Raw genomic sequence first — 576,716 nt, forward strand, 5'->3', positions numbered from 1 at the left:
ATATGTACACATACACGCATATACATATACCTCCATATATGTGTGTATATACATATGTATTCATATATACAAATTAAATATATGTCACATACTTTGTAGAAGGATTTATAAACTATAAACTGTCATATGCTGCACATTTATTTCATTTACTTTACTAAGTATTTATTGGATGCCTTATATAAGCCTGATTTTGTGTTAGGATTTAGCTAAACAGAGAATAAAGACACTGGCTTTAGGGTGCAAGTCTAGATAAGTTAGAATATATAAAGAAATAAATAATAAAGACTAAAATGTTTCAACACCTATGACAGAATTATGTACAGACTAAAGAAAGGCACAAGAAAAAGAGCTAAATTCATCATTTGAGAGGTCACTGCTGGACACCTTCCAAGAACTTGGTAAACTGTAGTTATGAAAAGGACCCTGTAATAAGACTGTCTTATCTCTACAGCAAACAAAGAACAGATTTCAGAAGGCAGAGGCTCCAGTTTACTAGAGCTCCCATATAATGAATTGTCCACTCATCCTTGTTATTTCTTCCTTGAACCTGAAAACTAATTTCATCTTAATTATCTGTAGTATATATTTGTTCACATACTTGTTTTTCTCAATCGGTCAGTAAGTTCCTAGAATATAGGGACTGTCTTCTTTATTCTCAGTACCTAGTAGAATATATAAATGCTTAAATAATATTTATGACTGTAGAAATCCAAAGATGCAACAGGAAAAGCAGGAATTTTTATTATGTAATTTTTAACATAGTATTGATCAACCAAGAGAAATCTCTGGTGCCAAAATTGTTCCCCGAACCTGAAAGAAAATTAAACCTGTGTGTGTGTGCACATACATATGCACGTATGCATAAATGGCCAGGTAAACTTTAATACAGTGAAGTGGAAAGAATATGCGTTTGGAATTCAAATACACTAGAACTGGCGTCCAAATGATATAAGATCTAGGGTTAGAGCTCCCAGAACTTTAGTTTCCCTTTGTAATTTAGTAAAACTAAAATTGCAAATCAGCGGCCTTTGTTCTTACCTCACTTACAAAGCTTAGCCATGACAGTCCAAGACTATTGAAATATTGTACATTATCATGGATACAATTTATTTTCATTTATTTTTGTAAATAGTGGCCTTTACCACTATTTTTCTTCAATTTCTGGCCTTTGAACTTCTCTACTTGCCAAAGCAAAAGTAGCAGTAAATTTGTTACAGTACTTCCATGATTCTAATTTGAGTTTTTTGTAAATATGAAACTACATTACAAAATGTGCATGATTTCTTATTAAGAAGTATGGTTGTGCAATCGAAAAAAAAGAGGAGTCTATTTCTCAAAGTAATATTAGTGATACATTCAAATACATGTAAACCTGTGCCTGGAAGCCTTTTCTCACAGGATCAATGAGCTCAAACTGTCTCTTTACCTAATGTACAAGTGCAAGGATAATCGTTTTGTAAAGTCATCTTTAAAAAATCTCTACTTATTCTGTATACTAAAATTATAGAAAATATCATTTAATGCAAAAGACTGAAATGAGTGAAATATAAAATATATAATTATATCTATTATATATAATAGATTTATATATAATTTATATATAATTTAATATATATTATATATAATTATATATATTTATTATATATATTTTTATATAATATATATTTAATATATAATTTAATATACATATTTAATATGTAATTTAATTATACATAATTAAATATAATTAAAATTATATAATATATAATTATACACATATATTTCACTCATATAGGTCTTTTGTATTAAATATTAATATATATTATATATATATTTCACTCATTTAGGTATTTTATAAATGAGCCTTGGGTATGTGGCTTCTCTCGGTAAAAGGACTTTGAGGGCAAGTGTCGCAAAACATATGCCATACCTAGGAGAGTGTTTGCATCTGAATATTTGTTGATCGATAATGATTTTGTCACTTTGAAAAAATAGCTAATAAATTTTCCTCTCAAAATGAGTTTCCTCTAAACTAAATTTGCCTTACTATCCTCAAAGCACTGTGCTATATATTCAGGAGACAAAGAGATAGAATACATATTTCCTCCTCCAAAGAAACCATAATTTAGCTAGGAAGACAGAAAATTTCATCAAAAAGCATACTCAAGGTGACACATAATTGTCAAATGAGGGCTTAGAAAGAAAATTAAACCTAGAAAGAAAAACCTGTATTAAAAAGATGTATGTGGAATTTAAGAATGTGAGATTTTCTTTATCATAACTTAGACATTTGTGCACAAGATATTCTAGTTTTACTAAATCCGTGGCTAAGAAAAGTGCTCTGCTATAAAAATGGATGGGAAATTTTACACATTCAGCTTAGAACAGAATTTTCAAATATAAATTATCTTAGAGACAGTAATTCATCAGTTCTCTGCTCTGATGAATTACTCTACCTGCAGATATAGTAATTAATCTTATTTTTATAAATCTCATAGGTGTAGAATTCTTTATATTTTTATTAAAAATACATAAGTTAATCAAATCTAATATTAATAACTGAAATCTACTTATTTGATTGTGACTTTCTGCCCCTCTAAAAATTCACATGGTAGTAAAAAATGTACATGACTATGAAATTTAAATTATAAACCTAAAATCTCCTGACTTGCTAACAAGTATAGTGACTTAACTATGTCACAGATCCATATTTTAAATTCTATTATTTTGTCAAAGTAATAAGCTGAAAGACTGTCAATAATGTAAGAAAGCCTAGTTAAGATAGTCCGTTGAATGTATGAGAAGACTCATGGATCCAAACCAGCCTTAGGTGAACTGTGGAGTCCAGAGGTCTGTTGCTCTCTGGTTTCCCATATCTCTACATGTTCTTCCCTCCTAAGAAATTCTCCCGTCCTGCGTGATTTGTATTCTTTCCCTGTCAGAGGCAAATATAATTGAAGAAGGAGCAAAAAATGAGTTAGGCTAGTACTACGGATATCAAATTGAGTAGTTTGGGTTTATCTTGTAGTCCAATGGGTTTTTAACTATAGCATCTTGATACACAATTATACCAATAATTTGTTAATAATAGCAGTCAGTAAAAATTTGATTACTGTTTCTAATAAATGAGTTCTAGTCTTACATCCCTGTCAGTTTCTTGCATTTCAATATGCTTTTTTGAGTGAGTGGGAAGAAAAAAGTGGAGTAAATAGCTAATGACACTAAAGCTATGTACATCCATGCTGTTTGTCCTTTGTATGAATACCAGCTATCTTGCATGTTAAGGCAGAAAAAAATTGTAGAGAAACACTCCTTTAGGAAATGGGAGTCTAACCATTTATTTTAAACAACAACAACAAATGTTAACTGATTTGCATTTAAAAATAATCTGTCAGTATAATGAAGGGTTCATTAGAGGAGAGCAACATTGAAGTAAGGGAAGTTAGGAAAAAAGAAGGTATTGTCAAAACCTAGTTGAAAGATGAAGGTTTGATCTAGACAGTGTGAATAGAAACTGAGAGATTCAAAACTGATTCATCTGTCAGTCATTTTTCTAAGCACTGGATCAATCCTGCAAATAACTTCAAAAAAGAGAAAATAATACAAGTTTCACAAATAGCTATTTGCACAGATTTTATTTACTAACTGAAGGTTGTTCAGAACCACTTTTTTGAAACTGTTCTTTGTAGCTCAAACCTTATCTGCCTCTTCGCTACCACTACAGTAATGTGCTATTTTGTCCTAGTCTTCGCTTTCTAAAATGGAGGACAGAAACTCCGTTTTCTAATGGGCCAAGGCAGCTAATTAGTAGAATTGAAGCGCTGTTGCCCAAATTGATTTCAGAAAACAAAATCCACTCAAGTCATCAAAAAATCTACTTTTGTCAAATCATGACAAAGAGATTTTACCTAACTCGAGTTCACAACCCAAACAGCATGGCTGAACTAATAAATATTTAGATTTCCATGAATAGACATTTCCTTCTTATTAATGTCTCCATTGAAGACTCAGACAAGGAAATAGAAACACTGAGCCTTTTTTTTTAAGTGACGCATCTAATCAACCTTTCAAATAATGATTGTACATCTACTTGAACCATTAGAATATACCTGCCAAGTTTTCATTTCTGATGAAAACTTTTGTCTAACATTCTTAATAAATTGCATAAATCACAGTTAATATTTATCCATGCTTTGATTTATCTTTAAATTATTGGTATGACATTAAATAACAGTTTGGCTTTACAGGTACAATTATAAATAGACTAATTCTTGCTTCAATGTCTTTGAAGATATGGCTGAAGGCCTTGGTGAATTTTTTATTCAACTATGATCCCCTTCAGTTTGAAATTTGTATTTTTACTTATAACAATGTTTGTGTTCAATGGTGATTACTTTGATTAGCTAGCAAAATGACAGATATGTCATTTTAACCAGCTGCTTCTTAGCTGCGGTTTCTTTGAAAAAACAATTGGTTTTAGGCTTATTATTGCCTTTAATAAGCACAATTCAAAGGGTAAACTGAAGACAAAACTTTTTTTTTTTTTTACCTACTTTGTCTTATTGTGTCTATTGCAGGTAGTTTTCCAATACTGTATGAAACATTTGAAGGTTTCGTGATCCTTTTGTTGGTTTTAGGTAATTGAAGTTTCCTCATTCCGTTCCTGTCACAAGCATAGTCTTGTTTCAGAAATGACACTGTTCGGTCCACAGTAATCAAAAATACAACCTTGAACTTTTCCCCTCTTCAGTCAGAGCCTGACTGTAGTGTAGTCATTGCGGTGGTAGAGGATGGAGGGAATGGGTCATTCTGTCTAACTCATCTCCTCCTCTACTCACCTGTTCATGCAAATTAAAAGGATTGGAGGCCAAAGGCAGACAGGGAGCTTTTACTTGGGCAGGTACTATCACAAGATGGTATTATAGGAACTTGGCCTGGCAGATGTTCAAAGCTTTTGCAGACCTTCCTTGGAAGCTAACCTTCCCTGGCTATAACATCTGCGACTGCTTGTTCAGTACCTTTCCTTCAGATGTCTACTTCTCCCTTAGTTCTAACTTCCACGGTGTCCTCTTCAACACAGACTAGCGGTTAGAGTACTATTGCCTATCTTGGAAGTCCCGCCAAGCATGATTGCAAATGGCTCTAGAATGTGCTCCCACTCTTGTCATCTACATCTGGTGTACAGCAAATGCAAATGAGCTTTTGCTCTGTTACTAGTGGGAATGCGGTTATTGTACAAATTCTTCTTTCTTTTGAACATGCTACCTCAGAAGTCATGGCCTTCCCCTGAAGAATGTCAGGACATGTGTCAGATAGTAGGCCAGAGTTCCCTAAATTCCGGAGCCATTTCTGAAGCTTTCCAAATACTCCCAGTGAAGCTCCTCTTTCTAAGTTTCAGGTTGAGGAGGATGGACTCCCACTCCTCACCCTTGGGAGGGGTGGTGAGATTTAGAGCCCAGCACCAGCTCCCTTCAAGGAAATCTCTCGCAAATATATTTTTACTTTACTTTCTTACTCAGTCCTTTTATCATCAGAATTAGAGCCTTCTAGCCAGTTGTTTTTCTCAGAGGATTTGTTTTTCGACCTGGCATCTCACTTCAGGACTTTATATCTGTGGAAATATGGTGCCTCACTCTAAACTTCCAATGATTGTACATCTACTTGAACCATTAGAAAATACCTGCCAAGTTTTCATTTCTGATGAAAACTTTTGTCTAACATTCTTAATAAATTGCATAAATCACAGTTAATATTTATCCATGCTTTGATTTATCTTTAAATTATTGGTATGACATTAAATAACAGTTTGGCCTTAACACGCTGTTACAATAACGTTGGTCATTTTAATAATAAATCATGCCAGTTAAGTTTCTAAGTAACAAATGAAAATTAAGATCTTCTCATTACACACGCAAAAACTGTTCGCCTCCAAATTTTACATGTACTATAAGTCCTTTTGCAGAGAAATGAGTGCACATTTATAAGCTGCAGTTTTACTCTGACTTAAGAAAGATGTGTCTTTTGCTCTCTGCTTCCTCTTCTTCCAAACCAACTAGGAATCAATATGCAGATGCTAGATTTACAGACTCTCTTAGGATGACAGATCAATAAAGAACCCCATTGAAAAATGCTTGCCTGGAGGAGGAGAATATAAACTTTTTCCTTAATCTCGGTAAGGCTTTGCTCCCAGGACCAGGCACTTCTTGATCAGTGTTAATAGTACTGAGTTTTCTTACTGCTTTTTCATGTGAAAGGCACTCTTCAAATATGTACTTAATTAAGCCTCTCTTTTAACAGAGGTGGCCCGGTTCTCATCCCCCAGCCTCTCGTTCCTGTCTCCTGTGTGGAGATTCCTCTTTGAAGTCGTGCAAGAGAGATGTGCAGTCATGAAGGAGATGAGAACAGAGCCAAGGGCGCTGGTAACAAACTTCTGATGGAAAAGGTTTTGATTAATTCAGCTATTCTAGCTACCCTCTATTTAGAATTCTTATAAGAGGAAATACTAAATTACAGAAAGATAATGAGTCCGATTTTATGTCAGCTCTGAAAGTCCTGCCCTCCAAATGCATTTGTGAACATCCTGTGGATCCCTAAAGATTTAGAACCCTGCAAATTTCCAATTTTATAGGACTTATTTATTTTGTATTATGCCTGGACTCTTTATGTTTATCTCTTATAATTGCCTTGAAGTTCACAGCTGGAACTTGACTTATTAAAAGGCACCTATTTGTCTGAATTCCTCTCCTTGAATTGATTCTTGGAAGGAAGTCCATGATCATTTGTAACTATGCATATTATCCATAACTACAATTTTGGAAATAGATGTTGATCATTTGAGAAAGTGTTTTCTAACTGCTCACAATACAGAGGCAATTTCAATAGTAGGATTGAATCTGATGTGACTATACAGTGGCTGCCAAATAATTCATTTTAATTTCTTATCTCTGGTTATCTCAGTCATTTCCCAGAAAATTATTTTCTTAGATTGCTTATTTAAAGGCTTACAAAAAAGATGCAGCAAATGTATACAACATAAGTAACTTGATGGTCATAAGTTTCATAATTATAGTAACTTTTTCTTCATTGTATTCTTGTTCAGACATGCTGAATCTTTTTTTGGGACATTAAATTTCATAGATTGGCTCATGTTGTGTTATTGCAAATATCATTTTGATATTTTCATGCACTGCAGACAGGATATAGAGGTAAAGTAAGTGCCACATTGCATACTTGATTTCCAATTTACCTGAACCTATTAAAATAACTGTTGAGAGTCATTTTTTAATCCTTATATTGTTTTCCAGGTCACAGATACTCTACTCAGCAGTGAAATTGTCCTTACTAGCTTCTACAAGATACTGATTACATTTCTTGTGATGTTTTAATAGCTTTATCCTCAGAAGAGCTAAAGTTCAGGTTTTTGGAAATTTTTACAGAGTAACAGTGTATGTATTTCCAGTATTTTTTCAGTGATTCCTAATAAGCATGGCTCAAGAGGAACTTCCGATTTTCCTCCTTTTGCTAAGTTACTGTCTATATTATTTAATTATATTTATGTCTATTAGATGATACATCAAAACATCAGACCTCCTCAACTTTTTATTGTTCAATCATTCCAGCCTCTTTCTTAGACTCAATTAAAAGTAAAGTCACAACAATTCATGAGATTTTACTAGTCAAAGCCAGTTACTTCCTAATGGTACCTGCCAAGCACAACATTACACTTAATGGGGCTTACATTTTCTCACTAAAAATAGTATAAGTAAAATAAACTATTACAGTAAACAAGATCCCTTGTTTGAATCCATTTTAGATGATAACTCTTTGCCAGCAGTTAGGAAACTGGCATACCTGATTCACATAGCATCTGATACTAAACCAAGTGAAGACAGAGGTCTGAATATTTGAGTTTTTGCTCTCTATAGAAATATCAGTTCCCTTGATTCTTATTTCATATCACTAGCATGTTATTTATTATTAGATGATCGTTAGGTAAATAGCATATATGTGGCATCTAAAAATTAACGTAAAGATTTCTAAGGACTTGTCTACCTTGCCAGAGGTGCCTCTGCCTAAAACACTCTTCCCTTGGCTTTCCAATGTCTACCATCTCTTTGTTATTCAGGACATGGCTCCATATGACTTTCTCAGAGAGGAATTTGGGGGCACCCTTTCTAAGATTGTTTCTCTCCATTGAGTCAGTCTCTGTCATCCTGCTTTTATTTTCTTCATATTATTTATCAATACCTAAATATTTCTTATTTATTGACTTGTTTGTTTACTTGTATGTACTTTTCTCTATGCCAACTGAAAGACAAGTTCTACCCAGGAAGAAAACTTGTCTCTTTGATTCATTGCTGAATCTCTGGTTAACAGAATAATGCCTAATTCATGATAAACTCAATAAGTAAATATGTGTTCATTCATTCCTCTATCACACATCTGTTGAATGAATGCATATATTATTAACCGAACTTCATACCTGTCTGCTTAAAGTCAGGCAGATGATGACTCATACAACTGCCCAAAGCAAAAAAGAATTGATGGATAACGTCAAGGTTGAGAAGACCATCAATCATCTGGAGCTTCTAGGACAAATGAAATAAAGGCCATGAAAAGTACCAAGTCTTTCTTTGGCTTTTACCTTTTAGTATCACTGTTGGAGAGCAGCACTCAGTTGGAGATCTGCACTGTGTAATGTTGGAACTCTCAGTATCTTACAAGATGGAATCTGTTTATATACATCTGATCACTGTTAAATAACCTAAATATTTTCACCTCAACATAGGCTGAAATTCTATTCAATAGTCACTACAAATTAAATATTGTTTTCATGTGCCCACTGCTTAACTGAACATATCACCTTTAATATGATGCACTGATCAATAGATACAAGTAAATCTGTTTTTATTTTGGACGGAAAAGTGCCAGCATGGAAAATAATGAGTTTGATTTCATCCTGGACTAAGATGAGTTAAAACTTTTGCTGGGTCCAACTGATTAGTTAAGATGAAGACTAAGCCGCTATAATAAAACTGTCCAAAGTATAGAGGTTAAAAAATATAACTCTAATTCTTTCTTGTGTCACAGATGTAAGTAGCAGTCCAGGTAAGCAGACAGCTCTGCCCCATAAGGCCATTCAGAGATTCATGTTCCTTACATTGTGATTCTGCCATCAACAAGGCTGTTGTTCTCATCCATATGGCCATAGCTAAGTCCCAGAAATGGCCATGTTGCAGCTCACAGGAAAGGGAAAGTATAAAAACACTTGCTTGACTAATAATTTTAAGACCTATAGCTGGAAGTGTCATTTTCACTTTTAGTCACATTCCATTAGTGAAAATGTAGCCAAAGGACTGCATCTAGCTGGAAGAGAGTCTGAGAAATGTCTCTAGCTAGGCAGCTACATGCCCAACAACAAATTTACTATGAAAGAATAGGAGAAAATATTTTGTTGGACATCCATCTTTCTATTTCTACCCTCAGGCAAGAAGAGCATGAGGATGTTGGTTGCATTGAACCGAATGTTTGTATCCCCCCAGAATTCACCCTAATCCCGTGTGATGGTATATGGAGGTGGAGCCTTGGGGAGATAATTAAGTCATGAGGATGGAGCCCTCATGAATGAGATTAGTTCCCTTATGAAAGAGAACCTAGAGAGCTCTCTTCACTCTTTACAACATGTGAGACTACAACAGGAAGTCATCGGTCTACAATCGAGAAGAGAGCACTCACCAGAACCTGATAATGCTGGGACCATGATATTGAATTATCACCTCCAGAACTGTGAGAAATAAATTTCTGTTGTTTGTAAACCATCCAGTCTATAATATTTTACTATAGCAGCCTGAACTGATTAAGACAGTGGTCTGTGAAAATAGTATTAAGTAAGTGCTAGGAATATGATCAAAGAAGAAAAAAAAAAACCAAGAATAAGATTTTAGAAACAATACATTGTGGATATCAATTTTACATTTAGCTTTTATGAATATTGACATGGTAACTTATGCAGTAGAAAACCTTTCTTATAAATAGATCAGAGAATCAATTGAGAATCCCTGCCACAATGTCATGTACAAAAGCACTTTTGTTTGTTCTATATAAAAGAGATGTAAGGCAAGCCATACTAGGGCAAAAAGCCAATTCCCATATGTGAAGTGTGTTCCTTAATAAATATCATGTCATGAACTGTCATATTTTAAGTCTACTTCTAAATATAACTTCCTGTTACTCTACGAGTTCAGTGACTCTTGATCTTGTCAAAAATGTAGCTACCTAGTATTTTCTGATTTTTTGTGACCCTCTATCTCTTTTCATATGAGTGGAATATACATGAAACTTTAGTAAAATAAAAATTTTAGTAAGTTTAATTTCTAGTTGGTATGTATTTTAAATTTGATGCCATTAGTTGAAACCATTAGGAAGTACTACATTACGATTCATGTATTTCTTCTAAAAATATTTGCTAGCTTACCATTTGTAAGCACTGTGCTGGGTACAGAGAATTTAAAAATAAATGACAGGAAACTTGCTTTTAGGAAAATCAAAATCATGGTCTTTTATAATGAGGAAAAGTTTAGTGAGGTCAAAAACATGGTCTTTTTCAATTGGGGAAGCAATGTTTACATGAACCTATATGCCAACTGAAGGAAAGAGAAATTTACTAAAAAAATTTTCAGCTAACTTTATTTTTTAAATTAAGTAGATAATCTCTATATAGTAATCCCAAGTATATCTTCTTTAAAGATCCTAAAATTAGATTTTTGTCATCAATTATTTTTATTATTTTTTAGATAAGAATATATTTTAAAGCATATATATCATTTCAGTTTCTATATGATAAGTAATAAGTTTAAAACTGTACCTGGTAAGCACACAAGCTATCATCAGTACACTAACTAGAATGCTCCTATATGGCAGATGGATGAAGCATAAAGCAGAGAGTAAAAGTACACTAAAAGTTTATGATTTCATTGTGAAAACTTACAATTCTCCATACTGGGGAATATAGTCAGTCATAGCAGGGAAGTTCATTTTGAAGTTTAAAAAGTCAATCCTCTTATCTTCTTAACTTGAAAATAATTCTAGTGGCAATTAAACTCTTAACAAAAAGAAAAAATAAAGAAGAATCAATTTCTAGGAGTACCATAAACAACATCATCTTTGACCTCTGAACTTTCGATAGGAGTCCATTTTAAACATTTATAGCATATTTTGGTGATCATTGTATTTTTAAATATCTGGAGAGATACTGCTACAGACCTTCATTTAAGGATTTTCTGGCTTAAAACCTTCCATATTTCTATGGACATATTTGTGTCTATCTTGCCACTCAGTGTCTTAATTCTAGATACTCCTGATAGGACAGTTTTAGATTAAGTCCCAAAACATCACACCCAAATGCACTATGACATCATAGGTTAATTCAGGAACACATAACTAATATTCTTACCCATGTCAAAATTCTCTTTAAAGAAGGATAAGAGTATAAGCTTGTCCCATTTTCTTCCAAAATATTTGTTGAGAGTAAAAATAATTTTTAGCCATATATTGCTGAAATTGCAAAAGAACCCTGAGTGATGTGGAGAATAAAGATTATTTCTTGGTTCTCCAGGAACTCTGCACTTAACTCCAAATACATACGGTTTCCCAACCAGACTGAGTACTTAGCTTCCCCTGAATGCCTGTATCATGTTTTTTGGTCAACTTACCACGTAATAAAGATGCTGTAGTTAGAGGGACAAACTTGGTTGTCCTGGGTAAATAGTGGAAGAACAGCCTAATGAGATTTTTGTTAACAGAGTAGCGATGAAGCCTTCAAGATTCCCCTTGAGCTTTTTCTATGAAAAGTGACTACCTCAATACAAAATCACATGTAACAGGATACTTATATTAAGGGGGAAATACTTCAGCTGACTCAGTCATATAAATGTGTAGGAATCCTCCTTTGTCCCTAAGACTATCAGCATAAACAACTGGTAGTTTACAGACTACACAATCTATTTCCACTTGGGAAAAATTCCCCTGGCTATTTTTAGACGCCATCTTACATAAGGTACTAAAATGTACCCTATTAAATAAGTTAACACACCTACCAAAATGCTTTTTCATTTCCGTAGAGGAAATTAAATCTCCTGCAGTTTGTGACTAAGAGTCTCATGCTTCACAAAGTATCATTATCTTTTCCTACATCTAAATATTTTTTTCTTATCCTCACTCCTTCCCCTCCCCCATGAGTTAAGACTAGAAACTTAAAAGACTATTTTTATTCTGCCCTTCATCTTAGAAGACAGTTTCTTTGCACTAAGCTGATACTTAAAAGTTTTCAAATATTTTCTGGTTGGCGTGCTGGGTGATTAGTCCATTGAAATGTGTTTCCACAGCCCTCGTTTGTAGTTCTCTATTGCTACGCATCTTTTTTAATGTTTGTCTGAATTGAACTATATTTGCCATCTGCTGTTTCAGGCTCTCAAATGATCTGAAACCTTTGAATTTTGTTAAGTCATTCCTCATTATTGCTTTTTTAGTAGTATCTATAAAGTCTATCTCTTCCCCTCCTCACTATTTCCTTATGTCTGTCATTTACATACTCCAGAGTCACTGAGGTACTAAGATACCAAACAACCAGTTTCAAATGTGAAATCCTCAGCTAGAGTATAGCTGATCTTCTATTTTGAAGTAAACTTTCTTTATCACTTTGCTTCTATTCCACGCTTTTTAAAAAGTTTATTCACTTAGCACTGACATGAAAATCATCGATGACATTTTGCTAGTTTTACTGTATTGGATCCTTTGAATTTGTTTTAGCTATGGTTTAAGAAGCCCTTTTCTCCCACAGTATAAAAGTTATATTTTCCATGTCTTTTCTTTTAAGGCTTTAGGTTTCCCTACCTTATTTTTTTTATTACTTCAATATTTTTTAGAAATAATGGGCATAACACTGCTCTGAAAAGAAGTAAATAAAAAAAAAAGAAAAGCATCTGGATCTAAACCTTTGGGGGCAAGTCAACAACACTCTTTTTCTCTCTCTTGCTTTTCTCTTCACACACACAAAGGTGCAGAATTTTTCCAAAGCACCTTGGTGTCTGTAGGCAATCAAGGGTGTAAAGCCTCACAAAAGGTACTAGCTGGGGAGGAAAAGGTAACACAACCAGTAATAAGATCTGCCTCCATTTATAGAGACACTTCTTCTAATCATTTACCCTTTCATTCTTTCATTTATTTATTTGCAAGTCTTTCAATTATCAATTACTACATAATACACTATCCCCAGATTAGTGGTTGATATGCTTTGGCTCTGTGTCCCCACACAAATCTCATCTCAAATAGTGATCCCCATGTGTCAAGGGAGAGACTTGTTGGGAGGTGATTAGATCATGAGTGCAGTTTCCCCCATGCTGTTCTCATGATAGTAAAGTTCTCACAAGAGCTGATGGTTTTAAAATGTGGTACTTCCTCCCTCATTCTCACTCTCCATCTCTCTTGTGACCATGTGAAGAAGGTGCTTGTTTTTCCTTTGCCTTCTGCCATAATTGTAAGCTTCCTGAGGCCTCTCCAGCCATGTGGACCTGTGAGTCAATTAAATCTCTTTTATTTAAAAATTACCCAGTTTCAGCTAGTTCTTTACCATAGTGTAAAAGTGGACTAATACAGGAAACTGGTATTAAGAGAAGTGGGGCATTGCTATAAGGATACCTGAAAATGTAGACATAACTTTGGAACTGGGTAACAGGCAGAGGTTGGAACAATTTGGAAGGCTCAGAAGAAGACAGGAAGATGTGGAAAAGTTTGGAACTTCCTAGAGACTAGTTGAATGGGTTTCACAAAAATACTCATAGTGATATGGACAATGAAGTCCAGGCTAAGGTGGTCTCAGAGGAAGATGAGGAACTTATTGGAAACAGGAAAAAAGGTCATTCTTGCTATGCTTTAGCAAAGAGACTGGTGGAATTTTGCCCCTGCCCTAGAGATCTGTGGAACTTTGAACTTGAGAGAGATGATTTAGGGTATCTGGCAGAAGAAATTTCTAAGCAGCAAAGCATTCAAGATGTAACCTGGCTTTTTCTGAAAGCATACAGTCATATGCATTCACAAGAAGATGGTCCAAAATTGGAACTTATGTTTAAAAAGAGAAACAGAGTAAACGTTTGGAAAATATGCAGCCTGACCATGTGGTAAAAAAGAAACACTCATTTTCTGGGGAGAAATTCAAACCAACACTGCAGAACTTTCCACAAGCAACTAGGAGCCAAATGTTAACAGCCAAAACAATGGCGAAAACGTCTCCAGAGCGTGTCAGAGATCTTCATGGCAGCCGCTTTCTTCACAGCCTGGGAGAGCTTGGAGGAATAAATGGTTTCATGGGCTAGGTCAAGGGCCCAGCTACTGTTCTGTGCAGCCTTGGGACTTGGCACCCTGTGTCCCAGCTTCTCCAGCTTCAGCCCTGGCTAAAAGGGGCCAAGGTACAGCTAGGGCCTGTTGCTTCAGAAGGTGCAAGCCCCAAGCCTTGGTGGCCTCCATGTGGTGGTAGGCCTGTGGGTGTGTAGAGGTCAGAAGCTGAGGCTTGGCAGCCTCTGCTTATATTCCAGAGGATGTATGCAAATGCCTGGACGTCCAGACAGAAGTTTGTGGCAGGGGCAGCGCCCTCATGGAGAACCTCTGCTAGGGCAGTGCAGAGGGGAAATGTGGGGTTGGAGCCCCCACACAAAGTCCTCACTGGGGCACTGCCTAGTAGAGCTGTGAGAAGAGGGCCACCGTCTTCCAGCTCCAGAATGATAGATCCACCAACAGCTTGCACTATGCACCTAGAAAAGCTGTAGACACTCAACGCCAGCCCATGAAAGCAGACACAGGGGCTGTAACCTGCAGAGCTGCAGGAGAAGAGCTGCCCACAGCCTTGGGAGCCCACTTCTTGCATCAGCATGCCCTGGATGTGAGACATGGAGTCAAAGGAGATTATTTTGGAGCTATAAGGTTTAATTGCTGCTCTACTGGGTTTCGGACTTGGATGGGGCATGTAGCCCTCTTGTTTTGGCCAATTTCTCCCATTTGGAATGGGAGAATTTACCCAATGCCTTTACCCCCAGATTGTATCTTGGAAGTAACAAACTTGCTTTTGATTTTACAGGCTTATAGGCAGAAGGGACTTGCCTTGTCTCAGATGACACTTTGGATTTGGACTTTTGGGTTAGCACTGTAATGAGTTAAGTCTTTGGGGGACTGTTGGGAAGGCATAATTGTGCTTTGAAAGGCGAGAAGAACGTGAGATTTGGGAGAGGCCAGCAATAGAATGGTATGGTTTGGCTCAATGACCCCACTCAAATCTCATCTCAAATTGTAACCTTCACGTGTCAAGGGAGGGTCCTGGTGGGAGGTGATTAAACCATGGGAGCGGTTTCCCCCATGCTGTTCTCATGATAATGAGTGAGTTCCCACAAGAGCTGATGGTTTTAAAGTGTTGTACTTTCCCCCTGGCTCTCACTCTATCTCTCTCTCCTGCTTCCTGTGAAGAAGATGTTTGCTTTTTTTTTTTTGCCCGCTGCCATAATTTTAAATTTTCTGAGGCCTCCCCAGCCACGTAAAACTGTGAGCCAATTAAACCTCTTTTCTTTATAAATTACTCAGTCTCGGGTAATTCTTTATAGCAGTGTGAAAACAGACTCATACAGTGACTTAAAACAGTAACAATTTATTATTTCTTATCATTCCATGGGTTGCCTGGGGTCAACTGGGCTGTTTTTCTGCTCCAGGTGGCATTGGCTGGGGTCACTTATGAAGTTGCATTCCACCAGGGGCTTTGCTGGAACTGGAATCTCCATGATTTCTGTGGCACAAGCCCACTAAGAGGCAAAAGTGGAAGAGTTTAAGGGAAAACACCTAAGTGAGCATGCGTATGACTTCAGTAAACACACTGTGCATGGGGCCCCTCCCAAGCGCTCATAGGCCACTGCACAGGGAAATAGCCCACCCCAAGGAAAGAATCAGGGGAGACGTAACACAGACCCCAGAAGAATGCCAACACATAACACCCCAATTCGAAGGTCAAACCACGCACTTGTGATTGCTTAGTCACTCACTCTGCCCTCTTCCAAGTGTACTTTACTTCCGTTTGTTCCTGCTCTAAAGCTTTTTAGTAAACTTTCACTCCCGCTCTAAAACGTGCCTCGGTCTCTCACTCTGCCATATGCCCCTCAGTCTAATTCTTTCTTCAGAGGAGGCAAGAATTAAAGTTACTCCAGACCCATATGGATTCACTGCTGCTTACAAGGGCTCCAAGAAAGCAAAAATGAAAGATTTCAGGGTTAATAAGGACTAGGTTTAAAAGTGGCACCGCATCATTTCTCCTGCATTCTACTGATGTACGAAGGTCATAAAGCCAGCCTAGGTTCAAGAAGAGGGAAATAGACTCTACCTCTTCATGAGACAAATGGCATGCATGCTTGGGCTTGGGAGAAATTGTTTCCTGGCCAAAATTCACATTCTTCCCCTATGCAAAATGTATTAATTTCCAAATAAGATCCCCAAAGTTTTATCTAGTCACATTACTATCATTTGACTCTGACTCAAAATGCAAGATCTTATGATTTAAGCTAGGCACAGATATGGATGAGGCTCATCAGATGGAACTCCTTTTAGCCTAAAGAATTTTGAACTTAAAAATATGTTATCTGACCTTTAAATAAGCAACATTGAATAGCAAGACAGGAACATAACAACTGCAAGAGATACTTCTGTGCAAAGAAAAGGGGAAATGGGAATCACAGTCATGAGTTCCTAGCAATTCCGAAATGGCAGGCAGGCAAACAAAGGAGGAAGGAAAAAGAAAAGAGAAAAGGACAAAGAAAATAAAACAGAATACAGCTGGGAATATGTTTTGGGTTCCCCAAGTCCATCAGAAGCAAAAACTGTTTCTTGATTAGACAGTAATTCTGCTCTCTAGGAGTAATTCCTTAATCTGTTGTTCTCAGCTCTGGAGTCTTAGCACCTCCCTCTGAGATATCTTTCCTTTTCCTTAAAAAAATGACCCATCTTTTCATTTGTGAAACTATCTCAACCTGCTTCCTGCTTATGTAAAGTTGAGGCCCAAAACCTTTTTAATTTCAACTGTCACTGTCCTTTTGGGTTCAACTACATGGTATGTTTAGTAGTAAAGTTCCCTTTAAAACTTTGTGAGTTTTCTATAAATATTATTGATGCTCACCCCTTGCTCCAAAGTCTCATGGTTTAGTTTCTGTTTTGGTAGCATCCAGTTTCAAGTACTGATTTCTTATCACTCAGTATTCAATAAGAGAAGTGAAACCATTATAGAGATGGGATAAGGGAGTTATCATGGGAATCAGACTTCACACATATGTGAGAAAAGCGAAGGTAGTGGAGATCCAAAAGGGAAAGTTGGATAATCAGAAGAACTGTAATCACCCAAGGGGTTCATCTTGCCTTCTGCCTAGACAGAGCCAATTCATCAGGATAGGGGAATTGCAATAGAGAAAGAGTAATTCACTCAGAGCAGGCTGTGTGGGAGACTAGAGGTTTATTATACCTCATCTTGGACAGGAATCAGAACTGGCAGTGGCATGTTAATACAGAGATACCAACCTCAGACATATGATGACATTACCACTGGCCCCAAAATGATATTCATTATCATCCTCACTAGCAAAAGGAAATAAGATTTCAAGTGTTTTTTAATGTGCAACAGACCATTTAAAAGCAAAGAGAGACTTATGAAATAGTGAAATGCGTGTCTAGCCAAGAAAAAAATCCACTGTGCCGAGCTGTATTTGTCTTTATAGAAAGAGAACACTATTATTCTCTGAAACATCTGCCCAGGTGTTTGATTATTAGAGACTTTAAACAGCAACCCGCTGACACTCTTAAAAGCATAGTCAGAACAGACTGAAGGCGATTCTATGTGAAATGAGAGGCGGTGCTTCCGTGACTGTTCAACATGAAGAAAGATGAAGGATTAAAATATTTTGACTGCTTTGAGAGGTATCTCTACCCTTTGCTCTCACTTATTATTTGTAATGTGTGGAGAAGTAGCGTTATTCAAACACAAGGGAGTTTTTTGCTATGAATCTCACAGGAATATCCTGAGAAAATCTCAGGCAGAATACATATTTAAGCAATTTTTAAAACTAGTATGTTTACATTTTAGAAATGACTCATCATATTCTATTGTGTAAATACATATTTAGACCAGTAAAACTCTTTATAAAGCTATGAATTAAAGCCAAATATAAGTATTGGAGTTAATCTTTTCTGCCTGCTTTAAGCGCCATTTTGAATGAGTGAGGTGAAATTGGATATTGTATGTGTATAATGATGAAAAATGGTGGGCTACAATGAGGAATAATTCTTTTGATTTCCAAAGCATAATGACCTATGAATTATGTTTAAAATTAATGAAAGAGAAGATAGAGAATAATTTGAATCTCATCAGTAGCTATTTTTCTCTCTTTCTGAGACAGCAATGAGCCATTTTCTAAGGGATTTGAACCTTTGTGAGCAAGTTCCTCTAAGCTTCTAAAAGGTCTTAATTTGAAGCTGAACCTTTTTAATGACGATTTGTTTCGCTTGAAAGAACAAAAAAATAAGCAGTTGGACTTCCTGAGAGGTTTTCATTGTATGAAGACAATTTCTTTGCAAGTCAAAATAAGTTTTTAACATTTGGGAGGACATGTACATTTCAGCATATCTTCTTGCCATGAAAGATTCTTCTTCTTTCAACTTTACAAACAACCATGAAAGGAGAGGTTATTTTCCCATGGAAAGCAAATTATGTTTAAAATGAAAAAAAATGGTGATTTGGAAAAATTTCTTTATTTCTAATTGTATTCTTTGACATTACGTAAAGAAAACCAATTTCATGCAATGCAATTAAATTAAATTTTGAACTACTGCTTTACACTCTAGATTGACTTGTTTAGTCTTCTATTGGAACAGCTTTTTTTTGTTTTTGTTCAGCAAAAGACACTTTTCAAGAAGACAAATCTCCCAGTGGTGGTGGGAAATTATTATTATTAGTTGTATCAGACATACCACTATATGAAATGCAAAATTTTTACAACATGCTTGAAAAGTTCCATCTCTCAGAGGTTCTGATGCAAATGTCCAAACTCTATGCTTCAGCATCAGGAGGCCCTCAGTTCTTGTTTCTCAAAGGTACCCCCCACATTCTTGGTCCTACATTTCACTTCAAGAGCAAACCAGCTCCCAAACAATTTAATTTCTTTCCCTAAATCTCAACTCCATTAAGTATTCTCTATATATCAAGAGTGGCTTCTCCTAGTCTTGAATTTCCCAAAATGTAGTACATGAACCACTGATTGTATAGAAGTCAATTTTCAGTGACATATAATATTCTCTAATTTGTTATTAGTAGTTTTCTATTTATTTTATAGTTATCTTCTATTTATGATTTTTCTATTTATAATAGTAATACATAGGTTAAGTAAATCCAAAGAAAAGAATCAAGTCAAAATATTAATTAAAACATGGCAATATTTATGAAGAAGTATATAGAGAATACTGCTCAAATAAAACATATGCTATTTTGCTTCTCATTCTTGACATTTGACATTGTAATGCCTCTTTTAAAATTTGTTTTACCTTCTTCCTAAGATTATGATCATTGTACTTTATATTTTCTCATACTTATTCCCTTGGTTATTTTGTTTGTATGCTTATGTTTTATAGCTTTAGCTACCATCTTTATGTAGATTGCTAAATCCGAATTGTTTTCAGCTTCCACTGGCCCTCTTAAAAACTGCCATATGATTTGGTCTGGCTATTACGTTGTAATTACTCTGCAACCTTGCCTTCAGCCCACAATATTGCCAGTGTGATCTTGTAAAACAATCGTTTCAGAATATTCAATTGCTAAAAACAAACAAACAAACAAAAAATTTGAGTGGCTCCTCCTGCTGACAAAGTATGTTGCCTATTCCTTCATAGCATTTATGATATCTTTGTGGCCTCATCCCCAACTCTCAATACCCTTTGCCCTGTCTTCTTCATTTCATTTCTGCCAAAGAGCTCATGTCCCTATCTTTCTGTAGTATATAGTACTATGAGCTGTTTTCTATATTACACAATCTCTTCTGTGGATATTGTTTCATCTTAATTATTCCTGATTGTATTCATTAACTATAATAGCACTTGAAAGAATATGTTTTGATGTTTCTTATTCTGCTACAAAAGGTCTAGGTGTCCATATTTGTAAAAGATTTGGGATTTTTCACAATGAGATACCATCTCACACCAGTTAGAATGGTGATCATTAAAAAGTCAGGAAACAACAGGTGCTGGAGAGGATGTGGAGAAATAGGAACACTTTTACACTGTTGGTGGGACTGTTAACTAGTTCAACCATTGTGGAAGACACTGTGGCGATTCCTCAAGGATCTGGAACTAGAAATACCATTTGACCCAGCCATCCCATTACTGGGTATATACCCAAAGGACTATAAATCATGCTGCTATAAAGATACATGCACACATATGTTTATTGCAGCACTATTCACAATAGCAAAGACTTGGAACCAACCCAAATGTCCATCAGTGATAGACGGGATTAAGAAAATGTGGCACATATACACCATGGAATACTATGCAGCCATAAAAAAGGATGAGTTTATGTCCTTTGTAGGGACATGGATGAAGTTGGAAACCATCATTCTCAGCAAACTGTCACAGGGACAGAAAACCAAAGACCGCATGTTCTCACTCATAGGTGGGAACTGAACAATGAGAACACTTGGACACAGGGTGAGGAACATCACACACTAGGGCCTGTCATGGGGTGGGGGGAGGGGGGTGGATAGCGTTAGGAGATACACCTAATGTAAATGACGAGTTAATGGGTGCAGCACACCAACATGGCACATGTATACATATGTAACAAACCTGCACATTGTGCACATGTACCCTAGAACTTAAAGTATAAAAGAAAAAAAAGATTTGGGGTTTTCTCTTTTCCCTGAAAATATGGAAGATTATTTTTAAAATATGAAGGTGGAAAATGAAACTAATTTTAATAATGGTTTACTTAGCTAAATTAAAAAAATTGGTAGAAAGCAGGCTTATTACAGAACCACTCTCAGATATTCATGTGTATATTACCTAATTATGAAATAATATTTTTAAAGATAATGTAAACAAATTTTAGTATTAATTTAACTAAAACATAGTTAGAAAGCTATGCCTGTGATAGAATAACAGAATCAAAACAAGACACCTTGCCATACTGGACACACTTCTGAAGACTTCCCCTCATTTATCCATGTTGTTATGAAAACAAAACACCAACACTGAGAACAATATTTGACATTTGTTCTGATTATTGAAACAAATAGTGGAAATATTATTTTCTGTGACCTGGACACAGTTGCTATAATAACAATAAATTCGAATAATCATTTATATTTCTGTAACATTATGTTTTTCATGGTACTTTTTTTTTTATTATTTTACTTTAGGTTTTAGGGTACATGAGCACAATGTGCAGGTTAGTTACATATATACACATGTGCCATGCTGGTGCGCTGCACCCACTAACTCATCATCTAGCATTAGGTATATCTCCCAATGCTGTCCCTCCCCTCTTCCCCCACCCCACAACAGTCCCCAGAGTGTGATGTTCCCCTTCCTGTGTCCATGTGTTCTCATTGTTCAATTCCCACCTATGAGTGAGAATATGTGGTGTTTGGTTTTCTGTTCTTGCGATAGTTTGCTGAGAATGATGATTTCCAATTTCATCCATGTCCCTACAAAGGACATGAATTCATCTTTTTTTATGGCTGCATAGTATTCCATGGTGTATATGTGCCACATTTTCTTAATCCAGTCTATCATTGTTGGACATTTGGGTTGGTTCCAAGTCTTTGCTATTGTGAATAATGCCGCAATAAACATACGTGTGCATGTGTCTTTATAGCACCATGATTTATAGTCCTTTGGGTATATACCCAGTAATGGGATGGCTGGGTCAAATGGTATTTCTAGTTCCAGATCCTTGAGGAATTGCCACAGTGTTTTCCACAATGGTTGAACTAGTTTACAGTCCCACCAACAGTGTAAAACTGTTCCTATTTCTCCACATCCTCTCCAGCACCTGTTGTTTCCTGACTTTTAAATGATTGCCATTCTAACTGGTGTGAGATGGTATCTCATTGTGGTTTTGATTTGCATTTCTCTGATGGCCAGTGATGGTGAGCATTTTTTCATGTGTTTTTTGGCTGCATAAATGTCTTCTTTTGAGAAGTGTCTGTTCATGTCTTTCACCCACTTTTTGATGGGGTTGTTTGTTTTTTTCTTGTAAATTTGTTGGAGTTCATTGTAGATTCTGGATATTAGCCCTTTGTCAGATGAGTAGGTTGCGAAAATTTTCTCCCATTTTGTAGGTTGCCTGTTCACTCTGATGGTAGTTTCTTTTGCTGTGCAGAAGCTCTTGAGTTTAATTAGATCCCATTTGTTAATTTTGGCTTTTGTTGCCATTGCTTTTGGTGTTTTCGACATGAAGTCCTTGCCCATGCCTATGTCCTGAATGGTAATGCCTAGGTTTTCTTCTAGAGTTTTTATGGTTTTAGGTCTAACATTAAAGTCTTTAATCCATCTTGAATTGATTTTTGTGTAAGGTGTAAGGAAGGGATCCAGTTTCAGCTTTCTACATATGGCTAGCCAGTTTTCCCAGCACCATTTATTAAATAGGGAATCCTTTCCCCATTTCTTGTTTTTCTCAGGTTTGTCAAAGATCAGATAGTTGTAGATATGTGGCATTATTTCTGAGGGCTCTATTCTGTTCCATTGATCTATATCTCTGTTTTGGTACCAGCACCATGCTGTTTTGGTTACTGTAGCCTTGTAGTAGAGTTTGAAGTCAGGTAGTGTGATGCCTCCAGCTTTGTTCCTTTGGCTTAGGATTGACTTGGCAATGCGGGCTCTTTTTTGGTTCCATACGAACTTTAAAGTAGTTTTTTCCAAATCTGTGAAGAAAGTCATTGGTAGCTTGATGGAGATGGCATTGAATCTGTAAATTACCTTGGGTAGTATGGCCATTTTCATGATATTGATTATTCCTACCCATGAGCATGGAATGTTCTTCCATTTGTTTGTATCCTCTTTTATTTCCTTGAGCAGTGGTTTGTAGTTCTCCTTGAAGAGGTCCTTCACGTCCCTTGTAAGTTGGATTCCTAGGTATTTTATTCTCTTTGAAGCAATTGTGAATGGGAGTTCACTCATGATTTAGCTCTCTGTTTGTCTGTTGTTGGTGTATAAGAATGCTTGTGATTTTTGTACATTGATTTTGTATCCTGAGACTTTGCTGAAGTTGCTTATCAGCTTAAGGAGATTTTGGGCTGAGACAATGGGGTTTTCTAGATATACAATCGTGTCATCTGCAAACAGGGACAATTTGACTTCTTCTTTTCCTAATTGAATACCCTTTATTTCCTTCTCCTGCCTGATTGCCCTGGCCAGAACTTCCAACACTATGTTGAATAGGAGTGGTGAGAGAGGGCATCCCTGTGTTGTGCCAGTTTTCAAAGGGAATGCTTCCAGTTTTTGCCCATTCAGTATGATATTGGCTGTGGGTTTGTCATAGATAGCTCTTATTATTTTGAGATACGTCCCATCAATACCTAATTTATTGAGAGTTTTTAGCATGAAGCGTTGTTGAATTTTGTCAAAGGCCTTTTCTGCATCTATTGAGATAATCATGGGGTTTTTGTCTTTGGTTCTGTTTATATGCTGGATTACATTTATTGATTTGCGTATATTGAACCAGCCTTGCATCCCAGGGATGAAGCCCACTTGATCATGGTGGATAAGCTTTTTGATGTGCTGCTGGATTCAGTTTGCCAGTATTTTATTGAGGATTTTTGCATCAATGTTCATCAAGGATATTGGTCTAAAATTCTCTTTTTTGGTTGTGTCTCTGCCTGGCTTTGGTAGCAGGATGATGCTGGCCTCATAAAATGAGTTAGGGAGGATTCCCTCTTTTTCTATTGATTGGAATAGTTTCAGAAGGAATAGTACCAGTTCCTCCTTGTACCTCTGGTAGAATTCAGCTGTGAATCCATCTGGTCCTGGACTCTTTTTGGTTGGTAAGCTATTGATTATTGCCACAATTTCAGCTCCTGTTATTGGTCTATTCAGAGATTCAACTTCTTCCTGGTTTAGTCTTGGGAGGGTGTATGTGTGGAGGAATTTATCAATTTCTTCTAGATTTTCTAGTTTATTTACGTAGAGGTGTTCGTAGTATTCTCTGATGGTAGTTTGTATTTCTGTGGGATCGGTGGTGATATCCCCTTTATCATCTTTTATTGCGTCTATTTGATCCTTCTCTCTTTTTTTCTTTATTAGTCTTGCTAGTGGTCTATCAATTTTGTTGATCCTTTCAAAAAACCAGCTCCTGGATTCATTAATTTTTTGAAGGGTTTTTTGTGTCTCTATTTCCTTCAGTTCTGCTCTGATTTTAATTATTTCTTGCCTTCTGCTAGCTTTTGAATGTGTTTGCTCTTGCTTTTCTAGTTCTTTTAATTGTGATGTTAGGGTGTCAATTTTGGATCTTTCCTGCTTTCTCTTGTGGGCATTTAGTCCTATAAATTTCCCTCTACCCACTGGTTTGAATGCATCCCAGAGATTCTGGTATGTTGTGTCTTGGTTCTCGTTGGTTTCAAAGAACATCTTTATTTCTGCCTTATTTTGTTATGTACCCAGTAGTCATTCAGGAGCAGGTTGTTCAGTTTCCATGTAGTTGAGCGGTTTTGAGTGAGATTCTTAATCCTGAGTTCTAGCTTGATTGCACTGTGATCTGAGAGATAGCTTGTTATAATTTCTGTTCTTTCACATTTGCTGAGGAGAGATTTACTTCCAACTATGTTGTCAGTTTTGGAATAGGTGTGGTGTGGTGCTGAAAAAAATGTATATTCTGTTGATTTGGGGTGGAGAGTTCTGTAGATGTCTATTAGGTCCGCTTGGTGCAGAGCTGAGCTCAATTCCTGGGTATCCTTGTTGACTTTGTGTCTCGTTGATCTGTCTAATATTGACAGTGGGGTGTTAAAGTCTCCCATTATTAATGTGTGGGAGTCTAAGTCTCCTTGTGGGTCACTCAGGACTTGCTTTATGAATCTGGGTGCTCCTGTATTGGGTGCATATATATTTAGGATAGTTAGCTCTTCTTGTTGAATTGATCCCTTTACCATTATGTAATGGCCTTCTTTGTCTCTTTTGATCTTTGTTGGTTTAAAGTCTGTTTTATCAGAGACTAGGATTGCAACCCCTGCCTTTGTTTGTTTTCCATTTGCTTGGTAGATCTTCCTCCATCCTTTTATTTTGAGCCTATGTGTGTCTCTGCACGTGAGATGGGTTTCCTGAATACAGCACACTGATGGGTCTTGAGTCTTTATCCAATTTGCCAGTCTGTGTCTTTTAATTGGAGCATTTAGTCCATTTACATTTAAAGTTAATATTGTTATGTGTGAATTTGATCCTGTCATTATGATGTTAGCTGGTTATTTTGCTCGTTACTTGATGCAGTCTCTTCCTAGTCTTGATGGTCTTTACATTTTGGCATGATTTTGCAGTGGCTGGTACCGGTTGTTCCTTTCCATGTTTAGCGCTTCCTTCAGGAGCTCTTTTAGGGCAGGCCTGGTGGTGACAAAATCTCTCAGCATTTGCTTGTCTGTAAAGTATTTTATTTCTCCTTCACTTATGAAGCTTAGTTTGGCTGGATATGAAATTCTGGGTTGAAATTTCTTTTCTTTAAGAATGTTGAATATTGGCCCCTACTCTCTTCTGGCTTGTAGAGTTTCTGCCGAGAGATCCACTGTTAGTCTGATGGGCTTCCCTTTGAGGGTAACCCGACCTTTCTCTCTGGCTGCCCTTAACATTTTTTCCTTCATTTCAACTTTGGTGAATCTGACAATTATGTGTCTTGGAGTTGCTCTTCTCGAGGAGTATCTTTGTGGTGTTCTCTGTATTTCCTGAATCTGAATGTTGGCCTGCCTTGCCAGATAGGGGAAGTTCTCCTGGATAATATCCTGCAGAGTGTTTTCCAACTTGGTTCCATTCTCCCTGTCACTTTCAGGTACACCAATCAGACATAGATTTGGTCTTTTCACATAGTCCTATATTTCTTGGAGGCTTTGTTCATTTCTTTTTATTCTTTTTTCTCTAAACTTCCCTTCTCAGTTCATTTCATTCATTTCATCTTCCATTGCTGATACCCTTTCTTCCAGTTGATCACACCAGCTCCTGAGGCTTTGCATTCTTCACGTAGTTCTTGAGCCTTGGTTTTCAGCTCCATCAGCTCCTTTAAGCACTTCTCTGTATTGCTTATTCTAGTTATACATTCTTCTAAATTTTTTTCAAAGTTTTCAACTTCTTTGCCTTTGGTTTGAATATCCTCCCGTAGCTCGGAGTAATTTGATCGTCTGAAGCCTTCTTCTCTCAGCTCGTCAAAGTCATTCTCCGTCCAGCTTTGTTCTGTTGCTGGTGAGGAACTGCGTTCCTTTGGAGGAGGAGAGGCGCTCTGCTTTTTAGAGTTTCCAGTTTTTCTGCTGTGTTTTTTCCCCATCTTTGTGGTTTTATCTACTTTTGGTCTTTGATGATGGTGATGTACAGATGGGTTTTTGGTGTGGATGTCCTTTCTGTTTGTTAGTTTTCCTTCTAACAGACAGGACCCTCAGCTGCAGGTCTGTTGGAGTACCCAGCCATGTGAGGTGTCAGTCTGCCCCTGCTGGGGGGTGCCTCCCAGTTAGGCTGCTCGGGGGTCAGGGGTCAGGGACCCACTTGAGGAGGCAGTCTGCCCATTCTCAGATCTCCAGCTACGTGCTGGGAGAACCACTGCTCTCCTCAAAGCTGTCAGACAGGGACATTTAAGTCTGCAGAGGTTACTGCTGTCTTTTTGTTTGTCTGTGCCCTGCCCCCAGAGATGGAGCCTACAGAGGTAGGCAGGCCTCCTTGAGCTGTGGTGGGCTCCACCCAGTTGGAGCTTCCCAGCTGCTTTGTTTACCTAAGCAAGCCTGGGCAATGGCAGGCACCCCTCCTCCAGCCTCGCTGCCACCTTGCAGTTTGATCTCAGACTGCTGTGCTGGCAATCAGCGAGACTCCATGAGCATAGGACCCTCTGAGCCAGGTGCGGGATATAATCTCCTGGTGCGCCCTTTTTTAAGCCCGTCGGAAAAGCGCAGTATTTGGGTGGGAGTGACCTGATTTTCCAGGTGCCGTCTGTCACCCCTTTCTTTGACTAGGAAAGGGAACTCTCTGACCCCTTGTGCTTCCCGAGTGAGGCAATGCCTCACCCCTGCTTCGGCTTGTGCACGGTGCGCGCACCAACTGACCTTCGCCCACTGTGTGGCACTCCCTAGTGAGATGAACCCGGTACCTCAGATGGAAATGCAGAAATCACCCACCTTCTGCGTGGCCCCCGCTGGGAGCTGTAGACCGGAGCTGTTCCTATTCAGCCATCTTGGCTCCTCCCCCCATGGTACTTTTTTATGCATGTCATTAGAGTCTGTGAAAGATCTTGGTGGTAGGTGTAGAAATCTATATTTTTAGTCTTTTATGTATGTATAACACCTACATACTATTTAAAAACAATAACTGTTTCCTTAGGTCTTGTAAAAAATAATAATGTCCAAATCATCAGTAGGAATTCTTCTACTGAGTGTTGAGAATTTTGTTTTAGGTTCTAGATACTAAGAGAAACTGACAGACCTCTGGAGGAGGGTGTGTTGGAGAGTGGAGCTGCTCATAAAATCACAGAGAAATGAATTTTGAGAGATTATCGGATAATAAAAGAAACTGTATAAGATTTTCAGGCTAGATAAGAGATTGGAAAGTAGTGTGCTAAGAAATGTTCAACAACTAGCTCTCCAAAACAAAAAAAAAAAGAGAGAGAAAAGTAAAAGTACTAATTTTTAGCGTTTGTTAATTTCTATGGTATAAATTCTCCAACCATAGCCACTTTCCAACCATTAGGATGACATCACTGATCAAAGGTTTGGGAAGAAATAATCAATACTACAGTGTCTTAGTCCTTCCAGGCTGCTATAACGAAGTACCATAGATTGGGTGGCTTACAAAGAAAAGATATTTATTTTTAGGCCCAGCACTCTGGGAGGCCTAGGTGGGCGGATCACTTGAGCTCAGGAGTTTGAGACCAGCCTGGGCAACATGACAAAAACCCTTCTCTACGAAAATTACAAAAAATTAGCTGAGCATGGTGGTGTGTGCCTATAGTCCCAGGTACTCAGAAGGCTGAGACAGGAGGATTGCTTAAGCCCGGGAGGCAGAGGTTGCAGGGAGCCAAGATTGTGCCACTGCACTCTAGCCTGGGTGACAGAGCAAGACTCCATCTCAAGCAAGCAAGCAAGAGAGAGAGAGAGAAAGGGGGAAGGAAGGAAGGAAGGAGGGAAGGAAGGAAGGAAGGAAGGAAAAGGAAGATAAGAAAAGAAAGAAGGAAAGATAAAAAGGAAAGAAAGAAAAAAGAAAGAAAGGAAGGAAAGAAAGAAAGAAAGAAAGAAAGCCCAAGATAAAGGCACTGGCAGATACAGTGTTGGGTGAGAGTCCACTTTCTGGTTCATAGGTGGCCATCTTCTTGTTTTTTCCTCACATGGTGAAGGAGCAAATGAACTATCTGGGGTCTTATTCATTTTATTTTATTTTATTATTTTTTTGCGACAAAGTTTTACTCTGTCACTCCGGCTGGAGTGCAGTGGCACGATCGTAGCTCACTATAACCTCCACCTGCCGGGTTCAAGCGATTCTCCAGCCACAGCTTCCCAAGTAGCTAGAATTACAAATGTGCAACATCACACCCAGCTAATTTTTGTATTCTTAGTAGAGAAGGGTTTTCACCATGTTGGCCAGGCTGGTCTCGAACTCCTGACCTCTGCTGATCTGCCTGCCTTGGCCTCCCAAAGTGCTGGGATTACAGGTATGACCCACTGCACCCGGTCTGGGGTCTTATTCATAAGGGCACCAACTCCATTAATATGGGCTGTGCCCTCAAGGCCTAACCACCTCTCAAAGGCCCCACCTCCTAATGTCATCATCTTGGAGATTAGGTTTTAAACTTATATATTTGGGAAGGACACAAATACTCAGTCTATAACATGTAGCAATCAATATATAATGTTTCTATTAATACCATTCAGATATAGGTATAAATAACCTTAGCCTTAGATAGTGGTAAAATTGTTAGCTGTATAATGAGCTGTATTTATGATCTTTGCTTTTAATATAATTTAATTAACAGGAAATTTACATAATTTATTTTTTAATAATGACCAGTTTAACAACCACTTGCAAATTTCTGGAAAATTAAAAAATTGGCTCTTGTAACCTGGTATAAGCCAGCTCCAACAAGTAACTAGATTAATGGAAGATATGATTCCTTAAAATATTTAAAGATACATCACGGGGGAGGGTAAGACTTCAGTATTTTACTCCAGAGGGCATCACCAGGACCAGTAGATATAAACATATGATGGCAAATTTAGGATCAATTTTAAGCCCAGACTTTTTAACAGTGAAATTGGTTAATGTGGCAGCTATTTGGGGCAATGAATTTTCACTGAAAGTATCCAAATAGACAGTTTTTCCATAAAAATGTTCCAGAAGAGGTTGAATGACCTTAGATATGGGTTTTGTAAAAGGAATTCAGAACTGCTGAAAAGGGTTGACCTGTACATTGTCTTCCGACTCTAAGGTTTGAATAATAGTCACTTTTACAGTATTTTTTTTATTTTTCTCAGACCTTGAGCAAGTACTTACAGGTTTTTGATTCATGATTTCAAGTCAAGTATTCCAAAATTCATACTTGAAGTTATTTTTATTGAGCCCATGATTGCAGGGCTGCTTAAATATGAACTAGGTGGAACAGTAAACATCTCCGTACTTTCATTTGCTGTCAAAAGCTTAGAAATACCAAAATTACAATAGATTCATCTGTCTGATGTCCCCCACTGGAATAAAAGGAAAACTGGAAGGTAAATAAACGTTTATTTCTCAGTGGTCTTCTAAAGCGAAGACAAAGAAGAAACAGGAGAAGTGAGAAAAAGAATGTGCCTGCTCTCCCCTCAGACCCCGTGCTGGCCTTGGCCCTGGGCTTAAATGTTAGAGGCTCTCGATGGGAAAAGGTATGAGGTTAACAAGGTGGAGCCATATTGATAGATTTCTCTATTTGCAGAGATCTCTAAAATAAATGTCAGAAATGGAAAAAGATCACCTGAATTTGTGCCTTTGTCTATCTTTGTTCAGATAGAAAATTGAGAGACATCCATAAATGAAAATTAGCTAAAAATAAAGCTGTCATTTGAGTAATTTTAATATGCATGCACTTTATCTCCAACTTCTTTGTGAGTTTCAGAATATTTTAGTAACATGTAGAGATTCAGCTTTCACAGCCTTGAGATGATAACTTGGAGGCGCATACATGAAAAAAGAGTGATTGGTTACAATCAGTGTGGAGAAGAAAAGCTGCAGATGCTAGGCTGGTAACTTACTACACGTAGTGTCATCTAATAAAGGTGCTAAGGACGATTTTGCATGCTTGATGTACTTTGGCAATTAACTTTTAAACAGATGTTAGTATACAATCTATCAAAACAAATATCCAATAAATATATAGTAATGAGGCTAGTTTATGGCTCGATTTTATCAAATATCTAAAAGATCAGCTTTTAATAGGCTAGTCTCAAAGCAAATTTTTTTTACTAAATAGCTAGATAAATTAACCACTAGCATTAAAAACTATTGTTACTCAAACTGTGACAATAATCTGCACATCGAAGCCAGCATTTTAGATCTTACGTTTTCACCTACAGATAAGCTCTATGACCATCTCCAACAAATTATAGCAGAGGAGAGGTAACAGGTGCCCCTGGAGCATCGTTAGAGAAAATTAGTCCAAATTAGCCCAAAATTATTTTGAAATCTAATGTCTTATTTTTTTAATTAATGCAAAAACTTGTGGGTTTTACTCTACAATACAACTATATGTTATAATAGAAAGAAAATGAAATACAAAATATTTTTCTCTAATTATTTTCTGACTATCAACATGGTAGGAAGATGGATCATGTGTATTCTACAACTTCAAATGTTCCCTGGCATAACATTCTGTACCTCTGGGGTCATGCATGTCCTAGTCTGAAAAGCACAGATTTCCAGGATCAATAAGCCATCTCCTCACCTGGTTTCCATATTCCATTTCCAATTCCATATTGCACATGCAGTTTCCTGTGTATTTTGTCATTTTCACACACACTTCACTTACTGGGGATGACTAAGCTTAGCTGCCCGCAGGTCATAAGATTAAATGGAAGCTTGGTAGGGTACTTTGTCTTGTCTTTGACCTTCAAGGACAACCACATTTAAATTACAATAGACATATAAGAACAAAGATGACTCCATAGTCTCTGCAGAAGAGGAATTTCATAAACTATTTTGGAAATTCTTCCTAGTCTAATATCATGAAGATCTGTTTTCAATACAGGCAATATGCATTTTAACTCTAAATGTCCTGAGAGACCTGTAAGGGATAAATTCAGATAATTTAATCTAAAACAGCCACTTGTATTAAAGGCCCACCAGTTGTATCCTACATGATGGCAACAATCCTGTGAGACTATCTAGAAAATGTATGGTATTATTGACAGTGAAATTAAAACATCAGTCTAATTTTCTGTTGTATTTGAAGCTTCATATTTCACCTTAGGTATTCTTTTTTTTGTTTGTTTTGTTTTTTAAAAGACAATTTTATTGAGGTATAATGGGCATACAGTAAACTGTATATATTTAAAATGTACAATTAAATAATTTTTGCACCCATTAAATCATCACCACAATCAAGATCATGAACATATCCGTATCCCAAAATGCTTCCTCTATCCTTTTTTTTTTTTTTTTTTTTTGAGAGAGAGTCTCACTCTATTGCCTAGACTGAAGTACAGTGGTGCAATCTCGGCTCACTGCAACCTCTGCCTCCCTAGTCCAAGTAATTCTCATGCCTCAGACTCCCAGGTAGCTGGGATTACAGGCAAGCACCACCACGCTTGGCTAGTTTTTGTACATTTAGTAGAAATGGTCTTTCACCATGTTGGCTAGGCTGGTCTCTAACTCCTGGCCTCAAGTGATCCACCTGCCTCGGCCTCCTAAAGTGCTGGGATTACAGGTGTGAGCCACTGCACCTGGCTTCATACCTCTTTTGGTATTCTTTTTTAGTGGTTGCAAAGTTAAAATGAAGATTTTTAGTGTACAAATAGTAAGCAATTTTTTAAACATAAAGTAAACATATGCTATGCTAATAAGTTAAATTAGCAGAAAGGTAAAGACAGATTCACTCTTCTTGTGGAAGAATAAAGAAAACAATAAAGAAAACCTTATTTGCACATTGGAGTATAGTTCTGCTGCTGGCCAGACTCTGTCTATATTTCTTCATAATCCAATATCTAAGAGGGGCTGAGCAAGTATTTGATGAATGTATGAATGAATGAACAATGCATATTCAACTACAAAAACGAATTTTTTCTGTTGAGGGATTAAATCAACCAAAAGTTTAGAAATAAATTTCTTTGGTGGCTGTAGTCAAATATGCTTTAAGGGGAGTAAAAAGAAATTTTCCATTGTAACAATGTGTGGTTTTTAAAGGACAATATAATAGAAAGAAAATCATTTTAAGGTGTTCCAGCTCAAGATGGATGACTAGCACAAGACTTTACCTCTCCCTCTCCCCATAAAAATTCCCACTGGAAGGAAATAACAAGCAATTACAAAATTAGAAAAAATTCGTAGAAGTACCAACCAGAAAGCAAAAGAATTTCTGAATATACCAAAGAGTTGGAAACCAATGGGAAAATTTAACAGATCTAAGTAACCATTAGTGCCATATCGGAAAAAGAGAGATTAGCTATGAAGTGAGTATTGCCATAAGAACTCCAGAAAAATCTAGTCTAAGAGGCAGAAAAATGAAGGAAATAGGTGGTTTAAATTTGTTAAGGGCAAGAGAACAGCCATGCCAACCCCTTACTCTCAAATCTGCCAGCCATCACTGCTGGAGAAACCAGAGGTGGTGCTGTCATATTCTAGCTTACCTCCACTTACTAATAAACAAACACTTGATCTCTGAGAACAATCTCCCATCACATCTTAAAACCCAACAGTTAGCTATAAATCTCCCCCTGTGCTCAGTGCTTGCCCCTATAATGTACACCAATGCTCACAATGATTTTCATATGTGCCAATGATCACTGCACTGATGAAGCAGACACTGAAATTGGAAGAAAGTATCAATTCAAGATGCAGACAATAATTTTAAAATAAAAATAATTAATATAGCCATCATTATTCCTGAGACCATCAGAAACATAAAATTAAAAGAGGCTGTAAGATAGACTAGGATTCAATAAAAATACTTAGGTATACATTTAACTAAAAAGTGAAATATCTCTACAAGGAAAACTACAAAACACTGATGAAAGAAATTAAAGATGGCCCTACAAAATGGAAAGGTGTCCTATGCTCATGGATTGGAAGAACTAATTTTGTTAAAACGTTCATACTACCCGAAGTGGTCTACAAATTCAATGCAATACCAATCAAAATACTAATGACATTCTTCATAGAAATAGAAAAAACTATCCTAAAGTTTATGTGGAACCACAAAATATTCCAAATAGCTAAAGCAATCCTGAGCAAAAAGAACAAAGCTGGAAGCATCACAATACCTAAACTTCAAATTATGCAACAAAGCTGTAGTATCCAAAACAACATTGGTCTATGTGTGTGCCTAAAAACACACAGGTAGACCAATGGGACAGAATAGAGAACCCAGAAATAAATCCATGCTCTTACAGCCAACTGATTCTTGACAAAAGTGCTGAGAACATACATTGGGGAAAGAACAGTCTTTTTAATAAATAAATGGTGCTGGAAAAAAAAATGTATTTCCATATGCAAAAGAATGAAACTACAGCCCTATCAGGTACCATATACAGAAGTCACCTCAAAATCGATTAAAAACCAATTGTGAATGGGAGTTCACTCATGATTTGGCTCTCTGTTTGTCTGTTATTGGTGTATAAGAATGCTTGTGATTTTTGCACATTGATTTTGTAACCTGAGACTTTGCTGAGATAGACTGGATTAAGAAAATGTGGCACATATACACCATGGAATACTATGCAGCCATAAAAAATGATGAGCTCATGTCCTTTGTAGGCACATGGATGAAGCTGGAAACCATCATTCTCACTAAACTATCACAAGGACAAGAAAACCAAACACCACATGTTCTCACTCATAGGTGGGAATTGAACAATGAGAACACTTGGACACAGGAAGCAGAACATCACACACCGGGGCCTGTTGTGGGGTGGGGGTAGAGGGGAGGGATAGCATTAGGAGATATACCTAATGTAAATGATGAGTTAATGGGTGCAGCACACCAACATGGCACATGTATACATATGTAACAAACCTGCATGTTGTGCACATGTACCCTAAAACTTAAAATATATTAAAAAATATTTAAAAAATGGATTAAAAACCTAAACAGAAGACCTGAAACTGTGAAACTACTAGAAGAAAACACTGGGAAGATGCTACAAGACATTGTTCTGGGCAAAGGTGTTTTGAGTAAGAGCTTGAAAGCATAGGCCTCAAAGGTTAAAATAGACAAATGAAATTACGTCGAGCTAAAAAGCTTCTGCATGGCAAAAGAAACAATCAATAAAGTAAAGAAACAACCTACAGGATGAGAGAAAATATTTGCAAACTATCTATCCAACAAGAGATTAATAACCATAATACAAAAGGAACTCAAATAACTCCATAACAAAAATAATCATTAAAAAATGGGCAAAAGACCAAAATTGACATTTCTCAAAAACAAAACATAAAAATTAAATGGCCAACAGGTATATGAAAGAAATGTTCATTATCACTAATCATCAGAGAACTGCAAATTAAAACCACAATGAAATATAATCTCACCTCTGTTAAAATGGCAATAATCAAAAAGACAAAAAAGAATGAGTTCTGGCAAAGTTGCAGAGAAAGGGGATGCTGCTTTTACACTGTTGGTGAGAATGTACATTAGCACAGCCACTATGGAAACACAAAACAACTAAAAATATAACTACCATGTTGTATTAGTCCGTTTTCACACTGCTATAAAAATACTAGCTGAGACTGGGTAATTTATAAACAAAAAAGTTTAATTGACTTTTGTTAATTTATAAACCAAAAGAGGTCTGCATGGCTGAAGAGGCCTTAGGAAACTTAAAATCGTGGCGGAAGGCAAAGGAGAAACAAACACCTCCTTCACAATGTGGCAGGAAAGAGAAAGAGTGAGGAAATGTCACACATTAAAACCATCAGCTCTTATGAGGACTCATAAACTATCACAAGAATGGCATGAGAGAAACCAGCCCATGATCCAATCACCTCCCACCAGGTCCCTCCCTCAACACATGGGGATTACAACTCAAGATGAGGTTTGGGTGGGGACACAGAGCCCCAGAGCCAAACCACATCACATGCGATCTGGCAATCCCACTGCTGAGTATATATCCAAAATAAAGGAAATCAGTACATCAAGAAGATCCTGTACTCCAGTGTTTATTGCAGCACTATTCGCAATACTCAAGATATGGAATCAACCATCAGTGAGTGAATGGATAAAGCAAATGCAGTGTATAGACACAATGGAATATTATTCAGTAATAAAAAATAATAAAATCCTGTCATTGAAGCAACATGGTTGGAACTGGAAGTCATTATATTAAGCAAGGCACAGAAAGACAATTTTCACATATTCTTACTCACATGTGGAAGTTAAAAAAGTATATTTCATGGAGGTAGAGAGTAGAATTATAGTTAACAGAGGCTGGGGAGGGTAGGGAGGAAAGGGGAGAGAAAGAGAAGTTGGTAAGTGGATACAACATTCCAGTTAAAAAGAAGAAATAGGTTATAGAATTCAATAGTGCAGTAGAGAGATTGTAGTTAACAGTAATTTACTGTGTGTTTTAAAATAACTAGAAGGGAAGAATTGGAATGTTTCCAACACAAAGAAAAGATAAATGTTTGAGAAAATTAATATTCCAATTACCCTGATTAGATTATTACACATTTTACATGTATACATGTAAAATATCACATGTATTCCCAAAACATGTACAACTATTATATATTAATTTAAAAAAACTAACATAGTTTAGAATTTTTAAAGGAGGGGTACCAAAATTCAAATCCTATCATGTGAGCTAAGTAACAATGAACATGTAAAAGGGCATGGAAAAGAAATATGAAAGATTAAAAGAAAGACTTCCATAGACACAGATATGCAACATAGATTAGCTATTTTGTATTGTTCTTTGAAACATAAATTGAAAATCACTGCATTGTCATTTAGAGTTGCTTTCATAAAAATATATTTGTTTCTAATTTTTAAAAACTGGGCACTTCTGGTCATTTCCTAATTCAGAAATGTATGTATTTTTTTCCTAATTCAGGTAATGACCAAAAGTCATTTTTATTTTAGTAAGTACATATATTACTTTCTCTTCTATTATCCCTCAAGAGTAACAAATGCATGTCAGTAAGTGTCATCTAATAATTTCCTTACTTGTGCTTCACAACTATTCTAGAAGGTAGATATCACTATAACCATTTAATATATGAGAAAACTGAGGCTGAGTAAATTGTAGCAATCATAGAGCAAGTAAGTGACCCTTTAGAATTTGAATCCAAGATTTTTATCCAGTACTTGAGCTGTTTTTCAAATATTCTAACATTTTGAATGCATTACCAAGAGGAATGCAAAAATAGCATTAAAATTTATACACAGTTTCAGCTTACATTATGATAAAATTCTAGAGTAGAAATTCCATGAAGGCAAAAATAATATCTGGTTACATTTTAAGCACAAAGCTGAGAAGTACAGCTAGGGTTCTCCGAACTGTAGACACAAATACGTTTTGTTTTGCTTTCCTTTTCATTTGTTTATTTTTAAGTACTTGATGTACTACCTATCATAACTGCTAACAAATTTATTTTAAAATATTATATATAATGGGTTTATTTTGATAATCAGGTAGGAATTATTATTTTTTTTAACTCTGGGTTCATGGATATGGGCAAGAAACAAAGTTTCATAGTTAGAAAAAGAGAAAAAGGAAGTTAAACTTACCTATGGCAGCTCAAGAAAAAAAGGAATCATTTTTTAAAAAATAAGATCTTTCAAAACACAAATAAGTAAAACATAGGCTCCAGGTAAATACTGTTAACATCTAAATTTTTAACAGCTTACCTTTGAACAGCACTTTCAAGATTAGGATAGCATTTCCCAAAGTGTATTCCATAGGATATTGCTGGCTGGGAGCCACATAGATTTAGAAAACACATCACCTATGTCTTTTCTAAAAGTCACAAAACATATGAGCATTGTAAAGACTGAGAAGTGTTTCACATTTAAAAACTTAATTCCTGGTTTAACTTAGTGTTTCTCAAATGATTACAACCACGGAAGCTTTTTTTTCTGGTAACATCTATTAATATTCATCAGAAATAGTGATGGAAAAATATTATTTTATTTAGTTCATAAACAACTCATATGAAAAGAATGACCTAATCCCTACTTTTTTGTGATCTACCCAGGTCATAGGGTAATGAGTTGTCAAGCAAAGATTTGCACTCAGGTCTTCAGACAGACCAGAGGTCTTTTCTTTTTCTAGTTGGCTACAGTTCCCTTTTTCACCTACCAGCCCAGTCATGCTCCGTTTATTTTTAACCCATGAGGAAATTGCTTGTGCTGCCACTTCATGTAGCACTTCAGGATTTTGTTCCAATTTTGAGAGAGAATTCTTGATAACAGAATTGCTGTGTTAAGTATTTGTTTAAAGCTAAAGCAGAAAATCACTCATGAGTAACACAGGCAGTTAAATGGTACCATCTGGAGCAAGAGGCATCTCTAAGTATTCTTATTTAAGAACCAGTTTACAAATAATAACAGACCCCTGGAATTAAGCAGTTAGCTCCTTTGTCATGGATAACAGCATTCAAGGGAAATAGCTTGCTTCATTGATTTTGAATCATCACAAACAGAAATACTAGGATATTTTGGCTGTTTCATTAGAAATAACAAGAGGAGGATCTTTCAAATCAATAATATTGAGAGTAACAGATAATCCAGTTGGTGTACTCTAGTTTATAGACGCAAACAAATAACAGCATTTCAGACTTAGAAGAAGAGCAAGGAAATTAAACTGACCTAAAGAAAGAGTGGTTGCAGTTTTGGAAAAAGCAAAAGACTTATTTCATAACATACAGAAATACTGTATAAATTAAACAAAGTTTCTAGTCATTACTTGTCACACACTATGTTTTTACTTTATGCTTTGCTTATCTGCACAGTATTCATCAAAATCATATTTTGTTTATTCGTACTGTGCATGGTGTATTGTATATGCTCAAGAAATATTTGTGGAACAGATATAGATAAAAATAGAGATAGAGGTAGATACAACAGAGTATAATCAAAGACTATCTGCACAAAATAAAGAAATTCAAAGGAACTCTGAAGCCTAGAAAATCAGGGCTTCCTTAGGGCAATGTTTTCCTATCTTAAAATGATAATATTTGTACCGCACTCTGAGGTAAACAGACACTGCTCAACACCAAAGTAGACCTGCCAGGGCCTTTCGCCACTCAAGGGCTTGCAAGATCATACCCAGGCCTGTGGTGATCAATGTCTGCCCAAGAGACTAAAGTATTCTTTCATTTGTCTTCTGTCACGTGTATAGAACTCATTGAAAGCAGATTTTTTGGTGTGACCTCCCCTGCAGCGCTTTGGGAGATTGAGGCGGGAGGATGGCTTGAGCCCAGGAGTTTGAGACCAACCTGGGCAACATAGTGAGACCCCATCTCTACAAAACAAATAAATAAATACAAATTAAAATCTGAGTTTGGTGGCTTGCACCTGTAGTCCCAACTACTCGGCAGGCTAAGGTAGGAGAATCCCTTGAGCCGAGAAAGTCGAGGCTGCAGCGAGCCATGACAACACCACTGCCCCAGTCTGAGCAATAGAATGAGACCCTGTCTCAAAAACAGACAAACAAAGTGGACCTCATCAGTGTCTCTGAGAGATAAAGAAGTTAAATTATGTGGATTAAAACTGCTGTGAGAACTCCAAGAGAATATGTGAGAAACGGTCTCGTACAGCAAATGGTCAAATCACCCAGGAGGGTAAGCTTTATTTTTATATACATACACATTGTAAAAATAATATTGAATATTAGATTGTTCATCATTCTTTTTTCTCTTACTAGTTAATTTACAACACTTACACATACAAATATTATAATAAATAGCTATTTAGGTAGATATGCAGTTTCATTTTAATAGTAGCAGTTTGCTAACACTTAAGCGTTTTTTCATAAATAGTTTCTGTTGTCTGTGTATGTGTATGTAGGTGTGTTTGATAGGATGTTTACCCTATGAACACACCTTCAGTTGCACAACACTTTAGAATAAATACATCCAAGTCCATTTTCTTCTTGAATTCTTAGGGGAAAGAGTATCCTTCTTCTTCTCCTTTCTGATTGCTTGTCACCTTGAAAAACTCCATTGTCTATTCACAAATATTATAAAGGCCTTTTCAAGCCCTTCTTTTTCTTTTTAATTCTGTTTACTAAAGACAGTGGTTAAGACTAGATAAAGAGATAGAGAAACATCTTAGCTGTTTAAATGCCACGTCTTTTCAGGTTCTGTTCCATCCCTGGGATTGTGTGCTGTCCCATGAAAATACAATCTATAGGATGAGGAAAACACAAGAGTGTTAACACCTATGTCAGTTGCTGTTCAAAATACAGTGACAAAATGGTCTGGAATTTGGAAGCAACTGCAGCTTTGCCCCATTTCCACTGCTCTGTTTTTGATGATTTTTTCCATCATAAAGAGATGAATCTGAAGTGTCAACAGTTACTTTTGGAGCAAGAAAAGGGTAGGGTTGGGAAAATTTTTCCAAAGCCTAGTTTTATGAAACTACACTTTATGTTTATGTTCAGTAGTTGTGCTTCAGTGATTAGATGTCCCTGGGTGACTTTTCCATAATATTTATATAGTGTGCCTTTAACTTTTTCAGAGGGCTTTTGCTTCTTTTCTTCCATAGTTCCACATATCTTTGGGCACAATATAGAGTGACTACACTCTATATTGTATAGCTCATACAAAAACTTTCTATTTTGGTAACATTTAAGATGTCCTTTGTATGTTGTGGAAACATTTTGGCAATTTGGGCAAAGAAAAAGATACCATTCACTAATATAATGTATTTACAAATAGGTACAATATACTAGCTTTGCATAATGCTACTAGGAATCAAAGGTTTAATTTATAGAATGAATGACTTCATAATGCAGTCTTTAAATATGGAAAAAAAACCCTCTAAAACTGAAAAGCAACTTGAGCATCATTTTTTTTCTTTTATGCATAAATTCCTTTCATAAACTAATCTTTTCCTTCAAGGTAATTGTGTTTAAAAGAAACCTGCAAAAGACAAAATAATAGATCTGTATAAGTTTAAATGGAAACAACTTATACCTGTTCAACATGGTGGGGGAAGATTATAAATGCATTAATATGACTGAAGTATGTATTATAATTGGAAGGATGATGTTAATGGGGAGACTTCCTGCTGTTCATGTGATTTACTTTTGAAGAACAATATATACATTAAATTATTCAATGGTTGATTTGTAAGGGTTGATTTTGATTTGACATTTTTAGTTCACTAACTAAAATTTTAGTATTAAATTTTAGCTATAATTAACTCAAATTTTAGAATTAAGTTGTAAAATAGACTTCTAAAATTATATGAAAATAAATTTTCTTAGTATAAAAATAATGTAATAATAAGTGTCTGATTCCTCCTCAAACCATATTATTTCCACAGGAGCTGATATAGTTTGGATGTTTTTTCCACTTGAAATGTGACCTCCAAAGTTGGAGGTGAGTCTCCTGGGAGGTGTCTGGGTCATGGGGATGGATCCTTCATGAATGGTTTGATGCTGTCCTAGTGGTAATCAGTGAGTTCGCACTCTATGAGTTCACATGAGATCTGCTTGTTTAAAAGAGGCTGACACCTCCTCCCTCTCTCTCTTGCTTCATCTCTTGCCGTATGATACACCAGCTCCCCCTTCACATTCCACCATGATTGTAAGCTCCCAGAGATGCCAGCACCATGCTTCCTGTATAGCCTGCAGAACCATGGGCCAAAATAAATCTCTTTTCTTCATAAATAACCCAGTCTTAGGTATTTCTTTATAGTAACACAAAATGGACTAACATAGAAAATTGGTACTGAGAAGTAAGGCATTGCTATAAAGATATCTGAAGACGTGGAAGTACATTGGAACTGGGTAACAGCAAGAGGCTGGAAGAGATTGGAGGCCTCAGAAGATGATGGGAAGATGAGGGAAATTTTGGAATTTCTGAGGGACTGGTTAAATGGTTATAACCAAAATGCTAATAGAAATATGGACAGTGAAGGCCAAACTGAAGAGGTCTCAGATTGAAATGATGAACTTATTTGGAACAAAAGCAGAAATTATCCTTGTCACTCTGTAGCAAAGAACTTGGGTGCATGGTGTCCCTACCCTACGTATCTGTGGAAGTTTGAATTTAAGAATGATGATTTAGGATACCTGGCAGAAGAAATCTCTAAGCAGCCAAGTGTTAAAGAAGTAGCCTGGCTACTTCTAACAGCCAATGATATGATATGGGAGCAAAGAAATGACTTAAAGTTGGAGCTTATGAATAAAAAGGAAGCAGAACATAAAAGTTATCTTGCAGTAATGACTGAGTTATCACACTATGAGTTCATATGAGATTTGGTTGTTTAAAAGAGCCTAGCATCTCTTCCCTCTCTCTCTTGATTCCCCTCTTGCCATGTAATATATTGTATCAGCTTCCCTTCTCCCTTGTACCATGATTGTAAGCTCCCTGAGCTCCCCCAGAAGCAGATGCCAACACATGCTTCCTGGATACCCTGCCAAACCATAAGCCAAAATAAACCTCTTTTCTTCATAAAGTACCCAGTTTCAGGTATTCCTTTATAGTAATGCAAACAGACTAACACAGAAGCTATGGCATGTACAAATATATACACACTTGCAGGCACCCTATTACACTGGCATATACATACTATACACATATGCACATAAACCTGCTTTAGAAATCATTTTCTTTTTTTTTATTATTATTATTATACTTTAGGTTTTATGGTACATGTGCGCAATGTGCAGGTAAGTTACATATGTATACATGTGCCATGCTGGTGTGCTGCACCCACTAACTCGTCATCTAGCATTAGGTATATCTCCCAATGCTATCCCTCCGCCTCCCCCCACCCCACAACAGTCCCCGAAGTGTGATGTTCCCCTTCCTGTGTCCATGTGTTCTCATTGTTCAATTTCCACCTATGAGTGAGAATATGCGGTGTTTGGTTTTTTGTTCTTGCGATAGTTTACTGAGAATGATGATTTCCAGTTTCATCCATGTCCCTACAAAGGACATGAACTCATCATTTTTTATGGCTGCATAGTATTCCATGGTGTATATGTGCCACATTTTCTAAAAAGTCAGGAAACAACAGGTGCTGGAGAGGATGTGGAGAAATAGAAACACTTTTACACCGTTGGTGGGACTGTAAACTAGTTCAACCCTTGTGGAAGTCAGTGTGGCGATTCCTCAGGGATCTAGAACTAGAAATTCCATTCGACCCAGCCATCCCATTACTGGGTATATACCCAAAGGACTATAAATCATGCTGCTATAAAGACACATGCACACGTATGTTTATTGCAGAAATCATTTTCTAATTGTGTGAGAGGGAAAGAGTTTTTATGAGAACATTTAGCATCTTAATTATGTCTGGTTTAAGCTAAAACTAAAATTTATATGAAGAGGCTGAATTTCTTTAGTTTATAGGAAGAAGACACATTTTTCTAATTTATATGAAGAAGATAAATTTACAGTAATTAATAGCAATCAATTATATAGCACTTATTATGTGCCAGGCTCTCCACTAAGCATTTTAGATGTATACACTCATTTAATTATTTCAAGAACTGGTGATATATGTTCTATCATCATCCCCATTTAATAGATGAGGAAATTAAAGCACAGAGTTTAAAGGATTCAAACTTTGTTAAGCTTATGGAGCAATTCCCAACCTCAACTTCAGCCTCTCTCTATCCCATGAGTTTTTATTTTTATAACACTTATACTTTAAAATTTTTGCATATGTATTTATCTGCATGTTTATTGCCTGTCTTCTCATATAAAATATAATCCAAACATGTTTAATGAGTTAATGAATTTAATAACAATCAATCATTTACCTAGCACTACATTAAGTACTGAGATAACATGTTGAATAAGATAGATCTGTCTTCCAGGAGATCATTTTATAATAGAGGAGAAGGATAAGTAAAGAAGTAATAAAGTCACAATGTAATAAATGCTCAGAAAAAGTTCTACTGTAGAGGATGGAAAATTAATGTCATTGAAGGGAAGAATATATCGATCAGGAAAGCATCTGGGAAGAGGATACACCATTTACAAAGCTATAGGAGGAATAACCAGTAAGAACGGTCAGTAATTGTATCCTTTGAAACATGAGCAAATCTGGAGTGAATTTTCAAGAACTGACACTGGAGAGACAGGCTGGGAAAAGGTCTCAAAGGAGTTTATGTACTATGCTAACAATGATCAGAAACATCATCCTGGCTAGACTGTAGAAGACAGGTTAGTGAACTGTAGGCTTAGTAGGAGAAACATCAATGACTAGGATGCCTTACCTAGGGCAATGTTAAATGCTGTACAGATAACCCCAGACCTCATTGTTTCATCACAACAGAAGTTTCTTTTTTTCTCACAGAAAGTCCAAAATAGCTGTTTCTTATTCATGTGTGGATCTACATAAGTCAGGAATTCAGATCTAGGCTATATTTCCCCATCTTTCTTGTTTTGGCTTTGTTCTGCCTTATTTGTTGTTCTTTTACTTAAATTTGGTCATCCTTTCTTTCATTTTGAATAAGGATCTTTTTGTAGACTATTAAGTTCCATGGAGTGGCAGAATACAGTAGTGTGTCTTAATCAACACTTATTTTTAATTCCTAGCATGCAGAGACTAGAAGAATAAGAAAAAAAAAACAAAAACACTTGCCAGATTCCCTTGCAGCTAAGGTTCAAGATATGACTTAGGTTTTGCACACTGGCATAAGTATTTAATTTAGAACTTAGTCACATGAAAAGGCAGGCAATATAAAATCCATCTTACTGATACACCATATTACTGATATAGTTACTGGCAGAAGTACCTATTCTAGAACACCCAGTTATAAGAGCAGCTCCCTGATTCAGCAAATTCCTGATCACAGCAGAGGCAACAGCTCCCTGGGTACTCCATTTCTGTGAAATGGTTTGGAGAGGTGTTTCAGCATTCAGCTTCAAACTTATTTTCAACTATCCCAGTGATTTATGAGCTACCATTATCTTTTAATAAATCACTTTCTGCTTTCATTAACTAGAGAGGATTCTGTTGTCTGTAACTAAAAACTTGGACCATTGTGAGTTGCATCAGCTATATTAGCCAAAATAATACCCAAGGCAGTTTCACATGAGCTAGCTGTGTGTGCGTGTGTGTGTGTGTGTGTGTGTGTGTGTGTGTGTGTGTGTGTGTGTGTGTGTGTGTGTGTGTGCCGGTGGTGAGCTAGCTCCACACAAGCTAGATCATCTTATATATAAAAGGCTATAAGGAAACAGCTACATCTTTGAAGAGCAGTGCCTACAGAAACTCTCATCCCCTTCTCTCTCCTCTGTTGTGGCTTTTGGATTTCTTTTTCAATTTTATTTTCTTTTCCAGTCAACTAATCCTTCCTGTGACTATCTCTTATCCCCAATTTTCTCTTAAATTTACCCAATAATAGCTGAGTACACAGAATCAAGAAGATTATGATGAACAACTATGTTCATTCCACATAGCCCAGTCCCCTAGTTCTAGTGCATGGTTCTTATCAGGGAAGGGGTGATATTCCAAACTCAGACACTTGTTCTACCTCCCCATTCTTATTTTTTCACAAACAAGATCTTTGATTCTGATGTAATCAAATTCCCAGGTAAGTCTCAGTCAAGTTTCATTCTAAAATATAAATTCATCTAACTTCAGTACTCAAAAGCCATCATTAGCATTTATTTATGTGTTCACAGATAGATCTAAATAGAAAATAATAGATCTAAAATTTAGGTGTCCATGCATTCTTGGAGAGAGGGGTGAGTAGGGAGAATAAATAACATAGCAGGACCATTTTTACTCAACTTCCCCATCCTACTTGTACTTATTAGCCACTAAAGGCCCTGGAAAACAATCTCAAAAGTCCCATGTGCTTGTGTAACCCGCAGGGTGTCAGACTGTGTGAAAGAGTTAAACAGTAACACCCGGTCCACTGCCTCCTGGAATGACTGTTTAACGTGCCAAAAAGAAAGGTCATAGCCTCCTTGTTTCTGCCCAGTCGAGTAGCTGTTTTTAGTTTGGGTTTTTTCCACCAAAGCGACCTTAAAACACTGCTCCCATAGCCACAACATGCATAAAGAACACAGACAAAGATTTCCGGGGATAGAATGACAGAGAATTGTAGCGTCACACAGCTCCAGCCAGCATTTGGCAGAACATAATGGAGAAGAGTAAAACCTCCCATAGAATTCAATTGATAAAGACTCAGTACTTAAAGACTGCTTTGAGGCTGCGTATAATAAAATACCAGTGTAATAGGGAGCCTGGAATGCCTGGTGAGGCAGGGCTTTAATTTGTTTTACTGAGCAGAGTACCAGCTGCTTCTCTGTTTAGGCAGAGGTTAAAAAAAAAAAAAAAAAAAGAAAGCTGCCTTGGAGCCAATCTTCTCTACTCTGTGCAGTTACACAGTTATGCAAATGTAAGGCATAAAGTCACTCCTAAGTGAACAAATCTTCCACTAGATTTAGCAGGTTTCACCTAACTCTTGGTAATCAGAGCCCCCAAAATGGGTGCACCAGTTTGCATAAGAAACTCTTGGCAAATAAAGAAAGCAAAATTTCAACCACTTTCCTGAGATTGGAAATTAGGAAAAGCCATTTAAATTAGGAAAAACCCAGGGGAAGATAGCCCTGACTAAATTCTGCTGACACATAAGATCCCTAAGGAGAGTTCGCTGTCAGGGAAGAGAGAGAGTATATATGGTTGACTTGGGTTCAGTGGAATTTCCTAAGGAGAGAAATTCCTTATTGTTCTAATTTATAACTGCAGAAACAGTGACAGAAAGCTATGATTTGGGGCTCAAATATGGAATACCACCATAATCTGCCCAAGGATCTGAACCATTTAATGTATCATCACTAGAGAACCAATAATGTTCAATAGTAACCTATGGTAGCAAAGATGCAATGAACTGGTTGTTCCTTTCTGGTATACTTCTTCCGCTTGGCTTTCAGAAGCAGGGCTGACATGTGGTAGGCCCAGCCCAAGCCTTGAAGATCCAATGTCTTCTTGGCCTTATTTGTACTTGTGTACAGACGTCTTAGTATTACATTGTTGAAATGTTATGGTACAAGATAATGCAAATGACAAAGTAAAAATTGTAATACAGAACCTGGATCTGGAAGAAATGCTAAAGGCAAGTTTTGCTGTTATATCGGGTAATTATTTCAGAGATGTGGAGTGTGTTTAGGATTTAATAAAGTTGGTGTGATGAACAGGACTTAAGGAAAACTCCAATGATTTGCACCTCCTGGTGTCTCTTTGTGTCCATGCCTTTATGTAACCTCCCATCTTGAGTGTATGTGGGACCTACGACCTGCTTCTGATCAGTAGGATAAGGGAAAGGTGATAGGATGCCGTTCTCATGATTATGTTATGTTACATGAGACTCAGTGTTAGCAGGATAGAGAAAGAGATTTTCCTTGCTGGCTTAGTAAGTAAGCAGCCATGGGTAAGGAAGCCTACACAGCAAGAAACTGGAGGTGATTTGTAGGAACTGCAAGTGCCCTCTAGAACCTAAGGGTGGTCTCCAGATGACACCCAGCAAAACCCGCATCAGTCATACAGCTTCAAGAAGATGAATGCTGCCAACAAGCTGAAAGAGCTTCCAAACAGAGCCTTTCCCAGTCAAGCCTTGAAATGGGAACACAACTCTCTGAACATCTTGATTGTAATTTTATAAAACCCTGAACAGGACCTAGTTAAACTATGGTCAGACTCCTGACCCACAGATGTGAGACAAGAAATATGTGCTGTTTTAAGCCACTTAATTTGAAGTAATTTGTTACATAGCAATAGAAAATTTTTACTATGTTACTCTTGATGAACCCCACCAAGAATGGCCCTGACCTGGGAGGCTTTACCTCGGACAGGCAGATGACCCTTGCTGGGATCCAGATACATTTCCTGTAAAGAAACTAGGATCCTGGAGAAGGAGCTTCCATCAGCTTAGTATTTTCTCAGATGTCTGGCTAAGAAAGTACTTTGAGCTTACTGCATGAAATGTAATTGTACAAGACATAATATGTCTGAGTGCTCTTTTTCATCAGCCCTCAAATCTCCAAGGAGCTCATTCTTGTCCCTTCCTTTAGAGGCAGGGGACACATAACTCCTGCAATTATAGAGGATAGAAATGAAGGTTTAAGTAAAAGAAAAGATGTTGAAATAGCAAAGGAGGAACCATTCACCTAATCCACATTGCTACTTCTTATGGTTGTTTTCAGTTAAAAAATCTCTAGCAGCAACCCTCATAATACTGGGTTGTGTATGAAGAAGACTTTAAGTGCGATGTGCTAGAAATCATCCTCATATTTACAAGGGCTCAGGAATTCACTGGAAATATCATAGAAGTTTTTAGGGACATACCGCATACATATCCTTTATATATAATTTACATTTGATCAACTATGTATAGTTTTATCATCATTTTAATAATTTTTGTTGTCTATCACAAGAATTCATTTTTTTCTCCTGTTATCCCAATGTTTACTTCATCAAAGATCTTTTCACATCTCAAGGCCTCTGAGTGGGCAAAGGCCTCAGATCTCTGTCATTCAACAAAAGGCACCCCACATCCTCATTGACTCCCTAAGCTTCTGAGGAAACCCCAGAAAAGCCCTTTTTCTCCCCAGTTTGTCTACCTTCCCCCTCCACAAGTTTAGGCTTTAAAGACAAAACAATCCAACAAAGAGTAGACGCAGTGTTCTTTTGGGACTCTGACCAGTTTAGCATTTGTTCCTGCCACAAAAATGGGTCAAGACCTTCACAAGGCAAAAAATTCAGAACTCAGAGCACAAAACGTGACAACCTTCTCAAGTTTTTGGAAGAAGTGATGAGCAAGACTTCTCACATCTTCCAGGTTCATGTGGTGAGAACATAGGACAAATTAATATCAGCAAAATATCTTGCCACTTTATACCAGGTTAAATAGCCTTTATATATAGATACCTTAAGTGTTGGCCAATACCTCACCATCAACATCAAGGATCTGGTATTCAGACTGACAAAACCAGGTAAGCAGTGACACCAACATCATGCTGTTAGTTCTGCCTAAAAGTGTCTCAAGTTAGGAATACTTCAGGGAAAAGAGATGAAGATGATTGTTTTATTAGAAACCTACAGAAACAGGCAGATAAACTCTTGGCACTGAGGAGTAATGGGGAAAGAAATCATTTAGTGCCCACGTCCCCACCCCTTTACCAGGTTTCTACCTTTCTCCTGTATTACTGTCTAGCCTTTCACCTCTCACACTGACTCCCAAGCAACAGGTATAAACATTGCCTTTGGGTTAACAACTGTACGTACTGCCCAATCCTTGAGGGGTGAAAAGTCCTCAGTTTTATTGTTATTAGCATGATGATTTTATGTTTTTCCAAGCTGGATCTTTGCATTTTTTTCTCAATTAATTTTTGTCCCAAAGGAAACATTGTTTTTCAAGGTGGTCCAATTCTACTAGACCGTACAGATTTTATGGCATTATTGGATTAAATAGGCCTTATGGGCTTACCTTGGGAACCCAGACATCATTTATAACATTTCTGTGGGGAAAATTCATTTCAAGTTCTAAACTACCAGCTCCACAAAAAGCTCATGAGTAAACCAGTTATAGCTTCTTAATTTTTAATTTTTTTTTTTTTTTTTTGCCTTGCATTTGCCCGTGAGAGAAGCAGCCACACTGGAACAAGCTGCATTCTTTTAACTAACTTCTTTTATCAGTCAGAATGCTTTTGTCTGTAAGTAACAGAAGACCCTGCTAAATGCGGCTTAAACAATAAGGGCATTTATTATGACATTCAGCAAGAAGTCCAGAGAGAAGTAGATCTAAGTATTGGCTCAGTAGCCTAACAAGGCCTTAAAGTACCTAAGCTCTTTCTAACCTCCCTGCTTTGCCAGGCTCTGCATGTCTTCCATCTTCCTCATCCCCGACCCCTAGGCAGTAGGAACTGTATGCATCACATCCTCATAGCAGCATCCAAAGGCAGGAAATGAAAGAGATGGAGGTATTTTCTCCTCATGCATATTTCTTTTATTAGGAAGAAACCTTTCGCAGGAGTCCTGCAACAGACTTTCTCTCAGCTCCTACTGGCCAGACCTCAGTCATAGGCAAACCCCAACTGAATCACTGATGAAAGCAGAATGAGGTTGTGACATATATCCTTCATGTTTCATATCCTGTGCTGGTGAGAGGTGACAGCGTGCTGGCAGTCCTCACAGCCCTCGCTCGCTCTCCGCGCTCGAGCGGGAACCGGGGCTGCGCGCGGCGCTTGCGGGCCAGCTGGAGTTCCGGGTGGGCGTGGGCTTGGCTGGCCCCGCATTCGGAGCAGCCGGCGGGCCCCGCCGCCCCGGGCAATGAGCGGCTTAGCACCCGGACCAGCGGCTGCGGAGGGTGTACTGGGTCCCCCAGCAGTGCCGGCCCACCGGTGCTGCGCTCGATTTCTCGCCGGGCCTTAGCTGCCTTCCCGCCGGGCAGGGCTCGGGACCTGCAGCCCGCCATGCCTGAGCCTCCCACTCCCCTCCGTGCGCTCCTGTGCGGCCTGAGCCTCCCCGATGAGCGCCGCCCCCTGCTCCACGGAGCCCAGTCCCATCGACCACCCAAGGGCTGAGGAGTGCGGGCGCACGGACCCGGGACTGGCAGGCAGCTCCACCTGCAGCCGCGGTGCGGGATCCACTGGGTGAAGCCAGCTGGGCTCCTGAGTCTGGTGGGGACGTGGAGAACCTTTATGTCTAGCTCAGGGATTGTGAATACACCAATGGGCACCCTGTGTCTAGCTCAGGGTTTGTGAATGCACCAGTCCACACTCTGTATCTAGCTACTCTGGTGCGGACTTGGAGAACCTTTATGTCAACACTCTGTATCTAGCTAATCTGGTGGGGACTTGGAGAACCTTTGTGTCTAGCTCAGGGATTGTAAAGGCACCAATCAGCGCCCTGTCAAAACAGACCACTCGGCTCTACCAATCAGCAGGAGGTGGGTGGGGCCAGATAAGACAATAAAAGCAGGCTGCCCCAGACAGCAGTGGCAATCCCCTCGGGTCCCTTTCCACAGTGTGGAAGCTTTGTTCTTTCGCTCTTTGCAATAAATCTTGCTACTGCTTACTCTTTGGGTCCACACTGCTTTTATGAGCTGTAACACTCACCGCAAAGGTCTGCAGCTTCACTCCTGAAGCCAGCGAGACCACGAGCCCACAGGGAGGAAGGAACAACTCCAGACGCGCGGCCTTAAGAGCTGTAACACTCACCCCGAAGGTCTGCAGCTTCACCCCTGAGCCAGCGAGACCACGAACCCACCAGAAGGAAGAAACTCTGAACACATCTGAACATCAGAAGGAACAAACCCCGGACATGCCGCCTTTAAGAACTGTACCACTCACCGCGAGGGTCCGTGGCTTCATTCTTGAAGTCAGTGAGACCAAGAATCCACCAATTCTGGACACACTGGGAGTAGGGCACATCTTTGCTTAGCACATTTTCCCCGAACTTGAACAAAATTAGGGTTCAGTTAGGAAATAAGAAGAGGAGGCTGGTTGTTGGTGGGTAACAAATAGCATATGTCTTAGTGTAATTTTACCACTTTTTATTTCCTTTTACTTAAGAGGTTTAGTCTAGCCTGGTAACATACGGCACTGGCCTGCAAAGATGAGACTGTAATGGGATACAAAACACATTAACAAAACGCATGCTAAATTACAATGCTATGGTTGTACTGCAAACGCGATGTTGTGAAATTATATTCCTGATTAGAAAGTATAAATTGTGCAATGCTATTTGGATGTTAGAGTGATTCATTGAGCTTAAAGACATAAAGCATAGAAAGCTGCCTAGTGCTAGCAATACTCATTTTTCATTGACCTATGTCCAATGAACCAAAAGATAACTCATGTGGAATTCTCATACAAATGAGAATGTTAGTTAATATGCCACTTACTATACATTGAAATCATGGCAGGTTTTCAACGGTTAGTGACACACAAAATATTTGTCCAGGGACTGTTAGCAGTAGTTTTTTCTAAAGCAGTATCCCCTGAGTTAGAGCCAAGTACAACCAGCAACACAATCACCAAGGATCCTCTTCTCCAGTAATAAGCCCAGAGGTTCTGTTTAATAAAAATTATTACTCCTTTTGTAAAAATTCTACTCCTTATCACAAGGTTATGTAAAAATAATTCGTGGCTTAGAAAACATACCGTAAGTCAATTCCTTTGTCTCAACAAGATTTTGCAACTCCTGTCATAGACCCTATAGAAGAGAGCTGTGTTCCAATACCAACCCAATTCCAGTGAAGCAGTCAGACAGAGGCAAGGTTATAGAAACTCAATTATATATGTCTGCAACAAAGCTGCAACATTTCAATACATAGAACGTCAAAGTCAAAGGTCTACTAAAACTTTTTCTAGGAATACAATGGTCCATGGAAGAGAGGGTGGCCCTTCTAAAACCATACTGCTATTTAGAACTTTATGACAAGATCTTGGTCTGAGAGAGGTCATGTCCTCTCTCCCCTGGGCTGCAAAGGTGAGACTTTAATGGACACAAAAGACATTAACAAAATGCATGCTAAATTTTCTCTCTCCTCTAGCTTCGAAATGTCATGGAGTAATGCTAACCACGTGTCATTAGGATTTTCTTTGACTTACCGCTCTTCCTAGATGGAGCCAAGAGGAGTGAAGGCTGGAATCCTTAAAACTCTGTGTTGAATTTCAATAGTGTCTTTCTTCCTAAACTTTAGTTGGAGAGTGAGGATCAAAGGATCGTCCAAAAAGGCAGAGTCTTCTCACTACACAGGATTTAAATGTGTGTCTGAAAGTGAAGAAAGCAATTCTTAAAGAGCTTATAATGTTGTTTTTTTTTTCTTTTTGCACAAAACCAAAGGAAAAAAAGACAATAAAAAGAAGTACTCAGAACACACTTAAATAGAAAAGAAATATTTTTAATTGCAGTGAAAATTGTCTTCAATGGCAAGTAAAGCAACCTTAAAATGAGAAATAAACAAACAATGTTGAGGTGACCTAAACCTATCCATATCATGTCAGTTTGGACCCCTAATGACTGTATTGTTTGCAATGAACATTCTAACATTGCATTGTCCTAGCAAACTTGAATTATGATCTTAATCAATTAATCTATATTTATTTATTGAATGTTCAGCACTAGCCTTGATTCTGTGTTAAGGGTTAAAGAGACTATAAAATGCAAAGCTTATTTCAAGGAGTTTACACTATTGTTGAGAAGATGACTATTATACTTAAAACAGTAGGGCACAAATGCAGGTACCATATAAATTAAATGCTGAAATTGCATGCAATCTAAAATATACACACTTATATACATTTGTAGTATTTTATTTTCATCTACCTTCCTCTTTTGACTCTCTGGACATGCAATTCCTTCCCATGACCTTAACAATTGATCTTTTTAATGTGAGTAAGTTGCCAAGCCTAATGTGCTGCAGATTTTGTCTAAAGCTGGCGTTTGTGACATTCTCTGACTGCCTTTACAAAGTCCAAAATAAAACTAAGCCAAAGTACTCCCAAACTTTTTATACTGTGAATACTTTCTGTTTGCTTTAGAATTGTTTGGAATTACTCCTAAGGAAAAAAAAAAAACAGACTTTAGTGAAGTTGAAGAATTAATTGGGCTTTCTGCAGTTCTGTCAATACACGGGAAAGCTTCTGTCTATCCAGATCCTGCCAGAAAATAACAAAAGGTTTTCACTGACATGCAAAGCAAGAGTTCATTTAATTTTTCAGAATTCTATTTTTCAACTCTGTGTTCATTAGTTGAGTTTGTCTTCTTTGTCCTTAATTATGTTGTCTTATGTGCTGCAAGCTTTATATTTTAAAAACATATATAATTAATTACAAAATTAAATAAATATTTGTGCTTAATTGGAGGATGGAGAGAAGTGGCTTATTATGATCCTGCAAAAAGAAAAGCCAAAGTAACTATGATGTTCAAATATCCAAGAAAATAATACATGTTTAAAAAGCTAAGTATCTAGCTATAATTATTTTCTTTTCCATCCAAGAATTAACCAGCTAACTAAATATAGCTTTTACTAAATCAATTCTACATCATACATAAACTTTAATGTGAAAATCTTACCAAACAAAAATCTTCCACTTAGAACCTATTCAAAGTATTGTCAAAAGATTTTCTTTCTGAAACTGAGAAATTTGAATTAGAGATGCTATGTAACAATGAAACGTTAACTTAATGAGTCTATTATGCCATCGATAGACAAATATGTAGAAAATGGTTTTAATCTCATAGAAAGAAAATGGTCTTGGTATCCTTTATTTCTTCCCATCTTATTGTGAAATAATATTTTATGAGGCTAATTGTTCAACAATTGCTATCTTATCTATGAAAGGAAATTGCTTTTTTAAAAAAGTAGGCCAAATAAAATAGGCCAACTTGTTTATGAAGCAAAGTATTTTAATCCACTCACTCATAGTTCTTGGCTTTTGACAAGAAGTCTCTGACATCTGAAATGGAAATATTCACTGTATAATTACACAACTTTAACATGTATATATATATATATATATATATACACACATATATTCATGCTAAAAATTTTAGATGAGCTTATTTGAATAGTGTAGGCCATCCATTAAAATTGAGAAACTTATTCAATTGGATTTGTTATTCCTGAACATATCCTCATATGACATTGGAACTGTTTCCTGCCAAGCATTGGTATATAGATTTAAAGTTACAAAATTTTTTCTTCTGGCCGCTAATTCTAAACAAGTCTGCAGTAGAACAAAGGTAACTTATACTCTGCATCATGTCCACTAAAAACTCAATTATAAAGAGGTTACAATGTACAGCTGATAAATGATGTAATTTGATAAGCAATTTTTAATGCTATGCTTTAAGATAACAAAGGAAAATTTATAAAAATGTTAGTTTGAGGAGCAGGAATTTTCAGATGAATTGAAGTTTTTCTATATAAAAACTATGTAGCCCAATCTTTTCATTTTGAACTTTCTTGTAGGCCTCAAAAGACTAAAAATGGTTTCCTAAGAGGACTATATTTTTATTCATCAAAATGTTATCATCATTACTGAGACATATTTATATTGGGACATGTAATTAACATTCAATGTCGTATAACAAATCCCATAGTCTTAACACTTTATTCATTTATTTCTTACCATTATTTGGGTAACTATTTATAGCTATCAAAATATTATAAAATAATATATGTAATAATCAATTCTAGCTACAATTATGATGGATAATAAGCAACCACTAACATATCAATGGCTTACAAAAACAAACATTATTGTTTTTCCATTTATAAATATGTAGGGTGGCTGCAGATCCTCTAATTTCAGCTGGGCTTACCAGGCAGGACTTGGCTAGGCTTGACTAAACTCCAGGCCTGGGACTGGGTTCAAACCTGTTCCACCTGCCTTCATCACTCTGGGACTAGAGGCTACTCAAGCATATTTTTCTCTTGGAGCAGAAACACAAGAACTCAAGCCTAGCCACATTGGCACATTGAAACTCCTGCTCATTCTCTGGCAATTCACATTGCCTAGAACAGGTCACATGGCCAAGCCCAACTTCAATAAAGTGCGGAAATATATTTCATCTACCCTAGTAAGAAGGAAATAATACAAAATCACTTTGCAAAAGGGTGTGCAATTCTATAACAAGTAAAGAATGAAGAATTGGGGACAATAATATTCTACAATATTTTTGCAATACATCATAGTAGACATTTATTACTTTTAATTTCATAAATATACTTGCACACTTTGAGGAATAAGCTCATGATAATTAAGGTAAAATAATCTACTTGTAATAATAATTTAAAGTTGAAAATTCAGCCAGAATTTACGCCAGTTTATATTATGCCAGTTTAGGTTAAACATACATTTAAAACTTAATTGGATTCTTAACATATGAGTGCATTTAAATTATATCTCCCAGAACAAACCAAAAGAATATGATAACATCATTTGAAAAATTATTTAATGATGACACTGTTTGAATAGTGTACCTTTTCCTCTTGATGATTGGAAAGAACATTTTTCCTAGCATAACTTTAGGGCAAAGAGCAGACAGTAATAGAAATCTAACATTTTTCTTACATGTTAACAAAAAATATTTTCTAATATGATTTATATGATGTTCTACCAGAAAATTGTGTTACATAGTAGATCTAATGTCAATAGACACTCAAATACGCTGGAATGTAAAGTCTATAACTATTTCAGCACCATCACCAAGTGCAGCTACTTCTCTGAGCACCCACCTCCAGGGCTAACTGAGAACTATAAATAATCCAGTTGATTCTTGACATTACTGCCCAGAGTGGTGAGAAATGAAAAGGCTGTTACGTGTTTTCTTATTCTGATTTTGTCCTTGTTTTTGGTGCCTGTTTTTAGTGCATGAATTTTTAAACGCTGAAATGTGTTATTTAAGAATCACCCTAAGTCATATTAAAGTATAATGGCTAAAAGAAAAACCAAAGATCTTTTGTAGTACTTCTCTACTTAAAAATCTTCAATGACTCGCAAGTTACCTACAGAAAGTACTTTTCAGCCATTTGGCTTTCTAACTTTATCAACCCTATTCTCCTATCCTCCAGCCAAATTAAGCCATTCCCTGTTTCTAAAACTTGTCCAAGGCTATCCCACTTTTTAATGTTTTTCTGGCTGTTTCCTCTATAAGAAACTTCCTTCCCTATTATCCACAGCCCTGCTGACCTCCAAACATTTGCTTCTATCAAGAACTCAGATAGAACTTTCCTCACAAACTTTTTCTGATAACCCCAAGACTATGAGTTCCCATTGCCTCACCCGGTCCCTACTTCTGGTGGTACTTAAAATAGTCTACCTTTTGTGTAATTTGTCAATAGTCATTTATTAAGTATCTGCTGTGTGTCAGGAGCTTGTTCTTGCTCTTTATAAGCTCAGTCTATTTTGCATGTTTGCTCTATTGTAACAAAGCATAAGCTCCCTGAGATCAGACTGTCTTGTGCATTTTTCTCTTCTCTGTGAGGGGCTAGCATATTCACTTACACACAGTAGGAGCTCAATAAATATTTACATGAAGAAATAGTAATGTGGAGGAAAGTCTCAGTAATTTTTATTCATTTGGTCGATGACTTCTCACAAAATGATATAAAATATGACTTTAGACTTCAGCAAAAGCACCTGGATCATAGACACTCAATAAACTGTAGCCGGGTCATTAGAGGTAATTGGATCTATTTGAGCCGGAAAAAGACGGTGCTGTTTGCCTCGAGGCATTTAAAATTAAAGCTAGAACCTTATTTGTATGAAATAGTTTGAGTGTGGGTATGCATAACAGTTGCAACTTCTCAAGACTATTATAGTTCTATAGTAAGAATTTTCAATATTCAAACAGTAAACAATAAACTGAAAAAAAGATATAGATACTCTAACCTGTAACACTTTATTTATATAATTAGACCTCTCCAAATTAATTAACTAATTTTACTTGCATAAAATAATAAAGCTGCTAAAATTCTGTATTTTTAATGTTTTTATCCTCTTTGATCTTTTTCTATCTTCCTTAAGTACAACTTTTATATGGCACTAATTGCTCAAAAACATAAAGTAGCCCATTATTTCTTTATAGGCATGAGAGGTTAAAGCTAGAATAGACTGGAAATCATTGAGTTTTATCTGCTAATTTTACTCAGAATCAACTGAGGCCCATAAAAGTCATTACTGAAGTCTCATCACCTATCAGAAGTTAAACTGTGACTGGAATCCAGGTCTCCTGACATAATGTTCTTTCTGCTTCACCATCCTATACATTTTTAAACTATTTGTTTTTCAAGATCTCTACGATGATACTTCATTATTAAAATTACTTAAACTTACTTCCTAACTCTCCTCCCAAAACAAATCTTCACTCAGGATGACTACTTTCTATCATACCTACGTCATGAAAATTCTTTCCTTAAATTCCTTCCACCCAAACTCAAAGACTGTCCTCCTTTGTGAAATAGACTCTGTTTTGCCAACTCACGATGGTATTTCCATTTTTTTAAAAAAGTATTCTGTATTACATGTACAAAACTCTGATAGCTAAGGTGCTAGATGGAAAGACTGTTCTCAAGAAGTTTAAAATACAGTTGGGGAGATTGAACATGTTCACATAAATTTGGCAAAAGATTACGAATGTTGCAAGATGGACACAATGGACAGTAGAATCACAAAGAAGAGAAAGATCAATTTTAGTTAAGGGCATCAAGAAAGGCTTAATATGTAGGTGGTATCTGTATTTAAAGATGGTAAAAATTCTAGAAAGAAGGAAAGACAATCGAAGACAAAAACATCGCACAGAGACAAGAGTGGGAAAGTGCAGCTGGAAAGCAGCAAGTATCAAAATTGGCAGCGCATTAGAGTTTGTTAAGCAGTGTAGTAGGCTTTATCATAAAAAGTATTAATTTCCAAGAAAAGATGCTTGGGCTTCATTTTCTAAGAAATGTGAACTTGTTGACAATATTTGAGCAAGGCAATTTTCTGATCAGAGTTCTGCTTTGGAAGAATAAGCCAGATGGAGTCTATAGAATGAATGAAAAAGGACATAGCTTATGCCAAATAGACTAGTTGGGAAAGGAATGCTATAGTGGAAGGAAGAGTTAATGCGTGCTTGGGGTAGAGTCGGAAGTGGAAAAGAAAATATGGGTTCAAATGTGAACCAAAACTAGAATAGAGTCAATAGGAATTGATACCTGATTGGATATGGGGAACAGAGAGTGGAGAAACAGTTAAGAGGGGTAGCTATAAAAAAAGAAAGAAGAAACAGAAGGACAAGGAAGTATTTAAGAGAAAATTCTTACAATCTTTTTGAAGCATGCTGAGTTCTAAATTAAATTCACAACATATGTACTATAATATGTACCACAAATCAACATGCATATTTATTTATTTATTTATTTTTGAGATAAGGTTTCACTCTGTCACCCATGCTGGAGTCCAGTGGCATGATCATGGCTCACTGCAGCCTTGACTTCCTGGGCTGAAGTGATCCTCCAGCCTCAGCCTCCTGAGTAGCTGGAACTACAGGCACATGCCACCATGCATGGCTATTTTTACATTTTTTTAATTTTTAATTTTTGAGACAGAGTCTCACTCTGTTGCCCAGGCTGGAGTACAGAGGTAAGATCTTGGCTCACTGCAACCTCCACCACCCAGGTTCAAGCGATTCTCATGCCTCAACCTCCCGAGTAGCTGGGATTACAGGCATGTGCCACCATGCCTGGCTAATTTTTGTATTTTTAGAAGAGACAGGGTTTCACCATGTTGGCCAGGCTGGTGTCGAACTGCTGACCTCAAGTGAGCCACCTGCCTCATTCTCCGAAAGTGGTGGGATTACAGGCGTGAACGACCACACCTGGCCATTTTTAATTTTCTGTAGAGACGGGGTCTTGCTATGTTGCCCAAGCTGGACTCAAACTCCTGGCCTCAAGCAATTCCCCTGCCTCAACCTCCCAAACTGCTGGAACCACAGGCATGAGCCACTGGGCCTGGCCTCAACATGTATATTTACATGTAGTAGCAATTTAATGCTTACTTACACACTGACATACATTAATTCAACTATTTCCATCTTGACGCCTCAATGATACAGATACTTCTGGAGGGAGGGAAAAAAAGGAGTAGGGGAATGAGTTGGGATGTAGAAAACTCCTATTATATTCCACATTCAGGCACAGTACAATTGCTACTATTTCCGTATTACAGATAAGGAAGCTAAAACTTAAAAATATCACATTACTGGAGATAATAACAGTGTGTCCCCAGTCTTACTGACTTCTGAATTTATGAACTATTTTTTTTTTACCTTCTATCAATGGGTAGAGACTTTTTTTTTTTTTTTTTTTTTTTACCTTCTATCAATTGGTAGAGGCCCAGAGAAGCAGATTTTAGCTAAGTATAAGGGAAAAAATAGCTTAACAATTTCAGCTGTGAAATTCAGGAAAAGAACTGAGACAGGGAAGCTTTAATGTGCTTAAGAAGGTATGCAATCTGTAAGCAAAGAAAATCACAAAAGTTTTCATCCTGAATTATCTCAAGATAACAACTGATAGGTGACAATGATATGTAGAAGCAAACGTAAATATTACAGCTTTTTCTTCTTCTTCGTGCTGGTGTACAGTTTTTAAATAGCTGCTTTTTGCTTTTTTTCAGACTCAACTAGTTTTTTTTTCACAATTTTGTTTGAATTTCATGTATATATGTGGGAGCATCTGTTGTAGTTAAAACTATGTTTTTCTTAAATGTAAAAGAAATTATCAATTCAGGAATTAACTTCTAATGAAGATTTCAGAAAATAATTTCTTTGTCAAAGATTTCTACCTGTTTCTCCATGAATCTCTAATTTCTTTCTTTTTTTTGAGATGGAGATATCTTAATTTCACAGATTATTAGTGGAATGAATAAACGAAAATATGTTCTGTCAAGAACAAGAATGTGAAAAGTGAAGGTTTTTTTGACATTAGGAAACCAAGCTCCAGTGTGCTTGCGTGCACCAATTCTCTCTGAGCTAGTTACGACATATAATGTAAACTAACATTTCAACTTTAAAGCCAAAGTATAAATTCAGGTCTCATCTTTTTGCATAACTACATCCCATTTGTGAAGAATACTCTCTCACAAATAGGCAGACCAACCTGAGTACAAATGATCCAATGGTCCTGCTAAAATCTGGACAAAACAAAGAGAGGAAAATAACAAAATCCAAAAAGAAATTATACTATTGCCTTCTCGTTAAAGTTGTTTACTTGATTTTCCTTTTGTCAATGAAAGGGTGGGTGGGGTTTTGTAAAAGAATTAATGTTCATTTAATTTTATTATTGTGTATGGAAAAATATTATGCAAAGTCAGTGTGATTTCCACATGGTGTTCATTAACTCTATGTAGATCAGGTCCAAACTGTGATAGCTTGAAATATAGAAACAACTAAGTCCAATATAAAAAGGGTATCCAGTGCAAAATGAAAGAAAGTATTTTGGTCAATAACCAAGTGCATTTCAATAGCTAGCGCCCTTGCAAAAATCCACAACAAGGTGGGAGGAAGTAGCAAGATTGGAAGGATTAAGAAGTAAATTAGAAGGTCGGGCACAGTGGCTCACACTCTAAATCCCAGCACTTTGGGAGGCCGAGGCAGGTGGATCACCTGAGATCAGGAGTTCAAGACCAGCCTAGCCAACATGGTGAAACCCCGTCTCTATTAAAAACATACAAAAATTAAGCAGGCATGGTGGTGGACATGTGTAGTCCCAGCTACTCGGGAGACTGAGCTACGAGAATCGCTTTAACCTGGGAGGGGGAGGTTGCAGTGAGCCGAGACCACCACTGCACTCCAGCCTGGGCAACAGAGTGAGACTCTGTCTCAAAAAAAAAAAAAAAAAAAAAAAAAAGAAGGAATAAAAAAAGAAATGAAAAAAGAAAAAGAAAAGAAAAGAAATTAGAGATTCATGGAGAAACAGGTAGAAACCTTTGGCCAACATTTAGTCCAAGAATAGATCTTAAACACCCTAAGAATTCACCAGATTGTTTTCTGAGGAAACCTATGTCTAAAGTAAGACTTATTCACCTGGTTCCTGAAGTTTATCACCACAACAGCTCAGGTTGGGCAGATGGGTGATGGGGAATTCTGGATCTTACATCTTCATAGAGCTCTCTTACCTTGCACCAGAGTTCATAGCACATAGGATCAAGGCCAAAGACCTTGAAGAATTGGATCTAATGTTGCCAGCTGGCTCTGGGACGACATATAGAGGGCGGGACAGAAACTTCTCATTTTCAGTAAGTGTCATGGTCTGCATCAGGAAAGACTGATATGTCTACATGTAAGATCAATGCTGTCCAACAGAATATCCCTATTTTTCAATGGGAGAAACTGAGGCTGACAGAGTCTAAGAAATCTTCCCAGTGCAATCTTGCATTCAGACTCCAGAGTTCATAATCTTTTCACTATATCAAGAAGTTGTGATACTCCCTAGGCAGGTCAAAGATTTTTTTAAGAAAATGTTTTCAGATTAGGATTCATCTTTAAATTTCTAATTTGGTTTACTCTTGGGGTGACTATATGCATCATAAAATTAGCCTCTGATTTTCAGCAATCACTTAAACTTTATTTTAGTTCCTCTTGATATCTCTGCCTAAAAGTAGACAAAATAGTTTTAATAGCAATACAACTTTTCCCTGAGTGATTCTTTCCCATAAAATCTCAGCAATCAGTTAATTAGTATAAATTCTAATCCTCCTTGACCAAGTCTTCAAAAGAAAAAAATCAATTTAGCAAACTATTTACATTTTGAAATTACAACAATATAAAAACACAAAATCAGACACACACAAAGACAAATATGGAAGATTCCTCAGACATTAGACAAGACAACTGCAGAATAAAAATTTAAATAATAAGCAATTCTTAAAAATATTTTCAAAAGACCATGATACTAGGCTAAATATTACTACACAAAGGAAAGACAGGTCTGAGGAGACATTTTGTACTTGGACAGCTTTCTTCTGACCATTTCTAAATACACATACCCAAATTAGGAAGGGTCCATTTGGTGTGAAACAATCTGATCAATTGTGATTAGAGCATACTGTTTAGAAAAATGTCCTGCTTTGCTTTTAAGTTATTCACATGAACACACACACACACACACAGAAATACATATACAAATGTCAAATATGAATCACCTTTTTAATATGAAAACAATCACTCAAAATCTTCTGTGCATGTGATTCTATATATTTGTGTAATTTAGAGAATGCTGTACTAGGTATCCGCAGCCTTTGATTCGAAGCTCAAATTCACTGCTTATTAAGAGGATGACTGGAGAAGTTAGTGATACTCCTGTGCCTCAGTTTTCCTATGTATAAAATAAAGGAGTTGGCCTGGATGGCTTCTGCAGTTATTTCCAGCTGTATAATTACACATGATTCTCCAACAACTGGCATGAGAAAATCTACCTGGCTGTATAGAATTGCCTTTTCCTTGGTCCTGAACAGCTTCAGACTTTGGGGCTGATTCATTACGGCCAGGAAGAAACACTTCCATTTCAATTTCTAAGATAATCATGGCTGAGGTTAACCCTTTCAGATTAAATGTTAATTTTCTTATTTTTCTTAGGCCTCTATATTTGTTAGCCCAGGACTCTCTTGTAATTAGATGTCATTCTTTTGATTAATTCTGTATTTGCTTGAGGAAAGTACCTATTCTTAGCCCCTAGATTATTTCTAACATGTGCACTTCCTGCCCTATCTATGCTTTTTCTTGTGTTTTTATGTCCTTTCCTTGCACCTAAGTACTACTTTACTTTAGCTGATAATTTTCTTTAATTTTCTTTGTCTGATCTTGCACTTCAAAATTCACCAATTCTCTCCCAATAATATACAGAATGATGCACTTGTAGCTCTATTTCTGATTCAGGCTAGAAACATTTTGTGTCAAATATAGCAAATCTTCTTGTTATTGCATATTCTTGTTTCCAAACATCTATAATTTTCCCTCAAATAATGTGAATTAGAATTTCCATTATAAAATATGTTCCAAAGTTTTAATTTTCAAGATGAACAAGAATAGACAGGCTCTACTTATATAACTTAGAGACATGTCATCTGCTATAACTCAAAATTAGAAACGTATAGTCAGATAACTGCTGCAGATGTACAAGTCCTTTAGGTAAAATGTAAATTCAGTTATAAGGTGACTAAATTCAAAAGTTCAAATGGGTGACCCAGGTGGTAATTAATGAATTTGTTTTTCACACTTAAAAAAACATGTTGGTATCTTAAATGTTTTAATCGGTAAAAGGAATATATAAATGAGTAAAAATACTTTATATATTTTTTCTCTTTTTCGGTATATCATCTAGAGGTTTTCTCCAGCTCTGAAAGAAAAGGGGTGGCTGGAAGAGTAAGTCCTTAGAGTATAAAAGTTTTAAATAGGAACAAATTATCATAACTAAAAGTCTCTGATTTCTCCACTGATTCATTCTAAATAACTCTACATTTAATTTATTTCATAATGTCTAAAATAGAGTTCCAAGCTGCTGACACTAAACAAGGACACAGCAAGAGAATAGAGGATAAGAAACTGGCTCTGTTTCAGGGAATGCTTAAATTAACAAAACCATACAATGAGCACAGAAACAGCAATTATTGCCACAATATGATTGTGCCATTATGTTTCTACTTTCCACACACACTTCAGAAGAAGTCGTTTTAGTTCTTTTCTAAGTTCTTTTACCCTTCGAGGCTTTTCTTCGGGAGTCTAGAGGTACAAAGTAAAAGGAACATTAACATCCTCAAGAAAGATTTCTCCAGTCTCCCAAATGAATATGTCATGAGGGCTTAAATACATCAATAGTTAAGTCCATAAAAGTTGTCCCTGTTTGCAGATGACATGATTGTATATCTAGAAAACCCCATCGTCTCAGCCCAAAATCTCCTTAAACTGATAGGCAACTTCAGCAAAGTCTCAGGATACAAAATCAATGTACAAAAATCACAAGCATTCTTATACACCAATAACAGACAAACAGAGAGCCAAATCATGAGTGAACTACCATTCACAATTGCTTCAAAAAGAATAAAATACCTAGGAATCCAACTTATAAGGGATGTGAAGGACCTCTTCAAGGAGAACTACAAACCACCGCTCAATGAATAAAAGAGGATACAAACAAATGGAAGAACATTCCATGCTCATGGGTAGGAAGAATCAATATCGTGAAAATGGCCATACTGCCCAAGGTAATTTATAGATTCAATGCCATCACCATCAAGCTACCAATGACTTTCTTCACAGAATTGGAAAAAACTACTTTAAAGTTCACATGGAACCAAAAAAGAGCCCACATCGCCAAGTCAGTCCTAAGCCAAAAGAACAAAGCTGGAGGCATCACGCTACCTGACTTCAGACTATACTACAAGGCTACAGTAACCAAAACAGTATGGTACTGGTACCAAAACAGAGATATAGATCAATGGAACAGAACAGAGCCTTCAGAAATAATGCCGCATATCCATAACCATCTGATCTTTGACAAACCTGACAAAAACAAACAATGCGGAAAGGATTCCCTATTTAATAAATGGTGCTGGGAAAACTGGCTAGCCATATGTAGAAAGCTGAAACTGGATCCCTTCCTTACACCTTATACAAAAATTAATTCAAGATGGATTAAAGACTTAAATGTTAGACCTAAAACCACAAAAACCCTAGAAGAGAACCTAGGCAATACCATTCAAGACATAGGCATGGGCAAGGACTTCATGTCTAAAACACCAAAAGCAATGGCAACAAAAGCCAAGATTGACAAATGGGATCTAATTAAACTAAACAGCTTCTGCACAGCAAAAGAAACTACCATCAGAGTGAACAGGCAACCTACAAAATGGGAGAAAATTTTTGCAACCTACTCATCTGACAAAGGACTAATATCCAGAATCTACAATGAACTCAAACAAATTTACAAGAAAAAAACAAACAACCCCATCAACAAGTGGGTGAAGGATATGAACAGACACTTCTCAAAAGAAGACATTTATGCAGCCAAAAAGCACATGAAAAAATCTTCATCATCACTGGCCATCAGAGAAATGCAAATCAAAACCACAATGAGATACCATCTCACATCAGTTAGAATGGCGATCATTAAAAAGTCAGGAAACAACAGGTGCTGGAGAGGATGTGGAGAAATAGGAACACTTTTACACTGTTGGTGGGACTGTAAACTAGTTCAACCATTGTGGAAGTCAGTGTGGCGATTCCTCAGGGATCTAGAACTAAAAATACCATTTGACCCAGCCATCCCATTACTGGGTATATACCCAAAGGATTATAAATCACGCTGCTATAAAGACACATGCACATGTATGTTTATTGTGGCACTATTCACAATAGCAAAGACTTGGAACCAACCCAAATGTCCAACAATGATAGACTGGATTAAGAAAATGTGGCACATATACACCATGGAATACTATGCAGCCATAAAAAATGATGAGTTCATGTCCTTTGTAGGGACATAGATGAAACTGGAAACCATCATTCTCAGCAAACTATCGCAAGGACAAAAAAACCAAACACTGCATGTTCTCACTCATAGGTGGGAATTGAACAATGAGAACACATGGACACAGGAGGGGGAACATCACACTCCAGGGACTGTTGTGGGGTGGGGGGAGGGGGGAGGGATAACATTAGGAGATGTACCTAATGCTAAATGTCAAGTTAATGGGTGCAGCACACCAACACGGCACATGTATACATATGTAACAAACCTGCACATTGTGCACATGTACCCTAAAACTTAAAGTATAATAATAATAAAAAAAAAGTTGTCCCAAATTTTAGTGTTTTTATAGAGTCTAGTGGATATCTAAATATTTCTACTTGCTATATGAGAAAGTAAAGGCAGATAAACTTTCTCGGACAGCTTTTGAAAGTGATATAAACAGTCAAAATCATTCCCAGCGGGGTGCAGTCACTCACGCCTGTTATCCCAGCACTTCGGGAGGCCAAGGTGGGCAGATCAACTGAAGTCAGGAGTTTGAGACCAGCCTGACAAACATGGTGAAACCCCGTCTCTATTAAAAATACAAAATTAGCCGGGCATAGTGGCGCATGCCTGTAATCCCAGCTACTTGGGAGGCTGAGGCAGGAGAATCGCTTGAACCTGGGAGGTGGAGGTTGCAGTGGACCAAGATTGCACCATTGCACTCCAGCCTTGGCAACAAGAGTGAAACTCCATCTAAAAAAAAAAAAATCCCCCCCCACAAGTAATCTTTAAAAAAACTATTGATTTTGTAATTTACATTTGCATTGTATAATTCATGGTTATTTTGATTAGCTAATAGTTCGCAATGTATTAAATTTATAATATGAAGTTCTAATTCTTTACTATGTATATATAGCTTATTGCATATTGGGTTCTTTCTAATAATTACTGTGATTAATAAGTATATCTATACCTATATTGTACCCTTCACAACAAAATTGAAATATCATACATTTTTCTAGAGTTTCATGGCTGTTAGACGTGAATTTTTTATTCACTAAAAAATATTTACTCAGAGTCTGGTATATGCTGGTGCCAGTGATAAAGCAATGAACAAATCCTGTTTTTAACGCTTATTACTGAGAAATAATATCCATACTTCATTGGAAATGGTTATTTTTTCTTTAATATGGTATGTAAAAATGTTCTGCAATGAAACACAGTGACTTTTTGTAGTTTAATTATGGTGAGGCAATTTTAAAAATAGATACTCCATTACTAATGCTAAACATTCTCATGACCAATTACCTTCATATCATCTTGTCAGTTAGCTGCATCGAAAATACAGTTTCCTCATTACTAATAATGCTTTAATTTTATTATTTTTTTTTTTTTGCTTTAATTTTATTGCTCTAATTTTATGCATGATAACAACGGAAAATTCTACACAAATTGTTGCATCTTGTAGTTCCACAAGGTGGTTCATCTCTCTGCTCTACTGTGGCTGGATTGTTCATTTAGCTCATTTCCTTCTACTATATCCTCTTGTCCCCCTGACATTTGGTATTACTTTTTTCTACCCTCTGCCCCATAACAAACTTTCCTGGCAAACCCAATTCCAGAGTCCCTTTGTGACATCCTGAAAAAAAAAAAACACTTTGTGAAATATGGTTTAATAGCATGCCCTTGCTGCTTATATAAAGACACACTGTATGTAAAATAATGCTGCATTTTTCTGTGATATATTGTCATATTGTAACATCATTGACAAGGGTCTATACTTTGTTATAGTGCTCAATCTTTTTCACATAAAGCATCTAATATTAAATTTCTGTATGAGAATATCAACTAGAAAAATGTTCATTATTATGAACTGGGGATTTTCCTGTTATTAAGCACTGAGAGTTCTATGATCAACCACATTTTTTCTTGACAGGCCGGAAGCCAGTCTTAGCTTAATGGAACCTCAAGTCTTTACAATTTGGGGAGCTGTGTTTAGGAAAATAAAACTTCAAAATTATGAATACAAAATTAGGTACAAGGCTGTGGAAGAGCCTCATCAAAGTTCAGGGCTTTGAAGCGTAAGCTTTATGAGCTACATGGTGTATTCACTTCTGCTTAGAACTAAGTTTTATGCTACTATTTTCCCCCCTCACCACTTCTCAATGCATCGGTTACCCTCTTGTTCTTACACAGTTGGGATCTTATTGGTTGGTTGACTGAAATTTTTGAAAAACATGGAAATTATAAAATATTATATACGCGTAAACAAGAATATCCTTTAAACTTCAAACATAAACATACATTTATTTGTCACTCTTTTAGTTGATATTCAAGCCTTTTTTCTTCAGATAGGAAATTAATTAGAAGTTATTTCATAGATATTTTTCTGCTTAATTTCCCCTTTTAATCTTTTACAATCTGATTTTTCTTTCTTAATTTTGGACTAATGGTCTTGCATTCCCTCCCTATGCTTTTATTATAAGCCACCTCAAAATTATTTAAAATACATGGGTTAATGACCACCTTATGACTATTTATACGTAGATTCTCTATTTTGAAGATTACTGAGGAAAATGTTGGAATGCATGGCTGATCATCTTGGACCTTTCTGAATTGCTTCATTTTGTCATATTTGGCATATGCTATATAAATAAAATTTAACTTCACCCTACTTAAAACATATGACAAGATTTTTATTTTAAATCATTGTGGACTGTCTACATTGCTTCAACTTTCTAAAATCCTAAATAGGTGATAACTGAATATGTATAAGGTATCATTTCTTATACACATGGATTATTTTAGTATACTAAAAACTGATAAAGGTGGATAGATGTGTGGGTTTTTTTAAATAATCAGGTAAAAGCAGAAATGAGTCAATATTCCAACATAACATTTGTGTTGTAGTTAGCATATGCTTTTAAATTTGCACAGGAACAAACTGTAGAAATATTAATAGCCACTGTCAATCTGTTTTTTCACACAACAATGAACAGAATATAGAAACTGGTACTTCCATATGACCTTGGGGTATGGAGGTTTAAGAACCAACATTAGTGCACAGATGTGTACTATCCTATGAAATCTGTATCTAATCTTCTAGGCTCAGTTTTAGCATCAAGTGTTATCATTTAAAACAAAAACAGTTGTTACTTTCATCTGTGCAGCATAACAGAAGAATTTTAATCAAAGTAAGACACATATTCTGAAAGAAATCACTGTTTACCCTTCCATGAAAAAACTAAATTTTGATACCTTACTTCAAATTTCAGTTGTTTTTTGTTTGTTTGTTTTTTTGTTTTGAGACAGAGTCTCTCTGTCGCCCAGGCTGGAGTTCAGTGGCAAGATCTCGGCTCACTGCAACCTCCACCTCCCGGGTTCAAGCGATTCTCCTGCCTCAGCCTCCCAAGTAGCTGGGATTACAAGCACCCGCCACCATAACCAGCTAATTTTTGTATTTTTAGTAGAGACGGGGTTTCACCATGTTGGCCAGGCTGGTCTCCTACTCCTGACCTCAGATGATCCACCCACCTCGGCCTCTCAAAGTGTTGGCATTACAGGCGTGAGTCACTGCGCCTGGCCTCAGTTGTTAAATAAACAAATTTCACACAACTTAGGTTGAGTCATCCAAGATGAAGTCACTTCACTTCTTTTTTTTTCTTTCTTTTTTTTTTGAAGACCGAGTCTCAGTGGCATGATCTCGGCTTACAGCAACCTCCACCTTCCTGGGTTCCAGTGATTCTCCTGCCTCAGCCTCCCCAGTAGCTGGGATTACAGGGATTAATGCCATACCCAGCTAATTTTTTTTTTTTGTCTTTTTTAGTAGAGACAGGGTTTCACCGTGTTGCCCAGGCTGGTCTCAAAATCCTGAGGTCAGGTGATCTGCCCGCCTCGGCCTCCCAAAGTGCTGGGATTACAGGCATGAGTGACTGCGCCCAGCACATTTCTTAACAACCAAAAGATTGTTTGCTTCATAGTGTGTACCTTACTATGGGTTATAGTAATTTGCAAAATCCATTAATACATTTTATGTTATGCCACTTTGCAGACCAAAAAAAAATCATGTATTCATGTATTACATGGATGAGACAGAAAAATTAAATATTTAAAAAATATTTTCTGAGGGCAAGTATTAGTAAAGGTCATTAAGAAAATACTGCCTAAATGAATAGGACTTATAAAACTATAAAATTAATGATTATGAGTTCTTTTAGAATTAACAATCATAGGTTCTTTTCTGTACATAACATAATTGCATCATTATGAGCTACAGTTTTTGAAACTTGGTCATTGTTTACTTTTTGAATGTTTTAATGAAAATGATGCAGGATTAGAAGTGAATGCCTTATGTTATACGACCTCCCCCCAATCCCCAGCAAATTTGCGTGTTGAAGCTGTAATCCTCATTGTCATGGCATTAAGAGGTGAGGCATTAGGAGGGTGGAGACCTCATAATGGGATTGGTGTCCTTATGCATATATATATTAAAAAAAAGCAGGCAAGAGAGAGATGATCCCTTTCTCTCCACCATGTGGAAATACAGCAAGGAAAAGGGCTCTCACCAGGAACTGAATCAGCCTCCATCTGGATCTTGGACTTCTCAGTCTCCAGAACTGTGAGAAATAAATGTTTGCTGTTTAAGCCACCCAGCCTATGGTATTAGTTATAGCAGCTCAAAATGACTACGACGTCACTATTGAGTGGCTACAAATATTTGTGCCCTTAGGTGTGGAAAGTAGAAAATAAATGGGAAGTAGTTTGAAATACATTAAAATGTGTCAAGTAGTAATAGGCTCATCTGGGTCTTCTCCACTTGTAGAATTAGATGACAATTGGAAAATATTAAGGAACATTTTTAAGTACTGCTTTTCATAGTAAAGTTTCAAACATAGGTAACTCATCATTCTTGGGAAGTGCCACATAGTAAAAATACAAAACAATTCATGCAATATTTAGATATGTGATGAATGATAGTACACAATTGGATTATTGCACAAAATGAAGAAGTTTGAAGGAAATACATTTCTGATCAAAGCAAGGAGAGCAACCATAACTTGGTGTCCCTGTCAGAGAAAGAATTTTGCACAGATGAAGAGTAATTTTTCTCTATTGTTTCTTTTTAAATTATGGCAATATAATAGTTCTCACAAGATGAAAATGAATAATCTAAAGAAATACTAATTTCAGTGCACATAAGTTATAATTGATTTATAAAACAATTCATTCTAGTTCTTCACTCTTAGAAATTTAGTTATAATCACATGTATACTTAAAATGAAGTTAAACATGTTTTAAAAATAAAGTTTAAGATATTGCATTTATTGTGAGTGCTTGCTTCATAGTGACTACTCAAGTATTGATTTCGTAAATCATGGATCCAATTTTAGAATCTAAATTTTTATGAAACAAAATTGATAGCCTATTGCCAGCAAGGATAGGTATGCCATTCAAGACTATAAAAGTAATTTTTAAGTGTCAGTTTACATTTTCCAATTTATTTTTTGAATTGTCACAAATTTTTCATTTGTAATTCTTGTTGTGTGCATCATCCAGGATAGGGTTGGTTATGCTGTGGTAACAACCAACCCTGAAAGTCTCAGTGGATAGCACAAATGTTTGTTGTTTTGTTCACTCTATATTTCCAGTGCAGATCGCTTGAGGGTCTTGCTGTTCAGTGTTTTTGAGAAACCAGGCTGATGGATAGTATACGCACAATCTAGAGTATTTTCAATCACTGTGGAAGCCAGAAAGGCAGTTCATGAGGGATCTTACTCTGACAGCTTCATGCTCTGGCCCAGGAGTGACCCATGTTACTTTTGTTCATGACTCCATGAGTCAGAACTAGTCATATCGACTCACCTACGTAAACCAAACAAACAAAAAAATAAACCAGGAGAGAAAATTCTAGTAGGTAGCCAAAGACCAGAAATATTTGCTGAACAGCACTGAGGATTTCTACACTGCACTATAGCACCAACCTTACTATTTTAAAGACAACTAGTGTTAATTGAATAATTCATTTAGTGTTGACCTCTTTGAAACACATCCATCACTAAAAAGTAATATTAACAGGTCACTTTTCCTGACTTAGCAGACTAAAAGAAACCACCTTCTGTTGGAATGTCTTGCTAACATTTCGGTGCACTTCAAAAGCCTTCTACTAATTGTAAGGTTGGATTAAAACTGGTGTTTTACGTGGCTAAGTGATGTCAGTTACAAAAACACTTCAGCAAGAGTAGTCAGCTATTGCCAAGCGGTCAGCTCTACTGGGAAACAAAAGTCTGGAGAAGGGAATAGCAAGTATTATATACTGTTATTGTTGTTTTAAATTGAGAATGATCTCAGCCTTAAAAGATGTTTTATCAAGACGTTGAAAACTTAGCCATTTTAATGTCAGCTATTCTGCTAGAATGCCTTTTTGTCTGGCTGCTACTAGAAAATGCATAAATAACAAATAAATAGACTGAAGTCTTAAAGATTGATATAATTTCCCCTTAGGGTTAAGAAAGAAATGGATTTTAGGGATAACTTTAAAAATACAATATTGTGTTAACTTCAAGAATATTATCTGCACGGAAGGAACTAACAGCAGAGTTTGGCCGGATGCCTTAAGTTAACTTCCCCTTTTCTTTAGAATGAGAATAAATTTTGAAAATGAAATAGTGTTTTGAGGATCAAATGGCAAAGCTTTTAGTGGATGTTGCTTTTGATATGTTCTTATCTATGACATGTTGATTTTACACAACAGGCCATAGATCCAAGAAATATTAAATTAAATAATATTTGCAGAAATATTCCAAACTTTGCTAATTGAAAGTAGCAAATATTACTACTCTAAAGTAGTATTTGGAAGTTACAATGACATAAAATTTTTTATAATGATTTTTTTAGTGCTATGTAATCATAAAATAAGAATGTAAAGAAAATATCACTATCTTTTGAAATGCAATAACCTAATAATTATTTTTGTCATTAAACAAAAATACTAACAGCTAATGCTTCTTGGATGTTTACCATGTGCCAGACACTAGCACTATAAAATTTAAGTGTATTCCAGAATTATATTTTGACAACAATCTATTGGTGTAGGTATTATTGCTATCAGCATTTCACAAATGAAGGCATTGAGACACAATCTGGTTCCAAAATATTTGTACTGACATTCTTTTGAGGATATGGGCTTTGGAGACAAAGAAACTGACATTCAAATCTTGCTCTGCCATTTAGTAAAAGTGTCAGCCACTTTCAACAAGTTACTGAACTTCTGTAAACATGAATTTCTTTATTTGCAAAACTCACAAGCTTTTGGTGAGAGAAAGTATAACTAGGAATGGAAATCACTTTGCATATTGTCTTTATCCAGTGTCCAAAACATATCAGCAAATTTTATTATTCTTATATTGTTACTGTTATTATTAGATACAAAGAAAAACATTTAGCACAATCTCAGGAATACAGTAGATGCTTAATAAATATTAGTTTTTAAAAATTTATCTTCAAAATTCATAATAGTCTGAATAGATAAGACACAACCCCATAAGTGAAATGAAATCTGACTGTGACAGAATCCACAGGACTCTGAGAATGTGTCTGTGAGTGACCTCGAAATGAAAACCGTGGCACTATTTTTAACCCTGTTTCTAAATTTAACTGTGTGATAGTCTCATATCAGTCCCTCTATTGCCAGGGAGTTTGGTGTTCATTTAATATACACTGGGAACATTTCTCAGAGCATCAGCTTTCAAATCTTGGCAGTGAAACAGTTTCAATGACTATTCATATTTCCTATGTAGTAGAATTTAATAACAGATCTGTGGATTGGAGAAGGGAAGTGGGTAAGGTATCAGGGTATGAAAGATTTGTGACAGCTCTGATAAATTCCTTTCCTCCTTTCAAAAGCAAAAATCGCAAATCCCTTTTAAATTACTGAGAACATTACAACTGAATGCTCACACTCTTTAAATCCAAGCATCATCAATGACTATTAAAATGAATGTAGTGCTAAAGTATATTTGAGATTCAGTGCTCTAAGAAAAAGTTAACTGGGAACCAAAAGATGCTCTTGCACTGTCTGATTAAGGATATCTGTATGAAAAACTAAATGATGCATCAACTTTGCAAGCTCAAATCAATTTAATTGATTTGTGTGTATTATTATCCTATTTGTTATGTTTATGTTTTCAATTGTCAAAAGCAGGATTTGCCAACTAAGGGCTGTGTTACATATACGGTAGTTAGAGGATGCTGAGTCTAATCATTAATCTATATCATGTGGTGCTGGCCAAGAACATTAGTCTTCAGAAATGGAAAAGTAACAGTTTACAGAGTAGGTCTGCTGAGACATTAACTCAGCAAATCCTGGAGGCTGATATACAGGTGATGTTACAATCAAAGGGCTAGGTTAGTTTCCAGAGTTTTCAAGAAAAATTCCAAAAGTTGACTGACGGTAAGCTGGCCCCTGCTATGTTAGCCTAGCAAGTTGAAAAGTGATGTCACAACAATTTCATCTGAATTAACTACTATTTGGGGCTAATTGCCATTAAAATTAATTTTTCTAAAAAGCTCTGTGTGATCTTTCTTCCTTCTAATAAGAAGTAGCCACACATGGGCCGGGCGCGGTGGCTCACACCTGTAATCCCAGCACTTTGGGAGGCCGAGGCGGGTGGATCACGAGGTCAGGAGTTGGAGACCATCCTGGAAAACACGGTGAAACCCTGTCTCTACTAAAAATACAAAAAAAAAAAAATTAGCCGGGCGTGGTGGCGAGCGCCTGTAGTCCCAGCTACTCGGGAGGCTGAGGTAGAAGAATGGCGTGAGCCCGGAGGCAGATCTTGCAGTGAGCCGAGATTGCGCCACTGCACTCCAGCCTGGGTGACAGAACGAGACTCCGTCTCAAAAAACAAAACAAAACAAAACAAAAGTAGCCACACATATTAAATTGTTTCTTTAACATTTGTACTAAGCATCTTGTTGGAATAAAAAACTTAAATTATAAAATTTAATGATGGTATTTATCCCTTTATCAATGCTAACACATTTGAAATTTAAAGTTTGCATCTGTATAGGGGATTTTAAAACTTTTTTTGGTGTTATCTCTTTGATAAACATGAGAAAAAGAGAACATATATACCAAACTATTATGGATAACAGGCATTTTGATAAAAAAAAAAAAACAAAGTAACAACCTTATATTGGTTGACAAAGGCTGATTACAAAGAATATTTTATTTGCTAATATTCCTAAACTTTGTTTCACTGGGCAAGATAAATCAATTGAAACAACAGATAAAATTAAGGGCTTCACTTCTAAAAAATGGTATTATAATCCTTAGCACACTTATATAAGTATACTTAGTACTTATATAACACTTAGTAGGGAAGAAGCCAATGAGAAGTAATCCTCCGATCTTCCCTAGGCTGAAGTGTAGTGATACAATCATGGCTCACTGCAGCCTCGACCTCACAGGCTCAGGTGATCCTCTCAACTCAACCTCCCGAGTAGGTGAGACTATAGGCGTGTGCCACCGCACCTGGCTAACTTTTCGTATATTTTATAGAGACAGGGTTTCACCATGTTGCCCAGGCTGGTCTTGAACTCCTGGGCTCAAGCAATGCTCCCACCTCGGCCTCCCAAAGTCCTGGGATTATGGGCATGAGCCACCACACCTGACCCCTCATTTCCTACCCAAAACATTCTGGGAGATGAATATGTGATATGAAGAGAAGCCCATTCTTCCAGTGAGAAAAATTAGGGTTACAAGTATACACAAAAATGGAATCCTGCTCTCCTGGTCAGGAAGTGATATCCATACAGGGTGATCTTGCTATTTTGAAAAACAGAAAAAAGTAAATGAACTACAAGCAAGCAGCTGCTCCATGGTCCAACAGGAGTTATGGCCAGTGAGGCAAAGACCATGCCTCATGCATTGGAGTATCATGCATTGCAACCAAAGGGAGGACATTAGGGATAATGGACAGCAGGTGCCACCATTCTCTTCTTGATGTTCTGCATCCCGAACAGCGTCTTTGTTTTTTTTAAGGCTTATAATCAGTGTTTAATCTAATCTGATTGGAAAAAAGCAAGTTGTTTTCCCCTGGACTCAATTCCTCTGCCTTATTCTGGAGCTTTCTGCAATATGTGAAACAAATATTTTAAGAAACTTGACATTGTTTTTCAGAAAAAATATACACAAATAACCAAGAATCTACTAGGGTAAGCCATTTGTCAGCTATAGTATACCTTACTGAAAGTGACTTTTGATTAATAGTAACTTGTAAAGTAATGTTACACTGCATTGTAAGGAACATTTGTGGTAATGCAATATAGAGGGGTTTTTTTTGGTGAATAGTTCTTGTTTTGTGTTCATCAAAAGATTAGTTTTTTTCAAAACTTATTTTTTTAAACAAAAAGCTCTTCTTTCCTCTGAAATTCTCAAGCACCATTGGACATATTTTGATTATTTTTGGTGCCACCAGTTTGATAGTTTTTTCTTTAGGCAGAATTCACTGACATACACGGCTTGAGATGAAAAAGGAATCTGCGAGAATTTCCCAAGACATTCATATATAGCATGTCTTAGGATTTTCATTTTCATTTGGCATTTTCCCACTCAACTAATTACATTATCACTCAATGTAAACTTTAAAAAGAAAGTTCTCAGTTAAAAAAAAATCTTGAATTTCTTCTGCCTAACGACATAGATATTCCTGTCATCTTTAAATAGAAGAAAAGTATATTTGTGCTTTTACATATCTGCAAATCATGTGTTTTTTCTCTCTTCTTCACTCTCTCCTTCACTCTTTGTATGTCTCTCCCCTCCCACCTGTCTTCCTTCCAACCCAACCCCATATCTCAACCTCCATCTGTGTCTGTCTCTATCTCTGCCTCTTCAATGACTTGTTTCTCTAGCTTACAGGGTCTTTACTCACCTGTGCAATGATAATTGATGCTGCAGAGTTTATTATCCTTTTCTAGGTTGTTGCTATCCATGGAGGTTTTGGCATGTTATAATTCTCCATCAGACATACCTATTATGTAAATTTCTCATCTCTTTCTCAGGCTATAACTTATGCAGAAAGTCTGCCAAATACAAAAAAGTGGCCAATTGTAACACGATTTGAAAATGTGATAATGAGCCCATGCTATCAGTATATATTTATAAGCAAATACTGTATTTCATCAGTCTAAGATGTCGTTGATTAAAAGGCACACCATTATGTGTACTACTAAGAAAGAAAACATGTTTCTAATTAAATTGGACAAAACATGAATTGTACCATGCGTTCCAATTTCACGGATGAAAAATGTGGAGAAGGGGAGCACCGCAGAACTGATAAAATGTGGTTAGCTTATATACACTTATGTGCCTTTTCCCCTTCTATTACTTTTAGTGTAACTATCAAGAACATTATATTTACGTTACTGCCTTTTTTTCCTCTCTACTTTTTTTCAAATCAAATTCATGTGCAAGTAATTCTGCTAATTCTGCCTTGATTTTAGGATGTAGCTTAAGGCCTGTGTTTGGGTTCCCTCCAACCTATGTCATAGAATTTGGCACCATTTACTCCTGTGGAGTTAATCTCATTCATTCTGCATTTAGTTGGCCAGTGACACGGAAAAACAGATATCAGCGAAGCTAGCATATGGGTTCAATATCTTGGAACCACTCTGTTTTTCCAGGTTAAAAGGATTATCCCAAAAATACCTATCAATTTTAAACACATTTGGACTACTTCCAAAAATTGTGAAGCAGGAAAAGTCTTCAGTGTCATCTCTCTTTCTGATGAACAATTTTCTTCGTATTCCAAAGTAGCAAAGATTAGAGGGTGCCCTATTATTCTAGGTGAAGACCACAACCCTTACTAATAGCTGTGTGTTCTTTCTCTCATCTTCTGAGGGATAGCAGTTCAGCAATTAGCAAATCTGATAATATAATCCTTCCAATTGGCCAAAGACAGGGAAGTAGTGCTCTGTCCCCAGGAAAAAAAAAAAATGACATGCCCTTAACACTGGTTTTTTGGAAGGTAATTAATATTTCTAATCTTTAATTATGGAACCCAGGTGAGTGTGGGTAGAGGCAGGGCAGTTTTAGAACAAATAGCATGAAAAAGAAGTTATGACAGGTTACCAGGTAAGATATTTGGGGAAAGGTGGGCCTTATATCTATCCACAGTATATAGTTAGAACTCTAATCCAGTTATGTCAAGAACCAGCCCAGATTTGGGGAATGCATTTGCTTAATCTCAAAATGTTTATAATAGTCATACAGTAGATGATGGGGAAAAAGTCATTTATTGTTTATTCATTCATTTAATACTTTTTAGCATTTAATATCAACCTGGCCTGTGATCAATTAGGAATATAGAAATAAAATAGATTTGATTTCTGCCCTCATGGAGTTTATAATATAGCAGAGAATACAGACATTAAGTAGATACTTATGTGTTATAGGTATTATAAAGGGTATGCAAAAGATGCTATAGAACCTCGCCTAGTGTTTGGCAGGGGTCAAGGAGATGAGATCTTATTTAAGACCTGAAAGATGGGTGCATATTAGCTAGGGAAAAGTAGGGAATTGTTTAGAGTTTCCAAGCTCAGGAAAGAATCAGTCCATTGGAGGTCCCATACTACTACTATTAGCTCTCTAGCCTATGGGCTAAAGCTGAAAAAGAGTAAACATGAATAAAACACAGAAAGGGAAATGCATAACGGGTAAGCTTGAAGATACTGGTGGGGACTGTCCACACTGTGGGAAACCATTTCTTCCTAAGCCATTTAAGACTTGGAACCAACCCAATTGTCCAACAATGATAGACTGGATTAAGAAAATGTGGCACATATACACCATGGAATACTATGCAGCCAAAAAAATGATGAGTTCATGTCCTTTGTAGGGACATGGATGAAGCTGGAAACCATCATTCTCAGCAAACTATCACAAGGACAGAAAACCAACACCACATGTTCTCATTCATAGATGGGAATTGAACAATGAGAACACATGGACACAGGAAGGGGAACATCACACACTGGGGCCTGTTGTGGGGTGGGGGGAGGGGGGAGGGATAGCATTAGGAGATATACCTAATGTTAAAGGATGAGTTAATGGGTGCAGCACACCAACATGGCACATGTATACATATGTAACAAACCTGCACGTTGGCACATGTACCCTAAATTTTAAAGTATAATTTAAAAAAAATGTGGACTTAATTCTAAGAGAAATGGAAAGCTATTAATGTGATTAAACACATGTTTTTCATTTAGGTTTTATTTTTTATAACAGTCTAGCTGGAGAGTATAGAATTGATTAGAAAAGAGATCAGTTGTATACAGTAGGCTACTAGACGGCCATTGATGTAGTCTAGGTGAGATAATGATGCTGGGAATCAGAGCAGGATGGCTGGCAGTAGAGCTGGGAAAAGTGGATAAGCCTGAGAGTGATTTGGAAGTAGAATTATTAAGATTTATGTGGGCTATTAAAAAAGGAGTCATGGATGCTTCTTCTCTCTTGAGCAACTGAGTACATGGCTGATATGATTTGGTGTGTCCCCCCCAAATCTTACCTTGAATTGCAATTTCTGTAATCCCAACATGTCGTGGGAAGAAGCTAGTGGGAGGCAATTTAATCATGGGGGCAGTTATCTCCATGCTGTTCTCATGATACTGCATGAGTTCTCATGAGATCTGATGGTTTTATAAGGGGCTTTCCCTCCTTGCTTGTCACTTCTTCTTGCCACCATGTGAAAAAGGACATGTTTGCTTCCCCTTCTGCCATGATTGTAGTGTTAAGGGTGGGTCTTTGTCCTTAGAACTCCCAAGATGGTGGTGGGCTGCTCCCAAGATGGTGGCGGCTGCTCCCAAGATGGTGGCAGCTGCTCCCAAGATGGCAGCAAGCCTTTTGTTCTCTGACCTGGGGTTCTTGACCTCACAGATTCCAAGGAATGGAACCTTGGGCCATGTGGTCAGTGTTGTAGCTCTACTAGAAGCTGTGGGTCATGTAAGAGAATCGTAGAATCCAGTGAATAGTGTTCAGCTTGATTAGGATGAACCCGGGCACTTAGCCATGCAGGAACAACGGCGAGCCTTTAGCCCAATCGGGAGCAGCAATGAGTGCCTCACTGGATCAGGAGCACCCATGATCCTCTGCCAGATCCAGAGGGGTGGAAGTCAGCAGTGGGTCTGCGACGGTGGCAAACAGCAGTGGTGGACAGTGAGCAAAAGCTCAGCTTGAGCCGGAACAAACACAGACCAGAAGAGAGTGTAGTTGCAAGATTTAATAGAGTGAAAACAGAGCTTCCACACAATGGGAGGGGACCCAAATGGGGTTGCCCACTCCCGGCTCGAATGCCTGGGTTTTATATCCCAATCATTGTCCCTCCCCCTGTGCTCTCAGATGATTGATGATTTGACTATTTCTTTACCTCCTGCTTTTAGCCTAATTTGTATTTTAGTGAGCCCTCTTTACTACCTGATTGGTCGGCTGTGAGCTGAGTTACAAGCCCCATGTTTAAAGGTGGGTGCAGTCATCTTCCCAGCTAGGCTTAGGAATTCTTAGTCAGCCTAGGAAATCCAGCTAGTCCTTTCTCTCAGTTTCCTGAGGCCTCTCCAGCCATGCTGAACTATGAGTCAATTAAACCTCTTTCCTTTATAAATTACCCAGTTTGGGGCAGTTGTTTATAACAGAATGAGAACGAACTAATACAGTAAATTGGTACTGGGAGTGGGGTGCTACTGTAAGGATAGCCAAAAATGTGAAAGCAACTTTAGAACTGGGTAACAAGAAGAGGTTGAAACAGTTTGGAGGGCTCAGAAGAAGACAGAAAAATGTGGGAAAGTTTGGAACTTCCTAGAGGTTTGAAGGGCTCAGAAGACAGGAAGATGTGAGAAAGTTTGGAACTTCCTAAAGACTTGTTGAATGGCTTTGAGCAAAATGCTGATAGTGATATGGACAATGAAGACCAGGTGGAGGTGGTCTCAGAGGGAGACGAGGAACTTCTTGGGAACTGGAGTAAAGGTCACTCTCCAGGTGGAGGTGGTCTCAGAGAGAGATGAGGAACTTGTTTGGAACTGGAGTAAAGGTCACTCTTACTCTGCTTTAACAAAAGATTGACAGTATTTTGCCCCTGCCCCAGAGATCTGTGGAGCTTTGAACTTGAGAGAGATGATTTAGGATATCTAGTGGAAGAAATTTCTAAGTAGCAAAGTATTCAAGAGGAAGCAGAGCATAAAAGTTTGAAAAATTTGCAGCCTGAAGATGCAATGGAAAAGAAAAACCCATTTTCTGAGGAGAAATTCAAGCTGGCTGCAGAAATTTGCGTAAGTAATGAGGAACCAAATGTTAATTGCCAAGACAATGGGAAAAATGTCTCCAACCTTCCAGGCAGCCCTTCCTATCACAGGCCCAGACATCTAGGAGGAAAAACTGTTTCCACAGGCTGTGTCCAGGACCCCCATGCTGTGTGCAGCCTTGGATTTGATGCTCTGCATCCCAGCCACTCCAGCAATGGCTAAAAGGGGCCAAAGTACAGCTCAGGCCATTGCTTCAGAGGATATAAGCCCCCAGCCTTGGCAGCTTCCACATGCCTACATGTGTCCTACAGCTATGCAGAAGACAAGAATTGAGGTTTGGGAACCTCCACCTACATTTCAGAGGAGGTATGGAAATGCCTGGATGTCCAGGCAGAGGTGTGCTGCAGGGGCAGAGCCCTCATGGAGAACCTTTGCTAGGGTAGTGCAGAAGGGAAATGTGGAGTTGGAGTCCCCACACAGAGTCCCCATTGGGGCACTGTCTAGTGGAGCTGTGAGAAGAGGACACTGTCCTCCAGACCCCAGAATGGTAGATACAATGACAGCTTGCACTGTGTGCCTGGAAAAGCCACAGACACTCAATGCCAGCCCATGAAAGCAGCCAGGAGGGAGGCTGTACCCTGCAAAGCCACAGTGGTAGAGCTTCCCAAAGCCATGAAAGCCCACCTCTTGCATCACCATGACCTGGCTGTGAGACATGGAGTCAAAGGAGATCATTTTGGTACTTTAAAGTTTAATAACTGTCCTATTGGATTTTGGACTTTTATGGGGTCTGTAGCCCCTTTGTTTTGGCCAATTTCTCCCATTTGGAATGGGTGTATTTACCCAATGCCTATACCCCCATTGTATCTAGGAAGTAACTAACTTGCTTTTGATTTTACAGACTCATAAGTGGAAGGGACTTGCCTTCTCTTAAATGAAACTTTGGACTTGGACTTTTTGGTTAATGCTAGAATAAGCTAAGAATCTGGGGGACTGTTGGAAAGGCATGATTATGTTTTGAAATGTGAGGACATGGCTGGGTGCGGTGGCTCATGCCTGTGATTCCAGCACTTTGGGAGGCTGAGATGGGTGGATCACCTGGGGTCAGGAGTTCGAGACCAACCTGGCCAACATGGTCAAAACTTGTCTCTACTAAAAATACAAAAATTAGCTGGACATGGTGGCAGGTGCCTGTAATCTCTGCTACTCAGGAGGCTGAGGCAGGAGAATCGCTTGAACCCAGGAGGCGGTGGTTGTGGTGAGCAGAGATCATGCCATTGCACTACAGCCTGGGCAACAGAGTGAGACTCCATCTCAAAAAAAAAAAAAAAAAAAAAAGAAATGTGAAGACATGATATTTGGAGGGGCCAAGGATGGCATGATATGATTTGGCTGTGTCCCCACCCAAATCTCATATTGAATTATAGTTCTCATAATCTCTATGTGTTGTGGGAGGGACTCGGTGGGAGGTAATTTAATAATGGGTGCAGTTACCCCATGCTGATTTCATGATAGTGAGTGAGTTCTCAGGAGATCTGATGGCTTTATAAGGGGCATTTCCCTCTTTGCTTGGCCCTTCTCCTTCTTGCCACCATGTGACGAAGGATGTGTTTGCTTCCCCTTCTGCCATGATTGTAACTTTCCTAAGGCCTCTCCAGCCATGTTGAACTGTAAGTCAATTAAACCTCTTTCCTTTATAAATTACCCAGTTTCAGGCAGTTCTTTGTAGCAGTGTGAGAACAGACTAATACAGTGGTATACCATCTGAAAAAAAATTAAAAGCAGGAAAAAAAAAAGAAAAAAGGGGAAGAAATTCCAGATCTCTGACATTTAAGGATCAGTTAGGAAAGAAAGAGGTTGACGGAGGAGATGAACAAGAAGGTACAGTCAAATCAGGAAAAGGAAAATCCAGAAAATTTTTTATTAAAGAAACTAAGGGCTGAGTTTTCAGGGTGAGGGTCAATGTTGTCAAATACTACTGAAAAAAAATTTAAGCTAGACGAAAACTGGGATTGTATTACTACAGCTATTGTCATGGACCTCACGGCGGTTTCATGGGGAACTCACTTGCCAATTTTGGCAGTGAGTTTAGGCAAAAACCACTGAGAATGAGTGGGAATGAAACTATAGACTATAAATTCATTTAAGAAGCTTTACAGTGAAAGGGAAGATGTGAAATATGTTTACACGCATATGGAAAGGAGCCAGATGGAGAAGAGTGTGTGTCAGTCTAGCTTTTTTTGAAAGCAAGTAGTAAAGAATCACTTCAAACTAGTCTAGGTAAAAAGAAGAAATTTCTCAACAGTATGCAAAGGAATCTCAACAAACCCAAGGTCAGAGGTCACAACTGGCCAGAACCCAATTCACTGAATAACTTACCAAATGTGCTCGTTTAACTCTAGTTTTAGTTGGCCAGATGTTACTTTAATTACACAAAGTATTTTCAAGGATGTTTATTTTTTATCTGTGTTCTTATCTCTATTGCTGCAGTGGGAGACTGAAGTGCAAAGAAAGATTGAGGGGCAAAAAATAGTATAATCAAAAGAGTAAATGTATTCCTTTGTAAATATATTTCTCTTATGAATATATTTTAATAAATATAATAAAGAATATATTCCATTCTATGAATGATTCTTATTGAAAATGATATATAAATCGGAATATTTATATTCAAAATTAAGCTCTTACTAGTACAGCCTTCTCATACCTTTCATTCTGCATGCCCTTATCTTGGTGGTCAGCAATTATGAGAATCATGGTCACCCGAGTGTAGGGCTGGGAACAGTAGGTATAGCAACTTGGTGAGGCACCTGGGCTACAGATAAATTTCTCCTCCTGATTCAGAAGTCAGGGACAGAAAGGAAGGAGTCTGGTGAAGTACTAATCTCAATTTTAAAAAATTCTAATTAGGGTGTGATATCTGTTACTATAACATCATAAGTCCTTAAATTTCTCCATAACTGTGTGACCCAGAAATAAGGAGAAATATATCTATTTTTCTCCTTTCAGGGCCAAATTTCTCAAGCAGATGTATGGATTTTAATAATAGCTAATATTTATTCAACTCTTACAATGTGATAAGCTTTTACTTTGTCTTTACAAAAACTCATGATGCAGTTGTTACTATACCATCCCCATTTGATGAGGACAGAAAGATATAAAAATTTGCTCACAGTTGCCAGGGTTTTAAAAGATGAAACCAGTATTCAAACCTGGACAATCTGATTTCAGAACTCATTCTTTTTTTTTTTTTTTTTTTTAAGATGGAGTCTTGCTCTGTTACCCAGGCTGGAGTGCAGTGGCTCTATCTCAGTTTACTGCAATCTTCGCCTCCCGGGTTCAAGCGATTCTCCTGCTTCAGCCTCTTGAGTGGCAGGGACCACAGGCGTGTGCTACCGTACCCAGCTAATTTTTTTATTTTTAGTAGAGACTGGCTTTCACCATGTTGGCCAGGCTGGTCTCGAACTCCTGACCTCATGATCCACCTGCCTTGGCCTCCCAAAGTGCTGGGATTACAGGTGTGAGCCACTGCGTCTGGCCAGAACCCATGCTCTTAAAAACTATCTTCCTTTTGAATAGTGTTAGTATAGCATCATTTTTGTATCTTTATATTTAAAGTGAATTCATTTTAAGTAGCATTGAGCTGGGTCTTCCTGTTTCATCCAATCCGACAAACATCGCTTTTATTGGAATGTTTGGACCTATTATATTGAATATGGTTATTAACAGAGTTAGGTCTAAATCTATCACTTTCTATTTGTTTTCTACATGTCTCATCTGTTCTTGTTCTGCTTTTCTTTTTTATAAACTGTCTTCCTTTGGATTAAGTATTTTTTAATAATCGCATGTAACATTTTATTTAAACAATCGATTACCTTTTTTTTTTTTTGAGACAGAGGAATCTCGCTCTGTCACCCAGGCTGGGGTGCAGTGGCGTGATCTTGGCTCACTGCAACCTCTGCCTCTGGGGTTCAAGTGATTCTCCTGCCTCAGCCTCCCAAGTAGCTAGGATTACAGGTGCCTGCCACCAAGCCTAGCTAATTTTTGTATTTTTAGTAGAGACAGGGTTTCGCCATGTTGGCCATGCTGGTCTTGAACTCCTGACCTCAGGTGATCCGCCCGCCTTGGCCTCTCAAGTGCTGGGATTACAGGTGTGAGCCACCGCACCCAGCCTCAATTATCTTCAGAAGAAATTTAAACTACAAGAAACAAAATCTTCTTATTATATTTTTACCCATATAGTTACCTTTCCTTGTATTCTTCATTCCTTTAAATGCATATTTTAGCTGGTGTTACTTTTCATGCACCTGGTAGATTTCTTCGAAAATTTCTGATAGTGTAGGTCTTCTCAAGATAAATTTTTTAGGTTGTTATAAGTCTGAATTACCTTTACTTTGCATTCAGTTTTGAACAATATGTTCACTGAGCATTAGACTCTATATTGTCAGTATTTTCTTTCACAACTTTAAAGATGTTGGTCTGCTGTCTTCTTGCTTAAATTTTATTGATGAGAAATCTGTTGTCTTCCCAATCATTGTCTCTTCATAATATATCTTTTTTATTTCCCCTTGGCTGCTTTTACAATTTTCACTTTATAATTGGTTTTGAGTAATTTTATGATAAAGTGCCTTGGTGTAGTTTACATCATGATGTTTGTGTTTAGGCTCATTTAGCTTCTTTGAATGTGTGTGTTCAATTTCTGTAAAATTTAGAAAATTTTGGCCATTCTTTCTTCAATTATTTTTTGTGTGCTCTCTCTTTTCCCTCCTTCAGAGATCCAATTACGTGTGTGTGTGTGTGTGAGTGTCTTTATCTATATAAAGGTTTATATATGTATGTCTTTATATATATATATATATAAAGGGATATATATATGCCTGTTTCATTGCATGTCTGCATATATATATGCTTATATATTCAGAAATTGAAGATATGAAAATAGTCAAACTTCTAGAGATGAATGCTTCAATATCTGAAATGAAAGAAAATTCAGGATAGTGAATAGCAGTAGAAATTATCCAAAATTCAAAACATAAAAATAATGATAAAAGAATTCAAAGAACTTGAAGGAGTGTGAAACAACTTTAAGCAACCACATATATATCACCTTACATATCACCTTATACACATGAGTGAAAGTTGTTTTACACTCACTCATGTTCTTTGTGTTCTTTTTTATTATTATTTTTATGTTTTAAATTTGGGATAATTTCTACTGTTATTTCTTCGCTACCCTGAATTTTCATTTCAGATATTACAGCATTCATCTCTAAAAGTTTGACTTTTTTCCTGTCTTCAATATTTCTACTTAACTTTTTAAACATATGGAAACCAGGTATAACAATTATGTCTTTGGGTCTGCTAATTCTTACACCTCTGTCATTTTTAATTGACACTCCTCAATATGAGCTATATCTTCCTGTTTAATTGTAGGTCTGTAAATCTTTGATTAAATTCCATGCCTTGTGGATTTTATTTGTTGAGGAGATATTTTATATTTCTATATTCTTAAACTTTGTAACTTATATGCAGTTAAGTTACATGGAAGCAGGTCCTTTAGGGCCTTTCTTTAAGATTCGTTTGGTGGGTTCAGAACATTATCCAGTCTGGAGCAAATTACTTTCAACTACTGAGACAAGACCTTTTTGAGTACTCTAGCCAATCCTCCAGTCTGGCTGTAGGGAAGAGGTACTTTGTCTGGTACATTTGTGTGAATGTTAAGCACTGTTCTCTTTAATTCTTTTGGATGGTTCTTTCACAGCTTCTGGCAGTTTCCTCAAATGAATACAGTGATCAGTACTGTGTTGAATACTCAGTGGGTACCTTCTGCATGACTCTAAGGTTATTTCTCTGTGAAGTTTTCTCCTTTCTGATAGTCTGTTCTATGAACTCTAGTCAGCTTGTTCTCTCTGAACTCTTAGCTTCCATCTCCTCAGGCCAGGCTCTCCCTGTGTTCCTCTTCCCTGAATGGTAGCTTGAAATTCTCTCACTGTAGTAAGCTAAGACATTTACACAACTCACCTCATTTGTCTTCCATCCTCAGAAATCACAGTCTTTGGTTATCTGATGCCCAGTATCTTGATGTGATATTTTTGTTGTTGTTTTTTATGCAGTAGGATAAATCCCGTCCTTATTACTCCATCTTGGCTGAAAGCTGAAGTCTCAGCTGATCTTAATAATGGAAATGAGCTATAGGCAGATCAAGACACACTATATATAGGTCTTGTGTAGAAAATCCAGCTTATGGTAAAATATTGAATCAAAGTTTCTTCTACATACACATGCATATATATATATATATATATATATAAATTTAAATTACAATCCCATACTCTGGTGAAGCATCAATTTTAATGAGCAAGAAATTTAATCCTAACTGTTCACTAAAGAAAGAAAGAACAAACAAACAGATACTGTAAGAGTATCTGCCATTTAATAAGTAGTGAGAACTTCACAGAAATGTGTACCTCAAATCCAGCCTCTATGATCCTTTTATATGAGAGCTATTCTTAGATCTTACTGAATTTTCTGACTTCATCCTACTGAAGAAAAGTTTCAACCTTCCTCTGTCAAACATTTTTTTCTCTCAAAAGCACAGTGAAATATTTTCATATTCTTTCAGGTAAAATGATAAGCCGTCTCCTGAAATATTATCTTACCAATGAGAGTTAATTTGGTAGGTGTTTTTAAATGTAGGGTATGCAGGAATATCTGCGAAATTAGTTATCTCTAAAAAAGTTCTTGAAAGAAGTTTTGATACAGGTAAATTTATACCTAGATTGTGAGTTTCACATAAGAACAGGATCTTTGGGAAAAAAAAAACTTTTAATATTCAATATCAAGACCAATATTCTAGTTTTCACCACATTCTCTTTGAGCACAGTAAATATTTTCAAGTTTAAAAGGCATTATTACAACTGCTAATAATAAAAAAAAAAATCTTAAGAAGTGGGAAATGTTTCTAGAAAAGAAGAAAACATTTTAATAAAAATAGGTGGAAGCAAACAGTGGAAGAATTAATTCAGACTGGAAAGTAATGTCAGATTGTTCAATGACTTAAGTGATTCAATGCTATGAACATTTTGTATCAACTATTAAAATGAAATAACTGTTTAAAAAGATAGGTAGAATGAGTTCTTAGTCAAAGTGTCTTAAGAATCAAATAGCCTAGGAATATAATTTCAACATGTGAAAAATAAATTCTTAAAATTTAGGTCATTTACCTGTGATTTGCTATATTTCCTACAGCTCAGTGCCATAAACATTTTGGTATATCACCTAGAGACAGTCACTTTCTTTCACTGAAGATCAAGTTATCGGCAAAGTACAAAATAGTAATTAAAAATTTCTAGTTCAGTGCCAGGCTCACATTGTTCTTTTAATGAATCAGATTATCTCAACTTTGTAAGGATTAATTAGGTACTTGTAGCAGTTCCTTTAAATTTCTCAGAACACTATGCCACTGGATAACTAAGTGGCAGCCTTGTAAACTCAAAGAGTTAATAGAAACTCAGAAAATCCATTACACTTAATTCCACTAGAAGAGAGAAATTTTTGATTAACTATGACATTATTAAAATATTATTGTATATTTTCATTTAAATATTAACTAAGGTTTATGTAAGGACAAACTATCATTGGAAAAAGGGGGGAAATTAGTATTATAATATCTTTTGTTTAAGAAAAAATTATAGAAAACTATGTGAAATACTATTTTTCTAAGCCTGCATGTATTTTCTCCAAAATCAATAAATATTAAGATTTTATCATCGTTAATATTATAGGTTAAAATATATTTTGGAATAATTTTATATTTACAGAAAAGTTGGCAAGATAGCACAGAGTTCCCATATGCCCTTCACACAACTTTTTTTCTGCTAGCACCTTAAACATTTGTCAAATTGAAGAAATTGACATTGGAACAATACTATCAAGTAAACTACGGACTTTATTCGTATTTCACCACTAACATTCTTCTCTTTCAGGATCCATTTCAGGACACTGCTTCACATTTACTCATCATGCATCCTTAGTCTCCTTCAATCAGTGACATTTTCTGTCTTTTGTGTTTTTCATACACGAACTTGACCTTTTTTTTTTTTTTTTTTTGAGACGGGATCCTGCTCTGTTGCCAGGCAGGAGTGCAGTAGCGCGATCTCGGCTCACTGCAACCTCTGCCTCCCGGGTTCAAGCGATTCTCCTACGTAAGCCTCCCAAGTAGCTGGGACTACAGGTGCACGCCACAATACCGAGCTAATTTTTGTATCTTTAGTAGAGATGGGGTTTCACCATGTTGGCGAGGATGGTCTCGATCTCTTGACCTCGTGATCCACCCGCCTCGGCCTCCCAAAGTGCTGGGATTACAGGTGTGAGCAACTGTGCCTGGCCGAACTTGACTATTTTTAAGAGTACTAGTTATGTGTTTTGCATAATCTCCCTCAGTTTGGTTTTGTCTGATATTGTCTCACGCGGATCATGAGGTCAGGAGATCGAGACCAGCCTGGCTAACATGGTGAAACCCCGTCTCTACTAAAAAAAAAAAAAAAAAAAAAAATTAGCCAGGCGTGGTGGCACGCGCCTATAGTCCCAGCTACTCAGGTGGCTGAGGCAGGAGAATCGCTTGAACCTGGGAGGTGGAAGTTGCAGTGAGCAGAGATCATGCCATTGCACTCCAGCCTGGGCAACAGAGGGAGACTCTGTCTCAAAAAAAAAAAAAAAAAAAAAGTATCAATGAACTTTGAGGGAGAATATCTCAGAGGCGAAATGTGTTTCTCATCACATCAAAGGTTATGTCATATCATGTCTTATCAGTGGTGCTATTAATATTGACATTTGGTTAAGGTGAGTCTGACAGTTTTCTCCCCTATAAATTTACTGTTTTCCTCTTTCCATATTCTATTATTTGAAAGCATATAACTAAGTCCAGCCCACAGTCAAGTGGAGGAGAATTAAGCTCCATCTCCTGAGCGGGGAGGCTGTATATAAATTTGGAATTTTTCTGTAATTTTTTTTTCTTTCTCCCCAATTTAGTGATGTGCTTAATCTATTATTTATATTAGGGTATACTCATAGGTATTTACTTTACTCTTTAGGCTATAATCTAATACTACTGTTATTTATTTTGTTGTTCAAAGGATTGCTGCTTGGACCACAGAGACTCTTTTGGGTTGACTCTTGTGTTCGTGCCCCATGTGTGTGAGTGGAATATATACATAAATATATATAAACACTTTTTACTTTTACTTTCTGTCACTATAAAATCCAAACTCATCTCTCACTTTCCTTACCTCACCCTAGAGTTAGCCATTTCCTTTAACGGAGTATGGTGTAAAGAGCTGGGCGCTGGGTATGCTTGTTTTCACTGTTTTGTCACTGCTTCTATACTGTCTCAGTAGACAGAGCTAAGAAATATTCATACTATACAAACCCATGTACACACAGCCACACCTACCCACCCACCCACCTACATGCACACACGTATTTCTGTATTTACCTATTTGTGTGTATGTGAGTTAACACAGCCATCTGATTCTAATTGAGCACCACGGGGTTTATAATATTTTTCTCCTATTGCTTATTTGTCACGTCCATCTTACTTGTTCAACTGTAGTATACCTGAAGAGTAGCTTCTGAATTCCTAGCCCATACCCCTGTGAAAACTAAATCTGCCAATTAGAATACAGTGTTTATGTACATTTCTTCTTGCTTTTAGCCTTCCAGTATCCAGTCAAAACACTGTTTTCCAAAGTTTACTTAGGTCAGCTTTTTTTTTCTCCACTCCAGTGATAATATAGTTTTAAAGAGAATTCTCTTGAGCAAAACACTACTATAAGCTATGTGGAATTTAGAAATGTAATGTTCGAAAGTTGATTCTGGAGATGATTATGATTCATTTTTCACAGAAGCAGTATTCTAACACATTTTAATCTATCATAATTATAATTCATCTCAATATTATCAAAGCTGTTTGTCCTTTTAGCAGGCCAATTAGAGCACTACATCGAATCCTCCTATTGGGGTGAAGCAAGAGACGAGGAAGATTACTTGCTGTGACTTTTATTAGATACATTAATAGCTATAATAGGGCAACTCTGCTTTTCCCTCCTAAATTCACTGAGTTGCTTTGAGCTGGTACACTTCTACCGATTGTCTTACAATCACTGAGAACTCATTTCAAAAAGACTAAACACATGTGTTAAGTTTGCTGAGGCCGCCAAACAAACTACAGAAACATATTCTTTCATACTTCTGGAGGCCAAAAGTCAGAGACCAAAGTGCTGTCGGTGCCACATTTGCTCTGGAAACTCTAGTGGAGAATCTGTTCTTTGCCTCTTCTTGCTTCAGGTGCCTCTTGGCATTTCTTGACTTGTATCTGCATCCCTTCAATCTTTGACTGTCTCCTAGTCTTCTCTGTAACTGTCTCCTCTGCATGTCTCTTCTGTTGTCATTGGATTTAGACCACCCCAGATAATCCAAAACGATCTCCTCATCCTCAGATCTTTAACTTAATTTCATCTTTATACCAAATAAGGTAAGAATTTGACTCCATGGAGGCTTAAACAAACAAATATGATAACATTCACAGGTTCTAGAAATTAGAACTTGGATATATTTTGGGGGAACCATCATTCCAGCTACTACAATAAGTGACAATAGTCGGAAGTGTCTTCTGATTAGTACATTGAATGAAGATTTAATCCATGGGCTTCATGACTTAAATTTTATGTGATAGTTTGCCCCCCGCCCCCCCCGCAACACACACACACACACACCCCATCACCACCACATTTCTTGGACCTTTGCTTTATTCTGGATTGGTTGAGTTTGTCAGGGACTTGGGTTTCACTCAGGTAAAGTTAATAGATTCATATCTTTTAAATTTTGCTTGTCTGACTTTTGTCTTAAATACTTAGCAAACATGCTATTATTTTTCATATTCATCTTTCTGAGAGGCAGTATAAAACAGTTCTTAAGAGCATGCACTGTGCAAAAGATCTACCTGGGTTCAAATCCTGACTCCTGCTAGGTGCACCACTTTATGCAATTTTCTTTGGCTCTGTACCTTTCTCATAGGATTTTACACATACATACACACATGCACACGCACAAACACCTTTTTATGTTAAAATACACACAAATATAACTATATTAAAATACATAAACACATACATAACTTTATATTAAAACACACACACACACACAAACACACACATTTGAACAGTACCCAGACTGTAGAAGACACTGTGTATTATTAGCTATTATTCTAAAGAGTCACTCTAGTCTTCTTCCAACATAACTTCTTCTTGATAAGCTCAGTTATCAAATCCATTCTTACATAATTTTATGCCTAAAATGTTTGCAAATATTTCAAATAAGGAACAACCAAGGAGTACTTAAAATTTCAGATATAAAATGATCACTAGAGATAACATAGAGGCATAAAGGAAGCCTGTTACTTTGAAATAAAAATTGCCAGTTTTTTCAGGTAGGTTTGAGATTCAGGGAAGTTGTTTCTCTTCTAATGGAGAGGACCAGATGCTCAGAGGATTTGTCCTAACAGAGGCTTTCACCTTGAGGTTACTGGTTCTCATTCAACGTAGGACAAAAGTAATTGAAAATCATTATCATTTAAAAACTATTAAGTACCATCTCAGGAAAAGGCTGTTTGCTTTACTCTGGTTTTCAGGTGGCAGAAATCCCCATCACCCTGAACACTCGTCAGTTGGCCATCTAAGTAGAGATGTTAGAGGGTGAATAGGTCTCAAGACGGAATGACAGTCTCTTTTCCCAGGGTTCTCTTGAGAAGCTGGGTAGGTGCTAAGAAGGGAAGGTTAGAGGGGAAGTTTAGGTGGTCACAACCTCTGCTGAATTAAGAAAATAAGTGGCTGTTAGTTTGTAGATGGGGAACCAACACTTACTAGGCATTAAATCTACCTTCCAATGGAGATTCTGAGATAGTTTTATGGCTAAATTTTTAAAATAGCTTTATGAGGTATAATTTACATACATAAAATTCACCTGTTTTACATGTCTAATGGAATGATTTTTGGTAAATTTATAGAATTGTGTAACCATTGCCTCATCCAGTGTTAGATCTTTTCGTGGAGGAATGTAAAGGAATAAATACTCGAATTATTTAATTTCAAAGAAATTAATACATTTGGGAAAGGAGGGGAACAAAACAGCAACAGAGAGATAAATAATGGGATTAAAAATTATGATTAAATCTTAAAATACAATTTTAATACAACTGTATAGTATTTGGAGCTGTCATTGTTGACATTTTATTTACAAAATGTCTAATATTGTGAAGACCTTAGTGGATCATATCACAGGTCTTTATATCATCATAATGCTTTAACATTATGCCATACACATGGTAGGCACTTCAATATTTCATTTAGTATTTAATATTAAGTACTTAATATTAAATAAAGTTATCCATCCTCATAATTCCTCCGTGTTTAAGTATTTCATATCCAGAATCACTGAATAAATTTAAATACTATTATAGGAAAATCTGAGTGTCTGTTATATATCCATTGCTGAAAAAGCCACGTTTCCTTTTAAAGTAAGTTCATAGTCCATTAATAATAATAATAGCTGACACTTATATAGTATCTACAATATGCTAGGCACTATCCTAAGAACGTATTAAATTATTAAATATTCTTATTTAATCCTTACCACATTTGGCGGTTAAGAAAGCGAAGCCATAGAGAGGTAAAGTAACTTGACAAGGTTACAAATGATGAAGCACCAATCAGAATTTAGGCAGTCCGGATCCAGAGTCTTTGTTAACATCTAAGAACAACTTTCATTTCACCAACCAGTTTTCTTATCCTTGCTAAATCAATGGTCCAGTGCTAACAAAGATTTTCCCCAATTCCTTTATTGTTTTAACCATCCTAACCAGCTGAATTCTATGGCTAAGCATTCGTATGGCATGTTCACAAGTGCCAGAAGCTTCTCAGCCCTACTGACCTTCTGCTGTACTCATCCTCTGCATTTCTAACCCTAACTTCATTAAAATATTTATACTTTGAGCTTACATACTCAGTCTATTAAGCAATGCTGAACAAAATCTAACGATTCAGCCACACAGCACTATTTGAGGTGTTTGATGTCCAGTCTCAGCTGGGCTCTCCCCATTGTTCAGGAATCTTCTGTTTTGTTTTCTTTATCCTATCCCACAGGGGCCATGCAGAGCCACAGCCCAGACAGCCCACAGTGCACTAGAAACTGAAATAGGATAATATCTCAAATGCCTGGCAATGAAGAAAGAAGAGTGTTATCATTAAGGGGCAAAGGGGAGGGGGGCAAGAGAGGAGGAGACAGGAAGAGAGAGAGAGGGAGGAAGGGAGGGAGGGAAAGGGAGAGAGAGAGAGAAAAAAAAAAAAAGAAGAGAAGGACAAGGCTACTATCACATATACTGTGCCATTGTGTAGAATAGAAAAAGGTGCCTTCTCTTGGTTAACACATTTTTTTTTCGTTTTGTGAGATGAAGTCTTGCTCTGTTGCCCAGGCTGGTGTGCAGTGGCGCGTTCTTAGCTCACTGCAACCTCTGCCTCCTGGGTTCAAGCGATTTTCCTGCCTCAGCCTCCAGAGTAGCTGGGACTACAGGCGCGTGCTACCATGCCTGGTTTTTTTGTATTTTTTTGTATTTTTTTTTTTTTTTTGAGTAGAGACAGGGCTTCACCATGTTGGCCAGGCTGGTCTCGATCTCCTGACCTCGTGTTCTGCCCACCTCGGCCTCCCAAAATGCTGGGATTACAGGCGTGAGCCACCGTGCCTGGCAGGTTAATACGCTTCTAAGGAATTCATATCTTGAGAAGCAGGAGGCACTTCTGTGGTGGGGCAAGTGAAGGCTCCTCTCTCAGAGTAGAGTGAATGCTTTCAATTGCTGGGCATACCTTACGTAGTATATGGCCGGTAAAACTGTAGTGGCCTTGTGTGAGGCGAGGATTTTTAAAGCTAAGGTAAATTTTTAATGAAATTAGTTCCTGCAGTCATAGTGTGTGTGTCTGTGTGCGTCTCTGTGTGTGTCTGTGTGACATTCGTAGCACTCTGGATGCAGGAATGGAGAAGGCGAATTGATTGGTCCCAGATTGGGGTTTTGTCATGTGAATATGGTAAAATCACAAGGCGACAAGTTAGTTAACAGCACTGGCAAGTTTCATGGGTAGTGGAATCTATGATGAATAGAAAAGAAAAATGTGGCACACATGTTGATCAGCCATCCCTTTTCTTCCATGGGAACAGAACCACCATTTTATTCATATGTTGGACATTAATGGAAGGTGGTCCCAACTCAAGCAGTAAATCACAATTAGTTTAAGCTACTCATAGAAGTTACATTACTCTATGCCACTTGTTTCAGGGTAGGCATGTGACCTAGTTCTGGCCAAAGAGATACAAGAAGTTTGATAGTGACATCTGCGAAAAGTTTTCCTCTTGGCAAAGATACAGGAGAAATGCATTTTTCTTTACCTTTTATGTGGCCTTATTGAGAGGTGACAGCGTGCTGGCAGTCCTCACCGCCCTCGCTCGCTCTCCACGCCTCCTCTGCCTGGGCTCCCACTTTGGCGGCACTTGAGGAGCCCTTCAGCCCACCGCTGCCCTGTGGGAGCCCCTTCCTGGGCTGGCCGAGGTCTGAGCCGGCTCCCTCAGCTTGCGGGGAGGTGTGGAGGGAGAGGCGCCAGCGGGAACCGGGGCTGCAATCGGCGCTTGCGGGCCAGCTGGAGTTCCGGGTGGGCGTGGGCTTGGCTGGCCCCGCACTCGGAGCGGCCGGCCGGTTCCGCTGACCCCGGGCAATGAGGGGCTTAGCACCCAGGCCAGCGGCTGCGGAGGGTGTACTGGGTCCCCCAGCAGTGCCGGCCCACGGGCGCTGCGCTTGATTTCTCGCCGGGCCTTAGCTGCCTCCTCATGGGGCAGGGCTTGGGACCTGCAGCCCGCCATGCCTGAGCCTCCCCCACTCCGTGGGCTCCTGTAGCCTTGAGCCTCCCTGACGAGCACCGACCCCTGCTGCACAGCACCCAGTCCCTCAAGGGCTGAGGAGTGCGGGCGCACGGCGCGGGACTGGCAGGCAGCTCCACCTGCTGCCCCAGTGCGGGATCCACTGGGTGAAGCCAGCTGGGCTCCTGAGTCTGGTGGGGGCTTGGAGAACATTTATGTCTAGCTAAGGGATTGTAAATACACCAATCCGCACTCTGTATCTAGCTCAAGGTTTATAAACACACCAATCAGCACCCTGTGTCTAGCTCAGGGTTTGTGAATGCACCAATCGACACTCTGTATCTAGCTAATCTAGTGGGGACGTGGACAACCTTTGTGTCTAGCTCAAGGATTCTAAACGCACCAGTCAGCAACCTGTGGAAACAGACCACTCAGCTCTCTGTAAAATGGGCCAATCAGCAGGATGTGGGTGGGGCCAGATAAGACAATAAAAGCAGGCTGCGGGAGCCAGCAGTGGCAACCCACTGGGGTCATCTTCCACACTGTGGAAGCTTTGTTCTCTCGCTCTTTGCAATAAATCTTGTTGTTGCTCACGTTTTGGGTCCATACTGCCTTTATGAGCTGTAACACTCACTGCGAAGGTCTGCAGCTTCACTCCTGAAGCCAACGAGACCACGAACCCACCTGGAGGAACGAACATCTCCAGGTGCGCCACCTTAAGAGCTGTAACACTCACCGCGAAGGTCCGCAGCGTCACGCCTGAGCCAGCGAGACCACGAACCCACCAGAAGGAAGAAACTCCGAACACATCCGAACATCAGAAGGAACAAACTCCAGACGCGCCGCCTTTAAGAGCTGTAACACCGCGAGGGTCCATGGCTTCATTCTTGAAGTCAGTGAGACCAAGAACCCACCAATTCCACACACATTATGGGAGAATGATGTGTAGAGCTGTGGCAGCCATTTTATGACCATAAGGAGACAAACTTGAGGTCAAAAGCACATACGATGAGAAAATGAAACAACCATAGACCCTGGGTCCTCCATCACGTTTTAAAAGATAGGGCTATCACTGATCACTCTCTTCTTTTCTGAAAGTTCTCCTTTTTCTTGGCAGAAGCCACATTCTCCTTTAACACTATTCCTTGTTCTTAAAAGTAAGTTACTTATTTGGCTGGGCACCGTGGGTCATACCTGTAATCCCAGCACTCTGGGAGGCCGAGGCCAGCAGATCACTAGGTCAGGAATTCGAGACTAGCCTGGCCAACATAGTGAAAACCCATCTTTACTAAAAATACAAAAAGTTAGCAGAGTATGGTGGTGTGCGCCTATAATCCCAGCTACTCGGGAGGCTGAGACAGGAGAATCGCGTGAACCTGGGAGGCAGAGGTTGCAGTGAGCTGAGATCGCGCCATTGCACTCCAGCCCAGGCGACAGTGCTAGACTCGTCTCAAAAAAAAAAAAGTTACCTCTTTTTTCTTTCAGCTCTCTGATTTTCTTTTTCATTGCTAATGATTTTCAACGAGGGGGATATGTAATTTTAAAGGGTATATTTATATAGTCTAGTTTATCTTTAGTTGTTATAAATTGTTTGCCTTTTAAAAAGCATATTTAGTAGTATTTTATCCTTCAGAGTCTTTTTAAAAATAGCTTTGAGATGTAATTCGCATACCATACAATTCATCCATTTAAAGTGTACAATTAAATAGTTTTTAGTACATCCACAGAGCTGTGAGACCATAACCACAACCAATTTTAGAAAATGTGTATTATCCCAAGAAGAAATCCCATATCCACTTGCATTCACTCTTCGTTTCCCCTGACCTCCAACCCTAGGAAGCTAAAAATCTACTTTCTTTCTGTGTAGATTTGCATATTCTGAACATTCCATATACATGGAATCATATAATATGTGGTCTTTTGTGAGTGGTTTCTTTCACTTGCTATGTTTTTAAGGTTCATCTGTGTTGGAGCACATTATCAGTAACTCTTTGGCTTTATAATGCAAACTACTGAAAAGCAAACATGTGACATGAGACTCAAATATCAAGAAAAAAAGGTTTCAAAATATTTATTGAGGATCTCCTATTTGCCACTGTTAGCTAGTAGCCGCACATGGGTCATTCTCTAATTGTTATCTTCATTCCTAAATGATCTATTAGGCACCAGAATTACATTTCCAGCTGCCATATTGACTTGGGTATCCAGGAGCTGACACCTTGAACTCAGTTCTCCCTCTTTCAAGGACTTCTTTATTTTTGCTAGACAGAATTGCCCCAGGCTCAGAAGCTCAATCTTTAATTCCCTTTTCACTTTCATAGCCAATCAGTCACCAAATCTTATAAATTCTATTTCTCAAATATTTCCTCTGTTTTGGTGTGTCAAAAATGTGATGGGTTGAATTGTATTTCTCCACAAAAAGATACACTGAAATCTTAACCTAACAGTACCTCAGAATATGACCTTATTTGGAAATATAATAATTGCAGATATAATTAGTTAAGATGAGGTCATACTGAAATAGGGTGTGTCCCTCATTCAATAGGGCTGGTGACCTTATAAAAAGAACACTATGTGAAGAGACAGAGACACAGGAAAATGCCATGTCACGATGGAGGCAGAGATCCAAATGATGCATTTATAAGCCAAGAAATGCCAAAGATTGCTGGCCATCACTAGAAGCTAGGAGAGAGGCATGGAATAATTCTCCTTCAGAGCCCCCAGAAAGAACCAAACCTGTGGATACCTTGATTTTTAGCCCCTAGAACTAGGGTAAGGTGACAAATTTTTGTTGCTGAAACTACCTAGTGTGTGGTACTTAATCACTACAGCCCTAGGTAACTAATACAGACACTAAATGACTTCATAATAGTTTAGGCATTCATTATATCATGCATCCCAAATCTTTATTTCATCATTTTCTCTGCTACCCCAGACCAAGCCATCATCATTTCCTACCTAGGCAATGTTAATCACCTCCTAATTGTCTCCCTTGTCTCCCACAAGAATGGCACCCCATTGCCATTCTTGTATCCTTATAATTCATTTGCCACATAGAATATTTTAATAATTAAACCATATCATATCAGTGTTCTGCTGAAAACTCTCCAATAGCATCCCTTAAATGGACATTAAAGGGCCTATATGAACAAACAGCTGCCTAGCTCTTGCACCACAATTCCTGCTACTCCTCATTACACACCGGGTATGCTAGATTTTTTTTTTTTTTTTAAGACCAATTCAATTCCTCCATTGCACGAACTCTGCCATTCTGGAATGCTCTTCCTCTCCTGGCTCATTTCTTCTTGTCATCACACTTCAGCTTAAATGTCAGTTCTGAACGGCCTTTCTTGATGACCGGAACTAACACAGATATTTGCTCAGTTTTAATTCTCAACAATGCATTTACCACTATCTGACATTGTTTTGTATTATTTTATGTATTTCACTGGTAATTGTGTCTCCTCTCCCTCCTACCCCCAATAGAGTATGACAACTGGGACTTGTCTTATCATTTATCCACAGTACGTGGGAAAATGGCTGGCACATGGGACGTCAATAAATATGTGCTCAATGGTGAACCACCTAGGTAGGCAGATATGTACACTAGGATCCTGCTCGTGGAGAGCTTAGGTTCTAAAGGGAAAGGTCAATAAATAGGAGAAAAACAAACACCTAGATTCTGTTAACTGTTGCATAGAAGAGATTGAAGTTACACAGAAGACACTGAGGAGTCTACAATCAGAAGTTTCTCAGGTATGAGCTGACATTTTTGCTGAGGCTGGAATGAAGGCTGGGAAAAAATTAAGCAAGTAGAGCTCAGCTCCCTGAGAATTTCCAACAGAGAGAACAGCAAGCAAATAATCTTAGAGGCTATTATACAACAAATTCACTGAGTTCCAGGAAAGTCAGTGTGACTAGAGCATAGTAAAACTGGAAAATGATGAGAAAAGTGGCTGGAAAGGTAGTCAGGGTCCAGATTATACAAGCCTTGTTAGAGAATGATAAGCTGTTTCTATTTTACCCTAAGTGAAACAGTATGCTATTTAAGTTGCTAAATGACATCATCTGATTTACTCAGTGTAGTCTCACCAAACTGTGTCCCCGACCACCAGCATCAGAATCACTTCTGAGCTTGTTAAAATGCAATCTGAAGCACCACTCCAGAACTGAATTAAGATCCCTAGGTGATTCATATGCACATTAAAGTGTGAGAAACACTGGTACAGAGAACGGAGTAGAGGTGAGAAAGAGTAGAAGAGGGGAAGTCAATTAGAGAGCTACATTACGGTCCAAGTGAAGGAAGACAGTAGCCTGCATAAGAGTGATAGCAGGAAGGACGAGAAGACGGATTTTAGGTTATCTTTTGCAGACAGTTTGTTTAGGTCTCCTAGCCAGCTAAATGGAGATCTCAGTAGACAGGCAGTGATACAAACCTGTGTTTCTGAAAAAAGTTTAGGCTTGGAGATATAGATCTGTGGGTCTGTTATTAATAGTTGTCCTGCTTCGGGTTTTTTTTAAATTTCCTTCCTTTTTTAGTGCTTTATATTCTACAAATGTCTGCATGTTTTTTGTCATCTTTATGGAAAAGAAGGCACGTCTTAAAGTCGTTCAAGTCCTTCACTTTTTCACATTGAGGTCTGTCTTCATATCCACTTATCTTTCAAGTCTATTAAACCCCTTATAAAAACTTTACTTTGAAATATTTTAAAATTCAAGGCCCAAGGCTGATTAATACTGTTTCTCCTCCATAACCCCTAGGATTCTCCAGTTCTAGGTTTTAATGAGAAAAATATCCTCAATCCTCTCCAGTTTCTAGGTGTAAAGCAGCTTGGATCCTCCTGGGTTTGGTGGGTCCATCTCTCTTGGAGTCCAACTCTGTATTCTTAAAAAGCAATTATTGAAATAGAAGCTAGTCAGTGGCAATAATAGAAGGGAATTCCAAGTGGGAGCTTCCCAAGCCAAGAGGAAGAGAGGTTTCTTGCCTTATCACTGTAAGTGGCAGAGTGGCGTTCCAATTCAATGATATCATTTGTGTTATCAAAGATAAGTTTAATCGTTGAAAAGCTTGTAACAATTATAAACACAGGCAAATGCCTTTTCCTTTTTGGCCTTACGGAGAATGAGAAAAGTTCTTCCCATGGGTTATAATTCTTAGCTGTTGGTAATGCAGAAAAGAGTACAAGAACAGCAGAATTCCAACAGTATTCCAGGATTCTGTGCCTTGGTTAATTTTAAATTCACGTGACCTGGCAAACTTAGGAGAGTCCTGGTTGTAAGTGGTATTAACATTTTCAGCAGTAGTACTCTAGCTACACTTGACTGTTCCCCTCTGTGAATTTACATGGTATGTTTGAAATACTGCCCCTCAAAAGTCTCAGAACTTTGAGAAATACGGTCCCTTCCAAAAAAACCCCTTATGTCCAATTTGAAGGGGGCGCTGTCAGTGGGTGGTTAAGTGCGTACTTAAAGAAAAGCGGAATCCATTCCGGAGCCAAGACTAGGTCAGGGTGAGGAAGGCCAAGGCTGAGCGAGGTCAGCTTGGGACCCACCTCCTAGAATGACCTCCGCCGGCAGGGAAAAAACCGTTAAGGGAAGGAAAGGGCAGGTCCCTGCGGCCTCCAGGTGCCAGCCGCGTGAGTGGGCGGGGAGGCCTCGGTGCCTCCTACCCGCTCGGGACGTGCGTCCCGGCATCACCCCAGGATCCGCTCCTCCCCGCTGGCGCGGGGAGAAAGGGCAGGAGGCCTTCTGCCTCGGCTATAAAGGGCCCCGGACCGCCGCAGCTCGCCTCGGCTCGCCTCGACACGCCTAGGCGCCCTCCGGCTCCGCCCTAGCCGCCGCGACCCAGCTCGAGCTCCAGCGCCCGCTCAGGCCCCACTCGACCCTCTCGGGCCTCGGCTACTTGGACTGCGGCGGAAGATGGCGGCTCCGGTGACTCCCGCGGCTCGGCCCGAGGAATCCGAGGCGGCGCTCAATGCCGCCCTGGCTGACGTGCCCGAACTGGCCAGACTCCTGGAGATCGACCCGTACTTGAAGCCCTACGCCGTGGACTTCCAGCGCAGGTACCGCCAGACTCCCACCACCCCCACTTAGACTGGCAGCCCGCCTCCCAGGAGCCGACTCGGGACGCCGGCCGCCCCTCGGCCCTCGCGCGCCAGCCCCGCCCCAGGCGGGGAGGAACCTGAGTGGGCGGGGCTCGGGGTGACTCGGGTAACTGGGTTCTGTGGCTTCCGTAGTGGCAGGTTGACAGCGCTGGTCCCCGGAGCGGGCGCTGAAGAAACTTCTTTCCTCATCCCCTTCCCCCTCTGTTCTAATCAGCGGTCTTGCGCCATAGGGTACGTGCTGTGGCTCCAACACTTATTCCCCGTAGTGCTGCTGGGGAGTGACTCAACGCCACTGCAGGTTTTCTGATTTTGGCACGCGCTAGCGTGGGCCTGTGGAGTAACGTGGGCGTAACTCCTGGCAAGTGTAATTACGCATTTAAAACTTTCTAGTTTATTTCATAGCAAATATTGTGATTTTATATCTAAGAGAATTCCTTCAAGCAGACACTATATCCTAACTTTTGTTTTTTCCTTGCTAATATTCCTCATTTAGGGGAAGATTACACCTACATTGATCAATTTTTTCTTCCCTTGGATCAACATTGATAAGTTAAATGTACATCAACATTTGTCCGTGTGTGATTTTGCCATCTTGAATAGGGAGAAAGGTCAGGAAAGCAAAACTTTTGCAGGCCAATGTCGTTTTAGCTTGTCTTCTACCATTGTGTACCATACCGCTTTAGTTACTGGGCTAATAATTCTATTAATAAGTTCCACTAAAAAGGTACAGGTCTTTTTTTGTTGTCGTTGTTGTTTGAAGTAAAAGAGCTATTATACAAGTTGTAATAGTTATACTTGTGAGGTTACCCCATTTTGATTTAATAGTTTCTCCCCTTTTAGGAGAGACACTGCAGAATGGAAACTATCCTGGCAACAGAATATACATGGCCAATTTTTCGAGTGTTGGAAAACATCCAGCTAGTTAACTGGCATGAAGGAGCGTTGAGAGTAATGAAAATGGGTTGATTTGGAGTTTGAAAAAAGCCGAGCAAATTGTTTGTGTCCTAGCATTTTCAGGTATTAAATGCATTCAAATCAGCAAGTGTTTATTGAGGAACTCCTATAAATGAAACACTGCTCTAGGGATTGTAAGGGATATGAAGTTTCATTCTTGAGCTTGTATATAGTAATGAATGAGCCCTCTGTAAAATAATCACCTTGAGCTGTCCGTCACTTAATCTGATGATTATGCTCTTATATAAACCATTTTGGGAGCAGCCTTGTGAAATTGTTTTCAGAATTTACAGTATATGCTTTCAAAGACACATAGTACATAATCGTCATAGGTTTAAGGTTGGATTTGATTTCGAAATAGAAAAAATTTAGAACAAAAGATAGTGATTAAAGGTAGTGGTCAGATTTTTTTTTTTTTTGATGTCCTTGTAACCATGACATTAATTTACCTGTGTGCTTTGTAAAAGGACACAAGATATTTATTAAAGAAGAGTTGTGGAAATGTTTTGTCTACACCCCCCTCCTTTTTTTTTTTTTTTAAATGACACAAACAGATAAACATTCTTTATGAAGTGTTTCTTTCATGTACTTTATTTCCAACTCCACTGGGATTGAAGCATTTATAATCTTCTTTCATGGTTTGCCAAAACTAATGAAGGGAATAAAGGCCAAGATAAAGAAGGGAAGAGAATCCAGTGTGCTTGGTGAAAAGTTTCGCCCAGTGGGCCCTCATGTCTCACTCTGACCTGGATTTTACTTTTGTCCTTGGTTCTGAGTAATGGCCATTTGCTAGCACACATGTTCCATTTAGGCATATCAAATAGTAATTTGGCATTTGTTAGTGGTAACTTCTATTGTTAACATTTGAAGAATAAAACATTTTTCCTTCATACAATCTGGTCTTAGTTCCTTGTCCAATTTTCCATCTATTTCCGATAATCCATTTGGACTGTGTGTCTTTGGCCTAACACAAATACATAACCAGTCAAACACTTAGGTGCAAAGTATGCTTACTAAGGAGTGAAGAAAATTTGAGGTACGTACAACAATATATAATTAAGGTGATGAAGAAGGAAATTTCTTTTTGATGGACTGTCTCATCCTTCCCCAACAGATGTCTTTTCATTTGAAATTTTTTGGATGTTCCCTTAGGATGTTTTGGATGTTCCTTCCCTTCTTTATCTTGTCCTTTTCCCCTTTTGTATTAGTCCATTTTCACACTGCTGATAAAGACATACTTGAGACTGGGCAATTTACAAAAGGAAGAGGTTTATTGGACTTAACAGTTCCAAGTGGCTGAGGATGCCTCACAATCATGGCAGAAGGTGAAAGTCATGTCTTACATGGTGGCAGACAAGAGAAGACAGCTTGTGTAGGGAAACTCCCCTTTTTAAAACCATCAGGTCTCGTGAGACTTACTCATTATCAGGAAAACAGCGTGGGAGAGACCTGCCCCCAGGATTCAGTTACCTCCCTTCAGGTCCCTCCCACAACACGTGGGAATTCAAGATGAGATCTGAGTGGGAACACAGCCAAACCATATCACCTTCATTAGTTGTTCTTTTCAGCTTCTGTACCTGTGAGAATTTTGAATCAAGTGTAGAGGATTAATGAGTTACTCTGCTATAAAATAAAAATTAGTGCATTATTAGCATGACTAACCACCTCCATGTCGTCTCATTGATGACCTCCCAAAATAACATTTTCCACTTGGTTTTTCTACCTTTTATTTAGTTATTTACTTGTTGTTACACTACAATTAGTTGTTATAATTCCAAAATCTTAGTGCTTTAAAACAGCATTTAATTGTCCCCATATTACACGTCAGCATGAGTCAGCCAGAGGGCTCTCATGGCAGTCACTCAAAAATCTAGGCTTATGAAGGATTTGTTTTGAAACATGCTTCTGTAGAGGTAGTGGCAGTGCAAAGAGAAGCATGTTGAACTATGCACTATTTCTTAGGGCTTTTGCCTAGCAGTGAGTCCACTCTGCTGATACGTTACATCGGCCAGTGCACATCAGCTTGCCCTGTGGGTGAAACAGAGAATTGGCATTTGTGAACACTGTCAACACAACACAATTTTAATACTACTACTTTATACCCTCTGTTTAATGTTTATAAAGCAGTTTCAGATATGGTATTTAATGTAATCCTCATAACAAAACCATGAGGTAGACGGTGGGTATTTTTCCTGTTTTGCAGATGAAGAAACTAAGTGACAGGCTTGAGCCTACATGGCATCAGTGCGTGCTGCAACTGTGATTAATCTTTCTTTACTAAAACTGTTCTCAACCAGTTCACAGACAACTTCATGATAATTTAGGGATACCTCTTTACTCTTTTTTATCTCTAGCATTGTACATGTTGGACTATTTCTTGGCTCTTTGAAGCCATAATCTTGCTTTTCTTTCATTTTCTCAGCCTCTTTTTGACCATTTAATGTGAGAGATTTTCAAGGCTCTTTCCTGGGATCATTTATGTATTTCTTTTATATATTTTCTCCCTAGACATTCTCATCCATCCCATGGATTCCATCTGTCTACTGAGGCTGCCCACATCTGTCTCCACTCTAGATCTTTCTCTTTATCTTGGACTTATTTATATCTTCATTTTGATGTTTTATAAATACAAATCTCAACATGTATAAAACTGAACTTAAAGATTTTCATTCCAAACATGTTTGTCCCTGTCAACCCAATCGCAGTGTCTGGAATCTTCCTCTACCAGCTGCTCAAACCTAGAAGGTAACGAGTGATTTCTAATTACTCCCCTCTCCTCCTTTCCTTATACCTTCGAGTCTAGTCAATTGTAGCCCGTAACTTTTAAGTATGTACCATGCTGCCTTCCTACTGCTGCCATCCTAGTTCAGGTTGCTAGCATCTCTAGTATGGTTTACAGAAACAACCTTGTAGCTGTTGTTCTTTTTTCAGATCTTCACTCCATTCTAACTTCTCCACTCCTCTTCATTCAAAACAGAGTAAGTAGAATGGATTTTGAAATAAACAAATCTGATCATGGTACGCCTCTGCTTAAACCCTTTCAACCATTCCTCATTTCTCTTGAGTTCTGTACAACCTCCTTCCCATAACTTAGAAGATTCTGCATTATCTGGTCCCTGTTGACCTTTTCAGCCTCCCTCTCGGTACCATCTAACCAGAGGGCCATAAAGGGAGGGGGCAGCTCGGATCTCTGGGGACCATTCTATAAAGATACTAGAATACCAATAAAATAAATCAGAAACATGATATCTATTTCCCACATGCATTCCTTTTTTCTTGAATATTGAAGATTTTCATTTCTATTTTGTCCACACACAAGAAATTGGGGCATCTGGAAAAATCACTGAATAAAAGATAAGAAAGTTGAAGAATTAGAAAAATTTTCTGATCTTTGTCAGAAGAGTGACAGTTTTAGCTTAGTAGGAGTGGGTTAAATAAGTGAATCTTTTCCTGTATTTAATATTTTCTTAATATAGAATAATTTCTCTACCCCATGAAAGAGAAACATTTAACAAATGTTTGAGTATCAGCTGGAAAGTGTGACATCATATTATCCTGTCTTAGATGCCACATGTTTTGGTTTAGCCCTCGGTGAAGCTGTGCTTTTGTACATGCTATTGCTTCTGCCTAAGCATTCTTTGCGTCTACCTTAGGATAGCTCCTATACATGTTTTGGGACACAGCTTAGGGCTATATTGTATGCTTTCTCTGACTTCGCCCTATCTCAAAGCTTCTTCTGGGCTGGTTGAGGGGGTCCTTCTTCTTTTCTGCCACCGTGGACCACTATCCTATGGATGCGCATCTACTGTAATATAGTTGTCTTTCTACTCTTTGTATCCTCCACTGGATTGTTTGCTCTCATGAGTGGGTACTATGTCTTATTATTTATTCACTGTTGTAGTCTTCAGTCTGTAGAACTGGACCTGCCTCACGGTAAATACTTAGTGTAATATTTGAATGAGCCAGTGGCTGACTGAATGTCTTCTGACTTTATTTTTCCGTTGTGCCATACCAGTGAGTCTAACTAAGGTCAATTGACCTGGAGCTAAAAATGTCTGGATTACTACGGTAGATGAACAGGGAACAGGAGTAGTTAGTAGAGGTTTCATGTGACAATCTGGGGAAGGGGAATATATGCTCAATTAAAGAGCTAAAGATGACCAGAATAAATCAAGAAAATAGTTTCTTAATTAGATACTTTCATGCTCATCAGAGACTAGAAGTTTAATCTCTGAAGGAATAGTCAGTTTGAGAGAATCTGATGTCAAGTTGTGGCTGTGTGTCCAAGAATGGGAGAAGAGGTTTTATGATAAGTATTACATGTTAAGTATTACGATTACAGTGAAGAGCTCTACTTGGTTAGAAATAAAATAATTTTCACATTGGTATCTAATTAGAATTAGAAAGTAATTTGGATTTGGTATGTTAGCAACCATTGGGAGATATACCTAATGCTAGATGACGAGTTAGTGGGTGCAGCGTACCAGCATGGCACATGTATACATATGTAACTAACCTGCACATTGCACACATGTACCCTAAAACCTAAAGTATAATAATAATAATAAATAAATAAATAAAAAGAAATTTAAAAAATTGTATTGAGGTAAAATGTACTATATGTATAATTCACCATTTTTACCATTTTTAACCACAGTTCAGTAGTAATAAATAAATTTATATGTATTTTCCTCCTTTATCTTCCTCCCCCCCTCTCCTTCTCAGCCTCTGGTAACCTCCAATCTACTTTCTATCTTCCTGAGAAACACTTTTTTAGCTTCTGCATGTGAGTGAGAGCATGTGATATTTGCCTTTCTGTACTTGGCTTATCTCACTTAACATAATGATCTCCAGTTCCATCCATGTTGCTGCAATGATAGGATTTCATTAATGTTTATGGTTGAATAATATTCCATTGTGTATATATACTGTATTTTCTTTATCCATTCATCCGTTGATAAGCACTTAGGTTAATTCTGTATTTTGGCTATTGTGAATAGGGCTGCAATAAACATGGGAGTGCAGATATCTTTTCAACATACTGATTTTATTTCTTTTGGATATATACCCAGTAGTAGCATTGGTGGATCATATCATAGTTATATATTTACTTATTTGAGGAACCTGTATACTGTTTTTTTTTTCCAAGTGGCTATGGTAATTACATTCCCACTAACAGTGTATGAGCGTTCCCCTTTCTGCACATCCTAACCAGCATCTGTTACTGCCTATGTTTTTGATACAAGCTATTTTAACTGTGGTGAGATGATATTGCATTGTGGTTTTGATTTGCATTTCTGTGATGGTTAGTGATATTGAGCATTTTTTTAATATACCTGTTGACTATATGTTTTCTTTTGAGAAATGTCTGTTCAGATCTTTCGCCCATTTTAAAATCAGATTTTTTTTTTGCTATCAGTTTATTTGAGTTCTTCATACATTATGGTTATTAATCTCTTATCTGATAGTTTGCAAATATTTTCTCCTATTCTATGAGTTGTCTGTTTACTTTGTTGATTGTTTCCTTTGCTGTGCAGAAGCTTTTTAGCTTGATTTATACTCTGATGTCTATTTTTGCTTTGATAGCCTCTCTTAAGGTCTTACACAAGAAATCTTTGTGTAAGAGACCAATGCCCTGGAGCATTTCCCCAATGTTTTCTGCTACAGTTTTCATAGTTTCCGGTCTTAGACTAAAGTCTTTATTTAATCGAGTTTGATTTGACTTTTGTGTATGATGAGATATTAGGGGTCTAGTTTCATTCTTCATCATATAGTTATCCAGTTTTCCCAGCACCATTTATTGAATAGACTGTCCTTTCCCCATTTTAAGTTCTTGGCACCTTTGTTAAAGACGAGTTGGTGGCAAATGTGTGTATTTAGACCTGAGTTCCCCATTCTGTTCCATTAGTCTATGTGTCTGTTTTTATGCCAGTACCATGCTGTTTCGGTTTCTATAGCTTTATAATAAATTTTGAAGCCAGGTAGTGTGATGTCCCCAGCTTTTTTTTTTTTTTTTTTTGCTAAGATTTATTTGTCTATTTGGGGTCTTTTGTGGTTTCATTTAAACTTTAGGATTTATTTTTCTATTTCTGTAAAGAATATCATCAGCATTTTGATAGGGATTGCATTGAGTCTGTAATTGCTTGGCTAGTATTGTCATTTTAACAATATTAATTCTTCGAATCCATAAGCATGGAATACCTTCCCATTTTTTGGTGTCCTCTTGTATTTCTTTCATCAGAGTTTTATTGTTTTCCTTGTATAGATCTTTCATTTCTTTGGTTATATTGATTCCTAGGTATTTTGTATTTGTTGTAGGTATTGTAAATGGGATTGCTTTCTGGATTTCTTTTTCAGATGATTCTCTGTTGGCATATATAAATCCTACTGATTTTTATATTTTGATTTTGTATTCTGCAACTTCACTGAATTTGTTTACCACTTCTAACAGCTTTTGGGTGGAGTCTTTATGTTTTTGTAGGTATATAATCATGTTGTCTGCAAACAAGGCTAATTTGGCTTCTTGCTTTACAGTTTTGATGCCCTTTAGCTCTATCTCTTGCCTAATTGCTCTGGCCAACCACACCAAAAATTGATTCTCACAGCACAGAAGTTTTATATCACAGTGGAATGGGGTACTTTTTTCTCAGCGCCTGGCCAAGTTGTGGGCTCTGAAGGAAGTCAGATGTCAGTGACTGTAGAAGGCAGTGAAGAATCTGAAGATAACAAGATATACATGACCTGCTCTTCTGCACTAGTAGATTCATTTGCCCTTTGCAGCTGAAATCTTTACTAACTCCAGTCATTCCTGAATTCTCTACAGTGATGGTCAACAGGCTCTGACCTCTTCTCATTTTCAAAGTGCCTTCAGATGACTTCATGGAGCATCTTGGTTTAGTTTAGGCTCTGGCACTTGCTGCACCACCTCCTGAGAAATGACTGTGTGTGTTGTAACTTACAGGATTCCTTTCAGCTCTCATCAAACTGGGCCTTGGTCAGCCAGTGAGATGATAATATTGTCTCTGTGAAATATGCTATAGTTTTAGACTGATAAGTATATCATGCTGCTGTTATTTGAAAGCACATATTAAACTTTGATTATACATTTATAGGCATTAAAGGAAAATATGAAAGTGTATTCTTTGGAGAAAATTGCTACTACAAGGTACCTTTCATTGTAAAGTGAGCTGATTTTCTTCTTATGGCAATATGAGCTCATCAGTTTATGTTCACCACTGTTTTGAATCCAGGGCTCCTTTGTGTTTAATATCCAGAAGAATCCCCACTGTGTTTTGTGTTTAGGGCAACAGGAACCCAGTACCTTGACAAAAGGTAAGACTCTACATTAAACACATGATTGTGTAGAGTTTTAAAATATGTTATACATCTTACATTCATTGATTTATTATACAATTAAATTTTAGCTCTCATAACTATTAAATAGCTTTGAGTCCTAGGGAAAATTAATCAGCCTCTGTGAACTGATTTCTTCATCCATAAAAGAAGGATAGAATCCACTTTGTAGGGTGTCTTGAGGACTAAGAATACATGTAAAGATGCTCAGTAAACAAATAATAGTTTGATGATAATATTATTAACAAACTAATATATCAAGATAAATATTTACTAGAATATTACTTTCAGAAGATTTTACTGTTTGGTTCTTTAACACTATATTCTGAAATCAATTATCAGATAAATACCATGACCAGAAATTCCCCACAACTCTTTGTTTTGCTAGTTAACTGTGCCTTACTTTGGGGGTTCCTTCTTTTTTTTGTTAGTAGGAGTGATTGTGTGAATGAGGTGAGGCAGGTGGTAATTTTAATCATAATCTAATAGAGAAGGAAAAGAATATGTTTAAACTTTGATCCTTAATTTAGAGAGGAAATGATAAAGCAATTGCCAGTTTACTATAAGCTGAAGGCAAGACGAGTCCTAGGATATAATGAGCACAGAGCTCCTTTTATTGAGAGAGGTAAATGCTAGCCTGCAGAAATTCAAAATCACTCTTGTCTTGATCTTCCTTTTCTGTCTTTTTCTCTTCTTTCATCTGACTGCTAAGTGTTCATATTCTTGGGTATCAAACAGCTGCAGGGATTTTCTTCCTCCTGAACTGTGGATGGTTAGAGGAATGGTCATACTGAGTTTCTAATAGCAGGAGTAACTTTGAAAATAAGACTAATGTAGAAGAAGAAAAAATATATAATAGCAGCATAAAAGTTTGAAAATGAAAGAATTCTAGTGGAGTATGAACATATGATATGTGCATATTAATTAGAAAAAATTGTAAATCCAATATTTTGCCTTCTCTTTTTTTTCCTCCCTTGCTTTTTGATATTTGATGCCTGCAGTTGTTTTCAATAGGTTTGATTTTGCCATAAGATGCATAAAACAAATGAATGGAATATTCATATATATTTTAGTAGATCCATTGAATGATTAATTTTAATGAGACACAATCTCTGGCTTTATACACTAGTTCTACAACCCAAAATATGATAATCAGAAACCAAATATAAAAATGTACTTCTTGCATAAAGTTGAAGTTTTCCAAATACCCAGCAAAAAGAATTAACTGTTTGTTTTACCAGTGATATCACATGATACTCAATGTCATCACTCTGTTTTTGTTTCCATTAATAACACCTAGCCACAGGTTATATTTGATTATGAATAACTACACAATACAGATATACACACTAGTACAGAAACATGATAAAATTAGTTATGCATTTAGGTTCATGTCATAGAAAACCTAGCACGCTTTCAATTAACAGAATATCCCACAAGCAGTGAATTATAGAAATAGAGGCTTGTGAAGAAAAGCGAAGGTCAGTGGTTTGGGCTTTAGCTTAAATACATCCTTCTTTATCTTTCTGCTATATTATCCTTAGCATATGGTCTCCTTTCTTATGCTTAGAGGATGATTGGGCACAGCCTGACACCACATCCATGTTTCTAGCTGGAACATGTGCTAGCTTACTATGTCTATTTTAGTGAAGCATATGTTAGCTTTCTTGTAAACTTCAAGTGGTTCTTCCCATTTACAGGTTATTGATCAGAATTGTCCCATGATCATCCTTAGCTGAAAGTGAGCCTGGATCATCGAGGCTTTCAGTTGCACACACATCTTCCTGAAATGTTTCCTTTTGTCTCATCCATCATAACTTCTCAGGGCTCTTTTCCTTTCTCCAAAGAGGAAACTACACTGGTGAAAAGCCCAGTGAGATCATGTTGTAGTCCTCTGAAATCACATCTATGCACAAATCATTCTGTGCAGGATCCAGGCATTCTACTGTTCCTGAGAGGAGTCTATAGTAACACCCCTCAGTATTACCAGCCTCTGGTTATGGATTTTACTTTGCTAGACCTGATCTTTGTTTTTCTGGGTTCTTTTTTTTGGTGGGGTGCGGGGGGTATACAGAGACTTTTCACTGCTCTGTCTTAAGCTGTTTCAGTCGCTTCAGCTACTTGGCCCTAGCTCCACTATCTTCTTTTTTTAATTTCATGAATATTCTTAGAAAATACAAGAATGTGGCCAGGCGTGGTGGCTCACGCCTGTAATCCCAGCACTTTTGGAGGCCGAGGTGGGCGGATCACGAGGTCAGGAGTTTGAGACCAGCCTGGCCAGTATGGTGAAACCTGTCTCTACTGAAAATACAAAAATTAGCCGGGCATGGTGGCACGCGCCTATAGTCTCAGCTACTCAGGAGGCTGAGGAAGAAGAATCGCTTGAACCGGGGAGGCGGAGGTTGCAGTGAGCCAGGATCGCGCCACTGTATTCCAGCCTGGGCGACAGAGCCAAAATATATATATATATATGAATATTTTGAGATGAAATTGGTTTGTTAATTACTAATAATTTTTTCATCTTATCTTGGGCTCATGAAAAAATGATCAGTTTTCAGTTATTTGGAGAATAGAAAATTTGTGTGATTAAAAGGAAAAGGAGAACAAAATTAAAAATGTCCATTAATTTATGCTAAGTCTTTAAAGCATGAATTTTTTTTTACCTAACTACACACAGCTTATGAGGCTTTAACATTATACCTTTCCGTGCTTTTCTTTTTAAAGCTTAAGATGTATAACTATCAGTCTTCATGGTTGTCATTTCTGTGCTTTTTATTATTATTTTGTCTCAGCTTTTCTCTTTCTGCTCTGACACTTTTGTTGGCCTGTTTGCTTTTTGCCTACACCTTGGAGTCTTCCATCCTCTTGACCATTTTGATTGGCAGTGTTATTTTTGTGGTTTAAGTTGTGCTTACTAGTGATAGGAGTGTAGTGAAACTAACAGGCCTCTTTTTGCTTTACTTCTCCAAAGTGCCTCTAATTAAAAACTGTATGGTACCCATGCAGTATTAGGCAAACCTCTACTCACAAATACAACATATAAACAAGAAGTACATAGAAATAAGAGTAGTATCAAACCTAAGGGTTGGTTTTAGCAGGTTCCAAGTACCTATAAAGTCAGAGGACATTTGAAAACATAGTGGAGATTATTTAGACAATTGTAAATTGTGTTAGACTGTATTAAAAAAAATCATTCTGAAATAATTACAGACTCACAGAAAGTTGCAAAAAGAGTTTAGAGAAGGCTCCTGTACCCTTCACTAAGTTTGCCCCAGTGGTAATATCTTGCATAACTGCAGTGGTTGTATCAAAACCAGGAGATTGACATTGGTGCAAACTACAGACCTTATTTACGTTTCTCCAGTTTTAACATATACTTATTTGTGTGTGTCTACACCTCTATACAATTTTATCACATGTGTATATTAATGTAACTGATACTGCAATGTAGATGTAGAACTGTTCCATCACTACAAAGGAATGCTCTCCTGCTATTCCTTTATACGCACATTGCCCCTCCCCCACCCATCCCTAACTTTTGGCAACCAGTGAGTTATATGATTTGCATGTCTGTAATTTTTTTCATTTGGGGAGTGTTCTATGAATGAAATCATATATCAGTTTTTGACAGTGGCTTTTTTTGGCTTTTTTTTTCATTCAGCATAATTCCCTGGAGATCTCTCCATGTTGCATATATCAATAGTTTGTTCCTTTTTGTCACTTAGTAGTATTCCATTGTATGGATGTACCATCCATCCAGTTTGTTTATTAACCTGTTGAAGGACATTTGGATTGTTCCCAGTTTTTGGCTATTACAAATATTACAATAAACCTAAGATATTAATATTTATATATAGGTTTTATTTCTCTGAGATAAATGCACAGGAATGCTGTGATAGCTGGGTCACGTGGCAAGCATTTGTTTAGTTTTATAAGGAATTTCCAGATATTTTCTTTTTTTCTTTTTTCTTTTTTTTTGAGACGGAGTCTTGCACTGTCACCAGGCTGGAGTGCAGTGGTGCGATCTCGGCTCACTGCAACCTCTGCCTCCCTGGTTCAAGCGATTCTCCTGCCTCTGCCTCCGTGGTAGCTGGCACTACAGGCGCGCACCACCATGCCCAACTAATTTTTGTATTTTTAGTAGAGACGGGATTTCACCATGTTGGCCAGGATGGTCTCGATCTCTTGACGTCATGATCCACCCGCCTCGGCCTCCCAAAGTGTTGGAATTACAGGCTGAGCCACTGCGCCTGGCCTCTAGATATTTTCTACAGTATCTGTACAAGTTTGCATTCCACTGGATGCAGTTGATCTGCATCCTTGCCAACATTTGGTATTATCACAATTTTTTTTTTTTTTTTTTTTTGAGACGAAGTCTCGTTGCTCTATCACCCAGGCTGGAGTGCAATGGCACGGTCTCGGCTCACTGCAAGCTCCACCTCCCGGGTTCCTGCCATTCTCCTGCCTCAGCCTCCCGAGTAGCTGGGACTACAGGTGCCCGCCACTGCGCCCGGCTAATTTTTTGTATTTTTAGTAGAGACGGGGTTTCACTGTGTTAGCCAGGATGGTCTCAATCCCTTGACCTGGTGATCCGCCCGCCTCGGCCTCCCAAAGTGCTGTAATTATAGGTGTGAGTCACCGCGCCCGGCCGTCACTATTTTTTATGTTAACTACTCTAATAGGTATGTAGTGCTATGTCATTGTGGTTTTAATTTGCATTTTTCTAATGCCTAATTACATGAAAAATCTTTTAAAGTATTATTTTCTATTTGTACGTTCTTTTTGGTGAAATGTTTATTCATGTCTTTTGCCCATTTTCTAACTGGATTGATTTTTCTTTTTTTACTTGTCGGTTTTTGTTTTTTGAGATGGAGTCTTGCCCTGTTGTCCAGGCTGGAGTGCAGTGGCGTGATCTCGGCTCACTGCAACCTCTGCCTCGCCATTTGAAATGATTCTTCTGCTTCAACCTCCCTAGTAGCTGGGATTACAGGTGCGTGCCACCACGCTCAGCTAATTTTTGTATTTTGAGTAGAGATGGGGTTTCACCATGTTGGCTGGTGTGGTCTCCAGCTCCTGGACCTCAAATGACCAGCCTGCCTCAGACTCCGAAAGTGCTGGGATTACAGGCTTGAGCCACTGAGCCTGGCCTATTTTTGTTTTTTGAGAGTTCATTATATGTTCTACACATAAATCCTTTGTTAGATTTGTGGTTTACACATATTTTCTTTCTGTCTGTGGCTTGTCTTTCTATCTTCTAAACAGTCTTTCACAGAGCAAAATTTTTAAATTTTAGTGAAGTTAAAAAGTTCAATTTATTCATTTATTTTAATGAATCATGGGTTTGTTGCCATATCTAAGAGCTCTTTTCCTAGCTCTAGGACCTGAACATTTTCTCTATTTTTTTTTCTAAAAGTTTTATTGTTTTACATATTACATTTAAGTCTGTCATCCATTGTGCATTAATTTTTTGTGTAATGTTTTAGGTTTAAGTCCAGGTTTATTTTATTGCTTATGTGTGTTTGCTTCCTTTTAATGATCATAAACTGACAAACTTGTATTGAGAAGTGACCTGACCAAAATTACACTCATCTTTGATCAGGTGTCACGGAAATGTACATGCAATGATAATTTTTACACATATTATAGGTTATCGAAAGCGTAGAAACAAACTGTCAGTTTTCTTATTTATGAGATCTCATTTTAAGCTTTGACAAACCCTAAACTTTAGGAAGCCAGGCAAAAATTTGTGATATATATAGTAATTTATTCTCAAGTAGGTGCCTCGTGTTAAGGTTTTTTCTTTTCAGTTTTTGATTTTCATATTTTTTCTATCATGTCACATTATTGATTTATATTCCAAACATTTCTTCATATGAGTCTGTATGAATGTATAATTCATGTATACTGCATAACTGTAGTGGTTATCATTTTAATTTGACTTATCATTTTAATTTGACTTTTTATTTTTAAAAATTTCATTTCTTGGCCAGATGTGGTAGCTTATGTTTATAATCCCAGTACTTTGGGAGGCTGCGGTGGTTGGACTGAATGAGCCCAGGAGTTTTGAGACCAACCTGGGCAATATAGTTAGATCCCATCTGTCCAAAAATAAACAAAAATTAGCCAGGTGTGGTGGCGAGCACCTGTAGTCCTAGCTACTTGGGAGGCTGAGGTGGGAGGATTGCTTGGGCCTGGGAAGTCAATGCTGCAGTGAGCTAAGATTGTGCCACTGCACTCCCGCTGGGTGACAGAGCAAGACCCTGTCTCAGAAAAAAAAAGCTTAAAACATTTTATATTTTAGTCTCAGAACCCTCTCATTTCACAGTATCAGTCTTCACTTCTACATTATGAAAACGATTGCCTTTATTTATATCCATTGAAGTACAGAGAAAAAACAAACACCTATTACTTTTAAAAATAAGTTTCATTCATTTTGTCTGTTTACTTGACTTAAATGACAAGTAAATCTAATATTTTCTGTTATAATTTTATTTGTAAGAATGAATTGGTTAAATCTTAACTAATGTCAGTATTTTACAAAATTCATGTCTTATCTAAATGAAATTAGCCTTTAGTTTATTCCAATATTAATATTTTCTTTGATGTTTATCAGGGTTCATTATCCTATAAATATATTAGAAATCATAGCATGCCACTTTCCAAATAGAAATTGATTAGTTGTTGAGAGATGGAAGTTGTTTGTACGTTTATTTGGCAAAATTTAGAAAATTTATGAATAATATAGCTAAAAATTCATCCACCTTTAAACAGAAAGGTAAAGTGGAGTAATTTTTCCACTATTCAACCTAATGTATTCAAATTATCATTTCAACATGTAACTTAAAAGATTACTGATGAGATATTTTACCTGTTGTTTGTGTTGTTTTTGAGGAAATATTTATTCTACAATTGTAACTCATTGTGATGAATTTGAAGCACTAAGCATCCAAAAGTGGTCTCTACCAAGTTTACTGATAATCGTCATCACCATCATTACAATAATTATGATTGGTACAATTTACGTATACGTCATTTGATGTGCGTTGGGGTCGGAGTCTGCCTTCCTAAGAAGCTTCCAGGTGATGCTGATGCTGCTGTTTCCCAGAGGACACTTTCAGTAGCAGGTAGTCCCATATCTCTGTTCAAAATGCAGTTAGCAAAGGGCTAAATTTTATTCTGTAAATATGTAAGCTATAAGTATGTATTTCAAATTTTTAAAAATAAGTAATACATGTATATACTGATGAGGTTAACCAAGTTACTTAATTTTTTGGTGGTCACAATAAGTTTCCTAACTCTTATTATAGGTAAAAAGGGTTTTATTGTTAGTATTATCAAAGTTGCTTTTTCTTACATCTGTACTGTGAGTTTTACTGTTGCAGATTTGTAAGAAATTTATTCCTAACACCCTCTTTGGCACAGGCACTTTTCTATATGATAGCAGAACAAATATGAGTAAGATAGGCTTCCTGCCTGACAGGAGCTCAGTTAGGCAAATAAACACAGAGTGGATATTTAGTCACAAAGTTCAGTGTAATACAGATGAAAGCATATCTTCTTCTATTAAGGAAGGGGATAATACATATATGACAAAGAAGTTCATTTGAATTGCTTTAAGTTCTCAAAATTATTTCTCTATTAAAATTAGAATGAGTCTTTAAGAATGTGGAAGTCTGTGGGTTTTGTGGAAATAAATAATGTAAGAGCTAAGACATTAATCTTCATTAAAACATTTAATGAAGGTATCATTTGAACTTTTATACAGCTTTGGTTACAGTGAAAGTTTACTTGCAAAATTGGTTCAGTTGAAAAATGTGCTTGTGTAAGAATTGCCACATTGTGTGAGCACTGAAGCCTCTAAAATAGCTTGTAAATCATATCTGAAAACACAGCAACATGTTTCTTTATAACAGATAAGCCCATTTTGGGAGGGATAATGGGCTGTTTTTAATGGGAGTGAGGCAATTCCTGAGTAAGCTAAGTGGCTGCATTCCTGAATGAGTCAAGGGACATTATGAGTGTTATCTGGAGAGGAGGTTTCCAGAAAAGGAAATGAGTACTGAATGCTCATGCTCCTCCTGATCCCATGTTAAGTGTCCTGCCCAGACCAATGTTATCCAATAGAAATGTAATATAAATCACACAGGTAATTTAAACTTTTCTAGTAGCCACATTAAAAAAGGTAGAAAGGAAACTAATTTTTACACTATTCAACCTAATGTATTCAAAGTATCATTTCAGCATGTAACTTAAAAGAGTACTGATGAGATATTTTACCTGTCGTTTGTACTGTCTTTGAAATCTGATGTGTATTTTACACTTATAGCACATCTCAATTGGGACTAGCCATATTTCAAGTGCTTAATAACAATGTTTGGCTGGTGGCTACCATATTAGACAGTGCAGGTGGGTATTTGAAATAAAAGCTTTTAGAAAAAGAGTTGGTATTACTCCACAAAGAGATTCAAGGGAAGATTAAGGAGGGAGAATGGTTCAGTCAGCCCTGTGTTCATAACAGCGGTAATTAGACCCAAAGAAATTCTGACTTAGCCTAAGATAGGGACTCCGCAATTATTGACCAGTGACTTTTTTATATTTGAAGATCAATAAATAGATGATATGTTAAGTGTAAACATGGAGCTATGCCACATACTTAACGGTGGCTGAGTAGGTGGTCATGTTTGCCCTAAGTTACGTGGCATGGCTAGTCCACATTGACCTTTTCATTGAGGTAATTCTTATTCATGTCATTTTTTAATGCTAAATGCGTCACGTCCGTCCTATAAAGCAAAAACACAAACAACACAAAACAAAAACATGGGCCAGACCAAGTAAATCTGGTCTTTCTTGATAAAATGACTGAGATCAGGTGACTGCTGTCTGCTTTAATAGCCCTAGACCTTTCTGGATATTCCAACTTCACTTGGATTCGGCCCAGATTAACAGCTGTTTCTAACTTTGTTGTCCCAAGAATCTTGCTAAAGTGGGGTGACTCATTATGACTTGCATTATTTTTGTGTTGGTCTTTGCCTATAAGAGAGGGGGGTTGGAAAGATTGATTCTCTGTTAAACTTAAAACTAGTGATAATATTGTGGGTGTGTGTGTGTGTTCATGATTGTGTGTGTGCCTTGTGTCTTTTTATATTCTTCATGACTTGCTTTTCTTGTTTTCTCTAGATGGTAGTTTCTTCAGTGTTTATACTTTTTATTTATATTTGCATATCTCACTTTAAATAATAGTTAACCTCATATTCATAGTGAAAACATTGCCATTTTTAGAAGTATTTGCCTTCATGAGCAATCAGTCACATTCTTCCAGTGGAATGTTGTTTTCCTGCTCTCATCCATGTTGTTTTCTCCACACTATGCTGTTTAGTACGTGCTGACTCACTGAGCATCTCTGGGATGCTGGCTGTGTGTTTTGAATTTAAGAAGAGAAAAATATAGTTAGGGAACACATTATTGTCTTTTGGTGTTTTCTATAGAATTTAGAATAGAGGTTTGTACTCAGGGGTGTTTTGCAAATATGTATTGACTAGGGGTCTGGTCTAGCTTGTTCTGTAATATTAGGAATCTAGAAATATTTATTACTGTCATTGTTGGAGGGTCCCTAGAAACGGTTGGGAGTAATTCTTTTATCATGTAGTGGCCTGTGGTGGGCAAAACCTCTCTCACATACCGCTTAACCTTTCTCATGTCTAATACTACTCATGAAGAAGATTGTAATTTGTGCATTGTGCTTTTATCAGGTTGCTGTTCCCAATGCAGTTAGTGTAATTTTTCATTTCCTAACAGTCCTCGGGCAATTCTGTTTAACATGCTTTCTATTTCAGAACATTCTCCTATTTAAAAAACTTCTTTCGCCTCAGGCCCAACATGCTTTTCCAGCCAGGCCAGTAGTAATTTCTATCATTCCTGGCTTCATTCACCTTCACTGTTAAAATTCGATGTGGATTTCCTAAGAAGGCTTCCTTTTTGTGTTTATAGCATAGCAAATGATGGAGTGCCTATGTCTTCTTTGATATTATTTGGTTCACAAAAATATTATTTCATTTTTATTACTAAGGGGAAGACATGCCCAGTTTTCATATTTATTTCAAATCTGTTTCAGTTATTTATGTCATAAACCATCCTTTTTTAATGAATAGAATTTTAATTGTCCACCTGAACTTTTAAAGTTGTTCATAGCATTTTCCTGAACAACAGTATTCACACTAGAATAAGAGACTGATTTGCTGATTTTTTTTTATAACGTTCAAGTTCATTTAATAGGTAGCAAATTCTCTTTTTAAAGTGCTATTTTAAAAGTGAATGAAACAGGTTATCTTCCTTTCCATCCCAAATGAATATGAATTAGGTATAATTTTTGGCTTGAGAGGAGACAGCATTTTAAGTAGAGACTCTCAAAGCTACTCTTTGGGTCTGAAGTTGGTTATAATGATATAATCTAGAAGGATTTAGGTTTTTAATGGGGGCAAGTCTGGCAAACAGAAACATACAAGAGAAACCCTTTGCTGTCTTATTTTAAGGCACTACTGGTTTACATTGAGGTAGGTTTTGAAATATCTTTTTACAGTATCAAGGTTTTCAAGAGATTCTAGGGAATATAGATGGGGAAGTGGAGGGCTAAACTAAAATTAGAACTCTGGTTATAATATATATTATATATTATATATAAAAACTATATATTATATATAATCTATATAATATGTATAATACTCTATATATTATGTAGAGTATTGTATATTATATATTATATATAGAGTATTATACATTTTTATGTATCATACATGTTATATGTGTGTATATTTTTGTTGTATACACACCACATATACATAGAACTTGTGTGAGGTATGCATGGCTTTTATATTATGCCTTGTATTGGTTGGAATGTTTTCCCATTAATTGTGCTGATTTCTGTGTACAAACGTGGGAGAAAATGGGGCTTTTCCTCTCTTTGGGGATACTCATCATAACATTAAGGAGAAAGGAAGAGTACTTCTTTTTTAGGTTATAGTTTGCATTTTAGATTTCATTACTGTTCCTCTCGGCTTCCATCTGTGTTGACATTTGGGAATTTTGTGGTTGCTCTTTCTCAAGTGGAGTGGAAATGCTTGAAACAGAATTTACACTTTTAAATACAACCAAGGCTCTACCACATTGTGATGCACTCCAGGTGCAAAGTATTGTGCATCACAATACTTTTTCTTTGGCTTAAAAAAAATCAAATGGTTTGTTGAACTAAATATTTCTCAAGCTTGCAACCTTACTGATTATTATACATTATTAACAACCACTTTTGCATTAATGGAAAGATCTGGCTGAAAATACAATGATAAATGTTAAAGTTTTAGACACAATATTTTATGGCATCAAAGATGTTTTTATATAGATGTTATTGTTAGTTGTTATTTGTTAATGACATTGTGGTTTAATTTTGTTTTGGTTTTTAGTTAAGGTTCAATTATAACCCAGGAAATACTAAAAAATTGAATAAGCCATAAATAACCAGATTTGGTGCTGTATGACTTACGTTGGCTCTGTGCTCTATTTTTTCTTAACCTTTTAAATCCCTGTCAGTTGTCATTTTCTGTATGGGTGTGTATGAGAGAGAGATTTTAGGGCTGAATAATTAGTGGTCTGGACCTCAGTTCAGTTACGGAGAGGGTGAATTCCCTAAGACTCCTTTTAGCTTTTAATGTTTGTGATGCATTCTTTTAGACAAAATTTGATTTTAAATAAATTGCATGCGTGTGTGTGTGTGTGTGTGTGTGTGTGTGTGTGCGCGTGCTTTCCAACACTCTTAGGCAGTACAGTAGGAGTTTGTTGTAATTTCCAGATTCAGCCACTAAACAGGTGATCTGGAGGCACTATTCTTAGCAGTTTGTATAGTTGGAAAAAGACAACAAAATTTCATAATGGCTTTAAGTATCTCATACTCCTCATTTTCAATTCTGGGCCTTATTGACTGGCCTTTGCTGGTTATTGTAGCCATTTCCCTCAGGTTTAGTTCTCTTCTCCCTACTGCGTTTATGAGAAAAATAATAATTAGAAGTTAAGTGGTCTGCAACATGAGACCATGTAATTCATGATTATTTGTTTTTTGTTTTGTTTTGTTTTGGCTATTCTTAAAGGCCAGCTTTAGATATGGGTAGATACCAGCTTAAAAAAAAAAGAGAGAGATCCTCTATGTATAGCTGAAAATCTTATTTTCTTGGCGCTAAGACAAAATTCAGGTGTGAATTAGACAAAAGTGGAAAAGAATAGATTAAATAATAAATAACCAATACACTGTAATATGTATTGGTTAATTTATTATTATTATTATTTGAGAAAGGGTTTCATTCTGTTGCCCAGGCTGGAGTGCAGTGGCAAGATCATAGCTCATTGCAGCCTTGAACTCCTAGGCGCAATCAATCCTTCTGCCTCAGCCTCCTGAGTAGCTGGGACTACAGGCATATGCCACTGCTCCTGGCTGATTTTTAAATTTTTTATAGAGATGGGGTCTTGCTATGCTGCTCAGGCTGGTGTTGAACTCCTGGGCTCAGGTGATCCTCCCACCTCGGCCTTCCAAAGTGCTGGGATTACAGGTGTGATCATCACACCTGGCCCGATTTCTATTTTTAATTGTTTATTATGGACTTTGGAAAGGAATTGTAGAAACTTAATCAAAGGCATGTGTAATTTATATAATGTTTGGATATGTGTTTTTGGTTAAAAATATAAGAAAATTAGCAGAAATACTTTCTAAAGGAATAGAATATATGTCAGTTTTCAAAGGATGATAAGTCAAGGTAAAATTGGCTTAACCAGTTTTGGAAGCCTCATGGAAAAACTCAAGTCAGCAATGAAACCTCTCAATAAAAAAAGGTAACTAGAGAATCTGTGACCACATTATTGTGTTACCTAAGCTGACGGACAGGGTGAGATATTTTATTTTTCTATTAAGGAAAGATCAATTCTTAGGTCCCAATGCTCTTGAGACAGGCATCAACTCACTCAATATTTGCCAGCAATACGTTATCTTCTAGAAAGTGCACCCCTGTCTTTTGTTCTTGAGTAATTTACTGGCTAGTTGGAGGTAATAGGAATAATCCAGTGATAAATTGTAGTATATAAAATTTACCTGGTAACTAAGATGTTATATACTCAAAATAAATTTCTGGGTCTGGACATCACACACTTAGAAGTTTTAATGAGTTTCACATGAAATATTTTGCTTTACATATATAAAATCACTGAAGGGTAGGCTGACAGTGTATGCTGCAGTGGTTAAAAGCTGAGACTTGGGTCAGCTGGCCTGAGTTCAAATCCTAGCTCCCTAACTATTTGCTATGTGCTGCGGTCCGAATGTTTGTATTCCCTCTGCCCAAATTTATATAGTGAAATCCTAACCCCTAAGATGATAATATTAAGAGACAGTACCTTTGGGTGGTGTTTAGATCCTGAGGGTTCTACCCTCATTAATGGGATTAGTACCTTTATAAGAGAGGCATGAAGAAGCTCATTTACCTTTTCCACCACGTGAAGAAGCAACAACAAGGCACCAACTATGAAACTATGAGAGATCCCTCACCAGGCATGGAACCTGCTGGCACCTTGATCTTGGACTAACCAGCTTCCAGAACTATGAGCAATAAATTTCTTTTGTTTATAAACTACCCAGTCTAAGGTATTTTGTTATAGCAGCCTGAATGGACTGACACTATGGGTAATTTAACTTTCCTAACCCTTAATTTTGTAATCTATAACATGAGGATAATAATAACAGCTTTATCAACATTTTATGAGGATTAAATAATGGGATAATCCATGTAAAGACTGGCTGGCGAGAAGTGTGTGCTCTGTGAATATTATTAATTGTGATAAGGAGATATGGAAAATAAAATGACCCAAAGAATTACATTCCAGGGTATGGAAGTTTTTTAGAATTTTTCTTCAGATTTATTTCTGCAAGTAATTACATTCATTACAATAGCTTTAAGTCAGTGCCTTCCAACCTGTGAAGAGTCTTTTTTAAAAAAAAAAACACGTTTTTAATCTACGAGAGACTGATACTTATATAAAATTCAACAAAAATGAGTTACTAGAAAAATTAACTTAAAAAAAGAAGACATGAAAGTACCAGTTTTTAAATTAGATTCAACACATACAAAAATTCTCTGTAAAACTGCTATAAAAGTCTCTAAATGCTTACTCTCAATTTCAGTACTTATGTTATCATGGACCAGTGACAAACAGTTGGTGACTCAGCAGTGGTCTGTGGCACACATTTGAGTAGTATTGCTTTAAATATCAATATGAAATTTATATATATAAATATATATATATTCATTTACTTCAAAATTTATATCTATACCCCAGACCATTTCTCTGGCCTTCTGATTTACACGTGGAGATGACCATCTCTCTCTTAGTCAATGGCATTATTTCTACTCAGTAGAAGTCTGTTATTATTATCTCTTCCTCCACCTCACCTGTCCAACCAATCCGTCATTTATGTCCTATTGAATTTTGCCATTCTGTACATCTTCACTGCTACCTTCTTAGTCCAAAGCCACCAATGTCTGATACAACTTAATACCAGCCTTCTTGCTTCTACTACTCCATCCTCTTTCTTCCATTCTGCATAGAGTTACAAGAATGAGTTTTCTAAAAAGGTAAATCTGTTTATAACCTTTTATTGGCTTCATGTTTTAATTACAGTTTCCTTGGGTGAATGGTATATAACAATCAAATTTCAAGTCGTTAAGAGGCAGTACTCCAGATGCGTGGTTTAATAGCTTAGTTGGGGTAGTGGTTGTGTAAATGTTAAAAATTGTGATTTGAGAGATTGCCAGATATTAAGATTAAGAAGGAATAAATCAGAGGCTGGAGATTATTTCGGAAGCCCTGTAGCCAAGGGATACTCTTCTCTTAGTGCTTTAACTGTACATTTACCTCTCATTTCCTTCCGGGTTAAAACTGAGCCAGATCCCAGTCTTTCATGGGGATGATTGGCATATCAGGTAGCAGGCTAATTTGTATTAGCAGCAATCTGGAAGTAATGTGTGGGGTTGAATTCTAAGTAGACTAAGGAGGATGCAGCATATAAATATGTGTGTACTTAATTCAGATGGAGCCAAATTTATGTATAGGAGTGTTCTTAACAGGAGTCTGGATTTAATGTGTTAACTTCAGCACCTGGAAATGGCTTTAGCAATTTGCCTGGTTATTTGATTCAAACTTGGGTTCAGCAATGGCCAACATTTCCATGCGGTTGAGATCCCTTAACATCTCTAGCTGTGCAGGTAGGAGGAAGGCACAGGAAAGTGAAGTGGCAGAATACATTTATTATATGCAGTCCTCTCCTGTACCTCCTCACTCCAACCGTTGTGAGATTCCAGAGGACATACCCACGATTAAGAATTGAAAAATGTCTTGGTGAGGAGAGCAGACCTGTATGGTATCTCTCAGCTGGGAAATCTCATTGGGATATGCTGCCATTGAGCTAGAATTGATTTCAGTGGGGATCCTGGGGCTCTGGAGTGGCAAAGGGCTTTTTTGGCAGTGCTTTGGCTTCATGGAAAAAGTAGCTATCATTTTCATAATAGGCTTAGATGTGGAGTGGCAGTCAGTGTTTTGAAATGCAGCCTTTAGTGGTCGTGGCTAATTGGATATAATGTCCTTAAGCATATAATAAATTGGCCATTTACCATATTTTTACTTGATCTCTATAACTGGGGAAATTCTAGCTGTGTGGAGTAGAAACTTGACATTTGTTACTGATATAGGAGCCCTTTGGAGCCCCTTGATTGAAGGTGAGACTGATTTCCCTTGAGAAAGGACATGAAATACTACCACAAATGTATACTTCAAATCTTCCAAGGCTTTCCTAAAGGGACTTGCTGTTTACTGGGAAAAAGCCCAGACTTTTGAAAATTAATAAAAATGGGTCCTGGATTAATCCTTGGGGGGACCACAGTGCCACTGTGGCATATCAGTTCGAGTCAAGGCTTATGGAAGTCACCTGGAAAATTGCCTTTCAGCTGCATCTGCATCGCCATGGGTCCAGTGGCTTGGCTGAATAATCCTGTGATTTTCCTACTTCCTGAATGCATGATTGCGTCAAGCCTGGAAATTGGCAGAATTTTCACATTGACCCCTTGTGGAGTGAGGACTATTTAGGAAGACTAAGTGGAAACCCCTGAAACTGCCCTTCACTAACAAAAGACAAAACTTTAAGCAGTGCTACATCCCTACAAACATTGCACAGAGCAGGGCTACCTTCAAAGACTTCAATCTCAGTGGAGAATGTAACATCTTTTTTTGATTTGCTGATTGGATGAATGGATCTTGGAGATCAAATATGGAGTAACATAATCCTAATCAGAGAGTGACTCTTAGGTGCTTTGCTTTCCAAAATGTAGTATCAGTATACATTTGTCACCCCATATCCATGGGGGATATGTTCCAAGGCCCCCAAGTGGATGCCTGAAACTGCAGATAGTACTGAACCCTATATATACTATTTATTTGATCTGATAACTGAGATAGCTACTAAATGACTAAGTGGCAGGTAGAATAGACAGTATAGATACATCAGAGAAAGGGATGATTCAGATCCCAGGTGAGATGAAGCTGGGACAGTGTGAGATTTCATCACACTATTCTCAATGACACACAGTTTAAAACTTATGAATGTTTACTTCTGGAGTTTTCCATTTAATATTCTTGTACCACATTGACCTCAGGTAACTGAAACTGCAGAAAGTGGGTGACTCCTTTGCACCTGGAATGCCACAACTGATACGGCATCTTTTTTTTCTTGCTGTGCCAGTTAGATTAGAGACACATTGTCTTCAGCTAGCGGGGAGAACTGAACACCTTCATTGTTTTAGGGCAGGGTGATAAAAGTTTTCTGATCTCGTCGTAATATGGCTCATGCAGACCTCGACCATCTAGATACGTAGAAAACATCATCTCAAACTAGTACCCTAAAGCAAACATGCTTTTGAATCTGATGATCAGAAAGTAGCAAGTAGCCTAGGTGGTTTAGTAGGACTCACACGTGCCAGATGTTGGATGATAAACTCTGTGCTTTAAAGTTGGTAATCTTGCAAAACTTAATTTAATACTGTGTTCAAATATTGATTCAACACTATTGAGTCTATAGGTTCTTTTCCCCAAATGACTTGTGTTTAATTAAATAAGGAAAACAAAGAACTTGATAGTAATTTGAAAAGAAGGTACTTGCTTTGAACAACTTACACAGTATCAGACCTCTAAAATACAAATTTCTCTGTAGTGTTTTGACTTGAGCTTTATTTTTGAATGGCGATTTTTTAAATTGAAGTTTTTCAACTGGAAAATACATTTAGGAAATTTAGTATATTTATTTTACACACATACTTTCATATGTAAAAGTTAAGATAACATTTACAAATACAACTCTGTAGTATAATGCTTTATATATAAAAGTAAGAATAAAAGTTATTTTGGAAAACTTTAGAAATAAACCAGAGTTTTTGCCTTCAAGTTGTTTATGATTGATTATACCTAATGCTCTTAATCAAATAAAATCTTGTTTGTATTTAGCAAAATAATAGATGGTTTCAGAAAATAAGTACTTATATAGATAGGAGAGGCAAATTTGTACAACTCTCACCTTTTGTTCAAGTGTAGAAACAGAATTCATGCCAGCAATTTATTGAGTATCTACTATGAGCCAGGTACTGTTATGGATACTTGGAATATAAGTGTGAACGAGGAGACTATAAAGCTCATACATTTGAGGAGCTTACTTTGCAGCAGCGGGAGACAGGTGATACACAATAAACATCACAAATATTGGATGATAAATGCTATGGCAAAAAGAAAACATAGAAGAATATAATAAAAACGGGAATTGAGTGTGGAGGGGCAGTTTTAAATAGGTGTATTTCAGGTTAGGAACTATTGAGAAGCTGACATTTGTGGAAAGACCTGCAGGGGAGTTAGTCATGCACTGTCTGGTAGAAGAGTGTACCAGACCTAAGAAATGGCCAGTGCAAAAGCCTCTACACAGGGGTTTGCCAAGAGCAGGGGTCCCCAAACTTTGGCACCAGTGACTGGTTTTGTGGAAGACAATTTTTCCATGAATGGGGGGCAGGGGGATTGTTTTGGGGTGATTCAAGTGCATTACATTTTTTTTGTGCACTTTATTTCTATTTTATTGCATTGTTATATATAATGAAATAATTATACAACTCTCCATAATGTAGAATTGGTGGGAGCCCTGAGCTTGTTTTCCTGCAACTAGATGATCCTGTCTGGGGGTGATGGGAGACAGTGACAGATCATCAGGCATTAGATTCTCATGGGAACACGCAACTTAGATCCCTTGCACGTGCAGTTCCCAATAGGGTTCTATGTGAACCCTGTTAGATTCTCCTATGAGAATCTAATGCCACCGCTGATCTCACAGGAGGTGGCCTCAGGCAGTAATGCAAGCAATGGGGAGTGGCTATAAATACAGATGAAGCTTCTTTGTGTTTATTTTTGCTACTCACCTCCTGCTGTGCGACGCAATTCCTAACAGGCCATGGACCAGTGGGGACCCCTAGCCTAGAGTATTCAGGAAACAGCAAATAGAAGAGTTTGTATGGGACAGAATGAGCTAGGGACAGAACAGTAAGAAAGGACATTAAGAAAGATAAGGGAGGAAGGATCAGATGACACCACAAGTACTTATAGATTGCTGTAAAGACTTTGGTTAGCTTTTACTGTGAGTGACATGGGGAGCCACTGAAGCATTTTGAGAAGACAAATGACATGAACTTATGACTTAGAATGATTACTCTGGGTGACTATATTGAAAATAGATTGTAGGAGGCAAGGATGTAAACAGGACGACTAGTTATGGCTATTATGTGATCCAAATGAGAGATGATGGTGGCTTGAATCAGTATCTTAGGAGTGATAGTAAGAAATTATAAAATTGAATTCGTTCTGAATCTATTATGAAAGCTGAGTCAAAAGCACTTCCTGATGGATTGGATGTGAGAGAAAGAGAAGAATCAAGGATGACTTCAAAGTTTTTGGAATGAACAATGGGAAAAAATTTAAGTGACCTGGGCCCGGGTTATCATTTAGTTAGATATAGGGACAGTACTATAGCTTGGATTTCAATATTTATAGCTTGCAGATTTAAATGCATAAATCTCATAGATTGTAGGGACAAAGACCACACTTATTTGGAATATTTTTAATATATTTGAATCTGGGATTTTAGTTGGATGTGGACTTGCTGCATATGTTTGGCTAATATAAAATATGCTGTATTATAGTCTAGTATATCATATTTTTGAGGGACAGTCATCTTGATTAATAGCAGCCTTTCTATTTCATTTTATTTTTTGACGTGGCTTAATGTAATTCTCATAGTGTTATGTATATTCATTGATTTAACAACTATATTTTAATGCTTAGTATATGTCAGACATTGTGTTAGGTGCTGGGCTATAGGAATAAACAAAGCAGACAATTGTCTTCATGGTGCTGTAATCATTGTCTGAAGTTTTTGTTTGTTATTTTGTTTTTGTTTTTCCCATTACAGGAGTTTTTGTATAATAATTAGAAACAAAAATTAGTGTTTTTTTGGGGATTAAGAAGAGATTTTAGACTTATATATGTAGGGTTTTGTATTAGTATGTTCTCACACTGCTATAAAGAAATACCTGAAACTGAGTAACTTATAAATAAGTTTAATTGGCTCTTGGTTCTGCAGTCTGTACAGGAAGCATGGCTGGGGAGGTCTCAGGAAAGTTACAATCATGGCGGAAGGTGAAGAGGAAGGAGGCACGTGTTACGTGTTTGGAGCAGGAGGAAGAGGGTGAAAGGAGAAGTACTACACACTTTTAAAACAACCAGATCTCATGAGAACTCACTATCAGAAGACCAGGAAGGGGGAATCTGCCCCCGTGATCCAGTCACCTCCCATCAGGCCCCCCTCCAACATTAGGTATTACAATTTGACATGAGATTTGGGTGGGTACACAAATCCAAACCATATCAGGCTTCAACAGGAGGCAAATGACAATCAAAATAGTATCATCTAAGGAGTATTAATTTATAAAGTGAGTGTTTGTAAAGATATGGTAATAGGGAATCCATAGTGGGTAATGCCAGTGGCTTAGCTTTTGAGTTGCTAATACCTGCAGGCCTGAAGGAATAAAAGAAGGAGCCATTCATCTAATGTGAAACAAGAAAATCATGTACAGTCATCCATTTTGATAGTAGCAGGGATCTTAGTTCAGGGGACATAGTCGACTCAATTGCAGGGAGGGACCTGGAGAATAAGTTCCTGATCTACTCCTCTTCTCCATAATCTCTTCCTGGACCTTTCAAATGGCCAAACCCTGCTCAGGCCAGAGGTCTGTGATATAGTCCATAGAGGTGGTGTTCCCAGGGCAGAAAATGGTGTAGGATGTTGGAAAATGGGCCTCGAGGGCTAAATTAAAGATGTATGGTACAGCCTTTCTCCTTTGCCTCTCAGCCTATATTACCTTTTTTCAGGGTTAAAAGTTTGGGATCCTCACTTAGGTAATCCACAAAGTCCCATCAGCTACCCTATCATCAAGTGATGTAAAACTGGTTATACCTTACTTGAAACATAACATATTGGCTACCATTAGTACTCTTCATATAAGGTAGCACAGCAAAAAAGAGAAAATAACTGGCTTAAGTCATATAAACATATTTGCTACAGACTCCATGTCTGTAGATGGTCACAAGGCTCAGTTTGTAATCACAGCTGCCTCCGTATTGGCTACACGGGGTTCTTTATGAAGTTAACCTTTAAGAGGTTCATTCCTACAGGATTTCAGTCTTTGGCTGTGTTTTTATTAGGTTGCTGCAGTTTTCCTTTACTGAAACTAAAAGGCTTCCTGGTATATTTTCTGATTCTCAGCAGTCCTCCTGGCTTCTATTGTGAAACTGCCACCCAAGTTGCTTTTTTTCTTTCTGAGGCCATGAAGAGCACAAAATGGCCTCAGAGTAGTGTTAGCTTTCAATTAATTGAAAATATGATCATGTTCCTTGCTGGAAGAATTCCCCCCTTGAACATGAGGACTTCCAAACTCACCAAGCCTAAAATTGGGGAGTGAAGCAAAATTCTTCCAGTAGCTTATCAGTTATTACAGTGAAAAGGGCTAGTCCCACCTCTTCTGTTTCATTCCTGGATCCACATTCTGCCTATGGGGAGATAACACCATATATTTGCTGCTAGTTTGAAGCATATACTGTATCTTACTGGTCAGAACCTCAACCCGTCAAGCTGTTTCCTACCCAATATCATAATTGAGACTTCAGCAGACTCTTCTACCATTTTATAAAGCCAGCTGTTTCTGGGTGATGGAGCACATAGTAATACCAGTGAATTACTTGAGTGTAAGCTCATCATCTATATAGTATGCCCTCTGGTCACAGGCCCTGTTGTGTCATGTAACATAGCAATTGACAAAGGATAAATTAAGTCTGTTGATGGTGTTGGAAACACTGTAGGCAACAAAGACAAATCTACACCCAGAATAAGTATTTCTTCTTGTGAGGACACAAATATTCCCCTTCCTTCATGTGGGGTATCCAGTGGTATCAGCCTGCTCCCATGTAGTTGGTTGATCAGTCCATAGAATGGTAACATTCTGAGGTTTATGGGGGCATCCTGCTGTTTGTCGGCTGCATGCTTAGCATATATGGTAGTCAGATATGGTGAGGGGAAGAACATGGTGAGGGAAAGACCATGAACCCATGTATAGCATCCATTCTTGCAACCCTAGCAGCTTTGTATGTAAGCAAAGCATGTATTGGCTGGGGAAACTGACTGACTGACATCCACTGAATTGACCATCAGTGTTCATCTGATGTCTAAGAGGCCATTCCTGCCTGTGTGTTCTATGATGGGTATTTATATGGGCATAAGTATCATCCTACTCTGTACTTCTTCCTAGAGGTCAATATCTGTCACTGATTTCTAAATTACTTTCTTCCCAAGATTGTGCCCTGTTTGCCAGAACTTGCACTTACTAGCTCATAAGTCAATGTAGAACTGTACTTGTAGTTACTTTTTATTCCAAAGTGGAAAACCACATGTACAACCTAGTTCTGCTCATTGGAGAGGCTGTCACTGAGTGGGCTTACAATTCACTCCTAGCTTGTGCAGGCATACTGTGCAGATGGAGCTGTTCTACAGGCTCATGCATTTTCCTTCTTAACTTCCTGGCCATTGGGACCTGCCCATGACACCAAACCTGTGGGTTTAAGGGAGAGGCGGAAACATAGTAGGAACAGGTGACTTTGGAGTTCAAGTCACTTGTTTGGGTAGTTTAGTTTACTTGTGCCTTCTAAACATGCTTTGGTCTGGTCTTGTATATACTATTTCCATTTTATAGTGGAATTTCATTTTGCAAGTTCATTTTGAGGGTTTGTTTGATAGAACAGGTAATATTCGGTTCCAAACAGGCAGTTTAAATAGTCACTTAATATTTAATGGGCAGGTTGTTAATCTCTGCTAGCACCTAGTAAGCTAAAAACTGCTTTTCAGAGAGAGTAGCTGTCTACAGAGAAAAGCATGGGTACTCTAAAGCAGTCCCCACATACCAGCTTCTTGAGTCAGAGAGTGGTGTGCAAAAAAAAAAAAAAAAGGAGGGGGGATGAATTTGGAGGGGCAAATGGACGATACTTGATAGACTTTGAACACTGAAGAATTTTAATGAGAAACATTTAATTAGCTTTTCTGTTATACATCTTTTTGTGTAAGAAGGCAGCAGTAGTGATTTGATTTGGGATTAGAATTTGATTTAATTTCATTGTATTGATCTTTCACATTGTACTTTTTTTTGGTCAGGGATTTTTATTTCTTTTTCCTTTTCTTCTTGTCTTTTTTTCACTCTCTCTTCTCCCCTCTCTCCTCCTTCTCTCTTTCCAGTAGTAATTAGAATATATTTTTGTTGTATAATCCATTGCAATATATGGCTAAACTAAGGGTCTCAGCTCTAGACTAGACTGGTTATCCACTGCTAGCCGCATTTACTGTGTCCAGTTTCTTTTCTGTTATTACCTGCCTCTCTTGGCTCTTAGAGGAAAAATTGGATGATGTGATATTGCATTATTTTTGTTATCTATCTCTGTTAGGATAGATCTGTAGTCAGAGTAACTAGAAAGTATATAACTATAATTTGATTATATCATTTTTGCATTATTATAGTTCCTCCTCATGCGCTTCTATAGGAGTCCTACTTCAGAAATTACTAAGTTTTTGTATTTCCTTTTACAGAGTTTAAATTACTTCCAATACATTTACTTATCTTTAGGATGACAGACATTTTTGATTCTATGATATGTAGATGAGGCAGATTCTTGCTCAAGGAGACATTTTGAATTCAGGAAGTTTGACATAGTTTTTTTTCCCCTCAGTATTATTATATCTTTTGGTTCGTTTGTCATGTTTTATAATGTTAATGATTTAACAGCTAATCTGTATACAAATAAAATAGGTACTGCCAGGCAACCAATTTTTATTGCTAACTTTTGGTAATTGGGAGGGTTAATTTATAATTCTATATAATTATATAATTTGATTCTAAATAATATTATAGGAGCAGCTTTAAAAATAATCTTTTGCCTTGGCAATTCTGGCTAGGTGTCAGTTTTAGAGAAAGAAGGCTACACTTAAGAATCTGTTACTTTGGAGGCCATCAGGACAGGCTGGAATTATGAGAAACCAAATGTCACTTCAATTTATTCAGCATGAATTTATTTTCCAAAAGAAGCTTAAACATATACTGCCTACTTTTTTTCCTATTTTTACTTGAAGTCTCATTTTATATTGACGTTCATATTCTCTTTTGTACTTTAGCTTAAAATTTGTTAAAGTTTCTCATAATTTGAAGAATTGCACTGGAGACATTTGGCTTTACATTATGCAATGAATGCTAATTGACAGCTGATTCATAATTAGTTAATTGTAAACACTTTTTTTTTTTTTTCTTTTTTTTTCTTTTATTGTAATTATTATTATTATTATTATTATTATACTTTAGGTTTTATGGTACATGTGCCCAATGTGCAGGTAAGTTACATATGTATACATGTGCCATGCTGGTGCACTGCACCCACCAACTCGTCATCTAGCATTAGGTATATCTCCCAATGTTATCCCTCCCCCCTCCCCCCAACCCACAACAGTCCCTGAATTGTGATGTTCCCCTTCCTGTGTCCATGTGTTCTCATTGTTCAATTCCCACCTATGAGTGAGAATATGCGGTGTTTGGTTTTTTGTTCTTGCGATAGTTTACTGAGAATGATGATTTCCAATTTCATCCATGTCCCTACAAAGGACATGAACTCATCATTTCTTATGGCTGCATAGTATTCCATGGTGTAGATGTGCCACATTTTCTTAATCCAGTCTATCATTGTTGGACATTTGGGTTGGTTCCAAGTCTTTGCTATTGTGAATAATGCGGCAATAAACATACGTGTGCATGTGTCTTTATAGCAGCATGATTTATAGTCCTTTGGGTATATACCCAGTAATGGGATGGCTGGGTCGAATGGAATTTCTAGTTCTAGATCCCTGAGGAATCGCCACACTGACTTCCACAAGGGTTGAACTAGTTTACAGTCCCACCAGCAGTGTAAAAGTGTTCCTATTTCTCCACATCCTCTCCAGCACCTGTTGTTTCCTGACTTTTTAATGATCGCCATTCTAACTGGTGTGAGATGGTATCTCATTGTGGTTTTGATTTGCATTTCTCTGATGGCCAGTGATGGTGAGCATTTTTTCATGTGTCTTTTGGCTGCATAAATGTCTTCTTTTGAGAAGTGTCTGTTCATGTCCTTCGCCCACTTTTTGATGGGGTTGTTTGTTTTTTTCTTGTAAATTTGTTTGAGTTCATTGTAGATTCTGGATATTAGCCCTTTGTCAGATGAGTAGGTTGCGAAAATTTTCTCCCATTTTGTAGGTTGCCTGTTCACTCTGATGGTAGTTTCCTTTGCTGTGCAGAAGCTCTTTAGTTTAATTAGATCCCATTTGTCAATTTTGGCTTTTGTTGCCATTGCTTTTGGTGTTTTAGACATGAAGTCCTTGCCCATGCCTATGTCCTGAATGGTATTGCCTAGGTTTTCTTCTAGGGTTTTTATGGTTTTAGGTCTAACATTTAAGTCTTTAATCCATCTTGAATTGATTTTTGTATAAGGTGTAAGGAAGGGATCCAGTTTCAGCTTTCTACATATGGCTAGCCAGTTTTCCCAGCACCATTTATTAAATAGGGAATCCTTTCCCCATTTCTTGTTTTTCTCAGGTTTGTCAAAGATCAGATGGTTGTAGATATGTGGCATTATTTCTGACGGCTCTGTTCTGTTCCATTGATCTATATCTCTGTTTTGGTACCAGTACCATGCTGTTTTGGTTACTGTAGCCTTGTAGTATAGTTTGAAGTCAGGTAGCGTGATGCCTCCAGCTTTGTTCTTTTGGCTTAGGATTGACTTGGCGATGCGGGCTCTTTTTTGGTTCCATATGAACTTTAAAGTAGTTTTTTCCAATTCTGTGAAGAAAGTCATTGGTAGCTTGATGGGGATAGCATTGAATCTGTAAATTACCTTGGGAAGGATGGCCATTTTCATGATATTGATTCTTCCTACCCATGAGCATGGAATGTTCTTCCATTTGTTTGTATCCTCTTTTATTTCCTTGAGCAGTGGTTTGTAGTTCTCCTTGAAGAGGTCTTTCACATCCCTTGTAAGTTGGATTCCTAGGTATTTTATTCTCTTTGAAGCAATTGTGAATGGGAGTTCACTCATGATTTGGCTCTCTGTTTGTCTGTTATTGATGTATAAGAATGCTTGTGATTTTTGCACATTGATTTTGTATCCTGAGACTTTGCTGAAGTTGCTTATCAGCTTAAGGAGATTTTGGGCTGAGACAATGGGGTTTTCTAGATATACTATCATGTCATCTGCAAACAGGGACAATTTGACTTCCTCTTTTCCTAATTGAATACCCTTGATTTCCTTCTCCTGCCTAATTGCCGTGGCCAGAACTTCCAACACTATGTTGAATAGAAGTGGCGAGAGAGGGCATCCCTGTCTTGTGCCAGTTTTCAAAGGGAATGCTTCCAGTTTTTGCCCATTCAGTATGATATTGGCTGTGGGTTTGTCATAAATAGCTCTTATTATTTTGAGATACGTCCCATCAATTCCTAATTTATTGAGAGTTTTTAGCATGAAGGGTTGTTGAATTTTGTCAAAGGCCTTTTCTGCATCTATTGAGATAATCATGTGGTTTTTGTCTTTGGTTCTGTTTATATGCTGGATTACATTTATTGATTTGCGTATATTGAACCAGCCTTGCATCCCAGGGATGAAGCCCACTTGATCATGGTGGATAAGCTTTTTGATGTGCTGCTGGATTCTGTTTGCCAGTATTTTATTGAGGATTTTTGCATCAATGTTCATCAAGGATATTGGTCTAAAATTCTCTTTTTTTGTTGTGTCTCTGCCAGGCTTTGGTATCAGGATGATGCTGGCCTCATAAAATGAGTTAGGGAGGATTCCCTCTTTTTCTATTGATTGGAATAGTTTCAGAAGGAATGGTACCAGCTCCTCCTTGTACCTCTGGTAGAATTCGGCTGTGAACCCATCTGGTCCTGGACTTTTTTTGGTTGGTAAGCTATTGATTATTGCCATAATTTCAGCTCCTGTTATTGGTCTATTCAGAGATTGAACTTCTTCTTGGTTTAGTCTTGGGAGGGTGTATGTGTTGAGGAATTTATCCATTTCTTCTAGATTTTCTAGTTTATTTGCATAGAGGTGTTTGTAATATTCTCTGATGGTAGTTTGTATTTCTGTGGGATCGGTGGTGATATCCCCTTTATCATTTTTTATTGCATCTATTTGATTCTTCTCTCTTTTTTTCTTTATTAATCTTGCTAGCGGTCTATCAATTTTGTTGATCCTTTCAAAAAACCAGCTCCTGGATTCATTTATTTTTTGAAGGGTTTTTTGTGTCTCTATTTCCTTCAGTTCTGCTCTGATTTTAGTTATTTCTTGCCTTCTGCTAGCTTTTGAATGTGTTTGCTCTTGCTTTTCTAGTTCTTTTAATTGTGATGTTAGGGTGTCAATTTTGGATCTTTCCTGCTTTCTCTTGTGGGCATTTAGTGCTATAAATTTCCCTCTACACACTGCTTTGAATGCATCCCAGAGATTCTGGTATGTTGTGTCTTGGTTCTCGTTGGTTTCAAAGAACATCTTTATTTCTGCCTTCATTTCGTTATGTACCCAGTAGTCATTCAGGAGCAGATTGTTCAGTTTCCACGTAGTTGAGCGGTTTTGAGTGAGATTCTTAATCCTGAGTTCTAGCTTGATTGCACTGTGATCTGAGAGACAGTTTGTTACAATTTCTGTTCTTTTACATTTATTGAGGAGAGCTTTACTTCCAAGGATATGGTCAATTTTGGAATAGGTGTGGTGTGGTGCTGAAAAAAATGTATATTCTGTTGATTTGGGGTGGAGAGTTCTGTAGATGTCTATTAGGTCTGCTTGGTGCAGAGCTGAGTTCAATTCCTGGGTATCCTTGTTGACTTTCTGTCTCATTGATCTGTCTAATGTTGACAGTGGGGTGTTAAAGTCTCCCATTATTAATGTGTGGGAGTCTAAGTCTCTTTGTAGGTCACTCAGGACTTGCTTTATGAATCTGGGTGCTCCTGTATTGGGTGCATATATATTTAGGATAGTTAGCTCTTCTTGTTGAATTAATCCCTTTACCATTATGTAATGGCCTTCTTTGTCTCTTTTGATCTTTGTTGGTTTAAAGTCTGTTTTATCAGAGACTAGGATTGCAACCCCTGCCTTTTTTTGTTTTCCATTTGCTTGGTAGATCTTCCTCCATCCTTTTATTTTGAACCTATGTGTGTCTCTGCACGTGAGATGGGTTTCCTGAATACAGCACACTGATGGGTCTTGAGTCTTTATCCAATTTGCCAGTCTGTGTCTTTTAATTGGACCATTTAGTCCATTTACATTTAAAGTTAATATTGTTATGTGTGAATTTGATCCTGTCATTATGATGTTAGCTCGATGTTTTGCTCGTTAGTTGATGCAGTCTCTTCCTAGTCTCAATGGTCTTTACATTTCGGTATGATTTTGCAGTGGCTGGTACCGGTTGTGCCTTTCCATGTTTAGCGCTTCCTTCAAGAGCTCTTTTAGGGCAGGCCTGGTGGTGACAAAATCTCTCAGCATTTGCTTGTCTGTAAAGTATTTTATTTCTCCTTCACTTATGAAGCTTAGTTTGGCAGGATATGAAATTCTGGGTTGAAAATTCTTTTCTTTAAGAATGTTGAATATTGGCCCCCACTCTCTTCTGGCTTGTAGGGTTTCTGCCGAGAGATCCGCTGTTAGTCTGATGGGCTTCCCTTTGATGGTAACCCGTCCTTTCTCTCTGGCTGCCCTTAACATTTTTTCCTTCATTTCAACTTTGGTGAATCTGACAATTATGTGTCTTGGAGTTGCTCTTCTCGAAGAGTATCTTTGTGGCGTTCTCTGTATTTCCTGAATCTGAATGTTGGCCTGCCTTGCTAGATTGGGGAAGTTCTCCTGGATAATATCCTGCAGAGTGTTTTCCAACTTGTTTCCATTCTCCCCATCACTTTCAGGTACACCAATCAGACGTAGATTTGGTCTTTTCACATAGTCCCACATTTCTTGGAGGCTTTGCTCGTTTCTTTTTATTCTTTTTTCTCTAAACTTCCCTTCTCGCTTCATTTCATTCATTTCATCTTCCAGGGCTGATACCCTTTCTTCCATTTGATCGCATCGGCTCCTGAGGCTTCTGCATTCTTCACGTAGTTCTCGAGCCTTGGTTTTCAGCTCCATCAGCTCCTTTAAGCACTTCTCTGTATTGGTTATTCTAGTTATACATTCTTCTAAATTTTTTTCAAAGTTTTCAACTTCTTTGCCTTTGGATTGAATATCCTCCCGTAGCTCGGAGTAATTTGATCGTCTGAAGCCTTCTTCTCTCAGCTCGTCAAAGTCATTCTCCGTCCAGCTTTGTTCCGTTGCTGGTGAGGAACTGCGTTCCTTTGGAGGAGGAGAGGTACTCTGGTTTTTAGAGTTTCCAGTTTTTCTGCTCTGTTTTTTCCCCATCTTTGTGGTTTTATCTACTTTTGGTCTTTGATGATGGTGATGTACAGATGGGTTTTTGGTGTGGATGTCCTTTCTGTTAGTTTTCCTTCTAACAGACAGAACCCTCAGCTGCAGGTCTGTTGGAGTACCTGGCCGGCCGTGTGAGGTGTCAGTCTGCCCCTGCTGGGGGGTGCCTCCCAGTTAGGCTGCTCAGGGGTCAGGGGTCAGGGACCCACTTGAGGAGGCAGTCAGCCCGTTCTCAGATCTCCAGCTGCGTGCTGGGAGAACCACTGCTCTCCTCACAGCTGTCAGACAGGGACATTTAAGTCTGCAGAGGTTACTGCTGTCTTTTTGTTTGTCTGTGCCCTGCCCCCAGAGGTGGAGCCTACAGAGGCAGGCAGGCCTCCTTGAGCTGTGGTGGGCTCCACCCAGTTCAAGCTTCCAGGCTGCTTTGTTTACCTAAGCGAGCCTGGGCAATGGCGGGCGCCCCTCCCCCAGCCTCGCTGCCGACTTGCTGCTTGATCTCAGACTGCTGTGCTAGCAATCAGCGAGACTCCGTGGGCGTAGGACCCTCTGAGCCAGGTGCGGGCTATACTCTCCTGGTGCACCGTTTCCTAAGCCCGTCGGAAAAGCACAGTATTTGGGTGGGAGTGGCCCGATTTTCCAGGTGCCGTCTGTCACCCCTGGAAGGGGAACTCCCTGACCCCTTGCGCTTCCCGAGTGAGGCAATGCCTCGCCCCTGCTTCGGCTGGCGCACGGTGCGCTCACCCACTGACCTGCGCCCACTGTCTGGCACTCCCTAGTGAGATGAACACTGTACCTCAGATGGAAATGCAGAAATCACCCGTCTTCTGCGTCGCTCGCGCTGGGAGCTGTAGACCGGAGCTGTTCCTATTCGGCCATCTTGGCTCCTCCCCCAATTGTAAACACTTAACTACAGAAATTTGTTCGGTGCACTAAAAGCCCAGACTTCACCACTGTGCAATGTATGTATGTAAGAATCTGCACTTGTGCCTCCAAAATCTATAAAAATTCAAATTAAAAAAGTATAGAAATTTAACAAGTCTGGATTGATAACCTTTCTTAAAAAGTAGCTGTTGTAGGAATGCCTTGGTCAAATTCCCATCTGTAGGATTAGAGATCTTCTGACGCCATATGATTAATGATTTTTTCCCCTTTCTCTTGGTAGATTAGTGATTTGTGACTCTTTTGTTTATTCTTCAATAGTGGTAAGATCCGCGGATCCCTTTGAGGAAGTTTTACAAATAGTGCACCAAGAGAAGAAAATGTGTAACGTTTGCATGATTAAAGGAGTTGTGAAGAGAATTTTGCCCAGGAATTAAGCGTGTTTGCATTTTCATATTTTTATGAAGGAATATCAAGTATCCTGGACATTGAACTGTCTCAGTTTGGAAATTAGGTTGACTGGATGTTACTGTGGATATCATTTCTGCCTTAGGGAAGAGAACAAAAGGAAACAGGATCCCATACCCTCCTCCACCCATCATTACTAACTTTGAATAAGTCACCATGACATAGACCCATAATCAAAATGCCAGCCCCACCCCAGAAACTGACACATATCCTTGGTATTAAATGAAAGTAATTTTTAAAAAGAACTCTGCAATATCAGCCAGGCATGGTGGCTCACGCCTATAATCCTAGCAGTTTGGGAGGCTGAGGAGGGCAGATCACGAGGTCAGGAGTTTGAGACCAGCCTGGCCAGTATGGTGGAATTTTGTCTCTACTAAAAATACAAAAATTAGCCAGACATGGTGGCACATGCCTGTAGTCCCAGCCACTCGGGAGGATGAGGCAGGAGAATCGCTTGAACCTGAGAGGCAGAGGTTGTTGGGAGCTGAGATTGTGCCACTGCATTCTAGCGTGACGACAGACGCAGACTCCATCTCAAAAAAAAAAAAAAAAAAAAAAAAAAAGAAGTCTGCCATATCAAAGATGCCATATTTAAATAAAAACTACCAAAGAAAGTACAAGATACACCACTTAATTTTTTTCACCTTAGATTTTTTCTTAAAAAAAAAAAACAGTGAAATACATCTTAAATTACTTCACTGCCTGTTGCACTGAGAGTCCCAGTGATAGATCTGTTTTATTACTGTTTGTTTCAATAACCATTTCCTGTCTTCCTCTTACTTCCAGCAACATTCTCAAAACCACACTCACAAACAATAAATACTAAAGGCAGTGGCACTGAAGCATGACATGCTCATCTTCATTCTCTGCTAAGCCTGGTTACCACCAAAGCACAAAAGCCCAGCTCTGCACCCTCAAGAGGAACATCCTGAAGGGGGATTGAAGGGGGATATATTGTTAGAGTTTCTAATCCTGAAAGGAGAAATATGGTCCTATGAAAAATAAATATATTTGAATGTTACCAAACTTGGGACACCAGGTAAAACTGAGTTATTAATGTGGTTCATATCCCTCTACAAAGCTAAAAAAAAAAAAGTCCTATTGATTATCAGTTCAAGTAACCTTTATTAAGAAGCAATATGTTGAGCATTTTTGGGCATCACTTTGTTGGGTGCCCAAAGCCAAGAGAGCATCATCAACTCTAGGGAATGACTGCTTGGAACATTTGGAAGAATCCCTCTGTTGGTACAAGCTTGAAACACAGCTCATGTCATGCCCCAGTGTTGCTTAGAATCTTCTATATGCAGTTATAACCACTGAAGATTTATTAGTCAATGATGGACCACATCTTCAGTGGTGGTTCCATAAGATTATAATGGAGCTGAAAAAATGTTTATCACATAGTGACATCACCATCATATTGCCATAGTGCAATGCACTAATGTGTTTTTGGAGATGCTGATGAAAACGAACCTACTGTGCTCCCAGTCATATAAAAGTAGAGCATATACAATTATATACAGTATATACTGCTTAATAATGATAATACATGTTACCAGTTATGCATTTATTATACTAGACTTTAAATTGTTATTTTAGAGTGTACTACTACTATGTATATTAAAAAATTAGTTACCTATAGAGCATCCTCAGGCAGGCTCTTCAGGAGGGATTCCAGAAGAAGGCATTGTTATCATAGGAGATGACAGTTCCATGTGTGTTACTGCTCCTGAAGACCTTCCAGTGGGACAAGATATGGAGGTGGAAGACAGTGATATTGATAATCTTGACCCTGGGTAGGCCAAAAGATATAAGGAAAGAAAATAAAAATTTAAAGAAAGAAAATATATTTGTATAGCTTTACAACATGCTTGTGTTGTAAGCTACATGTTATTACAAAAGAGTCCAAAAGTTAAGAAAAAATTAGAAAGTTTATAAAATAGAAAAGTTACTGTAAGCTAAGGTTAATTTATTATTGAAGAATAAAAAATGTTTAAATATAAATCATCATTCTCAGTAAACTATCGCAAGGACAAAAAACCAAACACCGCATGTTCTCACTCATAGGTGGAAATTGAACAATGAGAACACATGGACACAGGAAGGGGAACATCACACTCTGGGGACTGTTGTGGGATGGGGGAAGGGGGGAGGGATAGCATTAGGAGATATACCTAATGCTAAATGACAAGTTAATGGGTGCAGCACACCAGCATGGCACATGTATACATATGTAACTAACCTGCACATTGTACACATGTACCCTAAAACTTAAAGTATAATAATAAAAAAAAGTTTAAATATAAATTTAGCATAGCCTAAGTGACAGTGTGTATAAAGTCTTTAGTAGGGTACAGAAGCAACACGTCTACCAGCAGACATTTAAAAGGGTTTAGTGTACATACTAATTATATGAAAAGGTTTTTGTTTATATGTCTATTTGTAGGCCTTATGTCCAGAAATTGAGTCCAGTAACAGGCATTTTGGCAAGCATCTCAGAAATCTTGATTTCGACAAATAGCTCTGAGTGAGATGCAGATGGACAACATAGAAACACACGTTTTGAGAGTAATATGTAAGTTTAAATGCAGTTGTTGGCTTTGTAGACTTTATGTGATTAGCATTTTATTTTAGAGTGCTTAGATATGAAGACTTTTTTATTTTTTTCAAATTTTAGATTTGCATTTTTTTTTATTTTTAGCAAAACTAATTTTTGCTTTTGGTGAATGAAAATTTTTTTCTTTCAATGAAAGACATCACATTTTCATGTGTAAGGATGAAATCATTAAATCACTGTTTGTTAACCTAAGATGTTGTGACTATTAAAGGGATTTGGAATGATGTAAAGGAGCTGTGGAAACTGGAAATAGAAATTTTGGAATACTCTGTAATGAGTTAGAGCTTTTATTTATTTATTTTTCTGCAGAAAAGGTTTTTTCCTTCCTGAAAAATCTGTGATTCTTTTTATTGACTAGAAAGATCTTGGAGCAGGGGTGAATTTGATTAGAGATCATAATTTTAATCCACATGTTGGTACTATAGAACTGTAGGAAATAATTAGTGAAGAGTATCTTAATGCACTTATTATCATATTGGGAAGCATTTCCATCTTTTAAATTTAGAATGTTAATAAGAAAATGCTTGTAAATACGACCTTTAATGTGAATTTGGAGACAAACCTAGTTCCACTTAAAGTGAGTTATATAAAATATTTTAAAGATAAACATATATATTTCCTGTGGAATGGATCTTTTGTTGCATTTGGGCTTTTCTCAATTATAGCCATGTTCACTGAACCAGTACAGGAACTGAGAATGGAGTCTTGTGGAGAAAAATGTCAAATATACTTTTCTCAGCAGTTGTTGAGCTGCCCAGTTCTTGATGGAGTACAATTATTGTTTAGGTGTTGATTCTAGTAGCAAGTTAAAGGGAGGGAATTTGAAACCTTGTGTTTTCCAAGGATTAGAAATAAAAACAAAGAAAGCAAAACAAGCAAACACAGGACTAAAGCTCAAGCTTTGATTTTGAAGTTGATTTCTGAGGCCGCATGACTAATGCTTTTCATAGTACTGCATGCTGGCCGTGAGCAGGAAGCAAAGCAGATAGATACATAATTACTGGCTGCCTCTCTCTTCTCTGGGAGTTTTTAAATAGAAATAATGTTGTTCTTGAGGGTGCAGAGCTGGACATTTGTGCCTTGGTGGTAACCAGTCTTAGCAGAGAATGAGTACGTCATGCTTCAGTGCCACTACTTTTAGCATTTATTGTTTGTGAGCGTGGTTTTGAGAATGTTGCTGGAAGTAAGAAGAAAGAAGGAAAATAGGTATTGAAGCAAACAATAATAAAATAGATCTATCACTGGGATTCTCTGTGCAACAGGCAGTGAAGTAATTTAAGATGTATTTCACTGTTTTTTTTTTTTAAGAAAAAAATCTAAGGTGAAAAAATTAAATGGTTTATCTTACTGTCCTTTCTGTGGTAGTTTTTATTTAAATATGGCATCTTTGATATTGCAGACTTCTTTTTAAAAATTACTTTTATTTGGCCGGGCGCAGTGGCTCATGCCTCTAATCCCAGCACTTTGGGAGGCTGAGGCGGGCGGATCACGAGGTCAGGAGATCAAGACCATCCTGGCTAACATGGTGAAACCCCGTCTCTACTAAAAATACAAAAAAAAAAAAAAAAAAAAATTACTTTTGTTTAATACCAAGGATATATGTCCGTTTCTGGTATAGGGTGGGGTTGACATTTTGAAAATGAATAAGGAAGTATCAGAAAGCTTTAGATATGTTATATCCTTGAGGATATGATACTATGAGCAAATAACACTAGAGAAGCCTTACCAACCTGTAATTTCTTGAAGACAGGTACCACGTTTTTTTCATTTTTATTTTGTTCCAGTGATATTTTATTCAGGAGTGCCTACTATTGTTAGATATCTGATTAGGTATTAGAGACTTGAATAGATTATATGTATGTAAGTATGAGATTATATATGTGTATATATGTACATATTTACTTGTACATATGTACATGTACATATATATATACACACACACACACGTGTGTGTGCCCATGCACATACCCTAGAACCTAAACATTTTTTGAATGAGTTAATAAGTGGGTTAAAGGGGGTAGGAAAACTGAATACAGACAGAGCCATCGAAGCCTTGAAGGGTCTCATACATTCCATTTCAGCAGAATGGTCAGGTTTAGCTGGCCATATTTTGGATTAGGATAGTTATGACTACTATTATAGTGATTTGAACAGTAGACTTGCTAATGAGATATAAGTTTTCATTATTTGGCTGTCTTCATTTCTTCCTCATCTACTTTTCAATAAACTTTCAAACTTGTTAAAGTAGACAATTTGATTAAACATGCTCTACCTTAAAACTTTTAAATTATTTTTAAACAATAAATTTTAAAGTAATATTATAGATCCTTTCATAATTTACTTAATATTTTGTCTTTGTATATTTATGGTAGGAAAAAATAGAAAAATAGAGATAAAAGCAAAGAAAAATCATTGTTAACCCCGTCATCAAGAGACCATAGTTACATTCTGATATACAGTGTATCAGATAACTTTTCTATATATTAGTATACATCCATAATTAAATGGGCAACCCTTTAAACTTGATTCTTTTTTGCACTTAGTGTATTATGAACATCTTTTTATGTCACTAAATGTAGATCCAACACTTCAATATTAAATGTATGAATGTCACATACATAATATCTGTGATATGCATGGACAGTGCTTAATAATTTGAAAATGTTATACATGAGTATTCATTCTAACGGCTAAGTTTTCCTATAAGAATTTTGAGAATTCTTAAGAGGGATTTGAAATTGTGTTGAATTAGCACTGTTACAAGTTATTACAATGATGATGATGACTGTTTTTAAGGTACTTTAACATAAAAAGATCTTTTAAAATTCTGGTTCTGCTAATAACTTGCTGAGTGCCCTTAGTGAAGTAGCTTAACTTTTCTGATTCTTGGGTTCCTCATTTGTGCAACCAGTACAGAATTTTTAACATACAGAATAGAAAGAATTAGATGTTGTTTGGGGGGCACTTAGCACAGTGCTAGGTACATAGTAAATGCAAATTTCAGTATCAGTTATTGAAATCACCCCAGATTGTTAAGAAATTTTCTACTCTTACAAGCGTCTCATGGTGAAACATGCTGAGAGAAACATTTGTTCAATCTCTGTTTCTTAATGGTTGCTGTACTAGATGCTGAGGACATAATTTTAAACAAAACATGATCCTTGGCTTCATGGCACCTATAATCTGGTAGGGAAAATATGTCAGCAGATAAATTTATAATACTGTGTAATTATACCATTTGGGCAGTTTGGTCAAAGCTCTCCGTGAACTCAGTCTTGGGAAAGGTTGACCCATAAGTAATGAGGTGCCTATGTGAGTTCACTATTTCACTTGTTTTAATTATGAATAGGCCAAAACAGTAATTATCTGTATCAGTATGTCTGGTCAGAGCACTTTGGGATCACACAATTGAAAAACTGTTCCCCATAAGCAATACAAGGCTTAGGTGAATTTAAAGTTTCCCTTTTACTGATGTTGAATAGGCTACTAAATTAAGTATCAGTATGACATTATTAGCACACAGATTTAGTTGTACTTACATGAAATTTAACTTTGGGTTTTCTTTTAAATCTGCTTGTAGCATTGTGCTCTTGGTTATAGTAGTTTCATTTGGTGAGGAAGTTGATAATATGGTAAGTGAAATGTATAAGTGTTATTTTACATTCATACATTACATCATTACAAGACCTACAGAGTAGAGTTACTCAGTAACATTTAAATACCTTATCTCAATTTCAATTTGGGTAAATAGTTAAAAGAATAAAATATGTAATGGAGGAGATGTAATAGATTGAGACATGCACACAATGCAGAGGACCACTGTACTTGCCAAACTGTACCTGTGCTTTCAGACCTATTCTGTTTCATCGGTGTTAGGTTATTGGCTATAAAATCTATGGGTTTGTGTGTATATATATATATATATATATATATATATATGCATATGTTATACAATGTGAGATATATGTAGCTAGATAGATATAGATATAAGGCTTGAATTTTTATAAATTAAAAAAGATCTTGCCAATATGTAGGCAGCCACTGTGAAAGCTCTTATGATCTTTGTAGTTTTGTGCCTGACAGAATTTTGAAACCTTTGTCTCTCAGTAAAGGCAAAGAACTGTCAGTGTTTGATAGATCTTTGATATTTCGCCGCTATTTAGTCCAAAAGATGTGGATTTTTTTGTTGTTGGAAATACATATATCTCCTGAGATTCTTTGATATATATTAATGTAGTGTGCCCTATGCCATTGTCAAAGTGATAACTGATTCATTTATCCTGTTCCTAATATAAAAACATTCACAAGGCTAACGTCCATGGCTCTCTGGCTATATTTAATAAATTCATAAGTGTGATTGGGTTTGTTGATATGCAAAGTATCAATTTATATAAGTTTTCTGATCTTTGATTATTGTTTTAGGTAAAAAAATTAGTGTTTGTTAGTTTTTACTTTACTATTGATATAACCATCTTGTTTGAAACTATATATCATAAAGATATAAATTTTTATGTTTCTGATATATAGTTTCAAACTACCTATCAAAATAATACTTCAAACTATGTTTTAAAGTATATATTCAAAAAGCATTTGTTCCCAGATCTTGCTTCAGATCAGTTAATTCAAGTTTATTGTGACAGGAACACTCCCCAAATAAAAATTCTCTGAGCAATTAAAATCATATGTGTCTCTTTCTCTTTGTTGACTTTATAAAATAAAATAAGGCTGGGCATGGTGGCTCATGCCTGTAATCCCAGCACTTTGGGAGGCTGAGGCAGGCGAATCACTTGAGGTCAGGAGTTTGACACCAGCCTGACCAACATGGCAAAACCCTGTCTCTACTGAAAATACAAAAAGTAGCTGGGCATGGTGGCACATGCCTATAATCCCAGCACTTTGGGAGGTCTAGGTGGGCGGATCGCCTGAGGTCGGGAGTTCAAGACCAGCCTGACCAACGTGGAGAAACCCCATCTCTACAAAAATACAAAATTAGCTGGGTGTGGTGGTGCATGCCTGTAATCCCAACTATTAGGGAGGCTGAGGCAGGAGAATCACTTGAACCCGAGAGGTGGAGGTTGCGGTGAGCCAAGATTGTGCCATTTCACTCCAGCCTGGGCAACAAGAGCAAAACTCCATCTCAAAAAACAAAACAAAAAACAAACAAACAAAACATACTTATTGGAGTGATATTAAGAATGGTCAAGGACCAATGCTTTGGAGGTAAAATCTTGGATTTATATTTCAGCTTCACACACAGACTAGCTGTGTGACCTTGAGCAAGGTTGCTTAACCTCTACAGTTTTCTCATCTGTGCAATAGGAATAATGCTGCTTCTCCCGGCGTTGGGTTATTGTGAGAGCTTAAGTAAGCTTTCATTTGTAAGTTAGAACAATGCCTGGAACATAGTAAGTACTCCATAAGATACTGGTCATTATAATTTACAATTTGTAATATTTATAAATTATTATTATTTTTTCTGTCCAGATTATTTCTCTTTTTAAAATTTTCTGTGTTGGCCAGGCACAGTGGCTCACGCCTGTAATCCCAGCACTTTGGGAGGCCGAGGCGGGTGGATCAACTGAGGTCAGGAGTTTGAGACCAGACTGGCCAACATGGTCAAACCCCACCTATACTAAAAAATACAAAATTGGCCAGGCGTGGTGGTGCACACCTGTAGTCCCAGCTACTCGGGAGGTTGAGTCAGGAGATTTGCTTGAATCCAGGAGGTGGAGGTTGCAGTGAACTGAAATTGTGCCACTGCACTCCAGCCTGGGTTAGAGAGTGAGATTCCTTCTCAATAAATAACTAAATAAATAAAATAAAATTTCCTGTGTCTATTATATTTCTTATGTGGTCTATACCCTACATTTTATTTTAAGAAAAAATATAAATGTAACATTATGTTTCTTGTACATGGTAAAATATGTACTTTTTGGTTTATGTGGGAAATGTGCAAGGTAACCTTTGTGTTGGGGTGCATTTTTTTTCTTTCTGGGTTGGGAAAATTTAGTACCCAACTAAGAATCAAAGAAGTTTAGAGTATAGATTATAGGATGGAACCTTTCAATTCAACTTCTTCATTTTGTAGAAGAAGAACCTAAAACTTTGGATGTTTATCTTTCCAAAGGTCACATTGCTAGTGTCTTAGAGTTGGGTCTAGAGTGTGTACCTTTCAATTCTTTAACCTCCCTCTCCATTTTGTTTTTCCCATGGTGAGTATAGCATTTTTGACAATGTTCGAGTAACTGTAACATTCATATTGAAAGACAGGAAAGACATAAGCTTCATCACTTTGAAACTATTCATGGATGCAATGAAAGTCACATTAAGAACAATATCCTAGTGATGACTTAAAAGATTGGAATTGCTTCTCAGCAGGTTGGTTGACCATACATTCTCAGGAGCATACTACTGTGCAGATGTGGTCCACCTTGCAGAGGACCTAAAGCTCCTATCTGTCTAGCCCATACCTCTGGTCTTTGCCACGTAATTTTTCCAAAAAGAGACACCTGAATACAGAAGAGCAGAATGTTATTTGAGCCAAGAGCTGGTGAAACATTAAGTCAGAATTCTTCCTAGAAATGAGTAGACTAAGACTGTGTTAGCTCATGTTTCATATTACACAAGAGAAAATAAACTGAAAGGTCAGTTGAACAGTTACAGCATTGCCCTTTTCCAAGGTAATCAGCAGAGCATGTAGCAAAGACCTGAACAGGAGCGTGACTGGAAAGAGAGTGGCTGATAAAGAGGCTGGCAGCTTAAAGTGCTTGGGACAATACTTGACACTTCCAGGCCTGACCAGATGGGCCATCTCACAGGGCTTACCTTCAGTAACTCTGATTTATTGCATTCAGATGTGTGTATGTGTGAGCATTTGTTAGGCGGTCAGGTTTTCACTTTGCCAGAAGACTCTAGAAATTTTAATATTGACCATTAATCATACCTCAGTAAACTGTAAGGGCAATATATTATTAATTTGCTTGCAACCAAGAGACAAGGCACAGTGATTAAAATTAATTTCTAGCTATATTTTGTTAAATTTATTCTAATTAATCTGTTAAGTCAAAATATGTTTACATTAATGGCTTTATAGTAGGTTCTTTAAGTTGTGTCATTAAACGTGATAGTGTTTCCATTATTCTGAATGTAGAATAATGTAGTATAAATAAATACTTTATTGTTAAAAGAAATGGAGAGTTTTAAGGATTTCTAAATGCTACCACTAAATGGACTTTGTCCAGTTTTTTGTTAATTGAGTAAGAACATTTCTTTTTCTTTTCTTGATTTTATAGGATTTAGACCTAGAAAGATCTTAGCAGTGATCTCCCTTGACCCCTCACATCTATGGCCCAGTGCCAGAAATTAAGAAAGAATATTTAACAAATAATAGCCGCTATTTACTTTTGGGACACTATTTTAAATAGTAGCAACTTTTAAAAGATAATAATTTTGAATTTACCTCATACTTCTTCCCCCACCAAATACTTAATGAACTCTTCATAACCATAACTTCTCTATATATTTTATTAATTTGAGACTGAAAGCCAATTTTCATTGCACTTAACTTTAGACTAAGTAAGAGGAAAACTATGACGTAATTAGCTTTTATTCCTTCACATCAGAAAATAAGAGACTAACAATTTTTTCTTAAATGTGGACTGAGGATGTGTTTATTAGATTGTACACAATGCATTTGATTGTGTTTTAGAGATGGTACAATATGAATAAAATTTAAAAAGATTAAAATTAGTAACAGTGTATGCTTGTAATGGGATTAATGTTTAAATTTTATTTTTCTATTAAAATTAGCATAGCAGAACAATTCCAATTTTTTCATAGTTTTAAGTTTTCTACTTAGAAATTGGAGACTAATGATTTGCTGAAAGTAGTTAATTTACAACTAAATGAGATCTTCATTTCTTATGTTTTTAAAAAAGAAAGATGTAACGTGTCATAAAATAATTTATTTTTTGTGGGCTGCTTATATATAAGCACAGCCACCTTGACATCAATGATATTATCATTCCATTTTATAAATGAGGAAGCAGAAATTCTGAGATTGTTAAGTGAAAATTGAAGGTCAGTTGCTAATGGGACTAGCAATATAACTCAGTCTTTTACTTGTAAATCTATTCTTTCTTGTGTAGTACCGTGCCTGGCACATAGTAGGTGGTATATACCAATTAGTCTTAGACTAATTCCATATATGAAACAACTCATTTAATAGCTAGTTTCAAATCTCATGAACCTAGGCATTCATAAAGATTATAATAGTGAGAAAAGCTGCTTGAGTGAAAAACCACCGACCTGCATTTGAGCAGAAGTGAAATGGTGGGAATTAACTGTCTGCAGCTCACTTTTAATCAATTAAGAGTAGTTTGCACAGAGTAGTTTGCAGTCATTTTGAAGAACAGTGGGAGGTTTGTGTTTTCACTCGTGGAAGCAGGCAGTCTCCACTGGGTCATCACATCCCCAGTTTATTATTCACCTGTGTAGATCTGTATACATTTGATCTTGATAGACACCCAAGCTGATGCATTGAATTCTCAAGTGAGAGGATATATCTCCTTTTATAGCTGGTCATTTGGTCACACAGGATGTTAAAGAGGAAGAGTGAGGAATTTATCTAAGGACTTCTTCCCATTTTCTGTCTCGTAATAGTCAAAGTTTGTCCTTTGGAGCCTTTATTCTTCTACACATTCATTTTATTTTGCTATGAACTAAATGTTTATACCCACTCAGACCGTAAATGTTGAAACTCTGATCCATCATGTGATGATGTTTGGAGATGGTACCTGTGGGAGGTGATTAATTAGATCACAAGGGCCCTCTCCTGAAGTGATTAGTGGCTTTATAAGAAGAGACTGGGGAGTGTTTAGCTTGTTTCCTCCCTTTCCTGTCTACCATGTCAGGATACAATGAGAATGTGGCCATCGGAAAACAAGGAAGAGTGCCCTCACCAAACGCTGGATCTGCTGGTTCTCAGTCTTGGACTTCACAGCCTCTAGAACTGTAAGAAATAAATGCTTGTTGTTTAAACCATCCAGTCTATTTGTTATAACAGTTCAAACTGATCAAGACTTGCAGTATCTGGCCTCATCAGAGAGCTGCTTGCAAGACACAGCCTCTATAGGGCCAGTCAGGCAAGCATACAAGGAGAGCCAGTGGGACTGACTAAATCAGGAAGCCACCTATATTATATCTAATATAGTTACAGGAATTATATCTTTTGTATATTTTAATAGTCTATTAATTTTTCTGTTTATCTCATTTCCATCAATCTTATTGAATACATTAATTAATAGTGTATTCATTATTTCAGATGAAAGATATTGTGCTAAAAAGTTTAGGTACATTATTTCATTTGATTTTCAAAGCAGACTTACAAGGTAAGTTCCATTATTATTCTTATTTCAGATTAGAAAATTTAGTTACAGTTGGTAAGCAGTAGGATTAGGATTCAAATTCAAACATAATAATCATAATCTTGAACCTAACTCTAACCATTTTATCACCATTGAAAGAATCTGACAGATAATTGGTGCTCACTAAATATTTGTTCATTGAATACTTAACTATGTGCCAGTATTTTATGTACTAGGAAGACATCAGGGTTCAAAATAGATAATTTTCCCAGTCTTTGTGGAATTTCAAAGTGAAGAATACCATTTAGTTTAGTTCAAAGGAAAGAATTACATTCAGAATTACACTCTGTTTTCTGATTGTCTTTATCAGTAACTTATGTAATGCTTTCCTACTCCTTGCTTTCTCTTCTGCGGTCTCCCATACGTAACAGAGAATATCTTCAAGTTGTGGACTTCATAATGTCTTTTATCTCTATATTCTCAGTGACTAGCATAGTACTGGATATACAGTAGACTCTCAGTAATGCTTGTATAATAAATAGGTGGATTTCACTATTCCTTGTCACCTTTGCTCAGTTTCATTTCTACTGTTTTCTGATAGATGAAGTGAAGAGTGTGTGCTAAGTTGAATACAGATTGGAAATGCCACTGAAAATTTATGTAGGATTTTGAAAATAGATGCATTTGGTGATTTGATGACATTTACAACATTTTAAAAATAAGAAATAGTTCTCAAAAATAAGAAACCATGTGTACCATGATGTCATTTAAAAAATTCTTTTCATTGCTCACTCTTGTATAACAGGAGGATCTGCCAATATCTGTGCTTAATAGTTTACTTAATAAATACTTTATTAATTTATGGACTCTGCCTAATAAAATTCATCGTTCAAACTGCTCCCTGTAAAACATGTCTCTGATCATATCAGTTATCTCCTCTGTAAAGTTTTTAAGGATTTTATGTTTTATTCCACTTATTATCTGATTGCAGACAATCTTTTTCATCCCAATTCGCCACTGGAATACTCCACTTTCTCCTGCTCTGATTACACACAGCTAGTCGTCATGTCTTCAAGAAGCATCCAATTTTTACACATGTAATGTGCTTCTCTGTCTTTTCTCCAGCTGTCAAAATGTATTACTCATCCTTCAAGATACAGCACAAATGCCAGCTACTCCCTAAAGCCTTCTCCTAATCTCTTCTTCCAATCAAAATCACTAGTTCCTTCCTGGTCTTGCTCATTCTTCTGTGAACACTTGCTTATCTCAGGCCTATCCTTTCATGAGTTGGACGTTGTTTCCCGTTGCACGGATGAACATCTTACAAGAAGGATCTTGTTTTACGTAACTGAATTATTAGCACACAATAAATATGTTTATCCTGCAATAAGTATGTTGGGTATTTTTGTTGAATAATTGCCCTGATTGAGGAACATAAAATACTCACTTTAAAGTCCCGAATGGTTAACTTTCATTTGGCAGTCTTAATATATGAATAATTTTGTATATTTTGGTTATTTTTCACTTAAGAAAGAAAGTTTCTGTGAGACACCTGCAGTCTTTTTAAAGACGGAGTTGGACAGCTTATTTATTTATTTATTTATTTTTATTATACTTTAAGTTCTAGGGTACATGTGCACAACGTGCAGGTTTATTACATATGTATACATGTGCCATATTGGTGTGCTGCACTCATTAACTTGTCATTTACACTTGATATATCTCCTAATGCTATCCCTCCCCCCTCCCCACACCCCATGACAGGCCCCGTTGTGTGATGTTCCCCTTCCTGTGTCCAAGTGTTCTTATTGTTCAATTCCCACCTATGAGTGAGAACATGTGGTGTTTGGTTTTTTTGTCCCTGTGATAGTTTGCTGAGAAGGTTGGTTTCCAGCTTCATCCATGTCCCTACAAAGGACATGAACTCATCCTTTTTTTATGGCTGTGTAGTATTCCATGGTGTATATATGCCATATTTTCTTAATCCAGTCTATCACTGATGGACATCTGGGTTGGTTCCAAGTCTTTGCTATTGTGAATAGTGTTGCAATAAATATACATGTGCATGTGTCTTTATAGCAGCATGATTTATAATCCTTTGGGTTTATACCCAGTAATGGGTATGGCTGGGTCAAATGGTATTTTTAGTTCTAGATCCTTGAGGAATTGCCACACTGTCTTCCACAATGGTTGAACCAGTTTACAGTCCCACCAACAGTGTAAAAGTGTTCCTGTTTCTCCACATCCTCTCCAGCACCTGTTGTTTCCTGACTTTTTAATGATCGCCGTTCTAACTGGTGTGAGATGGTATCTCATTGTGGTTTTGATTTGCATTTCTCTGATGGCCAGTGATGATGAGCATTTTTTCATGTGTCTGTTGGCTGCATAAATGTCTTCTTTTGAGAAGTGTCTGTTCATATCCTTCACCCCCTTTTTGATGGGGTGGTTTGTTTTTTTCTTGTAAATTTGTTTGAGTTCTTTGTAGATTCTGGGTATTAGCCCTTTATCAGATGAGTAGATTGCAAAAATTTTCTTCCATTCTGTAGGTTGCCTGTTCACTCTGATGGTAGTTTCTTTTGCTGTGCAGAAGCTCTTTAGTTTAATTAGATCCCATTTGTCAATTTTGTCTTTTGTTGCCATTGCTTTTGGTGTTTTAGACATGAAGTCCTTGTCCATGCCTGTGTCCTGAATGGTATTGCCTAGGTTTTCTTCTAGGGTTTTTATGGTTTTAGGTCTAACATTTAAGTCTTTAATCCATTTTGAATTAATTTTCGTATAAGGTGTAAGGAAGGGATCCAGTTTCAGCTTTCTACAAGGCTGTAGTAACCAAAACAGCATGGTACTGGTACCAAAACAGAGATATAGACCAATGGAACAGAACAGGGCCCTCAGAAATAATACCACACATCTACAACCATCTGATCTTTGACAAACCTGACAAAAACAAGAAATGGGGAAAGGATTCCCTATTTAATAGATGGTGCTGGAAAGTTGGAGAGCTTTTTTACCCTTCCAAAAATTTTCAACTCTCCACTCCTTTAACCCTATTTTCCCTCTTTTGAGCTATTAAAAATTTCTCTTGAAGTTTTACTTCTGTGCTTTTTCTTGCTTCGAATCCAAGTCTCCCGTAGGAAGCAAATGACAAAATAAAATCTTAAAAATCAGCTATTAAGAAAGGAGTTTTACTCATGTGTTTCTTGGGTTTCTGGCCTGCTCAGAAGCACTTGAGAATGGATTCTATACCCAATACATTTCCAGGTAAGGGATGATCCATCTCTACTGACATATCTCCTGTGTTCACAATGCTGTCTGTAATTAGAGCTTCAGTACTGATCTGGGATGAACCAACTGCCTTCCAGGAGAGCAAAGATTTTTAGCTTGTTTCATTTTGTTTTTATACCTATCTCCTAGTAGTAACTCCCTGCCGCCCCTCCACCCCACCCCAGCTAGTCCAGTCAACTTTATTTTCTTCCAGACTTTCCATAACTCATATATTCAAATCAATTTGGAGTGTGTGATATGTGTTAGTGTATTTATATTTGTATTTTTCTATTCCAGGAAAAAAATGGAAAGCATTCTTAAACACTTTTGGAACTTGATGGGAAAAATCGTAATGTTGCTAATAGCTAATATGTGTTTTAAAATCTAAGCAAGTGTAGTAAGTAAAAGAAAATTGATAAAGTAAAAAGTACACTATAGTGTTGCCACTTTGAGGTGGAGAAAAGTTCCAGCCACCGTTTATTGAATATTGTGGGGAATGCTCCTGCTGTGTTTCATTGATTCCTTACAATCTGTGAGGTTCCCCCGAGCCCCCAATTAACATGTTAAAAAAATCAGGAAAAAGGAGATTAAGGGACTTATTCAAAGTCACATATGGTGTGTAACAGAGTCAGGATTTGAACGTGGACTATTTCTAGAAATAAAGCTAGTATCAGCTACCCCTGTTTCTCTTAATTATAAGATTAAATTAATTAAATATAATTATAAGGTTAAATATAATTGTAAGATTAATTACCTTAAAATTAGCTGGGCGTGGTAGTGGGCGCCTGTAGTCCCAGCTACTTGGGAGGCTGAGGTAGGAGAATGGTGTGAACCCGGGAGGCGGAGCTTGCAGTGAGCCGAAACTGCACCACTGCACTCCAGCCTGGGCAACAGAGCGAGACTCTGTCTCAAAAAAAAAAAAAAAAAGATTAATTACCTTAAGAGTAAAACAACATAAATAACTTTCTTTAAAAGTGAAATATGACTTTTAATTGGAGATTTAACTTGAAATCTACCTTTTGTGATTAGTGATGTGATGTCCTTATTGCTTATTACTTTCTTGACCTTGGACAATTTCTGTATCTCTGTTTGCCTCTGTCTCTTCCTATGTAACAGAGGATTTAAAACATTGATATAGACATCACATCTGATAATTTTTATAACAGCTCTTTATATCTATACAAAATGCTAGTTCCTGTGGTAGTTTCATTTTATGTTCTTGGTTACCAAAAATTTGACCTAGTTTTTAAATATCCTCTAAATTCATAGCAAAATATTAGGAGAGATGACTATAATAGGAGAGGGCACAGGCATGATGAGCTTGCTGTATCCTCAGGCATTTTCCTTTTTGAGCCACAATGATTTCAAAGTGCAATGTGTATTTCTGTATCAGAAGCTGTAGGGCTGACCTTGAGGGAAGTCAAGATATTTAGTTAAGTAATATAATGCTATAATCGTGGTTCCATTGAAATTTCACTAAATGGGATGTTTGAAAATAAGAAACTTTCTAAAAATGATTATTTTTTAAACTTAAACTTTACATAAATCTAAAAATTTATCGTAAGGTATTATACCAACATGGAAAGTAAAATTATTACCACATTTGTTTATCCTCCCAACGTTATACCTGTTTGGAAAATCAGTAGTTTTCCTTGTATTATGAGGGTGTATGTGTGTGTATATTTTTTACCCTAAGTTCAGTTTTTGTTTTGTTGATTGTTCCACACTGTTTGGTCATTTTATTGCCTGTTATTATTTACGTAACTTAATATGGATTAGCATTTCCATATTCCAAGAAGTATAGCTGACTGATATTGGGAAGAGGTTAAAAAAAAAAACACACACAGAACCTTTTCTCATATTATTTAAAGAGTTTGCATATGGTGTTCCATCAGGCCTGCATATCTAGTTTGTTTGTCTAGGTAAGTATTTTAAGTATTTTGAAACAGTTGCCACTGTTTAAATTAGGAAGAGTTCATAGAAAAATCTGTATTTTTTTATGTTCTTGAATAATTACATGATTGGACAAACTATGCTACGCAGCAATGAGGTGTAACTATTAAATAGAGGCTGTGCTTTTAGATGAGGCTTGTACTTTCCATCTCAACAGTTTCTTTCTGCATTGTTTTCCTTAATTATGTTATCATCAGCTTTGCAATTTTGTGTTTCTTGTGTGGGGTCAGCTCCTCATATTTGTTACATCTGCCTGGCCTGGCTCCTTGGGGTGGTTCAGTTTATGTCCCCTTGAATAAAACTATCTGTGAGACTGGGATTATTTCGGGCAGGATTCCATATCAGCACATTTTGCCCTACCTCATTTTTTTAATGGTTGTCATATAATTTATCATTTGGATATTCCACAGTTATTCACCTAGTTTCCCACTGTTGCGAAGGTGGGTTATTTTCCATGGTTTTGTAGTATAAATAATGCCATAAAGAATAAATATTATTGTATACATAGATGTCTTTGCATCTTTGTGTGATGTATATCCAAAGGACAAATTTCTAAAAATAGAGTTACTTACTTGAAGAGTGTGATTTTGAAATTTTCATAGCTGTTGCCAAATTGTTTTCTAATTTATATTTCAACCAAGAGCATTTGAAAATGTCTTCTCCCGAACCATATCCCATCCATATAGACTATCATATGTTTCTGGGTCTTTTAGGTGGAAAATTGAATTTTGAAGTTTAGGTTTGCACTTCTTTAGTTATATATGAGTTTGATCATTGTTTCCAATGTTTATTGGCCACTTGTATTTCATTTTCCATGATCTCTTGGACTTACTTATTTTTAAAATATTAAAGTTTATAAATTTGATCTCTCTGGAAGTTATTTTGGTTTTAGAGATCTACTTTTTTATGACAAACTTATAGATTTCAATATTTTATTGAATAAGCCATCCTTTTCTTACTGTTTTGAAATGCCCTTTCATCACATACTGAATTTTTACTTCTGCTTAATACTATTTCAGAAACTCGGTTTTGCTCCATAGATCTATTTCAAATGATTTCAGTTCCTCAAATTTTATAAACCTAGTTTTACATACTCAGTAAAATTCCTATGAATATTATATAAAATTATGTTGCTGTTTTAATAATGTGAAAAATTATAGTTTTAGGAAAACTGTACTTAATTTTTTTTAAATGGTAGTTATTTGTTATACGTGATTACAACAATGCAACAGAGAAAGTAAAAAGAAACCTCACCAAAATAATCCTCACTGATATTAAGGGTATATCATTCTTGATATTTTTATATGCCTATCTTTAGATAGCAGGTTAGAGAAAATGCTTGATAGAAATACTATAATGAGACATGAGAAAAGAAATGTCTGTTAACTTTAAACAATGAAACTAATGTGAAATGGAAAGAAGAAATTATTGGAATTCATATACAACTTTCTTTACCTTAAATAGTTATTTCTTAAATGCTCATCTAAGATTAATAAAGAAATTAAAAAGTAAATGATGACAACCTTAAATTTTACTCTGTATTGAGTGACTCTCCGCTATAAAATTTCATCCCCCTTTCACTCATGCCTTTTTTTAAATATATTTTTACTTTGTCAGTTGAGATCCTTTTTTCATGATCACATTCACACAGTTCCACAGTTGTCTAGCCAAGGTTCTATATTTAAGGAGTCAGTTCTTAGACACACTCCTACAATGACTGTTCATTCTTGTATGTGTTTGTTTTTAATTTTTAATTGCCATTTAGAAAAATGTAAAGTAGCTTATTTTTCTTCTAGAATGGTTCATTAGTGTCATTGACTAAAACTCAATTTTAAATTTGACAATATTTTTAAAAATCACTTAGATATGAATAGAAACTTGTCTCCTAGGATATTCCTAGATTACTACTTTTCCTTCTTAGAATTGTGTGGAGTTGGCTTTATCTTTTGGTTTTTAATTAATGTTGCCTTTTTCTGCCTGGTTGTCTATAGACTCATTTCTTTTATCTTTTGAATTTCAGTTGCTTAAATTGGGATACATTTTGTGTGTCTTTGTTTCCCAAACCTTTCTTAAAACATTGTATGCTCTTTTTAATATGTGGATTTAATTCTTTAGGATAATTTTCCAGTTTTATAACTTCTATATTCATTTTATTTGGTTTCATTTTTCAGTCAGCAGCTGTATCCATATTTGGATCTTTTTTTGGTCTATGTTGGGTATCTCTTAGGTTCTCTTTAATATATTCAAATTCATTGTTTTTCTTTAATTATTTCAATTCTCAATTATTTATTGATTTAATAATTTGCTATTTTTGCTATACTATGTACTTTTTTTTGTTGAGTCTAACTTACTCATCATTATCTATTGATATACTTTATTCCTCCATTTATTTCCTTAAGTCTGCAGTCTTTTACTTTTCATTCTGTTGTCATATAATCTTTCAGCTCTTATTCTTTTGAGTTTATTTTTAATTAAGTTGTATAATGTGAAATATTTGTAAAAAGGTCCATTTTCTATGTAGCTTAAGTTGAGATATGGTTCATTATTCTGCATCTCAAATTTTGTATATTCCCTGGATATCCCGTGCCTCGATTCCTGCCATCTTTCTGGGAAAGATTCCTTAACCCCGAGGGTATGGGGAGGTGTAGAGAAGCTTATTGGCATTGCCTAGTTCATTGTATAGTTCTGGAACCTTCACTTCTGACATAGAGCACCTGCCACATGGTTTACTTCTCCAGTTTTACCAAGTTTTTCCTAGTTTGTTTCTTACTGAATATAGGGGATACTAATGAAAATAGGGTAGTACTTTTTGGTGTACCAGTACCTGATCCAGGGGAACTGGGAGAGGGTCAGGAGCAGGCATGTGCTGTTCTTTGTCCTGCTTAGGAATCTGTGATTTCTTCTTGTGGCTACTGGCTTTTGTGCTTTGATATGGTATATGTTCTTGACATGCTTAGTTGCTTTAGGGAAGGAAAAGGCTGCAGGCCAAATCTGGCCCACCACCTGTTTTTGTAAATAAAGTGTTATTGGAACACAGCCACACCCACTCATTAACTTTTTGTCCATGACCCCTTTCGTACTTCAGAGACACCCTTGAGTAGCTGTGACAGAGACCATATGGCTGCCAAACCTAAAATATTTGCCGTCTGCCCCTTTACAGGAAAAGTTTGCCAAACCCTGCAGTAGGCTAATTTTATTTTTCTTGCTGAATTTTGACTGTGTTATTTCATTTTCTTAGGAATCAGAGGAGAGAGATGTAGAGAGTCGGTTCCATTACACTGTCTCGACATGGAAGTTGCTGTAATGCTAGTTTTTTAAAAAATTCATGAAATAGTATAACCATCATATTTCCTCTCTCATACCAGTGCTTGAAGTTACAAAAAATGCTAGTTAGATTAGCTCAGTTTATTTTAAATAAGAGTGATTTTATCCTACCAGGTAACCTCTACTAATAAATGAAATTATTTATATTATTCCTCTTTAATAATGTCTTTTTTTTTCCCTGAATAAGACTAAAGCAGTTACTTAATTACAGTAGCTTTTCTAGAAGACTGTTTAATTTTCTAACTTATTTTCTTTCACACTTCTTCAAAGGTATAAGCAGTTTAGCCAAATTTTGAAGAACATTGGAGAAAATGAAGGTGGTATTGATAAGTTTTCCAGAGGCTATGAATCATTTGGCGTCCACAGATGTGCTGATGGTGGTTTATACTGCAAAGAATGGGTCCCGGGAGCAGAAGGAGTTTTTCTTACTGGAGATTTTAGTAAGTACTTGAAAGCATTGAACTAAATAGTAATATCTTATTAACTATTTAATACGTATATTTCTTATATTTCATGTATTTAACCATATGAACATTAATGATTACAAATAAATATCAGGCTTTTCAGATAGAGCCTTAGAATTTATTAAGCTCTTTGTATGGTACAGCTGTTTCTGTTATAATGTGATATGTGTATTCTTGAAAGACTTTATGTTCTGTAAAATCATGTACTAGAAATAACAAGGTTTATGAGAAAAATGCTATTAGGAAGACAACTCCAAATTTACTTGACTTTGCTTGCAAGCTCTGACAAAACCAGTAGCAATCCAGGTAAAAATATTGGCATAAAGCTCCGCTAGCATTCACACTTGGCTGGCTGGCATCATAGTTCTTGGATCCTCTGTATAGCCTTTTACTCTTTTTGGTGTCTTCAATCAAAGTAGATATCTAATCTGGGGGGTAACCTCCATCACTCATTTCTTTTTTTCCTTTACCTTGTTTTAGAACACAAAGGGAAATATCTTCTCAGCATTGTCATTTGCACTGTTAACTCCAACTAGACAGAGTTAACGCTGTGGAAAGCAAAGTCAGGTTTCCAGCTTAGAGTCTGGTGGGAGGAAAGGCTGTAATGTAAATAACTGTAATACAATCTACTAAGTTTTATTCTTGAAGGGTAAATGCATTACTAGAATGATGACAAGGAAGAAAGTTCAGTTTTGAAAGTGGAGTAACTGGAAAAAATAGGCCTTGGTAAAGGTTCTTGATACAAGGAAAAGGAATATCAAAATGATCATAATCCTTTAATACCACAGAATGGTATAATATTTAAAATTTGATTTCACTGGGCTCAAAAGTCTACATGCTGTGTTATTCAATTTTTATGACGTTTTAGAAACAGCAAAACTGTAGGGACAGAAAACAGATCATTGTTGTCAGGGGTTGGGGTGGTGGGTAAAGGTTGATTACAGAGGGACGCGAGGGAACTTTTTGGGGTGGTGAAAATGTTTTATATCCTGATTGTGGTGCTGGTTACCTGTCTGTATGAATTTATCAACATTTATAGAAATGTACATGTATAAAGAACAAATGTTAATGCAATGTAAATTATTCTTCAAGGAACCTGACTTAACAGAACTTTGGGTTTTATATTAGTATGCATTGTCTAAGACAGCACTGTCCAACAGAAATAAAATGCAAGCCACTTACATAATTCAGAGATTTTAGTAACAATATTAAAAAGGTGAAAGGAGAACAGTAGAATAAAATTTAATAATAAATTATATTTACCTAGTATATAAAATAATATCATTTTAACATTTAATCAATGTAAATTTTATCGATGAGATTTTCATTCTTTTATTGTACCACATCTTTGAAATCTGGGTACAGCAAGTATTAATTCAGATGGTAAGTTTTCATTGCAAATACAGTAATTCTTCGGTGTCAATGGGGAACTTGTTCTACAACTTCTTGTAGATACCAAAATCCAAGGATGTTTAAGTCTCTTGTATAAAATGATGTAGTATTTGCATATAACCTAGGCGCATCTTCCCTTATACTTTCAATCATGTCTGGATTATTTACAATACCCAATACAATGTAAATGCTTTATAAATATTTGTTATACTGTATTGTTTATGGAATAATGACCAGAAAAAAAAGACTGTTTAAGTGTTCAGTACAGATGCAACCATCCACTTTTCTTTTCCAAATATTTTCAATCTAAGATTGGTTGAATCAGTAGATGTGCAACTTGAGGGCAGACTGCACTTAATTTAAATTTAAATTTAATAAAATTTTCAGTTTAAAAGTATGTTCATATACCCAGTTTTTTCCAAACAAAATTAAGAGGTTTCCAGTAACTGACTTGAATACCACTTTTAAAATTTAAATTAATAACTTAATTAAGATGAAATAAAATATAAAATTCAGTTTCTAAGTTGCACTAGCCTCAGTTCAAGTGCTCTATCGCCTCTTGTAGCTACTGGCTTCTTTATTGGAAAGTACAGGTCTAAGGATTGAAAATACTTCATGGTGTAGTCCCAAAAATTAGATGTGTCTGGAGAGTTGTTGGAAAATTTCATGGACACTTTTGTAAAAGACCATGAGATATGATAATTCAGATTAGCTTGGCCTGGTGGTAATTATTAAATGTATTTTGAGGATAAGAGACTACTCACTTAAGTCATGGTTGTTATTAATAATTTTTTCTTTTACATAAACACAAGTATTTCCCCATCTTCTCTAAGTGACTGCCTTGACTTTTTGTTACTAGACCACTTAGAAATCTGCCTATAATCAAGGCATTCTATTTTACTAGTTTTCTTTTTTAAAATTCCATGCAGAGGTTGAGGATCTTGAGAATGTTTAAGTTAAATTTTTATGTAAAGATACCCAACTACTATAAGAACCACCATTAATATCTGATAGTTGCATTTGGTTCCCCCACCCCCGTATTTATGATGAAACCCACTTAATAGTTTCTATAAATATAAAAATATAGGAAAGGGACTATATGAAAACTGGATTTGTAAACTGTCATAATGACTATTGCTCATTTATTAAAAGTTGTGCTGTGTGTGTTTGTAGAATTGCATTTAAAAATTTTATGTTCTTGGACTTAATACTTAAATGTTAAAAGTACAGTAATTAAAAAAAGTTTTGTAAACAGGAAACTAAAATGACCTGGCCCATATTTTATTGTAAAAATGTCCTCTGTTAACTTTTTTTCCCAATTTACATTGACTTTTAAAATTCCACTCTTTATAAAGATGTATTGCATAATTTTAAATTTCTCCATATCCTTGTGATAACATTCATTTAATGATTCTCAATCAACAAATATTTAGTAACTAAGGGCATGAAAAGCAGCAGATGTAATCAGTGGGCCTTTATTTTTATTGAAGAGATAAGAAAAGACTACAGTAAATGAAACTGTGATAGAAAATAGTTAAGGACAGGCAGTATATTGGGAAACTTAAATGTCTATTTTCTTTTTTAGATGAAAGGATGTCTTTTTTTATGCTCAAAGTTATAGGATCTCAAAGTCTCTTTGTGAATGGGATCTCAGCTTTTTTTCACTAATGGGCTTTGACTTTCAAAAACAAACAAACAAACAAACAATTTGAAAATTGAGAGTGGAGCCTGAATTATGAGCCAATGATGCATTTAGAAGGTTTCTTTGTAAAAAAAGATATACACGTGGGTCAGTATGACTTTAGTGAACACAGAATTTTTATTGTGATGACAACCTACGTGAAAATATACTCTTAGATAACTGAACTAACCATGCCTTAACACACGCACACACACACACATGCACACTCTTCAGGGATTCTGTATTTTATTTTTCCCTTATTAACATAAAATCTGTTTTTTCCTAATAATAGTTGAGCAAAAAGAAAGATTTTTTTTCTTTTTTTTTTTGTGCCTACTGACCTGAGACTATTTTAGTTACAGGTACTTAGAATAATCAAATATAAATGCTATTTAAGAAAGAAATTGCCTGCTGGGTTCAATGGCTAACACCTGTAATCTGTAATCTAGCACTTTGGGATGCCGAGGTGGGAGGATCACTCAGGTGTTTGAGACCATCTTGGGCAACAGAGATAGACCCTATCTTTACCAGAAAATAAATAGATAAATACAAATAAAGAATAAAGAAATCATCATGAATTGGTGTGTAAAATAAAAAATGATGGGAGTTAGAGTTTCAAAACACAGTTGAGCTCTCTAAACAATGGTTCTTCCTCTGGCTCATTGGGGATAAACGTGATCATAATTGTTTTAACTGCCTAACTGGTTTGCTCTGGGTACTAACTAGATTGTGAATGTGAGAAATTTTGTACCTTAATCAGTGCTACAGAAATGTTAATTGGCAAGATTAAAAAAAAAACCCCTCTTATTTACAAAGGTCATTTTATTTATTTCAGAAAATTACTGTTAATTTCAAAAGGCAGTTGAGCCTTGCAAAAGTAAAATAGTCTGTTCTGCCAAAACTAAGGCAGATTTGCCATCCACGTTTTAAAAAAACTACTAGGAAAACAGCTTCAATTTAAATATGGTACATATATTTTTCTTTCTTTGTGAGAAAATACAACAATCATTTCTTTTTCTTCCAGTCATTTTTAAACAACTATTTTTTTTTAGCTAACAGCTGCTGCAGCGACCTAGAAGGATGGTGTATATATATTGACATTCATCAGGATTGGACTCTTACCACTGAAAAAGTCTTCCTGGTTAAACTAGAAATTACTTTAAAGGGCTGAGATGAATTTCTAAAACTTTGAATCATCTGCAATACAGCAAAGACTGATTCTTTAGAAAATCAGATGTGATTTAAAATATACTTGGAGTTTTGGTTCTCAATCATGTTTATTGCAGGTTGCTAAATAATTGAAAATAACTAGCTGCTTTCCAGTATCTAGATGATAATAAGAGAGAAAGGCAGTAAACTACATATGTCAATATAAAATAATTGGGTTCCTATTTGCTATAACGGAAAGCATTTCATTTAAAATTACTAAGTCTGGGAGCTAGGCACCTTTCAAATAACCTAAATGTCTATCACTGATAGACTGAAAGAAAGGAAAAAAGAAACAAACCCTGATTTTTATGCCTATAGAAAAAGGAACCACTGATATTTTTGCAGAGTGGGAAAGATAGCAAGAAGAAGTTTTTAACAGTTTTTTTGGACCAATTTTGTCTATAATTTTTTTTTCAGTTATATAAGTTTTCAGTGTGATAAAAGCCTTCATATTTCTTAATCCCACATGCTCTGAAACTGTGCTACTCAACATGTGCTCTGTGGACCAGTGGGTTCTGTGAACTGTAATCTGTTTTCAGTGATATTGTCAGAAATTGAGAATAAGCATTTAGGAATGTTGATAGCAATTTGGCAGGGTCATTTTATTTCTGTAGAATCTAATAATACAAAAATTCTGCTGGAGTTTTAAATCTTTTTTCTTTCAGTTTTTGAATCATTAATTTTATTTACATAATTGTTGGTCTATAGTGAAATTAAAGTTTTTTAAGAAAGGTAATTGGTACATAACCATAGTCTGAGAAACACTGATATGAAAATCAGTGATCATTATTTATTGGTTTAAAGCCGTTTCTGGTTCAGGGGTGTAATTCTGATACCAGCTTCTTTTGGATTCTGTTTCTTCATCTAATCTTTTTTTGTCTCTATTAGTCAGCTTTCACTGTGGCATGACATTTTACAAACAACTCCAACATTTTGATGGCTTACACAACAAAGGCCTCTTTCTTGTTCATTTTGGCTGTAGTTGTCAGCTGCGCTCTCCCGAAACTGTCAAATTCACTCCAGAATACAGGTTAATGGAGTAACCCCAATATGGGGACACACTGATCACATGAGAGAGAGAAAGAGCAATGAACAAACTCTAGGATGGCTCTAAAAAGCTTATAAGTAACATATGTGATTTGCACTTACATTTCTTTAGCCAAATAACATGGCCAAGCCTTATGTGAATGAGGCATGAAAGCCAAATCATCTTTTATGGAGGCTTGTGATGGTTAATACTGAGTGTCAACTGGATTGGATTGAGGGATACAAAGTTTTAATCCTGGGTGTGTCTGTGTGGGTGTTGCCAAAAGAGATTAACATTTGAGTCAGTGGACTGGGGAAGGCAGATCCACCCTTAATCTGGTGGGCGCAATATAATCAGCTTCCAGTGAATATAAAGCAGGCAGAACAATTTGAAAAAGATACGGGCCTAGTCTCTCAGCCTATATCTTTCTCCCGTGCTGGATGCTTCCAGGCCTTGAACGTCAGACTCCAAGTTCTTCAGTTTTGGGACTTGGACTGGCTCTCCTTGCTCCTCAGCTTGCAGACGGCCTATTGTGGAACCTTGCCATTGCGTAAGTTAATTCTTAATAAACTCCCCTTTATATATTTCTCCTATTAGTTCTGTCCCTCTAAGAGAACCCTGACTAATATAAGGCTCATGAAAAATTGGGAACAATAACGTCTGACCCATCTTTGTAATATACAGTGTAAACTTTCCATATTTTTTGATATTCTAGATATCTTAGAGTCTGTGGGAAGAGAATTGTTCTGGCAGGGTAGTGATCCAGACAGATTGTTGAGAAGATTTCTTGACTTCTGAACTCAGAGAGACCTTCAAGGAGTCTTTTGTTCAATAGACATTTTCAACTCCCTCTGGGTTATCTGTTAATGTGTTTTTTGCTATGTGGCTTCCCTTCAATTAGGTTTATTGGAAATTTTTCCTGGAAAGCAAGTTTTTGGAGGCAGCCTTGGGATTCTAGATATTGTTTATTTTGGCAAAGTGGTAGCGAACTACAAGGCACAAATAGAAGGCTTTAGGTTTGTTAACCAAACCGGTACCTATGCTGAGAAGTGACCTCTTCGATGTATGTGAACCTAAAGTAAGTATTCAGCAAATAGTGTTTTGTAGAAAGTTTTGCAGTACTTCCTTTGGCTTTCCAACCTGATGTTGTTGCTCTCACCACCTTAATTTATTTTACCTAATGGGTTGTTCACTTTCAATGGAGTATATGTACAATGGAGGTTTACTTAACCAGTCTCTGTTTACTAGACATAGTGAACTTACTTTTGCTTAACAGATTTCATTGTAAATGCTGCTGACTGATTCCCACAGAGTACTGAGCACAGGTAGTAGACTATAGTCTACTACACGTATACAGTTCTGCTTCTACCAGTTATACTGTGTGTCAGTTTTCCCCCCATTCCCGCCAATGCTGCTTTTTCCCATTATAATTCTATATCATAATTTTATATAAAGTGATGATCTATGAATATGACAGGAAAGAAAGTTATTGAATATTGGGAAAATCTCAATAAGGACAAGTTGTAAAAAGCATTTTGAATTAAGTATGAACTTGAAAAGAAAAGATATAAACCTAATTGACTTTTGCATGTAGATTATTTTACATGAACCTTTTAGCTTTCATTCATTTTTGTCCAGAGGGGGTTGGGAATTATAAACGTTACATTGGAGATGTATGTTCATATAAGAAAGATGCTACAAAATCCTTATCAGAGGACCCAAACTTTAGTTTTATGTGACAAGATGGGCGAATGTATAATTCTATTTAGGTTTTAAGTTAAAATAACATGTTTACTGTTTTGTGTGTGTGTGTACTTTATTACTCCCTCTTTTAACTAATATTTTCAACATACATAGCAACTTCTGGCCCCAATTGTGCTGGATCATGGAGCTTTGTTATAATGCCTAATGGGATTATTTTTACTGAAAAGCATCTTTACATTCTGGGATTTTAGGAGATAGCTGTTAGAGACCTTGTCGTGTTATAAGATATATATATATATAAAACTAATATATATATAAAATTATATGTATATATCACACCTAATATACCTAATAGATATCATACCTAATATAATATATAATACCTAAAATATAATATATATATTAGGTTTTTATCCATGGTTCATGGCTCATAATTCCCATATCCCTTGTTATAGTCTTTCGTTAAAATGCTGGGTGTGTTAGACTTCAAGGGTAGGCCTCAGGAAACAGAATCTTTCTTCCTTCTTTCTTCCACCTGCTCCAAGGCAGGACCCTAATCTTTCCTCACCTTTCTGATTGTGGTTGTTAAGACTCTACCCTGAGAGGGTCCTGCCTCATACCCTGGGGGAAGGCATGCTTCCACAAAAACCCAAGAGAACTGGGTTCCAAGAGCTTCCTGATAGCTGAACACATTGGGGTGGCTTACCCAGAGAGGGCATAGAAGTTGTCTGCCCTGGGCTGGGCGCGTGGCTCACGCCTGTAATCCCAGCATTTTGGGAGGCCAAGGCCAGCGGATCACGAGGTTAGGAGATTGAGACCATCCTGGCTAACATGGTGAAATCCTGTCTCCACTAAAAATACAAAAAAATTAGCTGGGCATGGTGGCAGGTGCCTGTAGGCCCAGCTACTGGGGAGGTTGAGGCAGGAGAATCTCTTGAACCTGGGAGACGGAGGTTGCAGTGAGCCGAGATCACGCCACTGCCCTCCAGCCTGGGTGACAGAGTGAGACTCTGCCTCAAAAAAAAAAAAAAAAAAGATGTTGTCTGCCCTTTCTCCCATACCTTACCCTATGCGTGTCTTTGTCTGTATCCTTTGCAATATCCTTTATACAAAACTGGTAAACATAAGTAAGTGCTTTCCTGAATTCTGTGAGCCACTCCAGCAAACTAATTGAACCCAAAGAGGGGACCATGGGAATCCCAACTTGAAGTTCAGGAGGCCCAGACTTGTGACTGCTGTTTATTGGTGTGGGGGGCAGTCTTGGGGACTGAGCCCCCAACCTGTGGGATCTGACACTGTCTCCTGGTAGATTGTGTCAGGATTGAATTGGAGGATACCCAGTTGGTGTCTGCTGCTTGGTGGTGGGGAGAAGTTCCCGTACCTTTGGTCACAGAAGTCCTCTTCTGTGTTGATGATTGTTATGGTGTCAGAGTATAGGAAATACATGGTTTGAGAGAATTTTTCCTGGTATGGACCTTAATTCTAGAAAGTAGATTTTGAACTGTGTAACATAAATATACATTTCCTAGCCTCATATTGCTTTTTAAAAATACTCTGTTCAAAATTTATGCTCTGTAGATAATACAGTGCTTTTTCTTAGGTTTCAGTTTTGGTATTTCACTTGTAGTTAATGTCTGTAAAATTATCTTGTTTATGGTTGTTCTTTAGCAGTTGTCTTTAAATTTTCATAACTTTATCTGTCAAATTGGCTTTGTTAAGCTCACCATTTACTTACACAAAGAAAGTGCATTATTCATATTCTCTTATCAAGTTAGATGTTTTCATAGAGAACTGATGTTCTATTTTATAACAGTCACATCTAGCCCCAAGTGTGACTGATTACAACATATATCAAATTTTTTGTATCTTGATCACAACAAAACTATTCATTTTAAGTTCAAATTGCGTTATTCTAAGAAGCTGTCACTTATGATAGACGTTTAAGGCAACTTCCATTTAATTTGTTGATAATTTCTTAGGCCACAGGTAGCTTATCTGAGTATCGTTTTGCATTGTGGAGAGGTTTACAAAAATGTGGTAAATCTGTCAAAGGTGTTCAGCATTGTTTGTTTTGCTCATCCAGGCAGTTGTTTCATGCAGCTGAATTGGAATTCACCGATTAGTCTTGACGCTTGGTCTGGTTTATTGTCAAGCTTTGAATCTGTAGCTTTCTCTTCATATCAGATTATTTTCTTCTTTTCCCTATTACTGTCTTGTATTCTTTATATTTTCAACCCCTGTTGAACTATTTCCTTTTAAGGAAAAAACTAGAGATACTTTTAAGCTTGAATAGATCTTGGCGGGGGGAAAAGGAAACTTTTGCTTCTTTGTATTATAGCTTGCCAGTTCATCATGTAAAACTATGAAAGTATTCATTTTAATTATGACTGCCAGAGACCGCCCTCTCATTATGGACTCCTGAAAAAATGACTTAGCCATCTTACTTGCTTGTAAATCAGTGGCAGAATTGCTTCAGATGTATTAATTAGCGATTAGGAAGCTGAAAATAATACCACACTTTTTTTCAGCAAGAAGGAATGACCTTCAATATTGATGACATTGCCTTTTAACAACCATGGACATGTACGTGAGTTTTAACCCAAATCTGGAAGGCCTGTTAATACTCTCACTTTTTGTATTTATTTTATTTCTTTCTTTTTCACTTTAATATTTTAAAAGTTGAGGGATATTCATATAACATAACATTCACTCCTTTAAACTACACACTTCAGTGGTTTTTACTCTATTTTTATTTTGTGCAACCATTATTACTATCTAGTTTCAGAACACTTCCATCACCCCAAAAGAAACCTCATACCTGTTAGTAGTTAGTTCTAATTCCCCTCTTCTTCCTACCAGCCCCTGTCAACCACCAATCTAGTTTGTGTCTCTATGGCTGTATCTGTTCTGGACATGTCATAGAAATGGAATCATACATGCGGGCTTTTGTGTCTGTTCTGGACATGTCATAGAAATGGAATCATACATGCGGGCTTTTGTGTCTGTTCTGGACATGTCGTAGAAATGGAATCATACATGTGGGCTTTTGTGTCTGGCTTCTTTCATTTAGCGTAATATTTTTAAAGTTCATCTGTTTTGTAACATGTAACAGTACTCTTTATGGCCAAATAAAATTACACTGTATAGGTAGTCCACATTTTGTTTATTCATTCCTCAGTAGATGGTCATTTGGGTTGTTTCTATTATTTCTTGTGAATTATACTGTTAGGAAAATGTATGTCAAGTAGTACAGGCTTTATTCAGTGGCCGTGGAATTGAGAAGAGGGAGCTTGGCTCACCAATCAACTTCTCGACTAGTAAAGGATGAGGGGGTTAAAATGTAGTGTTTCTCTAATGAAGGAGTTGGACATTAAAAGCAAAAGGAATATTCACGATTTTTCTGGAAGTGGGCGGTGAACATTTCAGAACTGGAGTGCTGCCTTTTTTGTCCTTTTATGGCGTCTTCCAGTCATTGTCTTGGTGACTGTGAACTGTCATGGCACTGATGGGAGTGTCATTTAGCATGGAAATGAGATCATAATGAAGCCTGAGGTCTTTTTGACGTCCTTCAGTCGGCTGTCTTGGTCCTAACCAGTCTCAGCTAGTCTGGCTACAAAGGAAACTGTATCATAGGCATCCTGTTTCTTAAGGATAAGCAGAGTTAGGGCAGGGTAGAAATTCAGCTATGTCACATAGGCGTTACACTGGGTAACAATATAGTTTTGATTCTCTTGGGTTGTCTTGGTTATTGATGCTCTTACCAAATTCAGTATTTTGCCGTGTTGGTCATTTCCTTATTTGCCCTATGATCCTTTCACTCATCCTTCTCTGCCGTACTCTCCACATTTCCAAGCCGAGCTCCCTTGGCTTCTGCTTCTGTTGAGTTGGTTTAGTGGGTAGCACTAGTGGAAGACTGGAGAGTAGAAGGAGGCGGGGAGCTGGAGAATTCTCCCCTCCTCCTTTGCCCACTCTTGCAATCTAGAGTAAGGCTGTGCCTCTTGAAGCAGCTGTGTCAAAAGAACATAAATCACCAGAGCCATTTCTGATTTTATTTGCTTCTAAGTGACCCCTACTTTCTTTAAATGGCTACATTTGCACATACTATTATGTATCTTTCTGTTCAAAGAGGAAGAAAACATTTTTGATTCATTTGTTCCTCCCTCCCACCTTCTTTCCTCCCTTTTTCCCTCCCTTCCTCCTCCTTTTCCTCCTCTCTTTCTGTTTCTTCGTTCTCTACCTATCCCACTCCTTTTCTCCCCCCTTCCCTCATTTCCTTCCATCCTTCCTTTTTCTTAGATATTGCTTTGATCGTCTTATTCCTCAGCCAGCCTAGTAACTAGTGTTAAAAAGAGAGTTTCAGGCTTTCAAAAAGGCTCTGAGTTCTTAGGAAAAAAAGATGGTACTTTATTTCTTAATTCACGTAAAGCAAGCAATTAACTTTGTAGCAATTATTACAGACTTCTAAAATATCATGAAACAATTTATACATGATTACCAATACATCTAAACTCTAGACAAGTAATATCAAAGTTTTATTCTGTTCCTTTTTTTCCTGTAGTTACAGAATATGATCTTAAAATAAGGTGCTTACTCTGTTAAAATGGTATTTTCCTCCAAATAGTGTTGATATTCACATGTAAGTCACTATACATATAGTTTATATGTATATGATATATATAGGTGGTTGTGTGTGTGTGTTTGTGTGTTTCAAAAATCTATCAGGGTTCTTGATATTAGAAGACTATATGAAAGATCCAGAATTTAAATTCAATAGCTTCTTTCTCATCTACACCTGCTTTCCTTCCCTTAAGTAACAGTACTTATTGAGTCTCTTCTGTGTGCCAAATACTGTGTTAAATAAGTCTTGGAAATTCAAGCAATTCACAAGAGGGACAATAACCTTCCTATCTAGCGGAGGAAATGGATGGTTTCTTCCTAACCAGCAGTCATTGCCTGAGCTTATATATTAATAACATTAAATTGAAATTTTGATGTTATTATAAGTAGTTGTGGCCATTATGTGATTTTTTTGGTATAAAAATAGATACAATTTTATAAAGATACGTTAGGAAGTAATTACTGATACTTTCCTAAGTACTTTCTAAAGTCAAAAAGTAACTCTTGGAATATAATTTAATAATAATTATAAACAATATACTCCTTCAGGATACTGTATTTTGAGGATTGTGTTTGATTGCATATTTTTTTGGTAATATTTCATGTGTTTATTTTTAAACCAAAACTGTTGGACTGAAAGTTTGAGGTATATTTCCAGAGAATCTGTAATTGATTTAAGTGATACATGAGACCTTTTTTGTCAAGCTGATCTGAGCTAGAAAAAAATCTCTTAGAATAGCTGCATTTAGATTTTAATGAAACTAGGCAGAAAGGAGACTAAAGTGAATTTCCTTTTTAGTCTTTTAAATGAAAAAGTGCATCATTTGTCCTATATATCTTATTCATCATCAGTCATAGCAAAGCATTCATTCCCATGAGAGAGATAATGGAGTCAGAGCCGAGAGGAATGGAAGATTGTCATTCAATGCAGATGAGTTTTAGTAATATTCTTATCATGAAAAATTGGGTTGCAAAACCTTAAGATTTAAAATTAAGTTGCCATAGATATATTTAATTAAAAGTGGATTGCTTTAACCTTTCTTTAAGTTAGAAATAGGTTTAAAATCTTAAATTAAATTTATAGTTAGTTTGTATTTAACTTGTATTCAGTACTTGCCTTTAATAGGAACTCTTTATAAAGTTTAGTCCAAAAAAGGCACATTTTAATTGAATTATTACAATGAACATATAAAGAAAGTTTCTGAAAGCATTTTATAACAGTATATTGGATCAAAATATGGTTCACTTTTTTCTTGATGGAGGACGTTACCAAACTTAACAAACCAAACTAAAAACTGAGAGCAAAAGGGGGCTCTGCATTCTCAACTCCTAACACCTCGTTAGCACAGCTGGCTATATGTCCTGGTGTTTTAATGTTTTCACTTGATGGGGTAGGTCCTTATTCATAATACTGCCCGATGGACATTGTTCTTCTAAAGTTAAAGCATATGAAGCACGAAGTTATTGAGGTTGAAAAGCAAACATAAACGAGACTGTATATTGTGCACATTAGTTGGCCAAGTTGCAAACTTCCCCTTTATGTAATCATTTTAGATTAATTAGAAGAAATTAGAAGCCTCCAAACTTATTCTGTGATTCTATCTAATTGAGCACTCTTAATCCAAGGCATTAAAAATAAAAATATGGTGAATATAGAAGGATGTGTGGCCAACTACCAGTCCTCACTGTGCTTGCCCCCAGCCCTAGCTCTGCATCACCTGGTTTCAGGATGTGGGTGTCCCTTGTTGTAAGAAGATGCTGAAGTCTGGGCTGTGTGGGTCATGGCAGTTTTCCCACCTGAGAAAAGCCATAGGAGTAGGCATGGGTAATAAGGTTCAGAGCAATTGCCACAGCCCCAATCTATGATCACGCCCTTGGCTCCTGTCCGTCAACTCGTTACAGATCCCTTCCTCTAAGAGTTACTGAGTCAGAAGTGGGGTTTTCTCTTTCATTGGTTTACTTTTGCCTAAGATCTACCCAGATGAATAATAATATTACCTTAGGTGCTTGGTTCAACTGTATTATTTTATTTAAAAAATTAATTAATTAATTATTTATTTTTGAGACCTGGTCTTGCTCTGTCACCTAGGAAGGTGTACATGATCACGGCTTAATGTGGCCTCCAGCTCCTGGGTTCCAGCAGTTCTTCTGCCTCAGCTTCCAGAGTAGCTGAGACTACAGGCATGTGCTACCATACCCCGCTAATTTTTATTATTTTTTATAGAGAGGAGTGTCTTGGTATGTTGCCTAGGCTGGTCTCGAACTCCTGGGCTCAAATGATCCCCCCTCCAAGGCCTCCTCCTGCCTCGGCCTTCTTGGGCTACAGGTGTGAGCCACTGCATCCAACCAACTTTAGAATTCAAACTTTATTTATTTTTTTTATGATTAGGTCATGCTGACTAGCACAAAGTATCTCGGAGTAATTGTACATGTACATATTAAACCAAAATACATTGTTAAAAGCTAAGTCATTTACTATAATTTTCATTTCATTTTTTAAAGGAAAAGCTTTTTTATAAACTAGTCCATTTTTGTTCTCCTTTTTCTTCCTCTTTACAGGGTGAGGAATCACAAACTGAAATCTCCTGTAAATATATTATCATTAACTGGAAGGAAATTGCAACATTATAGAGTTGTTAATCTTTTCTCATTTAAGATCGAGATTCATTCACTTTCCGAGGCTTGAACAAGAAGGCATGGTCATGTTAGGCATACAGAAAATTGGAGTCCCTTGTTGTTGCAAGCAGGTGGATTATCCTCATCTGGACTTTATTTTGTTTCACACCTTCATCATCGGCCACATAGGAAGAGCTTTCTGTGTACGGTGCTCCATAGGAAGTACGATGAAATGAAATTTTGTATGCTAGGGCTGTTAGCATAGTTCTTAAAATCTAGTATGTTCACTGTAAATGTTTCTTTACTAATTCATTTTTGCTTTGTGTTAGTAGGACTTAATCATGCTTACAGACAATTGTAATGTCTAGCATAGGACAATAATATAGCAAGACAATAAAGAGAATCATAAATAAAATGAGACAACAATGAGGAAAACAGCAAGATGATAAAGACAATAAAAAGTAGAATAAAATAGAAACAAAATAAAGACAGTCATAAATGGTTTAACCCTTTTATTAAACAACAACAGCAAAAAAGAGGATTTCCATCATTTAAATTTGTGTTTCATGGTGACGATGGTGTTATGGAATGGCTTGGAGTTATTCATTCTGTTAGGATAAGTGCTAATGATATCCCAATTAATTGATTAGCAAATGTTTCATAAATATATTGGAAAAATTTACTATTGTAGTTTTAAACAGGCATGTACGTGTAACTATAAAATAGTGAGTAGTTCTGGTAACTGTTTATTTAATGCACATGTATTGTTTGCTGTGTGCCTGATCCAGTACCAGAGCTGGACAAGTATCTGTCTTACTACTTTTTGGTTGGTATTTTTGTATCTAGTGCTTCCTGTCTTATTTGATTGATAGTGTTACAACTGAGATAGAGTTTATTCATTTCTTTGCGAAGCTTAGTAAGAGGAATTTAGAGATGAAGTATGCACACACAGTGTTAGCACTGAGGGAATGAACATATGACTTTGGTTGGTGTTGAGTGTCTAGCGGATGTCAGAGAGCTTAAGTCCACTTTATTTCTAGAGGACACAATGATTTCTGGCAGGACTTCATAGTTGTGAAGATCTTACTGTGCTCATTAGAAACCAGGGGTAGGCACAGAGAAAGCACATAGTTCTCTGTCTCTAGAGCATTAGATTTATAATGTTTGTTAGTGGACCTATTGTTGCATGACTTTTCCTTAGTTCAGCTAAATACAGGACCTTGTCACACAGCCACGAAAGATTAGGCTCACAGACAATTTGAAGGGTGAGTAAGGCACAGTTTTATTGGGTGAAAAGGGAAAAAATGGGAAACAGGGATCCTCCACAAAGCTAGAATCCCCGCTGGTGTGCTTTGAATTGAATCCCTGGTTCCACCCAGGAAAAGGAGGGGCCAGGCTCCTCCCCACTGCAAACAACACTAACTTCCCAGCAGGAACATACCAAATGCATACTCCTCCCAGGGCCCAGACTGGTTGGAGTTTCTCTGGGGACCCCTTCCCTCCTGGCTGTCTCAATATGGCCAATGGTCAAGAGAGGCTGGAAGAGGCTTAGTTCAAAACTGGTACAGTGGACTCGCCTGCTAGTGGTGGGCGGCTGTGTGTGAGATGATAACGTAGGGCCTTGCAGGCTATTTTATGAAGTAGTTAAAAGTGACAAAAACATTTTAATGATTTTGTTTCAAATTTAAGAGTTCTTAAAATCTAATCAGTAGAGTAGTTAATAAAAACATGGCTATTTACTTTGTTCGACTTTAAACAAATGGCTCTTACATTAAGACAGAAAACATGACAATTGTTGGTGGATTAAATGTTCTTTATCTTAATGGAATTGCCCTAATGGCAGTCAGATTTATTCTTGAACATGTTAAGCCTCCATATGACTTGCGAGTATTTTCCTAAAATTGGGTCCCTGATTTCTGAAATGGGAGTGAGGAAAGATGTGAAAATTGATGGCCTCAAGCTTTTTAAAATCCAAATTGAAACTTGTACTACAAAGAGAGAAGTTTAACCTGAGAGTTTATGCCTGTATCAGCATGACATAGAGTAGCAATTGAAGTTTTCTTACACCCTACAGATCTAATAAACACATTGGTTCATTTAAAAGTGATTCAATTTTCTTGGATTTTAGATTTCAGAAAAAAGGAACATAGTCTAATAAATTATGTCCTATATGTCTTATAAATGTAGAAATCACATATAGAGGTTTATTTTAGATGCTACTAGTGTTTGGGCATAGATAATTTGGCATTTTGTGAATTTTTGGATTAATAGCCTATTGAATATTTTAGAAGATTGCTTTTTTTAAATGGTGATATTTAATATGTTGAATGGATATAGTTTATATACATAATAGTAATTGCCTGTATAATTTATATATAGATTAAATATGTATATTATATATATTATTTTTGGCATTTAGGACATAAAAGAGAAAATTAAGATCTGTTTTAAAATACAAGTAAATACATTCATGTCATTCATGTTTTTTAAAATTACTGTAATTTTGCTTTTAAATCTCTGTCTACATAATTGGTTAGTGACCCATAGGAATTGAAAAGATTAACAAAAGCAACCACCTAAATCTTTTGTGCATTTTAATCATTTATATTATTTGCTAAATACAGGTATAATTCTTATTAATATAATCTTAGTATATAATGGAGTCTTATTAAAAGAATACTATTTATGCTCATTTGCAAAACTAAAAATAAATGTTTTTTTGGGTTAATTGTATTCTTTATTACATGTTCAGTTGCCAAGTTAATATCATCTTCATTTGGCATAAAAAGGTGAAAATTTATTTTAGTAAATCCTTGTTGAATACTTACTCTGTGGGTGATTCTGTGTTAGGCGTTGGGGTGCAAAGAAGAATAAAACTTGATCCCTACCTTCAGAAAGCTGGCAGTCAGGGGAAAAACAAATCAATATAGACAAATTAGTAAGTGCTACGTATAAGCAAATGTATTAAGTGTAGTTGGTAAGTGCTGTGGTAGATGTAGATTTAGGCTACTTGTGGGAGTTCAGAGGGAGTTATCACTCTTGGTACACAAGTCAGCTATATCCACAGTAGTGTGGAGTAGCACAGTATTTCCATACTTTGTGTAACAATAGTAAGGATTTATTTTCCACTCATGCATCTGCAGATCTGTTTGAATGGCTCTGCTTTTTAGACGTTTTGATATGCTTAGGAAAGGTGATGGGGTAGTAAGCAAGATTTTTTGGTGTGGAATGAGGCTGCTGGTGAGTGATGAGCAGAATTTTTGGAAAGCGTTATCAAACTTCGTTGTGTAAAAGCTATAAAGATTACTGTGGCAGAATTTTTCTGTTTTAAACTCCCTGATGCTAAATACTCCAGACTGAATGGGGCGTCTCGATCTACAATGTTTTGTGACATGACTACTTTTCTTTGATGCTACTCCAGACCTCTTGATCTGTTTTTGAACGTTTCATCTCTTTCGAACCTTGAGCTTCCACCGTGCTCACCTTGTGAATCTGTAAAGTCTAATTTTTTCTCTGCTTTTGCATAGCTTCTGGGAACAGTGAGGAAAATCACATAGAGATGTGAACTGCTGCTTCTACGGAATCATGGCCATCAACATTCCACAGAAATCATTTGCACACCCCGAGCCTGCTCTTTCTTACATTCTCCATGGTAGCTATTTCAGTTTCACTGCTCTCCTCAGAATCCATGATTTTACTACCTCCTCATTTTTCATTCACATAATAGTTGCCTTGACTTTTCAGAGAAAAGAGAAGCCACCAGAAAGGAAAATTTTCGACTTTCCAATCATTTTCTTAAAAATATCTCTATATATTTATCCTTTCCATGTGCTTTCAAAAGTTGGTAGAAGAAATTGCTGTCACAGATCCATATTTTGAATCCCATTTTCTTTTGCGTCCTTAATATTGTACATCTGTTTGCCTCTTCTTTTCCCCTCAGCCTCTCCATCTGCTGCTTTCTTTCCCTCTGTATGTAAAGTTGCTCATCATTCTTCTTCCCTAAATACATTAGAACGAAAGACTTACCTCTTTCATTTCTCTGTCAGATTTCTAGAATGATACCGTAGACTATTGGTTAGAAAACCTGTGTGTGCATAGCAAACATGTAGGGAGCTTATAAAAGTAAAGATCCACTCCTGGATCTGATTGACAGATCTGTAGTAGAGTTTTTATTGTTTTTGAACTTTTAAAGATAACCAGTTTGGGGAACTACTGTAATAAATGAATATGTATTAATATGGGTGATGCTGACTGTGTAGTATGTGACAAAATGTTACAAAATTGTAAGTTTAAAAAGTGTATATATATACTTTTATATATAGTTTATACTGTATAGACACGTGCATATGCATATAAATACCTATATAATAAAAATGAGAAGATTTTATACTAAGGCATTGATAATGTAGAGGTGGATGTGATTTGAGTATGTTTTAGTGTCTTTAAATTTTATTTTATTTTATTGTGTTGTTGAGTCAGGGTTTCGCTCTTGTTGCCCAGGCTGGAGTGCAATGGTGTGATCTCAGCTCACCACAACCTCCGCCACCCGGTTTCAAGTGATTCTCCTGCCTCAGCCTCCAGAGTAGCTGGGATTACAGGCATACGCCACCACACACGGGTAATTTTGTATTTTTAGTAGAGATGGGGTTTCTCTGTGTTGGTCAGGCTGGTCTCAAACTCCTGACCTCAGGTGATCCACCCGCCTCAGCCTCCTGAAGTGCTGGGATTACAGGCGTGAGCCACCGCGCCCGGCCAGTGTCTTTAAAATTTATCTATATATTTTTTTCTATGCAGAATATATCCTTCTTTTGCAATAAGAAACAAAAATAATGGTAGAGGTTAGTATCCCATGTACCTGCATTCCCTATTTTACCTTCCTTCCCTCCCTCCTCCATATAGGTATCTTTTCTTCCTTTATCTTCTTGCAGTAGTAGATGTTGTAGTAGATGCTGTAGATGACTACTTCTAGTTTCTTAAAATTCCCTTCTCTCTTACTTTCATAATCTCTGTCCCATTTAAAGAACCACTCAAGCGAAACATTATTTTTCTCTGCCACCCCTAATAACCAAACAGTCGTCTTACCAAGGAAGTAGCTTTCAAATGCACTCCTTTATTTTCATCCCCATCTTCGTTGTGGTTTGAGAGAACCAGTTGAGATGGGTATCACTGAAGCCCAAGGAGAGGGAAGCAGGAGTTTCCAATGCCACTGAAAATGCATGCCACTTGAAGTCTGGAGAGAACTGTTGGGACTCGAAATTTTCAAGTCTATGATAACCTTTGCCAGAGTATTTCAGACACATTTTAGCAGCTGAAGAGATACGAGGAAGTAGAGATGGCAGTTAGGAAATTGGTCTGTCAGTGGTATGATAGCCAGAGAATGACTTGGATCAAAAAGAGAGGTTTTCTTCATTGTTGTTAATGTTCTTTCAGCCAGTGCATCAACTCATCATATTTGAATGCTGAGAATAAAGAGCTTGAGAGCATGTTTGAAAACATCAGAACATTAGAAAAAAAATGTACAAAAGAGAAAAGAAAATATTGGAATCAGCTGAGCACGATGGCTCACGCTTGTAATCCCAGCACTTTGGGAGGATGAGACAGGTGGATCGCCTGAGATCAGGAGTTCAAGACCAGCCTGGCCAACATGGTGAAACCCTGTCTCTACTAAAAATAAAAAAATTAGCTGGGCATGGTGGCGGGTGCCCGTAATCACGGCTACTTGGGAGGCTGGGGCAGGAGAATTGCTTGAACCCGGGAGGTGGAGGTTGCAGTGAGCTGAGATCATGCTATTGCATGATCAAACCAAAAAACAAACAAACAAACAAAAAACAACAACAAAAATGGAATCAAGGAATTAGCCTTGAACAAGAGAAAAACAAAAACAAAACAACAACAACAACAAAACGTCTTTCTCACAGACTGAAGGAAAGGTGGTAAAGGTGCCTGCACTTACCAGTTCGTAGGTTTGAGAGTGGAAAGCTGAGGGAGTTCTTGTCTGCTGGCTCCCATTTTCTCTGTGAAACAGAAAACCTTCTGCTGCAAGGAAGTAGAGTATACAAGTTTACCTCTCTGTGGAGATCCTGGAAGCTACGTGGTAAAATGCATGATCTTTATTATTTTCTTACTCTATCTGGTCTCTCTGGCTTGCTGTCATTCTCTTTTATGATACTTTTGTTGTTATCCTCCACAAGGCTGTAACACCAAGGTTAATGCTGGGCATGTTGTAAACATTAACAAAACACTTTGTTGTCATTTAAGGTTGAATATCCAGAGAGTAGCCTGAATCATGCTCTGTCACTTACTTTGCTGGGGATGGTGACTTATCCCAGCAGTGTGGTTGAGGGGATCCTCTGTTTTGACAGACTGATGTAGCTTTATTTCTGGTGTAGCTGCTATATTGACATGCCTAATGTTTTCAGGGCTCGCAAAAATGTACCAGTGAGCTTTTCTATGAAAAAAAATTTCATAGAGAAATTTTGATTGCTAAAGCATGAGATTCCAGGATGGCTTTAATTGAGAGGGCAAACATAAAATCTAGTTAAATTTCTGCTGTGGACTGAGTGTTTGCATCTCCTCAAAATTCATATGTTGAGCCCTAATCTCCAATGTGATGGTATTTGCAGGTGGGGGCTTTGGGAGGTAATTAGATCTTGACGGGAGAGCCCTCATGGATGGGATTAGTGCCCATATAAGAGACCCCAGAGAGAGGATTCTGTTTCCACCATGTGAGAGAACATGGAGACAGTACTCTGCAAGTTGGGAAGGGCGCTATCAAGAATTGGACCGTGCTGCCACCCTGATCTTAGACTTCCAAAGCCTTCAGAACTGTGAAAAATAAATGTTTTTTGTTTAAGTGACCCAGTCTGTGGTATTTGTTATAGCAGCCTGAGTTGTCTAAGACAGGTATTATCCACATTTCTACCCAGTAGATAGATACTGGGCTGAATCTAGATTGTTGTATACGTGTCATAGAGGATAAGAGCACACGCAGACAGAAGCAGGAGTCAGATTAATATGATTCAAATACTGGCCCTGTCATGTAGTAGCTCTGTGATTTGGTCTTTGTTACTCTCCCTCTTGGAGTGTATTTTCTCATTCTTCAAATGAAAATTGTGATACTTTATAGGACATTTGAGGTAATCGAATTAGATGTCGAATGTCAAGCACTAAGGACAAGCCATAACTACTGCTACTGGAATCAGTGTCACCAAGTCTTCCTATTTTTTGTTGTTGTAATGATTTTGTTATTTCTGTCACAATAAGACTCTTCATTTCTATATCATTAGTTTTGAGATGGCCTTTGCTCAAATTATTTTTTTGAAGGGAGTATATTATTTGATATAAAGTTGTTTACAGCTCTTCTTCCTCAAATATATATGAAATGTATATGGAAAATGAAAGAAAATCCCTCCCTCAATTCTTTGTCAGGTTTCTTAAATAATAACATAGGGCATTGGTTACCAAACCTGTGTCTGGATAGCAAAACATTTGGGAGCTATGTAAAAGTTTTAGATCTGTGTTCCTTGTAGGTCTCATTCAGAGTAAAAGATAAGTTCTGACATCATCATCATTAGCTTAGTTTGCTTAAGTTGGTAATCACCTCTGAAGCCACCACTAATTAATCTGGGTTTGAGAAGAGGATACCTATATATGTTTATAGCTTTGAATGTTGTTTAGTTGTTCTACCTTGGCAAAGCCTTGAAATTTTTAATCATTTTTTCTTCATAGAGTCTTCAGCTATCCATCCTGAGTCTTTATTCTACTTATTGACCAAGCTAACTATTCAGCATTAAATTTTTATATATCTCACTATGTGGTCTTTTCCTTTACAGCATCTCCAACAGAACCTGATTTTATTCTAGGGCAAAAGCTCAGGAGAAGTGGATGAATAAAGGCTACCTGACTTTTTAAAAATGTTTTATTTTTTAACAGCCTTATTGAGATATAATTCACATAGCATACAGCTCACCATTTTAAAGTGTACAATTTGATGGTTTTTAGTATAATAAAATAGTTGTGCAACCATTATTACAGTTCATTTTAGAACATTTTCAACACCCCAGAAGAAATGCCATATGCTTTAGCTATCATCCTACCGTTTCCCCAGCACTAGGCAACCACTGATCTACTTTCTGTGTCTATGAATCTGCTGGTGTTCAATATTTCGTATAAATGGTATCATATAGTATGTGTTTTTTTGTGATGTCATTCTTTCACTTAGCATGTGTACAAGGTTCCATGTTGTAGTGTGTATTAGTACTTCATTCCTATTAATGACCAAATAATACTTCATTCTGTTAATATACAACATTTTGTTTATTCATTTATTGGTGATCATTTGGATTGTTTTCACCTTTTGACTATTATGAGTAATTCTACTATGAACATTTATGTTCAAGTTTTTGTGTTGACATGTGTTTTCATTTCAATTGGATATCCAGGTTGGAGTGTAATTGCTGTGTCTAATGGTAACTCTGTCTTTAGCTTTTGAGGAACTCCAGAGTTTTCAAAGGGCCTGCACTGTATTATCTTCCCACCAGTAGTATATAAGCTTTGAAATTTTTCCATATCTTTGCTAACACTTATTATCCATTAGCCATCCTAGTGTGCATGAAGTGGTATCTCATTGTGGTTTTGATTTGTATTTGTATTTTCCTAATGACTAATAATGTTGAATACCCTTTTTTATTACTATTTTTATTTTTATGTATTTATTTATTTATTTTTGAGAAGGAGCCTTGCCCTACCACCCAGGCTGGAGTGCAGTGGTTTGATCATGGCTGGCTGCAGCCTTGACCTTCTGGGCTCAATCAATCCTCCTGCCACAGCCTCCTGAGTAGCTAGGACTACAGGCGTGTGCCACCATGCCCAGCTAATTTGTCATTTTTTGTAGAGATGGGGTCTTGCTGTGTTGCCCAGGGTGGTCTTGAATTCCTGGCCTCAAGCAACCCTCCTGCCTTGGCCTACCAAAGTGTTGGGATTATAGATGTGAGCCACCACACCTAGCCCTTGAACATCCTTTTGTATGCTTATTGTCCATTTGTACATCTTGTTGGTAGAAATGTCTATTCAGATCCTTTGCTCATTTTAAAAATTGGGTTGTCTTTTTTATTCAATTGTTAAGTATTCTTTATGTATTCTAGATTCATGTCCCCTATCAAATATATGATTTGAAAATATTTTCTCCCATTTGGTGGACTGAGTTTTCACTTTCTTGATAGTGTCCTTTGATATGCAAAAATTTTAATTTTGAGGATGTCAGATTATGTTTTTTCATTTGCTGCTTGTACTTTTTGTGTGATATTAAAGAACAGAGATTACAAAGATTGCCGTATGTTTTCTAGTTTTAGTTCCGACATGAGTCATTTTGATTTAGTTTGGTATATGCTTCGAGGCAGGAATCCAAATTTATTCTTTTTTATGTGGAAATCCAGTTGTCCCAGAACTATTGGTTTTAAAGATTATTCTTTCCCTCGTTCAATGGTCTTAGTCATCCTTGTTGAAAACCAGTTGGCCATAGACACATGAGTTTTTATCTGTTACATTGCTAGCTATATTAGAAACCATTATTTTAACTTTATTGGTGTATTTTCATAAGTGGCTATAGGGTTAGGAGGGAGACCTATGTAGGTGCCTTCTTGATTGCTGTAAACCATTGCCATGCTCCCACACCATGGACTGGGTCAGGTGGGATATCTTAAGACAGAAGATTGTGTTTTAGGGTATAGAGGAGAGTTCCTAAACTCAAATACGTGCTGAAACCAAGGAAGTGATGAATCAGTTAAGTTGCAGTTGATAGTGATATGGCATGTAACAGGGAACTAGAGTGTGCTCCCTGTCTAAAAAGAGCCCCCCTACTGGGCCCCAAATGTTTGTTGAAATGGATAGCTAGCTAGCTACTGAAAACGTACTTGAGAGCCGTCCTTGGCCCACAGGATGACTGTTGCTACTTCTGGTTATAGACCATATGGCATTCGCAATTCTCCTACATTTCTTCTCCTTCATGCTTTATCCTTTCTGTGTTCTTTCTAAGCAAATAATGTCTCACTTTCCAGCCGTAACCATTAGTTTTCCTCCAGTTTACTGTTACTGAGAGATTACAAAAGGAAAGGATAGTCAGGTTCAGACCAAAACCATACCCAAGTATCCGAGTGGGTTTGGGCTGTTACAACAAAGTGCCACAGACTGGGTGGCTTCTAAACAACAGACATTTATTTCTTGCAGTTCTGGAGAGTGGAAGCCTGCGATCAGGGTGCCGTCATGATTGGGTTCTGGTGTGAGCCCTCTCTGGCGTTGCAAACTGTTGTCTTCTCACAGTGTATTCTCACATGACCAAGAGACAGAAAGAGAGCTGTCTGGGGTTCCTTTAATACAGGTACTAATCCCATTCATAGGCTTTCCCTCATGGTTTAATTCCCTCTCAAAGTCCCTATCTCCAAATATTACCACATTTGGGGTTAGGATTTTAACATGAATTTGGGAGGCATACAAACTTTCAGTCCATAATACTAGGTAAAAAGAGTTCAATAATGCAAGTCACAGCAAAGATAAATGTCATTATCCTTAGATCCTAAATAATGTTTATTTTTGGTCAATTATAGATGGCATGAATTGTGTGAAATTGGATACATTTTCTTTTTTTTTTTTTTTTTTTTGAGACGGAGTCTCACTCTGTCACCCGGGCTGGAGTGCAGTGGCGCGATCTCGGCTCACTGCAAGCTCCACCTCCCGGGTTCACACCATTCTCCTACCTCAGCCTCCTCAGTAGCTGGGACTACAGGCGCCCGCCACCACGCCCGGCTAATTTTGTTTTTGTATTTTTAGTAGAGACGGGGTTTCACCATGTTAGCTAGGATGGTCTCGATCTCCTCATCTCATGATCCACCCGCCTCGGCCTCCCAAAGCGCTGAGTTTACGGGCATGAACCACTGCGCCCAGCCGAAATTGGGTAACAGTTCAAACTCACTTGTCATGGTAGTATTTAATATACTGTTAGCTTGCAGCGGGTCAAGTAAACTGAAAATAAATGGAGAATTTGAATGAAACGAAATTACATATTTTCAAGAATCTGTGGAATGTCTACAAAGATAGATTATACACTGGAGCACTTTTTGGAACTGGGTTCCATGTGGTGGGCTCTGAGAGGGAGGGTAAGAAATGAGAATGCGTGGCCAGATAGAGGCATTTTAGCCAGATCAGCTCTGTTTTTATATGCTTTGCATAGTTTTAATGTTGGAGTTCTCCATAAAATCTATTTTGAGATAATTGAATGGTTTCTACTCCTGCATGTAAATAGGTTGGTAAATAAGTAAATAGTTTGATTGCTCCTGTATTGAGCTACAAAGTAAGCCTCCTGACGAACTTCATTTCAATAAAACTAGAAATTAATGAAAAAATCTTAAGGAAAATATAATACCCACCATACAGTTTTTCACAAGCAACAATAGTATTGGAGAGAATAATCAGTTACAATTATAGTCTGTTTTGAAAAGAAATGAAAACTGTATCGAAAGCTATTGGTTACAGCTAGAACAATAATGAAAGATTCTGCATCTGATCCACAGAACACAGGAAATTATTTGAGTGCCTATTTTCCAAATTATCCCAAGGACTATACATAACTAATACGATTCTAGATGCACTGAAGGGAAGTTAATTTATTGCATACAATGGATTCTTAACACATTAGGGTTTAATTCTCTTAGTGAACCCTGATTGATCAAGGCAGGTATGCCCCGTTATTAAGATGATAATTCCCAGAGTTGATGAGGTTATGGGTAGTTGAACATCCTCATATCCGGCTGATTGGAGTATGAATGGAAACTACCAGAAAGTAGTTTGTTAATCTGCATTCAGAACCATAAATGTATTAAACCTTATGCCCTGTGCTTTATAATATCACTTTTTATAATTGATAGCAAGAAAAGAGATTTGGACACCTATTTGTGCACAGAGACCTCATAACATTCATTTTTAAGTTTTTATTACAGAAATATTTTACTCTGTAGAATAATAGAGGTAAGGTTCTATGTTCTTTTCACCCAGCTTTGACACTTATCAATATTTAGCTTGTGTTGTTTCATCTATTCCCTTGCCTGATGTACATTAGTTGTTTTGCTTTTCATAATTTAAACCGAACTTCAGGCAATGTACAATTTCGTCATTAATACTTCTTTGTGCAATTCCTACTATCAGTAGATGTTTTTGGTAACATAATAACTCTTATCATCCTTAATAAAATTATCAATACTTTCTTTATATTCAGTCGAGTCAGATTGCCTGATATGCTACTATTGATATGCAATTACATTCATTTATTTCAGCATATTTATATTTTAAGGGCTTTTCTTATTTTTTCTTCTTTTTAACTTATTAAGTTTTCCCATTTTATGAATTATTTACATGGTTTTGTAGTCAAAATATAATGAGTACAATCCTGGAAGACTACTAATCTGTGCATTTTCTTCTCATATTCAGAATAATTTCTATGCATTCTTTGCTGTATTCTGTGCTTTTGGAAATCATAAACAAGAATATTTATCAATCCCTTTCTTACATAAGAAGAATCATGGTATAAATACTGCTTCTTGATGAAACATTGTTAATTTCATTTAAAATTACAAGCAATGATGTATATCCATTTATCGTCGCCTTTGTTACATAGAAAGTACCATAATGTAAATACTATTTTAGAAATAAAGAAACATACTTTTATTTAAAATCACAGTTTTTTGATAATAAAACTATTTTCTCCCATAAATACCTTAAATAACAATTTAGTAAGTGAAGCTCTAGATCTTAGTCATATGCTGCATGACATTTTGGTCAATGAGGGACTGCGTATACAAAGGTGGTCCCATAGGATTATAATACTTTACTTTGACTTCACCTTTTTAATGTTTAGATAGTCAGATATTCACCATTGTGACACTGCTGCTTACAGTATTCATTACAATAACATGTCATGCAGGTTTGTAGTCTAGGAACAATAAGCTATACCATATAGCCAAGGTGTGTAGTAGGCTATGCCATGTAGGCTGGCATAAGTATATTCTATAATGTTTACACCATAATGATATTACCTATTGACACATTTCTCAGAATGTATCCCCATTGTTAAGTAATGAACAAATGACTGTATTTGATATATTTTCTAATTTCCAGAAAGCTAGATATACATGATTGAGCACTATGTTTCTTTAAATAATGAGTTATTAGTATTCCATTGGTTCTGAATTTAGTGGCACTCTGATATGCTTTAGAGACTGTTCTTGAAAACCACACCTAAGCTAAACTAATATGTATTAAGAGTAGTTTCCCCAAGGTAATAGTGATAGGGAGGGGAAGTGTCTTACTAAGGTCCTTCCTGGGGTACTAGCTGCCAGTAGAAGTGGAAGAAGGGTGATTCCTTTGCACCCAACTGAGAGGAGGAAGACTTATCTGGAGGGGAGGACAGAAAATCAAACAGCACAGGAAAGGACTACTGTCTGTCACCCCTCAGACACTGAGTGCTTCTCTCATAATCCTGGGTAAGAACAATGCCATAGGAAGTTCCAGCTCTATACTCGATGACAAGATTCTTCCTTGATACAAGCAAAGTAGCCAAACTTCAATCTTTATAAGCCTTTGCATTATAATTTCTTATACATTCTGCATGATACAAAGTAATTAAATGACATCATATGGTGAGGAAGGATGTTTCCTAGCTCCAAAGTGGTGATATTCCAGATATTTAACAACTGTTTTGACCCGAGGATATCCTTTCAGATGGGATGGGATTGATATCTGCCATATGGGCTAGTACTGACTTTATATTAGCCTTTGTATATTAGCCTCGCCTATTGCATTTGCCAGGCATCTTGCCTCACTGCTTGTCTGGGTGTGGCAGGGATTGGCCCAAGTGCAAACCAAACTCTTTAGCACATTGGAATCTTCCTGAAAAATGGAAGGCCCTACATACTAAATTGGAACCTTTTCAGCCATGTAGAAGGAAAATTTATATTAAACTCAAAAACGCTGCAGAAATGAAGTGGCTAAGTGCTGATGAAGAGTAGTACTCCACTGTGAATCAAAGAGTTTGGGAACGTTTGAAGGAGGCTGACATTTGAGAATTTTATGTGAGGATTAGTACATTTGAAAAGGAAAGGTTGTTGGGTATGAGATAAACATAGAGTTTGTGTGCCTGATACAGTGACCTTAGTTAATGTTTGATCACCTTTGCCGAATGTGTGTTTGCAGTTCATATTAAACTGTGCATCACACTGTTTCTTTTCCATATCTCGATTTAAATTTTGTCAGCTTGTTTTGAGTCTGTGGACAAATAGAATCTTATGCCTTATCAGATATGATGAATTTAAACCTGTTAATAAAATACCTGTTAAAATATTTGCTTTAGAAATATATCAGGTTTTCCACCATGGCACATGTATACCTATGTAACAAACCTGCACATTCTGCACATGTATCCCAGAACTTCAGTGAAATAAAAAAGAAAATAAAGAAAAATACAGAAGGCCAAAAAAAATTAATTATTGTAAATTAGCTCTGTAAGACCTTCTTTAGTAAGAGATGTTCAAATACTATGTTTATATACATTATATTTTTATTTTAAGAGTAATTAGTACATATTAATTGCCAAGTGATTCCTAGAAATATTTTATTTTAATTTTTAATTAAAATCTACCTTTATTTCAGACTTAAGACTGCAAATTAAAATACGCTGGACTCCAAGAATGCCACTTAGTCACAATGTAAACAAAAACATTAATATGCCACTCCAAAAGTTTCTATCAAGAGAAACTAGACAAGCATAAGAGTATCAGAACCCTTTCTACATTCTTGGAGGTTCCTAAATGTTGCTCCAAGATTATACAGCTGACCTGTGAACACTGTGGGGGCTAGGCGTGCCTACTCCCCACATACTCAAAAGTTAGAGTATAAATTTTGACTCCCCCAAAACGTAACTACTAATATGCTGCTGTTGACAAGAAGCCTTACCAATAACATACAGTTGATTAGCACTTATTTTATACATTATATGTATTATATACTGTGTTCTTACAACTAAGTAAGCTAGAGAAAAGAAAATGTTATTAAGAAAATCATAAGAAACAGAAAATATATTTACTATTCATTAAATGAAAGGGGATCGTCATAAAGATCTTTATATTTGTTTACATTTATCTCAATTGTAAATAGTGCCTGTATGGTCTTTATTTGTATACCTAAGTTTTAATAAATTTTAACATTTTATCATTAAAACAGAGAACTGTATCAGGTTTTCTTTACATGATAAACATCAAATGTTTTAGCAGATATCATAATAAAATAATCTATGCATATAGGAAACATGTTCTTAAAATTTCGCCAAAACTGAAATAATAAGCACACATTGTTTTGGGGTACGTAACTTTGAGGCTAGCAATATCTAGGTTATGGTAGATAATGAAGAGTAGACAGGAATATGAGTTAATATTGTTAACATTTAAAAGGTTTAATATCACTTTTCTATGGGAAAAATAAACCTTTAAATTTTTATTCATTTTGTTATCAGTTGCTTATACTTTTTAACCAAGCAATGTTTTGGTGTGAATATCATAGAGAATATTATCTGTAGACACTAATAATAGTATATTCAATAATGGTTTTAATGCATGTTGTCTTCTCATGTTCTGATTATCATTTCTATTCCCTCACATTAATACATTTAAATTCCTTGATCTCTGAGATTGCGTGTTTAATCTGATTCTCACTGGTCATCCTTCCTGGGCTTTACAACCCCAGTCAATCCTGAATCTTAAATCCTATATTTCATGTGATTAACACTTGCCTCAAAGGATTATTTATGACATTTTTGATTTCAGAAGTCCCTTTACCTATTGATATATTATTTGATAGCCTTTTAGTTTAACTTCATCTAGAAAATTTTAGTTTAACTTCATCTAGAAAATTACTGTTAAGTAGAGAACACGCGAACACATCAATTTAACCAGGGCAGTTGTTTCTAAAGTGTAGTCCCTAGGCCACTGGCATCAACATCACCTATGACCTTTTTAGAAATGCAAATTATTAGGCCTCACCAAAGATCTTTATAAAAAACTCTAGGACTGGGACCCAGCAATCTGTATTTAACAAATTCATGTGATTCTCACGTGAACTATAGTTTGAGAACCCACTGACCTAGATAGAGACCTTTCTAGTTCTATGTGTAGTTCTATGCTTAGTAGAGAAGCAAATGATTGTCACACATGATGAAGAGTCATGTTTATTTCCATCCTCAAGTCTGCATAGCAATGGAAACTCTTCGCATTACATAATTAATTCTCTCTCGTGTACTCAGCATAAGTTGTGTAGGATTAAATGAAAAAAAGTTTGAGTAACCTGATTTTTTTATAAATATGTCTTTAGATAGGCTCTGATATGGCTTGGTACTATTTATTATTATTAATATTATTACTTTATTTTCAATTATATTCTGTAGTAGAGTCACATGACTTATTTTGCAAGACATGCATTTCCCTAAAATGTGTCTACCAGCTTATATTATTTTGTCTTCTGTGTTTTTCTAAGTCAAATTTTACTTAAAATCAATTGTCAGTATTTTTATACCAATAATTTGAAGTTGAATTTTATGTATTTATTTTTAACTGCGTGCTTCCATGATTGGTTCCTGCAATTACACCTGGATACACCTTAATGATAGTTCCTTCTTTCTTAGCTAAGTGTTTAATGTTAAGTTTATAAGCACAGATCCAAATCCAATGATTTTCCTGATTATTCTGTTTCTGGATATTAAGATATGTGTATTCTGTGGAGTAAAGCTGTTTTTATTAGATATTTTGAGAAACTCATATAAGGCAGGAACTGGTTTTATTGGAAAAAATCCTTTGTGTGATGTAGTGTGGTAGAAGTGGATATTTTGGTTGGTGCGCATGTTTTTAACGGAAAGAAGAAACACTAATAAAAGAATGAGAAAGAGGAGAATTTAGGGTTTAGCAATGATTGGAGAAAGAGATGGAAAAACTGATGGTGGGGTAGCTGAAGAAGGATCTGTTTGGAGAGAAAACTGACTAATGGAAAAGTCTTAAATAGTTTTGTACGTATATGCTTGCAGACTTTCTTCTTTCTCTCCCATACGAAATCTTTAGTATGCTCTACATAGTTTATGATGGCTAATGTACTGGATTTTTTTGGGTGGGGGTAAATATTGTGAAGATTTTCTAAGTCTTGCTTTAAAGATTTGTGTTTGGCAAGAAAAGAGTACCTGCAGTGAAAGCCAACACCTGAGTTCCCAAGAGGAAAGGGGCATTACTAAAATGAAACTCTTGAAAAAGCAAAGAAAAAAAGTTTTTTACAGTGTATAATTACAGGTAATCAGCATGTGCTTTGGAGTTTTATATAATTAAACTATTATAAAACAAAAATGGAATGTAGTGAAAGTATTTTTCTTTACCAAATATTAATACTTTGCTTATTTAAATAGTCTTGAAACAATAGTTGATACCAAGCTAAAGAACTAGCTCATCGATTTCCAAAAACTGATAATTGGAAACCATTTTCACAGTGCTGAAAACAGCTCTTACAAATAAATCTGCATATCTAAATTTCATATATCATTGAAGTTTCACTTTCAAAATATCCAAATCTTTTAGTAAATTTTTTAGTGGATACACCATTGTATATTTTCTCATTTATATTTGTCTATTATAACTCAATTTAACCTTTTCTTTATGAGATATGACTAATTTGGAACACTAAATTTGGTTTGGCATTGAACAGGGCCTGCATTAAACATGGAGTACATATTTAATGAATGAATGAACTAATGAACTGTACCCTTTATTTTCAGTTCTACCTAACCGGGAAAAGATCTGCTGCTTGTCTTAAGTGATTAGCTAAAAAGAAATGCAGGAATGATATAGTGTTCTAGTACCTAGATTTTTATATTCCAAGCTTTTATTATTATTTTTTTCTCTAATTATGGACTAAACTCTTTGTTTCGGTAATGGAATGTCACAGCATGTATAGGTGAGATGTATTTGAGGTTTTTAGGTGAAGAGGAGTATAGCAGCACCAAACTTGTAGAGCTGCCCTTGAAGATAAACTGCTGTTAGACATTTTCAGGTTGTCTTCATGGTGGAGAACAGGTAACTGTTTAGAAGAACCTTTATTTAAATCTTATTTCTTACTCCTGTTTTACCCCCAGTATTCAGCCTGGCTGAGAGAGAAGAGTGAAATGTGTAATGGAAGAAAAAATGGCATAAAATGAGTTTCCTGATTATTCCTTTATTACGTCCTTAGTTGAGAATGTAATGTCTTAGCGACACAGTATATGCCACAAGGCTGCTTGATTTTTTTTTATGCCATGAGATATTTTAGGCATAAACAAATAGCAAATAGTGTAATAAACATCTATGTGTATACAACTCACTTTAACAAAAAATAATACAGATATTATTGAAGCTTCTTGTGTTCCCTTTCTTCTACCCATAGGGAATCACCATAGAATTTGGTATTTCATATTCCTATTTCTGATTTAATATTTTTACTACATACATATGTATCAATAAGTTTCATATAATGTTTCGATAGTTCTTGATCTTGATATAAATGCTATTCTTCTGTACTCTTTTAAAATTAACTTTTGTGTGTGGAATATTTGCATATGTTGGTACTATAATCCATTCATTTTATACCATTGTATAGCATCCAGTTGTTTAATTATACTACAACGTTTTACCCATATTGTGGCTGTTGAAATTTTGATAGCTTCCAGTTTTTTGGCTATGACAAAAGATTCTTCAGGGAATAATCTTTTGGGCTATGGGGTTAAGATATCTTCAATTTTGCATCACATATGATACCAAGTTGTTTTTACCAATGATACCCTCAGCAGCAATGTTTTATATCGTTGCTGACTAGATGATATTTTTAAACTTTTAATTTTTGCCAGTGTCCTGAGTGCGAAATGATATCTTATTGTTGTTTTAATTTGTGATTGTTTGATTAAACAGTGAGCTTGAGTATCATTACATGTTTATTGGCCTTTCAAGTGTCCTCTCCTGAATATATTTTTTGTCAATTTTTCTCTTGGTTTGTTTTCTTTGTCTCATTGACTTACAATGTTCTTCATGTATTATGGATGCCCTCTCTCTTTTGGTATATTCATTACAAATGTATTCTCCCAATTTATAGCTTGTCTTGTCAGTCTATCGATTCATCTATTTATGGTGACAAGTTTATAGTTTTAATGGTCGGAATTATCAGTCTTAAAGTTTTATAGTTTTAAAAATATTTTACTTAAAGAACCTTTTATACTCCAATATTGTAAATATATTTGTCTGTATTTTCTTCTAAGCATTTTATGGTTCTGCCTATCATGTATAAGTATTAATCCATGTTCAAATGATTTGGGGACATATTAGTTGGTGGAGATCTATTTTATTTTATTTTCATAAGGATAACCAATTGTTCCAGCACCACTTTTTAAATAGTGTGTCCTTTACTCACTGGTTTTTAATGTCTCCCTTATGATAAGTTCGGTGTGTGTGAGTCTGCTCTTGTTTGTTTTACTTTCTTCCATGTCTGCATTCCACCTTTTCTTTACTTCCTATACTTTATATAACCTTCTACCTTTCTTGCTTAAGGCATTTCTTTAGATTTTATGTCAGCTCTGTCACACTCTTATGAAATTCAGTAAATGTTATATGATTTTAATGGTTTTTCATTATTTTTCTACCATGGCATGTACATTTCTGTTTGTTCATAATATGTCTCTTTGTTGATGGCGTTTTCTAAAGAAAGGATCCATCATTTTTTTTTGCATTCTGTTTATTGACAGAAGTATTAGAGTTGAAACCACAACTGAAAATGTTATAGTCTTAATTTAATTATAAAATGCAAAAGCACACTTTAAAATGCATTTTTTATAAATAAATTAAGAATAACCTGCCTTTTCTAAACTACCAGTATTTTGACTAACACTTTAGAAAATGATTTTTTTAGACAATTTGATTTTTTATGCAAGTAAAGCAGTATTTTGTTTTTCTTGAAATTCATTAACTATTAGTCCTATCATGCTGTTGTTAACTGATCTTCTTTATTTTTTTAGATGGTTGGAATCCATTTTCGTACCCGTATAAAAAACTGGACTATGGAAAATGGGAGCTGTATATCCCACCAAAGCAGAATAAATCTGTACTCGTGCCTCATGGATCCAAATTAAAGGTACTTTCCTCCCTCCTATTTTTTCTTGAACTTATCATTTTCTTTTTATCTTGTTTGCCAAGTTTCATTTAAACTATTAGAATGTACAACTGATGCATGATAATTGTGGGAGAAACAGTCTAAATGTACAAATAGAGGAAAATTTAGGAGAAGGTCTTGATGAGTTGAATTGGGTTAGATTACAATTGTTTGGCTGGTAAGGAACCAAACTTAGTTGTATTATTATCACAAGTTTGGAAACTTTATATAAGAAATGATATATTAAAAGTGATTTTGAGTAATTGTAAAACTTTAGCTTGGGATACAGAAAGTTTAATGGAAAAATGAAACCTGTCTTCAGAAATCAGCCAACGTAGAGAGGATTTTTATCTGTAAAGAGATCGGATGAAATTGATGTGGGAGGGGATGCTGTGTTGGACGCTCATGCATTTTGGATACTGCTGCTTCTGCTTCTTCCTCTTTCTGGCCTCTGACATGGTGGTGGTGCGGTCTTGTTCATCATATTCTTCTGTGATAAAGCCACCTGAATTAGCCCAGGGGTCTCCCTGTTGGAGGCAGGCTGAGCATCCTCCACACTCCCTCTGCTTTCGTTGACCATGTGGTTTTGCATTCAAGGTCTGCAGAGCAGTTAGAGTCGGCTGCTCTTGTCTCATCAAGGGATGTCTGAAGAATGGGCTCCAAAGTCTGGATTACAGATTTAAGGCATTTGATTACAAGAGAAGCGATCTAAATCTTTTCACACTTACTTGATTTTATTCCATGGTCATATAATTATATAATATTTCCATGTCCCTTGTGTCTTCCTTCCTTAGACATTTACCATAATAAATCCTATGATTGAGTTGTTGTTTTTATTGGTATTTAACAATATTAACTCAGAGTTACTTAAATATATTAAATCAAAATGCACAGTATGTTTATTTTGTAGGTTGTTAAAAATATTTTATAAATAATGAAATTGTAAGTGTATGTAAAATTTAATAATATATTGCCACACATAATAATAGTAAGCAGAGAAGAGTATTTTTTGTAATAAGAAGACTTTTAGCAAGAGATGGCAGTCAAGGTTCTTTTTAATCTATAGTAAAAAAGAGAAAAATACTGATAGTATATGATAAGAGGAATTAAAATTCAATATAAATAGTCCCCTTTCCATGTCAGTATAAGCTCCACAAGAGCATGGCCTTTGCTGTGTTTTGTTTTGTTTTGTTTTTTTTCCTACTCCTGTATACTCTCAATTCTTTGAACAGTGCCTGGCAGAGTAGACACTCAAAAAATATTTATTGAGTGTTAAAGCCATTTGGAGACTCAGTCTTTGAAGAAGTAAATCAAACAATTTGATTCTTTGACAGTTTATAAGGGCTAATTTTATAGAAACTGTGGCACGGCAACTATTACTGTTTTCATTGCTGCTTTAGGTCTTAATGGCTGTTTTTTTAACCTTTATTTTAGGTTCGGAACTTTTTTTGAGAACTGAACTTACTACTTTTTAAAAAGTGTTGCAGAAATTTTTTCTGCCTTTTTCCTTTTTATTTTTTTGAGATAATTGGCAGATTAACTTTACTGAATTTGTACTTGTTACAATCAATTGACTAAGAGAACCAATCTAAATAGCAAACAGCTCCTTGGCACCAGCTGCAGCTGTGAAATCTCTGAACTCCTTGATTGTGTGACCCTCAGATGTTCTAGTTGAAGCACAGGGAAGTTCCCAATCATGGTGGAGCTTCGGTTGCAGGGTTACACTACAGTCTATCACCTCATAAGGTTGATTTTTAGCTGCTGAGTGCTATTTATTCGTATTTTCACTAGTTCAACAAATATGTATTGAATATCTTCTGTGTATCCGGTATTGTAATATGCATAGGGAATCAGAATTTTAAAAATTACCGCCTTTAAGGAAATAATCTAATAAATTAGTTATTTTTAATTTTTATCTGCTCCAACAAGCCTAAGAGCTAGGACACAGTCCACTCAGTAGAATCAGCTTTCTGTGGAAGTAACTATCAAGCTAAGGAGCTAGGTGTGTGGAAGAGGCGCGATGGGCTGTTTCAAGTTTTTAAATTTGAAAAACAGATTTTCCTTCTTTTGGTGGAGAATCACTATAGTAAACATAACTAAATAGACATAAAGCTCCTTTCCCTCTCAAAGAGAGCTCTGTATGATTATATTATTAAACACTCATTATCTCATTACTAGACCCAGCATCATCTATTAAAAGATAAGAATAAACAGCTCATCGATTTTTTTTGCTTTGTTAGCCAAAGCAGGAGGCATGAAAAATACCAACATAAGCAGCTACCACTTACTGAATGTTTCCCATTAACAGCTAACTAATTTAGATATATTTTGTCATTGACTCATTATAAGAACTCAATACAGTAAGTACTTTTATTACGGGCTCACCCTACATTCTGCTTTGCTTGAGCAGTACCAGTGTATACTTGTTATCTTAATTATTATTATTTTTGATTAATATAGCTTTATTTTCATTTTTTATTTTGATTTTACTTTAAGTTCTGGGATACACATGAAGAACGTGCAGGTTTGTTACATAGATATACGTGTGCCATGGTGGTTTGCTGCACCTACTGACCCATTCTCTGAGTTCCCTCCCTTCACCCCCACCCCACAACAGGCCCTGGTGTGTGTTGTTCTCCTCCCTGTGTCCGTGTGTTCTCATTGTTCAACTCCCACTTATGAGTGAGAACACGCAGTGTTTGGTTTTCTGTTCCTGTGTTAGTTTGCTGAGAATGATGGCTTCCAGCTTCATCTATGTCCCTGCAAAGGATATGATCTCATTTCTTTTTATGGGTGCATAGTATTACGTGATATATATGTACCACATTGTCTTTATCCACTTTGTCATTGATGGGCATTAGGGTTGGTTCCATGTCTTTGTCATTGTAAATAGTGCTGCAGTAAACATATATGAGCATGTGTCTTTATAGTAGAATGATTTCCCTGATGAACATCAATGCAAAAGTCCTCAATAAAATACGGGCAAACCGAATCCAGCAGCACATCAGAGAAGCTTATCCATCATGATCAAGTTAGCTTCATCCCTGGGATGCAAGGCTGGTTCAACATATGCAAATCAACCAATGTAATCCATCACATAAACAGAACCAAAGACAAAAACCACATGATGATCTCAGTAGATGCAGAAAAGACTTTTGATAAAATTCAACATCCTTCATGTTAAAAACTCTCAATAAAATAAGCATTGACAAACCATACCTGAAAATAATAAGAGCTATTTATGACAAACCCACAACTAATATCGTACTGAATGGGCAAAAGCTAGAAGCATTCCCTTTGAAAACTGATACAAGACAAGGATTCCCTCTCTTACCACTCCTATTCAACATAGTATTAGAACTTCTGGCCAGGGCAGTCAGGCAAGGGAAAGAAATAAAGGGTATTCAAAAAGGAAGAGAGGAAGTCAAATTGTCTCTGTTTGCAGATGACATGATTCTATATTTACAAAACCCCATCATCTCAGCCCCAAAACTCCTTTAGCTGATAAGCAACTTCAGTGGAGTCTCAGGATACAAAATCAATGTGCGAAAATCACAAGCCCTTTACACCAACAATAGACAAGCAGAGAGCCAAATCATGAATGAACTCCCATTCACAATTGCTACAAAGAGAATAAAATACCTAGAAATACAGCTAACAAGGGATGTGAAGGACCTCTTCAACAAGAGCAACAAACCACTGCTCAAGGAAATAAGAGAATTTTAATAATCATTGTAAGAAATGAGTAGCATTCTGTCTCTAGTTCAGAATAATACTAAATTTTAATTTTCAAATAACAATCAGAAGGTACAAATTTTAGTAACTGACATCTCTCATCTCTAAACCTGTTTTTCAGAATCTAAATACTATAAGTCTTTTGTCACATTTTTATTCTACAATTGAGCTCTCTGTGAAGGAGCTGGAACAGCTTTCATTTTATTATTGTAGATCATGATATTTTTTCATAGATTTAACTGTGCTTTTTAGGCAATTAAAATCATAAGGCTAAAATAAACACATAATTTAGAGTTTTTCCCTAAAATTATTTTCTCAATAAGTTCTGTATTTGAGTAGATCATTTATGTATCACATTGATATGTTTGTGGCAGTGGAGTTACGTCTCCCTCTTTTGGAAAGCCAAGGCATGGCATTTTGGTTGAGTTGAAATTGTTCTTTTCAAATTTTCAGTTTACATAGTTTCCTGAACATACAGATTTTAAAATAATATTTTTCTCTGGAATAGATTTTCCTTGGAGATTTTTTACATTAATAAAAAGTTAAACTTTCATACATATATGCACATGTATATTTCTTGAGATGTGTGGACAACAACAGGACATTTGACATGTGTTTCAACCCAGGAAAACTTTTTATTTTGATCTTTGAAATGCCTTTATTTTTAGTTGAAGAGAGTCAGTTTTACTTTTTCTGTAATTGTGCAACATGATTCATAATGCCTGTTTAAAAAATAGGACTTAATTAAAAATATATGGAAAGAAAAATAGCGCTTCTTATAATCATTAATGGCCTGGCCCTCCAGGCTACCATCCACTCTTGATAGATTTTATGGGTATTCTTGCTCATCAGTTTTTAGGCATTTGTAAACTGTCCTTGCCCTTGTCCTCTGCCTTCCTGTATTTATATGCTTTTTATTATCATAAAAATATGATTATACTGTGCCTATTAGTCTTCAGTTTGCTGCACCCCTCCTAACATATCATGCAAATCTCAAAAGGTGCATTATTATGTTAGTTACTTGAAGAATCAAGTCCATACCCATTATTAATAGAGTGATGTCTACAAGGTATAAATTAATATTTATTCTGGCTAAGCATATTAATAGAGTGATGTCTACAAGGTATAAATTAATATTTATTCTGGCTAAGCATTCTACTTTGATATGAATATTATAAAAAGAAATAAAATTTATTAATATACTTATTCTTGATCACTCAAGTCTGTTTCTTATAATAGCTAACATAATTCTATAACAATTGTATGTTTTCTTGAGGTATTAAAATCAGGGCTCCACCTTCATTACCACTGCTTAGAAGAACAAAATGTTCATTTTCTACCCTCCCTGCTTCCTGCATTTGGGTCATAGAAGTGCTCTGAATTTACCCTGTAAATTGTTCAACAATGTTGAGTGTTTTGCTGGATGTGGTTTTTGTTTTTATTGTGTACTCCTTTGTAACTTTGCCTACAGATTATAAAGAAGTGCTTGAGTTTTAAAATTTAAAATTAACCATTAACATATCCCAAGAAGACCACTTGCATGTAATGTAGAAAGAAAATGTTTACAAGAGCTAACAGTAGGTTATTTTAGTTTAACAAGTCTCATGTCTTTTTTTTTTGAGACGGAGTCTCGCTCTGTCGCCCAGGCTGGAGTGCAGTGGTGCGATCTCGGCTCACTGCAAGCTCCGCCTCCCGGGTTCACGCCATTCTCCTGCCTCAGCCTCCCGAGTAGCTGGGACTACAGGTGCCTGCCACCATGCCTGGCTTATTTTTTTGTATTTTTAGTAGAGACGGGGTTTCACCGTGTTAGCCAGGATGGTCTCGATCTCCTGACCTGGTGATCCACCTGCCTCAGCCTCCCAAAGTGCTGGGATTACAAGCGTGAGCCACCGCGCCTGGCCAACAAGTCTCATGTCTAACATCAATCTAGTAATTTTCATTTGTTTAATTTTCATAAATTACTTAAAGAATTTATTTAATCAGCATTTCTAAGAGGTTAAAAACACTACTTCAACCTACAGAAATTAAATGGATGTGTAGTGTAATAATGTATGTGAATATATATGTGTGTATATATAAATGTGTATTACTATTATGAAACACTGTTGCAAACTTCCTTTGAATTAAAAAATTCTCTCAGAATAGGCATTATTTCATATACAAACTAGAATGTAATGAAATAATATAAATTGAAGAATATACAGGTGATGGCTTTTGTTTGTTGCCTTTGTAAATAACAATGCCGTTGACATTTGCATATTTATATTAAACAAGGTTTACTCTATCATTATGCTAAATATAGTTAGTTTGTGATTGCCAATTAATTCTATGTCATTGACTTAAGAAGTCACATTTACAGTCATGTTGAGAGGTTTGAAGTGATAATAATAATGAAATAATAATCTGTAATGTTTTGCACTGGTAATTACAGTGGGTGATTTTTGCAAATGTCTGTTCATGTGAATAGAACTATAAGCAATCTCATGAACACATTGTTCTCAGCTGAGCAGCACCTCTTTCCATTTGATCCTGAGACATGAACTCATTTTAAAATTAATGAGTTATTATATAAAAATAATTTTAACATCTGAAGAAATTTTGTTGGTTTTCTTTTTCTTTTCAAAATGTTGGGGCATTTGAGGCCCAGCTGCTCTCAGGTTTGGACCTATCTGTACTATTTGTCTTCGTAGTGCTGGCAGGTTTTTTTGTTTTTTTTTTTTTTTTTTTGACACATTCAAGTTTTCTCTTTTTGCCATTTAATTTTCCAGGCTCTGCCATTTCCTTACCGTTCTTTAAGCCTTCAATCCAGGTTCTGCCTCCAGCTTTGCTCATGTGAACCCTATTCCACTTCTTCTCTCAAACTTACTTTGATTCCAAACTTTCTGATATTCCAGATGTGTTGTGTTCTTCTGAATGAGGTCCTAGGTTAAGTCAAATTATGTTCTTCTTATTTTTCATAAAGAGTACTGCTTCTCATCTTAGTTGAAATACAGATTCCCCCTCCTCTTCATCCTCTCTGCCCCTAGCATTCCTAGGGATTGCCAACTTCTGTGTCTTTTTGCATGATAACTGTAATAAACTCTGCTTATAAAAAATAAATTTTAAAATTTGAATTTTGAAACCAAATGCACGGAGAAAATTTTTTTTTCCATGCACAGCCCCTTTTTATGATTATTTCTCATGAAAAAGCTGATTCCGAATGTGCACATAATTATGTGTAGGAAGGTACAAATAGAAATTATTAGTGTCATGAACGAATTAATGATGACATTGAAATGGGAAAGGTTCCCTTGTCCCCCTCACAGGGTGCGCGATGGGGGTGTGGCTCACTACTTCAGTGCCCTGCTGTTCAAACCTCTGCGAGAACTCACAGACGGGCAGGCTGTGGGGCTCCAACCCCACGGCAGTGGCTAGGGGTGAATGTTTACAGCTCATGAAGCCCCAACGGGCGTGTGCTACCGTGTGCTTTTAGTTTGCTGTCTATATGCTGCTTGTGTTAACCAACTCAATTAGACCCTCTACCTTGTCACAAGGACAGAGGGTTTTCTGTATCCCGGGTTCTTGCCTTGGTGTACTGGAAGAATAGGATCACATCTGGGGTTGGAGAATGAGTGCAAGATTTTATTGAGTGGAGGTAGCTCTCTGCTGATGGCAGAGCTAGTAGGGAGGTGGTTTTCCCCTGCACTTGGGCCCTTCAGTGGCTCTGGCTCTCCTCAGATTGCCCCGGCCAAACTCTGCCTTGTCCCACCAGTATATGGCCTGCGGACGTGCTGGTGTCTGTTAGGGTGCTCTTCAGCTGGCATGCCCCCTCCACGTCCTCCTGCCCTCCAGCTGCTTACGCTGATGTGGTCCTCTCGATGTCTGGCCACCTGTGTGTCTGCCTGCTGGGGTCTTGGGTTTTTTTTTATGGGCCCATGATGGTTCATGGCAGGCCAGGGTGGTATTGGAAAATGCAACATTTGGGCTGGAAGGCAGGAGTGCTTGTCCTCCCCTAGGTCCATGGGAGTGGAGCCCTAGCCAGGGACCCAGCTTTCTCTACCCAGCACTTTCCTTCCCTCTTCTGTATTATTTAAAGGGACCATACTTTTCCCTTCCTAGCACTTCCGTATCAGCTCGATAGTTATCTTTGAGTTTTCCACTCTTTGTGACTATGTAGATAATGGATTTTATTAGATTAAGCATCACTCTGCGTTCTCAGGCAAAAACGATTGATCCCTGTGTGATCTACGTCATGTACTTGCGTCTTCCTTCCGTTTCTTCTATGAGTTCATTAACCGTGTTGAAATCTAGCTGCCGTTTCTTCTATGAGTTCATTAACCGTGTTGAAATCTAGCTGCCGTTTCTTCTATGAGTTCATTAACCGTGTTGAAATCTAGCTTCCGTTTCTTCTATGAGTTCATTAACCGTGTTGAAATCTAGCTGCAAGGGAGTGAGAAGAATGTGATTTTAAGCTTTCCATGCTCTCTAATACAAAGAATGCAGAAAGGCAGTTTGACTGACTGAAGAGCCAATATCTGCTACAATTTTAAAATAAAAGTTATGTATTCAGAAGAAAAGTATCAAGTTTTAGTAATGGCATTTAAAGTAACATTGATAACTTTCTTTTTTTTTTGACAAAGCTGTTAATGTTTGGCAAAATGATTGATGTGATACATAGTATGGAAATTGGGAAATTTAAAAAATATTGATGGGTTAGAACAACAGGGTAAGATCAGAAGCTTGAGTAAATTTACCAGACTCTTTTATGACAGCATTCCCAAGTATGGTGGAAACTTTTTCATAAATAAATGATGTGAGTTTAAGAACAATCATAGGTATGCTCAGGACCACAGATGGATAAATTTCTGAGCCAGCATGGAAGTCTTCAATGATTTAAGTGAGATTAACTTAACTTTATAAAGATATTTAAATTTTATTATTTGAGAAGAATAAATTAGTAGGAAGGGCCGGGTGCGGTGGCTCACACCTGTAATCCCAGCACTTTGGGAAGCCTAGGTGGGTGGATCACTTGAGGTGAGGAGTTCGAGATCAGCCCGACCAACATAGAGAAACCAGGTCTCTATAAAAATACAAAAATTAGCTGGGCGTGATGGGGCATGCCTGTAATCCCAGCCACTCGGTAGGTTGAGGCAGGAAAATCGCTTGAACCCAGGAGGTGGAGGTTGCAGTGAGCCGAGATTGCACCATTGCACTCCAGCCTGGGCAACAAGGGTCAAACTTCGTCTAAAAAATAAATAAATAAAATTAAAAAAATAAATAAATTAGTAGGAAGATTAGGCAATGAAGGATTAAATATAATTGTAAATTTTTGTTAAAACATAAATACATTTAAAATGCAAAGTAGAGATTGAGACAAATTTTATTGCAAAATATTTATGATTTGCAAAAGTATTATTACCAGGGTTTTAGGAAATATATTCCCTGTAACCTGATGTTTTCTTTCCTTTATGATAATTTATTATTTTTTAAAAATAAACATCTATCATTTTATTACTGGAACACTGGTACTTGTAGCTACTCTGTCTTTTACCTTCTCAGGTCTAGCTTTTATCTCCTAAAGCACTAGATTTCAGGTCACAAAATCTGAATCAAGAACAATTGATAGGATGGTAGCAGTGGTTAGAAATCAGGCTCAGGCATCTTTAAGATATTCTTTAGGAGTTCCTACTGCTTTCAGGGTTGAAAACTGCTGTCAAAGATACATATAAAAGCCTAATATATTCTTACTGAATTAAAGGGGAAAATGTTTGTATTCCAGGCACGACGGAGTTATACAAATCAATCTCAACAAGTGTTTAATGTGACAGGTTGTGGGATACATTTTAGAAAAATAATTATAAAAAGCATTCTTTTTCTCTGTTTATTTAATGCTTGTACAAATGAATCACCATTATCTAAAAAATTATACTGTCCATAAAGTTCTGTTTCCTGATTGATCCCTTAATGTAAACATTGATTCCATAGATACTTTAAATGTATTAGCAAACTTACTTTTCTTGTATCTGTGTACTGTGAAATATGTTGTATTTTATCATCTTTTTTTCTTTCTTCCTTCAATGTGGGCATAGTATATTTTAAATATGATTATAAAGTCTGGAAAATTTTTCTTTAGAAATACTTTTTTTAAAAAATAAAAATGTTTCATGCTTTTTTCTTCTAAATTATGTAGTCATCCGATTTTTTTTTCAAGAGAGCTTTTGTTTGGTATTTGATCTTTCACTGCTGTGCCAGAAAAAGGAAGAAAATTACAGTTTGTGACTGTTTAGGTGGGCATTATTTTTGGTTATGTTTAATAAAAGTATTTGCACTTTGGCCAAGTATACCTTCAAATAATAATGAATAAAGGTATACCTACAGGAAATAACCTTTTTCTCCTGATAAAGTACATACTATACAATCTCATTCATGATTTAAACATTTATGTTTAAGCTGGGTTCTTTTATTGAATATCCCAGTTAAGTTTATGTTAAATGTCAAAATTAATGTTTAACTTTTTTCAATTTAAAGTGTGTGGTTTAGTGTATGTGTGTGTGTTTTTTTTTGCACCTCAGTATGTTCATCTTTATCCATCCTAATATGTCAGTAGCATTACATTTCCCCACGTGACTAGTGCTCAAATTGAAAATTATATGTTCTCATGAACATACAATTTTTTTTAAACAGTCAGCCATAGGTCACTGCGTCTCATCTGATGAATATTCCCCATGCCTCACTCATTGGTCGGGTGAGTAATTCCCAGACCTGTTCTTTATTGACTGAATTATATTCACTAGTTTATTCAGTAGTTTTCTCTACTTTTCCAGAGGGGTTGTCACATTTAGAGATCAAGCTCAAAGTTTGCTGCCTTGTGCTTTTGCTTTATCTACACAAGATGGGGGCATTTATGTTTAAATATTTAGATATATCTGAACAAGGAAGGATGAAAGTAACAGGCTTTATTGTGTAGAATCCTATTATTTACCACTGTTTCTTCCCAACATCACTGTTTCCACCTCCAGTGCCTGAGTCCATTATCCAAAGGTCACTCCAATTCTTGACCATCTTTTATAACTTACTGGAATGCTGTTAAAAAAAATCAATTGACAAGAAATTATCCAAATGCATATCTAGTGCTACTTCTCACTGGTAGTCATTATCTCTTTCCCATAATACAAACTATTTCATCGCTTTCTTATTTCTTGTTGGTTGTATTTACTTTCATCATTGTACATACATATCTATTTCCAGTTCTTTTTCCTCTAATATCACCTATACCTGGCAAAATACAGATTTTTTGTAGAAGAAAGGAGAGAAAAGAATGATAGTGTTCCAACCTGTGAGACCTTAATTTGTAAAGAGTATTTAAAGATTCAAGAGGAATTCATCTCATCATTAACTGTTTATTTAATAGTCATTAACTATATTCTTGGATGTAATAGTCTTAATGTTTATTGAATAGGTAATTGTATGTTTTCTTAAAAGATCCTATAATTTTTAGAATTATGTATTCTGTGTGTAGTCTTCAGAACTTCTCTGGATTTCTTTTAGGGGTTGAGTTATTTCTTTTTTTTCCCTCCATGCTTTATATTTTACTTCATTGCAATGGCACTTAGAATGATTGCTTAGGGGCCGGGTGCGGTGGCTCATACCTGTCATCATAGCACTTTGGGAGGCCAAGGTGGGTGGATCACTAGCTCAGGAGTTCAAGACCAACCTGGCCAATATGGTGAAACCCTGCCTCTACTAAAAACACACAAAAAAATAAAAAAATTAGCCGGGCGTGGTGGCATGCACCTGTAGTCCCAGCTACTTGGGAGGCTGAGACAGAAGAATCCCTTGAACCTGGGAGGCGGAGGTTGCAGTGAGGCAAGATCATGCCACTGCACTCCAGCCTGGGTGACAGAGTGAGACTGTCTAAAAAAAAAATAAAAAAAAAATAAAAAAAGAATGATTGCTTAGGAATCATATTTTTTTCTTCAAATGATTGAATTTATCACCACATAGACTTTTGTAATTATACTTAATAAAATATTTTTAAAAGAACTTCAACTCATCCTATGATAGTGCTTTCCCTATCCTATCACTTCTGAAAATACTTCTTAGATTTTTTTTATTGGCTTTATACCAGATTATAACTCTGTTTACTTAATAGAATTCTAACCTTCACTGCACATGGATGAGTCTCTTTGAAGCACACTCTTTCAGTAATGAAAACTCACTGATTTTTTCTCCTTTTCATAGTCTTTTTCTTTTATTACGATATTGATCTTTCAATATCTTTGATGTTTAAATCCCATATTTTTGTATCATGTGTAATTCATTTGTTTTCTAGTCTAAGACACCTAATCAATCTTTACATGATTACAACATCTCAGCATTGTTCCTTTTCTTTTCACTTAGGAGTGGTTATTCTCACTTGTTCAGGGATATCGTTTTCAATGCCTGCTTCCTAAATCTCAAATAATCCCTTTGGACTTTGTCTTTTTGTAGTGACCTCAGTTTGTAAGGTTTTTGTTCAGGTAATGTACTTGAAATGAAGCAAACACTCTATCAGTCCTGCTTAGTTGTTTCTTTATTTCTTTAAAGATTTGCCTCAGTAGAAAAACAGAGAAAGAAAAACATATTACAATTGTAATACTCCTTAACTAGGCTAGAAGATAGGGGAACTAGGGTATAAACCTTGGGGGATAATACTCCTTTTTACAGGTGCGGAAGCTTCTGTCTCTCTAAATCGTTCTAAGTCAGGACCTGGTTTTAGAAGTGACTACTGACCTTTATTTACTTTCACAATATTCTGCAGTTTCTTCTTTCTCATGTGTAAGTATTACAGAAATGAGATTGTAATATATTTATAATTCTCTAATTGGTGTTGTCAGGGACAAAGAAGCTATGTGTATTATACCTCAAAAATAGTCTTTTGTTTTTTGTTCTATACATTGGTGTCTGTTATCCCAAAGTTTTGTATAAACTGATCTGACACTCATTTGTATCACATTACAGATTTATTTTTCATAGCTAATATACTCAGTCTTTTCCTTTAATGAAGTTTTAAAATTATGATTTGTAAGTATTTATTTTTGTTAGAGAAACCCTTTATCCTATTCAAGCTGTTGCTATGGATTCAACCTTGGAAAGGTTTCTTGTTTTTTATTAAAGAAAAAAAATACATTATGATGGCATGTTTTAAAATAAGAAATCTAAAATAATGGTAGCTAGTGAAATTTGATCTATAGGTTATTGCTTTAGAAGTTCAACTAATTTCTATCCTTTTTTAGTTAAGCTACTAGCCAGGATATCTTCTTTTCTCCTGTATAGTGTCCAGTCTTGCATAATATAAGAGCTCAGGGGCTTAATCTAATCATTTAATCTCTCTCTATCCACCTCTCTCAATTCCTGAACATTGTAGATGTAAAGAGCCTCACAAGGATGATTTTATATGCATATGTCTTGTATAAGTTTATTTGATTAATTGAAAACTATGAACTAAATTATGAGGCAAAGAAAGAGATTTCTAAAATATATGAACTTTAGTATCCAGATAAAATTAACAGAAAATTAAAATAATTTCAAGAAAACAGTTATGTTTATTTGGTACCCATAGCAGGCTTAATTAAATAATATATAATGTCATTTATAGCCTAAATATTACCCTAATTTATATAATCTTACTGATTAACTATGTACAGTTTTAGAAAAATTCACCCAGGAAGTGGTCTTTTATATATCAAGGTCTATTTAATTTTAGTGATCTCTTTATTTTAATTCCCCATTAATAGAAATATAAACTCAAAGTTCACAATGAACTAGCAGTTACGATGAAGAGTGTTTCTGATTTTCATCTTCCTAATTAGGAAATTCAGAATGCAATTTTTTCAATAGGTATTTTTTTTGGTTCACTGATTATCTGTTTACTTAAATAGTTTCATCTCTGTTTAATGAAGCAAATATGTCAGGTATTGGGTAGAAAAAAATATTCCCTTTGCTTTTCCATATGGTAAATTTAGAGCCTTCATTTACATCATGTATGCAGTGATTGTTTTTGTCTAATCTTTGAAAATACTTACGTGGGAAGAAGGCTAGGTATAAAAACTGTGTATTACAAATTTACTGGTTTTTTTTTTTTTTTTTTTTTTTTTTTGAGACGGCTGGAGTGCAGTGGCGTGATCTCGGCTCACTGCAGCCTCCGCCTGCCAGGTTAAGCAATTCTCCTGTTTCAGCCTCCCGAGTAGCTGGAACTACAGGCACCTGCTACCACGCCTGGCTAATTTTTGTATTTTTACTAGAGACGGGGTTTCTCCATATGGATCAGGCTGGTCTCGAACTCCTGACCTCAGGTGATCCACCTGCCTTGACCTCCCAAATTGCTTTGATTACAAGCGTGAGCCACACACCCGGACACAAATTCACATTTTTAAAAGCTCTTCTCTCAAGTCTGGAACTCAGCAATGTTTATTTTGAAGGAGTTTGCTTTACCTGGGAATCGTCAAGGAGACTTACCTTGTTTAGTGAAGTTCACTGTAATGTATTAGTACATATTTGTCTACTTTTTGGGAGTAGGAAATGAACACAAGACAAATGTATTATTTAGACTACTCATGAAGATAACTTATATCTTTTAACTCTTTCCAGTACTGACAAATTTCAACTAAGTTTATTTCCATTTTATTCATAGAAAAATTATTGTTTCCAAATTTTCCCTTATTGACTGTATTAGTTTCCTAAGGCTGCTGCGTAAATATGTTGGCTTTAAACAATGTAAATGTATTCTCTCATAGCTTTGAAGTCCAGAAGTTAAAAATCAGTATCACCAGGCTGAAATCAAGTTGTTGTCAGGGCCATAGTCCCTCTGGAGGTTCTAGGGGAGAATGTGTTCCATGACATTTTCAGCTTCTGGAAGTGGCTGGCATTCCTTCACTAGTATCCTCGTCACTCCACTCTCTCCCTCCTGGGTCACATTGTCTTCTCCTCTTCTATATGTAAAATCTCCCTCTGTGATTGCCCCCCTGCAGAATCTGGAAATGGAGTAAGAATCTCTCCATTTCCAGATATGTACTTTAATCACATCTGCAAAGACTTTCTTTTGTCACAGAAGATATCATTCACAGATTCTTGGCATAGGGTGTGGATATCTTTTGGGAGGCCATTTTCAGCCTCACACAATGGCAAAGAGATTCTTGCCCACATACTCTTCACATAAGCTTCATTAATGTTAAATTGGCTCAGCAGAAATGACAAGCAGAGCTGTGGATAGAATTTATACAAATAGGTCCTGTTTTAAACAAAACAAAACAAAAACAAGGATAAGTAGTAAAAGATTAGTTTGGTTGAAATGAAATTTATGAGCTTTACTTTAAATTATATTAAGTTACTTTAAAGTTTTAGCAATTGTAAATTCTATCTATGCATTTTGAAATAATGTTTACACTAGATATTTGAGACTATTAAAAACACACATTTGGCCGGGCGTGGTGGCTCAGCCCTGTAATCCCAGCACTTTGGGAGGCCGAGGCAGGTGGATCACCTGAGGTCAGGAGTTCGAGACCAGCCTGGCCAACATGGTGAAACCCCTCCTCTACTAAAAAAAATACAGATATCTGGGCGTGGTGGCAGGTGCCTGTAATCCCAGCTACTCAGGAGGCTGAGGCAGGAGAATTGCTTGAACCTGGGAGGCGGAGGTTGCAGTGAGCAGAGATGGCACCATTGCACTCTAGCCTGGGCGACAAGAGTAAAACTCCGTAACAACAACAACAACAATAACAAAAACACACATTTATTTCTTCGGGATTCAGGTCATTGATAGAATTGTTAGCTTTTCTTTTGGAATATCACTTATTTTTCTACTTAATTACAAATTTTTCATTACTTTTTTTCTTTTTTATGTTCCTTCCACCCTCTTCTACAAATTACTTAAAAATTAATTATAGGCCGGGTGCAGTGGCTCATGCCTGTAATCCTAGTACTTTTGGAGGCTGACGTGGGCAGATCACCTGAGGTCAGTTGTTCAAGATAAGCCTGGCCAACATGGTGAAACCCTTTCTCTACTAAAAATAACAATTAGCTAGACCTGTCTGTGTGTCTCTGTGTGTGTGTGTGTGTGTGTTTCAGTCTCATTGGAAATACACATACACATATATATGCACACAGAATACTGATATTCAGCATTGTACGCTGGTATGGCTATACTTATTAAAATAAAAATATTTTAATATTTGATAAATAGGTACTGCTCAGGGACTTTGTGAGTACAACTCCTACCACCCTCATGTTTCTTCCAGAACTTCCAGAACTCGGGACAACTCAGCTATTAAAGGATTAACAGCTGGCAAATACTCTGTGGCCATCGTCTCATCTGATTGGTAGAAACAAAAACATACATGTTGTTAAAATATGTTGGGTTTATGTGTACATATATCAAAACATTGTTTTACACCTTGAATATATACAATTTTTGCTAATTATAACTCAATAAAGTTGAAATTTTAAAAGTGAAATAAAAAAGAAGTAGAAGTAGTATTTTTCTATAAATTAGAAATCACTTGTTTGATAATTCACTTTGACCTGTAGTCTATCAAATAGTTATCTTGATCAATATGTTTTTTTTCACTCTGCTTTAAGCAAAAATTTTTTAAAGAAAAGCTTCTCCTCACAACATTAGGAGATATTTGTAGTATAATTGGGGCAATTTGAATTATATGATTCAATAACTGCATTTTCTGTTAGCATGCTACACTTTCCTTCATGAAGCCTACAGCTACATTCATTACCATCTTTCAAAATATGCTAACACTTACTTCTAACCAGCTGAACATATCTGATGTTTTTATATAAAACTGTTGGCCACCTAAGGAACGTATTATCTCAGTAGTTTTCCGGTACATGGAAAATTTGTGTTTTGCAAGAAGCATTTTAAAATATATTCCAAGCATGAATGAACACACACACACACACACACACACACACACACACACACTTTTTTGTCTTCAACATTTACTGTTTTTTATATTGTGTATTTGAGTTTTAAATGACATGTTCTAAATAAAATTTGACTTTAAACCATTCACTAAGTTAATTTGACTTTTGCACAGTTAGAAGTTTCTTTTATTAAGTTATTTATGTAATCCAATAATGTCTTTTGATGATAACCTCCTGTAACTCAAAAAAATAATTTGGCTCATTAAAAAGGATTATTATGGTATTATTTGGTATTATTATGGTATTATTTTCATTATTATATTTCTTTCAAGTAATTTGATATATTTTGTTAAGTTGTATTTCTTAATGTGTTAATATACTTAAGGTACACAAGATGTACACCTTAAGTAGCACACTCTGCAGATGTATGTGTGATTACATGATTCGTATATTTGTAATCCTTACTAAACCGCTTATATTTTTGGAATCTAGAATCTATACCAGTAAATGAAGTGATAATATCAAAACGTATAGCTAGAAAATAAAAACTACTAACAATCCCCTTATCCATGGGTAACCATATTGATATTTTTATATCTTCTAAAATACTTTAGGCTGTGAGTTTTTGTGCATTTACATTAGAAAGATACAATATATTCTTTCATATAACTTAGAAGACTTTTTCTGCAACCTTTAATATGCTTAAATAGTATATTTTTTAACAACTATACATTATTCTGTCACTCTCTCTTTGCTAATAGAAGTAGCACCAAGACTAGTAGACCAGGATGTAGTTTTTTGGGCTCATCTCTTGATTGTTTCCATGAGGCAAGCTTTTATAATTAGTATTGCTGATTCATTGAAGTTACTTTTTTCTTTTAACTTTATGTTTTTTTTTTATAGACAGGGTCTTTCTCTGTTGTCCAGGCTGGAGTGCAGTGTCATGATCATAGCTCACTGTACCCTTGAGCTCTTTGGCTCAAGCTGTCCTCTCGCCTCACCCTCCTATTTAATGAGGACTGTATGCATGCATCATCATGCCGTTTAATTTAACTTAATTTAATTTTATTTTTCATTAATATTTTGTAGAGACCAGGTCTCCTTATGTTGCCCAGGCTGGTCTCAAATTCCTGACCTCAAGTGATCCTCCCATCTCAGCCTCCCAAAGTGCTGGGATTGTAGGTGTGAGCCACTGTGCCTGACCTGGAATTAATTTTTCTGAATTTTTGATGCAGATTGTCAAATTGCTCTTCAGAAATTTTATACTGCTTTATACTCACACTAGCAGTGTATCAGACCTCCCATTTGACAGTATCAAGTGAACTCTTTTAAACATTAGCTACCAGACTTATTGTTGAAAGATCAGTCAAGCCAGTTCGTTCTTTCAGTTTGCTCCATAGCATGATGACATTTTGAGGTTGTGAGTTAAATGACATAAAGTTTTCTCTAAAAATTTTTCCGACGGGAATTTGAACTCACTGGAGCATAACACAAATGCAGGATGTACCCTCCCCCTCACCAAAAGAGTTTTGTGAGCAAAGTTTAGTCCATAAAGGCTATAGTCTTTGCTCTTTGCATTGTCTCTCAAATTAAATTTATTTAGACTTATTATGATACTCTTATTTGCTTATGAAGATTACAACAATTTAGGAACAGAAAGTGAAAAGCAAGGTGAGACAGCTACTATAGACAAATGTACTAGTAACAAAAACCTAAGTTACTGTAACAAAAATACTTGAAAAATTCAGAGGCTAAAGAGTAGAGATATTTATTATGTAACAATCACAGGTCAGTGTTCGGGATTTGGTAGAAAGCTTCGCTCTCCCTTAACAGTTGATTGCAATTCCATGAATAAGAGAGAAGGAGAAAATGGGGAAATTAAAATACTCGACTCAACAAGCAACCCTAGTAGAAATGACTGTTAGAGTAGCAGAAGACAGAACCTTTGGAAACAAAATATTGAAATTATTCAGTGAATGAGCAAATACTCCTTTGTCAAGTCTGTGATTTGATTTTACCCTACCTACAAACTTAGAAGTTAACCTGTTACCATATTGTCGATTCTGGTCCAGGACTCCTAGAACAGAGAAAAATTATTTTATTACTCATGGCACAGTAGGTATCATAGTTTCATTGGCTCCCCTTGTCCTCCAAGCCCCATAGGGGTGACACTATATGACCGAGATGGCTGCTGCTCACACGTTGGGTTCGCATCATAGCTGGATAATATTGAGCCTGGAGAATCCCTTCTTTTGTAGCAGCTCTGTGTCTTCAAGGGCATCATTATGTTATCCTTGAAGGTTGCTCGCTAGAAGGACAGCCCTAAGAAACGGCTCCCCTTAACAATGGTCAGGGCCTTGCCTTCTTGGCATACCCAGCAAAAGATATAGGAGCGTCAGAGAACCATGCAGGTATTGTTCCTTCCAACATTCAACACCCATCACTCAGTAGCCTCTGGAGACATTTGTGTGTACAGCAAGATGAATGAATTAGTGTTCCAAAGGATGTGGGGGTTAAATTCAGCATGAAGTAGATTCTTCATGTCTTAAAATTGCAAGTATTTTCTCTGCCAACAGACACCTTTAGAAATTATTATTAGTTTATGATCGGCCTTTGGAGGTATTATAGAGCCGTTTACAAAACAGAGAAAGCATAGATGGATAGATTAGCCAAAGTGGCAGTCACGGAAAACTGGCTTATAGGATTTTGTTTCCTCATACCTTGTTCTGGGTTGATGAGTGAGCAAAAGGCCCTTTCTTAAACATATTACTGTACTATATTATGCTACAAATTCAGGTAGCTTAAGGGACTTTTTTTTTAAGGTTAAAATAATCTTGAAGTAGGTTGGTCTTATTGATTCATGTTTTGTGATAATCGCTTGAATAATAGCAACACCTGGCGATGATTAGCTTTAATAGGTGGGAGGCATAATGAAGGAGAAATAATTGTATTCATGTAAGTTAGACATTCCTTTCACCACTTACCTGACCTCTCCATCATAAACCATAATTTATTATTTTTTGGCATCTGAAGGAAGTGCTGTGGAAGCCTGTTCAGAGAAGAGAAGTGAGTATCAGAAGCTCGGTGTTGAGCTTTTGGCTCTGCCACTTGGTTATTTTGGGACTTTTGGCAACTTATGTAATCTCACTTAATATTTAGGTCACAAACATTTTCTGGAATCAAGTGAGATAAGAAAGTAAAAGTCTTTATAAACTACAAGGCATTATACAAATATTTAATTACTAAGAATTGTGAGTAAATCTTTTCTCTTAGAGGAGACTGAAGAATACGTTCTGCTCCATGATGAGGATATAATATAGCTTTTAATCTGGATTTTAAAAATTGTATTCTACCTCCTTTTAGAAAGTTTAGTAAAAAAGGCAACTTTGTGTAAAAGCTACAATTTCAGCCTGGTGCATTGGCTTATGCCTGTGATCTTAGCACTTTGGGAGGCTGAGACAGGAGGATCACTTGAGCCCAGGAGTTCAAGACTAGCCTGGGCAACACAGAGAAACCCCATTTCTACAAAAAAAATCCCAGCCCCCCCAGAAATTAGCTGAGCATGGTGGTACGTGCCTGTAGTCCCAGCTCCTCGATAGGCTGAATTGGGAGGATCACCTGAGCCTGTGAGGTTGAGGCTGCAGTGAGCTGTGATCGCACCACTGCGCTCCACCTGGGTGACAGAGTGAGTCCCTGTCTCAAAAAAATAAAATAAATAAAAAGCTATCATTTCAATCATTTGGAAGTTCCATTTATATGGCTGGATAAATTCAAAATCATTTATTCAGTTCTAAGTCTTAATGGTAGATTCAGTTAAAAAAATAAAAAAAGTATTATTTTTTATTATCAAAAATAGTAGTGATATTGTTGGCAAATATGTGAATGGATGATTAAAGGAGATAATGTTTGGTTTATATGGTAAAGAATACAGCAAATAGGAGGTAAAAGAAGTTGAGAAGGTGTGGAAAATATTTGTATGTGTCTGTGCACGCACGTTGTAAGTGTTAATCAAACCTGTTTTTCTTCTTTAGCTTCCTGAATATGTTTTCATTAGTTGCTATAGAAAGGAAATGAAAGAGATGGTTATATAACTCACTAATTGCTTTTTTTAATGGAGTAGGATGATTTGCTCCCATTGATTGATTTATTGACAGAAGCTTCCAAATAATATTCTTGTCTTTTTAGTATATCTACTGTTTGTTTAAGTAAGCACCCTTATGGCTGGTTTGCAGTGGTGGAAATTGCCAGAAAGCCATAAAATGTTCAAGCTGGAAGTTACTTTAAGGATGATATAGTAACAGAAGATGAGAAAACCAACATTGATAGAATTATGTTCCTGAAGGTCACACATCTGTATGGTGGTCTAGATTCTTAAGATCATTCCTCCTTTCCTACTTGTAGCAGTGCTCCTAAACCATTATGTATTATCAGAGTTCTGGATGTATTTTAAAGCAATAACATCTCATTCTCTTTTTAGGTAGTTATTACTAGTAAAAGCGGAGAGATCTTGTATCGTATTTCACCATGGGCGAAGTATGTGGTTCGTGAAGGTGATAATGTGAATTATGATTGGATACACTGGGATCCAGAACACTCATATGAAGTGAGAACAACAAATCTTTAAATAAATTCTTGTTCCAATATTTCTAGGAAAATTAATTTTTACTTTTATAACTTTTATAGTAATGTTCAATGCTTCTCTTCACTGACAGTTGAATATTTTACATCATAGTATTCCTTCTATACTGTATGAATATCATAGTCTGTCTTCTGTAGCCAGTAACATATAGAAGTTAGTTTTTGTGTTGTCTATGTTTTTGAGGTTAAAGAAAACAGAATACTAAATTGCTATATACTAATCTGTAAGGGATACTGGTTTTTTTTTAAACTACAATTTCTGATTGATCAGAGACTCTTTAGTGCAGTATTTCTCAGGGTTTGAATTAGGATCAATGTTCTTAGAAACACGGAATAGGGAAGACCATCTCATGAATGTATTAACTAGGGTAATTTTTACCACCATATTAGTGACAAGTGTTCTGTGATTGTTTGAACTCACTTTCTGTCCTTTAAATCATTGGAGTTTGTTGATATATACTTTGCATTTGATAATTACATATGTATTTCATGGCTCTTACATTTTCTCTAAGGCCTAAGCGCAAAAAAAAAATCTTTACTCAATGATAAGGCGTAAGCTATTATATGATTTATCTTTTAAAATAGGTCCACTAGCAGGACCATAAGGACTTTTTCCTGAAAGAAAATTTAGTGAGTATAGCCGGTGCCTTTTATATGTAAGAATAGTTCCAGGTGTTTGAGTATATTCACCACTTTTTAAAAATATACTTGATCAGGTAGTGTCATACCAGAATTCCTGGCTTAACTCTATATGTAATTTTATATTCTGTAGTTTCAGCATTCCAGACCAAAGAAGCCACGGAGTCTAAGAATTTATGAATCTCATGTGGGAATTTCTTCCCATGAAGGAAAAGTAGCTTCTTATAAACATTTTACATGCAATGTACTACCAAGAATCAAAGGCCTTGGTAAGTAATAACTGTGATTTTTATTCAGATAAAATTTTAATGAGTCTGTTCTCTTATTAGAAGAGCTAATTACAAGTGTCTCTTTTTTGTGTTAGGAGATTAAATATGTATTAGAAATGCATTTTATTTTAGGCTTCTCAAATTGCCCTGTAATAGTGATAGCATAGAAAAGAGAAATGGAATAAGTTAGAGCATAAGAATTAAAGATATTATTCCAATTTCAATTTTAAGTAATGTGAACTGATGACTTCCAAAATTATAGATAAATATGTAAGCATAATTACTTTTTTACTGGAGGAAACCTTTATCAATTTAAGTGATCATTGACTGTAGCCTGTTCATTTTAATCTGTTAAGGAAAAAAATCTTATATTTGTAATGTGCCTGGAACTCATTTTGTATCAGAGTTATTTTATATGGCCCCTGCCTGGATGACTTATTTAACAAACATTTATAGAATATCTATGTGAGACACATTTTGCTAGATGTTCATGTGTTGAACTGTAATGGCACAGATCCTGTCTTCATAACAAGCAGGAGAGTAAAGAATATATTGCTGAATTATTGATTCAGTGTGCTTTAAATCTGTTGTTTTTATAGGTAATGATATTTAAAATAATACAACAGTATATTTATCACCTGCTTCAATGACTAGGCAGGAGGATAAAGTACATGTAATTATACTGCTTCTGCTAGGGAGTCCAAATTTTTGGTAGAAGAAAGGTTTGTAAGCCATGGTGAAAGTTTTCAGTTATTTATGGATTATCTGTGATGGTAAAGTCAGGTTCCAGAAACCAAAATTAATTAAATGTATAGAGTATTTAGTATTAATGATAATTAATAGATATTATGCTAAATTATTATATTTGAGATATTCTTTCATATTATGGAGTAATAAATTGCTTATGACACAGTTCTTGCAGAACATTCAGCAGTACAAGGATTCTCTTATTCATCTTTGTGTTTGAATTGTCTAGCCTAGTACCTGGAATGAAAGTGAATCCAGGAATGATTAATGCCATAAAAATTAAGAATAAAACTATAAATTTGTGCTTGATACAAGGTATCAGCCCAGAAGAATGAAACTAATCTAATATCTTTGTTTATAAGTGTATTTACAAGTATAGTTGTATAGTTACATGAACTGCCATTAAAAATGAACTTATATAAACCTTAAGAAAATTATAAAGCTTATATGAATTGGACTTTGAGAGCAGAATAAGAATATTTACTATGTATGTTACAGAACTGTAACTTCTAAAGTAATGAAATCATATTCGAACATTTTACCAAATTATACTTCAAGAAGAAAAACCTGTTTTTCTTAGCTTTTTTAAGACCAATACTTTTTTCATCTGATTATTTGCTTATATTAAAAATATATTAGAATTTTTTTAATGTTATGGATTTTTAAAACACAATATCTACTTTTTTGAGTCACTTTATTTACTGTTAGAACAAAACATATTCAGATGAAGAAAGGAAGGTGATGTGTGTTTGTATGTGCACATACATTCATATATGCAACTTGGAAATAATTTTTTAGGTGCAAATTATATAGTGGAAAGTAGAAGCATTAATGCTGACTGTATAAAAGCTACCTTGCGGGCTGGGCGCGGTGGCTCACGCCTGTAATCCCAGCACTTTGAGAGGCTGAGGTGGGTGAATCACCTGAGGTCAGGAGTTTGAGACCAGCCTGACCAGCATGGTGAAACCCCATCTCTACCAAAAATACAAAAAAAAAGCCAGGCATGGTGGCACACACCTGTAGTTCCAGCTACTTGTGAGGCTGAGGCATGAGAATTGCTTGAACCTGGGAGGTGGAGTTTGCAGTGAGCCGAGATCATGCCACTGCACTGCAGCCTAGGCTACAGAGCGAGACTCCATCTCAAAAAAAAAAAAAAAAAAAAAAAAGCTACCTTGTGGAAAATATGGGTTCGGTGCTATTTCTTATGCTATATGGAAAAAAGGACTGAAATATATGGAAATACATAGAGTCAAAATAAAAAGTATATGTCATGCAATTGGTTATTTTTATTTAGCTTTCATAATCTTCAGTATGAATATTACAAGTGTAACTGATGTTTAGCATATGGAGATTGCCATCTTTAATATGCTAAAACCAAATTAAGTAAATTTGCATATTATTTATTGCTTGTTAAAATGAAGACAGATAGCTAGTCAGAATACAGCTCTAAGAGACTATCCAATGTTGTTGGAAGGTCAAACAAAAAAATGTTAAAGTAGTAGAACTTTTCAAGATGACCAAAGCTTCTAGATTGTAAATTTTAATGTATTTGGAATAAGGATGCTTTTTTTCCCCATTACTTTTTTTTTTAAACGTGGCTTTTAATTTAGATTTGACCATTGCCTTATATAGGATACAACTGCATTCAGTTGATGGCAATCATGGAGCATGCTTACTATGCCAGCTTTGGTTACCAAATCACAAGCTTCTTTGCAGCTTCCAGGTAAAATCAGAGACTCGTGTTCACTTTTATTTTGAGCCAATAATTTAAAGAAATAAAATGAAATTGTTCATTTTTTATAACATTGTGTAACATTTTAGGGTTAACAGAGTTAATAGAAGCTGAACATTTTCTTTTACTAAGGTCATAGACTCTCTTCTCATCCAGCCTTAGAAATTGTCCTTGATTTTATGTCACTCCTCGTGGGATGATTTGTGATATAGAATGTCCAGTTACCTGCTGAAATTGTCACTTATTTGGAGCCCACGTTTTAGTCAGAAAATCTTTTCCTATGAAAGCCATTATTGTGAGAGAGCACATTGTTTTCTGGAAAGAGATTGACTCATCTAGGAGGGTCACCAGAGAGTCCCTTGGTACAACAATTACTACTCACAGAAGGGCTGCCCTTCCCTCCAGGCTGAAATGGATGGAATAATTCTCTCTGGACAGAAAAGACACCAAGGGGTTCTATGCAATTTAAGAGGTGCTGATCTAAATGACCACAGCCCGAAGAAGTCCAACAGTCAGTGTCATGGAGTTTATGACGTATGGCATATAGACATTGCTCCCATCATTGTTCATACAGATTATTATTTTTAACTGTAATAAAAGCTAAAATGAAAATGACCGGGAGCTATAATCAGAAGTCTGATCAGTTTAGAATAGATCAGAACAAATACTGCAAGTGAGATCTAAAACACGACTAAGAGTTAACTGGGGAAAGGGGTGAAGTGGGCATAAGTAGGTGACATTCCAGACATAGAAAGAAGATACTTGTTCATTTACCTGTTTCTCTTTATATTAGTTCTCCCTCAGTAAGTTATCTATAATACTGTCTCCAAATCCTCCACTCCGGTTCTTTCCTGAGCCCACTCCAAGTATGCGGTCTGCCTCTTCACTGAAGTTGCTGTTGTCAAGGGTATTAGTGACCTTCACATTGTTGAGGACAATGGGCAATTCTTAGTTTACTTCAGCTGTCAGCACCCCTTGGTACAGCTGGTTACTGTCACCTTCTTGAAACCTTTTTCTTTCCCTGGCTTCCAGAATATTTTAACCTCCTCTTGTTGCTTTTCCCACCTCACTTGTTGCTTATTGTTAATTTCCTTTGCTCTTTCCTCATCATCTTTACGACCACTAAATATTGGACGTCCCAATACTCAGAACTTAGTTCCATTCTCTTCTTCATCTATATGAAATATTCGGGAGGATCTCATCAAGTCTCATCCAGTTTTGTAGCTTAAATATATGCTATATGTTAACTCCCAAACTTAAGTCTCTCTGACCTATCTTATGAACTTCAGAAAGTATATATTTGATGTTGGGCTATCTAATACATATATCAAACTTAATGTGTCCAAAATTAAATTTCTGATCTTAACTTCAAACTTCCTCCCCCTGCCATCTTCTCTAATTCAGTAAATGACATTTTCATCTTCTAGTTGTTCAAGCCAAAAATCTTGGCATTATACTTGACTTGTCCCTTTCTGTTCCTCCCTACACGCTAGCTATTAAAAAATCTAGCCATCTGTAACTTCAAAATATATCCCAAATCTGGCTGCTTCAACTGCCCCCACTGCCACCACCCATGTCCAACTTGTGATTATCTTTTACCTGGATTATTTCAATAGCTCTTTAACTGGTCACTCTGTTTTTTCATGCTGCCTTTCCCCTTCTCTTACCTTTGTTCTACCAATTATGGTCAATTTTTCTGCATGGTGGCCAGAGTAATCATTTAAAAATTAAACTCAGATCATGTCGCTCTCTTGCCCAGAACCACTAATGAATCCCTGTCTCCTTCAGAATAAAAGCAAAAGGCCTCACACTGGTTCCCAAGGCCTCATTTGATATGCTTCTTGGCTGACTCTTAGAGCTCACCTGTTTTCTTTATTGACCATTCCAGTTAGAGTAGCCTGTTTGGTTTTCTTCAAATGCTCTTAGCTCATCCCTGCCCCAGTCCCTTGCACCTGCTATTCCTTTCTGTCTGAATGCTCTTAACCTTAGATATTCTTATGCCTTGCTTCTGACTTTTTTTCTTGCTCAAATGTTGCCTTTTCCATGAAACTTTAACTGATGACCCTATTTAAAATAGCAAACCTTCCCTTCCCACCAGTGGCTTTTCTTTGTTTTCTTTAGGACACTTATTATTATCTGATATTCTACGTATTTTGCTTGTTTGTTGTCTCCCAATGGGAATGTAAATTCCATATGATCAGTGGTGTTTATTTTTTTCGGTGGTGTATCTCCAGAACATAGAAAATGTCATGGCACATGGTAGATGACTTTAGTAAGTGGCAAACAAATAAAGGAATGAATGAAGGAATGAGTGAATGGCTGAATGAAAAAAAAACTTTAAGGCTGTTTATTATTGAACATGTTGTTCAATGAGTATAAAAATGGATAGGTGGCTGGAATAAAAAGAGGGTGTGGGAGAGTGTCATAGGATATTTAGCATTATTGGAAAGAGCCAGTAGATGGTGCATTAGGCCATGATCAGGACAATGGTCTTCACCCTGGGATGAATGGGAGCACAAGTATGATTTTAAGTAGGTGACATGATCTTACTTGAAGTTTAAAAAGACAGCTCTTGCTGCTCAGTGGAGTTGGCTATCGGGAGACTTGCTGTATACTTAGCACTGTACCATATCATGAGGAGCCTGGTAGTAATAGCTGCTGCCCTCAAGGAGCATATAGTCTACTGAGGAAGAGAGACAGTAAACAATTGAAGGCAAGGGTGACTATTTAAAGGGCAAAGTTGATGCTAGGGATGACTATATTGTCAAAATTTTACACAGGTTAAGAAAGGCCTTCTTCTGTGAGTAATTTTTGTTACCTATTTCATTCAGACTAGGGGGCTACCTTTAACACAAACACACCTGCTTGTGAGCTACCCGTCTTATTTACTTGGGTGGTGACAAATGTGGCACATTATCTTGGCCCACTGGTAACTGTGGCCATTCTATTTTTGGAATAAGTGCAGGAAGGATAACTTCAATCAAGGTACCATGGATATTCAAATAAATTCTTGAAGAGCCCCTCAATCTCAAATGTACACCCTGAAAGTAATGGGGAGTGGGCAAACATGAGAGCAGGAATGACTTGCTTCAGGTGGAAATCAGAAGCTCTGAAAATAGAGAAGCAGAGTTTTATTATTTACATCCTCAAAATGTGAATTTTGGGTGGGGTATAAATCTGCATTTAATAACCCGATTTAAATGATTTTCTAACTTAATGGTTTTAAATTTGCTTAATATCAAATATTAAGCAAATTTGAGTTGTATCCAAGTATCATGTCACATGCTGTTTGGATATTTCAAGTATCTAGTACTGTGGTGGTGAAACAATGGATGCACAATCGGCTGTTTCCTCTAAATGTGATGTAATCTTGTTTTTGCTGTGTTCTTTATTGTTAGCCGTTATGGAACACCTGAAGAGCTACAAGAACTGGTAGACACAGCTCATTCCATGGGTATCATAGTCCTCTTAGATGTAGTACACAGCCATGCTTCAAAAAATTCAGCAGATGGATTGAATATGTTTGATGGGACAGATTCCTGTTATTTTCATTCCGGACCTAGAGGGACTCATGATCTTTGGGATAGCAGATTGTTTGCCTACTCCAGGTAGGTACATACAATATAGAAATGTTTTCTATTGTTGCTGTTTAAGATTAATTTTTAAGAATTTCACTAAATTCATTGTGTGTGTACTCTCTCACTGGTACTTAGTGTTCTTAATTGGATTTATTTTTGTTGTACAGTGGATTTTACCTTGTTTTGTATAGCACATGTATTTGTGGTATATTTCATTAAGTTTCAATTTTACATATCTTATGCCATGTAAAATATATTGGTTATATAATCATTTAAAAATTTTACTGTGAATCATTTTTTTAATATCTAAAAGGCCACTTTATCAAGTTGACTTAAACCATAGCCAGTCTCCTTTTACTAGAGAAATATATTGTTTTAAGTAGGCCATTTAAAAAAATCATACTTCATTGCTTCATATCTTAAAATTACATCGTTTTGATTACAGCTAAATTAACTTATAACTATAAAACAACAGTTACTAGTATATAATATGTCTCATGTATGGTGCCAAGTGTTTTAGATATATTAGCTACCTATTTTATCTTATTTAATCTGCACAGCAACTCTACTTACACGTAGTAAACACTATTGTTATAGCCATCTTACAGATAAATAAACTAAGGCTTAGTGTTGAAACCATTTATTAAGATCAAACAGATCTCTGACCTCTTCTGCCATCTAAGGAGAAGGGTGTTTTACGTGATTAAATAGCATATGGCAAAAATTAAAAAGAAAAATTAAAAAACCATGAACTTGTGTTTATTATTTATTGTAAGTGAAAAAATGAAAATGTCAAGCATATTAAAAGTAGCAAAGTATCAAGTAATGTATAATACATATCTTTATAATACATATACATATTTGAAATACGTATATGTATTATATACATACTATGTATATTTTATGTATATGTGTATGTATTTTTGAAAAAAATTAATGAATTTTCTTTCCAGTGTTGCATCATACATAAACATAAATATACCTGGAAAATAGGCTGTATAGAAAAGTGTCTCAGCAAATAATTTTATAAAATGAGGAAGTCTGATTTTTCAACCTAAATTAGATGACTTATATATGAAGGAAATTCATACATTATTTCTGGATATCATACATTATTTTATATTTCATAGCCATTCAGGAATCACTGATGCCAGATAAGACAGTGTAATAGGTGAGAAAAGAAACAAGATGGTAGCCAGGTTCCTGGCCTAGCCTCACCCTGGTACAAACTGATTAATCATTCTTACTCTCAGGCTTTTTATTATAGAAGGAGGCAGAGTTTGGGGGCTAATATAACTTTGCTCATGAAAGTATTTTGTATTCATGTCACCTTTTGAGAACATTTATTTTTATGCCACAGATTTATGGCAAATAAAAAGGACTAAATCTGTATTAATTCTGTGATATATTAGGTTGGTGCAAAAGTAATTTTGGTTTTTGCCCTTTTATTGGCAAAAAACTGCAATTACATAACTCTACTAATTACATCGAGTACATCTTATAGAAGTAGAATATGCACAAGAAATTCAATTAATTGAACTCTCTGGTTTATATTTGGATGAATGAGGGTTGACTATTTTGTAGAACTGTGCCTTATGAAGGAAATATATTTATTAAATAGTTAGATTTTTATGTTTTAAAACAATTCTTCTGTAGAATTATACCTGAAAAAGAAATACATTAAGTGGATGGATTTTTATGTTATACAACATTTTTATTTTATTCACATGTTTATCGTAGTGTACCTTGTTGTACCAAAGTGCATTTAAACTTAGCCAGTTTTCTAAACAAAAGGGATCATACATCATTGTTTTCATAAACATTTCTATTACAGAAATTGAGACAAACTTAACATTGTTATTTAATACTTGGCTTCTTTTTTATTGAATTAACTATTAATCTTTCTCATGTGCATGCTTTTGGTAAATAAAGCATCCTATAGTTTTAGCTTAATTTATTTTTTATTGTGACCATTTTATTTGTTTTTTTTTTTCTGCTGTCACATAGACTTAGTCCTCTGTAAATATAGTTTTACTAAATTGCATTTGTATTATTCTACATGTCGTTCTGTTTGACCAATATCTAAATTTTCCCATTTTATAGAATTAGTATTTTCTATATTTTTATACTATTAATGTATTAGGGTTCTCTAGCAGGAGAGAACTAATAGGATATATATATATTTATATATGAAGCTATATATATTTATCAAGGGGAGTTTATTATGAGAACTGACTCATAGGATCACAAGGCGAATTCCCACAGTGGGCCATCTGCAAGCTGAAGAGCCAGGAAGCTAGTCTGAGTCCCCAAACCTCAAAAGTAGGGAAGCCGATAGTGCAGCCTTCAGTCTGTGGTGAAAGGCCCAAGAGTCCAAAAGCTGAAGAACTTGGAATTTGATATTTAAGGACAGGAAGTGTCCAGTACAGGAGAAAGATGGAGGCTGGAAGACTAAGCTAGTCTAGTTTTTCCACGTTCCTCTGCCTGCTTTTATTCTGGCTGCGCTGGCAGCTGATGAGATGGTGCCCACCCAGATTGAGGGTGGGACTGCCTTTCCCAGTCCGCTGACTCAAATGTTAACCTCCTTTGGCAACACCCTTACAGACATATCCAGAAACAATACTTTGCATCCTTCAATCTGATCAAGTTGACAGTCAGTATAAACCATCACAATTAGTTATGACATTATTAAACAATATAGATAAAATCCTCCAAAGCCAGTGTATATAAATTCATTTAAACAAATACTTCTTAGCATTCATGATCAAAGTCCTACTTTGCTCTTTTGGTTATTTATTGCTGCTTAGTAGGCCAAAAATTTAGTGACTTAACAGCAATATTTATTTTGTTCCTAAACTCACAATTTGGGTATACCTCAGTGTGGACTGCTCTTCTTTTCTTCACCTGTGTCAGCTGGGGTGGCTCATATAGGGGACAGAGCATCTGCTTTCAGGATGGTTCACTCACATGACCTACAGTTGGTGCTGGCTGTCAGCTAGGAGCTCAGTCTTGGTTGTGAGATTGAGGACCCCAGCTCCCCTCCTCCTAGCCCACTCCACAGACAATGTGGGCTTTCTCACAAGAGTGATAGTCCCAAAAGACAGGATGTGCAAGCTGCCATTTTATATGGTCTGGGTTTAGAACATGGCAGAGTGCCATTTCTGCTGAAAACTACTGGTCAATCACAGTTTCAAGAAAACTTGAAAACTTGTTAGTTTATCTAATAAAACTTGTTAGATAAGAGAATTTTTGCACATAGCCTTAAAATTCCTTAACGCCCCTCCCTTTGAAGGGGTGTTAAGTAATTTTAACCACACACAACGAATATGCTACTTTACAAATTCAAAATAGATGTATTGAAATACCTGTTCATGTGGAAATATTATTTACTCAGCCATATTTCTGTTATGAGAATTATCAGAGAGTTATGTCTGAAATAGCCAATTTTTTTTAAAAAAATAGACCTTTCATTATAAAATAATGCCATTGTAGATATTAGAAAATTTAAAAAGGCACACAAAATTCAAAATAAAAAAACTATATTTTAAAAATGTGAACAACATACTTGTATTTAGCTATATGTGAACGCATTTAATGAATATTCCTTACATGCATAGAAATACATAACCCAATCCTTCACTTTCACCCTCTTCATAAAATAGCTACTCTGCCTGTAATTTTGAGTTTGTTCCTTATTCAGATGAAATCAGAAACTACAATTTATGTTTCATATTTTAAATATAAATTTTTCCACCCCTTACATTTGTTAGGCTGATTAATTTTATAACCCATTGACAAACAGACATAAATATGGCACATGGCTTGCTTAAGACCTAAGCCTCTTCTTTGAAAACTTTTATCATAATTTTTGAAATTATTATATTTACTGTTTGAAAAAATTGATGTCATGGAATTGCTTCTGTAGAGATATGTTGCTGATGCTCATTTTATCCTTTCTATATGTCACAGCCTGTCACCGTTTAGAATCTGTGATTCAAGTGCCATCATCAAAGTTATCAGAATTAAATCTCTTACTCTGAGTAATAGCAGAGATCCTGACTGTGCTATTTCATTACCTGCTATGAATAAATTTCCAATCAGGAGCTGCCCATGTTTTAGTTTTGCCCATGTTTTAGTTTAGTTCAGCTGAACTGCCTTTTAGCTTTGCTAAATTAGTAAGGACAGTTCATCACAGTGATTGGGTTGTCCTGTATTTGGTAAAGAGAACTTTCTGACGAGTATGTCACCCGTAAGTTTCAGGAGTTTCTAGAATTAGTAATAATGAATATCATGTAGTGGTCCCAGTTTTAAATTCCGTTTGCACGTTCCTCTGGCGCTATATAAATGCACTTTTAAGACAATGAAAACTTGTTGGATTTAAATAACTATTATGCTATAACCATTACTGAATCTTCAAATGAATATCTTTTGTTTGTTAAATATTTTTCAAAGATAAAATACTGACTTCTAAAGGAGATAGCAAACTAGATCTAATGCTCATGTTTTTCCTCCTTAAACTTATGTTTGGACACAAAATTAATATAATTATATTTCATCAGCTTTAGCTCATAATATGGTAACCATTGGGCTAAAAGATACTCTCTTTTCTTGAGCAACTAGAGTTGTTTTCAGAAACAAAAGTGAGTCCAATTGGCCTTTTTAGGGTCATAAGTATGTGGAATAAAGTACTCTTAGTATAGACACTATATGTAATATTTGGGGCTTCTTAACCATGGTGGGCATTTTCTACAAGTTAGTATGTGGAAGGAAATTCAAGGGGTTATCCCTGCTCAGAGTGGATTTTTGTATCAGAGGTAATTATTCTATGATATCTTACCATATGGCTTTTCTATGGTTAATTAGAATTGATTTTTAATGGTAAGCCAGTCTTGCATTCCTGAGGTAAGCCTTCATGACCACAGATGCAAGTATTCTAAACAAAATTTTAGCATAATTATAAATGATATTACATCATGACCAAATCAGTTCTCAATGATAAGTATTAACTTGAGGATTATTATGCATCAGTATATTAGCTAACGAGTATATGACACCATCATGATTAGCAAGATTATTTAAAAACTAAGTAACCATGACATGAATGGAAAATTCTAAAATTATTTTTAAAAGGATTTTTAAGTCATACACTACTTTTTGATTTTGTCATTGAATTACAAAAAGAACAACTCACCCAATGACAAAAACAAACAAAAAAAAATACAGAAAAAATCGCATACAAAGGATAAACGTGTACAACCACATTTGAAAACAATTTGGTATTATTTGGTAAAGTTAGAGATACACATATACTATGCTGCATTATTCAATATATATGCTTGGAGCATATGTTTGTCAGAAATTTTGGAAAGATAGACTTAAAAAAAAATCACTCCTTTCAGAGTACAGTAGGCTCCCCCGTTTATCCATGGTTTTACTTTCTGTGATTTAAGTTACTCATAGTACTTTAGCCTGAAAATATTAAATGGAAAATTCCAGAAATAAGCAGTTCATAAGTTTTTGATTAGTTTTCAATAGTAGCCTAATGCTACGTCACAATGAGGTCATTCACCTCACTTCACTTTATCATGTAGGCATTTTATCATCTTCATAGCATCACAAGAAGAAGAGTGAGTACAGTATAATATTTTGAGAGAAAGAAAGATTACATTCACATACATTTTATTACAGTATATTATTATAATTGTTCTATTGTATTAGTTATTGTTAATCTCTTATTGTGCCTAATTTATACATAAAACTTTATCATAGGTATATATGTATAAAGACACAGTATATGTGTCTTATTTTATTATTATGTGTCATATTTTATTATTATTATTATTATTATTATTATTATTATTATACTTTAGGGTCTATGGTACATGTGCGCAACGTGCAGGTAAGTTACATATGTATACATGTGCCATGCTGGTGCGCTGCACCCACCAACTCGTCATCTAGCATTAGGTATATCTCCCAATGCTATCCCTCCCCCCTCCCCCCACCCCACAACAGTCCCCGAAGTGTGATGTTCCCCTTCCTGTGTCCATGTGTTCTCATTGTTCAATTCCCACCTATGAGTGAGAATATGCGGTGTTTGGTTTTTTGTTCTTGCGATAGTTTACTGAGAATGATGATTTCCAATTTCATCCATGTCCCTACAAAGGACGTGAACTCATCATTTTTTATGGCTGCATAGTATTCCATAGTGTATATGTGCCACATTTTCTTAATCCAGTCTATCATTGTTGGACATTTGGGTTGGTTCCAAGTCTTTGCTATTGTGAATAATGCCGCAATAAACATACGTGTGCATGTGTCTTTATAGCAGCATGATTTACAGTCCTTTGGGTATGTACCCAGTAATGGGATGGCTGGGTCAAATGGTATTTCTAGTTCTAGATCCCTGAGGAATCGCCACACTGACTTCCACAAGGGTTGAACTAGTTAACAGTCCCACCAACAGTGTAAAAGTGTTCCTATTTCTCCACATCCTCTCTAGCACCTGTTGTTTCCTGACTTTTTAATGATTGCCATTCTAACTGGTGTGAGATGGTATCTCATTGTGGTTTTGATTTGCATTTCTCTGATGGCCAGTGATGATGAGCATTTTTTCATGTGTCTTTTGGCTGCATAAATGTCTTCTTTTGAGAAGTGTCTGTTTATATCCTTTGCCCACTTTTTGATGGGATTGTTTGTTTTTTTCTTGTAAATTTGTTTGAGTTCATTGTAGATTCTGGATATTAGCCCTTTGTCAGATGAGTAGTTTGTGAAAATTTTCTCCCATTTTGTAGGTTGCCTGTTCACTCTGATGGTAGTTTCTTTTGCTGTGCAGAAGCTCTTTAGTTTAATTAGATCCCATTTGTCAATTTTGTCTTTTCTTGCCATTGCTTTTGGTGTTTTAGACATGAAGTCCTTGCCCATGCCTATGTCTTGAATGGTATTGCCTAGGTTTTCTTCTAGGGTTTTTATGGTTTTAGGTCTAACATGTAAGTCTTTAATCCATCTTGAATTAATTTTTGTATAAGGTGTAAGGAAGGGATCCAGTTTCAGCTTTCTACATATGGCTAGCCAGTTTTCCCAGCACCATTTATTAAATAGGGAATCCTTTCCGCATTGTTTGTTTTTGTCAGGTTTGTCAAAGATCAGATGGTTGTGGATATGTGGCATTATTTCTGAGGGCTCTGTTCTGTTCCATTGATCTATATCTCTGTTTTGGTACCAGTACCATGCTGTTTTGGTTACTGTAGCCTTGTAGTATAGTTTGAAGTCAGGTAGCGTGATGCTTCCAGCTTTGTTCTTTTGGCTTAGGATTGACTTGGCGATGTGGGCTCTTTTTTGGTTCCATGTGAACTTTAAAGTAGTTTTTTCCAATTCTGAGAAGAAAGTCATTGGTAGCTTGATGGGGATGGCATTGAATCTATAAATTACCTTGGGCAGTATGGCCATTTTCATGATATTGATTCTGCCTACCCATGAGCATGGAATGTTCTTCCATTTGTTTGTATCTTCTTTTATTTCATTGAGCAGTGGTTTGTAGTTCTCCTTGAAGAGGTCCTTCACATCCCTTGTAAGTTGGATTCCTAGGTATTTTATTCTCTTTGAAGCATGCGGCACTATTCACAATAGCAAAGACTTGGAACCAACCCAAATGTCCAACAATGATAGACTGAATTAAGAAAATGTGACACATATACACCATGGAATACCATGCAGCCATAAAAAATGATGAGTTCGTGTCCTTTGTAGGGACATGGATGAAGCTGGAAAACATCATTCTCAGCAAACTATCGTAAGGACAAAAAACCAAACACTGCGTGTTCTCACTCATAGGTGGGAATTGAACAATGAGAACACATGGACACAGGAAGGGGAACATCACACACTGGGGACTGTTGTGGGGAGGGGGGAGGGGGGAGGGGGGAAGGGATAGCATTAGGAGATATACCTAATGCTAAATGACTAGTTAATGGGGCAGCACATCAACATGGCACATGTATACATATGTAACAAACCTGCATGTTGTGCACATGTACCCTAAAACTTAAAGTATAATAATAATAATAAAATACAATTAAACATCCAGTTTTGTGGCCTCCCTAGCCAGGTTTCCAGGGCTCAGTAGCCCCATGTAAATTGCATTGAATGACACAGGTATAGCAAGTAGTCTGAAGGCTCTTGCTGTTACAGCTTTGTAGTCATTACATTGGGTAAATCTACATCCATTTATTGAGTTAGGTGGTTATAATATTTTATTTTTCAATAAACCCTTTTAGGAGCAATAAACTAAAAAAGTATATGTTTTATGAAAAGTACTAAATGTCTCTTTCTCAAGAAATTAAACATGTAACTTAAACAAAATAGTCACTAATTATTAATCAGTTGCCAAGAATTGTTTTATAGAACTACCAGTAAAATCACCAATTTGTCAGCCAGTAAACACATGTAAGTAATTATTTTGGCTTGTTTTTACCTCTCAAATATGACTCAGGCATAAGTGAATTAGAATGAATGATTTAGTTGTATAAAATTTAGTTATCCTGGGATTAAGATGAAATAAATAATTTAGTAACATACTCTATTGCTATATATATGCAATTGTTCTTTCTCCTTTATATTTTAAAGGGTAGGCTATTTGCTTAAATGATGGGTAGAATATATAAATATATGGTGAAATAGACTGTTCAATTGAGTTTTGTCATGAATTTTCAAAGAAGTTTCATTAATTAAATTTTGTAAATATGACATGATCATTTACATAGAGAAAACAATGTTAGCAGTAATGAAGAAACTCATCACTGGCTCTTTGGCATTTTGCCTAACTCTGATCAGAATTTTTGATTTCTATCATTTGCCATTGTTCCACAATTATCACATGAATAAATCGGTTTTCAGATTTCCCAGAGCTCTTGCCCTCACTGTTAGAGTCCACAAGATTCCATCTAGGGTCTTCTTCATGTTCTTATCTGTATGCTTTTCCTGAGTTCTCCTTCACGGCCATGATATTCATTCTTTCAAGAATTCAGTACCTTTTTTGTTGTAGAGACTATGCTGCACCTGCTCACCTTGAAGAAGAGAAAGACATGGCCCCATTTCAGGAAATTAAAAGTCTAAAGAGGATGATACACAATATGTATGCTTATGCAGCCCGGGGTGACATATTGATAGTTGATGACACATATAAGAGGGGCACCTGAGTCTGAAAGGGGGTGGAATTGTCATAAAGGCCTCTGGAACAAATGGCCCCTCCCTGTCTCTAATTTGGAGTGGGCAAGTCACGTAAACTCTGTGTGTCTCAGATTCTTCTTTAAAATACTAATTTAAAGGGTGCCTATCTCATGGAGCTATTATAAGATTTAAAATATTAAAAATATGTGGCCAAGCAATGTGGCTCACTCCTGTAATCCTAGCCTGTAGTCCAGTGCTTTGGAGGCTTAGGTGGGAGGATCCCTTGAGGACAAGAGTTTGAAGTTACAGTGAGGTATGATTGCACCACTGCCCACTGCATTCCAGCCTGGGCGACAAAGTGGAAATAACAAGAACAACAACAACAACAAATATATATGTTATATATATATGTGTAAAATATATAATTTTCTTATAACAGTTCTTGGCATATTATAAGAATTAGTATTGTTTCTTATAACTGCCATGGTTTATTCTAAAATTAGACTTCTCAGTTGAGCTCGAATTGATGTATCACATAAACAACACACATTCATTTAACTGTTACAGGTCCTCCCCTCTTTATTTTACTTCCACATGATTTTTCAAATCCAGATTCTCTTTCTTACCCCCCACCCTATGTTAAAAATGCTGTTATTATTCACCTCCATTCTTTGTTCTCTTCCATGTGAGTATGTGTTTTATTATACCAGTTATTGGATTGCATTATTATTGTACTTAGTTTGCTTTTCTCCTTTATACGAAGCCAATAATATAAGTTTCAGCAGGGCAAAGACCATGTTTATCTTGTTTCCCACTTTATTCCTCAGGACCGGAACGGTACTTGACACATTTAAACACGGATTTGTTGAATGAATAAATAAATGAGTACATTTATGCTAGTTCTCCCAGATTAGAATATAGATGTTATAATCCTCTTCCTTAAGCAAGTACCTCAGAACCTGCTAGAGAATAGACTGTCAAAGTTTGTCCAGATGAGTAGAAATGAAGCCCATTATCTCTATGAAGTAATACTTTTTTGAATAGTTTAGGTCCTTTTATACCCAGATATAGAAAATAGTGTTTCACTTCATTCACGAAATAACAATGGCATCCAGGTTTATTATAGCTCTTTGTTCCATATAATTTATTTGGGAAAGTGGGAAATAATCCACCAAGGAGGAAAGTTCAGCAGGAAATTAGGAAGTGTGGCACATGAAAGGTGTTCAGTGCTCAAATACACTTGGAAAACCCCAAATTAAATCAAATTCAGCACACTTCTTTAGAATCAAAATTCTTGGAATCTAATTAGCTATATACATTTTGAATCTCCAAGTAAGTGCTATACAATAATACTTCATTTTTCAAATGTATTAGACCTTGAAGCACTTCAGATGCACATAGAAGAGATTTTTTTTTTTTTTTTTTAAATGCGTCTGAACATGGCTTATGGGGTTTTTGAAGGGTCTGGCTCTAGTCTCATCTTGACATCCTTTTTCTCTTGCTTACTAAGCTCTAGCCACCCCAGTGCTTTTCCTGCACTGGGGCTGTTGTGCATGCTTTTTTCTTTGCCTGGAGTAGTTCCCTGGTATCCATCTCCTGTTTATTTTCTGGTCCTCAGTGTAAAAGCCCCTTCTCCTTATCTTCGCCAGTCTAAAATCAGTTCGTCGGGAATGCTTGCTCAAGGCTTCCTCTTTTTATCCTTTACTTATTTATAATCTGTAGTTATAAGTTGTGATTGTATTTATGTTTTATATTCTGAAATACTTACAACTTACCAATTTTCTTTTGATTTTACCTTTAAGAGCTATTCCATTGCATAAGTGTACATATGTAAATTCTGTGCTATAAACGTTGTTAATGGTCATTTTACTTTTGTTTTGTAAAGAATATCCTGTTTGAACCTTATGTCCTTGAAAGAAAATGAAGATTTTTACTACTACCTTAACCAATACAGATATAGTGATAATAGCTTGAGCTAGTGAGTGGATGAAATTAGAATAGATGTGCTTTGGCATTCAGGCTCTGCTGTTTCCGAGCATGAGCTGCTCCTTACTGAGCAGTGCCGGCATTGTTTTGTTGTTTACTTTATTGAAATCTTACCGCCCCTAAACTAGCATCAACATGTAGTACTATTTATTTACAACATACAAGTTAAGGAAATGAAGTCTCTTTATGGTTATTTCCTCTAGCAGAAGATAATAGCACAACTTGCTTCAGTATTTACGCTTTTTAAAATAAAACACAATTTCACCCTTTCCTCATCAGCCCATCAGAAGTTTCTCTGGCTGCCTTTCTTCCTCTCCTTCTCTTTCTTTCTCATTACCTTTCCTTTTCTCTCCATACTCCAATAGATATCAGCTGTACATTTGGTGATTAAACTTTGTGATATTTGAAAGAAGATAGCCAAAAACCAGAAATAAAAGTCAAGGGCCAGGCATGGTGACTGTCCTGTAATCTCAGCACTTTGGGAAGCTGAGGTGGCAGAATCACTTAAGCACTGGAGTTTAAGACCACCCTAGGTAACATAGCGAAACCCTTTCTCTACAACAAAATTAAAATGAAATTACCTGGGCATAGTGGTGCATGCCTGTAGTCTTTGATACTTGGGAGGTGAGGAGGAAGGATTGCTTGAGCCCAAGAGTCCGAGGCTGCAGTGAGCTATGATCATGCCGCTGCACTCCAGCCTGGGCAACAGAGTGAGACACAGTCTAAAAAAAAAAAGTCCAGGATTTTATTTTTTATTGGTACTTATCAGTTTTAGGAAAGATGTAAGGGAATAGTTGTCTCTATGTTCTTTCTAAAAGTCTTAAGTTACAGACTCCAGGTGCCTCCAGTGACTGAAGTGTAAAAATATTAAAAGATGATAGCCAATGCAAAAATAGGAATGTCAGAATCAAATATCCTGAGAAGAAGCTATCAGTAGTGTCTAGAGTCTTAGATAGTATTCTCTTAACTGATAAAGACCTGAAAATATCTCCTATCAAGGCAGGAGTGAAGCATTCTATTCTTGGTTTCTGTGTTTTTCTTCCCCCCACTGCATCCTTCCTTCTCCCTCCCCCTCCCCCTCCCTCATAACATAAGGGCAGGCAGGATTCTGAGGCAGGGAAGGATTTGAGTCTATGTCAGGAAAAGTGTAGCCGTGGCTTTATTTTAGGGCCCTACTCTTTTGTCTTCCCTGTGGTTGGCTCTTTTCCCTGCTATGCTGATTATTTTAGCAGGTAGAAAAAAGTGGCTGCTGCTAGAAAGTTTCCTTAAGAAATGTGAATATTTTAGGCTATTTGAGCATAAATGTAGCTAATTCAGACACACTGGGAACAAACCAGAAGGAGACTTGGTTCTTTTCCACTCTTTCTGCAGGATACATTAACATCCCATAGAAAGTAGAGATATGCTTCTTGTATTGTGTGTGTTTTTATGTTACCTTATAGATATGAACTAGCTCAAATAAATATCCACTAGGTTATTTTCCTGTTTATTTACATGTTATGTGTGTGTGTATGCATGTGTGTGTATCACGTCTAAACCAAAAGTTTATACCCGTTGATCATATATTATTTAATATTTTGGTTTTCTGCAATTCATAATCTCAACACACCTAAAATTTATAGACAATAGGGCAAGATTATACATTTCTAGAGTGTGCAAGTGGGAGGTTTACTTTAAAAATAGATATGAAATACTGTTTCTGTATTAAATATATGAATATTACATGTTAGGAGCAGGAGGCTTTATGAACAAATGTTGATGCGTAAGTAATATGCTTGTGAGAATCCTGGTATGGTTAGGCTTTGTGTCCTCACCCAAATCTCATCTTGAACTGTAATCTCCATAATCCCCATAATCTCCACATGTCAAAGGAGAGACCAGGTGGAGGTAATTGAATCATGGGGGCAGTTTCCCCCATGTTTTCTCATGATGGTGAGTGAGTTCTCACAAGATCTGATGGTTTTATAAGGGGCTTGTCTTCCTTCGCTCGGCACTTCTCTTTCCTGCCGCCTTGTGAAGAAGGTGCCTTGCTTCCTCTTTGCCTTCTGCCACGATTTTAAGTTTCCTGAGGCCTCCCCAGCCATGTGGAGCTGTGAGTCAGTTAAACCTTTTTCCTTTATAAATTACCTAGCCTTGGGCTGTTCTTTATAGCAGTATGAAAATGGACTAATACAGATTCTATATTAAAAATAAGTCTGGGTCAGGCACAGTGGCTCATGCTTGTGATTTTCATACTTTGGGAGGCCAAGACAGGAAGAATGCTTGAGGTCAGGAGTTCAAGAGCAGCCTGGGCAACATAGTGAGACCCCATCTTTATTTAAAAAAATGAAAATAAAAATAGCCAGGCATGATGGCTCTCACCTGAAGTCCATCATGAGGCTTCTCAGGAGGCTAAGGCAGGAAGACTGCCTGAGCCCAGGCAACCTGGAGGCTGCAGTGAGGCCAGGAGGTTGCAGTGAGCCATGGTCATGCCACTATACTCCAGCCTTGGTGACAGAGTGAAACCCTGTCTCAAATAATAATAATAATGTCTGGCACACCATAGATGCTAAATTAACTAATTTAACAAAAGTTTGAGTACCTACTGGATACCCAACCTTCCTGAACCCTGGGAATGAAGCAGTGAAGAAAACAGATAAGACGCCAACCCTCAGAGCCCTATACTTTGGTGAGGAAGACCAACAATACAGAGTACATTTCTAGGTAGCAACAAGTACTATGAAGAAAAAGGCAATCAGCTAGAAAGATTCAGTGTTATGTTGTAAAGTGGCTGTCTATTAGTGTGTGGTCAAGATAAGCATTCTGAAAAGGTGATATTTAAGCAGAGACCTGAATGAAGTGACATGCAATATCATATTCTGAGAATAAGCAAACAGTGAGGAGAAAAGGAATTGTGAAGTCCCTGCAGGGGCAATGGGGTTGGTGTGTTTAAAGGAAGGCCAGGGAGATGTAGATTGGTAAGTGAGGGAGAATTTCACGAGACTCCAGAGAGTTTGGCAGTTGTCAGATCATATAAAACCTTGTAGGTCCTTGTAAGGAGATTCAATTTTCTTCTGTTTTATTCAGTTTATTCTGTGTTTGATGGGGAGCTGTTTTAACAGCTTTTTAAAGGTTTGGATCAGGGAAATGGTATGACATTACTGAAAAGATCGTTTTTTTCTATTCTAGAAGGAAGATAGATGTTGGGCAGATGTAGAACTTTTGGGCAGATTTAAGATATTTGTATTGCAGTAGTCCAGTGAGAAACTGTCTTAGATGAGTGCAGTAGCATCAGGGGCTTTAATAATTAATTAAATTAAACATGGAGTGCATGTTGAAAGTATAACTGATTTAAAGAAAAAAAACTTGCTGAGTGATTGGTTTTATATGAGGGGAAGAAAGAAGTTAACTCTGAAGTTTTTGACCAAGAGGTAAACAGGCCTCTGAAAATGGGACTTCTGGCATAAGGTACACTGTAGCCATTCACAAATCCATGGGGAACTGGGAGGAGAAGGATTTGGGGGAAAATCAAGAGGTTAGTTTTGGATATCACAAGTGTGAGATGTATGTTTGCTATATAAGTGGAAATATTGAGTAGGCACTTAAAAATATAAGCCTGGAATTTAGTGGAGAGGTTCAGACTGGCAATTTGAGTCAGAAATCATCTGTTTATAAAAGGCATTCAAAGCAGTGAGCTTGTATCAGATCATCTGAAGAGTGTGTGTGAAGAAAGATGTGGTTGAGCTACTGAGCTCCAAGTTACTCTAACATAAGGAGGTCAGGAAGAAAAACAGAAGCTGGGAGCTAAGAAGATAAAGAAGGATATGCAGGTGAAATGGGAGGACCTATTTAAATAAGCATGTTTTAGAAGGAGTTAATGCTCAAAATGCCAGCTGCATTTGCAGAGTTTAATTTAGATGAGGATTGAGAATTGGCCATTGATTTAGCATGATGGTCATTTATTTGGACTAAAAATGGTTTTGTTGGAATGGTTGGGCTGAAATTCTGATTCAGATGGGTTATGAAGAAAATGGAAAGTGAGAAAGTGAAGGCAGCAAGTGTAGAAAACTTTTATGTATAGAGAAAGGATATTTACAAAGTAGTAGAAAAGTGGGTTTGGTAGCTGGAATGGAGGTCAAAAGTCAAAAAGTTTCTTTTAAGGTAGGTGATAGTTCAGCTGATGGGATTGAGCTGATAGAGAGGGTTCTTTGAAAAACGCAGGGGCAATTTATCTGATGTAATAAGAAAGTAGGTGAAGTATATGGTAGATTTGATTGGGTGTTGATGCTTTTTAATTGCTTCCATTTTCTCATTTAAATAGAAGGCAAGGCCATCCAGTGAAAGTGAGTGAGGGAGAGGTATTGGAAATTCCAGGTGAGAGGAAGTATGGTGTTGTCCACTGCAAGAGTGGGAGAGAGTAGTTCACTAAGGGAATGTGATAGGATTCCTTAGGGATCAGATTCAACTAAGGGTGGAGTTTTGTTAGGACTAGAGGAGTGATGTAAAGGAATGATTCGGGTAATAGACTGTGAGAATTCTAATTTGGATAAGCATGGACAGGACAGCCGAAGAAGGATAGTAGGTACAAAAGATGTGGTTAGGTGTAATTCTCTGTTGCGGGGTGAAGAATTGTTGGATGAGGGCACTGAATATTTTGGCTTATGGAACAACCTTATAAGGAGACCAAAGCATGCTGTGACATCCCTTAAGTCACAACCACGGCTCTTTGAAAGCCAGGAGGAGGGCAGTCTCTTAGGATCCCCTCAAAAATGTTTGAATGACAATGGTGTTTCTCCATTTCCCTTACATTTTCATATACTTAACTTTTCCAAAATGGTAACAACAATAAAAAGATTCACAATTTTCTAGGTAGAATCTGTTAAATTATAGCATTAAATAATAAGCCACAACAGGAGGTATAATTATAAGGTAACCTTGAGAGACAGTTGATTTGAATACACTCAATCCATCACCAAATGTGTTCTCCAAAGTGTTACCAGAGTAAGCTTTCTAAAATGCAAATTTGACATGTGACTCACAAATGTGAAACATTCAGTGGTGTCTTTTCTGTTGCTTATAACAGAATAACTGAAACTGGGTAATTTATAAAGAAAAGGAATTTATTTCTTACAGTGATAGAGACTGAGAACTCCAAGGTCAGGGGCCTGCCTCCGTGAGGTCTCTTCTTGCTGATGGCGTCTCCCTGCAGAGTTCCTAGGTGTTGCTGTCCTCTCATATACTGAGTCTCTGTGACTTTACACATGACATTTCCTTTCATTTGGAATGCACTCCCTCCTCTACTTTGCTTTATGGACTATCTTATATTTTAAGGCCAAATATCTTTCTTATCTTATAAGAAACTTTCATAGAAGGTCTCCTGTCTTCATCCTCATTCCTGCCTGGTTGACATTCATCCCCGCCACCTCACTGCAACTCAATCAGGACTTCCCTTTTTTGTTTAAATACTGTTTAAGTATAATCTACTTAAACAAATCTAATATTGTATAAATTACACTTCCCAAAATAAAAACCCTCCCCATTTTAGTCCTTTTACTGGACCACATGTCATTTCAGCGACTTGCCTTTTGACTTTATTTCCATAGCATATGCTTGCTCTCAAATAAATGCTCATTAACTATTAGAATTCTTTCTAAAATAAAAGTATATATACTAAGTGCTCTTTAAATTTCATATATTAAAACAAGATGGTCTGCCATTAATTTTGGCTTTTGTTATTAAAAATTATTTCCATGTCTTGGGAGTCCGAGGCGGGCAGATCACAAGGTCAGGAGTTCAAGACTAGTCTGGCCAACAGAGTGAAACCCCATCTCTACTAAAAATACAAAAAAATGGCCGGGCATGGTGGCAGGCACCTGTAATCCCAGCTACTCGGGAGGTTGAGGCAGGAGAATCACTTGAACCCGGGAGGCGGAGGGTGCAGTGAGCGGAGATCGCACCACTGCACTCCAGCCTGGACAACAGTGCGAGACTCTGTCTCAAAAAAAAAAAAAAAAATTATTTCCATGTCAAAAATAATTTGACCTTCTCATGCTGTCATATATGACAGCCTTTAAATTGCTATGTTTTATATCATTGATTTAATGTAGTTTCCTGAGCAATTTATGAAAGCAATATTTTTAAATAAAAATTATGATTTATTTTGTAATAAACTAATTTGCAAAGTATATTTTTTAAATATGGAGCTATTTTAGCTTATAAATTTATATGTTTTTTAATGGTGATGACATTTTAATGCTACACTTTTTAACTTACTATGAAAAGGTTTTACTCTAAGAGATCTACAAAAAAAGGTAAAAAGAAAAACTTCATTTTAAATGTAAAATGGTGTTTTGTTTCCTCACATTAAAATGCATTTTAAAATGTCAAAATAAATGTGAAAAGCCAAAATTAAATCTCTTGGTCATATTTTTGAAAAGTGATAATTCTTTCTATTTTAATTAAGTCCCTAAAGAATTTTTAAATGTGAGTGTCTCCAACCTAGAGGATAATTTTAAAACAATTATGTATATAATTATTTGCTTTATAATTTTCTTCCATCCCACATAGTCATAATTTTAAGCCTTTATTTTAATGAGCCCCCATGAAATGATGTGTTAAGTGTTAAATAATTTCCAACCTCCCATTTTATTTTCTCTTGATTAATGGAATCAATAAACAATTTATATTAAAATGCAAATGTGGACATATACACTCAAATGAAATAAATAATCTAATTGTCAGTTTTAAAAAATTAGCATGATAATCTATAGTTGTACCCTTAATATATGTGAAATATGTTTCTTTTTATTCTAATTTCAACATGGACAGATATAGCAGAAGACCATAAAACCATTTTGTTCCATCTAAGTGAGAAAATGGTAGATTATCTTAACATATATGTATGTGTAGATATATTTACAAGACAAATTTGGATCAAGTTCATAAAGACTTGGATAATATGAAGGACAATTTTTTTATAGAATGAATACTACTTGCATAGTTTAGCCATGGTGCTGAGGGTCTGCAAAATATTGTTGTTATTCTTCTTTTTATAGGGCAGAGACAAATGCTAAACATATCAATATTATTGATGATTTTACCAGAGATCCCTTTTTAAAAATAAATGAATGAAAATTACATGTTCCTTGCAATAGGTTACAAAATTATATAGTAACTTTCTGCATGTTTGCATTATTTTGATATAATTTAAAGAGTCATTTTTTAAAAAGAATCTCATATATAAGTTCAAAGATTTCCAAAAGTATATTAGGTACGGTGTTTCTTTTCTGGGTGTGTAGCAGTTTTTCAGGCTGAGAAAATGACTGATGAGTAGATTTATGAAGAGTGAATATCACTAAAGGAACATCAATAACTTTAGCTCTAGTCTTAATTTTTCAAGTAAGTATGTAAGTAACTAAGTAATGCTTCTTTTTCAAGGACTTACTCTACATGTGTAAAATGAGAGTTGGCCTAAATTCATTTCTAACCTCTTAATACAAAGGGAGATTCAGGATAGGATATGCATCCTCAATGAAATTTCTGAACTGTGAGAGAAAAGTGAAGCAGAATGCCAAGGTGAACCAGCGTGTGAGGAAACAGTTCCTGATTTAGAATGTCAAAGGCGAAAGAAACTTCTCACTGCTATTCAAAGTTTATTCCTCTTTGTCCTGCCTAAAAATTAACACGATAAATGATCCTCTTCAGTGGGATCATGTAGAATCATGGAGTGTGGAGTTGAGTTTTCTGAGGTCAACTAGGGATCACTTCTTTACAGTTTTTTCTTGGTGTCTGATTTTCTGCTAGCTTTCTGGGAAACAATTTGCGAGTACTTACGTTAATAAGTCCTAGAGCATGATCATTGAATTATTAAATATAAGGTAATTTATTCTAAGGCTGTAGGCCAACTATAAGTTAAAAATGCTTTGTGCATTAAGATATTTCTTACAAGTTTATTAATTAGAAAACAGTGAAGATATTCTTCTAGTATGATGATCAAATTAAGACATTCTCAGATGAACGAAAACTAGATAATTTGTTGCCAGCAGACTTATCCTAGAATGGTTAATGGACATTCTATGAAATGGAGAAGGAAAATTGGAAAGAGTAAAAGTACGGCTAAATACAATAAAGTTTCCTTCTCTTTAATTTTTAACTTATGTCACTGTGCAGACATCAAAATAACAGTAAAAGGATACTAGGAATAACTCTACATACATATATTTGGTAATTTAGATGAAATGGATCTATTTCTAAAAAATCACTACCACAACTTACCAAATCTGAAATATTATAATTACCCTGTAACTATTAATAAAATTTAATTTGTAACTTAAAAGCATGTAACATAGGAAAACCTACATGTACATGTCTTTTCAGTGGACAATTTTCTGAAACATTTGAAGAAGAATTCACACTAATTTAGTATAGTTTCTTCCAGAAAAGAGAAAAAGAAGGAACACTACCCAATTCATTTTATGAAGCCAGTATTGCCCTAATATTAGAACCAGATAAAGAGAGTAATAAGAAGATAACTGCGGGTCAATATTCCTCGTGAATTAGGAGCAAAATTTTTAACAAGATATTAGCAAATACAATTCAGCAATATATAAAAAGAATTATACAACATAACCAAGTAGGGTTTGTTCTAGAAATATTAAGCTTGTTTTGTATTTAAAATCCCAACACAGTAACAAGCTAAAGAAGAAAAAAGATTATATTAGTTGATGAAGAAAAAGTATTTTGCCAAATTAAACACCCATTTGAAATAAAATGGCTCAGAGTGATAGGAACAGAGGGGAACTGTCAAGTCTTAATAAAGAAGATCTGTTAAAAACTGAAATGGGACAATATACTTAGTGGCTAAAGTCTAAATTCTTTCTTTCTAACTTTGGGAACAAGACAAAGAAGTCCACTATCACCATTCTTACTTAACACAGTGCTGGGAATTCTGGCTAATGAAATAAAGCCAAAAATAAATAAAAAGAAATCCATAAGACATAGAGATCAGAATGGATAAATAAAACTTTCCTTTCTCTTTGTGGTTGACATGATTGTATATATAGAATATAGAAAATACCAAGGAATCTAAACAAAACCCCTCCAGAATTTAATAAATGAGATGAGCAAGGTTGCAGTTGTATTTCTATATACTAGTAATGAACAGGGGTTATTAAAATTAAAAAATATACTATTTATAAACACTTGTTCTCTCCCTCCTTCTCTCTTTCCCTTCCTACATCCCTCCCTTCATCTTTTTTCTCTCTTAAAAGAAGTAGTAAGATGTAAATCCAATAAGATATATACAGGAATGTATAATGAAAACTATAAAACACTGATGAAAGAAGAAAATTTAAATAAATGGAGGTGCATACTGTGTTCATAGATTGGACAACTCAAAGTAATAAAGATGTCATTTTTCTCCAAATCAAAAGCTGTTTAAGACAATTCCTATCAAATTCTTGGAAGACATTTTTATAGATGTATACATAGAGATTATTTCAAAAGTATATGGTAAGACAAACATTAGAACACTTAATCTTGTAAAAGTGGAATAAAGTGGGGGGAATCAGTCTCCCCAATTTTTAGTCTTACATAGTTATAGTAATCAAGACTGTATGGTGTCAGTGGAGGGATAGACATACTGATGGAACAGAATAGACAACCCAGAAATAGACCTACGCAAATATGCATGACTAATTTTTGACAAAAGTACAAAAGCATTTCAGTGGAGGAATGATGGATTTTTCAACAAATGATACCAGAGCTGTTGGACATCCATAGAAATAAACTTCAACCTAAATTTTCTACCTTATGCAAAAGTTTACTAAAATAGATTATAGATTAACACGTAAAATGTGAAAATTTTAGAAAAATAAAACTGGAGAAAATCTTCAGCTGTAGGATTAGTCAAAGAGTTCTTAGACTTGACATGAGAATACTGTCAATACAAGGAAAAATTGATAAATTTGACTACTTCAAGATTGTGATATAAAGTTCTTGTTAAGATGATGAAATGACAAGCTAGAAACTCAGAGAAAATGTTTGCAAAGCACATACCCAAAGAGGTCTCAAATCCACAATACATAAATGTATCAAAACGCTACAGTTAAAATATCATAAAATGGCGAGAAAACGGAATATATAGATGGCCAATAAGCAGATGAAAATATATTCAACATCATTTTAGGGAAATGGATACTAAAACTACAATGAGATATCACTACATATCTATCAGACTGCTAAAATTAAAATAGTAACTACACCAAATGCTGGTGAGGATTACTGGATCATTCCTGGTGTGCATATAAAATGCTATAATCACTGCAAAACAGTGTAGTAGTTTCTTGTAAAACTAAATATGCAACTGTCGTACATGCCAGCAAGCAGTTGCACTCCTGCGTATGTATTCCAAATAAATTAAAACTGTTTTCACACAAAAACATACACTTAAATGTTCATTGCAACTTTATTCATCATAGCCAGTACCTGAGAACAACCCACTTGTTCTTCAGTATATTAAACAAGAGTGTAGTACATCCATATCATGTAGTACATTGCTGAGTACTACTCAGCAATAAAAATGAGTAATCTATTAATACACACAACTTGCATGAATCTCTAGAGGATTATGTGGAGTAGCAAAAGCTCATCCCCAAAGGGACATATTCCATTTTGTTTAATCCCATTTGTGTTACCATTCTTGTAGTGACAAAGAAATGGAGAAGAAATTAGTGTTTTCCAGGGCTGAGGGTGGTGGTGAGAAAACAGGAGTGCTCTGGATGTGACTATGAAAGGACAAGAGGATTCCTTCTAGTGATACAATTGTTCTGTATCTTGGCTGTATTGATGCCAATATCCTGGCTGTGATATTGTACCATAGTTTTCCAGATGTTATTTGGGGAAAATGGGTAAAGTGAACACAGTACCCCTCTGTATCATTTCTCATAACTGCATATAAATCTACGGCTTTCTCAAGATAAAAAGTTTAAGAATTTTGGTTTTGCATACAAATTCTAAAGCAGCTGGAAGAAAATATACCCACAATTAATAATTATTTAAGTATTCCCTCTTGATGGCATTTGGCAGTAGTCTTCATTTTCCAAAACCTATTGACATAGCTAATACGTTTTCAAATAGATTCTTTATTTTTAAAACAATACAAATTTTTTTTTTTTTTGAGAAAAAAATCTCGTTCTGTAACTTATGCTGGAGTACTTGAGCTCCTGTAGCCTTGAGCTCCTGGGCCCTGGGCTCAAACGATTCTCCCACCTCAGCCTCCCAAGTAGCTGGAACCACAGGCACATGCCACCACACCTAGCTAATTTTCCTTATTTATTTTTTTATTTATTGAGATGGAATGCCGCTCTGTCTCCCAGGCTGGAGTGCAATAGCGTGATCTCTCGGCTCACTGCAACCTCCGCCTCCTAGGTTCAAGTGATTCTCCTGCCTCAGCCTCCTGAGTAGCTGGGATTACAGGCACGTGCCACCATGCCCAGCTAATTTTTTGTATCTTTAGTAGAGAAGGGTTTTCACCATGTTGGCCAGGCTGGTCTGGATCTCTTGACCTCACGATCTGCCCGCCTCGGCCTTCCAAAGTGCTGGGATTATAGGCATGAGTCACTGTGCTGATTTTCCTTATTTTTTTGTAGAAAAGAAGTCTCAAATTTCCTAGGCTCAAGCAATACTTCCCACCCCAGCCCCCGCCTCAGCCTCCCACAGAGTTGGGATTGCAGGCATGAGCCATCGTGTCTGGCCTCAAATAGATTCTTAAAAAGCAACTTGTATTTTAATTTAGTCAAATCAGGGACATCTGCTGCTTATGCAGTCGCTTAGAACATCAATGCCAATTAAGAACATTTTGATTGAGAACTAATCTTCAATTTCACAGTTCAGAAGTTATGGTAGGGTTTTTTCCCCCCTTAGATTAGATTGAGCTATAGGGGACACACACCAAATTTATAGAGAAACATATTTTAAAAATTGTTGACCTAAGATATTAGATGAGATAGATGCTTTAAAAGTAATTGTGAACCAAGAGTGGTGGTGTACACCTGTATTCCCAACTACTTGGGAGGCTGAGGCAGGAGGATCACTTGAGCCCAGGAGTTTCAGGCTTCAGTGAGCCATGATTACACCACTGGACAACAGAGCCAGACCCTGACTCTAAAAAAACAAAAAAAAGTAACTCAGATTTTGGGGTTCACTAAGCAACTTACCTTTGTTTGTTCCAGAGTTTATGAAGGCAAACAGTACTTTTAAGGTTTTTTTTTTTTTTTTTTGATGTGTATGTGTGAACACGTTTAGTTTTATTGTAACAAAGCTTGTACACTTTCAATGTTTAAAACTGAGCATCATCTTTCCTTTCTGGTGAAACAGAGAAAATTTAAAAATAAACAAGAACAAAATTACAATAGAGAATGTTAATACCAAATAAGACCCTACAGGTTCTGCTGATTCTCCCATTGAGTGGCAGGGCTCAAGCCGTCATTAGGAGAGGATTTATTTTGAAAGTGTCATCTTAAACTGCAAGGATGTCTGTCAAATATCATAATTAAACATGCCAAAGGAGAAACCATATTGTCAAAATGTCCACTTAACCCACTGAAACATCTCAAACTCACCCCTTGCTAACCTTCTATAACCCCATTTTTTAAGTTTTTTTTTCTTTTTTTAAACAAGAGAAAGTAGATACATGTTGGTATATGCTAACTGTCCATATTCACATAGAGACACAGTGTGCTCTCTGATCACAATATACAGAGAAAGGAGGAAAAAACTAGAATTCTATGCACCACTACACAGGGGCTTAGCACCCTCCAGCTTCCAGTAGCGTGAAGGGAGCAGGATTTTTCTTTTTTCCCACAGAGCTTGGTGGTGTTGATTCCATAGAATTCAGACAGGAAGGGATAAAAATGAATTTTCAGCGGAAAGGGGTAGCGACTCTTTTCCCATTCTATTCTGCTCAAGGTATGTTCTCCAAAATAAGTTGAGAACCACGGTATAGAGAAAAGAGACCTCAAGAACAGGACGACTGAGGACAAGAGGAAAAACAAAAAAAACAAAAAAACAAAACAGACTGCAGCTTGCTCCCAGGGACTGGAGAACATTTTAAAAAAGGAAGGTCAGAATCCATCAGTGTTCTATTAGTCATTTTCTCCTTCATCCTCCTGTCTTTCCTCCCCTTCATCATCTTCATCTTCTTCACCTTCATCCTTATTCCTTACTTCATCAGTATCTTCTAATCCTTCCTCCTTTGCACGATGGAGGTGATCATCATCCTTCCTCCTTTGCACGATGATGATGATCATCATCGTCATCATCTTTTTCTTCTTTTCCTTCTTCATCATCCATATTAGGAACCAAGTAGTACTGTAATGGTTTTGGCCAAATGTCATCTTTGATGAACTCTCCTAACTCATCCACACCTGCATCAGAATGATCAGTAAATCAGGTAAAGAAGCTCTCTGGACCACCTCCTGCTGTGGGACCGAAGGAGACATCTGCTCCTTCAGGCTTGCTGAAGAAGGGACAAAAAGAACAGCAATAAGCAATTGAACACATTGATGAGATACAAAATGAAATAGACTTAATGTGAGGAGATTTTGAAAGTTGAATAGAAATGTAACAAACATCGCCAACCACTTTTTCAGAAGAGGTCAGAACTGATCACCAACATCCCAAATTTGGGTGTAACAACATTTGTCAACCATCCACCAAGTGTTCACACTGCTTGGCGAGGAGGACGAAGACACACTGCATTATTTGACCAGAGTTGAAGTGACAGAATTTGAAGATATTAAATCAGGTTACAGGATCGATTTTTATTTTGATGAAAATCCTTACTTTGAAAATAAAATTATCCCCAAATAATTTCATCCTAATGAGCGTGGTGATCCATCTTCAAAGTCCACCGAAATCAAATGGAAATCTGGAATGGATTTGACGAAGCACTAAAGTCAAATGCAGAATAAAGCCAGCAGGAAGAGGCAACATGAGGAACCAGAGAGCTTCTTGAAGTTTTTTTTTTTTTTTTTTTTAAACGAGTGTGGATTTAACACTTTAAGAGTGGCATGATTTTAGTAGATACGTAATCTTGATAAAGTAAATGTCTTATGAACCATTCCTGCCTAAAAAGTTCTAATATTCCTACAATTTGAAAGTTTGCGTTCTTAAACTAGTGTTTGTTTCTTCCCACCACTGCTAAGTTAGTACTGATTAATGCATATTAGTAAGATTAGTAATAGTGTTTGCTTTTACTAGGCATGATGTCAAAAATGCTTTTTTCCAATATGATTTCTCTTGAGGTTTTTCTCGTGTTTCTTCAGTATATCCTGGTTTTCACAATTCAAAAACTTGTCGTGTTGCTTGTGTTTGGATATTCCCTGACTCTTCATCAAAAAAGCATTTGTAAACTATGTCTTAGTTACATTTATTTCTTCTACTAACTAATGCTATTCATTATATGCTAGTATTTTACTTTGACATGCCCTCTTTATCAGTTTGAGAGCTGTCCAATTATAGACAATTCTCATCCTAAAAAATTCAGACTCTAGACTTGGAAAGGACCTCAATATTATAGTTTAATCTTTAGTCTTTTCTTTAGCATCCCTAATTCACCTTTCCCTTGAATGTCTTCAGAAGATGAAACTGATCTTGTAAGATAGCTCATTTCATATTTGGATGGGTCTCTCCATTAGAAAATTCTTTTTTATATTGAGTTTAGAATCTGTCTACCAATTTGTAACCCATGGAAGCTCACAAAGCGGATCCAATCACTTTTCTACATCATGTGCCTTTGAGTGTTATGCCCTGGGGCTTCTTCTATTTCCAGAGTGCATATTTCCATTTTCCCCTAATTGTTTTTCCTATTGCATTACTTGGTTTTGAATTCTTATTTATTAACAAACCTGAATTTGTCTATATACCTCTTAAATGTGGAATACTGAACTGAATGTACTATACCAGATGAGTTCTGACTTTTCATATTATATTTTAGTCAGAAATTTCTTAGCCATTGCCCAGTACAGGAATGCATCCACCACATCCTTGTTTGCTATTTTATACTTGAAAAGTGCAATTGTGTCAAAATATTTTCAGTGTCTGAAGATTTGGTGCTGTTCTGTCTTCTAGACGTCTATAAATAATTTGTATACAAGGTAGCAGGGGAAAAAAATCACTAGTGACAATTTTTTTTTTTTTTCTAACCTGACTTAATCTCCATTGAGAGTACTATAAAGATTACTTTTTTTTTTTTTAAAGCCTCAGTATATGTCTGGAAAAATCTTAAAATCAATCATTTAATTTAAATTGGATTTCAGAAGAAGGTCACTAGATGAAATCTCCTGCTGTAGTTAGTGAATGAAGGTTTATGTTAAAGGAGGGAAAGCCGACCACTTTTATGTTTTTAACGGGCTAAATTGGAAACTTGTCAGTGCTCACAATCCAGTTCTTCAAAATTATAAAACTAAACTTGAAAGCACCCTGGTCACCTCTGACCCACTGTGGAACACGGTGCCCCCCATTGAAGAGGAAAGGGGTGCAGTTCTTTTCAAGTAGAGCCACCTGCAGTCACAGGTGTTCTCCGCAAGCCTTGGTGCTTCAGAGAGCTATGGTATTTTTGTTTCTGCCAGCCATTGTGATGACAGTACCTCTGAAGTTCCTGGGCCATATTCAAACCTTGTCTCTCAAAAGCCACATTAGAAATATATATGCCACCCCCAATTTCTCAAAAATGGTGTTCTTTTTCCTGTTTTAATAAGATAACCTTCAAAGAGGTCTTTTCTTATGAAGTGTTTATGGATTATGAGAAACAAATGTAGACCTTTTGTTTATGAACATGGACAAAATTTTATTCACAAGAACATATTTATCTTCAACTGCTTAGTACTCTTTCAACTTTAAAAGAGATACTTTTCAGTTTATTGTAAAACTATTGCCAAAGACTAGCAAGTGTCTGTAAAAGAAAGGATTCTTAAAATAATTCACTGATTAACATGCTATATCAAAGGTCAAGGGGTTGTATCCTTGGATGATGATAGGGAGAGTTGCTGACTTAGTACTGCTATTGCTCTAGGGAAAAACTCAAAATTTGAACCAATGGGCCAGACATGTGGCATCATAATAGTTGGAAAAGTAAGATAATTTTGAGAAGACTTTATACTTTAGAGCAATACTAATTTTTGTGTAATCCATTATTTTCTTGACACTTTCACATGTTTCTGTGCCTATTGCATTATTTCCTCACATTTGTATCTTTATTGATTTTAAATACCCTTTTACTCTTTTTTCCTCATTTATCCCTCTTGTAACTGGCTGTGAATAAATTTCAATCACATTTTTATGTTAGTAACAAGTCTGAGTGCCAAATTTGAGCTCTACGAGACTCTGTTGTGAGCAATTTATATGTTTACAATCTCTAACGTCTGCAGTAAAATGTTCTAATACCGCAATTCTTTCCAAAGTAGGTTTGACCATTAGCAACCAACAGTATTAACAATGAAACACTTTGTGAAGGTATAAATCAAAAGAAAACATTTGTGAATAAGTGGGCTCTAGAAAAGGCAAGTTTGGGAGGATTGCCATCAAGTCCATGAGCTGCTTGTGACAACATCCAAAGCTTTATTAACTTCACTAATATATCAATAACAAGCAAAATAACAAAAGAAAGTAAAAAAGCAAAAACAAACAAACAAAAAAACCCCCAAAATCCTAGAGAGCAAACATTAGAAAATAAGATTTTAGAAGTATAGAAATATATTACCTGTAATCATTGGTATATTTTCTGTGTCTGAGAGTAAAATCTGACTTTAAATTTTTTTTTGGCTTTCAGCAGTGTTTTTGAGGGTAAAGAGACAGACAGATGTAGACCAGTGTTCCAGTCCTTCATTTGTTTGCCCAAGTGATTTTGGAAAATCACTTAATATCTGTTTCAGTTTCCTCATTAGTAATTAGAGGACGATAACTCCTTGAAGGGGTTCAGGATTTGTCACCCCAAAATTGGCCACGTTGGCATATTACTGGTTTTGAGTTTTCAGTAAAAGGCACTTGAAAAACTGGCGCAAGAAGTACACTTTCATTCCCCCTTTTTGTTCCTGAAAGCAGATGTAACTCCTATGTAAGAGCTGCCCTCCTTATGCCAGGAGGAAAGAAATGTTATCACCAGAGATGGGACTAGAGGATTCTGTACAAACAGACCTTGTGAAAAATAACTCTACTCTTCCTTTAGTGTCTCCATTTGTTTTAGTTACTTTTCCATATTTGTGATTCTTCGTTCAACCCAGCTTATAAGCATTCAGGTTTTGCTACTTCTTTGAGTCAACATTTTCTTTCTTTCTTTTCTTTCTTTCTTTCTTTCTTTCTTTCTTTCTTTCTTTCTTTCTTTCTTTCTTTCTTTCTTTCTTTCTTTCTTTCTTATTATTATACTTTAGGTTTTAGGGTACATGTGCGCAATGTGCAGGTTAGTTACATATGTATACATGTGCCTTGCTGGTGTGCTGCACCCACTAACTCGTCATCTAGCAGAGTCAACATTTTCTTATGAAGGCTCTTATGTTACATAAATTTGTATGCTTTTCTCCTGTTAATCTGTCTTATGTCAATCTAACTCTCAGACCCAGCTGGATACCCTAAACAGGTAAAGGTAAAGATTTTGCCTCCCCTCTACCCTACCAAAAATATAGTGAGAAAATTAAATATGATTATATGGATAAAGCACTGGACACATTATGGATTCCCAATAAAGGATAGTCTTCTCTTCTTTATCCCAGCATGCAGACTGCCAGCAGCCAAAAGGGAGAGGAAATCATCTTAAGGAGTTAACAGATATATCATAACTGACAGCTATTATCTCATGTATGTATTGTTTGGGGGTCATTGAATAATGTTGTGGCAAGTGTTCACAATGACAGTTCTACATGTCAGTGAAATAGCAAGTATCACAAATGTATTCCGTGACCTTTAGTGAAGGTTGAAAGAGGTTTTGAAAATGTAATTTAGGAGGGCTTTTCTGGAAAGGAGAAAGATAGTGTTGCACAAATAAGCGGCTTTCCTAAATGCCTGATTTAATCAAGTAATAACATTCAGAATTTATATTTCTTAACTAAAATACTTCTCAAGAAGGGTTTTCAATGGAAGAAGCACAGTGGATTTAACTAGATGGTGCCTCCCCTTTCTTTCCTTGTGCAAAAGTACTGACATATGGAATAGCTCATAAACAGAGATGACAGAGGAGGATGTGGTAGGGTTGAGGTTACAAATTCCTTCTTATTGGAAATCAGTGGTTTAGCATAGGAAAGTTGAACACTGACCCAGAAAACCCTTGATAGTTATATATGAATAGTGACATGCTGACATGCTGAAAGAGAACATCAGTTTCAGTGAGTATCCAATTTAGTGACTTTTCAACAACATGAATTTTGGTAAAAGTGGATTTAGTCCTAAGGACTTCTGGGGCTAATACGCAGTTAATCATAGATGAACAGGAGCATAACATTTCTTATGTAAACCTGGCTCTTCTTATCTGTGATCTTCATTTATCTATACTTTTTATGCTGTCCTACAATAAAATTTAGAAAATAATAACAAATACAAAAAAGTAATAAATGATAAACATTCTAGCATAAAAGTTGAATTAAAATAAAACTTAAGTGTTGGGAAATTCAATTAGAAAAGAGTTAAGAAAAAAGAATTAAATTGTTACTAATTGCATAATGGATGACATTTTAGACTTGACTAAGGTCAAATAAAATGATTTTTAAACTGGGAAACATTTTGACAAAATTACATAAATAAGGTAATATTATGCAAAAGAAATTAAAGATAAAAATACATAAATTTCAAATAATTAAAATATGACAAGACAAAATGAATAGTTAGCAGAATTAATTGCCATATTTATTTAGTTTGTTTTTGTTTTTGTTTTTGTTTTTATTTGTTTTTGAGATGGAATCTCGCTCTGTCGCCAGGCTGGAGTGCAGTGGCGCAATCTTGACTCACTGCAACCTCTGACTCCCAGGTTCAAGTGATTCTCCTGCCTCAGCCTCCCGAGTAGCTGGGATTACAGGCATGCGCCACCAAGCCTGGCTAATTTTTGTATTTTTAGTAGGGACAGGGTTTCACCATGTTGGCCAGGATGGTCCTGATCTCCTGACCTCATGATCTGCCCACCTTGGCCTCCCAAAGTGCTGGGATTACAGGTGTGAGCCACCACTCCTGGCCTGCCATTTATTTTTTAAATAAACTTTATGAAGAGCTAAACAATAGATTTTCCCCCATTTTTAGACAGCAATGACTATCAGTTCTAAAAAGGAACTTCTTTGAATAAAATAACAAGGCACTGTGAATTTTAAATCATTTTCTGTGAGGTCTAAACAACTTTTTCTTTTCTGTGCATGATTGACCAAAATGAAGTGAATAAAACCATAAATGGCAATATGGTGTAGCCTGCAGAACAATGATATGTGTCATTCATTTCTTTATTTTACAAATATTTACTGTATGGTTTCTAAGCACCAGGCCAGCTGCTAGGCTCTGGGAATACAGCAACAACTAAATAAACATGACATCTGTACATCTACAGCTTAGATTTATTATATTGAGGAAGATTGATAATTTTAAAATGCTACATAATAGCACATAAAGTAAATAATAATAAACCAAGAAAAGATCATAGTATCACATAAATGCTAAGCAAAACATAACTGAAAGTGATATGGTTGGCAGAGTAACTGGGTGTCCAGAGAAGTCCTCTAAGAGATCATATTTGCATGAAATCTAATTGACGGTTGGCCGGGGTCTGACTCAAGGGAAGAGAATTCTAGGCAGAGAGTATAGCTGGTAAGAAGTACCTATGTCTGAAATGAGCTTGTCTGTGCTTCAAGAACAGAAAAAAGGGCACTATAGCTGGTGCGCTTAGTGGGCAGTAGTTGAAATATTAGACTGGATCAGATTATACTGGACCTGTAACCAGGACTGTGGACTGGATTTTATTCCAAGTGAAATCAGACTTTGTTAAATAGCGCAGGGTCTTCCTGCCTGGGCAGGATTTTGACCTGAACATAAATCATTATTCTCAGTCTGGCCATACGCTGTACATTTGCAAATGGGCATGGACATTGATGACAATGTATAGCACCTGGTGCATGGTTTTAGCAATTCCTCCGTGTCATTATATATGAAGAAGAACCCTAAAAGATTCCGAGGAGCTTTAAAAAGTATACAACTTTTTAAAGAAAGCTCATTTTTAAAGCATAGACTGAATTTTCTAAATTTCATCAGATATCTTGATGTTTTGGGGAGCATAGACTTTTATTTCCTAGAGTGTGCATCACTAGCATTGTAAATGCAAGATTTCTTCTAATATTTTGTTTTGTCTTTTATAAACATATCAGTTTGCCTTTTACTCCAAAATATATATATTTTTTATTTTACCATAGAATAGCTGTGTAAATTGCTGGCAAGAAGCAGATATATGTAGTAGTTAGCAGCTTTGATTCTGCAATAAGAGACCTGAGTTCATTGGCCAGCTGTGTGGGCATATGAATGTTACACACTACCAGTGGTAAAATGAGAATTTTAATTGCAGGGGTCTGCAAAGGATATTGCTTGTGGGCCAAGTGTGACTGCTGCCTGTTTTTGTAAATAACGTTTTATTGAAATGTAGCCACACCCATTCCTTTCCACAGTGCCTATGTCCTCTTTCTCCCTACCACAACTGAGTTGAGTCATGCAACGCTGAGACCTTACGTGGCCACGAAGTCGAAAATGTTTTTTTCTAGCTCTGTACAAAAAAGTGTGCCAAGCTCTATTATTATGTGCACCTTTGAGGGTTATTGTGGGAATTAAATGAAATAATTCATGCAAAGCACTCAGTACAAGGCCTGCCATTTATTTAGTAAGCATTCAATATATATTTGTAAGTATTAGAATTTTTACACATTCATTTTTTTACTGTCAAATAATCAGGTCAAATTGACTGTCATAAATATGCACTGTTATGTGTGTTTCCATGTATCTTTAGAGGTAAAGCACCCAAGCTTGAGAAGTATTTGTTTAAGTAGCCATATTTTGGTGACACTTGGCCATTTCTGCATTAATAACATGCCTGGATGTCGGAACTTCTATTTTGGCCACTAGTTTATCCTTGATTCGGATATTATAAATTATATATATGTAAAAGTTTTTGGTTATATTAGAGCAATATGGGTAGATTGTTAAATTAATCATTGCAGAACCCTTTGAAAGTCCAGGCAGCAATGTGCAAATGCAAAATTTATAACTGGAGCAAACAAAAAGAAGCTGATGATTCCTTAAGGATACTGATGTTTTTGTGGTTTCTTCCTTTTGTTGTCATCACTAGAGATTTATATTACATTTGGGGAAATTTTCAATATTTAATCATAAGCATTTTTATTCCAATGTAGGCCATACATTCACCAATATGAGCTTACTCTCACTAAAGGCTGGCCATATATTTTTTTTATTTAAAAAAAAATTGAGGTATATGTTTGCATGAATGCCCATGTGTGTTAAAACTTCTAATAAACAATACGGAAAGATGATCAGTGAAGAGTTTAATGATTTTACTTCTTATAGTGTTAAACATGTTATGAAAGGTCTCTAAAGAGAAATTGTAAGCTGTGGGGGGAAAGGAAGAAAAGAAGAGGAAAATCTATTATTTGAATATTTCAGTTAAATAATTTCTTACGTAAGTTTTCATCATGAAAATACCACTTTTGTAGGTTTCCAAAAAGTATCATAATCATTGCTTATGTGCCTTTATTTTAGTGAAGTAAAGAGTTTTGTTGTTCTTAATTTCCGATTCCATTTCCAATGACTATGAAAACATTATTTAACTTTATATATTACTTTTCAATTTGTTTATTTTTACTGCTTCCGAGTTAATGTTGTATTTAAAAGATAAATTAATCCCAGCAATTTGGGAGACCGAGGTGGGCAGATTGCTTGAGTCCAGGAGTTCAAGACCAGGCTAGGAAACATGACAAAACCCTGCCTCTACACAAAATACAAAAATTAGCCTGGCGTCGTTGTGCACTCCTGTCATCCCAGCTACTTGGGGGCTGAGGTGAGAGGATAACTTGAGCCCAGGAGGTCCAGGATGTAGTGAGATGAGATGGTGCCACTGCACATCAGCCTGGGCAAGAAAGTGAGACCCTTTCTCAAAAAAAAGAAAAGAAAAGTTAATATTTTATTATGTGAGTGTCTTAGCTTTCTATGTACATTATTAATTTAGTTCAGGTCAGTTTGTTTGAAACTAATATAAATAAAAGGCGTAAGATATGGTTCTTAACATTTAGACAATAATTTATGATTACGTTGGGAAAACAGGACTTACTTGCATGAACCAGTTTGTCTCTCTCTCACATGACATTCATGTAAGAAATAAGAAGATTTTGTGAACCTTGTGCTGGGCTATCAGTTGAGATTGTGGGATTCGGTGCTGGTTGAATTTGGTTTTATAATATTTTTGAGTGTGGATGTCATTTTTTTTCAGGCCATTATTCTATCATTTTCTAAGGCACATTTAATGTCATAAACTTTTGTGTTTGTATTCTAGTAGAATACAGTGAAATCATTCAAATTAGTCTGTATGCTAAAACTCAGAAATGTTAATCTTGAATTAATTTTTCAGTTTAAATTTAAATTTATAGGCTGGGCATGGTGGCTCACGCCTGTAATCCCAGCACTTTGGGAGGCCGAGGTGGGTGGATCACTTGAGGTCAGAAGTTCAGTAACAGCCTGGCCAACATGGTGAAACCCCATCTCTACTAAAAATACAAGAAATTAGCTGGGCATGGTGGTGGGCGCCTGTAATCCCAGCTACTTGGGAGGCTGAGGCAAGAGAATTGCTTGAACCTGGGAGGAAGAGGTTGCAGCCAAGATCGCGCCACTGCACTCCAGCCTGCACGACAGAGAGAGACTGTCTCAAAATAAAATAAAATAAATTTAAATGTATAAAAATATATAAGATGGAGATCAAATAATCTAATACCCTCTTTTCAAAAATTATCACACTGATTTTCAGAGAGATTATCTGTTTATGTACTGATTTTTGCAAAATTGGCTAGAACATAATTTTCTTGACTTCTAATTCAGTGTTATTTCATTGTATATTAAAAATGCTTAGTTAATTTTCATTAAGTGAAGTATGACATAATTTTCTCATGAAATTCATGAAGTCAGAGTACCTGATATCTTTATTTTTGCAAAATCGTATATAAATATGTATATTTAATGAATTATAAGCAGTTCCTAGGATTGCTTGACAGGCTTTTACATTTGCGTCTGCAATCAAGATTTAAGAAGGAAGAGAGGCTAACAAAGAGGAAAGGGAGAGAGGAGAAGAGGTTAGAAGAGGAAAATGGAAGGAAAGAGAATAAGAGACCATATGGATAGCTAGTTTAGGAATAGAGAAGCCATAGGGAGTAAGGAGGAAAGGAATGCATTCTCCAGGCAGAGAGTAAGCAGAGTCTGGAATGAAGAGGACAAGAATTGGGGCATGAGTCAGCCAAGAAAAGATGAGATTTGGTACAGAAGGAGTATCGAGTGGGAAGTTTCTAGATATGTATGCTGCTGGAAAGACTGTCTCAAAAGTATTTTCTTTGAATAGAAAAATTCTGGAGAAATGTGATTAAAACAAGAAAGAATAGTTAAGCATTATGTAGGGAGTCAGTCACACAAAATTAACACATAAAGAAAAATGTCCTTTTCTTATTTCTTCATCCTCTCTTCCTTTTATTTCTGAATGTTTCTGTCCTTCTGAAATTTGTATGTTGGAATTCTAATCTCTAAGGTGATGATATTAGGAAGTGGGGCCTTTGGGAGGGCTCCACGCTCTGAATGGGATTAGCGCTCTTAGAAAAGGGACCCCAGAGAGCTCCCTCACACTCTTTCTACCATGTGAAGATGCAGTGAGAAATGGGCACTTTGCAGCTCGTAAGAGGACCCTCATCAGAATCTGAGCATGCTGGCACCCTGATTTTGGACTTCCATCCTGCAGAACTATGAGGAATACATTTTTGTTGTTTATAACCTACTCTGTCTATGGCAATTTGATATAGGAGCTTAAACTAAGACAAATGGTTAATTTAATAGATACCTTTCCACAAAATCTGATTTTGTTGACTATGTTGAATCTATCTTTAAAGGAAGTCCTATGTTAACGACTACACTAGTGAACTGATAGTATGTAATAAAAATATATTCCTGCTGTGCCTGTCAAAAGTGGATTGAGGGCTTTTCTGAACTAATGTAAGGTGATTTCCAATAACTTTGAATGAGTGTTATATTGTCCAATTTATCCTATGGGCTTCAACTTTCACTCTCACTTTCTGAGAAGCTTAGCTTCACTTCCTCAGAATAGATTAACTGTTTCTCTCTCAATACAGTCTCATACTGCCATATTTATTCTTTGTGTTATTAATCACTATTGTAATTAAGTGTGTTTGTGTTAGTAGTTGTAAAATGTCTGTTTCTCCTGTTAGACCCTAAACTCCACACAAATTGATACTTTGTATTTGCTATTCATAGCTGTGTCCCCAGCACCTGGCATTGTGCCTGGTACGAAGCAGGTAGTTAAGAAATGCATATTGAATGTACAAATAGGTAAATAAAATAAAACTCTAAGAAAAATAAATGCTGAATTTAAAAAAGGGATTATTTAGCTTTGATGTTAGCTAAAACATGCTTATCTTTATGATTTATTTCAGTATGAGAAAATCACAACTAATAGAACACATTGATATATTACAGCCATAAATGTAATTTATATGTAATATTTAAACAAATATTCAAAATTTATTATTTAATAGGAACTCTCATTGATTGGCAGCATAGCAAACACTGCCATCACGTTATACCCATTCCATTTAATCCCCATTCAGGAGGGTGCAGAAATTATCTTCCATTTTACATTGTGGAAAACTGAGACTTAGAGAAGATTAATACAGCTGGCATGACCACATATTAAAATTATGGATATGTGGGAATTACAGGGTTTTAAAAGATGTTGTACCAGGACATTGCCAAAAACAAGAAATAATTTTTAATGTAGTCATGCTGAATGTGGAGTATAAAATTGCAGTTAAGAGGTGAGGTTTTAGATTCAAAAGGTTGAGCTGCACCTGTACCTATTACCTGAGTGACCCTGGACATGGTTTTTTAACTTTTCTAAACCTCAGTTTCCCAAACCATAAAATATCATATCACAGCCTTATTAAATGAGGCTGTGTAACGGGTGGAGTCTGGAAGCTAGTAGACACTTGGTGACTTTGAATTCCTTTTTTTTTTCTATATAATATCACATTTCCCCTTTCTATTCTGCTCCACTCCGGTCAGCCCATTGAAAGCTAGCTCCTTTTGCTTGTGGGAATGTATCCAAATATAATTAGAAATGTATATATTATTTAGCAAAGCTAGTGCAAATTCAAATACCATTGATGAGTGATGTTCGAAATTTAAATATAATCAATAGCAGACCCTATATATTTTCCTTGATTTCCCACTCCTAGAACACACACACATGCATGCATGTGCACACACACCATTCATTTTTTGAAGAACTAGGCACCTCTATATTTTCACCTTTCCCTACCTCAGTTGCTGTACAGCTAGTTTTTCCCAGTTCATCTCCTCTCTAAAATGCTTATCCATTTTTTGGTCTCAAAGTACACTGTTGTAACTTTAAAATAACTTCTGTAGTATTATCCTAAATATCTGCATCTTTATATACGTTATGATAGGGTTTTCCTTGAATATTGTCCTGAAGTATCATTCTGAGGTGATAGTGAAGGAAAATCCTGTTGTAGTATATTTAAAGTCAGTAGTCTGTAAAATAATTATTTCATACTGGAATAAAAATCAGTTCCCAGATACTTTATGTTTGTATAAGATCTTTATTCTAAATTATTTTTTATGCTTATTAGAGCCCAGCACCATGGCTCAGGCCTATAATCCCAGCACTTTGGGAGGCTGATACTGTTTAGATATATGTATCTCTATAAGTTGCCTCAAGTCATCATTTAAAATAAAACTGGCTAAATATAAGTAAATAAATACATACACATAATTATAAATTTAAATGAGATAATGGGAAATTATCAAATTGAGGGGTGTATTTTTTCAATCATAAAATTATTATAATAGCTTATTTAGTCATTTATTTATTTATTTATTTATTTTTGAGACAGAGTCTCACTCTGTCACCAGGCTGGAGTGCATTGGCGCAATCGCGGCTCACTGCAACCTCCACCTCCCAGGTTCAAGCGATTCTCCTGCCTCAGCCTCCCAAGTAGCTGGGACTACAGGCATGCACCACCACGCCCAGATAAATTTTGTATATAGGGTTTCACCATGTTGGCCAGGATGATCTCGATCTCTTGACCTCGTGATCCACCCGCCTTGGCCTCCCAAAGTGCTGGGATTACAGGCATGAGCCACTGCACCCAGCCAATCGCTTATCTAAATATGATAGTTAATCTATTAGAAATAAATCAGAAGGGAAAAATGAAAAAGGAGTATATGAATTGTTAATGTTTCCAAACTTTTACCTTTAAAATAAGCTCTTTAAAGCTGATTACCAGTTATGGTATTAATATGACATTTGTCATGATGCATATTACATATGTTCAAGTCACTGCCACTTGATTTGAACTAGTCATTAGCTTTATTTTGTAGATAAGGTAGAATTTTTTAAACTTGTTTGAAAAACATGGGTGCGTGTGTATATACCTATGTCTATATGTATGTACAGTCATGTACCACATGACATTTTAACAAGCTACCACATATAAGATGGTGATCTCATAAGATGATAATACTGTGTTTTACTGTACCTTTTCTGTTTAGATATACAAATACTTACCCTTGCATTACAATTGCCTCCAGTATTCAGTACAGTAACATGCTATACAGGTTTGTAGCCTAGGAGCAATATGCTATATACCATATAGCCTAGATGTGTAGTAGTAGGCTCTCCCATCTAGGTTTGCATAGGTGTGCTCTATTAGAGTGGGTTATTTTTTCTTTTACACTTGTCTTTTTCCATCATATCAGACTCTTAGCCTTCACTTTTATTCTCACTGCTGTCCACTGTCAATTCCTACACACACACACACACACAAACACACACACACACACTTTATGTACATACAGTCACAGTCACAGACACTTCAGGTTTGCCTTTTGCTAATCTTACTTGACAGATAACCAATTTTTAAGAATACAGGTTAAATTAGAGAAGAACGTGACTTGGAAATTTCTCAAGTATTTTATTTTTTAGTAAAAGTCTAATTGGAATCATTTAGCCTTAAAAGCACCATATCATCCTTTTCTACTTATTTCCTAGAGAATACCTGATTGGAATTACATGTAATACAAATAGAGTTAATTTTAATAAAGTATTTAATATGCTAAGTACAATTTAGGCCTTATGGGAAGAAAATGCTTTATTTTGTTAATGGATATAGATAACTGGAGCTCAGTGGATATAATCTGATTAAACAATATATTAATTTACATAAGATAAAGTTGCACAGAATAAAATCCAGAAAATTATGTGATATTGAAAACTTCAAAACCATAATTTATAATAATTACCTACATTCTGAAATTTCTATTATTACAAGTTTTTAGTAGTTGAATGAACAATTTGTCTCACTAGAGTTTTGTGCTACTCATTATCTAATAGTATTTGAAATTAATATATACAGTAGCCTCTATATAATTCTCAGTGTCTAAAATCCAGATACACTTTATTTTATTATTGATGATACTGTTATCTACTACTAGATATGAATTACTACTTTTCAATCATTTCAAGTTTTCTCTTAATTCCAATTGGCTGTTTGTAATGTAACTTATACAAATTATGAGCAAAACATAATATTTTTAATTGTTGGTTAATTTAATTAAAATTGATTAATTCTTTTAAGTTTTAAAAATAAACCAGGTAGTTTGATGTTACATGTTATTATATTAAACATTGACATTTTAGAATACCTTTGTAAAAATGTCATTTTTATTGTAATTTAAGACTTTTTTTTGGCGTTCTATACCTTTCTCATTTTTCCTTACAATCTACTGCCTCAATTGAAATACATAGATCAAAACATGAGGTTTTTGATTCGTGGTTTTATGATGTACTGTTTAATACCCATTCAGCCTAAAAGCCTAAGGAATATCTAAGAGGAACATCATTTTTTCCTTTATTTTTTTTGATATTTAGCCACTGCTTAGTAATGTCTCTTATTTATTAATATACAATATTAGTAGGTTTAGTAACATCCAGTGAACTAAGTTGCAAATTTTGAAAATCTCAGAGGTATTTTTGGACCACAAATAAATAGAACATTAGGCAAATAAGCTTGGATTACAAAATGTAATGTCATTAAATAAATGTCATTATATTTGATTATAGTTGCTCACTGAGAGAATTTGTCTATATTTCATTATAAAGATTATTGGCAGAATGTGAGACAATCAACAGTTTTTGATTTTAGGGATATTTCCTAAAAACCTTAATATTGGAATTATCTGTGTGTGACAAAATTTCCTTAATAAATCCTCATTACTTGATTACAGGTTGAATATTTCAGACATCTAAGCCAATTAGAATCATGATTATTTTGATTGCCAGAAATCCTTAAATGTATGTATTATCCATCGATGTATTCAGTTTCTATATTAGGCACCTTTGATTTAAACATTTTTTTAGTGGTTTATGATTCAAAAGAAAGTCAATTGCATTTCATTATTTTTTTTCTGTATATTAGAGATTTTGTTTTGCTCCAAAAAATAAATTGGGAGTGTGCTCATCAATTGACTATGCACAGTGTGAGTAGCACAGTGCTAGTTTCTAATATATGTGTTAATTACTTTAAGATATAAAGCTAAGAGCTAAAATGGGTTACTTCTTAAACACATTCATTGTGACCAATGAGATGTATATATATATATTTGACATCACTATCTAAAAGTTAGCATCTAGCTCCTCCAATTGTTCAGAAATTAGGCTTCTGGCCAGTAAGTGGTTTGTAAAGACAGGCTATAAAAGCTGTAAGCCAATGGAGTAATCTAAGTCCTGGCTTGTCTGTTGGAACGCACCAAAATAAAACTGTGTCTTAAATTCTGCTGTATATTTTTATGAGATTCTAATCAACTGTGTTATGGGCTGTTTGATGACATTTTGAGGTAGAAAAAGTAAATTGCCTTTTTTATTGTACTTTTTACCAGACATTGTCATACTCTGACTCAAGGCAAACCATTCGGTTGAGGTGATTCAGTTCATTTACTACTAGAGAGAACACTGAACAATATTTCTAATTCAGTCATAGTCTGGAATAATTCGTAACTCCTCTTTCTCTCAGCACTCCAAAAAAGGAAAAATGGAATTTATGAGTTTTGAATTTGGAAATTATGACAGTAGAAATAATATTGAACATCTTTCAGAAATCAGTATTTTCACTGGTGACGTATTCTTTAAGCTTGCTCTATTTCAAAGACAAATCTTAGATTCAGTGAACTAGTTCATTCCTGTATGAGATTATTGTTTTCATTCTCCATGTGGCTGCTGGAGGGTAGGGTGCAGAACAGGGTACCTCTGCTGGATGTCCTTACATACTTGGATCTTTAATGTATATTTGAGAATCTTCCACTTGATTCTGAACTCTGGGTACCTATGAGACAAAATGATTAGGGAAGAAGTTTTTTCTCCAGTAATGTGTCCTATGTATTTTATAATTATATACAAAAAGGTTGTGCTTTTGTGCAGAAAATTTAACATAGCATAACTAAGACTACTATCCTTAGAAGCTGACAATTCATTTTTTCTTATGCAACAAAGGCTAGTTATTTATAAAATGTTACCCTTATAAGACTAGTTATTTTTGCGTAACTGATACGAATAATCTGGTTTTAGAAAATCGACTTAGCGGGGAGGGATAGCATTTGGAGATATACCTAATGTTAAATGATGAGTTACTGGGTGCAGCACACCAACATGGCACATGTATACATATGTAACTAACTTGCACGTTGTGCACATGTACCCTAAAACTTAAAGTATATTAAAAAAAAAAAAAAGAAAATTGACTTAGCCAGAGAATTAATACTTTTAACTTTTGCTTTGCACTTGCTGCTACTAATTTTAAATTTTATATTTGGCTTTTTCTTAGATCCATTTCCTGATATTTGGTTAAAAAATAAAACTTTCTAAATTTTTGTTATTTACTGTTTTGTTCTAGATAGTTTACTCTCATAAAATTTTGTCTATTGTGTTTCATTAATGATTCATAAAATATAAAAGAAATTAAAAGCACTAGAAATTTGATTTATCACTTTAATCTCGTAGTGGTTTTTAAAAGACTGTTTATGATTTTCAGACAATGTGTAAGAGTATTTCAGAGATCTGAAGAATAGCATGCAGTTTTTAACCCATGAGAACTTTTTAATTAGGTGCTCCATCGTCACTATTGTTTCTTTTCTGATTATCACAGGAATTTTTTTGTTGTTCATACATGCCAAGAATCTGTCTACTAACATAGTTATTCCCAAATGTGTCTTTTTATTTTAATATTTTTAGACACAGTTTATTTCCTGTTTTGGTCAAGAGTAGAATAGATTAAATATTGCAGTAAAAGGAATCAACAGGACTTTCATTACCTTTGACTTTGATGAAACCTGCTGTGACACTGGACAATTCTTTCTATTCAGTGATCAAATTCACGTCCTTTCCCTCTTCTGTGTTTCACTGAATTGCAATATAATTCACTTATCTTTCCCTTTACTTAGAAGAGTATATCCTTTTCAAAAAATTATTTTCAAACGATTATTTGTATGCAACTTTATTCAAGTCTTCTTTCTAAATTCTCGTATAGCAAACTTGTTACAAAATATAGATATATGCTTGGGGACAGGGAACTCTCTTCATCTTCCTTTCAATTTTGCTGTGAATCTAAAACTCTGAAAAATAAAATTTACTAATTATAAGAAAACTATAAACAATATGGTAATGAAAAGTCCTATGCAAACTAGAGTGATTTTGATTTTATACAGTTCTAGTATATCTCCTTGTTTCTATTCATTTCTTCTGTTAAACAGGATTTCACCCTTAAACCGTATGAATGTGCAATTATAGAACCATAAGCAAATACTATCTTCAAGGTTGCTTAACCTTAAAATCTTGAACCTCCTGTCTCCCTTTTATATCTATTAGATTTCTTGGATTTCTTTTCTTTTTGTTTTTTTTTTTAACTTAGTAAGTTTTCAAAACTCAAAGTAGCTTATTTAAAACAGTTAATTACTAACAACACTCATCTTTCCCCAAAGTTTGGATTTACAATTCTGAAGTTAATTTTGATGACTTAATCTTCATTTATGTCAGATTGTTCTTTAATATATGGAAGGTTTTAAAAATACATAAATTTCAACTGGGGTAAAGATTTGTGTACACTGTTATGGAGCTTTGTCATTAAACTAAATGAGGTATTAAAGTCTTAAAACCACAGTTAAAATAAGATAGAGAACTCAACCATAACTATATGACTAAAGAAAATACTAATTGATGATGCCTTCTTTTCAGTTGTCAAAAACAGACTTGTTTCGTGTGGTGTTTTTAATTGAGCTATACAGTTTCTTTGTTTCCCTTCTCTTTTTATGGATGCAGGACTCTTAAACTCGTAAAACTTTGTACTTTATTACACATGTGGTTTTTGGTAACTAGGTTTTCTTTTGTTTACCTCCACGAAACAACAGTCTAGTCAATGTAATATTGCTTATCATGTGGTTGATTTTCTGTTTTTATCTTTTACTTTTTATTCTGAATGATATCTGTTTGAAATTGTAGCATGAGGAAATATTTTAAGCAAAAAGTCAGTGAAAGTACTTTTTCTACTGATAATGAAAATGCTTTTTCTGAAAGGAGAAAAATCACATAATTATGGTTATATTACATGAAAAGCCTTTTTAAAAATTCAGGGACTGGTAATAGATTTTATTCCTTTGGTTTTTTTGAACACTACTATGTAGTAATCATTTTTCCGGTTGCTGAGAACACAGCATTGAATAAGACAGGGTCTCTGGTTTTGGAGTTCATGTTAAAAAATGTTTTCCCTAAATTTTCTTAGATATTAAGTGACTTTGTGGACTATAAAAATTAATAATTTTTCCTTTTAGAATGAGTTTCATCAACCGACTGAGATTCTTGTTAGTTTTGTGACTTTTATATATGTTATGTTTCTTGAACATTATGATTCTTGAGATAGAGCCCTATAATTTTAGTTAATAGCAAACATAACAGTTAAGGAAAATGCTCTTTACATTTTGCTTAAATACGTATTTCTCTTATATTTTAGCTGGGAAGTTTTACGATTCCTTCTGTCAAACATAAGATGGTGGTTGGAAGAATATCGCTTTGATGGATTTCGTTTTGATGGTGTTACATCCATGCTTTATCATCACCATGGAGTAGGTAGGTAACCTGATATAATCAGGTTTGGGGTTAATTGCAGAAGCTGCAATAGACATTACTGGTGTCTTGATTTTTGTTAGTTCCATTACATATGCTCTCTCTGCAGTAATTTATTATCCCATTTTGGCAAGAGGTAGATTATCAGTACATTTTATAAGTAAACAAAAGGTAATCATTTCCTTTGAAATATATCTACTGAGTATGCTATCATTCGTGTGTAGCTTAAAATTTTTTTGAGGAAACCATTTATTATAACACCCTTAGGATGTGAACACTACAGCACTTCCAATGAAAATAAAAAATAATGAGAACAGTTGTGAAGGCATAGGTTTTTACATATTACACATTGAATAAAATAAGTATTTTAATTGTAGATTTACCTGGTTAAAATTAAATTATAAATTAATTTGAAATTAAATATTTATCAGACTCTCAGTTTAAAAGTTGTACAAAGAAGTAGTATCACAGAATACTAATCCCTCAACAGATGACATGGAAACAATTATTATTATTATTACTATTATTCTTGAGACAGTCTTGTTCTGTTGCCCAGGCTGGAGTACAGTGGTGTGAACTCAGATCACTGCAAACTCCATCTCTCGGGTTCAAGCAATTCTCCTGCCTCAGCCTCCCGAGTAGCTGGGATTACAGGTGCCCGTCATCACACCCGGCTAATTTTTGTATTTTTTTAGTAGAAACGGGGTTTCACCATGTTGGCTAGGTTGGTCTCAAACTCCTGGTCTCGGGTGATCCGCCAGCCTTGGCCTCCAAAAGTGCTGGGATTGCAGGAGTGAGCCACCACACCCGGCCAATTATTATTATTTTTTAATGGCTAAATATTCACTAGCAATAAACAGAAAAAAAAAACAAAGGGGGTGAAAAACGTGCCTGTAAATCTTGAAAAGTGACTGCCAAGGAAAGAAGCTAAACATTCAAAATGTGCTACTGCTTGATCTTACTCATGATGCTGCCCACTTGAAATGTTCCTAGGAAAGAAGTTGAATCTGTAAAACACAGCAGCTTTTATTGATATCCATTTTCCAGTTTCGGGGAAGCTGACTTATGGTATGCAAAGGCAAGCATGGCAAAAGTTAAGAAAAATCTTTTCCTAGATTTAAACACCTACGTGCCCCTGCAGAAACTACCTCACTGAGAGAGGAGTATATTCCAGGGATTCGTGGTATTAGAGAAATGAACCAAAGTTTATGGATATGGGATGTGTTTTTTATAGATACAGAATCCAAGAAATGGTTAAAGAAAAACATTGAGTTATTTAACATTTTTTTCTCCCTTGGAATGACAGAGAAAGCAACAAACAAAATCCCTGAAACCGCACAGCAGAAGATCAAATAGAATACCAGAAAAGTTGAGATAAGGCAGTTAATATCAAGACACAGTATTTGATTTATAAACTCAGTAATAAAGAGAAATTCATCAGGAAGTCATGAATTTACCTGCAATTTACTTGCATGCATGAAAAAAAAATGGTCGGACTCATAGTATTCTATTTACAGAAGCAATGTCTGCCAAATTCTTACAAAGTGTGACTCAAACATTTGCTAGTTGGATGATGGTTGCCAGGGGCTGAGGAGTGGAGGAAATGGAGAGATGTTGGTCAAAGGGCACACTTTCATTTTAAGGTGCATAAGCTAGGCGGAATCTGATGTAACTATAGTTAATAATATTACTTGGTATTTGATGAGAGCCAACTTTAAGTATCCTTAACACACACACACACACACACACACACACACACACACGTGGTAACTATGGGTGGTGACGGATGTGTCAATTTGAGTATAGTAATCAGTACACAATGTATACCAATATCAAATCAGTACCTTGGAAACCTTGAATATATACAATTTTTATTTGTCAGTTAAATATTTTAAAATTAAAGAATGACAGCATCAAACAAAAATGAGAAACTTGGTAGTTATATTGCTGCTGAAATACAAACATGAAAGAACTTGAAGAATAAGACTTCCATAATTATACTTGAAAATATCCCTCAGTGATAGATTCCAGCAAACTGAGAAAAAAAAATCAATAGAACTTAGATGTAGAGAAACGGTAAAAGGCTGATATTGAGCACAAATTTGATTTGATTATAACAATAAGAGTAAATTACTGAAAGAATAGAAAGTAAATGGTATAACCCAAGTAAGTGAAATATACTATAACCAACCAAAGTTAGGATGTGGGAGAAGAGGAGGTAGGAGGAAGTTTGAGAACATATAATCTCTTTATCATAGGGAACTCCATATTGCATAAATTGAAGTGCATGTTTGAAATAATATATAAATATTATGTCTCGATTTTATGATGGTTTTCCTATTTTCTTTTCCTTACCTCAAAGGGATCTAATACGAACTAACATTAACATCTTAATGTGACAGAAAATGTATTGACAATTATTTGATATTTAGAATTCCCTTTAGTATGATTTCACTTTTTTGCCATATAATTTAGCTAAAATTAAATTAAATCTTTAAAGTGCTTTGTTTTTCTCATGTGTGTGCATTTGTCAAACAAAATTGATTTGCAGAATTGTCTGAACTCTGAATGTTGACATGTAGTACTTTTCTAAGTCAGTATATTTGCTGATGCCTATGTTATCATTAAACTGCTACAATAACAAAATTCATATAAACAAACTAATTGGTGGATTTATTTGTGCAGAGTTAAGACTTGCTTGTTAACATAATATATCCGTATTGATTTTCTTTTTCTAAGGTCAAGGTTTCTCAGGTGATTACAGTGAATATTTCGGACTACAAGTAGATGAAGATGCCTTGACTTACCTCATGTTGGCAAATCATTTGGTTCACACGCTGTGTCCAGATTCTATAACAATAGCTGAGGTAAAGCCATAGTGAAGTCTTACCTTCTGACCCCCTTTAATAGAGAGCATTTTGTCCGCATACAGTATTTGATTAATCAATCTCATGTAGTCAATGATTGCGTAAATGAAATTCAACCCTGAGTATAGTGCAGCTATCTTCTGTGGGTGGCACGTTATTTACAATTCACTGTTTCCCTATTCGAAGATAATGTGTACTAATTACTTGTCACCATTCTATTGTTAAAAAAGAAAATGCCAGTGGTTGGAGAGTTAAATGTCCTAATCAGTGGACAGGCCCTTCGCTATGAGACCTTCAGCAGAGAAAAGAATTGAATATTAATGTGTGTCTGTCCATTTATTATTTTTTTTCTTTTTTGGCTCAGTCATTAGAGATAGGATGGATCGCTGCCTGCAAGCTTCTGTGAAGCCTTTCTTGTTCTGATGCGATTACCTTTCTTGTTTATGTTATTGCTCTCAGATTGCCAAATGTTCACTAGTTATTCATGATTCTTGAAGGTTCATGATTAACTGTCCCAAAGCTGCACTGTAATGATATAATTCCATATATGCATAATTGACAATTCCCCTCTTGGTGATAAATGTGATAAATTAAGAAGTTTGTTAAATGTTTATGCTAATTTAGATTTAGTGCTAAAATCCCTCTGGTTTTCTACGTTCTCTAACTAGGAATTATTATTAAAATTGAATTTAGCATGTTAAAACTGTTCTATACAAAGTATAGTGGTTGACATGTAAAAATAGTAAGACTACTGTTAAAAAGAATTAGAATTAAGGTGTGTTTTTACATTGTTGGTGTTTAGTTTATTGGCATGAAATGGAATAGTCTCCTTCCTGTAGTATTTATTTTTTTGTATAGACTGTTTTTATATCCACCATTTCTCAAAATCAGAAATCTCCAGTTTTACAAATGGTATGATTTCATTGTTTGGATAGAGGAGAATAGTTTTATTCCCTTCAGGCATTTTACTTTCTAAGTATTTTCTGGGAATAGACAGTAGCCTTTCCTGAAATTGGTTCTTATGTACAATTAAAAAACAAACAGCAACCTATCATACAATTTAGACACCCAGTATTATTTCACAGTCATGACCTACCTACATTTGATCATAGCATATCTTACTAATACTTGTGCTAATATTTTTTGTGCTGAATATCTTTAACATCAGAGTGTATTTTAAACTTTTGTCTTCTGTATATTTGTATTTTATTTGTCAAACATCAAAAAATTAATTATTTTGTCAATGATATTTATGGCAGTCCAAAGCAGAGAGATTACAAATGACAAATTACTACCAACAATTAATGACAGCACAAATCAAAAGTGGGTACTGAAGAAAAAGAAGCAATGATTTAATACATGAAAGTTAAAATTGTTACATTGATCTTTCCATTCATTTCAAGTAAAATAGTTTCATCATCTAGGGAGCTCTGGTCTGATTATCAGTGTTTCTACCAATGAAACTTTGAGACTTTAGCCTGCTTTATATTACTTGGTTTTAGATTTTTTTAAAAAACAAGATGTGCCTTCAATGTATTCTACTTAAATTGAAAACTACTTCAATTTCAATACATCACTTTTCTGTCTAGCGGGAGTCTCTTCCAAATGTAGAATTGATCTCCATGAACTTTATTTTTTTAAGAAAAGGAATGTATTTGAATGAATAAGCAATGTGATTTTATTTAAATTCCTTTAGTAGAAATATGAATTTATTTATAATGACAATTACAAAAATTGAAACCTTATTTTGCTCAAATGTATCTACCATTTTACATTATTATATTTGCTATATTAATTAAAACATTTTTGGTTGATGTATCTTTCCCTCTGGAGTGGTTATAAGTGCTCTTTAGATAGTAAAAAATTAGAACTATTTTAATTTCATCCCAAACACAGAATCATTTTCATATGCCATATGAATAGGCATCAATTGTTTTATATTTAGAGTATGTTTATTTTGATGACCTTTATGATTTACCTTTTTTTTCTTAAAAATTTTAAAAGAACAGTCACTAACTTTCCACCTTCAAAAGGAGGGCTGAAACAACTCATATGCATTAATGAGGCAGCTTTCTAGAAATCAGATTTAGGAGTCAAGACTATATGATTGTTACCGAATCACCAGGGGTTCAGTCTAGGTCCTGCTGCTTGCTGCACAGAAAGCCAATCACTGAGACAATGATTATTGCCATAGAAGAAGGCTTTGATCAGTCTCAAATCCATCTCTCTGACTAACTAAAATTAGAGGTTTATATAGTAAGAAATAAATGTAACAATGTGTAAGAAAACAGAACTAGAGAAGGGTAAGGAAACAATCATGAGGAATGACTGGTCTGGCATCTCATTGCATGCTGTGATTTGGTGAGCTTCAGTTCTTTGATACTTTTTTTTGAGAAGCTTGAGGGACAAATATAGGTTTCAAGCTTTTCAAAAGGATTGAATTCTATGTTTATCCAAAAAAAATCTGTCTATGGGATGATTGGGTTTTATGATTACCATATGTTTTTCTTAGCAGATTCTATTTCCTAAAACAACATTGAGACTGGATACAGAACATGCCTTAATATTTTCTTGAGAAAATGTATCTTGATCTTTAATACCAGCCCATCACCAGTCATTCTTGACAGTTTGGTCTTTCGAAACTCTTTTCAGAAGGCATTGTGTCTGTAATTCTAGTTCCTGATATGGTGCCTGATATTTAATACATATTTATCCAATCCTGTCTGTGGAAATGTAACTTATATTTTGATAAATAGAATGATTGAAATGGCTTATTTTCTACTGATCTTTTTTCTACTTTATAAACCATGAACAACTATGCAGAAATAAGATTACTGGCAAACATTTTATTTTCTTATGGATGTATTCTACCGTATAGTATATTTACTTATACCTTCCTTCCATAAGAAAAAAAAAAAGAAGAAGCATTTGACCTGAGTCTCAGAGAGCTTATGGTATGTGATAGTCTTTTATAGGAAGTAAGGATCATAATCTAGGGAAAACTTTGGGCATTGACAGATGTAGAAAAGCTTGTAACAAGTACATGCAAAGGGGAATATTTCAAAGTGGTCGAAGTACTTAGTAATTAAAATGAAATAGTAGGAAATAATGGTGGAAAGATGTCTTTCCATTTCACTTTCTGTGCACTTTAGTTAATGATCACAACTACATCACATGGTCATTTCATAATTATAAGTATGTTTGTGTGTATTTAGGTCCTAGTTTATTAATCTTTGAAAGTCAGATATTATGTCTTATCTTTTAATCCCTCAGGGCACCTCACTATTCATCAACAGGTACTTACTGAATAAAGTGCTTGTGCCAAGTATTATTAAACTATTCTAGATTCTTAGGGTATATCGGTGAACAACAACTATAAACTCTTGCCCTCATGGATCTTACACTGTAACAGGGAGTAGGGGAGTAGCTAATTGGATAGTAAATCATATAGTAAATGCTTAGTGTGTAATTGTTGAATTGAATCTTAAGCTAAGGAATTTGAATTTTCTATTGTTGGCTATTGAAATCCATTGAAGGTCAGCAATAGGAGCGGACTGTCTCATAAGATATGAATTTGACAGCAGTTAGTACAAAGAGAAGGTAGAGATGGGGAATGCCATTTGGATATGGTCTAGGCAAGCAGTAATGAAGACTAAATAAGATTGTGGCTGTGGTAATGGAGCAAAGGAAAGTAACTTATTTGAAAGATATTGTGGAATTAGAATTGATAATACTTAGCGCATATTTTCCTAAAGTTGTCTTAATAATATCTTTTGTTACATCTGGGTCCCTGTACCAATCTTTGAAACCCATTTTTAAATTAATTTTATTTATTTGATTAATTATTGGATACTAATTGTCTAGAGTAGAAAGGACCCCCTGTCAAAAAGCTGAATATCTGAATCCTCTCTCTCGACTGGGTGTGGTGGCTCGTGCCTGTTGTCACAGCACTTTGGGAGGCCGAGACGGGAGTTTGGACTCCTGTCTTGGAACGGTCAGGAGTTCGAGACCAGCCTGCCTAACATGATGAAAGCCCATCTCTATCAAAAATATAAAAAATATTAGCTAAGAATGGTGGTGGGCGTCTGTAATCCCAGCTATTCGGTAGGCCGAGGCAGGAGAATTGCTTGAACCTGGGAGGCAGAGGTTGCAGTGAGCTGATATCATGCCATTGTAAACCAGCCTGGGCAACAAGAGTGAAACTCTGTGTCAAAAAAAAAAAAAAAAAATTCTCTATCTTGAGAGATCCCTTCACCTCAATAAGCCTCTGTTTCTATGTCTGCTAAATGAAAATCCCTACCTAATCTCAAAGACCCCTTCTAAGTGTAACCTACTCTAGTAAAAGCTATTGTACTGTTTCACTGTTAATGTACTAACTCTACATTCCATTTCATCAAAAGCTAGTGTTCACAAAAATACACTCCCTATCAGGGCTACATACAGAAAGAACAACTATAACAGATTTATGCCACATGTATTGTTGTGCTTGGTGAAAGCAACAAAACTAATAAAAAATGTTTTACAGTAGTTCAAAAATAAGAAACTATGTTTTAGCAATAATAGTTTTACTATTTTGTGTTCTCTAGGTGATACTGAAGAAAAGAAATAAATAGCTTCATGAGCTCAAAGTTTGCCTGGAGTGAAAATATTAAGCAAAAATCTTTCTGGGAAATGAGATATGCTATCACAATTTCATCGACTTTTATGTTACCAAAGCAGCCCAAAAATATATGCCCCTATTATTGTTTTCATTTATTGACCTGGGCTTTACGGTCAGAATATTTACTAAAAGTTTGATCATTATGAACCGATATTCTTTGTTGTAGGATGTATCAGGAATGCCAGCTCTGTGCTCTCCAATTTCCCAGGGAGGGGGCGGTTTCGACTATCGACTAGCCATGGCAATTCCAGATAAGTGGATTCAGGTAAGAGTCCATGTAAATATTTTTTGTTTCTGTGAATACTGTGTTGCTTCATTTATCTTTAATTTATTTCTTGGTTGTGATCATTAGTTACAGATATTATAATTGAAGTATTAAATTCTTTCATTAGTCTGTCGATTCTTATGCTTTTTAATGAGGTGCTTCTCAAAATATTAAAAGTTCTGGTTTAAAGTATTTATACATATTCGGGCAAAGGGAAAATATGATTAATATAATGTTAGCTGTATAAATGGAATTTTGCATTATCAATGCAATTATATGAAACTTCAGTGCTCTATATTTAATACACATTAGACTTCATTAAAGCATTCATTTATGCCTACAGATCATGCATTAATATAAAAGTTACTCCTTAATTCCCAGTACTTGCTTAATAGTATGGTTTTTCCTCAACAAATTTGGATTGGATTCATCCATTCCTTTATTCAACATTAAAAAGTCCTTACCATTTGTCAGACACTAGGAATGAATAACTATACATGGTACTTTGCACATCATTTATCAATAAAATTTTATTAAATTTAATGACAGTTCAAGTAGTTTGTTTTTTTTTGTTTTTTTGTTTTTTTCATTTAATGTTTGCCTAAAGGACTAAAGTCATTATGTAGACTTAGGTTTGATATAGAACATTTCTTAGCAGCCATGTTGACATTCATGGGCTGAATATATATATATATAAGGAGTCAGATATGTATACAAATAATCATAGCTTTCTGATGAGCCCTTTATTTCAGACATGAACTGGTGCCATGAGACCACAGTTGTAGAAGGGCTTAATTTTTGGTAGAAAAACTGTAGAGCCTACTCTTAAGGAAGTGGTTACTATAATCATTTCTTAGCTGTCTTTCCTGTCCCCCCGGGCAATTTGTGCAATGCATAGCTGTGACATTAAATTTCGACCATCATAACTTATGCTCCTACATTTATAATGATTCCTTAAACATTATCAGGTCAAAAAGCAACTATTTTATAAAGGTTTTTACTTAGAAAACATACAAACAAACAAAGGAGTATTCTCCTTTAATACATGGGAAGGTAGCTTGTATTTGTTACTTTAAAAAAAAAATGCTGTGGTTTTCAATTTTCTCACCTAGGTATAAGGTTCCTTATCAGCCCCATCTCTTACTATTTCTAGTTTTTTCATGTAGACTTTTTTTCCTCACAAGTGACAAATCTTACTTTTTAACCTTTCGCTAAAAGCCTTAATCATTCTTTGTTCACATTCAATAATCTTTTAAGGTGTACGTCAACCTAGAATTATTTTTCAGTCAGTAACAGCACAAAGTGAGGTATTTTCTTTCTGAGTATTCATGGTAGCTTAAAAAATTGAAATTTAACCTAATAAACATTTTATTACTTTGTATGATGAAGGTAATGCGTTAGGCAATGTATCATACTTACTTATTATACATGATAAATATAATAATCATAGTTATCAAATAGAAAAATATTTTATCCTAAATTTGGGATATGACCATCCTGTTTTAGATTGTAAATTCTCTGAAAGCAGTTATCATCTTCTATTTTATGTAATTATTTAAAATTCTTATTGTATCACCAAACTGGGTCCCCCCTTAGTTAATAAAACTAAAGTTAAAATAGTATTACAATAAAACCCTTAGACACAGTGATTTTCCTCTACTTTTGTAACTGGTGCATTTAAAAACAATTCAATAAGTGGCTCCCATTCTCCTTACATGTGAATCAAACACACAAGAGTTATTAAATCAGACGACAACTGTACTCAGAATGTATATGGCCTGCGATGTTGTCTACCCATACAGTATGAGTTAGATTAGAATGCTAGATTTTATTCATGTTTTTGTTGTTCAAAAGCAAATTATGTATCATTTCCTAGTTGTATTATTTCAAAGTCATTAGTTTCGAATATCATTCTTAGTTTAATCAATTACTGTCCAAATATTTGACTATCTAAATTATGCCAAATTTACTATACTTTCTTCCATTTTATTTGATCATTTTTGAAGTGTTTGTGTTAAGGTGATGTATGTGTCTAATGAACTCATTCATTGATCTGTTAATTCCACCAAATATTTATTGAGCACCTAGTATTTTTAATAAATATAGTTTTTCTAATTAAACATTTTTGAGATATTAGGATAATTTTAGATTCACATGCGGTTGTAAGAAATAATACAGTGAGATCTGGTATGCTCATTCATCAGTTTTCCCCAGTGGTACTGAGCGGTGACAGCGTGCTGGCAGTCCTCACAGCCCTCGCTCGCTCTCGGCGCCTCCTCTGCCTGGGCTCCCACTTTGGCGGCACTTGAGGAGCCCTTCAGCCCGCCGCTGCCCTGTGGGAGTCCCTTCCTGGGCTGGCCAAGGCCGGAGCCGGCTCCCTCAGCTTGCGGGGAGGTGTGGAGGGAGAGGCGCGAGCGGGAACCGGGGCTGCGCCCTGCTCTTCCGGGCCAGCTGGAGTTCCGGGTGGGCGTGGGCTTGGCGGGCCCCGCACTCCGAGCGGCCGGCCGGCCCCGCCGCCCCGGGCAATGAGGGGATTAGCACCCAGGCCAGCGGCTGCGGAGGGTGTACTGGGTCCCCCAGCAGTGCCGGCCCACCGGCGCTGCGCTCGATTTCTCGCCGGGCCTTAGCTGCCTTCTCGCGGGGCAGGGCTCGGGACTGCAGCCCGCCACGCCTGAGCCTCCCACCCCCTCCGTGGGCTCCTGTGCGGCCCGAGCCTCCCCGATGAGCGCCGCCCCCTGCTCCACCGCGCCCAGTCCCATCGACCACCCAAGGGCTGAGGAGTGCGGGCGCAGGGCGCGGGACCGGCAGGCAGCTCCACCTGCAGCCCCGGTGCGGGATCCACTGGGTGAAGCCAGCTGGGCTCCTGAGTCTGGTGAGGACGTGGAGAGTCTTTATATCTAGCTCAGGGATTGTAAACACACCAATCGGCTGTAACACTCACCGCGAAGATCTGCAGCTTCACTCCTGAACCCAGCGAGACCACGAGCCTACCGGGAGAAACGAACAACTCCAGACGCGCGGCCTTAAGAGCTGTAACACTCACCGCGAAGCTCTGCAGCTTCACTCCTGAGCCAGCGAGACCACGAGCCCACCAGAAGGAAGAAACTCCGAACACATCCAAACATCAGAAGGAACAAACTCCAGACGCGCCACCTTAAGAGCTGTAACACTCACCGCGAGGGTGAGGGTCCGCGGCTTTATTCTTGAAGTCAGTGAGACCAAGAACCCACCAATTCCAGGCACAGTAGCTTCTTGCAAAGGTGTAGAACAATATTTTAACCAAGATACTCACATTGATGTACTCAAGGTGCAAAACACATTCATTGCCACAAGATTCCTTCATGTTACCTTTAGAGTGACACCTACTTATTTTCATCTTGCCTGCTTCTAATAACCCCTTAACCCCTGGCAACCACTAATGAGATCTCCATTCCTATAATTTCGTCATTTCAAAAATATTATATAAATGGAATCATGCAGTTTGTGACCCTTCTGGATTGGCATTTTCAGTTAGCAAAATTTTCTCGAGATTTATCCAAGAAAACTTCCAATGTTGTTACATCCAGCATTCTTGTTGCATATATCAACATTGCATTCAACAGCACTGAATAGGATTCCAAGGCAGGGGTATACCGCAGTTTAACCATTCACCCATTGAAAAACATCCAGGTTGCTTCCAGGTTATGGCTATTATGAATAAAGTTACTGTATACATGTGTGTACTCATTTTTTATCAACATAAGTTTTCATAACTATGAGATAAATGCTCAAACACTGCAATTACTGAACCATATAGTAATTCCCTGTTTAATCTTTTAAGAAACTGCTAAACTGTTTTCCAAAGTAGCTGTAACATTCTACATTCTGACTAGTGATGTTTGAGAGACCTGCCTCTATACATCCTCACCAGCATTGGTGGTGTCACTATGTTTTATTTTAGCTATTATAATCAGCGTGTAGTTACATCTCATTGTGGTTTTATTATTTTTCGAATGGTTTATGATGCTGGATACCAACCATGTGCTTATTTGCCTCCTGCATACCCTCTTTGGTGAGGTATCTGTTCATGTCTTTTAACCATTTCCTGATTTCATTGTTTATTTACTGTGGAGTTTTGAGGGTTCTTTATATATTTTAGATTCAACTTCTTTGCCAGATATATGGTTGACAATTTTTTTCTCCTACTCTGACGCTTGTTCTTTCATCCTCTTCACATTGGCTTTTCACAGAGCAATTTTTAAAGAATTTTGTTGAAGGCTAGTTTATCATTTTTTCCCTTGTATAGGTCTCTCTTTTGGTATCAAGTTTAAGAAATTTTTGACTCTTATGGTTTTTACTAAATGTTTTATAGTTTTTGTTTTTTATATTTAAGCCCATGATCCATTTTGAGTTAAGTTCTGTGCAATATATAAGACTTAGCTCAAGGTTCTTTATCGTTCTCTTTTTACCCATGGGTATCCAATTCTTTAAGCATCATTTGTTAAAACATCTGCCCACCTTCCATTGAATTTCTGTTGCCCTTTTATCAAAAATTAGTCTGGCCCATTTGTGTAGGTCTATACATTAGTTTTCTATTGTTCCCATATCCAATTTACCACAAGCTTAGTGGCTTAAACAGCACAAATTCACAACAGTTCTATGTGTTACAAAAATGAAATGGGTTTTACTGGGACTAAAATCAAAGTGTAAACGGGGCTGCATTTCTTCTGGAGGCTGTAAGGGAGAAGCCATTTCCTTGCCTTTTCTCACTTCTAAAAGCTGCCTATATTCCTTGGCTCATTGCTCCTTCCTCTATCTTCAAAGCAGCAGTATAGCATCTTCAAATCTCTCTCTTATTTTGACACTCATGCCTGCTTTTTAGAAAGATTCTCGTGGATTAGGCTACACATCTACGGATGGTTGCTCTTCTGCCTTCCACGTTCTGCCTTCTGGTGCCCAAAGATTCGCACTGCAATGATCAGAACTGCTTATGTTCCCATAATTGTATGACAGTGTGTTGAATTAAAGAGGGAGAGTAAATTTAGGACATAATCCTGAGGAACATCAGCCTTTATAGGACAAACAGAGGAAGAGAATTTATAGTATGTCGGGAGTGGCGGGAAGAAACAAAACAATATAAAGCAAGAGTTTCACAGTGGTAGACTAATAAAGGGAAAAGTTCAGGCGCAGGAGATAGGATCAGCAGTGTCAATATGTATAGCAAGAATCTACTTAAGAGAGAGCAATTACTAAAGCTCACACCACAAGCTTAACCTCAGCAAGTTCAGTTGCATAAAAGTATAGTGTTAGAGGGACAGATCCAGACTGAAGACTGACTAGAAATTGAAATGCAGACACAAAATGTGTGGTCTGTTAAGAGGGTAATTATTTGATGATAATTAGCTTTAAATTTTGAAACAGTTGTTTTATCACTTTGTAAAAATGAAGCAAAACACTCTTTTTACTAATTTTTTTCATATAAACAAATAAATGTAACAAGTATATCTCTACCATGTACAAGTTATAGAAAGACATGCCGTGCAATAACATTACTGTGGGCATTAATCAAGAGGTGGCAGTTATTACAGAAAAAAAGTTGCAAAGATCCTAAAATATAATGATTAAACTGTCTGCACAAAAGCAAACACCACACACACACACACACACACACACACTACACCACTGTCATTTGGACATTCTGTATAAAAGCTGTGATTTCAGTAAAAGTTTAAACAGTGATAACTTTGCTAGATGGGTGGGCTAATATGTGCATACCAAATAATTTGCACTGATATAATGCATACCTTCAGATTGTGATTTAAAAATAAGAAAAGTAATGCTTTACTCAGAAGCTTATTTTTCTCTCTTGTGTCTAGCTACTTAAAGAGTTTAAAGATGAAGACTGGAACATGGGCGATATAGTATACACACTCACAAACAGGCGCTACCTTGAGAAGTGCATTGCTTATGCAGAGAGCCATGATCAGGTAAATGAATATGTGCATAAATTCATTTATTTCTCTCTCTCTCTCTTCCTCCTTCCCTCTCCTTAATAACATATTTAAATATAAACATATCGAAATATAAACCTCTGTAGTTACTATAATGTATGTATGTGTGTGTGTATTAATATATATCTTTACAATAAAACTACGTATATTGGAAAAAATGTTAAATTTGTAGATGGAGAAACTCCAGTTTCAAAATGCAGTAGTATGTTTGTCCTACCAAACTATAATTACTAGATTATACATTGCAGTTGCAAGTATTATATGTTTTCCCTTGTCATAATGAAGAAAATTGGTGCTGGACTAGGGTTATTTTAGTTTCCGTCTTAGGCTGCCTTCTAGAGGTATTCTTTTATGCTTTTGACAAGCATTCTTCATTTTTTCCCCTCAGTCACTGAAATCTCCTGCTAATTGACCTCCCTGCCCCCTGTTCCATGCAGCCTTAGTCTGTCTTCTCGAATACAGCCTAAGGTATTTTCTAAAGAGGAAAGCTCGTCTTGTCAACCCAGGTACCCTGGTCGAAGCCTGTAATTCAAAGCCACTCCTGTTTTGGCTCAAGCCGAAGTTTCCAGCATTATTCTCTGCCCAGCTCTCCCAGCCTCCTGTTCTTCAATACTTTGACATCCCTATCCATTCCAAATAGGTCAGCTTTTTCCAATCTTGTGCTTTTCCCCACGCATCTGCATCTGGGAAGTTCCTACTCAGACCTAACTGCCTGGCTCTGACATCGCATTCTATATGAAGCCTGCCTTGGGTCATGTAGGGAAAAATTAGTTGTCCCATCCTCCAGGTTTCCATTATGTTTTAGGGACAGAATTTTTTTTTCATTGTCTTTCTATTTCCAGCCTTTAGCACTGTGACTGATCCTAGTAATCACTTAATAAATATTTTTAAAATGGAGAAAAAAGGCCACTTATTTAAGTTCATATTAATTCTCATACACATCAACATAAAATTTACTTTTCGTAGATTAAAATGTAGACAATAAAATGTTTGAAGTTACTTAAAGTATCTTTATTAAAAAGTTGAAACTAAATAAGTTTCTCTATCATTTTTGCAGAAATTGGCCATTTAACGCAAACATGATTTTTTCAGGTGTCTCCTCTAATTGTTAAGAAAATGTAAGTAAAGCAGGGGTTGGCTAACCAAGACCATGGGCCAAATCCTACCTGCTGCCTGTTTTTGTAAATAAGGTTACTTGGAACAGAGCCACGCTCATTTGTTTACGTATTCTCCTTTGTGCCAAAATGATGCATTTGAGTAGTTGAGACAGAGAAAGTGGCCCACCCTTAGAGAAACTTGATGACCTCTGAAGTAAACGCATGTTAAGTTTTGCATCTTCCAAATTGGGGCTGTGCCTTCTTATCAACTTAAATTTATATTATCCTTGTCTATAGAGCAGATAAGATAAATACTTATCTAAAAAAGAAGAACCCAATCTAGAAAAGAATAATATTAGTTTAATAGGTGAGTGGTGGGGGTGGGGAGGGGGAAACTCTCACCAAATACATAACAATTTGAAAATTAAAATATATGCATAAATTATAGCTTTCTATTGCAAACTCTTTGAAGTTGCAGCACATAGTGAATTCCCAGCATATGTTTATTTTGTATGAATGAAAGAGTAAACAAATAAGTGGCATGAACAAATGGAAGATGAAACAGATAGATTTCTTATGTAACTTTCTACCTAATCTGTAAAGAAACAGATTTACCAAGAATTATTTCATACTTTAAAAATTCAGGTAATCCTGTCTTATATATTCAGGAATTCTCAGGACAGCAGAAATAATGCAAGTTGCCTAGTTCTCTCTAAAAGCAAATGTACTTTGATTCTTAAGCCTGATAAAAAATATAAATGTATATGAATACATAAAAATGAATAAATAAACATATATAATTTATAGTAAAAATGTGGATGTTATTTTAAACATTTTAGATAAATCCTTAACAATTAAATTTGTAAACTTAATTTCACCAGTATCTCAACAGGATTTTATAAGAGGGCAACTTGATATGAGGATAAGCTTTATCTATGAACCTGATCAAAAGTTATTAAAATAATTTTATAATAGAATCAGAGATTATAGAAATAAATAATTATAGCTAAAAACATAATTAAATAATTCAAAACAAGTAGAGAGAAGGTGAGTTGTTTAAGAAGTAGTGATACAAATCGTATAACAATTTTTAAAGAAAAATCATTTTAATTAAAGTAGGTTAAAGATAGAAAAGATTGTAAACAAAATTTTTTTCTAGAAAATGAAAAGAACTGTAATAGGGTACTGAGATTATGGGTTAATTTCTATTATACATTTTACTCTATGTTATTGTTTTGTCCATGATGAACACTGCATTAGATGTTTTGAACTGTAAATAATTCAGATTTTTAGGAGGTCTCTCTGCTGTTACTCAGGGCATTTCTGAGTTACGTGCCTCAGTTAATAATTATTATATTTTCAGGTAAAAGAAACTAAATTTAGATTAAATGGCAAATACAATGAGAAAGCAAATTTACACTTAAATAAAAGTTCTCAACTTATTTTCTCTGCTGAGGGCAGGAAGGAACTATTGTGATATATTTATACACATACAATATTATATATTACTCATATATATGAGCAAAATAATATATATATTATGTATATCAATGATTTTTCAGAAACTTCTTTCAAAGCAAATAAAATCATTATATACAATCTATTTTAAAAATCTATGTAATATTCTCAATATTATAATAAATGTTTCAGAAAATGTGAGGTGTCAGCTCACATATAACAGATATTAGGTACCTTATCATGAATCTTTCACCAACCTATTTTAAAAATAAAAATCAGTCCAGTCCTGAAAACAAATGTGTTGATGTCTAACATATTTTACCAGCTTACCTTGAGCCTAGAAAATCACCAGTGGAAAATACCTGAAATTAATATTAATCTACACAACTCTTCTACGATGTTTCCTAATATTTGTAACCATGTGTTGTTCTATTGTAAATCACAACTACTTAGCACTTTCTTTTTTTCATTTATCTCCATTACTTTTATTTCTGTAGGCATTGGTTGGGGATAAGTCGCTGGCATTTTGGTTGATGGATGCCGAAATGTATACAAACATGAGTGTCCTGACTCCTTTTACTCCAGTTATTGATCGTGGAATACAGCTTCATAAAATGATTCGACTCATTACGCATGGGCTTGGTGGAGAAGGCTATCTCAATTTCATGGGTAAGTGTGAGTTAAGCACATATCCAATTTGTGTTTAAAATGTTAACTTATAATGACATAAATCATGTAGAATATTTTGATTTGGCTTTTCAGATTTAGAATATAAAATTACAACTATTTATTTCATATACTGTCGTGTAAATTGCAAAAATAAAATTAAATCACTATAAGGTTATTGTTATATTAATATATGATACAAAAGTATAGTCTAAAAGCTGATATTTAATTGAATATTGCTGTCAAGTGGGCTTACCTGTTTTTAACATCCAGAATTATGATTCTGAACTTAATCATTCTGAGTTAATTTTATTGTTATAGTATTTGCACATTAAATCCAAGAAAGATATAATTATCATATTATAACATGGCAAGCTGGTATTATTGGTCTTCTTTTAGATAATTTTATATCAGTATACTTGGGTTATAAATGTGTAAATTTAGGTTCAGAGATATTGTGATGGACAAAAAGAAATTTATTTATTTATTTTTTTGCAAAGATTTATTTATTGAGGACTATGATCTGTAAAGAAGCGTTCAGAAAACAAAAAAAATTATGTTACTAAAATGTAGATAGGAAAACATTTTTAGTTAGAAAAACATAGATTTTGTAGTTAGGTATAGGATCTGATACTGGATCTAGTACTTACATTTCTGTGGCAAGTTCATTACATTTTATTTTATTTTATTTATTTATTATTATTATTATTATTATTATACTTTAGGTTTTATAGTACATGTGCGCAATGTGCAGGTAAGTTACATATGTATACATGTGCCATGCTGGTGCGCTGCACCCACTAACTCGTCATCTAGCATTAGGTATACCTCCCAATGCTATCCCTCCCCCCTCCCCCCACCCCACAACAGTCCCTGAAGTGTGATGTTCCCCTTCCTGTGTCCATGTGTTCTCATTGTTCAATTCCCACCTATGAGTGAGAATATGCAGTGTTTGGTTTTTTGTTCTTGCAATAGTTTACTGAGAATGATGATTTCCAATTTCATCCATGTCCCTACAAAGGACATGAACTCATCATTTTTTATGGCTGCATAGTATTCCATGGTGTATATGTGCCACATTTTCTTAATCCAGTCTATCATTGTTGGACATTTGGGTTGGTTCCAAGTCTTTGCTATTGTGACTAATGCCACAATAAACATACGTGTGCATGTGTCTTTATAGCAGCATGATTTATAGTCCTTTGGGTATATACCCAGTAATGGGATGGCTGGGTCGAATGGAATTTCTAGTTCTAGATCCCTGAGGAATCGCCACAGTGACTTCCACAAGGGTTGAACTAGTTTACAGTCCCCCCAACAGTGTAAAAGTGTTCCTATTTCTCCACATCCTCTCCAGCACCTGTTGTTTCCTGACTTTTTAATGATTGCCATTCTAACTGGTGTGAGATGGTATCTCATTGTGGTTTTGATGTGCATTTCTCTGATGGCCAGTGATGGTGAGCATTTTTTCATGTGTTTTTTGGCTGCATAAATGTCTTCTTTTGAGAAGTGTCTGTTCATGTCCTTCACCCACTTTTTGATGGGGTTGTTTTTTTCTTGTAAATTTGTTGGAGTTCATTGTAGATTCTGGATATTAGCCCTTTGTCAGAAGAGTAGGTTGCGAAAATTTTCTCCCATTTTGTAGGTTGCCTGTTCACTCTGATGGTAGTTTCTTTTGCTGTGCAGAAGCTCTTGAGTTTAATTAGATCCCATTTGTCAATTTTGGCTTTTGTTGCCATTGCTTTTGGTGTTTTAGACATGAAGTCCTTGCCCATGCCTATGTCCTGAATGGTAATGCCTAGGTTTTCTTCTAGGGTTTTTATGGTTTTAGGTCTAACATTTAAGTCTTTAATCCATCTTGAATTGATTTTTGTATAAGGTGTAAGGAAGGGATCCAGTTTCAGCTTTCTACATATGGCTAGCCAGTTTTCCCAGCACCATTTATTAAATAGGGAATCCTTTCCCCATTGTTTGTTTTTCTCAGGTTTGTCAAAGATCAGATCGCTGTAGATATGTGGCATTATTTCTGATGGCTCTGTTCTGTTCCATTGATCTATATCTCTGTTTTGGTACCAGTACCATGCTGTTTTGGTTACTGTAGCCTTGTAGTATAGTTTGAAGTCAGGTAGCGTGATGCTTCCAGCTTTGTTCTTTTGGCTTAGGATTGACTTGGCAATGCGGGCTCTTTTTTGGTTCCATGTGAACTTTAAAGTAGTTTTTTCCAATTCTGTGAAGAAAGTCATTGGTAGCTTCATGGGGATGGCATTGAATCTGTAAATTACCTTGGGAAGGATGGCCATTTTCATGATATTGATTCTTCCTACCCATGAGCATGGAATGTTCTTCCATTTGTTTGTATCCTCTTTTATTTCCTTGAGCAGTGGTTTGTAGTTCTCCTTGAAGAGGTCCTTCACATCCCTTGTAAGTTGGATTCCTAGGTATTTTATTCTCTTTGAAACAATTGTGAATGGGAGTTCACTCATGATTTGGCTCTCTGTTTGTCTGTTATTGATGTATAAGAATGCTTGTGCTTTTTGTACATTGATTTTGTATCCTGAGACTTTGCTGAAGTTGCTTATCAGCTGAAGGAGATTTTGGGCTGAGACAATGGGGTTTTCTAGATATACAATCATGTCATCTGCAAACAGGGACAATTTGACTTCCTCTTTTCCTAATTGAATACCCTTTATTTCCTTCTCCTGCCTAATTGCCCTGGCCAGAACTTCCAACACTATGTTGAATAGAAGTGGTGAGAGAGGGCATCCCTGTCTTGTGCCAGTTTTCAAAGGGAATGCTTCCAGTTTTTGCCCATTCAGTATGATATTGGCTGTGGGTTTGTCATAGATAGCTCTTATAATTTTGAGATACGTCCCATCAATACCTAATTTATTGAGAGTTTTTAGCATGAAGGGTTGTTGAATTTTGTCAAAGGCCTTTTCTGCATCTATTGAGATAATCATGTGTTTTTTGTCTTTGGTTCTGTTTATATGCTGGATTACATTTATTGATTTGCGTATATTGAACCAGCCTTGCATCCCAGGGATGAAGCCCACTTGATCATGGTGGATAAGCTTTTTGATGTGCTGCTGGATTCTGTTTGCCAGTATTTTATTGAGGATTTTTGCATCAATGTTCATCAAGGATATTGGTCTAAAATTGCCTTTTTTTGTTGTGTCTCTGCCAGGCTTTGGTATCAGGATGATGCTGGCCTCATAAAATGAGTTAGGGAGGATTCCCTCTTTTTCTATTGATTGGAATAGTTTCAGAAGGAATGGTACCAGTTCCTCCTTGTACCTCTGGTAGAATTCGGCTGTGAATCCATCTGGTCCTGGACTTTTTTTGGTTGGTAAGCTATTGATTATTGCCACAATTTCAGCTCCTGTTATTGGTCTATTCAGAGATTCAACTTCTTCCTGGTTTAGTCTTGGGAGGGTGTATGTGTTGAGGAATTTATCCATTTCTTCTAGATTTTCTAGTTTATTTGCGTAGAGGTGTTTGTAGTATTCTCTGATAGTAGTTTGTATTTCTGTGGGATCGGTGGTGATATCCCCTTTATCATTTTTTATTGCATCTATTTGATTCTTCTCTCTTTTTTGCTTTATTAATCTTGCTAGCAGTCTATCAATTTTGTTGATCCTTTCAAAAAACCAGCTCCTGGATTCATTAATTTTTTGAAGGGTTTTTTGTGTCTCTATTTCCTTCAGTTCTGCTCTGATTTTAGTTATTTCTTGCCTTCTGCTAGCTTTTGAATGTGTTTGCTCTTGCTTTTCTAGTTCTTTTAATTGTGATGTTAGGGTGTCAATTTTGGATCTTTCCTGCTTTCTCTTGTGGGCATTTAGTGCTATAAATTTCCCTCTACACACTGCTTTGAATGCATCCCAGAGATTCTGGTATGTTGTGTCTTGGTTCTCGTTGGTTTCAAAGAACATCTTTATTTCTGCCTTCATTTCGTTATGTACCCAGTAGTCACTCAGGAGCAGGTTGTTCAGTTTCCATGTAGTTGAGCAGTTTTGAGTGAGATTCTTAATCCTGAGTTCTAGCTTGATTGCACTGTGATCTGAGAGATAGTTTGTTATAATTTCTGTTCTTTTACATTTATTGAGGAGAGCTTTACTTCCAAGTATGTGGTCAATTTTGGAACAAGTGTGGTGTGGTGCTGAAAAAAATGTATATTCTGTTGATTTGGGGTGGAGAGTTCTGTAGATGTCTATTAGGTCCGCTTGGTGCAGAGCTGAGTTCAATTCCTGGGTATCCTTGTTGACTTTCTGTCTCATTGATCTGTCTGATGTTGACAGTGGGGTGTTAAAGTCTCCCATTATTAATGTGTGGGAGTCTAAGTCTCTTTGTAGGTCACTCAGGACTTGCTTTATGAATCTGGGTGCTCCTGTATTGGGTGCATATATATTTAGGATAGTTAGCTCTTCTTGTTGAATTAATCCCTTTACCATTATGTAATGGCCTTCTTTGTCTCTTTTGATCTTTGTTGGTTTAAAGTCTGTTTTATCGGAGACTAGGATTGCAACCCCTGCCTTTGTTTGTTTTCCATTTGTTTGGTAGATCTTCCTCCATCCTTTTATTTTGAGCCTATGTGTCTCTGCACATGAGATGGGTTTCCTGAATACAGCACACTGATGGGTCTTGAGTCTTTATCCAATTTGCCAGTCTGTGTCTTTTAATTGGAGCATTTAGTCCATTTACATTTAAAGTTAATATTGTTATGTGTGAATTTGATCCTGTCATTATGATGTTAGCTGGTTATTTTGCTCGTTAGTTGATGCAGTCTCTTCCTAGTCTCGATGTTCTTTACATTTTGGCATGATTTTGCAGTGGCTGGTACCGGTTGTGCCTTTCCATGTTTAGCACTTCCTTCAGGAGCTCTTTTAGGGCAGGCCTGGTGGTGACAAAATCTCTCAGTATTTGCTTGTCTGTAAAGTATTTTATTTCTCCTTCACTTATGAAGCTTAGTTTGGCTGGATATGAAATTCTGGGTTGAAAATTCTTTTCTTTAAGAATGTTGAATATTGGCCCCCACTCTCTTCTGGCTTGTAGGGTTTCTGCCGAGAGATCCGCTGTTAGTCTGATGGGCTTCCCTTTGTGGGTAAGCTGACCTTTCTCTCTGGCTGCCCTTAACATTTTTTCCTTCATTTCAACTTTGGTGAATCTGACAATTATGTGTCTGGGAGTTGCTCTTCTCGAGGAGTATCTTTGTGGCGTTCTCTGTATTTCCTGAATCTGAATGTTGGCCTGCCTTGCTAGATTGGGGAAGTTCTCCTGGATAATATCCTGCAGAGTGTTTTCCAACTTGTTTCCATTCTCCCCGTCACTTTCAGATACACCAATCAGACGTAGATTTGGTCTTTTCACATAGTCCCACATTTCTTGGAGGCTTTGCTCGTTTCTTTTTATTCTTTTTTCTCTAAACTTCCCTTCTTGCTTCATTTCATTCATTTCATCTTCCAGGGCTGATACCCTTTCTTCCATTTGATCGCATCGGCTCCTGAGGCTTCTGCATTCTTCACGTAGTTCTCGAGCCTTGGTTTTCAGCTCCATCAGCTCCTTCAAGCACTTCTCTGTAGTGGTTATTCTAGTTATACATTCTTCTAAATTTTTTTCAAAGTTTTCAACTTCTTTGCCTTTGGTTTGAATATCCTCCCGTAGCTCGGAGTAATTTGATGGTCTGAAGCCTTCTTCTCTCAGCTCGTCAAGGTCATTCTCCGTCCAGCTTTGATCCGTTGCTGGTGAGGAACTGCGTTTCTTTGGAGGAGGAGAGGTACTCTGCTTTTTAGAGTTTCCAGTTTTTCTGCTCTGTTTTTCCCCCATCTTTGTGGTTTTATCTACTTTTGGTCTTTGATGATGGTGATGTACAGATGGGTTTTTGGTGTGGATGTCCTTTCTGTTTGTTAGTTTTCCTTCTAACAGACAGGACCCTCAGCTGCAGGTCTGTTGGAGTACCTGGCCGGCCGTGTGAGGTGTCAGTCTGCCCCTGCTGGGGGGTGCCTCCCAGTTAGGCTGCTCGGGGGTCAGGGGTCAGGGACCCACTTGAGGAGGCAGTCTGACCGTTCTCAGATCTCCAGCTGCGTGCTGGGAGAACCACTGCTCTCCTCAAAGCTGTCAGACACGGACATTTAAGTCTGCAGAAGTTACTGCTGTCTTTTTGTCTGTGCCCTGCCCCCAGAGGTGGAGCCTACAGAGGCAGGCAGGCCTCCTTGAGCTGTGGTGGGCTCCACCCAGTTCAAGCTTCCAGGCTGCTTTGTTTACCTAAGCGAGCCTGGGCAATGGCGGGCGCCCCTCCCCCAGCCTCGCTGCCGACTTGCTGTTTGATCTCAGACTGCTGTGCTAGCAATCAGCGAGACTCCGTGGGCGCAGGACCCTCTGAGCCAGGTGCGGGCTATACTCTCCTGGGGCACCGTTTCCTAAGCCCGTCGGAAAAGCACAGTATTCGGGTGGGAGTGGCCCGACTTTCCAGGTGCCGTCTGTCACCCCTGGAAAGGGAACTCCCTGACCCCTTGAGCCTCCCGAGTGAGGCAATGCCTCGCCCCTGCTTCGGCTGGCGCATGGTGCACTCAGCCACTGACCTGCGCCCACTGTCTGGCACTCCCTAGTGAGATGAACACGGTACCTCAGATGGAAATGCAGAAATCACCCGTCTTCTGTGTCGCTCGCGCTGGGAGCTGTAGACCGGAGCTGTTCCTATTCGGCCATCTTGGCTCCAACCAAGAAATTTATTCTTTAAAATAGAAAAATATGAATACTGAAAGGTCATTTTTGTCTGAAAGCTCTTGAAATAAAATATAAAAATTGACTGTCCTATTTGGTGAACAGCAGACATTGAAACATTCGAGTTTTAGGAAATTTTTACAGCTTTTAGACTAGAGAAGGACACAAAGACTGGGGAATATATACAAAAGGCTGATTTATTTTTCTACAATAAAAGACTCAGGGTGGATGGTGCCTCACACCTTTAATCTGATTCCTTTGGGAGGCTGAGGGAGGAGGATGGCTTCAGGCAAAGAGTTAGAGTTAGAGACCAACCTGGACAATATGGAAAAGCCCCATCTCTACCGAAAGAGAAAAAAAAAATGCTGGGTGTGGTGGTACGTGCCTGTACCCTAGCTAACCAGGAGGCTGAGGCAGAGGGATTGTTTGAGCCTAGGAGTTTGAGGTTGTAATAAACTATGATCATGCCACCACACTCCAGCTAGGGTGACAAAGCAAGACCCTATCTCTAATTTTAAAAAAGCCCTGGATCTTTGAATTATTCACTTCTACTTGGAAATTTTTGTAAGAAATCTCAGATTGAACTTTTAAAAGCCTTTATTGTTTACTAACTGGAGGTTAGGAAGCCAACCCCAAGAAAGCATACACAGATTTCACCTATACTACCTGTACTTTGGGTGTATCCTCTATTCTCAGGGTCACTGAAATTTGTTGACATCTCTAGCCTTCCAGGAAATGACCTTCCTGACTTGTGAGACTGCGTCGCGTCAGCCAGGTATCAGGTCAAGTTCCCTGGATGGACTTTGCAATGATTGGTTCCAGAAATAAAGTCAGCCTTAGTTCCTTAAAAGCAATGGTTGTGCCTGACTCAGGATGCATCATTCTCCAATATGGGCACCTCCATAAGGCCTTAGTTATATAACCAATTTGTTTAACTATATCCTGATGAATAAGTAGACTGTATGAACCTATGCAAATAACCATGTCACCACGTAAAGTAAGGAAACTGAGGACCTAGTGAGATATTTTAAATGCTTTATTTCATTTACAAAAGTACAAAATTACTATCATCTACAGAAGGAAATCCTTATGTATCTGTAAACTAAAACAATTTTTCAAAGAACCAAAATAAAATGGACACCTAATTCACGCAGGCAGTCTTATGTCATTAATCCTTGTAGCCTGCTACCTATGAAAATATAGAAATCCTGACTGAGTCTTTTGCTCTAGTCTGCAAGCTACATAAGTAACATCAACTCAGATGCCTCTACCAGAGTCTAGAATTTATCAGGAAGTACCTAATAGATTCCTTTTCCTGATGCTGTCCTTTGTTGAAGATATCAGATCTGGCCTGTGGTAAAACCAAGCTATCTGCACATGATAGAGACTTAATGGTCATGGCTAATGTAAAATTGATAACTTGTCAGTGAAGAAAGGCCTAATGATATTTTATAATGTGACTTATTTTCTTGATTTTTGGGTAGTGTCTTACCTAGGATAAAGCATGTTCTGGAGAGCTAGGACATTGATGAATCTACAGAAACTTTATAAAATTTCAGAAATATTTATATTAATATCACTTTAACTGTATCTATTAACTGAGGGCAGGCTGAGCATCCATTCAGTTTTAGACACTCTTCTCATGGAACTTTCAATAGTAACAAAATAAATAATTATAGCTATTTCTACCATCTATCTTTCTATGTTTATAAATTGATCATATTTATTACATCAAATATGATTTTGAGATTATACTTTGGTATAATCTTTTAATCTTTTGTCCTTGAAACAAATACCTTCTAATATTTTAAACTCCAATATAGCAAGTTAATTTTTTTTTCTTAGTGTCTTACCTAAATACAGTGTTTGTCTACTAACTTTGAAATCAATAATCTTCTAATGGATGAATAATTTCTAATTACTGGTGGTGTTTTATTAAATTTAATATATCCTATGAGCTGTCACGATTTTAAATATTATTTTTCCCTTTCTGATCATGGTCACTGTCCTGCTTAAAAGGCCTTCTGTGGCCGGGCGTGGTGGCTCATGCCTTTAATCCCAGCACTTTGGGAGGCTGAGGCGGGTGGATCACGAGGTCAGGAGATCGAGACCATCCTGGCTAACACGGTGAAACCCCGTCTCTACTAAAAATACAAAAAAATTAGCCGGGCGTGGTGGCGGCGCCTGTAGTCCCAGCTACTCGGGAGGCTGAGGCAGGAGAATGGCGGGAACCCGGGAGGCGGAGCTTGCAGTGAGCCGAGATCACGCCACCGCACTCCAGCCCGGGCGACAGAGCGAGACTCTGTCTCAAAAAATAAAAAAATTTAAAAAAAGGCATTCTATGACCCTTATGCTCTCCAGCTGTCCTCTGAGCCTCGGAAAGCTCTCATGGTCTCCGGGTCTCCGCCTTGGTCACTCTGCTGCAGCTGTAGTGGCTGCCTTTCCATTCATTGAATGAACGAACCTTCCTCCACTCTGCACTCTACCCCTGCCTGGAATCATCCCACTCAAACACTCCCTGCCATACCTGACCAAATCCTTTATTCTCAAATGTCTTTTCCTGAGGGAGTCTTCCCTAAAGCCTCACACTAGGTTAATTTTCCCTAAAATACATGTTTATACAGTTTCTCTTTACCTTTCATGGTATTTAAGAAAATTATACTTGGAAAACTATTAAATACATGACTTTTAAAGTGAATTTAATACCCAGTGAAAACAGTTGTTATTTGTGTTTTGTTTACAATTTTATATGTCTGGGAATTAGCACCGTATCTAGCACATCACAAGGCTCTTAAAATTTTCTTAAAAATATAACGCGCACACACACAGACACACATGATATATGTGATCCTCCATCACATGACTCTGCATGTGTGTGTGTTTGTGTGTGTGTGTGTATGTATACATATATGGTATATATATGTGTGTGTGTGCATGTGTATGTGTGTATATGGAGTATTGCCTTGTAATACTGTTTTAGCATTAGTTCATTAGCTGCAATAACCAGTTTTAGTTATAAGCAAGGAATATTTTCTAATGGCATATAGAAATTTATGTTTAAAAAGAGCAATTTAAGAAATTGTTTCAAAACTAAGAAGCAACTTGATTGTTTACCTATCTTTTAGGCATTTCTAAACTTGTTAATTTTCTGGAGTATTATTTTTTATTCTCCTCCTGGAGAGAAACAGTGAGTCAAAAGAAATAAAACAACTATACATTTGTATAGCACATATTTTTATAAAAACATGTTTATGTAAATTTATTTGTCAGGCATTCAGATATATGTTCTGTTTATCAAAAATCATTAAGATTAATGTAGATTTTTTTTAGAATACCAGTTTGGCTGATTTGTTTTGTTTTGTTTTTGTCTTATGTATTCTAATTTTGAATTTCAAAAAAATTATTTCACTCTGGTTATAGCTGTGAAACATTTACTATGCATTTTTGATTTGCTAGGTTATTGTGAATGGTTTTATGAGTAAATAGATTTGTATTATTTTTTATTCTTCTATCATATACTCATATGAAATAATTGAATATAGAAGGGAGATCAGCAATGACTAAATTATTTTTGTAAGTAACATCGACATAGCATTCTATCCTTTTTTTTTTTTTTTTTTTTTGGAGATGGAGTCTCGCTCTGTCGCCCAGACTGGAGTGCAGTGAGGCAATCTCTGCTCACTGCAAGCTCCGCCTCCCGGGTTCATGCCATTCTCCTGCCTCAGCCTTCCAAGTAGCTGGGACTACAGATGCTTGCCACCACGCCCAGCTAATGTTTCGTATTTTTTAGTAGAGATGGGGTTTCACCATGTTAGCCAGGATGATCTCGGTCTCCTGGCCTCGTGATTCGCCGGCCTCGGCCTCCCAAAGTGCTGGGATTACAGGCATGAGCCACTGCGCCCGGCCTCATTCTATACTTTCTAAAACACTTCATATCTATTATCTTAGTGAACATTCCATTTCCTTTTTATTTTTTATACCAGATATTTGTTCAAAAGAAACCTGGGGCCAAAAGTTAAAAAAGTAATAAAATATGCTACTTAGACATTCTGAGTCCATTTTGCTAAAACTTCAACTCAGAGACATATAGGGACATGCCTAAATTTGCACAACCAGAAAAATTCGGCAGCTGGTCAGTTGCCTTTTTCTTCTGATTTCCAATTTGAGAAAATTGTAATGAAAATTACTCTGAGATCAGTATCTAGATTAGTTAGCCACAAATACATGGTTTATGAATACTTTTTAGAGAAAAGGTACAGCATAGTGGTTAAGAATACTATTGGGTTGGAATCTGTGCCTTTCCCTTTTTAGCTGTGTGATCTGGGTAAGGTGCATCAACTCTGCCTTCATCGGCTCAGTGATGAAGTGGGTGCCTACTTCGTCAGATTGTTTTGAGGGTGAAATGACTTAATACTTTTATACTTACATAAAACACAGAGTATTTGCAGGCATATAGCTTATAGTTAACTATTATTTAAATTGACAGTTACTGTTTTTTAATATTATCAGTTATTCCATTAACTATATGGTACCTGAATGCTGATGTCTTAATTCCATTTAACTGTGTTTTTTAGAATGTTGTCTGATAGTACGTTGTTTAAAATAAAAGATTATTTCATTTCTACTTTAAAATATCAGTAAATGTAGTGATTTGTTAAAAATCAATGTTCTTTTCCTAATTTATGTTATGTAATAAATTAAGCCATTCTGCATTAAGTCTCACCAATTTACCTTCTGAGTTTTTTAGTCATAATGATGTCTCCTGAACGACGCTGCTCAAAGGGCAGCCTTAGCTTTCATGTATGAGGAAGTCTGAGAGTTGCCTCAATTTGTTTTTATTTTTGGGATAAGCCAGTATCATATTGATCAGTTAACATTTATTATGAATTGGCCGTTTCCTTTGTGTGTATATAATTATATGTGTATATATGCATCAGATAGAGCATCAGATGCAATTTACTGTTTTTATGGTACCTGTGCACAGAATTTCTCCACACACACACACACACACACAGAGAGAAGGCAAATTGAGTTAGGGCAAATTCACTTTGAAAAGTTAGTGTATTTGAGTTATATATTAATTTAAACTATAAATTTAATATATTCATAATGCATTCTAAAATGTTATAAAATTTCTTTATGCTTAAGACATTTATATGTATCTATGCTATACCAGGTATTACTAAGTGGTATGTATTCAGAGATGAAAAATAGTTCTTGCCCTCAAGGCCTTAAAACCCCAAAGGGAATACAGGCAAGTAATAGACAAATACCTTTATAGTAATGCATGCCCTAGGTTCAGTGATACTGGTAAGCAGAAAATGCTGTGTAAATATGTAGGAAACTTGTTTTGGAGATTGTTGGTAAAAATATGATATGCTTTAGCCAAACCAACTTGGAATAGGAAGCCACAAGGTTATGTATGAGATCAGTAAAAGTCTAAGTAAGAGTAGTCTTGAAGCAGTTGACTGGTAATTTGAGATTACAGCCAGTTAAGATTATTAAACTTCGAATAAATGAAAAAAACTGGGGCCTAAAGAAAACAATTTACATGCCATTCTGATTGGCAAGTTTAGTGAAAAGATGAGTTTCAGTCACTTTAAAATATTGTTAACTCTTCAGTTAGAACTAGTATCAGTGGTTTTGTGGCATTATGGTTTATTTTTTTAAAATAATCATTGGCTAAGTATTTTTCATGTTCAAAAATAAATATAAAAAACATCAACTTTATGCATAGGATGACCTCAGTGAGTGTGTTCTACTCAGCTTTCTGGTGCTTATTTGGTTATCATGGAAATGCTATCCTTTCCTAATTCAGTCAGCTGAGGCACAGGGATTAGAGTCATATGGCCTTATCACGTGACCTCAGGAGTGTTGCTGTGAACGTGCTGGTTTAAGCAGGCAAATTGACTACTGTGTCCAGTGATCACGCTACGGAAAAAACACCAACCCTGATACTGCAATATTCATTCCATAGAATGTGAAAATAAGGGCATTAAAGGATTTTCTTATTAAACGCTACATAGAATTATAAAAAAACAAGTGAAGAAACCAAATATTTAATTCATTTTAAATATTTAAACATGTACAGATATTTTAAAATATCAAGTAAAGCATGAATTGAAATACAAGAATTAAGAACATATCTTGCTGATTTAAATATTGACAGGCAAGGTAGAATGTAATTTGAAGAATCTGCTAACTAAACAAAATTTAAAAATTAATCATACATTTGAAAATGAAATAATGTCTAATGGCTTTTTAAATGTGAACTTAAAAAATAACCTGCTTAAAAATCTTGCCATCATTGGGACACAAATGGTATTTTGTGAAACATTTTCTGGCTTCTCAGAAAGATCTTTGTAACTTTATACTACATTGGGCAATAGTAAGGAGAAAGTTATACTGGACAGCTAAATCCACATATTTTGTTCATTCTTTTATTACTCCATTTTCATACTGCTATAAAGAACTGCCTGAGACTGGGTAATTTATGAAGGAAAGAGGTTTAATTGAGTTATAGTTAAGCATAGCTGGGGAGGCCTCAGGAAACTCACAATCAAGGCAGAAGGTGAAGGGGAAGCAAGGCACCTTCACAAGGCTGCAGGAAGGAGAAGTGCCAAGCAAAGGTGGAAGAGCCCCTTATAAAACCATCAGATCTTGTGAGAACTCACTATCACAAGAACAGCATGGGGGAAACTGCCCCCATGATTCTGTTACCTCCGCCTGGTCTCTCCCTTGATACGTGGGGATTATGGGAATTACATTTCAAGATGAGATTTGGCTGGGGACACAAAGCCTAACCATGTCAGTTCTCAAGTAATCAAGTCTCTTATCTGATAATCTGAGGAAGTTAAAAAAAATAACCTTTAGGTTTCTTTATGGGTACTGGACTCTTTTTTATCAATAGCTTACTGCCAGTTTTATTTAAATCAAAATTGTTTTGTTTTCCACCCTGGTTTGACTTCTTCTTTAGTTTCATAAAGTGTAGGTAAAGATTCAAATGTAGAGTGACCTGAATCACTTTTAGTACTGTCATGTTAATATTCCACTTGTTCAGAATACCTTTGAACTAAAGTAAAAATTATTCTTGGAACAGAGGCTTTACTTTCATCAGTTGTCATTTTCTTCTTCCTCCTGGGGATTATAGTGTTATAGAAGAGCACTTTTTAAATGAGTCTTAGCTTCACTCTATTTGAAATTTAATACTCTTTATATAACTCTCCGGGTATACCTCGAAACATAAATGATTCACATTTCTCATTTAAAAAAATACTGAACTAGCAGACTTAAATCAACAAAACCAGCAACATTTCACTTCTGTAATGTAGCTCAGTGCTCCAGATAACTGAAAACCTGTGTTGTCATCATAAAACATATTCCCCATGACATCAGATGTTAACACATAAGTTGAAATATCAGAAGAAATCTGGAATCAACTAAACCCATTGGTTTATTTGTTTGCTCATTCATTCCTTAATTCATTCAAATCAAACTCATTATTTCCATGTCTAATCTCTTCCCTCTTCAACGAAGAAAAGTAATAAAAGGAGAAAATAAGTAAAAAGCTATATGAGGAGCTGTGTGTGCAGATAACGCTATGGGACATGATGTAGGAAGTCAGACTCCTGGAATTCTGTCTCTTTTCCTATCCTTCCACCTTGAATGTACCTCCTTTTTCCCTCCATTTTTTTTTTGTTTGTTTCAGAGTAATGTGTTGCTTTTCCTGTTAAAGAAGACTTTAGATCCTGAGTGTATACTGTCTTGACTTTAAAAGCCTAATTCCTACCATTAAAAGCAATCATGTTATCATTATCTTTTATACAGGGCACTTGGTAGAAAATAAAAATGGAGTTATTTTTCTACTTTCCAGCATGTATGGGGACACGTTTACAGATATAATTATGTTTATGGTTTTTTAGGCTCTTTAGAAACCCATACCTTCTTTTATTCTAACTGAATTAAGAGAATTAAGTACTAGTGGTGTTCCAATTCAGGCTTTTAAAGACATGCTATATACACATGATCAATGAACTTATAATGCAGTGCCCACCCCTTTATGAAGGCCTATAACATCCTTTATGATCCAGCTACTGCCTACCTTTCCACCCAGATATCTCTGCTTCCTACTTCTTGAGTACTAAGTTACAATTACACCAGTCTCCAATTTCATTTCCTGATACACAGGAAGTAAAAATCAGGCAGGTGTTAAATCATAAAGATCATGAACTTTTTGAAAACACATGTGGTAACTTTATGCAACTTTACTTCGTGTGAAATCCATCAACCTTCATCTTCTCCCTCTTAAGATTTGGGAATATCTTTCATGCTTGGAGATTCATAACATCTTGCTCACACTTATGGGAAACATCTGTAATTTTAGTACAACAACCATATCCTGAGAGCCAATAGATCAGTTATGAGTTCTGAATCTGTGTTGGCAATCAGGATACTTTGAACAAATGGTACAAATTCTTAATCCCATAGATTTCTGTAAAATATGTCGACTGCATGCCTTTAGGAATTTTTTTTTCGAATTTAACATTCTGTTTCTTAGGTTAATTAGAAGTTATCACTGTAAAAGAAACACCTAGTAACTCATATATTTTAGTCTGAAAATTAATATTGTCTTTGGCTTTATAAAAATAAGTAAGCAGGCCAGTCGTGATGGCTGACACCTGTAATCCCAGCACTTTGGGAGGCTGAGGCGGGTGGATTACCTGAGGTCAGGAGTTTGAGACCAGCCTTGCAAGTTAAATCCCATCTCTTCTAAAAATACACAAAATTAGCCAGGTGTAGTGGCAGGCACCTGTAATCCCAGCTACTCAGGAGGCTGAAGCAGAGAATCTCTTGAACCCGGGAGGCGGAGGTTGCAGTGAGCCAAGATCACACCATTACACTCCGGCCTGGGCAACAAGGGCAAAATCTTGAAATTAAAAAAATAAAATAAAATAAAACAAAATAAGTAAGCAAAGAAAAGTGGCAATTATTTTCTTTATTAGAAATCAATGTTTGAAACAGTTTTTCAGTTAAGTGTTTACTGATGTGTTGTATTTGTGTGATAGATACTCCATCTGCTCTCTCATAGCTGTGGTCATGACTGCTAGTTTTCTCCATTAACACTTTTCCTCCAAATTTTAACTGGGTACATGGATGGCCAGAATAACAAGCACATTCCCCAGGTTCTTTGGAAGCCTGCTGAGGTCATGTGACCAGCAGTTATGGCCAGAAGGATGTTAATGGTAGTGCTGTATAAGCAACTCACAGGTCATGCTCTTAAATGGCGAGGGCATGCACATCTCTGTCCCCTTGCCACATCTTCTACTCACTGGTGGAATGCCATATCATGTAAATGGCAGAACAACAAGGTCAAAAAATATTAATTGGCCTTTACATATTGCTATGTGTTACTGCTATAAGAGAAATATTTTTAAATGGCATATTTCACAGTTTACATGTCCTGTAACATTTTTTATCTTAGCATTGAAACCAAAGTAAAATTTAATTCCTAATGTCCTACATTTAAATTAGTTTTTTTATTTCCCCTATTGTTTACCCTTATTAGTACTAATGTCAGTAATAACTATACTCAAAACATTAAAAAATTAGTTTTCAAATGTGATTTGGACGTTTGGGAAAAATTAAATTTTTATCATATAAATATAAATGTTCCATAAAACAGTTGTGTCACTAGTGAATTGAAGTAACATGTTAAGTATAGCTCTTTTCTAATATTGGTCACATGCAATTACTTCGGTATTTTTTTTAGATCTTTAAAATGTCAATTCATATTTTGGGGGCGGTAGCTGGAATGTTTATGGCATTTTAATAGTCAATAGTTTCTCCTAGATAGCTCACAATCTGTGTATACATGTAATCTCTCCATTTAGCTCACAGTCTGTGTATAAATGTTACTCTCCGTTTATATATGTATATATACACACACATACATACTCATACATGTCTTCACATATACTCACATGCACATATATATATATATACATATATACACACACACATTCGTGTCTAACACAGATATAGACACACAATATTTTTTAAGTCTTTTTCCTCCCTTAAGTCAGCCTTTTAAGAACAGTCCTTAAAGCATTTGGGAACTTTTGGAATGCTTGCTTTCATTCACTCATTCATTTAACTCAGGTAGTTACTAAGTACACATTCCGTACTAGGAATTGTTTCAGTTACTCTACTAAATGCTTGACATGCAAAGTGGTCAGGATAAATAAAGCCTCTTTCCTCAGGAAGCTTAATTTCTGTTAAGGGCAACAGAGAGAAATGGTGAAAAAAAAATGCAAATGATAGGTGACACAAAGAAAACAAAAACATTGTTAAAATTGAGAATACAATTTTGGCAGGCTGAGGCCGGTGGATCACATGATGTCAGAAGTTGGTGACCAACCTGGCCAGCGTGATGAAACCCCGTCTCTACTAAAAATACAAAAATTAGCCGTGCATGTTGGCATGCACCTGTAGTCTCAGCTACTTGGGAGGCTGAGGCAGTAGAATCACTTGAACCTGGGAGGCAGAGGTTGCAGTGAGACCAGATCGTGCCGCTGCACTCCAGCCTGGGTGCCAGAGTGAGACTCCATCTCAAAAAAAAAAAAAAAAAAAAAAAAAATTGAGAATTCAAAGATGGCTGTAAGCTAGATCTTTAAATATTTGAAACATACTTTGTAAAGATCACAGAAAAACACTCTCTAAAGAGAGGTTACAGAGTGTTCAAAAGCCCAGAGGTGGGAAAATGCTTGGGGAATTCAAGGAAATGAAAGGAGACTAGTGTCACTATAACTTTGTACTCAAGAAATAGGAGAGGCAGACAGGAGTTAGATCATAAAGGTCATTATAAGTCTTGGTAAAGAAGTGGACATTGCATTATAACTTCAGATGCATTTTAAAGAGAGTCATACAAAGGTGCAATCTGTTTGGCAAAGATAACCTTTGTTGCTTTTTAAGGATTGACTAGGGCAAGAGTGAATGTAGGGATACCACTCAGGAGGTTGTTGAAGTAGTCAAAAGAGTGACAATGATAGCAGTGGAGATAGAAAGAGGCAAAAAGAGTCAAGTTATAATTTTGGAGGTAGACTTAATCAAGAAGCCTTAGTAATAGTCTTTGGCCATAAGACAAATAGAGGAATCAAATAATGACTTCAGGTTTTTGGCTTAAGCAGCCATTACCTGTTGGTACCACTGTGTATGGGATAAATAAGGCTAGAATCAGGTTAGAAGTGAAGGTGAGGAGTTTAGTTTTAGGTATGTTATCTTCGTGTTTCTTTGAAATACTCAAATGAAGTGGTAAACAGTTTGAACTCAAGAAAACTGGATAAATACAATTGGTATTTCTCAACATATGAATTTTGCTACAGCCGTGATACTAATGAGGTCAGCTCCTGGAATTGAGAACCATGAACCAGGAAGAAAAGAAAGTCCAGGATCCCAGAGGAACGCTGATATCTCAACAAAGAGAAGGCATAAAAGCAGACTGAGAAGGAATGATAGGGAAAAAAGAAGAAATATCCTGAGATTTCAACACCTTGAAAACCAAAATATAGTATTTGAAAAAAGAAGAGATGGCCATCCATGTTGAATGATGCTAAACAGCTGAATGAAATGAGGACAAATAAGTTGCCAGTGGTGAACTAGACAAGCATGATTCTGAGGGGATGATGAGCGTGAGAGCCAGAATGGAGTGGGTTTAAAAGTGAAAGTCAAGTAATGCTTTTGCAAACAGCTCTTTTGAGGTGTTTGTCTAATAAAGGCAGCAGATAAATAAGATGGCAGTTGGACTGGGATGGGGATCAAGAGAGGTTTGTTTTCCTATGAAATATAAGAACATGTTTGTGTTCAGAAAAGGCCTATTCAAAGGGAATGATTCCGTGGTGAGAGCAAGATCAATGTAGAAGGGAAAGGGGCTGCCTAAAGGAGAACTGTAGTTCCAAAGCACAAGTGGAGAGGTAAATGTTTATACAGAAGTCCTCCTTCTCCCCAGAAAAAAGACGAAAATACAGGTGCAGGTTGGTTGTAAGTGGGGTTTTGTGAAGATGAAAAAGTTCATGTTTGATAACTTTTATATTCTCAGTGGGTTATCATTTGAGAGCAAAAGGAGGAAGGAATAAGATGTTTGAAAAAAGAATAGAAGGTATGAGATAGACATTTCTAGGAGTGAAAATAGTAGAGAACTATAGTAGGGTGTCCAGGTAATATTGCATGTTCGTTAGATATTTGTAATCAGGAGTACAAATTGATCCAGCCTCTTGGTTGTGTGCCTTTTTTCCTAGAGGGCTAGTGTTGATCAAGGATTGTAGTTTTGTCAGGCACCTGTCAAAAAAAAGGAAGGATTTTGAAAGTACTAGCAAATAACTAACATATTAAAGAAGCAACAGACAACTGGTTCTCAAAATGGTCTGTATATTGGAATCACCTGGGGAGTTTCAAAACCGCTGATGTCTTTGACAAATACCTAGAAATTGTGATTTAATTGGTCTTGGCTAGGGCTGGGGCATTGAAAAAGAATCTTAAAATGATTCCCAGGTGATTCTTAAGGCTAGGAAGAGAAGAGAGAATTTTAAGAGGTCGTAAAAGATATAGGAAAGTTCTCCTGTTTTAGAACAGAAATTGTAGTGAGCATAGCAAGAGGATTTTGGGGGAAAAGTTCAGATTGTGGTATGTGGTGAGTTCAACTCTCAGTGCCTGGCCAGGAGGCTGAACTTGGATTTCCCGTAAGAAATGAAGCAAACCCGAATGGGGCTGCTGCTGGGTATTATTGAGAAGCTTTCTAAAATATATTTTCATCAGTAAATAAAGTTTAAATCAGAAGCCTTTCTGCCTTTCTTATATTGTTTGCATATAAATAGATTTGTATACAGATATATACAAAATGTATGTAAATAGATTTATATACAAACAAAAATCATGGCAATAGAGAACAAAGTATTTTTTGTTTATAATGTAGGTCATCTGATACGTGTACATATGTTTTTCCTGCTTTCTTGTTTAGCACTCTTATTATCATGATGTTATTCTAGTTTCTGTAATGAGTGATACCTGTGGAGAAAGAGGCATAATTACCAACTGGCAATTTTCTCTCTCAGCAGTATTATGAAATTTCCATTACTAAATTTAAAGGATTTTCTCAATATAATTATATTGTATTTTGACATTTGAAAATTCTGTAGGACATTCTTTAATGAATATGTTCCATCCTCCCCAAAGCCACAGGGGAAGTCAGATGGATTTTGTCCTAAGTGTCAGTCTGCGTTTGTTGATTGCTACGTTAGACTTCAGTATAAAACGTGTGATCTTACTTCAAATCTTCCATCTGTGGTTGTTTAGTGTCAAACTTGTAAATTCTTCTATTTTTCTGATAGATAGGAATACAATAAAGATTTAAATGTCTTCCTGCTAAGTGCTGGAATTGAGGCAGTTACAGAAAGACAAAATACACTCTCCTGAACAGTGGGAGTGCTATATTTTGGCATTTTCTTTTAGCTTGTTGAGGCAAGTTTACCGAATGTAACATGACTCATAGAAGTCTATAAAACTGAGCTGTGAAAAACTGCAAAATTCTAAATATGAGCAGTTGTAAATGGCTTGAAGTTCTGTTAAAATGCTCAGAGATACAAATAGCATATATTCCAAATGGCACAGACTTAAAAGCAATAGCCCTGATTTGATTCACAGCACACTGTTAACCAGGGTTAGCTGGCATTTAATGAGAACCTACCATGAGCATGACATTGCACTAGGAGTTAAGGAAGTGCTGCTATAATTACCTGGGGAGCTTTAACGTATTGAAGCCCAAGAGCCTGACCCCAACCATTTGAGACAGAATCGCTGAGTGTAAGGCTCTGGCAGTAGTTGTTTTGAAAAATCACACCAAATGATTTTAATTTGTGGAAGTATAACATAGAGATCCACTGATGGAAGAACATGCAAAAATGAAAGTTGAGAGAGACAGATTGACCTGGACTGTGCCGGAATCACTGGAAGCCAGGCAAGAGAATGTCTTTAGCCCTCTTTCCCAGGTGACTTAAATGCCCACTACTGGAAAAACTCCTGCCAGGTTTGCTTTCACAAGAACAATTTCATCTCAGATCCTTCCTGATGATCCTAACCTTTGAGAAGAGTCACTTTAGAGAACATTGCTTATGTAACTTACCCACATTTTTTTCTACCCACCCACATTTACCAAACTGAATACAGAAAATCTTTTACAAATATAAAAAGATTATACTAATATTCTGGAGAGGAAAAAAAGAAGCAACTGAACCTAACTATCTCTAATTCTTTCAGTCTTGGTCTCAGGATAGGATGCCCCGGAAATACTGCTACATTTCTTCCTTTGGGATATTTGTGATTATCAGTGGCTGTGGTATTGACTCCTTTTGAATTTCTCCTCAGTTGGGCTGTATCCAGTTGAGGCCCTTTTAAAGATGGAGTGGGAGCCATAGGAATACACCCACTGCGGTGCCCAGGTGTGACCAGGTACAGATATTCTCTGTTTTTCATCCATCTAAGCTAGGTCCACCTCTGTTATCATGCCTCTGAGGCAATGTCCATGTGAGGATGGACATTGTATCACATGGAGAAATGCACAGAGGTGCAGGAAAATGTTCCTTTAAATGTGGAGCCCTTTTATAAAGGTGTTAGTTCCATTTGTGATGTAAGAGCCGTTATGACTTAATCACCTCCCAGAGGTCACATCTCTTAATGCTGTTCCATTGGTGATTAAATTTCTACAGGAATTTTAGAGGGGATATTGTCATTTAAACCATAACAATCCTTCCTTCCTTCCTTCCTTTCTTCCTTCCTTCCTTCCTTCTTCATTCCTTCCTTTCTTCCTTCCTTCCTTCCTCCCTCCCTCCCTCATTCCCTCCCTCCCTCCCTCCCTTTCTCCATCTCTCCCTCCCTGAATGTATTCATTATCCACACAACTCTGGCTTAGAAGGATACCTATAGCATCTAAACCTCTCCAGCTCCATTGTTAGGTTATAGACAATTGAGTTTGCAGAATGGAGGTATGGTTTACTTTAACATTATATAGAAATATATAAATTTTTATCAAGCCTTATTTATTACTTAATTACCTAGCATTTTATAAGCACTTCAAAGTTTCATTTTCTAACCATGAGCCCCAGTGACTCACAAAAGATTCCCTTAAATACAGGGAACTGGATAGGTCACCTTTAAGGGCTGGTGCAGGGGAATAGATTGCTACTCTAGGAATAAAGATAAATTAATATACAATGGGCATTAATTCTAGCCTTGAGTCTGTAATTTGGTGTTACATCTTCAATTAAGCCTTCCCTCGATTTGATCCCAAAGACCCACCTGAGCGAGAGCCTCACTTTATCGTTGGACATGCAAACAAATGAATAGCCCTCCCCTTTCCTGACATCACTCTACAGAGTACCATGGTAGGGGTTTTCTTCACAGTATTTCTGCCGTGTTGTTAAGTTCTTAAATCATCTCTCACCTTCACTAATTCTTGCCTTTCTAATTTTGCTATATTAGTAATGCTTGTTATTTGGCTCACAGCCACTTAGCACACTTTCTGTAAGTTTCTAGAGGTTACCAGAAAACCTACAGATCTTCTTTCCGAAAAGAATTGATCAGAGGCTTCATTTTAGCACAAAGACTGAATACCAGACTCTGTCAGTGTTATTCATGCAGGCTGGAAGGATCCATAGGCTGAAAAATGTGAGATGTATTGTGAAACTGGTGAGCTATATGGCTGTCATCTCATAGAATGTAGTGATGAGTGCTGTAAACACAGATATCTTGCTCTGGCAACGTTTCTACTGAACAACTCAACAATAGGAGACTAGGAGTTTAAAAGATGAATTTCTCTGCCTCTAAAATTTTAGATTATTACCTGAGTCCTTACTTCTCCATCCCAACTTGGCCCCCTCCCATTAAAAAAAAAAGATGAAAGTGACCTATACATACTATCTCAAAATAGTAAAGAGAATCTCTCAGTTGCTTGGAAAATACAGTTAGTTTTCATTTTTTCTTCTCATTAAGAGAGACATAGGCTTCTCTTTGGCGATATATTTTCTTTGAGAGGTTGAGGGGATACAGATTATTTAGATGACTTGTCTCAACTTGACAGTCTTTTAGCACCCTACTACTCTAAAAATGGCTATAATTTCTTGAAAATTTACTCAGAGCAAGGCAGTGCACTGAGTGCTTTACATATAATCTCATTTAAAACTTTGTCATACTCCTGAGAGGTAGATATGATTCCCTTCTCTTCACACCTAGGGAAATGTAAGGTTAAGTGGCTTTCAGATTTATAAAGGAGCTAGAATTTGAACCCAGCTGGTCTGTCTCCAAAATGTAGGTTCTGCATCACTACCCTATATAAGACAGTAGTATTATTTTGCCCGAAATGAATGGTAATGTTGGTAGTGGTGTTGGTGCAGCTCTAACTACAGTCATTCATCCAGAGGAGATGCAACAAAGAGGAAAACAACAGATCAAATTTTGTATTGTACTGTGGTCTGTCAAACAAATCAAGGGAGAAAGTAGTTTGTTTCCAAATTATAAACCAATGTTACAAATGACTTAATGGTCCTCTTTGTTTACTTGTGATAGTTATTTCTTCATTCTGCACTAATTTGGCACCTACTGCTGAGCCGGGCACTATCCCAGGAACTGGGTAACAAAAGAGAACACTTAGTCTTAACTCAAGGAGCTCACTCTCCAGAGAGGAAACAAAGAAAGGCAGGTGCAAGTGTGTTAGGTAATAAATTTCACCTTCAGGATCTGCATAAAGCACCGTGAGTACTTCAAGAAAGATCATGAAACCAATATTTAGGCAAGGAAGTTGCAGGCCATGAAGAAAGGCCTGCTTTGGAAGAAGAGATTAAGTTTAAAGTATCCCTTTCACCTCCATCCTGATCCTCTGTGTAGTCCCGTCATTGGAATGGTGGCTACACAAAGCTAAGAAGGTGAAACAGAATGAGGACCATACTAATTTAGATCATGAGTGATGAGAGAGAAGGCTGAACCTAGAAGCAGAGGCCAGGTAGCAGAGGGCTTTTGAAGGGTTTTGCAGGAGATTGGCATGGCCACATCCACAGTTTAGATATGTTACTTGATTGACAGTGTAAAAGATGGATTTCAAGGGGCTGTCACCTCAAACTAAATACAGAAATGAAAGACCTTTTGCCACCAGAATTTTTTCATATTGGTTTAAAGTTGTAGGTCTAAATTCTTCCCACACTTGTCACATCAGTCAGTAAATTTTATATACCGCCACTCTGGAGCAGTTTGAAATCATCCACTTCATTTTTTTTTTTTTAAATAAGGTCTTGCTAAAGATTACGAGGGAAATAAAGTTTCTATCCCTCTGTTGACTCAAATAAAAGAGATATTCGTTAACTCTGCCTAACTTATCATGTACAAAATAAAATACTATTACATTATTTCAGGTAAATTATTTTTACTGCATATTCATATTCTAGGTAATCAAATACTGGAAAGTTGTTTTAGTCTATGAGACAAGAGTTGTGTTTCTTTGACTGTACAGGTTTGAATCAACTTCTGCATTATATTTCACAACTCAAAACTGACACAGCTACTTGATTTAAGCAATTTTAAAAATATAAGGTAGTATAGGTGTAACACTTTATACGTTATCATCTGTAATTTTTTTTAATTTGGTGTTTGTAAACTGAGTAATAATAGGTGCAGTTGAAAAATGTGTTTATTTTTAAAGGAATTTTGTAATACAGCAAAAATTACCACCTGATTTATCATTTGTAAAAAACATTTTATATAACTATGTGTCTTAAAGTAAGTTGTACCCATAGAAGTGTAAGTTATAAATGAGAAAATATAATACTATAACTTTTAAAACCATAAATAGTTCTGTAGAAATGCCTGTAATACTTGTCTTTCCTCTAAAAATACACTTAGGAAATACATCTACAATTAGCAAAAAAGATTGTACTATTAAGCTTAAAAATATAAGCCTAATTTCAGTTTTTACGAAGGAATTTTATAGCATAAGAGAAATAACCCAGAAACAGCTTTTCAACTTTGTTCGCACACAATTGTCTAATAGACTCTTCCAAGTTAAATTTAATAAAGCCAAATGTGATAGGTGCTTGAGCTTCACCAACACACACAAAACCATCATTCAGAGATACCACTTTGAAATACGCAGAGATGACCATGTGGAGATGAAAAGGTGAAATGACAAAGATAAGTTTGAAAACCTAGGTAATTCATACCTTTTCAGAACTTTAATCTTTTATACGTTATGTTTTTATTTTATATGGGTCATAGATAAAATTTTCATGGTATACTTGATAACAAATTGATAAATTTATTATGGAATTGTTACACTGAGTTATTTTTATAGCCTTTCCCTCCCAGCATAGTAGTCAGCTGTATTATCAACTTTCTATAAACAAGAAGACAGTCAGATATCTTAGATTATTCCAATATGGTTTTTATAGTTTAGTAAGAAACATTATCTGATCTATGTGATTAAAAATGTTATTTTAAAGTGCTACGACTTTCTCCACATTTTAAATTGTATTTACCTTTTTGTTATAATGTAGAAATGCTGTGCACTTAAAATATTTTTTTAGATCAGCTTATTTTTTAGTTACCTATAGACTGTAAAGCTGTGGTATGATGAGAACTTAATTATTATGTGTTGAGCAAATAAACCATTCGTAAGCCTGGTGCATTCTGAGAAATCCATTTATTGACTTTTTAGAAGACATTTTATTTATTAAAGCAAGACTCTCATGAAAGCTATGTGAACATATAAGGATCTCTCTCTTTGTTTCTTTCTTTTAATTAGGGTATTTTAAAATCCTTTGTGTGTGGACTGTACTATAAATGAGGCCAAATAGATACTAGTAGAGTAAATGAAAAGTTGAACATGTTATTTTGCTTGCAACATTGGAAAGCTACTGTTTTATTGATTCATTAGTCATTCCAAATATTTTTGGAGCAGGCTTTTCTGATAGCTTCTAAAGAGAGTTTGATGGTGTACTCCTTTTGTATTCTTTTTGAAGAGGTATAATCAAACAATTACTTGATTACTTGATGCAGGCAGAACACCTCCTCTATGCATAAAGCAGAGTGTATAAACCCAATTCCAGCAACGTGGCTATCTTCAGGTGTATGTCATCTGTGCATTCTCAGCGGGGTGATATCAACCCCAATAGGGGCAAAAATTGATTTTTCTGGTAGAACAAATAAAACCTTAGATACAATAGTGTGTGGCTCTCCAGAGTGCCGCAGCATATAAACAGATAGGCAGTAGTATTTGGAGCATCAAAACTTCATGGGGTGGGTATACAATTTGGAAAAAAATGGCTGAAGAGGCTTCTGCAGGGTAAGTGAGGGAGTAGTAGGTAGGGAGGATACATAATGAAAAAAGAATTGAGCAACACTGCATTATTCATATTGTCATTTCTGGGCCTTCTACACCAGGGTTGCCCACTAGAGTCTGATTACCTCAAAATAGTACCTTAATGATAATTGTTTCAGTTTTCTAGTTTGATGTGTAAATTCTTCTTTTAGGGCAGAAGGGTAAGATTTTAGTCCCAGCCTAGGCATTAGCATTTTACTAAACGTTCCACTTTGTAAAATAAAGACTTTGTCCTCATATTGTTCCTTACGTTGGCATTGAGAATACTTATTCTCTTGAAAATACTTCTCAAGTAGCTAAAAGTTAAGATATGTTTTACTGTTTTGAAAATGAAAAGTTTTCTGTGACTGCCAGCCTACTTCCAATTCCTTTATTCTTCCTTGCTTTTTCTCCTTCTCTTGCCAGTATATGCTGCCCCCAACTAAATGAGGGCAAGAGTTGCCTGAGCAAATATAACATCAAAGGCCAGACAGCTTAAGATAAAGAGCTGATACTTTTAAATTCTAATTTTCTTTCCTACAGACACCCATCATTTTTTGAGTAAAAGACAAGGACATCTGTTCATTTTAATCAGTTCACTTCAAGGTCACATGTTTAAATTATAGAAAGGTCTAATATAGAGATATTACTATATGGATATAATGAAAATTATTTTTTAGTGAAAATAATCATTATACATATTAACATTTAATATATTGAAATCTGCATATTTAAGCGTGGTTTTGTTTCCTAAAATCATTACCTTGGGTACACACAAGACTTGTTTCCTCATAAGTCACAAATATTTTCATAACTGCTATCTTGTTTTGTCTTGGAAAGATCAATTGTAAGAAGCTGATATAATTATTAGGACTTACAGTTAGAAAACTGAATTTTTGAATTTTGCTAATTAGCAGACATTTTGCTATTTTCTGACCCATAGCAAAAAATATTTTATAACAACCAGAATTTCCTTTGCAGCTTGATGAGATAGATGGATAGATAGATAGATAGATAGATACATAGATAGATACATAGATAGATAGATGATATATATGTGATACCTAAGTTGTTTTTGTTTTTAAATTGTAATTAAATAAAACAGTAAATGTCTTCTTTTTTAGGGTGGCTAAAATATGCAATATCAGCAGTAAGCATTGGACTGAACATGGTTCTTTTTAACCATGATTTTAATATTCATTTGTTTTAATTATTTTGGTAATTATAATAAAAGAACTAGGAAATGAACCTGAGAAACTATAAACACACACACACACACACACACACACACACACACATTGACTTAAAATACATACTTTACAAATTGAGAAATAGGTTACCAACCCGTAAAGCTCATTACTATTTTATCATTTTTTCTCTTATTTGCCAAACTTCATTATATAGTTATGTGTGCTGATCCTGCTTCCTCATACTCTACCCACCTCTCAAACTCTTGCACTTTCCCTGATGCCATCTCACAATTCACGAACTTTGGTTTCCAAGATCATCGTTGACTTGCAGATCTCTGCACCCACTACCTGAACTCCTTTGACCTCTTGGTTCAGTTTGACTCCTCAGGTTTTCCTTCTCTTTCTTCTTTGTTATGTTATGATTCTCCTGTCTCCTTCACAGACTCCTTCTCCTCTGTTTCTTCTGTAATGTATTAATACATCTTTCTCAGGTGTTCTGCTGGTTCTCTTTTATTGCTCCCCTACCTCTCTCAGAAAGCTCATCTACTTTTATGCTTCGACCATTTCTTTAATGTAAATAACTCCTATATCATTATCTCCAAATCCAACCTTTTGTTCTGAATTACAAACATAAATTTTGAAGCTGCCTGAGATCTCTACCTGGTTATCTTGCTGCCTCCTTTAAGTCACTAAATCCAAAACTGAAGTCATCCTCCCTATAAATCTTGATACCCTTTCTTCTTCTTTCTTTTTGTCCTTCTCCCTTCTCCTTTCTTTCTTCTTCTTTTCCTTCCTCCTTCCCTCTTCCTCTTCTTTCTTCTTTATCCTCATTATTCTGGTAATTAACCATTGAAATCTGGGAATCATCTTAGTTGTTCCTTTTATTTGTTTATTTTTAACATCCAGCCCGTAGCTAAGTCACAGTATCCTTATTCTTCGTGACCTTTTCCCCATATACACTTCCACATAATTTTATATGTCTGTTGCATTTGTTTAGACTTTTGCAGTTTATGCAGCATTTTTGCATGCATAATGTCACTTTTTACAAACAATGTGCAAGGTCGGTATCTTTTTTATAATTTTTATTTTGGGACAGCAAAAATTAATGGTTAAAAGTTCAGGTTTGGAGCTAGTTTGTCTACATTCTGATCCTGGCTGCTTAGCTTCCTAGCTGTATCATTTTTGACTTGTTACTCAATTTTTCTGTGCCTCAACTTCATCGTTTAAGAAAGGGGATTATAATGGTACCTATTTTACTGGGCATTTGTAAGAAAATATTTAATTATGTTAAGAGTTTATGTTGATGCTTTTTATTTAATAAATGTTCGATAAACAAAAGGTTACACAGCTGGAGGTTACACATTGTAAGTGACATATTACAAATTTTAAGTTAAGTCCTAAAATTTATGTCCTTTGTATCCATATTCCATGCTTCATCCACTGTATGACACATCATTTTGCCTTTTAAAAAATTCTATAGGAGAAATTCTTTATTTAACTGGAGACCGGACTAAGTTATATTCAGACAATTATTTGAAAGCGTAAAACTGCAATATAGTTTGTAATTAAATAAATCATTTCACAGGGTTTACCTTCTTGATGTTTATACCCTGTGCTCCCACCATTCCTAAAAAGTATTTCTTTAATGGGTCTCAGGAAGAACATTAAAGTAAGTATGTATATATTCCTGGATGGTAGTCTAGAATGTCTCCTGAGTTATGAATATTTAGATATTCATGAGTCTTGACATCTGTCACTTGGAGTGTTAAAAGTTTCTCGTTACCCCCAAATACCTGACACATTTAATGATTCTTTGTAAAGTTTCAAGAAGGAAAACTTTGTTAAAGTTTCCTTTTTATACATTCATGTGCCAGTTTATGAGGGACTCCAATAACTGTTGTGCCGTAATTCTGGATTCTTATTTTAATCTTTTCAGGGTAATTAAATTCTCTTGGATTTTTTTTTACTCTCTAGGTGAGCAATTTCATTAATCTGTGAATAGCTTTGTTTATATAGTTTAAAGTTGAATATATTATGTTTATTTGATATTAAGTGAACATTAAATATGTAAGATATTTGATCTGTGATAATAGCATATTTTGTTTTAAGTCTCCTTCTGCACTACCCAGGTTTCTTACTGGAAGATTGGAAATTTACAAGTTTAGGTACAATTACGTTAAATAGAATTTATCTACATGTACAAAACATCTCACTGTACAAAGTAAGGCACAAAACTGAAATGTCCTTCCTACATAGTCCAAATCAAAGTTCTAAACCACAAGGAAGAAGAGGAGCAAAAAGAGACTATTTGTATTGGACTTAGCTCCTTTGAAATAATTTTCACATAACAACCCTGTTTGTGTGTCGTTGAAGAAGACAAGGAGCTATAAAGGGATGTTAGGAAATGTCTATTCTCTAGAAAGCAGTTTATCCAGCTAAAAAAATTACGCTTTTCTGACTGAAGGAAAGATACGTCTCAGTCAGAGGAGGGGATATTTAACTTGGTTAATAAAGAATGGGCAGAATTTCTGTAGGCAAAATCAGGCTTTGCAAGTCAAAGAATTAACTGGAGAGAAGGCTTAGAAGCAGGAAACCTGGGTCCTGATCAGATTATTACATGTCATCTGGCTCTTTGAAGCAGGGTCTGCATATTGGGAGATAAAGTACAAAAGATAGCAAAGAAACTTTACTCAGCTGGGTGTGAATAGTAGAGATGAGCGCCTCCAAATGGCATAATTTAAGTAATGAAACTGTTGATATGACAAAAGTTAAATGCAGCACCCATTAAGTTACTAACTATATTGCTTCACGTCTGTGTTCTTTCCTTTGCTATACTAGTTCTGTCATTTAGAGCTTTGTCTCCTGTAGATGTACAAAGAATGAGTTAGCCATATGGAAGAGTTTATGGTTTACCTATATGGAGGGTGGTAGTTTGTATGTTGTGACAAAAGATTTGTGTTTAAGTGCCATTATCTTAAAGACACTAAGATTGTTTGTTTATGTATGTTCAACCTGTATATGTTTGAATTCTCCCTTTTATTACCTTCAAAGCCATTTGATAGCCCAATTCATAACTTTATAGTCACATTTTTCAAAAATCAAAATCAGCATTACCCAGAGCAAAGGGAGAGGGCTGAAGCAAGCAAGTACAAACACTGAGAACCTTTTCTTCTTATTGTGGGAAGAAGTTCACAGTGTTTCCCACCAGCTGTCATGCTGCTATGGAACTTTTTTCTCCTTTCTTTGGCACCAGTGGCCTGAGAGGAAGCAAGAGCTGATAGCAGGGAAGCAGACAAGGCTAACTAGCTGTTGGCAGGAACCTGGAGCAATAGAAGCATCATCCAAAGGCAAACCAATACAGGCTCTTTGATTAAGTTATAAGCAGGTAGATAAGTCTCTCTACTTGGGGAGTTAGAGCTCTGACTACAGAAGAAAGGCTGTGGGAGATGGAAACCTAGAAAAGCAGCAGCCGGCTGTGCCTTGAACAAGCCTTGGATTCTTACAGAAACACTCCACCAGCCTGGAATGATACCAGTATTCAATTAAACCGATGTCAGTTATCAAATTCTGAGTATTTAAGGAAACACATTCTTACTAATCTTTTTTATTTTTTTCCCCTGTGGCCGTGTGCTTCCCTTTTAAATGTCTGTTCTTAGCTCTTAAAGAGTAATTGACTAGGGAAGTTTGTTAACCTCTGTCACTATGTGTGTTTGCTGTGACCACAGGAACTCTGACTTAGCGGTAGCATATCCTAATCATAGGCAAACAAAGTAGCACAGTCTGTCTTCACTACTAAACTTTTGAGTCTAAACCTAAAGTTGCAATAGCCACAAAGCCACATGTGTAGAATCAATTTCATAGTCGGCTAATTTATTCCTTGCTTTCATATCCCGTTTTTCTGCCTTATTTTCTACTACTTAAAATGGTGTGGAATCTTTCAGTTGGTGCCTTACTCACATGCAAAACATTTATACATTTTTACAAGGTTCTCCATTAGCAAATTATTTTCTGAGTCATTTTTAACTTAACTTGCAAAAAATCTGAATTCAGTTTGAATTTTGTAAAATAACCTTCCCCCCCCATTTCCTTTGTGTAGCTAATTTTCTCCCAGTAGAGTATTTTGAGTCTCCTGTTTCATGCAACATCAGAATGGCTTCAAAATGAATGGTGAAATGCTATGAAAATTTGTATTAAGAAAATAATATCTGGTTCTTACAACATTGTGTGCAAAAGTATAACGCTCATTCTCGATTTAGTCTCATTTGCTTTGTTCATTGTCTTATCCTCGTCTTATTATATTTTTATTATTTATTTTAAATTTAAAAATGTGCCAAAAAATGGCATATAGGTCAAAGTATGAACAGCAACGTGAACATTTGAAATTGTGTCTCCTATTAGTGTGGCATTCAGAAAAGGAAACCTAACCTCTGATAAACAGACAACTGAAGTGCTTTATCTGTTCTCTTCTGATTTAAATATTTCTCTCCCTGATGGTATAGATATGTTCCTCTTTATCCACCCCCTTTCTACCCCGTTGTACTTTCTGTCTGTGTTTTTTTTTTTTCTTATGGCTCTCACAGAAACCCATTTTGCATCTGTAAAGAAACATTTGTTAGACACTTTTTTATCTGTCTCTATACTTCAACTGGGTATTCAAAAAAAAAAAAAGACATTTTCCATAAGGAATACATAGTCTACTAATGCAAGCAGACATCATTTACTTTATTTTTTTTCCTTTCAACATTTATTTAATAAATCTTTGAGTGTATACTGAATGCTTCCTGTAGTGGAAATAATAGATGAAAATATAGGATATCTGTCCCCAGTCTAATAGAAAGATCGGCAAAAACAATACAAACACACACATACAAAACACAGCATAACGCTATTTAAATACTTTCATTAGTAAAGAAAAAAATATATATCCGAGTACAAGTGGACGCACAGGAGAACACGAAAGCCTTTTTGCAGGAGTTTAAAAAAAAAACTCTCAGGAGACCAAACAGCTACAACGTGGAATCCTAACACCAGCAGTAGCAGGATGTGCAAGGTACAAAGAAAGCAGAGGTCAGTGATAAATAGACTTCATTTGTACACTTGATAGTGGAATTGGAAGTACACTCTTGCACATCTTTTTATAGCTCTTTCATTACCTTCCCTAATGCCTGTACATTCATAATAGATTTCTAGTTAATGTTGTGCAAATCATGTACTTAGTGCCAGATACAATGAAACGTACACAGAGACATCTAAGTTCGAATACTAGTCTTGATACTTCATACCTGTATAACCTTAGAAAGTCACATTACTTTTCTGATCTATTATCTGAAAACAGAAATCATGTTCCCTCCCATATTGAAGGGTTTTTGTGAAGATTATTTTTTGAAGTAACTGTTAATAATTGTAGCACAAAGCCCGTGTATATAGGAGGCTCTCAATAAATGATTTTGCTTTTATTTTAATATTGTGATTATTTTACATTTCATTTATTTAAAATCATCTTCCATTTTCTCAATTTTAAAAAAAGGAATTAAGAGATGTATAATTACCGTTCAATATAGTAATGCTAATAAGTCTTTAGCATTTCAAATAAAACTGGTTTATAAGTGTGTTTATATTCATTCTGCCACATTTATGCGGAATATAGAAATCTGATTTTGCACTTATGGACATTGCTGATGAAGATTATTTTTTGTTTGTTTATTTTGACAGCCTTCTTTTTTTTTTTTTCTTTTTTCTTTTTTTATAAGATAGAGCCTTGCTCTGTCTCCCAGGCTGGAGTGCAGTGGCACAATCTCAGCTCACTGCAACCTCCACCTCTCGGGTTCGAGCAATTTTCCTGCCTCAGCCTCCTGAGTAGCTGGGATTACAGGTGCCTGCCACTGCACTCAGCTAATTTTTGTATTTTTAGTAGAGACAGGATTTCACCACACTGGCCAGGCTGGTCTTGAGCTCCTGACCTCAGGTAATCCACCCGCTTCGGCCTCCCAAAGTGTAGGGATTACAGGCGTGAGCCACCACGCCTGGTCTATTTTGATGACCTTCTTAACATTGGACCTAAGAATTTAGTTCACCCACTATCCTGTCTTTGCCTTATTGATGAGAACTTAATCACCCAAAGCAATTGTAATCATGTAGATAACACAAAGGATTGATGGGTTTGGCCAGATCAACCAAAGTTCAAGTTGAAAATTGTTTTCCAAGTGCCCATAGCTCATTCGGCTATTGTTTCAAGATGTTATACATAATTTATCAGGAGGAGGACTGGGAGAGCAGGGGTAGAGTGAGGGTATGGACCCAGCATGCTTCCCTAGTTCTAACATTCAGCACCACATTCCTGGCCCCTTTCAGCTCTTCTAGAATTGGGCGTATGGATATTTGTCACCATGGCATGATTAGATGGAACAGGAGCATTTGTCTCATATCACTGTGAACCCTGAATATCTAAGACAGGTCTCAGTTCATTTAGAAAGTTTATTTTGCCAAGGTTGAAGATGTGTGCCTGGACACAGCCTCAGGAGGTCCTGATGACATGTGTCCAGGGTGGTCAGAGCAGTTTTGTTTTATACATTTTAGGGAGACATGACACATCAGTCATATGTAAGATGAACATTGGTTCAGTCCAAAACAGCAGGACAACTTGAAGGACAGGTGGGACAACTGGAAGTGGGGAGGGGGCTTCCAGATCATAGGTAGATGAGAGAAAAATGGTTGCATTGAGTTTCTGATTAGCCTCTCCAAGGGAGGCAATCAGATATGCATTTACCTCAGTGAGCAGAGGGGTAACTTTGAATAGAAGCGGTTCCCAGCTTGTCTTTTCCCTTTAGCTTAGTGATTCTGGGGCCCCAGGATTTATTTTCCTTTCACACTCTCCTACTACTTTCTTTAACTTTTACAGATCCTTTAAGCCTTCTTTTGATCTCTCTTGTCCAGCACCCCCCATCATGTTAAGGAAATGGATATTTTATGGTTGTATAAAATCTCTCCTATTAAATTGTAAGTTCTATGAGAACAGGGATGATGCTGATGTATATTAAGCAATTAAGCATGTTATCTGATACACAGTTACGCTTAAGTAGTTCTAAAGTTGTATTCTTCTGTTATAGTTAAACATATGACCACTTTAACATGGGGCTTAGAATATATTCTTTGGCTTGTATCTTTTAAAGGAGGAGTGTGCATGAGAAAGACATGAGAGAACGTCGAGACCAAAGCATTTTGTTTTAAAACAGTGACTCTGTTACCAGGAAAGGGTCCCTGTACAGACCCCAAGAGAGAGTTCTTGGATCTAGGCAAGAAAGAATTCAGAGAGAGTCCGTAGAGTAAAGTGAAAGCAAGTTTATTAAGAAAGTAGAGGAATGAACGAATGGCTACTCCGTAGACATAGCAGCCCCAAAGGCTGCTGGTTGTTCATTTTTATGGTTATTTCTTGATTATATGCTAAACAAGGGGTGGATTATTCATGCCTCCTCTTTTTAGACCACATAGAGTAACTTCCTGACGTTGCCATGGCATTTGTAGACTGTCATGGCGCTGGTGGGAGTGTAGCAGTGAGGATGACCAGAGGTCACTCTAATTGCCATGTTGGTTTTGGTGGGTTTTAGCTGGCTTCTTTACTGCATCCTGTTTTATCAGCAAGGTCTTTATGACCTGTGTCTTGTGCCAACCTCTGTCTCATTCTGTGACTTACAATGCCTAATCATCTGGGAATGCAGCCTAGTAGGTCTCAGTCTTATTTTATCTAGTCCCTATTCAAAATGGGGTTGCTCTGATTCAAACACCTCTGACATATGTTCTCCCTCCATTTTATAAGAGAACTCTTAAGGGTTATAGAGGGATGAAGATCCATCTTCTGTAACTTCTTCAGGCTGAATAAGAGCAATGATATTCCTACCGAGCTCCTACCGAGCTCTTCAGTCTCTTGCATTCAGGGTAGAGAGGAGCTCAGTCAGAAAGCATTGGTATGTGACAGCCATTCATAACTCTTGAGTGCTGAAAAAAAGGTGATATCTGGAAGATTAATAAGTGTCCAGTTTAAGAGAACATTGAGTAAGCTTATCCTGCATTCCTACACGTGGAGTAAAACAGCAATGTATTCCACAAGAGTAAAGTAAAGTAAGTAAAATTATCCCAAGTAAACTGAATTAGAAGGCTTTCCATGAACAGGGCAATTGTTGGAACCAAGCCGTTATGGGGTTGCTAGCCAGTTCCAGTGTTCCCAGAATTAGAATATTGACTCCAGATTTTTATATTACTCATCCTTTTTATTTCTTTTGAGCAGCATCCAGAGATCACTGGTTGGTTTACAGGAGTAAGCAGGGTCAGCCTAAATTGCAGGAAAAAACTCAAAAACAACTGATGAGACTAGAATCTATTAATAATAACAAGTGAACTATAGTTCTTGTCATTTAATTTCTCTCTCTAGTTTCCCATTTTTACTAGAGACAAATTATGGTAAGATTGATTTGCTTTATTATGCTTGGCCTGTTTATTTGTGTAAAGTACAGCAAGAATAATTATTTTTGATATAGACTTTTTAGTTGGCTTTGATGGAATTCTGTTGCATAAGGAATCTCAGATAAGACTTATTTTTTAAGTTGAGCCCAGCCATGGGTTTGTAACCTCAAACATCTATGAGTTGGATAAATTCCTCTACTCTTGAAGTCACAAGATAGCTTGGGGCTCCTGGGCTTATCAGAAAGTGACATTCTTTGCTTATCACTGGTCAAGAACCCTATACAGAGACTGTGTAGACAAGGTATGAGGCCAGTTTTCCCAAGAGACTTTTATTGGCTTTAAAGTCAAGTTCAGTTCCTTAAAGGAAAGCACACCATTCCAGTCAATGCCTTGGTAAAATAACCAGTTTCGCTAATTGTTTCCTGTTACAAAAGAAAACAGATTCTTATTGCACTTATGCAAATAACTGTATTGCCATAAATTAAGAATACCCAGCTGGAGGTGGTGGCTCACTCCTGTAATCCCAACACTTTGGGAGGCTGAGGAGGGTGAATCACAAGGTCAGGAGTTCGAGACCAGCCTGGCCAAGATGGTGAAACCCCATCTCTACTAAAAATACAACAATTAGCTCAGCGTGGTGGTGGGCACCTGTAATCCCAGCTACTCAGGAGGTGGAGGCAGGAGAATCACTTGAATCAGGGAGGCGGAGGTTGCAGTGAGTGAGATCACACCACTGCCCTCTAGCCTGGGTGACAGAGCAAGACTCCATCTCAAAAAAAAAAAGGAATACTCACAAATAGTTTCCAAATTCTGGAGAAATTAAGTAGAGAGAAACAAATATGCTTCAAATTTTGTTCACAGGAGTATACTTTACTTAATTGTTAAAAGCTGCAAGTAGGTTAAAAGAAGTTACCTTGACTCTGAAAAACAAAGCAAATGATCAGCAATTTTTAAGCAAAATGTCAAAAAAGTTTCTTTAATCTTACATTAGTTTAGTCCATGCAGTTAACTCCTGTTTCTGTTTGATAGTCATAAACATTTCAGCTCTCATGAGAGTCCTTAATGTTTTTCCTATTCCAAAGTTATTCAAAGTAATCAGAAACCTGCATTTAAGAGCAACTATCAAAGTCCTTTCACTGATTATGAAACAATCTTTTGAAGAGGATCAAAACAACACAACAATTTTCTGTGAATGACAAAATCTTTTAGGGCAGCCACAGTTAAAAACATGATTGACAAATTTGGTTACCTTTCTGGCATATGATTTTATGTAACAATTATAATAACATACACTAAGTCCTATTAGAATTAGAGGAGTTTTACATAATTTTGGAACACATACCAACAACATATTTACACAAATATAGCCCCAAGAAAGCCAGACACTGTTTCACATGTGACAGTGCTTCCTGTATGATTTTTGTACCAAATAAGCCAAATTTCACCTTTACATTAGTGTACTATTAATGTTAAAACCAATTCTTAATAAAATTCATTGACATATCTACCCAATTTTAGTGCTTGACCATAAGGTAAGATACTCATAAACCTTTTTTAACCCTTACAATTTTTATAACCTTTACAATTTTTCATTAAAGTGTCGATTAGTGCTCTAAGAAAAACCTGTTTTGAGCCAAATTCTGGTTGCAAGGCAGATTACTCCAAAGATGGTTCCTAGAGGGGAAGAGAATTAAAAAATGGCAAATGTCACACCGATATCAAACCAGAAAGGACTCATTTCCTAAGCCAGGAATTGAACCCTGAACCTGAGCAGCCATTGTGATGGCAGAGACCAAGAGAAAGTACTGCCATGTGGTTAAAAGGTCAAGCGCCCAAGGATCTAGAACAAGAGAAGAGGAGAACTTCATTCAGTTTTGTTTCAGGGACCTGCAGCGAAGTTTGTAACTGACCAGTTTTCTGGGCCATTTTGAACAGCAGGCTTATGGTGTCCTAGGCCAGCGTTCTATCCTAAGATACCCTTCTTTATGACCAAACAATACAGAAAGGCACACAAAGCACACCAGATTCACTACAGCTTAAGATTAGCCTCATGGATCCTTTTTTCCCATTAATCGAACATTTACAGAGAAGATAAACAGTGATTTTTACCATTCATTCAACCAGTTTGCCCAGAGGGAGAAAGAGAGAGAGAGAGAGAACAAACGAACCTAGAAGTCTGACTAGTAAGAAATTCTTATCCTTTTGCTGGCATGCCAGGCTTCTGGGTTCCCTTGCCCTGAGTGGCCCCAGTGACCTGGTTGGCTGCACCAAAGCCCTGGCTAACAAGCTGCAACAAAGAGGAAAATTATCAAATTTCCCCTTTGAGGGAGGAAAAAACTCCCCATTTCCCATGGTCCTTTACTTGTGTAATTCTGTCACCCGCAACTGTCAGCAAAGACTGCAAAGCAGATTACTCCAAAGAGCATAGCAGTTAACATCCCATAGTGCTGAACCCGTTCTTGTCCGAGGACTTTACTAAGAGGGTCCACTAACCCCCTAAATCTTATAAAGGACTCTAACCTTCCTAAGTTGGGCCTCGAACCCGAGTTCAGTCAAGCTTCCTTGCCTTTTACTGAGAGGAGCCTTTAAATCTGTCTTAGGAGAGACTCTGACTCCCTTAAATTGGGCCTCTAATCCAATCCCACTCTTCACTCGGGTATATGCACCCCATGTACCCAAAGTTGGCCAATTGGTACATGCAGGTGATTTTCCTTTGGGTTGGGGGTCTGTTTAGTTTCTTCTCTTCCATGATCTGCCAGAAAGATGTTGCTGGACCCCACCACTTACCCAAAGTTAGTCTTTGGGTCAGGAGTTTCCTTAGTATTGATCCTTCCATGGTGGCCAGAAAGATGTTACCGGAAAGGGGTCCTGATCCAGACCCTAAGAGAGGGTTTTTGGATCTCAGGCAAGAAAGAATTCAGGGAGAGTCCATAGAGTAAAGTGAAAGCAAGTTTATTAAGAAAGTAGAGGAATGAATGAGTGGCTACTCCATAGACAGAGCAGCCCCAGGGCTGCTGGTTGTTCATTTTTATGGTTATTTCTTGATTATATGCTAAACAAGGGGTGGATTATTCATGCCTCCCACTTTTAGACCATAGAGGGGAACTTCCTGATGTTGCCATGGCATTTGTAAACTGTCATGGCACTGGTGGGAGTGGAGCAGTGAGAAAGACCAGAGGTCACTCTCGTTACCATGTTGGTTTTGGTGGGTTTTAGCTGGCTTCTTTACTGCAATCTGTTTTATCAGCAAGGTCTTTATGGCCTGTGCCTTGTGCCAACCTCCTGTTTCATTCTGTGACTTAGAATGCCTAACCGTCTGGGAATGCAGCCCAGTAGGTCTCATGCTTATTTTACCCAGCCCCTCTTCAAGATGGAGTTGCTCTGGTTCAGACACCTCTGACAAACCTGGTACAGTTACGAGGAATGAGAGTTAGGAGTTTTTTTTTTATTTTTAATATTCTCATCAGGACTGTTGCCTGTAATATAAGTGTGTACAGGTGTGTGTATTTAAAGTGAGAGTGTGTGTGAGTTTGTGTGTGTGTGTGAGTTTGTGTGTGTGAGTTTGTGTGTGTGTGTGTGTATGTGCGTGTACAGTGGTTTCTCCTTTTCCACTGGAGTATGTTCTTCAGTGGGTGCCTGAAACTTCATGTTTTACTGAACCCTATATACACTGTTTTTTTTTCCTTTACATATGTAACTATAATAAAGTTTAATTTATAAATTATGCAGAGTAAGAGATTAACAACAGTAATACATAATAACATAGAACTATTATAACAGTATGCCAGTATCACTACCTGTGCTTTGGGGCCATTCAAAATAACATAAAGTTAACTTGAACACAAGCACAGCAATACCATGGCAGTCTGTTTGATAACTGAGATGGCCATTAAATGACTGATGAGCAGGTAGTGGATAGTGCAGAGATGCTGGGCAAAGTGATGATTCACATCTGGATTGGGATGCAGGAGGACATCACAAGATTTCATCATGCTACACTGAAGGGCGTGCATTAAAACTTATGAATTATATCTGGAATTTTCCATGTAATATTTTCAGGCCACAGTTGACTGAAACCATGGAAAGTGAAACCATGGAAAAGAGTGGACTGGTGGAGTACAACTGGCATGCGCACACACACACACACACACACACACACACACACATGCTTGATATCAACAAAGAATTACATACCATTCACAGTCTGGAGGCAAAAGGGAGGCTGTGATAGACTGTAATGATAAATCCTGTTCTCTTGAGCACTGAGTTCTGTTTTGTTGGCCTCATCCAGCATGTCATCCTTTCTCTCATCTTCTGGTTCTGATCACTATATTTTGCTTCTGTGCCTCCAGAGAAATTATGTTGGACATTTAATAATTACAGAGGAAAACATCAAATCTTAACAAATATTTAAGGAGACTCTGTTGTAGGTGCAGTGCACTGGAGCTTGCTGTGGAGAATGAAAGAGAAACATTAGATGTGGCCCCTTCCCGTAACCACACTGATTAGTATCAAAGGGAGCAGGGGTGGTGATCGCAAGTTTTGTTTTTTTTTTTTTTTAAAGAAAAATCACAGGCCCTGGTTTAAAAAATTGCTTTGTGCTGTGCCTCACACTTTGGTGAGTTAAGTACTCACTGCAATACCGGAGACAAGCCAAAGAATTTCATTTTAATATAGATATTTTCTTTTAAAAGTTAGTATTTAGTACAGTAAAGAGGAGTAGGAGCTAACGTTTTTATATTCTCATTAGGACTATACATTATTTTTATATACATGTAAACTGGGGACAATAACAAATTATGTAACATCCACAGCATGGAGGCTTTGATATACTTTAATTAATTCCTAGGTAAAATTAGTATGCATTATAGTTTACAGAAACAAAATACACAAACCTGCTAATCAAAATGTTCAGCCAACAGAGCTGAGGCTTTTTCATTAGTTATATTGCCTTGAATTTCATCACTGTACCAGCTGGCTTCTTGTCAATTTATAGTTTGGACCTTTACATCAAACAGCAAAAAAATTAATTACAGGAGAAGGAGTCCCAATCGGAATTTTGCGCTTAGAGGTTTTTCACGATTAACCAGACATGAATGGGGCTGTGTAAGGAGGAAATGGAACTAGAGAGAAGGAACTTGGTAGACTTTTTTAGAATCATTAACTGTAGCAATGTTAGTCACCTGCTTCCGTGATTTTGTTTTAAGGTTTAGCCAAAGTTTTCAGATTTCTCATTTCTAGGAGCACCCAGTTCTGTTACTATATTGAATGCAATGAATCATGTCATGAATTCTGAATTCTCTTAGAAAGGGTCCCAAGTGATGGCTCAAAAAATGATTATCCTCTCTTCATTTTGAATCGAGGAACATTCTATGTCTTACACTACTGATCATAATCATAATTTAATGAGCAGAACGATCATGCTTTGATGGTTAGTGCCAGATTACTTGTAATGTGTATTTTGGACTCAGAACTATTGTTCTTAACTGTCACAGTCATTGCCTCTGTGCGCTACAGTTAGTTTAAATGTGACTTTTCTAAGCCTCTTATCTGTTGAATAAACCAGTCAAAGGTTTTAAAAATGCTTCCTTCAACTTAGCTTTCTACTTTTCTTTTTTATTTTGCTTAAAAGCCCTTACTTGTGACCCATTCTTCTAGTTGCTGACATTCTAATATAGTGAATGGTTCTTTCACAAATACATTTAATCTTTGGATGCTTGGAGAATCCAAAGAACACATTTCCCTTCTCTGAAAAATGCATGTGAACATACATACAACATTTTGCATGAAATATTAGAAAATCATTAGAAATTCATGAACCCCAAGTTGTGAACACCTGTTGCATTCATTGAGGAACATATAAATGTATTATGTACATATGTATGTATACCTATCATATTCATGTATAATTTAGGAATATACATATTGCTTAAATTCAAATGCTGATTCAGATCATATTGTTTGCATTCTGTCAAGTCATCTATACTAAAATAAATCAATTATATTGTTTGCCATCACCTGAATAAATTTAGATTTCTGATCCATTTTTGTACACAGCAGCCCTTACTTATAGGCTCATTTGGGTCACCATATTTCACTGTACTGTCTCAATTACTGCCATATACCCTAAGTAATTTGTAGACCATAGCTGAGAAGGACATTCTTAACTTGTTTTAATGATAGTATTTTTCTTCGTTAGGTTTGTGAGCTGTGAGCTAGTGTAGGATACTAACAGGCATTTTCCAGTTTTCTCTCTCCAGCCTTAAGAATGGTTCACTATTATCCCAAGGTCACTTTGAAAGTGTTTCTGTGATTTGCTTCCATTTATTTTATGCTTGTGTTTATGGTTTTGAACCAAATATGAAATTTAATGTTGCATTTGTCTACATTAAACTTAATTTGCCCCTTGTCAGCTCGTTTACAACAGAGAAAACATTCAGAGCCACCCTGTAGAATGTTTTGTCTACAATCACTGATACAATTTTTCTGTCTCTCTTTCTTATATGCAACTTTCTATATTTTTCAGTCTAAAAAGAGGCCTCTCTGAAGGAACATTTTCAGAAAATCTAAATGCCTAATAGGGATTAATAAATGATTTTCTAATAAAATAGAATCATTACCCTATTTTGAATTTTTTAAAGTTCTATTTTCTAACTTAGAAATTTAATTTCATATTACATATTATATGAATACGCTTCTTGAGATGCTCTTTAAAGTAGTGAATTTATACTTGAAAAAGATAAATGAAGTAAAAGTTAAAATATAAACAAAATCTTAAATTGAGTTACATTACCAAATATTACCAAATATTTTGTGTGCTTTTTCCTTTTTCTCAGATTTTTCTAAGTACTGAAATTAACCTCATGTAATTAAATTTCTCCATTTAAAAATTAGTTACTTTTTAAAAATAATTTCAACTTTAATTTAGATGCAGGGGGTACATGTGCAGTTTGTTATGTGGATATATTGCATGATGCTGAGGTTTGGGGTGTGAATGTCCGTCACCCAGGTAGTGAACATTGTACCCAATAGGTAGTTTTTCAGCCCTCCCTGCTTTCTCTCTCCTGCCTCTAGTAGTCCCCAGATGAATTTTTTCTTAATGCTTACTAATTTTTCAATACCATTATATGGTATTGAAATGATAAATGAATATTTTAAATTGATATATCTTAGAGGGCACTAAAATGAAACATTAAATATAAATGATGAAAAATACTTTTAAAGTAGAATCCTAAACATATACATTAATGTATATTCTACTTTTAAAGTAGAATCCTAAACATATACATTAAGGAATATAATTTGTGTGTTGAAAATTATTTTCAGGAGAATCTACTAACTTGTGCCTGTATCTTTGAATCATGAGCAGTGTTCAAAACTTGGGAAATGTTTGATCCTAGAATATCTGTTGTTTACCTTTGAGCAGATATTATATTTATTCAGTTTATGTTAGGGAAATATCAGACAGGTGTACAAAGATACATTTAAAAGACTGGTGATTTTTTATAACACAGAAATATTACAAAAAGTCAAAATTACTAGCTTAAGGTGATTGGTTAAGTAAAATTTCATTACATGGTCCACAATGGAATACCATCATGGAGATGCATACTTATTGATATGCAAAATGCTCATTTTTAATTTCAAAATAATATGTAATACAAGTCTATCTTTGTTCAAAAACAAGTTGTAGGTAGTTGGTAGATAGGTATGAATGTATGTATAGGTATCAATATAGATATAAATATACAGATGTGGATATAGACAAAAATAAATACAGTGTTTATCAAAAGAAAAACATTATTTTGTAACATCTGTGTGTGTGTAATTGTGATTTTTAAAAATATTTCTATAAGTGGATTACTTAATAAATTAATAAAGAAAAATAAAACATTGTAATAGAAGTCAATATTTATTGAGCACATACTATGTATTGTATATGCTTCTAAATAATTTACATGCCTTAACTATTTAATTGTAATTATGCTACTCTTCAGTCCTTATTATCTTAGCCTGTTTGTCCTGCTATAACAAACCACGATAGACTTGGTGGCTTAAACAACAAAAACTATTTCTCCTAGTCTGGATGCTGGGAAGCCCTAGATCGAGGCACTGGCTGATTTGATATCTGGTGATGCCCTATTTCCTGGCTCACAGATGGCTGTCTTCTCACCGTATCCTCCACAGCAGAAGAAACAAGGGAGCTCTCTGGGACTTCTTTCCTAACAACATTAATCCTGTTCATGAGGGCTCAACCCTCTTGACCTAATCACCTCCCAAAGCCCCATCACCTAAGTACCAGCACATTAAGAGTTAATATTTCAACATATGAATTTGGGCGAGGTGGGGGGGGCAACTTGCAGCCCATCACCTTTATTTATGCTGTAGATTATAAGCATGTGAATTTTTCACACTGGAATGTTAGAAATAAATGATAATAGTGTAATTTCACATTTTTATGGAGTCCGTGAACCCTCTGAGGCTGTATCGTGGTGTGTGTGTGTGTGTGTGTGTGTGTGTGTTTTCCTGGGGAGCAGTTACTTAGCTTTTAATCAGATTGTGCGATGAGTTAATACCATCCTCTGATAGTTTTAGTCAAACTCACCATTCATTTCTGTACTATTGAAAACTCCACTACCAAGGCAAGATACTAAGAGCAAGCAAAAGTATACAGTGAAAATGAATTTGTTGTTTTCACCTCATTAATCTACCCAAGGCGGTTGGTAAAGATAGCAAGCAGCAACAGCGTGACCTCAGGTCACATTTTCTCAGCAGGCTAGGAAGAAATGGGAGCTGGGGAGGTCAGCAGGTGCCAGGAGTGTTCTAGCCAGAGCAGAACTCTACTTTTAGATAGTGCCTAAAATGTTAATTTTAAGTGGTGTATAATCAACTGCCAGTTAAACTACAAATAACCTTTGAGAGCTTGTTCAGAGGCTTTGCAAGGTGGACATGTAGAATAGTGAGGCTTCCATGAGGGTGGATATAGGATTCCTAACATAGTAATCTGATTTACCCTATCAGTCTGGGTGTCTTGTAACAACGTTATTTTCATTTTCAATTCTGTCTTTAAGATCTAAAACAGTAGATGATTCAAAGCACATTAATACTTGGCTTTGGGATATATGTTTGTATTATTAAAATATGAATAAAAGAATCTGTGCAGAACTTCAGCACTTTAAAGAATGGAATAAGGCCATTCCATGAAAACGTGTATGAAGAAGAGCCAAATAGCTATAGCAACCCTTTGGATTCATCCTTGTTACCTGTGTGGGCAGCTGGTTCTCTCCTCAGAATGATGATTTTACAGATAAGGAAACCGAGCACTAGAGAGATTACATTGCCTATATTCACATCACTCATAAGTGGCATAGCTGTGATTTAAACCCAAGTCTTGCTGACTTGGAAATCTGCATCCATGGGCATCATGTTATATAACTGACTACTTTCACAATATTACGGAGAAGTTGATAAACTGTAGATTCTAGCCTATTAATCACTCCAGAAGTAATGTGTCCATATCATTGGGGGTAGGGGTGAACATTTTTAACAGCCTTCCTTGGTGATTCTGGAATGTAGTATAGATTGCAAAGCATAGCTTTACACCATCTGATTTCTGCATCCGAGGGGAGATCATGTAGCAAGTTCTTATTTATGATTTGATTTTTTGGTAGCATTTAATGCTACCGACCACCATCCTTGGGACTCTTCTTAGCCTTCTATGTTTTCTTCTAATGTCCCCTTTACCCTGCTAACCATTACTCTCAGTCTTCCCTGACATGGCTTCTTTCTGCTTTCAGTTCCTTGGTATGCTGGCCATGGTGTTTTTTCTCTGGTGGCTCTCATTATCTTTGCTTATTGAGGCTTTATAAATTACTCTTTCTCCCCACCTACAATTCTCTCTTGAGTTTCAGGACCTTATTTTTATCATTCTTCTAAATCTACAGATGCTGATGTATCCTTCGTGTCTTAAATTTAGCAGGCCTAAAATTGAACTCATTATCTTCTTACCCCAAACTTTCTGTCACCGTTTTCCTCTAGTGTAGTTAACGCTGTCACTATTCAGCCTCCTGAACTCAAAACTTCAAAATTGCATTCCGACTTTCCTTTTCCTCACCGTCTCCATTCAGTCAGTCTGTCATCAAATCTTGTTATTTCCATCTCAGAAATGCCATTTGAATCGATCATTCTTTTCTCTATTTCCACAGAATCTCATCATCTGTTATACATTGGATTCCATACCAGTTTTCCTACCATTCAACTTTCCCTGATATCCAGTCTTTTTTCCACATGGTACCAGAGATATTTTAATAATAAACACATTTGGAATTCTCATTTCCCTACTTTAAAATAGCCTTTGATTCCCTAATGCCTGCAATATAAGGTACAAAATGTATATGGTTCGTCCTAATGATCCTGCTTTATCTCCTTACCACAAGTCTTATTTTGTGGCTAAACTGAACTTTTTACTACATCTCACTTTCTCACTCTGATGCATTTGTGCATCTGATACATACCTGGAATCTCTGTCCAGGTATGAGAAGTTGGTCATTCTTGGCCCTGTATTTCCATAGAATTTACTTGTGCACAACATGCTATAGTAGTAATTAAGAGTCAGGGGGCTGAAACCAGACTAGCTGGGTTCACAGGCCCAACTCCTTATTTACTGTGTAACATCTTTGTGCCTCAGTTTCCTTATCTGTAAAATTGAAATAATAATATTACCTACCTTAGACAATTGTCGAAGATAGGGTTAATTCATGTGCAATGCCTACAATTGTGCCTGGCACATGATAAACAGAAATTAAGCATGTGCTGCTGCTTCTACTGTCATCATGATAACAATGATGTAACAGTCTCCATGGAAGAGGGCTAAAGGAATTGCTTATTAATACTGGGATCAACCCAGAGATCCACGGCTGTCCCAGAAGAAAAGTATTTTGCCTATAGGAAGCCTGGATCCAGTTTGTAGGCTAATATACTATCGCTACCTCATGGCATTTCTAGTCTCTCGTAAATCATCCACTAGTTAAAATCCCGCTAGTCCTTTGATTGGTATGTGGACATATACTTGTTCCCAGACTGGAAGTCCCTTCATTATCAGTAAAGATTGCTCCAATTGCAATTCTGCAGGTACATTATTTTGCTAGTTTCATGGTTGAAGGAGTAAGCTGTGCCATGGGTATACCTTGGGCTGATGTGAATCAGATTTTAGACCTAGATAGGACCTTTAAATATAGCAGAGGGACATTCCTTGTGTCAATTTAAAGCATCCTAATATAGCCTCATAAAGTCGGCTCTCTGCTATGACACACTGTGGACAACATCTTAAGAAATATTATCATTTAGACTGAAATTTGAATTGAGCAAAATGTTTGTAGACACTTTAATTTTTAAGAAACTGCTATACACCTATTTATTTGGATGATATTTTTATTTGGATGAATGTGGTCCTGAAAAGTTAAATGTAAGTTGCAGAATTTCTTAGTGTAAAGTTCACTATTTAAAGCACCTCTGCAGTAAATTATTTTGAATTACATCCTAGTTTATTAGTTTTTATTTGTTATAATATTAATATGCAGTTTATTTGAAGTAGGACACATTTGTATTGGCTATGATACTTTCTAACTCATTGGAGAAATTTATAGCATTAATTAGAAATTTGCAGCATTAATTAGAAATTTGTAGCACTAATTAGAAAATCACAGCAATAATTCATTGTAGCACTGAAAGAAAAGTTTGGAAAGTAGCATTTAATTTTTAGAGAAAGAAAAGAAGGCTTAAAGTAGAAATTGAACTTAAGGGTAACAATAAGAACCAATCGGTTAGATGACTAATATCTAAAATTGATTCTCAAAATGGAAACTATATATTTGTTACTGTTTTATTTTATTTTTAAGTTTATTGGGTTTCTGGTTCTGATCATTATAGTGAGAGATAATATTATATAAATCCCCAGCCAGGGGTCTCAGCTAAACACACAGAAGAATAAGCATAAGCATGCAGGCACACTTGAAATGAAAGGTACACACTCTAGTAGTAAGAAATAGATCTGAAAAAGAAATATGGAAAATTCATAGTAAAAGTAATGACCTGAGTTTCCTTAGCACCTGAAGTTTACAAGATATTTGCCTAATGTGATGTGGTAGGAAAAACTGGACTTTAATGAGAGGAACTCAATTTTAATGGTTGCTTTCCTACTATGTGAAGTTGGGCAAGTCTCTTAACTGGCCAGAGCTCTGGATTTCTCATCTGTGAAATGAATAAAATAGAGAGTTCCTTTGAGGATCAAAAAATAACCTACACAAAAAGCCTTTGGAAGTTGTCAAGCATTGTACAGATTTCAGATTATAGAAATAGAGATTTCAGAAATTACTCTGAGATCGCAGAGATTATTTCAGAAATGAAATAAGTATGACATCGATAATTGTCTTCAGTTTGTGCTTGTGGAAACCAAGATGTGCAACAAGTAATGAGCAGCCAAACTGAAGCTGGACCCTGGGCTTCTGAGTCCAAATGTGGTACTTCCTGTGCTAGACCGTGCTATTTTTGAGCTACACCTGTACATCATTCACAGGACACAGGTCTAGTAAATGATAGCCTAAACTGAATTTAAAAAACATTAAAAACATATAATTATTGATTTATTATTAGTAAGAAATTCTAATATTACAGGGTGATATTTACATTTGTTTTTAATTCAGGTAATGAATTCGGGCATCCTGAATGGTTAGACTTCCCAAGAAGAGGAAATAATGAGAGTTACCATTATGCCAGACGGCAGTTTCATTTAACTGATGATGACCTTCTTCGCTACAAGTTCCTAAATAATTTTGACAGGGATATGAATAGATTGGAAGAAAGATGTGGTTGGCTTGCAGCTCCACAGGTAAGCTCTTCACTCTGAATGCTATGTTTTAGTCACCAATAAGGTACATGCCTAGAATGGCAACCAATTTAAATCTCTATGCAGATCTTTTAAACAGCACTTTATGATTCAGTGTGTAGTGTCCTGTACCATACTTCAGGTTGTCACAACATGTCACTGAAGTCTCTCCAATTCATAATGAAAATCTTAAACATAATGCCCTGCTTAGTTTCCTGGTTTGTTTGTTGTTACTGTTTAAATTTAGTAATTTGTATTTTTATTGGTTAAAATAAACAATAAAAGCTCTGCAGGGAACCCATTTTGGAAATTACTGCGGAAACATCTTAATTGTTTGGAGCACTTTTTTATGTAAATAATTATGCTGTCATAAAGAAACTACTTTGACAACATGTAAATTTCTTTATTCATTTTTTTTTTCTCTTCTTTAGTGGTCTCTAACTTGTCATTTCAATAGATGCCATTATACCTGCATGCTGTTTTGTATTTTTCATGAGCCTGTCTGTCCTCTGGAATTAACGCCTCAGTTTTCAACAAATTTTAGAAAATGTAATTAACAAGTGAAAATTGTATACAGGCTTCTTTTATCCTGGCAAAAATTAACATATGATATGTCTTCGTTATAATCCATTTACTTTATACTGGGGCTGTTTGAAATTACTGTTGATGTGTTTTTACTTTGGTGTCTATGAGTCTTTTTTTTTTAATGGCTGAACAAAGGTATTTATATATTCAGTAAGATTTGTTCCATGACACGAATGCCCTAATCACGTTTGTTAGTAATGCTATTTCCAGAAGAGAGAGCAAAATGATGCTCCTTTTCAATAGGAACAACGTTGAATACCAAAAGGCACCCTGTTTACTCTAGAGCTTTAGTTCACATTTCTAAATTACCAAGAGTGGTGCTGCGGATATGCATGGCAATAAGTCCTCTCAAAGCTGGGGCTGAGTGAGGGTGGTGTTGAAAAAGCAAAGGCTTTTCACAGCCAACTGTAAATACATGATAATGAATAAAAGAAGAGAGTTTACAGATGTAATTTCTTTTCAGACCTTATCTTTTCATTAAGAAAAAAAAAGTATTGTAATTGACTTTAGGTTGCCATTGAATCTGACAAAGTTGGGTAAAAACGTAAAATGTTTAAGAGAACTATAATTTCAGAAACTATATTAAAATAACAATGTTTACATTAAAATTTAAAAAGTAATTTTATGTACCTAACCGCATTAAGCTGGAGACTAAAAGTCTTAAAGAAAATTCACTTATAAGTAGGTCTAATATATACAAACAAACACTTTGTAGTATGTATAGGTACAGTGGTTTTACTTAAAACCTGAGCCACAACACTGTTTCTCTATTTGTGCTGTGAGGTTGGCAAGTGGCTGGTGAGCTTTGTATACTCCACTAAACAATTTTTGAGACTGTTCTTGGCTCACAGTTAGGTACAGCAAAATTGTAACATGTTCAAAAAAATATAGTGTTCTGAAATACTCATTTTTGATTTAATAACCAGGCTATTGAGAAAGACAAAAAATAATGTACTTGTAGCAGCATCTAGGTAATATTTAAATGTAACATGTGTGTTACTTCTTGCAGGCGTATGTGAGTGAAAAACATGAAGGCAATAAGATCATTGCTTTTGAAAGAGCAGGTCTTCTTTTCATTTTCAACTTCCATCCAAGCAAGAGCTACACTGACTACCGAGTTGGAACAGCATTGCCAGGGAAATATCCTTTTTGTTACCAGAGAATATGACTGTCCACATTCACTTCTTTATTACATTATAGGACCAAAAAAAAAAAAAAAAAAGACTAAGGTTGATCTTAATGACAGAAACATTCATTTTCCTCATCTGAAAAATGAGGAACTTAAAATAGTTGATGGATAAATCTTTGCTCGGCTCAGTTATACTGAATTATTCCTAAGTTTCATTTTGGCTTTAAACAGAGAGGTTAGTGCAGACGTGGTTCACATCAAAGGAAAGAGCTGTGGATCTTGCTGTCCTGAAGGTTTCAATATGGAGCCCTGCTCTCCAGGTCCCCACATCCACCAACACAGAAGACAATAAATGAAGTCTTCTGAGATAATAGCAGAGGCTCTGGACTTAGGGGACCAGGCTTTAAAAAGTGTAACTAAATATTTCTTAAATAATATTTCTTAAATAATATTTAGAGCTAGTAAGCAATATTGGAGATGATTGTAGTTTTACTCTATGAAAATATTTTGTAAGTTACCTCTGAGACTTGTTTATTTTCCTCCACTCAGTGGGAGAGAGCAAACAGTAGTTGTAATGATAGCGTCCTTCCTTTTTCTGTTTCTTCTCCTAAAATTCAAGACACAGCATACCTTTGTAGTCCTGAATTGGTAAGAAGGCAAGGCAGGGGAGGTGTGAGCAATACAAATAACCAGGGAGAATGTTTTTGATGTTCTCTGTGTGTTCATTTACTCCTTCTTTCATGCATTTTACAGATACTTACTGGGTTCCTATTTACTGAACACCTCTGTGACAGCTCTGAGCTGATTACTGTAAATATGGGAATTCTCCTAGCAGATACAGTCACTGCCCTCATAGAGCTTTTAAACTAGTAAAGAAGATAAATATTAGGCATTGTAAGTTTGATAATTATTACAAATATTAGGCATTGTAAGTTTGATAATTATTACAAAGGAAATGTACAGTATATTTTAAAGACATGTTACTAGATCCATGAAAAAAATGGCAGATTCAGGACCTAGCAACAAATCAGCACAATTTTTCAAGCAGGCAATAGAAATAATGTGCTTGTCCCCTGAAGCCGTAATAATGATTAGCATCTGCCACCTGAGCAAGGTGCCTGATGCCAACATGAAGTCCTATGTGTCAGGGTGGCTCCAGCTACAATAAAGAAACCCTCCTACTCAGCTGGCTCAAATAATAAGGAAAATATATTTGTCACATAATAAAAACCCTAAAGTCTAGTTTCCCCAGCACTTGTGACAGTATCAAGTTCCCCAGTTTATTCTTTTTGCTTTCAATTTTCAGGGTGCCAGCAATGTCCAAAGGGTGGCACCTGTTAATCATTAGATAAGAGCCATGACTCCAAGTGTCACCCACCTTCAGATACAACAAAATGCAAACAGATTTTTTTGTGTATCTCTTCAAGAATGAAGTTACTTCTTTAGCAAAATTTCTTTCATATTTTATTGACCAGAGTTGGGTCTCACATCTCCCAGAAAAATTTTCTAGGAAGAGGAATGATATTAATATGAGTGACTTAATCAGGAATTACCCCTGAGTCTCAGGAAGACATCACTTGATGAAGTGGACACCCAGACAGAATTTTACTCTGACAGTAAGAAGAAAACAGCCAGTGCTTTTTAGTAAGTAGCCTGCAGCATCTGTCACCACCCTGTGCTGCTCAGTGACATTGAGGGCAAAGAGAGATGGTTCCCTACTTTCTTCCCACCCAACCAATCACTGTTCCACATAACATCAGAGCACCTAGGAGAGGAGGCTGTAGTTGTGACTGATAGCACAAATGTGCCCCAGTTAACCCACAGAATGCTCTGTGTTGTCTGTCTCTTTATGCCGACAAATAAATCAATGTGATGGGTTATCTACACTAAAGAAGTACAGTACTATTCTGGGAAACAAATATCCTCTTCATTTCCATAAAAAAATCCAAAGAAATACTAGACATGTAGCAATTTGTACGTGATCCTTCTCACCGCCCGGGTGCTAAAGTAATGCTCCTAGACTAAACCCTTCTATACTTGGTAGTGTAATATAATCAAACCAAAATACATTTACAGAATACTGGTATCTACTTCAATCTTTGTTATATCTTTGCAGTGCTGTCCTTGACCCTTAAGTGGAGGTAAAGAGATGTATAAAACCCAAACTGTGATGTAAGTCTTAATGCAATAAGTGGAAAAGGAACAAGGAGCAAGAATGTTCCATGGGAGAAGAGAGGACAAGAAAAATGAAAAAATAAGTGGCAGGGGAGGAGGGGAGAGATACTGAGATTAAGACAAAGACTTTTAAGCCTAGACTTGGGAAATGGACAAGATTATAGCAGGAAAAAATGAAGAAAGCCATTTCAGCTATTAGAAATCATAGACTATTCTTAGATAATGGACAGTACAATAGATTAATTGGAGAATGATGACTATAGAAAGAAGTATTAAGAGATAAAGCTGAAAACATAGATGGAGATCACATAATAGAAGATTTTAATGCCATATTAATTAGTCTTTTTTCTATGATTTTATAGTGAGTTGCTGCAGGTTTTTGACTAGGGAGCTACTTGATAAGAATGTAGGCTTTAGTAAAAGTTCTCATGTACCAGTGTGTAAGGGAGCTTTCATGAGGAAAGAGATTGGAAGTACAGATATTAATTATGAGAAATTGCAGTACACCTAAAAGATAATTAGGGCATGAACTAAAGTAATGTCAATAGAATAGAAAAAGTATACGAAGCCCTTTCTTGTAGTGAAGGAACTCAGAATCTATTTGAACATGGAGTATAGAAGGGAAAATGTAAGGTTTCACTTTGAACAATAGAAAGTATGCTGGTGGTATTATTCCTGAGGATACCAAAGCCAGGAGAGGAAGCCAGTTGCGGGAGTAGAAAATATAAATTTGAGCAGGATGGTTGAATAGAACTCTCCAGCCATTGTCCTCCCTACAGGAACACCAAATTGAACAACTATCCACACAAGAAAGTACCTTCATAAGAACCAAAAATCAGGTCAGCGATCATAGTACCTCATTTTAACATTATTTCAAGCAAAGAGGCACAGAAGAGGGTAAGAAAGACAGTCTTGAATTCCCTATACCAACCCTCCCCCACCCCTTGGCTGCACCACGTGGGACATGGAAAACGAGAATCTGTTTGCTTAGGGGAGGGAAAACACAGTGATTGTGGGACTTTGCATTGGAACTCATTGCTGCCCTGTCACAGCAGAAGGTAACATGGGCAGAATTCAGCCAGCACCCTCAAAGAGAGCCATTAGACCAGCCCTAGGCAGAGGGGTATTGTCTGCTGTCCCAGCATTCGGAACCTGAGTTCCAGCTAGACCCAACACTGCACACTAAAGTACCTTGGAGTTCCAGATAAATTTGAAAGTCTAGGCCGCAAGGACTGCAGTTCCTGAGCAAGTCCTGGTGTCGTACTGGGATTAGAGCCAGTGGACATGGGATACACAAGAAAGGAGAGGGAAGAGTAAAGAGGACTTTTTCTTATAACTCGGATACCAGCTCAGCCACAGTAAAAATAAAACACCAAGCAGAGACCCGAAGCCCCTATTTCAGGCCCCAGCTCTCAGAAGACATTGCTAGACCCACCCTATGCCTTAAGGGAACTTGCTTCCCTGAAGGGAAGAACTCAGTCCTGGCAGGATTCTTTAATTAATGACTGAGGAACACTTGGACCTTGAGTAAACGTCGACAGTAGCCAAGTAGCAATTACCACAGGCCTTTGATGAGACCCAGAACCATGTTGGCTTCAGATGTAACCCAGCACATTCCCGGATATATTGGCAGTGGGAAGAGACGCCTGCCTGAGGAAAGGAGAGGGAAGAGTGGAAAGGGCTTTGTCTTGCAACCTGGGGATCAGCCAGCCACAGTAAAAGAAAGCACCAAGCAGATTCCTAAAGCCACCAGTTTTAGGCCTTAGCTCCTAGCTGGCGTTTCTCAACCTTCCCTGAGCCAGAAGAGAACCCACTCCCCTGAAAGGAGAGACCTAGGTCTGGCACAATTCACCAACTGCTGACCAAGGAGCCCTTGGGCTTTGAATAAACATCAGCAGTAACCAGGCAGTGGGTGCCATGGCCTTGGGGTGGTGGTGGCCATGGAGAGAGAGGCTCCTTCTGCTTGAGGAAAGGAAAGAGAAGAGTGAAAGGGACATTGCTTGCAATGTGGGTGCCACCTCAGCCACAGTAAATTGTGGCATGAAGTAGGTTTCTAAAGTTCCTAGTGCCAGGCCATAGCACCAGCATGGCATTCCTAGACCTACTCTGGGCCAGAAGGGAACATACTGCCCTAAACGGAAGGACCCAGGCCTGGCAGGATGCATCACTTGCTGACTAAAGAACCCTTGGCCTTTGAATAAACATCACTGGTACCCAGGCAGTAGTCACCAGAGACTTTGGGTGAGGACTAGTACTGTGCTGGCTTCAAGTGTGACCCAGCACAGTTCCAGTGGTGTTGGCAGTGAACTTGCTTGCATCACCCCTTCCTCCAATTCCAGGCAGCTCAGGATAGAGTGAGAGACGAACTTTGTTTGGGGGAAAGTAAAGGAAGAGAACAAGAGATTCTGCCTGATAATCCAGTGAATTATCTCAGATCTTAATGAAGACCATCAAGGTAGTACCTCTATGAGTCAACAAGAGTGGAGCACCTTAATACAGATACCACTGCAATGACCAAAGACTTAGATCACAATACCTAAGTCTTCAAATACTTAGAAAACCTTCCCAAGGACCAATATAAACAAGGCTGACCCGTGAAGGCTACAATAAATACCTAATTATTCAATGCCCAGACACTGGCAAACATCCACAAGCATCACGACCTTCCAGGAAATCATGACTTCACCAAACAAACTAAATAAATCACCAGTAACCAATCCTGGAGAGACAAAGATATGTGACTTTTCTGACCAAAAAAAAAAAAAATGAAATAGCAGTTTTGAGGAAGCTCGTGAAATGCAGTTTAACAGAGAAGGAATTCAGAATTCTGTCAGATAAATTTAACAGAGAGATTGAAATACTTTTGAAAAAAATCAAGCAGAAATTCTGGGGCTGAAAAATTCAGTTCACAAATTGAAGAATGCATCAGAGTTTCTGAACAGCAGAATTGATCAAGCAGAAGAATTAGTGAGCTTGAAGACGAGGTATTTGAAAATGCATAGAAAAGACAAAAAACAAAAAAGAATGAAGCATGCCTACAGGATCTAGAAAATAGCCTCAAAAAAGCAAATCTAAAAGTGATTGGCCTTAAAGAGGATGGAGAGAGAGACAGAGAGAGAGAGTGGTTGGCCTTAAAGAGGATGGAGAGAGAGAGAGAGAGAGAGAGATTGATTCATTCAGGTAGAAAGTTTATTCAAAGAGATAGTAACGCAGAACTTTCCAAGCCCAGAGAAAGGTATCAATACTCAAGGACAAGAAGGTTATAGAACACAATGCAGATTTTACCCAAATAATACTACCTCAAGACATTTAAAAATCAATTTCCCAAAGGCCAAAGATAAAGAAAGGATCCTAAAAGCAGCAAGAGAAAATAAACAAATAACATACAAAAGAGCTCCAATACATCTAACAGCAAACTTATCAGTGGAAACCTTACAGGCCAGGAGAGAGTGACATGGCATACTTAAAGTGCTGAAGGAAAAAAAACTTTTATCCTAGAATGTTATATCCAGCAAAAATATCCTCCAAATATGAAGGAGAAGTTAAGACTTTCCCAGACAAACAAAAGCTGAGGGATTTTGTTAACACTAAACCTGACCTACAAGAAATGCTAAAGGGAGTACTTCAGTCTTAAAGAAAATGATGTTAATAAGCAATAAGAAATCACCTTAAGGCACAAAACTCGTAATAATAAGTACACAGACAAATATGGAATATGATAAGGCTTCAGTTGTGTTGCATGGACTAACTACAACAGCTTTTTAAGACATAGACATAATTATAATAAGATATAAATACAAACAAAAAGTTAAAATGCTGACAAGATGAAGTTCAAGGGTAGAGTTTTTATCAGTTTTTCTCTTTGCTTGTTTGTTTTTGCAATCAGAGTTAAGTTGTCATCAGTTTAAAATAGTGGATTATATGATGTTACTTGCAAGCCTCATGAGAACCACAAATCAAAAAGCCTACCACAGATAGACAAAAAATAAAAAGCAAGAAATTAAAACATATCACCAATCAATTTCACAACAAGGAAGACAAGAAGGAAGACAACAAGACAACCAGAAGACAAATAACAAAATGGCAGCAATAAGTCTTTATCAGTAATAACATTAAATGTAAATGGACTGAATTCTGCAATCAAAAACATAGAGTAGCTTAATGGATAAAAATACAAGACCTAAATATCTGCTACCTACAATAAACATACCTCACCTATAAAAGCACTCATAGACTAGCAAATAAAGGGATGGAAAAAGATATTCTATGCAAACAGAAAGCATAAAACAGCAAGAGTAGCAGCATGAATACCAGATAATATAGATTTTGAGACAAAACCTATAAAAAGAGACAAATAAGGTCATTATATAATGACAAAGGGTCAATTCAACAAGAGAATATAACAATTATATATGCACCCCACACTGAAGCATCCATATATATAAAGCAAATATTATTAGAGCTAAAGAGGGAGATAGACCTCAATACAATAACAGCTGGAGACTTCAATACCCCACTTTCACCTTTGGACAAATCTTTCAGACAGGAAATCAACAAAGAAACGTGAGATGTAATCAGCACTATAAACCAAATGCACCTGATACATATTTACAGAACATTTCATCCAACGGCTGCAGAAGGCATGTTCTCCTCAGCTCATGGAACATTCTTAAGAATAGACCATATGTTAGGCCACAAAGCAAGTCCTAAAATATTCAAAAAAATTGAAATAATATCAGGCATCTTCTCTGACCAAAATGGAATAAAACCGGAAGTTAATAAGAAGAATTTTAGAAACTGTACAAACACATTCAGATAAGACAATATGCTCCCGAATGGCCATATACCAATGACCATACCAATTCAAGGCTAGGTCAAGAAAGAAATTAAGAATCCCTATCAAAATACCAATGATATTTGTCAAATAAATGGAAAAACAATCCTAAAATTTACTTGAAATCATAAAAGACCCAGAATAGCAAAAGACATGTTGCACAAAAAGAACAGAACTGGAGCAATCACATTACCTGACTTCAAATTATACTACAGAGCTATAGTGACCAAAACAGCATGGTAATGCCATAAAAACAGACACAAATACCAGTAGAACAGAATATAAAACCCGGAAATCAATCCATGTATCTATAGTGAACTCATTTTCAACAAAGGTGCCAAGAACATACAATGGGGAAAGGACAGCTTCCTCAACAGATGGTGCTGGGAAAACTGGATATCCATATGTGGAAAAATGAAGCTAGATCCCTGTCTCTCATTATATACAAAAAACAAATCAAAATGGATTAAAGACTGAAATCTTAGACATAGTTTATGCCTAAACTAAGGATAGGCAATCAAAGCAAAAATGTACAAATGAAATGAGAGCAAGTTAAAAAGCTTCTGCACAACAAAGGAAACAAAGGGAAGAGACAATCCACATTATGGGAAAAATATTTGCAAACTATCCATCTGGCAAAGGATTAATAACCAGAATACATAAGGAGCTCAAACAATAGGAAAAAATTTAATAATCTTATTTAAAAATGGGCAGAAGATCTGAATATACATCTCTCAACAGAAGACATACAAATGGCAAACAGGTGTATGGAAAAGTGCTCAGCATCTCTGATCACGAAAGAAATGCAAATCAAACCTACAATGAGAAATCTTCTCACCCCAGTTAAAATAACTTTTTTCCAAAAGACAGGCAATAACGATCCTGGTGAGGATGTGGAGAAAGTAGAACCCTCATACACTGTTGGTGAGGTTGTCAATTAGTACAGCCAGTGTGGAGAACAGTATGGAGATTACTCAGAAAAACTAAAAATATAACTACCATATGATCCAGTATACCACTGCTAGGTATACACCCAAAAGTAAAGAAATCAGTATATGGAGCAGATATCTGCACTCCCCTTTTATTGTAACACTGTTCACTATAGCCAAGATTTGGAATCAGCCTAAGTGTCCATCAGTACACGAATGAATAAAGAAAATATGGTACATATACACAATGGAATACTATTCAGCCATAAAAGGAATGAAATCCTGTTATTTGCAACATGGGTGGAACTGGAGGTCATTTTGTTCAGTGAAATAAGCCAGGCATAGAAAGACTGACTTTGCACATCTTCACTGATTTATGGAAGCTAAAAATTAAAACAGTTGATCTCATGGAGATAAGAGAATAGAAGGATGGTTACCAGAGGCTGAGAAGGGTAGTGGGGTAGTGAGAGGGAAATGGAATGCTTAATGGCTACAAAAGCATAGTTTGATAGAATGAATAAGACCTAATATTTGATAGCACAACAGGGTGACTACAGTCAACAGTAATTTATTCTACATTTTAAAATTTTAACTAAAAGTGTATTAGGAATGTTTGTAACATAAAAAAGGATAAATGCTTGAGATGATGGATACTGTATTTACCCTGATGTGATTATTACATATTGTATCCTGTATCAAAATATCTCAGGTACCCCATAAACATATATACCTACTATATACCCATAAAAATTTTAAATTTAAATTAAAAAATTATTTTATCATTGTCAACAAATGGAAATGTATAGAATTTTCCATGATGATATTTAGGAGAAAAATCTTGGGTCAAGCTATAAAGATCTATCTAAAATATATTAATATATTAACTTTAACAAATATTGAATATTATGAAAGCATACATAGTAATATATGTATTATCTATATTATATAGTGTAGTGTATTACTATGACCCCCATAAGTCAGCAAGACCCCCAAATGTTAGTTTATATATGATGACACAGAATTACACTGTATATGAAAGCCTGGTTCGGTTTTGAAAATCTTGACACAAATTGGGTCTTTTGAAATTTAGTTATCTGCTTAAATGTCTATAGGTACTTGTTACACGAAGATGTCCTATTTTAATAAATAAATACTGAATGTTTTTACATTAGTCACCTCTTCTGGAAGCTATACTAGTTATAAGTTGCAATGATATGGACATTGGAAAACTGAGCCATCCTTTATAGAAATTATAGTTGAATCCTCAGTCATCTATTTGGTCTCCAAGAGAACCTTGAAGAAATATTGTTGACCTGTTTCCCACATTTTGCCTGTTACAGATTTGTGCCCACTTGGACCTTAATTATTCTTACAACCCATCTCTTCCATGTCTTTCTGTTAACAAGTGGTACATTCACATACGTTATTGCTTTTTCTGAGAATATTTGCATTTTAATAATTCTCTTTGAATACTCACAAAGTATTGAAGATGTAATGGTCTAAATAGGTAATGGGAGAATTGTATCGTGTTTTTACTTTATATAGTTTAAATTTGGGGGGGCAGGAAAGGTGCAGGAGAGCATTTCCAACATAATTTACAACACACCTTCTAATTAAGTATATTTTAATAACACCAGCCATAACTCTGAAATTGAAATCACAACATCTTCCTGTTGTGAGGTACTCTGCTTCACCCTCCCAGTTCAGTGCAGAAGTCCCATCTAGAAATTTCTTACAAATAATCACCTGTTACTCGAATACTTTGCAGTGCTAGGAATATCACTATTTCATGAGATAAACAGTATTGTTTTTTAATAATTAAAAATGTTATCTTAAAATCAATGCATTAGTTCTATACTCTGCGGCTAACACATGTTCTATGTGCCAGCCATTCAAATCAGAAAGACATTTAACATACTTCTTAGATTACCACCTCTCCCTGGTTTTTCCTCTTCCAGACCAGATACTGCTAGTTTCTTAAATCGATTCTCATGATGCTTTCCAAACCTCTTACCACTGCATCTCCCTTATCAAAATGCACCCAGCATTGTTCACATTCCTCCTACACTAACAGCAGAGTATTCTAGATATGGTCTGGCAAGTATGACGTACAGAGCCCCATTACCTTCCTTTATCTTGATGCTGCTCTCTTATTCACGGAGTTAAAGTTGTATTGGCTTTCCTGGCAGCCATCACATTTTCCTTTCACATTGTATTTCCATCCAAATAAAAATCTTGGGTTTTTCTTTTGTATCCTAGTATTATGTCATATCTTCCTTTTTCTTTATTTATTCAGTTAATAATTTCAACCTAAAATCCCAAATTTAACATTAAACATGAAAAAGTACAATATTAACTTTGACCCTCTAACCTATTAGAAAAGATAAAAGAATATTACAGGACAATTCTCTGTTATTAATCTGTTAGGATTGTAGCATCTCCCATAATCAGCCAATGGATCTCTTCTTTCAACTTTTTGTTGTTCCAAGCTTAGCTTTAAGACTCCTTTTTCTTCTCCCTTGCATTTTTTGTCTCGTTTTGGCCTTTTATCTTTCTGACTTTATTCTTGTGCTTTTAACCTACAGTGTAGTTCAATATTATAGAATGAATTCAGATATAGAAAGTATTAAAAATTAGGATTTAAATGGTATATTTTCTGTCTTTAGCAAAATATTCTATGCCATTGGTATTTCCAACTACTGAGCAAGTGAATTGAATACAGATTTTTACTGTGAAGAGTCTACAGTGGCAAGATTGCATGTGTTAATCAAGTAATAAAATTCATCAAATTTTTAATTCCCTGGGAAGCAGGATTTGGTGCCAGAACAAATTTAACTTTTCTAAAGAAGCCACTTAAACTTCCTCTGTCACTAGGAAATATAACCCTGCTATAGGTAACATGTCTGAATTTTTTGAGCATACATACAGTTAGCCTCTAGGAGTTCAAATGAAGAGTGGCATGTCTCTCACTTTAAATCAAAAACTAGAAATGATTAAGCTTAGTGAGAAGGCATGTTCAAAGTTGAGATAGGACAAAGGCTAGGTCCCTTATGCCAAAGAGTTAGCCAAGTTTAAGGATGCTCTTAACTATCTCTTCAAAATAAGAGGATACTTTTGGAAAACTGAGAGGCAAGACTGATTTGTATCAATAAAGCTTTGAATGTAGCCTTCATGGTGACTACCAGAGGACATCTTACTGTTTCTGCAACAGAATCTACAGCCATATTCTAGGAAAAAATCAAGATGGTGACTACCAGAGGACATCTTACTGTTTCTGCAACAGAATCTACAGCCATATTCTAGGAAAAAATCAAGATGGTGACTACCAGAGGACATCTTACTGTTTCTGCAACAGAATCTACAGCCATATTCTAGGAAAAAATCAAGATGGTGACTACCAGAGGACATCTTACTGTTTCTGCAATAGAATCTACAGCCATATTCTAGGAAAAAATCAAGAAACAAAACGACAACAAAAACCTTTTGCCTGTATAGTCTCACATTTGTCTTTTTAGCTGCTAATCTTCAGTGTAATAATCACCAATATTCTTTAATACAATAGATAGAAATGTGGGTAATGCTGAGACCTAAATGTACTTAATAAATAGGCAGGTTTCATATTTCATGCTTAGAAAGATAAAATACATTTTCCTGATGTATTATATTCACTTAAGTTTTCACATTGTTTAGCCGTAAAGAAAGAAACATAATGCCTTTTATATCATCAGAATCATTATTATATTTATTTAGTGGCATTTCTTCACCTAGAACATTATCAAGTTGGCATTAAATCAGAAAGAAAACTCTGTTCCCAAGGCCAGAGTGCTCTTTCTAATCCATTTGAATAATACAAATGATTATACCACATTTTAAATGATGTGGGGAGAATGTGAGTATTAGGGCCCCTCTTTTGTGGGCCTTCTATTTGCTAATCATTTTTATAAAGTATTCAGTTTAATATAGTATAGTGATAATGACAAAGTTTGAAACATTGCGATAATTACCAAAATGTGCTGCGGAGACATGCAATGAGCATATGCTGTTGGAAAAATGGCACCGACAGAGTTGCCCAGCCAGGGTTTCCACAAACTTTCAATTTGAAAAGAACACAGTATCTGCAAAGCACAATAAAGTGAAGTGCACAAAGCAACTTATGACTGTATTTTGGACCACACTATAAGGCATGTTGTAGAGACTGAGGCCTTTAATTAACTGAAGCCTTTCCTCCAGCCCATGGCAGGTAAAGGTTACGCAGTGTTTTCCACAGCCCGTATTCTTTCTGTTACACCCTGGTGCCTCTTTCTGTTCCTGGAGTATGTACATGTGGTTGGGGGTGGTAGCAGTGGTGGTATTATTGATGATTTATTTCTGTAATGTTCAAAATAATTTTGAAAATACTTCTGGGAATATAAGTAGAATGAGAAAATTACATACAGACTCATGGCCCAGGCAGGTTTCTTTCTAATCAACTGACTTTTCTCACTGCCCTGCCATAACCCCTGACAAATTCTTCCCCAGAAATTCTTCTTGGTGATCTTTTTTGCCATCTTCCACAAGAAGAAAAATAATTTTAAAGCAAAACATACATACGAAGGTCAATTATTGTGATTTTTTTTTCTGTATTCTAGAGTAGAATATGAATGTGTCATGGTTCTATTTTCAGAGTTAAACTGATGTATTACATCAGTTTAAGTTAATACATGATATACAATATAAATTTTAACCCCCCCCCAGCTTATTTATAAAGTATTTGTGTTGGTATATACAGATAAATATCATTCTGAGACCATAAACAACACAAGAATCAAACGTTTAAATTATTTATCGGCATACTATTGAGTTGGGAGTGGAAATGATGGTGTAGTAACAGCCCCCTTTCCAAATGGCATTTCAAACTGTTACAACGTTGAGATGTTAAGAGGAGTGTTCATGAAGTATGGCTTGTGAAGAATATGTGAATCTAGGACAAAATCTTTAAACCCAAGGAGGCAGAGGTATAAATAGTTGAATTTGACCTGAGATTGTTGAAATATTTTCATTAAACCACTGCAAGATACACTTTTTAAAATGTAAATTCATACTCTGACATTTGCAACCTGTACACAGAGTTTCTAATAAGCAAATAAGGTCACTTGGGTGATTTACTGCAGTGTGATTGCTGAAGGCAGAGATGTTGCTGTGAGTTGCTTGGTTTACAGAAGGCTTTGAAGTGTGATGATGTAACACTCTGTGTTTATTAGAATCTGTGCTTTATGCAACAAATAAAAACAAAGGACTTAATTTAGGATTAGCTAACTACCACATTCTATCCAGATTATATACGTAAAGGATAATTTCTGGTCTGACTAAATAGAGCATCTCAACTTTCTAGTTTTCCAGGTTTTGGATACTTTGGTAAAAAAGCAAATTCAGGGTTTTCTCCAGAAGTTCTACACACTGACTTTCACCAGATACAGGCATGTTTCTTTTTCCTTTATGTTATGCTGCAATTTATTGATGATGAGCTTTATGAGAGCTGAAACAGATGATCCTACTAACAATTTTATATTTAATATAGGTCCTCCTTTTTTAAAATAGCTTCATAGTGGATGTATGCTCATTGCTTAGGTTCACTGTCTTTAGTTTTGAAATGACTAATACTTTTAAACATAGAGGTCCTTTTGATCATTTTTTCGTTGCTAAACACTGTCTAACAACCCCTGTGATTTAATGATAATGACAGACCAGTACCCTCCCCTCCCTTTGTCATAAAAAGCCTATGATTTAGCTTCATTTCTCTACCCAGGAATTAGGGATGAATCACCAAGTAAGAAAAATATTTTGCATGATTAAAATATTACAACTGCTATAACACTTTTAGATTGCCTTAATATATATTCATAAGATTATAGGCAGTAATGAATAGTGAGTAAGCCCTTACTGCACACAAATGTATTTAGTTTTGGGGTTTTTTTCTTGAAGGGGGACCAGGGTCCTGTTGTTTTGAATAGCCATCACAGTGCTGTCAGATATTTAACAGCAGTTCGGTTTTTTTTTTGTTTCATAGCTCAGTTGTGCAATGATGACCTACCTCTTCACTTCGGAAAGTCATCTAACAATAGCCCAGTCAAAATTTCTATCTTCTATTTCTTGCCCTTCTGGAGGAAAAATAAATCAGAAATATTATAACCTTTAAAGAAGATAGTGCATAATCACCTAGTAATAGTATCCTTCACTGGGGTTGGGCAGGAGGAACATTTTGCCCAAGGTGATCATTTTCATCAGTTTTTAAAAAGGAGACACTATTATGTGTTTGTAAACTTCAAGATGAATGATAAGACAGAGTATTACCCATATATCAACAATGATATGTTTACTTAGAATACACTAGGTACCTGTAAACAGAGAGCTAAATCTCTGACAGGAGTATGGATAGAGGGTTGATGAACTGTTAGACTGACTGACAGATGGAAGGATGGATGGATAAATGGAGTATTTAGCTATCTAGTGGTGAAATAAGTCCTGAAGGTTTAAAATTATGTAATTAAAAGACAAATAGTACTAAAATGATTTGCTTCTCCCTTAAAACAGTAATTTAATTAAAGGGTATAAAAATTGGTAAGCTATTATCAATAAAATACATCATAATTTTGTAGAATTCACAATTAATATATTATTATACTATGATGTGCTTGCTGAGCAGATCTTCATAATAAGATCTACCATCTCTTATAAACTTAATATATGTCCTGCACTCTGAAAGTACTTTATACTCATTACCACATTAGCTAACCATTTCTTTTCCTAGACTGCAAATATGGAAGAAGGCAATCTACAGGCATACCTTGGAGATAGTGCAGATTGGGTTCCAGACCACTGCGATAAAGCAAATATTGCAATATAGCAAGTCACACAAATTTTTTGGTTCACAACACATATAAAAGTTATGTTTATACTATACTGTGGTCTAATAAGTGTGCAATAGCATTATGTCTAAAAAACAATGTACATGCCATAATTTAAAAATACTGTGTTGCTAAAAGATGCTGATGGTCATCTGAGCCTTCTGTAAGTCATAATCTTTTTGCTCATGGAGGCTCTTGCCTTGAAGTTAATGGCTCCTGACTGATCAGGGTGGAGTTTCTAAAGGTTGTGGTGGCTAAGACAACAATGAAGTTTACTACATGGATTGACTCTTCCTTTTATGAAAGATTTCTCTGTAACATGTGATGCTGTTTGGTAACATTTTACCCACAGTAGAACTCTTTCAAAATTAGAGCGAATCCTCTCAAACCCCACCACTTAGTTGATAAAGATTACCTAGGTTTATATTATATTCTAAATCATTTGTTGCCATCTCTAGCATCTTCACCAGTAATAGATTCCATCTCAAGAAACTATATTCTTTGCTCATCTGTGAGAAACAATTCCTCATCCATTAAAGTTTTATCATGAGACTGCAGCAATTCAGTCACGTCTTTAGGTTTCACTTCTAATTCTAGTTATCTTGCTATTTCCACTGCATCTGCAGTTAGTTCTTCCACTGAAGTCTTGAGTTCCTCAAAGTCATCTATGAGAGTTGGAATTAACTTCTTCCAAACTCCTATTGTGTTGATATTTTAACCTCCTCCCATGAATCACAAATGTTCTTAATATGATGAATCCTTTCCAGAAGATTTTCAATTTACTTTGCTGAGATTCATTAGAGGAATCACTGCTTATGACAGCTATAGTCTTACAAAAATATATTTCTTAAATAATAAGAGTTGAAAGTTGAAATTACTTCTCAATCCATGGGGTGCAGAGTGCATGTTGTATTAGATGGCTTGAAAACAACGTTAATTTCCTTGTACATCTCAGTCAGAGCTCTTGGGTGACCAGATGCTTTCATCAATGAGGTAATATTTGAAAGGAATCTTTTTTCTGAGCAATAGGTCTCAAGCTTGGGCTTACAGGCTCAGTAAACCGTGCTGTAAACAGACGTGCTGTCATCCAGGCTTTGTGGTTACATTTATAGAGCACAAGCAGAGTAGACTTTAGCATAATTCATAAGGGCATAGGTTTTTGGAAACGGTAAATGAACATTGGCTTCAACTCAAAGTCATCAGCTGCATTAGCCCGTAAGGAGAGAGTCATCCTGTTCTTTGGAGCTTTGAAACCAGGCACTGTCTTCCCAGTAGTTATGAAAGTCCCAGATGGCATCTTTCAATGGAAGCCTGCTTCGTCTACATTGAAAATCTGTTGTTTAGTATAGTCACCGTTATCAATATCCTAGCTAGATCTTCTGGAAAACTTGCTACAGCTTCTACATCAGCATTTGCCACTTCACCTTAAACTTTTATGTTATGAAGATGTCTTTATTTCTTAAACCTTAAGAATCAGTCTCTCCTAGCTTTAAACTTTTCTTCTGCAGCTTCCTCACCTCTCCCAGCCTTCATAGAATTGAAGAGAGCTAGGGCCTTGCTGGATTAGGCTTTGACTTATGGGAATGTTGTGGCTAGTTTGATCTTAGATCCAGACCACCAAAAACTTCTTCCTATCAGCAGTAGGCTGGTGTTCACTTTCTTATCACTCATGCGTTCACCAGAGCAGCACTTCTTATTTCTTTGAAGAACTTTTCCTTTGCGTTCACAACTTGGCTAACTCTTTGGCATAAGGGACCTAGCCTTTGTCCTGTCTCAACTTTGAACATGCCTTTCTCACTAAGCTTAATCATTTCTAGTTTTTGATTTAAAGTGAGAGACATGCCACTCTTCTTTTCATTTGAACTCCTAGAGGCTATTGTAGGGTTATTAATTGGGCTAAATTCAATATGGTCTTAGACAATAGGGAGGCCCAAGAAAAGGGGAAGAGACAAGGGAACAGCCAGTAGTTTGGAGGAGTCAACACACACATTTATTAAGTTTGTGGTTTCATATGTGCATGATTTGTGGTGCCCCAAAACAATTACAATAGTAACAAAGATCACTGGTCACAGATCATCATCATAGACATAATGACAATGTAAAAATAATGTAATTATGAATAGACAATCATATATTAATATATATTAATAATGAAAAAGTTTGAAATAATGCAAGAACTACCAAAATCTGACACAGAGACACAAAGTGAACACATGCTATTGGAAAATGGCGCAAATACACTTGCTGGATGCAGGGTTGCCACAAATCTTCAATTTGTAAAAATGTGTATTTGTAAAGTGCAATAAAGTGCAATAAAACGAGCTATGCTGGTGCAGTAGTATCATTGGCCTGAAAGATTTCACATTGAGCCTTTCCTTTTAAAGTTAGGCTTTACTTAATTTACCCAAAATATATGTTTTTTTCTATTTAAAAAATGAATTATATTAGTCATCTTTATACCTGATACCAGTATGTTTTAAATAGAGCATTCTATGTCTAAACTAAATTTCTAACATGGATGTTATATTACTTTTCCTTCTGGCCAGTAGAAATTACCTTTTTCACTGAGTATCTCCTGCCTGCCTAAGTGAGATATTATTCGTGTTTCTGACATTTTCTGTTAAGCTCTTCTTAATCAGAATCTCACAGGATCAAACTGAGTGGTCAGTGTTCTATTTACATAAAAGTATTACCTGAGTATCCCAGATGATTTCTTAAAATTAAGACGTGATATAATTACTGGCTCGCTAAAATTACCTAAGGGCTCCTAAGCATTTTTGAAAGCTACAACCAAAAGAAGTTTCTGTTTCTCAGAGAAAGTTGGAAATATTAGAGCCATAAACAGTGTGTTCTTGGAAGCAGTGGATTCAGTTGTAATCATGCGTAAGAACCATCTCTAATTCTATTAATGTAGTTTCTGCTGGCCTAATGATGGGAAAATGCCTAATTCCTATAAATAAGCATTAATTTGCAAAATTAATTATGGTTATTTTTTGTAGTTATGTGGTATCAGCTGTTGAATAAAGAAAGTGTTTAGATAATATCAAATAAAATTATTTAATTAACATATAACTGAATGAAATGATTACACTCAATACCTTTTATTGTCACACAATGATCATTTTATTTCAAGAACATAATTAAAATGAAAAATTATTATGTTTGTATGTAAAATTATAAACATTACTGTTTTTTTTTTCTCATGTGTTCTTTATTATTTAGAGAGAGAGCCAATTTTCACTTTGCCGGCCTCCCTATTAACATCTGTCCTTTTTGCCAGCTAAAGAAAACAAAGGAAAAATAATTTTCTCTGGTAGTAGCATTATTTTCTAATTCTGAAACATTATTTTCTTCAGTTTGTTCTCTTCTTCTAACATTTTTATTTCCCATTGGCTCATGTAACACAGGTCTCCAGAAGTAATAGGTGTTTCTTGTTCTTATATTTGTAAACAAACAAATTTGCTCTCGTTGCAAGGATAGTGGTTAGCTTGAGCTCTAGAATATGACTATCTGAGGTTCAAGTTCCATCTCTGCCACTTAGTTTTGTTTTGAAAATAACCTTTTTGTTTCTTGGTTATTCATCTGTAGAACACCTATTCATAGAATTGTTGTCAGAATTAAATTAGTTCATGATTAGTTAACGTGCATGCAAGGCTTAACACCAGTGTTGCCCACGTTTGAGCTTAGCAAGTAGTAAGGGTAATGGACATCCTTACTGTCATCATCTTCTAAAAATGCATTAGAAATTTTAACAATAAAAAGGAATTTTTATAAAAAGGAAAGACAAGTAGGTACTAATCCTGTCTGTTGTCTTTTTTCTATTGTCCTACTTTTTGTTTTGTTTTTGATTTTTGTTTTTTCGCATGTACTAGTTCCCATTTCACCACGACACAGTGATTCCTTTCAGTCCTTTCACAGTGCTGGAATTGAAACTCTTCTGCTCCCTATTCAATCCCTTCCTCACTCTTGTACTATTTGCCCACCTTTCTTTCTTATTTCCCTTTCTCTGTATCCTGCAGCACTGTCTTGATTTCTTTTTCTTTCCACCTGTTCTTCATGTTATCTTTTTTAAGATCTAAATCCATTTATTCATTTTTCTTGCACTTTTCCCTGAAAAATTCACCCACCCTTCAGCTATCAGCTCTATGAAGATGTTCCCTAATGAGTCTCCCCACCTTGACCTGTGTCCTATTCACCAAGCAGTGGGCAATTTTGTGATGTTTAATGACTGTTAGGCAAAACTGGGCAGCATGGAATTATAAATTTTTGAAACTGAAAAACTCTAGTATAACCTAGCTCAGCCCATTCAAATGAAACAAAATTACTTAAGATATATATAAGCTTATTTTTTTTTCAATTTTTATGAGAATTTAATTAGATTAGTCATATGAATCATGTGTCTGAAATACAAGCTTATTTTAAGAGATCAAAATTAGTACCAAAAGTTAAATTTGCATGGCAATTTATAATATGTGAATGCTTTTATTTACATTAACCCATCTTATCCTCACATCATCTCCAGTGATACTGGTTAGGCAAGCATTTTTTGTCCTCAATCTACATGTGAGAATCAGAAAGATTTATAGTTTTCACAAGGTCATATTTCTAGTAATTGAATAAATGTGATTTAAATCTAGTTTCTCTAAATTCAGTACAGTTTTACATTTGGTCACCAGATAATTCATCTTTTTGTTGCCCTCTAGAAATGCCATTGAAGTACATGAAGTGTGTCTCACTAATTTTAGTTTTTTTCTCTGTTTATATTTGTAGAGGTTAATGATGCCTTTGACTAAATGTTTTTCTGCAGGGTAATACTATCCTGGTGTCTGACACTCAAAAGCACAGATGAATGTCAGTGGAAAATTTTTTTCTAACTGTATGTGTATATATATATCTTTTTAAGTTCTACTTTTATTTAGATTTATAGCATACATGTACAGGTTTGTTACATGAGGTTCTTTTGTTTGTTTGCTTTTGTTTTTGTTTGTGTGTTGCGAAGTTTTGGGTTGTGAATGATCCTATCAGCCAGGTAGTGAGCATAGCACCAGTAGGTAGTTTTTCAGACACGGCCTCCGTCCCACTCTCCCGGCTCTAGTAATCCCCAGTATCTATCGTTTCCATCTTTATATCCATGTGTACCCAGTGTTTAGCTCTCACTTATAAGTAAGAACATGCAGTATTTGGTTTTCTGTTCCTGTGTTAATTCACTTAAGATAATGACCTCTAGCTACATCCATGTTGCTGCAAAGGATATGGTTTCATCTTTTCAATGGCTATGCAGCATTCTATGGTGTACATATACCACATTTTCTTTATCCAATCCACCATTCATGGGCACCTACGTTGATTCCCTGCCTTTCCTATTGTAGATCGTATTGTGATAAACATACAAGTGCATATGTCTTTTTTTTTTTTTCTTGTAGGACAATTTATTTTCCTTTGGATATATAGCCAGTAGTGAGATTGCTGGGTTGAATGGTAGTTCTGTTTTAAGTTATTTGAGACATTTACAAGCTGCTTTACACAGGGGCTGAACTAATTTACTTCCCACCAACAGTATGTAAGTGTTCCCTTTTCTCTGCAGCCTTGTCAGCATCTGTTGTTTTTTGACTTTTTAATTATAGCCATTGTGCCTGGTGTAAAACGGTATCTCATTGTGGTTTTGACTTGCATTTCTCTAATAATTAGTGATGTTGAGCATTTTTTTCATGTGTTTGGGGAACACTTGTATGTCTTCTTGTAAGAAGTGTCTGGTCATGTCTTTTGCCCATTTTTTAATGGGGTTATTTGGTTTTTGCTTGTTGAGTGTTTAAGTTCCTTATGAATTCCATAAGACTCTGGATATTAAACATTTGTCAGATTCATAACTTGCAAATATTTTCTCCCATTCTGTATGTTGTCTGTTTACCCGGTTGATAGTTTCTTTTGCTGTTCAGAAGCTCTTTAGTTTAAGTCCCACTTGTCAATTTTTGTTTTTGTTTCAGTTGCTTTTGATGAGTTAGCCATAAATTGTTTGCAAAGACTGATGTCAAGAAAGGTATTTCCTAGGTTTTCTTCTAGGGTTTTTATAGTTTGAGTTCTTACATTTAAATCTTTTATCCATCTTGAGTTAATTTTTGTATATGGTGAAAGGTCGAGATCTACTATCATTCTTCTTCATATGACTAGTCAGTTACCCAGCACCATTTATTAAAGAGAGTCCTTTCCCCATTGTTTATTTTTGTTTTTAAAGCATAACTGATAAATAAAAAGTATCTATATTTAAAGTACAGTGTGATGTTTCGATATACATATACCTTGTGGGATGGTTACTACAATCAAGCTAATTAACATATTTTTTATTTCCATAGGTTTTTGGGGAACAGGTGGTGTTTGGTTACATGAGTAAGTTCTTTAGTGCTGATTGAGATTTCGGTGCACCCATCACCCAAACAGTATAAAATGTACCCAATTTTTTAAATGCATATGGGGAAATGTTTACTTTGAATCTTTCTCCTCACAATAATTAATCTGATGTAGTTATGGGCTATGTGCCCAGAAGTGCTCAGGAAAGACTGAAGTGATGATGCAGATATGCACACCTGCAAGCTTTGCTTTACAATTTTTCATGGGACACTAGTTTAGCCCCTGTTCTTCGGCTTGCTACAGCACTGAGTGAGACCTGTACTGTGATTTTCTATCTAGTCTTAAAAGAGAAAGAGGACTATACATTAACTATATGACTCCAAATAAATTAAGACTTCAAATAAAGAAAAATGATGTTTCTACCACCACAGCTAAAATAATCAGATTTCCAAATTTTAAATATATTAAAGTTTATACACTTTGCAGGCTTTATCTGGAAGATGGTGGTAGAGTGGTAGAAACTGTTATACCTAACAGCATATTCCGGCTCTGCCAAAATATTAGATATATTATTTTGACAAACCCCTTTGATGTTCTGTGCTTAAGTTCAGTCGTTTTTATAGAGAAAGCTAACCAGTAAAGTAGATACGGAAAGTCTTTGAGTTTGTGCCGACTTGAATAAACTTGGAATCATGTATCCATGTCAACTAAGAATTATATAAAATGTTTATCTTCAAGGCTCATACCAATCAAAATAGTTAACTTGAGAATTAATTGCTTCAAACTAACATGCCTTTATTATAAATTATCCAAAATGAAGGATTTTTTTCTGTTATAAATATTCTATTATAAATTTATAAAGAATATGAAATCTTTTAAAATGTCTAAGTTAAACTTTATAGGTAATGAAATGGAATTGTGATAGAAGTTATATTTATACAGATCTTACATGTTAACTCTATGAAACAAAGGGAAAAATTCAAGTTTGGTCTTTGATGACCAAAGTAGTATGAAATTATTTCTTAAAGTTTAGCAAAAACATGCATAGATTAAAAATTAAAACCCAAGGAGGAGACTGCAAAGGAAAATAATGAAAAGATACACTCACTCACTCAAATGCCAGGTTCTAATCTAGGTCCTATATGGCAGAGAAAAAAAAGAAATTTCTTATATAGATTGTATTTTAATAATGAGAGACAAAAATTAAACTGATAAGAACAGATACTACACTTGATCTTAGCCAGAAGGCTGAGAAGCACAAATATAATGATTAAATGTATAATATGTTAAAAGCTGATAATACTACGGTGAAAAATCAAAGCAGGTGCAGGAGCGTGTGTGGAGGTATTTAATTTTCAGGTAGGATTGTCACCAAAAGCTCTCTCAGTATTTCTCATAAACTTGAGAAGTACCTTAGTTAAAAAAAAAAAGACAAACCCTAAAATTTAAAAAAAGACTCTAGTCCTCAAAGAGTTCTATGTACTGTGTGATTAAACTTTAATGTAAAAATTTTTAAATAGCAAATTCTAGTGAGAACAAAGACACAGAGAAAGAGGAATAGAAATAAAGATCATAAAGGAAGAAGAGGCCAAGTCAAGTATAAAAAGTAAAATAAAGAATTAATAGACCCACTTTTATATTTTTCATCCCTTGAGACAGCAATTTAAGTGAGCCAGGGTCTATAGTAGTAATAGCCACAGCTGCTAATAATTTGAGCACTTTTCCCAGTGCTACATAGAGTGTTAAGCACTCAATAATAGATTGCTTCAGATAATCTCTACACCCACCCTCTGATGTGTTACCTCCATTTACAAATGAGAGACTGAGCCTCCAGGAAGTAAGTAACTTTCTCAGAGACACACGATTAGCAATTGGTAGGACTGGAATTAGAATGCAGTTGTTAGACCCTAAAGCCCATGGAGGTACTCACCATATTTTAGTGTTTTAGAATGCTATTTCCTATCCCTGTCTTTCTGCCTGAAATGGCTCGGATAATGCTCTCTTACTGCTTATGATTGTCTTTATTTTTCAGAGACGTCCCCGTTTCCAATTATGTTTTTATTTAGATATATTGCACTTGACTCCATTGAAGGCTGTTCCCAGAGTAAGTTTGTTTGGGGGAAGGTGTTTATAGCCTGAATCAAAATTATTTTGAGTTTAAAAGCACAATTTTTTTAAAAAAAGTGTTCAGTCTGCAGGGTGTAAACTCATTTTGATAATAAAAGATGTGGTTAAAAAGGTGAATAAAAATCTGTTATTTTTTTCTTTTTCAGTTCTAAATAACTGCCATCGCTTCATCAGATAATTGAATTTACAAGTTCTTTGGAGAATCCTAAAGGCACAGACAGAGAGCAACAGTTTTAGGGAGAGGTTAGTGCAGAAGTGTGAGCACATTTTTCTATTTTTCTTCCTTCTCAAATTATTGAGAAACAGTGACATTTTTTAGTTTAAGTTATATAATCTTCTAGGATACAGAAAATTTCTAAGTAGGTTAGTCAGAAGTATTCTGTATTTAGAATAATTGTCCTATTTACATAGAGAAATATGTAGTACTCGAAATTTTGTATTACCATTTGATTTGCTATTTACTGATATGTCATTAAGCATGCTTAAAAATAAACTAATAATTTGCATGAAAATGCATTTCAAAAAGCATAGTAATCCGTTAATTAACCTGGTAGATAGTGACATTTGAGCCCCTCATCCTTTGAGCTTGTTTTATTGCTATTTTGCATTGTAGAGTTTCTAAAAATGTATGGCCGAAGAAGCATACTTGCAGGGATTGGAATTTATTTTGTAGTGTAAAATCAGAAACCTTTTGTTGATGAAATGAGCACATCCTAGACTATAATAGAAATATGCTTCTGTTTTGCACTTAATTAAAATGTACGGGTGTCATTTAAACTTTTAACGAAGACAGTGTTCACAAATTTGAATGCATATTTAGCTTATGCATGAAGATCTTGCTTTTTTCAACGTCTTTAAAATTTTAAGGTAATCTAATAGCAACAAATATATATATATATATATACACATATATATACACACACACATATATGTATAAAGAAAAAAGTTGTATTTGGATTTTGTTATATTTTAAAATTTGCTTTGATTACATTCATTAGTAAGTTCTCTGTTTTTTTGTTTGTTTGTTTTTGATATGGAGTCTTGCTCTGTCACCCAGGCTGGAGTGCAGTAGTGCAGTCTTGGCTCTCTGCAAGCTCTGCCTCCTGGGTTCACGCCATTTTCCTGCCTCAGCCTCCCAAGTAGCTGGGACTACAGGTGCCCGCAACCACACCTGGTTAATTTTTTGTATTTTTAGTAGGGACAGGGTTTCATAGTGTTAGCCAGGATGGTCTCGATCTCCTGACCTCGTGATCTGCCCACCTTGGCCTCCCAAAGTGCTGGGATTACAGGCATGAGCCACCACGCCTGGACAAGTTCTCTGTTTAATTCCACATTACTTTCTTATAAATTTTATTTTAGAAATATTATAATATTGGGGGATTTTTAAAAACTAAAGTCAGGGAGATTAAAAAAACGAACTGGATATTTTCCATTGAAAGAAATATAATCATAAAGATCACATGGCCATAAATAGTTTTGAAAAGTAATTAAAATATCAGAACTCTCATTTTTTGTTTGACTTATGTTTTAAGTTCAGGGGTACAAGTGCAGGTTTGTTATACAGGTAAACTTGTGTCGTGGAGGTTTATTGTACAGATTCTTTCATCACCGACGCATTAAGCCTAGTACCTATTAGTTATTTTTCGTGATCCTCTTCTCTCCTGCCACCCTCCACCCTCTGGAAGGCCCCAGGGTGTGTTGTTCCTCTTTATGTGTCCATGTGTTCTCCTCATTTAGCTCTGCTTAAGTGAGAACATGCAGTATTTGGTTTTCTGTTTCTGTGTTAGTTTGCTAAGGATAATGGCCTCCAACTCCATTCATGTCCCTGAAAAGAACATGATCTAATGCTTTTTAATAGCTGCATAGCATTCCATGGTGTATGTGTACCACATTTTCTTTATCTAGTCTGTCATTGGTGGACATTTAGGTTTATTACCTGATTTTTCCATTGTGAATAGTGCTGCAGTGAACATGCGCCTGCCTGTGTCTTTATAATAGAATGAATTATTTTCCTTTGAGTATGTACCCCGTAACAAGATTGCTAGGTTAAATCGTATTTCTGTCTTTAGGTCTTTGAGGAATCAACACACTGTCTTCCACAATGTTCAAACTAATTTACATTCCTACCAATGGTGTTTAAGTGTTCCTTCTTCTCCACAATCTTGCCAGCATCTGTTATTTTTTGACTTTTTAATAATAGCCCTTCTGCCTGGTGTGAGATAGTGTTTCTTTGTAGTTTTGCATTCCTCTAGGGATCAGTGATGTTGAGCTTTATTTCATATGATTGTTGGCTGCTTGTATATCTTCTTTTGAAAAGTGTCTGTTCATGTCCTTTGCCTACTTTTTTATTGGTGTGTTTGTTTTTTTCCTTGTAAATTTAAGTTCCTTGTAGATGCTGAATATTAGACCTTTGTGAGATGCATAATCTGCAAAAATTGTCTCTCATTCTGTAGGTTGTCTGTTTACCCTGTTGATAATTTCTTTTTCTGTGCAAAAGCTCCCTAGTTTAATTAGATCCCATTTGTCCATTTTTGCTTTTGGTGTCTTCGTCATGAAATCTTTGCCCTCGCCTGTGTCCTGAGTGGTATTGCCTAGGTTGTCTTTCAGGGTTTTTATAGTTTTGGCTTTACATTTAAGTCTTTAATCCATCTTGAGTTAATTTTTGTATATGGTGTAAGGGAGGGTCCAGTTTCAATCTTCTACAAATGGCTAGCTAGCAGAACTATCATTTTTAATGATGACTGTTTAAGTTTAATGTGTATTCTAGATCACAGAAGTAAAGATGGAATTACCTAAATAAGATACACAAATACACACACACATACACACACCGCCCCCCCCACCACGACACCCCTCCACCACACACTAACAGACCTGCACATTCATTATCTATATAGCAATATATCACAAGTCTTTGCCACTCCTGCATTTGGAAAGAGACCAGAGAAAGAAACTGAAAGTTGTAGTTCATAGCCTTTTCTGTGATTCAGGACAATAAAGTAGGCATAATTTAGCCATGTTTATAAAATAAATGGACAGATCTATTTGAGATGCTAGATAGCTATAACCTTAGGTTTTGTGGAGTATAACCAGCAATAAATAAAATTCAATCCATGTAACATAAAAAGGGAAGGATTGTGTTGGAACATTGTGGCAAGCCCTGTGCTGTATAGATCTCTTCAGACTACTAAAATCATAAAACTCTCCTTGCTTTTCAGCAACCGTTCTTACCCTACCAGACATTTGTTCACATTTCCATTAATTAAAACATTCCTTAGAATTTTGAACCTGATATTTTCCGCCTTCAGTATAAATTCTCTTTCCTGGGGTCACTTAGCTCCTGGGCATTATTTTAATCATGGTAATATGAATGGATTGATTAAAGAATTAGATATAAAGTAACATGCTAAATTCATATTCCAAAAACCTACATTATTTCACATTTTAGCCTCTCTTCAGTTGGAATGTACCTTACAATATTGATGTGGTAGTGATATTTTTTCACTTTATTAGAGATATATAAAATAATTCATCTTGAAATGGGTGATGTCTTAGATTTGAAGATACATGGTAACTTACCCGCTCTGCCATCGTTATAGTCGTCTAGTCACTGGAGAACTCTTCTTTTTGTCACTCAATTTGAAACCTCAAGGGTTGTACCTTACAATAAATTTCCTTAGCCTCATCAGTGGGAGTGAAGTGAGTTTAGTGCAGAATGATATAAATGATAGTACTTCTTACATCAAAATCCTTATACTTTGAACAGACACTTTATCAAGTGCCTGAGCAAACACAGCAGCTTTTGAAGTATTTGAAGAGCCATTGAATTTAAGAGTCTTCATGCCTTCACTGTTCTTTAATCTTATTAGTACAGGCCTCTTTCAGAACACTGGCTCTTCCTTGGTTCAAATTTAAGGACATGGATTATAAAATAATGGCTGAAAACTTATCTACTTCAGCCTGTTGATAGATATATCAAATACTTAGGAAGCTCTTGAATTTAAAATAAGAAATCATAATATTTTAAAATGCTATCCAAACTGATAGGGACCTATTTGATCTCCTTTTAAAAAAAAAAAAAAAACTATTAAAAAAATTTTCATTCTTTCCCCACTGTATTTTTTTCCAGTTGAACAAGGTAAATTTTATGGTCCAGTGTTTTGTATTTACTAATAAAATGATCAAATGGACCAAATAAGAAATGGACTAGAACAAGTATAGTAAATATCAGATATTCAGACCTCAACATTACTTTTAGGAATGGCAATCTTGTATGTCTAATCATGTCAGTAATTTAGATGGATATCATTTTATCTGATTTTTCTGTTTTTATTCTTCTCTTGTCATTTTCATTCTGTCCTCTTTATGCTTGGAATGTGATATATTTTGGATATTTGTCCCCTTAAGATCTCATGTTGAAATGTGATTCCCAGTGTTGGAGGTGGGGCCTGGTAGAGGTGTTTGGGACACGAGGGAGGATTCTTCATGAATGGCTTGGTGCCCTCCCCATGGTAACAAGTGAGTTCTCACTCACATGAGAGCTGATTGTTTAAAGGAGCTTCACTCCTCCTCCTCGCTCTCTCTTGCTCCCTTTCTTGCCATGTGACATGCCTGGACCCCTTCTCCTTCTGCCATGATTGTAAGCTTCTTAAGACCCTCACCAAAAGCAGATGCCAGCACCATGCTTCCTGTATGTATGGTCTGCAGAACTGTGAGCCAAAATAAACCTCTTTCCTTTATGAATTATCTCAAATATAACAATATGAAGAATTTCAACCTGAGAAATAAACAAGAAACTGTATATGAAAACACTGCCGTATTCTTGGCATAAAATTGGTGCCACATATAGAGAGTAAAGTAATCAGATCTACATTTGACTTACGCGCACCTCCCAACTCTACCGCTTAACAAGTTGTCTGCCTTTGGGCACAACTGCTCTCCCCTTCCACTTCTGATTCCCTAATTCAGTCTCAGTTTCCTTGCTTTTGAGTACTGTCACTTGTACTTCTAAAACTCAGTCTATGTCTCTTCTTTCCCACAGTCAGAGATTAGCCATACTTAACTATCCTTGGACTGTTGTTAGACTCCTGACTGCTTTTCCCGACTTAGTCTTTCCACTGTCTGTTTTATACTGTTTACAAACCTCCAGGTTAATTTTTTTTTATTGTGATACACTTTCTCAAGAATTTTAAACACTATCACACTTAACCAATAAAATAAGTCTTAAGACCCTAACCCAGCCTTCAAAAGTCTTCATATATGGCTCATCCCTCATATTTTTCTTCCTTGACTCTCCCTCTCATTGCATATTGCTTTTTGCTCTATTTATGCATGTTCGTATGCATGCCTAATCTCCCTTTACAGGCTGTAAGTCACATGTACTTGAAGACCATGTCTTCGTTATTTTTGTTTCTTGCACAATATCTTGTACATTGTATGTACTTAGTAAATGAATGGGGGAGTATAGATAATTTATTGTACTTTCCTCAATTATAAAAAACAATATATGTAATTTGGCTTTTCTTGGTAAGTCAGTGTTGTCATTCTGAATATCATTTTCAAAGTTTTATTGGGAACCTATTATGAGAAGGTCCTCTGCTAGGCATAGGGAGGTAGCTATGGATAACAGATGACCTTTTAAGGTGTCCTGCTAAATTTATCCTGTGTGCTATGTATTGGAAACCATATAACGAAGGTAGTTTAAAATAAGTATACATTGGCTTTGAGTCATATTTTCAGAGATAAATTTTCACAGAAAAAGGATGATGTAGGAATTGTGGTGCTGTGTGGGTCCCGTATCATGTATGTACATATGTGTGCATCTGTGTGTATGTGCGTGCACATGAGAGAGAGTGAGGGAGTACCCAAGTGAGAGAACGTGTAAAACAAACAAATCAGTTGCTCAAATAACCTGCTTGAAAAGGATTTGTTCTAATTCTAAGCAGTATTCCTAAAACATGTAGTTTCCTGATAGTTGAATAATATATGGTAGCAATTCACAATGATAAAGCTCTTTCACATGCATTACCTTTCACTTAGTGTTTAAATTTGTATAAATTTCTGGATTTTAAAGGCCACATTTTCTAAAGGAAGCTATTGTGTTCCCTGGGTAGTGTAGACACGGAACTGGGTGATTGCACAATTGGACACAGAAAATTTTTTTCTTTAAATTATAGGCCAGAGAAACATGTCTAAACCAATGTTTTGAAACTTTCTCTATGGCTTTTATAAGCTTTCCCTTTACGGCTACCAATTATATAAAGTAAGTAGATTCTAACATTTTCAATATGATGATCTCTTTCGGTGTCAAAGAGAAATGAATCCTTATATAGCAATTGTTTTTTTACTGTCCTTTGATTGAGAAAAGTATACACAAAAACTATTAAATTTTGTGACTTTAAAATTGCATTTTTTGGTGTGTGAAGCTCAGTCTGTACTTTATTGGGGGAAAAGCATGTAAAATGATGGACACATGATTTTTATTTTACTGTAACATTGAAAATAACGATTAAATATTATTTAATTCTGTGTCAGAGAAATAATTTTGTTGAGAACATGCTCCTTTACTAAGAAAAAAAAAAAAAAAAAAGCATTCCAGGCATGGTAGCTCACTGATCCCAGCACTTTAAGAGGCCGAGGTGGGCAGATTGCTTGAGCTCAAGAGTTCGAGACCAGCCTGGGCAACATGGTGAAACCCCATCTCTACAGAAAATATAAAAATCAGTCTGGTAGCATGTGTCTGTGGTCTCAACTACTTGAGAGGCTGAGGTGGGACAAATTGCATGAGCCCAGGGAGGCAGAGGTTTCAGTGAGCCAAGATCGTGCCACTACACTGCAGCCTGGGTGACAGCCAGACCCTGTCTCAAAAAAAAAAAAAAAAAAAAGTGCCCCTAAGTAAATGAGGGAATTCTTATTTTTAGTTTTGCAACCTTGAATAATTTTCCTATAACATTTTAAAAATTATAATTCAGGTGACTAAAATGAAAGTGTTCATAGGAGGAATAGTCATCTCTAGTATTAGTGAGAAGTTGAATTTCGTTAGGAAGGGGTTCAGAACATGCTACCCCGAAATATGCCACTTTGGCATATTGATTATTTTGAGCTGAAGCTGTTTGAGAAACAACAGATGCAGAAAGAGCTCTTTGATCTCCTCCTTTCTACCTAAAAGCAAATCATAAAATTACCTATGAAAAAGTTGCCTTTCCTGTGCCAGGAATAGGAGGACATTCTCATCACCAGACATTGGGAAGCCATTCCAAAATAGACCTGTACAAACAAACCTACTAAAATAACCCCTGTCTTCCAACAGTTTCCCCCATATATTTCCTCATTGTTTTCCCACAATTTACTGCCCCCGGCACAAGCTCTTGTGTCTTGTCACATTCCCATAATTGATCATTCATTGTGTAAAAGGCACATTAAATGTTTGGGCCTGATGGTTTCTTTCCTTTTTTCTTTTTAACTTTTAGGTTCAGGGGGTACATGTGCAGGTTTGTTACTGGGTAAACTGCATGTTGTGGGGGTTTGGTGCTCAGATTATTTTGTCACCCAGGTAATAAACATAGTACCTGATGAGTAGTTTTTCCATCCTCACCCTCCCCCAACCTTCTACCCTCAAGTAGGCCCTGGTGTTTGTTGAATTAACGCAGGAACAGAAAACCAAATACCTCATGTTCTCACTTACAAGTTTGAGCTAAACATTGAGTAACATGGACACAAAGAAGGGAACAATATAATCTGCATTTTAATAGTAAAAACATGTACGTTCTTTGAAATACAGTGTCAAACATATATAACAACATAATTTAGTCTTTAGACAATGCCTAATGCATATATAGATTCCCAACCCCTTATAATAATATAACTACTCACTCAGTGAGAACTTACAATAACATGACAAGAAAACTTAAGATTTCTAAGATACCAATGCATATTTAATTGTAGATTTTTGTATCAAGTACCAGTCAGTGATTCTTAACACCTAGGTTGGGAACCATTGCTTTTGATGATATACTTGCTTTATTTAGCCACTGCTATCAAAAGCCTACGTTGTGAACCAGTAATTCATTAATTGATATTTTAATTCAGTTGTTTTTTAAAGTATTCTAGAACATTACTCTCTAAACTGTACTGTTTTAGTTTTTGAAAGGTTTGTCAAAGTATTTTGAAGAACAAAAGCTAAACTTCTATGTTAATAGTTTTTTTTAATTCCACAATATTTCATTATTTGCCATGTCTTTGATTATTTATTTTCATTATCTAGATTTCAGCATTTAATATATTGATAGGCTCAAATCATTTTCAGCTATATTGAGTGACTTTAAATGTCCCTGTGCCTAGTAGTCATCATTTGAATCTCAGTCTTTCTCTCTTTCTCAACTCAGTAATATTCTGATTATCAGTTTCAGTTTGAATTAGAGAAGCCTGACCTGGATTGACTAAAATGGAGGCAACACTACTAGCAAAAGTTTCTGTAGCATGTCCATCTTCATCTCTGACTTAGACAAAGATTTTCAAGGGTTGAAAATGATGGCTCATTTTTCCTTGCTCACAGGTTCTATTAATGTGATAATTTTTGCAGTAATGATAATATACTAATATTTCTGAGATTAATGATATATTTTCCAGGAAATCAAAACAAAAAGCACTTAAACTGTCTGTATTTCTACTTAGGCTAGAAGAAACTTAAGATTTCTAAGATACCAATGCATATTTAATTGTAGATTTTTGTATCAAGTACCATTTCTAGACATTTTGAGCCTGATAAATTTGAACATAATGATAGCTTTTATTAATTTTACGGTAAATATGCTAATACTATCTAACAACTTATTGTGAAAAATCAGATGTTCAGCACAGATGCAACGATGCATTTCTTTTTTGAATATTTTTTATCTGAAGTTGATTCAATTCATAGATGCAAAATCCACAGATATGGAGGACTGACTGTATGTGTTTAGTAATATATCTAGCAGACACATGGAGATAGTATGACTATTAGTAAATATTTAAAAGATGACTACATGTTGAACTTATTCTTTGTGGCTTGTCTTGGTAGAAATAGTATAATCTCGAGCAAAATTTCTATTCAATTTGGAGGAGAATTTATAACAAGTGGAATGGGTTGCTTGAAGAGAAAAGTAGATTAGGTGTATTTCGTCCCAGGCTGGGTGATCACTTGATGAGTCGTGATGGAAGCATAACAGGGATCTCATGAGTGTGTGCAGTAGATAGCCTATAAAGCCCCTTTCAAACATAGAACTATAAAAGAAGAAATGAGTTCTTAGCACAAATTATGATTTAACACTGCTCAAAAACTCACTTCTAAATTGCTCTCTCAGCACATATTTTACAGTGTCTCATTCAACTCCTCAACTGTTGTGAATTCCTTAAGAGCTGTACATTCAAAATTGTGCTAGATTCAGATGCAGCAGAATATGGAGGGCATCAGAGACTGGACCACAGCACTGACTTTTTTTCTGAGGCTTTTGAACATAATGGGCGTCCCTATTCCCTTTTGGTAAGTAAGTTTCTCAACATATTTCCTGCTATTTTAATTTACTCTTTTATTCTTATAGTAATGTTTTTGTTCAAATAAACAACTCTTCAAATAAGCAACATGGAATAAAAGCATGAAGGAAAGGGGTTAGGGAGAGGGGACTACGCTTGTCCAGATGTAATGTGTGTAAAAATTGGGTTTTGGAAAAACTAATCGTAAAGGATATTTAGGGGACAATTGGCAAAAATTAAATATTAATAGGATTCAAAACTGTTTCTCAAGAAATGAGCAGAGGGCAGTTTTTTCGTTTTCTTTCAATTATGAACATTTCTATTCTTTATGCAACAGTTCACTTTCCTTCTGTTCTTGTTTTCTCCATAACATTTTATATTAAGCAGATTTCTACATTATTGACTAGCAAATGAAGTTTAATTTAAAACACCTTAAAAGAGTCAATGAAAAATGTATCTTTTGTTTCATGTAGTAAATTGAAGACTGAATTCATTCTAGTTATAAAATTCTCTGGATTTTTTATATTACTGAATGAAGCATTATACGACATAACTAATTTTTACATTGTGGTGTTCACACAAATAGAATTTTAGAATGTTGCTTTAAACTACTATGTTTAAATTTTTTAAAATATGTAGAATTTAGTAAGTTTCTAGATTCAGAGGAATTCATTATTTAATTTATGGCCATATAGTAGGTTCAAAACCACATCTACCATTCCTAATTCTAGGAGGCACCTAACAAATACATGACTTTGCCATAGCTGTTAAAGTTCTTATTTCATTAAATTCTCTCACTTTTCAAAAGTTTAGATAGAAGTCAGGCATGAGAATCTCTATGGTACCCCTAGGTCTTCCATCTTTCTACTGTTTTCCCACCTCTCAGAGTGATTCCAACACTCCACTTTGTAAGCTGCCATATTATATATAAAAGTGATATGCCAAAGATCATAGCATAAAATCATTGAAAAGAGCAGGGATTACAAAGAGTGAGTTGCTGGATTATGGGTTGTGAGGAAAGTGCAATGGAAAGTCCTATGAGAATTAGGTGTTGCCCTAAATGTATGTGTGTGCATATGGGTGTGTGTTGATGATGACGTTGATACAGCTTTAGATATATTTGGAGAAAGATATGTATTTTTAAGAGAGAGGGCTCAAGGGCACTATCACATTCTTCAAGGAATTATTACTGTGTGAGAACTTTCAATTTTGACACATAAAATAAGATCGATAAAAATAGTTTTGGAAGTTAATACGAATATTACCATAAAGTTCTGAAATAATCAAAAGAGTTAGATGCCCTTAGGGGTTAGGAAAGATGATTCAGCTCACAAAGGGGAGTCACGGGGAAGGAGCAACTGATTGCAATAAAACTGAACTTTCACTGATGGAACTAGACTGAAAGGACTTGGAAAGAGTCAAACAGCAAAATTCTTACATAGCCAGCTTTTCTAAATGTCCGTGTACTCCAACAGGGTTCTGTTATGAGGAATCTGAAGGTACAGTGAAAAGATCACAAAACGCCATGGCACAGGACCTGGAATCCTGACCCTAGTCTGCCATTTACTCACTGAGACATTGAGTAATTTAACTTTTTTTGCACTGCAGTTTCCCCCACCTGTAAAATGAAGATGATTCATATTATCTTCCCTACAGCAAGAGATTCTGAGGAAGCAGAAACTCTTTAACATGCACAAGCTTTTTGGAAACTGTAAAATGCTATTGCACATGTATTTTAAAGTTGTTATTGTCATGGAGAGGCAATTATTATTCAGTAGTTTAAACATGTCAAAATACTAAGTGTTTCGAGGACACGCAATTGAGAATACCTTCTCCCAGCTTTGGGGAAATGATAATCTTAGGTGACGGCTCAGACTCTTTTGAGGTGGGCAGAAAATATCTTGGCATCCTTTCAATTTTGTGAGAGTAAAGATATGCTGGCTTATTTAAAACAAGCCAACCAACCAGTGGCAGCAACATCAGGAAATTACTTTTCAATCACTAATTGAATTGATCTCACCAATGTGGAAAATGCAGTTGTAAATTATCAGTTAGAATAAAGAATGTCTCATAAGTATCAGTAATACATAGAGGAGGACAGCACTGCAAGGACATGGGAAACAGAAAAGAGCTGAATGCTGCCTGCAACAGAATTCTAATCCAATGCAGCCGTGAGATAAGGGCTAGCTCTCTCTTCCCAGCAGCAACATCTTGTTTTCGATGACTACAGTGCTTCAGGAATTACTCGTTTAAATATACCTTTAGGCTCCAGATGATAAGATCACTTGTTTTAATGTCAGATTAAGGGAGCCCACACAGATGAGTAAAATACAGAAAATCTAGGCAAACAGGTTTTCTTTTTTACCTAAGTTATTCAGCAAAGAGCCAGAGGAAAAAAAATCACATTAACAAATGTACCTATTCTAATAATGCTTCATTATAAGAGAACTCCTTATTAAACTGAGTCATATGTGCTGGGATCCAGTGGAGTTGCTTGAACATGATCATAAGTGCTGTAGGTCTTATACCACTTCCAGTGAGATCACTCATACCTCCCATACTCGCAGACTAAAAGGAGGAAGGAAGAACAAAACCCAATTTTTCCTTCTTCCATGAAATTTTTGCCCATCATAACTAGTACACAGCATTTGCTAAAGCTTAATTTGCAAGCTTAATAATCCAAAGGATCTGCTGAATAAGTGTCAAATCTGTTTTCAAAGATAGCAACAAACAGCCCGAAGGAATCTTAAAATAGCCATACATGCTGCAGCATCAGCAGGTACTGCTCTAGTGTTGTCTCTGTGTGCTCCCTCAGTTGAAACTGTGAAGCCAGGGATAACTGCATGTATACCGCCATTGAAATGTATTTGCTAAGGTCAGAGTATGTCAAAAATGTCCAAAAGTGATAGGGCAGAGCTCCGCCAGTCTGCTTTACTGGCAGTTATTGGAAACTCCATTTTAGCACAATCATTTCTCTATATTTTGATTCCTGATACAGGAACTTAATATGTTAACCTATATGTTAATCAGTGCATTGGAGGCAGGGGACTTCCTTTCTCTCCTCTGATTCATAAAACCAAATTCCATGGCACAAATGGGAGAAAAGAGATTATTGAGCCTTAAATGAATTAGATTTCTTTACAGTAACTGAATGATGATGCTGAAAATGAGAATAAAGCAGTAGGTTTAGCACTAATTACTTTGGCAATTAGGTTTCTTATCAATAAGAAGTAGATGTGTTTACTCTCATTCTAAATTTGGAGGTTCAAAAGTAGACTTGATTTAAATATAGGATTTGGCATAGATGTATCATTTTTACTGCCCCTCAGTTATAAGTTTTAATACAACTTAACAGTTGGAAAATATCTTTTGCTCTATTCAAAATTATGAAAATAGTTTTTTAGAAGAAAGAAATTCTTGATTTTTAGTTTACTTTTTTAATGTATATTAGTTAGATGAGCTAATATACATTTCTATACAGAAATACTAGCGTCACTTTTCTCCTAACCCCAATGCAAAATAATGAGAATTAGAATACAAGAATAAAATTTATTTTTTCTTAGAAAAGTATTTTATGAACTAAAGCATGTATGTGAAAACTAAAATTATTTTATATCATTTTATTTTTCAAAAAACTGTGATTTTTATTATGAAAAAGAAGTGTGTATGTAGACTATGAAAGAATCTGATGACTTTTTCATTGAATGATGTTTTGTTTGTTTTTTGTGAGACGGAGTCTCACTCTGTTGCCCAGGCTGGAGTGCAGTGGCGTTATCTTGACTCACTGCAACCTCTACCTCCCAGGTTCAGGCACTTTTCCTGCCTCAGCCTCCCGAATAGCTGGGATTACAGCCGCACACCGCCATGCCCAGCTAATTTTTGTATTCTTAGTAGAGACGAGGTTTCATCATGTTGGCCAGGCTGGTCTCAAACTCCTGACCTCAGGTGATCCACCTGCCTTGGCCTTCCAAAGTACTGGGATTACAGGCGTGAGCCACTATGCCTGACCCACTGAATGATGTTTTCATTCTACCAGAATTATATGTGTATGTGCTATTTCTAAACTTAACAATTTCTAAAGGAATTTTTTAATTACCCTTTAAAGTATTAAATATTTTTTAATTTTAAAATTTTCTTTTTTTAAATATTTGACGCTGTGTTTTCAAAAATTGTGTAATTAAATTTTGCAAGTCAATTATTAGTCCTAGAGGAAAATATAGTCCTAGAGGAAAATAACATTTTGCCTGAATGACATAAAATAGACCATTGTGTGAACAGTTATTTTCTTAGCCACACTCATGGTTAGCGAGTCAATTAAGTCATTAAAGTCGTCAAAATAACTGAGTAGATTAGCATGCATTTGACTCTCTTAATAAATGAGTTGGATCGTACTGTGCTATTCTGATTCTTTGTGAAGAGCAGACTATTAATATAGCTAGAAAAAAATGAAACTCATGGCTGTATACTACGTTGTCTTATGTTCTTAAGGCGATTCTAGGTATCAAATGTTAGGGCTTACAGGCTAATAAATGAGCATATGAGATATGTTTATCAGCATGCATATTATCATGGATGATAAGTGGTTTCTATATACAGGTACATCAATATACTTTTTATATTTAAATATACTTAAATGACTGTGTTTAAATCTACTTAAATGTGTTCATGTTTCTTTTCTCTTGCCATATTAATCAAAACTGTTTTATAAATTAAAATGATAAAATGAGAATTACAGAGCCAATACTTAGACTAAATTTTAGGAACCCCAAATTGTTCATGTCTGTAATTGTCTCATCATAAGGGTTAGCTCTGATTATCTTACGTTCTTTAGTATAATTAGTAGTAATTTTCTAACCACTAAGAAAATTGATTTACATACTCGGAAGAAAACTCAAAATTCCATAAATAGCCATAGTTAAGAAAAATCACTGGCTTAGGGAAATTCTTCCATGTTGCCTATACCACAAGAGCTCTGGAGCAATATAAACACATTCTGGTAATTAACAGTGCAGTGAAATATATGTATATTATTACAAAGTATTTCTGTTAATGATACTGTACAATTGTGGACCAAAGGGGTTTTTTTAGCATATTGCATTAAGAGGTCTCTAAGTATGACGGAACTGTCATCATAAACCTCCTTACATAAAAAGACCAGCATCAGTTAGTGAGTATTCTTGAAGCATTTTTTAACCATTAAATGCCACAATGGGAATATATTGCGGTGCATATGTTACAAACCTGGAACTTTGTTATGGCATCCTTTAAAAAAAAAACCCTCGGCTGGGCGCGGTGGCTCACGCCTGTAATCCCAGCACTTTGGGAGGCCGAGGCAGGCAGAACAGCTGAGGTCAGGAGTTTGAGACCAGCCTTACCAACATGGAGAAACCCCGTGTCTACTAAAAACACACAAAAAATTAGCTAGGTGTGGTGGCACATCCCTGTAATCCCAGCTACTCGGGAGGCTGAGGCAGGAGAATCACTTGAACCTGGGAGGCGGAGGCTGCGGTGAGCCAAGATTGCACCATTGAACTCCAGCCTGGGTAACAAGAGCGAAACTCCTTTGAGAAAGAAAAAAAAACCTCTTAAATTTAGACAAGCTAAAATGCCAAAACATCAAAGAGTAAGACTGGTTCTAAATTATCATTATGTAATTATTATTATATTTCATTAATGAAATAGAGTTTATGAATGAAACAGTAGATATCACAATTGCATAGGACCCAAATCTGAGATATGTCACTATAACACGCACTAACAGAGACCTGTCATTATTTATCCTAGGCCTGTCTAATGTGTTTCATTGCAACTTTCCCAGGAACCTTGGACTTATCAGAGTCTTTTTACCTGCATTGTAGGACAATACTCTATAAGAGAAATGTTTTCAATGTAGAGGGAACTGAAATTCTTTTGTCCAGTTCCTGGTTCTACTGAAATGTTTAGATTGGTTTTCATTTTTAGATTGCTCATGGCAGAACAATTTAGAACCATTCGAATTGAACCTTCTGTCCCACTGATTAGTTAAATCCAGTTACTGTGATCCCCAAAATGAAATATGTAGACTATGACCAGCTGCGGTGGCTCACGCCTGTAATCTCAGCAATATGGGAGGCCAAGGTGGGCAGATCACCAGGTCAAGAGATTGAGACCATCCTGGCCAACATGGAGAAACCTCATCTCTACTAAAAATACAAAAATTAGCTGAGTGTGGTGTTGCGTGCCTGTTAATACCAGCTACTCCTACTCAGGAGGCTGAGACAGGAGAATGGCTTGAACCCGGGAGGTGGAGATTGCAGTGAGCTGAGATCACACCACTGCACTCCAGCCTGGTGACAGAGCAAGACTCCATCTAAAAAAAAAAAAAAAAAAAAAAAAAAAAAAGGAAGAAAGAAAGAAAGATGTAGACTAGACCTCCTAATAAGTACATGGGAAACTCCTTTAGAAGGGTAGGTCACTTTATCAATTTGTACATGTTTTGCTAAGATGTAGGGAGGGAATGGGTTGAATCAGGCTGTTTTTTGTTTTTTTTTTTCTCCTTCTTTGCTTTGGTTCGTGTTCATTTTGTCTGTAGCTTGATTATGGAAATGTGCCCTCCTTTGGACTGGGTCTGTCTGGATCTTTGGTAATAGTCCTGCTTTATTCATGGATAACTCCAGCTTCCTTTTATTGAATCAGTCTCATAACATCTTACGTATGACAAAGAGAAAACATTGCATGGAAAGGATTGCATTAGCAGTGAAATTCTGATGTGATATGATAGTTATGAGATATTAAATACAATGTGTAAATTCTAGGGAAACAGTTTGCAGCACTGAAATACATGGTTTTCTCACACTTAGTGACTACATGGATGTAATATTTATCTTTTTGGAAATACTGTATTGCAAAACAGACCATGAGACATTGAGCTACACAGCGACTGCTGGCATTTGTTAATCTTTTGCAGATGACTTTCATTTCCTAAATCACTATTACTTTGAATGAAGATTAGAAAAACTGTTCTCTAGCCATTAAATCCAGAATATAAATTTAAGTGCCACCATTTTAAAACTGCTTTAACTTTTGATGTTAAAAACTAACCAACTGTATCAATATGTCTGATTTTTTTAAGAGTAGTATGGGTTCTTTATTGTGAAACCTTAAGAGAAAACATTTGTAGAGTTGAGATGCATTGGACATACAAGTCTCATTCAGTGAAAATCAACTGTTCTATTTCTTTGATTTTTTTCCTAAAGTCATGTTTGCTTTGCACCTTCATTCTGGTTCTAACCTCTGAAAGCTTTTTTTTTTTTAAACCATCAGGCAAGCTTTCATTTAGAGATAAAGTGACTGAAAATAGTAAAATATCAGCAAAGTCAGAAATGAAGACAGATTGTCACAATGACAACCATCTACAATATTATTTTTACTGTTTGCTTTGTTAATACTTAGATATGTTGTTTGAACTAGCATATAAATAAGCATTAAGCAATTCAAATCACTTCTCAATTTTATAAAAAAATTTCAGATATATTAGATAATATCTTGTTAAATACGCACCTATTGATCCACTATTATTCCTTCATTCATTGTTCATTTTTTTAATTCAGTCATCAACATCTGCCTTGTTCAATGGCACCAACTGAGAGTTAGAAATAAAACGTATGACTTCTGCCTTTGTAAAGCTCATAGTCTAATGAGGGAAACAGATGGTAAACTTGAAAAATCATTCACAAATTGTGTTAAGTGTTCAGAAAGAAACGAAAAAGCTGCCATGATTGGAAAAGAAGAACTTATCATATCTAGGGTTGTCAAGGAAAGCCTCTCCACATAGCTGGGATTTTTCCAAGAGATAAGGAACCAGCAAGGCAAAGAGTGTTTACAGCAGAAGGCACATCATAGGCAAAGATCCAACAAAAGGGAGTGTTTGTTGTGTCCAAGGAACTGAAAGGCTCCTGTGGCTAGAGTGTAGTGGGTGAAGATGCAAGCAAGGAGCTGAGCTGGGATATCAGATTTAGGCAGGGAGGAGCGAGTCAGGGCTGTGCACGCCATGGAGAGAATCTGAATCCTAGTTTAAGTGCAGTGGCAAGCTGATTCATTGGTTTAAATTGAGAGTTAGGATTCCTTATATTACATTTCAGTTTTTGTTCTTGAAAGGAAAAAAACAAAGACAAGATTAAAAATAAGCGTCTTGATGCAAAACCAGTGCCTTGTATATTGCTTTTCTTCATCTAAGTGAAGTAGTAACATTGCAAACTGTAGGGCAGGCTTCCTTCACCACCTGATAGAGCCTCAACACGGCAGTAACCGGGCCATTCACATCATTCTTGTGTAAGGAGCATTGGTTTTCATTAAGTCGTATGGAGCCCTCTAGTGGTGGTTGCTTTATGGTAGTCATGTTGCAGCTAGAACTGTTGAAACTGTGAAATTGAGCCTTCTAAGAGCTTGTAAAATTGTAAAGGTAACTGTAACTTTAGGCAGATGTGAGACTGCGTCATGCCTATGTTTCTTTGACATAATGACAGGCCGTTTGGTACTTTCTTCAATTGCACTGACATAATTGTTTTGACGTAGGTGTACATTCCAAGCAGAGTGGCCCTCATCCTTCAGAATATGGATCTGCTGAATTGAAGAGGCCTGATTTCAGCTCCACCAGATGCAGATTTGTGTTTTGTTTTCTTGTTATCACTGTCCCACAGCTTATAACATGTATGCTTTTCAGAATACAGTTGTCTAGCAAAACCATCAGGTGTCTGAAATTCAATATTGGTTTATGCAAATACAGCAAACTTTTATTTAAGTAGATGGGAGAATATGTTTAAAATATTAGGAATCCTTGACCATGTTTTCAAGTCATCTTAGCAGCTAGGATTCTCAAATGGAAGTGTTATATATAATATGTTAAAAACATTTTGCTTTCCTGGCTAATTATTTGATCCTATTAAATTCAAATTTGAATCATTTGTCATGTATGATTATTTCTGTTAAATGTACACAGTATTTAAGATGGATATTTGGTGGCTCTATTTGTTCTGATATCTTTTGGTGTAAATTATGAGGTACCAAGATTGTTTCTTTGTTTTTTTTTTTCAAATTGTGTTTAGAAATAATGTAATAAATACGCAGTAGTGATATAAAATAAAGAATTATATCCAAGATAATATAAAAGCCATTACGTATGAACTCATCCATGTCTCGTTTTGTGTAAGTTTCATTTTGTGATCGCTTGTCCACCAAGTATCTTGTTAAATGCCAGTACCTCAGTCTTTCTGAAGCCCTGAAATGCTAATTGTAGCATTTCAGAAAATGTCTTTCATTTCAATCAATAAAAAGCTTTTGTAAAATTGCCTTTGCTAATGTTTATTTTGCAATGCTATTATAGGGCTTGATTATAAATGAATGTTATTGTGCCTTATCTCAACTCTAATACCTTCTCCGCATACATTCACATCTACATGTTGGACTAGGAAGCATGGAGATTAATATTTTTTTTTTAGGCACAATTTTGTAACTTGAAATCACACTAACCAATTTTGATATCTAAGCTACTCCTTCGTTGTAAACGTGAACACTTTTAGAAGCTAAATTAAGTATCTCCACTCAGTAGAATACTTCTTCATGAATTTGCTCCTTGGTTAATTAAATACCAGGACACAGGTCTAAGATCATTGATTCATAACTGAGAGATTATAATGCACTTATGGGACATAAAGTATCTGCTACTTTTTTAAAAAGAACTAATTTTTCCTTAATATTAATACTGACTGCTTGTTTTTTGTTTTTAGCCCGATTATTTGCAGTTAATTAGAAATGAGTTCTTTCATTAAAAACTCAGTAGGAGAGATAAGCAGTAGAAACATTTTTTATAGCCAAGCCTATACTGTATATTAACCATCATCCTTAAACTGTTTTTAAATAAAGCCTTGAGTATCTAAGTGTGAAAGGTGTTATTTACTTTAACTTCTAAACAGAATAGTAGTTTGATTTCCTGAAAGAATCAGCAGTGTCAGCTGATAATGATACGTGCTGGGGAAAATTACTGAAAGTCATCTGTAATAGTTTTCCCATTGCGTGGACGTTATTAATATCTTAGCACTGGCATGATCCATGTACTGTGACAGTTATTGATAAAAACACAACATAGAACCATGGAGCCTGATATTTCATGTTCTAGTTTATAGTTCCTTAATTTTGCATGTGTTCTATATGAAGAGATATACTGTTTATTAGGTATGGTTTTTAAATTACAATAAATTACTTAACACCTAGAACACATTTACTTTTCATTTTGACCTCTGTGGCAAAGTGAGGAAGAACGGACTAATTATATGCCTTATTTTCATTATATTGATTGATTTTGCTAATAGGTTCTTTAGATTTCACAGTCTAAAGTTAGGATTTAACAATGTAATGTAAGTTAATTGCCCCTGTCAAGTGCCCTTCTCCCCCACCCAGAAGATCAATAAATGCATATTGCTAGGTAGGAATTACAAAAACCCATACAAACAAATAAAATATTAAGAGTCCAAAATGGAAAGCAGTTGGGTTATATCACAGCATAGCTGACCTTTATGGAACATTCTAATATTCTAATATTTTTTACTGAAGGACTTTTCATTTGTGTATCAGTAACATTTTCATTGTTATGTCATCTTGTAGAAAGTTCTTTATTGGCTAAATGTTTCAATAATCAAAACAGTTGCAAAATTTTACTCTTATAATGTGCCTTATAATGTTTTTTCTCTGACGTGTTTATTACCAACATCAGAAATGAGTGACCTGTCTTTGTCGACTTTTTAAAAATAAATATTTTGCTGTTTCGGTTTTTTATGTTCTAGAAGACATGAGTACAGATTTCTTGCTATCATTTTCTAATATTAGCAAACGAGTTCTAGTAGTTGCCCTATTATCTGTAATAGGATTTACACCTAATGGTAGTGATGCATAAGGTTGTCGTTAAATAAATAGCCTACTCAGAAAATACCATCGCTCATAATAGCCATAAATTGAATTGTAAACATTTCTCCTAGAATGTTTCCCACTTTATACCACTTGAACTCTGAGTCAACTTTTATCATATTCTCTTTTCTATAAATACAATGTTTCTCACTTTGCCCTGTTCTTAGCAGACGTGTGTGTCTCTAACCTAAGAGAGTTAGCCACCGTGTTCCTCAAGTTCAAAAACTAACCAGTGATAATAAACTGACTTTTCTTGTAACAGCTATAAAAGAATGCAAGTTTTTTTTTTCTCTCTCTCTCTGACTGAAGCACTCGCCTTAGCAATACCAATTCAACATTTGTCACCCATCAGGGTTATAGCCATTGCTGTGGGGATCATACAGGAGGTTGTCTGAATAAGAAGGCTGTTCTTGAAATAATACAGAAGAGAGTGGAAGAGAGTGCAGACAGATCTGCGGGGAGGCGATGAAGGGCCATGTGTTTTCCTCTCGCGTTCAGCTTTAAGTTTCCAGAAAAATACCTTTTCACTGTCTTTGGTCCTGAAGCCATTGAATCTGGTGATGAAAGCAATGTAAAATAGCTTCCTTATTGCTTTTCCTATGTAGAATGAGCTGGAACAGACAGACTTGATAGAGACCAAAACAGTGAATCAGCTTTCTGGCTGGCCTTGTGCCTCTCAGACTATTTCTTTTTGCTATTTTGAGTCATGCCCTAAACTTGAGGTCTTCAGAGTAGTGAGTTGCATTTCCCTCTCTATTCCTTATAAGGGGACAAGCACTGAGCTATGAACTTTGCTAGGTAGAATATTCTGATGAGAGAAAATAGCATAGCAATGTCATGTCCTTTAAGCAGTAGAGTTCGTTTATCATTCACAATGTGTTAGAATAGAAATGTAGATAAATTTTCTAACTAAAGCCAGCCTTTAGGGGGGAAAAATCAAATGAACTCCCTGCTAATTTTTCTGCCCTATTATCTTATTAATGGTGATTTGTAGAGAATTTCAGAGAAACATTCATACTTCAGGGCAGAATTTCTTAATTGGTAGTGTGAGGAATTATAATACAGTAGCTATAAGTGTTTTTGTCTCCATAAAGTGTTACATCTGGATTTTAACTCTTGGCAAAAACCGTGCAGAGAAAGCAAAGTTTATGTACATTTAAAAAATGTATTTTGTGTTAGATATGCTTATGCTAACAACATGTCATTCAGAAGCTTACTTATGACTTACAGTTTTTCTTGTCATTTCTGCTGGACCAGAGAGAGGTGTTTAGCCCTCATATATGCTGTGTAAACTGTTTTACTCAGAAACCTGAACTGTATTTTAAAAGAATAGTGTGATATAGTGGTCAGGAGAGGTGGGCTCAAGTTGTAGCTATTCATGCTCAGTGCCTCATTGCTTGTGTTTCCTCTTGGAACATTCGGATGTCCCAGTGAATTCCTTTCCCCTACGGTGGGTGTAATGCCCCCCTAGTGTTTCAGCTACTCTCAGGCTTTGCACTAATACAGCCCAACCTTGTGAATGACATTTAACAATATCTCTATGGTAACCAAGAGCGCAATGTAAACTGTATACAAAATGAAATAGCCTTAGATCCCATCATAGCAACCAAGTGTTGAGGTTCTCTATTTCTTTCCCTCTTCCCCTCCTACTCACAACCTAGGTAGACTACAGGTAGAAGGAATAATTGACAGAGGAAGCAAGAATTGCAAAAGAGAGCTCGTAGGTAGAAACAGTTTGGTTCATCTTTTTTCGTTATGAAAGTCTGTACTCAAGAACACACATTGTTATTAATAAATGTTTATACAACTAGATGTTAATTTCTTGAAGATGGGGGAGGGATATCAACCATTGGCCTGAAATTTCAACAGCTGTCTGGTAGTAACAGTACGGCAATACAAAACAGAAAACCGACAAAAATGCTATCACACCAAATTACTTTGCCACGCAGGAATATGAATTAAATGAAGTAAGTGTTCAGATTGTTTATGCATACTTGTCTAAGGTAATACAGGAAATGGAAAGCTGTAAATGTGTGAATAAACTCATCCAACATATACATATTATAACACATATAAATGTGTGGAAAAAACACAGATATATAATTTGTAAGTCAACTGAAAACACACAAAGTTCACTAATTCTAATATTTGGCTTGAACCAATGAATCACTTGATCTCTGTATGTGGTACTTGTTCTCAATTTTAGGTATTTTTCTGGTTACATACAAGCATCAAACCCAAACAAATGATTTTATTTGGATTTAAAGAAGGTTCTAGATCTGTGCAATGAAATGCAATACATATGTTTCAAATCTTTAGGAATTTCTCACCTCACACTATTTAGCTATGAGTCTTCTATTTTTCCTTTAGAAAGGAAGCAGAAGGAGATGAAATAACTTTATCCCTTCTTTATTTATGTCCAATAAGGATTCTTTTTTAACTGTTTGTAGTGTCACTTTCCATTGACTCCAGTAATATACATGAAAAATACTGTGTGCAATTTCACTGCACACACACCCCAAGCCACGCTGTCAATTATTGATTACAACTGATCATATGATATTACACACATACAAACACAAAATCACTCTCTATTCCCTCTTGTTCTTTCTTATGGTAAGTGGGCATCACTCAGTGGGACTTTTCTATGTAGAAAAAGCAGTAGAATACCTAATTCTTTACTGAAACACCTATTTTTTAAAAGACATACTATATTGGCTACCATGTATTGAGGCTTTTCTTTTTACTGTGTCCTGTGCTAAGCACATTTTTATTCTTAAACTGCAAAATTATTATTACTGCACCCCTTTTGTCTAGGCTGTGCTGATCTCACTGTTCTCAGCTGTCTTATGCTAGTTACACAGAGGATCACCAGAAATCTCTAAATCAGGGATCGAAAGAGGGGCTCTCTCTTTTGTATTATTTTGCTTGCTTGCCTTTAATTGAATCTGAATGTCTTTGTTGGAGGACAGGGTGGCACTTGAAGCCACATGGGAGAGTGGGATGCCCCACTTTGCTGTGAGATATGAGGCATGACTTTGGAGGACTGCCCCAAAGACTGAGAGCTCGTGCCAGGGGTCATCCTCTATCTGCATTTTTTCTCCATTTTCAGCCCCTGCTTTCACACTCTCCCTCATTTCCTTGTTGGGTATTTTGCCTCATGATGACTGTATACTGTCATTTGACTCCTCAGCAAGTCATTATCATTTTATTTATTGTCTCTGCCATAAGGAGAACTAGGAATTATTGTTTATATTTCACCTTTATCCTCATCATTTCTTAAAAAATTTTGAGCATGATGCTTCTATCTTTTCTTTATTTCTCAACTTAAAGTCCCCATTCCACTCATTTAAAAAGAAACAAAATTATAAGTCAGACACCAAAAGGCAAATAGTACTACATGTTCTCACTTATATGTGAGATCTAAAAAGGTTGAACTCATAGAAGCAGAGTAAAATGGTAGTTTCTGGGGACTGGGGCAATGGTTGCGGGGTGGGGAGAAGTTGGTCAAAGGGTACAAAGTTTCAGTTAGAAGGAATAAGTTTTAGAAATCTGTTATATAGCATAGTAACTATAGTTAATATCAACTTATTATATACTTGAAAATTGCTAAAAGAGTAGATCTTAATTGTCCTCATCACAAGAAAATGGTTAAGTGTGAGATGAGGGATATGTCAATTTGCTTGATTTAATCATCTCACAATGTATACATATATCAAAACATTGCATTGCACATCATAAATATATATACAATTTTCATTTATTAATTGCAGCTTAATAAAGCTGGTGAGTTGATTTGATGAGGCCCCAACCACACTATCGAGGGTAATATCTTTTACTTAATGCCAATTCATCGTTGATGTTAGCCACAACATCGTTGGTGTCAGCCTTCACAACAACCCCTAGATTGGGATGTGGTTAAATAACTGGGCATGATAGCCTATCCAAGTTGACACGTAAGAGTAACTATCACAGGAATATTCTGCAGAATACATGACCAGACAAAGAAATGCCAGACAAGGAAGTCTGAGAAACTGTCCTAGACAGTCCAGAGGGGGCTAAGGAGGCATGACAACTAAATGTAATGTGGTATGCTAGATGTGATTCAGGAACAAAAAAGAGACATTGTGGAAAAACTAGTGAAATCCAAATCAGATGTAGAGTTTAACTCTGTGTGTGTGTGTGTGTGTGTGTGTGTGTGTGTGAAAAATAAAAACAGATACCTGAATAGATAGTTCTTCACTGGAGAAGTACAGTGTTACAACAAATTACATCCGATGTCCCAGGGAAACAAACCAGGGCTGAAAGACACTGGGATCAGGAGCCTCAACGCAGTTTTCTGAAGTGACTGGAAAAATGACAGCCAATTGTTTTTCAGCATCCTCCCTGAGCAACAGACAAAGCAAAGGTCTAAAACCATGATTGCGTGAAAGCAAATGTCTAATATGTAGGTCTCTTGTTGATCTGTGTTGGATTACTTCCTTTAAGATGTTGCGCTTATTATTTGGGTATTGGTGTACAGGTGAACAAATAAAAACATTCTGAAACAAAACTCAGGATATTTGGTAAAATGTCTTTCACATTAAGTTACTCTTCAGTAACTTAAATAAAGAGTAACAGCTTCTAGGGCGCATACTTTTCAGCCATGTATCTAGGAGCTACATTTCATGTTAAGAGACAAGATGTTTGTAGATGTTCAAAATTTAGGAGCTGTGACTGCAATTCTCAGCTAGGAGAAGCTAGGACGAATTTATGAGTAAATCCTAAAATCTTAATGACTGGACAAAACAAAAGCTTATTTTTCATTTCTATCACATCTCACTACAGAATAGCGAGGGACTCTCATCCATCTTGTAGCTATGCTATCTTCAGTCTGTGGCCTCCAAAGTCATAATGGAAAAAGAGAAAACTGAGGAACTGCAAAAAAAAAAAAAACTGTCCAGGCACGGAAGTGGTTCATCCTCTTCCCACTGTCCTTTCTGTCCCATCCTATTAGTCAAAACTCATTCATATTGCCCTGACCTAACTGCAGAGCGGGCTGGGTCTTCCTGTGTCTAAGAGGGAGAACAGTGTAATGTAAACAGCATGCCATCTCCCGTAATTGCCAACAAAATCTGGGAAATCTTATATACTTTATTCCCCCTTACAGAATCATGATGCAAATTAAATATTAAAGGCCCTGAAAATTCCTAAAATAAGGAAATTGATCTAGCATTGTTTAATTCAGTATTTCCCAAACCCATTTAACAGTGTTCAATTCAGTCCTCATTCACAGGGAACATCAATAACATCTCGGGGGGAAAAAGCTCTATTTTCCTAAACACAGTATACAGTGACACAAAGATAAATTTATCTCTCCTTTTTTTAATGTGTCTATGACCAATAACTCCCTCCTTCTAACTCCCTTTTGTGTGTGTGTTGTGCGTTTGCAGTCCATTTTCCTCCATGGTCACCTGATCTGGGAGTCAACATTTCTATTACAATGATGATCTTGTGATTAATTCAATGGACGATCTCATTTCTTTAGATTCAGAAATCTCTTGATAGGTTTTTTAAAATTGATAAATAATATTTGTACACATCTATAGAGTGTGTGTGATTTTTGTCACATGCCTAGAATGTGTAAGGATCAAGTCATGGAATTTAGGATATCCATCACCTTGAGCACTTATCATGTCTATATGTTGGGAAGATTTCAAGTCCTGTCTTCTGGCTATTTTGAAATACACAATGCACTGTTGTTAACTAGAGTCGCCCTACTCTGCTATAAAACATTAGAGTTTACTCCTTCTGTCTAACTGTATGTATGTACCCGTTAGCCAGTCTCTCTGCCCCTACCCCCAGACATTTGTCCCAGCCTCTGGTACCTGTCATTCTACTCTCTATCTCCATGGGATCATGAGAGGTGTTTAATTGGATCCCCAAGTACTGACCTCAGAGTTCTCTTGAATAAATGTTTCTGGGTTATGAGAAATCTGAAAACCAGATTAACGATCAACTTCTAGAAACAGAGCAGGATATTAGGATAAACATTTCATTTAATTGCTGGATTGATCTGCTTTTTTTTTTCAGCCTAATGTTTTCTTGCTGATTACTATTGCCTATATTTTAAAATTCATTTTTATATCACTTATTGTAGTATATGTATATTTGTAAACTATTTGCATTATTTTTGGAGAAAGGCAGTAAGTAGGTGATGGATAGACAGATCATAGATAGGTACATAGATATATAGATAGATAGATGAGTAGATGTTTTAAATATGGCTCCTGGTGTGATGGCATTGTCCACAGTGATCTGTTTCAATATTTTGTGACTGGTTGCTGAGGAACCACTTAAAGCTAATGAGAAGTGCAGGAGCTTCCCTTGATATTTTATTAGTATAAAACCTGGATTTTCTAAATTCATGGAGATTTCTGCTTAATGTTGTAAAAACAGGGTGTTACATCTCACTCTAATGTGTAAAACGTTGGAAAGTCTATACAAAAATTAATAAATGATCTTGGTGTGGCAAAATAATAAATGCTTACATGTGCTTAATGAAACTTCCATTCCTTTATATATCTAAATCATTAAAAAATGTATAATATATCATTTACCTAGATATATGTGAGAAGTTAAGAGAAGCTGTTAATATGGGACAAAATAAAAAATAATATTGGATACAGGAATATATATTATACCCTACCTTTATTGACAGGCAGTCATAAAAATGAAGTTAATAATGTTCAGCTTTCATTTTGTTCTTTTGAAGGATCATTCTCAAATAAAAATTATTTTTGTCTCTCCTGGCCAGTTATTCCTAGTATTTCTCATAGAAATAGTACGAGCACAAAATGGGTCTATTCTTGACATTCTGACTAGCTAGCCAAATGTCAGTTTAAAATAGACAATGTTGTTATTGATTCATTATTATTCGTTCATATATTGAGATACTGTGCCAGGTTCTTGGAAAGTAAAGATACATAAGATAGAATTTCACAGTTTAGTAAATTGACTGTAGTCACAAAGGAGCAAATAGATTTGTTATTGTGTCAGAGTCTAAGAGTCACCTATCTAATGTCCATTATTCTGTCTTCCACAGTAATAGAACCATTATTCAGGTGCCAAATGACTAGTTTCACCCATGTGTCTAAATTCTAGACAAAAGAGGAAGTTGGGTGGGACTTCTGGGATTACTGCTTAATAGGAAAAACAGAAAACTCGAACACTTACTATTAACAAGCTTCTCCTTCAGCTGCTTGGAATGTGTATAAAATGCTGGAGATCTGCGTCTATCTTAGCTATGAGACAACTTTACATGCTTCGTGGCAGATGGGAAAGAAGGATGCAGATTTCCAATAATTTCCAATCATACAATTCTGAGCTGCCTTTACTCACTTTATTCATGTAAAAAAAAAAGCCCTTATGTATTTACTAATATATTTAGGATTTTCTGTTACTTGCAGTCAATACAATCCTAAATGGTTCACTTATCAATGAAACTAAGTGATCTCAACTGATAAATCAATCAAGAAGTTGGCCTTGGATACATAAGATTCAAGTAGGTAGGTGAGCAGGGCTCTAGACATACAGAAAGAAAGCACATTAGTATATTAGAACTAGGAAATTACATCGAATGCTCTCTAAACACACATGAATTCCCTCAACATGAACTTGTAGTTCAAAATGATGGAAGCACAATGTCTGTGAAGAAAATGATTTAAAAATAAAGATGCAGTAAGTTAGAACCAGTTTATAAATAGCCTTCAATGTCTAAGCTAAGAAGACTGAATTTAATTTCTTATGGATTATAGAGTCATTAAAAATTGTTTACAAAGTGAGAGAAAAAATAATATTTAGAGCTGAAGAAACCTTAAAATCCTCTAATGTAGTGATTTTCAAAATATGCAATGGGACATCCTCATTAACACCTACATGGTGGGCAGGGAGGGGCTGGAGCAGAGTTTGGGGCTGCTTACTGGGCATGGCTTCGTGGTGCTGAGAGCCCTCATTCGTAGGAACTCTACTTTAATCTGTTTATAATCCCACATAGTAATGCTTTTAACAAAATATCCCAAAGTGAATAGTATTTCAAATCTACCAATCTATGCCAATGTTAAAATTTTATTTATCGGAAAATTTTGACTCAGAGAAGTCTTTGCCCATTATCCCACTGTGAGTTAGGACTTGACCACAAGTCTACAGAACACTAGCCAATTTTTGTATTTCGTTGTAGGGTGCAAATCAGAGATGTGCTTTAAGATCTTCTGAAATGTACTTTGAAGAAAATAAATGTCATAGGCTGGGCTACCAGTTACAACCTACTTCAGTTGCTACACCAGAGATGGTGATGGGCTGAAACCAGAGAAATTTCAGTAGAGCTACACAGGTAGGGATGTGTATTGGTGATCCTAAATAGATTCTAAGCCTCTTTCGTCAACAGTGTAAACAAACCTCTGCTTTTAATTCTTTGTGCTTTAAGCTCTCAGAACAGTTTCTCTTTTTCTGGTTGCATCCTGACTTATTCACGGTCAGTGTCCTACCTTTTACTGAATAGAACTGTTGAGGTTGTGAATTTAACTTGCATGGTAATTTTGCAGGCTGCAGCCTCAAAGTTTGGGTCTGATTTTTTAATACATCAGTCCTGAGGCTACAGAAGATAAAAGATGATTCCAGTCCAGGTATAGGCATTCTAGTGTTCTGATCATGCCTTGAGCTGAGAACTTAAAATCCTGAGCATACACCATGGAATACTATGCAGCCATAAAAAATGATGAGTTCACGTCCTTTGTAGGGACATGGATGAAATTGGAAATCATCATTCTCAGTAAACTATCGCAAGAACAAAAAACCAAACACCGCATATTCTCACTCATAGGTGGGAATTGAACAATGAGAACACATGGACACAGGAAGGGGAACATCACACTCTGGGGACTGTTGTGGGGTGGGGGGAGGGGGGAGGGATAGCATTGGGAGATATACCTAATGCTAGATGACGAGTTGGTGGGTGCAGCGCACCAGCATGGCACATGTATACATATGTAACTTACCTGCACATTGCGCACATGTACCATAAAACCTAAAGTATAATAATAATAAAAAAAAAAAAAAAAAAAATCCTGAGCATTTTTGTTCTTTAATCTCAGTGTAGACATCTTCCCCCACAGTCCTTGTGCTCATCGCTTCCTTGTCATTCTTTTCCAAGTCACTTGGACTCTCCAGCTTCACTTTCATTAGGCTCTGTATGCCAGGTAACTACAAGTGACAATTTAAGTAACTGTTTTGTCTGCATTTTATGGACTTTCATCTCATTTTCCACCGATGATAAAGTCATTACTGCCTACAAATCTCACTAAATGAAATAGCCAATAAAAAATACTATCTTCAGGTGATTCTTTACCTAGGAAGTGCTTATGGTGCCAAATGATTTATCAGTCAGGGGCAGACAAGAAAACAGACATCACTAAAGGTATTACAAACACAACATGATTTATTATAGGAGCATAGAGACAAATGTTGGAAATCCTGGTACAGCAAATGTCAGGAAGTTACTTCTGGCTTTCAGAAATTCCAGAAATGATGGAACTACAGAAAAGTCATTGCTAATAAATGTAGCTCTCTGAAACACTAAAGTCAGTGTGATTCTCAGGAGGATACCGAGATATTGCTGGAAGCTTCTTTGATTATCACAGCTGCCTACAGCACCGAAGTGGTTAATTCTCAGGAGGATGGCTGAAAGCCAATGGCGAAACTTCCCTTCTGCCATCTGCAGATGCCCTTACTCTAAAAAGAGTAATGAAGTTGCTGAGGAAGAGCACCCCATGCACAGTGCAGTACATGTGCAAAGACTGTTGAAACTGAATTCATAGTGCACCCGGGCCTTCTTGCTTTGCAGAGTAATGAGGAATTATAAAAATGACAGTATAAGCTAAAACCATGCAAAATGATCTTAATCAAAAAGAAAAAAACAATTGTTTCACAACCTTTTAACATTTTTGTCAAACTATTAGAGTCTCTTATTATCAGTTAAAATCAAATAGAAAAATGAAAAAATAGCAAAACTAACATCTATTTAGTACATAGTAGTTTAAAACATCAGAAACAATGACAATTAGCCTGTTTTCTTTCTTTGTATAAAATATGTCAAGAAGAGGTCTTGAGGAAAATAAAAATGAACAATAACTGTAAAATTAAAGGGTGAAGAATAGTGATGCCAATAATTGACATAGAAACAAACAGTACAGAAGTCGAGGATCAATGAGGAGTCTGATCTCGAACTTCTTTTTTTTTTTTTTTTCTTTGAGATGGAGTCTGGCTCTGTCACCCAGGCTGGAGTGCGGGGGCGCAATCTCGGCTCACTGCAAGCTCCGCCTCCCGGGTTCACGCCATTCTCCTGCCTCAGCCCCCCGAGTAGCTGGGACCACAGGCGCCACCACCACGCCCGGATAATTTTTTTTTTTTTGTATTTTTAGTAGATTCGGGGTTTCACCGTGTTAGCCAGGATGGTCTTGATCTCTTGACCCCGTGATCCGCCGGCCTCGGCCTCCCAAAGTGCTGGAATTACAGGCGTGAGCCGCCTGGCACGAACTTCTTAAATTTTAAGTGCATGAGGCTAATCCATGTGGAAACACCCAGCATGCTGCTAAAATTTCAGTCTCCATCTCAGGAGATTCAGGAGCTAGAGCTAGAAATGAAAATGCCGTGTACAAAGAAGTGGTAAGTGAAGTTAGGAAATAAAATTGCTGACCTCAGACCCTTCCAGTAGCTCCCAGGTACATGGTGTGAAGCAGATAAGCTCAGAGAATGGTGGATGGTAGCATGAAGAGAGACATAAGGAATGGAGAAAGTACAAAGTTGTGTAACAAAGGGCAGTGAATTTTAGAACAGAAGTAATGGCAACAGTAACAAAGACAGGCAATGGTAAGAAATGTTGCTGAGAAGTAGGGTAAGTCCTAAGTAAAAACTCATTAAATCTACCATTTAAAATGTTAATGGTGATTCTTTATAGAAAACTGGTGATAAAACGCTTGGAAATAAAAGAAGGAGGTTGGGAAGATCTGAGAAGTGAGTGAGCAGTTGATGACTAGCAAATGCGGACTGTATTATTTATTTATTTATTTAGAGAAAGAAAGGATAGCTTTATAATACACCTTGAAAAAATCTAATATACCTTGAGCTAGTAGAGAGATAAAAATTGAAGATGACAGTTCAGCAGAGGTTGAGAGGGTTAAAATTTCTTTCTTTCTTTTTTTTTCTTTTTTCTTTTTTCTTCTTTTCTTTTTTAGAGATGGAGGCCTGGCTCTGCTGCTCAGTCTGGAGTGCAGTGATGCAATTATAGCTCAGTGCAGCCTGGAACTCCTGGGCTCATGTGATCCTGCCTCAGCCTCTGGAGTAGCTGGGATTGCCGGTGTGGCCCACTGAGCCCAGCTAGAGGGTTGGGATCAGGAGAACAGATTGAGGGTGACTTGGACAGGAGGAGGGCAATTCTTCCTGAGAGGGAGGTAAAAGGGTGGAGGTATCAACTCAGATTACTAGGTGATGAAGCAGGAAATGAGTGGAGGCTTCACTGGCATGTCACTTCACCTTAAAGTTGAATGGAGAGGTCCATTGCACCAAGAGGAAGAGGGAGCGCCAAATTGAGAACTTGTGAAGAGCTGAGAATGGTTTGCAATATTCACTACAGGAGCTGATAAAACATACCTAAAATAATTGTCTCATCGTTGTTTTATCTCAACTGGTAGGTTAGATCATGTGAACTTGACCCATGGATAAGCCGAATTTTTGTTATTTTTTTTTTTCTATTTTAGTTCTTAGCTAAGAAAATTTCCGAGAGGTGGAATGAAGGAAAGGAATCTTTTAGTGTTAGAAACAGCATTGTTAAAAAGGGTGTCTGCATAAGAAGAGTAAAACCAGTTGGAAATAATTGAGAATATATAGTGATTGTAGTACAGGGTGATGGTAAATATCAAGTTTATTAAGGAGTGGCAAGTAGTTCGTTTTAAAAAAAAAAAGTCTCTGTCTTTACAAGAGTTCTGTAGATATTCACCAGTGTCGAATACTTTATCTTCAAATTCAAATACGTAATTAGATTCATACTCTAGCATGCTTCTTCAGCCCTACCTGTACTTATCTTTTTTTCTGAGAATTTTGTCAGACTGTTGGATCTTCTGCTTTTTTTCTTGGGAAGATTTTTTCCTATGGGCTCATTTCTGACATTATTCAGTGTATAATTTCTTTTCTATCAAATTGATTTTTCCATAGTGGGGAAAAAAATCCAACTTATTATTCTAAGAAAAGAAAGAGTTTGCCTCATTTTTTTTAAAGAAATAAAACCTAATAGCTTGGTGCCTTTTGGTGAGTGAGCTGGAAAATGTTACAAGTATCTTTCTTTCTACATAGTTATTTCCATTTGGGCATATAGTTCTTAATAAACAATGAACTGGGTCTGAGTCTTATTTGCTCACTGTGTGAGTTTGGTGTGGATGCACACACATCAGTTCTATCAACTAATGTACAATTCTTGCTTTGAAACTGCCTAGAAAAAAGAAAATATTTGATTAAAAGAAGAAACCTAACTTGAATTAAGCTCTGAGCCAAGGAATATAAAGAAAAATTAATTCTTTTAAAACATCACAGTCCTAAACTGGAGATTGACCCAAAAAATTATTTATAATCAGAATTAAAAGAACTAGAACCTTAATATATTCAAGAAAAGTGGAAATAAAGTCATGGTCAACCTAACGACCTCATATAATTGCTGAAGCTGATACACCAGTGACTTTCATATTTAACGACTCTGTTCCCAGAATGTATTTTGTGTGTGGGTAGAGAAATCCTTTTCACAGCACAGTGAAATGACAATGAAAATGGGAGAGGAAAAGATGGCCATGCTAAGGCCACAGACCAAGAGACTTGGCATAAAAAAGAAATGGCTTAAGTGAAGGGCAATAAATAAAATTATATGTGAATATGCACACACAATAAATCTATTTAGGTGCAACCCTAAACCTCTCCCATGTTCACCACTGGGTTACATAGCAACTCACAAGTAGTCAAAACTTTGGTTAGAAGCTGCCTTGGATGTGTCAGTTGCTAGTTGTGTGCTGAATAAAGCTCCAAGGAAAGGACACTCACTCTATGCTGCTTTTGAAATCCAGGAAGATATCTTTAAACAGCAAAGTTGATGAGCTGGTGAAGGGGCCTCAGGAGGACAATCATGTGGCTTCACTGAAGGAATTGGCAGTTTTTGCATTCACCTCCTGATGAATTTCTATACTCCCCTGATTTCCAAACTTTTCTTTTCTCTGCCTAGCCTATTTATGTTTCTGTTCTCCTTCTTACAGACCTCAGATTTTGATTACTCCTTTTGTGCGAAAAGTCTTCCTGCTCAAAGCCCACTTTAAATTCCCTCAAAGGAGATAAGATAAGCATCAAGCACATAGACAAATACTATGTTTCAACACAATAGCTGAAATGAATTTTATCTTTTGACCCACAGATGTCCTGTACTCATGAACTCATAGCATGTTACATTTCCCAGTGACTTATCTTTATGCAATGTTGTTTCACTGTTGTGATTATTTCGTGTTTGTGTGTCGTGCTTCTTCAGCGCTCAAGTCCTTATATTTCATGGCTTGCTTTCATTTTTTTCAAACCACAAAGCAGTGTATCTGTATTAGTCCATTTTCACACTGCTATAAATAAATACCCAAGACTGGGTAATTTATAAAGAAAAGAAATTTAATTGACTCACAGTTCCACGTGGCTGAGAAGGCCTCGGGAAACTTACAATCATGGCAGAAGGTGAAGGGGAAGGAAGGACTTCTTTGCGTGGTGGCAGGAGAGAGAAGTAGAAGCAGGAAAAACACCAGATGCTTACAAAACCATCAGATCTCATGAGAACTGACTCATTATCACGAGAACAGCATGGAGAGACCACCTCCATGATCCAGTCACCTCCCTTGCTGACACATGGGGATTATAATTTGAGATGAGGTTTGGGTGGGGACACAGAGCCAAACCATATCAGTGCCATATGGTTGTACAGAGAATATGCTCAATTAATTTCTAGTGTGACAAATAATTTTTCCCATGGAAGAATTTGTACCTAAACATATCGTTTACCCCCTGGTATTTTACTTGCCTGTTTTACAAAAGATTCATGCAAGGCAGTTCACTAACTCCAACACACTGAAATGATAATCAAATTTTTATTATGTAGTGGCTCATTGTAGAAGGGCTGATCAGATTTAACTATTTCGTGTTGCAGGTAAGGGCACAAGAATGCTTATTCAGATTACTTTAACTTATGGAAGGCAATGGAGAAGAACAATGGCAACAGCCAGAGCAACAGCCACACAAAACTTAAGCAGGGTTGTCTTCTACCTTAAAATGTGTAGCCTGACTTCCCTTCCCCTAACTGTAGAAATTTAGTTTGTCTGAATTTTCTTCAATATAAGTTTGCAGCATAGGAATACTTTCATTACTGTTGAACCTAAGTCACTTTCACACTTAATTCTTCATAAAAATGTTTTCCAGGGTTTAAAGAGAATTATAATTTCTCGTGTTTGGACTGTCTTATAGCAAAGAGGTGGAAAATAGAATTAACTGCAGCGAAATGCTATGTTATGCATCGCTTTAAAATTATTCATTTTTTATTTCTTTTATTGAACTGGAGTTTTTACTCATGATTGACCTTCAGATGATTCTGAATATTACTTTCTGCCACAGAACTGAGTAGCCTAGTGTTGGCTTCTTAGGTTATGAAACTACAAATTGAATTGGCTTTCCTGAAGCTTAAGGCTGAGGTCTTTGGAGTGTCTTTTAATGGAGAGTTACAAATTGAATGGTCAAAACTTTTTATCTGAATGTTAACATCCACCTGTAATCAAAGTCCATTTGTGTTTTGGCTTTGATAATTTTAGTGATGGCTTTCTTATGAGCTTATTTTAGCAGGTGACTAATTCAGAAGAGGCAGTAGTGTTTGGCAAATCCTGATATGGAAAATGATCAAGCGACATAAAAATGTCATACTAAGCAGTAAACGTTTGATAAAACTCATTGAAAAATATCAAGGCAATCAGTCAAGAAATATGTTATGTTTTTAATGGCATGCTGAGAACACAATGATGGCTACATATGACTGCCAGTATATCACCAATATCATCTTCCTAAGCACAATGGCAGGAGACAAGATTGTACCATTCAAGATGGCACTTTCCCTCTCATAGCTTAAAACCTATTTGGAGACACAAAACAAGGAAATAGTTATATGCATAAAATTGAGACAAGGTTATGGTAGGAGGGAATATTACAAATGAATTTTTTTAGACAGGCCAATAATTTGGCCATAAAGCAGAGCAGAACTTGAATTCCTTGATGGGAGACGCAAGGTGAATTGAAGGAGATGAAATAGGATCAGGAAAGGCACAAATGAGAGTGTAAACATTTTATGGCACAGGACAGAGAGAGCAACAGCCAAAGTAAAGTAGACCATGCTTGGTGGGGTGTGGGGGGGAACAAAGCTGAAGACATAGATTTATGAAGGCCTTAATAGAACTCAATATTGTACCCGGTGGAGAATCAATACTGTGTATGTTCTTGCACAATAAAATTAGATCATGACATCATTCTTCTGCAAAGATTAATCATACTGATGCATTAAAATGATTGAAAGAGAAGAAAGGTGAGAGACGGAGAAAATAGTTTCAGATTTCCAACTGAACTACTCCTGAGAAAAAGAGAATGGAGAGGAATGTATAAATATAAGAGACATTTTGAAGGAAGACACAATTGAGCATTATGACTTAGCTGAAGAAAATGGAAGTGAAAACACAGCCATATGCCAACCTTACAAATGACCAAATATCTCTAATGAGTAATAAAATGCTCAGAGTGTTTATTTTGCTTCGCCACCTTGATTGTTCAATGAATTTATTCATTAAAAGGTAATGTATCAACGTCAAGCCAGTATGTAGGAGGCTAGCAAATAACAGGAAAGTGGCCTCACCTGACACTACTCTCAGACAACAGAATGCATACCCATTATGTTTTACAGAATGCCCTTCATGACTGTAAAACAGAGATGAAATCATTTTCATTATGATAGAAAGCACGGCAGTTTCCCAACATTTATTCTTCTACCCTTGTGCAAAACCCCTTACTTCTTTGAGTTTCATACCATATCTCACCCCTTCTCATAGCTGTCATTTTCTAATCTTCTATTACTCTCAAAAAAGTGTTGAAGCCTAGATACCATAGTCATTGCTTCCTCTATATACTGAGACCTGGGAAGAGGAGCTGCTGCTACCCCTTGGAAATCTTGAAATCCCATATACCCCTGTATGATCACAGTCTCTCATTCTTTCAGTCTCACTCACACCTATATTCCTCCTGATGCTAATAATTTCTCAGTGACTACCAGTTGCTTTTGCCTTTACCAAAAACACTCATAACTACTATTATATTTAACTTCCTCACAAACCTCCCCTGATACCAACAAAACAAAACTCCCATCCTGAATGTGTGCCATAATCTACCATTCCTCCTTACCTATTTCAGATATAGTATGAGAATATCCATGATTGTTAACCTCAGCGGGTTCCTCAAATTCAAGAACGGGTCTAGAGTAAAACATAAAGACAAATGTCTTTCACTTTTGTTATCTCTGCCCACTGAGAAAAAGCAGCAAACTGCCAACTGGCTAAGGTTTCTGTAATTACAGTGATTTCTGCATGTTCATGTTCATGTGTATAAGTGTGTGTATGTGTGTTGCTAGGGAAGAATAAGGATTAAATGAAAGAAAAATCAAATTGCTTATTTTACTGTAAAGTAACACTCAACATTCTGCCCTTTTCCAATTTCCTCTAATACCTTTTACTTCTCAAGTTTCTTGAGTACAACTCTAGCCTTATGTAATATCTGATCCTTTTCCTCCTAGAATAAAAGTGTCTAGAGGCTTTCTGGATTAAGTGTCATGGTGCAATAATTACAAAGAGATTTGAGATTTGAAAACTTCACTAAGGAGTTTTTTCAGAAAAATTTGGTAATTTTTTTTTCAGAAAAATTTGGTAAATGAAAAAAATAAGGATAAATTTAAAGATGTATGTGTGTATATATTTGTGGGTTATAGATATTTATACCCCCCCAAAATATAAAAGTGAGAAAAGAATTTTAAATTGAATGTAAGGTTATATTTACACACGTCTCTACCATTCTGAATATTACAATATTCTTTTACTTAAAAAAGCCAAAGTCCCAACATGGTTCCTTCGTGCTCTCATCAGAAGGGATTAGCATACAAGTTTTCCTGACCTGAAAAGTAACTTTAGCTGACAAATGCATGTTAAGGAAATGAAAAACAGCAGTGTTTCTACTCTCATCCATTTCTTCTAGTCTCTTCTGGCGTAAAAACGTTTTGGCTTTCAAAAAACTATTGTTTTATATGTGCATATGTTAAGAAAAGCTTTAAATAATTAAGGTGCTTTTCTGAAATAAGCATACATATAAATTTAAAATTTAAGGCTAAGCAATAAAGTATTCTCTTTGAATTAAAGTGAACTTGCTGAAATGATTCATTAAACGCTTAAAAATAATTCAGACTGCAAGAACATATACTAATGAATATTTCCTATACAGCTTGCAAATTAAGTTGAAAAAGTCTACAAAGACATAGCTATCAATATAGGAATTCTGATAAATCATATAGAGTCATGATTTTACTATAAAAGTTCATTAACACATGACATTTATATGGTTGTATACATTGTTAGTATATAATTGGCAGCCTCACAAAACAAATGATTTCACACAGGTAGATTTTGCATTATTCTAAGTATACCTTTAAATCTCCAAAGATATAAATTTGTTGCAGCAAAGTGTTACTGAACAAAGCAAAGAGAATATAAAGAGTACATGAAAGTTGCTGGTGCCAAAATGGAGTCACTTATTTCAAATTCTAACAAAATGGAGTTGAGAGGCCATGGCAGGGAGTTTTCATGCATATATGCCTATAACAGGACTCTTCACAGGACATTTCTGCACGCAGACCAGTAGCAGCACTTATCACAAGAACTTCCTCAAGACTGCAATATTCCAGATAAGCCACCTGCACAAGGTCACTTAACTAGCAATGGCTGGGTGCACCTTTGACCAAATGCCAATACCTGCAATGACTTCTGTCACCTATGAAGTTTGTTTTAAAGCAACTTAAGTGCATTTATTCTTTTTGGCTTTACAAATCTTCCTTTTGCCCCCATTCCCTTGAATATGCCTATGTTCGGTTACAGCATGAAATCCTGGATTGCAACCCTCTGCTATTCCCAAATAAGCTAATTTGTTCTGGAGAGCCTGTCTCTGAGGTTGTTTTCTGGTTGACTATTGGGAATGGCTTTCTTGGAAATACCAAAGCCCCAATCAGTTTTATCACCTTGTACTTGGCTTAATGCCACCAACCAAAAAAAGTCTAACTCATGAATGGTTCGAAGAGCAATGGAGTAATAACAAAAAGTACTATTATTCTCTAAATGGTAATTTTAAAGGTCAGAGCTACTTCTTTTGCATTGATACAAATTGTTCACTTAAAAAAATTTTTTTGAGACAGCCTTGTTCTGTCACTTTGGCTAGAGTGCAGTGGCATGATCATAGCTCACTGCAGCCTCAAGTGATCCTCCTACCTCAGCCTCCCAAGTAGCTGGGACTATAGGTGCCCACCATCATGCTCGGCTACTTTTTAAAATTTTTTGGTAGAGATGAAGTCTCATTATGTTGCCCAGGCTGGTCTCAAACTCCTGGCTTCAAGCGATCATCCCACCCTGGACTCCCAAAGTGCTGGGATTATAGGTATGGGATTACAGGAGCCTGGCCAAATCATTCATTTCTAATTGAAGATATAACAGTGTTTAACAAATCTTGAGATATTAAACATTATAAAAAATAGGTTTTATAGAGATTTTTAAATCTCTCAGGTAAAAATTAAGATGATGTGCAGAAAGGTGGGTAACATGAACTCCCTAGATAAAACAATCTGTGGTTAAATTAGAAATAAAACAGATCTCTGCCTTCCAGGAAAAAAGGAAGAGGTATTAATTAAATGCTGGGCTTTTAACTGGATGCTGGCTAGGCACTGATATGCCCATTCTTATAATGGAAGTGATTGAAGCTCAAGTAACTGTCCACAAATTATGTGGTTAGCAAGCAGGAGGACAAGATTTTTGGATTCAGGCTTGCCTGACCCCAAAGGCTATGTATCTTCTGCTACAGGAGATTTCCTTCACAACTACTACTTTTCTGTAATATATGCATTTAAAAAAGTATCCAGTATGTAATCTTTTAAATAATAAACCCATGCTGACTTATCATGAAATATGTCAGTAATGATGTAAATTAGTTCCATATTTTGGAAAAGAAAATTAGCAATATGTAGCCAATCTATAGAAGAAACAAACAAAAAAGGTTATTCTGGAAACTGCCTACCCAAATAAACTGGAAGGCTAAGAATGCTGCTGGAACAACTAGAATCAGGTGCTCCGATGTCTCCAGGATTCTTTCATTCCACCTCTTTGTGCTGCTGATCTTTGAGTTCTGGCTTTATTCTCTGAAACCTGTTTTCTCCACAAGGCCGGAGCAATGACCACTAGCAGCTCTGGGCATGCACAGTTTTTCAAGATAAAACAAAATGGGCTTTCAATTGCCCTCCCTCAAGTTTCACAATTCCTACTTATAAAACTCTTGCACTCTGGCCTGAGTGAAAGAACGAGACTCTGTCTCAAAAAAAAAAAACCAACCAAAAAAAACTCTTTGGAAGGCAGCCAGAACTGGCTTACACCATGTGTATATCCCCTCAATTACAATCCAGGCAGGGACACAGGAAACTATGATTGGCTGAGCTTGAATCAGCTGTTCATCCTTCAACCAGTTCTTGTTACCAGAAAAGTGTAAGTGCATGTAAAAACGAAATAAGGCTGCTCCCATTAAACATACTTTCCCTAGACAAATGGAAAGTATACTGTTCTGGAAAACAAGACAATGTATCTTAATTATACTCCAGTGTCTCCTCATTTGCTTAAACAATTTAAATGGATTCCAGTCATTGTGACCCAAGAAGTTTCCATTATTAAATAAAAAATATTTTTTCTTATGTAAGGCAAACCACACCAAAGAAAAAAATCAAAAGGAAAGGGAAAATTCTGTACATACAATGTGTATTTTATTTCAGCAATCAATGATTGTTGCTACCTAGAATTCCCCTCAAATTCATAAAAACCCAATTTTTATACAGAAGTTGACTCCTCCAGGGTCACCTCCCCTACCACAGCCTCAAAAGTGGGATTGAATGTCTCAGGCAAATCTCATGCCACATGGCACAGTGATTACATCAATGATCCAGACCTAAGCCAATTACTGAGTGACATTCTGCTGGCCACAGGCCTCAGGTACATGGATTAATGTGATTCATGAAAGTGAAATTGGAGGGAGTCTTTTTAAGGATAACAGAAAAGAGGTCTTCTGAGGCTCTATGAGAGAGAATTAAGAAAAGAAAACGTTCTCTGCTCTGCGCCACATCTTGGTTTGTGGACATGGGAAGCTGGAACTGCTAAAAGCATTTTCCAACCATGCAGGGAGACATTCCTGAGATTAAATCAGTGCCCCTGGCCTGGCACAGCTGAGGAGTTACAGAGAAACAAAGCCAGCACCACTAGTGTTAAGAGAATGGAAGCTTGTCCTTCCTTTGGACAGCTACCTAAACAAACACATGTCCTTCTGATTTATCTCGGGCCTTTTCTTCTGTATTTAATCTACAAAGTATCCTGAGATACATAGTTTCAATTAGGGTACTGTTGGAAACAACATAAGTGATTGACCAAAGAGGAGTGAAAAATCAATGTTCAGATATTCAAAGAAATATTTTGAAGATACCAAATCTTATAATTATGAAGACTTTGTAGCTGTATTTCACTTTTTAGTTTACAAATAAATCATCTGATTTTCCTTTTATTTCCTGAGCTATGAGTCAGCATCTGGCAGGAATATTAAGTATCTTATGTTCTCCTGTAAACATAGTTGGTTCTTAGTGGTCTAACATCATTGGGAATGAGATTTTCCACAAAATAAACCACTTGAATTACTGATGCTTATAAAAAGTAAGCTAAGTATTTTGATAAGACTATTTCTCTGACCTGGTCGTACTTCCTGCGTTATTGGAGCAGGGTGTATAACTTAATGCTTTTCTGACAATTCAGGGTCGTCACTGTGCATGTCAATTGTACAGTGTACAGTGAAGTAATTATTCCAGGAGACATTTGTCCCAAAGGCTATGCTTTTTAAATATCTGGGTCAGTTTGTTGTCCTTACTTTTAAAATGATTTTGTGTATATTATGGTTCCTCTGACATGCCCCTTTCTGTCAGGCTGTCAGCTGTCATTTTTTGCTGTTCTTTGATGGCCTGCCAATATGGTCATGCCCCCTTCTAATTTTCTGCTTCTAAATTATTCTAGATTAGAAAGTCAAATAAGCATGCTTTTTAGAACTGTATCTAAAAAAGTTTTTAGTAAGGATATTTGTCTAATACACTAAGTTCTGAAACAGGAACATTGAGTTATTTCAGTTGGGCTATCCAGATACTTTAGGACAGATAGAGTCTTCCCATTTGTAAGTTATAAAAGAGGTCATTTGTAAACGGAATCTTAAATCTGATTTATCTCTCAAAATAAGGGGTTATTTTGAGCAGTATTTACATTGAGTTCATTTGGATTTTGCCCTGAATTAGGCTTGTTGTCAAGTGACATGTAAATTTTAGACCTATGATGAGTCTTAAAGCTAGAAAGCACATTAGCTAAGATCTCACATGATCTTTCAATTTACCAAAGGCACCCAAGTAGTTTCAATGCTGTTCCCTAGTTGACCTAGCTAAGGACAAAGCTGGTCTATTTTCAGTATGATGCTTTCCATAGTGCCCAGGTCTCCCATATAAAAATATCTAAGTAAACCAGCTCCTTTTCTTTCATTAAAATTACACGTTTTTCTGCTGAATGGATGTTTTTAAAGAAAAATGACTTTGAATGTGTAGTACCTTGAATTGACTTTTTTGGATTGACATTAGTTTAAATCTTAAAGGATAGTACTTAACAGAACATCAACTTGAAGATCCTAGAAGACCATATGGAAATGATGGCTAAAATGTCTACAAAATGCTTTAAATACAATTATTTTTATCATTATCTTCCATGTATCTTCCATTGTTGTTTGCCAGCAAGGCATATAATGTGCTGTCTCATGTAACAAAGTGTCATTAGAAACAGCATCTTGTCCCGTTGCTAACTGCAATTCGGCAGTTTCAATCTGAAATGCAGATTTGTAAATTAGATCACAGGGGAAACCTATCAGTTGAAGAAATTTTATAGGACACTTAAAAAAATATCCTTTCCCTTTTTCAAGAAGGATGAAACTTTAATGGTTTTAAGAAGTCCTATGGAGTTTGAACCTTTAAACAAACAAATGAAAAAAAGGGAGTGGAAGAGTCCTAGAACTCCCAGGTTTATAAGGATGGTGTTTGCTTCATGGGAAATCTCCCTCAGACTCATTCCATGTGGAACATCCTTTAAAATGTTTTCATCAGTTTTGTCTTGCTGCCTTCGATTGAAATGAGACTACCCCCTGAATATTGCTGAATTTACAGCTCTAGTAGAACAAACTCTTCCGGCATTTCCTACACACAATTGAGTTTCTTAGCTGCTCGAAAGAGTGAGCTACAGTAGTTTGCTTCATTATTAAAGACATATGATGCCTGTTGTACAGATTTCCCCTTGGGCAACAGAGCTGATAAAAGAATAAAGAATTTCAAGAATCTGTATCTCGAAAATAAGTCCCAAGGTATCTTTTTTCATTTTTTCGTAAGCTGGAGGAAAGCTTGCAAAATAATTACCATTTTTATTTAGCTTTGTACTTATTGTCAAGCTGTGGGAGAACACAGCATTTACCAGATGAAATTATGTGCCATATGAAATAAACATGTCTTATTTTAACTTTTGGCCCACACTTGGTGGTGTTAATGAAACCTTCCTAAAAATGGGAATCTGAAGTCACATCCTCATCAGAAGGTGTCATATAATTCCAAAGGGGGCAGATGTGGCTTGCTCCTGAATGCTTCAGTCTCTTCACTTGAATACTTCTGTTATCCCAGGTAAATTTTTTTTGTGTGTGGTCAATTGTGAAGTGTTTGAATTGTGACATCTTACATCCATCCTAATGCTTTAATGTCACTTCTGTGGTTCTATGACCCAAAGTCATTGTATTAAACCTATCAAACTGCCTGGCCCTTCACAAGCAGCTCTGAAGCAGAGCGAGCAAGCTGCAATGAGATACGACATGTGTGCATGTCAGTGGGAAAGAGCAATGCTAATCCAGATGTGCTTGCATCCACTGGGCTACCTGGCTTTCCACACGTGCATTAAATAGCTGGGAGGCTCCTTTTGTTAGTGGAGAGGACAGCAGCTGAAGTAAAGAGTTGGGGATTCACAAAGATAGGACATCTATTAGAAATCAGCCCAGAAGCAGGAGCTGGCAGTGTTCCCAAAGTGGTTTCTCAGCTGCCACAGAGTCAGCCATTGATAGATGGACTTAGCTCCAAATGTTACCGGGGAGAAAAACATATTCACGAGTAGCATTTAGTTCCTATAGCAGTCTGAGTTCAAGGTACTGGGGCTATACAAATATAGTGCTAAAGCTGTGCAGATAAGGTGTTGTGCTGTGGCTATACAAATATAGTGCTAAAGCTGTGCAGATAAGGTGTTGTGCTGTGGCTATAGCTTTACAGAGAAATTATTAATAAATATAGAATCTTACTTTTATCTTACTGGAGATATGGTCCCCCAAATTTGCAGAAATCCCTTTGCGTCCCAGTTCTGAGTCCAGTCTTTTACTACACAATCTTGCTTATAGTAAATGTTCAGTAAATACTTGTTAAATGTAACAACTCCAAACTATTGTTTAATCTGTTCTGCCAAGTCTATTGCATATATGGCCATGAAAAAATACATTTCTTTAACTTAGTCTTTGTTTCCAAATTTCCCTTTTAATTAGTTCGGTTTTACAAAACTTCTCTAACTGAAAACTTATTAAAGTAATATAATCATGGACGTTTAAGGCTGAAGTAAACATTAGACAGAAAGTGTATATTAGCCCTTTAATTTTATAGATGAAGAAATTATGGCCCATAGAACTGGGACATTTTGGTAAGAGTCACAAATTTAGCTTGTTGCAGAAGGCAGGACTGAAAATTAGTTCTTCTAAATCCCAGTACTGTGCTTTCCACTTTTTTATAATTGGAATGTGTCCCTGTTTCTTAATGTGCTATGGGATGAGAGAATAACTTTGCATAATTATTCTGAAAATAATAAGCAATATTTGTGAGCACTTGTTTGATAGGCAATATTGTTATATAAATTATTTCAATAAATCTTCACAATACTATGAAGTAACTTGCCTCAATTTTATACAATTTATATTACATATATAGGAAATACTTATGTTTATTGTTACACGTAAATATTTATATCTGTCTACCCACGTATCTCTACCTACTTACCTATCATCCATCCATCTATCTGTCTGTTTTTCTGGCCACATAATGTAAGTAGATGCAGAACTGGTTAAACATGGCTACAGTATAGCCCACGTAAGAAGACTCACTCTATTTCACTCAGTAAACCAACAAAAACATGCAGAAGTTAAAAAAAAAGATCCAAATCCAAACAATACAGCATCCTCAGAATATACAACACCATAATTTCAGACACAGGCAAATAAACAATACAAATAAACACAAGTAAGTTAATATATACTTAGGTATTTTAACAAATTATTAAGAGTCTTTATTGTGCTAAAAACATAGTTGCTGATTTCTCATTTGAATCTTGAAAAGTTAAGGCAAAATATAACTAAAGGAAAGTGCAAAGCTTTATCAGATTGAGAATGTAATCATATTGGTCTATGTAGATTCACACAAGAACAATATTTACAGAGGCACAATGATGTAAACAACCAATATGTTGAATCAGATGCTGTGGTGTGCCTCCATTTGGTGACCAGGAATGAAACATAGGTGGTTGTAACAGAAGAAAAAAATGCTTATTATTTGATCATCAGAACAGGCAGGTGGCAGAGACTGTAAGTAGATTGTTGAATAGTTCGAACTCAGTGGGTAAAAACCAGGGCGAGTAGAGGGGATTTGTTCTCTAATCACTGTGTTTAAACCTCTGCTCTGTCAACTCTCCTTCCTCCATCCCTTTCTAGTTACTTTCATGTAGAAGAAAAAGTTAACTGTGACTATCTTTAGGTATTACGTCCAGACTACTCCAATTTAAACCTGAATTATTTGGAATTCCCAGTTTCCCTCCTGAACAAGCTCAGGCTGTCTCAGGTTGGACTCAGAGACTTACAATAGAGTCTGTCCTTTCCCTTTTCCTTCAACTCTCCTACCACTCTCATACTTCCTGGGTCCTGCAAAGGGGTGAGACGTTTAGGGGAAAAGTAACAAATGTCTTATATCGTTGGTGCTTTTGTAATCCAGCCACTGGTGTCTTCTGTGTGGCAGATATTCACAGGCTGATCCTCTTGGGGATCATATTAAAGGCTTTTTTGAAGGGTCTGCGGTAATCTGCAACCTGCACGGTTGTCTGACATAAGAAACATTCTTTCTGATGTTATCTCATGACCCAACCCCTCCTTTAACCCCACCCCTCCAGTACACACTTGTTTTGCTTTTGGAGAATCCTCCTTCCTGCTCAGTTGAAACTGGATGCCTTCTGCTCCTGGTAGACACAATGGCCATGCTGAGACTTTTCTTGTATTCTTTTCTTGATCCTGTGTGGGGTCAGGTGGGATCCTGTGTGTTCCTAAGCACATCATTTGATTGAAGCACATCCTCAAAGAGCTTCCTAAGAAGGGGCTCTTCAGAGTTAAATTCTCATTTCTTCCATGTCAGAAAATGTTTCTATTCCAGCCATTCGCTTTATTAATCATTGTGCTGAATATAGATGTTAGGTTGAAAGCCTTTCCATTTCAGAAATTCAGATGTGGTGCTTCACCAACTTCTCTAGTAGGAATTTTCCAGAAGGATGGGGATGGAGATCCAAGCTCTGCTTTCCTTCGTTTCAGCCTGATACGCTGCTTTCTCCCGGAACTAAATATATTATTCACAAAGAATTCAACGTTTCCAATCCAATAAAACTGAAGGTTAACTGATTTTCAGGAATCACAGATTACTGGCCACAGACGGCCACCTATGGTCTTAAGATCTTATGTTTGCTTGTTGTTTCCTACACTGAGAAAAAATATTGTTAATGGCCAGGCACAGTGGCTCACACTTCAATCCCAGTGCTTTGGCTAAAGTGGGAAGATTGCTTGAGCCCAGAAATTAAGGGTTAAAGTGAGCTATGATTGTGCTACTTCACTTTAGCCAGGGCAACAGAGTGAGATCACCTCTGAAAAGAAAGAAAAGAAAAAAGGAAGGAAGAAGGGAGGGAGGGAGGGAGGAAGGAAGGAAGGAAGGAAGGAAGGTAGGTTGTATTGTTAATCATAATAGTTTTCATTTTTTAGTGAAGAAAAAATTAGATATAAGAAAATTCAAAAATCTTAGGTTTATAATTCAGTAAGTTTTGAAAATATATACACTTACATATCCAAAACCCCAGTCAAAGTCTAGAACCTTTGTATAACCCCAGAAAGTTACCTTGAACCCTTCTCAAGTTACTCCCTACCTAACATAGGCAACCACTGTTCTGATTTTAGTACCATAGGTCAGTAGTTTTATTGTTTTCTACTCCTGCCAATTTATCTAGGTCAGAAATACTAAAGGTGTAAGGATTTACTGCTGCTCACACCCCCTATAAAACATGTCTACTTAATGTAGGGTGAAGCCTGTCCATTGCTGTCCATCTTACAAACTCCGTCATATAGGGTATACAAACCATTGCTTCCTGTTTCCTTTTCTCCTTTCCCCTAGGACATGACATATGGGGAAGTGGGTGGAATTGAAGCAGGAGGGAGATTTTAATTTGAGTAAGCAGAGGAAAGTCCCTGAATGCAATTGAAGCTGAAATGGAAGTAACGTTATTAGGATTAGAGTTAGGGTTAAGCTAAGTGCTATGAGGTACACGATTCATAGAAACAACCTTTTCCTGTACTTCATATAAATGGGAACACACAGTAGATAATATTTTGTGTCTGGGTTTTATTGTTTGTTTAACATAATATCTTTGAGAGTAATTTACTGCTATTACATACATCAGTAATTCTGTATTGATATTATTGTTACCGTTGAAAAGTATTCTAGTGTTATGACTACACATTATTTTTCCATATATCTGCTGAGGGGCATTTAGGCTGTTTCCTGTTTGAGGCTACCTTTGAATAAACTTGCTCTAAAATTTCATGTGCAACGTTTTGTGTTTAAAAATATATTTTCCTTTTTATTTGGTAAATATTGAAGGGAGAAATTTCTGAACCATAGGGCAAGCAAATGCTTGGCTTCATAAGAATGTCCAGGAGTTTTCTAAAGTGGTTATACTATTTTACACTCTCACCAGCAACGTGTGAGTGTTCCAGTTGCTCCACATCCTTGTCAACATTTGGTATTATCAGTTCTTTCCATTGTGTTCTACTTGACATGATGTGGTTTCAGTCGGCAATTCCTTGATGACTAATGATATTGGCTATCTTTTAATATGCTTATTAGCTACTAGAATTTTTTCTTTTGTGAAGTCTTTCCATGTTCTACCCATTTTTAACTGTTGTGGGTTTTTTTAAATTACCAAGTTGCAGTAGTTTAGATATTCTAGATGCAAATCTATTGTCAAAAATATGTATTATAAATACTGTTTTAGCCTTTTTGTCCTCTCATGGTGTCTTTTGATGACATTTTTATTAATTTAGATGAAATAGAATGCATTATTTCTTCATCTTTTGTAGTTAGTGCTTTCTTTTTACTTTTTGGTCTTTTCTGAGAAATCCTTGCCTAAATCAAGTTTACAGAAATATTTGTCTGTGTTGTTTTCTAGAAATGTTATAGTATAAGTTTATGTTTAGGTCTACAGTGGTCTTAAATTACATTTTTACTATTGGGAGATAGTGGTTAAAATTACTATTTTTTTTTCTCATGTTTATCTGAGTTTTCCAGACTATTTGGTGAAAGACTTACCATCTCCACTGAATGGCCTGGGTGTGACTTTGAGGGAAAGCAGAATCTATTTCTTCACTTTCTTTTCCCTTCCATTAACCTATTAGTCTATTATTCTCCCAGTATCTTTCTGTCTTGATAATTGTAGCTTCATAGCAGCAAACAAACAAATGACTAAATGAAAAGAAAATTAAAAATAACAGTATTTTTCCCTTATTTCTGCTTTCAGATGTGTGAGATTTGGAGACACACTCTTGGTCTCTCTGTAAGGATGTAGGATAAAAGATGTAGCTAGCTGTCTTACTGACATTTTTATACCTACTAACCTAGAATTCCAGTTACAGTGGGTACATCACCAGAGTCCTAAAATATAACAAAGCATATTTTAGCCCACTACTTTATTGTTGCATTATAGGTAATGTCAGTGATCTCCCTGGGATAGACAAATTGTACCTTTCTCATATTTCACTTTGACTCAGTCAGTTCAAAATTTTATAATGTATCCCACCTTCAAGTAAACTTAAATCTTTAAGTTTCTGTAAACTTAAATCTTTAAGTTTTAAGTGACATATTTCCCATTATAAATGTGCTTACAACAATAACAACACACACATACAAAGGGGTTATTATTAGTTCACACAATAGAAAAATCCAGGAGTAAGAGAGGGAGCTTCAGGAGGATCTATATCCAAAGAATGACATCAGTACTTGGTCAGCCTTCCCCTGTCTCCACTACTCCCTCCCTCTATCCATCTCTTAGCTCTTTTGTTCTGTGTTGGCTCGATTCTTAGGTGAGCTCTCACTATACAGAGACCCGTGGCAGGTCTTGGCTTAGCAATTTCACTTGTCTTTCGGAAAGATTTCTGAAAGAATCTTGGGCTTAGCTGGATGCAGTGGTGTGTGCCTTAGTTTTAGCACTTGGGAGGATGAGGCTTGAGGAACCCTTCAGCCTAGAAGTTTATGACCAGGCTGGTTGCAACATGGTGAAACGTTCATCTCTAAAAAAATTAAAAATTAAAAGAGGATTGTGATTAACTCACTGTACCCTAGTTCAGGTACAGTCACATGCCTGTCCCTGAACTTCTCATTATAAATCTGTTTGGATATAGATTACTTTCCATCCCCTCAGAGCAAGATGGTCTGGAGCCAGATTTACCAAAATTGTTTTTGTAAAGAAAAATAGAACAGTAATGTCATAAGAAGGAAAAATCCATGCTGAGCAGACAAAACATTAAATTAGATAATCATGCTGAAGTACTTATTTTTAAAAGAAGTCTTATGCCAAATATTTTTTCCTCTATTCTTTGCCTTCTACCACAGAACAAGAAGAACACAGGTTTCTTTTTGCAACATAATTCGATGGGTTTCTGATATAAAATGAATCCTCAGAGTTTTTCTGAAAACACTGAAATCATATCACCTTTGTCTTCTCAAAACTTCTGACATGTGGTAAACTATGAAACTGTATATTTTGACTGTTCAGTAATGTTTCCTGGCCATTGATGAGAGATCAATGAATGCAATACCATGCTATAATCCGTTCTAGTCTGGGTTTTGATAGTTTATAATGTAATTTATCTGAAATAAATTTTAGATCAAATAATTGGCATTCTGATTGCTGCAGGTATGCTTCATTTTTATAGTGATTTAAAAAGTCAATTTAGCTGATTTGTAAGCCTTGTAAGAACTTGCTGTTAGAAACTCAGAGTTCTTAGGAGAAGGATCATTTTATATGTGTAGAGATTATGGAGAGTTTAAATCTTTTCGAAGTTATATTTTAGTTTATGATGCAAATCACCTGTGGTCCACATACAAATTAACTCCAACATTACCTCGAGGTTAAGCAAGCTTGGTTTAACATCACCTCTTGATCGCTCAACAAAATGGTTTTATATTTCAGTGGACCAATGTGACTACAACCATACATCACTGCCCAAATAATATATCACCACCCTCGTAATCTGAGGGTTATCTTCTAACACCATTGCTTTGTAAAAACATGCTGGAAAATAAAACATTATGTACCACAGTAACCAACTTTATTTAGTTTTAAGAAAATCACCTTCCTTATTTCATAGTCATGGCCTGAGAGTCACAAAAATTTGAAAATCACTCCAGAAGGTGCATTAAAAAGTTCATTCTACTTGGCCAGCATTTAGCTCAGACACTAAGAAACTCAGTTATTCTCTTCTTACTGGTAGGGTCATTTCACCTTAGCCTTTTCCAGCTTTACAACACAGCACAACATAACAACTCTCTGGAACACTCATTTCTCTCATTGCCATTAGCATCTCTTTTATCAGCTTTCCCCGTTCTTGGCCTCCCTATCTGCTTTCATACGCTTTTGGCGGCTTTCACGTTCATCAATTATGTTGCAAAGAGTCCTTTACTTCTCCATTGTTTTTAATAACATCTCTTTGACTCATTCAGCATCTCTTTTATTTTTTTGCTTCTTTCCAACTTTTACTTTAGGTTCAAGGCATTCACATGTAGGTTTGTTACATGGGTTAATTCTGTGTCATGGGGATTTGGTGTATAGATGATTTCGTCACCCAGGTAATCGGCCTAATACGTGATAGGTAGTTTTTTGATCTTCACCCTCTTCCCACTTGCTACCTTCAAATAGGCCCCAGTGTGTATTGCTCCCTTCTTTATGTCCATGTGTCCTCAGTGTTTAGCTCCCACTTGTAAGGGAAAACACGCAGCATGTGGTTTTCTGTTCTTAACGTTAGTTTGCTTAGGATAATGGCCTCCAGCTCCATCCATGTGCTGCAAAGGCCGTGAACTCATTTGTTATAACTGCGTAGTATTCCATGGTGTATATCTGCCACATTTTCTTTATCCAGTCCACCACTGATGGGCATCTAGGCTGATTCCCTGTCTTTGCTGTTGTGGATAGTGCTGTGACAAACATACATGCGCATGTGTCTTTACGGTAGAACAATTTATATTCCTTTGGGTATATATACCCGTTAATGGGATTGCAGGGTTAAGTCTGAGGAATCTCCGGACTGCTTTCCACAGCAGCTGAACTAATACTCACTCCCACTAGCAGTGTATAAAGTTCCTTTTTCTCTACAACCTCACCATCCTCTGTTTTTCTTTTTTTTTTAACTTTTAAATAATAGCCATTCTGACTGGTGTGAGATGATACCTCATTGTGTTTTTGATTTGCATATCCCTAATGATGAGTGGTATTGAGCATTTTCTCACATGTTCACTGGCTGCATGTATGTCTTATTTTGAGAAGTGTCTGTTTATTTAAAATTGCCCATTTTTTAATGGGGCTTTTTGGTTTTTGCTTGTTCATTTGAGTTACTTGTAGATTCTGGATATTAGACCTTTGTTGGATTCAGAGTTTGCAAATATTTTCTCCCATTCTGTAGGTTGTCTGTTTATTCAGTCCATAGTTTCTTTTGTTGTGCTGAAGCTCTTTAGTTTGATTGGATCCCACCTGCTAATTTTTGTTTTTGTTGCAATGGCTTTTAGAGTTTTTCTGTCACAACGTCTTTGCCTGGGCCGATGTCTAGGATGGTATTTCCCAGATTTTCTTCTAGGGCCTTTTTAATTTTAGGCTTTCCATTTAAGTCTTTAATTTATTTTGAGTTGATTTTTTGTATATGGTGGAAAGTAGGGATCCAGTATCAATCTTCTGCCTCTGGCTAGCCAGTTATCCCAGCAGCATTTATTCTAGAGGGAGTCCTTTCTCCGGGGCTTGTTTTTGTTGGTTTTGTTAAAGATCAGATGGTTGCAGGTGTGCAACTTTAATTCTAGTTTTCTAACCTGTTCCATTGATTGATATTGTCTGATTGTGTGTGTAGTAGTACCATGTAACAACCTGCTTTTGTTGCTATAGCCTTGTAGTATAGTTTGAAGTCAGGTATTGTGAAACCTCCAGCTATGTTCTTTTTGCTTAGGATTGCTTTGGCCATTAGGACTCTTTTTTGGTTCAGAATAAATTTTAGAATATTTTCTTCTAATTCTGTGAAAATGTCACTGGTAGTTTGATAGGAATAGCACTGCGTCTGTAAATAGCTTTGGGCAGTATGCCCATTTTAACAATATCGATTCTTTCTATCCATGAGCATGGAATGCTTTTTCATTTCTTTGTATTGTCTCCGGTTTATTTGAATAGTGTTTTGTCATTCTCATTGTAGAGGTCTTTCACCTCCCTGGTTAGCTGTATATCTAGGTATTTTATTCCTTTTGTGGCCATTGTGAATGGGATTGCCTTCTTGATTTGGCTGTCAGCTTGGAAGTTACTGGTGTATAGAAACGTTACTGATTTTTGCAAATTGATTTTGTATCCCAAAACTTTGCTGAAGTTGTTTATCAGTTCTAGGAGCCTTCGGTCAGAGTCTATGGGGTTTTCTAGGTATAGTCTTATATTATCTATGAAATATAGATAATATGCAAGCTCTTCCTCTCTCTCTTTCTCCCAGTCATGTCTGTATCAGCCTTCACAGATTATGGTATTTATATGCAAGGAATGAGGAGCATTCTACATTGACGGTGCTCCTTAATACAAACTCTGTTTACCAGTCAGAAGAAGATAGGAGGAAGGGCCCCCAGTAGCAAACTGGTTGTGACCCATACACTGCCAATGTGACGGGCTCCTTCAAGTGGAAGATCCCCTTCTAAGTGAAGGGCAGAGCAAGCAGAAATTCTCAAATGTCTCTTGAGACCCCCAAGGACTGTGGCTCCCCTACTTCCAATGCCATGATCCCTGTCCTAGTGGCTGCTTTGGGGTATTCCCAGGCTCTAACACAAAGATTCCAAAGATATCTCTTTGGTATTGTTTCTTGTTTGACATCCTGAATTTCCCAATCCCTGCCACTGATAAGGTACCCTCACCCCTTTCCTTTTCTATCCAGCATTGCTTTTTTGTGCCTATAGCCCTTAGTCAACAGACTAGATTGGTTGTCAAATATCTGACAGGAACTATATTTGCTTGTTCGTAATACTTTATTTTCTTACTGTTATTTGTAGGCATTTCCATTACCTTACTAGTAAACTTGATTGTTTCTCTATTATGTGTCACTATCCATATAAGAAGCAGTACAGAGTAGTGACTTGAGGCCATAACCTTAGTGGCAAACTGACTAAAATCAAGTTGTAGCTTCAACCAGTATCAACTGTGTGACCTTAGAGAAACTACTTAACATCTCTAGGCTTCAATCTCCCAACTGCAAGATAAAGATAATTTATATTGTTGAATCAAAGGATGTTGAAAAGACTCAGGGTCTACAACCCTTGTCTAAACCCTCCAAGACCAGATGTACCCTGGAATAAGAAATTTTTATTTTTTAAGGAAAGATTATATGGAGTATATATTATATATTAAACAATATATAATATTGTTTAATATTTTAGAGTTTGGGAAACATAGTCAAACACATCAAAAATTCTACAGGAAGATATAGAAATATTTCCACTAAGCTGAATAAATAAACACCAGAAATAGCTGCACAGCAGTTCAGGTCAAGTTCTGGCATCACACAAATTCAGGTAGAGTCAGGTTTTTTTGCCAAATGAGTTATGGAAAAAAATAAGTTTCAGAGCTTGAACAACATGAGTATATTGTTAGCCACGTGTTTGACGCATGTAAGTTCCTACCAAAATGTTGTCTATTATTATTCATATTATCAGTGAAAACATTTCTTGAGTGCCTATCACATGTGTTATTTATTTTTATATATATTATTGTTTCGTGGAACTTCTTAGTTAAGGTCCAGGACTCTCATTTCTTCTCATCAGGCTCTGATGGATAGAATTACTAATATTCAGATATGGTCCATGTCAATGTCTAATCCCATGGTGGGAAAGGCTGCAAGCAGAATGGGAAATATTTGCCAATCTCATCCTTGCTGCTCACCCCACCCCACCCCTCCACAGTAAAGAATGGTTCCTAGCCTCTCAAGTCCCTTCACCATACCTGGTTTCTGCACCTGAGGTGGCCCATCTGCCTCTGTTGTCCTTGGGATGAGGGACAGTGTGGGCATCCAATTACTGCCTTTTGCTTGTGATTTGAGCCACTGAGATGTGGGCATCCCATATCTTCTACTGGATATTATATAGTAGCAAGTATGCAGAAAATGTCATCTCAAGTTACAAGACACACAAGCTATAGAATACTCCTTGTTCTTGTTTTCTTTCTCCTTAAATAAATTTTCTCCTGGTGCTCAGGCAGATGAAGACAAGATCTATCCTTGGCTAGTGACAGTTTACTGAATCTCTGTGTTTGCAGATGAACCTTATTCTAAGCCAACCAGCCCAGGCCTTGATCTTCAAAGCACACCTCATATATTTTAAACCCAAACTTACTAAAATCCTGTCTAAATGATAGTAGAAGGCATCATAATTTTCTGCAGGAAGACTTCTATAAGTACTCTGAGCCCTAAGTTTTCATTTTTACTGTTTGATGATTATAGAATTAATAAAAGTAATTTTGTATAATTTTTTGTGTGAGTAGGCTGGTCCCTGATTTTCAATTGTTTATTGTTAAATAATCACAAATTAAATATAAGAAATTATGTATGTATACATACATATGCTGTATGTACAAATATTTCCTGTGAAAAGGCTGTCTAGAATTTGTCCCTACCCCACACATCTTTCTTTAGGGCACATCTCATTTATACACTTACTGAAATGTGAAATTCACTCAGGAGGCCACTTGACTTCTAGCCTAAAATTCCTAACATTCTAAATATTTGATACTGCGGTGTCCTTTAAGATCACTAAGAATTAAACCTAAATTCTGAGGCCATTACTCCACAAAGTATCAGGCTATGAAACAAGCTCTTAAAGGAAGGAAGGTTTTCAGGCTACATTATGGTGCTTTTAAAGGGAATACAATTCTTAAAGAGAAAATGAGTCTCCTGAAGCTCCTGTCTCCAAGGTCAGCTCTGCATACTTGCTTTCTTGGTTGGCAGAAAAACTGTTAAGGGACATTCCTGGGAGCCCATTCTGTAAAAGCCCCAGGATGAAATAGGTTGGCAGGTGATTCTCTGGAGCTTCAGTTGGGCAACTTTATAATTCTCTGACAGATTTCTTCTAAAGCTGTTCCCACACAGCAACACCCTAGTACCTCAGCTTCTCCCCCTGCTTCCTACCAACCACAGAAGGAGAAACTGGGTTGCTAAGGAACCTGTTGTAATAACACCTGATGGAACTAACACTTGTCAGCTAATAACTGTTTAGTGTGAATAAACTTATCAGAATCTTCCCACGTGAATTCATACTTTGTCAGCTTCTGGAGGGCTTGGGCCCTATTTTTATTTATCTTTATTTCTATTCACATGTAGCACAGTGCTAAATAAATGTTTGCGAAGTGTCAGCTGAGGTCAACCTACTCCACCATATTGCTCTCAGCTGGCTCTTCCAAATTGAGAATGTGGAGGAGGAAGAGGATCTTTTTCTAGTTGCTGGGACTTGTTGCTTGAGACAAAGCTGTAAGCCGTACAAAGACGTGGTAGCTTTTAGAGGAGACCTGGAGGGTGACAGAACTTACCTGTTATGACTAAGTGAGGGGGGAAAATAATGCTTCAGATTCAGAATCTTTCACCAAATGCTAAGATGGATATTGTGAATATTGCTGCCTAAAGCATAATGGAATAGCTCTAAAAATTACTGCCCATAAGACTTTTGGAGTCTCTATAGGTGGTCTCCATTAGTCGATGGTGTAATTTAGGTGTGACTGCCCCACCTCTAGAAGAGTGGTTAAATGGAGCTTTGATAATAGCATATAGAAATCAGGATTGGCATTATTTTCTTCATCCCACTTCCCGTGCACCCACATTTAAGGCTTCTTGGTAAGCTCAATGAACATTTCAGCATTATGAGAAATGGAGATGACACTAAAATGTAATTACATTTAATTTATGTAATGCAGAGTAATAACATCCTGTATACTAGGACAAGTAAGAGGAAGGGAAAATCTAATCTGGTTTGCCGAGGCTCTTTCCTTGCTACCTCTTTAGCATTAACCAAGACTCACTGTAACATGTATTATAAGGAGATGAATTCACTGGTGTGGTTCTTTGTTATTTCACTTTCACCAGAAATGTAATTAAGAAGCAAATCGTATCACCTTGATGACGGAGACAAAGTATGTCAGAAATGGCATTATTACTGCTTAATTACAGAAAACACAGGCTTCATTCCCACTTCTAATTTATCACAATGGTGATAAAAGGTCTGACTGCTCCTAAACAGCAAATTTGAATGAGAATTATTGTCATTTTGTCACTGATGAGCAGAACTAATTTTTTTCACTGTTATGGAATTAATTATAGAATTTATGATGTAACTTCAGTGCTTTTGGTGGTAGTAGTGTGTACACCAGTAACAATCCGTGGTGTCCTGTTTGGAAGAACTTTTTTTCACTCTTCCTCTAACCTTGTTTGAACCACCTTCCGCCTGAGCCAGCGTACAACTGCTCATTTAAGACCCGCCCCTGCCAAGAATAGGCTGACCTATCTGATCTCACCAGGCCCCCCTTATCCCATTTTTCCAAACCTGGTTGTTTCTAGCCTTATTTATTCCTGTCTATAAAAGAAAAACCCCTTTCTGCCTGTTACTATAGATATTTGCAGATGTCATGATCAGAATATTATTCGTATTGCAATGGTTCCCTTCCCCAGATCATACCACTTATTTGTATCTTAGGCCAAGGTAAATGCTCAGACATTGCTTTCCTAACAAGTCAGTCTCTCTCATCCTCTCTTCTCTCTCTCTCTCTCTCTGTCTCTGACACACACACACACACACACACACTCCTCCAAAAAAACTACAATATTGGAAGTTATGTTTCTCCGATCAAAAAAGCAGATGTGATTGGTGAGCTACTAAAAAACAAATTTTTCTTTATAGTTGAATTTCTATCTATCTTTGATCTTCCCTCATTGCTTGGCAATCCCAAACCCCTTATTGAGATTTCTGTTTGACATAGATGTGTCTTTCAAAACCCACTGGTAAAGCCAGTTAGTTTAACTCGGAGGAGAAACAAGCTGAGAAAATGTAAGCAATCCTTGTTTTAATTGTTTCTTTTCCCTCTCAGTAAACAGAGTATGCATTTGCTAAAAAATGTCAAACTGTCATATTTGACTGAATAAACTATAAGGATTTTAGATAGAATAAGTAATGTTAATTCTAAGCTGGTCTTGTTGTGATATTGTCTTTTCTTATGGGGGATGACTCAGGCATGTGTTTTGAGTTAAAAACAGTATTTGTTTTTCATAGCATTCATTACTAGCCAGGGCCTATGTCGACTTTCAAGGTTTAAGTCTTTTCAAATGAAATTTAAAGGACCACCATTCTTTCCTATCAGACTAAAACACATTTTAAATCCTAATAAATCTATTCCTTTAATATGCCACTTCAAGTACAATAGTGCAAACAAAAACACATAATGGGCTCCTCTTGAGAGAAAGGAAAATGTATTCACTTCTGATGAAAGATCTCTTGATAATTCACTCTTGGCTTCACCACTTGATTTATATCACCTTCCCACATTAATTTGTTTTTAATTTTTTTCTGCCTTCTAAGGTTTTTCTCATTTCAGTGACATATACGTGACAGATGAGGTTGATGGACTACAGAAATACAGATTCTAACTCAGATGAAAAGCTTAAATTATTCTGCAGTCCCACAGAATTCAAGAAAGAAACTGAGAAGTTGGGATTTCCAAGGACTTGATGTTAGCATTTTCGAAACACACGATGAAATCAACAACGGTAAAAGAAACATTAAAACATAGTGTGTTTCTTTAGCCAATACTGAATGACTCCCTGGAGCATATTTTTTTCCATCTTCAGGCAATTTAATTGTATACCCTAGAGGTGATGGTGGAACTACAGAAGCACAGTAAAATCCATTCATTATTATAGATTTTAATTGAAAAAAGTTTTCCTTTTTATAAAATTTATTTTAATATAGGAAAAAGTAACTTATTGAACTATCTTCAGCTAAGGAGGGAAGCGGAATAGATGACAATGCCTCAAGGTGAAACTCATTGTTTTTAAAAGTAATACCTCATATCCTTATGAGTACAGCCTGTGCACATTCATATAGGAGTTCAATTATTTCCATCCTGTTCTGTTTTCCACCAATCAGGTTAGAAGCTACTTAGTGGATCATTTTGCTTTACTCTGTCTCAGTAACAGGCAATATGTTTTAGTAATCTTCTTTCCTTCATGAATAGATTGTATTAATACATTTTATGTATCTTCTTAATTTGTCCTTTAATTTCAACCTACACCCATTGAAAAGATGATTGAGGATATGGCTCTATCTAGAATTCTGGCATCCCACCTCTGCCTTCTGGAGTAAGAGTCATTGTGTATCAGCTTCATTCTCTTTAAAATGGAATTATGATGGATAGGAAATAGAATCATGTATTTAAAGCATCTAATACTTGGTAAACATTCATTCCTTCATTCATTCTTCTACGTTTAGTACTTAGTTGAGGATGATGTATTCTATTTATTCAAATTTTTAAATTTCTTCCCCAAAGAGCATGCTAGAAAAGTATTTGTCTTGTTTTTGGAGTAAGTTCAACTCATAAAATAGGAAACCAGGGTAATTCATTTGATTTTTTCTTAAAAATGCATGTTTTTCTCATGCTTTCCCTTGCATATACTTCAAAGCAACTTTATGCTATTCCATTATTGAGGGTGGGGTATGGGGAGGGAAGTAAATTCCTCAGGAATATATAGGAAAAGGAATACAATCCTGAGGAACAAACCAGTTTAGTTAACTTATTACATAACATCCCTGGCATAATCATTGTGTTCAGAGCTCTGAACTAGAAGCTTTTGGCTTATTTGCTTAAATTAAAGGAAATTTAAACTGCATCTACAGCAAGACACGGCAAAGGCTATTCTATTAATAACATCCTTTCAGCCTTATCATGGGTATCTCCATCATGCCAAAGTCACCTGGTTATTACAGCTTACCAGTGGGATATTCCGTACAATCTGTGACATTGTGTAATGTCTTCAAAATGTGTGCTTGTGGCTGGATTTCACCATTAATTCTTAAAATTTAATTTCTACATGGACTCACGTTTTCAAAGCTATCACATAAGTACTTTAAACTACAGCATTCCCTAGCAACCCGCCTACACAACTGACTTATTTAGACGTGTTCTATGAAATTGTATGGGAGGAGATTTCTTGAGAAGCCTTTTTTTTCCTCTATTTTGTTTTTAGTCACTGAGAACTGATATCTTTTCCCACTGATAAATGGCCTAATAATTAATGATTATCGGTGTGAATTTTGGACTAAGATATTTACAGCTGTGTAAGTTTTATGCATCCATGCTTAAACAGACTATTTTAATAAGGGACACCCCCGTGTTTTACTAAGAAGTTTGTTTTTTTTGAATCTGGTTCTAATATTCTTCTAACTTATTGCTTAATCATTTGCATTTTTGAAATTAAGAATTCTTTTATGTGTCCTGATTATCAGGATTCTTTGTCAAAGAAAAGTGTGATAATATATTGACCAAAGTGGAATTCTATAGTTGTCATATTTATATTAAGTACTATTCATACGTTTTCATTAATCACCATGACAACCTTGCAAATGTATCTATTTTGTGGAACAAAAATGTGAATCAGAGAGTAAAACTTGCTCAACTCACACTACTAATCACAAGCAACATTGCAATACTAACTCAGTAATCCTAATTTCGAAGCCCAGTCTTGACCTTCGTCTTGTATCCCAATGCTGTGTATATGTTGTACACACACAGTTTCTGGCACACACTTAGTGTCAAAAATTATTTGTTGAAAGATTAATGAATAGTAAGTATTTGATAAATCAATATAGGTATACATCTATTACATTATTTCATTGTATGTTATATTTTTATATTTTCATAAAAACAAAGGCAAATTGCCAGACCTCATACATGCTCATCTTACTGGGGTAAGAGTTCTTCAGAGAAGATTCACAAAGTAATAGAAGCAGCAGACGTAGGGTTTGGTGTGGTCCATTGCACTTTGGCTAGGACAGATATCTGACTTGGGAGAGAGATCTCAGCTCTTAACCCTGTGTGATTTTTAAGATGCATGATTAAGAAGCACTGATCCTCTCCCTGTCACGGTCAGGAGTCTGAGTCTTACGGCTACAGCTATTTGGTGTATTAACTAATGGCGTGACCTACCACTTCTGCTGCCTTAGTTTAGTTTAGTTTAGTTTTTATTTTTTTTCTGAGACAGAGTCTGGCTCTGTCACCCAGGCTGGGGTGCAGTGGCGCGATCTCGGCTCACTGCAAGCTCCGCCTCCCGGGTTCCCGCCATTCTCCTGCCTCAGCCTCCCGAGTAGCTGGGACTACAGGCGCCGCCACCACGCCCGGCTAATTTTTTGTATTTTTAGTAGATTCGGGGTTTTGCCGTGTTAGCCAGGATGGTCTCGATCTCCTGACCTCGTGATTTGCCCGCCTCGGCCTCCCAAAGTGTTGGGATTACAGGCGTGAGCCACCGCGCCCGGCCTAGTTTAGTTTTAAGATGCATGATTAAGAAGCACTGATCCTCTCCCTGTCACGGTCAGGAGTCTGACTCAAAATAATACAGCTATTATTATTACAGCTGTAAAATACATAATACATAATACATAATACATAATAATACAGCTGTAAAATAATACAGCTATTTGGTGTATTAACTAATGGCGTGACCTACCACTTCTACTGCATTAGTTTAGGGAGCACCAGGTCCTCTCCTAACTTAATCATGGACTAGAGTCCATCTGCGGTGCCACCCCCAGTGAGATCCCATAGATAGGCGATCTATCTTGATGTGGCAGATAGGCGATCTATTCACCACTGCAGCATCCTGCCAACATTATTTGCCTTAAGCACTTGTATATTGTAAGTTTCATCAAAACTTGCAGAGAATGTTTGAATAAGTGTATGTACATTATTGTGCAATTATTTTATTTTACATGTGTTCATAAAAGTTGCTGTTGCTAACATATCTCCTTGATAGAGTATGTCTAAGCTTCTTTGAGTTCATTTTACTTTTTTATTTTCTTCTGTTTGGGGGAAAATATGTAAGATTTCAAAGAAAAAAAATGATTCATGAAGGAGAATAGCAATGATAATGATTATAATGATAAGCCTGAATAAGTATTGGAATTATCTTTACTTAATACTTCTTTTGCCAAGCAAGGCCTGATTTGCTAAGGATAATAGACAGAACAGTCACCTACCTGGTATGATGTAAGCAAATCAAGGAAACTTCTTTGTTCCTCAAACGTTCCCTTTTCTATTGACTACGTTTCACAAAATCCTAAAGTAAAAGATTGCTCTGTTTAATTAAAGGCTTAAAATGACAGTTCTCCTGGGAGAGCTTACAGTGAGCAACTGTCAATCCCTTTTGTGTGGAAGAATTTCTGAAAAGTTAATAAGAAAAGGAATTTAGAGGGGGCCACTGGCAAGGAGAGCCTCTATAAAGTTACTGCATAATAGAATAAGATGGTGAGGGCAGCCATTCAATGGAAAAATGTCATTGATGTCATTAAGGACACTTTGCCTCTTCAAAGATTTTTCTATTTCGAATGCTGCCCTAGCCTATGACTTATTGAGTGGCAGTCACTTAGTCTATTTTTAACATTTACTCTACATATGTTCAACATCTGGATAATTACCAAAAAAATCAATCTGACATCCAATATATTTGGGCATTTGGAAATAAATGGCTAACAACTACTGTTTTTTTAAACCTTTTTGCAGACTGGAAAAAAATCATAATGTCAAACGATATTCCAAGATCACCCTGAGCAATTTAAATTAATCTATTTCAGAAAAGAGTAAACATTGAAATGATAAAATGAATAACTTTTTCTCTCAACTGAATATCATAGATGAAACTATGGAGCCACCTCACTCAGCTAAATTAGATATGATTTTAGTACTACTGTGTACCCCAGGGGAATATGAAAGCAGCATAAGAATTGATTTATATTCTATTGTTTTCATTCAGTGGAGTCAAGAAGTAAGTAAGCACTGTGATAAAGATGTATATATTGTGCTACACAACGTTTAGCCTTTTCTTACTTGGTCTTAGGCTGCCTTCTCATTTTTTTTTTTTTTTTAGTACAAGTGTGTTAATCGTTTGCTTGGATGTAACAAAACTCATTCATAATTATCTAGTCAATGCCTGGAGCAATCTTGGTGGATCCCACAAAATCCAAGGACAAGAAGTGCAGCCAGGCCCTGTAAGGGACTGAAATTGAGAGCACCCAAACAAGGCAATCTAGGTCTAATCTAGGTCAGGGTTTCATGCATTTGTAATCTCATCCCCTCAACATCAGGAGTCAATTTTTGAATTATCAAGGGATTTTCCGAGTTGCCTCATGTTCAGACCTGTCCAAATATTTTGAAGTAAAAAATTATATGAATTGGTATGTGATTCATCGTGTATATTTTCTTCCAAGCCAACAGTAGCCATTCTGATAATATTAGGACCATTGGTGTCTGTCCATATTTATAGGTATATATTGCAATTTCCTCAAAATAAACAACCACTGCCTGGCTTTTAAAAGTTATGTTTAAGTGACTTATTTTAGTGCCCAGCATATGAAATCATGAGTAAAACCTCAAAATTAAATCTCAAATATGTTTGGTGGCACCAATTTTCTCCATTCTAATATTTCTACCAGATTCAGTCAGGCCTCTTTAGTGTAAGAAAGGAATATTTTAAAAACACACAAAATTCCTATTTATAAGTTAAGATTGAGCCCAGTTATTACTGTGAAGCACATTCACTGTGCACTGGTTACCAAGTGGTCGGAGTCTGGTGAGACAGAACAGTCACATACAAATTACATGAAGTGGGTTTATTACTAACAGATAGGCAGCAAAGATGACAGAAACCTAAGATTCAAAAGCCACTCCCCAAGGTTCAAGAAAGCTGTCTAGTGCAGATGGAGTCTAATCTGCATGTGCCCCACTTGCACGGCAGCCGAGGGACCCAGGAAAGCAGCCCACCCTGGGTTTTATGTCCTGGGCCGCAGGGCTCATTGATCTATAAAGCCTGAAGGACATCCTGTTTCTAGTGGGGGAGACTGGAACAGAACCAGGGCTTGCCAGTCCCTGTCTGTCTCATGATACTACATTCGCAGCACATTCTACAGATATTCCTGAGAACTATAAGTGAGAAAGGAGGGAGAACTGGGGCAGTCCAAGGCCACCTGGGGAGCTGTCTTTTATCCCTCTCAATTTCCCCTATGCAGCCCCCCTTGCACAACTAAAAAGACCCTCCCTGCTGCTCCTATAACATACGAAACATGCCACAGCTGGCATTGTTGTTTGTAAATGTTTAATTTTCTTTCATGAATTAGGCAACCAGCTTTGATAGGGCAAAAATTTGCCCGGTTAAGTCTGTATTCTCAGGGCCTACTTAGCTCAGTGATGAGTATATGGTAGGCATACAGTAAAAGTCAACAATCAGTTAAAAATAGCTAAGCATAGGATGACAATTATGGTATTATGGTATTACAATTCTCTGTGGCCGAATGAAGGTTATCCTATTCTTAGTTACAGATTTATCCAGAAATGACTGTTTATCTCAGACTTAGCCTTTGCTATACATGTTTCTTTTCACATACTTTGGAGGACTCCAAGGAAAGTGTAGTATTTGTATAAAACAGTACAAAGAACACTCGTTTTAGAAAGGAGAACCGTGGCTGGGTGTGGTGGCTCACGTCTGTCATCCCTGCACTTTGAGAGGCTGAGGCGGGTGGATCGTTTGAGCTCAGGAGTTCGATACCAGCCTAGGCAACATGGTGAGACCCCCGTCGCTACTAAAAGACAAAACAAAACAAAAAAAGGCCAGGCATGGTGGTGCATGCCTGTGATCCCAGCTACTTGGGAGGCTGAGGTAGGAGGATCACATGAGCCCAGGAAGGCAGAGGTTGCCATAAGCCAAGATTGTGCCACTGCACTCCAGCCTGGGTGACAAAGCCTGACCCTGTCTCAAATAAATAAATAACTGTGTGAAACTTTGTGCAACAAGTGTGATATCGACATGTGGCATATAGATCAGTCTATTATCATCTTTAGAGTAACGGGAAGAGTTAATTACTTGGTTTTAAATACATTAGCACAAAATTCACATAGTTTTTGACCCAAGCATCTTATGAAACCCATGTTATATTTTTAGAAATCACCTTATACATTTCTTAAATTATAGTGACAGGACAAAATATTTTAATGGAGAGGGAATATACAAAGAAAACAGGGCCGGGCGCGGTGGCCTACGCCTGTAGTCCCAGCACTTTGGGAGGCCAAGGCGGGAGGATCACGAGGTCAGGAGATCAAGACCATCCTGGCTAACACGGTGAAACCCCGTCTCTACTAAAAATACAAAAAATTAGCTGGGCGTGGTGGCGGCGCCTGTAGTCCCAGCTACTCGGGAGGCTGAGGCAGGAGAATGGCGAGAACCCGGGAGGCAGAGCTTGCAGTGAGCCGAGATCTTGCCACTGTACTCCAGCCTGGGCAACAGAGTGAGACTCCGTCAAAAAAGAAAAAAAGAAAAAGAAAAGAAAACTGAAGTATAACAGTGTCACATTTTAAGTTACAAACTTGGTAATTAAATATATTGCAGCCTATTATAGTTTAACAACAATTTCTTTCTGCCTGTCTCCATATCTCTGTGCTAAATACCTGGACTTCAGACTTTGTCTCTGCTCTCCTGAGACTGGCTAATTTATAAAGAAAAGAAATTTGTTTGGGTCATGGTTCTGCAGGCTGTACAGGAAGCGTGATGCCAGAATCTGCTGCTGGTGAAGGCCTCAGGAAGCTTACAATCATGGTGCAAGGTGAAGGCGAGCCAGCCAGTCACATGACAAGAAGCAGCAAGAGAGAAAGGGAGGAGGTGCCAAGCTCTTTTAAAGAACCAGCTCTCCTGGGGTCTAATATAGCAAGAACTCACTCAGCACCAAGTGGATGGTGCCAAGCCATTCATAAGAGATTCACCCACATGATCCAACACCTCCCACTAGGCCCCACCTGCAACATTTGGGAATCACATCTCAACATGAAATTTAGAGGGAACAAATATCCAAATCCTATCACTCTCCATCCTCTTCTCCTACCTCTGTCTCTGGGTGACGTTTGGGCACCATGAGAACACACATAATGTTATGTTGTCCTTATCTACTGGCTTCTGGGTACCTCCAGTTGAGATGTCATCAATCTTGCCTACTTTCAGGCCTTGGCTTCTGTCCTTGTTACGTCGTCTGTGTAGTGTATAAATGTCCTTTGTCTGTGCAAGAAAATCTCCTTCTGTTACCCAGGACACACACTTCCGTTATTGCCAGGATTCATGACACTGGGATATCAAAGTGTCTGACTTTGAGCTAGCTACCAAACACCCACTGAGTGTCATGTAAAAACTTTTGAATTTCTTTCACGTTTTCCCTGGCTGTGGAGCGTGAGAGGTCACCGTGTCAGGATCTGTTCTCTGCCTAATCACATCATGTCATCATTAATACTTTGTGGCAGCTACCTTATGTTGTCAAGCTGCTTCTCCAAGGGTTTTTGAAATTGTATAAACTTCAACATGAAAATAAGGAATAAACTCTCCTCCATTTATAAAGGTATTTCTAACAACCTCTCCTCGAATTTTGATTTCGAGGATGAAACACTACTTGCTACCTTTCAATTCCTCTTTCTCCAGGTCCTTTTTTCCTCCAGGACTGGAAGGCCCTTTCCATATGGAAGTATGCCGGTTGGCCTTATGCCATGAACTGTTGTGTTCCCCCTAAAATTCATATCTTGAAGCCTTAACCCCTAGTTTAATGGTATTTGGAAATGGGGCTTTGAGAAGATGAATAAGTCTATCTACAGTCACGAAAGTGGGGTGCTCAGGAGGAACTCAGTGCCCTTATAAGGAGAGACATCAGGAAGTTTTCTCTCTCGCTCTCTCTTTGCCATGGGAGGACACAGTGAGAAGGAGGCCACCTGCAAGCAAGGATGAGGGTTCTCACAATCAGACCATGTTGGCACACTGATCTCAGACTCCAGCCTCCAGAACTGCGAAAAAGAAAAATATCTGTTGTTTAAACCACATCCTTTATGGTATTTTGTTATGGCAGTCTCAGCTGAGTAAGAAACATTATATTCTCTTTTCCTGCTGTATGGCTTAATCTTAATTGACCAATGTAATTTACCAAGAAGGCAAAATATATTGGCACTATTGATAAAGCATCGTTGATGTTATGGACAAAAGAACACAAAGAAGACCACAAATTCAGAGGCCAAATAATGAGAAATCAAGCACATTATTTTTCAAACTATTGCTTACAACCCACTATAGGACTGAGAAAACAGTTAAGCAGATCATAACCAGTCCTTTTCTTAATGGTTTAGAATATAATAAAACAGAGTAGAAAATATTAGAGGTTGCTTGTGGCATTTTTTATTATTTAGTTGTGGTTGAGAATGTTTGCTCCACATGAGTATACCAGTTAATAATATAAAATACTTTTCTTCCTGAGACATGAGCTATTAGAGTTACAACTGACACACTCAAAGAGATGAACATATATGTAAATCCCCTCATTCTAAATCTCTGTTGCTCTCAATAAAGAAACACTGGCAACAATGCCTTCTGAAAGAGACGATAACCTTGGAAATCAGTGCGGGATTCTGTGCTCCTAGTTTGTCCCCCTCTCCACCATACACACTTTGGGTTTATTTGTATTGAGTTTCAAAATTAATGGTGACACCTCCATAAGCACCTTTTTTTTTGTTGTTGTTCTTCGATATTTTACAGATTTCCTTCAACTTTACCCACACTCATTCTGATCTTGTTCTAACTCTTTTACCATCCATCAAACAAGTCCATTTAGCTTCTCTGAGTAAACATTTTCTTTATTTGGTAAATAAGGGAGTTGGACTTGCTTTTATTTAAAGTCCATTCCAGTCCCCCAAATGCTATAATTCTTTGCCTTTGCTTTTATATTAAAGGATTGTATCTAACACAGTGTTTCTCAACTGGGGATTTTATGACCAGACACTCAGGATCTAATTTATTATCAAGGAAAATAAAACTTTAACGTATCTTTCCATAAAATTGTTTGTTCGTTGTCTTAGTCTGGGTAACCCAGGGACATTTTTCTGAATGAGTGGCTTATGCAAAGGCTCAGAAACTTTCAGTTGTTTAGCATAATGGGAGCATATTGTGTTGTATGTGGGGATATAAGATGAGATAAGAGATAGAAGAAGGAGTGGATCATGAGCAGGATTGTAATCTAAATTGAGATTTTTTTTTTTTTTTGAGATGGAGTTTCGCTCTTGTTGCCCAGGCTGGAGTGCCATGGTAAGGTCTCGGCTCACTACAACCTCTGCCTCCCAGGTTCAAGTGATTCTCCTGCCTCAGCCTCCCAAATAGCTGGTATTACAGGCATGCGCCACCATGCCTGGCTAATTTTGTATTTTTAGTAGAGAAGGGGTTTCACCATATTGGTCAGGCTGGTCTGGAACTCCTGACCTCAAGTGATCCACCTGCCTTGGCCTCCCAAAGTGCTGGGATTACAGGGGCGAGCCACCGCACCAGGCCTTAAATTGAGAAGTTTGAACTTTATCCAGAGCTCAATTTGTGTATATACAGAGTGCGGGTGGGCCATGGGCACATTTGTAGTAGAAGAGGATGAAAGGAATGCATTAAAAGGAAGAAACAAAATCAGATTATTGTTTTAGAGACATTGCCAAAGTACAGAACAGATTATGGTAACAAAAACCCGGATCTAGTTAGGAAGGCTTTAATGTTATCTAAGTGATGAATGTTATTTGTCTGCACTAGGGTTTAAATGGGCAGTTAGAAGAGATGTAGAAACATAGGAGAGAGATTTTCTAGGTAGAATCAACAGAAATTGATATTGGGCAGGGTTTGGAGAAAAAGGGGAAAGAAGAGGTGGGTAGTGACTTTGACATCTGGTTTGAGTAACTAGGTAACTAGAGATGAACTGGCCATCTTCTGACAGTATGTCAAGAATGGTGGAATAGGAAGTAGGAAGAAAATTAAAAAGATATTAGTGTGAAGAACAGGGGACAAATCTACCTGGACAGGGACTCTGGTATCACCCCGTGGGGCTCATTTTGATCAGCACATTATGAATTTGTATACGTTTCTGTAGCAGCATTCCACAGCCAGTAGAAGCTGAGAAGTTTATCAGCCTAGAATTGGGGAGAATACAAAATATAGACACAAGTTTGGATGGCTTTCTACAAATGCTGATCAGCCATTAAAATGTTAGATAAATGTTTTAAGCAGATTGATTTGGATCTCGTTGCACCCACAGGATCAACACATTATAAGGGGGAGAATGGAAATAGGATTGGACAGAGATAACTGTTGAAATGCCAAACAATGATAATAAATGGCTCAGCCAGTTTCAGTGGGAGATCTGGAGCTGAGATAGTCTTTTCGCTTTATCCCTTTGAGGCAAGGAGGCCTGGCTTACGTACCCACAGTGGATCTGAGCCGCGCCAGATGGGAAGTGTCACCTTGGGTGAGCAGCTTTCTTCAGCTTAAGACCCTGGTTTCCAAAGTGTGCTTCCCCGAACGGTAGCATTGGCATCACCTTGGTGCTTGCTAGAAAGGCAGAATATTGGGCTCCACCCTAGATTTACTAAATCAGAAGTCTGGGGGAACAGCCATCTGAGCTTTAAGCTCACCCAATACACCTCAAATTTTGGAGCCTTGGCTTCAAGAAATTTTGAGGCAGACTCAGTTGAAAGTTGCCAGCAGTAATTCAGTAACTGGGAAATGAGACTCTCATTCCTGCGGGAGAAAAATGAGGGTCACACCATTGCCTCATCAACAGGTAAAGTCAGAAAGTCTAGGCAAGAGGCAATGCCTTCTATTTTGAGTTAGAAACATTGAGAGTAGTTTTAGTTGGAAGGACATAGAGGAAAAACTAAAGTATTTGAATATTTATTACGAAAATGTACTATGAAGCTTCTTTTACATTTATTGCCTTTTCTTTATATCAACTATTCACCTTATATATAAAATTAAGTATTTTTAATATCAACAACTCCTCTGAAGTCAACTATGATTACAAAAAATACTTACAGATAAGGAGTTTTATGTTGTGATTAAGCAATAGAATATTTTACTAGTTCAAATAGTTAACTGTAACTCACAATATGTTTTTCCCTCTTTATTATATACAAGCTGGTAATCATTTAAAAAGGAGTTCTTGAAAGTGAGTTAAGTTCCATTATATAGAAATATTAATCTGAAGCAAATATATCTTTCCTTGGCTATTTAGCATATAAGTTAAATTTTTGTTATAATAAAATACCTAATAATTCATTAAAACACTCATAAGATTGTATAAAACCTTATTTTAAACCCACATTCAATCAATTCTTTTCCAAGGCCATTGGTTATATATACATTTATTGCTGAGCTTCTGTATCTTAAATTCCTGTAACACCAACCTTGACTAGAGAAATATTCATTGCCAATGCACAATTTATTAAATGCACAGAACAATTTGGTGGTTCAGTTCATTGAAATCTAGATGCTATAAGGTGGACATCTTTAAATTTTCTCACCGCTCAAGGCGGTGTAATTGTAAAAAATTACAATTCATCTTGAAAGGGGATAAAATATTTACTTTTGCAAAAGCCAGTAAGGTTTCTCCACCACTTGAAATAGAATAAATGCTTCCTGGAAAATAGAAACAAATAAAAATATAACAGATTTAAAGACTCCTGGAGAAGGAGATTCAGATATTTGGTTTAGTTGCTACCAAAGGATAATTAGTAGCTCTTTAGAAAAAAAGTAAGATGTAAATCTCTCAATAGAGCTAATATAAAACAAGTTAAAATATGGAGAAAACACCAAAGAGGCAGAGAACATCACAATGCAGAAATATATGTTTCAATTTGCGTGTGTTGTTTGCTTTCTAGTTTCTAAATGACCCAATATCGCAAGTGGGTTGCAAGCTCAGCACCCTGGAGCTGGGTGAGCCATTTGTTCCTTGTTGGTAATGTGTTCATGCTCTTTCTGACTCCTTATTATTCACCATATTACTGTTATGGTGAAGGGCAATGACAGAAGACAGCAAACTGGACAGGGAGTTTGTGAGTTTGTGGCTTCCTAGAAAGAGAAGCTGAACTTAGCAGTCTCAATTGCTTTCGATTAGCAGTGGTACTTTGGAGATATCCTAAGGGCACAAAGCAGTGGTTATGGCATTCTGTTTTGGGTGAAAGTATATATTAACAATTTCAATCTAGTTAATACTTTTATACTAGATTAATGGGATTTTTTAAATTGAAAACTCTACTAAAATTATATTTTTGGTGTGTGTATCCTATTCATATTACCTAAATATATTAACTGTGAATAGGGATTTAAAAGTATTTTATTAATTGACAAATAAAAACTGCATATATTTATTGTGTACAACGTGATGTTTTGAAATATGTATACATTGTTGAATGGCTCACTCTAGTCATTAACATATGCATTACATCACAAACGTCATTTTTTAATGGTGAGAACAGAAAAATACAATTTTCGAAATGCAATATGTTGTTATTAACTATAGTCACCATGTTTTACAGTGGATCTCTTGAACTTTTCTTCCTATCTAACCAAAATTGTCCTCAGATCAAAATCTTCCAAGCCCCTACACCTCCACACCAGCCCCTGGTAACCACCATTCTATGAGTTTAACTTTTTGAAATTTCACATATAAGTGAAGAAATTCAGTAATTGTTTTTCTGTGCGTGGTTTATTTCACTTAATCCCCAGGATCATCCATGTTGTCAAAAATGACAAGATTTCCTTCTTTTTAAGATTGAAGAGTATTCCATTATATTTATATATCACATTTTCTTTATTCATTCATCCATTGATGGACACTTAGGTAGATTCCTTATCTTTGTGATTATAAATAATGTTGCAATAAACCTGGAAGTGCAGGTATCTCTTCAACATGCTGATTTCATTTATTTTGATATATACCCAGTAGTGGATTTGCTGGATCATACTATAGCTCTATTTTTAATTTCTTGAGGGACTTCCTTACTGTTTTCCATAATGACCATACAAATGTACATTCCCACCAACAGTGTACAAGGGTCACCTTTACTCCAGTCCTTGACAGCACTTGTTATCTTTCATCTTTTTATAACAGCCATTCAAATAGTTGTGAAGTGATATCTCATTGTGGTTTTAATTTGCATTTCTCTGATGTTAAGTAATGTCAAGAATTTTAAAATGTATTTCTTGCCCATTATACTTCTTCTCTTGAGAAATATCTATCTTGGTCCTTTGCCCATTTTTAAATCACTTTATTTATTTTCTTTCTATTGAGTTGTTTGAGTTACTTATATATTTTGGGTATTAATGCCTTATCAGATGTATGGTTTGCAAATACTTTCTCCCATTCCATAAGTTGTCTTTTCGCTCTGCTGATTGTTTCCTTTGCTGTGCAGAAACTATTTTTCATAATCTCATTTATCTATTTTTCTTTTTGTTGCTTGTGCTTTCAGAGTCATATAAAAAGTCATTTCTCAGACCAATGGAACTTTCCTCTATGTTTTCTTCCAGCAGTTTTATAGTTTCAGGTTCTGTGTTTAAGTCTTTAATCCACTTTCAGTTGATTTTTTATATGGTGTGAGATAAGAGTCTAGTTTTATTCTTCTGCAAGTGCATATCCAGTTTTCCCAGCACCATTTATTGAAGAGACTGTTCATGTTTTGTGTGTGTTCTTGGCACCTTTGTTGAAAATCAACTGACCACAAATGCGTGGATTTATTTCTGGGCAGAAATATTTTTAATGCATATATTTGATATTAAAAGCAGAGTGTAAGGTCATTTATTTACCTCTAAATTTATTCCCTTTCTCTTGGTACACTACTCTGATTTTAATGAACATCTCCTTCCTGCTCCCATGACAACCATGTGCTACAGGAAACTGAACATGTTTGCTAGGAACAGTCATGGCACGTGGGCTCCCTAGCCATATTTGTTCCCAGATGGCCTGTTGTTTAGCTGGTTTGATCAGAGTGAATCTCAGAGCACGTAGTTGGAGACTGTGGTAGAAATGTCCTTCTTTGCTTTTGCTTCATGGCAATGCAGAAGTATGATTTTGGGGGAGCCACTGCCATTCATCTTGAATCAAGAGAGAGAAGCCTCCAAGGCATGAAGCAAACACCCACGAAGAGAAGCTGAGAAATGCAAAAAGAATAAAGACACGTCCTGAGAATTTCTTTTGATCTGTGATTAAAGCACTACCTGAAATTCTTCTCAATCTTGAAAGCAATAAATTATCTATATTAAGTAAGCTTCTTTGAGTTGTTTCCACTACTTGTAAACAAAAGCATTCTGTTAAAAATGGTAATCTTGCATCTTTCAATCCCTAACTCAGATGTAAAACACAACAAAAAACAGAAATGAAACCATAGTAGCAATATTTCTACACGGGTGTTGACTTTTTCTGACTTTCTGCCTAACTCATGTATCGTGGGTGCATGCAATACCTAATTTTAATTGCTTATGTTGCCTTAACATAGTTAAAGCCATATACACCCAATATCAGTGTGTAATTTGGAGAGTAATGATTTCCGTTCCTTAATTTGTTACCAGAAAACAGGAATACTGTAATCAAAGTATTATTTAGGTGTCAGAAGGGTTTCTCAACATTAACAAAAGACAGTCATCCATAAACAAAAATTCTATTTCACCCAAATATTTTGATTATGATAATAAAGAACAAAAGAAAAAAAATGGGAAAACAGAGGAAAAACAAATTCTTTATTTTTCTGTTTCGAAGATTAACTGGAAGGATCTGTTGCCCTTTACTATGTAATTAGAAAGACTTGAGGTTAAAATTTCATAAGTATTAAGGGCATGTTTTCATGGATATATTGGTCTAAAAAACTTAGAGAAAATACGTGCTTTTATTGCAGGTCAAAACTCACTAGAGGAGTACCATCATTAAATAACTAAAAATGTCTGCTTTCTTTTTTTTTTCACTTGACTGCATATGTATGTTTATATAATAGTTGTAGACAGCTCATTCTAGTGTCCGTGTTTTTAAATTTTAAGGGACTACAATAAGGAGCCCACTAGAATATTACAATGAAGGAAATAATTGTCCCTCTTGGAAATAAATGATAAAATCAATATTAGATTATAGATCAGTAGACTTAGGGTAGGCCAAATGGCTTCTGGTAGAAGTATTAACATATTTAAAGATAAAGGGTGCCACACAGAAGGGGCATCAGTCAACCATGGAAATAAAGTAAAAGGGGCCATGTATTTGAGGAAACGGTAATGATCATGAAATGGAGAGGGTACCCCCGTCATTGGACACCAAGTTATTTATGTCCCACTGGCAAGGCTAGATCTTGGATTTGGAGCCAGGAATTCTCAAGTTTTTCTAATCTGAATGAAAAGACCAACTCTGTTGTGAGACGAAAACCTCAGATATCCTTGCCTGTTACCATTAAACATTTAATTTATCTACTTGTCATTATTTTGTTTTCATGCTCATCAAGAAATCAGATTCCCAAGTCTGCCTGCCTTCTGTTTCATGGTTCTTGTCCCCATAATATTTCACAGTAAATTAATAAAACAGGCTTTTATTATGATCATCGCATGACCACATAATTTGGCCACTGAGAGTCAATGTACCAACCTTTCTGACTCAAATATTTGTGGTTTGTGTGAAAGTGATATTTCTCAGTGCATACAAGTAAATCAACCCTTTGGTATATATCTCACATGTTATTGATTATTAAATGTGAATCAGTCCTTCAGGGGTTGATGCTACTCTGAGATATCAAAAAGAAAGAGTCTTTGGGGATATAGAAATGAAGACATATTAAAGAAGGCTTTCCTCTGTATAATACCACTTACCTTCTTATTTAAGTATGCATCAGAAAATTGTCAGTCATTGTGTATACTTTTTATACAAAATTTGGTCATTTGCTTAAAATCTTTCATAGCCTCCCATTGCCTTTAGGATATATTTTGGGCTGTTTAGGGTGATATACATAGCCCTTTATGGTCTGACTTTCATATCTTCATCTCTTGACATCCTGCTACATCTAATAAATGCTTTAGGCACATTTGCTATTCTCAGTCTCTAATCTAAACCATCTACACTGCAGGATTCAGCACAAACAATGTCTTGAGGGAGTCATCTCAAACCTTTCGCTTTTCCTCAGCTTAAATCCAACCTTTTTTGGAACTCTGCTTTTGGTTCTCGTAATGCTATTTGCAATACTATGGTGTGTTGTAACTGTTGACTTGTTTATCTTACCCATAAGATTGCAAGTCTTTTTGAAGGAGCAATGCTGAATTTTATCTTGGTATCCCTAAGATGTAAAGATGGTGCTTATATATGAAACTGAAGGGGGTTTACTAAAAAAAAATGAATGAATAGAGTAGAATAAAATTTAGCTCCCAACCCAATTCACTTTCCTTGTAACCAATTAAACTTGATTGAAATAATGACCCAATTCTTTACTTCTTCCTGTACCCATACTCATTGCCATATACCTTTCATAGAGCCCTTCAACTCTGACTCTTGACCTCTACCATGTGGCTTGCACTGGGCAATGGAACGTTGGCAAACAAGATTCAAGCAAAAAATGGTGGTGAGGCATATGGAGCAGAACCACTCTGCAGAGGATGAATGAGCTCAGCCAAAGCCAGCCAAGCCTAGTATAGATCAGCCACATCTCACTGATGCATGATAAATAAAGGCTCATTTTTTCTTTTGTTTTTTTTTTTTTTTTACATATTGATCCATCCTCTAAGTTCCCTCCCCCTACCCCCCACCCCCCAACAAGCCCTGGTGTATGGTGTTACCCTCTCTGAGTCCATGTGTTCTCAATATTCAACTCCCACTTATGAGTGAGAACATGCGGTGTTTGGTTTTCTGTTCCTGTGTTAGTTTGCTGAGGATGATGGCTTCCAGCTTCATCCATATCCCTGCAAAGGACATGATCTCATTCCTTTTTATGGCTGCATAGTATTCCATGGTATATATGTACAACATTTTCTTTATCCAGTCTATCATTGATGGGCATTTAGGTTAGTTCAATGTCTTTGCTATTGTAAATAGTGCTGCAATAAACATACATGTGAACGTGTCTTTATAGTAAAATGACTTATATTCCTTTGGGTATATATCCAGTAATGGGATTGCTGGATCAAATAGTATTTCTGGTTCTAGATACTTGAGGAATCGCCATATTGTCTTCCACAATGGTTGAACTAGTTTACACTCCCACCAACATCGTAAAAGTGTTCCTATTTCTCCACAGCCTCATCAGCATCTATTGTTTCCTGACTTTTTAATAATTGCCATTCTGACTGGTGTGAGATGGTATCTCATTGTGGTTTTGATTTATAGTTCTCTGATGATCAGTGATGTTAAGAATCAATGCTAATTTTTACATGCCACTGAAGTTTTGGGTGGTCTATTACGCAGCATTATTGCCACAATATAGCTGGTAACACCCATGGTCACTGGTAAACTTAGTAGTCCAGCAATACCACTGTTAAAAGCAAAGCAGTTATACTGCTTTGCTATTTTATACTGCCTATGTTGACCATGGGCAGTATAAAATAATAGTTCAGGTAGCATGCTCCAAAGCTAGACTGCTTGGCTTTTAACCCCATCTTTTCCATTTACTAACAGTTTGATCTTGATCAATATACTAATCTACAATATGGCTCAGTTTTCTTATCTATAAATGTGGAAAATATATACCTCATAAGTTTTGTTATGGGTATTAAATGTGTGAATATATGTAGAATACTTTGAACCGTGCCTGGCATGGAATAAAGGCTTAAGAATTTTTACTTATTGTTTTTATGTGCAAATAGGATCTTGTTTAATAAAGTTACACACTACTCTGTCCCTTGGTGAACGTTCTGCTATATTTATCTATACCATAATGTATGGTTCTATATATCTATGAAGGATTGTTAAAATATTAATGTTTTATCATTTTTGTTCAATAATATGGTTCTTTTAAAGTCAGAACTAGGCAGAATCCTAAATTGTTAAGCACATTATAAAAGTAATGATGACAGAAATTTTCAGAGATAGACACACATGATATCCTCTACTAAAATATGAAAACTTAGGAGCTGAGAAGGTGGCCAGCCTATTCATGACAAAGAAAATATCCTCACTCTGAAATCGCCTTGCCCAAGTTCACTTCCTCTCAAAGTTATCCAGAGAGCAATTCCCTACAGGTAGATCAGTCCTGACAGACCCTCAAGGGTTAAGAAACCTTAGACTAACCTTAAAACCTACTGCATTTTTGTGATTTCTGGCTTTTACATACGTTCACTTACATCTTTTGGGCTGCCATTAATTGGTACTGTGGAGTCTCTCATAAATCAAGTTACGGAAAGAGCAAGCATTCCACCCCTTCACCATCAGGGCTTTTGGAGAAGGAATTTTTTTGGTAGTAATAATTCATCAATCTCCTTAAAGTCTTCTACCATTATGCACGAGGCTCTCTATGATACAGAATACTCAAGAAGTTGCAAAGGATGATAATATTCAACTTTAACGGAATTTGACAAGGCAAGCAAAGTAAAACATAGTGAAGCCCTTGGACTTTACCACATCCTTGCCAAGGATTCCTAAATAAGAAAATCATTTCATAGACATCTGGAAGAATTCTTCCCAGAAAGCACTGGCGATGTGCCTCAGGATATAGGAAGACCATCATCGCCATCTGCAAAGAAGAGTCAAAATGCTGACTGCAGCAGTCATCAGGAGTTCTCATCTCTCTTCAGCACTGGCACAATCCCTGAATGAGCTGCTTTCAGTCAGTAACTGAGCACTGCTAAATTACTGTTCCAGAGTCATTTGTTGTTTTTGCCTGCTGTAAAAACACTATCTGCTTGATAGGAGAGAAATGCAAGGAATAATATGAATAGTCTGTATAGATCTCTCAGAACTCTGCATTGACATATTTCCAATTATTAGCAAGCCAGAATTGTGGTGCTATTAAATAGATATGGATGTGAGTATAATTCATTATGAGTCAAAGCTAGTACATGAGGACATGGCCTTGCAGATGACAACTCAGGAGTTGTGTTAGAGCCATTCTCCTTTACTAATGGTGTAGAAGTATGCATAACTTGTAGATTTGGCTTCAGAAACATCTTTTTCTGAAAACCTGTTTAGGGAGATGAAAAATGATGTTATTAGATTATAAATTTAGCCTCTGGGGAAAGCCCTTTCGGCTAAAAAAATTATGTATATCTTTAACGCTCTCAGGAACCACTTTTGCATACATGATAACTCAATGGGAGTATGGAGCCAGCCATACACACCAGAGACATATAGGAGAGAGTCTTCATGTGGCGGAAGACTGAAATAACAGTCCCGCATTACACCATGACGACCACTCACAATACTAAAGACATTATTTTGAGATGCAGAAATGAAAGCTGTCTGTACATGGGACATTCTGCTGCCTTGTAAGCTTTCTGACAAATAATTATTGATGGCAATAGGTGAGAAAAGAGGCCCTGGCTGTGCTTGGGGGTACAAAAATAGCTTGGAAATCCACTGGGGTTATTAAGCATTAGTCCCTTTTCCAAGACTGCCCTTCAACGTGGTGAAAAATGAATCAATTGAACAGGTCATGGATGCCAACTTTTCACTCTGGGTACATTTGGGGAAGAATTCCTGGGTGGGACTAGTACATTAATCTCCTTTAAGCCTTCTACCATTACTCACAATGCTCCATTTTTCCCGCAGAAACTTCAGGGCTCTATTTACATCAGAAGGGACATCAAGTACCGCAATGCTCACTAAAAATGAAATCCTACAGCTCGGACTGTCAACCCGCGTGGAGAATGTAGAGCTGTAAGTGAGCTTCACAAAGCAAGTCACGCACGAGGGAGGGAAGACAGCAAGATGCCGAAATAGCTTATGGATAGTATGAGAGAGGGGGCAGACTGGGAACGGCAGGCAACAAAACGTAAAAAAAAAACTCACAAAGAGAAATCTTTGGCTTAGCTCTCTAGAAGCAGACAGACAGAAAGAGAATAACAGAGAGGCTACGATGGGTTTGCAAAGGGCAGGGCCAGACCCAGAGATAAGACCTGCCCAGGAAGCCTGTAGCAGTGAACGCAAGGTTATATCCATCTGAACCCAGGGTTTAGAAGGACCCTGGGTTATGTATCAAACATGACAGCTGTATTTGATATTTTCACTGTCATCTGTGTATTGTTGAATATAAAGGGCACGAAACTAAAGAGTTGCAGAGACATCTTAAATATTAAGGTTATACAAATGACATTCTCAACATGAGATCGCAACCATCAACATTTCAGAAAAGGTTGTTCAAATGCTCTATGTATCTGTTATTTTTATATACGCTAACACTTCTATGTAGGCCATGAAAAAAATGAGAAAATATCCTTAAGCTGAAGTCAGCATCTTCTTGTCCCTGTTTCTGTATTAGCTTGTTGGCCTCTGTTTCCCACACATCTGAGAGACTGAACACTTAGAAACAGTGCATATATGAAAAGTATGATGGCATGTTTATAAGCTGCACATACATGTACCCCGATTTTCTAAAATATGACCCCTTCTATACCCTGTAGGAAGTCTTGATTCTTAAAAGATCATACAGTGCTTAATCTCTATTCATGTGAAACAAGAAAGGACCTCCTTCTTATTTATCTCAGAAGCCATCTTTAATGGCAAGGATGAATCTGGATATGGGGAAATTGACATTTACTTAGAATTATTATTCAATCAAAGTTCTATTTTCTCCTTATGATGATTTCATTTTTTCAGAGCAGTTTTAATCCAAAGCTTGTGATCAGGATTTTTTTCTTAAACAATTGGTGCTACCATCTGTGTCACCTGAGGCATCTCTTTGTGGATTACTATGCATCGTAGCCTCATGTTATGTGACACGATGAAATCGTAAATAATTCCAGTCCTGTTTTGCTGGAAGAGAACACTCCAGACAGTTATGTGGTGCCAGAGTGCTGATTCCAGAGCAGGCAGGGCAAGTAATATTCTTCCCACAAAAACATGCCACTTTTTTTTTCATCCTCTCTTTAAAATTCTTGTTTAATTTGATTAGAGAGCCACATCAGAGGCATTTTCTAGGGCATGGGACCTGTGTGTTTGGGAACTTCCCACTGTGCTGATGAAGCACCATTCACCTAGGCTGAGCTGTTGGAGTTCAGAACAACCCTAGGGCATTTTTGTTTTCTGTTTTATATCTCATTTGTTCTTTTTCTTTGTTCTCTTCCTTTCAGAGGAAGGTGTGTGCTAATGCCAATTTGTTAGCAGCATACCCAGCAGGAGAAGGATGTGAGCTGTTTGGGTTCTTTAAAATAGTTCTGGCTTATTTGCCCAGTGCTTTAAATAACAATTAGAAGGTAGACTTTCCATAGACACCAGGCGCTCACTCCCTAAGTAGTTTAGGTTAGAAATGGTGTTGCTGGGTAAAAATCTACACACTTTGATGGTTTAACCCAAACTCATAATTAGCTCTTATTTTCCCTCCCCCGTGGCCAGTAGAAATAGTTTTTGGCTATTATTTCTGTAACAAAGCTGTCCTCAAGAAAATCAGACACATTGGAGAGTGACTCTGGAATGTCATGTTTGGAGATGGCTGGATTTCATCATGAGTTGCATTTTCTGCTCTCTTACGTTAGCAAGAACTCTATGGCCTGTGCCTCTTGAAATATCCCGGAAACAAAAGGGAGAGCTCACCTAAGTTAACATTTAAGTACTATTTTTTAAACTTAGTTTTTAGAATGTATCTTCAGCAGGGGAGTGATAATAAATAGCATTGTTGTAAAAACTTCTAAGAGCTAGGGTTTTGGATCAAAACTCATATTTAGCTTACTGACCAATACACTTTCTAGATTAGCTGCTTTTGATTGATTAATTTTGTTTTGCTGTCTTAATAGAGCACAAAGACAGTCTTCTGAGACAGAAAATGTTTAGCGGTGATAGGATGTGGACCCTTCTAATTGCCTCTTATGCCAGAAAAATCATCCTGGGTTGTTCATTCTCCTCCTTCAAATATTTTCTCTTTCATATCCATAAAAGAGCCAGACCAGATTTTAAGTAGCAGGGCTTAAGACAAAGCACAAATGGACACCAGGGATTTTGATTTTCTACATACTTATTACTCAGAAAAGTTGATTAACTTGTGTTACTCAATTAACCACAGACGTGCCCTTGTGCACCACTAGTTTGTAATTACCCTAATTGATTCCGAGGAGTGATCTTTGCTCAGAGTCAAGCCAGTTGTAGACTTTGTTAGTGATTTTGATGGAATGACCCCAAAAAGCTCCATTTTTACAGCTTTGATATGAGAAAGTCCAAGAAGCTTGCCCAGGCCTCTCTGCTTACTTAATTATATTTTTGATAATTTATTTTACCAATTGACTTCCAGCCAGGCCAGGTTATGTTTGATCTTGATGAGGTTGCACAGACTTGCAGGAGAGGAGAAAATGTCCCAGCTCATTATCTCCTATTCTTGCTTTCTCAAACCTGTTTTCTGGAAACTATATGCAAATTAAGGTTCTCAGACATTCTCTTTGAAAACCATTCCTTCCTTTCTCTCTCCTTTTCTGAATCATTCCATTAGCATATGGTGAATTTTCTGTTTCCCATCTTCTAATCACTGATGTTGGAGATTCCACGCATTACTCACTTTCCTGAGCATTGTCCTTTCAAGTCTATCCAAACTCCCCTATTATTTTGGTAAAGTGAGGCTTTAAATAGAATGTTAGGTTAAGACAAAGCTTCAGTTAGATATACCGATAAGATTAACTGAGAATTCTCAATCAGCACTCAATTAGCACCCAGGTAATTTTTGTATTTTTAGTAGAGATGGAGTTTCACTATGTTGGTCAGGCTGGTCCCGAACTCCTGACCTCTGGTGATCCACCCACCTCAGCCTCCCAAAGTGCTGGGATTACAGGCCTGAGCCACCATGCCCGGCCTTCTGGAAATATTTTAAAAATTAGTTTCAGCATCTACAACCTCCTTTCCCCTGCTCCTGGAAGATAATTTTAGAAGGCAGAGAGTAAGCAATAATATAGTCCGTTTTTTGTCATGGGGCAGAATGAGGAATGAAGGTAGAAATTAAACTAAGTGATGGAAAAAGAAAGTTCTTTTTTTTTTTTTTTTTTTTTTAATTTTATACCTGAGTTGGTGGTCTGTGAGATTCAGGTCTACTACAGTAGTTTGTACTATATTCTGTTATAACTGTCCTTATAAACTTTTGTTACAGGAGTGTATCTTCTATCAGTATACATAGGCATCTACTCTCAGAGTGTAGATAACTCTGGGAATTAGAATATAAAAATCCTTCCCCACTCCAGTGCTTTTCCAGATGAAGATCTTGCAGAGGAAAAAATGTTGGAATTCATGAAGTATTCATAATATGTGTTGGCTACTGATGGGCAAAGATAAATACTCTGTATATGTCTTTTTTGGAGGGGGAGGATGTTGATTGAGAGTGATAGGGGATGAATATGGTTCTGAAGCCAAATGTTATGTATTACATAATTTTACCTGCAGTTTCAGACTTTTCAGAATTTTCTTCAGTCAGTTTAGCAGGCAATTCATAGTTCATGGACATGTCAGTAAATATTTTATGTAAACTTTTAAATACTTATTTTAAAAAAATTTCCATCTCACCCCTTGCTATGGTGGATTTTGCAAATGTTGTCACTAGAGTAAAATGTCTGAGTGCACAGATATGTAGAGGTTGAAAAAATATAGTAGCGGAACTTTGTGAGCTGAGCATGGTGGCACCTGCCTGTTTTTCAAGCTACTAGGCAGGCTGAGGTGGAAGGATCACTTGAGGCCAGGTGCTCAAGGCTACAGTGTGTTATCATCACACCTGTGAATAATCATTGCACTCCAGCCTGGGCAACATAGTGAGATCCCATGTCTAAAATAAAACAAACAAATGAGTGAGGCAATCATTTCCTTTAATCTGCTCACTTGCATTATTTAGGATGTTTTCAGTTACAAGTTAAAGATAACTAAACTCAAACTATCTTAAACACATAATTGGAATATAAGCGTTACCTTTGTCAGGTTTGACATTAGGTTTAATCTAGTGACTCAACCTGGTCACCAAAGACCCAGTTGGTTTTATTTCTTTACTGCATTTCTAAGATATTAGCCCTTACTCTGCCATTGTTTCCCTGATGATCACATAAAAGCTGCCTGTAGATCTCAAGGCCAAACGATACAACAGGAGAAAATGAATCTTGGTCCCAGAATTCCCAGCAAAGTTCCTGATGGCCCCTTTAATTGGTCCAGAGCAACTTTCTGAATTTGCATTAACTGGTCTAGTTTAGGTTTTGTGTCTGTCTCTTTAGCAATTTCTATCAGCAGGAAATTCAGTACATAAATGGGCTTCATAGAGGTTGTGTCCTCTACACCTGAACAATTCCAGCCCAGGATTCACCTTCACCTGCAAAATGTGGCCAAAGAATAGGGTTGGATGATCCCCTCAAATCATGATTGTTTGCTCTTGCCTCAAGAAGGGGAAGTAGTTGCTGGAAAAAAAAAACAACAAAACAATCAATTATTGATTTAACGATTTTGAGAAACACTGGTTTAGAAACTATATATGTATATTAGATAAATAAATTTAGAGTAAATTAAAATGTATGTAAGTAATATGTATGTATGTGCATCTATCAATAATGTACGCTGTGTGCACTTCTATATTAAAATAAAGGTGATACAGAACTTGAAAAGCTAGCTTTTTGTCTAAAGAAAAATAAAGCTGAAGAAATATTTTTGTAAATTAGAAGGAATTCAGCCTTTGGAACAGAATCATGGAGACCTAGTGCCATACAATCTTAAAATTGAACACTAAAAAACTATAAAACTCCAGTTTTTAAAACTTCCTTTCTTACACAGAGCTTAAATCCTCTTTCTTTCAAATTCCACCAAACCATTTTCCCTGGTGTTGCCATTTGAAACTACTAATAATAAGAAATCCTTTTTTTTTAATGTGACAGTCCCTCCAACATTTGGAATTAGAGATAATAACCACAGTATCACTGCCTTATATTTGGGTAGTATTTTACAGTTTTTAAAGTCTTGTTACATTCGTATTTTATTTCTAAAAAAACTTACATGAAATTCGATAATCTAATCAGATTAGGAATTTTCTTGGTGGAAAGTGATAGATACCAACTTATAAGATGAAGGAAAGGAAGAGTGCTGCCTAGGAAAGGTTGGAAAACCAAGCAACAGGTATTGCAGATGGGCTCACAATGACTTGGATATCAGAACATGACTCCCTATTTCTTAACTGTGTCTCTCTATCAGTATCTTTCTTATCGCCGGCGTCCTTTCTTTGTTTGGTAGTAACTATCATCAAGAGCAGCTTCTTAGCTGTCATCTTCCGGCTTTGACTATTGAAGTCCTCTGCCTTCTCTGGTTCATGAATTTCAGTGAAGGGCCTGATAGATGAATCAGGATCATGTTTCTTTACCCGCAACAACCAAGTGTAGTTGGAGTGTTGCAGATCTTATATGGTTGGTGGATAGTTTCTAGGAAAGGCTGCCAGGGAGACAGCACACAACTATCTATTATATCAATCCAATTTTAGGGATGAGGAAGCTGAGACTTAGAATATGAGGCAATGTATCCAACACAGTGTCTTGCAATTGATAGGTTAAGAAGTTTGGTTCAGGTCTCTGGCCTGTGTCTCTTTTCTACTTTTCCCAGAGGTATTTCTTTTTCTAGCCAGTTTTTACCTAAGTATGCTTAATATAATCTTTCAATTATACTTTTCTGCAAAGATTAAACTTATGAATATTTTGGTACCTAGAGTTTAGCACATTACAGAGCAAGGAAACCGAGGAAAAAAAGTCAAAATGTTACTAATGTGTACTTCACTGAAGTCGCATTAATTATTCTGAACATCTCTGCTGTAGTCTAAAACTTCTCTGTATTTTTCACTTGAAGAGCTGTTAGGTGGGACTCCAATCTTATGTTGCAAAAGATAAATCTCTGATATTTTATGTTTTAAGTTTTAATCTACTTTTTCTTTAAGTTTCTCAAGATTTCCGAAAACTTTATTCTGTCAATCACTGTATGCCCATAACATTTTGAACACAATCATCTCTGTATGTGATCTGTGGAAATGTGTGCTGCTTCTATGTATGTGATTCCATCCAGACATCAATATATTAAGGTTTCCTCTGCACATCTATTGATATGGTTTGGCTCTGTCCCCACCCAAATCTCATCTTGAATTGTAGTTCCCATAATCCCCACGTGTTGAGGGAGGGACCAGGTGGAGATAATTGAATCATGTGGTTGGTTAACGCCATGGTGATGTTCTTGTGATAGTGAGTTCTCATGAGATCTGATGGTTTTATACAGGGCTTCTCCTCTTTTGCTCAGCACTTCTCCTTCTTGCATCATGTGAAGAGGGACGTATTTGCTTCCTCTTCTTCCATGATTGTAAGTTTCCTGAGGCTTCCCAGCTATGTGGAACTGTGAGTCAATTAAACCTCTTTCCTTTATTAATTACCCAGTCTCAGGCAGTTCTTTATAGCAGTGTGAGAATGGACTAATACGTCTATATTAATTGTTTAAAGACAATTAGTTTTTTTTTCTTATCTTCTATTTGTGAATTCTGCCCTTTGCAACCATGAAGAATGAAATTTCATTGAAAAGCATGAATCAGATAGTAGGGTTTGATTCTGTATTTGTCAAGCCTAATTTGGTTCCTAATAAAATCATATACAAGCTAATTTGGGGAAAATGGAAAATTATTAGCTCACATAAACGTAAAGACCAAAGGCAGGACTGGCTTCAGGCATGAGTGGATCCATGCGCTCAAATGATATCCTCGTGACACTGCCTGTCTCTTCACCTGTTTCACGTCTCATGAATTGACTTTGTTCTCAGGCAGGTTTTCTCTATGTTGCAGGGCTTAAGGAACTCCTAGTAAAAACCATCGGCAGTTGTTACCATCCAAAATTAAAAGAAATTTTGTGAGCATCTAAGAAGCATTTGCAAAGTAACACTCAAGGTTTTGCATTGAAAAAGAGGAAGTCTAATGTCTGAAAAGAATGTGACTCTGAGTTATAAGGAGTTTTGAAAGAGAATCCAGCTTGTGAATTAGAGAGCCGAACTCAAGCCAGTTTCCTTTTATATTTCATTGTAGTTTAACCTGTACTATTTGATCAATCTTTGTATATTTCTTAGATGAAAAATGCACATATTTCCCAAAAGAACTGATATATATTTATAATTGTAAATAAAAGAAAATCTCATCTCTCTTTATTTGGGTTCTCCTTACATTTCTATGCCACAACGTTATTGTTTTTGCATGGAAGTCTCTTAAGTTAAAGGTGCTATTTTATTTATTGCCCATTAATAATTACAGTGCTTGGATTTTATAAGAAGGTATATATCTTGCATCTGTCATATTTTTAAAAGATGTGTTCACTCTCAGTATTCGTATAACTAAGAATTAGAAACCTAGCAACTTAATTTAGCTCTAAAATGATCTTCCTTCAAAACACAACTAAAAAAGAACAAAGAGCATTAGTTAAGATTATATTGGTTTCAAGTGTTCAAAATAGAATTTGTCCAAGCTTAAGTAAATTGGTAACTTAATAAGTGGCTGCTAGGCTCTCTCACAGTTGAGAAGGTAAGAGGGCTCAGCCTCAGAAATAACTGAAATCAGGAGCCAAATTCCCAAGAAACTCCATCCACCTGCTTTAATATTTCTCTTTGTCTTTCATTCAGTTTCCTCAACTTCTCCAACCCCCACAGGAGGAAAATATGGTTGCCACTGACTCATAAAATGTATATATATTACAGCTTCAGTCACTGGAGAGAGGCCTCAGCCACTGGAGAGATGCTTGTTCTCCTTTTTCACAGTTTTATAAATCTTTAGAAAAGACTCTTATTGGTCCATATTGAGTCAGCGACCCAGCCTGGTGACAAAAGCTGGAATTTGAAAAGAACATTGTCCAGCTTTTGTCAAATGCTTATGCCAATTGGGTCAGATACCCAGTTGTAGTCAGTAGCCAGTATTATATCACGATAAAATATTGTCCCCATAGTTATCATGTATATGGGGGAGGAATCATCTTTCAGAATAGAGGGTTCTGCAATATTCAGTATGCTAGGAATTTCTCACAGCAGTGTTAACTTTAGGAGATTGTTCAAGTCCTCATTACAACTTTAACATATGTACCCAGCTATGACTGGATTTTATTCTTCAACATCATTGCTAATAATGTTATACACAAAGTGAGCTTGTCCATTTTGATGCCACTTGCACTTATTTTAATTATCATCTCCTACCAATTTTATTTCAGTTCATCCATGATAACCCTTGAATATAATTACCATTGAGAATAAATATAACTAACTTTGGTTAAAGGAACAGCAGTGATTATAGAATTTAACAGATGCGTATGATACATTATAAAAACATGTATTCTTTGGAAGCTGGCCATGTAAGATATGTGTTTTGTAAAGGACATGTTTGAGGTGGAGAAGATTCTAATGACAGACTCACGCACATATCTTCTACTTTATATTTCTCAAAGGACTTTTATTATCATCCTTTGAGATCTGCAAAATTCCTATAACAAAAGCTGTAACTAATCTTTATCATTATAAAGCAATAGTTCGTTTTTGAAGCTAGTTGAAATCATTAATTAGGTAAAACTTTTCCAGAACATCCAGCATACCAAAGAGACACTGCTAGAAGTCACTGGGACACCATCTTTTTACAATTAGGTAATCACAAAGAAAAAGATTAAATTTTAGAAAAAAAATGTAATTCACTTTTCAATGCTTTGTTCCTTAAAAGCACATATATATCGGAGTAGCTTATTAAACTGAAAATCATTTCAATAGGTAGATTACACAGAATTGCTAAGAAACTGAATTTAGGCCAGTCATAAAAATTTACTAAAGCTTGCCATCTAGAGGTCTATAGGGGTATACCTTGGAAAGTACTTTTAGAAACATTTTCTATAACCTAATGTCCTGATATGTATAAGTTTAATGTATTAAATGAAGATTAAGATAAAAAGAGAACATTTCACTTATTACTGAATCTACACTTGACATTACAAATGTTGGACCTTTAATCCTAAAGGAACGCAAGGTTGCTTCTACTTTTTTCTTACATAATCATTTTGGTAGCCATAAGAAATCTTTTAGGCAATCCAGTTTACATTATTTTCTTACTATTTGAGAAAAAGAACAACAATACATTAGAAGTTGATAATGTACAGTGTGCATATAATGATAAACATTTTCTGCACTATCAAGACTGATTGTTTTAGGGTTCTTGGTGAGTATTGCTGTTTGATGGATGGAAAAATAAAGTTATTCATATTAAATAATTATAACAGTATGGAAGGAAAAATTCCCTGATAATAAAAGTGAAGAGCATCAATCTAAAGCTGTGATTTAAGGCCTTGTATTACATCCTTAGCTATATATGTAATCTACATGCATGTGTATGTTTATTTAACAATGTGATTTTGTGATGTTTTTGGTACTTTAAGAAGTAGTTGTAATGCATAGATCATTGCTACAATAGATTACACAGTGGAAGCATTTATCAAGACTGCAATTGTGTTATCATGAATGTTTTACAGTTGTCAGCTCATCAAGGCTAAAACAGCCTTGTTTAATGTGCTTTAAAATGTAGGTTATGGGGCCACGATAGAATTTACTTCAAAAGAAAACTTCCCAATCAACTGAGTTGAAGGTTTTGAACTTTTAATTCTCAGTACATCACAGGGTGATGGTTTTGGCAGGCAGCAAGACAGACAAGATGTGCGGTTGCTGCCATTATTCATGCTTTGTCAAGAGGAGGTGGCGAGCATTCCATGTGATCTGGGCAAACATGTTATATCTTAACAGGAGTGGAAAACACTGAAAAAGCGCTTTTTAATTTTTAAAAACTACATCTATGCCATACCAGTATTAGATTATTTCACTTTTTCCATTTTAAGAGACCCTCTTTTAAGATGTACCTTTCAATTAAAATCAACATTTGGGGGAAGGTATCACCTGATTAAATGTACACATTTACATGTGATTTCAGGATGTTAAGATGTGTTCTGGTGTCAGAATCCCTAAATGGGAGGAAAAAGTGTTTCTTAGAAATGAGAAATTCCTGTAAAATTATCTCGTAGCGATAACATGTACCTTTGTCATTAAGCATCTTATGTAATGGTATAATGTACTTGGTGTCCTTACACTGACCTCTAGGAAAAGAATGTCTAAATATTACAATATATTTTAGCTTTTGTTTTTGAAAATAGCATAGTTCCTGGGAAATGCAGTGCACTGTGTTGATAAAATACCCAAGGCAATTTACTGACAAACGTTGTGCCAGCAGCAGTGAGGTCCCTCCTCTTCATTCCAGGGACCTCTTATATCTGGAATCGACTTAAAAACAGTAATAAGGTTGAGAAGATAGCTCAATCTCTGTGCTCATCAGTGTTTGGGGACTACGTGAACCGTGGCTACCCGAGGCTGTGTGTTCATTATGTACTATTCACAGCCGCTAATGATAGCAACCATTTTATGTTAACAGTACCAAGATCTTATGATGAGGAGAGCTGGTTGTGAGCGTTGCCTGAAGAAAAGACACTTCTTGAGCTGTAAGCAACTCCTCCACGTGAAAACATGCAGTTTATCATAGGAAGAGTTTCTATTTACTGGTAGGTGTTGATAAGCATCATAACGCAGTGTGGGGTTTTTCTGACTACAGGAGCTCATCTTACCACTGTGATTGTAATTATCTGTGTGTGCTTTTGTACACGTATACGTGTGCATATATTTGTGTGTTTGCTGGGTGGGATGCTCTGCTGCTCTGTCTTCAAAGGTAGCGTTTTATATATTTCAACAGTCTTGTATGTTTAAATTGTTGCCTCTGCAAGCGAAGAGAATTTGTTGTCTTTTGAAAATGGAATCCACAAATTTAAGTCTAATATGTTTAGCTGTGAAGTCTCATACATTTAGGGGCTTAAAAAATGTTCTTAGCCTAGCATAGTGGTTAAATGCATGGCTTTGGAGTTGGATCATTGAGGTTCACATTCCAGCTCCCCCACCCACCTAGCTCTATAACTTTCAGCAAGTTACTTTAAACCTTTCCGTGATGCAATGATCTATGATGCAAATAGGGATAATAACTGTATATACCCTTCAGGATTATCGTGAGGAAAGAATGACTGAAACCTAGTAAGAGGCCAATAAGTGTTCACTGTTAGAATGATATTTATTCACCAGTCAATAGCCTTGAAACTTACCATTGTGATTTATTTCCCCATGTCAACAAAAATCTCTATTACTCTCTCTGACAAGAGACTCTTAAGTAAAAATCAACCCCTGCATTTTACAAGATCTCGAGGCCTTTAAGTGTAAGAGGCAAGCAGAGTTTCAAATGACAGAATTCTACAGTAATTTTTGAAATGTGTGATTTTCTAAAGATCTAAATATACACTCGTAAGAAGGATAATATTGAAGAAGAATAAAAGCAAGGCGGTGTTAGAATAACCATTGTTAGCATTGTACCGGGGTTAGGATTACAGGTCCATCTCTTGGTCACTATCTTTCAGTTTTATTCCTCATCTATAACTTAGAATAGTATTATTATCTTAATTAGAGTTGCTGTGAGGGTTAACTGAGATGAATAATTAAATCTTACGAATAAGAGCCAAAAAGTAATGTTTTTGTTTTTGTTTTAATAAGAAGAAGCAACAGGGGAGGAGGTGGCTAGATGTGGGAATACTGCTCCTATACACCCTTAACAATTCCAGTTCGGTTTTTCTCCATCTGTGTCTCTATAAACTGTGCCCTTTTGCTCTCTTTTACCTTTCTCTCTCACTAAATTCATCTTTTGCTCTATGTATATATTTCCTCTTCCCGTTCCCATTTCTTCTGTTATGTTTCACTAAATCTGAAATATTAGCAGGTTTTAATGAATACATATACATATATATATATTTTTTTTTCTTTTTTTTTTTGAGACAGAATCTTGCTCTATCGCCCAGGCTGGAGTGCAGTGGCACAATCTTGGCTCACTGCAAGTGAGCCTGCCTCCTGGGCTCCAGTGATTCTCCTGCCTTAGCCGTCCACGTCGCTGGGATTTCAGGTGCCCGCCACCATGCCCGGCTAATTTTTGTATTTTTACTAGAGACGGGGTTTCACCATGTTGGCCAGGTTGATCTTGAACTCCCGACCTTAGGTGATCTGCCCACCTTGGCCTCCCAAAGTTCAGGGCTTCCAGGCACGAGCCACCGCGCCCGGCCTGAAAATACTTTTTCTAATTTTGCTAAAAAGAGATTCATCTTTATAATAGCTCATTATGGTAGAATGTAACATGGCTGATATACATTACTAAACAAGGAAGAAAAAAGATATATGTATGTATTTATATATAAAAATCAATCGATGGTACATGATTTATATATATATTTGAATTTTAAATAATTTTTACACATCACAAAATATTATTCTTTTGACTTTTTTTTTCAGCCCATAAGGACATATAAAAACAAGTGACAGGCCAGATTTCGTCCACAGGCCATAGTTTCCAGACCCCTGCTTTAAGCTATATGATTTATGCTGATCTTAAGGAATTATACATTCAAACCCCTAGCTACTTAAAAGCAGATTAGAAGAGACTATACTGTAAGATTGGGTGGAAGGAAATTAAGGAAGACTTGGAATAAGAAGAGGCATTTCGATAAATGATGTTATCACTAGATTGCTTTATTTCTTCTTTTATTTTTTTGAGACGGAGTCTCGCTCTCCCCCAGGCTGGAGTGCGGTGGCGCTATCTCCGCTCACTGCAAGCTCCGCCTCCCGGGTTCCCGCCATTCTCCTGCCTCAGCCTCCCGAGTAGCTGGAACTACAGGCGCCGCCACCACCCCGGCTAATTTTTTGTATTTTCAGTAGAGACGGGGTTTCACCGTGTTAGCCAGGATGGTCTCGATCTCCTGACCTCGTGATCTGCCCGCCTCGGCCTCCCAAAGTGCTGGGATTACAGGTGTGAGCCACCGCGCCCGGCCACTTTATTTATTCTTAAGCAGGAGAATGAACTGAGGAAAACAACGTATGAGGAAGATTCATCTGAAAGTGCTGTGGTGCATTGTGGGTATCAAAAAGATAAAAAGTTGAAGTAAATACTCAACATATTTTGTCCTTATCCAGGTGTCAGACAAGGAGGGCCTTGACTTGGGTGGTAGCTTTGAGAATTGTGAAGGAGATGAAGAAAGAGCGAGTCAATGAAACTTGACCAGCAATTGTATTTAAAGCTAAAGTGGAGGAGGTAGCTAAATAAGATGGCTATCTTATTAAGTCCACCACTGGTATAAAACAGAAGAGTAACAATGGAAGACAGAAGTCATAATTTGAATTGTATATCTCTTTTATGCCAAATAACCGAGGGTATCAGGTCTTCCACATTTTGCACAGAGATTCATAAGAGAAAACCTTCCAAAGAATTTTCTTCATCATTTGTTTTTGATAAATTGTTATTTTAAATTTAATGTTGTAATCAAGTTAAGTCCGTAAGCCTGCTAATGACTGGGGACTAAATGGGATGATTAAGTGGTCTCGTGTAAGTGAGTAAAACATGAAAAGGTTCTCATAAAAATTCCATAGGCAAAGCTGATATCTTGGTAGTTTTATAAAGCAGAGAGTGTATAAATACATTTGTTTTACTTTATTAGTATATAATGGTAGAAAAATGGCTTTGTTCAGAACCCATTTTCTAGGCATCTTGACAATGTAATATTCAAGGATGTACATTCCAAGTGAAAACATTTACCAGTAGCCAGAATCACTGAGAATTAAATAATGCCACCTTTTCAACAGGAAACTCAATTTTCAAACTTTCATATCTCCAGGGACGCGCTATCCCACTCATGACTTCTTTTTGTACTTTCCATCCATCAACTGGGGAAAAGTATTGTGCTTAAGAAGCAAGCAAAGAACAGGGCCTTAGGTCTATGAAGTTTCAAGCTCTTATTTTTATCCAACGAAACTTGTACTTTTAAATGAAATATTCACCTAAGCACAGACTGAGTTTAAATACCACATTTGGTGAGCTCCAAGAGCTTGGGTGGTATTATGTGGCACATCAAATACATTAGTTTCTATAGGATAATTGACATATGTGCATGTGTAAGGTAGTTTTGCTTCTTGTGAATTGTCTTTTTGTAATTTGGATGATCCCTTCTTATTGTCCTTTTTAAAGTGAGAGGCAAAACAATCTTTTTCTGTTTCAATGTAGCAAAATGATATCCATCTATATAAGCAGTTGGTATTTAACACCCTGATGCTCTGTCCCTGCATATTTGGGACTGTGGTCTGTGGCTGACAGAGCAAAACGTCTTCTATGCAATGCAAGTTAGATGGCTAGTGGGTTGATTAATAGAAAAATATTGGCTTTGCTGGCACTCGAAGCTCCTCACTTAGGTATGTTCTGAGACTTTTAAGAGTTTTAAGGTATAACTATAAAACTAATTTTTCTTGTACACTAAATGGGTATTATTTGTTCAAAATAATGAAGTGTTACGGCTTCGCATTCATTCCGGTGGGATACAGCTTTTATGCAAAACATTTTTAGAACTCCACTTTTCAAATCATGTTTGACTCTAGATTCACTTTTGAAGTCTGCCTAATGGTGGTCATATTTTTCCTTTTAGAATATAATAAATAGTTGATTTGGGGAGGAAAACCTATTCTAAATATTAACAGTGGTGAAAGGGGGACAGTTTTTACCCAAAAGTAAAACATACAAAATAAAACTGATTTAATTTTAAGAGTAATTGAACAATGTCAAACTACAAATTTGAATAGCAGCATTAGTGGTTTAAGTGTCTAGCAAAGGAAAAAATGAGTCTGATAAATAAAATGAAGGTCTGGTGTGTATGCCATAAAATACTGTCATACAGTCACACCTGAAATTAAGCCTTATATTACGTTCCTCTATTTTCAGGATATAATTCTTAACTGTTATTAGTTACCTCATTTAATCATTAAATTTGAAATTCTGTGCCATGGCATCTATGTTCAAATTCAAACCATTTAAAAATGTGACAGATGGACTTCACGCAAGTTGGTAATGGTTCTGGTACTAAAAATTGTGGTTGTTTTTTCTGTTTATGTAACCTGCTTAGTATTGACTCTCTCTGTCAAGAGGGTCTTCCTAAGAAGAGTGCTGTCATTATTTACTTGTACATGAGATTTTTAAAGGGCTTTATGTGAACTATGATATTGTCATTTTTCTAAGCATATTCAAAAGGGTAACAAAATTATGTTTATGTGCTAAATCTGATGAGGAAAGTAAACCAGGACAAGTTGGTGGTATTCATTAGGTTTTAACTGAATAGAGCAGTCTCTTATATAATAACAATTGTATAGTAGGGATAAAACACTAACTTAATGTGTATTCATTTTAAATTGCTCTGTATTTTTAATTGCCTAAGAAAAATAAACGACTTTGTACATTTGAAGATTTTTTTTCCAACAGTTTTTCATCTTCAATGTCTTAATGTGAAAGTTAACGTTTACCAAAAGAAGAAAGTTGGCAAAAACAGCCTTCTAACACACATTTTTTAATGAATAATAGTAGCCTAAGCTTAATATTTTTATAAAGTTTTATAATATTTTCTTGTGGAAAATTAAAATAAAAAATATCATTGAATGCACCTATATAAAAAAAAAGAAAAAATCTGGGCCGGGCATGGTGGCTCATGCCTATTAATCCCAGCACTTTGGGAGGCTGAGGCAGGTGGATCACGTGAGGTCAGGAGTTTGAGACCAGTCTGTCCAACATGGTGAAACCCTCTGTCTACTAAAAAAAAAAAAAATACAAAAAATGTAGCCACGCGTGGTGGCAGGCACCAGTAATCCCAGCTACTTGGGAGGCTGAGGCAGGAGAATCCCTTGAACCCAGGAGGTGGAGATTTCAGTGAGCTGAGATCACACCACTGCACTCCATCCTGGGTGACAGAGTGAGACTCCGTCTCAAAAAAAAAAAAAAAATTGATTATAGTGAGAACTTATGTAATAATTTGTTATGTGCATTCTTTAGAAATTTTCTGTTAACCTAAAACCAATAACATGTTAATTACCCCTCCCCTCTTTGTTTGGATGTAAGTCCAAAAGTTTTGGATACCAGATATGATATATGGATATCAGATATGAATAATACCATAGAGTGAATAGATGTCAAGCTGACGAGACCTTTAATTGGTGTTAAATAGCATATGATGAGACCTTTACGTGGTGTTCAATAGCATATGTATTGGATTTTTAAAGTCACTCTATAAATTTTCTTTGATTTTTGAAATATATACAGAGTGCTACTAGGTTTTCAGCTCTTGAGAGCAAGAGATAAGTCTTATTTATGATCGTGTGATCAGTGCCTATCACAGTGCTTGACATATAATAAGCATTCAATTATTTTTTAAATGGATAAATTAGTGGATGGTTGGATGAATATCTATACTCCAAAAGGGAAAGGGATAATATACTGACTTCAACATGGTTTCAGAGAGTATGAATCTAGATAACCAAGTTAATTCCAACATGAAAGTGTATTTAATTCCGTATTACTACAGCAAATGTTTTCTTTTCTCATTATATAATAATATAGAGAGAAATTTCATCCTCAGTATGCGTTTATGGTCTTTTTAAGACTAGCTCAACTAACCAGATCTCATAATTTGTAATTACATACTTTCTGCAAACTGAATCAGGCAGTTTCTCTGGGAAGCTGGTCATCTATATTCGTTTCTTCATGTTTTACTTTAACCCTCCAAACCTATACATAATTCCCAAAATACAAAGCATTCATACTACCCACAAGCTAAATTACCTTTGGGTAGTCTGATTCTCCTCCTGCTGTATTTTATAATACATCTACTTTTCTTCATAAAAATAGTAACCACTGATTCTCAAATCATGTGGGCTTCTTATTCCTGCATCAAGAATGACTTCCTGCTGTAGTTTAATTGTGATAGTAGGTATAAATTTCCTAACTTTTAGAAGTGCTAATGATAGGCTTTAAATAATTCGTATTATAAAGTCTTAAATAAGTGCAAAATTATTTAATGTGCTATTAAAATGAGGCCACTATGTGGAAATCACAGTTATATATTGAAATAGCTTCAAATAAGCACTTGCTTTTCGCCCTTCATAAAGCCATTGATATCTCGTACTACTTTGTATGGATTCTATTCAGTGATATGATGATGTTCATAGGTGTAAGTGTACTCAACATGAGAAATAAACATTCTTCGGATAAACTGACTTCCATTCAGCTCCCAAATAATGTTTTATGGTACCCAGTGATCCCTTAGGTCACAAATCTAACAGTTCTTTCTCAGCTTTCCTCAATCTCTCTCCTTTCCTTTCATTTTGTCCCTGGAGTCCTCTGACAATAAGCTCTCCTAGTTCTCTTTCTAATTTTTCTCAATTTTCTGTTCTAATAATTTCCCTTTCTTCCCCAAATAGAGTTGTTCCTTAGGGCTTTTTTTGTTGTTTTTTGTTTGTTTTTTAATTAGAGCACTCCTCATCTTTTTTACACACAGTTATGAGTCTTATATCTCTTTCTAAAATCATGGCCTCTTTTAAAATTCTAATCCTATATGTGAAAACATTGGTCAGAACCTCCTCTGCTCAGATGTTGGGCTGCCATCAAAATGAAAATCACCAATGAATGTTCTTCTTCCGAAGCAACTTAAACTACCCTTTTATTCCGGGACTCCACATTTCTGTGCTCTTTCTATACATAAATTTAAATTCCAGTGGCAACTTTGACTTCTCATTTTTCCTCACTTCCTATATTTTAGGATGAGAACTTTTTATTGAATTCTAATATAGGAGGGGAGGCACCACGTCAGGTCCTAGGGAAGTAAGCCTTGCCAAGTCTTTGTTCCTGATTTAGATGAACACTTACTAAGGCAAAATAAATAAATAAATAAATAAAAGCAATATGGGAAGACAAAAATTAAGAGTATGGGGGAAAGTTAGAAGTCAGTTCACAATTTGTATTAGGCCTTAAAGAAAGAGTAGGATTTTGACAGTTAAAGAGGGAAATAATAAACCAGACCTCATGTTTCTATTCTCTGTTATTTGTTCACGTGACTTTTCTTAACTATTCCCTTCTCCTTTGTATCTACTGTCAAAATGTCACTGGATTCTGTAGCTCATAATCTCTTTCAGTATTTACTTTTCTATTGATTACAAATGTGTGTGAGAGAATATGTGTGTCAATTGTAAACCCTATTTTGTTTTATTAACTTTATTGTCTCTCCTACTAGCACTAGCCTGTGTTTGGCACATAGTAGGTGTTCAAAATACATTTGCTAAAGCAGTGACTAACTGTATAAGGAAGTGAGCTATTTAGGATGGCAATCGATCAAGTTTTTCTCCTACATTCACATATTAACTAGGAACTGATCTAGGGATTCTAACTAATTGTAAAGTACAATATTAACACGTTGGTGCCTTGAAAACAGAAATAACCAGTCTTTACATGTGGAGATATGCACAACAAATATTGTTACCTATTATCCTAGTATGTTGTCAATTATTAAGAAGTTGAAGTTTAATCACAAATGGAAATTCAGCTATAGTGAGTAACAGTATCTGGATCTTCAGTTTCTTCTTCTGTCCCATGTTTTTCAAACTGTGACTAACACGTGCTTCACAGTCAAAATTTAGGAAAAGTTGATTTTTACTGATTCATTCACTAAAATATTTTGTGTCTGTAGAAATAAAAATATAGTGACATTTAATATTTATTGAGTGCTTGGAATGCACTAGCCACTTTACATATGTTACTTTACTTAATCTTTAGAGCCACCCTATGAATTATTTATCCCATTTTATGATGGAAACTAAGGGGCAGAGTGATAAACTAATTGCCTGAACTTATAGTCCTAGGAGCTAGGGGCAAAGTTTTAGGAAACTAGGTCTAACATCAAACCCAGATCTTATCACTACATACATTATCCTGAGCCACTTAAATGAACTGGACATATAGAGGTCATAAATGCTGATTGGGCTACTGTTTGCATGTGTAAGAATGTACACAATCATTAACTGAGAAAAAGTTTATCTCCCTTATGCATTGTATATCATGGGCAAAAATAATTCATTTTTAAAGTTACATTTAGATATTATATTGTGCCATTCTCTCGACTCTAGATTGAGATAGAGTTAGATATTATGGCACAATATGTTATCTAAATATTAGCTCAAATTCTTTCAAACAGCAGAATTCTATGAGATGAATTTTATAGGCCCTTCAATCTCTAAAGATTCTAAATCGTCATGGTCACTAGTTAAAAGGACTGTGCTAAGTAAGAGGTAGAATAAATGTTTCTTTTAGAAGTCAAGATCCATACAAGTTTGGACATTAAGAAAAGAAGAATGTTTTTCCTTTGCACATAATATTCTATCAATTATGGCTTTGATTAGCATGACACTAACAAACCAGGTGAAAACTTGAAAATAAAAAATGTCAGCCAGTGGTTTGGGCTGAATTTTGGAAATAACTAAGTTAGAGTTTTTTGTTCTCTTCTCTTCACTGAATTAATTTGTGGTTTTTATTTTATATAAGCACATTCGCTAGAACTACTCAAACTTGGCAGTCATTTCTTCTTCTTCTCCCTCGCACAATGGCTTGGAAGTTACTTTTTAAAAAACTTCCTTTTTTTCCTCTTCCTTTTGTCTTCCTGGAGTGTTATGTGTCTAAGTGACAGGAGTCTTACACATATTTTGGAAGATAAACACTCTGCCTCTGTTAGGTACAACAGAAGGATTCATACATCACTTACGCATCCCCGTTCTCACCCGTCTGGCTCAGGGAGAACAGTAACCCTGGATGGACTTCAGTGCATTATGGCAGATTGCTGTCCAGGACATCATTATTGGTAATCCTGTCTTATCTTTGGTTCATGGATGTCACAGAGGATACTGATCCCAAAATGAGATTTCTCAGCAAGGCTGAGACTCATTATATGTTATTATTCCACTGGCAAAATGACGAGTACTATGTTAAGATTCAGTACAGCTTTTGAAAATAATTTTCAAAGAAATATACATTTAACCATTTTGTGCATGATTTTCACTTTTAAAAATTAGAGTATCACCATTTTACAAATAATTCCTGGTATTTTAAGCCTTTTTAATGATTGAGTCTCAAAATTCTAATGAACTCTTCCTTTAACACAAAATAGAAATCTGAAAAACCTGTCTATAACACTCCTAATTGAAATGTGACATGTCCAGGAGATGAATTGCTCGTGTTTCTGTGTGAAACCAAATTGGCTATCTTTTTTTTTTCTTCCTCGGTGAATTGATCAAATTGGGATTAAATTATTTGCTTGATCATTATATGTGCAGAATTTACATTACCCAGGGAGTATCGCTCATGGCTGATTTTTCAGGAAATTGAATGGACTTGTGCTTTGTGGGCCTGCTGAAAATCCTGCAGCATGCCTCACATTGAGTTTGACAGTAGGCTGCCATTGTCAAAATCGTCCATCTGAACAGCATTTGTTATGGAGTTGGAGAAGGACTAGGAGGAAACCTTCACTTACAGTCAGGGGCCAACTCACAGGGAACAAAGTAGTAGCCTGGTCCACAATATGTATATTACTTTCTCTCAAACCTATAACCCTGACCTCCAACCGTTATTATTTTTACTTAGGGAGAAACAGCATAAATCAATATCATTGGCTTCAAAGAGTAGCCATGGCATAGGGGCCTTCTTCTGACTTTAAATTGTCTATTTTAGAGATGGGGCTATGTTTTCTGTGCCTATTTTATCCTGAAGAGATAATCTCTGTGATTCAGAGATTATTTTGCACTTACTCCACAAAGGAAGTGTTCCTGCACGCTCACTAGTGCATCTCTGAGTAACAGACGATCACCTTTCTATGACAGCTTTTTCTCCTCAAATACATTCTATATTAAAACCCTGCTTTACACAACCTGTGCATGACTCTGCATATAAAATACTAAAACATCATCAGTTTTAATGAAATAGTCAACCCAGTACTTGAAGAATTTATATTTATGGCCCACAGACTAGCAACCTTCCAACATGAGCTAGGTGATGCATTTCTAGTAACTTCAAATTAATCCTTTTCATTATAGGACTAGGTGCCCATGAAAATGAATAGAAATTGCTGATCTCATTAAAGGCTGAGTTGAAATCAATTCTTATGGTGGCAGTAGCTACAACATGTGATAATTTTCTAGCTGCTATATGAGTTAAGTCCTATAATTACTTTTAAAAAATTCTAAATAGCATAATTTTAGGTTGTATTGTATTTTTTATGTGTATATTTGTATGTGTGTTGGAGGAATTTGTATAGAGATATATTTTAAAAAGCTTGAATTTTAATTAGGTTGGCTTGGTTTTTATATTCACAGGGCTTCATATATGTCTTCCTACAGACACAACTTTTTTTCCTCTAATTCTTTTGATTCTCATTCTCATTTTGAGACACTGATCCTCAGATTATGATGCTTGTTAAATGCATACTATGCTAGAGGGCTATTTTTATGCTCACAGACTCAAATCATTCTGAGATTTAATTTCCCTTCTATAGTGTGAAACAAATTTTTAAATTTAAAAAGATGAAAACATTTGTCCTTGCCCTAGGGCCCTGATTTAAAGTAAAGACAGGGGGTTAAATATCAAAACTTTAATATAAATCAAGTGCATGCATTTCTAAGTAAAGGTCTGGCACCATCTGCACAGGGCATTGATTCCTCTAGCTGGAGGGCTGGAGAGTCTGTTTACAAAAGAATACACAATTTAAACAGAACAAGTGCCCTTCTATCAAATAGAGGAGAAGAGTCATGTTCATTTGTCATTACAAGCACACCATTTCCTTTTTGGTAAGTTAATGCCCTTCCTTAAAAGGAGATTAGTCCTGTAAAGTAAAGAAATTGAAGCTGGCAGTCAGCATCCAGGAGTGGATACAGATTCGAAATTCTTTAAAAGCCTGTGGGTTCAGACCCTTTCAGAATCTCTTAAAACATCACCAGAGAACACTGGTATATCCACATTCACCTACCAGGATTATTTCAGAATCATGACCACATGACTTTTCACAGTAAGAATCTGCATGCAAGTAGATATCAGTTCTCAATCAATACAGAACTTGTTGGTTAATGTGGCAAGAAAGCAAGTGAAAAAAACCACAAGGGTGTTTATAAAGGTATTAATCTTGATATGAAATGACAGGCCATACCTTGATTTTTGCTAATGTCTGTCCTCTATGAGATGGCCCCAGTTTCTTTAAAAACTTACCCTTAAAATTAGATGCAATGGGTAATTATCCTTGTAGAGAATTTAAATTCATGCCTTGATTTCTTTCACAGATGAATCTCATACTATGAACACAAGGATAGTAATAGGCCAAGGAGCATTTAAATATTTATGCATATTCTACTTAGATTTATATTTGGAAACATTTTAACCCTGGTAGAAGAAACGTTTCTCTTCTCATGATCTATTATATTTTCTAGGACTTTAAAAGTGGGTATGTTAGTACAGAAAAACAGCAAAGGAGCCAATCAACCCTGTAGCTTTGAACAAAGACAATTCTGTTAAACTTTCCTTTACAAATCATGATTAGGGAATTGGCTGAGAGTAACAATATGCATCATAAATAAATTGAAAATTGTTCCAGGTATTATCACACAATAAAATATATGTAACACTGATGCTGTATTCAAGACACCTTAATATTTTATTGGTTTCCAAGTCACTTAGAAAACCTGCATTAGTTTAGGATGTTCATTGGTAGTATTGTAATCTTGGGGAAAAAATAACGGTTTAACCTTTCTGACTATTTGCATTTGGGACAAAACCCTAATTGTTAGGTTAATTTGTTTTATATCAATCAAGGTTTTAGATTTTCTTTTAGAGAGTTAGTCTGGGGCATATTATGTTAACAATGATACTGCTGCCCTTGTTTTTACAACAGTTTTGACACAAAGGAGTATAAAGTCTAGGGAAACATATTCTTACAGACGGTAAAGCATTTCAAGAAAAGCAGTCCTAAAGGAGGTAGTTCAATAAGACATGTAAAAATGAAAAAGAAAAAGAAAGCACTCTGTTAGACCTAGTTCAATCCTGGCCTTAAACTAGCTGAGTGATTTGGAGCACATACCCCTGAAAGTCACAGTTTCTTTATTCATAAAATATAAAATACAATGCATATTGCATTTGATCGTTGCAGGGGTTAAAGGAGATGGTATATGTGAAGAGTATGGAGTATTGTCTGTTTCTATTCTCATTACCATTTTAGGTGATAGAAAAGTTACGATGCACCAATTCCTCTCATTCTAGACTACTTTTAAAGGCCTCAGAAGAGATAAATCTCTCCATTTATCATTTCTTGGATTTTCCTTCCAGGCAGAGATGCCAACCAGTAGGTCAGGAAAAACTTCATGAGTATACAACCTCATGATTTATTTTGAGTACTGATATGACCAGAATCAGTGGGCAAAGAAAATTGTGCACAGTGCCTTGGAGCTCAGTTGAACTTACAGATGCAACTTGGCCTCCCTGTACTTAACTCAAATTCTTTTCATAATGAACTGTCATTTTTGTCTACAACACAAATCCCTACTATCTCATTTCAAAACCTAACCTGCAGCGGTGGATCTAAATAGACTCCGTGTGATTCAACCTGTACTATGCACTGAATTTTGAAGCAATGTTATAAAGCGTTACCACACAGATGGGTACCATTGTCACAGTTAAGGGGAGTGGAGTCTGCATTGGGAAGTCTTTACTGAAAATGTCACAAACATGTTCATCTTCTACATTCTTTATGGTTCTCTTTATTTTTAAATTGTATGGATGTAAACATCTTATGCAGTGTCTTATTGCTTCTCTCTTGGATTTTTATTATTTTCACAAGTTTTGTATTGTTGCTGACTTGTACAGTTTCTCACTTACAAATTTAAATTTTTAATTTATTTTCTAACCAATTTTGGTTCTTTTTTTGCTATTGTTCCAATATGATAGATTTTGGCTATGAACCTTCTCCACTAACCCCTACTACGCATCCTATACACATAATAGTATTCAATATACTGGCATTAGAAAGCAGTTGTTGTATAAATAATATAGTCATGATTCAAGTAAGCAGTCTTTAGCCTTGTCATGGATAAAGACAAACAAAGACTGGCCACTAAAAAGAAATGTCAAAATAAGTTGATTTGGTGGTATATATACAAGGGAAATGAAATAATAGAGAAATCTGCACTCCCATATTCATTGCAGCATTATTCACAATGGTCAAGGTATGGGAACAAACCTAAATGTCTGTCAACAGTTGACTGCATAAAGAAATCACAGTGTACATATACATATATATCTCAGTGTATAGATATACAACTGAATATTCAGCTTTAAAAAAGAGATCTTGCCATTTGTGACAATATGGATAAACCTGAGGGACATTTTGCTAAGTGAAATAAACTAGACACAGAAAAATTAATTCAAGATGGATTAAAGACTTAAGTGTTAGACCTAAAACCATAAAAACCCTAGAAGAAAACCTAGGCAATACCATTCAGGACATAGGCATGGGCAAAGACTTCATGTCTAAAACACCAAAAGCAATGGCAACAAAAGCCAAAATTGACAAATGGAATCTAATTAAACTAAAGAGCTTCTGCACAGCAAAGGAAACTACCATCAGAGTGAACAGGCAACCTACAGAATGGGAGAAAACTTTTGCCGTCTACCCATCGGACAAAGGGCTAACATCCAGAATCTACAATGAACTCCAACAAATTTACAAGAAAAACACAAACAACCCCATCAACAAGTGGGTGAAGGATATGAACAGACACTTCTCAAAAGAAGACATTTATGCAGCCAAAAGACACATGAAAAAATGCTCATCATCACTGGCCATCAGAGAAATGCAAATCAAAACCACAATGAGATAGCATCTCACACCAGTTAGAATGACGATCATTAAAAAGTCAGGAAACAACAGGTGCTAGAGAGGATGTGGAGAAATAGGAACACTTTTACACTGTTGGTGGGACTGTAAACTAGTTCAACCATTGTGGAAGTCAGTGTGGTGATTCCTCAGGGATCTAGAACTAGAAATACCATTTGACCCAGCCATCTCATTAGTGGGTATATACCCAAAGGATTATAAATCATGCTGCTATAAAGACACATGCACACTTATGTTTATTGCAGCACTATTCACAATAGCAAAGACTTGGAACCAACCCAAATGTCCAACAATGATAGACTGGATTAAGAAAATGTGGCACATATACACGATGGAATACTATGCAGCCATAAAAAAGCATGAGTTTATGTCCTTTGTAGGGACATGGATGAAGCTGGAAACCATCATTCTCAGTGAACTATCGCAAGGACAAAAAACCAAACACCGCATGTTCTCACTCATAGGTGGGAATTGAAGAATGAGAACACACGGACACAGGAGGGGAACATCACACACCGGGGCCTGTTGTTGGGTGGGGGGAGTGGGGGGAGTGATAGCATTAGGAGATATACCTAATGCTAAATGACGAGTTACTGGGTGCAGCACACCAACATGGCACATGTATACATATGTAACAAAGCTGCACGTTGTGCACATGTACCCTAAAACTTAACGTATAATAAAAAAAAGAAAATACTACATGATCTCTCTTATATGTGGAATCCTTAAAAAGGTTGAATACATAGAACGTAATAAAATGGTGATTATCAGAGGTGGGGGGGGGAGTTGAGAAGAAAGGGGGATGAGAATTGGAAGATATAGGTCAAAGAGTAAAAATGTACAGTTATGTAGGGTGAATAAATCTAGAGATCTGAAGTGTAGCATGAGGAATATAGTTAATAATATTGTATTATATACTGGAAATTTTCTAAGAGTATATTTGAGGTGCTCTTGCCACAGAAAGGATGACTATATGAGATGATGGATATGTTCAATTGTTTACCTGTAGTGCTCATTTTTTTTATATATATATATATATAATCTCCCTACATATATGTGTGTGTACATATGTCTGTGTATATGTACACACTATATATACCTACACTATATATACCTACATATGTGTGTATACATATACACACATATATGTATGTATATATACACACACGTAGGTATATATAGTATATGTATATATAGTCTGTATATATGTATATATAGGCATAGACACATATATGTATATATACACACATATGTAGGTATATACAGTGTATGTATACATCTATGAGTATATATATGTACATTTCAAAACATCATGTTGTACACCTTGAATTTATACAATAAAAGACGTAAAAAATAAAGGCTTATGTATTAAGAAAAATAAAAAGAGAAGGAGAGACAGAAAGAAAGAGAGAAATAGAGAAGTTAGTTGATTAAGTGTCTCAAGCTCCATGAAGAAGATATAAGGTCCACCGTAATACTTCCTCTCCTATCTGCCTCTAGTAAGCCCAGTACCAAACCTCAACATCCAAATTTCCTGAAAAATGTCTTCCCTAATATTTTACATTCTAGTGCAATTTCTTTCTCTTACCTTCCCATAATTATGTGTCACGATAATGCAAAGATCTGCTTGGACTTGGAACATTTCTTATTGTTTGAGATAAAGGAACAAACTTAACAGGCAGAGCCAGAAACATCTTTAGTGGGAGGAGAATAGGAAAAAACTTGAATTGTTGCTATTTTTATTTTAAAATCCACAAACTTCAGGCACCAGTGTGGGTGAACAGAGTTGAAGATCTTAAGAGGTATGTAAGCCAGTGGGTATCAGCAATGGACTACTGAAGGAATTCCGCGAAATATAGGATCAGAGAGAACACATTATTTCCATTTTGTTAACATTTGGTGACTGAAACTCAGAAAGAAATGAATTTTTAAGAATGTAAAAAAGATGAATCTGAGTTTGTATTCTGGTTAAGTGGAGCTCACTTTATTTTTTATTTTTTTATTTTTTATTATACTTTAAGTTTTAGGGTACATGTGCACAACGTGCAGGTTTGTTACATATGTATACATGTGCCATGCTGGTGTGCTGCACCCATTAACTCGTCATTTAACATTAGGTATATTTCCTAATGCTATCCCTCCCCCCTCCCCCCTCTCCCCACCCCAAAACAGGCCCTGCTGTGTGATGTTCCCCTTCCTGTGTCCACGTGTTGTCATTGTTCAATTCCCACCTATTAGTGAGAACATGCGGTGTTTGGTTTTTTGTCCTTGTGATAGTTTGCTGAGAATGATGGTTTCCATCTTCATCCATGTCCCTACAAAGGACATGAACTCATCATTTTTTATGGCTGCATAGTATTCCATGGTGTATATGTGCCACATTTTCTTAATCCAGTCTATCATTGTTGGACATTTGGGTTATGCAAGCCAGTGGGTATCAGCAATGGACTACTGAAGGAATTCAGTGAAATATAGATCAGAGAGAACAAATTATTTCCATTTTGTTAACAAGTGGTGACTTAAACTCAGAAAGAAATGAATTTTTAAGAATGTAAAAATGATATGAATCTGAGTTTGTATTCTGGTGAAGTGGAGCTCACTTTCTTTAATAGAGGACACTAGATAACTGCTCTTTGGAGACACTGATTACCGCCCTTCTTTTCAACAGTGGCTGACTAATAAGATCAATGAAAAATTATAAATATAATAAGTTGTTATTGTTTACTGCTTACATAAATAAAAAATAACCATTATCTGATGGTAATTTGTAAAACTGAGATTAAGTAGCTTTTCTTCAAACAAGTAACTCCTACAGTGGTTTAGGGTCAAGGCGAATATTCTGTGTAACCCACTATGAGGACAGCGTTCATCAGTCTCCACAGAGCACTCGATCTTGATGGAAGCAGAGGGGCTGACTGGGTAGCTTAATGCTAAGATTCTATGATCCAAATATAACAGTGAATGGATTTAAAATTCACGTTTCAAAAGATCACAATCCTCAGCCTAAACCAAATATTTAATAAGTTCCTTTTTGCTATTTTTGTTGGGTTCCTAGTTTTTTTAGTTTTCTTTCTAGTGTTTGGGTTCTTAATGCTTATTTTCTCCTTGCTTTTTTTTTTTTAGCATCTTCATTTTGTATATGCTAACGTTTCTTTTTATAATCAACACGAAACACATTTCTTCCCAGTGAACACTTCTATTTCTCCTTCCCTGCTCTACCCTGCTTCCTTCAGATCCTCCACCAAAAGGTAATGATTTCTGAATTTATAGCTCAAAAAGGTGAAACTGCCAGACAAGAAAAACACATTGCTTGATTCATTTTAAAGTTATTTCAGAGGATGTCAAGATAAATGAGTTGGATTCCATAAGCAAGGAAAGAAATATTAACAGATCAAGAAGTCATAACTGAAACACAAGAATGAATATGTTAATCTGATAAAAATGATTTAATCATTTCAGATATAAGTGAATAATTTTTATACACAACTATGGCACGATTGCATTTTATGACTTTTACAAACAATCTCACTAAAGCTTTTTTTTTTTTTTTTTTTTTTTTAAATGAGGCAGCGTCTCACTCTCTTGCCCAAGCTGGAGTGCAGTGGCACGATTTTGGCTCACTGCAACATGTGCCTCCCGGGTTCAAGTGATTCTCCTGCCTCAGCCTCCTGAGTAGCTGGGATTATGGGTGTGTGCCACCATACCTGGCTAATTTTTGTATTTTTAGTAAAGACAGGTTTTCACCATGTTAACCAGGCGGGTCTCGAACTCTTGACCTCAGATAATCTGCCCGCCTTGGCCTCCCAAAGTGCTGGGATTATAGTCATGAGCCATTGCACCTGGCTAATAAAACTCTTTAAAACTTTTATTTCTACTGCTTTTTGTGCTATAATAGCAACTATGTAATTTGTACTCACTTCATGCTGAGATTTGTATCAACATTAAAAATGTTGTTTCAGTATTTACATTAACCCTATCTAATAGGTGTTATATTAATCTCATTTTACCAATTACAAATGAGTTTTATAGAGGTTAAGTAAATTTCCCAATTCTGCATAACTAATAAACATCAGAGCAGACATTCATAGCCAAGTCCATAGAACTCCAGAGTCCATGGCCATTGCCTTTACAGTTATGATCCAATAACTTCACCCTCAAACATCAAATAGAAAATATACCGAAAATTATTATTTATTTTCTTGAAAAGTTTTTAGCCCATCTAATGAGACAGATCTACTAAGAGCTTCCTTGGAATCATGGAATCTCGGAGGTTCCTTTGTCTAGTATTTTGTCTGAGTCAGGAATCCTCACTACAATATTGGTGATAGATAAATGTGTTGCATCTTCTAAACATTCCCAGTAGCAAAGAGCACCTGATCTGATAAGACATATGTGTATATACATCAATCAAGGACCACTATATAATTTTTTGTTTTTTTAATTCTCTGTTATTGGGTAGATATTTGCTTTCATGAACACCCATTGATTCTAATTCTGTAATAACCAGACTCACAAAAGTGAAAAGTATTTTAATATAACATGTGAGACTGAAAAGGGAGTAGAGAAAACTCAACCTAGATGCATAGGTATTCTAAACACAAATAACAATAAATGTATGAGCATCTTCTGTTCCAGAGTGGTTGAGAAAATGATTTTATTTTCTTGCTTTAAAAGATATATAATTTAGAATCCTATCTGGGGTGCATTATTATTTTAACCCAACAGCATTGTAGCAATAGAACCATGTAATACTATGATAATCCTATAGAAAATGCACCTGTGTCAGATGTAGCCAAGGTTATCTGGTGAGGAAATAACTTTAAATCTGATGCAGGGGTACCAAACTGAAAAAAATTAGTATTTTCAAAACGTCTCATGGCATTGGAGAAAAAACAATAAAATCTATTTTTGGCATAAACAGTGTTTGATAGTGGAGGAGTGAAAAGGGTGTGATAGCTTTCCTTACCATCATAAGAGTCATGGTTGACACTCCTATAAGAAAAGACAGATTAACAAGAGAATAGCCCAACAACTTCATTTAACTGAAGTTTTATGTGACACAGAAGCCAAATGAAGATAAAAAGACACAGGGAAAACTGTCCATTTTTATTCTTAGGTTGAATGAAGAATGGACCATGTAGAAATGTGATTGCACAAAGGATATGATTTAACACTAATTGACTGAGTGAATAAACCCAGCGAAACCTGTCTGTACTGGCCTCTCTGTTGTAGCATTCCTTCTTCCCATGTGTAGACCAGAATCCCTAGAAAATGAGGGTCTTATGACCTATCAAACAAGAGCGGGTCAGATAATTTTTTTATAACCAGCTCCTAAACACAAAGGTAGGAAAAAGTTAAAGTCAAACGTGTAGTTTTTATGGTTGTCTTTGGGAAAGAGGTGCTCTTGTTTGTATGACCCACCTTGGGAAAGGGGAACTCTGGTTTCTCTGACTTGCTTCAGGGAAATTTAATCTTCCCCCTCCTAACTGCTTGTTCCTACATTCACTTGTACTTTGTCACCACCAGAATCACTCTTACCAAAATAATCAGTACCCTTAGGGAGCCAGCGACAGGGTTTGGAATTGGGTACAGTGTATACTGCTCAGGTGATGGGTGTGCCAAAATCTCACAAATCACCACTAAAGAACTTAAAACACCACCTGTTCCTCAAAAACTTAAGGAAATAAAAAAAAAAATAAAGCCACTGACAGGCTTTAAGTGAAAGTACTTTGAAGTACATGTCGGAATGAAAATATGCCAATGCTGCTGCCCCCAATACTTTGAGTATGTGAACTTGGGAAAGTAACATACATATTTGGGTTTCTATTGAATAATTTGCTAAATAATATTGATCCGTACTATCGTGCAAGTTTGTTGGTTGATGATCAAATAATATATGTAAAATGTGATTTGCAATGGGGGTGTGTGTGAGCATATATATATATACACACACATATACACACACATATATACAAAGTATACACACATATGCATATATACACATATATGCAAACACAGAAATATTTAGCAATACCTTTTTGCAAAGATAACAATAGCTAATGCTTGTTGAGTTATTCCTATACATTTGTATCATTCTAAGTATTTCTATGCATCAGCTAATTTGCTCATTTCACTATTATCCCCATTTTACAGATAAAATGAACAACTTTCCTAAGATCACACAGCTAGTAATTGCAAGAATTATAAATTACTCCCAGGAGATCTAACTCCAGAGTCCAACACCTTTAACCACTATGCTACATCATCTGTGTAATATTGCCTATATGCTATAACTCTGGATCTTAATAATATTCAGCTTTATGTTTAGGAGGAATAAAATGTTGTTTGTCCAAATCTAGATTTCAGGAAAATGTATAATTTCAATTAGCATAATATTAAGCTTTTTAAGAATAGTCAAAAGAAAATAATAGTTAATACGTAATCTGTTTTGTTATGGTTAGTGTCCTGCTTGCAATGAGTGAATTCAAATTTTACTTTTGTTTCATTTTGCTATTTGTTTAACAGTTAGAGTCATTCTTGGACCTTCATCTACGAATCCCACGAAATTTTTTACCCCTACTAAAGACTATATGAAGTAGATAATAAACAATATTAGAAGATTGTAACTCATTTTGAAAACCCCTTGTCACATGTAATGTAATGCAATAGATAGTGTTTTGGACTCCTATTCAAGCATAAGATTTCATCATTTACAGTCATTCTTAAAAGATTTGAATTACAACTGGTTTCTCTATCTCATTCGATTTATCCATATTGTGATTTTAAATCTAACTGTAGTATACTATAAGAGACATATCATAGCTTTAAGATTAATGATACCCTTAAGGACCACTAATATATCTCTCAGGGCCTACACTATGTGTCACTTAGCAACGTGATGTAACCTGGCCTAAAGATTTCCAGCCCTGGCCCAAGGATTATGGGCTTTCTATAAAGATGTAGTCAGTGTGACCTGTTTGTGTTATAGACAAGGTCACCTGAGCACAAATGCAACTTTCATGAAGCTTAAAATAAAGTTCACACTTACTAGAATAGCTTAAACTCCGTTTGTGAAAGAAATACCTAGTAACTGACCCAGGCTGAATATAGGTGTCAGTAAGGGAGTAAAATCCCCCAAATTTGATAATGGTTTCCAGACGGAGACTCTTCTGCGACTGGCAGTCATCTGACCTGTGGCTGCTTCCGGCCCAGTGCCCTGGTCAGCTCCCACCATCTGTCTTGAAAAGGTGCTGCCACCATCACTGGCCATCAGAGAAATGCAAATCAAAACCACAATGAGATACCATCTCACACCAGTTAGAATGGCGATCATTAAAAAGTCAGGAAACAACAGGTGCTGGAGAGGATGTGGAGAAATAGGAACACTTTTACACTGTTGGTGGGACTGTAAACTAGTTCAACCATTGTGGAAGTCAGTGTGGCGATTCCTCAGGGATCTAGAACTAGAAATTCCATTCGACCCAGCCATCCCATTACTGGGTATATACCCAAAGGACTATAAATCATGCTGCTATAAAGACACATGCACACGTATGTTTATTGCGGCATTATTCACAATAGCAAAGTCTTGGAACCAACCCAAATGTCCAACAATGATAGACTGGATTAAGAAAATGTGGCACATCTACACCATGGAATACTATGCAGCCATAAGAAATGATGAGTTCATGTCCTTTGTAGGGACATGGATGAAATTGGAAATCATCATTCTCAGTAAACTATCGCAAGAACAAAAAACCAAACACCGCATATTCTCACTCATAGGTGGGAATTGAACAATGAGAACACATGGACACAGGAAGGGGAACATCACACTTCAGGGACTGTTGTGGGTTGGGGGGAGGGGGGAGGGATAACATTGGGAGATATACCTAATGCTAGATGACGAGTTGGTGGGTGCAGTGCACCAGCATGGCACATGTATACATATGTAACTTACTGCACATTGGGCACATGTACCATAAAACCTAAAGTATAATAATAATAATAATAATAATAATAATAATTACAATAAAAGAAAAAAAAAAAAAAAAAGAATGCTAGTTACTAGAACCAAATACTGCGGGAACTTGTGAACCAAATTCCTAAGGCTTAAAATGTATCCATATTCAGCTTTCTCATTATATAAAACCATCCTATATGAGAATTAATCTTTGGGTTTAAAGAGTAGCATATATAAGTTAGTACCAGTCATTCCCATTTTAGCATGATTTCGTTATCTGGCCATGCCCCACAGTGTTAAGTGGCCAAGAGTAGCATCCATCTTTCCAGGAGAGGACAAAGTATGTTCTATTATAAAATGGTCAGTCCTCAAAAATTGGTCTGGAGCAAGAGGACAGCTATTAACAATTGCCGAGTAGGTGGGAGTGGTGCTGGTGCCCAGTTCTAGAGAGAAAAATGGCACTATGCCCCTAGACATGGGGACAGATGAGAAATGCTGAAAGGGAAAGTCCTCGTGCCCTCCAAACTAAAGGGTTTGTTTAGGGGGCACTAGGACTTCTTATGTGTGTCTTAGAATAGCTCTGGCCTGGTCCTGTCCAAGGTTCTGAATTTTTGTTGGTTTTGTCTTGAATATTTACCCCTTTTTTTCCCTTCCTTTATTCTACCTGTTGCACAGTAACTATTAACATTTAATGGCCACTCACAAACTGAATGATGTTGTATACTGCATTGTTAACTCACTGACCAATGAATAAACATATTGAATCCAAAAAAAAAAAAAAAAAAAAAAAAGAAAAGGTGCTGCCAGCATAAGCGGCCTGAACACCGGGCTGTGCCTGAGACTCAACTTTGAAAGTGAATCAGATGGAAGGTGAAGTCGCCCCCTGGTGATGCTGGTTAGCTAAGACCACCATGGGCCCCTTAAGATGACACTAACCATGCCCCGGATGAATCTGATTCTATTTGGTTTCTTCAATGATTTTTTTGATTTCTGGATATTTAGCATATCTCAAAAGAATTTTTCAGAAAGACTTTCTAACTTTCGAGGAGGTGGCATGCAGCTGTTATATAATACTCATGGAAGATACTGCTAGTGGATCTTCAGACATAGCCTTCTTTTAAAGAAACGAGTCTTTTATTTTTATGATGGGTGGTGCTGGTACTCTGAGGAAGAACATGAGTGAAATGCTTACATGCTGTTCAAACAGGCTGCTGAAAATAACCCTGCCTAGTCTCAGAATCTCCTAGAAGAAATTCCCATCCCCGTCTCTTTTGTGTGTGTGTGTGTGAGAGAGAGAGAGAGAGTGTGTGTGGGTGTGTGTGTGTGTTTGTGTTTCAGCCACGTGATATAAACCTGTCAGGAGCTTATTTGTGATTGTGGGTGGTTTAGACAATGAAATGCTATCTAGGCTGTTGAAGGGATGCTATCCAGGCTATTGAAGGGATAGTCACAAATCTAAAACACACATATTGCCCAGCACTCATTGTGGTCTCACCATGCTTTCGTGAGTGTGAAGCTTTCTTCATTTTCCCAATTGAGTCCCCAGACCTATTATTAGCATATTATGATTTACAAGAGAGTGGTTTTTTTAATAACAACACTGAGAAAGCAAAACCCATTTGTTCATCCCAAGAGGTTTGAGAGCACATTATAAGCACACGGTGGTCAGAATAAAAACTGATAAAAGTACACAGTCCATGATGGTTCCTAATTGGAGAAAATATCCAATTACAGCCAAAAGGCTGAGAAACAAATTGTTTACCACAGTAAATCATGCTCATAAATATAATTATTTTGAACATTTGAACTCTATTTAAGGATATAAACAGTGCTGTGCGCTTCACAAGGAACTGTAGACAGCTGGCTGGCTTTAAATGTAGTGGGAGCCACATCGGAGGCTGCCAGGGGCTTCTACTGTTCCATTTTAGCTAAAGGCAGGATTACTGAAGCTGCATTATATCCTCCATCTCATTTTCAGCTCTATTGCACCAATTATGCTGCATTGAGGCTTATAAGGGCTCACATTGAGTTTCAGATAGATGGAAGAAGCCAGTCTATATTCTTTGTGATAAAAATAGTCATTAATTACTGAGACTTATAAACCGCTTAGCATCCTTCTTAATGTGGCCCCGTCAGGTGCTTCTCCTCATTCTATAGCTAATCAGCAAAAGGGGAGAAAAATCCTCAGGAAGTGGATGATCTTTTTTGGCTCAAACATAAAGCCAAGGTTAAAAATAGATCTAAAATGCAATGAATACCTAAGCCAATACGCCCTCACTGGTAAAATACTGTCTTGTTTTCTTTTCAATCATAGTTGATTAAAGAAAAGTTTCATGTAACATTATCTCATGGGGAAATTATCAGTATAATATTTAAACCTGTCTGATACAGGACAGTGTGTTTGGATGCCTGTTAAATAATACAATACATTCTGAGGAGTTGGATGCATGAAAACACATTTACAAATAGTTCAAATGGAGTTAGATAATTATCTAATTAAAGAAATGTGAAATGTCATGGGAATCCATAAAGTAATTTAGTAGAGAGGGAACCCAACTAGTAAAGGGTTTGCTGAAGGCAACAATAGATAGTTTCATCTTTGAATGGACAGTTTCTATTTTCTGGCGAGATTTCAGGTTAGGCTGTTTTGGAATTGACTGCCATATCCAGTATTTGAATGTTTAACAATAATTGCCTTATGTTTAATCGGCAAAAATGCCCATGATGCCACTTTATTAAGGCAATCAGAATCATGGGGCAGTAAATGCCAGTATGAGAAACTATAATAGCCTTCATTTGGTAGACAAGGTACGAATGAATGGCTTTTGTTTGTAAATGTGTCCCACAGGTTGAAAAAATAGAAAGCATGCCTATATGGAGTATAAACACGTATTGAGGGCTTCTTTCTTTAACATACATATTTCATGAATAAAAACCATGCTTTCAGGAATGCTGTACAACCGCACTTCATGCATTTTGATATGACAAATATTCGTGAATGGGGTACAGTGTTCCAAAGGAGTGGGCAAAGAAAATTGGAGTGATGGTATATTGGCTAAGTTGATTTTTATAAAAGCCTTGCAGAGAGCTTTAAAAATGAACAGTGTGTGCAGAAGGAAAAAAACAAATATGAAAGAAATTACAAGTGGGTTTCACTACATTACAAGGTTGAGATTGCTTATTAAATACATAACTTGTTTTTCTGCTATACCAGTCATTTTACACAAGTGTGTGATTTGGCTTCCATTTATAATGTGTAACTGCAGCATGCTTCAACGATGCCGCAGGGAATACTTGTTATGGTTTGAATATTTGGTTAAAATCATTGGAAACATTCCAAAGGCATTTGCATACTCATGGTAGCTTTGGGTAAGCACATTCTTCCAGTTCACTTCTCTTCTTGGCAAGTGGGGAAAAAACAATTGCCCTCTAGACACAGGCCAGACAATATATTCCCATTTCCTTTCTTCCCATTCCAGGTTTTTAGGAATCAGTAGTAACTGTATTTGAAAGTAATTTAAATTTTCACTGCTCCTGGGGAAGAAGCTTCTTTAGAACCTTTCTGTAAAATGTTGGGCTGTTAATGTACATTATATATATAGTTATTTTAATTATAATTATTGTAGTTAAAACCAGCAATAAAATACTGATGACTTAGTTTAGTTTCTAAGTAAAATCCCATTGCATAGCAATTATGAAAGGCAGGGAGGGGTGGAGAGGAAGTATTATACAAGCAGATGAATGAGAGGAAATTTGCCCAAAACATAGAGAAGTGGGTCCTTCATAAGCTAGACTAAGTATAGATTCCAGCACAAATTTTATGATGGACACCTGGAGAATGTAAAAACCAAAAACTGCAACAGGTATTTTTTTCCCCACTTTAAGCCTTTACTAGAAAGAATGACATATACAGTCTTTACATGTAGTACTTGATTTATTATAAAGAGGCAGAGTCACCCCCAAAGGAAGCCAGATATAGGATTCAAGACTGAGAGAATGGAAAACAAACATTTAAACAAGTTCCAGGAACATTTGTTTTCTAACAGCTCTGGTATTTTTGGTACAATTTGAAAGGCTTTGCAGGAACAATTCGTCAGCAAAGGGAAAACAGTCTTATTTTTCACAAAACAAGGTGCACATGGAGACAGGTAGTTGATATGAAACACTCTTTCCTTTTCACATTGTCACCTTTCCAGGGGTGCCTAGATAAGACGCTCACTTTGAAGCCATCTCCTCCTCTGCTATCTGTTATTTTTTTCTACCTCTCCCTGCCCCCAATGCCCTGGTTTCTTCTACATCTTACCTAGTGGTTTGTGTCCTCTTCGCTGGAATCTCAGGGCCTTGACATCATCCTGTCTGGGAGCTTTAATGTCAAGGTCCTGAAGAAAATCCCAGATAGATTCAGGCAGAACCTGAGAACTGACAGAAATGATTCCTCGTGTCTGTGGTTAGGAGTAAGCCTACATCTTTCAAAATAATCAAACTGCAGGATCAAAAGGCCTCCTCACCATCAGGGTTTGGAAGTAAAGGGAGAGGGGCGGAAGATTCCTTCCTGTTACTCTTTCCCTCTAGTGGCCTTCTTTGAGTTCTTGGAAGAGGTAGCACTATTTAGCTTTCCTCATGAGTGGGTTTGCGTCTTTGAAAAAAAATGTATTAAGAGACAGGGCCTCACTGTATTGCCTAGGCTTGTCTTGAACACCTGGGTTCAAGTGATCTGACTGCCTCAGTCTCCCAAAATGCTGGGATTACAAGTATGAGCCACTGTGCCTGGCAGAGGGTTTGTGTCTTTGGAGCTGAGGGTAAGAGATCTGTAAAACCTACGTACTAGGCAGCAGTTAGCCAACTGGAAAATGTCTCCCTTGGGCATTCATGGCTGATCATAAGTCGGTTATGCATAGAACTAAAAAAACAATCGATATGGTTTGACTGTATCTCCACCAGAATCTCATCTTGAATTACAGCTCCCATAATTCTCACCTGTTGTTGGAGGGGACCTGGTGGGAGATAATTGAATCACGGGGACGGTTTGCCCCGTACTCTTCTCGTGGTAGTAAATAAGTCTCACGAGATCTGATGCTTTTATAAGGGGTTTCCCTTTTCGCTTGGCTCTCATTTTTCTGTCTTGCCTGCTGTCATGTAAGATGTGAGTTTCACCTTCCGCCATGATGGCAAAGCCTCCCCAGCCGTGTAGAACTGTGAGTCCAGTAAACCTGTTTTTCTTTATAAATTACCCAGTCTCGAGTATGTCTTTATCAGCAGCAGGAAAATGGACTAATATACCAATTAAAGCTTCAGTAAGTAAAAAAGGAATATTGGCTCACAGTATTGAACAGATCTGGGAACAATTTTGTCTGGGGTTGAAACTTTAATAAGGAACTAAATATTCTGTATATTTTTGACTTTCTTATCTTTGTTTTGGTTTCCTTCAGGTACAAATGTCACAATATGGCTGTCAATGCTAAAACCGTAGCCTTATAAAATACTCCAGTCTCTGGGGTAAATATCTTCTGTCTTAAGAAAAAAAAAAAAGGGCACATCTACTAGGAGAAAACTACTGCTTTCTTGCTGCTTGGAACTGTGAATCTTTCTTCTGAACATTTTATTCATCTACTTTCCTTATCTACGGTAGCAAGGAACAAAAATAAATATAGGGCTGTGAAATCATAGATTTTGTGATTTCCAGGATGAAAAAGCCCCAGGCTGCCAAGACATCTCCCTTCCAATGGGGAGAAGGCCCTCTATTTGTGGGAGACGGCTGGAACCCCTTTTCCACATTTGTTATCAGTGCCTGTTGAGGGCTATGCCACAGAGTATCTGTGGTGCTGTTGCTTAATCTTGAATGACAATGAATTATGAAATTAGTACAATGAATTATAAAACTAGTTAATGTAAAAGCTTTTCCTAGTCTTTTTCACTGGGTCCAGTTTAGCACTGATAAGGAACTACGGAAAATTGTCATTTTTAATTCCCTCTTAAAAGATACTGCTATAGTTTAAATGTGTCCCCCAAAAGCATGTGTTGGAAACTTAATTCCCAGTGCAACAGTGTTGGAAGGTGGGGCCTAGCAGGAGGTGTTTAGATCATGAGGGGCCCTCCCTCATGAATGGATTAGGGCTGATTATAAAGGGCTGTAAGCTGTGAGTTCAATCTCTTAGGTTTATGTGTGCTCTCTCTCTCTGTCTGTCTGTCTGTCTCTTTCTCTCTCCTTTCTTACCCTTCCACGTTCCACCATGGGAAAACACAGCAAGAATACCCTCACCAGATATGGCCTCCTTGATCTTGGACTTCTAGCCTCCAGAACTGTTAAAAATAAACCTCTGTTCGTTATAAATCACTCAGTCTTAGGTATTCTAGTTATAGCAACACAAAATGAGGGCAGATGCTGTTTATACATACTTCTTGCTGATAACAGCAAAGCTAAAACTCAATTTACAAATGGGTTATCTGCCCTTACTGCCATGTGGATATTAACCAGTAAGGTTCCCAGATTTCCTATAGAAAAGCACAGCCAAATATTCCAAGGTTCATTTTCCTGAATGCCTACTGGATGTCCCTAAGAATGTGCCCATCATTGGAGGTCTGACTCCTGCTGACCCAAAGTAGCTCCAGGAAGATACTCTCTAATGCAATTATGACAGGTGGGGGAGATCAGTGTAAGCTGTGATAGATAAGCTACAATGACTGCAGAACCCCAAAATATGTTTAGCTCTTTAAAATTGGTTGTTCACAGCATATTTTATTGTCTAAGAGTTGTGGGGGGAAAAGGCATCATTCTATTTCATGCAGGTGTTGGGAAATAGTTCTGTAGAGCAGGTTTGAATTGACAATAAACGGGAGTCATGACGTAGTTCACGGATTCTTTATTAATCCCACAAATATGTATTAAGAGCCTACTATGTAACATACACAATACAAACATATTCCCTGGCTTTAAGCATCATATGAATATTTTAAGGTCTTTTGGTTTACTTAAATGTTTTCTGGTTTTGAAGCTTTCTGAAATTCAGTGAGGACTAATATTACCAGAGAAAGAGACTTGCCTGTCTATAGATGAAGCCACTGCTGTTTACAAGGGAAAGTGGCTAATGTTCAGTCAGAAACAATTGCCAACACTCATTAGCATCAGAGGACCAGGGTAAATCTAGGAAAATGAGAGCAGATCAAGTGAGGCTCAGCAAACCCAGGGGTCCTTGGGAGGATTGTGGATGTAGGGACTGAGATTTTAGTCTAAATCTGTAATTCTGAATTGCCACCAGAAAATCAGAGGCACATGTCTGAGAGTTAATTGAGGTAGGGTTGTTACATAATTTAGGATTTTCCTTAAATATCTTAAGAATTTATTAAGAAACATTTAAAATAAAGTAGTCTGTCTGTTAGAGGAAAAGTTATCATTTTGCCAAAGTTGATTATTTCAGATTTTCTAAAATGTTCCCTGTTGAAAGAAAAATAGTATCATGGACTGTTTAAGAAAGACTATGGACTACCATGCCTGGCTTGTTGACCCTGAGTAAGTGATGAAAGTCTGACATTAAATTTGTTTTTTAAAATTATGGAAAGTCTGATTGTGTCCAAAATGTATACGAGACTTTGAATGTCAGTGGTCAGGGTGAAAAATGTCCTTACTGAATCCAAGTAGAAGATATATTAACTACTGTATTCTTGAGTACCTGTGTTAGACATTTATTTCCTGTTCTCAAGGAATTCATATTTTCCTGAGAAAGACTGACCTTCTTCACTCATCACCAAGTACCAAACACCAGTGTCAGACACTAAACTTAGTTCTTTTGGGACTTCGCCAGTCCCAAAAGCTATAAAGCAAGAAGTACAACAGGACTGAGTAACAATCTGGGTGGGTTATGATGAAAATGATTGACAGTCCCTGCCCTTACATAAGTTGTACTCTATTGTTGGGAAGTGGAAAGGAGTGATGTCTAATCAAAGAATCCTACGGTACAAATACAACTGGGATAACTGGTGTCAATAAATTCTTATTGTTCTAAAGAGAACATACTAGGGGGATTTTATCTAGTCAGTAAGAGTGGGAAGTGATTTCTGGGGACATATTTAGCTGATATCTGAAGGATGCTTAAGATTTAATTAGAAAAAAGTACAGAGGGGACTACGAAGCAAAATGTGTAGAAGTAGCTAAAGAGGCCCTGTGAAGAAAGGAATCATAGCTCCTTGCTGAAGGTGAAAGACAGCGTGGATGGACTACAGATGTTATGTGAAATAAGGATCTAAGTGAGGGATCTCAGACTACTTGGCTTAGAGGGCACCTAATGATTTTGGACACTGCCTTAGGGCCTCTGGAAGCTACTAAAGTGTTAAAAACAGGGTGTGAGATGTATAAATTATCATTCCATTAAGATTGTTCTGGTGGCCATATGTGAGGAATAGAATGGTAAGGAACACAAGTAATTATGAGCAGAGCTATCAGGCAGCTCTCGCAGTTGCTCAGGTGAGAAACAGCCATCATCCAGAGCAGTGATGGTGGAGGTGGGGTCCTGCAGGTGGACTAGAGAGATATTTAGAAGCTATAATCACTAAGACTTGGTGAAGTATTGGATAAAGGCAGTGAAGTAGAGGAAGGTCTTAGGATAATTCCTTGGTATTTGGTATTTGTAACTGTACTCTTTTTGATCAATTTCACAAAGAAAGGAAGCAAAGAAAATGATTCAGTTTTGCTACCGTAATGATATGCACATGTTGCCAAAGACATTAATGGAAGTGGTCAGAAGGTAGCACAAGTGTTGGAGAGCTCCCATTGAGGTTTCTCGTACACACACATACACACACACACACACACAAGTATGTTCATGGAGAACTGTGATGGAATTGCCAGCATCAGGGCCAGTCAACTATGATCCTCTGTATGAGTTTTGAGATCTTTGATTGTAAATAACAGAAATCAATGCTAAGTGAATTACATAAAAGGAAATTTATTGGAAAAATAATGGAGGATGACAGAATTCATGGAATGCTGGGCATGAGCATAGGTCTTAGAAACAGGCAGGGGTCAGGCACGGTGGCTCATGCCTGTAATCCCAGCACTTTGGAAGCCCAAGGCAGGCAGATCACATGAGGCCGGGAGTTCGAGACTAGCCTGGCCAACATGGGGAAATCCCGTCTCTGCTAAAAATACAAAAATTAGCCAAGTGTGGTGGTGCACATCTGTCATCTCAGCTACTCAGGAGACTGAGGATGAGAATCACTTGAACCTGGGGGTGGAGGTTGCAGTGAGCTGAGATCACACCACTGCACTCCAGCATGGGCGACAGAGTGAGACCCCGTCTCAAACAAAAAACGAAAACAAACAAAAAACAACAACAAGAAGCAAGCAGGTCAGGTAGTCCCAAAAGCTAGAAAGCAAAAAACACAAGAGGCTTGGAAGAGTAAAAATCGGAGTGGGTTACAGCTGCTAGAATGAAATTCCAGTCATTTCTGGTCTCTTTATCCTTCTGCTCAAGAGGAAGCATCTGACTGGCCTAACTCAGGTCACATGTCATCATCCCTTAAATATGGAAGCAAGAAACCTATTCCTCGAAACGATATTCGGATCCTTTCAGAAAGGGAAATTAAATTTGAAAAGCCTCAAACAAATCTGTGCTACATCTCAGAAGGCACTTAACTTACTCTCTTTTAAGTCTTCACTGAAGCAATGCAGAAATGCAGCAACCTTTCTGACATTTGTTTGCTTACAAATGTGAAAAAGAAAGCATCTTCTCTGAGTTGGCAGTAACTGTGACAGTGAAAAAATAACTGAACTTGCCCCTTTCTGCATTCTCCTTTCCCTCCTCTTCACCTCACACATTCTAGGGTTGACCAAGTGGCCAGATCTATTCATCTTGGTTATTGCAAATACTGAATATATCACATTACAGGGGGATGTTAGGTTAGTGGGTGAGGGTGGGGGTGTGAAGAGGGAGAACCTTCCTTTAGTACACAAATACAAGCTTGTTAAAAATTCAAATAAACTTTAATAAAATAACTTTCACACAGATTAGTTATAAGTCAAAATGAATTCTAAAAGGATTTCATTATGATTCAGAAAGGAAAAAAATATATTTTTTGTATGCTGCAGTTTTCTCTCCACAAAATAAGCATTTTCTTACAATTCGGTATGTAACTCTTCTATAGTTACATACTTTAAACAGAAGACGTTCATATCACTGTTGATTTACATATATTTCACAATACTTCCCCACTCCCTACAAAGACAATTCAAAGATATTCACCAGAACGTTTACAGTTGCATATGGAATAATGTTTGTAAGAGTTTTGCTTGCACCCATCACTTTCCTGTCAGTACAATTCTCCTCACTCTTCTGAGGAAAACATGTCTCTCTTTCTGAACACAATTTTGGTTCCCAACTGTGTTAAGTAATTTATCTCCAGTTGTTGTCCCAAATCCTGCATCAAATTACCTAAGCTGTCAGTCAGGTTTCCACATATTGATTCAGCAATCTCAGCCGCGTGTCCTGACCAGCTCCAGCAGAGAGTTGATTGCTTTACTCCAAAATCCTTTGAAAAGTTAAATTGTTAACAATACAAATTCACTGGAAATTGGGATAACTCTTTGCCTCAGCTTCAATCCCTTCACCTTGAGCCCCGGGCAGTTAGAACTCATCTCTGGGCGGCAGGGTGGGGAATTGGAAAGGTGAGTGGTAATGCAATTATTGCCAGGAGCCAAAGGAATAAATAGTTAGATGTGTACTTAATTCTGGCAGTAGGTGCTCAGGTGCCCACCTGCTTCCCAAAGCAAACAAGTACTGATAAGGATGGCCAATTCAATATAATCTGCATTCCAGGGACCCTGCATATTCCTGGCCAAAAAACCAGAGAGAGACAAAAATAAATTGGCCGAAAGGGCAAGGGATCTATTTACTTTAACCTAAACCTTTGCTTAGATTCAGCTCTTGACTAAGGAGAAATGTTTTCTTTTCTTTTTTCTTTCTTTTCCTTTTTTTTTTTTTTTTTTTTTTTGAGACAGGGTCTTCTGTTACCCAGGCTGGAGTGTAGTGGTGTGATCATAACTCACTATAGCCTCAACCTCCTGGGCTCCAGTGATCCTTCTGCCTCAGCCTTCCTGAGTAGCTGAGACCACAGGTGTGCACCACCATGCCCAGCTTATTTTTGTTATTTTGTGGAGAGACGGGGGGTCTCATTATGTTGCTTAGGCTGGTCTTGAACTCCTGGCCTCAAGCAATCCTCCTACCTCTAACCCCCAAAATGCTCAGATTACAGAGACACATTTTCCTATAATACCAATTAGAAACTTTATTCTGTGGTTTATTTCCATAATAGCTAATGAAAACCATACCTGATTGCAAATATCATACCTTTATAAGAAGGCACTAAAGCCTTAAATAGCCTTGAGTGCTTTCTACTTGATGTTCAATTTGTAGCTAATATACTTTAGGAGTTAAGTGCTAGTGTTTAACCTGTTAAGAGATTGTTAAGTTAACTTGGGTGTTTAACAATGAGCTGTTTTGAAGACTATTACAAGTGAGCAGGTGTTTAAGAGAGCGGATCATAATTTAAAGTACTTGACTGAAAAATAGGAATCTTTAAAAATTACGTTTATGTATTAAAGTCTTTGGTAAAATTTCTTTACAAAAAAAAATGACGTAGCAAGGCTGCATAGTGCTTCTGCATTGCTGTTCTTCATACTATTAGAATGCTGAATCTTGAAGTTGCAAGGGAACTTAGTTTATTTATTGCATCTTTCCATTCATCTTTTTTAAGAAAGTGTTTTCCCTTATTTTATTCTCAGCAAACTTTCCTATTTCTCTGTCCTGTTTTTATAACAAAAATCCAAAAAAGAGATGTTTATAGATACATTAATTTATCTTTTCTTATCTGCTCCAATTAATATGTTAACTCCACTATACCATAAAAAATGCTCTGTGAAGGCCACCAATGGCCTCTACATTGCGAAATCCAATTACCTGTTGTAATTCTCATCTTAGTTTACATCTCATAGAATTTTACATGATTGACCAGTCCTTCCTTTATAAGTGTTTTGTTCACTTGGCTTATGATGTACGTTCTCTACTGGTTCATCCTTTCTTCGTTGGCTACTCATCCTCAGTTTCACGTGACCTCGGTTCACTGCAACCTCCACCTCCTGGGTTCAAGTGATTTTCCTGCCTCAGCCTCCCTAGTAGCCGGGATTGCAGGTACCTGTCACCACACCCAGCTAATTTTTGTATTTTTAGTAGAGACGGGATTTCACCATGTTGGCCAGGGTGGTCTCAAACTCCTGACCTCAGGTGATCTGCCCACCTTGGCCTCCCAAAGTGCTAGGATTACAGGCATGGGCCACCGCGCCCGGCCTCCCTGATGTTTTAATGATGAAAAACCATAGATTTCTTCTCTTTTCATTCTATGCTCACCCCCTTTGCAATATTGGCCAATTTTACGGCTTTATTTGTTGAACCTCAATAAGATATTTAGAGATAATGATTATAAATAATAATTGGATGATTTAGTAAACAGATACTGTATCTCAGCCAATTCTTATGCATTATCTACTTTATAAATATGAACTTTTTTCCACTTAGCTCAAATACAACAGAGAATCCATATATTTTGCTGATTTTCAGACTAGGAATTAGTAGTATATTAAGCCTGAACTAAAGACATAGAAATACACCAAAGGACAATTGAAATGGAAGATTAAAAGGCAATATTTTGTTTTAGCACTCAAAACAATTGGATTTTTGTAGATGCCAACAATTCTGTTTCTTAGATGTGTAAGAAATCATCTCAAATATTTCCTTATTAAATATTTCATTAAGTTTAATCTATAGACAACAAAGCAAATACTTTCTAATTGCATTTCAATCCCTGAACTATAGTTTTCTTTGTGAACTGTTTGAGTTGTAGCTTGACATCATCAGAAAAATGTATTGGAGTTTGGGATTCAATATGTGTACTGAACACCCATTAAAGCAAAACAGAGGAGACTGGTTTGCACAAAGAAAACAGTGGAAGGGACTTGATAAAGCTTCCAGCAATTCAGCAGATGGCTCTGGAACAAATTTGTTAAGAGCGTTTTACATGAGGCTGAACTGTCTAAACTTTATACCCCCTCCTCCTTCAGTAACTGCATGTGGGCTGCCCTGGGAAGAGTGCGATCCCAGACTAGGCTGCTTTTTACAGTTGAGATAAACCTTGAAGAGACTGACAGTTGGATAGTGTGCTGAGCACACTCTTCACAGAAGATCTTTCATTTAAGAATGATCTGAGTGGCACATCTTCGCATCTACTACAGCATACCCCTTGCCTCACTAGGTTCTGCCTCAACTCTCTTTGGATTGCTGCTCCATTTCACACGTCAGAATTCAAGGTTTTCCTAACTGGAGCTCTGATGTGGCAAAACTGACTTGCCTTCGTTGGGCACTTAACTTTGCTTGTTTTGGGGCATTTAACCACTTGGTCTATTAGGTCCTGTACCTGGTTTTGGACATTTATGTTGATGGCATATTTTTGCTATTGTGAATAGTGTTGTGATAAATACACAGGTATCTCTTTGATATGCAGATTTCTTTTCCTTTGGACAAATATTCAGTAGTGGGATTGCTGGATCATATGGTAGCTCTGTTTTAAGATTTTTGAGAAGTCTTCATACTGTTTTCCATACTGGTTGACTAGTGTACATACCTACCATCAGTGCACTAATTCCCTTTTCTACATATTCTCACCAGTATGTTATTATTTTTTTTTTGTTTCAAGAAATTTTTATTTCCATCTTAATTTCTTTATTGACCCAGTGGTCATTCAAGAGCATGTTGTTTAATTTCCATGAATTTGTACAGTTTTCAAAGTTCTACTTTGTATTGATTTCTAGTTTTTTTTGTCATCTGAGAAGATACTTGATATGATTTTAATTTTTGAAAATTTGTTGAGACTTGTTTTGTGGCCTAAAATATAGTCCATCCTGGGGAATATTCCATGTGCCGATGAGAAAAATGTGTATTCTTCAGCCTTGTATAAAATGTTCTGTAAATATCTATTAGGTCCCTTTGGTCTGAAGTCCAGTTTTAAACCTGTTTCTTTGTTGATTTTTTGACTAGATGATATGTCTAAGGTTTACAGTGGAGTGTTGAAGTTCTCTGCTATTATTAGTTTATTGGATTCTCTCTTTAGATGTAGTAATATTTACTTTATAAATCTGAGGCCTCCAGGGTTGAGTGCGTATATGTTTAGATTTGTTATATCCTCTTGCTGAATTTATCCCTTTATCATGATATATCATATATATTATTATATATCATTAATATCTAATATTATATATAATATATGATATCATTAATATCTAATATTATATATAATATATGATATCATTAATATCTAATATTATATATAATATATGATATCATTAATATCTAATATTATATATAATATATATATTATTAATATCTAATATTATATATAATATATAATATCATTAATATGTAATATTATATATAATATATAATATTAATATCTAATATTTATAATATATAATATTATTAATATATAATATATAATATATAATATTATTAATATCTAATATATAATATTATTAATATCTAATATCAAATATATAATATTATTAATATCTAATATCAAATATATAATATTATTAATATCTAATATCTAATATATAATATTATTCATATCTAATATATAATATTATTCATATCTAATATATAATATTATTCATATCTAATATATAATATTATTCATATCTAATATATAATATTATTCATATCTAATATATAATATTATTCATATCTAATATATAATACTATTCATATCTAATATATAATATTATTCATATCTAATATATAATATTATTCATATATAATATAATATATATAATATTATTAATATATAATATAATATATAATATATAATATTATTAATGTATAATAATATATAATATATAATATGAATATATAATAATATATAATATATAACATTATTAATATCTAATATTATATATAATATATAACATTATTAAATATAATGTTATATATAAGATATTATATATAATATTAATATATATCATATATTATATCATATATATCATATAATATATGATATATATTTATATATAATATATCATATATATAAGATATAATATATGATATATATTTATATATAATATATAATATATGATATATACTTATATAAGATATAATATATGATATAAGTATATATCATATATTATATCTTATATAAGTATATATCATATATTATATATTATATATAAATATATATGATATAATATATTATATATTTATATATAATATATAATATAATATATATAAATATATAAAATATATAATATAATATATATAAATATATAAAATATATAATATATTATATATAAATATATAATATATAATATATTATATATAAATATATAATATATAATATATTATATATAAATATATAATATATAATATATTTTATATAAATATATAATATATAATATATTTTATATAAATATATATAATATATTATATATTATATATTTATATATAATATATTATATAAATATATAATATATTATATATATATATAATATATATTATATATATATATAATATATATTATATATATATAATATATATTATATAAATATATATTATATATTATATAATATATATTATATAAATATATATAATATATATTATATAAATATATATAATATATTATATATTATATATAAATATATATAATATATTATATAAACATATATAATGTATAATATATATTATATATGATATGTATGATAATATATATAATATATATATTATATCATATATAATATCATATATATAATTTATATAATGCTCTTCTTTGTCTTTTTTAAACTGTTTTTTACATACAGTCTGTTTTATCTTATTTAAATATAGCTACTCCTGCTTGCTTTTGGTTTCCATTTGCATGGAATGTATTTTTCCACCCCTTTACTTGATCTCTAAGTGTCTTCATAGTAAAGTACATTTCTTGTATGCAGCATATAGTTGGATCATTTTTTTTTTAAAGAATTCTATTCAGCCAGTCTATATATTTTGAGTAAAGAATTTAGTTTGTTTATGTTAAAAATTATTATTGATATGTGAGGTTATATTCCTGTCATATTGCTAATGGTTTTCTGGGTGTTTTGTATATTCTTTGTTCTTTTTTCTAAAGTTTATTATTTGTTATTATAGTGTGATGGTTTTACGTGGTGGTGCCACTAGAATTCTTTCTTTTTCTCATTTGTGTGTTTGATTTACCAGTGAGTTTTATAGTTTTTTTGTGTTTTCATGATGGTAATGTCATACTTTAGCTTCCAGGTTTAGGACTTCTTTGAGCATTTCTTGTAGGGCTAGTCTAGTGATAATATATCTTCTCAGTTTTTGCTTGTCTGGCAAGGATGTAATTTCTTCTTCATTATAAAGGATAGTTTTGCTGTATGTAGTGTCTTTGTGTGGCAATTCTTTTTTCTTTCATTACTTTTATTATGCTATCCTATTATCTCCTGTAAGGCCTGTAAGGTTTCTTCTGAGAAACCCATTGTTGGTCCAATGGCAGTTCCTTTGTAGATGACTAGATATTTACCTCTTTCTGTTTTTAGAATCTTATCTTTGTCTTTGGCTTTAAACAGTTTGACTATAATGTACCATGGAGAAGATCTTTTATGCATTGTACCTACTTAGGGGTCCCCAAGCCTCCTGTGTCTGAATGCCAAATTCTTTTGCTAGACTTAGGAAGTTTTGTTGATTATTTCATTAAATAGGTTTTATAATCCTTTCATTCTCTCTGTGACTTAAAGGACACTGATAGTTTGAATATTTTGTCACTTTATGTTGTCCCAAATGTCACTAAGGCTTTGCTCTCTCTTTCATTTGTTTTTTTCTTTATTTTTAATCTGAATGTGTTATCTCAAATGACCTACTTTCAAATTCTGAGGTTCTTTCTTCTGCTTGATACCCTCTATTGTTAAATGTTTTAAATGAATGTTTCATTTCATTCTGTGAATTCTTCAGTTCCAGAATTCCTGTGGGTATTTTCTTTTTTAATTTAAATTTATTTCTTTGATAAAATCTCATTCATACCCTGGATGGTTTTTCTGATTTTTTTGTATTGTGTTTCAGAATTATTTTATATCTTGCAGTCATTTTTAAAAATGAGTATTTTGAATTCTTTATCTGGGATTTTGTGAATATTTTTAATTGAGATCTGTTGCTGAAGAATTATTGTTCCTTTAGAGATGTCATATTTTCTTGCATTTTAATGTTTTCTGTGTCCTTATATTTATATCTGCACATCTGATGTAACAATCACTTCTTCCAATTTTTAAAATATTCTATCTAGGAAAGGACTTTTTCCTGAAGATGTATCTATGATGTTGATTGGATAGTGCACTTTGGGTTTAGTTTTAGCTGTATGCAGTGGCATATTCTCTTTTCTATCTGTAAACAGCATCAGTGGTGTCTGCTATTTCTTTGGTAGCTTAGAGTGCAATTATTATTGGAGGCTGAGAGCAAGTTTTGCTGGGGACTGGAATTCCAGATGGCCTAGTCTTTGGGCCCCTGTAGTGGCAGTGGTGAGCTCAGCATGCCTGTCTATCAGCCCCAAGCATGAAGGACAGGATCCTTTACTGGATCCAGTGTTAATGGGTCCAGGTGGACGAATTCTTGTGCCTCCAGGTGGCTTGCTTAAATACTAGTAGTGGCAGCAGTGGGCTGGGCGTGTTGGTGGGTGATCTTGGGCTCCTGGGCAATGTACATAATGTGGGTGATGGCAGTACCAGTGGTGGTGCAACCCACTGAAACCCAAGCTGTCCAAGCTGGTGTTGGCAGTGGCTGTATCAGGTTGGGGGACAAGTCCTGTGGCCTGCTGGTGACACATCTAAGTGAGTGCCAGCTTTGGTGGTATCTACAAGTTGCGTTGGCCCAACCTTATACTCTGGGAAAGTTGCTCAAGTGCCAGTGGTTGTGGGCTGGTCTGGGCTATTTCCAGGCCCATAGGTGTCATGCTCATGTACTAGGGAGATGGGACCATGCCAGTGGACTTATCATCAGGCTCCTTGGTAGTTCATTCAGGTGCTGATTGTTTAGGCAGGGGCGGGTTGGTCCCTAAGCTGCTGGTTGAGTGCTCAGGTGGGGAGAGTGGCAGCTGCACTGAAGGTCTGCCACTGGTAAGGGCAGGGTCATTCTCAGTGGAAGCAGCACAGATAGGCAGCTGTGGGGGCCCATACCCTGCCCATGACTCACTGGCACAGCAACCCATAGCACTAGTGGTGATACTTGTCCCTCAGGGTACATGAGCATGCTCAGCCTCCCTTCTCCATCCTGGCCTAGTGGTGGCAGCAGTAGCATTGGCTCTTGGGCAGGACACAATATATTTGGGGGCTGGGATCTTGGCAGGCAGCTGTACCATCCAACTTTTATGTTTTGTTGGTCAATACAGGTATGTCTATAGATATAAATGGATCTTTGATTTTTTAATATTTGTCTTTTCAATGTTTGGAAATTCTGCTCATCCTTACTATTTTAATCAAATGCTCAGGTTTTTCTGAACCTTCTTCAGTCTCCTAAATTAATCTAATCTCTTATTTATGTTTTCACAGCATTACATTATCTTCTTATGCCATCCTTGTAATAAGATCATGAGTCTAATAGCAACAATTCTTATGATAAACTTCTGTAAATGTTTTGCTCACCAGAGAGAAGTGTTTCCTCTCCTTGAAACCTGTCTATAATAAGACCTAAAGTCTGTGGCTTTATACTCCCTGGAAGAAATGTAATAAAAATATATCATGTGGTATGTATCTGCTAACTGAAAATATAATCAAAAAGCTCTTCTTTTTGTCTAGAGAAGGAGGGGAATTACAGAATACATGAGAGAGAGAGAGAGAGATAAGAGTGTTTTATTGAAGAAAAGCAAAAAAGGGAAGAAATGATTTTGTTCTACTTTCTATTTGGAACTCAAAAATGAAAATTCAACATGATGTGGATATATCTGAGTAGAAATAGACATGTGTTCTACTTAAGCAAGGAGAGAGAAAGAGACGGAAAGTGAGAGCAAGAGAAAGAGAAAGAGAGACAGAGAAAGTAAGAGTAAACGCAAGTGGCTGATACTGCTGGCTGATAAGTTTGCCATGGAGGGAAAGGAAAGAGGAGGCTTGATCTGGTGGGGCAAAGTACACACATGGCCAAGGTCATGACAACACAGAGAGAACCCAAATGGCAGCGAGAATCAAAGTAGTGATGAAATAGCAAAGGAGAAATCAATTTGCTGAACCTTCAGCAAGTGGAGCCAGAATCCATTGGACAGAATGCAGTTCAGAGAGTGTCCGCATTACTAGAGTCCTTTAGACTCAGCAATAGAGCCCATGTCTCTAAACAGGCATTGGTTTCTTGTGGGGGTTGTGGGGGATGGGGTGGGAAAGGTGGAACCAGGAGAAACAGCAATGATGGGGGTTAATCTTTGAATTAATTGAATAATGAATACATTTAAATGACAATGTCAAATAAACCTGGAGAACGAGGCTCATCGCTGCTATGCACCAAGAAGAAAATATAAGACAGGATTAGATCAAATGTGAAAATAAATGTCTTTCATTTCTTGCCATACATGAAAAGAAGGCTAAAAATTGCAATGATTTATTCGTACATCCTCAGAGAATTTGGGGCTCATCTGGGTTATAACTGACCCCTTCTTTTTTTTTTTTTTTTTGACAGAGTTTGGCTCTTGTTGCCCAGGCTGGAGTGCAATGGCACAATCTTGGCTCACCGCGACCTCCGCCTCCTGGGTTCAAGCGATTCTCCTGCCTCAGCCTCCTGAGTATGGGATTTCAGGCATGTGCCACCATGCCCAAGTAATTTTGTATTTTTAGCAGAGACGGGTTTCTCTATGTTGGTCAGGCTGGTCTCGAACTGCTGACCTCAGGTTATCCCCTCGCCTCAGCCTCCCAAAGTGCCGGGATTTCAGGCATGAATCACCGCGCCTGGCCCCGTCCTCATCTTTTTAATCCTTAGGCCTAGCATTTATAGGTCCTTAATTAATAACTGTGCCTTTAGAGAGCGGAACCTTCTTTTATTTTTCGGTGTTCCTTACAGAACTGAGTTTTGCAAACGGAGGTCATTTAGAATGCTTTTTACATTTAATAATATAATTTCATAGTCATCTATAATTTCCTCTTCTGTGTGCATATGGAACCACCATTTATGGAAAAAGTGTACTGAAAGCATTCTGACTACTTATGAAATTAAATTTATCTGTCCTCTCTCATTTCCATGTATTATAAAGTGTGTTACCACTTTCCATTTCACCTAGGTTTTAATTATCATTAGGTTTTAATTTTAACAGTGAACTTTGTGGTGCTAATTGATTTTTCCTTGCTTATATACTTAAAAACATGTCTCTAAAACTGCTGAGAAAGAAAATTGGCCTAATAAGAAGTATTTATTGCTAAATCACTTTATACTTAATATTTCTTTACCAGATTTTTAAATATGAATGACACCATTTACTGGAACAGAAAATTTCACAGGGTTTTTACATTAATTCTTCCTCTAATTCTTGCCAGTTGGCTGCAACCATGTAATTGCATTGCCTACATTATGGTTAACAGGAAAGATTAGGTATGTAGCATTTTATTGTCCTTGACAGCTTGATGAATTGTGACTTGAAGTGAGCAAGTGCCTTTGTTCTAATTGTCTCTTTTTCATTAAAGCTGAGAACTATACTTCGGCATTGAGAGACTACTCTTCCTCACTGCTTTTAAGTTAGAGCGGTTCACGCTGATGAATGTTCTCCACCTAAATTGTGGAGGCGGCTCTTTGTTTATGTTTCACCCTTTTTATCATTTCGAGGCTAAAATTGATGAAGGTCAATCAATACTAGAGACTGAAAAAGATTCTGAAGTAAAGTAATTTCAGGAAACAGAATGCCTTCTCCTACTTTCCAGAGAAGTTGATGAATAAGATAAAAGAATCCTCATGCCATTTTTGCCATGTATCCTATATAGTGTTTTTGTGTAGGGTAAATCTGTGGTTGATTAATTCAGTGGTCTAGCCTAATTAATCTAGGGTAACACCACAACTTTCATCCCTTCTAGTGCATATTTACATTTCTCTTTTCAGAGCTGTAAGTTATTTCCAAGTGGTCGTTTCATGGTCATTTATCCACTCATTTATTTATAATTAATTAATTTCAATCATTTGGTACATTTTCACTGAGGATCAACTTTGAGCCAGGCTCTGCCTTATAGTTAGTGTGGACAATAAAAGTGAATGTAACATATCTATGCCCTAAAGGGGTTACATTCTGCTCATTGGGTGATCAGATGAGAGACTTAGACCCCAACTGTGAAAACTATTTCTTTGGCTTCAAATAACAATATAGTAACAGTTTGTGAGTGGGAAGGCAGCTCCATTTGGAAATGGTTGGAAGAAATTTGTTGGATGTGTTTACTGTACAGCACAATTCTAGTGATTGCCTTTCATATGTCCACAAGTACATGAAGTCCCCACCAGTATGGAATTGGGAAGAAATATGTTTGAGATTTTTAAATCTTCTTTGCTAGGTTAAGGGGTTTGGTGTTAGCTTTATTCTGAAGTTGAGAAGAGCCACTAAAACTTTTACAGAAATGAATGATGGGATTATCTCCAAGGTTTAAAAAGCTAAATGGCAGCACTGAGAGTCAGTTGAGGAGAAAGATGAGTTATTAAATGTTCAATTTTTGATAAGGTAAAACTAAATGTTTTTAATACATTTATGGTAAAAAAGATGACTGCAGTGTCCACTGATTTAACTGGTAATGATGAGTGCCATAAAAAAGAGGGTGGCAGTTGGCATGTCTTACTCCCTTTCTGCTTGACTTCATGTGCCCATCTGCTAATTTTGGTTTCCCAGTAATTCTGGCTACTCCATCTAAATGCCCCATTGACTTGTGCTTGACTCCTGGCTGGCCTGAGAGGAAAGCATCAGTATCTATTACTTGGTAGCATTGTAGAAAATGTGTGAGGCTCAGTTAATTGAGGACTATGTCAGCATAAAGCAGATGAATCAGTTCCAGTGTGTTTCAAAGAGGTTTTCAAGTCAAGGACATTCCAGTCAAAGGAAATGCAGCTGTTGGGTGGTGAATCATTACATCCCTGGGAAGAGAAACTACTTTGATTCCAGAGTCTTTAAACACCTGCCATTGATGAAGTATCCAATGGCTGGCGGAAGAATGCAGGGGCCTGAGTCAGGAAGAGGTCATGCTGATATTTGGGTCCCTTGCTTGACTCACATTCCATTGTCTATCCAAAGAAGGTAATTTTTGGATCCCCGCTTCTTAGTTTCTTTCTTCTTTACTCATTTTATTTCCTAGGCTTAGTGTCACTGGCTCCGTCTATAGTGTCTGTCTGAATAATAGCTGTTTATTTGAATAGTTTAGAGCTGGAGCTAGTCTCCTTTCATTCATAGCTCCCCAAGTTGATGATTGTTAGGTCCAGGAAGGACACCTGGTGACCAAGAAGTTCTTAACATTTCCCTCTGCTTAATTTTAGGCAAGCTTCTTCTTAACTCTAGGCCCCCACCTCCCTTTTCTTAGAGCATTTACTTTAGAAAATTGTAATTGTAATTTTGTTTTCTGCTCCTTTCAGATCTAAATCTTTTTAAAGCTTCTTGCCATTTTTACAACCCAGGAATATCTTTCTCAAGGACCTGGGAGCCACCCCTTTGAAATGTAATCATCGAAAAAGAAAATAGAACTGCTTCTATTTTCCACTCTCTCTGGGAAAGCTGAATCTTAAGCAGGAAATACCTTGCTCCAAGTTGTAAAAAAATTACCTCTTATGAAGATACAAGAAAGTGTACTTTTTCTTTTCCCCCAAAAACTTTTATCTTACATTTGCAGTGGTGGGTCAATGACTCTTTTGCATAATAACAGGCAACCATGAAGGAACATGAGACTCTATTTTGGGCTTTATGTTCTTGGAATCAGCAGAGTTCAACTATATTCCTTCTCTGGGGCGGAAAAGTGGAAGGGCTGATGACTGAATATTCTGTAGACTCAGATTGAATGAGTTAACCATAATGTGTACCAAGTATGAAAGGCAGTAGGTTCTTTGTAGTGTCTGTTTAGATCTATGCAGTGATTGGGAGGTGGCAGCAAAATCCACAATCTGAAATCTCAGAGTGAGGATTTCCCGGGAAAGATACAACACAACATAATGACGCTGCTGTAGGTAACTAGCAGGAAGAAGGCAGGGTCCCGGAGCGTTGAGATGGTGGGGAAGGGTGGTAGGCTGGGAGTGGGGAGAATCCCATTCATTGCAAATGGGTTAAAGACAGATGGCTGATACAATTATAGAGAGGAGCTACACCGAGGGCAGTGGCTGAGGATGAGGGGAACTAAAAGATATTTTTAAATGTTACAAAAACTAGCAACACTCTGGTGGAGGGAAGGTCGAGACTTTTTATAGAGAATGAAAATACTAGGTATAAGCCAAGAACAGAAGCTGCTCAGAAATGCATCCAGATTGATTGACATGAATGCCTGGAAAGTATTTGGCTGCCTCTTCTGTGAAAAATGCAGACAACTCAATGAATTGAAGTGAAAACCTGAACTGTTTGATTTAAGGAAATTTTGATCAAATCACATTTCAACTGGCTAATGATCATTTTCTTGAAGGAGGATCCTGGAAAGGGAAGGGGCTCTGAACTGTGCTTGTTCTTCTCTGTTATCCTGCCTTTTGATTCATATGAATGTTCTGAGTGCGTGGGTGCATGGACCTACTGATCAGATGCATTCATTGTGACTGTTGGTGGTGGCTTCTTTAGTAGCTGAATGCGTGGCTCAGAACTGCTTAATAGCTTAAAACTTGTCAATGGTTGTAACACTGAAACAATGTCACCTCTGATGAGATGTTTAAAAAAAAAAAAAGGTACTCTCCTCATCCAAGCATCACTGGAGGCAAGGGTGCTATAAAAACAATCTCCCATTCTGGCCAGTGAAAGTCATTAAAAGTCACTGGTACTTGGAGATTCACTGTGGACTATTGAGGCTTACAAACAAGAAACTGTTGTTCTTGTAATGCAGCATCTCATTACAATGACTGAAAAATAGCCATCACCAATGATATTTTATATGTAACCTTGGGTATTGCTAATGCTCTTTTTTCCATACCCCTTTAATAAAGCCCCCACATCAGTTTCTCTTTACTTGACAAGCAACATAAAATGTTTTTACTTGTCCAAGCTTCCCTGGCAAGTGAAGCTGGACAAATCTGAATACATTGTGGACTAATAGATGAGGTCTAAACATTCCAGGATGTGGATATTATTTTGATAGTTGTCACCAATGAAAAAAGAAAAACCTCTTCTCATTGCATTACATAGCATCTAAGCCCAAGTGACTAAATATGAATAGGACCTTAAATGTGGATAGACTCTAAGACTGGCACACTTCGGAGCTAACTAGACTTCAATCCTTAGAGATAATTCAGTCTATTAAGTTAAATTTGATGGCCTTTCTGCCTCCCCCTGGAAAGAAGGAGGCCCATCAATTGTTTGACCTCTTTGGATATTGGAGAAAATGAATTCTATACTTGTGCATGTTACTACAATCTCTATCCCAAGGCTGCAAGTTACTGTCCAAACTTGATGGGCAGGCCACAACCTTGAAAACCCTCCTTAATCAGTAAGAAAAACCCTGTTCTTGAGCTATCAATTACTTCAGGGCCCAAATTCCTTATTCCTGAGACCAATCTTATAGCTATTTAGAGCCTTACCAAAAACAAACAAACAAACAAACAAACAAAAGCAGTAATAATCTCCACCAGTGTTCAGTGGCTTCTGGGTTTTTGGATTTGAGAACTTTATCCCAATGTTTATCAACAGCTGTTAGCCTGTGATTGGGCCCTATTGAAGGCAAATCATTTTCACTAAAGGAAGATTTGTGACTTTTTCCTGCAGAGCATTCTTACCAAACCAAAAATTATGTAAGAATTTTAAGGTAAGGTAAGCCCAAAAATAATCTATTTAAAAATGGACATGATACAACCAATCAACAGCTAGGCTTGGTTTCTGAGTCTTAATCAGCTTTATGAACAGGCAACTCCCTACTCATTTCTCATAAATTGGCCCACCTACACCTTTATCCAAATTCGAAACATTGTTCACTGAAACCCTTAGCACAGTAGGAGTTTTGCCAATAAGATTTTCCACCTTAGAAAAAGCGTGAGTCACTGATTAAAGAAAAAGAAATAACTTTTCTTCAAGGTGGATAAATCCTATGCAGTGCCACAACCATCTGCCATACATAGTGATGGTAAATTGTTGACAACTCACAGCATTGGTGGTTCTACACAATAAACTAAACTTTTGTCATCTTGATCATGGAATAGCCCATCTGAAATTGACTGAAATAAAAATCTATATAGATGCATGGTACATTGCTATAGTTGACTGAAATAAAAATCTATATAGATAGATGGTATAGTTATTGTAGACATGGTACATTAATATATGGTCTGGCTTTGAGTCACTTATGACTAGACTATTAAAGGCAAGAAAGTGCTGCCTTTAGCAGCTACCTCTCATTGAAACAACTCAATCATGAACTCAATCTTAGTGTTACATGTGTACCTGTCCATGTGATGTGACCACATTTAAAAGAAATAATTTGGGCATGGTGTGGTGGCTCACGCCTGTAATCCCAGCACTTTGGGAGGCTGAGGCAGATAGATCACAAGGTGAGGAGTTCAAGACCAGCCTGGCCAAGACGGTGAAACCCCGTCTTTACTAAAAATACAAAAATTAGCCAGGCGTGGTGGCGGGCACCTGTAATCACAGCTACTCAGGAGGTTGATGCAGAGAATTGCAGTTTGTGCTGAAAAATCCAAACAGACATATGTGGCCATCATCTCTACCCCTGCTTGTTGTACCCAGGTTTGCACTCATCATAGTAATAGAGCCACCATATTTGACTAGGATGACCAATGGAAAATATCTTGACATTAATAGAATCCTATATTTTCCACTAATTCTAGCCTCTCCATTAATAACATCTAAAAGGTTAGCTGAACTGGCTGCCTCTTGCTCTGTAAAAGTTGTATACTGCCCTATCTCCTCTATCTTAGCTGAGCAACAGTATATCCAGGAGTCATAGGGTAATACACCAGGAGAGTTTGAGCAGAAACAGTTTGGCCACTTTTAATATTTTTAAAATTTATGTTTGCTTTTACAATGGTACATGGATGTATGGTTTATGACTTTGGAGGGTGGATGGGTGGTATATGACCTTGGTGGGTGGATGGGTGGTATATAACCTCGGTGGGTGGATAGGTGGTGTATGACCTTGGTGGGTAGATGGGTGGTATATGACCTCGGTGGGTGGATGGGTGGTATATGACTTTGGTGGGTGGATGGGTGGTGTGTGTCCTCGGTGGGTAGATGGGTGGTGTATGATCTTGGTGGGTGGATGGGTAGTATATGACCTTAGTGGGTAGATGGGTGGTATATGACCTGGGTGGGTGGATGGGCGGTGTATCACCTTGGTGGGTGGATGGGTGGTATATAGCCTCAGTGGGTGGATGGGTGGTATATGACCTTGGTGGGTGGATGGGTGGTGTATGACCTCGGTGGGTAGATGGGTGGTATATGACCTGGGTGGGTGGATGGGCGGTGTATCACCTTGGTGGGTGGATGGGTGGTATATAGCCTCAGTGGGTGGATGGGTGGTATATGACCTTGGTGGGTAGATGGGTGGTATATGACTTCAGTGGGTGGATGGGTGGTATATAACCTTAGTGGGTGGATGGGTGGTATATGACCTTGGTGGGTGGATGGGTGGTATATGACCTTGGTGGGTGGATGGGTGGTGTATGACCTCGGTGGGTAGATGGGTGGTATATGACCTGGGTGGGTGGATGGGCGGTGTATCACCTTGGTGGGTGGATGGGTGGTATATAGCCTCAGTGGGTGGATGGGTGGTATATGACCTTGGTGGGTAGATGGGTGGTATATGACTTCAGTGGGTGGATGGGTGGTATATAACCTTAGTGGGTGGATGGGTGGTATATGACCTTGGTGGGTGGATGGGTGGTATATGACCTTGGTGGGTGGATGGGTGGTGTATGACCTCGGTGGGTAGATGGGTGGTATATGACCTTGGTGGGTGGATGGGTGGTGTTTGATCTTGGTGGGTAGATGGGTGGTATATGATCTTGGTGGGTGGATGGGTGGTGTATGACCTCAGTGGGTAGATGAGTAGTGTATGACCTTGGTGGGTGGATGGTGGTGTATGTCGCTCAGTCTGGGGATACCTGAAGAGACATGAATCTAGATAGTGACATTGCCTCTTATGGTTATACAACTATTTTTTTTTTTTTTTTACCCCCAGAAGTTGTTTTTAATAAGAATGATTCCTGAGTCCCTGCAGGGATTTTTTTTTCCTTAAAAGTAGATATAAAGCCTGGCTTTTAATCAAAAAGGGATGACAGACCTCAGGCATTAATATCTCTGACCCCAGAAAGTGTGTGGTGGGTGTAAATTTCCCATTTCACATATGGATGCAAAGGCCAAAATGATCTTTTACAATTGTTTCAAGCAGTGACTTGCTATCCAGGAAGCAGGAGACCTCCCAGACAACTATACAAGAATGACTCTCACTCAGGATCCATTAGAACTAGTAGGAAGATTCACATTTAATGAACAACCAAGGGCCACGGGATTTACCGAGGAGAAAAAGCTTTGGATGGTTTTGAGGCTCATCCTCCTCCCAAATCCCCCTCACAAACACCTACACACTTTTGGTGGTTTAGCAAGTGGCTGGCATAACACTTTTGAATTAGTACAACAGCCTGATACCAGAAGCTAAGCTCAGAGGCTCTCCAGCTGTGCTCTACCCAAGCATGCCTCTCTACTTGTCATCAGGAGAATGGAAGAGTCATGCACTCTGCTGCATCTCTGCTTGTGAGTTTCCACAATAAACTTTATTTTATTTTACATTTACACTTAGAGTGGTGTGGTATATGTGTGTCCATGAATGACACATGCAGAAAGAACATAAATGTAGCCATTATTTTTAGCTATAGACCTTTGTTTAAATCCCAGTGGTAGGGAGGAGGAAGATCTATTAAGAACCCAAAAGGGACCATAAGATTTGTCTACATTATTTCAAGTAGATGCAGATAATTTAAAACCTATGAATATGTAATGCATAACTTAAAAGGTTTCAAATGTAAGATGTAAATACATTGTAATAGGCCTATGCCTCAGAAGAGAGAGGAAAATATTACAAGGCCATTAGTGCATGCTGATAACCCTGCTTCTATCACCATTAGATCATAACTGCAAAAACCCATACATGAAGTACAATAAATCACTATGCATAGAGTTTTAGTTCAGTGAACAATGTTTCAAATAAAAGGATCTTACTTAATGGAAAGGGATAGACATGAGTTTTCTTTCCAATGGGATTTCAATAAATACGACATACTTACTACAGATCATCCAAAGTCACACCTACAACTACAAATCTCATTTTGTATGGTTATTGTGAGACCAACGATGATTGATGTTTCTGTATGGTATTGAAAGGAACATTTATGACTTCAACGCAATTCTTAGTTATAAAAGTTTGATTTTTGGCTTTGAGTGATTAAGAATCACAGTAAATAAAGAATATATGATATTGGTTCTAAACTTTTGCATATCCTGCGAGTTTGGAAACATTAAGTCCAAGGGGGCAATTGCAGAGGAATTTTGCATCAGTAGTGAAAGCTCTGCTGCAGAGAACAGGCAGGAGAAGTTAGTGGAATTGGAAGATGGAATATAGAACAATTTCCTGAGAAAAGGGAGTGTCTTGGAAGTTGCAAGTAGCTGAACCTCTAGTCAGGAAAAGAACTCAAAGTCCTAGAGACAGTTATGACAGGCATGGCCACTATTCGCTTTAGACACTTTGAAAGGATTGAAATTGTAATACTCCTCACTATCGGACTTATTAAAAATACATTGGGAGAAAAATGATTACTCCTAATATGGAAAATCAGAAATAGTTACCGTTAATGTGGCTCATGAATCTTCAAGAAGAAACAGAATAAAGAAGATAGCTGGAGTTTCATCACTGTGCAAAAAAAGAGCACTTCTTCAAACTTATGGAAATTATTAAAAATTTTAGTGGCATAACTTCTAAAATGATTAATGACAAGGGTCAGAGGACCAATGGTCATTGTCCTTTAACAGGAACAGAACTGAACCTGAGGCAAATTAGAGGTCTAAATATGATGATAGGCTTGGCCTGTCGATTGTTAGAGATTGAGCCAACCCATTCCATTAGAAAATCATGAAACTCCTTTGACTTGATGAGCTACTTAATAATAATATTCTTGTTCAATTTTCATAATTGCTATATGTTGGGTGCACTTTCTGTAAATTATAAACTGGGAAGATGGCCAAGATTCCCCAAAATGAAACATATAATTTGGAAAGATTTTCATATTGTAAGAAAATGGTCCCAGTAAAACAAAAAGAATATCACACAATGAAGGAAGCCTCTCTGGAAATTATTGAAGTATCTAGGAATTTGACTATTCTAGATAGTTCATATAAATGGAAATATACAATATTTGTCCTTTTGTGTGTGGTCTATTTTACTTAGCATAATGTTTTCAATGTTCATCTATGTTGTAGTGTGTATCAGAACTTCATTTTTATGACTGAGTAATATTTCATTGTATGTTGTCTATCACATTTTGTTTATCCATCCATCTGTTGATACACACTTTGACACTTTATATTTTTTTGGCTATTTTGAATATCTTTTCTAGGAACCAGCAAACTGTTTTCCACAGTGGCTATACCATATTACATTCTTTTATTTTTAATTCTGGTAAGTACACTTAACATAAGATCTACCCTCTTAACAATTTTTTTAATGCACTAGCAACGTACAAAGTTCCAATTCCTCTACGGTTTTACTAACAATTAGTTTTTTTTAAAAATTATAGCTATTCTAGTAAGAATCAAATGGTATCTCATTATGGTTCTGATTTACATTTCACTAATGACTAATGATGTCAAGCACCTTTTCATGTGCTTATTGGCCATTTGTATAACTTCTTTTGAGAAATGTTTATTCAATCTCCTTGACCATATTTTAATGGATTTTGTGTTTTTTGTTGTTTTGTAGGAGTTCCTTACCTATAATGAATATGAAACTCTTATCAGATACATAATTTGCAATTTTTTTCTCCCATTCTTTGGGTAATATTTTTACCTTCTTAATCTTTAATACAAAAACATTTTTAATTTTGATGAAGTCCAGTTTATCTAGTTTTGTTGTTTTTGCTTGTGCTTTCAGTGGCATATCTAAGAATTCATGGCCCAAACCTAGGTAATGAGGATTTACTCTTACGTTTTATTCTAAGAGTTTTATGGTTTTAGTTTTTACACTTACATTAGTAATAAAATTTTATATATGTCGTGAGGTGAGGTGAGGTGAGAATCCACATTCATTCTTTTACATGTGGAAATCCAGTTGGCCCAGTATCATCAATTGAAGTCACTATGCTTGCCTCATTAAATAAACTGAAAATTTGTTAAAAATAAATTAGCACAATAGTTATAATTAACAATAACTTGTATATTTTTAAATGGATGCAGAGAATTGTAATGTTCTCAACACAAAGAAAAATGTTTTAAGTGACAGATATCCCAATTACCCTATTTGATCATTGCACATTATATATATGTATGAAAATATTACATGCACCTTCAGAATATATACAGCTATGATATATCAATAAAAATACAATATAAGCCCTAATTATCTGATATAATTAAAAATCAAAATCTGATTAGAAGAGGCAAGGCAGGGTGTGGCTAAAGAGACAGGAAGGAGTCTCATCAATAAAAGGCTCTCCTGTGTCTCTTCCCCACAAGACCTAAACTACTGGTGGAAGTAAATGGAGTATAGAAGAGATTCTAGCACAGAAGAGTGGACATGGACAAACTCTTACAAGCTTTAAGCAGATTTCCCATCTGGTCAACCTATCTTGAGAAACCAATGTACCTGAAACTATCTTGAGAACCAATATACCTGAAACGTGTATGCATCTTCTGCCTCAACAGTGTCAATTCACTGCAGAAAGAGCCTCATAGAAAAGGTTTATTATTCTTCTTTTGCATAGTGGTTTCTCAGAAAAATGACATCAGGTCCAACTGGCAGCTATGAAAGCAGATTCCCAATATCAAGGAAATGAAGCCCCAGCTGAAAGCTTTTCTACAGATGAATCCTAGAATGCTGAAGTTCCAAGTGGACGTGACCTTGGATGTTGACATGACCCATAACTTCCTTATTATTTCTGATGACCTCTGGAGCATCCAAGGGAAGCATATCAAACAGAATCAGCAAGAGCTTGCTGAGAGATTCGACTTCACAGTTTGTGTCTTGGGCTCTCCTCCTTTTACCTCTGGTGACCATGACTGGGAGGTGGGTATGGGAACAGGCGAAGAATGGAACCTGGCAACTTGCAAAAAATCTCTTGATCAACAAGGAAAGATTACACTTCAGAGTGTGTATCCTGGACTCTGAGTTTGAGGGCGGGAGGCTACTTCTTTGCCAGCACAAGGCCTATCTCCTGTGTGGACCCCATGTTACAGCAAATGGGGATTTTCTCGTATATGAACATGGAAAAAAAATTATTTTCCTAAATTGAAGATGGATCCCAAATCCTTACACCCATGTGTTTCTGCTGATGAGCCACTGTATCCAGTTTTTTTGTTCCTTCACCTCTCTGAGATCAGTGTGTCCTGAGTATCTGTCCTGTGATGGACCTGGGCACTGCCAATTTTCCAGTCCATCCTGGGAAGGATGAATAAACCTCCACTGCAAAGAAACATGAACAGAAAATTACTTGTTGGTTAAACCCAGAAACTTTCTGCTCAGTATTGTGAACAAAAGTTCTCTGAAAACGAATTTTGAGGAAAGGGATTTTATTCCATTGAACAATTTGCAAACCAGAGAGATGCAGCCTTTGATGTAAAATGAAGGTGCATGTTCCAGAGAACAAAGGGAGGATTCGGTTTTTGTAGCAAAATTTCATTCCTAGGTTCCCAATGAGGTCTGTTTATTCAAATAAAGAATTCAAACGTGCTTAGTTCTGAATGGTTGGTTTATACAGCTAAGCCCTGATTGGTTGATAAAACTCAGGCCTGAGTGGTTGGTAAAGGTGAGTGTTGAAGTTCCAAAGTTAAACAGAGGTCTGGATTTTCAAAGAATTCTTTTCAAAGAAAGAATACATGTGTGATGTCTAGTCAACAAATGGCCACTTGGATCTATTTAAAATTGAGGCTCATTTAGCCACCTGGGCTCCATCTTGAATGATTGGCTCCTTTAGGTTCACATTTGTTCAAAGTATAAATATTATGCAAGTCATAGAAGAAAAATATGGACCATTGTATGATGCAATTAACCTAATTAGAGTCATTAGAATATAAATTGAGTTTTAAATATTAATTCTTGTCACCACCAAACTTGTTGGGTTTTGTGTTTATAGTTTGTTTCCTATAGATCTGTCTGTATTCTCAGATTAATTTCCAAATGTTTTACTTTTTATTTCTGTAAGTTCAACTTAATGTATTGTAGATGTTATTAAATGCATATTTTTAATGTAAAAAACTCAATTAGTCATAGATGTAAGAGGTTATTTCTGGACTCTCAAATCAGTTCTATCTATTTATATATCTATCCTTATGTCAGTGCCATACTGTTTTGATTCTTGTAGCTTCATAGTAAGTTTTGAACTAAGGATGCGTGAGTCCTCCAGCTTTGTTCTTTTTCAAGATTATTTCAGCTATGCCCAATTCCATATACATTGGAGGACTGGCTTGTAATAATAAATGTAAATGCTTGAAACACACCAATTAAGAGATAGATATGGTCACATTGGATAAAATGTATGCTGTCACAAGAAAACAACTTCAAATGCTAAAGATAAATGATAGGCCATGGGACAAGTTTCAATATGTTTTTAAAAAGACTGAAATCATATGCACTATGTTGTTTGACTGCAGTAGAACTAATCTAAAAATAAATAACAGGAAAAAATCTGGAAATACATGGGTACATGGAAATTAACCAACATACTTTTCAACAACCAGTGGTTCAAAGAAGAAATCACAAGTCTAGAAAATAGTCAGAGACAAATAAAAATGAAAACACAACTACCCAAACATATGGAATGCAGTAAAGGCAATGCTAACCAAGAAATTACCTATATATGGCTATACAGGATTTTTTCCCAGATGTTACTTTTTAAAAAAATTTTGATCTAATTGTACATTAACATGAATATATAAGAAATAATAGAGAGATCCCATACGCCATTTCCTATTTCCTTAGTTTTTCCCCATAGTAACATCTTGCATAACTATAGTACATTATCACAATTAGGAAATTGATATAATCTACCTATCTTCTTCAGATTTCACCTGTTTTACGTGCACTAATTTGTGTGTGTGTGCATTTCTTCTGTGCAATTTTTTCACATGTGTAGATTTGTATGACTACCATAACACTCAAGATATAGAGTAATTCCATCACAGGAATCTGTAATCTACCCCTTTAATAATCATAGCCACCTTCTCCTGCCCTAGTGTCCCCTGGTTTCTAACCTCTATCAACCACTAATCTATTCACTATTTCTATAATTTGTCATTGAAGAAATTACATAAGTGGAACCATACAGTTTGTGACAATTCAAGATTGGCTTTTTCACTCAGCATGAATTCCCTTGAGATCCATCCAGCTTCTTGTATTTATTACTACCCTTTTCCTTTTTTATTGCTGAGTGGTATTCTTAACATGGATATACCACACTTTTTATTTGGAAGGACATTTGAATTCTAATTTGGGGCCATTGTGAATAAAGATACTATAAATATTCCTCTGTAAGTTTTTGTGTAAACTATGTTTTCATTTCTATAGGATAATTACTCAAGAGTGAAAATGTCGAGTTTTGTGGTAAGCACATATTTAATTTTACGGGAAACTGCTGTACTGCTTTACAGAGTATTTGTACTATTTTGCATTTTCACCAGCAATATGAGTGATACATTTCCCTTAAAGTTTTAGGTGTCTATGCTATCGTAACAGAACAACTGGGCTGAATTTGAAGCAGGTTTAGGGAAGGAACAAAAACCAAATAAAAGAAAGAAAAAGCAACCCACCAGCTTTCTTCTGCATTCTGTAGCTGAAGAATTTCCTTTTCCCATTTCCTTTGTTTTAAAAATATGATTTCGTTAAGAGAATGTGCTACCCATGCTCTCTGTGCAGTTCTTGGTTTCAGCTTGCTTTCAAATCAAATGTCAGAGATAAAGGAGGAAAAAACCCTACTAACTTGCTTCCATACTAGACTTTATTCAATTTTTGACTTCCTACCCAATCTGTCTGTTACAGTCTATTTTTTAAAGTCTTTGCATTGTTTCTTTTTGTATTCTGTCCAAAGTTTTAGTTATTATCATGGCAAGCTATAAGCTATAGTAAACTTACTTCATCTTGGACACTACTGGAATCATTTCACACAAATTTATGAATTGTCAAACTGTTGGTATAATTTCACATACATTGCTACTCCAGTATTTTTTTTTCCAAATCTCTTAGCTCTCTTCCTTTTTGGCTAGCTAGGAAAGATGTTTGTAAGTGTTCTAAAGGGAACAATGGCTGAAGAATGATTGACTTCTGAGCAATAAATATCATCCAGCTGATGATCTAGTAGATGAGAATACAACTTCCGATGGTGAAGACCATGAATGATGTGAAATATATGATATGCCTTGAAACCAAGGCTTATCTGTAACTCTTTGAACATGACTCCTGTTGCAACACTTTAAGAGCTTTACATTTGTCAATGGGAGATGATTAAGTAAAGGCTTGCAGAGTCAATCTTTTTATTTTTTAAAAAATTGGTAAATCCGGTTTCTATTTTTGTTTCCTCTGGTGTTCTTCCATTTAGCTTATCTTTGGGTGGAGAAAATCACTGCAATTTCAGAAGGCATGAACTTAATCCATGATATATTAGGGTTTCCAAATTCCTTCTGGGATTCTAGTCTTTCCCCAGGAGAGATAATTAACTTTTGAAAGTAGTCATTTGTATAGTTTCACCTGTGGTTTGTTTTAAGAATTGATTTACCTCATTCACCTTTCTGTGCAATCACTTTAGACTGCAGGTCTGATTGGTGAGGATGTAGAAAAAGGTGGCTTTTACAAGGACATTTCAGCAGTGGCAACCTCTCAGTATGACATTTTAGTATTTAATATTTAACTCTATTTCAGAAATCTTCTGAGTTGCCTCTTTGCATCAACATGTCTTTAAAAGTAGTAAGTCTAAGATAGTTTTTCTTCACTGGTATACTGGGAAGTGCATAGAATTTCAACTGTAAAGGATTAACTTTGCATCCAGGTCTAACATTTACTAATTACATTACTTTAGACAATTTATTATTACTGAGCCTGGGATTCCCCATCTGGAGATGGGATTAATAATCACAATAATTTTAATAATAATAACAATCACAATAATAATAATCACAAATAATTTTGTTCTGAGTCCTAAATTTTACATTTATACAGTTTTACCCTTCATACCAGTGGGTTCCAGATCTGTAAAACATGATCAAAAACATTCAAAAAATTAATACAACATAATGTAACAATAAAAATAGTATAAATAAAAAATGCAGTATGACAACTATCTAGATACATTTACATTGTATTAGGTATTATAGGTAATTTAGATACGATTTGAACTATGTAGGTTACATGCAAGTACCACACACATCATTTTACGTAAAGGACATGAGCATCTGCAGATTTTTGTATCTGGGGTGGGGTGGGGGGGGTCCTGAAAGCCGTTCCTTGTGGATACAGAGAAACAAGTGTGTGTGTGTGTGAGTGTGTGTGTGTGTAGTGTATTTTGTACAGCACACATAATACAGGAGTATTGTTTTTATATACATAATTTATGCCTGAAAGTGCAGTGATTGCTTCCTTAGTGGGAAAAGGCAGCTTAGAAATACAAGTGCATTTCCAGGAGTAGTTTTTTGAATATTTACAATATTCTATACTATATTCCTACTCAGTACTATTTCTAGGTAGATTGCAGAAACTGAGGATACTCTCTATTCCAATTTATAATTATATTTTGCAGGCTCTCTTTGAGGTCCTGGGTCTTTGTACTCCCATTTTGGAATCTACATATAAATTGCTGTGTACTGTCAATTTTGGTATAGTCAAATACATTTCAAAGCCAAACACCATGATGTTTAAAAAGGGACAGAGAACAATTATATTTGACAAACATTTTTTACATGACCTGAAAATGTCTTGGGATTAAAAACGATCCTTTTATACTCTGATTTACTTGGAAGTGTTTAGTTGAAACTGGTGAAATCATTTCACTTTATTTTACAGGCTGATTGAAAAAGTTGGGAAAGTCTCAACACAGGTTTTGGATTGTGCCTTCCTGCTAACTGGGATGAGAGCTCAAAAAGTTTATATATAACATATTGGGAGTTGTTACAACGAGCACTTTAATCATTTATGCAACTTTCGTGAATACCCAGGAGATGGTAGTACTTTTCAATTTTGGAAGGAATATAATTTATTGCAGAAAACACTTGACATAACTGTAAGGGAACATGTAGTGTTAAAAATGGAAAGTCTGTAGTTACCTTTTTGTTTCATTTAGCGTAAAGCAGAAGCATTCGAGTTTTTCTCACAATTTCAAAGTAGGCATGTGGAAACTTTTACATCATTCAAAGGAAAAATTAAATAAATAATTCACACTGCAAAGTAACCTCCCCAGAGCTTGGGAAATTTGTTTAAGTATGAGTGTCAACTGATTGTCTTTTAAAAAAATCTTATTTCAATTCTTTGGTTATGTTCATTTTTAAATGAGAATTTGTAAACTGATGGAAGTTAAAGGACCAAATTTAAAACGATCAGTAAAGTTTTAATTATACAATGTTTCTAATTTGTCTCCCTGAGTATCCTATTTGAAGGGTTCCTTGGTGGCCCATTGAACTGTCACCTCATTTTCTTTTCTTATTCAAAGAGAATATTTTAGAATTTAATTCTTTAAAGTTTTTAAGAATGACTCAGAAGATTAAAGTAATTTTGGCAGATTGGTTCTCAAAATAAAACACATGAAATAAGCACTTTTTCTGAAAGGAATTGGAGCAGTTTTGATGTTCTCTTCTTGAGAATAAATAACTTGTGAAGACAGGGCAGTACCTTCAAAGCCTCTGTTTCTTTAACAGAGGTCCCGTAACATAACAACCTTGATTCTTTCAAGTGAAAGGTTTTACCAGGTTTGAATTAATTCACAAGCACTCTTGGAGATTAGTAAAAAGGCCACCTCTCACCCCTGTAAGGAAAAGAGAAAAAAACATTTTATTTCCAAGCTTAGAAAAGATGAAGAACAGGCTCTTAGAGCCCTAAGTAGAGTTCAATGTTTGATTTTATAAACCCAGTAGATAAGGGTCAGGTTATTGTAATAACACCACACACACACACACACACACACACACACACACACATATTTTTAAACCTTCTTTTCTATGAGAAATCATCAAACAGGAGATGTCATTGGCTAGTATTTTTATTTATTTACTAGTTAAAAACAATGGATACATGTTAGAAAAAAATAGTGGTAATATAGACTGATGGTTAAGAGTATAGGCATGTGAAGTCATTCTTATGTACTGTAAGATCCTTAGTTAAATCCTGGTTGTAACATTAAGTATCTGTGTGACTTTGAACATCTTTCTTAACCTTTCTGTGCTTGAGTTTTCCTTTTTAAACAAAAAAGATATAATAATTATATAACACATAACCTTTAAGGTTTGTAGGAGAAATAAATGAACTAACATAAAATACTGGCACAGTTGTCCCTCAGTATCCTGGCAGATTGATTCTACAACACCCTGAGATACCAAAACTTGTGGATTATCATCTCATAAAAAATAGTGTAGCATTTGCATATAAACCATGCCCATCTCCCTGTATGCCTTATTTTTTAAATCTTTAATTTTTTAAAAAATATTTCAGAGACAGGTTCTCTGTCACCCATGCTAGAGTACAGTGGCATGATCATTATTCACTGAAGCCTAAAAATCCTGAGTTCCAGCAATCTTCCTTCTTTAGCCTCTTAGGTAGCTACAACTACAGGTATGTGCCACATACCTGGCTAATTTTTTAAGTTTTTAAATTTTTTTCTAGGGGCTGGTCTCAAGTTCCTGGCCTCAAGTAATTTTTTTTCATTGGCTTCCCAAAATACTGAGATTATAGGCATAAGTCATGGCTCTTGGCCCCTCCTTTATATTTGAAGTCATCTCTAGATTACTTATAATACTTAATACAATGTAAATGCCATGTGATATGGTTTGGCTCTGTGTCCCCACCCAAATCTCATGTCGTATTATAATCTTCAGTGTTGAAGGAGGAGCCTGATGGGAGGGGATTGAATCATGGGAGTGGAATTACCCCTTATGTTTCTCATGATAGAGTTGTCATGATATCTAGTTGTTTGAAAGCATGTAGCACATTCCCTTCTCTCTCTTCTCCTCCTAGGGGGCATGTGAGACTTGTCTGCTTCCCCTTCAACTTCCACCATGATTGAAAGTTTCCTGAGGTCTCCCCAGCCATGCTTCCTGTCCATCCTATGGAGCTGTGAGTCAATTAAACCTCTTTTCCTTATAAAATACCCAGTTACAGTTATTTACAGCAGTGTGAGAATGAACTAATACATCATGTAAATAATTGTTGGACTGTATTGTTTAGGGAATAATGGCAAGAAACAAGCCTGTACACGTTCAGTACAGATACAATTTAAAAAATATATTTTTGATCTGCAGTTGTTTGAATTCGTGGATGCAAAACCCACGAATATGGAAAGTTGACTCTAGGTGCTCAGCTTTAAATGGATTTCAGATGTTTTTATTGTTATCCTCATCATTTTAATAATTGTTACATCATTATTATTATGAGCCTAATTATTATTATATTCCAAAAATCTCTTTTGGATTCTACCAACCTTTTCTCTAAATAGATTACTTTGGTTCCTATATTTAGCAGAGTAATGTGCATGTATTTGCATGGTGTGTTTGAGTATTTTATAGTTTGTTCTTTAGGTCCTAAAAAGGATAAACATAAGAGTAAAATAAATTAATATTTCATATTGCTCCTCTTACTAATACATATACATTTTCATATAATTTTATATTTTAAAAATCACTCAGAATAATTTAAGAAACATTAAATTTTAAAGAGTTAAGTTTAAATATTCAGTAAGAAGTTCTTAGATGTTTTAAGGACCTTTTTGAATCCCAGCAGCCCAGCATATTCTGTAAAGTTTAATATATATTGAACATAAAATGAAGGTTTGTGCCTTTTTAATACACGGTTAAGTGAGGAGTTGAAAGGGAACAAGGACAAAAAAAGAGAAAAATCCAATTTTGTACCCTAATTCCATGTTTATTTCAGTAGCATAAATGAAGCTATCCTACTTTTGAGAAAATGGCAATGAGATACTTATTTCTCTTTTCAGTATATTAAAGCTCATATGCATCAGGTATGGTGGCTTACACTTAAAATCCCAACACACTGGGAGGCCAAGGTGGGAGGATCACTTGAGGCCAGGAATTCCAGACCAGCCTCTATATTTTTTATAGAGGCAGGTTCTCACCATTTTGTGCAGGCTGGTCTGGAACTCCTGGCCACGAGCGATCCTCCCACCTTGGCCCCCCAGTGTGTTGGGATTATAAGTGTAAGCCACCATACATCTTGTGAGAACTCAATCACAAAACAGCACTAGGGGGTTGGTGGTAAACCATTAGAAACCACCCTCATGATGCAATCACCTCCAACTAAGCTTCACCTCTAACATTGGGAATTACAATTCAATATGAGATTTGGTTGGGGACACAGAGCCAAACCATATCATTCCACCCTGGCCCCTCCAAAATCTCATGTCCTTCTCACATTTCAAAACACAGTCATGCCTTCTGAACAGTCCTGCAAAATCTTGACTCATTCTAGCATTAACTCAAAAGTACAAGTTCAAAGTCTCATCAGACAAGGCAAGTCCCTTCTGCCTATGAGCCTGTAAAATCAAAAACAAGTTAGTTACTTCCAAGATATAATGGGGGTACAGGCATTGGGTAAATGCTCTTATTCCAAGTGGGAGAAATTCATCCAAACAAAGGGACTACAGGACCCATGCCAGTCTGAAACCCAGTAGGGCAGTCATTAAATCTTAAAGGTTTAAAATAATCTTTTGACTCCATGTTTCAAATCCAGGCCACACTGATGCAAAGGGTGGGCTCACAAGGCCTGGGGCAGCTCCACCCCTGTGGCTTTGAAGGGTACGGCCCCCGTGGCTACTTTCAGGGGCTGATGTTGAGTGCCTGTGGCCATTCTAGGTGCATGGTGTAAGCTGTAAGTGCACCTTACAGCTTCATGCTGGGGTCTGGAGAATGGTGGCCCTCTACTCATAGCTTCAGTAGGCAGTGCCCCAGTGGGTACTAAGTGTGAGTGCTCCAACCTCACATTTCCTCTCTGCACTGTCTTAGAGGAGGTTCTCCATGAGGGCTTTACCTCTGCAGCAGACTTCTGCCTGGACATCCAGTTGTTTCCCTACATCCTCTGAAATCTACATGGAGGCTCCCAAGCCTCAAATCTTGTCCTCTATGTACCCACAGGCTTAACACCGTGTGGAAGCCTTTGCACCTTCTGGCTTGCATTCTCTGGAGCAGCAGCCTGAGCTGTACCTTGGCCCCTTTTAGCCACAGCTGAACCTGGAGTGGCTGGATGCAGGGTACCATGTCCCAGGGCTGCACAGAGTAGTGGAGCACTTGGTCTGGCCCGTGAAACCATTTTTCCTTCTAGGCCTCCAGGCCTGTGATGGGAGGGGCTGCTACAAAACTCTGAAATGCTTTGGAGGCGTTTTTCCCCCATTGTCTTGGCTATTGAAATTCAGCTCCTCTTTATTCATTTAACTTCCTGCAGCATGTTTGAATTCCTCCCTGGAAAATGAGTTTTTCTTTTCTACCACATGGTCAGGCTAAAAATTTTCCAAACTTTTTCCTCTGCTTCCGTTTTAAATATAAGTTCTAATTTCAAACCATCTCTTTGTGAGCACATGTAACTGTATGCTTTAAGGACAAGTCAGGTCACCTCTTGAACACTTTGCTGCTTAGACATTTCTTCTGCCAGATACCCAAAGTAATCTATCTCAAGTTCAAAGTTCCACAGATCTCTAGAGAAATGGCACAATGCTGCCAGTCTCTTTGCAAAAGTAAGAGTGATCTTCAGTTCTCAATGATTTCCTCATCTCCAACTGAGACAACCTCAGCCTGGACTTCACTGTCTGTATTACTATCAGCATTTTGGTCACAACCATTCACCATTGTCTAGGAAGTTCCAAACTTTCCTTTTTTTCCTGTCTTCTTCTAAGCCCTCCATACTTTTCTGTCCTCTTCTTGTTACCCAGTTCCAAAGTTGCTTTTACATTTTTCAGGTATCTTTACAGAAATACCACACTCACGGTACCAATTTTCTATTATATTCAATTCTCATATAGCTATAAAGAACTACCTGCAAGAAATAATAGAGGTATATCTTCATGATTTCTTCAGAGGCAATACTTTCTTAAATAGGGCAATAAAATTACCATCCATAAAAGAAAATTAGACCTCATTAAAATTAAATACATCTATTATTCCAAAGAAATTATTGAAAGTGTGAAATAGCATACCAAAATTGGCTAACTCAGTAATGAAGCCTAAGAAGTCTCAATGATCTGCTATCTTCAAGGTGGATAACAAAGGTATTGGTGTAATTTAGTCTGACTACGAAGGCCTGAGAATTAGAGGGCCTGTGGTGTAAGTCATAGCCTGAGTCCAGAAGCTTAAGAAACACAAGCATCAATGTCTGAGGGAATGATAAGATGGATGTATCATCTCAAGCACAGGGTAAATTGGCCCTTCCTCAGGCTTTTATGAATAGTTTTACTCAGGCCTTCAATGGATGGTGGTGGGGGGATGCCTACCCACACTGGGGAGGGCTGTCTGCTTTCCTCATTTCACCAGGTCAAAAGGTGATCTCTTCCAGAAATACCCTACCAGACACACCCGGAAATAATGTTTGACATACTGTCTGGGCATCCCTTAGCCAAGTCAGGATAAACAAATCACAAAAAGAGATGGACAATACAACTTAAACATGAGCAAAAATTATGAACAGGCACTTCATAAAAGAGATATCAAATAGCCACCAGCGTGGTGGCTGATGCTTGTAGTCCCAGCACTTTGGGAGGCTGAAGTGAGTGGATGACTTGAGGCCAGGAGTTTTAGACCAGCCTGGCCAATGTAATGAAACCCCATCTCTACTAAAAATACCAAAAAAATTTAGCTGGGCAGGGTGCACATGCCTGTAATCCCAGCTACTTGGGAGGCCGAGGCATGAGAATCACTTAAACCTGGGAGGTGGTGGTTGTGGTGAGCTGAGATCGTGCTACTGCACTCCAGCCTAGGTGACAGAGTGAGACTCTGTCTCAAAAAAGAAAAAGTCAATAAACATGAGAAGGCAGTTAATATCATTAGTCATAATGGAAATTCAAATCATAAACACAAAAACACAAAGTTATACCACTTAAATCCATAAGAATGGTTAAAAAAAATTGGAGAGAAATACCAATGCCAGAAAGAATGTGAAATATTTGGAACACTGATACTTTGCTGGTGGAAGTATAGATTAAAGCAGCCCCTTTGGAAACCTGTTTGACTGTATGTATAAATCCAAGTTTCATCCCCGCTGTCCTGCCAATCTTACTCCTGATTATACCATACAGAAATGAGTCTTATGTATATTAATAGGCATTTACAAAAATATTTATTGCAGTATTCATATTAGCCCCCAAAAAGAAACAATTTGTAATTTCTTCCTAATTAAAATGGTTAAAATATGGCATATTCACACAATTTAACACACATTGCAATAAAAAATAATAAATTTCTGGTACATGCAACAACATGGATGATTTTAAATATATAATCCTGGGTTATAAAAAAGCCAGACCCAAATAATACATACATAGGCTTCAAGTTACAAGTAGTTAAAAAGTAGACAAAACTTATGTATGGTGATAGAGATCAGAATAATCATTATATCTAGTGAAATTTACTGGGTGTCTGGATGCTGAAAATGGTCTGTGTATGTGTGTGTGTGTGTGTGTGTGTAAAAACTCAATTGTTGAGCAGTATGCTAAAAATTAGTACACTTAATACACTTTATTGTATGTAGTTCATTCCTCATTAGGAAAGAGAGAGGAAGAAGAAGGGGAAAGAGAGAAAAAGAATAAATAAATGTCTCTTTATAGTATAACTAAATTTCTATTTGCTGTTTCTCTTATTTCAACCTGTCTCATTGTTTCCTAGGTCATTAATGTTTCTTTAATTTTACCTTTGTGAACCTGAAACTGAGTTTTCCTGATTTGTTCGACTTACCTGATTAGTCTTGGTATATCCTGGATTCTTTTGAAAAGGAGTGAAATCTGATTTGCATTTTCATTTTTTTTGCCAAAGATGAAACTGTAAATATATATTATTTACCTTATGTAGGGTAAAATCTGGCAGAAACAAAACCATTTGACATTGTAACACATCATTCTTGGCGTTCTTTGTATATCCTAACTTCTTAGAATGTAATTTTAAGCTAACTGAGATTTATTTTCAGGTAAATACACTTTCTGGATATGACTGATGTTTCATTACCTGGCATAAATACAGATACTGGTGCTCTCTAATTCTTAACTATCCCTACCTAGTCATATTAAACTATGCTGAAGCCATCTTGCTTGTCTTTATATTTCATTTATGAGAGAGTAAAATTCAGATTTTTCATATCATAATTTTATCAGTTGCCAAATTTCTTTTTAGCTGCAGCCTTTTAAAAAACCCTGTTTCCCTGCTATTATTCTCGGCTCAGCAGTTTATCGTCTACTCTTTTACTTTCATTGTTTACACCTTTGTCAGAGGATTGATATGATTGAGATTCGGGCTGCATAGAATCACAGAGAAATGTTCTGAACTAAAATTGGAAAGCATACCTAAATATTTGCGTTCAGCCTGGAGTCTCAAACAAGTACATAAAGTGAGACGGTTAAGAAAAAGAGACCCAAGACGTCCGTGGAAAACCCCTCCACTTTTATAGCCTCCAATTATTATACTTAAACAGAACTTAATGTAATATCTGAGTTTCATGATTCACTCTGTTTCTTCTGAACATGGCTGTTTATTTTGTAAGAAAGGGGTGTTGACTTGGAGAGTGCCATGGTACTGCTAAATCCTTCTCCGATCATCACTATTTTACCCGGCCTGATCTTTTGATAAGTTATTTGATTCCAAATCTTGTCTCTGTTCTATGTTGTTCAGAATAGTTCTGACAGCATCTGAAATAAAGACACCGAGAAAGACAGAAGAATTATTCTCTTTTGCTAAGTAGCACACACTGTTGTTTGGCTCAGTTGCCCTTAGCCAGTTACTGAACTTACGAGATTAAGACAACCTAGCTCATGATTAATATGCCAGAATTCCGTGGTAGCAAGCTGATATTACCCTTATGGGACATTGTCTGCAATGGCACCGTTTGTTTGTTTCCTCTCTGTCATATGTTTCTTCGAATTCCATCATCCCTCCATCTCCATTCTTAGTCATCTTCTGGAAATACATTTTTACTATATCACTAGCAAAAGAATCCTCTTCTTAGAATCTGCTTCTGGGGAACCTGGTCTAATAAAAACTATGAGTCAAATTGCAACTGCTTCTGGTCCATATCCACAATGAATTTCTAGAGAATTTAGTCCTCTTTAGTAAAATTCCATGACATTTATAAGACTGTATAAGTGTTTACAGTACTGATATTATTTTAGATTGTTACCTTCTGAAAACCATAACTGATATTTTATACATTGAGAATAATGTTACTTTCTTCCGACTACAGTAAATGAACTTACATTCTCCTGAAAAAAAAGTCAGACTGGATGTAGCTCTGTTAATTTGCTTATTATTTGATAGAGCAGTTATACTGTCCACTTTGAAGTTTATTTTTGAAACTTTAGAAAGCATATATGAATTGTTAATTTTTGTGTATTTTTTGATGTAATAGTTGACTGCTAGTCAAACGTGATCAAAACAATATGATAGTACTTATTGCTTATTGTGTAACTTAGTTAATATAAACACTAAAAGCTGGACTTCATTCATAGAAAGCAGCCAGCTGGGAGCACAGGGACTGGCTGCAGAGTCAGCAGACTGAGCTGACCCATAGGATCAGGTACATCACTGTGGCATTCATTGTGTATCCTACCTCTGTGGTGTAGGAACTAGCCAGAGAGTGACTGCACTGGGTCATTGCATACCCAACTACTGAGAGCTGTACCAAGAACCAAGAATCCACCTTTTTTTTTTTTTTTTTTTTTTTTTAAAGATGGAGTCTCACTCTCTCGCCCAGGCTGGAATGCAGTGGCGGGATCTCAGCTCACTGCAACCTCTGCCTCACAGGTTCATGTGATTCTCCTGCCTCAGCCTCCTAAGTAGCTGGGATTACAGGTGTGCACCACCACACCTAGCTCATTTTTTTATTTTTAGTAGAGACAGTGTTTCACCATGTTGGCCGGGCTGGTCTCGTACTCCTGACCTCAGGTGATCTGCCAGCCTTGGCTTCCCAAAGTTCTGGGATTACAGGCCTGAGCCATGGCACCTGGCCAGATGAAACTTCTGAACCAGGAAGAGAAGCTCCTGCCTCTATTTTGTCTTTCAACATCCCTCCAGCACCCTCTATTGACAAAGCCTAACATCATGTCAGCTGCCTTGAGGAAATTGACGTCAGAGTCCAGCTTCAAAATCACAAGGTAAGAGTCAAGACATGCAAATTTGGAGCTGAGAGGAAATAAATTGACAATACACACAAAATGTATGTTTATCTTGCATTTAAAATAAAGCATCTATTAAATTTAGTTGTTGTGATTAACCCTACTTCAGAAAGCATAAAGTAACTGTATTAGTCAAGGTTTTCTAAAGGGACAGAACTAGTAGGATATATAGATACACACACACACACACACACATATATATACATACACACACACACACAGACACACACACACATATATATATATGAGATATGAGGAGTTTATTAAGTATTAACTTGCATGATCTCAAGGTTCCACAATAGGCCATCTGCAAGCTGAGGAGCAAGAAGAGCCAGTCCGAGTCTCAAAACTGAAGAACTTGGAGTCCGATGTTTGTGGGCGGGAGGCATTCAGCAGAGGAGAAAGATGTAGGCTGGGAGACTAGGCAAGTCTCTCCTTTTCACGTTTTTCTGTCTGCTTTATATTCGCTGGCAGCTGAATAGATGGTGCCCACCCAGTTAAAGGTGGGTCTACCTTCCCCAGCCCACTGAGTCAAATGCTGATCTCCTTTGGCAACACCCTCACAGACACACCCAGGATCAGTACTTTGTATCCTTCAATCAAGTTGACACTCGGTACTATCACAGTAACTTACTAGATTTTTTTAATACAAAATCAAAGTTATTAAATCTATATTATTATTATTATTTTTTATTTTTTTTTTTTGAGACGGAGTCTCGCTCTGTCGCCCCGGCTGGAGTGCAGTGGTGCGATCTGGGCTCACTGCAAGCTCTGCATTCACGCCATTCTCCTGCCTCAGCCTCCCGAGTAGCTGAGACTACAGGAGCCCACCACCATGCCCGGCTAATTTTTTGTATTTTTTTAGTAGAGACGGGTCTTCCCCGTGTTAGCCAGGATGGTCTCCATCTCCTGATCTCGTGATCCGCCCACCTCGGCCTCCTAAAGTGCTGGGATTACAGGCGTGAGACACCGCGCTGGGCCATTAAATTTATATTATATAGAAACAGAGACTACAGTGCTGTGTGTGTGTGTTTTTAATTAGGGGTTAGTAATGGGGCTCATTACTTGATAATTCAAGCACTCCTTCTTTTTCTATTGTTTACTGTTTATTTTTGTTACTATACCACATCCTTCAGTTTCTTTTGCTGTGGTGGTATATAAAGAGAAAAGCAAGTGTGAAATAAGTGTATATATTCAACTCAGAGATTAATTTCATTTTAAAAGTTGCTAAAACTTACTCATCCAGTTAAATAAGAAGTAGTCATCTTTGGTGCACCTACCAGCCATGCTCTATTTTTAAAGAAAAGGATATTTTAAAATCCATTTTTCTTTTTATTCTTAGAGTCATGGAGCTGAATGTGGTGTTGTATATCACATGGTAGTACCTTCATTTTTAATATATATATATTTTAGAGATGGGGTCTCACTATGTTGTCAGGCTGGTCTTAAAGTCCTGGCCTCAAATGTTTATCCTATTTTGGCCTCCCAAAGCACTGAGATCATGAGATGAGCCATTGCACTTGGCAAACACCTTCTTTTTTTTTTTTTTTTTTACAGATGAACAGTTTGAGAGCTAAACTAGCAAAGGTTACCAACTTGCTTGTGAAAACATTCCATGCATGCAAGAAGTAGCTATGCAAGGACCCAGGGATGCAAACTCTTCCTATGGAGTAATATGGTAGCGATGCAAATGTTGTATTATTTATCTATTGCTGTGCAACATCACCTTAATATTTAGTAAATTACAGCAGTAAGAATTTAATTCCTAATTCTGCAGTTTGGCAATTTAGATGAGACTTAGCTTGGCAGTTCTTCTGGTTATGACTGGGTTCCATCATTCATCTGTGTCCTTCTCTGGTTGGGCAGGCAGCTTTACTGAACTCAACTGGGTGCCTTCATTTGTGGGCCTTAGTTATGACTTTTAGGTTGGCTAAAAACCATTATTCTACCTACTGGAGATAAGGTCTAACTTCTTCTGTAAAATATTAGCATTCCCCCTCTTTACCATCCCTTCTACCAGGACATATTGCTTGTCTTTGCTAGTTAAACAGGGAAAAACAAGTTTTAAAAGAGGGGGATGATATAGAGGAAGGAACACACTGGAGTTGAAAGGGGTAATAAATGCTGTTGGCACACCCTACATCTCCTTGGCCTATTCTAGATGTTATTGGCAGGCAGAACAAAGGATAACCAAAGTTTAGTTTGCAAGTGAGGGTGGCCTCAAATGGAAAAAGTTTAACTTTCTTTCTTTTTTATTTTTTAGGAGAATGTCTATGGAAAAAGACTGGGTCCAATGGAAAGGATTTATGCCAGTGCTCACAAACATGATAGAAGCAAATACAGGAGGTGGAGGAAAAAAAAAAAAGCCTTAAAGAAGTATGTGTGTGTGTGAGCAGGGAAGAGGGGTCACAATAAGGCAAGAAGAGGCTGTCAGCTTATAGGAGTGATGGAGAAGATGTTCAAGAATGACAGTCTGAGTTTGTGAGCATGTAAAGAACTATACCCCAAGTAAAAAAAAAAAGATATTCAATTTAGGTATAATTAATGGAAGAGAAAGTTAACCATAGTAACCTTCATTCATGCGACTGTGTAAATACTGATTTGTTCCCTAACTCACCAACCATAATGTTTCCATTTGTTCTCCTCTAAGCCCTTTAATGCTTGTATTTAGTTGTAGTACAGCTGGAAATATATACTTTTCTTCATACAAGCTTGCTGGCATAGATTTTATCTCACTTTCACCTGGCTTAAGCATAGGTTTTGATGACATTCAAGCGAGTGACCATTTCTTCCTGCCAATTTATGAACTAGAATGAATGGTTTGTAAGAAACATAAAAGCTTTCTTTCCAAAAAAACCAACACTAATAACTATATTTCACCTTCTGTATATTTACCTCTGGGATACCTTTTAACTTTTTTTCATACCAGTTTAGAAAAAGAACATAATTGTAAAATGAAAACCAAGCTCATTTGATACTGTTGTTGGAGAGCAGATAAAACCTAAGTATTGGGAAATGAAAAACTTGGAATTTGATTAAGAAGTGCAGAGCTTTAAGTGACACTCCAGTGCCTTGGGCTGGAGTTTCAAAAAGTTGGCAAGGGAATTGAATCCCCCAGTGCTCAGGCTTATGACGGCAAGAATAAAGCTATTTTTATTCTCTAGGCAACAGCTTTCCTTTGCCAAATTTCCCAAGACTCATACAATGAAAGCATCCATCCCAAAACGATTAATGCAAATTTAGTAATTGTGCACATGGATCATTTCTCTGTCACCCATTTTATCCATAAAACGTGGCTTTCTCTCCATGCATGCATTGCTCATGTTTTGTGCCATATTCACCTGTTGCTGGGGGCATGGAACAAATTACCTCTTTGTGTGAGGCTGCAGGAAGAAGAAATTATCACATTTGTGACTGGCACCCCCTACTAAACCAAGCACGTAATTATTTGAATCAGAATGATTGTACGCACAAAGTCAGATTTATCTTGGATATCAGAAGAAGGGCATATGAGGTCTGATCCACAGCTGGACAGTTTCCAAAAGGGAGGATGGGTGGGAGGAAATAGGCTTCTGTTAAAGAAGATAAATTTTTGGCAGAGAAGACAAATTTCAGTAGAAGCCAATGAGACCTCAGGGGTTCTGGCTTTTGTAAAATGTTAAGTGAAGTGAGTGCAAGTGCAAGGTTTTGAGTTGAAAGCCCTGGGGAAGTTAATCACAAAAAGAAGTGTTGTGTTGCCAACCTCACAGTGTGGACTGCCCCAAAGCACTTCACACAAGAACCTCAGACTTAATCAACCAAGAAGGCTCAGAGGAGTAAGCTAGAAGGACCAAGGACCCTCAGGCTTGTGATATCCCTTTCAAGTTTCCAGGAAACATTGATGCCTGCTTAATAGGGCCTTTCTGGAAACGAGTAGCTCCTTTTCAGAGGGCACCAATCACCTTTAAGTTGTGTTCAGTCAGAGCTTTAAATTGACGGTGTAAGACAGAGTAGCTACAGTAAGCCATGGGCCACCGCCACAGAAGCCATTTGCTGGTTTAACATCCCACTGCTTTCTAGCACTCCCATTTACTGAAAGGCTAGATGCTCACTTAGTCCCTAATCTGAAAGGCTATATGCTTACTCTACTGGTGGAGCAAAGTGTCTATGGAATTTTTCTTCTGCCACCACAGACTGTCAAGCAGATTTCCTGAAACAAACATGCTCTTTTAAGCACCAATTAATGTTAGTGGATCAAAAACAAATGCATTTTTTTTTCATATAGAGAATGCAAAGAAACCTATACATAGAGCACACGGCTGCTTATACATGTCATCGAAAGATGTTAGGCACAGAGTCAGGTGGCCTTGCATCTAAGCTTTGCATCTAAGCTTTTTGAAAATCAATTGTATGGACATTCCACTTTTAGGAAGCTTAACTATCTGTCTCTTCTTGGGTTAGGATACACTGGGAAAAGAATAACAACAAGAACAGCAATAGCACACAACATACAAAAATAGAGGGTTCCAGTTGACAGCATTGTAGGGAAAATTTGTGAATGGCATAGAAATGGACAAAACCCAAAAAGTATTGAGTGTCCTGTGTAACACACCTTTCCTGGTGATCTGGTTCTATTTGTCCTTGTACCTTTCATCTTCTTTGAACTGTTTAGTAACACAAATAATTCTTGTCTATACAAATTATTAAATTTTGTCCAGTAGAATGCAAATGGTTATTGCCATGTGGATATTCATCAGATTTATATTCATTTGCAAATTTATTTCAGCATTCTTGATTATCTGTATGCATGTAAACAGTTTGAATTCTATGAACCAATAGTAACATCTTACTGGTGCTCTCACTAATGAATTAAATAAAATATTTGCCACATATTCATTTTATAATTTTATACAAGTTATCATACCAACTTTTAAAAATATATCTTTTATTAGCATCAATACAGAAGTATTTTTGGTTTTGTTTTTGTAGTTTTTCAAAATAATATCTGTGCTGAGTCTCTTCCAAATTCATTTTCAGTTGAGAGCATGACTTTTGAGATTATAATTAAAACCATTGGTTAGCAAAGATACAGGATTAGATTTTTTTCCTTTTAATCCTTCATAATATAAGGAGTAACTCAGGTAGGAAACTTCATGATTGCTTCTGAAGAAGTCTTCTATTTGTATTATTTGAAGCAACATCACTGTAATGAATGTTATCACAGTTAGAACAAAAGAAAAGTAAATAAAGGTTGGAGACTATTGAATTAGCTCTTTAAAAGACATCTGCCTCATTATAGCTTACATATTCTCCAACAGGTATTTTTGACTAAGAGTAAAGGAAAGATCTGAGTTCAGCTAATACATCATAGAGCATATTTTTGAAGTTTACATCATACCAAACTATTCACTTGAATGAAATTTATGCTAAGGGCTTCAATTGATAAATCATGAGTGTTTAGGAATCTGGCTTCCTGAAAAGTTTTTTCTCCTTCCTTCTTGGTAGTTTTTTTTCCCCCCATCAGTCAAATATAGTATATCTTAATAAACCAGAATAAATCCTCTCAGGACAAGATTATAAACCTTTTTTTCCAAATTTATATTAATAAGTTGTTTTTCAGCAATAAGGAAGAGGAATGGGGGTAAATGTTTCTCTGGTATAAAAAAGTAATGGGATGACTTGAGCTTATATTTAATACCTGTTGGGGAGCTATTCAAAACCTCATTTTCTGAGATGTTTGGTGAAACTTGGGTTTGAAGTAATAATTTTTTTATAAGTCATTGGCTATATAGGGAAATGTACCAGAATATAACAGACTATTTGTTATTCGTTGTTCCTTCAAGCTTTGTGTTGGTGGTGGGAGAGTGAGAAGAGAAGGAAAGAAAGATCACTAGTTAGAATTGTGTCTTCACAAAAAAATTGCAACTAGAACTAGCATATTTATCTACATTATGGTCTCATTTTCAGTAATAACCTTTTCTTGCCTAAAGATTAGGAAAGATTTCTGGTACTACTTACTAATTAAACTATAGCACTCAAGACTGCCTAAGTTAATTTACACCTCTCTCTTTAAACTTTTAGATACATTATACTTCAATGAAACTAGACTTTGAGTTTCTGCAACCTGTACAATACTTTGCTTTACAAAAAGCTTAGAATGCCACCCATGTTTATGTATACATTATTTTATTTATTTATTTATTTATTTATTTATTTATTTTTTTGAGACAAGAGTTCCGCTTCTGTTGCCCAGGCTGGATATGATTGCAATGACATGATCTCGACTCACCGCAACCTCTGTCTCCCAGGTTCAAGTGATTCTCCTGCCTCAGCCTCCCGAGTAGCTGGGATTACAAGCATGTGCCACCACGCCTGGCTAATTTTATATTTTTAGTAGAGACGGGGTTTCTCCATGTTGGTCAGGCTGGTCTTGAACTCCCGACCTCAGGTGACCCGCCCACCTCGGCCTCCCAAAGTGCTGGGATTACAGGTGTGAGCCACCGTGCCTGGCTAGACATGTTATTTGTTTTCTAACAGTGCTTCTAAAAACACTTCCTGTGGTGGAAGACTGTTTTTGAAAGTTTCCATTTAGCTGTAATCCAACATTGCAAAACAAACAAACCAACAAAAACCAACAACAACAACACTGCAAATACGAACTTATACAGACCAGTTTGTTATTGTTTCCAAAACACATTTTAAAATTGTTATAAATGCTTCTAAACCCTTTGAATCTCCATACTTAGGTCTTCACAAGCCTGAGGCAAGCTTTTCAGCTGACTTAAGGCAGTGGACTTACATTGGGTAAGGAGCAGAGCATAATTCTCCTCATAAATTCTATTTCTTCCAATTATTTTTCTCCTATATATCTCTGAATAAAAGTGTTATAACCTTATTTGAAAGCAATGGTTCAATGTTGTTACTTTTCTTATAATAATCGATTTAATCTCTACTGTCTTAGGGTTCTTGAATAATTATAATTCCCCTTGAGAGAAACTTGACCTCAAATCTAGGACTAAATCATTGAGTAATTATTTGCTGAACAAAAGTTGCTTAAGTATCTTTTTTTTGAACTAGATTTTAAAAATTGATGCTGAATACTAATTTCCACCTCTTGGGTTCAAGCGATTCTCCTGCCTCAGCCTCCCAAGTAGCAGGATTACAGGTGCGCACCACCATGCCCAGCTAATTTTGTGTTTTTAGTAGAGATGGGGTTTCACCATGTTGGCCAGGCTAGTCACGAACTCCTGACTTCAAGTATCTATCCACTTCGGCCTCCCAAAGTGCTGGGATTGCAGGCGTGAGCCACCATGCCCAGCCTGCCACCGCTGTTAATTCTAACACAGACAAAGGTGGGTCTCAAAGCAGGAATCTGTAAGTTGCCTTCTATAAGAATGCTAATTCTCTCTTCCAAGTAAATCAAACATAAGAGTTTGAATGTCTGTAACTGACAATATTCTCAACTTTACTGAACCACTGACTTAGTCCTGCTGCTCTTGCCTACTTTACATTGAACTTAGATAGATGTGGCTTTTATTTTCATTCATTAAATGTTTATTTTACATTTCCCCATTATCTAACTTGGTCAAACCTAGGGCCTCATAGCCTTCCTTGACCTCTTCCTATTATCATTACTCATATCCAATAAGTCATATGTCGTTATGGATTCTATTGTTCAGTGTCTCTCACATCTATCATTTCCCATCCATCACCATCCACCTTACCCTTATTCTGGGTGTCAACTCAAAATCAGAGTAAGATCGATAGAGATGGAACTCTATCAGTTGTGCAATAGTCTTCATCTATTTTTCTCCATTACCTAACACATACTAGGGCTGGCCTGTCTTTGGAGGGTCCCTTTTCACCAAGAGATAATTTTTAATTACTTATGAAAGTTCTAAAATAAACTCAACACTGGTAAAGTTCATATAATAATAAACTCAACACATCAAAGCCAAAATGATTGTGGAGACTAGGCGGGTTCATTCAAGCATGAAGAGACCCAACTCTCTAAACCAGCACTTTAGGGTAAGATATTGTTTTATTTGTTTTTTAATAAACAGAAAAAATTTTCATAAGTATGTCAGTTTATGGTAAAATTGATGACAAAATAAGAGTAGCAATGGCTCAGGGAAAAAAAAAATACTTCCAAATATAGTATCCTGCACAAATAAACACATTTAAAATGTAGGATTAGTCATAGTGTAAGGGAGAAATTTCTTGCCCATTGTAAGGTTCATGGCAGAGGCCTCTATAACAAAATACAGATTAACAAAAGAAAAGCATACACACCATATATATTTATACACATTTATTTAATCATAAGTTTTATGTGACATGAGAGCCTTCCAGAATAAAGACTCAAGAAAACAGAAAAAAAAATTGTATTTTGATGCTTAGCTTTAATGAAGATTAGGAAGTCATGAAGAAATATGATTGATTGCACAAAAGGAAGTGTGATCTAATGGTAACAAACTGGGGTAACTCAGGCCTTTTTGTTTAGATTCTTCTTGGCATCTTTGTGTATTTTCCTTTGGATATAAGCATGGTATTTCTGGAATGAATATTTTCTTGAAGCAATATTCAGAGAATTCGGCTATGACACTCTGCATGACAGCCGTGTGGGAGAAAATGAGAGTAGGCTCCTTGCTTCTGCTGTTTACTCAAATGCCAAGGTGCCATAGTTTGAGGTAGCACGTCCTTAACCCTATTATTAGCCATGGTGTATCTGAGTTACACATTACTGAGTTTTAGAAACAGTCAGTTGTCTGTTTCTTAATGCTAATGTTGAAAACTCTGAAGTCACTGTACAGAATGAGTTTCGAGATAAAAAGTATTTTCCCTTTTAGAAGAATTGGACAGAAATAAATCATATCATACTAATCATTTTGATAGTGACGCTAGCTATGAGTCCTTGTGCAGTGCCTGATCATGAAAGTGATTGATAAGCCATGCAAGTTTCCTGCAAATTAAAAGTTTTATAGATTTTTGGACCAAAATTATTAGAAACCTTTTTCAAATTATAAATGTTAATTTTTGAATACAGCTAGTTTTGTTTGCAGTATGCTTTGTGAAAGTTGTTAGAGTATTTTGGGGAAGGTGCTAAAGGTTACTGTACTGACAGCTATCAGTAAGATATGTTAGCCTCAGGATGACATTTTTCTTTCAAGAATAAAGTAAAGCTAAGCAGATACCAAAGTCCATTATCTGATGAGAAGTAAACAAGTGACAGTATCATAGCTGTCAAAATGAAATATAGTCTTGTGAGAGGGTTGTCTAGGAAAATGAAGAGAAGTGAATATAAAAAAAATCTCTGAAACAAGATGAAAAGAACTGGCTTTTTCCTTTGGACATAACAACGGGTCATTTTTTTTTTACACAAGTATGTTAAGAAATATTTGGGATTTATAGATTAAAAGTTAGAAATATCAACTGGTAAATTACTATACGTTTCTAAAATGAAAGTTTTAAATGCTATTTAAATGTCAGTAGTGAATGAATAAGTAATGGGATTTATACATTGATTGTCTTACTTTAAATATACGTGTTTTCTTGATCTTGAATTTTAAAAATATAAATTATATTTAAAATAGAACATGTGCTGTCATTGTTAGGGTATAGACCAAGCTGCCATAAAAAGATCTCAAAATTCAAGAGCTTACATGAAATAGATATTTATCTTTCAGATAACAATTTTAAGGTTAGGAGATAGAAAATAGCTCAGACTGGGTGCAGTGGCTCACACCTGTAATTCCAGCTACTTGGGAGGCTGAGACAGGAGAATCACTTGAACCCGGGAGGTGGAGGTTGCAGTGTGGTGAGATGGCATCACTGCAGTCCAGTCTGGGCAACAGAGCGAGACTCCGTCTGGAAAAAAAAAAAAAAGTAGATAGCTCAGCTCTAGAATGCACTGTCACCTAGGTGCTGTTCTCATTTGCATGGCCAAGGCTGGCTAATGTCCATCCTACAGCCTGTTGGAAGGAAAAATAAAGATAAGGAGGTACAAGTCAAGCAATTTTATTATAAGAAAAATGTCCAGGAAATTGCATGCTTTGCTTTTAGCTCACTTTGCATTGTAAGAATATAGTTGTATAGTCCTTCCTAATTGCAAGGCAGGCTGAGAAATACAGTCTCTAGCTGGGCAGCTATGAGCCTTGTCAGAAACGGGCAAATTGGCAGAAAGAAGGGGAAAGTAGGTACTGGGGGATAATCATCAGCTTCATATATATAAGATTAAAATTAAATAGAGGAGCTTAAAATGAAAGTAATAATTTCATTTTCTCTTTTCTATTCCTTCAGTCCTTCTGTTAATTTTTGTGTGATTTCAGTTATTTTTATACTCATGAAAAATATACAAGTTATGATATTTTCTCCTTTTAGAAAGTGTACCTTAATATACATACTGTTTTGTGTTCTGTTTTGTTACTTTTACATCTTAGAAATATTTCTTTATCTGCACACATATATAGTCTTTCTCTTGTCACAGCTGTACATTGTTGAATTACATGACTGAATAATAACTTATTCAATGTATTGGTTTGGGATATTTTGGTGTCTTCACAGTTTTTCTTTTTTTCTCCTCTCTTATGATCAATTTTACAATGAAATTCCTATATGTACATCTTTGCATAGGTGTATACACATGTCTACATACATTTCTTTTTTTTTTTTGAGACGGAGTCTGGTTCTGTCGCCCAGGCTGGAGTGCAGTGGCACGATCTCGGCTCACTGCAAACTCCGCCTCCCGGGTTCACGCCGTTCTCCTGCCTCAGCCTCCCGAGTAGCTGGGACCACAGGCGCCCACCACCACGCCCGGCTAATTTTTTGTATTTTTTTAGTAGAGGCGGGGTTTCACCATGGTCTCGATCTCCTGACCTTGTGATCCGCCCGCCTCGGCCTCCTAAAGTGATGGGATTACGGGCGTGAGCTGCTGCGCCCGGCCACATTTCTTTTCTTAATCTTTATTGGATGCAGATATATTCCATAAAATACACTCATTCTAAGTGTACAATTTAATGAGTTTTAGTAACGTATACAGTCGTGCAATGATTATGACAATACAGGTTTTGAACGTTTTTTATTATCACTAAGAAGTTCCCTTATGCCCCTTGCAGTCAGTTTCTGATTGCAGCCAGCCTCAGACGACCAACTATTTGTTTTTTGTTTCTATAGATTGTACTTTTTGTAAGTTTCACATAAATGGATTATGTAGCATAATGCTATATAATGTCTGGCTTCTTTAATTCAGCATAATTATTATTTATTAAACTTTTAATTTTGACATACTTTTATTTTTTAAATTTTGACAATTTTAGACTCACAGAAATGGTGTAAAATAATGTAGAATTTACATGCTTCTAACATTAACAACTTCATGCCCTCGTACAGTTATCAAAACCGAGAAATTCACAATATTGTAATGGCTTAATTTCATGCATCTTGTATTTAATAGAATGAATCAAAGCTAAGGCAACATTCAAATGTTTTCATTTCAGTAATTACAGCATATGATCTTACAGAAAATTAATAAGTTATTGTTTTAACAGTAGAATAATAAACAGAATGTTAATTCATTCTATTTGTCATTTTTTTCCCTTCCAATATAATGCTCAGTCTTGACTCATAGCATACATAATTTTGAAGAGACCAAGGATGTCTTTAGATAATAGCAGTACTCATGTTGACTCTAAGGAACATGCCAGTTTTTTAACAGGCCTCTCAGTTTATCTCAGCAGTACAAAACATTTTATTTCCATCATGCAAAATGTGCAATTAGATGGCTTATTTCTAAAGATAGGAAATTAATTATTTGTCACCTTCACTAAAACTCCTAGATGACACACCTTTTAGATATATATTTGGTTACTGATCTGTAGATGGACAATTCAGGCTGACTAGAATAACAGTTAGTATAATTATTTTGAGATTCATTCATGTTGTTGTATGTACCATTAGTTCTTTACTACTGCTGAGTAGCATTTCTTTGTATGGATATACCACAAATTTGTCTACATAACAAGTAATAAAGAAGAAACAAAACTTGACTTGAAATCCTTTTATCAAGGAATAATGATGATTACCATTTTAAAGTATATCTCTTGAGATAATTTTCTATGTCTACATATCTACTTTTGAATATTTAGTACTCTCCCTCCAAACACAATTATATCATACATGGACTTTGTAATCTACTTTTTTATTTAACAAAATATAATGAAAACTTTTCCATTTAAATGAGTTTAGACCTTTTTTCATATTTTAAATATATAAGAGATGCTTAATAATCATTATCAATTCATTACTATTATAAAAATGTCATGATGAAAATCTTTGTAATATTGCAAAGTCTCAATATTATTGTCTTAATGTTAATTTTTGATTCACGCTTATAGTAGTATATGTTAGGCTTTATTAAATATCAAAAAATTAGAGTAAGTCTTATTGCTGGCCAACTGGAGAATCCAAGTCTAATGAGCTAATGAAAATATTGAGGTGCCTATCACTATCTTATGTCTATTTTTACCAGTACAGGTTAAAGAAAAAAACAACAGGTGCTAACCCATGTGTATATGCACGTGAGCCCATACACATATTCACTCACCTGAAAAACCTTTATGAATAATTGAAGATTCAATTCCTTTACTTTTTCAATTTTTAGAAAAAAAACATTTTAGGCTATTTAAATCTACTCCTAGTTAACCATAGCTAATGGAACATGACATGAGTGAAGGCTGGGACAAGTCCCTTGGGCAAGAAGCTACAGATATATGGAACACGAAGAAACTAAGTCACTTCTCAGTCAAGGACAATTACACTAACACCTAAGAAAAATAGCATTAGAGTTGCTTGACAGTTGGAATCTAGTAAAGAATCATCAAAAATGCTGTACGCTAGGTTCATGCCTAAGGCAGATGACCTGGTTGACAAGCTTGCCCAAGCTAACTATATTTATGCTTCAGATCAGTGTAGTGGAACTAGCAGCAGTTCTCCTTAACTAGTCATGTTAAAATTGTTGACAGATTTTATGCCTGTTTTTCAGCTGCATAACTACTCATCAGTGGGATGAAGAGACAAGTTCACGTAAATTGATTAGAATATGGGCGTCTTCCTTCTTTTGGAATTGTAAGGATATGTGAGCTTTCTTTTCTTTTTAAAAATTTGCTTGTTGTTTTTCCAGTAAGTAAAACTTTCCAACAAGAGCTAATCTTTTTATTTAAAAAGAAAAATTAAACTGCATAATGTATCTATCAGTTCTTAGGATTGTGCTATGTGGGTTGTAAGCTACATATGTAGGTCACATACTTGTGTCAGGAAAAACAAGTTTCAGTCAAAATTTGGAGGGTCAAGTTCCATTAAAATATACTCAATAAAAATGTAAACCCTTAACCAATAGTTAGGCCTTGAGGTTTAAAATTGTGACTATCAATTAAGTTTATGTTTGACAATGATTAGGTAGCTTCTCATCTCTTGTAGAAAAGTATTTCAATCATTTTTGTTCCTGAGACTAATTAGACTTTTGAATAATCTATAAAATTGCCTTACAAGCTGGTTTTCAAAACCCTTAAAACACATGTCTGATCATGATTTTGCTATATTACGATTTGGCTTTACTTCCTCATTTCTGAGGGAAATAATTCTTTAGCTGTTGAAAGCGAAAGTGATAGTCTCATCAGTTATGTCAACTCACATATATAGAGAAGTTTGAAGTAGCTTGCATGATATGTGCCAGTAGTATCTATACCATATTTCTCTTTGGACAGGACTTGGATTAGCTTTTATGAAAAACAAACAAAATCCCACTTAGGTCTTATCACCAGATCCTCAACTTTTCTCTCACTTCTGGAGATAACTTTATGTTTAAATTATGACCCCCTTCTCCTGAGAACCAGAAGTCACTACATCTATTATCCAATTGCTTCTACAATTTTTCTGGTCAGGTACTGTAAACTCAAGAAATACTTTAAGATCTGACTGCTGCCCCCAAATATGTGGGGTGTAGTCTTGCTATTTTCTTTTTATCCACTAGGTGACATAATAGATGCAGCCTTTCAATATCTGTTAAGGTGTAGATATGTCTGTGTAACATATTTTATAATGTGTAATACTCTGAGTAATGTTTGCTAATGGAACTTCAAGTGCAAATATGCTGATGGAGCAATGGCTCATGAGGGTTTATTCCTAACTGGCCACTTCAGTGTTTATGCTTTGCATCTGGGAACTTGGATAGAAATATAATGATTGATCAAGAAAATACTAATTTTCATTTTGCTACACAATTTAACAGTGATTCAAATGAGAAAAACATACAAGAAAAACACAACGAATATTGACTGAAAAATGAGTTTTTGCAAGTGACTAATCTGTTTTGCCAAACTTGATTGAAACATAAAAGCAAAATGTGGAAAGACCAGTAAATGTTACCATAGATTTTATCAGGGTTTCCTTGGGGATGGGACTGAAATCACTCTGAATCTCTTGCTACTCATAAAGTTCATTCTTTAAAATCAGTGTAATGTGATTGCAGAAACACTTGTTACTCTTATTATCTCCTCTTATTTTTAATTAGAGCTCAATAAGGTTATGATTTAAAGCAATATAAAAAATAGTATTTGAAATAACTGAAAATGCTCATGTGTCTTATTCTTGCTAATTAAATAGAAGAATTTCTTGAGTGGCAAACATAAAGAAAAACATCATAGAGCACAACCCCAACACATTTTCTAAATTTTCTGCTAGTCTTTCTTTTCACTTTCCTTTTAGAATATGGCCAAGTTTAATATTTTATGACTTTTACATGCCAACCAAGTTGCTTCTGAGTTTGACTCTGAATTATCCCAATATAGAGCAATATAAACCTATTTGTGGGGGACAGTCTGATGGCACATTTACTTATTATCAGAAAAGGATGCTCTATGGCTAAATCTCCATGAATCCACTATCTATTAAGCATTTCACCCTCCTGCTATCTTAGGAATGTTGCCTTTTATTTCCACCTGTGTTCTGAGCCTTGCTTATAATCTGTGACATATAACTTCAGCTACACGGGTAGTAATATATTTTGGTCAGGCTTGACACTATGGTTTCTGGTAGTTACTTACTCTGGTTATTATGAATAAAAAGTAATGGCACGTAAAGCAGAACCCTAAAAAACAATAACAGCTAACATGTATTAAAGACTTAACTCTGTGTTACGTCCATTATAAATGTCTGAGAATATTCTCATTAGAAATTCCCTGAGGCATAGTTCCATGTGACTATCATACTTTCCTCATCGATTCTTATACTTTTAAATATAATTGTTTCCAAACATAAATCTCTAACTTGGAGCTTTCCCCTGAACCCCAGAGTTCTATGTTCATCTTCATACTTAGATATCCTAGGTGCCTAATAGGCATCTTACAACTTATGTGTCCATAGAACTCTTGGTCTCTCCTCCAAAAGCAGTTCCTTCCCTGATTCTCCATCTCAGTTAGTAACAACTCCATTATCCCCCGGCTCAGGTCAAAAATCTTGTTTCTTCTCTTTCTCTCACACACTAACTCTAATCACCAATAAACCCTATAGACTGTATTTTCAAATTCCAGTGATTCTTCACCCCTTCCTCTGCTATAACAATACCGCTTCATGCTCCTCTTTCCTCCAGCTACTTGCCGTACTACCCTAATTGGTCTTGTTATCCTCTTCCCTGTTAATACATCAGGTCACATGAAATCTCCTCAAAATGCTCATGTATTAGTCCGTTTTCACACTGCTATGAAGATACTACCTGAGACCAGGTAATTTATAAACAAAAGAGGTTTAATTGACTCACAGTTCTGCATGGCTGGGGAGGCCTCAAGAAACTTACAATCATGGTGGAAGGAGAAGGAGAAGAAAGCACCTTCTTTCACAGCAGCGGGAGAGAGGGTTGAGTGTGGGGAAACTTCACTTTTAAGCCATCAGATCTCAAGAGAACTCACTCTTTTATTATTATTATTATTTAAGTTTTAGGGTACATGTACACAATGTGCAGGTTAGTTACATATGTGTACATGTGCCATGCTGGTGTGCTGCACCCATTAACTCGTCATTTAGCATTAGGTATATCTCCTAATGGTATCCCTCCCCCCTCCCCCCACCCCACAACAGTCCCCAGAGTGTGATGTTCCCCTTCCTGTGTCCATGTGTTCTCATTGTTCAATTCCCACCTATGACTGAGAACATGGAGTGTTTGGTTTTTTGTCCTTGCGATAGTTTACTGAGAATGATGATTTCCAATTTCATCCATGTCCCTACAAAGGACATGAACTCATCATTTTTTATGGGTGCATAGTATTCCATGGTGTATATGTGCCACATTTTCTTAATCCAGTCTATCGTTGTTGGACATTTGGGTTGGTTCCAAGTCTTTGCTATTGTGAATAGTGCTGCAATAAACATACGTGTGCGTGTGTCTTTATAGCAGCATGATTTATAATCCTTTCGGTATATACCCAGTAATGGGATGGTTGGGTCAAATGGCATTTCTAGTTCTAGATCCCTGAGGAATCGCCACACTGACTTCCACAATGGTTGAACTAGTTAACAGTCCCACCAACAGTGTAAAAGTGTTCCTATTTCTCCACATCCTCTCCAGCATCTGTTGTTTCCTGACTTTTTAATGATTGCTATTCTAACTGGTGTGAGATGGTATCTCACTGTGGTTTTGATTTGCATTTCTCTGATGGCCAGTGATGATGAGCATTTTTTCATGTGTTTTTTGGCTGCATAAATGTCTTCTTTTGAGAAGTGTCTGTTCATGTCCTTCGCCCACTTTTTGATGGGGTTGTTTGTTTTTTCTTGTAAATTTGTGTGAGTTCATTGTAGATTCTGGATATTAGCCCTTTGTCAGATGAGTAGGTTGCGAAAATGTTCTCCCATTTTGTAGGTTGCCTGTTCACTCTGATGGTAGTTTCTTTTGCTGTGCAGAAGCTCTTTAGTTTAATTAGATCCCATTTGTCAATTTTGGCTTTTGTTGCCATTGCTTTTGGTGTTTTAGACATGAAGTCCTTGCCCATGCCTATGTCCTGAATGGTAATGCTTAGGTTTTCTTCTAGGGTTTTTATGGTTTTAGGTCTAACAATTAAGTCTTTAATCCATCTTGAATTAATTTTTGTATAAGGTGTAAGGAAGGGATCCAGTTTCAGCTTTCTACATGTGGCTAGCCAGTTTTCCCAGCACCATTTATTAAATAGGGAATCCTTTCCCCATTGCTTGTTTTTCTCAGGTTTGTCAAAGATCAGATGGTTGTAGATATGCGGCGTTATTTCTGAAGGCTCTGTTTTGTTCCATTGATTTATATCTCTGTTTTGGTACCAGTACCATGCTGTTTTGGTTACTGTAGCCTTGTAGTATAGTTTGAAGTCAGGTAGTGTGATGCCTCCAGCTTTGTTCTTTTGGCTTAGGATTGACTTGGCGATGCGGGCTCTTTTTTGGTTCCATATGAACTTTAAAGTAGTTTTTTCCAATTCTGTGAAGAAAGTCATTGGTAGCTTGATGGGGATGGCATTGATCTGTAAGTTACCTTGGGCAGTATGGCCATTTTCACGATATTGATTCTTCCTACCCATGAGCATGGAATATTCTTCCATTTGTTTGTATCCTCTTTTATTTCCTTGAGCAGTGGTTTGTAGTTCTCCTTGAAGAGATCCTTCACGTCCCTTGTAAATTGGATTCCTAGGTATTTTATTCTCTTTGAAGCAATTGTGAATGGGAGTTCACTCATGATTTGGCTCTCTGTTTGTCTGTTATTGGTGTATAAGAATGCTTGTGATTTTTGTACATTGATTTTGTATCCTGAGACTTTGCTGAAGTTGCTTATCAGCTTAAGGAGATTTTGGGCTAAGACAATGGGGTTTTCTAGATATACAATCATGTCATCTGCAAACAGGGACAATTTGACTTCCTCTTTTCCTAATTGAATACCCTTTATTTCCTGCTCCTGCCTAATTGCCCTGGCCAGAACTTCCAACACTCTGTTGAATAGGAGTGGTGAGAGAGGGCATCCCTGTCTTGTGCCAGTTTTCAAAGGGAATGCTTCCAGTTTTTGCCCATTCAGTGTGATATTGGCTGTGGGTTTGTCATAGATAGCTGTTATTATTTTGAGATACTTCCCATCAATGCCTAATTTATTGAGAGTTTTTAGCATGAAGGGTTGTTGAATTTTGTCAAAGGCCTTTTCTGCATCTATTGAGATAATCATGTGGTTTTTGTCTTTGGTTTTGTTTATATGCTGGATTACATTTATTGATTTCACTCTTTATCACAAGAACAGCATGGGGGAAATCACCCCATGATCCAATCACCTCCCACCAGGTCCTTCCCTGGAGACGTGGGGATTCCAGTTTGAGATGAGATTTGGGTGGGGACGCAGAGCTGAACCGTATCAGCCCAAATGCTTCTCATTTCACTAGGATTAAAATTCAAAGCCCTTATAATGGTCTACAGGGTTTTATAAAATACTGCGGGATTCTGTAAGCCTATAAGGTACTGCACCATCAGTATACTCCCTCTAACATAGGTCTTTATCTGTCTCAGCTCTTCTCTTGCTGTGATTCTTCCTGAGTACTAATTCTAAGCGTTCTTGCTTTCCTACTGTTTTTGAAACAAGCAAGGCATCAATAATCTTTTGCCCCATGGTGATTCTCAGCCCTGGCTATCTCACCTCATTCAGAACTTTGCCCACCTGACTCAGAGAGAGAGTAATTTCTTGACTATCTGAATTTAAATGAAAACCTGACACTGCCATCCCCATTGGTTTGGCATTCTCTATGCACTCTCCTTGGTTATTTTCTCGCTACAGTACTTATTAGCATCTGACATACTTTGTGTTTTACCTGCTTATTTAATGTATTGTCTATCCTCTACCATTAGAATGTAAGTGCATGAGGACTGAGGTCTTTCTGTTTATTCACAACTACCGGAACGGTGTCCAGTGTTTTATAGACGTTTAGTAAATATTTGATGACTGGGATAATGTAGAAACTTTGACTAATCTAGACTAAGGAGGCTAAAATTGTTTATTTTCCTATAATTTTTATTCCCCCCACCCCACAATATTATTGCTGAATAAGAGCAGGGATCTTCTTTTATGTTCTCTGATACATACCTAGAAAATGGAGAACACCTAGTGTGGCGGCTGCATGAATGACACATTTGGCTTCATTAGTTATGAGACTCAAGGATCACAATAGTCATTTTCATATTTTTGAAATAATTTTTATTAACTAATGCCAATTTTAAGAGAACATATTTAATTGCCTGTGATTCAATTAGAGATTGGAGCACGTTGAAGACGGAGTTTACCTCTCCTATCCTGTTGCTAATCAGTAAGATTGAAGACTTAAAAGACCTGAAGCTTTCTAAATCTTGCCTGTATTTTATTCTATAAAGAAGAGATACATACTGAGCAGACAAGTATCAGTATCCAGGAGCTGTTCTTTTATGGAAAGTACTCTTTCTTTACACTGAATACCGTGGGTGGTAATGAGAAATTTATGCATGCATGTGGTGGCAGATACAGGGGTGGCCAAGTGGATGAGGAAGAAAGAGATGGGGGCTATTTAAAGATACGAACTTTGTCACTGGGAGGCAGATTCAGGTTATCTAGTTCACTTTTCCACTCTTGTTGGTAGTACCATGAAAGGAACTGGATTTTCTTTCTTATTGTCGGTAAAGTATTTATCTAGAAGTCAGAGAAAAAACATTGACCTCATTTGGTAGTGTGTGTGTATATTTGCTCATTGTACTGTACAAATGTCTCTTATTGATACTTTTTTATTTTCTAATTCATTATAATTCAGTTCCTTTGTTCATTTCCTATATTCCTTTGAAATATATTTATTTAATAATAACACGTGTCTAAATGATAAAGAATAAAATCTGGTATAAATTTTGTTTTTACATGAAATAAAATTGATGTAGTTGCAAAGTTTACAATGAAGAACTAAAGCTTTTATCTTTAGGGGAATTTAAGGTGGTCACATATTTTTAATATATTTAATACTATAAACAATGACTTACAACTAAAAAACATTGATATGGAATTGTGCCTTAATTCAGAATATGTTTCCTGGAACTTTTCAACCTGTTTTTCTTTCAGTTAACTAGATTAATTTATTATTTTAAAATCTCTCTACTATTCTCACATTAGAAGATTGATCAGAAAAAAATTGATTTATTAAAACAATGACGAGGAAATAGAACCTACTAATACAAGCAGTTATGTTGCATTTTTCAGGTCTGCAAGACTCCACCAAACATTGCCTAAGATAGATGTGTGTGGAAAATAATATCTATTTATTGTGATTATTACTATATATAACTTATATAAGAATATACATATATACATGCACACATATGTATGTCTATCTATCTGTCTATATCTATCATCTGTCTATATTTTGTGGAGTAATATGTTTACACCTTTAAGGATTCGTTACAGTTTCCCCGGAAGCAAACAGAGAAACAAATAATTGGAAATCAATTTTGAAATCTTCTAACTTCATACAAAACTCAAATGAGCAGAGGAAAAAGCAAATGCAGATTTGATAAATAAATAATTTTTTTTTAAATAATAGAAGAACCAGTACTCCAACTACCTAAATTTAAGTTAACTGTTGAAATAAAGTGTACCAGGACATTTAAGGTGTATCTCATTCTTTGTGGGAAAGTATAATTAAATTTGAAAAAATAAAAATTTAAAAATTCAGGTAAAAAATTGATATGTGGAAATAACATTTTTTGTAAGCTAAACTTTGAAAGTGGACATATTTTTAATACTTTATATTACAATTATTTCAAATTTTTTTTATTATATTTTTCTGGTGGCCTTTAAGAGTTATAGTTTGCCCATTGCACTTCAAGTAAAATGTAGCTTTTATCAGTGCAATAAAGCATTTTCAAAGCAATTAATTTGCATTAATCCATTTGTATTTTTGATGCTGCTAGTTAAATCTTACTTGGCAGAATGTCAGCCAATTCACTCCAATATTCATAATTTTCTTGGCACATGAGTTATAGATTTGAGCTTACCTAAAATAAATATATGGTTTCTCATGATAGCTGGGAAGTATCTCCACTGAAAACCATGTTTACCAAGTAAGCTGTTATTTGAAATAACGTTTCCTCGTTATCTCAGGATAACACTGTAAATTATATGTATTATTCAGAATACTAAACAAATATTTTCAGGAGCTCATCAAACACCTGACTTACAGCTCTGAAATTGTCTCAGTGTTACTCCAAGAACAAATCTTGTTTGTGTATGTATTATGAAATTAGACTACACCAAGCCCACAGGCAGATACAATCATTCTTTCAACTGTACAATAAATCCTGCTGCTCTGAAAAGGTTGAAAGCCTATTTGCATTTGTCAGAGGTAATGAAATGCATCTTAATAGACTCAAATATGCAGCTTTAATAAGTATCAGCCAAATATAACCGTTTGCTGGGTGTGATCAGGTGGGCTCCTAACATTAAGCTTTGTTTCTCTAGTTGGCTCTTGTTTAGTTTTCCTGTTTGCACAGCAGCAAATATGAAGCATTAGACTTGCGGGTGGATTGAGCTTCAAAATTATTATCATGTAGAAATAAACAGGAATCGCTTGTTTATTCGGCAAATAAATGCTTAAGAAAAAAACCCTATATTATGCTAAGGTTTTTGGATCTACTGTTAGATTGATAAGTAAAAATGCCCTTTTTGCCAAGTCTCTGTAATCTCAGTAACAACAACAACAACAAAATAAATGGAATATGTGTTCCAAGAAGGTTTGCATGATTACCTATAAGTATGCAAAGTTCTTGACATACAACTCTATGGACAGACATCTGGCTTGGAAAGTTTTTCTTTAACAGAAGTTGACATTGGGAAATTTCTGTTTTCTTTTTTCTCAGATTTCCTAAAGAGTTTTAAAATTCAGATAGATCCACTATATAGACAACACTTTTTTATACCACAGTAGAACTAAGGGCAATTTCAGAATTAGTATCCTAGCATCACTCATACTATACCAATTGGAAATCTATATCCAAAAGAGAAGAGAGCCTACATCCACTCCAAAAATGCAGCTAGCATAAGGATTGACTTGGAAGCTTTGCATGCCTACTTGTTCTAAACAGTGCTTGAGCAGCCTAAACACAATGGTATAAATAAAAATAAACATCCTTCGGAATAACAAGAACATCATGTTCATCACACCTGGATTCATCCTCATCACAGCTGATGTGTACAGGAATGATTAGAAATCATATAGATACTGATGAGGAGTAAGAGAAGTTATTTAAAATTCGGCTGCACCTTGTGCTCAAAATATCTCCATTAGCTTATAGTCACTCTGTAAACAATTTAGGAAACTATGTTTTTTATACTGAAAAAGCTTAATTTTATGAATATTTTAGATACATTTATCCAGATAGAAATTTTTTAAATGCAAACATAACATTTACTTCTCTATTTCATAACAGGTGTAACTAAAAAAACAAAAAAACCCCAACACATGTTACTTAGAAGGTATAGATTTTCTCTATGAAGATAACTCTCTTGTTGGTTCATCATTGTTTTAGAACACCGTACTAATAATTAGGACATGAATCTGTTTTTTAATAATATAACTTGATCATATCTACCATATTCCAAACCTATAAAACCAAAAATCAGCAAAAAGAACCCAGCTCGCAAATACTTTGAAACCCACCCTTTATTGACGATGGATCAGCATCATCATATGTTTGATGGTACAGTATGAAACACAAATATCTAAGTAAAGGCCGGTTATCTGGTAAGCTGTCATCTCTTAGACACAAAGTTAATTTATATTTAGGTACCAAAATCATAACATTGACTTCACTCAAGTTTAAACATGCCCATTTAAACATCAATCTAAATGAGAATTACATCAGAATTATATATTATTGGTCAATAAATAATAAACAAATGGATGAAAATGATCTATGAGTTAATTAGCTAAACAATACAGGTTTGCAAATAATTTACATGTATACATAATACTGATTTGACTCCTATTTAATCGTCAGTGTTTTTCATGTTTACTAGATAGATTTACTGTTTGATATACAGGTTCTTAAAAATAAACTTTTTTTTCTATTTTTATTACAAGTACCTTTTAATATTCTTATGGCTGGCTGTCTTCTGCTGCTGGTAGAAATGTGTCTGATCATTGTGGTGTGTGCTATAAAATCCTTTTTGAGTGGAATGTTGGCTTCTATCAGTCTTTTCCTGAAGTGTCTATTCTATTTTTCTTTTTCTAATAAAAGGCCTAGCTGGGCTGATGATGTTGCTATTACATTGCTCTTTTCACCATCCTGTTTCTGACTTTTCCATTAGCGCAGATACACCTTCTGTAACATTGCTGAGTAATAGGCATGCTCCTCTGTCTCACCCGGAATACTGCAATTTGTCTTTTTGTCTGTTGACCTTTGTATTTTGAACACTGGAATAGTATCTCCTGACTTTGTTTTCTCTGATATACACTGACTTCTAAGTTACTCTGCGACCCATGTTTTCATCTGCCTAAACATAGTTTTCATGTGTCTCCTCCTGAGTTGTATGGTTACTGGGTCAAACGTGTATTATTTTTCTAGTCTTGAAGACCACTTTAAGGGATCTTTCAATAGCTCCACTGATCAATTTGACTCAGGAAAAAAACTGCATCATGTTGTCTGCAGGCTTTCCTTTTCTCTCATTTACACACTTTGAAATAAAATAACTCAGGAGTTCTCAAATTGTGTTCCAAAGATTACTCATTTCAAGTCATCATAACCATATAATAACATAGATCATATTAGTAGATATAATTGCATACATTTTTTCTGTGTAGTTAAGCAATTTTGTGAAAGGCTACATTAAACCAAATTAATCAGGTCATTTTAATGTAGAATTTCTCATTGTCTTCAAGATTTATTAAGTTTTTTGTGACTATATATGAACTTTTCCAGGAACAGCACAATGCATTTTGTGGAACAGACTTTGAGAAGTGCTTCAGTAGTTTTTTTACTCCTTGCTTTCACTCAGGATTAATACAGAGTGGACTTAAATACAGTCTGTTCTCCCCAGCTTGTTCTTCTATCGGATGATAAAAGAGGACATTCTAGCAATGAGACAAGATGAAACAGCAATTTCATTACATATAAACATTACATTCTATTTGGGAGCTTAGGTTTCATGCCTTTCTTTGTCAGCTACCACATCTTACTTTATATCTTTTCCTCTCTTGTTGTTTCCTTACATCAGTTGTGTGTACCTGTTCTTTAAAAATAGGCCATATGCATCTTTGAGAAGACCCTGAAATATACTTCCTTCTCTGTTCTGCGGCATTTCACAATGGCAAAATAAATGTTAAAGTCAGAAGTGCAATAGTATTAAATATTAATTATATTTTAAATACTGATAATTAAGATAAAATAATTATTGGATTACACTTTTCTTTATATAAAAATTCTTTCTATTTCTTTCTTGCATTTTAAAAACTGTTTTCACATATTATCTAAATCCCTAGTGAGTGTTTAGGGAAGGTGATTGAGTGGTAGCTGTTAAAATTTTTGTAATGTTTGATTCTAGAAATGACCAAATAGAAGGTTTACTCTATTCCACAAAGATTATGAAACTAGACAAATTATATAAAGCATGTATTTTAGACATTGGACAACATTCCAAGACAGTACTGTGATTCTTAAAGATAACTTAGAAAGTTAGCTTCACAGTCACTGCATTCTGGCTGGAGCCACTTTTCAAGCTGTGGTTTAAAAAGTGGAGCCTAAGTAGACGTCATAGTCTCTCTGGATGGAGAAAAGCACAGATCAGCTTGAGGCTGCCCAGGCAGCTGTATTTATCAGCACATGTTACCATAGAGAATAGTCCAGGAACTAGCATGGAGGTACCCTCCACCACTGAATTGTCATACATGTTTTAAGAATCTAAAAGTCTTGGAAGAGAACAACTACTGGAGGCTGTGAGAGGAGCCAAGATTCTGGAAGTTGAATGATGATGGGAGATGCTGGAGATTTAAATGGGCAAGTAGAGAGGTCTCAATGAATATACTAATTATTCAGTTGAGACTCCAGAAAGACTTCTGTGGGAAAGAGAGTTTCTGGGGTGCCAGTTGAGTTGGTCTGCCCTGTGTGAGACACCCATGGGAAGCCATGGGCTGCCTCTGAGGACAAAAGTCTCCTTGTTGCCTTCATGTCTTTATGCCCGGAGAGCATAACTGCTCAGCACATTCCGCAGGTTGCTGGGGGAGATAACACTATCTTGAAGCAGAGGAGTATAATCAAACATCTTGGCTCCTCCTGAAACCCACTCCCACCCATTTCAGTCCTGATAAGTGGAAGATCTCAGGTAGTTTAGACACACGCCTTTGCTCAAAGAAATTCACAGAAACTGCCACTGCTATACATCTTATTGAATGACTCACGAGTTCTCCTTCACTGATTAATCCTTTTCCTCATCCCTTCCTCCCCTTCCCATCTGCCCTGAGAACAAAGAGCTTGTAAACCAATAAATTGGGTGGAGCCCGAGAGCTCTGGGCCCTGAGCAAGGCTCTGATGCTCCGGTCGCCTGGACCCGCCTTTTAAATGCTTCTTCTGTCTCTTTCTAACTCCTTTCTCTCCACTGGACTTGGGGTACCTGCTGGGTGGTGTGGGGCTGGTTTCCCCAACAACTACAGTTTAGGATTGTTCTTGGTCATGCTGTTGGCTGACCCTTTTAAGGTCCCTAGCTGGGGTCACAAAAGAAATGTCCTACCATCATAGCCAATCACCTTCATGCTCCAAATGTGCATGTCAATTATACAGGCTGACAAAATAACAGCAAACTACCTACCAATGAACCAATGAACCAACAAACAAACAGGAATACTAGCTATGGAAGCTCTGATATAAATAGCAAACCCAGGAGCATTTGGTTCTCCCCCTTTGAAGAGCAGGATTCCTGGCCCCATCCTTAGTTTTTATTTCTGTTTATCCCTTCCTTGACACTTCTAAATGCAGTCTAGATTTTCCTTCGGCCTATTAACTAACTTGCTAGTCTTTCCATTCCACAGGAAAACACCTCTAGAAAGGCTCCCCACTTCCATTTTTGCCCCATAGCATGGTCCCTGGGGTCTCTAGCATGGGTTTAGCTCTATAATATTCTTAGGTACCTTTCAGGCTCCTGCATTATTGGAGCAGCCACCGTCCACAGCATGTCTTGCTTCTGAAACTTTAGCTGGCCCACCAGCAACCATAATCACAGCAAACACAGCTGTTCACATTTGCATTGGTGGGTTCTTCTAAGGAATTGTTGAGCCAGGCTTCCTTCTCATTGACTATTGGAAGCCTTAACAACACATCCAGTGCTCTTTGGATTTTGACTCCTAATTATGCTGTGCCCTGATCTATTCGAGGTCCTGATAGGCCATGACCACCTAGTTGTTGGTCCTGCAAATGACGGCCTAGATCAGTTGTGTTCTTTTCAAAATATCACAGCAGTAGATTAAGTGAAATATTTTAATTGTGGTCATCCATAATTTGCAAAGGGAAGCAGACACACACCACTGGTGCCTCACCATACCATATACTTGCAACGAAAAGTTTATTACATGAATTTACAAGCAAAGCAGCCTTACAGCACAGGTAAGCACATGTCAAGGAGTTGCAGAGAGAGATGATGCTCTCATTCAGCTTTGCATAGTTATATGAAATTGTACACAAGAAACGGTTGATTAGATATGTGAGAATAAGAGTTTCCTGGCACTGTAAGAAAGGAAAAACCCCTAGAACTCAGCAGGTTGTGTAAGAAAACTTGTGTGAGATTTCTTTGAGATCATTGATCTCATTCAAAACTACAATGTTTCTAAAAGTGGGGTGGGTAATGAGCCTCCAGAACCCTTTGCTGGCCTTGGCTCAGCCTTCTACCAACTGCCAATTCTCTCAGACTTCTTGAGAGAGAAATATAAACTCATTGTCTCCACTTTTAAATGTCTTATGTATTTTTAAACTCTCTCTATTCTGGCTTGTGTATCAAAACTTCTTAGGTTAAAGACTGGAAATAGCCCCCTTGTTTATAAATCCAAAGCACTTTCAATTTTCCTTATTTTGTTTGCTCTTTCTTGGAAATTGGTCCATTTTCTCTTTTTCAGAGTTCATTGTTTCTTTGGTTTTTAATTTTCTTTTAATGTATACTTTTGTGGGCACATGGTAGGTGCATATATTTATTGGGTACATAAGGTGTTTTGATACGGGCATGCAATCCTTTGGCTTCTATGATATAAGTCTCTTTTTCTCTCAATCTCTCCTTCTCTCTCTCAGTTATTCCCCTATATTCTCAGTATGCCTTTTAGTCTCAGTTTCTTTTCTTATATACTTCTCTTTGTTTGTATTTTGGAATAATGGTATTCATTAAAGTCCAAGAGATAGATATCTTCTCTTCCTTCTCTTTTAAGTGATCACATTTACTCTGATGGGTTAATAACTCTCTATATGCGTGTAAATCTCACACCTGTACACCCATGCCCAGCCTATCTCATAGTCTCCAGACACATACCTACCTATCTCATGTGTCTAAAACTTGGATGCACCATTTTTTTCTTCTATATTAAACTTGTAACTTTCTTGGTGTTCTTTTGCCCTACAACTTGCTCTTCTGCTTAGTGACAAAAATGAAATTCTTGTCACTAATATTTGTTTTCTCCCTCTCTGCCATGTGAAATGATTCCTAAGTCCTATTGATTTCAATTCCTCCATATATTTCAAGTCTGTTGCTTCTTCAGCACCTGCCTGAATCAGGTTCTCATTAATATCTTGTTTATGGAAAATAACCTTATAATGGAATTACCTGATTTCAGAATTATTCCCTTCTAAACCATTTTCAGTGGTTTAGCTGGAAAGATTATTTTAGAAATAAAAATATTCTTGTTTAAAATCCTTGAATGTTTCCTCAGTAGTCTGCAGAAAAGTGTATACATTTCCAAGCATGACTTTGATACTTCATGGCACAGATCCAGCCTGTCTCTCCATGCTGCTTCTGTTGCTGTTCCTTAATATTTGTTCTCCAACAATATTTCAACCTCTGATTTATATCATCATAAACACACACACACACACTCCCTCATGTTCTGCTCAAAAGACTATAAACAGCTCCATCTGCCTAGAAAGGCTTCCTCCTGCCCTGTCCCTTTGGCTGGGTTACCTCTTACATGTTTTCCAGCCTTCAGTTCATGTTTTACCTTCTCTGGAACGCCTTTCTCTTTTTCCCTATGTTAAAATTTATTTATTTATTCATTTTTCTATTTTTAAAGTACATTTTAAAAATAAACAATGAGAACACATGGACACAGGAAGGGGAACATCACACTTCGGGGACTGTTGTGGGGTGGGGGGAGGGGGGAGGGATAGCATTGGGAGATATACCTAATGCTAGATGACGAGTTGGTGGGTGCAGCGCACCAGCATGGCACATGTATACATATGTAACTTACCTGCACGTTGCGCACATGTACCATAGAGCCTAAAGTATAATAATAATAATAATAATAATAATAATAATAAAGAAAAACAAAACAAAACAAAAAAAAATAAAAATAAAAATATAAAGAGTAACAATTTTTTTACAGAATATCAGATGGACAATATCTAATACTTTTAATATGCTAGTTATAATACTGTTCTTAGCATTTGTATAATTTTTATTTTTAGAAATATCTAAACATGTCCTTTTTGGTTATTTTTGCTTTTTCTTAATATAATTTCCATGTAAGATTGTCTTGGTTACAGAAAACCACAGGAGATGAATGAATGTCAATGGTTAATACAAATATAACTCCCATTAATAAAGAACAGCATCAACCCTCAGGAAAGTCATTCTTTCAACTGTGTTTGAGTAAGGTGAACCCTCGAAGTTTTTATCCTTAATAATATTAAGTTTTCTAAGTGCTAGCAGTGCTTAATAGGAGTATACTGGGAAGTGACTGGAAAGATCCATCAACAGCTGGATATGCACAGTGTCATCAACCTGGGCTATTTTTGCGTGGTCGGCTGGCTACTTATTACTGCCTCAATTTCAGAACTCGTTATTGGTAACAAACCTGCACTTGTACCTTCTGAAATTAAAAGTTAAAAAATTAAAAATACTTTAAAAATAATAAAAATGTGATGATGAGCCTTAAAAACCTTTAAATTATAGAACTAAGGCCAAACAACTATGGTGATGGTGAAAGAAAATATATGCTAAAAACAAAGACAACATACAAATGGTAATCTAACCAGTGATAGGAGAAAGATAGGTTAAAAAGAACATTCTTGAGGTTGATAAATAAATTACTGGAGCTATCAATGTGTTAATTTCAAGGCATAAAGATTCACTCTAAGAACCTAGAAATAGTTAAAATAAGTACCCAAAGAGTCCCCGGGGCAAGTAAGGGGTGATGGAGTTCGAATTAAGATTAAGGATATCTCTTCATCCTTTATAATGATTATATGTCTTTTAAGTGTTCAAACGTTACATTCATTGACATATATTTCTAGTGAGAAAAGTAAAATTTTAAAAAGAGACAAATACATATATGTACTTATGAGAAAACTGCTATAAAATGTATTTCTGTGAAGAAAGGAATTGGTAGATGGTGTAGGAAAGATACTTTTATAACATGCTCATTGCAATTTTACATTATATAGTGAATTATTTTGAATTAAGAAATAACTGGTAAATCAAAGCTTTCTAGTTGAGATTCCTCTGGAAGGTAAAGGTAAAGGGCAATTGTACCAGATGTTTTAGTCTTCATAAAGTAATATGATTACCAAGAAACCAATTCTCATTATTTATATTTTGATAAAAAGAAATCTAACAAAATAACCTATTTAAAGAAGAAGCTGAGGAGGAAGAAGAGGATGAGGAGGAGGAGAGGAGGTGAGGAGAAAGATATTTCTACTTTTCAAATCAAATCATGTATTGAGAGATTTTCGCCACTGGTAACTACCCAGGTATGACATTTTCAGAGGTTCATCCCTACTTGAATACTGCTAAGATTTGAATGTCTAGTTCCAAGTCAAGCAATGTGATTCTAGGCAAGGACTGGGGAGTTGTTTTGTTTTGTTTTGTGTTTTGGTGTAAATCATCTTCAGACAGGCAGCCTGTGTGGGAAATATTTTCAATTGAATGTTACTTTTTGTCTAAATCTCCACAATAGTGGGCCAGAGGAACTCTCTACTTGAATATCCTAAGAACTATATACCCAGCTTATCCATATTTAGTCCCAAGTTATCCCGCATCCCTCTCAACACAACGGGCATGATTTCTCAGGTAGAACTAACTGATGCTGCACACATGGTAGGATCCTGTGCTCACTTTCCCCTCTCTCTGTCCCTCTCCATACGTACACCTACATCTACACCTATAGGTACACACACGCTCAGTTCTTCATTAATTAGTCATTGTTTTGCTCCCCCAAGAATGGATGACCCATTCTTTAGAAAAGGCTTCATTCAGTACATCTCTTTGAAAGGACTCACTTCTCAACACTGTGGTTTATCGTTCTGAATTTTTCCACCGTGGATCTTTTTCTTCCATCTGTGACAGAAGGGATGGTTTAGGGTTAAATAATACACAGCTGCCCACACCACCCACCCAGGACCCCAGTCCCTCTTCTCTCCTAAATAGTCTGCACAAACTGTTCAGAGATGGTATCACAGACCTGGAGTTAACACCAAAGCAACATAATTTTGGTACCTCTGTACTAAGCCAAGACTGATAATAAATGCTGTAATTAGAGGCTACAGGAGCTTCTCAGCACAGCCTCGCAAAAACCAATCTAACACTGTGAGGACACTGAGAAACGATTATCACTCCACACCTAAAAGTGTGTTTTCTCTCCATTCTTTTTGCACTTATTCAGCACGGCTAATGTTAGAACTAAAGCATCTTCTTCTTTTTGTTTGTTCATTTTTTTGTTTGAGATGGAGTCTCGCTCTGCTGCCGAGGTTGGAGTGCACTGGCGTGATTTCGGCTCACTGCAACCTCCGCCTCCCAGGTTCAAGTGATTTTCCTGCCTCAGCCTCCCAAGCAGCCAGGACTACAGTTGCGCACCACCACGCCCAGCTAATTTTTGTAGTTTCAGTAGAGATGGGGTTTCCTCATGTTGGCCAGGTTGGTCTCGAACTCCAGACCTCAGGTAATCTGCCCGCCTCGGCCTCCCACAGTGCTGGGATTACAGGCGTGAGCCACCGTGCCCGGCCAAATCATCCTCTTTATGTGTTGTATGTTATGTGGCCATAAGATAGGCTTATTTTAGTGAAGACCACAAAATTAATTTCTCAAGATCTGCCTTGTGTGTATCCAACCCCCAACACACAAACACATATTCATGTGCATGTATACACACACACACACACACACACACACACACACACACACACAGTTACAAGCTAGCATCAGTGGATAATATCAAAAGCTCCTGGAGTCAGGAAAAGTTAACAGAGTAAATCCACTTGTTTTGGGGTTACAGAAGCATGGATTTTCCCCACCTCTTTCTGGTTCTAAGGGACAATAGTTCTTTTCCCTGGGGCTTGTGGGGGAAGGATAATTCTGAATAGGTGCTTTGAAACCTCAGGCTCCCTTTAATTGCATGGCTTCTGCTGTTCCCGATATTTCTTAATAAAAGAGAAACCCTAATAAGAATACACATGGGCTGATTCACAAAAAAATGTAACTAAACTGTACTTCATCTATAGGTCAAATTCTATTGTGACAAAAACTAACATTTTCCATATAACAAAAATACCCCACCTGACTATCCTTTATTTCAGAAAATATTTCATCAAAACTGTAGGATAAAGACCACAGTCACACTCTTGTAGAGTTCACCGCAATTGAACCTGATTTATTATGAGTCTGTGAACATCCTTATTCACAAAAGCTATTCACAAGCAATCCTCTGTTTTCTGTATTGACAGCTTCTCTATCAGGGATAGATGACATCAAAATTATCATTCTCGTTGTGTGGTTCCAAAACACATAAAACTCATTGTTTTTAATCAAGCCATTTCACTTTCCAATTCACAGACTTTTATTTGCTATGAGTCCCATTAGTCATTAGTATAAATTAGAATGGGTCTACAACTGTAATGACCCATTGCCTTATTAACCTCCTCCCTTTATCAAGCACTGTGATTTAAGAGATTATCAGTTCAGCTTACACAGGCTGCAAAATTAACATCAGTCACTCTGGAAATAATCATGGAAGAAAGCATTTAACAACATAAAAAGAAATCCTTAGCTATATAGGACCGTTATTAATTTATAAGCTTAAAACTTATGGCAAATAAAAGAGTAGAGATCTACATGCAAATACGTGTGCATCTATCCAAGAATATGCCACTTCAATTGTGTTGCATTTAGTTACTTCAAACACTGAATGCTAAGCATGGAAAAGATCTGGTAATAGGTTTTAAATGGAGGTAGCATGGCTTAATGGACTAAGCTCTAGGACTTAATGGAATCAAGGAGTGAATTTTAAAACCTGGTCTGCCACTAACAGGTTATATAAACTTTAGGAGTCACTTAAATTTTTACTAGTTTCAGCCTCATTACTTCTAATCAGTAATATCTGAAGTACTGTCTGCCAAAACCCACCCTGTTATCAGTTAAAAACGTATTCAGATATGTGTGTGTTTCTATATGTGTCCACGTACTTGTATTTTTACATAGGTATCTTCTCTTTACATATAGGCTTAATTTCAGTTATTGAAAAAGGAGAATTTACTTTTTACTCTTTTTACCTTTCACACATCACTCTTCTAAATCCCTGGCTGCTGATGAAAGATAAAATCCTCCTTCTTCACCATTGTAAACATTATATTGCTTGTGTATTTATACTGGAAACGGCACAAAAAGTTTAATTGTATTTTGACATTCTACTAGTCACATTTCCTGGTATACTAATGATTAGTACAGAAAGACCACTGGGGACTGAACATAATCATTAGGCAAGTTGTAATCATCCCATTCTTGCATGGTTATTTTTAATCATATGTGGGGAAAGTGAGGGATTGCCTCACTTCTCTGACCCTGCAATTTATGCTGACATTAATCATGTCAGCCATTGCTCCTGTCAATAGATGTCCTAGAGCAAACTAACAAAAGATGGAAATTGTAGAAGGAGGGAATGTAGATATCATGGATGAGATACCTTCTTGTTTATTTATCATCGATTCTCAAAATAAAAAAAATCTAATATGTCAGTAGCACCCCTTTTTGTATTGTTACTTGTTTTCTGAAGTATGAAATCTCAAGGGAGGCGCCATGAACTGGCCTAAAAACCCCTCTGCTACTCACTACTTCACAGATTCAGCAAGACTGCTGATGTAGAGGGGACCAAAACAGGAGGACATCCATCTGCATCTATTGGAAGAACAGACACAAGGCCAAGTTGATATTACCATAATACAAAATATAGCAAATCACCTTTTTACCATTTTCAAAGAGCTAGGCACATTTTATCCTCATACTAACTTTACTGAGAAAGGTACTGTCATTAAATGATATTTTACAGTAAGAAAACTGAGGCAGAGAAAGGATAAGTTACCTTTTTAAGATCATATGCTAGAAAGTGGCGCAATGTGGATTTAAATGCTTGTAGTCTATCCAGAAGTGTGCCATAGGAACTCAGATGAGAGCCTGCTGGCTGGAGCAATCCTGCTGCAATTGGTAATAAAACATATTTATTCTCAGAAAATAAAATCTTGGCTTTCCAAACGTCTCTTTAGTTCTGATATAGATCTAAGTCAATCTACAAAACCTACCTTGCGTAGGCAGTATTATCTCATGGATTCATGTTTTAGTAGTGTGAGTAAATGCATGTCTTATGTAAAAGAAGAAATTTTGAGGGAAAGGAAAGAGATGGAAGCTGGTATTCATTATTTACCTCTAAAGGCACTATGCAACATACATTAGTAAATCTTTAAAATCTCTAATATATAGGGATTGTCAAATCCATTTTTCTGATAAGGAATTTAAAGCTCTAAAAGGTGTATCAACTCTCAAAGATATCCTGATTGAAATTCAAACCTACATTTTTAAAATTTAAAATTATGCATGCTCTTTTTACCACATAAACACCATAGGCACAACCTCATTGCTTCCCTATTTCCAGTCCCACCATACATAGTTGGAGTTATTTATTAATTTTAAACTCAAGTTTTGTTTCATTTTGTAACTTCAATAGAATTATAGTGAAGGACTAATTTCACTGCTTAAGATGTAGTATCTCAAATCTCTAGTTATGAAGAAGGCTAAGCTAAGGGTTAAGGAACAAAAAGAGTTCATTTGACCATATAATCCCTGTCATTTATTAAAACAGATTACATAAATTGCACTCAATAAGACAAAGGCTTATGATTATTTGATTTGTAACAACAAAACACGTTCACTTGAAAACACTCAAGGTTGGCTCAGACTCTGGCAGAATTATGTGCAGATACCACAGCTAATCCTTTGAAAGAAATACAAACTGATGGCAAAACCCCTTAAAAGGAAGAAAGAAAGGAAGGAAAAGGAAGGAAGGAAGGAAAAAGGGAAGAAAGGAAAAAGGGAAGGAAAAAGGAAGGTATTAAGGAAGGAAAAAGGGAAGAAAGGAGGAAAGGAGGAAGAGAGAGAAGGAGAGTTTGTTCAGGGAGAAGGAAATATACATATAGATCAAATTAGTCTTGAAATCTAGTATTTAACTTATAAAATAGTTCGTGTTCCAGAAAACATGTTCTGAATCCAGCAGCACATCAAAAAGCTTATCCACCATGATCAAGTTGGTTTCATACCCAGGATGCAAGGTTCATTCAACATACACAAATCAAATGTAATTAATCACATAAACATAACTAAGACAAAACCCACATGATTATCTCAACAGATGCAGAAAAGGCTTTCAATAAAATTTGACATCCATTCATGTTAAAAATATCTCAGTGAAATAGGTATTGAAGGAACATACCTCATACTTTTCATAACTTTGAGATGGCCAAGGTGATGCCCTCGGGTGGCTAATTTCAAGCTGGAGTGATGGAATAGTCATATACCCAACTCCTTCTCTGCCAACTGAGAGAACAAGAGGAAGAGCTGCAATCATTTTTGATGCTTCAAAGCATTTGGCTAAAATGACATTCATTCTTGTGGTAGTAATCCCAGTCTCATACCCCTACTCTGTCCCTGCTACCCTGCCTAGGCCTGGTATATACCTACCTAAAACAAAGTAAGGGGGCCTTTGTTGATTAATGTATTCTGTCTTTTAAACAAGCTTCTGAGGTAGCTATGTCGCCTGTTGACTCATCCTGAGTCTGTAATCAGGCTTCCTATCCCTCCCTGCACCACCCCTCAAAACGTACTCTACGTGTGATGAGACCTTGGCCAAATCACTTTCACTTCTCAGGGTCTTATTTCTTATATGTAAAATGAGAAGACTGAAGACAGACGCTCTGAATTTCTTTCTTTCCTAACTTTTTTTTTAAATCCTAGGAGAATTTACTTGGTATTTTCATGTAGAATCTCTTATCTACAGCAATGTAGGAGTGTAGATCTGCCTAGAAACATTAAACTGATTCAACAACATAAAATGTGTAGATAATTTATTTCGGTTCTACAAAGCCTATATTCACAGATGCCTGAATACTGTGTGGCTTGTGTGTGCTTGTGTGTGTGTGTGTGTGTGTGTGTGTGTGTGTGTAGGTATGTTCAATTGACTATGCTGGCTTGTGATGGTCCAGGAGACAGAAAATAAGTTTAAATAGAAAACACCAGTGGGCATGTGCGTGAGGGAAATCAGGTGTGGGTTTCTATGCAAAAACTGCCTATTTCTCTCTCTCTCTTTACTCTCAGGAGCAGTCATTTAATTCAGTACTGTATCTGGTTTGAGCTGCTGTCAGCCTCTCATCTAATTTCATACACAGGGAAGAGAAAGAGGAACATTTTTAGGGCAAATAGATCAGAGACTATGTATAACACTAAGGGAAAGTCTAAAGTGAGGTTTAACCATGTGAAAGCACAAATTATCCTGTATATATCCCCCAGTCATGTATCAACACATCTCTTAGAGTTTGAAATCCCTTCTCTGGTCTTCACCTTACTCCCAAACTCTTTCCCAGTTTCCATCTAGCACCAGATTTATATAAACAGGATTAAAAGATGATTATAAATGACAAAGTTGCAACATGCGGAGGCCAATTACTGAAGAATATTTGAGAAGGGAGAGAAGAGAAGTGACAAGGGAGACAGTTTTCTCCAGTGACCATGGGTTGGGTGGACATATGCATACCTCCAGAATCTAGGATGCCTTTTCTATGATTTTTAAGAAAAGTGAATAAGAATAGAGGATCTTCTGGGCCAGGCGAGGTGGCTCACGCCTGTAATCCCAGCACTTTGGGAGGCCGAGGCAGGCAGATCACGAGGTCAGGAGATCGAGACCATCCTGGCTAACACAGTGAAACCCCGTCTCTACTAAAAAAAATACAAAAAATTAGCCGAGCCTGGTGGCGGGCAGCTGTAGTCCCAGCTGCTCGGGAGGCTGAAGCAGGAGAATGGCGTGAACCCGGGAGGTGGAGCTTGCAGTGAGCTGGGATTGTGCCACACTCCAGCCTGGGCGACAGAGCGAGACTCTGTCTCAAAAAAAAAAAAAAAAAAAAGAACAGAGGATCTTCTGATGTACTTCTTTGTCTTGATTATTTATTGGTCAGGATATTGACTCATATGCAGTGCTATGTAAAGGATGGCTTAGTACATACTTTTGTTTAGCACATTGTAGACTTGCTCAGAGAAAGTTTTTGTTACAGACTGAACGATGTCTGTATTCTCTACTTGAGCTTACATGGAAATTATATTAATAAACAGCAAAAATAATCAAAAAGGACATGTTTTAGATATTTCTAAAAATAAAAATTATACAAATGCTAAGAACAGTATTATAACTAGCATATTAAAAGTATTAGATATTGTCCATCTGATATTCTGTAAAAAAATCGTTACTCTTTGTATTTTTAAAATGTATTATTCCTACAAAAATTTTATTGTAAAATATTACAATCCTGAACAAAACATCTCATGGGATTTTATGAAATCCCAGTTGTTTTGAAGGTAAATGACAGTTTAAGTGGAATTATCAAGGTGATTTCCACTATTACTGTTATTTTTGTCTGCAGTAACTAATGACAACCTTTTCCCACAGCCTGAACATAAATTGAATGAAAGCAATGCCACTGACTTCCAGTAATAAATAGAAAGGAGACAGTAATGGGGACTCCCTACTGTTTTTCTTTGCTAGTGTGTCCTAGGAATGAAGAAGAAAGAATATCTAGTTCATCGCTCAAATTTTTATGAAATGTACTGATTCTCACACCACCCTGAAGATAGAGCATTGGTATATTTAAAAAATGAGCTATCCTCACATATAATGTGACAATTGACAACATAAAACTTATGGGAAAAAAATCTGCATTTTTATACAACTCAGATTCTGGTGAAAGGATATCAGCTTTATAACTTCAATGAATGAAATATATCTTCCTAAAATAATCATCAGTTTCATCTATATTTGAATTTTGAAGGCTAATTCTTTAGTTCGGTTTACAATATGTGAAGGTGAGGCAATATATCAGTTTAGTCAGGTGGTGAAGATGTCAGACTTTGAATGTGGAATCAGAGGCAATTGTTCTGATTCCATTTAATAGCTTTGTGCCCTTGGAGAAATCAGTCTCAGCTTTCTAAAATACTGGATAAGAATGAGAAGCCTGACCCCTCTGGTTTGTTCAGAGGTTGTGGTGGCCATCTTATTTGGACCATCCACTTAATGGTATGGCCTAAGCCAATTCGTATGTCTGCCCCTTAGTGCACCATCCCTCAGCCACGATTCACTGGACTAAGGTAAGCCAATGACCCTACCTAAGCCAATTGGGCTTCTATTATTGGATAGCTGGAATTGAGGGTGAAAGAGTGACGGAAGTTTTGCTGTCTCCAAATACTTATACCTGGACTTACAGAACCCCAAACACAACGCCAAACCCACCATATGGAGCAGAGAGAAAGAGGACAATAAGATTTAAAGAGAAACAGAATAATTAATCAAACTTAGAGAGATGAGGCATGAGTGAGAGTTCAGATAGTTTTCCATGCCTTTCTGATGCTTAGAAATCCCACTGTCCTTGGGTTTCACGTGAAACTTTTGTATAGTAATCTCTTTCTGGCCAACATCAGCTTGAATCAGATGCTTTGTTTGCAACCTGATATGGTTTGGCTGTGTCCCCCGGCAAATCTCATCTTGAATTATAGTTCCCATAATCTCCATGTGCTATGGGAGGGACCTGGTGGGAGGTAACTGAATCATGGGGTCAGTTACCTCCATGCTGTTCTCATGATAGGAGTGAGTTTTCACGAGGTCTGATGGCTTTATAAAGGGCTTTTCCTGTTTTGCTCAGTACTTCTCCTTGCTGCTTCCATGTGAAGAAGGACATGTTTGCTTCCACCTCTGCCATGATTGTAAGTTTCCTGAGGCCTCCTCAGTCATGTGGAACTATGAGTCAGTTAAAACTCTTTCCTTTATAAATTACCCAGTTTCGAGTATGTCTTTATTAGCAACATGAGCCTGGACTAACGTACAACCCAAGAAACCTTGACTAATAATAGATGAAGTGAGAATGTTCACGGATACAATTTTTAAAAACTATAGAGCAGCTTAGGAGGGTTGTCACAAAATTCCAGCAAATATAGAAAAAAAGCCCAAACTCCTTAGTGTAAGTAAATGAGTTAGACTAGCAGTCAGTGACACAGAGCATAATCTATAGCAGCAGTTCCCTCTGGAGCCTTCTGACCTTCATCCTGACTGTGCCCTGCTGCCAGCGAGATCACCTGATTCAGGTGAGGATTCTAGAGGGTCTTTTGAAAAGTTCCATTTGCTTTCTAAACCATTACATTTTTCTAATACTCCTCCCTCACTTTTATTTTTTTCTAACAGTTCTCGCTTTTTATCTGCTGGCTCAACAGGCAAGAGTGACTGGTAACAGCTCTAATGTGTTCATTTTTGAGTGAAACTGTGTCTTTAGGATCAATTTCCCAGATATACCATTCTGTTAGCAATCTCAGGTTTAAGCCTATTTATATCTATTCCTGTACCCATACAAAGGTAAAGTATCATCAAGGTATTCATTCAGTTATAGTGATTAAGAGCTTCTCCTTGGAGTCAACCACCGCTGTCAGTGCAAGCACCTATTATTATTTTTGTTTCTTCAGAAAATCTCGTGGGCTTGAAATAACGTGTGTTATTTCTATAAACAGCATTGGCAGAAAACTTGGGAAAATGTCAATCTAGCATTTCTTTTCTCTTTTTTTGAGATGGAGTCTTGTTCGGCTGCCCAGGCTGGAGCGCAGTGGAGCGATCTCGGCTCACTGCAACCTCTGCCTCCCAGGTTCAAGCGATTCTCCTGCCTCAGCCTCCTGAGTAGCTGGGATTACAGGCATGTGCCACCATGCCCGGCTAATTTTTGTATTTTTAGTAGAGACAGGGCTTCACCATCTTGGTCAGGCTGGTCTCGAACTCCTGACCTTGTGATCCACCCGCCTCGGCCTCCTAAAGTGCTGGGATTACAGGCGTGAGCCACCGCACCTAGCTCAACCTAGCATTTCTGTAAGTCCTGCCTTGGGTCATGTTCTTCCAAGGTAAGACATAACACATTGCAAGTAATACTATTAAAATGAGCAGAATCCTGCCCTTCACCTCTGTCTTCTACCTTCAGAAATCAGAAAAAAACAAAAGAAGTTTTTCTAATTCAGGAGTTAGCTAGGAGTCCCAGACAAGTTTGGATAAATTGTTGTCTTTTCTAGCTTTCTCCTCAGCATTGAACAGCTCAGGTAAAGAAGGACATTGAAATTCTGAACTTAACGGGCAATACTCTCCCTTCTTCCCCTACTCTTACCCCAGGGCCCCTACCTTTACCATCACTCTCTGCATGGTAACCAGGACAAAATTTCATTTCACTCTTGCTTTTATCGGCCACCCCTGCACACGCAAAACTCTTGGGTCGTCCTCATCATGCAGAGTCATATCCTCATATAGCTCTGCTCACCCTCTTTTCTTAACCATCTGCCACCTTTCTTAAGACCTGAAAATCCTCCTATGTGTCCTCTGGCACTCACAGACATTCATCAGCAAAATGCCCTGTTTTCTCCTCCACTTTTTTGAGTGTTTCTTTCACATTTTTTATCTAAAAGAAATCTGACTTTTCTCCCTGATGACATTATTTCTTCAGAAATTCTGAATTGGTGGTTTCCTGGAAACTGATTTCTCCACCTCATCCCGTATGTAATTGATAGCCATAGATCTTTACTGTCACATATGGTGGCCACTAGCTACATGTGTCTATTAAGCACTTGAAATGTGGCTAATGTGAATGAAGGTGTGCTATCTGGGAAAAATATACACTGGATTTCAAAGACTGCACAAAACCAAATGTAATATGTTTCATTAATATGTTTTCATATTGACCGCATGTTGAATTGGATAAATTGGATTAAATAAAATATATATTTTAAACTTAATTTTACTTGTTTATTTTTTCCTTTATTAATGTGACTACTGCAAAATTTAGAATTATGTTGTACATTTCCCACACTATTTTTCTATTGGGACATTTGCTCTTATTCTTTCTGTTACAAATTTCCTAGCATTTAATCTCATGACATAAAATACCTTCTATCACACTCCTCCCACTGTCTGCACCAACTTTAATCCCCCAAACACTCCAACACTCTTCCCATCTCTCCCTTCTTTCCTATCTTCCTCCCTCCCTCCCTTTTTCTTTTTTCTTTTCCTTTCCTTTCCTTTCCCTTCCTTTCCTTTTCCCTTTCCCTTTCCCTTCTTCCTTCCCTCCTTCCCTCCTTCCTTCCTTTCTTTCTCTTTCTTTCTTTTCTTTTTCTTTCTCTCTTTCTTTTTTCCCTCTCTCTTTCTTTCTTTCTCTCTTTCTTTCTCTTTCTCTCTCTCTCTTCTTCCTTCCTTCCTTTCCTTCCTTCCTTTCCTTCCTTCCTTTCCTTCCTTTCCTTCCTCCCTTCCCTTCCCTTCCCTTCCCTCTTCCCTTCCCTCCCCTTCCCTTCCCTTCTCTTCCGTTGCCTTGCTTTGCCTTGCCTTCCTCCTTTTCTTCCTCCTCCCCCTTCTTTTCTTTTTCTTCCTTTGGGTTACATGTCATTGTTTCCAATATACATAAATCATAAATCATACAGTCCTTGAGATTCCACTATACACCTAGGTACTATTTCAATGATGTAGACCTTCATTTGAATTCTTTTCCAGTGATTTATTTCCCTCTACTTTTCCTCATGCACTCATTACCATGGTCATATGCTAGAACTTGTCATTATGAAAACTTCCTACTCCCATGTAATTCCAGTTTTCAAGTGGTCTACCACATCTTATTTTTCTTTTTTTGTCTGCTATTTATCTGCAATAGTCTTTTCCTCATATCTTTTCTTATGTAATTTAAATTTCATTATCTCTTTTCATAATCACTCCCTTGCACACATTTTCAACTCCCTGCCTCTATCTCACTTTGTCATAATATCAGAAAAAATTTCCATTCTGTTTAATTATCTACCTTCTTAATTCCTAAACTCTTGAGGCTGAACAGATCTGTATGAAAACTCCCAGTGATCTACCTGCTCTCCTTTTAGTTCTCTGACCGCAAACCTGAAGTGGGTCCCTAGTACTCTTGAATAAATATTTATTCTCCCATGTGACTCTTTTATGCCCTTTCCTCTTTTTATAAACCTCAACCCCTACTCTCCTCTCTTACTTTAAGCACATGATCTTATTTCCTGTTTCACTGGGGAAATAGAAACAATTGCAAGAGTATTGTAATAAACCTTTACCATTCATCTGCCTAGAGTATTGTAATAAACCTTTACCATTCATCTTTGTATCGATTACACATTAATTCACACATATTCCACTTTGCCACTGTTATGATGGATGGAGTCTTTATGCTTTAATTCCCATCCCTTTATCTGAACACTAGATATTATTTCCTCTCACGTATCTAAGTTCATTACTCCAGAGATCCTCCTATGATTGTTCTTTTTGTTGGATCTTTCCCATTAGTATACAGATATACTATAATGTCTGTTATCTTAAAAATCTTCCTCTTTTTACTGCTCCATATTCATCTGTTCTTCTTTGCAGCAAAATTCAACTAAAGCTTCTTTTTTTAAAATACGGTCTGTCTATAAGTCCTCTATTCCCATGTTCTCTTAAATCCTTCTAATCTGTTTTTTCTCCCTACTACTTCACCAAAATCATTGCTGCAAGATTGGCAATGACTTTCCTGTCTAAATACATGTCCAGTTTTCATCCTACTTTAAACACAGTTGGCCACTCTTCCTTGCAACATCTTTAAATTGCCTTATCTCTACCTCACATGCTGCTTGCTCTGTCTTAGTTTCCTTTGCTCATTATTTTCTTATCATTCTAATCTGTAGAATTGAATTGCCCCAGAGATCAGATTTTTGTACTTCTTCTCATCTGTATCTATATTTGCTTCCTTGGTAGCATCATTCAATTTCATGGCATTAAATATAGTTTCATATTTATAATTCTAGTTTCTTCCTGCCCTTTGAAATAAGACATTAAGTGTCTATCAATAGCTCCAATTAAATGTCTAATAGGCATAATATCTAATAGATATATCAGATACAATATGTCCAATATCTGATCTCCCTCCCAAACTTACTCTTGACATCATCTGCACTATATCAATCAGTAAATGGCAACTAAATTCTTCTAATTTTTCAGGCCAAACAACTCAGTCATCCTTAATTCGTCTTTCTTTCTCAAATACCACATCCAATCCATTAGCAAATTCTGCATTTCTAACTCAAAACTATCTCCAAAATCTGACCATTTGTAATTGTCTCATTTACTACTACTTTGACCAATCCACCACCACCACCACCATCTCCCTTGTAAATTTCTAATAATTCCTACTAAGTTCCCCTTTTTCCACTCTTGTTCCTCTATCTCTTTGCCCTCTTCTCCCCACCTGCTTTCTACTTGCCACAAAGCAGCTAAGGTGATCCTGTCTCGTCTTGTCAAGTCAAATCACTCCTTAGTCAAATGCCTAAAATGACTTCCCATTACACTCACACTAAAGCCATACCTTCCCATGGCCTTCGGTGACATACACGTTCTCCTCTTTCACCTATTTGACATTATTTCTTATGTCATTTATCTTCATTCACTCAGTTTGTGGCTTCCTTTCTGTTATTAAAATATGACAAGCTCACTCCTAATCAGAGATTTTTTGTGGGTAAGAATAAGAGATAAAACTGAAAGTCCAATGATAATTCAGATGTTATCCTGTAATAATTGGAGAATAATTTTCAGTGAAGGGGCAGGTAAAATATGCATTTGGGGACGTGAACTATATGCTAAAATTATTTAAGATAAATTAGGAACAGTAGAGGCCGTATAGCTTACTAAAATTTGGGGATTATTTTTTGAGGTTACTAACTGGCTTTGGAAGAGAGGCACAATGAATTTGAGCAGCATTTAAAAATGGAATTGAAAGGATTATCTCATTTAGTATGCTAGATTGAGGGATAGGAGAGTCAAAGGTGGCTGGGGCATTCAGTGTGCTCTGAGTACCTCACTGAGCAGGAAAAGTGGACAAGGTGTTTGTCTTAGTCAGTTTGGGTTTCTATAACAAAGTAGCATAATTGGGTGGCTTATAATGAATATAAATTTATTTCTCACAGTTCTGAGGGCTAGGAGTCTGATATCAGTGTGGCAGTGTGGTAGGAATCTGCTGAAGAATTTCTCCTAAGTTATAAACTGCTGACTTCTGTATCCTCACAGTGTAGGAAAAGTGAGTTAACTTTCTGGTATTTTCTTATAAGTGTACTAACCCTACTCATGAAGATTCCCCACTCATGACTTAATTTCCTTTCCTAACACCACCACATTGGGGGTTAGGATTTCAAATACGAATCTGGAGGAGATACAACATTCAGGTTGTAACAAGGTTTTTTTTTTTTTTATCTATTCTTGATATTGGTTTAATATACATGTCATGATATTCTGGTTCTAGTCTGTTCCCAAGTCTTACCCTAATATTGGTAGATCAAGATCTTGTGAAAACCATCTCCATTCCATCAATGGGTTCTTTGTTTAAGACCTTAAAGGAAATTTTATGCTCCATGAAATTGTCTTTCACAAACATCAAATGTTGATGGAATAAGATAGTACTATGACCCAATCAACTGAACACAAACACCAGTAGCCCAACCACTCTGGAATACAACATGTTTGATTTAAAATGAGGTACAAAAATTAGCTGGGTGTGTTGGCAGTTGACTGTAATCCCAGCTACTCAGGAGGCTGAGGCAGGAGAATCACTTGAACCCGGTAGGTGGAGGTTGCAGTGAGCCAAGATCACGCCACTGCACTCCAGCCTGGGCAATAAAGTGTGACTGTCTCAATAAATAAATAAATAAATAAATAAATAAATAAATAAATACAATGAGGGATATTTTCTAAATCTAAGTTTTGCCTAATTTTTAAGAAATAATCAAGGACTAATGTCCTGTCTTTTGGATAACTCTCAGTACCCTGCCCCTTGGCAATTGTTACTGGCTTTAATGTTTCTATGTCCAACTCTGTGCACTGCTGAAAGAGTTTGGTTTCACTCTGTCTCATGCTCTTTATGATCGAGTTATCTTTTTAAGTGTGGGGCTCTGATCTTGAATCCCAGCTGCCAAGTCCACACCCTCTCAGGAGAAATCTAGCAAAAGGTTCATTTATATATCACTTGAGAGAACCACTTTACAAAACCCTGCCATGCATATCAAATATCTGCCTACTTCCTAAAAGGCCAAGGGTCTTTAGACAGGGACTCTGAATTGTTTCATCTGTAGAAGCTGTCATTTCTGAAGCAAACACTTTTGAAGCTTTGAACACTAATACTTATATCTAATGCTCTTGGTCCCTAAGGACCTAAAGAATCAATGATGTTACCTAGGTAGTTTAAAGACAGATTTATGGTTGCTGTGCAACCATAATGCTGTATTGCATGACAGATAATTTTATTTTTTATAACACATCACATGAGTTCTCTCCTTCTCTCTGCATTTCTATGCGTATGAACACACAGAAGGGAAATATTTTAGGATGCAATTTAACATTTCAAAAAATTTATCAGCTAGTATAGGAATGTAGGCAGGGGAAAGATAGGACTTTTTTAGATTGATATGAATATGTACATTGCTGATACTTAGTAGGGTTATTATTATATTATTGGGGTTAGTAATAACTTATTGTTCATTTATATTATAATGCATGGCTCAGTTGGGGAAGATGGAAAATACAGAAAGTAAAATTATCAGGAGTCCCAAGAACCAAAACCAAAATAGGTTCTAATTACACACACACACAGACACACACACATATACGTGTGCAAGTATGTTTTTCAAAACAGAATAATACACTGTTTTGTAATTTGAAATAAGAATGATCTAGACAAATTTACTACTTAATCTAGGGATAGACTTATTTTCTGCCAGTAAACCAAATGAGGAGAATTAGACATTTGGGTGATAAGAACTAGGTATATAGCATTATGACACTGGGTTCTAGGTGTTAAGGTTCAGACATACATCTGTGTCAAGAAAGATACCATGTAGGTTGAACTTTTGAGGGGTTTCAGGCTAAATCTCAATGTTATATGTTGACCTTATTTAAAGACTACACTAATCCTTGGAAAATCCTACACAAGCAGAATTGATACAATATCTGTAGTTAAAAATTTGTAACTTGTCCTTTTGGCTTACTATATTATTCATGAATTTCTAAATATTGATTTAAAAAATAGTTTATGTACATGCTTACAAATTATTGATTGATGCTGTACAACTGTACGATTCCCCGAGGTAGTCTTTGCAATTCTAGGCTTAAAAATTGCAATAATTATTATGATCCTATGGATAGGTGAGAAGTTGGAAAACATACATAATTGTAACTTTATATAATTTGTTAGCAATATGGTGTAAGCTGGTAAGCCCCAGAAAAGAGAGAACAAATTAGGTTTGTTTCTACCTGCACCGTTTTGTATGACTGTCTTTTTCTATACTGTGTGTGTAAAACTGACTAGATGGTTTGCTAACCTTTCTTTTGCTTCTGAATGAACTTCCAGCTCATGTGAAATGTTTTACCACATCACTTAAAATGATTAGAAGGAATTATTTTGCTTATTATACTTATATAATTTTTATATAAGTTTATTTTCCACTATAATCAATAAAAAATATTTTATCTGAAAATAGCTTATGCATTAAGAATATTACTTGCCTCCAAACGCAACCCAAATAGGAGGACTGTTTAGTGATTTATAATACTTTGAAAAATGAGGCATTTATGTGCAATGTAGCACTTCTAAAAGTAAAAATGCTGCTGAAAATTTCCTTATATTGCTTAAATATATAGAACTACAAGGCAGCTGGATATTGCAAATAGCATTGCATAAATTATATAAACTTGAATAGAGCAGATTTGAAATGAGAAGGAAGAGCAATTATCATTGGGTTTTCAAAGGAAGTATTGCTGTTTGACAAAACACCACACATTCCCCAAAAACATATGTTAATTTGCAAACTTTGAATCTATTCCTCATGGATCACATTTCCATTGGGGATTAAAGACAGTTATCCATTGAAAGTTTAGTGACATATCAGCATCTAGCACAGTTTTAAGTTAGGGATAAGTAAATCAATGAACTATGATTAAAGTTTCTAGTAACAAATAGTAGAGTGAAACATACATTCAAGGAATAAAGTAACCTTGGATTTCCAGCTTAAGAGATATCTTTAGATATTAATACATAAAATGATATTTAACAAAATTAAGTTCAAAATCTTCTGATTTTGAGATATTTACAAAACAAATTCAACCATAAGCATTATTTTAATGTTCTTTCTCATTAGAACATTTTCTTCAGTTTTATTAAAAATGTGTACTAGTTAAAATAGTTATATGTTTTTCCTAATATTAAATTGACAAATACTGTGTTTGTATGCTTAATTTCTTTTTTTTTCTTTTTTTTTTTTTTTTGAGACAGAGTCTCGCTCTGTCTCCCAGGCTGGAGTGCAGGGGCGCAATCTCGGCTCACTGCAAGCTCCGCCTCCCGGGTTCCCGCCATTCTCCTGCCTCAGCCTCCCTGGTAGCTGGGACTACAGGCGCCCGCCAGCACGCCCGGCTAATTTTTTGTATTTTTAGTAGAGACGGGGTTTCACCGTGTTAGCCAGGATGGTCTCGATCTCTTGACTTTGTGATCCGCCCGCCTCGGCCTCTCAAAGTGCTGGGATTACAGGCGTGAGCCACCGCGCCCGGCCGCTTAGATTTCTTAAAATATTGATTACTTTAATGAACATGAATGACTTTAAATATGTAATCATTTTGATTAGACACAATCTTTGTAGTATATACATATATGTAAACTCTTAAAAGCATTTTAAAAATTTGATAACTTGTGAAAAATTCTCTAAAATATTATAATAAGTTATAATGATTATTAGTGTTTTTTAATACAGTAGAAAAATCATAGGTCTCAAAACTACTTGTTGGACCTCATTGTAAACTAAATTAATTTTCCAGGTTTTTTTAACCAATACTCTTGCTAAAAGTAATTAGTTTTACATTTTCCTAAAAATAAAACTTTAGTTATGCTAAGTAAGACTTTAAATGTATTAAAATCGTTCTTCAATTTTTTACAGTCAGTGAAAACTTCAGCTTGAATGTATCTTTATGTAAAAGAGCTTCCGGCTACATAACTGTATTTACTGGAATCCATAAATCTCTACTAACCTACAGAGAAGAGTAAGTAAAATATTTGGTCTATTTTTTCCCTTTTCTCTCATAATGTCTTACTATGAACATGTTTTTGTTGCTTTAGATACACATACCCTAAATATTCTTCTGACATCATTGACTGAAATTAAGATAGAAAAAGATAACAGCAAATTGAAACAACAGATAATCTGTATTTTGTAATGAGAACTATGAAAAACTGCTCTTAGTTCAAAAAATCTAATCAAAATGAGATTGTAGAAGCTATAGCTTCTTGTGTGAAGCACATGCAAAAAGACTCAAGATTCCAATGTGACTGTAAGCTTATTATGATTCAGGTGTCACGTGCCTGTTTTTAAAAGCTAATACATCTGAAGGCCTTATTCGATTTGAAAGGTGACTGAGGTTGGATGGAGGTTGAGGGTAGGGGAACCACATATTTAAAACAGTAGAAAGAAACTAAGGATATTTAGCTTGGAGGAGAGAAAATTCTAGGGGCAGGTATGGTGGCTCTTTTAAAATAGTTGAAGAACTTAAATATGAAAGAAAGATTAAACTGCAGCAAATACTTTAGACTATTTTACATCTGAAGACTTTTCAACTCTAAGATTACATGATTTTGTGAACAATACTAACGTTTTCAAAAAATGATGATTGTGATCACTAATAAGTTACAAGTGACTTAACATTTAATTACCTGTTTTTCAAAAATTCCCATCACCAGTGACCCCAATGTTATCTGTGTTCACCAGCAGTGGGGAAAACATCTGAAAAGTGATGCTGAAGCAAAGAAATATAATTGGGCCTTGGGGATCTGGAAAGCTCAGTAGGGTTAGCCCTCTTTTAGAAATTGTGTTAAGTATAATCTTAGAATCCCCCAAATCTTGGTATATATATATATTCTCTTCATGGCTGTTCCTGAGATCTAAAGGGTAGTATCTTGGGCTTATATCATTCAGTTGAAGGCTCTGAAGGATGGATGACAGGCCAATTCTTAAGCCTATTAAGTGAAAATTATGGTGCTGCTGACTACAGACTCTAAAAGTCTCAGTAATTGCCACTGTGATTTAAGATCATCTCCAAATGCAACATTGTGAAACTCATTGCTATTGCAACAAGCAAAAGTGTAGCCTTTAAATACAGAAGACAATATTTACACAGCTGTATTTTTCCATTCATGATGTATTAATTGAATGATTGCTCAGTACCACCAGATTAGGCCTATTATAAATATTTACAATGGCCATGCATTTCCCTTAGCCCTCGTGTATGGGCGTATGTTACCTTGGTGTTAATAATGTTCCTCAAAGGCCGTTACCGAGGGCATACAGCATAAGATTCAGTTGTTAGGGACAAATTCCAATTAACAATTAGCCACTTTTCATGAATTTAGAGTATCAGAACACACAGAAAGCTAAATATATGAAGTAAAATCATCATTTGAGTTAAGAGAATTCCTGAGACAGCACTAAGGTTGCACAGAAACAACAAAATTGTCTTTAAATAAACCACGTAGGTAACATCATTGATTCTTCAGTTCAAAGAAATTATGATCCTTGGGGACTGGAGCAATAGATATAAATGCTGGTTTTCAGAGCATCAAAACTGTTTGCTTCAAAGAGGACAGCTTAAGGAGATGAAACAATTCTGAGCCCCTGTCAAAAGACCTTTTGGCCTCTTAAGAAGTCGATGGAATTTGACATGCATTGCAAGGATTTGTAAAGTAGCTCCCTTGAGATTTATTTAACAAGAGTTTTTGACTGATGGTAGTTGTTCTAAGCCATCTATTTCCTTAAATCTTTAAGAATTTACTTATTTAAAAAAAGAAGAAAATAAAAAGAAAGACCTCCCCTGGAAAAAGGGTATTTATTTGATAACATATGGTATCAATGGCTCTGCTTTTCTGGAAACAAATCTAACAAACAAAAATAAAATGAACTGGAAAACACGATTACACTGCAGTAAGAGTTGATTCAGTTTGTTTCTGAGGGGCCTTCAGGGGAGAGCTACATAAGAAATTTGAAAAAAAAATATTTACAATAAAAGTAAGTGATAATTAAAGGCCAGTCTGTGGTTGTAGTCTGGTTTTAACTTTCCCATCAGTTTTCTTTCTGTTTTTAATAATGGAGAGCTTACACTTACCATTTAAATAGCCATCTGGAAAGTCAAATCAATAATGCTGTCCATTATTTTTTTTTCATTTCAAAAAAGTGAACTGACCTTGCCAAGTTTCTTCTCTGGACAGAGGTAAATGGCTTATTATAAAGAGGGGACATGCTTTCATCATATGGACAGTGGAGGCGGTGAACACCACTGACAGTTGTATGACGTGGGAATTGTGTCTAGATCACACAACTGTGTATAGGTGCCCTCTGCTGGAAGGCACAAGTAGGACAATTTTAGGAAAGTAATTTCTTTTTCTTTTTCTCTTTTTCTTTTCTCTTTCTTTTCTGTTTCATTTCTCTTTCTTTTCTCTTCTCTTCTCTCTCTCTTTTTTTTTTTTGAGATGGATTCCTGCTCTGCAGTCCAGGCTGGAGTGCAGTGGCATGATGTCAGCTCATTGCAACCTCTGCCTCCCGGCTTCAAGCAATTCTCCTGCCTCAGCCTCCTGAGTAGCTGGGATTACAGGCGCCTGCCACCATCCCTGGCTAATTTTTGTGTTTTTAGTAGAAACAGGATTTCACCATGTTGGCCAGGCTGATCTCGAACTCCTGACCTCAGGTGATCCGCCCGCTTTGGCCTCCCAAAGTGCTGGGATTACAGGCGTGAGCCACTGCGCCCGGCCGGGAAGCAATTTCTAAACTGTGTTCTTTTCTACCCATGGCGTTTGTTAAAGCAAATATATACATAGCATCAACAGATTTTTGTTTTGTGCCTACTTCTTATAAAGCCAGGTGTTGGAATCTATATGAAATAAAAGGAAACACAAGTCATTGCCACTGTTCCAAAGAGGCAACAGTCAAATCTCGTATCTTCTCCATTCCTGTGTCAGCTTAACTGGGAACAGGGGGAGACAGATAGCCGGGACGTTGAGTAGGCTGACTACTGCATACTCCTGCTGCACTGTCTAATGTGGTAGCTACTATCTAGATTTAGGTATGGCAACTCAAATGTAAATTAATTAAGATTAAAAACAATTAAATTTTCCATTTTAATTCAATCACATTAACCACATTTCAACTGCCCAGGAACCACATGTGGCCTGTGGATATCATACTGCATAGTGTTGAGCTAGGATATGACCTTCATCACATCAGGTTCCAACAGACAGCATTGCAAGATATCCTAGAATAATAGAAAGAGCAGTGGCCTGAGTGTCAGAAGTCCAGGGTTTGAGTCAGGCTTATTATTATTTTATGTGACCTAGAACAAGTAACTTTCCCTTTCTTGAATTCAATTATCATCTTTTCCAAATGAGGGTTTTGTTTGAAAACCCATGAGAAATATTACAGTAGTGATTCAAAAATGCCATAAGGGTTCCTTTACAGAATAGAGCCAAGAGTCACCTGGAGTTCCCTGAAAGTGTACTCCTGTTTTAAAAGTTTCTGGTTACATAATTATATCCCACACTGAAATTTGATTTTGGTTTCTTTCAAGGGTCAGGCCCGTTTGACTTTCAGTAAGCATATAAACATAACTTTTCACAGCTTGGCTGCTGATAGAGTATTGCCCAATACATAAAAACGTAGTGCTAAAGGATTTTTCATAATCTATATAATCAGCCAATCTACCAGTGTCATTCGAACTGTAAATGTTAAGCTTGTTTTGGTAGCCATGGCTGACACGACAGTTTAAAAGAATGCTGGAGCTACATTTGTGATTTTATTGAGAATTGTTTTCACTAGGGAACTCTCAGCCTGTCGGATTAAAATGGTAAAGAGACCTTTTACTGCAAGAGCTCTGACAGTTATCCCCTTAGCAAAGTTTGCTTTTGCGATAATTACACCTATTCTTGTTTACCAAATGAATCAGTTTTCAGTGCTGCTTTTAACCTTGACTGGTTTCCCTTTGATGATTACTCTTTGCTATGATGAGATGTTGAGAAACATGCTGCACTTTTCACACTGCTCTTTTTCAAGTGATGTTTACTCTTGGTTTCCTTTAAAGCACGTTTCCAAGGTTCATTTGAGGGGGCAGTTAACTTGGGGGAGGATGTCAACAATATGTTTTTCATCTGCAAGAGGATAAATGACTGTGTGGTGGTTAGTTAGGAATAATGATACCGAATTTCTGTGCCTTCCTTAGACGCAATTAAGTATCAACAGACCCACTTGTGATCTTGGGAGGAAAGGTTAAGAGAATTTAGAAACTGGTATGTGAAGATGAGGCCAATGGTTCCTGTAAGTGAGGATGGATTTGGTCAGGTACATTTCTTCATAGAGCAAGAAAAGTTACCACAAGGTAGAAGAATGTTGAGATGTTGAAATTATATGCTGGACTTCAGGTTCACATTTTGTAGCACCAGTAATTTTAAGTGTAAAACTTGATAATTAATCAAACATTACAAGTTCCAAAATAGAATTTCTATAACAAACTCAAGAGCCTATCTGTATTTTTTTTTGTGTTGGAGGAGGGTACTAAAAGACTGCTAAAGAACCTTTTAATGACAGTGGTGGCAGTAGCAAAGAAGGCAGAAGAGAAGTATCAGCGAGTAACAAGAAGTCTGGGTGGTATAGAAGTGACCAAAACTGTGATACATGTGGCAACCTAGGAAATAACAATGGAAGGGGCAGGCATTACAAAAATCTACCAGAGCAGTAACATTGGTTTCAGAGGCTGTTGAGATCTGGAACCAAAGTTGAAAGCAAAAGAAACATGGGAGAGGAGAGTCATGTCCTAGTAATTTGATATTGCTACTCCAAGAAAAAATGTCTGGCTCACGCTTGTTATCCCAGCACTTTGGGAGGTCTAGGAGGGCAGATTACCTGAGGTCAGTAATTCGAGACCAGCTTGGCCAACATGGCAAAATCCTGTCTACTAAAAATACAAAAAAATTAGCTGGGCGTAGTGGCAGGCACCTGTAATCCCAGCTACTCGGGAGGCTGAGGCACGAGAATCACTTGAACCAGGGAGTCATAGGTTGCAGTGAGCTGAGATTGCCCCACTGCACTCTAGCCTGGGCAATAGAACAAGAGTCTGAAAAAAAAAAAAAGTGATGAGGATGCAAAGGCAGGCGTATGGCCATGAAGACACAAACATAGCATCGCGTCTGAAAAACCTTCCTCATCTTCCATGCCACCCTACCCTATTGCCTGATCTATTGTCTCCTTTTCACAGTCAAATTTTCAAGTCACCTTCTATTCCTTTTGCAATTTTTGGCTTCCGTGTCAATCTTTATTGACACCTCTATTGTGTATTGTGACCTCTACCACACCCCTCTATTGAAGCCAATCTCATTGAAATCACAAGGCACTATCTAGAGAATGAAACTACACATAATGGGTCCTGAGAATTCATAATTTTTTAAACCACAATGATTAATTTTTCACCTTTAAAATACATAATTCATTTAGCTTTTGTGGTGCTATGCATTTTCCTACATTTTCACCTTCTTTGCAGGCTCATTCCCCTAGAGTTACTTCCTAATTGTGGGTATTTCAATTTAGGAATTCTTTTCTCACTCCATACACTCTCATTGGGCAATGGCATCTGCTCTCGAGATCCAAATACCATCAATATACTTGTAATACCCAGATATATACTTGCAGGGCAAATTTTCCCTTTAGGCTTATAGAGCACATCTATAATTTGAATTCATTTTTTTCCTTTTTACCTTCTATTTATTCCTTTTCCATGATTTCCCATTTCATTAAGTTGCTTCATTCTTCCAGTTACTCAAACAAACATACCTAAGGGTAATTGATGATTCCACCGAAGGCCTTAACTCCCTATCCACTAATGACAATCAGTGAATTGCCAAGACCTATTGGATCTTCCATCTACAAGGACACTTTCTTCTAACCCCATTTCTCTTGTCCTTGATCAGACTGTTTTTTTTTTTAATTTCTGTAATAGCTTCTAAATGGCTTACATAGTATAGTATTTTGTATCTGCAATTCATCTACTATAAAGACAGTAATCTTTTAGAAGCATGTTCTGGTTTAGACAATCCCTCCCTTAAGATTTCTCAGTAATTCTTTATTGCCATCAGGATTAAGTTCCAACTCCTTACAGTCACTAGCAAGACTGTCTGGGACCTTTGTCCTACTTGTATCTTCTTACCACGTCCCCGGGAATATTTCCCCTCAACTCAAAGTTTCAAATTCTGATTTCTTCTAGTTCTTTGAATTTTTGCATCATCTCTTACTTCACCACCTTCGTAGATGTTGTTTGTGTTTCACCATTACTTCATTCTTCTGAAGACCTCCTCACCTTTCAGATCTTATCATAAATACTGTTTTCTTCAGAAGAATCTTCTTGACCACTAGAACAGGTTAGGTCCCCTCAAGAGCAGCTTTCCGGAAAAATCTCCAACTTCTACTATTATACAAATAGGATTGTATTTAATTTCAATGGTATGTCTCTCTTACACACTGTAAGTTCTATTAAAGCGCACTTTAATAGACTATGCTTTAATAGAACTTACACTTTGTCAATTTTACTTTACTTTACAATTACAATTTAGCTTTAATTAGCTATGCTTTAGAACTTTCCTTTGTCAATTTTACTTTGACAAGTGTCAGTTTTCACTTTTACTTTGTCAACTTTATTCAGTATTTTTTCCATAATTTGAGGCAAAGATTCACACACATAAGAGGTATTTAAATCAATACATAAGATAAACATATACATAGACATATGTATACTCATAAAAACACATAATTTTATTGTGTTAACAAATATCAATATTACTGTCCTATAGACTCATGTAAAGAGATAAAGTCATGCCTAGATATTTCTGGCATAACAATGTGTGTGTTATTGGATAATCTTTTTTTCTTCACAATTGCACACTAAAAATAACATGGTTTATTGGAAATAGAAATGGGCAGAGATTCAAAACCTATTTAACTTTGTTACTAGGGTTTTAACTAAAATATTAATTTGTATGTGGAAATATAACACAAATGACAAAGCAGGCAGCTCAGTGTGATTGGTGATGGCCACAGAGGATAATTTTTTTAAAGTTGCCAGAACAATAGGTTGTATATCCTGGCTTGCGGGTACTGGGGTGATGCAGAGCAAGTTGTGCTCTGAGCCAGCGGAGCTCCCATTTAGGGGTCACAGGATCAAGAGAAGCATGCCACAAGCTGGAGGCTATGCAAAACTGGCAGCAAACATCTCTGGGGAGAGCCCTGCACACAGGTACTCATTTTTACTCTCGTGAAGTACAGCTGAAAGTGCTTCTATCAGTATAGCCGCTGAACTAAGGAGTTTTTCCTCTTCTGATGAAACCTACAATTGTACTCTGGCTATTCTGGCTCCTTTCCCTAGAAAAACCTGCGTGTGAACTTCCATTATTTTCTAGTCTTGATTATGTATAAGGTAATCAGTGTTAGAGAAGTGTACACGTGGGAGCAGAACAGACCGTATTTGCTCACTAGGCAAGTGGTACTGGAATTGCATTCCCTACATGACTACCAATTTCCACAGTCACATTTAGAAGGGAAAAAAAGAAGTCAAAAGTTAATAAAGTATTAACCTTTTCTCACTCACAGGGCAAGAATATGTGCTTCAATAGAAGTGTACATAAAAGTGTTTTAGAAGTAAGTGTGTGTGTGTGTGTGTGAGAGAGAGAGAGAGACAGAGAGACAGAGAAAGAATGAGAGAGAGAGAGAGATAAGAGAGGGAGAGAGAGAGAGAGGCTGAATGAGTCTGCATTAATAAAGATAGTGAATCACTGAGTAGGTGAGTATTGCGGAATAGGGGATTTATTATAGGAAAAAGACCTGACCCAACCACAGGAGGAAGGGAAGGTCTGAAAAGGGGAGATGTAGAATCAGAAAAATGTCAATTCCTAAGACTTCTGAATCACTGATGTGGGTGGCAAATTATAACTTGCAAAAGGATCTGGACAAGCAGGTCCCTCCAGCTGATGCTGTGCACTGTAGAGGAGAGCTGGGGAAGTGGGCAGCCTTTATGTATCATGAGGGGTTGGAGATTCCATCAGCAGAGCCAGCAGTTGGGAAAAAGCTAACTGTGGAACAAGGAGATCAAGGATAAGGTGGAGCCTGCCAGCACTTCTGTGTCTGTTTATTCTCATATCCTACTGACGTGATCTTTGGAGAAGAATGACTGTATCTTTACTTTGCCTTCTAAATGATGAATAGAATTCTCTTGTGGCAAATTGTAACTTCGAGTCATACAGGCAAGGAGATTCTTGAAAAGGGATATAGTCACTACTTAGACAAGTTGACACTTCAAATATACCTCAGTAGTTTAGCCTGCAGAGGGTGGCAAGTGTGAAATTATGGAGTGCTTCTAAGACCAGAACTCAGAAGTAGCATTGTGTTCTGGACAGTACCTTTCTACCATCTTCGTTTTTGTAAGATAATTTTTGTAACAATAGAATGGACTGGATTGGCGAATGACTGGGAGTTTTGGAGTCCAATAATGAACTCTAGCACACCCTGGAGACCCTTCTTTGTAAGATGTTATAAAGAACTGAGCTATGAGCATGCCATTGGAAGGAAAGAAGAAAAAATCTATTTTTAAAAAATAAAATTTTATAGAAAATTTTGGTGAAACCAATTGGATTCTGTCTAAGTGTCACAAAGTCCCAAATGACTAAGGATGAGAGTAAGTTCTCATAGCTCTGTTCCCATATGGCCCATATATCTCTGGGTCTTTGTTCTTGCAGATCTTTCTTCCTAGAACATTTTTCCAGATATTTGAATGTCTCATTTCACCCAAGCCTGGGCTCAAATATCACATCACCAGGGAGTATATTAAAACAGTGCATTGATGTGTGTTCTCTTTTCTTATCCAATATTATATTTCTTCATAACATTCATTACCATAATACCTTAAATACTGTTTTTTTAAAATTTATTCTAGTGTCTCTGTTCTTCATAAGCATGTACTCCACGAGGGCTGATATGTGTATTACTTGGTTTATTCTGTATCCATGCTCCTTGAATAGAGAATAAATAGTCCATATGGGCTTGGCCATGAAAGGTGTGGGAACGTCAGTAACAGCCTTTAAAATAAGGTCAGACTGGAAAATGCTGTAATTAGAAGCACTGGCCTGACAGTAGAGGTAGAAGTGTACCCTTTCTAATGGGATTGCTTTTTCATATTCATACATTAGAGGTCAACTTTGTTGAGCTTCTTAGAAATAGTGATATATAGTGAATGTTTCTATCTGGATCAATAGATGATCACATTTATTTATTTATATGCCTGACAGTGAGAATGACAGAGACCAGCCAAGTTCAATTCCAACTGAATGCTTAGAGGATCTAGAAATTCACCCAGTCATTATCCTAAATTGGTGGAGCACTAAAGTATGTTCAACCTCTACCCACTAGGGATAGACTCCTAACCCCTTGCCAGGCATTAGATTAACTGAAGCTGATGGCACTGGTAGAGAATCTCCCACACATGTTGTTGGGCAGGGTTGGAGCAGTTGGGAAATGACAAAAATGGCACGAGGTAATTACTTGAAAAGTTAGAATTATTCTGTAATCATTCTGTACTTAGGTTTTTTCCCTGTCAATCAGTTCCATGCTTTCAGATAGAAGGCCATAACTGCATACTGCTGTGTGTTCTACATAGTTAGACAACAGGATTTGGCTTGTGGATGGGGAATTCAGGCACTACCGATGTACTGAATGGAGGTTTGGAAACATTTACTGGGCAGAAGAAGGAAATGGAACCCAGTGGAAGATGACATGTTGCAGGAGAAATTGGGAGGATTCTCAAAGAAGCCTCAGAATTTTTGTTGGTAGTTAAACCTGAAAATAACATGAAATAGCAGTAGTATATGTGTTCCTTTCCAGGGTCAGGGACTTGGAATGGGATTGCTTCCTCTAAACAGGAGATTGCCCTGGGCACTGAAAGCCAAATGGAAAAAGAAAAAAGACCCCTTGGCTAGAATGCTAAGAGGACCTAATCAAATGCCAGCTTTGATGCCCTGAGTTAAGAGTCACATAGCAGTGTTGGGCAGTATTGATCAGAATGAAAACTGTTTGAGCATGAATAAAAGCATCAAGGTGATAGATGTGAACAAAACTCTGGAGTGTCGGCTGTGTGTGTTCATGTATGTGCTGGCTAGTGTGTGATGTTTTGGTGAGTATGTGTGTATTTGCGTGAATTGTTCTAAGACTCAAGAAAAGCCTGTAACTCTTTGGTGTAGGCTGTGAATTCAGCTATGTTGCAGAATGCTATTTAGTATATTACTTATCTTTCAGAAAACAGCCTAGTGCTGCAGAATTGTATCTATGTTAAGGTACATTGCTTGATTCATCACAAAAAATTACATATGCATGTATGAATGTATATGTATATATATTTACGTGTGTACGTGTCCATGAGGAATGTGAACCTCAGAGGAGTCCAGGCTTTGAAGAAGGCTCCGTTGGTCCTAATATTCTCTGCATCTCCTCTCATCCTGAAGGTGCTTCATGTCCCCAGGATACCTCTGAGGTTATCACGATGAGACACAGTAGCTTTAGAAGTTCATTTGTAGGTGTCAGAACCAGGGCCCTGAGAATTATGATAAGCAAAGTTTTCTGACCAGATAACTATGCTGGTATGTTCATTAGTCTTCTAGTGAGCGGGTAAATTTTTACTGATCAAGATGTGTATCAGTTCTGCTCTCCTGTTTAATTATAGAGACGAGAAATAGGCAGACACACTGATGCAGCATTCAAGTTTGGGGAAAAAAAGGAGGGAAATTATTACAGACGTCTGGATGGTGTCCTCAATTCCCCCTTTAGCTATTGAATCTCAGCTGTCTGCAATCAAGAACTGAGTCACAAAATGGCTTGCATTGTGTTGCTATTTCAGTTTGACAGACAGTCTTTCAGCATGAAAATTGTGAACAATTCACCAGGTCTTAAAATTTCCATAAAAATATTTAAATGCTGCCAGAACTTTAGCTATAAGATAACTAAGTACAAGTCTATGAAAATATTTTAATAATTGTGTGAATATTCAGTAAAACCTCATTAAATTGAAAAGTAAGATACACACTTGCGTACCACAAGCATATTTTAAACTAACTGTATTCAGATAAACCAATAATTTTATCAAAAGAAAGTAGGGCAATTACTTTGCATAATATACAATTTGAAAAAAAGATTCCTGATTAATTAGGCGTTTCTGAAAACAGCAGGTATTTTGAACCACTTACTTTGCTGAAAAGTTTTACTGAGTTCTCATTTTCCTAACTGATACAAATATTCAAATCTGCAACTGTTTATGTTTACCAGTGTGCATGTTTGCATAGGGTCTCATCTCTGTATTTGTGTATTTCTCTCTTTGGTGCACACAGGTATGCAATACATTTTGGTTGGGTGCACAGGAATATTTATCATAGTTGATTATTTTTGTCAGTTTTAGGATGTCCCTGTCTCTCCTCTTGTAAGAGTAATTCGGGGAAAATGCAAGAAAGGAAGCCAAAGACGTTGTGGAATGCAGGCTCCTTCCCCATCATGTCACTCAAATACAATGTTTCATTTATAAAACATATTTTAAAAGATTATGAATGCTATTTAAAAGAACACTAAAGGCCAGGCACAGTGACTCACTCTTTTAATTCCAGCACTTTGGGAGGCTGAGGTGGGCAGATTACTTGAGCTCAGCTGTTTGAGACCAGCCTGGCCAACATGGCAAGACCCTGTGTCTACTAAAAATACAAAAAAAAAAAAAAAAAAAAAAAAAAGCCAAACATGGTGGTGTGTGCCTGTGGTCCCCACTACTTGAGAGGCTGAAGTGGGAAGATCACTTGAGCCCAGTAGGTGGAGGTTGCAGTGAGCCAAGATCGCACCACTGCACTCCAGCCTGGGTGACAGAGCAAGAATACATGTATATATATGTATATATACAGCAATCAACCAAACAACAGCAACAAAACACTAAAGTGACATGCTGACTCCTTGGAAAGGTGGTAAGCTCTTTAGGCTTCCTAATCAGAGAAGGCAGATAAAAAGAGTAATTTAACATCATTCTAATATGCCCCAATGGAATTTGCAGTGATTTTCTTTCCATTTTTTCTCATTGTTTTTCAACCTGATCACTAATAGGTAGCTGAAATGGAGCCGCTTAATGGTTTTTGCTTTTTAAGAATTCCAAACTCACAGTTTGAAAATTATAGTTCTTGCATTTGAAGTTTTCTTCATCGTGCTTGGCCTGCCTGGTGGCATTTTTTTTTTTTTTTTTTTGGTTTGTGGTCTCTTTCATCTACGCAAAGGCAGTTGAAATAAATCAAAAGTTGACTCACTCAGGAATTGTCTAAAGTAAATAAATGAAAAAAAAATAAGACTAATAATTAGGCAACTCATTGAGGAGGCTGTTGAACCAGCTAAAGTGGGAAAGAAATTATTCAAGTTCTAAACCTTTCTACTTGCAAATTAGCCAAAATCAATTGCATTTTAAGCGTTGCATCACCTTGATTGATTTT

At 36.4% G+C, this 576,716-nt stretch overlaps 1 protein-coding gene, 1 long non-coding RNA gene and 2 pseudogenes across 7 annotated transcripts; 3 read left to right on the forward strand and 1 right to left on the reverse strand.

Annotated features, from left to right (window-relative positions):
* Positions 1-99,065: 99,065 nt before the first annotated feature.
* Positions 99,066-377,548, forward strand: GBE1 (1,4-alpha-glucan branching enzyme 1). Of its 6 annotated transcripts, none has more exons than XR_010125660.1 (17): positions 99,066-101,890; positions 161,543-161,712; positions 196,093-196,208; positions 217,330-217,455; positions 218,263-218,398; positions 220,778-220,868; positions 224,276-224,485; positions 267,955-268,070; positions 270,807-270,934; positions 275,761-275,859; positions 281,715-281,825; positions 284,902-285,073; positions 333,526-333,710; positions 335,302-356,627; positions 358,621-358,692; positions 358,862-358,958; positions 368,057-368,218. XR_010125660.1 is itself a non-coding variant. In XM_054483743.2 (16 exons), exons 1-16 carry the CDS (start codon positions 101,748-101,750, stop codon positions 376,833-376,835), a joined length of 2,109 nt encoding a protein of 702 aa, XP_054339718.1. In that variant the 5' UTR covers positions 99,066-101,747; the 3' UTR covers positions 376,836-377,548. The 6 variants fall into 6 exon arrangements, 1 of the variants encoding a protein (XP_054339718.1); XR_010125661.1 differs by having other exon boundaries at positions 335,302-337,065; positions 348,731-358,692; XR_010125662.1 differs by having other exon boundaries at positions 335,302-336,315; positions 336,897-358,692.
* On the forward strand, positions 248,500-254,411 carry LOC129034140 (protein SET-like; annotated as a pseudogene).
* LOC134739145 (uncharacterized) lies at positions 290,744-328,715 on the forward strand. The gene is made up of 2 exons (XR_010125664.1): positions 290,744-290,840; positions 291,673-328,715. It is a non-coding gene; the product is annotated as an uncharacterized LOC134739145 (long non-coding RNA).
* LOC129034488 (U2 spliceosomal RNA) lies at positions 357,719-357,848 on the reverse strand (annotated as a pseudogene).
* Positions 377,549-576,716: the final 199,168 nt, after the last annotated feature.

The sequence above is a fragment of the Pongo pygmaeus genome, chromosome 2 (genome assembly GCF_028885625.2).
Source record: "Pongo pygmaeus isolate AG05252 chromosome 2, NHGRI_mPonPyg2-v2.0_pri, whole genome shotgun sequence".
Classification (NCBI taxonomy): domain Eukaryota; kingdom Metazoa; phylum Chordata; class Mammalia; order Primates; family Hominidae; genus Pongo; species Pongo pygmaeus.

Coding starts and splice junctions, on each gene's coding strand:
- GBE1 (XM_054483743.2), top strand. CDS start 101,748: ATGGCGGCTCCGGTGACTCCCGCGGCTCGGCCCGAGGAATCCGAGGCG. Junction 268,071..270,806: donor TTATCATCACCATGGAGTAG/GTAGGTAACCTG, acceptor TCTTTTTCTAAG/GTCAAGGTTTCTCAGGTGAT. Junction 275,860..281,714: donor TTCCAGATAAGTGGATTCAG/GTAAGAGTCCAT, acceptor TCTTGTGTCTAG/CTACTTAAAGAGTTTAAAGA.